This window comes from Uloborus diversus, chromosome 8, assembly GCF_026930045.1.
Source record: "Uloborus diversus isolate 005 chromosome 8, Udiv.v.3.1, whole genome shotgun sequence".
Taxonomy (NCBI): Eukaryota; Metazoa; Arthropoda; class Arachnida; order Araneae; family Uloboridae; genus Uloborus; species Uloborus diversus.
The window spans coordinates 73,899,678-74,463,964 of NC_072738.1; the positions used below are offsets into that span (position 1 = coordinate 73,899,678).

Below are 564,287 nucleotides of genomic sequence, written 5' to 3' on the forward strand. Positions count from 1 at the left end.
AGCGGACCCCAAATTGCGAGTATATCTGGCACACGCCAACAGGAACAACTAATAGCATTTGTCCCAAATTGTTCCGAAAAACGCTTGTGCTAATGATAAGAGACAGCTTAAAGTGGACACTCTAAGTTCCTTGTGCGCAACAATTTTTTACCTGAGGGTCCCACCTCATATTAAAATGATTCTCGTGAGACAGAACACATAAAATATTTCAAAATATTAAAAACTAGAAAAAAAAAGTTAAGAAAACAAGGAAAAATAAAGAAAATTACAAGCCAAGAATTTTTGGTATGATTAGGTACCTGATTATTTATTGATTATGTATTCGAGAAGCCATTTTTTTAACGTGAGCCTTACGTAACTATTTAAATTCCAGGCTCTGAACCAAAGCGTCCCATGAGAAGGAAATGTGGGCCTTCTTGACTGAAGAAAAAGGAGCTCTGGCTAGAGCGGGTTGTAGGAAGGTGAGTTCCAAAGCTTTTTTCCATTCATTCTAATGTTCCATCTACTTCTGGAATGGATTTTTTTTTCTCTTTCACGTGTAAGAGATAATTTGAAATATATTAAATTTTTCCTGAAATCCTCCTCCAAATTTTTAAAATCAAGTTTCATTATGCATATTATCGTTTTATTTTATTATTATGTTTTTCAAATTCATGATAACTTAATAATTGTAATTTATATTAATGTTTAAAAAGTAAAGGGAACTTTGATGCTTGGAGATACACTCATGAACATTGAAAATAGCGCCCCAAGAAAAAGAAAGGTACAATCGCGAAATTTTGCACATTAGAAGAGTGACATCTGATATGCAAATGACACAAGTTTGGTGTCAATGCGCATGACCGTTTACCCTACAGTATCGGTGCAATCGGGGGAAAAGGTGCTATATAAACCAGTGCATAATTTAAGGTCTATAAATGTTACGATTACATAACAATTAAACCGTTTATTTCAAAAACCAGTCAAGCGACAAGCTCTAAAAGTGCAAATAACATTTTTACCCTTATTTTAAAAAATTTCGATAAGGATTACAATATTTTTAACTGAAATGTGTACATAATTAGATGTATTTCTTTCAGTAAAAAAGTGTTGCAGTTGCGATTGAATACTTAAATGTGGTGATATAAATGTTTTCTTAAAATTAGAAACTTTGTTGCTTGACTGGTTTTTGAAACAAACGGTTCAATCAGAGGTGCCCACCTAGAGGGGGTCATGGTGCAGACTGCGCCATTGAAATTTTTAGGGGGATGTTTTAAGGTTTTTTTTTTTTTTTTTAAATTTTGGGGGTCTTTTGCTTTTGGAGGGTCTTTGCAATTTTTAGGGGAATGCACCCTTGCTCTTGGGGGGTAGGCACACATGGTTCAATTGTTGGAGAACCTCTATGAGTGAAGGATGCCAGGTAGACGAGTTAGAGAGAGGTTTGATCATCGGCATGAAAATTGCAGGCTTGTCGACGAATCATGTTGCTGCCTTGGTGTGTGCTGGTTCGGAGAAACTGTCCCTTAGAAACTGTTGAAGACAGTGGGCAGCACGAGATGGTACCCATGTGCGAAAAGCTGTGTCTGGAACGACCAGGAAGACGACGAGGAGATAAAATCGAAGGATCGTGCGGCAAGCGCTCGTGGATCCCACAATGACTCCCACCATACAAGCAGACGTACGGGTAGCGGTTGTTCCCCGAACCATTTCTAGACGTCTTGCAGAAGTGTATCTGGAGTCCAGTCACCCTTTCCCGGGTACTCCCTTTAGCACTAAAACATAGACAACTCCGTCTACAATGATGTGAAGCCAGATGTGGTATGTCACTGACTGGCAAAAGCTGATGTTTAGTGATGAATATCGGTTCGTTTTGCGGTCAGATAATAACCGTGAAAGGATGTAGAGGTGCCCTGGAGATAGGTACCCTTCCACCCATTCTCTCGCAAGACACACTGCCCGCACAGCGGGCATAATGGCGGGGCCATAGCCTATGATAGCCGATTCACTCTAGTTGTGGTATATGGAACCTTAACGGGCCAGGGTTATATCTGCATCCCCACATGTAGGACCGTTCCTAAATGGTCTCCCTGGGACAATTTTCCAACAAGATAATGCTCACCCGCATACAGCTAGAGTTACTCAAGACTTCTTACGTCCTTTTGAGACTCTTCCATGGTCAGCTCGCTCCCCACGACTTGTCCCCTGTAGAGCATGCATGGGATCAGCTGAAACGCCAAATGTCACCGTGCTACTCTGCGCAAGATTTAAAAGTGGTTGGTCAAAATTTGTGAGTTCATCTGCCTCAGGACAACATCAGACACTTAATATTCAATGCCGGACTGTGTTACGGTATGTATTACAGTGAAAAGGGGTCCAACGCGCTATTGAAGTAGCACTGTATTTATCTCATTTTTTAGCCTGCATTTTGTTATAGCTTTTGGGATCAAGTGTATCTCTCACCTGTTTTATTCTAAAAACATTAAATTTCACTTCAATCTAATGCTTCTTTCTTGGAGCGCTTTTTTTTTTTTCCTGAGTGTGTAATAGCTTATTTAAATGAAGTTAGGTAATTTGACGTCTCACTAAATGATTGAAACAGCAGAATGTTTTTTATCTTCCTTCAGAAAACTGGGCCCACTAGCTTAACGTTTAAACTTTGCATTCATAAGGGGTTTTTTACACCGTTTTCTAACGCCTAACCTTTGAAAGTTATTTGAGCATTATTAATTTCACATAGTTTTTGCAACCCTTGTGTGAGAACTAAATGCAATAGAATAATGTTGCGAAATGCAAATACATAGCATATTGCATACACGTGTTTCTGAGCTTTGTGAATCAAATGCAGACATGATGTAGTTTTCGCAAACAATTTGATAATGGTTCTATTTTGTTGACTTTCTTTTTTTACTACACAGGGCAATTCGACCTTCTATATTCCCGCGGATGGTCCCGATTCGCAGACGATAAAACCGAGCGGTGCCTCTGCAGAAAGACATTCCTTCCTCCAGTATGCTCTGTTGCATTTTCGTGACGACCACCCTCCAAAGTAAGAGGATAGCTGGACTTTTTAAACTTCTTGAAGCTTGTACTTCTCCAATTGAAAAATGGCGAACTTGGCATTCTGCACCAAATTACTACGTAAACAATATCGTGCCAAATGATAACATTAACCGCCCTCTTTATTTATCATTTCACTTTCACTATTTGGCAAAAGTTCGATAACGTTGACGTTTTGGGACCGTCAAATCTCTCATGGTATGACTTGGCTAAGAATCTGAATTGGGCACCTTTATCGAAAAGTACCAAGGAAATAATACAATCACTCTGACATTCACGTTCTTTAACACTTCAAATAGTACTGTCAACCTCTGGGAAGTTGAGTTCCACTGCCCGACCGATTGAACGATTCCATTTGTTGAAATAGGGGTGAGGAAAAACGGCTTAAGAACTTGCTAATTTAGTTTGCAGTTTTATTGCCCATTCGACGAACAATATAATTCAGGTAAGAAGTAGCAAGCGGTACAGGATTTTCTCGCCAATAAAAGAGTTGCGATGGTAGCCAGACTGCGCCTAACGATTCCTCTTCTCACTGCTTGCTCTCCCTTGAAATGGACTTGTTCAAAGCCATAGCTCAACTTCTAAGAGATGGACAGTAATAAGGTATTGAACGATGAAGAGGAAAACTGTCTTTCACATTAAAAAAAAAAGTTTGAATTATAAAAAGAAAACATTTCAATATAATCTAAAAACCGTTAACGAATGACTGTTACTAAAACTTTCTTTACTTTAAAATTTTTATTATTTTAATTTGTATCGAATTTTTCTCTCAGAAATGTTACAAGGCATTTTAGAGAACAAATTTCTGCATCTTCTGAGGAAAACAAAAATACGGAGTTTCCTCAAAGGGATTAAGCCTGTCTGGATTTTAAAACTGAAAATATTTGCGAATCTAACTTCCCCTTTTACAGAAGAAAGTGAAATTTTTTTTCCCTTGAAATTAAAGCTTTGAAAAAAAAAAAATTAGTCTCCTCTAAAATTACACATGTCTTTGTAACATTTTGGTTTACTAAAAAAAAGTGCGTTACCTTCAGGTGAAGTGAAAGTGTTCCGGCGATGAACTTTTTATCTCAGGTTTGTTTTATGACGAAAACTTTTTTCCTCACAATTCGGTGCAACAGATCAACAAAAGTATAAACGATTTACTTTCCAATAAAAAAAAAATTAGCAAAAAAAGTTTATTGAATTCATCCGTGAAATTTTTTATGTCTTGTTAGGTAACAAATTGGAGAGAGCACCATTATGTGCACTGCGATCCAGTTAGATAGTGATCGTGTTCTTCCTTTATATATTGGAAGGAGTGGCTTGTTAACAAAACGCTCAGCGTAAAAAAAAAAATGTAACACTCTGATAAATGTAACACTACAAACTGAAAAAAGTAAGGTTATCAGGTACAGAATAATGTCAGGAAAGTTACGGGTGGCCGGACAACATGTGCTTCTCATGCATTTCTTCAAGCTATACGAGTTATGTAAAATTATACAAAGTGTTCCGTTTTAACCTGCAAGACCTTTATTTTTGCAACCGGTAGTCTTAGATGTACACTTCCAATTGCAAAAATGTTCAAAATCAGATCAGAGTTAAGATATTGAAAGTTTGGAGCAAAAATAAAAATGAGTCAAAAAATACAAATTTTAACTTTTTATACGGTCTCTAGGTCCCCTAACTCATATTTAGAGAAATAATCTCCATTGAAAACTTACTGACAGAAAAAACTTGACATTTGTGCGGCCAAAACTCAAGGAAATAGTCCAGTTCAAAGTTCTAAGGGACTATACAGTAGATGAGGTTGGAACTTATCGCCCTTTAAGAAGAATGACAGGTCGTCAAAGTAAGAAAAGCATGGTATTTATATTTTTCATTGCTATTCAAAAATAAATGCAAGTGTTATGCCGTGATACGCAAAAGCACACTACAAAATCTCAAACAATTTGAAAAAACACTCTATGCACACATACAGTTTTAAACACTTGTTAACGGCTATATTTCCCCAAAAGTGTTATTGGCGGCGGGTGAAAAGCGGTGTAAGTCACAAAACTCTCCGTTTCATATCTCGGTGAGTATCCGCCGTATTAATTTCAAACTTTTTGTGTTAAAATTTTTTTTCAATGGAGATTATTTCCCTAAAAATGTTTGGGGACCTAGGGCTCGTATGAAAAGTCAAATTTTGTATTTTTTGATTTATTTTTACTTCAAACTTTCAATAACTTAACTCAGCTTCTGATTTTGAAAATTTTTGCAATTGGAAATATACATGTAGGACTAACGGTTGCGAAAATAAAGGTCTTGCAGGTTAAAACAGAACACCCTGTATATTAAGTTAAGTTAAATCAACACAATTCTAGTCGTTTATTAAAGACTCCAATGTAATTTCTAGCTGTGAGCCCACCACAAGTGCAAAGACCTTAGGAGCAAATTCTATGCGTGGTACCATAAAAATCTTGGACTATTTAACAGGAGGAAGGCGCAAGTCAAGAACAGGACTGCAAGATTGGACTTGGAAAGAGCTCACAGACAAAGTGAAATATTCTCCGGTAAGAGATAGGTTTTCTTTTATTTTAAAACTAGCCGCCTGCGGCGACCAGCTGGTTCGCCTTTTTACGCCATTCGTCTTTCTATGCTAGCAGCCGCCTACGCCGGCTGTTTGGCTTATTTGTCATGCTCTATTTTACGCCAAGAAGTCGGAAAATAACAAAAGGCACGTCCATTTTTATGTGAAAGCATTATGTTTTCAAAAAATCGTAGCGGCCCCCCATTGAAGTTTTTTAAATGACGAGCCTGTCTATCTCTTACTGTAAATCGACCTATACGACCTCTAGATATATCTTTCTCTAGATCTATGCGAATATAACCTCTGATGGTAATTAACAATCTTTTTTAATCGAAAAAGTATTAGTTCGAAAAAGAAAAAAAAACATTTTTTGTACACTCAATCTACCTATTCTATCTATATCTAATTTTTCTCATCGATCTCAATTAATTTGATCTAACCTCCAATCCTATTCCCCGACAAAAACAAAATCATGCAAAAAAAAAAAAAAAAAAGCGCGTTTACTAATTTATTAAAATAGCACAAAAAAATGATGGTCCCCGTAGTTTGTAAGAAAATAGTTTGCAAAAGAATAAAAATCATCGCTTTGGTTGATAATTCAAAGAAAGAAAAAGTGACTGGGAACAAAATGATCCCGTCCCGATGTAGTCCGTCCGATTAGCCAGATTCGAATGTTTAGCAAAACGTTCAGGGGGAGGGGGGAACAAATAAAATACCTGCAAGGAAAAAAAAGCGAATGGATCCTTCGAAAGGAAGACGAAAAAAACGCACATTAGATCACGTGAATGCGTTACGTCATATTCGGAGCGATCAGCAGACAGCAGATTTTCGGTGAAGCGGAAGCTCATATCTTCGTTCTTTATTTAAAAAAATGAAAATAAAACTATTGCATGTTTTTGAAATTTTTTTTTCTTCTGAAGAGGGCGAAATGTTTTCACTACTACATAGTAAAATTTTAAAAAAGAGGCTTTTATACTTTTTGCTTGATGAGTTTAGAAAAAAATTAAACCCAGGAAAAACAAAATAATTTTTCAAAAATTCATGACTAATGCCAAAATTGCTCATCTTCGAAATTTTCTTGTTCATCATTGTTGAAATTAAATTTCTGACAATCTAGTACAAAAAATATTTGTCTGGCACGATTATTTCGTATAGTTTGTAATGTTAAAAGTACTGAAAAGTGCTAAAAATTACATGAAACATTAAATATTTTTTTCTACTTAAAATATCGAAAATCGAAGCCCGAGGTGCACACCGTCAGCACAAATTGCATCTGTATAACAAATTTCATCTTTCTAGGTCTTACCGTTTTCCCGGGATGCGCGCCACACACACACAAACAAACACCTTATTTTATTATACAGTCGGACCCCAATTTAACGAACCTCTATATAACGAATTTCGCGATTTAAAGAAATTTTCTCTATCCCCGACTAAAATGAAGATAAAAACCCCGAATTAACGAATTATTTTAACAGCCGAAAAAAAAAGATCTTTTTTGTTAAGTTGAGTTAGGAAATATTGGATTGTTTTCCTAATATTTTATCCATCTTGTCCAAAATAGAAAAAGACTTTTCTTGGAATCAGAAATTTTTGAACGGCAGACAACGAATATTAATTTTGATGCAGATAGCGATGATGAAACTCCCATTGAAACTTACTTTTTCAAATGCTTTACATGGCCTGGAAATTGTAAAAACATATCTCATGCAGCAGGCTGCAAATTGCACACTATTTTCTTCCCTCAATAAGGTCGAAAGAGAGCTAGTTCGAGTCAAGTATCAAGGAAATTGTCAAATATCAATTACTCGGTAGTTTAAAATTTCAAATTAAATCGTGTGTAATAAGCCTCGAAATACTGAATAAAAAGTGTACACTTTCTAACTACAGGGTGGCGTCAGGAACTGGAAAAAAAAAGTTCCCTGACTTTTCCCTGATTAAGTTCACCAAATTTCCCTAATTTACATCATCAATGATAATGGTTTCCTTTCTTTGCCCTACCTGAAAAGCATTGCATATTAAATAAAATGCAGTGTTTAGAACGGTTTAAGCTGTTAATTAAAAATACATTTTGAAAAGATGCTCCTTCTTTTTTTTTGGGGGGGGGGGGGGGTAAAAACAGTGCATTAAATTATTGACAGAGAAATATCGTAGGAAATCTAAAACAAATACTTTACTTTCATGAACCAATTAACATAAATATTCTAAGAAATTATTAAAACCACTCTTAAAGAAATATCTAATCATGATAAATCTAAAACATTTAAATGGAAATAATCTTGAACTGAATTTTCAAGCAGTATAATTATTGCTGCAAGAATAACAAGTGATAGTTAAAGTATAGAAGTAATGTAGTTTTACTTACGTAAATAATACTGCCATTTGCACGTAAATGGCAGTATCTGCAGAAATTAATTTTCGAGATATTTGAAGAAACGTGTGGTGGATTCAATGCATGTAATATATAACAGTATGAAAAAGGAATTAGACGTTTTTTTCGCGCCTCTTTTTCAGCGGAAATCAAATAAGCGAGTATGTACAATAAGGATGACGTACAATAAATTACAAAAATGCAAAAAAAGAAAAATGTGCAGTTACTGCCCTTTACTTATACACGGCAGAATAGACATATTTATGTAAAACAAATTGAAATCTTTCAACAACCAATCATATTGAGATATTCTCTAATCAAGAACTTAGGTTTTAATGAATGAATACAATATTTTAACTATTAAAAAATAATAAAAAATATTTACTTATGTACGCAACTCAATTTCAAATGATTTCATTAGTTGTCGAAAAAAGAAAAACTTAGATTACTTTTTAGTAACAAACAATTATTAATTTCAAAATGTATATGGTTTTAAAATAAAAGAGTTTTAAAGTCTGAAAAGAAAAAAAAAACTCTTCATGTTATCTGAAGTGACAGTGAATACCATGGCAAAAAAAAATGATTTTAGCAACTAAATTAAAAACGCCAAGTGATAACTTTTTAAAGATTTTTTCAGCATTAATTAAAAAAAAAAAAAATCTTGAAATCGTGACAACAGTATACTAATTACTTCAAGACAATGAGTAAAGGCAAGGGATCAAAGTCATTAATAACGGCTTCTTCTTTGCCTGTAGGGTTGTTTATTTTATGAATGCTTGGAAGGAAAACTCAAGCAAGGTAAAATAAACAACTTTACAGACACAGAAGCAATCGTAGGAATCTCATACTAAGATTGAATACTTTGACCTTGAGGGAAAAAGATGCACAAATATGCGGCACTGTATAATGGCAACTCATCTTTTTTAAAACAAATAATTGGCGGAAAATTCGTAGGGAATCAAAGTACTTCATTTTGCAAGGAAAAAAATTTTTTTTTTTCTTCATTTGATCAATTTTCCCTGAATTTTTTCAAAATTCCCCTGAGTGATAAAGTTCCGACTTTCCCCTGATCTGTCGCCACCCTGAACTATGGATATTTTTGCGCCGTGGCTTATTAGGGGTTTTAGATAAGGTAGGTGCTTTTTTTTTTTTTTTCACACCTCGATATTACGAATAACCCCCGATTTAACGTATACAAGTTTCGGTCCCGATGAATTCATTAAATCGGGGTCTGACAGTATTTTCTATTACGGGCAAATTCGTGCGGGTACCACTAATTGCACATAAAGGAAAATTTATTAAAACTTCATAGGAATATTCGGAATTTTGACGTTCTACTGTATAAATACCTCAAATTAAATGGAACCTCGTACTTTTGAGAACTGTTGTAATTTGTTTAATAACTTAAGTGAATTCACATGTGAGCAATTAATTGCATGTCAGAATAATTTAAAAAAAAGTAAGTTTTTGACCTCGTAAAATTTGGCATGAAGGACACATATGCCAAGGTAAACAATCCTACCAATTTTTCCACTTTTATTTTGAGAAGTGTGCAAAATATAAGCCTGTAAAAAAAAAATTCAAAATCTGCAAAAAAAAAAAAAAAAAAAGTACGTTCTTTCAAATCCCCCCCCCCCCCCTTGAAATTAGAACTTCCTCGCTTTTAGTACTTTTTTTCTTTGCAAAAATGTAAAAACATTTCTTCTCCAGCAATTAATGAATAAGTTATTAAAAATGTCAAATTTTATAACTCTAATCTGTACTGAAATTGGTTTCTATGGGGCAAATATCCTGCTAAACTATCGGGAAAATATCTGAGCCCCTCCCCTTAAAATTTTGCAAATAGGCGCCCTTGTTCTTACCCTGCATCCAAAGTTAAGCTGGCACCGCAATGGCAAAGGCACTACAATAAAGGGGGGGGGGGGGGATTTTTATACATTTTCCATAGATGAGAAATTCTATGTCACATTAAGCCGAAAAGGTGAGTTTTAGACCTCATCATTAGATTTCTGTTGAATTTTTTTTCAAAATTTGTGTTAAACATCTACAGAAAATGTGGTTTTTTGCAGGACCTTGCCATTGTGGTGCCAGCCTAAGTTTTGGTACAGTGGAAGGTCAGTGTTAGAGCAATAAAATAAATTTTTTTCGAAAATTTCTGAAGGGGGGGGGGGAGAATTTTGAGATATTCAAGGTCAAAAGTTATGCTGAATCATGTTGAAACTTAATCTGTCATAAGAAAGTTATTTAATGTATTAATAGAAAGCTCTATTTCTTAGCTTTACAATGGTTTTTGAATTTTTATTTTATTATAATTAGAAGAAAAGTTACAGTCATTTGAAAGAACTCACTTTTTTTTCTCCGCACTTTTTGAGTTTTTTACAGGATTCTATTTTTAACAGTTTTCAAAGTAGAAACTGGCAGGATGCATACCTGTACTTCATGCCAAATTTCATTAAAATCGGAAATGGTCAGGTCAAGAAGATGACTCATCTGACATTGAATATATCATGTGTATCATCCACTAATATTTAAACCAATGAATAGCTATTGTCCAATCAAAATAATAATAATAATAATTTCCAATGTGGTGATAACTTATATAAAATGAAAAACAATTTGTTCTTGATTTGTTTTCTTGCAATACATAAAGTTTTATTGTTCTCAAGTGCCAAAAAGTTATACTCATTCTATTATTGAATTGATTTTAACAAAAGTTGTGCCCTTAATAATATTAAAATTACAAAATTATTTTTAAATTTTTACATTTACAATTCGTTGTTAAAGTACATAGATTATATTCTGCTTGATAACATAAATTTAACATTAACATTAATAGTAACTTAAATTCTTTTTCTCGTGAATTCAAAACTTGAAATGGCTTTAAACTTTTAAATGGCCATGTTTACTCATTAGAGATACATTTGAAAATTTTCAATTTAAAATTAGTTCAAAAAAAAAAAAAAAAGGGTTAGGCTGATAAAAAGTAGATTTTAGCTCCCTTATTTGGAGAGATTATATATTTTTATTTTTAAAATTCTTAATTTGAATTCTTTCTCTGAAATTGATGCATGAGTACACATCCCTCAGCATTAGAAATGTATCAACAAATCAGAGGTGGTAAGATAGTCGACAATGAACATTTTAAACTAAATGAACGGCGGGGCAAAAGCTACTTCCCAATCTTATAAACGAATAATATTTGGACTTACTAGTAGTTTTTTTTTCTTCTCAAAGGAACTCATGCTACATTAAATTGAAAATATTTATTTATTCTAAAAAAATCAGTATAATACAATAAGTCCCTTCATAAATCTTTCCTTGCTATTTTTCAGAAAATGAGTGACATATGCTCTTTAAAATTCCACTGCTGATAACACACAACATTTCTGAAACCTGCAATGCAAAAACATCAAATTAAGTTGCTAATTTGATACAATAACCATTCACAATATTTTGAGAGAAGAAATAACTACTTTGTTACAACATGAATAAAGAATTTGCTCACAAACAAATCCAACTTTTTTTTGGCACAAAATTGCAAGTGAAAAATACAGACAGACCATTAGAGTAGCGAAAGGGTGGGAGGGGGAAGGGGGGGGGGCGGGCAGCACACTGAGTTGAATGTTTTTCAAAAATGCTCTTTATTATTGAAGAGAAGAAAAGAACATGTCTTAGGAAAACAAAGTGATTTTAAGAATAAAAATAATAATAATGTTGGGGTAAATCTTACTTTCTTTAAAAAAGAAATCTTTGAATTATTGAATATTTTAAATAGTTACAGCTAATTTCCCCCTACTTCTCCTGTTTCTTTTCTTTTTTATAGTACTTCTGAAAATAAGAAAGTTTTCAAAACGCTACCCCCCCCCCCCCCCCCCTCATTATCATTATCACGCCCGCCAAAAGCATTACGAAGCATCTCAAATTCCATTTCCAGATCTTCAATTTCACAAAATCTCAAGAAAAAGCACCAAATACCTAACATTGCGCGAAAATCCCCTAACATTGTATTTTGAAGCTTCAATTTCAAAAGATTGCTGGCCTAAATGTTGGGATCAGCCAACTATGGTCTTACAATCATGATTTTAAAACTTCAATTTCAGAAAATATTGGGCAAGGTCAAACCACCTTTTTTTAATACACTGGTGGAAAATTGCTAAGGATGGATTCTAGAGGGCTATGTAGAGCGTAAAAAATTAAGTGTAATTCAATGCTAAGTGAAATAAATTAATTCCAGAACTCTAGAACATTGCAATGACGATAATTTATTATGCTCTGAAATCCAGAAGGCAAGTGTTTAAAGGACGAAACGGTCATTTTGGGCTAGATAAGTAAAAGTGAATAAATGTAATTACCACCCCTAGACGTTCCGGCATAAGATGTCAATAAGGGATATGGCTACCATGGAGAGCGATGCAAACTTTCACAGGTCCTGCAATGCTTTACACAACATTATTCAGCAGCTGTTAGGGTAATTTATCCCATTCTTCTGTCAGTCACGGATAAAAGTGTCCTTGCTTATTGGAGGGCGTTGTGAACCAGCAAGACTGCTCCCCAAAGCATTGCAAACATTTTCAATAAGATCCAGATCTATAGAATGTGCTGGCCATCCGTTGGGTTGAATATTTTGAGTGAGATAGACACTCCTGAACGGCGATTGTTAATGACATGTTACATTGACATCCAAGAAAACGAATTTATCACCTACAGCACCGCAGAACATGTGAACATGAGGCAGTAGAACAACATTAATGTCTCACTAGCTGTCATAGTCTTGTTTGGAAGCACACGAGTGACGTACAGCCATTGATCATAATCCTACACATACCATGACACAACTACTAGTCCTTTTCTTTTATGTTTTCCGGCTTGTATGCTGTACCACTCTCGTGCTAGGTTAGTTGTTGTCCACAATTAGACGGCACTGATCCTGCTTTCATCTGAGAGTAGTACACAAGCCCAGTCGACTTCTCTCCAATTGCGATGCTGAAGACATCATTACAAATGAGCAAAATACTGACTTGTAGACAATGAGATGTACAAAACAAGCTGACAGGTATATAGTCTTACTGCATTTAAACGCATGGCTACAGTTTTTCGGGATACAGTGAAGCACCGTTTATACGTTTCTCTTTTATACGTTTTTATCAATTATACATTTTTTAAATTGGTCCCTGCAGAGTCTAATACACATACACTTTTTTCATACAGTCCCTTCAAAAACGTAAAAACGGTGCTTCACTGTATTTACTTGCTAGTAGCAGAAGGAAACTGCTTTGCTACCTCAGTAGCTGCGCTGCACTGGTTCCTTTTCATTACTAGCACTAAGTACCAATCTTCTGCTGACGTCGTACTGCGTACATGACCTTCCTCGTGACATTTGCTACACATTCCACTTGTTTGAAATGATTTCCAAACTCTCGAATCAACCCTGTGACTGACATCGAACTCGCTGGCAACATCTAAATTTTTCTGCCCTTCTTCGATGTTGCCAACCACATGGCCACCCATAATCATTTAAGGGATATCGGGAAGACATACCGAAAAATGCAAGTTTGTCAAATGATTCTTTTTCTTTAAACTTTGCTTTTGAACAACAATGGTCATCACGCGCCCAATCCTTTATATCTTTAATCAGTGTCATCATGTGACCAGCAATGATGTGAGTCTGCAATTTGTATACTTACAAAACGTGTTAATGTATCCTCAACTTATGCTAATTTTCATATGAACTTGCCTTCCATTTTGGGGTTGCTAATGCTGCTATTGCCATCCGTCCTTAGCAATTGTTTACTAGTGTATCATCAAAAATTATGGGTTTTAAACAACACTTAAAAAGTACGTGGAATAGCCTGTGTACCCCTCCTCCTAATATCATAGAATATTGCTCAAGTTTTTAGGACTTTGATTTAGAAAAAATTTCCAGAGCTTCAGAATTCTTTCCCCCTAAAATTCCTTTAAGTTTGTTGAAAATTGCGTTTTTGGAACTTCAGTTTCAAAAAATTGGAGAGAGGAGGGAAAATTAATTTCTATATATTTTCAAAAAAAAACGATCAGGGAGAGTCCCAGAGCTTCATCTCTTATCCTAGCGTCAATGCAAAAATATAAGAACCACAAAAATAAGGCATGATTTTATTTTCTTTTTCACCGCCATGGCGTAAATTAAATAAACAATTCATAGTTACTGTTTTTCAAAAATTGCTGTTGAAAAAAATTGGATATTAAAATTACCACTATTCTGCCGTGCTAAGCGCAAAAGTCGTATCTGCATCTTAGTTCAAAATGAGAAATTGCCATTTCAAGTTTTGCGCCTCCATGTATCTGATTCGGATGAAATTTTTTCAGATTTTTTTAAAAAAATATTTCCCACTCATAGATGATCATATAACATTGTATTTACGTAAATATATGGCAAAGAATCACCGGTGATCGTAACTCAATTTTGATAAAAAGTGCAGATACGACTTGTGCTTAGCACAGCAGTATTGTGAATACTTCGTGTTAATCAGCTTGCTTTATTTAAAAGAACAAAATAAATAAAATTAGCACCCTTAGGATGGTCCAAAAGCCATTGAATCATCACTGGTCGTCTTGGGATGCACAAAACTAGTGTGTCTTGAAAGAGCACTCAACTCATGAAAATTTCGTTTGCAAGAGAGGCAGCTATATGTTAGGCATTTTTTAGGCAAAATAATACGCTCCACGATAGTTGGCTTCTTCTCAATTTCACCATTTTAAAATATGTCTTGAATGTTGGGTTTAATATCTATAAGTAAAAGCAATTTTGCATTAGAAATAATTTGGAATGCTGATTATCTAGTGAAGTGGTCAAGAGTAAGTTACTAATGGATTCCAAAAATGCAGTTTTAATTCTTAAATGCATCACATTGCCAGCTGGCAACATACCCAGTTTAGTCTTCTAAAATACTATTATAAGAACAAATTGAAACTCTTGAGTTGCCAATAACCAAGAAAATACTCACTGAAGATGATATTAAATAAATTTAAACTGTACCAATAGATGCACCAATCTGATGTAAAACAAAAATGGATATCTTTTTTCAGCATTCACAAATGTTGGACTGCCGTTGTAAATAAATATCAAAATTCACTTTTGTCGTGTTTTTAAAAAAAGCAATCATTTTATAAGAAAAAAGTGGTAAACAAAAATATTTTAAAGCATAACCCAAGACTAAATCATAACTATTGTTACTTCATGTGTAGGGTGGTTATAGTTGAAGTTACAATGTTTGGATTTACATTGAATTTGTTTTCATAGCTGTAATTGAAGATTGGTCCATAAATTATGTAGTCCAGTTAGGGAAAATGTGCAATAAGAAAACATTAGTTTTTATTTTTACCACCTAGTGAGAAAGAGGCACATGAAGAAAAAAAAAACACTCTGGAAACACAAAACTTGATTTTACCACAGAATTAGTTCTATACCTGTGCCATTTGCTTCAATTACAAGTTCAAAGAGCCTACATCATGCTCAACACTATCACAAAAGTTTATCTATTACGGCAACTTGGCGATGAAAATATCTATTGGTAATGAAGCAAAGAACCTCTCATTAAAAACTTGAATTGCATTTTCTTATTACATATGCCTTTCCCCCCCTTCATGTCTATATAATACATGTATCAAGTTTCAATAATGTATGTTAATTAGAATGAGCTCTACACAGGAATAAACATGGTAATTTAATCATAACCACCCCTACATTTTAAGATAATGGCTATAATTACTTGAGTTAAACCCAATAATAACATATCTAACACTGAGAAAAAATATTTTGCCTCATATCTATTTTAAAAATACTACAATACAAAATAAGAGGAAAAAGTTCAAACTCATAATGTAACAAAATTATGCATTATCTGAGCAACTGATTAAGAACTCAAACATCTATCTTTTAAATAACAAAATATAATATTTATATAAGACTAAGAATAAACTTATTGAAATAGACATAAAATCATACACGTAAAAGCAAACCAATATTTACTGTAGTCAATAAATAGCTCTTTTGAACATTTAAAAGACATTTTATGAAACTTTACATTAAACATGCAACAGTCAATGACAATTTTCCCAACAACTAGTTCATACTCTTTAAAGAGACAAAAATAAATTGTTAAAATATTAAACATTGAACAAATTCTTGAGTACAGTAACTTTCAATGTACCTGTAAAAATAAAAATACATTCAATATGTATGCTACAAATGTCAATAATATTATTTAAGTACATTTCTTAACAATACAATATTCATGGAATACATAACTTAAAGCACATAAGAATATTCATGGAATGCATTGCTTAATGAACAAACACTCAAAATTGATATCCAGTAATGTGGCTCTGATAAGTTAAGCTATGACCTTGACAATGTTTGCCTCGTTTTGGAGAGTTTAGTGTAAAAAGGTAATGTTATTGCCGCAGATTTGAGTTCAAATATCTTTGCAAAACTAGTAGAAAATTGAGCCAATTCAACTCAGCACAGTTATCCAGTAAACTCCAAAATGTGGTAAGCATTGTCAAGGACATAAACCAACTTATCAGAGTCATACTATATACTTCAATACAAAAGACTATTTAGCGGAGCAATACTAATAATTAACTGGCATAAGCTAAGCAGGCAATATTGTTTGGAACCCTGTAAATTATATTACAACAGAAAAACAACCTCTAATGCAGCTGAGATAATTCAATATTAGCTATCAGTCATGAACAGTGAACACTGAATTGACAATTTATCCTTTCAATTCTATTTAAGTTTTTTACAGTGTAATAGAAACAGTAAGCTTCTTGAAGGAAGAATTAGAGGATTAACAAGAATATAATATAAGTAACTAACATTTAAAAAAAAATGATTTTGTTATTCAGTATACTTAACAACTGACAGATAAAAAACTGTAAACTCTCATTATAAATACTTTTTTGTTTATTATTATTCTAAATTTAAGCAAAATCGGAACAGAGAACTTATTTTGAAAGTCATGTAAACTACATAAATACTGAAAACAAATCAGGCCCTCTATTTTTAACCAGTTTCATGTAAATACAATACGCATGTTTTGTAGTACTTTTAATTTCATTGACTATTAAGTTATGCTACATTCTGTTACAATTTTTAAATAGAATAAAAAGCATTGCCGAAAAAGTTGCACCCAAATAAATACTTAAAAAAAATAATGTATTTAAAGTTTCATCAATATAAAACAAAACTTTCAGCTTATGATAGAAGTACCCTCCCCCCTCCAAGTCTCAAAACAGTTTCCAATACATTTTTCTTTTATTGTGTCAGCTATTTTATGCTATACTAGCGGTACCAGAAAGGCTTTGCCCATAGTAGAATATTAAAAGGTCATTTGGTTCACCTGTATATTTACAGTTAATGTCTACTATGCACCGAGTTTTTTTTTTTTTTTTAAAGATTTCTTCATATTTTGGCAGATTTGAAAACTTGGTATGTAGTTTAACAGAAACCAGCAAAAGCCTTAGAAATATTTTAAAAGAGGAAGGAAGTTTTTTCCTTTTGCTTAAAACGGAAAATCAGACACTTTTCCAAAATTAAACACTTTAGAAAGAATGCTGTAACAGCAATATTTTTTAAATTTACTGAACATAATTCCATAAAGACTAACATAATAAAGGCAGGAAACTTTTCCTCAGCAATTAAAATATTTAAATTTAAATCCATTTCAATAAAAGAAAAGGATTGATTGCCAATATAAGCATGTTTTTAAAAATGTTTAAAATAAAAAATAACGAAACAATCAAAGGGAATAAAAGACGTAGCCATGGTAACATACAAATTTTATTTCCGCCATCGAAAAAATATTTCCATTTATCTTTAATTTTTGATTTTATTCTCAGGCTTAATCATTTAGAATCGTTTGGCTTGCTGCAGATGAACTTTGGGTGTTGGTTTTCTCTAAATGATTCCTACGATGAAGCAAAAATTTCCAAGCTTTCAAATGACCTAAAACTTAAAAATGTGAATAAAATATTTCTCCCCCATTTTATCAAATATATGTGAAAAAAAAGGCTTAAAACTGGAATAGAAAAAGGAACAAAATCGAATTTTTGAAAAACCGTTTTGAGGTGCTCATCTCTATGCTACAAACTAATTTTGTGCCAAATTTCATGAAAATCAGCCTAATAGTCTAGGTGCTATGCATGTAACAGACATCCAGAAATCCAAACTTTCAGCTTTATTATTACAAGAAAAAACTTTAGATGATGGTGGAAAGTAATAAATATAGCTTAAAATAAGATATGAATTAGCATTTTTGACACGAGATAAATATAAATACTAATCTATTAATTTTACTGAACTCTACAAGACGCTTCAATTTCCAGTTTCTAGAGTTTAAGAAAAGTTAGAACTTACTTTATTATACATTAGGGAATTTCAAGGAACAAAAATCTGCATTTCCTACCAAATCTTCAGTTTAATTTTGATGTCACTTATGCTGGCCCTTATTTCAAATCTTTTTCAGAACTAAAAATGTACAATTTCAAAAAATTAAAGTGTAACTAGAACTTCATGAATAGCTTTTTAAAAATTTCGCTGAAAATTGTGCATGAATCAATAAATACATTTCAATTAGGTTAGTTTTTTTGACTGCCTTAGAAATTGGAATCCAAATAGAAAATAACCAACTATATAATATAAATATTTATGCATCTGTGGAGTTTCCAGGGGGAAAATCCTTTTTTCACCAGACAAGAAATAACAATGCAAACAGATAAATTAATTTGTAATACTGAAATTAATCTTTATTGAATTTTAAAAAAAAACTAAGTTAAATAAAATTTTTCAACTTACAGAAAATCTATTACTTACTCGTTCACAAAGTAACGAATATATGTGTGATTCAGATTACATGATGAGCATAAATTTATCTGGAGATGGAGTAAGGTTTAACCACTTCTTTGTTTTAGTTTCCAATAGTTACATCCCTTTTGAAATTTGATTCTGACTACTTGAATCGATTAGCTGTTGACAGTTTTACAGGTAAGATGCTTTTACTAATAAAATTAAATTTAATAAATATTCTTTAGTAGTTTCAAATTTTAAGTACTGTACTAATAATAATTAGTAAAGTTTAACTTTTTTTGAAAAAAAAAAGTGGTCATTGCTTGAGGATGTTATCAAATACAGTGGAGTACCGTTTATACGTTTCTTCTTTATAAGTTTCTTTTTTTATACATTTTTATCAATTAGAGTGAAACCCCTCCTAACAGACACCCCTCTTATGCAGACAATTTTTAATTCCCCAGTTCCAATACAAATAACATTATCAAACCCCTGTCCTGCGGACACCTCTCTATTGAGGACAAAAAAATTTGTCCCGTTAGTGTCCTTATTCGAGGGATTTTACTTCAAAAACAAATAAACGGTGCTTCACTGTATGTGCATTTTAGTATGCATCAAGTTTACTATACATAAAACATTTCAAAAGCATGAGTTGTTTAATAATGCACATTTAAAGCTGCTTATTAGCCTGTTTAACATTTTTGCTAATATGATAACACATTAGATTTGTCTAGAAATAATGACATTCACTCAAAAATCAAATAACTAAATATTTAGCTACAATACTAAAATACTACAATATAAAACATGGAAAACAACATGGATATACTGATATTAAGACAAAGAACAAGTAACTAAATAGTTACAAATGAAACAAAGATATAAATATTAACATATTGACAGCTCAGATGTTACAGCTCGAAAAAAACAACTTGGACATAATGCCATTCAAACAGACTGAAAAACTAATTACAGTAGATTCTCTTCTTTTTTTTTTTTTGAACACTCATGGGACCAGACAAAAGTTCAGATTATGGGGGTGTTTATCATAGAAGGAAGATTGGATAATGCTTATATGTATTCACTGGGACCATCCAAAATATATTCAGATCATCTAGATGTTTACATTAGGGAGTGTTCAAATAGAGAGAGTTCACTTATTTATAAATGATATAAAAATGCAAATATCAGGTCTACTTGAAAGTTCTGTCTGTTAATGAAGAGGAAGTAAATGATAGTTTTTAAAACATTTAACAGTCGCCTGCCTTGTTTAGCGGTCAGAGGAGTCTTGGTATGGATGTACTTTCTCTCTCCTGTACTCCTCCTTCCTTCGTGTAAATGTGTTGTTGTGCTGTGAATGGTTGCCTACCCTATGAACGGGTCCCTATGGCATGTGTGTACAGTGGAAGTCGGACTTTTTTACCAAATTACAGTACAGTTGGTTAACTTAAGCAGCGCATCCCAAATTGCCAGCCTAGCTGGCACAAGACAACAACAAAACATTTAACAAAATCTTCTGTAAACAATGTAATTACCATTAGTTAGGTCCCAATGGCACACAGATTCTGGGTTAAATATTGGTTTATTTAGTTATATCTATGTACACAACCACTATTCACATATGTACACGTTGATACCACATATGGTGCTCAGACTTTCACGGTTTTTGTAAATCCACCTTGGGGACCCGGGCACTACTCTCCCGTTTGTAACAGTCCACCTTTACGACGGGCACAATCTCTCCCGTCTGTACCACAGTTCTCTTTCAGGATTACGGGCCCAAACTCTCCCGTTCCTGAAGTTCAATCCGGACCTAGCTTGGTCCTGTAGTAAAACCGGCAGCCTCTGCGACCGCAACTGTGTCTGTCGCTCTCTCTTCGGTCTCCCCCTTCATCTCTCCCGTGGGTCCTATTTATAGGGGGTGCCTGACCTTCGGTCAACACGGAGGGCTAGGGGACTCACGTATGCAGTTTTTGGATCACGTAGCCCCTTTGCCCTGTCACGTACGCACCTTCTTGGTCACATATGCCGTGCCGACCTTGGCCTAGCCTGACACCATTGTTATTTGTGACTTCTTGCCAGTGTGATGGCAATTTGTAAATCACATTTTTGAAGAACGTCTTTTTTTTAAAGGTGTAGAACTCAAATAGTAGCACTATTTCACATCTTCACATGCAGTTTAGAGACTCTTCAGAAAATCGTAGGGATAGGCTAGAAATTTCTTTCACATCCGGGTCAATACATATCACTTCATCCAGGCTATGAAACCCAAGGTCTCTCAGATTTCAATGATATTTTTTTTATTTGTTCCATTTACCATCACAATTAACCCTCTGATTTTTTTTGTTGATATCTTGAATACTTTTTGAGATATTAATTTTCGAAAATGTGTTAAAAGACGCATTTTTGCTTTTCCGAGAAATGGTGCGCAAGTGACATAGTTAAAGCAAAAAATTCATAACTTTGGCAATTTTCATGATATCACAAATATTTTTTCACTTGAATGTTCAGAATAACTTGCAGAATAAGAAAAAAATATATTTGAAAATATATATGTTGAATAGTGCAGTTATCATTACCTCAAACTTGGATTTCTTAAATATTTTGAAGAAAAAAACATGAATTTTTAAAAAAAAAACATTAAAAAAAGGCACAACACCAATTAAAGTAATTTTTTAAAAAAAAAATTATTAAAATATAAACTAAATGGTTCTAAAAAGAAATTGGTGGCTTTTTTACTGGCAATATAGTTAATTTCACTGTAAACAACAAGTTATGTACACAATAGCTAAGCGTAACATAACTATTTTTGGCTTACTACTATGTAATACTAATTGCTCTATAATCATATATACAAGCTATATATAATACAAAATAGGGCTGTTTTACAACATATTAGCTCATAATTCAATTTTGATAAAGTTAAAAAATAAAAAATTTACACAAAATTGAAAAAAAAAAGAATGATTTAAGATTTTATATTAAATATTCTGAATTGAATACTGGCTCAGTTTCAATTCACACCTGTGAAATACCAAACTGGCCAGAAGTAAATTTTACTAATAAAATAGAACTATTTGAAACAAAAATTTATGTGTGACAATACCTTTTTATTGACCTTGAATCTGTTTTAAAATGCAATTGCAACCAAGGTCGATTGAATTTATCTCTTTCTCGGGAAAATAGTACATTCTTCCTGAGGTTTTTGTAAGAGGAAGATTGACACATGAAATTATATTGCTTATCGGAATGCTGCAAACATCTTCTTTTGAGGGTTAATGGAAAGATGGAGCTGGTCCATGGGGATGCATAAAAGTTACTTTAAAGTCCCCTTCTTTGTGTTTTGATCCAAAATCCAAATTTTGATTTTAATCCAAAAAACCACTGGTTGTCATAAATGCAGGCTACCTAATTATGTACACCAATATCATACATTTTAATGGATGAACTTTCTTCGGAAAAACTGAAGACAGTGCAAAAGTTTTTGTCAAAACTTACACGTTTTGTTGCAATTGAGTTTTCAGAGATGGGTTGAAAATGGTGATAGCTACGAGTTCCTGGAACAGTTTTGGCTTTAGAGAAACGAGTCTCCAGTTCTTTGCGTGTTTCTTTTTTATCATTGTGAATTTTATGGTTTTAATATTTGGCATACAAAACTCAAAGAATTTTTGTGCAGTACTTTTCCAGGAGTCATTTGGAGACTTGCTTTTGCTATTATGTGTTTGACGGTGCCACCAATACCATCCCAAGGAGATTTGCCATGGCTTGTGGCAAAAAAACACCATTGAGCTTTTAGTTGGAAATCCCTTTTATGAAGACACAAATTAAGAAAATTTTTAGTTTTTGTACTGTGCAGCACCTCATCGCTATAGTAGATTACATTTCTTACAGCTGGAATATTATTTTTAAAGTGTTCCACTATAACCTTTTGTGTTTGGTAAAGAAATGCAACATCATGTTCCAGGTCATTTGACAATATGCACAAATTGGAAACTATCAAAGCATTATCATTTTTGTTCCTTGTATAAATTACAGCTGGATGAAGAGAGCAACTATCACTTGTCCAATGGTACCCTGGGGCTTCATTTTGCAAGATATAAAGGAGTAGTTTTCACTAAAATCCATTATAACAATGGCTTCATCTAATTTGAGATTACCTTTGATTTTTTTTCAAATATCTAGCTTGAGCTTTAGTTATGAAGGAGTGAGGTATTAGTTTTTCTAAGGATTCAATTAAAATTTCCAAATATTCTTCAAAGGTGAAGGTGAACTGCACCTATTGAATTCTGTCTGTAGAAATCCAAGCACAATAAGTAACTTCATCAATAGGATTCCACTTTTCAAATTTTCCCCTAATAAAAAATTTCAGGTTGTCACTTGAAGGGCAGACTGTACACAGTGCTGTAATCTACAAGCTCTGTTTTCTCTTGAACAAACTAACTTCTCAATGAGTTCATTGTAGTTCTCTTCAATTGAACAAGCATGTAATAATAGTGAAACATTTTCGTGAATTGTGCATACACAAATAAAATGTGTACCAGCAGTACCTGCTAATACACACCACTTTGGTCTAAGCATGCAAAACAGACAATCCAATTTTAATCTCTGGGTGGTCCAACTTGAAAGCAGAATATAGTTCATTTAGATTTCCTAGCAACAACACTTTTTGCATGTATGCATTTTTTGAAACACTTTATCTTTAGCACCTGGCATAACTCTAGAATATTCATCACTTTGAGAGAAGTTTTTCACAAGCATTATTATGTTTTCATCAAGTGTTTTTCCTTTTCTTGGATCAGGCAGTGCAATTATGCCCTTACTTTTTAGAAGATCTTTTGCTTTTCGTACAGTGTACTCACTCACATCGAATTCTTTGCTTATTTTAGTTCTGCTCCATGAAGCAGGAGCTAGGGTTAAAATTTGTATTTTTTCTCTGCGTGAAGTAGTAACACTAAGCTTTTCTTTCATTAATTCTATTAATCTGTCCATATTTGCTTTTTGTTCAACTTCTTTTGTCAATGCAAGTGAAAAATCATCAGTTGCAGGGATTTCCTCTTCTAAAACTTTGCCCAATTTAGATTTCAGTGAACTGGTAACAGATTCAACTTTTCACTTTTGCATAGCTTGATTTTCTGTGTGGTGCTATCCCATGAAGCTCCAATGGTGATTCTCCTAATTTTTGTAGGGATTATTTTGGTTTTCCAATGTTTGTTGCTTGGAAGTTGATGCCGCTACACTTCCCAGACTTTGTTCCCTCCAATTTTTCCCTTTTCCTCTATTTGCAAACATATTTAGCAGGAAAAAAGGCCAAAAGGAAGATTATGTCAAAACAGCTTTCTTCAGCCAGCTTTAAAAACAAGGCACTTTTTAAAATTAAGATTTACACAAATTCCCATGATCCCCTAACAAAGAGCCATAAAAAATAAATAAATGAATAAATAAATCGTACAGCAAAATATTGTTAAACCTTTTAAAACTAATTGGATCTCTTTCTAAAAATGGACAGGACTTTTCGGTAGATCTAATATAAACATTATAATACTGTTGATACATGTATTATCCACTTTGTTTAGCAATTATGAGATTCATGGGGGATTTACCTCTGGGACTTCATCAGAAAGAAGTGGAATGTGTCTACACTATATTAGTCGTAAGTATAAGCTAATAACTGAACAATGTTGTAAAATTTTAATTTTTCTCAGTTTCAAATCTGTGCTACAAAATTGAAAATAAAATGTTTATAAGTATCATTAGAATACAAATAACAATGAAGTGATAAAAGAATTTGACACAAACCAAGTATAGCATAGTTTATACATGCATTATGATATTTTTGATGGAAAAAGAGGGAGAAGACGGAGAGTAATTTACAGCTTAAAAAAACAAAAGTTTATAAGAGATAAAAGCAAAAAGAATACTGACTGATTTTAAATTAGGGAGAGTTAGAAAAAAGTTTGAGATTTATTGCCTCGAATTATGACAGAAATACACTAGTTTTGTCTAATACTGAGATCCAAATATTGAACAATCATTTTCATCAATTCAAAAATAATAATAATAAGTATGGGATTTACCAGTGTTTGTGAATTTCCAATATATATTTTTTTTCTTTTAAAGAAAAAGAAAGATTTGAAAAATCAATTGTTGAACATTATTATGTGTTGGATTGCCTAAATATAATAATCTTAAACACACAGTTAATTAAGCAGAGCTTCAAGTTTGTTGTCATACATTGCATATTTCTCACAATAGCTCAGTAAAATCCTAGTATGTACTTTTATTTTTCAGATTTGTCATCATCATCCACAACTAAGGGATGAGTTATACTGCCAAATTATGAAGCAAACAACAAACAACAAAAGTTTAAATTTGTAAGTCTATGTAATTGAGAGGTAAAGGACATTATGCCCTTTTTATTTTCAAAATCAAGATTTAATATTTTAAATATCAAGTTCTTTTAATGATTTGAGTGCATAAATTGCCCATTATTTTATTTTAATTGCAAACATCAATCAAAGATTTAGTACAAAATGAAATACATTTAGTAGTTAAAAATTCATATTTTGAACCACATGCACAAAACTTCTGAGATTTTGTAGTCACTGCATATTTGTTCAAGGCAGCTGCCACTTAGCGTAGCAGTGGTAAGGTTTGCTTCTAGTGTAGCTTTATTTCTAAAACTTAACAAGAAAAGATTATTTTCTAAAAATAATAATAAATAGAAATAAAATGTCATGCACTTAGGACAAAACCTCTGTCCCTTGAAACCTACAGCAAAAAGCTGTCATTTATTGAATTGCGTGAAAATTAATTCTTTGATTTTTTCTTTGATTAATTTGAATTCTTTTCCCCAGATAAATTCGAGTTTAACAAAGAGGTGAAGGCGAAATTAACTTCTTCCAATACATATTCGGACATAACAATATGAAGCACTAAAAAAAATTACCCCGAGTAGTAATACTTGGGCATGACAATTTGGACCCCTTAGTGCTGTGCCCGAGATTATGGCAGTTAAAAGGTTAAGCACTATCTTACTCAACTTTTTATACTCTATTCAGAGGTATAAAGCACTAGGATTTTTATAAACAAGTTTCATTTTATGAGCCCATAAATGACAATCCAGTAATTCAAATCATTACAAAAGAAAAAATGATTACATTCAAAAAACCTGATGGTCTACCTGTTCAGAAACTCCCACAATTCAGAGTTCACTGAAAAAGAGCTTTTAGAAGTGACAAAGCGAAGAAAACCAATGAGGATACCAAAACATCAATGACAAAAAAACCAAAAATTTAAACATTGAAAGTTTTAAGTCACTCCTTGAAAATGGGAAATAATCTTTGTGATTTGATAGTGAAGGAAGACCTCATCATGGAAGAGATAAGAGAAACCATCGATGCATTAAACCCTACAAAGGACTAAAGAGGAAAATGATTAATGACTGCCAACAGATTATCACTATCAAACTATTCTTCATATTTTCTTTACGCATGTCATGCTTATGTATTGAAATTATTACACATGAAATTTATTATATATTTACCTATCACTAAAACGAAGTATTTTTCCTTGTAGGACCTAATTCCTATTTTAACAATTATATTGTCCTAATTTATGCAATTTTGATTTACGTGAATTTTCATGGAACGTAACACCCGTGTAAAACGAGAATCTCTACTGCAATAAGTGTCCATAATTTCTTTCACATTTACAAACCAAGCAGCAAAAATTTCATTGTCATTCAATTATAATTACATTTGCTAAGTCATTAAAAAGCATGTAAATTGTACCTTTTGCCCTTTTTTCCCTACTTAGAGAAAGTGGGATTCGAGGATGGCGTCTTTTGGCATTTTTGGCTGCATTTTTCAAGTGCTCTACAAGTTTAATGCCTTATCTCATGAAATATTTAGAAACAGCAGCTCAAGACCTTAGACGAATAGAACATGGTAAGTTCTGAAATACATAAAATTCATGAATTTAGATTACAGTTTGGCATTTATTAGAAACTGAAAGAAAGAGTCCAAAATTAGAAAGTTCAAATAGTTAAATAAAGTGAGTTTCTAGATTCTTAAATTTTGCAGCTTAGTGAGAAGAATTGTCTACATAGGGACAGCAGCACAAGAGCAGACTATTGCTGTTCACACAAATGCTTGCAGGATATATTGTGCTTCCTACTTATAATTACGCTTTCTTCAAACTTCATTATATATATTTTTTTTTAATTCAAATATATTATTCATTTTGAAAAAATTGTTTCTAGTGTACACTTAAGACATTTTTTTTTCATTGCAGATTTTCTACTTACAAATCAAGTCAACTGCTATTTTTTAATTTTTCAATCAAATTGAAACTTTAATTGTATTTCAAAATGTGGAACTTTACTTTTTAGCCTACTTTCCCAGTAAAAGTCAGAAAAAGAAGAAAAAAGCATGAAAAAAGGCTTAATGCATCTTAAAAATATCGCAAAAAAAAAATCAAAAATATATAAAATAATTAAATAAATATCGAAAAATTAAAAATTGGAAAGTAGGGTACTGAGATGGGAAAAATGTCTGTCGGTCTGTCCCCCCCCCCCCCCCCCAATAACTTTTGAATGAATAGTCCGATTCGAACAAACTTTTTTTTGTTCAAAAGATCTCGGCGAGGACACCTCTTTCACATATTTCGCTTTTTGATTTGAACTATTTTTTGTTCAATTTTGAACAGTTCAAAAAAGCTTAACATTAGCCCCTACGGGGAAATTCAAGGCAATTCCGAACTGTGAGGCGAATTTGCTTCAAACAAACTTTGTAGGAGAAAGCTTTTGATGAAAAATTTATGTATAAAATATCTTTTTGATTTGAACAATTTTCTGTTCAATTTTGAACAGTTCAAATACCTTAACATTAGCCCCTACGGGGAAACTGAAAGTCAGTGTAGATTCCGTACTTGAAGGTGGATTTATTTCAAACAAATTTTGTTAGAAATAGCTCTTGACACCAAACTCCAGACCCCGACTCCGAGAATTTAGGGGCAGCTGACTCTGAATCCGACTCCTGTGCCCGACAATTAATCGGACTTTGACTCCCCAACTTTGACTCTGACTTCGTAGCTTTGGCAAAAATTTATACACGAAGGACAAATGACTGACTCCGATTCTTGGATGTTTGTCTCCGACTCTTTTATCCCAAAATGAGATTGACTCCGACTCCGAATCTGCAGCTATGGTTTTAACTATGAAATAATTATTGTTGATATGATTTGTTTTTATTTTCATGCTAAAGTTTTAATTTAGGTATTCAGTTTTCGGCGAATAAACTCGAAATCATTTATGTTACTACATAAAGATATGCGCAGACGATATTTTTTTTTGCCAATGAGAAGTATTTATTTAAGTTGACATTTTATTGTTTTTATTTATTTTGGCAAGTGCATTAACTCATTTTAAAAATTATTTTTGGCAACAGGGGAAAAAGAAAAGATTTTCTTTTTTTTTTTTTTTTTTTTGATATGATGTATTTATTTTAATGAGCTTATTAATTTTAATTATTATTATTTTGTTTTGAAAGCTGTTAAAGAATTTTTTTTTAATGGAAAAAAGTGTATTAGCTGCTTTGTTTAAAAGGTGCTGCTATTTAATTTGCATCTAATTTTTTTTAGATGAGTGAGGAATATTTTATTCCTAGAAATTAGCTTAAAATATTGAAAAATACGTTTGAAACAATTTGCGAGTTTAGCTATTTTTGAGAATATTGATCAGGTACTAGAAAGAAGTATGGGTATACGGGAAAGTAGGCTCGTATAGTTATAGATGGAACTTCTTGTTATTACTACATTATTAATTTTTTTTAGTTATCTCATAACGACACTTTTAATTGCGCAGTGTGCCAAAGCTGAAAGCAGATTTCCCATCGTTTAGTATGATCAGATCAGTCAAACCAATCAGCAGATGTATGAACACAGTAATAGTTGAAGTATTTTCACAACTAGTGATATAAAAACTTAATATACTACTAGGACATGTTCACTATTTTTTTAAAAACCTTTTTAATAACTTTATTATGTGTATTTATTGAATATTTTATTTTTGAATGGTAAACTCATTTGTTTAATTGCATTACATATTAAACTAAACACTGATTTGATTAAGTTTTAAGCATATTTTCTAAGGCTATTATCTCTAAATTATTTTAATTAAACGTTTGGGTGCTGTCTGGTCAGAATGTAACTTGAAAGGAGTCTTGACTGAATCAATATCAGAGATGCCAACTAGGAAGAATTTTTCTGTGGCACACAAACAAACAACCAAAAAAAAAATTACCCTTTTACTCTAGTCAGTGGTAGGTTAGACTGGTTGACTTTATGCACTTAACATGAATTCTAGTTCCAAATAGGATCTTCAGCAGATAATAAATAGTACTATGTTATCAGTAGCATATAACTCAATGAAATCAAAGATACATAAACAAGTGAATGCATTTAAATTAAATGAGGAGTAATTTATCAAAAGGGAATATATAAATTTTTTAGAAAAATTTATTTTATTACATTTTCTAAGTATTTCAGATGACCTTTATCAAATCACCTACTCTCAAGAAATCCAAAAGTGGAAATTCCTATTTATTTAAGGGTAAAGTGTGCTTTTGGATCAAAAGGAAACATATCCGTCCTCTGCACGTTTTATTTTGAACAAAAAGGGAGATATCCTGAAAGAATCTGTAGTACGAAAACTTTTAGATCCAAAGGAACACATGTCCAAAATCCTCGAATTTTAATCCGCTACTTTTAGGTTCATGTACTTCGACAAGAGAATATGAGAAGGTAAAATATATTAGAGTTTTGGTGAAATTGGAATTTTCAACATTCCGGTTTTCTTTCAAAAGAGCACATATCCAACATTAAGATGGCGATATCTCCTTGTTTTTTTTTACACAAACATTTCTTACTGTGAGCCATGATTCACTGTGCTTTTGTGCTAAATTCTGTACCCCGAGAATTTCATAAAACTATTTTTCTCTTACTGTAATTCCTTTATCTCACTTTTGGAACATTTTTGGAAAATGGATATGCTCCCTTTTGATTAATTAGTTCTCAAGTATGATCAACTTGTAACGCTAACAGATATTCAATAATAATTAATACACTTGTAAATGGCTACAAATTCAAATTTTTTTGCCAGAGTGTTGATGTACAAAAATGTAAAAATGAAAGGGCATGAAAACACTTAACTCTGCAGTTTTTATTATTCTACAGCAAATAGCCAGTGTTCGTAGGAAAGTTTGAAACTCAAATAATACTTAAAATATATACAGTGAACACCGCTTATATGTTTCTCTTTTATACGATTTTATCAATTATATGTTTTTTAATTTGGTCCCTGCAGAGTTTAATATATTTTAATGTATACCTATTATATGTTTTTTTCATTTATATGCTTTTTACATACAGTCCTTTCAGAAACGTATTAACAGTGCTTTACTGTATATATATATATATACAGTAGGCTCTCTGTTTAATGACTTTCAAGGAACCGCAAAAAATCGTCCTTAAGTAGAAAGCGTCCTTAAAAAGAATGCTTTTAACATTATAGTGGACCACCTGGGGCTGTGAAAAGCCGTCGTTAAATAGAGAAAGTCATTAAATAGAGCGTCGTTAAACAGAGAACCAACTGTATATCCAACAAAATTTCAGTTAAACTTCCAGTTAATATAAAATCTAAAATTAATCATGCAGTAATTTCATTTTCATAATAATCAATAATTTCAATTTTCAAAAATATTTTTGCATAAAATTCTTATAAAAGCATTTGTTTGTCAATGTTCAATTAATAGCTTCTCTACTATTTTTTGTAGAAGTTAATTTGAGGAAAACTGAATTTTTGAAGCCATTTTCACAGTAACAATTGACAATTGGTATTGGTTGGTAAATCTGTAACAGTAGGGGAATGATAAATGTAAAATCTCTAAAATACTTTCACTTAAAATAAAATGATTTTTTAAGATAATTTAATACATCATGCTCCTTGTTTTTGACAGCTACAGCTGATGTCTGCATGAAAAATTTAAAACAGACAACAACCTATGGAGGAAGGAGAAATGTTCCAACTGAAACTGAAGTAAATGCCATAATCGTAAGAACATAAGTGCATTGAATAATTATGCAATAGGACATTTTAATAAAAACAACATAATAAATGTTGTTCTGCCTCAACCCATATTTAAAGGCATTAACTTACAGCTAAATAAATCTATGGGGTTGTATCCCCCTCCCCCCAGATGTCTTTAAAGATTATCTAAAATTTTGGTTTATGAACTTCAATTTCTACAAATTTCAGCAAAAGAGTCCTCGAATTCACCACTTTTTAAAATTGTCAAGAGTTTTGTTTTTCAAATGTGAATTTCAAAAAATTTCTGGGAGAGAGTATCTGTACTCCAACTCTTTTTTACAAATTATTTCTTTTTACAAATGTCATCAAAGGTGGTTTAAAAATGCATTTTTAGGACTTCATTTTGAAAGTATTTTAGGGAAGAGTCCTAAACTCCATACCTTACACTTACGACTATAGGTTCATATTTTTAATTCTTTTTCTTCATCTATATAAAGCAATTCTTCTGAATTATGTGCTGAAATGCTAGTAGTAATAACAATGCTCCAAACCATAAAAACTTGACCCTCTCCTTCTCTCTCATTACATATATGTTTGGAAAAAAAAAAAACACTGGTTGCCAAAAGAAATTATTAACACTTTAATTGAAATGCAAAAGAATTAGGTTTTTTTTTGTTTTCGAATTTTTTTCAAAGACAATAAGTCCATTCTGAAAGCTTTTCATTTGTAAAGAATGTCAAATCTTCAATAAATATCTCACATTTTTTTTTTGATTGACAAAACAATGCTTGTTTTAAAATTAGATTTGTATTAAAGGAAGGTAAATTTAATCGAATGCAAGATTATTTCTTACCTGGTGGAGTCCAACTAAATATTCCAACTTCTTCTTCAACTGTTGTGGAAGACATCATTCTGACCGTTGGACGCAAGATGGGGATCAAAAATGAAACAGAGTTCCTAGAATTTTCATTATACTGCATTGTTGAAGGAGGTATGTTCATTGCAAATTGGTCCTATGAATAATAAGAAATGCACAACATTTGTAATTCTTAATTTTGACGCTAGAATGATTTTGATTGAATATTTCATTTTACTCAGAACATAATTAACTATGCAAGAAATATACATACTATTTTCTTATGGAGGGCAGAGCCATTTATGAAACTATTAATGTCAGCCCTGCATAAACGAATATTAACGGTTCCAAATATGCCTTTTTCGATTAGGTGGGATTTTTGATTATATGAGGAATACAAGAAACCCATTTTTTGAGGTATTGTACTGGTATTATCTTCATTATTACTACGATAAATGGAAAATGATTTTCCGTTACTTAAATATTTACATGCATTTCACCAAATTAAAAAAAAAATTAAATGTTTTTATGTAAATTACAAAAAAATTACACAAACAAACTAAGGTAGGTGTGGGTAATAAGGTCTACCTAAGGGAGATTTGAAATAAAATAAAAACTATGTATCCAAATCAACAAATTGTAATATTAAACATACAGACCAATTACAACAAGAAACAACCAAAAAAAAAAGATCACTTTTGCGAAAAACAAGCATAAAATAAAATATTTTTAAAACCTTGTCTTTAGGTCTTATTAAACTATGGTAGGATAATAAGGCCTAAGAACTGTAACACTCATAAATAATCAAAATAAGCTTCTAACATTGGTAATTGAGATCAATTAAAATAGATATGCATTACTCATGCCTACTTATCTGCTTTAGTAGGTGAGAGAGCTGGAACCGAGTTGACCAAGAAAACTCAGATGCCAAAACAAAACTTGTTGATTTTAATCCGTTTTTCCCCTGCAATTACTATAAAATTTGTTAAAATGGTTAAGGCTAGTTTTAAAACGTCACCACTTATATATGCTTTACAAGGTGAGAGACCTGGCATGAAAATGACCAAGAAAGTGATTGATAAACACTACAAAATTAATACATTTGTTGTGATTTATTGTATTTTATGATTAATGAAAATAGTTTTTATATGATAAAACTTGATCTAAGATTGAATGTAAGTCTTCTGGGGAGCCACAAAAGAAACAGCAGTGTAGTATAGAATAGTGTTCAGTTCATGTTCTGCAATGGAGTAAGATGAGACATGACAAGCAAAACCATTTGGCTGTCATAAGAAATGACACTTCAGAAAAGAATTTCCATTTAGTGAGCCAGTTGGCCGGCGACAATCAGGGGGGTATCCCTTCCAAGTAGCAGAAATAATATGATTTTGGCGACATAGCTACAGAAAACCATTTCACTTTTACAGGGGGGGGGGGGAAACCACTTTTTTTCTTTTGTTAGTTTTCCATAGAGTGCAAAGCATTGTAAAAATAATATTTCACATTGTGATTACCTTAATTTTTATTTATTTACATCCTCCAAACAAATGCTTCAGTTCAAATAGTTTGTCTCAGAAAACTTTATAACTTGCTGCACAGGGTATCTGACCCCTAGTTTCGATAATTTTTTCACATATTTTTTCCGGATGAGTCAGACTCATTCCTACACGTAACTACATCAATATGCATAAATGAAGATTATTTTCTGGTTGGAATATTTACAGGTCATGTATAGTTAAACAGGGCATAACTTACTTTTTTTAAAAAAAGCAGACCTATAAAAAAGCAACAAATTCTCCACCTGGGGAGGGGGGGACCACTGAAAACTAATTGACAATAAATATTATGCCTTTGGCTTATTTTTGCTTAGAGAAGGAAAACAAATTTTAAAAAAAAAGAAGAACTATATCATTCAAATTTTGTTTCAGATCAATATACCATGCCCTTGGAAAGAGATGAATACATATTAGACTTAGTAGCAGAATTAGAAAGAAATGGAAGCACTTACTATCTGGTATTTTGTAGATCAGTGTGGTGCTTTCCTTCAAGACTAGACTCTGAGCTTTACATCGAGATCATCTTTCACCAAATTATTCCTGACTATTTGGAAGGATATTTGCTGATAAAACCTTCCAACTGCTCAACCTTCTCACCAGGCACTTGGGTAAGAATAACAAAATATAATTGTTTTAAAATATGTTTGTTGATTCTATAAAAATCAAATAAATATACTTTTTCAGTCATTGGAGCTTGCATTTAAATACTTTGCATTTTTAAAGCGAATAAATATACTAAAAAACCATTTTTTTTGGGGGGGGGGGGGGGTACATAATACTATAAACAGTGGTGCCCAACCATTTTCTGTGTGCCACAGACAGACACACAGACACACGTCATAATCCCTTGCCTTTGTGTGTCGGGGGGTTGAAAAGGCTCATATTTAATTTTCAAACTCTCTGAAACCAAATATGCACAACTTGTTATATAACTTAATTATTTTGATTTCAATAAGTTTTAAACAGACTATTACACTCTCAAAAAGAAAAAAAGAAAAACTTATTATTCAATTATGTCATGAATTATACAGAACATCGTAAAAATCATTTATTGAGATTTTGTCATACAGGAACTGAATAAATGAATAATTATTGTGCTATCAGGTCTCAATTTTTTCTATAAAATAACAATTTTCCATTCTTATAGGATATGTTACTCAAAATAGCTACATTAATGCATAAAGCTAAAGGAATGAATAGTTTGCCCAACAAGTATGTATGTTATGCAGCAGCTAAACTAGTTGCTACTTCAATTTATTTGTATGAAATCTAAATTTTAACAATATTACATAAATTAAAGTGTCATACTTTACATGATTTAAAAAAAAAAACTTCACAGCATTAGAGTTAGTCATGTTTCTGGGAAAATGTCATTTTTGCCAGGATAATGGCAAAAACTGGAAAAAAATGCTTATCATTGTAAGTTTACACTTTACTAAGTTACTTTTGTTTAAATAAATTTAAAATGTCTTTATTTCAAGAACTGCATCCTGTACAACAATGATTTAGTATACAAATGTAACCTTCCGGCTTAACTATTGATAATAAATGTAATGCTCAATTTTAATGCTGTGTATAAGTGTGAAGTCTTGTTTGTATAAAATGCAATTGAATGTTTATAAAAGTTTAAACTGCAAATTTAATTAACATTGTAGTGATTTTTTTTTTTTTTTTTTTCAAATTGAAAAATCAAGGATTGTAAAAATCAGAAAACATATTTCGACAAATTTCTTCATTTTCAGATCAGATATGATGTATTTGTTGCCAAAACCAGCAATGAATTTCTACACAGAAATCACAAAAAATTGGGCTGAAACTCTTCTTAACGAATGGCAACATACAGTTCCTTTAAATGCAATGGAAGCAAAAGCACAATGTATAGGTAATTTTTTTTAACATAAAAAATAAATCAATGTCATAAAAGTAAATATTTTTGACCAAAAAAAAGGTAATCATTCTTTTTCTAATTTATTTAAAAACTCACGCACAATAATTAAAAGATAGTGCACTCAGAACATGTGAAAAGGCTTCATGCCTCATGAAAACACATTACTGTACAAAAATACATAAAAGAAATATTATTTTTTATGACTGTAGAACAAATTTATTATGCATACATATTAAGCCTTTTTTTTCATTACAAAAATAAGAAATTTGAACTATGACTGTAACTGAATAATTTAGCAAACTTATGTTTTAGCACGAAGATGTTCTATTTTATGCAGTTTTTATCAACACAATACAAATTTCCGAACATAAGGATTAACTGAATACATTTATGGTCATTTATTGCTTGTCACTCAATAAAAAGTGATAACGAGCTAAACCCAAACTAGTAAAAACATCATCAATCTAAACGTTTTGTTCAACATTTTGCTATGTTTTTTACTTCCTTAATCAACTGCAACTTTTTTTTTTTTTTTTTTGCTTCTTTGATCCTTTAAAATGTAAACCAACTACAGTAAAACCTGTAAAGTTGACCACCCTTGTAAGTTGATCACCTGTCTATGTTGACTGCTTTTGTCAGGAACGGAATCAGCTCTATCTCATATAATGAAGGAAAACCTCTGTAATTTGACCACCTCTCTATCTTGACCGCTAATGTACGCCAAATTTGGTCTGGAATATTGTAAAAAACTTGGTTTATTTTTTAAAACTTTCTTCAGCATATTATTTTATTTTATTATTTATATATTTATAATAATAATAATACTTTTTTTTTTTGATAGCTTTCAAAGAATGTTTTTAATGCTTTGATGACATACTAGCATTTTACTAACTAAACAGCAGCATAAAGCTTATTCTGCTCTTTATTCTCCAAACTTGTTTTTCATTTGTTGTTCTATTTGAGATAGCTTTTTGTACTCTGTTCAATGAAAATAGGAGTCAGTAGAAAAGTTCAAAGTCTTTTCTTTCAGTTGCAATACGTTGTGGCAACACAGGAATTCTGCTAAAAAGAGCAGGTCCGGATCTATACATTTTGGGCCTCCTGCAACAAAATATGTAGGGCCTCTCCTTAGTGGCCAGCAGTGTCTATTTAAAAAGCGAATAAACCTTAGTGCTAGTTTTTTTTTTTTTTCTATTTTTTCATTAATTTCTAGGGCTGTTAGCCTTTTTAAGGACGTGGGCCCCTCGCACTGCGGGTATGCAGATTTGGTCCTGCTAATGAGTAATGAGTAAAGTTACGTGTTTTTGGTGCAAGGGATTAAGAGATAGGAGATTTTAATTTTGCCTTTATGAACTGGGAGAGTCAAGCTTGTTGCTCTTAGTACTATAAGTTTTACATAAAAAGGCTTCAAAAAGAAAGTAAGTGGAACTTGAGATTAATAAAAAGTATGAAATATTAAAAGTAATTGAAAATAGAGAAAGCCAAAGAAAATTAGCTGGCATCTATGGAATTTCTAAAACTAGTGTCTACTATAGTTAAAAACAAGGGAAAAATAACAAAAGTATTTGAATAGTATTTTGAATTTATGTTTCACTTTCAATAATGTGAAACAATGAAAGTGGAGCTGAATTTTACTAACTAAACAGCAGCATAAAGCTTATTCTGCTCTTAATTCTCCAAACTTGTTTTTCATCTGTTGTTCTATTTGAGATAGCTTTTTGTACTCTGTTCAATGAAAATAGGAGTCAGTAGAAAAGTTCGAAGTCTTTTCTTTCAGTTGCAATACGTTGTGGCAACACAGGAATTCTGCTAAAAAGAGCAGGTCCGGATCTATACATTTTGGGCCTCCTGCAACAAAATATGTAGGGCCTCTCCTTAGTGGCCAGCAGTGTCTATTTAAAAAGCGAATAAACCTTAGTGCTAGTTTTTTTTTTTTTTTTTTTCTATTTTTTCATTAATTTCTAGGGCTGTTAGCCTTTTTAAGGACGTGGGCCCCTCGCACTGCGGGTATGCAGATTTGGTCCTGCTAATGAGTAATGAGTAAAGTTACGTGTTTCTGGTGCAAGGGATTAAGAGATAGGAGATTTTAATTTTGCCTTTATGAACTGGGAGAGTCAAGCTTGTTGCTCTTAGTGCTATAAGTTTTACATAAAAAGGCTTCAAAAAGAAAGTTAGTGGAACTTGAGATTAATAAAAAGTATGAAATATTAAAAGTAATTGAAAATGGAGAAAGCCAAAGAAAATTAGCTGGCATATATGGAATTTCTAAAACTAGTGTCTACTATAGTTAAAAACAAGGGAAAAATAACAAAAGTATTTGAATAGTATTTTGAATTTATGTTTCACTTTCAATAATGTGAAACAATGAAAGTGGAGCTGAATTTTACTAACTAAACAGCAGCATAAAGCTTATTCTGCTCTTTATTCTCCAAACTTGTTTTTCATTTGTTGTTCTATTTGAGATAGCTTTTTGTACTCTGTTCAATGAAAATAGGAGTCAGTAGAAAAGTTCAAAGTCTTTTCTTTCAGTTGCAATACGTTGTGGCAACACAGGAATTCTGCTAAAAAGAGCAGGTCCGGATCTATACATTTTGGGCCTCCTGCAACAAAATATGTAGGGCCTCTCCTTAGTGGCCAGCAGTGTCTATTTAAAAAGCGAATAAACCTTAGTGCTAGTTTTTTTTTTCTATTTTTTCATTAATTTCTAGGGCTGTTAGCCTTTTTAAGGACGTGGGCCCCTCGCACTGCGGGTATGCAGATTTGGTCCTGCTGATGAGTAATGAGTAAAGTTACGTGTTTCTGGTGCAAGGGATTAAGAGATAGGAGATTTTAATTTTGCCTATATGAACTGGGAGAGTCAAGCTTGTTGCTCTTAGTGCTATAAGTTTTACATAAAAAGGCTTCAAAAAGAAAGTTAGTGGAACTTGAGATTAATAAAAAGTATGAAATATTAAAAGTAATTGAAAATGGAGAAAGCCAAAGAAAATTAGCTGGCATATATGGAATTTCTAAAACTAGTGTCTACTATAGTTAAAAACAAGGGAAAAATAACAAAAGTATTTGAATAGTATTTTGAATTTATGTTTCACTTTCAATAATGTGAAACAATGAAAGTGGAGCTGAACAGAAAGAGTAAGGGTGAATTCCTCAAAAAATGAACAAAATGATGACAAATTAAATGACAAAAAAAAAAAAAAAAAACATTACCGCCCTTTATAAGTTGACCGCCAAAGTACTGCACCGCGAGTGGTCAACTTACACAGGTTTCACTGTACTTGATTTTTTCTAAACTTGTTCCTTTTATGGATAATTTAAGATTTTCCAGGAAACTGATGTTCTGAGTGTATGAAAAAATTTAAAAAAAAAAAATGCACAATTTTTTTTTCTAGTGTATTTTATAGATGGTATTTTTTGTATTGGTTTATCGCTGCAGCAAAACATATTGCTACAAATAGTGAGAATAAGAGACAGTAGAGCAGTTAGTTGTCAAGCCAAATTTTTATGAATAAGAATGGATCCTAGATGGCATTGAAGTTTAGTTGAACTCTCTTAATACGATCACGTTTAAAATGAAATTACGGCTGAAACGAACATTTTGTTCGTTAAGTAGATATTTTGCATAGAAAATAAAGCCCATACATTTGTTTACACGGGGACATTTCAATTTATTGGGAGATAAAATTGTTCATCTACCATTGTGTATTACAACCTATTCCACGATTGTTGATTACCATCTTCCTTTTTCAATATTATCCAAAAAACATTCAATTATAAGAAATGAGTGATTTATTTCTGAATGTGCTAATGAATGTACAATTTGTGTAGCAATATTTTTTAAATATAGATCAGCATTTTTTCATTTTCTTCACAGAATCACTCATTCATGGTTGTTACGAATAACGGCTTATACAAACAAATTCATGGTTTTTGATATTTTGTATTAACTGAGTTCAACTGTATTTATTTTATTTTTCCTCTTTTTGATCTATTCATTAATAATGTTATGTTCTTGCAGAAATACTTCAAAAATGGTCGCTTTTTGGATCATGTTTCTTTGGTGCAAAGGTATGAACATATATTTAAGATAACTACTTCCATTGAATAAAAAATGCATATTATTATTGGCAAGAAGCTGTAATTTGATGACCAAAAAATTTAATCAGCCATATAAGTAATAATTTGAATATAGTACTTATTTATTTAGTTATTTATTTTTACATTTAAAATTTACTACAACTCACAAAGACTAAGTCAGAAACACATTAAAGACAGAAAAGAAGGCAACTAAGCTTTTGTGCTCAATGAAAATTCAAAAGAGATTTTCCAACAGGTTCAAACATGGCGTGCCTCCTCTATTCACCACAACTATGCAGTAAACTCATTCAAAGCTAGTGTCACGATACGACAATGACGACATTGAACCTAATACTACCAAACTACAGAATGGAGTGAAAAGAGTTTTTTTTTTTTTTTTAAAGAGCCATTAAACAATATTAGCCTGTTTACTAGAACACAGTTCTTGGCATGTAACTACAATAATTGCTTTGCTTGACTGGTCTTTACAGGCTTAGAGGTATAAACCTTCATACAGTAACCCCTCATTATATTGCTTCTCGGGAGACAACAAAAAAGCGTGACATATCCGAAAACGGGATATAGCAGAGGTCATAAAAAGTAACAATTTAATTACCATAAAAATTAATGACATGTGCCTCAACAAAAATATTAGTTTATTATTGTATTAAAACTTTCTTGATAAAATCAAAAAAAAAATTGGTCCACCAATTTTAGTTTTGAAAAAAATATTAAAATTTTTTTTAGTTTTATGATGGAATATAAGTTTAAAATTGCGGCCAAATCTGCAACATATTAAGTGTATGGAAAATATGGCAGTTGTGTTCATTGATTAAAAAAAAGAAAATACTTTTTCTGAGAAATATACATTTTTATCCTAATCATGTCAAATGTAAAGTAACATTTTCAAAAAAAATTTACAGTCAAGTCTTGACTCACACGATGGATGTGTTCCAAGACCCCTCGTGTTAGTTGAAACTTCGCGTTGTGGAAAAGAGTATGTATACGAGTTTTTCATTTTCAAACCTAACTATTTTAGGCATTTGTAAATATCTCTCAAACTGTTTTACACTATTTCTTAACCATATATTACCATTTCTTAGACAAAGAAGTGAACCTTTTTTGCATTAAAGAAAATCTGTATCATTCACCATAAAATAATGTAACAATTCAAAAAATCAATGATCAGTGAGGGAGAGACATAAAGTAGAACAGTATGGTAAGTACAGTATATTGTAATGAGATAAAATTCAGCAGTTTTATAGTACTGTTCTACTGTACAGTAAATACAGTAATTACATTTATAACTTATAAAAAAGGAAGATGGTCATGATTTATGCTGCGCGATCAGATTGTTAGAAGTTTTTCCCTAACAGCGCATGTGCATCAGACAACTTGTCAGAAGAAGTTTGACAAGTTGATCTTCTGCTTTATGCCGAAAATTTTCATGTTGTAGGCGAGGAATTTGCGTTAGCTACAAAATTAGTTACTCATGAAAAACTTGTGTTATAGGTGTTTCAAGTAAATCGAATCGCGTTGTAGAGCGAACCCACTGTATACATATATATTTTTTGGGGAGATAAAAGAAAGGTGCAATACATCCAAAACAGTGATGTAACGAGGTGGGATGTAATGAGAGTTTACTGTAGCTATAAACCTAAGTCATATTATTACCAGGGCCGGATTTAGGGGAGGGGAGGGCAGGCAGGGCTACTGTCCCTGGGTGTGCATAACAAAGGTGCCCCACAATAAACTTTTTCGAAATATCCTGACCTTCAAGGGTCGAAAATATTGGATATATAAATATACATCAAAATATTCTGATATATATCAAAGTGTCGGATATTTTTGAAAATATGATGATCTTTTCGGACCCTGATTAGGGGGCCTCCACTCCTTCGTTGCCCCGGGGCCTCCACGCTTCCAAATCCGGCCCTGATTATTACAACTAGCTACCCTAAGCGGCCAGCTGTTTTATGTTTTTAGAATTTTCTTCCTGTTATTCATTTTTTTACACTAGAAAGCTGCCTTTGGTAGCTGTATAAACTATTGTAATCTATCTATATATCTGTACATCTATCTTCTATCTATATAATGACCAATTTACATATTTCTATCAATATAAATATTAAAGTCCAAACATTAAATGAACTTCCCTCTTGTGACTTAGTTTTTAACACAGAAAATACTATTTATAGATGTTAGATGTCAATAGTGATCTTGAAGAAGAATTTATAATTGCTGTGAACAAAACAGGCATAAATGTGCTGCACATTCAAACACATGTAAGTAATATTTTAAAGCAGTAAGTGTTATTTAAAAATTATATTACTTATTAAAATTACTCTACGCTAACTTTTATTAGATGCAGCCTCGTCATTGTGCGAGAGGAGAGGTAAATTTCTCCCTTCAACTTAAACTGATGTATATATATATCTGTATTGTGGGTGTGTATTTAGTTGGTTTTCAACATAATATCTATTGAGCATTTACTTTTCAAAACTTTGAAAAAAATGAGGACTAAAACATTTTTTTTAAGTAAAAATTTCAAAAATAAGGAACTTCATTTGGTTTTTTAAAAAACTTACAACATAAATGAAAGGTAATTTATCCATCAAACTAATTCTTCAAAGTAGGAATGTTAGTAGTATGAATGATTATGGCAACAAAAAAAAGAAAATTATTTTTATAACTTTTTTTTAAAAGCTGCTTTTTTGAGGATGACTTTTTTTTTTTCTTTGTAATCATCACTTAAAACAAGAACCTTTTCATGAAGATCAGAAAAAAAAGACAAATCCAGTTAGATCATAAATGAATTAAGAATAAGTAAACAAAAATGCACAGTAAAATAATCTAGTATAGGGAAGAAAATTATATCTTTGCAAAGATTGCAGAAAAATGATTTCTTAATGGCGGAAATGGGTATGTAATAATTCAGAGGTATAGGTAAGAGGGGTGCACAGACGAAGTTAATCGGGGCAAATACGGATCTTACAAGTGCATCCCATAATTCTAGCAAAAAAAAAACTTTGCTAAAATGCAAAGAATATTTAGGATATTGATTACATAATAGATTTGGTGCAGAAATAGTGTAACCCATAAGTACCACTTATGAGACATTTTCGCATTGTTAAGAGTACTTTGTTCCTTTCAGGAAACTTTATGGAGATTCAATTTTGCTGCAGCAAATGCTCCCGATAATGTTGTGAGTATAAACGGGACCAAATATGCTGATGTTGTTTTTGGCGACACCAATGTCAAAAAAACTCTACGACTTCAAGTTGATCATGTAAATATAAGACAAATTATTCTGGAGTAATTTCTAATTTAAAATTAAATATAATATCATACTAACATTTTTGTTTATGAAAGAAAGATTTAAAACTACTTTGCATTCAAATAAAACAATCAAAATGTATATTAAATCTGAAATTCTCAGCAAAAGTTTTTTTAATATAGCATACTTTGGATTTACAGTTTGATTTTGACAGTGATGTAATTGAAAAAAGAAATACTTAGGAGAATGCATCTTTTATAATGTAGGTGCCCTGGTGAATGAATTTCAGTTGGGTAAAGATTACTTACTCCAATTTAAAAAGTAAACTTTTTTTTTATTTTTTAAGTTGCTTGGACAGCAAGTTACATTGAATGTATATCATTTTTTCAGTAATAAGTCAAAAATTTAGGGGAGCAACATCTCCTCTTAACTATAACACTGAATTTCAATGAATCTTTGTTAGTTTGGAAAAAAGCAATATAGTCAAACTTGGTTATAACAAGCACTGTATTAACAAAAACTCGGATTTAGCGAGGAAATCGAAAAGATTTGGTTGGCACAATGTTAAGATTATGGGCACATAACTCGCTTTTAACAAGCAAACCCTGCTTGAGTGTGCAATATTTTTGAAATTCATAAAATTTCTGTTGATTTCCACCTCAGAAAAATATATTCTATTTTTGGAAAAATTCCATTAATCTTTTGAATCCAACCAAAAGTTAGAGATAAGACACAATTCCTGAGAACAAGCTATGGCACGGCCCTGTTTTTGAAATTTGTGGAGAAGAGGAGCATTTTAAAATTAAATATTATTTGAAGCGAATGTTATCGCATTCGACAGAGCTGCCAACTGCTACGAGAAAATCGTAGTTTCTACAAACTACAGCAAAACCTACGATTTTCTTTTTACTTTTCTTTGTAATCACAAGAAATTTTTCAATCATTACAGATAATATCTGTATTATAATCATTTAGATAATATTGCTTTTCTGACAAAACTCTAAATGTCTGTTTAAAAATAAGTAAAATAATTTCGCGACAGTTATAATGTTTGAAAAAAAATGCTAATAATCGATATTACGTTTTTTTCCAAGTCCAGCTTGTTTTCGCATGAAAACAAGCTTGAAAAGTCACCAAGGCGGGAGAGGATCAAAAATGGTGAAAAAATGGGAAATATCGTTTGCACATGAAAAAATGAGAAAAAAGTCTAATAGGAGAGGGGAGAAAAACAGTAGAAAAGAAAAGGAGTGACATCATTTTCGCATGAAAACAAGCTTGAAAAGTCACCAAGGCGGGAGAGGATCAAAAATGGTGAAAAAAATGGGAAAAATCGTTTACACGTGAGAAAATGAGAAAAAACTCCAATGGGGACGGGAGAAAAAAGTAGGAAAAAAAGGAGTGATGTTATTATCATACATTTTTAATTAAACAAAAATGAAATTCCATCTATTGAAATTAGAGTTATATCAAAACTGTGTAGTGTTAAATTCAAGTTTTGTACCATGTAATATCGAAACTGTGTTACAATAATCGCAAATTAGGTAAAATGTAATATTGGAAGAATGTTGTAGAAGTACCGTGTTAGACAAGGGACATTTGTCTTTGGATTTCATGGAAATTAAAATTTCAATTAGGCTATAAATATAAATAGTGTATTTTTGTGAAAACTTTTTTTTTTATTTTGTAGAGTAAACTATTTTAATGAATAATTCATTAGCCAATAACCATATCACTATTAAAAGAAGAGGAAAAAATTAAATTACAGAATTTTTGCACTGGCTACTATAACTTTCTTATCAGACATTCACTGAAAAAATGAACGAATAAATATAGTTACGCAACTGAAAGTATTATGCAAGTTTCAGTAGTAAAAGAAATTGAAATAGTTTAAGTAACTGAAAGAATTTATTTTTAAAATTTGCTAACAGTTTTTCAAGAGAAAAAATTATATTACCCTTTGTTTCAGGCTCATGAGGTACTGCGCCTTATCACTCAATATGAACTTATTCAGAAGGAACAAAAAGAAAAGGAAGACGTTCAGCTCAGTTACCCAAGGGTGATGATCAAAGTTTGAAGTCATACACAGTCGATTCTCATTATTTCAAAGTACTAGGAACTAAGAAAAATATTCGACATAAAAAAAAATTCGAGATACTGCAAAACAAAAACTATTTCCTTTTTTGAGACGCTTCTAGTGGTTATTGAAAAACACATACACATAAATGCATAGAAAAAAGCGAAACTTCTACTTTCTGTCCCAAAAGTAAAAAATAATAAGTCTATCTTTTATCTCTATAGTTGCCCGCTTGATGTGTCTTACATTGTAACTTATACATTTGCTTTTAGACATGCAAAAAAAAAAAAAATATATATATATATATATATATATGTATATATATACATATATATTGTGTCATCTAACCTGATTAAAACTAATTTCAAGAAAAATTATTATTATAAGCTGTTTTTATTTAAAAATATCATAAATACATTTAGCCGTTAACCAAGTAAAGTTCTTTTGAATCAATTTTATTTTGTTAAAAAGTAGTTTAATATTTGTTACCTATCTCTGTACCTTGATTTACAGTTTTATTGGACAGTTTGTATTCTGCGATTTTCTTGCTCCTTTGAATCTGTACAATGAACACATTTATAATCTTCTTTAAAAATATTGTTCTTTCCACTATTTGGTTGTCTTCCAGGGTTCGCGTTTACGCGCTATAGCGGGTTTTTTACGCAAATTCGCGGGAAAGGGACGCAACTCCGCGAAAAATCGGGTCCCAGGGACCCAGAAAACCCAAAAGATAAGAACCAGAAAAAAAAATGGGAGAAAATGCTAAAGATCTATTTAGTAAATGCTTTTAAGCTTCAAAATGACCAGGAGAATCAACAGAAAGGGACTAAAATGACATTATCTGTTTATCAGCTATTCAAGCACACCCAAATTGTGGACCAGTCAATGGAATTTTAGTGATAAGACTGGAGCTTACAGTGACCTCCTGGGCAGAGCTCAGGGAGCAAGTTCACAAATAGCCCATTGTACTGTATTCTAAGAATAAGCTTTCCCTCAACTTTTGTCTTGAGGAAATTCCTAAAAACAGAAATGAAGACTAAAAATGAGAGAGGTTTTCAATGCAATCTTCAGGATTAATGCAAGACAATTGTACAGTAAAAATATTGCAATTTGGTATTCATGTAACCAGAATTACTTTTAAAAATCATCATTTTGCATCCCCAATAAAAAGAGGGGAGAAAAAAATGGCGAATATTTTCCAGATCGCGCTAAACACAAAGAGTTCGGAACTTTACATTTTTCTTGTTAAATTGCTTATGAATACTTGAATTTTATACAAAAGCACTTTAACCTTGTTCTTTTTCTAATAATTCATCTCTTTCTGATGGGTTATTTTTATTTGGACTTGCAAAAGTCGGGTATTAATCGATCGCGCCATTTTCAAAATGGCCATTTTAAAAATAGAAGAAAAATCAAAACAGATATTTTGAACAAGTCAAAATAAAGTCAAATATACTGATTTAAGATTGCAAATGAGCAATTTTCACACTCATATGAGAAAATGTTTAGTTTTTGCGATCGCGATTTTTGCGTTGGGTTCATTCGCTTGCGATTTATTATTATTATTATGTAATTGCCAATGATAATTGGGAAGGGGGGGGGGGGGGGGGGGTCTGTTTGCTTTTTTCACTAAGAAAAATTTCCAGGAAAACAAAAGTTAAGGGAGTGCTTTTTGCTTGATCAATCAGAGGCACTTGTTTTATATTTTATGGTAAAACCCATTTTTAAAGTAAATTTTGAGTTAATCTCATTGTAACTGACCAAATAGTTTCTCACATAACTGAGTCTTGCAAGTGTATTATTTGAAAATAATTTTACAATGATGAAATCACAAAAAAATTAGGGCAAAAATAACCAATTTATTTTATTTCATGCCTCCCCCCCCCCCCCCCGAAGTATAAATATTTTTATATTATTAATTTTTGCACTAAGATTTTCTGTTTAAAATTTAAGGGACTCATTTTTTCCACCAAAGGACCCAAATCTATTTCATTAATGGGTCCCTGGGACCCATGTTACGGATAGTTGAGCGCGAACACTGGTCTTCGCTTTTGCCCCAAGTCGTTTTGCTTTTATGGCTGTTGGACTTAAGCAAAGCCTAGAAGATTAAAATAAATAATAAACACAGAAAATTAAAATACCAATTTCAAGTTCTACACAATCAATATTTTCCAATTATAAAACTAAAAATTCATTAACAAAAGAATCACTGAAAAATTTAACTTTCTTTGCTCATTTTCTAAAAGTGAAACATACAGCAATGAACTTAAAAAATTTTGAGTGTCTCTAAATTCTACAATCAGCTGAACTTCAAGTGAGTAATTCAACTGTTTTAGCCTTCTCCCCAGGGGACAGGACACTGCTACATGACATTCTGGACAGTTCCAAAGCAGAATACTTGACAATGTTCTGGCACGTAAAATCATTTGACCAGAATTGTTCTGCAAGTACTTCAAGCATTGTGTACACAAGCAACCAACGTGACCTTTTCCACAAATCGGGAGCCCTAAATCAAAATCGTTTCATACAGGAGTTTTTATTTATTTACTTTTCAGTTTTAAATATTTTAATGTTGCTATGCATTTCTGTAGAACCTTAACCGATTGAGATTCTCCAAAAATTTTATGTGCATAGAAAGAGCAAAGATACAAACTTTATAAAAATCTGAGCCTATGTGTCAAACCACGGTTTTTTTTTTTTTTTTGGGGGGGGGGGGGTACTTTTACATGGGCATGAAGGAGCAATTAAAATAATGTTCATAAATAAATAAATTACAGAAATAATAAATAAAATAAGTCAAGTTTCCATAGCATATAACTAGTGATGTGGATCGGGTAAATACCCAGCGGGTAGGTAAATATTTTTTGGGTATTTACCCGGGTGTTTGCCCAAGGCCTGGGTAAATACCCAAAAACTGGGTATTTTACAAAAAAAATGCAAAAAGTGAATTGGATTTTTTTTTTTTTTTTTAATCTTAATATGAAATAATTGGTAAAACTGATACAAACATATGTATTACACAGTTTATAATATTTTTTATTGAAAGACTTGATGAAATTATGAAAGAAACATATCGTGAAACAAGGAATCTTTCTTTTCAATGTCATAATTGGAGAAGTATAAGCAATTCAATGATGAACTTCAGAATTTCAAAATCACAATCTAGGTTAGTCATATCGAAAATGAAAAAAAAAAAAGAAAGCATGAGGGATGTTTGGAAGAATAAGCTGAGAAGTTATTAAGACTGTGATGTTATTAAATTATTTTATTCGAAGTTTTCACATTAATAAGAAAAAAAATCAAAATATTGTTTTCTGTTGCCTTGCTCATTTGCTCCCCAGTACTTCACGATGAAGATTTATTCAAACTATTTTTAATACACGCAATTAGTGACGTAGGGTGGGAAGGTAAATATTTTTTGGGGTATTCATCCGAAAGCAGGGTAAATCCCCTAGTAATTGCGCATTTTGCAAAAAAAAATTGGGAGGTATCAAAAAATGATGATTTTCTTTTTAAAACATAAACCGTAAAATGAAAGATTAAAAATATAAAAATTAATGTATTATAATTTTTTTAATTAAAGGCTTAATGAAATCTTATCAAAAAAAAAACTGTCAGAATTTAGAATGAACTATTCTAAAACTTAAATGGGATGTTTGCTTTTTTTTGTAACAAGTTAAGCTTTTCTTTTTTTATATAATAGCTTTTTATATCTGAAATTTGGCTATCAACATTGAGTAGGCATATCCAACACATTTAATGTGAATATCACATTAGATTGCTTAGTTGTTTCACACAATAATTCTTTAAATATCTAAAATATATAAAATATAATTCTTTAAATATGTTCTTAAAAAAATTGCATATCAAAATACAATTTTTGTGTAAAAATTTGTTGTTTTGTATATGGTTGGTTATATATACATAGTGGAATACATACAGAAAAGTATTTTAGTTGAATATAAAGTTTTGAAATAAATACCCAGGTAAATACCCATTTTGGGTATTTACCCCTAAAAATAAATACCCAGGTATTTTACATCACTACATATAACAAAACACTTTAAAAAATTTTCAAACAGTTGAAATATTTCCAGGCTGCAAAAGGATTGAAATCTCAAACAAGACACGCAATTTTCAGCGATGGATGTGTTTCAGGGGTCTGTCCAGGATTTTTCACAGGGTCCGTTTTTTGTGAAAAATAAAATAATTTTGGGAAAAATCTATTATTTTTGTGAAACATCAAATAAAAATAATTTTTTTTCTTGTAAAAACGAAAGTTTAGACTCTTGAGATGGTGGAAACTGCATCATTGACACTTAAAGTTGAGTGTTTTCTCTCTTTTCTGTTGAGAATATCATTCTTGAGTGTTTTTCTAGTATTTGAAGAGAGGGGGGAGGCATCGCTCCCTGGGAGATGGGCACCCCTCAAGTATCAATATTTATCTACCATTCTACATCATGTTAAATTATACTAGAAATGTTTTTTGTATAGTATTTAAAATAACTGTAAGAAAAAAAAATTAGGCAGGGGTTCAGCATTTAACTTTTTAACCCAAGACACTGTTTAAGAGCACAGAGTTTCGTTCAAACCTTATAAACTCCGTGATTTTCACAAAAATAAAAAAATATTTTATTTGTTTACCTCTTAACTAAGCGTACTAAACATCGAAAATTCGAAAAATCAGATTTCCACAGCGGATGCAAAGAGATTGCAATCCTCAAAGTGAAGGAATCAAAAGTATAAAAACAGCTTGTAAAATAAATATTTTTGATAAAATTACTTTTGAATTGCATTTTAGAGTCCTATGATAAACATATCATTAATATCTGAACACAGTTGAAGCAATAATAAATAAATAAAATAAAAAATAAACCATCGATTCAGCATTTTAATTATTGACTCATAAAAGAAAATGGAATTCCCCTTTAAAAACTTGAAATAAGCTTTATTACAAAAATAAAGGGACTTTTCATTTATTTGCATCCTAATAAAGCGAAGTTAGCTTGAAAAAAAAGAATAAAATATGATTCTCATATTGGATGTAAAAAGATTGCGTTTTTCAAAATGTAGACATCTATAGAAAAAAATAATGGTAAATAAAAGTTTATTTAAAGTTAATTATCCTTTTTAGTATCGAAAAACCAAACCCATATAACTTTCTCCCAAAATAACAGCTGTTAATTTCTTTCAAAGAAACCAACAACAGGCATTATATTTATTTGGCGGTAGTAATTATTTATGGCTTGCAGGAGCATCACAAGAGTGCCGATTTTTTTTTTCCTTTTGCAAAATTAGCTGATTTTGTATAAGTTGATTCCTCTAATTTAACTTTAAATATGCTGTGTATTATTTTAATTTGAGATTTGCTCTTTCAATAAACAATTTGTGAAAGATCCGTTTTTGTTTACCAGAATTTTGTGAAGGGTCCATTTTGGTTGATCGGATTTTTGTGAAATGTCCGTTTTGGTTGATTGGATTTTTGTGAAAGGTCCGTTTTGGTTGATCGGATTTTTGTGAAGGGTCCGTTAACGGACCCAAATTTGCTCTGGCCAGACCCCTGTGTTTCAATAATGGAATGTTTCCAAAACATTCGTTAATGGAGGAAATTGCAGTGGATGAAGATCCATTGGGAAAAATAAAGGAAAAAGGGATCCAAAAACGCTAGAAAAATCGGAATCTTTTCAGAATTAGAATATGAAATTTCCGCAGAAGCGGTAGATTTTCTTCAAATGTCTTCCAACTCAAGATAAAATTGTGCACAAATTCAGCAGATTTTTTTACGTTTAAAGTGAATCTAAAGTTCCTACAGATGGCATATCAAGTTCAACATTTTTCGCAAGCCATCCGCCGAATTATTGTAATTACCGAGAACTTTAGATTTTCTTCTAACTTAAAGAAATCAGCCAAATTTGTGCAACTTGAGCTGAAATTTTTGTAGAAAATCTGCAGCTTCTTATCTGCATAAATTTATTATCTGCATAAATTTCACCAAAATCTGTAAAATTTCTGCAGAAAATTTATCTGAGTTTTCCTCTCACATTTTAACAGAATCGTTCTGCAACTCAGGCATCTGTTCTGCAACGTACGTCACAAATCTAGTAGTATTCTGCTTTGGGGCTGGACAGTTTCCACTTACTAAACAGTCATCGGATTTTGTATCCCTCCTCAAACTTTTTCTTTTGTTAATAGGTCTAATAGAGTCACTGAAAAGAACTTATTTTTAAATAAGGATTAAGAAAATCAAATAACAGCAAGTGCATTTAAGCTCCTTCTCTTGTCTGAAGAGGTGATGACCTGTCAATTAAACTCTCATTCTTAATAAAGGAGGAATTTTCCCCTCACTAAAGGAGCAAAAAGTAGAAGAGTTAGAAAGAATTTTCTCAGACATTTTAAGGTCAAGTGTTAGTTTCAAAAATTCAAATAAACGAAAATCAAGGCAACAAAAGTTAAAAAAGGCTGTCTGAAACTTCAAGATAAGCGGAGTGGACTTTGAATTCCCATAAAAGTCCATTAAGCAGTATTCACAACAACTTTGAACCATCCAAAAACTTTGACATATATGGAAATTCGAGTTTTAAAAGAAGTCAAGATATCAAGATTGACTGTATATTGTGTAAAGAAGTCTTTACTTTGAAAAAAATTGGAACAAACTAAAGAACTTCTGCATGTGTAAATGTTAAAATTATGTTCTATGATTATGTAAATATGAAAGAAAACTTTGTGTTATCAATGTTTTTCCAGGAAACAATTATTTCATCATTGTTCATTAAATTTTTATCTTCATCACATAATGTAAAAAAATATTAAAATATTATATAGTTATTATTAGGGACAAAACTTTTTATTTTACATTTTTCACTTAATCCACACACATATAGTAAAATAAAAATATAAAGTATCTGCGCACATAATTCAAAACTATCTGCAAGTATTTTTTTTAATATATACAATGGGTAAGAAACATTTTCAGTAATGCAATGATTACTGTGCTTTCAATCATATATCCATGAAAGCAAGATATTAATTTCATTGACTTATCTACAGATTTTCAAGATAGCCATTGTTCAATATTGATATTAATTTTAAAATTTTGAGCAAAGTACATAATTGCAGGAAAATGTATCAGCAAAGGGGCAAATATATCCGTGCACGGCGTGCGCATCTATATTATCTAGCCATGTACACAGTAGTATTTTCAACTTAAAAATTCTCACCCACGCACCTAGTCATTTAAACATTCCATACAGATAAGTATTTCTACAGGGCTGCAGCAAAGTCAGAGTTCTGGAGTAGGACTGATTTGGGGAGAAGGAAATGGAGTCGAAGGTTTAAAATTCTAAGAGGTTGATTTGTTCATTTTCCCTCAAAGCAAGGCTCGCAAACTACACTGCCCGACATGTAAAAATTTTGATTGGGCATGAACCTTTTAAGCTTAAATGCCAGGCTGGGTATGTAATTTTTTGATCAAATATTTTTTCCTAAAACTTTATTATTTTGTATTTTATTGAAAAATTACTGCATCCTTACTTCGAGCTAAAAATTTACTTCAAGGCCTACTGCTAAGATGGTTCACTGTTTGCGGAATATTTTTTTATGATTTATATAAAAATAGTTCGTCTCATTAGTGCTGTACGACAAATTCAAATGCTTTTATTGATATACAATAAGGAAAACTGGGCATATAAAAAATCGGGCATGTATCTTTTAGACAAACATGCCCGGCAGGGCATGTAGAATTTTAAAGATTTTTCTAGCCCTGCCTCAAAGCCTGCAACTCTGCTAGCACTTGCAGAGTCAGAGTCAGGCTGATTCTTAGGTAAAGTAGTTGGAGTTGGAGGCTCTAAAAGTCTTCGAGTCTGTGTCAGTCACTTTCTCTCCAACTCCATAGCCCTGGTTTTTAGCAGGCCCAAACTGGCCCACCGGATCAGAACATGGTCTACAAAATTGATTCATAATTTCTCCTTTTTACTTCAGAAAAAAAAAATCAGCCCACTATCAGGAAGAGCAAATAATATCATTAAAACAATGTTTGTTTTGAACTTCTTATGAAACATTTAGAATGTTAAGAAATATTCAAAGAAAAAAAAACGATTTATCTTTGAAAAAATTTTTCAAAGATAAATCTTTTTTTTTTTTGAACATATGTTCAAAAGTAATAACAAAATTTCTGCATCCAGGACTACATTTTTTTTTCTTCTGCATCCAGGACTACATTTTTTTTTTTTTTTAAGTTTCTGAAAATTTTTAAGGAAATGATCCAAAGGTCTTTAAAAGGCCTCATTTAAAATAAGATCAACCCAAGAATTTCCTTTTTCATTCGTTTTTACTTTTTCCCCTTACTTTTTACCTGAAATCAAAGAAAAAGTTTTCGTTAAAATTGAAACATATTGAACTATGGGATGCAAGACTTGTTTATTTGCTGTTTCTTTTCTGATTCTCATATGAAATAAGAAATGCAATGATTAAAAAAAAAAAAAAACAATCACGATAGAAAATTTTCATTTACTTCTTCAAAAGCGAAATTAGTCAAAAATCTTTCAAGTAAGAAAATTTTTTTTAACAAAACAAAAAATGAAAATGCTGAAATTTAATCTTGTGTGAAGTTTCCATTATGCACTTTTTGGCTGAACTGCTAATTTTTTCCGAATCTTGACATGCTACTGTTATGATGTAACAGTATTTACTCAGCTAAAATAAATTTTATAACTCAACTCAAATAATCTTTCATTTTAATATTTTTTCATTTTAATAATATAATCATGCTTATTGCTTAAAATATACGAAACATAACAATAAACTACTAAGCATTATTGCCGAAAGAACATGTAATCGTCCTTAATATGACGAAGTGCAACAAAATATAAAAAAAATTCATGCGAATATTGAGGTCAAATAAGTTCAACCAAAAATCACGTAAAGAAATAATTACCTTATCATCATAATACTTCAAAACTTTCGACTGTGCAACCGAATAGAAAGATAGCAACCACATGTAAACAATTCTTCATAAATGCGGCAAAGTCACAGTTAATTTAAAATTGAAGGCGGAAAGTAAAACATTTTTTTTTTTTACATCAGTCGCGTTCGAATAGCTTTCCTGGGTAACCAGGGCAGTTGCTCCATGGTTGAGTTATGCGTCTTTGACAAAACATTTCTCTAAAAAAAAAGTTTGGATAAAGAATTTTTTCTGTGGCTGTCCCACGTCCAGAATATTCCATGAGTTTCTATTTCCTTTTTTTCGAATTAGTCTTTGGCAATTATTCAGGGTAAAATTTTACATGGGCCAGTTATACCATCCAGAGACTGCAATTTGGTCCTTGTTATAGACTCATCAGTTTGGATTAGACAATAGACAAAATAGATTTATATTCATCCTGACTCTGAAAGAGAATTTAAACGGAACTGTTGACATAATTTATAAACCATTGTCTTCTATCTAGTAGGGCTCGACCGATGGCATTTTTTGGCCGATGGGCCGATGCCGATTGTTGGCCGATTGTTCAAAGATGGCCGATGGCCGATGGCCGATTGTTTTCCTCCAAATGGCCGATTGCCGATGGCCGATTCCGTTGGCCGATGGCAAAAAAAAAAAAAAAAATTAAACAGAAATAAATTGATAAGATTGTCAGGGATTTAAAGGATCATTGATTCATTTCACTTTACTTCCTTTCTACGAATAAAGAATTGTAATCACAAAAAAAAAAAAAATCAGATTTTAACCTAAATTTCTATTTTACTATCACCAAATTTATACTTCACAAGTTTTTTCGGCACATCTGTACATACATATGTACCTAAGAATATATAGATAACCAAATATCCATTTTGAACGCCTCCTCAGTTAATTATCCCAAATTCTCTTGTGATGTCTTCATGCGCGTAAACTTGCGTCACTCAAAAACGTTATGTAAGAGTAAATTGAAAACTCATACGTACGTAGTATGATCTAAAAGTTCGAGGTCAAGTTGTATAAAACCTTACCCTGAATAGTTCACATTACCGAAGCATATATCTATCTACAAAATAGTCACCTTGAACGATTATGCACTTCTGCCAACGTTCGTATAACTTTTAGAAGCACTCCTGGAAGACATTTTTCGCAAATTCCTGTAAGGCCTCTTGCGCTGCTGCTTTAACTTCATCGTGGGGAAGAAGGCGACTTTCATGTTGAGGATGCACGGTTCGATTGGTCAATACTCTGATATGACAAACAAATAACATAACGTTTCGTCGGACTTAGCTCCGTGTGACTTTTACCTGTTCCCAGCAAAAAAAACATTTGCATAGACGCCGCTTTTTCCGGCAGGAGAAGATGAAGCTGCATCATAGAAGGTAGCGAAAAATGACTTCCAGGAGTGTTTCCAAAAGTTATATGAACACTGGCAGAAGTACATAGTCCCTTAACGCGGCCTTTTGAAGGTGGATGTGCTTCGGTAATGTGAACTATTCTGGGTAAGATTTTATACAGCTTGTCCCCGAACTTTTGCATCGTACTACGTACAATCTGTATAGGGTGTAGTTATGCTTCTCCTTTTTTGACTGCTGTATGTTGAAAGAGAAAGAACAATAGCCAAAAAAAAAAAAAGAAGGAAGAAAAAGAAAGAGACTGTTCAATAACCAATTGATTTGTTTGTTCGTTTTTTTTTTTTTTAAACTGAGCATATAACTAAGATTTCAGCAATGTTGTACTAATGTATGAATTTAGGTACACTAAACATAGTTAAAAAAATTAAATTACGTTGTTTAATCATTCAAAAAAAATATCTAAGAATAGAACTATGAAACCGTCAACAAATTACGCAATTAAAGTAGAAAGATTGCACGCAGACATTTTTTAGTCATCAAATTAAACATAAAAGGTAACAGATAAGTTACAATATTAAATCAAAATAGGAATATTTTTATACTTATTTAAAATTTATGAATAGAAAAGTTTGCATTTTTCATAAAAGCTATAACAGTGACATACATTTTGCTGAAAAAAAATAGCCATGAAAAGAGAAAGGTTCTTAAAACGCAGGTACAATAAACAAACTCAATATTTACACCAAGTTAATAACTGAATACATATACTACTTGATCTGATGTTTGCACACATAGTATAGAACAATTTGATTGTTTAATCTTTTATGAAGCTTTAAAAACAAGTTCAAATTAAATTTTTCAATTTAACAATAATTTTCCGAAAGTTGAAAAATTGCATAATAGAAAATCCTTGAAACTTTTCTATAAAAAACGAAAATAACTTATTCATTGATTTTATATAAATACATAAAAATAGTTGCTTACAACAGAAAAAAAATCAATCGCTATTAATGATGCAAAAAAGATGGCAATTTACAAAATATAGGTGAAACAAGTATGGGAAATACGCAAAATGACATTTCTTGACCAAAATAAATAATCGCTAAATATTTAAGAAATGCTTGAAACGACGAGGTAGGGTTAGGGGGGTCACCCAATGATTTTGGAGTAAATCACACTTCGGCTCCAACCTCTGCCTAATTACTTCCTTTTACAAAAAAGGAAGTATTGTATTCGCGAAAAAATTTTCACTCAAAAATCGCCCTTAATTTCCATTTTGCTCACCCCCAAATGAATGTTGAGTTTTTTTTTCGATTCGACCACATGCGGAAAAGTGCCTTAGAATGTATAGACACGCGAAATATCCATTTTGACCATCACCGAGGTAATTACAACGACTTTTCTCGTGACGTCTGTATGTATGTGCGTATGTGTGTATGTGCGTATGTGCGTATGTGCGTATGTATCTCGCATAACTCAAAAATGGTATGTCCTAGAAAGTTGAAATTTGGTACATAGACTCGTAGTGGGGTCTAGTTGTGCACCTCCCCTTTTGGTTGCTTTCGGATGTTCCTAAGGGGGTCTTTTGCACCTTTTTGGGGGGAAATCATTGTTAATTTCGATGTAAACTCAAGTGGCGTTATAATTTGTCGGACACTTGGCGATATATCGCCAGTCTTTTGGTCGCCAAGTTTTGTCGCCAACTTGGCGACAAATTTGGCGGAGTTCTTTTTTTTTTTTTTTGGTTTCAATTTGGCCATTGTTGGTGATATTTAGAGAATAAATATTGAATCACATTAAAATAGCGAATAATGGGGAAATGACATTAAATTGGAGTAAAAGGAAGTCATGTGATGCACACATCAGCTCGTTTTTTTAGTACAGAACAGCTACCACCAACGCCTCGGAAGAGTTTCTGAATCTACTTCAGCACTTCTGAAAAAAAAAAAAAAAAAAAAAAAAATTCAAAAGTCCCTTTGATTTCCGAATTATGTCACCATTCAAAACGTCTTTAATCAATTTCTTACATTAATGCCCTAAATTCTTTCTAAACAATAGATAAAGTTTGAAAAAAAAATCTCCAATTTTATGAATGGTGTTAGTTTTAAACAACTCAGAAGTACAACTAGAGTTTAATTTCAGAAATTGAGGGAGTGGGAGGAGGGGCACGCAAGTAAGTGTTTTTGGAAATTCAAAAAATTATCGTAAAAATAGAGTTAAAAATAATCATAAACATTGAGCAGAAAACCCTTTCAAAACTTGCACCCGAGTTTGTTTCGACGTGCAATGGCGGATTTAAAATATAGCAAATGTTGCAATTGCGCGAGAGGCCCCATAACCATAGGGCCACCAAAGGAGTTACAGAAATGCGAATGATAAATGTTTTACAACTTCGTTGATCCATTTTGGGGATCAAATGTATTTCGACGGGCCCCAAACTTGTAACTCCGCCGAAGCGATACAGAAAAGACTGCATTACTGTTATTCATATTACAAATATCGAAAAATTTAAAATTACCGTCGGTTCAACGGGAGTCTAATAAAATGACACAAAAATCGGTTTCGCCATCTCATATTTGTTTCCATAGTCTCCAATTCGGCAATGTATCACCAAATGATCGTCAGTCTGAGACGCTATATTAGTTTTGCATTGAAATAAGTAATTAATAGCCACAAAAAATGAGTAAACAGGCTTTTCAGAACACCCGATCGAAAACAAAAAGGGAAGTGCACAACTGGAACGTCCGCAGACCCCACATACGAAACTTTAACCTTCTACAGATTATCATTTTTGAGTAATGACTTATGACAGATACATACGTACATCCTGCTGCAAGAAACAACGCAATAATTAACTTGTTTGGTACCTGAATGTAGTATTAAAAACTCTTCTAGGGATGACTAAAAATAGAAATTCATACTCAAATTTAAGTAAATAATTTTATATGAAAACAACAACTCCATTTACTTTGTATTAAAAAGTGAAACAGCAAAGGTCCTTTTTTTTCAAAAACATCGGCCAATTCCATCGGCTTTTCGATGTTTTTTAAGGCCGATGGACCGATGTTTCCCGCAAGTTAGCATCGGCCGCCGATGTGCCGATGCCGATGGCTAAATTGTTGAACCATCGGTCGAGTCCTACTATCTAGTAGAGATTTTTATAGTCCGGTCAATTTAGACAATAGAAATAACAAAAATTCCGGGAAAGCTAAATTTTTGTAGAGACCTTAGATTTAGCATTACAAATAAAGTGCCAAAAGTCCCCGTCGATCCCATGTGCGCTAAAAAAGTTATTCGGGGTCAAAGGTCAAAATTTTAGGTTTTTTGGGTTTTTCTCAAAAACGGTAAGTTTTATCGAAAAGTACCTCAGACAAAAGTTGTAGATCTCAAAATTCTCTATAAAAATGGTCCTAATGATTTTTTCTCTAAGACCAAACCATTTCCCAGATATTGCGTACTCTCAAAAGACAGCCAGTCATTTACAGAATCCCCTCTACTCGCATGACCTTGAATAGAATCTGGCTATTCTAGTCCGTGTGGTATCGTTCACGTACCCAGAGGTGCTCAACCCACTAAGGGCATGGGCGCACCCCTCCATATCGCGGAGCCCCCCCCTCAAAAGCAAGAGCCCCCCCCCCCCCCCCCCAAAAACTGAGAAAAATACCCCTCAAAACAAATTTCCTTTAAATGCTTTTTGAGCTCTCAAACTGTAACCACATTTCATACAATAAAACATAGTTTGGCTGGCAAGTCGCATTATTATCTTGACTCCTGACAATGTTTGGCCTTAGTGATACATTGTAGGCAAGATTTCTGGATTCTAATCTGACTCTAAGAAATTTTCGCTACATAATCGAATTCTTCAAACTTGCCATCGTACTATGTTTGGATCAGCAGCTCTTGTTCTGCAAACTGGTTACTTTGAGAATCTAAAAAACATAACACTAGGCATTGCGGATGACCGTCATCAGAGAACTTGTTTCGAGACGGATTACGACGACCAGTTCGAAGATGGACAATGAACATTTATAATTCCAGATTTCAATTTTGAAACTGACAGACTACTATGAGCTCATCGATAAGCAGAACTGGTAAAACTCGGCAGCTCTTTCCTTCAAAAAGGGGACTTTCGATAAAACTTTGAAAGAAATTGCTTGATGGCGTACCTACTGAGTAGTACGGTTTTCAAAACCTCACATGTCATACTAAAGCAGCAAGACGATAGGTAAAATAAGAAGTGTCAGGTACTCAAAACCTCACGTGTCATACTAAAGCAGTGAGACGATAGGTAAAATAAGAAAAAGAAGTGTCAGGTACAGTTTGTTGTCTAATCTAAAGGGATGGATTTATTCGAGTCAGATTAGAACCTAGAAATATTAAGTCACAATACCATCAAGCCACAATTTCAATAAAGACTGAAAATTATGAGAAGTAAAAAATTTCACCAAACTTATGTTTTATTGTAATCAATGTGGTTACAGTTTGAGGGCTCAAAGCCCATTAAAATTTCTTTAGCAACGTCTTCTGTTTCAAAAGGTGACTTATGTGGGCTGTTGCAAGCCACATCTATATTTTAAAATTTTTATACTTAACTTTTGTTCTCTATCATAGGTAAATTTGACATTTTGAGCCAAAGTTATGGGCTAAGGGGAGAATTAATATTTTTTTTTCTAGATAAGAAATGCTTTTATTAATTATGTTTTCCATAACTATGTAAGAATTAATTTAATATGAAAACAAACTTTTACAAATCATAACTTCTAATATTTTTTCTTTAAGTACGGAGCAACACGATATTATTCAATTCTGACACTATATTGTTCAAATTCAAGATTCAACGCATGTGTGGAACTTTAAAATACAGTTTATTATTAAAATGATCTTATGCAATGTGTAATCTACACAAAAAGCCTACTCTTAAGAGCGATAACATCAAATTTTGATATTTGATGAAATTATTGTAACTTTTTCCAGTTTTTATGCATTTATGGTCAACTTCATGGCGCGAGCGACACCTCAAGATATTTTTGCGGTCGAAATCCTTTTGCATAACCAAATATCTCTACAAAAGGCAACTTTTCCGGGCTATAACTTAGCGTTTATCCGAATTTGATTTTTTTCAATCCACCCTAATGAATATGGCCAGTACTTCAAAAGTTAGTTCATCTCGTACTAGAGTGGGATTAAGTGAATCTGAATCCAGCTTTTGTTGTAAAAAACACTGCTTATTTTGTGGCGAGGAAGCGGATGAAGAGGCTGAGAAGAACAAAACGCAGAATTATTGCAGAAAAATTCATAAATTTTCTACACTTGCATTCAAAGAATCCCTTTTAAAATTAGATAAAGATCGTTCTGAGGTGTGTCAAAAGCTGCCCTTGCACGTTTTAACTTTGAGTATGATTTAGTCGCTGCTTTATGAATTCTGCGCTTTCTTCTTCTCAGCCTCCTCGTCCGTTTCACAGCCACAAAATAAGCAGTGTTTTTTAAAACAAAAGCTGAGTTCAAATTCACTTAATCGCGCTACAGTACAAGGAGGACTTACTTTTGAAATACTGACCTGTTCATCCTCACGTTGCTGCAGAGATTGGACTTTTCCGGGTGTATGATTTTCTGCAACCCACGCGAATTGTAACAGACTTATGACTTCGTAAATAATCAGTATTCTTATAACTTCTCCCGACACTTGCATCAATTAAAGTTGGCATTCCACGACTGCCCAGCACAACAGTTTCACCTTCAGTCAAAAGTGTATTGCAAATAAAGCAAAATTGTGACATTTTTCTTAAATATTGATAAGCACAAACAACGTAGACGCTTGTAATAAATACGTTTATTCACTCGAACTGCACGTTTAACTCTAAAAGGAGCAGTTACGTCAGGGGTGGCCACCTAGGAGGGGTCATGGCCCAAACTGCGCCATCAAAATTTTTAAGGGATTGTTTTGAGGGGTATTTTTTCATTGGGGGGAGGCTTGCTTTCGGGGGGATCTCCGCAATAATGAGGGGGTGCGCCTTTGCCCTTAGTGTGTTGGGCACCCCTGGGTATGTGAACGACGCCACACGTACTAGAATAGCCAGATGTTATTCAAGGCCATGTGAGTAGAGGGGATTTTGTAAATGACTGGCTGTCTTTTGAGAGTACGCAATATCTGGGAAATAGTTTGGTCTCAGAGATAAAAATCATAAGGACCATTTTTATAGAGAATTTTGAGATCTACAGCTTTTGTCTGAGGTCCTTTTCGATAAAACTTACCGTTTTTGAGAAAAATCCAAAAAACCTAAAATTTTGACCTTTGACCCCGAATAACTTTTTTAGCGCACATGGGATCGACGGGGACTTTTGGTACTTTATTTGTAATGCTAAACCCAAGGTCTCTACAAAAATTTAGCTTTCCCGGAATTTTTGTTATTTGATCACTATTTTTATGTCTAAATTGACCGGGCTATTAGGGATGATTCGATTCGGTCGAATCGACTAGGATGATCGTGAGTAGTATGAGTAACAAGACAAGTTTTCTTGTGATGCCTTTTTCAGATTTATTAGAAAGATTAACGGTTAAACAAGAGTTTCTACAAGTATAACAGCTTGAGAGCTTTTCATTTTCATTCAATAAGTTAGAATACACGAATGAGATTCTGTTCCTTTGCTTAAAAGTTTAACACACCGAACAATGGGCAATCGCCACCGTTTCCTATTTAGATTCTCTCGTCAACTGGTGTGTTGGTTACTTTCAGTTCCCAATTATCCGTAATGTTATCTGTAATCTCTGATTTTTATGTCTTTGTTTTATCACAAATTTTGTCCCAGGAAAATCTTGATCCTGTTGGGAGGGGCGAATGAGTAATGAATTACAGGGGGTGGAGGCCGGCACTAGCTATAACTTTGTTAAGGGGCAAGGGGGGCAGTGCCGGATTAAGCCAGCACGGGGCCCGTAGCAAATGTTTTCAAAGGGCCCTCGTTTTTACATGAAGTATACATGCGAACAATAATAGTGCATTTCTTCATGGAGACAGGAGGTGTACATATAATTTGCATGAATACATAAATATGGATATAATTTCAAAGCTTTACGAGGGTTATGACCCCCTTATATTGTCCTTGGTTTTCCCGTTACTGCACGTTTTTAACTTTTAGTTCCAAAAACGTAATTTTTGAACGATTTAAAGGATTTAAAGGTTTACCCCCCGGAAAATGTTCGATATTTCAATTCTAAAAACTCATTTCTAACGACACCTTATGACATTAGGAAGAGAGCAGGTTCGGAGGCCCTTATTCGGAGATGTTTTGAAACTGAAGTCAAAAATTCCATCTTGGGTAAAATTAAAGGGAAAATTTTAGGTGCACCAGTGACTCTCTCTAGGCTTTCTTTTTTTTTTAAACTGAAATCTTAAATTGAACTGTATTATCTTTAATGTTATTGTGGGGAGAGGGGTGTTCAAGGAGGCCCCATTGGAAAATTTTCGAATTTATTATTCATTATTAATCTGAAAACACAATTTTGAGCAGAGCATTTTTGAAATTGTAGACTCTAAAAGAATAATTTTATACGATCTTTGGTGATTTTCGGGTGGGGGTGGGTCGAGTTCACGAAAGCCATCCCCTGGAGATTTTTCGAAATAGAAGTGTTGAAAACGTGATTGTAGGCCATCGCTAATTACTTTTAGTATGGATTGGGGTTCAGGGCATTCTCCAAGGCAACCCGAAAAACTTTTGAAGTTGAAATCTTAAAAGTGCATTTTAGACCATCGTTTACAATGCTGGAGGGTGAGAGGTATACCCGCATAGGAATTTTTTTGAAATTATAGTCCAAAATACGCACTTGTAGGTAGTGATGTGCCGGATCGTTAAAAAAGTAGATCCGCGGATACTGATCCGGATCATTAATGTCAAGATCCGCGGATACGGATACGGATCTCTTTTTTTTTTTTTTAAATCCAAATCAACTACCCAAGTGTAAAATTTGCTAGGGAAGGTATTCCCGTCAGGGTAATGGCACTGTTTCTTCAAAAAATGTCATCTACGGCGAAAATATAATCAAGACTATGATTTACTCTTTAAAGAAATCTCCGTTAAAATTGAAGGAGAGTTGGAAGGAATGGGTCAGCTTTACATTAATGCTTAAACAGAATATGAAAAATTGTTTTTAGCTTGGTCGTTAGATGTAGGATACAGGAGCAAGAGTGCAAAGCTGCTCCTGGACATGATAGAAATATTTTTTTCGCATTTTATTTCAGCATAAATGCAGCGCTGACCCATTCCAACCAACTTATCCCGACCGACGGAATAGCAGAGCCGGGAACACCTTTACAATCAGTAAATAGAGAATTTAGTATCACTTTTTTTTTTTTTTTTTTTTTTTGAAGGATGCCGAGAAAAACCAAAATGAAGAATAACACAAACCCCAAATACATAACAAAAACCAATATTTTTTTTAAAAAAGTCACTGAGCGCAGATCTTATATGAAGATGAATTTCGCAGTTCAGAACACACATCGTTAACAAATATGAACTGACAGTAGATGGAAATTTTAAATCATTGAGCTTTTTCTTCTTGTTTTCCGACTATGAAATCTCTACCAATCACGCGTATAAAGGCTTAGAATTGCATTTAGAATTTACTTAACAAGATTATAGCTCCTACTGTATATAGCTTGGAAGTTCCAAATAAAAATAAAACGCAGAAAACTTCGTTCTTTCAATTAGCTCCAATATTTTTAACGTACGGTAAGTTTTTACTGCCATAATTGTGAAAAAAGTTAAGTTGGCTTTTAATATCTCCGATTCTCCGATAATTAAAGTTCTACAAAAACGAGGCTAATCTAAGCCCACTTTCAATCAAGTCAGCTTTTGAACGAAAAAAAGAACTATCAAAATCGGTTTATCTGTTTAGGAGCTATGATGCCACAAATAGACACACATATACACATTTTTAAAACTTATTATCCCTTCCTTTTTGCGACGGAGGGTACAAATTGGCCTCGGAAATGATACCTTATAATTTAAATAGGGAAGAAAACCTAATTGAAACGGAATTTAATAGTCTTTTATTCAAATATTTAATATATAGAAGAATTTTTAGAGTAGAAAAGATCCGTTTAAGATCCGTCAAAAAAGTAACGGATACGGATACGGATACAGATCTTTATTTTCCCTCGGATATCCGCCGATACGGATACGGATATCCGGAGCATCACTACCTTGTAGGCCACCTTTATATGACATTATAGGAAGAAATCGGGCTTGGGATTTCCCCCATGGACATTTTTCGAAACTGAAGTTCCAAAAAGCAGTTTTGGCGGATTTTCAATTACGTCAAACAATTTTCTCCCTGAATTTCTCTTAATTTCAAGTCTGAATAAAAAAGTTTTCGGCTACCTTTAGTGCTGCAAAAGAAAAAGGTTTTTGCATATCGTAACTTACAGTGTCGCCGGCGGCAATTTTTGAGGGCGACGAATTAACATGAAGAGACTAAATAGAGTTTAGGATGATTAATAATTACCTTTTCAGGATTCCAATTTCAAAAGTTTTAAGAAAAAAGCCACTTTCAAGCAATTTCTGGATGGAAACCCTTTCCCCCTCTTTTGTCTAATATCGCCAAAGAGAGCTTTAAACTGTAACCCCCCCCCCCCCCGAATAACGTCTCCAGGGATAATCTAAAATCGCGATTTGAAACATTTAGTCAGAAAATTTTCTGGGGGAGTTCAGCCCCTCATCCCTTTCTCTAAGCTCCCCACATTGCTTCAATTTTTTTTTTCAGCTAGACTTTAGATCGATGTCTCAAACTCTTTCTTCCCAAAGATAGCCTTAAATTGGCTACAGTTTTGAACACAATTTCAGGTAAGAACCCCATCTTCTTTCCTCTATTGTTATCAAACAACCTAAATTTGCTTTTTTTAGGCTTGAATAGCTGAAAGTTTTAGGGATCCCTAACTCCCTTAAATTTCCTAACTTATTTGACTTAAATTTTGAAAAAAAAAAAAAAAATCTAAGAGAAAACCTTATTATCCGTTCTCCTAACATTACCAAACATTGCCTAAAATTGTAGCTTTTAGATCATTTTGAAAATTTTCCGACCCAACTGAGTTTTTTCTCCTAACACTGAGAAGGATTAACTAAAATTGCGATTTTAAGACTTCAACTAAGAGAAATTTCTGGAAGGCATCCAGCGATCCTACCTCCTCCCCTTCGTGCTTCCTCTGATGTGACTAAAGATATTGTTACTTCAAAGCCTCTGATGCCTTGATGGGTTAACGGACATACATGTGACAAGTGTAGTTATAAGGTATGTGAGGGTTCTCAATCTTTGCTAGTTTGAAAGCTCCAACCGTCTCTAAATGATGCAAGAAGCCCCCCCCCCCCCGTTCCTCTCTGCACCTATGTTAAAATTTTCGAAGTGAAAACTTCTTCAGGCGCGTTCAGCATTCTTAATTTACTTGAACATTTAAAAAAGCTAGATCTAAATAGAAAAATTTAAATGGGTAAAAGTAAGAGAAAGTAGTTTTTTTCTGGAATTTCTTTCTCATGGCGCGGGGCCCCTAGAAGCGCGGGGCCCGTAGCATTTGCTACTTCTGCTCTATGGCTAATCCGGCCATGAAGGGGGAGGGGGATCCAAGGTTGCACGAACTTCAAAAGAGGAGGAATGCTAAAGCTGAATTAGTTGCTCATATTTGCGTTAAAAAAATAAGTCCAATTAAAACTAGGACTTGACCGATGCATCGGCCTGGCCGATGCATCGGCGCCGATGGTTCAACAATTTAGCCATCGGCATCGGCATCGGCGGCCGATGCTAACTTGCAGGAAACATCGGCCCATCGGCCTTAAAAAACATCGAAAAGCCGATGGAATTGGCCGATGTTTTTGAAAAAAAAGAAGGACTTTTGCTGTTTTACTTTTTACTTTCTTCTATATCTAATACATAGAAGAAAGTATTGGATTCGTGCAAATTTTCGAATTTCGAATTTTGACGGATTCGAACGTTTTGAGGTGTGCTGAGTCCATTTCGACTATTTTTGGAAAATGTCTGTCTGTCTGTGTGTGTGTATGTGTGTGTGTGTGTATGTATGTGTGTGTGTCACGTCTGTGTGTGACCAGTTTTTTGTGGCCGCTCTACAGCAAAAACTACCGCATGAAATCGAACGAAATTTGGTACACATATGTGCCCCTATGTGAACTTGTGCCCATTGGTTTTTGGCGCGAATTCCTCCAAGGGGGGTGGAGCAATGGGACGTTTTTTGAGTTACGCGTGCTTGCTATTCCTCAGGAAGTAACTGGCGGAATCAGACAAAATTTGGTCCATATGTTGTCATTAACAGGAACAGGTGCTGATTCAATTTTGGTGTCAATAACTCAAACGGGGGTTGAGCTATAGAACGTTTTTTGTCGTCGATTGTGACTGCTGTATCTCAAGAAATAATGAACAGAATGAAAGAAAAATTTATCGGCAAGTAGTCCTTAGTGGGTATAAGAGCTGCTTTTATTTTGGTGTCAACAGCTAAAAAGGGGGTAGCGCAATCGCCCGTTCTTTTTTTCCATTGTGAGTGCCCTATCTCAAGAAGTAATGCTGTGTTCTGGTTGAAATTTGGAATATATGTGAATCCATACGTAAACAGGCATTGGTTCAATTTTGACGCCAATCGCTCCAAGAGGTGTTGATTTTTTTTTTTTTTTTTTGAATAAAAATAGCTTTATTAATGCAACAATAAGAAAGATAAATCGTAATAGATTGTCGTCTGCGTATTTCTCGTGATTTTAATTGAATGGAAATGATCGGAAATATTCATAGACTAATAATAAGAGTAGACCGAGCTATGGCAACCCTTTTGCTGCTCATAAACCAAACCATGTGACTGGTGGATATCCTAGCAACAGCGGGCGTTAATCGTAGCAGACGATCAACGCCAGCGCGAAATAAAATAAATAGAATTGATGGAACACGGAAGAATGATCTTTTATGGAGTCCGATTTGTAAATTTGTTATTCTAAGTTGTAAATATTTTGTTAATATAGTGAGTTTTTCGTTTAGATAGTATTGTGCATTTTCTTTAGTCAATTTCAATAACTCTCTAAGCAATAAAAGATGCAAGCGACCAAGAAGAATCAGCAAACAGTAAGATTTTTACCTACAGTTTCAATTTAAGATACCGATTAGTACATTTTTGCGTTAACGCAAAACGTTTACGCCATTTCGTTCACGCCAACGCTGACAGCTTCAAATGAAATAAAAGTTACCGAAACCTGATCAAAAACTATTACTAATGTCAAAATAATGCATAACTAAAAGAAAAACAGTTCAATCTCTGCACCTGGAAGTTTTTTTTAATGAAAACACATTGTCTTAAAATACATGTCGAGTGCCAAACTATAGATAATGCTGCCATCTAGCAACCATGCTGCCAAAGTCTTCGCCAAGCCCTTCCACTAGTCACATGATACATCTATGAACCAATTTTCTTCATCAGCAAGAATGAGAAAGCTCGGTCTACTCTTATTATTAGTCTATGGAAATATTATCTCAATGATTTAAAATTTTTAACTGTTGCCATCTTTTGTTTGTTAACAAATAAAATATTTGTAATTAATTCAAGCAAGGCTTTTAAAATAACTTTCAATTTTCGCTCTTTGCTTTGCTTTTAAAATAATTCAGACATTGGGATGGTAGTCAAGTTTTTGCATGTGTAATTTTGTTTTTGTTGGGAATATTGCTTCCTCGTCAAGCATGGGGAGGGATCAGAAAAAAAAAGAAAAATATAGAAGAAAGTTTCGTGATGGCCACAACATACTAGTTTATACGAAGTAAAGGGAGTTATTGTTTTCATATAAAATTGTTTAATTAAATTTCAGTATGGATTTCCATTTTAGTCACCCCTGAAAGAGTTTTTAATACTGCATTCAGGTACCAAACAAGTTAATTATTGCGTTGTTTCTTGCAGCTGGATGTACGTATGTATCTCTCATAAGTCATAACTCAAAAATGGTAAGCTGTAGAAGGATAACTTTTCGCATGTGGGGTGTGCGTACATTCCAGTTGTGTACTTCCCTTTTCGTTTTCGATCGGGTGTTCTGAAAAGCCTGTTTACTCATTTTTTGTGGCTATTAATAACTTATTTCAATGCAAAACTAATATAGCGTCTCAGATTGACGATCATTTGGTGATATATTGCCGAATTGGAAACCATGGAAACAAATAAGAGATGGCAAAACCGGTTTTGTTTCATTCTGTTAGATTCCCTTTGAACCGACGGTAATTTTTAATTTTTTGATGTTTGTAATATGAATCACAGTAATGCAGTCTTTTCTGTCTCGCTTCGGCGGAGCTACAAGTTTGGGTCCCGTCGAAGTACATTTTCGGGGGCCCTATTTCTCTATCACAGAAGTTGTAAAACATTTATCATAAACATTTTTGTAACTCCCACGGTGCCCCTATGTTTATGGGGTCTCTCCCTCAATTGCAACCTTTGCTATATTTTAAATCCGCCACTGCACGTCAAAACTAACTCGGGTGCAAGTTTTAAAAGGGTTTTTCTGCTCAATGTTTATGATTATTTTGAACTCTATTTTTTACGACTATTTTTTGTATTTCCGAGAACACTTGTATGCCCCTCCTCCCACTCCCTCAATTTCTGAAATTAAACTCTAGTGGTACTTCTTAGTTCAGTAAATTACCGCCCATTAGCCAGGGCTAAAGCAGAAATACGTGAAATACACCGCCAGCTCAGTCATTTCCAGCCGAGGACTGCAGTTTCGTGTTTATTAGCACTCATGAGTGGCTAATGGGCGGTAATTTACTGAATATACCTTGCCTTGCGTTCAATCTTCGAGTTGAACCGAACCAATGCTTCGGTCACTCGTCTGGTCTGCTAATTCTATATTAGCTACCAGTTTGTTTCGCACTCTTGGCTTCCTTAAGAGGTTTTCCATCTCCAGCTCAGTCACTTCCCTATGCCGGGCTGATGAGTTCTAATAAGCACAAAACTGCAGTCCTCGGCTGGAAATGACTGAGCTGGCGGTGTATTTCACGTACTTCTTAGTTGTTTAAAACTAACACCATTCATGAAAATTAGAGATTTTTTTTCCAAGCTTTATCTATCGTTTAGGAAGAATTTAGAGCATTAATGTAAGAAATTGATTAAAGACGTTTTGAATGGTGACATAATTCGGAAATCAAAGGGACTTTTGAATTTTTTCTTCGGAAGTACTGAAGCAGATTCAGAAACTCTTCCGAGGCGTTGGTAGTAGCTGCTGATTATTTTTAACTAAAACTAATTTAATATTTGCTTTGCTTTTTGTATAGTTTATGACAACAGGAGCTGAAAGTGTTGGTATTTTCAAATGATTAATGGATGCTCTCGAAAGAATGTTTTCGTTTTTGACAAAACAAATCTTTAACAAAAATGGTTTTATTGCACCAAAATATGAGTTTTATTTTATTATTATTATTATTTTTATTAATTTGCGATCGTTACATTGCATTTTATTCTTTCACACTTAAAAATTTTATTACTGTATTGTTTAAGGGTGTTTCTTTGTCTGAATTTTGTTTTCATATTTTTGTAATTAATATCTTTGTTCCCACTAGTTTATTTTTAATTCGCAACTCCAACGAACTGTAGGGGGCACTGAAGTCACTGTCTAATGGCGGAATTGAAAACTAAAACAAACGCACATGGTAACGAAAAAATGCTAAAAGTGTTGTGATTTTTGTTCGTACGTATGATTTTTTCGCTTTATTCTTTTTAAATTAATTTTCAAAGTCTTGTGGATATTCTGGCCCACGTAGAAAGAAATGAGAATTCAAGAAGCATTACTAAACGTCAAAGATTAATGCAAACTACGTAGTTCGTAGTTCTAAGCAGCTATTTCCATGATGTTGAATTCGATATTTATCAATTCTTGATAAAATTAAATCATAATTGTGGCCTGACAAGAACAACAATTAATGCTAGAAAATTCAATATGACATTACAAATTATTATCGAAAGAAGATGATGCTTCTTTGCCTTGCTTGGCTAGCGCTTATTTTTTTTCCATTTGTAGCTGAGTTATTTCTCTCGAATTCCCGAATCGGTTCATTTAAAAATTTTCTGTTTCGATTTTTCTAATTTCTGAGTTACGATTTAATTGTGTCATGTTATGCAAATCATCAACAAAATTCTCACGGATATATGGTGGTAGTTTTCTTTTCAGTTGATTGACCATTATTTCTTTTCACTTATCGAATTCTGTAATCTTACTACCATTTTATTCCACTCATGATAAAAATTAAAAATGGTTTAACTAAAAACGCGAAATCTCGCCAAGGCTACTTTGCTCGCACAATACCAAAATTATAACCCTAAACAAATTTGGCGAAACCTTTCATCTGAGAATAAAAGGAATAAAGTAAATTCTTTCTAGGTTAAACATTTTTCATTTTGTTCTACGATAACAAATCCAAGAAAATATTTTGCATACTGTCCATTCCAACTAAATGCTGCTGTAAAATATGATTAGTTAAATTAATTTAAGATTAAAAAAAACTCATATTCTTACAAATTCATACAATAAAAAATTTTACCTGGTATAACGTTATCCAATTTTGTTAATCCAGAGTTTTCTTGTTTACGCGTCCACCATTTAATACTTTTTTGTAAGAAATAAGGAAAACTAACATTATTTTGAGAAGCTCGAGAATACTCTTAGGGGACGAATTAATTTCTGTAGCTGAAAGCAAACTAAGACACATCGATTGCGTTAATAAATACTCAGAACAAACTGCCTGTGTTTACGTCAACAGACACACATGGAACTAAAACGTGGCAATGTTTTAGTTCCATCGGCAGTTTTGTAAATCACCGCAAGGTAGCGTATTCGAGCGCTGGAGTTCCGAATACTGCTGATTGTCAGCTTCTTTCTTTCGTTTTGTTTCTGCAATTCGGTATTCATTAAATCCCTTGAATACTTCAAAAGAACTGTTATTTTATTTTTGGGACGGTTTTAAATCAAAAATACTGTTAGTTTATTTTACATTAGAAATAAAATTTACGCTAAATTTGTTTCCTCTTGATGTGTGTGTAGTCCTATCTCTTCCTATTTTTTTCTACTTTTGTAAGTGATTTTTTTTCCTACTTTTCCTACATTTTAATTTTTGATTCCTTATTTCTTACTTTTCCCCCCAAAAAAACCTCTTCGGGGTCTGTACTACGTACGTATGAGTTTTCAACGTACTATTTCATAACGTTTTTGAGTGACGCAAATTTACGCGCATGAAGACATCACAAGAGAATTTGCGATAATTAACTGAGCAGGCGTTCAAAATGGATATTTCGGTCATCTATATGTTCTTAGGTGCATATGCATGTACAGATGTGCCGAAAAAACTTGTGAAGTATAAATTGGATGATCGTAAAATAGAAATTTAGGTCGAAATCTATTTTTTTTTTTTTTTTGTGCTTACAATTCCTTATTCGGAACTCCAGCGCTCGAATACGCTACCTTGCGGTGATTTACAAAACTGCAAATGAAACTAAAACATTGCCACGTTGCGTTCCACGTGTGTCTGTTGACGTAAACACAGGCAGTTTGTTCTGAGTATTTATTAACGCAATCGATGTGTCTTAGTTTGCTTTCAGCTACAGAAATTAATTCGTCCCTTAGTAGTATTCTCGAGCTTCTCAAAATAATGTTAGTTTTCATTATTTCCTTAATAATTGGTGAAAGCGAAAATTCTAGATTAACAAACTTGGATAACGTTATACAAGGTAAAAATTTTTATTGTTTTGTATGAATTTGTAAGAATATGGGTTTTTTTTTTAATTTTAAATTAATTAGACTTACCATATTTTACAGCAGCATTTAGTTGGAATGGACAGTATGCAAAATATTTTCTTGAATATATTATCATAGAACAAAATGAAAAATGTTTCACCGAGAAAGAATTTACTTTATTCCTTTTATTCTCAGCTGAAAGGTATCGCCAAATTTGTTTAGGGTTATAGTTTTGGTATTGTGCGAGCAAAGTAGCCTTGGCGAGATTTCGCATTTTTAGTTAAACCATTTTCAATTTTTATCATGAGTGGAATAAAATGGTAGTAAGATTACAGAATTCGATAAGTAAAAAGAAATAATTGTCAATCAACTGAAAAGAAAACTACCACCATATATCCGTGAGAATTTTGTTGATGACTTGCATAACATGACACAATTAAATCGTAACTCAGAAATTAGAAAAATCGAAACAGAAATTTTTTAACTTAACCGATTCGGGAATTCAAGAGAAATAACTAGGGCTCGACCGATGGCATTTTTTGGCCGATGGGCCGATGCCGATTGTTGGCCGATTGTTCAAAGATGGCCGATGGCCGATGGCCGATTGTTTTCCCCCAAATGGCCGATTGCCGATGGCCGATGGCCGATGCTGTTGGCCGATGGCAAAAAAAAAAAATCTAACAGAAATAAATTGATAAAATTGTCAGGGATTTAAAGGATCATTGATTCATTTCACTTTACTTCCTTTCTACGGATAAAGAATTATAATACAACCCCCCCCCCCTCCAAAAAAAATCAGATTTCGACCTAATTTTTATTTTACGATCATCCAATTTAAACTTCACAAGTTTTTTCTGCGCATATGTACATGCATATGTACCTAAGAACATAAAGATGACCGAAATATCCATTTTGAAAGCCTCCTTAGTTAAAATTATCGCAAATTCTCTTGTGATGTTTTCATGCGCGTAAACTTACGTCACTCAAAATCGTTATGAAATAGTAAGTTGAAAACTCATACGTAGGTAGTATAATCTAAAAGTTCGAGGACAAGTTGTATAAAAATTTACCGTGAATCTATCTACAAAATAGTCACCTTGAACGACTATGCAATTCTGCCACCGTTCGTATAGCTTTTAGAAGGACTCCTGGAAGACATTTATCGCAACCTCCTGTAAGGGCTCTTTCGCTGCTGCTTTGACTTCATCGTGGGGAAGAAGGCGACTTTCATGTTGAGGATGCACGGTTCGATTGGTCAATACTCTGATATGACAAACCAATAACATCACGTTTCGTCGGATTTAGCTCCGTGTGACTTTTACCTGTTTCCAGCAAAAAAAAAAAAAAAACATTTGCATGGACGCCGCTTTCTTCCGTCAGGAGAAGATAAAGCTGCATCACAGAAGGTAGTGAAAAATGGCTTCCAGGAGTTTTTCCAAAAGTTATATGAACACTGGCAGAAGTACATAGTCCCTCAAGATGACCTTTTGTAGGTGGATGTGCTTCGGTAATGTGCACTATTCTGGGTAAGGTTTTATACAGCTTATCCCTCGAACTTTTGGATCGTACTACGTACAATCTGTATAGGGTGTAGTTATGCTTCTCCTTTTTTGACTGCTGTATGATGGAAGACGAAGAACAACAGAAAAAAAAAATGGAGGAAAAACAAAGAGACTGTTTAATAACCAATTGATTTTTTTTTAATTGAACATATAACTAAGATTTCAGTAATATTTTAATAATGTTTGGATTTAGGTAAACTAAACATAGTTAAAAAGCATTAAATTATGTTGTTTAATCATTCAAAAAAAAAAAAAAAAAACTATGAAACCGTCAACAAATTACGCTATTAAAGTGGAAAGATTGCACGTAGACATTTTTAGTCATCAAGTTAAACAAAAAAGGTAACAGATAAATTACAATATTAAATCATAATAGGAATACTTTTATACTTATTTAAAATTTATGAATAGAAAAGTTGGCATTTTTCATAAAATGTATAACAGTGGCGTAAATTTTGCGGAAAAAAGAAATAGCCACGAAATGAGTGAGATTCTTAAAACGCAGCTGCAATAAACAAACTGAATATTTACCCCAAGTTAATAACTGAATACATATACATACTACTTGATTTGATGTTTGCACACGTAATATTGAACAATTTGATTGATTAATCTTTTATGGAGCACTACAAACACGTTCAAATTAAATTTTTCAATTTAACAATAATTTTCTGAAATTTAAAAAATTGCATAGTAGAAAATCCTTGAAACTTTTCTGTAACATATTGTAACGGATTCGGTGCGACTTCCACTTTCTTGAAATGAAGACACAGTTCTTGATAAAAACACAGGAAATTTATTTACACTATGTACAGGAAAGATCTTCAACAACTGCTAAATTATTCATCAGCAATTAAGCAATTATCACACAACACCATAAACTCAACGTTTACACACGTATTTACTTCCAAATACGAAAACAACACAGCGAAATGCCTCGCTATAAACAGAGCAAAAATCTTCTCAGTTCGAAATATCAATCGAAACTCACTCTTTATCCAGCGTAACCGTTTATATAAACACCGAATATTCCACACGCTTCTGGAAAAAAAAATAGACCGTTATCAAATTTTATCAATGAACAAAAAGGAAATAGGGGGGTCGTATCCTTTCGCCATATGTTAAGGGGTTGTATATTCATTACGGGAAACTATTTACAGGTTACGTTACTACAATAATTACTATTTACAGGATTTGTAACATTGCCCCCTTCCTAAGGACTGCACGTCCCGGGCAGTACAATCCCCAGAAAGGGTGCCAAACTTCTATCACATGTTCACAAATACACACATTAAATAATAACCAATAATGCATAGGAAACACAATAATAACAAGAAATATTACTAAACATTAAAAGCAAAAAAATTATCTACAACTTTTATGTTATCAACCATGGTTGTTTACGTAATACTCATGAGCTATGGCCATAGTATGGGGCTAACCGATCATAATGTACAACCCTAGGTTTTGCATTAGGTGATTTTTGGATCCTCACTACGACGTCATTCAGTCGGTTAAGGACTTTGTAGGGTCCATCCCAATGCGACTGCAATTTGGGTGACAGACCTTTCCGTCGGATGGGATTCCATAACCAAACCTTGTCGCCTTCGTTGAATTCATGTCCAGTAGACCTTGTGTCGTATCTGGTCTTCATCTTCTCCGCCGCGATGTTGATTCGCTCTCGTGCGAAGTTATGAACGTCTTCCAACCGGGCCTGGAGATCCTGGATGTACTCCTCAGGCGATGAAGGCGCATCCGGAGGACGACCGAAGACGAGATCACAAGGTAGCCGAAGCTCTCGTCCGAAGAGCATCTGAGATGGGGAAAATCCGGTAGTCTCGTGGACCGCACTGCGGTAGGCCAGCAGGAACAAAGGTAGCTTCTTGTCCCAATCCTGTTGATTTCTGGATACCATAAGTGAGAGATTATTCAGGATTGTGCGGTTAAATCTCTCCACCATGCCGTCCGATTGTGGGTGTAGTGGTGTTGTCCTAGTTTTCTCAATTCCGAGAATTTGACATAGGCCCTTAAACACAGCAGAGATGAAATTCCTCCCTTGATCGGAATGAATCTGCAAAGGTGTTCCATATCTCGAGATCCAATGTTGAACTAGAGTCTCTGCTACGGTGGTAGCCCCTTGATCTGGAATGGGATATGCTTCCGGCCATTTGGTGAAGTAGTCGATGGAAACAAGAATGTATTTGTTCCCATCAGCAGTTCTTGGTAGAGGACCCAGGATGTCGATCCCAATTCGTTCGAAAGGAGCTCCAACGTTGTACAGATGTAGCTTCCCTCTGCTTCTCTTCTTCGGTCCTTTACGAGCAGCACAGGCGTCACAAGAATGGCACCACTTCTCCACGTCATCCTTCGCCTTGCTCCAGAAGAAGCGTTCCCGAACTTTATTGAGGGTTTTCAAGACACCAAAATGTCCTCCAGTCGCACTACTATGTATTTCTTTCAGAACATCTGAAATCCTTGATCGGGGAAGTAGTAACTGCCACCTAGATGTTTTGCCGTCGTCAGATTCCCATTTTCGGTGTAGCACGCCGTTCCGTAAATGGAGCGAGTTCCATAAAGCCCAGTATCTTTTTGTTGCAGGACTGAAGATGGAGACGTCCTGCCAGCTAGGTCGCCGACTGTCACTTTCCATGAACTCCAAAATTGGTTTTATGTCGGGGTCTTCAAGTTGATCTTTTCGAACTTGGTCGTCACTCCATGGATCAGGTTCTGAAGATGTTGGAGTCACTGTCACCTGATAGGCAGTAGGGCTAGTTGTTCCATACTGTTTCTCGATTCGGGAACAATAGTGGCAGTTCTCAGGACAGGGTCTCCTTGATAAAGCGTCAGCATTACCGTGAGATAACCCTTTTCGATGCTTGATCTCCATGTCATATTCCTGGAGCCGCTGTATCCATCTGGCTATCTGACCTTCCGGATTTTTGAAGTTCAAAAGCCAAGTTAATGAGGCATGATCTGTCCGAAGCAGAAATTTTCGGCCGTAGAGGTAATGATGGAAGTGTTCTACAGCTTTCACTATGGCCAGTAACTCCTTTCTGGTGACGCAGTAATTTCGCTCCGACTTTGATAAGCATTTGCTCCAGTAAGCGATGACATGTTCATTTCGTCAATTTCTTGGGATAAAACAGCTCCGATGCCCTCGTTGCTCGCATCAGTGTCCAGGATGAAGGATTTTTCGGGCTGAGGGTAGGCGAGGATAGGCGTTGATGTTAAAGCCTCCTTCAGTCGTAGAAATGCATCTTCGCATTCTTTGGACCATTCGAACTTTTGCTTGCTCTCCGTCAGCTTATGCAAAGGTCGTGCAATGTTGGAAAAACCCTTTACAAACTTCCTGTAGTAGGTGCAGAGCCCCAGGAAACTTCGCAGCTGATGGATGTTTTCGGGACGACTCCAACTCTTGACAGCAGATACCTTCTCTGGATCGGTTTGTACACCCTCAGAAGAGATGATGTGACCAAGGTAGTTCACTTCCCGGCGGAACAAATTACATTTGGACGGGCTTAACTTCAGATTGGCTTCCTTAAGCTTTTGCAGCACCTTCCTAAGATTTGCCAGATGTTCTTCGAAGCTGCGTCCCACGATGATGATATCGTCTAAGTAGACCAGACAGGATTCGTAAGAAAGTCCTCTTAACACTGTCTCCATAAGACGCTCGAACGTAGCGGGTGCATTGCAGAGGCCAAAGGGCATCACTTTAAACTGCCATAAGCCTTGTCCAGTTGTAAACGCTGTCTTCTCTCGGTCATCAGGGTGTATCTCAACCTGCCAGTAGCCGCTCTTCAAGTCCAGGGTCGAAAACCACTTGTGTCTGGACAGAGTGTCCAAGGTGTCGTCTATCCGTGGAAGAGGGTAACTGTCTTTCTTGGTGATTTCATTCAGCCGCCGGTAATCGACACAAAATCTGGTGGAGTCATCTTTCTTTCGGACCAAGACGATGGGAGAGGCCCAAGGACTGGATGAAGGTTCGATTACATCATTCTCCTTCATCTCTTTCAGGAGGGTCTCAACCTCTTCCTTCTTGGCGAACGGTAGTCGTCTTGGATGCTGTTTAATAGGGGGGTGTTCTCCAGTGTAGATCCTATGCTGCGTTAAATTCGTCCGGCCCACATCCTCCGATGTAGATGAAAACAGATGCTTGAAGTCGTCCACCAACTGTTCCGCAGCAGTTCTTTGATCCTTCGATAATGGCGCACTCCCAATTAACTTCGATGTCAAGGACTCAGAAGACACAGTTTCGGGGGAATTGATTCTTCTAATGATGCAGTTTACTGGAGTACAAGTTAATAACACTTCACCTTTCCGAATATTCCTTGGCCTTTCACTCACGTTGGCGACTCTTACAGGAATTACATCTTTAGAAAGGTCCACCAGCGTAGATGCTACCAGCACTCCTTTTAGGTTATTGCTTAGGTTAGGGTATTCAATGAGTCCAAATCGAAAACTATTGCTTTCTTCAAGGGAGCCAGGTATTAATGATTCTGACCTTGAGGGAATCGATAAATCTGTTTGGGCTATGATTTGATGAGCGGATTTTACATCACTTTCTGCAGGGAAAACGGCTATGTCTTCTCTCATCGAGTGCAGCTCATTAGTCTTAAAGTCGAGAGTGAAGTCATATTTCTTCAAAAAGTCCAATCCGAGAATGAAGGGGTCCGTGATATTAGCGACGAATGCCGTATGCTGGTAGGTGGCATTCCCAAACACTATTTCCAAGTCCACTTTACCGTCAATCTCGATCTTGTCACCTGTCACAGTCTGGAGACTTACGCGTGGCGATGTCCACAGCATTTTCAATCCAAATTCACGAGCCACATCTGTCCTAATGATTGTCACATTGGCTCCAGTGTCGACAATCAGTCTGCAGGGGTTCCCATTTACATGTGCGTAAATGAAAAGTCCATCACTGCCACTACTAGAAGAGGAAATCTGCAGAGCTCTGGTGCTGTTGATTTCCTTCCCTCGCGTAGCTTGGCGAACCGGACAACTCCTTCGCAGGTGTCCTTCACTACCGCATTTCCAGCACTTCTGCTCTTGTTTCTTTTGGGCTGTTATGCTGCTCAGATGTCTTGCCAAGTCACCGAGTTGTCTCTCAAGTTCAGCGAGGTGGGACGACCTGGAATCAGACTCATCAGCTTCCTGAGTCCGGATTAAATGGCGATCCACACGGGTTGCTTCTTGGGCGGCCTCGTATCTCATCGCATATACCAAAGCGGATCTCAGGTCGTTTACATTCGCCATCCGGAGGGCCTTCTGGATCTCAGGATTCCGAACTCCGTCGATGAAGTAGTTGAGTGCCAGGTTGTCTCGAACATCCGCAGGGCAGTCGCAAAAAGCAAGATGCGACAGTCTCTCGACGTCCGCCGCTAGCTCTTGCAGGGTTTCTCCGGTTTTCTGGAAACGGGACTTCAACTGGAGTCGGCTGAAATCTTTCTGGCACTTCTCACCGAAGCGAAGCTCCAACGCAGCTGTGAGGGCGGCGAAATCCAGGCGCTGGCTGTCCGGAAGGGTCTGAAGAATGTCCGCTGCGTCACCTCTCAGGGATGCTGCAAGATGGCAGGCCTTGGTAGCAGAGTCCCATCCGTTCGCTTCCGCCACTATCATGAATTGAGTTTTGTAAACCTGCCACGAAGTTTTCCCATCAAATGTGGCAAGTTTAATGGACGGTCGAGCAACCGATGTGGGAGCGCCAAACTGTACAGAACTGCTTTCCGCGGTCGCCAATCTCCTTTCCATGTTTTTAATTTTCTCATCCACATGATTTTCAACTGTTGCGATACGGTTTTCTACTGTTTCAAGTTTTTCATCAAAAGCATCAACTCGATGCTCTATCTCATTAAATTTATTTTCCATCACAGTCTTTACCGAAGTAAGGTCGTTTTTAATTTCCTCTTGGTTAGAAGCTAAATCATTTTTCAGTACCATTAAATCACTTTTCAATTGTTCTTGATTAGCCGCAATGTCATTTTTTAATTGTTCTTGATTTGCAGTAAAACTTGCAGTCAAATCACTTTTTAATTGTTCTTGATTAGCCGCCATACTTTCAGTCAAGTCGCTTTTCACAGCATTAATTGCTTCCAGAAGTTTTTTTAATTGGTCATCCATTGCGCGAGTAATCACCATAAAAACAAAGTCTATAAATTCAAACAGTCTTTATGAAAAAATGTCCAAAGTCACACTTACTGCAAGAAAGTCCTGAAGAAGCCCCACGTTGGGCGCCAAATTGTAACGGATTCGGTGCGACTTCCACTTTCTTGAAATGAAGACACAGTTCTTGATAAAAACACAGGAAATTTATTTACACTATGTACAGGAAAGATCTTCAACAACTGCTAAATTATTCATCAGCAATTAAGCAATTATCACACAACACCGTAAACTCAACGTTTACACACGTATTTACTTCCAAATACGAAAACAACACAGCGAAATGCCTCGCTATAAACAGAGCAAAAATCTTCTCAGTTCGAAATATCAATCGAAACTCACTCTTTATCCAGCGTAACCGTTTATATAAACACCGAAAAGAAATCTCTCAAATATTCCACACGCTTCTGGAAAAAAAAATAGACCGTTATCAAATTTTATCAATGAACAAAAAGGAAATAGGGGGGTCGTATCCTTTCGCCATATGTTAAGGGGTTGTATATTCATTACGGGAAACTTTTTACAGGTTACGTTACTACAATAATTACTATTTACAGGATTTGTAACAATATTATTAAACATATGATGAAAACGAAAATAACTTATTCATTGATTTTATATAAATACATAAAAATAGTTACAACAGAAAAGAAAATCGATCGCTATTAATGACGCAAAAAAGGTGACGCATTACAAAATATAGGTGAAACAAGTATAAAAAATACGCAAAATGACATTTCTTGACCAAAATAAATAATCGCTAAATATTTAAGAAATGCTTGAAACGACGAGGGCGGATTAGGGGGTCACCCTCTAATTTTGGAGTAACTCACAATGTTTAACTTCGGCCCCAACTTCGGCTTAATTTTTTTAGTACAGAAGCGCTATCTCCAATGCCTCGGAAGAGTTTCTGAATCTACTTCAGCACTTCCGAAGAAAAATTCAAAATCTCTTTGTTTTCCGAATTATGTCACAATTCAAAACGTCTTTAATAAATTTCTAATTAATGCTCTAAACTCTTCCTAAACAATAAATAAAAATTGAAAAAAAAAAAAAAAACTATAATTTTTATGAATGGTGTTAGTTTTAAACAACTCAGAAGTACAACTTTAGTTTAATTTCAGAAATTGAGGGAGTGGGAGGAGGAGCACGCAAGTGTTCTCGGAAATACAAAAAATAGTTTCCAAAAAATAGAGTTCAAAATAATAATAAACATTGAGCAGAAAAACCCTTTTAAAACTTGCACCCGAGTTTGTTTTGAAGGTTGCAGTGGCGGATTTAAAATGTAGCAAATGTTGCAATTGCGCGAGGGCCCCATAACCATAGGGGCACCGCAGGAGTTACAACAATGCTTTTGATAAATGTTTTACAACTTCTGTGATAGAGAAATACGGCCCCAAAATATGTTTCGACGGGCCCCAATCTTGTAGCTCCGCCGAAGCGATACAGAAAACATGCATTACTGTGATTCATATTACAAACATCGAAAAATTAAAAATTACCGTCGGTTCAACGGGAATCGATCAAAATGAAACAAAACCGGTTTCGCCATCTCAAATTTGTTTACACGGTCTCCAATTCGGTAATACAGGGTGTACCAAAAAGAATCATCCGGAAAAAGAATCCCCAACTGGAGACAGATTCGAATGATTACATTTACCAACAGGATGGGGCGTCGCCACACTGGCATCTGGCAGTCCGCGAATTTTTAAATGAAACGATTCGTGATCGGTGGATCGGCCGCACTGGACAAAATAACAAATCCTTACATTTCTGGCCTCCAAGAGGTCACCGGACCTTACTGTATGTGATTTTTTCTTGTGGGGATTTATCAAGGACTCTGTATATGTGCCTCCTCTACCAACAACAATGGATGATTTAAGGAAGCGCATCACAACAGCAGTGGAATCCGTAACTCAGGACATGCTCGCTGCAGTGTGGGACGAGTTTCAATACCGTTTAGACATATGCCGTATATCTAAAGGTGGACATATGGAACACCTTTGAAAATGGAAGGACATATGGAAACTTTTTCAGTTTCCCTTTCATCCAAAAAAATTTGTAATTGCATATGTTTATTACTGTTCGAAATATAGACATGCCAAATCAGATGATTCTTTTTGATACACCCTGTATATCACCAAATGATCGTCACTCTCAGACGCTATATTAGTTTTGCATTGAAATAAGTAATTAATAGCCACAAAAAATCAGCTAATAGGCTTTTTAGAACATCCGATCGAAAACAAAAAGGGAAGGTCAGAACTGGAACGTGCGCACTTCCCACAGGCGAAAATTTAGCTTTCTACAGCTTACCATTTTTTAGTTATGACTTATGAGAGATACATATTACGTACATCCAACCGCAAGAAACAACGCAATAATTAACGTGTTTGGTACCTGAATGCAGTATTAAAAACTCTTTCAGAGGTGACTAAAACATAAATTCATACTGAAATTTAAGTAAACAATTTTGTTTGAAAACAACAACTCCCTTTACTTTGTATTAAAAAGTAAAACAAAGGTCTTTTTTTTTCAAAAACATCGGCCAATTCCATCGGCTTTTCGATGTTTTTAAGGCCGATGGGCCGATGTTTCCTGCAAATTAGCATCGGCCGCCAATGCTGATGCCGATGGCTAAATTGTTGAACCATCGGCGCCGATGCATCGGCCAGGCCGATGCATCGGTTGAGTCCTAGAAATAACTCAGCTACAAATGGAAAACAAGCGCTAGCCAAAGCAAAGCAAAGAAGTATCATCTTCTTTTGGTAATAATTTGTAATGTCATATTAAATTTTCTAGCATTAATTGTTATTCTTGTCAGGCCACAATTATTATTTAGTTTTATCAAGAATTGATAAATATCGAATTCAACATCGTGAAAATGGCTGCTTAGAACTATGAACTACGTACTTTGCATTAATGTTTGACGTTTAGTAATGCTTCTTGAATTCTCATTTCTTTCTACGTGGGTCAGAATATCAACAAGACTTTGAAAATTAATTTAAAAAGAATAAAGCGAAAAAATCATACGCACAAACAAAAATCACAACACTTTTAGCATTTTCTTCGTTACCATGTGCGTTTGTTTTAGTTTTCAATTCCGCCATTAGACAGTGACTTCAGTGCCCCCTATAGTTCGTTGGAGTTGCGAATTCGTAGAAAGGAAGTAAAGTGAAATGAATCAATGATCCTTTAAATCCCTGACAATTTTATCAATTCATTTCTGTTTGATTTTTTTTTTTTTTGCCATCGGCCAACGGCATCGGCCATCGGCCATCGGCAATCGGCTATTTGGAGAAAAACAATCGGCCATCGGCCATCGGCCCTCTTTGAACAATCGGCCAACAATCGGCATCGGCCCATCGGCCAAAAATTGCCATCGGTCGAGCCCTAATTAAAACTAATTATGAAAATACGATAATTAACTAAAATTAATTAAATAATTGAAATTGATAGAGCAATTAGTCAGAATTAGTTAACAAAAATTTTGTGGCAAAGAAATTATTGTCAGTTTATAAAATTAACGTTAAACTAAAAGTTATTCCATACTAAATTTCCAAACATGGATAGAAAAATTCCATCACATAAGCTTCCTCTGTTCTGATGCTTTGAAAATGAGTGATATAATTCCTATTAATAAGAAGTTCACAATAAAGAAAAACGGAAACTGTTCTAGGGATTAATTGGAAAATGCAGTTGATAATTTAATAAAATATTAAAGCTTTGTAATGTATTTCAACAAAATATGTACAAGTCATTTTATTTGAAAAAATAAAGAAATCTATATCGATCGAGTCGAATGTTGAACTGTATGAATGCTATATAACGTAATTCCGCCACCCTGTTCTATTTGAACAAGATTTCTGGCAAAATTCAACCACCCTCTCGACGAAAATATCAGCAAGGTTTCATTTAAAAAACTTGAACTAGTTCTTTATTTATTTACGTTTATAACATTCTCTTGATAATACGAAATTGAATGAAATTTCTAATTTTATCCGTTTTCTAATTGCTATTTCTAACCTTCATTTAGAAGCTTGAACAAACTATTAACTCTTTGAGGGACGGAGACTTCCTTTGCTGCAATCATTTTTTTTTAAAGGCGTATTGTCGTTTTTCTTTTATCGTTATTATTTTTTTCCATCGAATTGGTAAAATAAGCTATCTTAGGATCCGTTATGGTATTTTTTTTTTCTTGAAGTAAATTTGGGTTTTCTTAGGTAAGGTCAAAGACATAGGCGGCTCGTACAGGGGAGCAGGGAGACAACTCTGCCCCCTCACTTTTTAAAGTTAAGAATTAACAATCGATTGAAGAATGATTTTTTACAGGTAGATTGATTTATTTCACGAAAATTAAAACTAAAAATTCCGAATGAATGGACTTCCCTCATATTAGTTCATAAGAATGAACTTTTAATTGGAAGTAGGACAGTCTAAAGTGGTCATCCGTTTCGATTTTCTAACCACATTCCTTATTATTTAGCAGTATTGTGAAAATCCAATTACATATAGCTCAAGTTTCCGAAAAAAGGAAAAAAAATCATCTTTGTGGCGGGACGCCTCCTTACCCTACTCCTCTTGTAATGACCCCCCCCCCCCGCCCCACTTTTTTGAAGCACCTACTGCCTATGGCTCAAAGAGTTACGTTTTCCCGCAGAAATTTTCCGAAAATAAAGCTTTTAAAACGCAATTTTAGGCTATCTTTGGTGCGCTGGATATTTTTCGAAATTGAAATCCTAAAGACGCATTTTTGTGTTTTTAACTTTAATGCCATGGCTTGGTTAGAGTACAGAACTTAATTCCCGTTTCTTTTTTACATTGTAAGTTTAAAGGACTCAGTTTCAAGCTATATGTTGAGATGTTCTTAAGGGAAGGGGGGTGTTCGCCCTCGGAAATTGAAAGCCAAAACATATCTCTGTTCGGTGACATTACGAGAAGAGAGAAGGCTCAAAGATCTTCCCTGGAAATATCGCCGAAATTGAGGTTCTAAAATCGCAATTTCATGCAATCTTTGGTGATGCTAGGGGATAATTAAAATAAAAAATATATAGCTTCTTTTAGGCGGAGGAAAATAAAAACACAGGGTTTCGGTTTATAAACATTAGTTTTGATTGTTGTTGAAACTATGTCCTTTTCATTAAAACATGTTTTTTTTTTTTTGTTTAAAGGAATTGTGCCCTTCATTTTTTGAGCGTACTTTGTCATAAGTTTCAGCGCTTTTGCATTACTGGAAAAAAAAAGAAATCTGTCTATAACTAAACGAACCTATTTTCCCCCATACCAACATTGATTTTCTAGCATATGTATATTTTCTTAATTAATTGAGGTTGCAAGTTTTGTGAAACACACCTTTTTAATTTAAAAAACTGCTTTTAACAATCAAATATACATCTCTTTCGCAAAAACAGAACAAAACGAAACAAAAAATAAAAATCAGGGGTTCGCAACCTTTCAGACTCTACGCCTCCCCCCATGATTACTGCAGTGCTGTCATCCCCTATCCCGTCCCCCATGTGAGGTCAATACAAGAAGTACAATCGTCAACTAATGCTGATAAGTAAATTCTATGCTACCAAACTGACCAGGATCCGCCTTGACTCTCGGCGGCCCTGTTGTCAAGAACCTTTTCCAACAAAGTTTGTTCAAGAAAATCCGCCTGAAAGGTCGGGATCTTTATTTGCTTTAAAGTTCCCCTTACGAGTTAATGTTAACATTTTTTGATCTGTTCATTTTGAACGTCCGTTTTTGAACATGCTCTTCGTCAAGAGCTTTTTCCAAAAAAGTTTGGTTCAAGCAAATCCGCCTCTAAGTTCGAGTTCTGCATTTGCCTTAAATTTTCCCGTAGGCACTGATGTTAAGTGTTTTGCAAACTGTTCGAAACTGAACGAAAGATTGCTTATGTCAAAAACCAAAATTTGGGAATGAATGAGGTCTTGTCGAGATCTTTCGGACAAAAAAAAAAAAAAAAAAGTTTGTTCGAATCGGATTATATTTCTTCAAAAGTTATCTGGGGGGGGGGGGCAGAGACAACAGACAGACTGACAAACCGACTGGCGCACATTTTTTCCCATTTTATAAACTAACTGTCCAATTTTTAATTATTCAATTTTCGTTTAACTATTTTATTTATTTTTGACTTTTGTTCTCTGCGATATTTTTACGATGCATTAGAGCCGCCTCTCATGCCTTTGTTCACTCCAAAAAAAAATAATAATAATAACAATAAAAATAAATAAATAAATAAATAAAAAATAAATAAAAAAACATCACAGGAAAAGTAAGCGAAAAAGAAAAAGTTATTTTTAAATTTTTTTTCAAAAGTTTAGTTTTTTCTGAAATTAGTTTACCGATTTCAAACCCACTGAAGTCGAAAATTCCCAATATTCATCCAAAATTGAATTATTTTGTTTTTTATGGATAAAAACTAAAGCGAAGAAATTTCCATATCACTTCTCAATGCTTTTCAAGTTTATCAATAAGTTAAGAAAATTGGAAGTTCATCTCTGAATTGCGCTTCGGTTGAAAAAAAAAAAAAAAATTCGGCTTGAAAACAAAAAACGCGCGTTGTTTTGGTTTTGCATCATCAATTTTGGCAAAAATTTGAACTCATTTTCTTCGCTATTGGCGACTACTGGCGACAAGTGGCGCTGTTTTCAATGGCAACCTTAGCCGCCATATTGTCTGTAGTATAGAGTGTGCTAGTGTACTACGGAAGCAACCGTTGGTCGGTGTTATTGTAAATCTGTGACGTAATTATTTGTTTTTATCAATGTGCCGTACTCTGGGATTAAGTTTTGTGCTCTGCCGCCAGTGATAACAGCAGTTGACAGTCTATCATTATTTGGATTAAAAATAATAGTTTCAAATATTTAAAAAACTTTAATCGTGGCTCTAACGCCAGCTTTGTGGCCAAATAGCTACTTTGACATAGGAGATTTGGCCATGCCTGTGCGAAAACAAGGTAATGTTTATTTAATGATTGTAAAAATTTAGATCTAATGGCTATTAATATTCTGTTTTTCACTTCAGATAAGTTAATTTTACTTGAGTTAGAATCCCGTGGGATATTTAACTTGTGACTTATCCAACACACCCCATTCTGCAGTATGTTTACATATTGCATTTATACACATGCATTTATACACATTGGTTATTTCAGTGCTATTAGTTAAATTGCCCGGTTTGGTACTATTTCATCATTATAAGATTCTCAAAATACAAAAAAGGCACAAACTTATTCAAGTTCCATTATCTCATAGTTTGTGACAGCAAGCAATGTCATTCCAATGTAGAATTTCAAACTAGTAGTTGAGAAGTATTGCCAACAGATAAATCCAACTTCATTTAAAATGTATAATTTCACATCTATTTGGTTTGAATGCCTTATTATATAACTAATTCTGGTGTTAATAGTCACTTTATACCATCACAAGCTCTTCAATGCTAATTGGTGTTTGTGCAATTTTATGTTGTTATGTTTGTAATTAGCCAGTATTTCTTTTTTTTCTCAACATTGCTATCCACGCCAGTTTTAAAAGTTTTCGTGGGGAAAAGGGGAGGAGATACTCTATGCACATCATGTTGAAAAATTACAAGCACACCCACACTTGCTCTTCATTTTTTCGCTTATATTTTATTATGTAATCCTCTTAAGAAGAACGGTGTTGTACTGTTCAACTCTTTGTATCAAGATTTGACTGTATGTTACTGTTTTCTTAGAGCCACTTGACCACTTTAAATGATGAGTCACTGGACGGCCCTAAAGGATGAATCTTGCTTTGCTGTCGAGGGAAAAACTTGAAATTTTGCAAAAAGTAATGTAATTTCATTGCTGTAATACCGTGTAAGAATCACTCCACTACTGGCTTGTTCTTACTGTGTTCTGGCATCTTCTTATCCCAATAGTAAATCAGCTCGACATACTGCATGAAATTTTGAGACATCAGTCACTGTAAGACAATTTGTAATTGCCGAGTTTTAAATTGATCATACTTCTAATCGTTGATGTATTTTTCTTGATATGAAGCTACATCAGTATTCAATGCCAGAAAATTTTTTGGTTCATTTATGGATTATTCATTGCGTATGGCGTGCGCATGGGTCACCAGGGGTACCGTGGTACCCCCATTAGCTCAAAAAAAAAAAAAAAAAATCAACAAAGTTTCAAGTCCAGAGCACCATAATGTTTTGCCGCGGCTATATGGTAAGGCAACTTCTTCATTTATGCTATGATAGTTTTGAAAAGATGTTTTCATAAAACGGTGCTGCAGAGAGGAAGAACTAATGTTTCATAAAAATCAAGTCAGGTTCTAAATTTGAATGGGAGAGCTTTTTCTAACACTCTTCAAATGAATCTTTACCCCCTTTTTACACGAATGAAGTTCAAAACATTTTAACACTTAGTAAAAATATCAAGGAACATCATGCTTTTCATAAAGTAAATGATGCTGAATAAAGATGCTTGTATGAAAATTAAATATGCTCAGTGACATACCTATAGTGTCCCTGGTGAACTTAACGGATAGCATTGTCCCTCTGTATCGTTTCATACAAATTCATTATTGAAAACATTATTAGCAATTCATCATGAAATATTAGAACCTTATTGTAAGTAAAATATCCAGGCAGAAATAGGGGGATCCGGGAATTTCTTCATTAGAAAAGTCTCGAAATTGTAGTAGTAAAAGCGCAGTTTGAGACTATTTTTGATAATGTTAGGCCTCGGAAGAGGAGAGATTCGGGTTCCTTCCCCCGGTAACTTTTGCAATTGAATTTCTAAAAACATAATTGATATTTTAATTGAGGGGGGGGGGGGGGCTACATGGTTCTCTCCCTGTAATTTTTGAAATTATAGTTCGAGAAATGTAGTTTTAGGCGATTTCAGCTGATGTTAGAAAAGGGATTTCAAGCCTTCTTTGGAAACTTTTCGAAATTGGAGCTCCAGAAATGCTATATTTTAGCCGACCTTCAATAATGTTAGGGGGAAGTGTTTTCAGGGACTCACTCAGAGCATTTTTGAAATTGAAGTAAAAATTTAAGACTATCTTGAATGGGGGGGGGGGGGGATGAGAGAGAGAGAGACAATCCCACATAAAATTTTTGAACTTTTCGCTTTAAAAATGCAGGTTTAGTCTTTTGTAATATTTCTGAGAGGAGTGTGCTCCCCTTTTAATTTGTAATATATATTTTATCCTATTTCAATAATGTTTCAAGATATTTCTTTTCACATTGAGAGTTAAAATGCTTCCCCCATTTCAAAAATGAAGGATTATTTAGGGAGGAAATTCGTCCCTTACCACTCCCAGTTACGTCACTACAAAGCAGTTCCAGGAGATGCACCATGCATGTAAAATTCCTTTTTTTAGGAGGGGAGGGAGGCATTAATGAGTGTCTATTTTTTTCTATAGCTCTATTGTAACAATTTTCTTCGAAAAATCATTAAAGTAATAATCTTGACAAGTTAGAGAGACAAGAGAGCATCTTCCTGTTTTACCCTTGGCGAGAGTCACTTTTATATCAGTAAAAGGTAGGTGTTACAACAGTCTAAAATGTTAAAAGTGTTTTTACTGAGTCTGCAAATGCTTGTACGAGGGGGGACCCAGAAGAAACCAGACAAATGGTGCAATGACAATCCAAGATGTTAAAAAGTGTTCTGCAGCTAGATGGCTCAAGTAGAGACCTTCACAAACTAGCTGTGCAAGTGGCGTCAGTTTAGTTGATTACGTCTGATCATAGTGTTGGTTTTCTCAGGTGTTGTTGCTTTACGCCTGCGAACTCATTATGGCAGATTTAAAAGAACAAACTGTAAGCTTGAAATTTTGCTTCCTGCATGAAAAGTCGGCAACAGAATTGCTTACCAAATGCTACAATAAGCTTTCAAGAACGATGCTATGAACCGTACACAAGCTTTCGAGTGGTTTAGGCACTTTAAACGTAGTAGCATGAGTGTTAAAGATCATGCTCATTCTGAGTGCCCTTCAACGTCTTGAAATGATAAAAACATTGGAAAAAATCCGCCAAAAAATCAACGAGAGTCGTCGTTTTGCGACTGATGAAACTTTAGAAGAAACAAGGGTAAGTTGGAGCTCGGGCGAGAGATTGGAAGAATGGTTCCTTTGCCATGATAACACTCCCGTACACTCAGCCTTCACTGTTAATCGCTATTTGGCCTTTCAGTGGTGGCTAGTCATTCCTCGACCCCCCTATTCGCCATACCTAGCAACCTGTGATCTTCTGTTCCCAAGGATGAAAATAATTCTGAAAGTGAAGCGTTTTGATGATGTAGAGGCTTTAAAAAACTACTTTGCAACTGGCACCGGACATGGTCAAAGTTAAAGAGTTCCAGGGGAGCTCTTAACAGTGGAAAAAAAGAATTAACAAGTGTATTGCATCTAAGGGTGAACACTTTGAAGGAGACTAAAGAAAATTTGAATAAACTAATATACAAATACTTTGGCCTGCCAAGTGACTACATGCTTGGCGAGTATGCTTTTGATAAGCCATATCAGGTTATCTTTCCTTCTAGGAGTGACTGGAGGGATGTTACCTTATCTCATGGTAAAGATTGCACTCTCTGGTACACCGATGGTTCTAAGATGAATGAAAGGACTGGGGCTGGGGCTTTTTGTCCCGGTGATGGTACTGAATATTCCTGTCCTCTGGGCAAATTTACTTCTGTTTTTCAGGCTGAAATTTATGCTATCCTGGTGTGTTGTGGTATTTGCCTGAGTCGTGGCTATAGAGACCGTTGTGTTCATATATGCTCTGATAGTCAGGCTGCCTTAAACGCACTCAAGAAGGTTGTTATGACATCCCACATCGTTTGGGAGTGCTATAATTTGCTCTGCAATCTTGCAAAGCTGAACAAGGTTACCCTTTGCTGGGTACCTGGACACTCTGGAGTGCAGGGAAATGAAAATGCCGACTATCTTGCTCGGAATGGCTCTGATATCCCTTTTGTTGACCCTGAGCCAGCAATTGGGATTTCAAAAAATCTTATTAGAACTGCTGTTTTTGATATTTTTGGTAAAAAACAGTATAATAACTGGCGCAACCTTGATGGACAGCGGCTGGCGAAAGAACTTAATAGAGGTTGTCCTAGTATTAGGGCAAAGGAGCTCTTAAGTCTGAATCGCAACAGCGTCAGAAGAGCTATTGGCCTCCTTACTGGTCACTGTACCTTGAAGCGGCATCTTACTATTATGAGCGTGTCTGATGACCCAATTTGTAGAGGCTGTCGCTTTCATGAGGAAACTGTTGCACATATTCTGTGTGATTGTGATACCTTTTCTGCCTATAGGTTTGAACACCTTGGCCGCCATTTACTTGATCCTTGGGAAATCTATGATATTCCCATTAAATGCCTGCTAATCTTAGCTACGGCTTCTGGTCTTTTTTAAGATTTTTGTTTGGGGTTTAGTACAATTGACCTCTGGTCGCAGTGCTTGGTTCTGCTGAACCCCCCTCTCCTTCATTTCATTTCATACAAATACTTTAGTACCAAAATACGGTTATTTTTGTGTCCGGACTCGTATTTCAAACAAATAAAAATATCAGGCTGGAAATTGGAATTTCGTTATTTATAACCAAGATGCTCAAATGGTTTTGTAAAATATGTTACCAAAGATAGCCCGTAAGGGCGTTTTTGAAACTTTGATTTTGAAAGAATGGCGGGGGAGAATTCCCAAACCCCATCCTTTCCATGACATCAGAAATGGCTTTTACATATTTAGGATGTCTATTCCAAAAAGCTTCAAGGATAGCTTTCCCACTAAAATCCCCGAGAAATGCGCAACATAAATCTGCGAGAAACGCACTCTATTCACCATTAATGATTGTCTTAAATTTTGTTTTTAGGACATCAATCTAAAATTTTCCGGGAATCCCCAAACCGCCCCTCAACTTAATATCATCAAAGATCGTCTAACATTTCTATTTTAGAGCTTGAATTTCTAAAAAATTTCCAGGGGAGTGCACCCGAACTCCCTTATAATAATATTGAAGATCATTTACAATTGCATTTCTGGAATTTCAGTTTTGGAATATACCGAAGCGGTCCACTAACTTTTATGCCCACTAACATCATCAAAGATCCTGCGAAAATTGCACTTTAAAAGCTAACTTCGAAAATTTTCCTGGAGAGCGTCCCTTACTGTTGGGACCTAAAAAAAAAATATGGTAACAGACAGGTTATCTTTATATAGACAGTTTTATTATTCATGCTGACATATTGCTGAGGCCAAAAAAACAAAAAATATTGTTATAGACATATTATCGTTATACACAGGTTTCACTGTATCATTAACGTCTTAAACTCACCTAATTTTGTCTCCTCGTCACCCTGTACCCCTTTTCTGGAGGTTATCTAAACCCCCCAAGATCCATGGTATAGTGGTACCCCCATTACTAAAACTCTGCACACGCCTCTGAAAATGGACCTTTCATGAAATTCCGGTTAAACTTTCCCTCTAATATTTATTAGCAGAGTGGTTAAGCAAATTAGTGAGTCAACTGAAAGGACACTACTAAGCGCTTGCTCTATGTACCAGTAGACTCATTGAGTCAACTTGGGTTCAATTTTAACCAGGGTTGGTATAAAAACCATTTTTTTTTTGGTTTAAACCTGGTTTAGTTGGTTTTTTTAACATTTGTAAGAAACAATTTTATTTTAGGGAAATTATGAATTAATTGTTAAGGAATGTTTAATATTCATATTTGTAATTAATTAAATAATTAAGAATAAAATCTTATAATTTTATTTCCTCATGCTTGGAGATTTCTATAAGAGCTATTTAACTATTATAAAAAATACAATACAGAATACAAATACAATACATAAAAAATACAATACATAATAGGTCTTGGTATAAATAATCAAAGAAATATTTTACTGTGACAGTTCAAACATTATTAATTACAAATAATCAAGAATAAATTATTACAAATTAATTTCCTCTTTATCATAGCTATCTACTGTAAATGAAAAAGTAAAATTAAAGTCACGCATTTTTAAACACGGGAAAGTATTTTGCATTATCTACAAATGAATCATGTTTGATGTACATATACAACTTTGAAAACTATAATATCAATGCATATTTTATTTAAAAATTTTTAAAAAAGTTAAAAACCATGTATAATTTATTTACCTGATGTATTAGTGACAACAATTATAGAAACAGGGCAAGAAGGTTTTAAGAAAATCATTATGTTTTCCAGTTTCTAGACATTTCTCCTGGTTTAATGCATTTAGGAATACAATTTTCTTTATCAAAGAAAAAAAAAAACATCCTTATATATTATTTCTGTAGCCTTTTTTTTGTTTCTTCCTTTTTTTGTTTGAGATCTTCCTCAATTCTTCATCAATTTCTTTGATTTACACCTTATTTTAAATCTAATCGTGCAGGCTACTGACGAAAAATAGACCCACGGTCTAAAAATTGTTTTTTTTTTTCTGTCAAAAAAACTTGTTTTAAAGAACCAGAATGTGGTTTTTGATTAAATTTATAACTTTAAGTTGCACTGTGACCGACAGAGCTGAATAGCTCGATCGGCACAGCGTTCGACTGGTAACCAGGAGAATGATTGTTTGGGCCCAAGTCCAGACAATATGCATCAAAAAATTAGAGAAATGTCGTGCATTGCATGAACACTTAATAACGATGAATAAAAAATATGAGGGAATGGAATAGATGAGATGGAAATGCTCCTTGCTGTAATGAAAACTTGATGCAACATGGAGCTAAATTGATTCTTAATTGTAAGGCTTTTTTTTTTTTTTTTTTAAGATTTGGCACCCATCAGAAAAATAAAGCATAATATAAGCGAAAATATAAGTATCAGCTTTAAGATTTCAGACTACACAATGGAATAGTTTTTTGTTCAGAAATAAAAATGTATATTGAAATTCTTCATAAGAGGTTTTGACCCTTTGTACAAATAAAAAAATTACTATCTCAAATTGAAATTACGCTTTTCATTTAAAACTAAGAATATTTTTTAGAACACGAAGCAAAACATTAAAATTACTTACAACTTGATGGGTAAAATATTGTTTTCTTCTTTCGGCAAAAAACAAATAGCCTATTGCATTTTTACTACATTCGAAATTAAAAGATAAAAGCGCTACACTTAAAAAAGAACTTAGTTCAAATTATTTTGTATTTGAACCTTGCGGTTAAATGATGAACATGTGTTGCCATCTAAGCCATAACGGTTCAAGCAGCCTGTGATAACAAGTTGTAAAAATTTTCAAAAAGAATAATAGTTCTGTTCAATCTGTGGATAATTTTTCTGTTAGTATGCCAGATCTTTCATATCTCTTTAAGGAATTCCCCCCCCTCATTTAATAACTTATCAGGCAGGCTAATGACGAAAAATTGACTTACGGTCTTGTGGTGACCGTCATATAATTGAAGAGGCAATGTTACTGGATAGCACAAATATGATAGAAACACTTAATTTACTTTATTCGAATATACACGTATTTACAGTATAAAACATGGTGCTGCTCTGCGTTCCGGAAGCACAACATAGAAGTTAAAGTACATAGAGAAGGCGCGACACTAGCGCCGCCGAATAGAGAAGAGGAGAGTCCTCACAGTCTCCCCCACTTAATTAAGAAACCCCCTTAAGACAATTGATAGTCCCTTAGGTGTGAAGGAAGTCTTATATTCCTTTGAGAGCGGCGAGGCACTGGCACAACAGGTTGGCTGGTATTCTGGGTTGCCGCGGGAGCATTCTGGTTGTCACAGGAGATTGCAGGAGCTTTGTCTGGAAACCGTGGAACATCAAAAACCACAGTACGTTGTCTTGAATCACTGGAAACATTAGAATGGCACTCTTGAGAAGGGTCCTCCTCAAGGTGCAATGGCACACGGATCGAATGCAGTTGGTTAATATGTCGCTTTAGTTGTCGTCCTGAGTCTAGCCTAATCAAATAATGGCGTGAACCAAACTTTTTTATAACTTTTTCAAACTGCCAGACGTTTCGGTTGTTTATGAAGACTCGAACCTGGACTCTCTCCCCCACTTTAAAAGATCTCACAGGACCACTGGAAATTTTTGATGTTGTTGGATGATATGGGAAGATAGAGTTCAAGTGAATACGAAATTCTCTGTTGAGATATAATTCAGCTGGAGACTTGCCACATATAGCTCTATGCTATGTTGCTCTATAGCGAAACAATATGTTTTGAACCTTGAATGGTATTGAAGTTTGTTCGAGGAATGAAGCTTTTAATTTCCTCTTTAAGGTTTGCACATTTCTTTCTGCAAGACCATTTGTTGCAGGGTGTCCTGGAGCTATAAACTTTTGGAAAATTCCATGATTGGAACTGTAGGTGTGAAATTCATCACTTTGAAAAATTTGAGCATTATCGGATACAATAACATATGGATATCCATGAGAAGAGAAAAATTTTTTCAAGTAGAAGGATAGTTTTAGAACTTGTTGGGGCATCTCTGATAACTTCAACTTCTGCCCATTTAGAATTGGCAGCGACACACACCAAGAAGTAGTAATTTTCGAACGGGCCAGCATAGTCGATGTGAATTCTGTCCCAGTTATTTCCTGGAAGTTCCCATGGATGGATAGACACCTTTGGTAGATTTGACTTTGTTAGTGCACATCCTTTGCACCCTTTGACTAATTTTTCTATGTCGGAGTCAATTCCTGGCCAATAAACATATTTTCTTGCGAGTTGCTTCATTTTCGTTATTCCCAAATGAGTTTCGTGAAGTTCCTCTAGTATTGTAGGACGTAAACCTTTTGGAATTACGACTCTGTCCCCTCGGAAAAGAATGCCATCAAGCAATGTAAATTCCGAATCTTCGCAAGTGCTGTTTAGCTTCTTTATTATTTCCTTCAGTTCTGTATCTTTTCCTGTTTCAATCTGGATGGTCAGCGATGTTATTTGTTGACTTGAAATCTGGAATATATTTTCGGCGTATACTTGATTTGCTTCTTCGCCTATGAATTCATCAACTGACATTTCGGGCTTCTGAACTGGTGCCCTGGACAAGCAATCAACATTTTGATTTTCAGATCCCTTTTTGAATTGTACAGAGTAATCAAAACTTGATAAGTAGGAAGCATATCGAAGCAATCTTGCTGAAGTCATCCGAGGAAGAGCCTTGTGCGGGTGAAAAATTCTTGTAAGTGCTTCATTGTCGGTAACCAGCTTGAAAGGTTTGCCAAATACGTAGTTAAAGAACTGCGTCACACCGAAAATGATAGCTAAGGCCTCTCGATCTAACTGGCTGTAATTTTGTTCAGAACTGGTGAGTGCACGAGAAGCATAGGCAATAGGTCGTTCTACGCCTTCTGTAGAGTGACTCAGTACTGCATCAATTCCAGTAGGGCTTGCATCAGTAGTCAGGATAACTGGTAAACTGGGATTAAATGGAATTAGTACCCGATCACTGCAAAGTTCACATTTCAGTTTTATAAATGCTGATTCGCAACTGGCGCTCCAAAACCAAGGTGCATTTTTCCTAAGTAGACATCGAAGTGGATATGAAATAGTTGAAAAGTCTGGAATGAAACGGGAATAATAAGTTACAAGTCCCAAAAATCGTCTGATTTCATCGGCATTTGATGGCCTTGGCATTTCTTGAACAGCACGGACCTTCTCTGGAGATTTGCTTATCTTGTTGTATTCAATAACGTGTCCGAGATATTCGATTTTCTCTTGAAAAAAAGAACATTTTTGTTTATTTAAGTGTAGGTCATAATCATACAATCTTTGTAAACAAAATTCTAAATTCTGCGAACATTCTTCTAGTGTTTCTCCGTGTACAATGATATCGTCGAAATATGATTCTGTTTTTGGTAGACCTTTAAGAATTTGAGAAAGAATGCGATTGAATTCGGATGGAGCCGTCTTGATTCCGAAACTAAGCCTATGCATGCGATAGGTACCACGATGTGTTGAAATGGTTTGGATCATGCTGCTGTCCTCGTCAACATTTAGATGAAGGTAAGCTTTGAAAAGGTCTAATTTACAAAAATATCTGGAATTACGGAGGCTATGAAATACATCGTCTATTCTTCTTACTGGGTGAGTTGATTGAATTAGACGTTCATTTACACCACATTTGTAATCGACACATAACCGGACACCACCATTTGGTTTGGGAATTACTACCAATGGCGACCCCCCAGTCACTTGCAGGAACTAAGGATATTACTCCGTCTGCTTCCAGAGAGTCCAACTCCTTGTTTACACGTTCCCGGAGAGCATAAGGAACGTCGCGTTCCCTTGTAAAAACGGGTTTTACTCCGTCTCGAAGTTGAAGTGAAACTTTGAAATTGGGAACACATCCGACTCGTTCTTCGAAAAGTGGTGAAAATTTATCCATGAGTGCATTGATAGGATTAACCTGGTGAACAGGTGATCTTTGAACTGAAGTATTCGATGTATCAGCGTCTTCTTGTTGAAGATCAATTCCTAATCCTCGAATCCACTGACGACCAAGAAGAGCCGCACATCCTGCTGGAACGATGTGAAGTTCTCCAAAAATTTTCTTGCCTCGGAATGCAACATTAACATGTACTTTTCCTTTAGATTGAATGATATCCCCAGAATATGTGCGAAATGCAATATTAGAATTTTCTAAGGGTAAATTTAAATTTAAGCGATTGAAATCAGTCTCTGACAATAGTGAAAATTTGGCTCCGGAATCGACTTCAAAATTTTGTAACTTCCCGTTGAGATGAACAGGAACTATGTACTTGTCAGTATCCTGAAAAACTTCGAATAAGTCAATGACTTTAAATTGTGTAGAAGAGCAGTCTATAGAATTAATCCTGTATGTCATTTCTTGATTGTATGCTTCAGGCGTAACAGTGTGAAGAGAATTCATGGAACTGGAATTACCTGACTGGCGTGGCATCTTTAGTAGAGTTTGTAATACAGACTTTGCTGACGTGTCCTATTTTTTTACAGGATCCGCATTTCAATTTCTGTTTATTGATTTTACATTCTTTCACTTTATGGTTATTCCTGCCACATCTTATGCAAAGATTTACTATGCCTAGAGCTTTATAATCCGGTTTTTGCCTTTGATAATTAGATAAAGAACTGGAACGATTTTTTTGACGTGGACGTGTAGAAGAACTGGAAATTTTATTAGTATCAAATGGCATTTGATGTGAAGAATTTTTTTGTGTAAGTTATTTACTTTCGATTTTTGAAGCTTCGAGAGCAATTGCTTTTGACAGAATATCATCGAAGGTTGTTTTATCCGACTGTAATATTTGTTCACGCAACCAATCGTCACGTAGGCCACGAATGAATTGTGCACGTAGGAACACATCTGTAATTTGGACAGATTTTTCACATTCACATTTTACTGAGAATTCACAGTCGGCTACATCGCTCTGTAAAGCGGCGACAAATTCTGCAATCGATTGACGATCTTCTTGGTAAATATTTAGAAAATAATGCTGCGAAACAACAACATTCCTTTTTGGTATCAACATTTGTTTAAATGCTTTGACTAAATTCTCGTATTCTAGCTGCTTGACAGGCTTTTCCAGTCCAAGGAAAGCTGCTAAGTTGTTGTAGTGTGTCGAACCTATGGACACGCATAAAAGTTGAGAAATTTTTTCATTGTCAGTAACGACTTTCATAGTGCAGTAATTATCAAAACGTTCTAAATAGCATGAAAATTTTTCGCGTTTGGAATCAAAATTCTCGAACGGAGATACATTGACTAAATTTATTGAAGTTTCATTCGAATGTTCTTTCGACAAGTGCTTTTCGATTTGTGCTAATATTGCCTGTTGCTGCTGGGTAAATGCAGCCATGAATGTATTGAACTGTTCAGCATCCATATTTTGAAAATAAAGTCACAATTTGAAAAGAAAAAACAAATAAGAGTACCTGGAGAATCTTCAATGTTGAAACGAATTGACGGCTGTTTTCGATTTCGCCGAATTGTAAACTTTTACGTTTTCTTGGTCATTTCTTTCTTATTTTCTTCCATCGTCGCCAACTAACTGTGGTGACCGTCATATAATTGAAGAGGCAATGTTACTGGATAGCACAAATATGATAGAAACACTTAATTTACTTTATTCGAATATACACGTATTTACAGTATAAAACATGGCGCTGCTCTGCGTTCCGGAAGCACAACATAGAAGTTAAAGTACATAGAGAAGGCGCGACACTAGCGCCGCCGAATAGAGAAGAGGAGAGTCCTCACAGGTCTAAAAATCAAGTTTTCGGAAACGCCCCTTGCTATTGCAAAACCTTGATGCAACCTGTAGTTCTCATGCAGATTTTTTTTAAAGCTAAGTTCTGATACAATTTTCCAATTTTTTGCGTCGCTTTCGGCAAGTAAAAAAATTACTGTTAACCTGTTTCTTCTTTTTTTTCTTTCTTTTTTTCAATAAAGCTTAAAAGCACTGGACTTAGTTATTCGGTTAAATTGATAAGTTTTTTCGGTAGAACATTTGGCTGTAAACTATCTGAACTTCCGGCCTGCCTGGGTTGTCCGACATAATAGCAAATTTTGATTAATATTATGCCTTTCATGTACTCATAACATACAACAAATAACACACGTAAGGAAATGAAATAAATACGACGGAAATGCTACTTGGCATTTGACTCCTTTTTGCAGGTTACATTTATTATTCAGACAAGTTGACTATTAACCCAAGGGTGTTCTTACTTTCTTTTTTTTTTAATGCTTTGACTCTGTTTAGACCACTAAGCATAAAAAAGTGTTACATTTAAAAATTCTTTTTGTGCAGAAAAACTTTTTCATTGTATGCAGAAATGAATATTTTTTTCATCAGTGTTTGATGTTTTGTGTGAATGAAAAAATACTATGCCAAATTGAAATTACGAGTTTCAACCAGTAAATCTTTAACTATTTATTTGAATACGATGTAAAACATTAAAATTATTATCAACTTCATTAGTAAGAAATCTGCTTTCGGTGGGGGGGGGGGGATGCATTTTGTCTACATTCGAAAAATTACACTTAAAAAATGGACTCAGCTCAACTGGTTTTGGTTTTGAATTTTAAATGCTCGATTAAAAGAAAGACATGTGCTGGCGATTAAAGCAGCCTGCTAAGCGAAATAGTATCAATTTTAAAAAATAGAAACACTTGTTTTCAATCTAATTTATTACTTCTCTAGAATGATTTTGTTTCAATTGCAACGACAGATCTTCATCATTTCTTAATCAAATTCCATGTTTTACTTATAATTTTAAAGCGTATCATGCTGGCTAATGACAAAACATAGACGCATGGTCTTTTTTGGGGGGGGGGGGGCAAAAAGCCCTTTTGGCTGTTTTTTTTACACATTGCTTCAATGAATAGCATTCTAGAACGAAGGCGCAACTGCTCAGTTGGTTGGAGTTAGAGACGTACCGAGTAGCACTTTGGCCGAGTACCGAGTACTCGGCCTTTCACTACTCGGCCGAGTACCGAATTACCGAGTACTTGTCCTTTCACTACTCGGCCGAGTTACCAAGTTCCAATTATGTTTTAAGAAAAACCACCGACACACATGTGATGAATTTTGAACTTATTGGAATAGTAGTATATACCTCCTTGTCCATATAATAGTTTTTAAAACTAAATTCCTGCTGAAATTCAATTGCGCATTATATAAACAATTTTGTTTGTGTCAAAAATTTTACAAAAAAAAAAAAAAAAAAAAAAAAATTTAAAATTAAAAACAAATAAATAAAAGGTATGATTAATCAAGTTGGAATTAAAACAAATTACAGTAAAATCCCTCTAATGCGGACACTAACAGGACAATTTTTTTGTCCGCAATAGAGAGGTGTCCGTAGGACAGGGGTTTAATAATGTTATTTTCATTGGAACTGGGGAATTAAAAATTGTCCGCATAGGAGGGATGTCCGCCTTTGAGGGGTGTCCGTTAGGAGGGGTTTCACTGTATACCAATCAATTATAGTTTTAGTCTGCCAAACATAAATAATTTTAATACAACAAATGTGCAGGAACACTGCAGTGTTCCTGCACTGTGCTTTTAACATTGTTTTATTTCCTTTTATTGTTTAAGCAAAGGTATTTTTATATTTTTTATAACTAATTTTTGTTTGTAGCAAAAATCCATTTTTGATATAAAAATTCCATATTTTCTATACTTACCTTTTTTGCATAATTTTTAATAAATAAGTTTTATTAACTTTGGGGACATTGAAATAAAGATTTATTCCATTGAAGCATTACAAGCTTCATTATTCTCAAAATTTAAATTTGACTTATAAATTTTAATTGTAAATGATTGCAGAATATAATGCTTGCACTTTTTTTTTTTTATAAATTTTAGTATCTGTCTTGGACAATATTCAATTTTTTGCAACTACTCGGTATTGACCGAGTATCTGATCAGAATTTGGCCGAGTACCGAGTACTTGGCAAATTGGCTGAGTAGACCGAGTGCCGAGTAGTTACCGAGTACTCGGTACGTCTCTAGTTGGAGTGTCGTGCTGTTAATCAGGATAGCGCCAATTCCAATCCAAGCCAATATATATTGCTTTTTTTTCCGTCAGATGCTCACATAGGCAGGACAGTATTTGCCACAAACCGTTTTTTCCACATGCACAATTACTGCTTTTTGTTGGGTCATGCAGTCACACTTTTAATGGTATTTATGTTGGCATTGAAAATACGTACAACCTAAAGGTGAGCGATGATCATATTATCACAACGTTGTATTTAACGAGGTTTTGATGCTAATGTCTTCAAATTACGTGCCTTCTGTGTCTTCTTTTGTTCGTTTACTTTAATCCGTTAACTTTTTTCGATACTTCTTCATAATGTTCTTTCTCTGAAATTTTAAAAGTGCGAAATGCCACATGAAAAGATTCAAAGTACAGTGCGGAGCTCTGCAAGGGTCGACTAGTTTTAATTAAAAGCCTCAGTACAAACTTAAATGAAAATACTCTTTTAACTTATTTTAACAATGAGACATATTTTAATAATGTCATAAAAATTAATGTTTATTTGATTCTTTCACCATTCATGCATAAGACTTCTTTTATTATGAAAAAGTTCTTTGAAAGGTGAAAATTTGGTATTAATTTTTACTTTCTTTTACAAAAAAGGAAGTATCGTATTCGCGAAAAAATTTTCACTCAAAAATCGGCCTTAATTTCCATTTTGCTCTCCTCCGAATGAAAATTGAGTTTTTTTTCAACCCGACCGCATGTGGATATATGCCTGAGGAACGTACACACCCGAAATATCCATTTTGACGATCCCCGAGTTATTTACAACAAGTTTTCTTGGGACATCTGTATGTACGTATGTATGTGTGTATGTATGTCGTATAACTCAAGAACGGTAAGTCATAGAAAGTTGAAATTTGATATGTAGACTTCTAGTGGGGGTCTAGTTGTGCACCTTCTTTTTTGGTTGCATTTGGATGCTCCAAAGAGGGTTTTTGCCCCTTTTTGGGGGGGAATCATTGTTAATTTCGATGTAAACTCAAGTGGTGTTATAATTTGGTGGAAACTTGGCGATATATCGCCAATCTTTTGGTCGCCAAGTTTTTTCGCCAACTTGGCGATTTTTTTTACATTTTTAAAAAAAATCTAGTTTTAATTTGCAACAGGTTGTTGAGCTTGTAAAGAAGAAGAATCACAAATTGCAATAGAACCCACTCGTTGGGTTTTTTGTTTCTACAAATGGCTCCTATTGCTATTGTGAAAAATCTAATTTTAATTCAAGATGCCCAAATTCAAATGAATGCCAGGAGCTGGATGTTGTTTTTGCTCTAAAAAAGATTGTGTAAAGTCAAGACGAAAGGGTATAAATAAAGTTAATTCCAAGGAGCTGGAGAAGTCCACCCAAGAAGAGTAACTGCACAGAGGCCGGTGGACCTCAAACAGGATAGGACTTCATTCACCTTCCAAGTGAAAACAATAAACAGATGTGATTGCTTAAAGAAATAAAAAGTTGTATGACACTAAAAGTTGTTACAATACAGTAGGCGCCGCTTAATGTGATCACTTTGAGACAAATATAATTTGATTACAATAACCGACTGATAACAATAACCAAAAAGAATCCAGGAGACAGAAAATGATTTTTTTCCAATTAAGGTGCATTTATTTTGGCAACCTCAAATTAAAATCACAATGACCCAACTGAATGCAGTTTTAAATTATAAATTATTAAATTAACAGAATGGAAATATCTGAATTATAAAAAGTTAAAGCTAAATTATGCAATTTTTTAATCACATAGTAATAGGTGAAATAAAATATGACGGTTTTTTCTGACATTCGTAAATCAGTTTCAAAGCACATTCAGCTTTTCTCTCTTTTCCAGCATGGTTTTGCTTATTGTTTAAATTTTAATTTAACTTCGCTTTGTTTTCAATCTCGACACAAATCTTGAACAGTTTACAAAGTTATGGCAACAATGAAGTTCCTACATCAATGCCTGCAACATGTCCATCGACTGAATTTTTTTAGGTGCAAAAGAAAGTTTTCTTAGGGGGAGTCTGTGGTCACTGGTGACGAACTTTCTGTAGCTTCATTCCTAGAAAAATTTTGAACTGCTATTGAAAACCACAAAATGCTAGACCGACAGTTAGTCTCGTCAGGGTTTGCCTATGTATTTCTGTTAATTGAGGAACAAAAACGGGAAAAAAATCGAAAGTTTATGAAAAAGTGACAACAATAAATGAAGACGCTGATTACAATATCCAACTTTTTAAACATGTGTTAACATACAAGTGTTCCGGGACTTCGTGATTCTGATAACATTAAGCGAATGATAACATTAACCGTGATCACATTAAGCAGCGCCTACCATATTAAAAAAAAATTTTTTTAAGAAAATTTAAGTGGCCTAACAAAAGCTTAAAAAAAAAAAAAGGCACTGGAAGAATTTAAATGCTTTGAATATTGCCTGATCACATTTATGAAAATCTAAAGGACATCAATAATGAGTGGTAGACTGGAGAAAACCTTAAAGAATGTTTTGTGATTTATTGTAATAAATATGTGTACCATTTTGTTAAAAAAACAAACCCAGTGGCGCAACAGACCATAGGGGCCGCCAAGGCCAATATTGCCCATCTCAGTTGGGGGGCTCAGACTGAGGGCTCTGAAGTGCAGGGCAGACGTTCCGGCTAGGTGGTCAGCCGAACACGGAACTTTTTTAGAATCTATTTGCTACAGCGCCATGCATTTACTGCACTAAACTTGAAACGAGTTAGTGTGGAAGTTTTTTTTCTGATGCAACTGCAACAATAGTTTTTTAGCAATCAAGACACAAAAGCTCATCAATTGCAACTACAGGAAAAAAAATTTTTTTAATAGTAAACACATGCCTACATCTAATGAGAAAAGCATAGATCATTTTGTTAGAACATACAGTTTTGTAATTCTATCTCAAAATTTGCCGACACACAAAATAACATTTTTGATACTTCTCAGTGACTTCCCATCAGGGTATCCCTGATCCAGAGTTTCTTTTCAGGAAAAAAAAATCTGCACACCTTTTTTCTACATAAGCTTACCGACTAGGAATAAGACATAGCAAGTCTAATTTGCTGAGGGGGGGGGGGGGGCACATTTTCTTTGACGGACTGCTCTTGACTATGTGATTTGTACAACCTGCTATGGTTTCGTGCGACATGTATATTGCTGTTTTAAGTTCCGGGGTAGATCAGTTGTTTCTTGGGTGCATTTTTTAAATTATTTTTTACAGTACAATTCCATAGCAAAAGTTGCCTTTTTGTCATCCTAATATGCTTGAAAAATAATTTTATTATACATTTTTGAAAAGTTAATTGGAATTTTTTTTCTTAATGCCCACGAAGGGTTCATGGTATCGATTGGAGCATTGAAATTTTTTGGAGAGTGTGTTTTTAGGAGCTTTCCCATCCCTTTGGAAGGAACGGGTGTTCTGTCATATTTGAGGGGGGACGGGACAACTATTTTGGGGATGGTCTCCAGCAACCTTGTGTTTTTGTTAATTATTTGGGTATTTTGATAATTGAAACCAAAAAAAAAAAAAAAAAAGGAGCTTCCTGCTTTTCTGGTATAAGATGTAAATATTACTCTCCAAACCTCCCATCTACTTGCTCCTGAACCTTACTTTGTTATTCTTTGTGGTACACAAATGAGATTGAATTCTTATTGTATAACAGTTAATTTGCTACTCTTTGAAACATTTCGAAATATAAATATATTGTTGAAATAATATGCTTCAGTTGTGATATGTTTTTTAATACAGACTTATTTTAAATATCTTTTTATAATTTTGTGAATATTTTTGCAGAAGCACATCGAGCTTTGGAGCTCTTGGAAGAATATCATTGTAAACTAAGCAAGCCACAGGACAAGCAACTTCGTAATGCAATAGAAAGAGTTATTAGGATATTCAAAAGTAGATTATTTCAGGCTTTATTAGGTAAGTCAATTCTTTGAAGAGCCCTTTTTTTATGAACTTTTTACTTAGTTGATATACGTATATTCAATTGTTGAACCATGCCGCTCTACTAATGGTGGCATATTTACTTGGCATGGTAGTATGTGGTGCAGACTTTAACTTTCCATTCCTCGTCCTCCTCAAAAATGGTACATGACATTTATTGTGGAAGTAATTTATTGATTCAGTTTGTAAACAGAGCATAATGTTAACTATCAAGTTGGGCAAAAAAAAATTGTGCTTCTTTCTGTGTAAATGAAAGGCAACTTTTCATGTGGAAAGAACAATGTTTTTTAAACAATATAATGTCTCGTTTGTTTGACCACCTTTCGGACAACTTCAGGATTCTACACTTGAAAAAACTTTTTTTTTGGCAAAATTTTCTCTGAAGAACTATTTGATATACTCATCAGTATTGAAGTTTGAACTCGGGGTTGAGGCTCTACTATAACAGTGGAAGAAAAAACGAAAGAGATTGGAAGATACGGAGGAACTAAGCAAAACCAACATGAAACAAAACAGTTGTTAAAAGTTCAAATGTATTAAATTAGGTTAAATTTATTTTCAGAATAGTGATATGTACTGTAAAGTAGATGACATCATTCAGGGTTTTCACATTTACATTAGCATTTGAGGTTGTTCCTAATTTTTCTCTTATATCAAGAAGTATCAAAACAAAATGTTAATGAAAGTTCATTTTAAAACTTCTGATGATCCCTTGGTCCATGATACGTAGTAAGACATTTTAGCTCTAATGGGAATCGAGAAAAATGCATTTTTTAAAGGAACCAAAAATTCAGCTTTTGCCGTTTTTGAGTTTAGGGGGCATCACAGAAAAAAACTAATGGCGAAAAAAATCTAAAAAAAAAATCTTTTTTCATCACTATGTGAGTGGACTCAAACCTATGAATTTTATTAAAATTACTTGACATCTGAATGGTGCTTTTTTTTTTTTGTTGATTTGACATGGAATGACCTATATGACTCATCCTCAACTTTATGTTGACTTTGGAATGATACAGAAAATTTTCCAAGCAAAGATTAGCTGACCTGGAAAAGTGGAAGTCAAAAGAAATTTTAAGAATAATAAGATATTGCTGGTTATAACCGAGGTTTGCTCATAACTCATAACTCGGGGCTTCTTTGTTTGGGGATTCTTAAAACAAGAAGTTTACAAAACAGAAGTAGCAAGTTTGCAAGAATTGAGGGACCGGCTTGCTGAAGCAGTAGGGAAACTAAGGAATGAAATTTCTCCAAGAGCAATGGTTGTTTCCGTTCGCAGAAGGGCAAGAGCGTGTATCAGGTGTGGCGGTGACCAACTTCAGCAGCTATTGTAAATTTTGAAGGTTTATTAAATGTACTAATCGATGTTGGTGTAACATTTTTTTTATTGATTTTCCCTTTGTGAAAAGCACGGGAAAGTAATGCTTCTTTTATTTCTACGAATCGTTATCTCATATGTTTTTTCTCTGAATTAAATGTTAAAATTATCATTTTTATGTAAAAATATCATTTTCTTAAACAAAGAAAGCAACATGCAATCGTGAAACAGAAAATTCAAAACAGAAAAGTGCGGCTCTTTGCTGGTTTTCCTTTTTTAACGAATGCAGATTTTTAAACTGTTTCAAACAAAAGCCTGAATTTCAGCTGAACTTGAAGCCCAATATGATTTGTTGTTGTATCATCTGAAAGCTAATGGAATGGGCCAGTTTATGGTAGATTTGCCTGATTGTAGCTCTTACGGTTGTTTTTGAAAATGTCTATTAAAAATGTTGGCACCATTTTAATTCTGAGTGTGTCCAATGTTTCAAAGCTTGTAGCTCTCGGTAAAATGCGACTATCTTAATGCGAAATGTATCATTTTGTAAGAATTAGTCTGCTATATCTAAATCTGTATGTATTTTCCTTGTAGGTCTTACAGGAATTTCAGAAATCGGTTGTTTTCACAGAATTTTGTTTTTTACTCATTTTTCTTAAATTTACCATAACTCGGTTAGGGTTAAGGATTGGACAGGATAGTGGGTGATTTTATGCTCCGCTTGGGCTCTTCTATCACCCCCTTTTGTATGGCAGATTCGATCGAACTCACCCTGTATATACAAGAAATAATAACTTCCAAGAAACATACGTACGTGCAAAGTTCTACATCTTTAATTTTACGTTGAAAAAAAAAAGTGTGTAGGGCTCTTATTGCATTTTAAAACTTTAAGATAAATGACGATATGACTGGGGCAGTGCTTCATCATCATCATAGTTGGCTCGACAGCCCAGGGTGGGCCAAGGCCTTCCTTTGGAGAATCTTCCAAGACGTCCTACTTTTTGCCTGGGTTTTCCAATTTTTAACTTTGAGAATATCGAAGTCAGATTCAACAGAATCCAACCATCTCATTTTTGGTCGTCCCCTTCCTCGAATTGTCACGGGTTTTGCAGCAAAAACTTTTTTTACTGGGTTTTCTTCGTTCATTCGAGAGACATGGGCCGCCCAGTTCATTCTCCTAATTTTTATGCTTTTTATTATGTCAGGTTCTCTAAACAATCTGTAAATTTCAAAATTGAATCGTCGTCTCCAGACACCATTCTCATTGATGCCTCCAAAAATGCTTCTTAAAACCTTTCTCTCAAAAATTAATATCTTGTGCTCTCCGGTTTTAGTCAAAGGCCATGTTTCAGAAGCATAACTTAGAACTGGTTCTACTGGTTTACTAAGTTCTACATCTTTAATTTTACGTTGAAAAAAAAAAGTGTGTAGGGCTCTTATTGCATTTTAAAACTTTAAGATAAATGACGATATGACTGGGGCAGTGCTACTGCATCTAATTTTGCCAGAAAATAAGTGACACCCAAGTGGAAACCATTTAAAAGATGCAGGCGGTTTTCAATGATGATTTTCAGTCACATATCTTCTACTTGATTTCAATGTTTTTGGCGAAAAACCAGACTCTTGTGATTCAACAAGCACCTTTCTCTCCTGATAAGGCCTCCTGCAACTTCTGGCTGTTTTCCAAACTCAAGAAGATATTGAAAGATGAAATACTTCAGACATGAAAGGACATTATGACTGCAATGACAACAGATATAAACTGTTTCTAAGATCTTGGAATTGACACTGTTATTTCTTATTTTACTTTTTATGAATAAGGGTGCTTATCCAACTTAAAGGCAGCACTGCTTTGAGAAGTTTAGGGAGTCCCAGTCCCAAGGAGGGTGATTTTTTTTTCACGTTTAGGGTGATTAGGTTTCCAATGTTTGCTAGCTTTCTGCCAAAGGTTGGGTACTTTTCCAACAGACCTTGTAAGTAAAATGAATTTTTCCTCCTTAGTAGCTAAGTGTCTAACGCCGATACATTATACCAGTTTTATCAGTTAAGTCATGCTTTTGCTATGGAGGAAGCTAGCCACCAAAGTAAGGTTACACAAAGTGAAATTTCGCAAAAAAAGGAAATCAGGACCCCAAGTTTTATCTCTGTTCAGATTCCTGACCAGTGTCCTCAGCCCAATAACATTATGTTCGAGACCCACTTGTGGGCCGTGGCTCATGGGTTGAGAACCGCTGGGCTAAAGAGTTAAAAAGACTGATTCATTATTATTATTATTATTTTTTAATGGATCAATTTTCTGATATACACTGCTTGACATTGAAAATGCAACACCAAGAAAGAGTGGTCAGAAAGTGATGAAATTTGGAACGAAGACAGAAACAGCAAGGAATAATAAATGATCTTAATTTCAAAATGATAGGCAGAATATAGAGCCAGAACGGCGTCAGCTCAGTAGGATGTAGTACCGTGGACAGTGATACATGAACAAACATGTCTAGGCATAGAGTCAATAAGGGTGCGGATGGTGTCCAGAGGGATGGCTCTCCATTCCTTTTCAACCACTTGCCACAGTTCGTCTTCTGAACGAGGCAGGGACAAAGTCTGCAAACGGCGTCCAACAGAGGCGCCGACTTGCAAAAATCATTGGGGGGGGGGGGGGCTGGCCAGGTCATCACCGGGGGTTTAGGGGGTTATGTAATCCCATGGAGGTTCCCCCCGCCAAATAAAAGTCGTTTGTTGTGCCTTGAAAATGCCAATTTACATATTTTCTGGTGTGTATAATTTAAAAAACAAACAGTATGTGGCATGGCGTTTTCAAAGTAAAACAATCCAAAAATTGGTATACAAATTTTTCTGGTTCAACTAGATCATGTCACTTGTCTTAGTAAGAGACATTTTTTTGTTCTATTTTATGGGGAGTCATGCAGTGCCGTAGCTAGGCATGGAAAAGGTAGGGCGCTTGACTTGCATTGAAGGGCACTGCCAGAGACGCCGACTTAAAAAATATCGGGGGAAAGGGGGCATGCCGCAGGAAATTTTCTAAATTTGAGATGAAAAATAGTGAGTTTTAAAGTTTTTTTAAAAATCATATAATCAACATTAGGACCTCGAAAACTCGACAAGCCCGACACATATTTTTTGGCTTCGAAAAACGGAGGAAATAAATACAAACACACACAGTATTTTTGTAAAAAGGAAATTTAATTTACGCATGCTTTTTAAGACCAGTTGTTTTTACATTAGTGATATCGGCTAACATATTCAAGTGTAAACGCAGTCTCTCAATGTCTAGGTCATTTTTGAAAAACTCGGTTGATTTTTCAAAATGTTCTCTTCTCTTTCACCTCTGTTTAATAAAAGCAAGCACTCTTGTTCAACTGCAATGACCTGTGTGCGTCCAGTTGATGTAAATCGCCCAATAATGCAAAATTGCACCATTTTACAAACCTCAATGTATATTGCCTTGTAGTACAGTCAACTCCCGTCTTACGCGAGGGATGCATTCCAAGATCTCTCGCGTAGGTCGAATTTTCGCGTTGTGGAAAAGGGTATGTGTAAAATTTTTTATAAACGTACCCAATTATTTTAGACACTTGTAAACACCCCCTCAAACTGTTAAAAACCATCTCTTAACTAACTGTACATTACTGTCTCTTGCATAAAGAACTGAATGTTTACTTGTATTTAAAAAAAACGTTTTATTCAACATAAAATACTGCTACGATGTACAAAATCAATGATTAATGGGAAAGAAAGAAAAAATAAACCGGTATACGGTAGACACAGTATATAGTAAGAAAAGCAAATGCATCTTTAGTTGTACTGTACAGTCGATCAATTAATGATATTCGTACACAATACATGAGCAGTTTCCATTTTCTTAAATTTTTGCAAGACACTACTCGGTGAATTTTTACGGATTTCCTTTTCTTGACTTGTAATTGTATATACAGAAGAATCACTCATACCTAATTCTCGTGCTACCTTCAACGCATTTTTTAGTTGACCATCAGCTTTTCAAGAAGCTCTAGCTTTTCCTTAATTGTCATGAAACTTTCTCTTTTTATCTTCACAAACTTTAGATGAAACAGCGCTCTTAGGTGTCATTATATTTCATTAACTTTCGCATTTAAAATGAAAAGGGAACTTCTACTCTCAGCAATGCTAAAAGGATAAAGATCCATTCATGAAAAAAAAATTTTTAGTAGCCAATAACAAAGCTGATACGAACACACCACGATTCCCTTCCGAGAATTTTCGTGTTGCGGTGAGGAATTCGCGTTAGGTCTGAATACTGGAGAAAAAATCGTGTTATAGCTATTTCGCATAAGTAGCGCGAGTCAAATGTTTTCCTTTGGGATTTTGAAAGTGTGCGGTAAGCTGCCTTCATTGTTTTCATACTTCTTTGGTACACGTCGATTCGGAGGAAGGGAAGGATCATCATTTTGTAAAGGTTTTCTTTTAAACACGATTTCCAAAAGTATTCAAAACTATCACGCCTCCCATTTTATATACAAATCAAACTCTCATATATATTTTTCCAGATCAACAACACTTAGGTGAGCGCGCCGCAGCGCTGCCCACCGGCAACAGACTTGACCCGTAAGTTCGCGCACTGGGACAAATTTTTACAGTACAGTGGTGGACAAAATTATAGACTCAATTTTTTTTTCTTTTGTTTCAATTACAACATGACTCAGTTTAAATTATTTTCATTGAAGTAATGATGAATAGTTGAAGAAATAAGTTCTAAAATTAGTACATCTTATCAATTAAATTAAAAAATTCATAAAATTAGAAAATTTGCAAATTTAATATTTTATCATTACGTGAAACCTGGACAAAAGTATAAACTCGGAGGTAAAAAATGCAGGATTACAAGAAAGTTTCGTTCCAAAATGTTAATTTAACGCCATAGAATGAATAAATGTTGCCATCAGTGATTGCTAAAAGTTTTTTTTTTGGAAATTAATGAGAAACATATAACTGCACCGCTGGACAAAATTATAAACTCATTTTTTTTTTTCATTTTTTTCAATCATAATTTAGCTCAGTTAAAAAACTTTTTGTTCCAATAAAGATAAATAACTGACTAAATACTCCTAAATTCAGTATAACTCATAAACTTTATAAAATAAATAATTTAATTTAAAAAATCTCAGCTTTTGTATCTTTATAATACATGAAGCCGGGACAAAAGTATCAACTCAAAGTAAGAAACTTTGAACTTTGGTAGAATTTTATTCAAATACGTAATCATTTCATAACCAAAAATGAACCAATGCTGAATAACAAAATTACAAACTTACAATACTGCATAAACACAATTATAAGCTGACAAAGTTTTAATTTTTTTTTTTTGAGGTTCATTAAGTTACATTTGCAATTACTTCAGTAAAACAAACGCATAGATTTAGGAAAATGTAATTTTGCTATTAACATGGATAAATTGAAAATAAATTCAATATTTGAAATGTTTTAAAAATTAACACTGCATTAAATCTAGCCATTAGTGTAAACTACAAACTTTTAAAAACAAGTTGTGCCCCCAGTTTTCTGAATTACCTCGAATATGCGGCTGGGCATGTAGATTTCACTAGAGTTTTCAACAGCTGCAGTGGCATATGGTTCCATGCTGAAAGTGTTGCCCTTTTTAATTCCTCTGTGGTTTGGTATTGGTGCCGATCATGATAAATTTTGCGAACCGTGGTCCCCCAAAGATTTTCAATCGGATTAAGATCCGGACTACGAGCTGGCCATTTGATAACTTTGATACCCCAGCGCTTGAACCATTCTTTTGTACTTTTTGCTGTGTGTACACTCGCGTTATCTGGCTGAAATAACCAGTTACCTCCAGGAATCAGATGAGCAAAAGGTAAGAGATGATCTTCCAGTATTAATTGGTAATCTTCAGCGTTCTATCTTCCATTAAGAAATGCCAATCCTGCTTTACCACGCTGAGAGAGTTATTTATCTTTACTCGAACAAATTTTTTTTTAACTGAGTTCAATTGGTGTTTTCCCATTTGGTCCAAAAACACCGTTCAATTATGACTGAAAAAAAAAGAAAAAAAAAATGAGTTTATAATTTTGTCCAGCGGTGCATTTATATGTTTCTCATAAATTTCCAAAAACAAAACTTTTAGTAATCACTGATGGCAACATTTATTCATTCTATGGCGTTAAATTAACATTTTCGAACGAAACTTTCTCGAAATCCTGGATTTTTTACCTTTGAGTTTATACTTTTGTCCAGGTTTCACGTAATAATAAAATATTAAATTTGCAAATTTTCTAATTTTATGAATTTTTTAATTTAGCTGATAAGATGTACTAATTTTAGAACTATTTCTTCAACTATTCATCTTTACTTCAATGAAAATAATTTAAACTGAGTCATGTTTGTAATTGAAACAAAATAGAAAACATTTGAGTCTATAATTTTGTCCACCACTGTACTCGCAGCACTGCAACACTATCATCATTCGCACCACTCGTTTTCAGTTAACCTGCTTACACAATTGTAATAATTATTTGTTTTAACTCATTACTGAATATATTTTACAAGGTAAACTATCTTCAAACAAGGAAAATAAAAGATAAATTTATGAGTTTAGAAAGCATAATGTAACTTATAATTTTCTTGATTTATTGGGGGGGGGGGCTCTGCTCCCTCAAAAATATTTTTGAGGGGGCTCGGGCCCCCTCAAGCCCCATGGAGTCGGCGCCACTGGCGTCCAATCACATCCCACACATGTTTGATTGGACACAGGTCAGGAGAGTATGGTGGCCAGGAAAGCATCTGTGTGCCTTGGAGAGCATGTTGGCAGATGCGGGATTCATCGGAGAACATGACATTTCGCCATTCTGTCATCCACGTCAAGGGCCCCCATATAGGGGAGCAGGGGGGGGGGGGCTTGAACCCCCCTTAGAAATTAGAACTTCCTTCCTTTTAGTATTTTTTTCTTTTCAAAAATGTAAAAACATTTCTTCTCCAGCCATTAATGAATAAGTTATTAAAAATGTCAAATTTTAATGACTCTCATCTGTCCTGAAATCAGCTTCCATGAGGAAAATATCCTGTTAAACCATGGTTAAAATATCTGAGCCTCCTCTTACAATTTTACATATGGGCGCCCATGATCCATGTCGCTCTAGTCCGGCACCATACTAAACGTTGCTATCTATGTTGTGGGGTCAATGGCAGTCTTCTTAACGGACGCCTTGATACCAGACCACGTGCGACCAAACGATGGGAAATGGTTCTGGTTGACACGCGAACATTCAGGGTTTCTTGCCTCTGCTGCAGAATCGAGGAACAAGTGACTTGTGAGTCTGCTACAGCTTGTCAAGGGATGCGTCGATCCATGCATTCTGACATCACTCTGGCTGCCCCTGAGCCCCTCAATCTTACAACATTTCGTTGTTCCAACCACCTTCAGCACAGCTGATGCACTGTGCTCGCATCCATATGGGTATCAGCTGCGATTTGACGTACGGACCAACTTCCCCTTCTCATTCCGATCACCATGCCCCTCGTAAAATCATCTATCTGCTGGAAGTGCCTTTGTTGACAGCGGCCTGGCATTCTCTCGTGTTACATGTATCCTCTCTAAGACAAAAACCAAATTTCTTCTATAATTCTCTAGTCAAAAATAACGACACGAATATTGCCCATTCTGCAAGTTCCTTCTCTTATATCTTACTTCGCGTGCGTCTGACAGGTGCGCATTACACATCATTTACATACAGTGATCTCTCGCTTATATGCGACCTCTGTTATACGCGTTTTTCACTTATTCGCGTTTTTCTCACGGGCCCGGCCAGCGATATAGGAAAACAATGTTAACTCTTGTTCATTTATACTCGAAACCTAACATGCACCTTTCACTTATGCATGATAAAATTTTTTCACGTTTTAGTTAAATTGCCTATTCACGCTTTGCTTATCGGAAGATTTGTACCCTTGTTGATGCCTCTTGGAATGCTTTTACACACCTTTATTCCAATGTACAAAATGTTTCGAAGAACGCATTTTTTTCTCGCAAGTGTGCAATTAGGGGTGCAGTTAGTCTCATGATTGACATCGAGAGGGGAGAACGGGTTACATGCGAAAAGGTTGAGGTTCCTAAAAGTCGTGGTCAAGCGGAAAGCATTGACATAGCGTATCGAGGATCTTTTATATCCTCACAGACTATGACACTGATCACGCGACAGTTTTTAGGTTTCGTGGAATTCGCTTACATACTGTACAGTGTATAAAAAATGACAAAACGTACAACATCAAATTTTACATTTTTATTAAATTACAATGCATAAATGGAAATTATGTGCGTATTTATTCATTAGTATCAGTAATGTACTATTAGTATTACTATAACTGTTGAAAACTTACTGCATTTTAGCTTATTTTTGGGGTGTTTCATTTATGCGCGAATCTCACTTCTGCGCGAAAATTTCGCTGTCCCCTTTGGTCGCGTATAAGTGAGAGGTCACTGTAACTCAGTGATGTACGTCGACTTTAAAATTTGCATAAATTTCTGAACACTCTTTCTTGGTGTTGCATTTTCAATGTCGAACAGTGTACATTGCGTAGTAGTGCTGTAGTTGGTAAGGAACGAGGGGATAGCGTCTCCTGATGTGTTTTTTTTTGTTGTAAAAATAATGCGCATGTTCTTTGATTTTGTTTCAAACCACCTTGGGGGGTGATTCCCCCCCCCCTTCCCAATTCAAAATTAAATTCTTTATTTCAGAAGCCCGTCAAGTGCACTTTTTAAACTTTTTAGAAAACTAAAAAAAACTTTCTAATTTCGAAGTAAATAAAGTTTTGGCCTGTTAAAGAAAAAGGTGTTTCTTAAACTCCAAATAAAAAGTTGAAATATCAGTTAAACGAGAAACGCAAAATAAAGAAATAATCGGAGACAAACGAGACAACATATAACATATCGTGTATGCAGGGGGCGGATGCAGATTACCATTTTAGGGGAGGTCATGGTGAAGAATACCCCCCCCCCCCCCTATAAACTAATGTATGGTTTTAGATCCGAAAAATTTCGGAATTTGACTGTGTCATTAAAAATCTCCAAGTCGGTCAGATATAAGGCACCTAATAATCCACAATGGCTACTTATTAATTTTATCAGCAATGCCGAGAAATAGGATTTGTAATATTTACTAAATTAATTAATAAATTGAAAAGATCACTAAAGCCGTTTGCATTTTTTTCATAAAGTGTTTGAACACAATGTGGTCTTATAATATTGTGGACTGTTTGGGGGGGGGGGGCATTACCCCCATGACCCTCCCCTTGTATCCGCCACTGGCCCAATATAAAGTAAAACATTCAAAATTAACGAATTTTGATGTTTTTGTAGAGCCTCCGAGATCTGAACTTGCAGGAGGAAAAAACACAACTTTTATGCTCAAGAAGGAGTTAAGAACAAAAACACTTACACTGGTGTGCAAAAATTAAGGACGAAGTCGAAAAATTAGCATATCAGCTGAACGAAGAGGCAGAGCGGACAGAAAGACCAATCAGGAGATTAAGTAAGGTGATGTACAGTAGCACATGCGCAGATATGCAGGCAGACGTAATGGGGGAGTGTCTGAGTAGTATAAAGCATGTTGTCGGTTTAAGATCAGTATTTCTGGCAAAGAGATTGCACGCCGTATAGCAGTTAAAATCACACCGAGTTGCTGCCTCAGCAAGAAATGGCGAATAATCAATCTGTTAGACGACATCTGGATGATTTTACCCAAGGTCGAATCATTGGGAAGTTGGAGGAAGGCCTCAGTGTGACAAGTGTGGCTGCAGAGTTCAGAATTGCAAACAGCATCATTTCACGACTTTGGAGACAATTTCAAACTACAGGAACAGCTATCTGGGGGTTCAGTAGTGGTCGTCCATGAGGAACCACACCCGCAGATGACCGGTACATTGTCTTACAGGCCAGAAGAAACAGGCGGGAGAAATCACTAGACACACGACACAGGCGACTGAACGACCGATATCGCGTTTTACCGTCGCCAGAAGACTGCACGGTGGTGGTCTGTTTGCACGACACCCTATACGGTGTGTACCTCTAATGGCTGCCCATCGGAGAAGGCGTTCTCTGTAGTGGCCGGGAACATCGGAATCGGAGAGACAATGAATGGGGACGAGTACTCTTTACAGATGAGAGCAGATTCAGTCTGAGTAGCGATTCTCATCGCATACTCATCTGGAGAGAGCGGGGAAGCCTCAATAATCCCTCGAACATCATTGAAAGGGACAGGTATGGATGTCGCAGTGTCGTTTGGGGAGGCATCATGCTTTTTAGTCGTACAGACCTTCACATCTTCAACGCAGGTTCAGTCAACGGGTCCCACTATTGTAACGAGATTCTTCTTCCATATGCGCATCTTTTTAGAGGCGCTATGGGTCCGCAGTTCCTTTTCACGGACGACGATGCACCATGTCATCGCACAGTAGCTGCCGAATAGTGAGGATATTGAATGTATGGATTGGCTGGCAAGACCTCGGGATCTCAATCCCATCGAGCATGTATGGGATTTTCTAGGCAGACGCTTGGCAGCTTGTACCTTACCACCAGTAACGATTCGGGAGCTTCGATTGGCGCTGCAAGACGAATGGGCAGCAGTGCCTCAACAACTCATTGACACCCTCATTCTCAGCATGGGCAGACGCTGTGAAACCTGCCTAGCAGTCGGGGGAGATCATATCCTTTACTAAAGACCGGATGATTCTTGCTGGACACCCATCACAGGGATGTTTCGGCCTTCAGTCGCATTGCGCTCCATGCTACTTTTTCAATAAAGCTCTTCTTTTTATCCCTCTGATTTCTCTTTTAGTAAGTGTTGCTTACATTACACATGTCCTTACGTATTGGGGATTTTTACGGTATTAAAATGTGTTGATTTGGAAAGCTTTTGTACAAAGTTATATTGAAAAAACCGTCTCGTCCTTAATTTTTGCACACCAGTGTAGATCTGAAGCAATTATCCTCCAGATCAGAGCTTCCCAAACTTTTTCGCCCGCGGACCCCGTTGATTGACCAATATTCAGTACGGACCCCTATCATTACAACAATACTTTCATTTTGTTGTTAATTGAACTTAACCAGATTAATTATTTCTAAGTAGAGGAGAAATTCACTATTTAAAAGAGCACAAAGTAGGTAATTTACAGTGCGCAACTTTATTTAGAAGTTCCAAAGCCAATAAAATTCAAAATTGAGCATCGAATCAATTGGCATGTTTAAGTTGGACACTTTTATTATATTGGATTTAACTACTGATAACTTGAATTGAATGTCAAGTTTAGCATTTCTAGACCGCTTCAGTATTTAGTTTTGGTGGCTGCATCGATGGAAAAAGTGTATTCATAATGTTTAAGTTGTGGCAAATGGACGAAAATGATTTGCGTTTTTTAACGAGTAGTTGGCATTTCTCATTTGTCAGACGTTGCAGGATAGGAGGGCAAGGGGGTATTGAGTTAATTATACTGGAAGGTTGATTTTAAGTTGTAGTCAGGAGTTATGTCCTTTAAACATTCATTTTTTCAGACTGAGTAGCTTTGTCGAAACAGAAAACGAAACGGCGTGACCATCTATGTAATGATCCCGAAGCATTTTTATCTTGAAATGTCGGGAAGTAGTGCTGAAAGAACAACTCTTTGCTTTGAAAATGTTCACATATTTTATTAAGCAGAGAACCGTTTGAAGGCTCCATATTATCTTTCGTTGTAAAATCACTCAATACAGAAAAACACTTCACCTTCCTCTTCTCAGTAGATTCAGCCCAAGCTGGATTTTACTTTCTGAAAATGTGAAGTTTGTAATTATTATCATAAAATGTGCTGTTATTCCCTTAGAAAGCTTCATCCCCTTCATTTTCATGTATAATATTCATCAATTATAAAAGTTTAGCCAATCTTCATCATCGAAAATGTTGGCCAGTTTGTTTGGCCACATTGTGTTTGTTTCATCAGAAGACCTAAGACTTCAGAACGTAAATCTAACAATCGTAAAAGGGCTTTCCCACGATATGAACACCTCACTTCTGTAAGGAGAAGCACAGAATGATGAAGAATTTATAATTTTGTCACATAGTATGAAAAATCTTAACTTCAATATAACCGTGAAAAACCATGATAAATAGACGTAACTCCACAGTTGGCCAACTATTTCCTTCATGCAACCCTGACTATTTTTACTCCTACTAATTGATTCTTGTAGAATTTTAAAACCTAAGAATTAATTATTTTGCTAGTTTCCAACGGAAAATTCTTGTTTTCAAAAGCAAAAACATTATTTTAATATCACTTACCATTTTATTTTTTATTTTTTCAAAGTTTGCCGCGAACCCCGTGCTAAGAGTCGGCGGATCCCCAAGAGTCCGGTGACCACAGTTTGGGAAGCCCTGCTCTAGACTTCAAGAAATTGCACTCAGATTCTGAAAAAAAAAAAAAGAAAAAAAGAAAAAAAAATCAAGACATCAACGATAGAAATTTTCATACTTTATTAAAGGTGGTCAGGAAATGTGCAATGCAGAAGCTCATAGCCCCCACAAAATTGTGGCTGGATGAAGCCTTAAACCCAAAACACGGTCCTAGGAGGATCCGGGCTCATTGTTTATTTTTATTAAAAAATATTAGCACTTAAAAATTAACTTTAACTAGAAGCAGACGTATTTTTATGCAATAAAATATGCCTGCTGTATTTATTTGCAGCTTAAGTTGTATTGCAAATAATTACAAAGAGCCACATATTTTCACCAAAATAAGTGGAAAATAGGATGTAGGATAAAAATCCTGGGTTGGCTTCTAATTTATAATTTTTCTCTTTATCCATCTACCTCTGTATATGCATTAAGAGCCATTATTTTGAAGTTCAGACAAGGTGTGGCAGTGACCATTTTTGATTTTTCTTATTTTTTTATATGTCAAAGTAGGTCATGAGAAGTGAACATTCTGAAATTTTTAGCCTTCCAAAAATTTTCTTTCGCTCGTTAAAAATTCCCAAAGTTTGAGGTTTTGCAGGGCTTTTTTAGAAAAATCCTATAAGTCGCATTTCAGTGCGCTATAGCTCTTTACAGAAACACCACCTCACGGTTATGTTTATATTTATTGGTTGTACTGTATCTAGTGATGATGACTTCATAGTTATTTGGTTGGGGATTGTTGCTTTCTTCAGATAAGGGGTCGCAAAGTATGGATTTTATCCGTTTTCGCGCAAGTTTAACCTGCGTTATTTCCCCAAAAAGCCACCCCCCGAAAAAAATGTGACATATACTGAAAGTTTATACTATGAAGAGAGTAAATAGCAGAAAATTTGTTTGAGGTTTAATTTTTTTTAGGCGAAAAATGCCCTGATATCTTTCAAATTTTCAAAAATTGTGCTTTTTTGGTCGCAATTAACTCAAAACAGCATCACTAGGAAAAAAACTTTTTATATATTATGGTACCTGGCTGTGTGTAAAACATCATGAAAAAGAAAACAGCATGGGATCTCTTTTTGTTTTCCAGAAAATAATTTTTTTGTAGCTCATTTTATGCGTTTTCTCGTGCATAAAACGTGTGTCTAGTATGCAGATGAGATCTGCTAAAACTTAAAGGATGTAGTAAGAATGTATATATGTGTGTATAAGAGAAAGAGAAAAAGACTTGCAATACTTTCTTTTTCTGATTTTTACAAATCATCTCTAGTGATGATGACTATGAAGTCATCATCACTAGATACAGTACAACCAATAAATATCAACATAACCGTGAGGTGGTGTTTCTGTAAAGAGCTATAGCTCACTGAAAGGCGACTTATAGAATTTTCTAAAAAATCGCTGCAAAGCCTCAAACTTTGGGAATTTTTAACGAGCGAAAGAAAATTTTTGGAAGGCTAAAAATTTCAGAATGCTCACTTCTCATGACCTACTTTGACCTATAAAAAAATTAGGAAAATCAAAAATGGTCACTGCCAAAATTTCCGTTTTTTGTCTGAATTTCAAAATAATGCTCTTAAATGTTCAAAGCAGGAAATGGTAAAAAAAAAAATAAATAAATAAATAAAAAAAATAAATAAATAAAATTAAAAAAAGTTTAAAGTTGCAGATGCTTTAATAAGCCTCAATTAAAGCGTCACTAAATTTTAAGAACATTTAAAACTTTTTCACGTTTTGTTTGTTATTAAACTTTTTTGAATCTAATGCTTATCAAGCAATTCTCCCTTTGAAAAAATCCTGTTATAACAGTACAGGCGTTTTTTAGCCTCGAGTGCAGCCAACAGCCGCACCCAATATTTCATTCAGCTATCTAACCACCCAAGAGTGGGGAGGGGGAGAAAAGAATCTCATCTTTTCGTTGGCCAAATTTTCCCCTGGAAAGTGCCTGTATTTTAAATGATGCTCTTTCTCCTGGACATCCGCCAGCCAAGGTTTCTCCATAAATGACATTTTTCTGTGCCTTGATTGAATCTTTGCCCAGGGCTACATATACATTTAGCCCATGGGCGTCTGTTAATACACGTGTATGAACAATTGGAGCACGGTTCTTGGCGTGTGTTTCAATTGCGATTTTCGTTGCTATTCAAAACCTATGCTGAATTTATGAAAAATAGAGCTCGTGTTTTTTTCTTTATCGGGAAACAATTTCAATTTATTCTTGCGTTATACTTACATGTGATTGCTTAAGTTCTTTTTACGGAATTCCACGAATCTGAAGATTGAAAATCGTGCTATTCCGCTTATTGGAGCAAAATGCTTTTATTTTATCAATTTTTCAACTCTAAAGAAAAGAAATATGTTTTAAAAAATCAGTTTTTTTTAATCATCAGATTACTTGTTGGGAAAACCGTTTCGCCTTTGTTAATTGGAGGTGTGAATGATTTACTAGGATTTTATGGGACTGGGACACAAAGTACATCTATATTTTCAAACCAAAATTTACATTTAAATAAGAAAAGAAAGAAAGAAAACGAAAATATTGTCGTAACGAAATAAATAAATAAAAATCCTATTATGTAAGATGGAGAAAGATTACGTACTGAAAGCGATGTATGCGTTCTTTTGCTTGCACGTGGAAAAGTAGGCTTATTACAGCATTTCCTATAGTAGTTTTAAAGACTAGTACCCCATGTAACGTTTTAAAGCAAAATAAATCATTCTTGTATTTAAATTTAAACTTTGCATATCGTCGCCTCAGAGCAAGAGTAAGACATCTAATCCCAGGAATAACATTAAGATATCGTACTTTTAACAATTTACATGCGTTACGAAAGCTCTTTTAGCGGTATTTTTTAATTGACCTTAAAATGACTTTTTTTTACCTTATTTATTCCCTCCCCTTCTGATAAAGTTCAATTCGTCCAAACGTGCAGAGACAAAACATTTTATTTTGACCCTTCGTGCTACGGCCAACCCATTATTTTGCATGTGTGTGTGTGTTGGGTTGGGTAGATGAAAGTAGATATTTCAATCTATTACTTCTTTGGTATATATATATATATATATATATATATATATATATATATATATATATATATATATATATATATATATATATATATATATATATATATATATATATATATATGTGTGTGTGTGTGTGTGTGTGTGTGTGTCACTCGTCTGGGGAGTGACGCCAAATGTGAAATTGCAAGTTTTTGAAAAATATGAAGTTAAAATGCTTTTTTTAAGACTAAGTACAAATTTGAAAATTTTCCTGGGGGGGGGGGGGGGCGGGCACCTGTGCTAGGTACGTCACTGTATATATATATATATACAGGGCTGTTCAACTGCAAAGGGCCCACGGGCCAGAATTCTGGCCACTGATCACCTGGCGGGCCGCAGTTTGAAAAATTGAATAACCTCTTACAGATTAAAGCATGGACTCATGGGGCACAGGCCCAGGGAACCAAGAAAGGGGGAATTCGTTTGAACAGCGTGCGGGGTAGGAGTGCTTGACCTTATCCTGTAGATGTCCTGTACCTTTTTCTCCCAATACAATGAAAGGAGTAAAAGAGTGATCAAGAGGAAATTTTGGGGACCCCGGCTTGATCAAGAATGGTAGTCTCGGATGCTTTTTGATACCATAAAATGTTGAAAAAAGAAATATGCTGCCAAAAAAGTTAGCGGGCCACATGCGGCCCGCGGGCCGCCAGTTGGACAGCCCTGTATATATATATATATATATATATATATATATATATATATATATATATATATATATATATATATATATATATATATATATATATATATATATATATAGGCTGACATTATACTGTAGAATGATTCATAACACAAACACTTTTCGGCTTATCTTGTGTATAGGTAAACGCAAGTATTTGTAATCTTCGAGAAAGATTATTTGTAATCATAAATGAAAAGTGAAGATTTATGAAGTGTTTTATAGTGGAAAACAATATCAAGACAAGTGATCTCTTTTCGGCGGAGTTTTTTTTCTTTACAAAGCGGTCAATAAATATGAAAACCAGCGAGTTTTGCCAAATATGTAAAACGATACAGCTTTGTCTGGCTTGCCGCCAGAAAACACGCAAAACGTAGCTTAAGGGGGGCGGGGGGACTTAAGAATGGATAGAATTTCTAGTCATTGTATTCAGATTTGATGAGATGGAAAGAAAAAAGAATTTATTTTCGAACGCTGTGAAATTATGTTTCACCTACGCAATCGCATCAAGTTTGTTTTCAACACGAGAGCTTAAAATTTTGGGATTTGGAGCATTAAATGATTGCCTATTCATTTGTAAAGGTTGTATTTCTGAACGTAAAGAAAAAGTTCAAGTTTCCCAATTTTTGCAAAGATGATTTTCTGTCTAGTTGAGACTGACCTTCTTTCTTGCGACTGCATTAACCATCTCTAATACCGTTCTTAATCACCATGCCTACCGTGCTTTCCCGAAAATAAAACCCCGTCTTATATTAATTTTATTGTTAAAGATACGCTAGGGCTTACTCTCAGGGTGTGTCTCACTTTTTTATGCTATTTCTTGCTCAGTTTGCTCGGATTAAATAAACTCATTCATTCCCATTTAAGAAATATATTTGTTCGCATTCAATACCCTTATTCCCGTTAAATCAACCTTCTGAAATGAACAAAATCATCAGCATAAGGCCGAAGGAGGTCATGATCTCCCATAGAAGCGACCAAGTCTGTATTTTGGGGACTTCAAGATTCAGAACTTACATGCGGACAGAAAAATAATATTTGGGCGTTTTTTTTTTTTTTTTGTGGAAACCCTGCGAACTTCGGCGCATTGGGTGAAAATTTGCGTTTTGGCTTTTCCCCCCTTAAAGTCGTTTACACACCAGTCTCGACTCATTTCGAAATCTGATTGTATCTATGTGCTCCTAATAAAAATTGAATACTGCGACTTCCAGTAACAACTATTGACTGATTTGTTCTATTAATCCCGGCTTGTTGAAGCAGTTGAAAATTCCTTTCTAATCCGCTTAATATTTTCCCTATTTAACAGTAACACGTGAAAAGAAACAAAGCAGCACTCATAACTTACTTTGACCAAGGCTTCACTTGATGCGCGTCTTATCAGACGCAATCATTTCTCAAAAGATCAAAGGCGCCGACTTGCCGGCAAGAGTGCGCTGTAGTATAACCGGGCGATCCTTTGTTTACATTAGTTAACGTATTATTTCTGCTGTTAAAAGGGAGGTTTTTTTCTATTTTTAACGTAAAATTTCATTGATATGGTTAACCGATGAGTAGTACAGGGCGAATTGATGCCGGAACGGCGTATCAGTTCTGTTTTTCAGGGGAATTTTTTTTTTCTTTTTAGGTAAAGCTGGTCCCAACTCAATATTCAACTATTTCTCATTGGCTTTCGCTTCTGGCAAAATATACGGATTCATCCCAGAAGCTTATATGTCTTATTTTAATTTAAATTAAATAAATACTATTTGCATTATTTTGGGATTACGCAGGGCCTGATTACCGCAAAGGCATCCTGGGTCTGGGCATGATGCCCTCTCTTCCGTAGGGGAAAAATGTTTTAAAAAACTTATGAATCGCAATGAAAAATCATGTATTTTTGTGAAAATAATCAAATTCCTCTTTTGGATAAATGTTAATTAAACATTATTTTTAACATTATTTCGCTTTGACTGAAAGTGATGAATACAAGGGCGCCTTCAAAGCATTGTGAGCCTTGGGTCTCACGTTTAGTTAGTCGGGCCCTGGGATTACGTCTAATATTTTTGAGACATTTGAGGTGAGTTAATATCGAGAACGGTTTAAACATTATTCTTCTAGGAAGGAATCCTTGCTGTTTATAAATTGTCTTTTACTGCATATTTAAAAGAGGTATTTAATGGCACAATCGCCTAACAATAATCATTTTATTTCACGATATCGATATGAATGCAATACATATTTTCTCTTTGGATATTATTTCGTTATAGGCACGTCGCTTGACTTGGTGAGTTTTCTCTCTACCTTGGCGAAAACTGAAAAAAATTACATTTACATCTCGTCGGCGAAAATTAAAAAGTAAAGCTTGCATCTTCATTCCCATGTTATCATTGCTCCTTTTTCTAATTTAAAAAATTTACACTTTTAATTTCCATTTATGACTCGGTTAACTTATTCAGCTGATTATGTCACATAGTGCTGGAAAACTTAAATTGATTTGGCGAAATATTTTAACGAGATTTCTGATGTTATTTTAAAAGCTCGTTTTTTATTTGGCGAATTATTTTACTTCGTTTTGATTAAAAATCCAAGAAAAAGACAAAATAGCATATTGTTTCGACAAATAAATAAATTAGATCATCGAAAGGCATTCAAAGTTTTATTACATAATCCTCCCATTAAATGAAACGAGACACGAAACGACATTAAAAGTAACGACATTTCAGTAAAATGTAGAATAATCCGCTAAACAAACTATGTTTGACAATAAAAAAAAGTTTCATTTTATTGAAACCAAAAAAACCAAATACGGAGGCAACAAATAAAATGAAAAATAACCGCCAAGATTTGAAATGCATCGTGATGCACATATGTAATCCTTTGGCGTCACAAAACTTGACAGCATTATATTTCTTGCCATTTAATAATCACATTAAAATCGTAGGGTAATTATCTCGGCGCGAACATGGCGAAAACTTTTTCTATTGCTAAAATTGTTGCCGCAAATGTTTATTCTTCTAACATTTCAATGGAACTTTTATTGTTTTTTAATTAATTGATGTATTTATTTGGCGAATTATTTTACACTTTAATTGATCTTCGACTAGATTACCGTAACGTGGGTGCTTTTTAATACTGTTTAATTTATAAAATTATATAATTTGGCAAAAATTTTTAAAACTCGCCAAATGTTTCACGTATGTTAATTTTTTCAATAATTTTTACTATAATGATGCTTTTTTTCTAAATGCTGGAAAATAGGCGTATGTAAAAATCTTTAAATAAAAAGCTGCCATCTTTTCATTTTTTGAAATTTTTATTGGCATGTTTTTCCTGGTCAACTCGTTGTTGTTTTAATGTACTTTTAAATGATTTAAATTTCTTGCTCTTTAACATACAACGTTCTCCTTAAAGACATAAATTGTAATGCATAATGATCGATACTAACGATCAGTTTCATGGATAAAATTTTATTTGATATGTTTTCTACATGTTTTTCTCTTAAAATAATTGTATCTCTGTGCATTTTTGGTGCATTTTGTTAGTTCTTATTGTGAAAAAATAAAGATATCAAATTGAGTTATTCACCAGTTTCAGAATATGTCTTTAAATATAACTGATTTTCACTTCGACTTTAAAGTTAAAAAAAAAATACTAAAAGCTTTTTGAATGTTTCCATAAATATATTTATCAATTGTGCTTGAGGAAGCATATGTAATTAATTCTTGCATAATAAAACTAAAAAAATATTTTTCATCAATTCAATTTATTGAGCATAGTTCATATGTTTAAAAAACAGTATGGATTTGTTGGCCTAGAGCTATTATTTTTTTTTCTTGGAGAAATTCCTAAAGTTTTAGAAGGATTAGAAAAGTTTCCAGAACTTACTTCCTTCTTTTTTCGAACTTTGAAAGTCATCCCGCTATTTTACCGGCGCTCGAATTGTTCCCCAGAGCCAACATTCCCTGCATGCGTAGCATGCGTTTGTTGACCCGCCACGATGATGTGACGTCATAGGAAAGATGTTGAGTAGATTCTTGCTGTATGCATGTGGGAAACAATTTTAAAGAATTTAGTTTTAAACTGTAAACTGTGTTGTGTTGTTTCCTCAATGTAATTTATGCATGCTTTTTGATATACGTCACGCCATCGCGTAGGGAGATAGGGAATACTATTTAAGTGTGAACTCTCAATCAATCACTCTCTTATTGTTTCACCTCTTGTTTTAATATGTTGTGACTGCAGTCCGATGTTTTTCTGAGGTGCTGAGATTGTGCCTGGGAGCTGTGTGCTCCGGAGTTCCACGTAGTATAGTGGATTCTTTTTGAAAGATGTAGGAAGTTTTGTCGTTGAGCCCAGCTAGAAATGCGGGCATGTTCCAGTTGTTGCCTTGAGATGAGTTTTTAAGTGAGGGATTTTCTCTCTAAAATTGAGAGTTTAAATCAAGTTGTTTTTTTGCTGTGAAAAGGCCTAACAAACAGGACCATTGAAGGTCCACGCTCGAGAGCTGGATTGGATGTCCGTTAGATGGATGGATGGTTCCTGTTGTCCAGGAGGACAGGTTTATTTTCTGAATTCAGCATGGTGGCATGAAATGGTCACGGACAATTTTGATATGGGATCCAAATTGGTGGATCGCGTCCTCACGTGTTGTGCCAACTTTTAAGAAAGGAATAGCTTGTTTGGTATGAACTTTTTAACTCGTTCGTATGAACTATTCCGTTTATGGCATTGGACTCAAGGTTGTACTTATATTAATCTAGTCATATAAATTTTACTGGAACTTTAAACGATACTATTTTTAAGAAATGTTTACTACTGATATTTTTGGGGGGATTTTTTATTCAATTGTTGGGGAATGTGAATTTTATTTACACTTGTTATTATTTCCATGTTTTGACATATTTATTGTTTAATAAAATGTTTATTTAATTGTTAAATATGTGTCTGTAAGTCCTTTCTTCCCGAGCAGATCATTCCACAAATTTTCTGTTGGGTTTGTTAGCTTAAAACCTGCTTTTAGTTCTTTGAACTTCGGGTTTTGATTGAGCTATCAGTTCGAATTGCCCAACAAGTGGTAGCAGAGCGTGGTTTGGTCTGCTTGGGTGAATGGAATCTTAAAGGTCATTGGAAATTGTGCTACTGGTCATATGAGATTTGAATGTTTTTTTTAGAAAGGGATTTTTTAAATGTTACCCTTGATAAAATATAGGCTCTCAATATGAAACATGGAGCAAATTTAAATACATATGTTGATCCCCCTGTAGTTTTTGACCAGTTTAGCTGTATTGTGTAAATATTTTTCCCCACTAAAAATATAAGATGGCAATTTTAAAAGTTCGGCGCCAGGTTGAAAGGGAATGGTAAACACTTGAATTAAATCTTTTAGAAATTTTAAAAAAATATATAAGAATTTTTTCCAATTGATATTTAGCCGTAAGTTTTTAATAGCATATTATATGTTTGGCTATTTATCGGCTGTAAATATAAGTAAAAGTTTTTCATCAATTGGGGTGATGCCGTGAATTTTTAATAGCATATAATGTTTGGCTATTTGTCGGCTGTAAATATAAGAATTTGTCTCTCAAAACATAAAAAGCCCCCATTGGGGAATGTTTTGGAGACGGGGGGGGGAATGACTTTGTTTGGATTAAGTTCCTGGCAGGCTGCTTTTGTTTGAGAATGTATTTTTGGCTGACTTGCAGTTTTTGGTCTTCCCAAATAGAATTCGAATTTTTTTGAAATATAATCATTGAATTTGAAACTAAGAATTTCTAAATTGGATTTTTGCCATGTGTTATAATAGCATATTAGTTTTAGCTATTTTTGGCTGTAAATATAAGAAATTGTTTCTCAAAACATGAAAAGCTCCTATAGGAGAATGTTTTGGAGACGGGGGGAATGACTTTGGATTTATTTCCTGGCAGGAAGCCTTTCTTTAAAAATAAGTTTGGGGCTGTCTTGCATTTTTTTAGTCTTCCTAAATTGAAACTATCAATTGTTTCTGAAAAGAAATCTAATTAATGAAATGGAACTGAAATGTGTTCCTGGAAATTCTGAAATTATGAAAGTTTAAATACACGTGTTTCTTTGGGGTTTGAAACTAAGTGTTTCTGAAACCAAAAATTAAAGAAAAGTTTGAAACTGTGTGTTTCAGGGGGTTTGAAACTAAGTGTTTCTGAGACCAAATTTAAGGAAAAATTTGGAAACTAAATTTGTTTCCGGAAAAAATGAAATTTAGGTGTACTTTGAAAATTTGAATTTATAATGTGGGGTTTGTTTCTTTTTGAAACTGAAACCAAAATTAAGTAAAAGGTTGGAAACTAAAATTGTTTCTTGAAATTTAAATTAATAAGAAGCTTGGAAACTAAATTTGTATCGGAATGGTTCATATCTGAAACTGTGTGTTTCTAGAAATTTAGGTTTGTAAAAATTGTGAAACTAAAATGTGTTTCTAAAAATTATAGTTCAAAGAAAAATGTAAAGCTAAAAGAGTTTCTTTTGAAAAATTGAAATTAAAAAGTGTTTCTGGAAAACATGAGCGATATTGTTTGAAACGAGAAAGGGTTTCTAAAAATAAATAAAATAAATAAAATGTTAGGTTTTCACTAAAGTATTAGATGGGGGGAATACAAAAATAAATAAATAAGATAAAATAAAATGAGAGAGGGTAACCGGATTGGAATTTTAACCGGCCTCTATTTGTAAAAATATAAAAAATTAAAATTTTGGAATGTGTGTTCTGTGAACCCCATGTGTGAAAACATGTATTTTAAAATGTAAACTGTGTTGTGTTGTTTCCTCAATGTAATTTATGCATGCTTTTTGATATACGTCACGCCATCGCGTAGGGAGATAGGGAATACTATTTAAGTGTGAACTCTCAATCAATCACTCTCTTATTGTTTCACCTCTTGTTTTAATATGTTGTGACTGCAGTCCGATGTTTTTCTGAGGTGCTGAGATTGTGCCTGGGAGCTGTGTGCTCCGGAGTTCCACGTAGTATAGTGGATTCTTTTTGAAAGATGTAGGAAGTTTTGTCGTTGAGCCCAGCTAGAAATGCGGGCATGTTCCAGTTGTTGCCTTGAGATGAGTTTTTAAGTGAGGGATTTTCTCTCTAAAATTGAGAGTTTAAATCAAGTTGTTTTTTTGCTGTGAAAAGGCCTAACAAACAGGACCATTGAAGGTCCACGCTCGAGAGCTGGATTGGATGTCCGTTAGATGGATGGATGGTTCCTGTTGTCCAGGAGGACAGGGTTATTTTCTGAATTCAGCATGGTGGCATGAAATGGTCACGGACAATTTTGATATGGGATCCAAATTGGTGGATCGCGCCCTCACGTGTTGTGCCAACTTTTAAGAAAGGAATAGCTTGTTTGGTATGAACTTTTTAACTCGTTCGTATGAACTATTCCGTTTATGGCATTGGACTCAAGGTTGTACTTATATTAATCTAGTCATATAAATTTTACTGGAACTTTAAACGATACTATTTTTAAGAAATGTTTACTACTGATATTTTTGGGGGGATTTTTTATTCAATTGTTGGGGAATGTGAATTTTATTTACACTTGTTATTATTTCCATGTTTTGACATATTTATTGTTTAATAAAATGTTTATTTAATTGTTAAATATGTGTCTGTAAGTCCTTTCTTCCCGAGCAGATCATTCCACAAATTTTCTGTTGGGTTTGTTAGCTTAAAACCTGCTTTTAGTTCTTTGAACTTCGGGTTTTGATTGAGCTATCAGTTCGAATTGCCCAACAGGATTCGTGCGTAAGATGTTATTTTTGTTTATATGATATTACGCATAATATCAACAGAACAAAATTTTCAATGAACTTTTTTTATAAATTTAAAACAGAAATTAGCCCTCCCCCTCCCTCCAAAAAAAAAAAAAAGAAAAACAGCATAACGAAAGCATTTTACTCACATACGTTTTCAAACAGAAAACTTCTTTTTCGCTCATTTGAGATTGTTATTTAATGTATAAATTGAAATAAATAAGACAGGATCAATATTCAATATTATTAACTCATATTTATATTTATTGAAGCTTTGTAGTTACATCACTCAAATAATTTTGAAAATGCTTCATGCGAAAAATAGAATAGTTTATCACAAAAAATTTTTCATTAACAGAATTTTATATTTATTTAATTAGTACTAAATAAACACCTTCCTCAGCTTATTATACTCATGTGATTTTGTTTTGAAACTTAATATTTCTTGAAAACAAAGTTACATATTTTTTCACTTTTAACCTAAAATAGCTTTTCAAACATTTTTCTTGAAGAAGAAAAAAATACGCTCTAAAATTAAATCAAACACTTTTGAACTCAATTTTGAATATTCTTTTTAAAAATAAAATAATAGTTTAAAAAACTAAAAAAACACGCTTTCGTAGCAAAATGAACTAAAAAGTGAAAAATAATCTTTGGATGATAGTAGTTGACCAATCACTTAATTTTAATATAATGTAATACAAAAAAGCGTTGGGTGCTGTCTATTTACATTTTTGCTTGGACAACAAATGGAAGAAATTCAAGACAACTGATAAGAAGCCCCCTACGCTTTTTTGTATTAAATTAAAATTAAGTGATTGGTCAACTACTATCATCCAAAGATTATTTTTCACTTTTTAGTTCATTTTGCTACGAAAGCGTGTTTTTTTAGTTTTTTAAACTATTTTATTTTTCTGATTTTTAGTCTTATGTTGGAGAATTATCAGGCGACGAAATTATTTATAAAACGTGTGCGAGGTAATATCTTAAAGTTAAGACAAGGGCACCCCGACGGGAAGCTACTGTGAGTCATCGATGTATGTTTGTGGAAATCATATTTATATTACTTTGAAAATTTGAGATGCATTTGAATAAAAGTTTTGTTTAACAATGGTCTGATCAGCAATGAATTTCCAATTGAAAGCTCATCTTAATTTTGGCATGAAATAAGTAAAAAACAATTATATTTCATGTTCTAATTACCTTGGAACATTGGAACAAATTTTGCCTGATGCAGAAAAATGAAAGGTTTTTGTAGATATTTTTAAATAATTTTTGTGAGCATTTTTTAATGTATTTTTTTAAATTTTTCCTTTTTCACATTGTTTGATTTATGCCAAAATGTTGATTAAAATTGGAGGAAACTAACAATTAAAAGAGTTAATTAATTAATTTGATTATAGAATATTGCATTGTCATCGGGTCTGAGGTCACGTTCCGAATTTCAAAAGAATCCGATCGCAGGAAGTAGGCGAAATTTGAGCTGCAAGATTCCGTTACAAGATACATACATACATACAGGTGAAGCTAATAAAAGCGTGTTAATAAAGTTATCTGATGTTTATATTGTTAAAGTTGCCTTAAAATCTAACAGATGTCGCTGGAGTCTGACCAGGTTTTTTGTTTGATTGATTGGTTTCATACTACAACTTTTATTGAAATGACTGAGCCTGATAAGACGCGTATCAAGTGAAGCCTTGCTTTGACACATAAATTGCCTGAAATTCGTCCAAAACGTGAAAATTCTCATAAAATCGAAAAGTGCCGGAGCTCAGCTTCCTTGAACTTCCATGCTGGTGTAGAGGGAAACGTTTGTTGTAAATTTATGAGTTTTACTTTGTGTGTTAACTTATAACATCAAGGAGTTTTTCTGAAGTTTTATCGCAAATAGATTTAACTATTAAAATATGAGTAGGTGTATACGTGTATAGTTGGAGCATGAAGGGCCTGTTTCTAATGAAATTGAATTCACTTCTGCTGGGTGGCAATCGATTATGATTACGAAATCGACGACCACTCGAAGCGTGATCCCGATCATGAACGATAGTTAAAAGGAATATCTCACGAAAATCGTGCCGGAGGCGCACAGGTGAAGCGGACCGACGCTTTTTTTACGTCTTGCGTGACCACGCGTCGATTTATTCCAGTCCACACCCCGACTCTTCTCTACCCGAATACTCTTTTTCGGATACAACTACGAATCGCTTTTCGGTAGCACTGTGCGTGGCGTGTTTATTTATTTATTATTTGATCTATCCTGGAGGGTGTGGGAGAGCAGCGTGATGGAGGAAAAGAAGATGCACTGGAATGTCTTGCCTGAGCATTCCGCGCACGACAAGGGGCATGGGTTGTAAGTGTGGTTCTTTTTGAGCCAAAACATGGAAACTTGGCGATTTCTTAGTATAGTAAAACACGCGAGAGTAAAATCTCGATGCCAACAGCGTTTTTTCATGAAAGTAAATTAATAATAAAACGGTGGCACACACTCAGAGCCCGATTTAGATATTTAGACCATGCACATCCTGTAGATGCTCCCTTGAATAGTAATATCGAAGAAAGTACTGTATAGTTGCAACCGCCTCACCCTTTTTGTTAGTGAATATGCTACAGGCCGGGGTACACTGAGGATATAAGCGAAATATTGGGTAGCATAAATGGCCGATTTGATGTTAAAAGCCGTATTGCTTGAAGCTTTATAAATCGTTCTTGGTTTTAAACATTACGATAAACAAATTGAAACCATATTTTCGTATAAATTTCAATGAGGTTTAATTTTTGTTGCCCTCTTTGCCGAGCCTCGTGACCCTGATGGTAAATCAGACCTTGCATACACCATTGAATTCAATGGCACACCTTGCAGTACGCTTACTGTGTTCCCAGAGTTATCCCTGAGTGCAAGAGAACTCTGGTCTAAGAAAAAGATACAGGAAGAGAGATGATCCCTTTTCAATGCATATGTAAACTAATGGTACAAAAAACATCCGAGAGAGGCTGATTGCTGCCTTTGTGATTTGAAAAAAGTATTTTTATTACAGCGAAATTGTCAAATGCTATTTTATGCTCCCTACGTTAGTTTTGATTTTTAATACTATTTCAGCAGAAATATAATGTTTTTATACAATTTTCTTTCATAACGACATCTGTGTCCTAACGAGGAATTCTGTTTGCATATGTTCTATGGTCTATTTGTTGTTTTAACGACCCCGTTTTTGCTCTCCGTTACTCTGTTCAATTTCTTCAATTACTTCCAGCACAGTGCAGCTAAAACCTAAGGGGTATCGCTAAAAGGTGGGGTAAGGTGGAGAATAGTAGTTTATTGCAGCTCAGAATTAATGTTTCTCGACCTCGGACGAGTCTTAATCGAAACCAGTCAAAAACTAAAGAATCATGAGTTGCTGTAATCAGGAATTTCTGAATCAAGTTTTTTGAGTGAAGCAGATTTGTTTATTTACAATAAGAAATTAATTTCAGTTGAACTCTGGCGCCTGACATCCAAGAACTTCAAATGGGTTACTCTGTAATCAGTTATTGTAAAATTCATTTTAGATTTTATTAACCCTTTCATTGCCGCCGATTGCTGCAAATGGCAGTGATCCTATGCCTTCCACTGCTCCAGTTGAATCTCACGCTCTGAATTAACAGTTATTTGGCATAGGAATCATGTGTGGGCAGAAAGTATTCGGCGATGAAGAGGTAAAATATAAAGGCCAAAATTCGTAAAGACAATGCTAGAGAGTGAATCATTAAGCGAAACCCGTGATTTAGATAGTCTTTAAGGAGAAAGGGTCAATTGCTCCTGGCTTTTGGGAAATTAATGAATTTGCATGCACGGGAACGTGGTTTTTGCTGTGTCTTTGTGTACTTTACGTTGAGTATAAACCCTTTGCCCCCCCTACCCCTTGAAAAATTCGAAATGACGTGCCTGCATTGAGCTTATTTTTAAAAATATCTTAGTTAATCGCTATTTTTTGAAAAGTATTTATAAAAGGTGTGATTTTGCGCATAATGCTTTGGATATATGCCAGGGGTAGATACGGACTATCTTTATAGGGGGACATGCAAAAAGAATGACCCCTGCCCCCGAATGTACCTACTGTTCTGGGCACGAAAGATTTCTTAAAATGCTTGGGTGTCAATAAAAAGCACGAATTCGGTCCGGAGTAGGGCTCCTAATAGACTTGAACGATTCAAATTTCTTTCATAAACAATAAAAGAAGAAATTTCAAAAATTTACTTTCAAAGAAAAATTAATGAATTGAAAAGATAACTGAAATTGTTTACATTTTATTCATACAGTGCTTGAACACAATGTGGACGAATACTATTGTTGACAGTTTAGGGGGGCCGATGACCCTCCTCCTGTAACCGACACTGATATATGCTCTGCACTTATCTCCTCCCCCCCCCCCCCCCCAACTCGTCACTACCATTCGTAATCCATAGGTTTCATTCGAAAAATATTTGCGTGTCTTTAGCGCCGCGCCACGGTACAGTCTGGCAACCCTTGATCAAACGACACCAAAGAGCATGCGTTCGTGCATGGGTGAAGAAAGGTTTTCTTCATTGTTATTCCAGAGTTATTTATGTAATCGAGACTCTTAAAGACGTATTTTAGCATTCTTGTAATGTTTTTATCCAGTGTCTTATTGTCCCATTCTTCCCAGAAAAGCCGTTGATTTTTTTCTTTTTAGAGTAAATTAGCGGTATCCGCAGAGCGATGCCCGTGCTCAAAATTTAAAGGAAGTCCGTTGAATAAAAGAAATTGACGCCCCCCCCCCCTCTGATGTGAAATGATCATTTTTCTTTAACTAAAATGCGTACACACTTTATCAAAATTTTTTAAAAAAGTTTCTTTGGAATTTAAAACTATTCGCCAAAACATTAAATTAGTTTTTCAGTTACTTTGAAAACCTTAGTGAAGCGGTTTCTTCTGCAATTTAAAATGTTTCGCCAAATAAACAAAAAAATTTAATCGCTTATATCTCCTGTTCTAATTAATTGGGAGAAATGGAACAAACATCATCTTGTTCGGAAAGGAAAACCCTTTCGAACGATATATAATGTTAGGGTGTAGGGAAAGTTTTGACACCTAATTAGGTGGGAATTAGCTTAATTAGTTAATTAGAAAAAACTACTTAGAAATTTAGAAGTTGGGTTTCTAGGTGCGCACCCCTGGGGTACGTTCGAGTTTGTGCCAAGTTTCAGGGCTGTAAGTGCTTTGGGATCTTCTGGCCATCGGGTACAAAGAAAGAAACACCGTCTGTTTTATGTATATAGATGTGCTTTCTTTGAAGAAGACACTTTTCATCTGAAACATTAGCTCGTGTATACAATCGAGAGGTTTCATATCCAAAAAAAAATTCTTCATTTAAAACATTTCAAATCAATTTAACTCTGCATGGGGGGGGGGGGGGGAGAGGTAAACTATGACCATCAGAAATGCGTTTAAAAATGATAAGTAAAATGAGCGAAAATAATTAGGATTGGTTGAAGCTAAGTAAACAATTCGCGGATCGGAAAAAAATGAGGGAGGGAGGAGAGGGGGAGGAAGAGAATGTACAATTATTAGAACAATGGCGCAAAACGAAAGAAGTAAAATATGAGGCTCCACGCGTTGAAATTTCTCTTAGGTGAACGCTGCCTCGCGAGTAGTCTCATCTGTGGAGCCATTTCCTGCTGATCGGTAGAGTATACAGTTCGACTCGCCTGTGCTAATTGTTAAATCCGCAGTTGGGGTTTTAATGGTGTATGCCCCCATTAAATCCGGCCATTACGCATGCCAAAGAAAAGGAAGAGGAGGGTGTTTGTGTATTCCTTCAAGCCTGTTTCCCGCTGCCTCGCTTCCTCTCTCGATGTTTCCAGCTTTTTGAAGCAAAAGATCCTGTAAGGGGCTATCCATAAATGTTGTCACTCGTTTTTCAATGTTTTTTGCCCCTTCCTCCTTTGTCACGGAGTGTCACACGCAGGGCCGCAGAGAGCCAAGGCTGGCTCTTTGTCAGTTTTGACGTCGGGTCCCTGCCCCCCCCCCAAAAAAAAAGAAGAAAAGAAGAGAAAAAACAAGGTGGAAATGAAAAAAGAAGAAAAAAGGGGAAAAAAAGAAGAAAAAGAAATCAAAACTGCTTACTTGAAAATAATTAATTCTAATAAGTAAATTCCAAAGGAGTAAATTTTACTTTATCTTTGCGTTTCCACTTATTCGGAGTCCCCCCCCCCTTCCTTTCTTTTTCTTTTTTTTTTGTATCAGTGTCGTCGCCGCCTCTCCCCCTCCCCCCCAAGGCCCGGCCGGGCCCCCTAGTTTCCGACTAAGCTGACATGGCCTCTCTTCGGGCTTGGTCACACGTCACCTCACCCTTTTGTCGCATGTCACTTTATTTTTCTTGAATTTATTCTGACAAAAAAAAGAGTATTTCTAGTTACTCCCCCCTTCCCCCTTCTCACAAACTTACAATTTCACGAACGTCTCTCCCCCCTCAAAGTATGACATTATTTGTAGATAGCCCCTAAAGTGGACAATGAACAGGACCCGATTAAGATATTGGGAAGCCCTAGACGACGCTGTTTATCGGGGACCCCTGTAGTCAAACCGTATAATTTTACCTATTGGCTAAAACAATTTTACAATTTAGAGGTCTCTTTAAAATGGGGACCCTAGGCCACGGCCTAGTTGGTCTATTCAGTAAATCATGCCCATACGATGGATACTCCCCAGCAGATAGACTTGAAAGTTGTGAATAAATATGGTAGCTTTTAAAAAGTGAAATCGTCAAACCAAAAAAAAAAAAAACACTAGGATCTTGTAACTTGACTTGCGTTGCACCCCCCCTTTCCCCCCTTTCTTTTCTGTTTTTTTCTGGCATCTTTAATCAAATCTTCGATGTCCAAGCGATATTAAAATTCCCCGAGTGTCCAAGATGCGGAGGGCTCGATTGTTTTCCCCGTCCTGGATGCAATTTCCGATTTCTTCTCTGTTGTTAATCTTTCGCGCGTGTGCTATATGTAATATTGGACGATGGCTTATAAGCGAATGCAGCAAGATCAAGCACAAGTCCGAGTGTGCGTGTATTTCCATTAACAGTAAAGGCTAATACATTTGTGTGACAACATTACACTAATCGTTTTCTGGTTAGAAACCACTTCTGTACAACCATTATAAGGACATGTTGAAAAATGAGTGTTATGTACTAACGTAATCATCAACTACAAACAAAATCAAACACAATAAATTGGGGCAGTGAAAAGCAGATGGTTGTATGTAAGTGGACATTTTCATGTTTCGAGTAAAACGCTTTTAAAGATAACGTCCTAGGTAGGCTTTCATTGAATTTTTTTCTAAATCATGCTATACTGCAGCACCTACCAGGGCTACTAGTACTATCTCCTGCCCTATGTCAGAGGAGAGGTTCCTTTACTATTTGTACTGGTTATCTCTAAATTTTTAATTTTGCCACTTACATCCCTTTGCTTCTCACTGCCCCAATTTACTATTTGTAAATAGGAAGCCTTAGAGACCTGTTAGTATGAAATTAAATTACGATAAAATTGTTAAGTCACATATTAAGACAAATGTATTAAGTGAAATATGGAAAACAGTATAAGGACCTTAACAAATATGTCCCGAAATAAATTAATATTCTACAAATTCATCTACTAAGGAGTCACATAAATGTCCCGTAGTCCAAAAATAATTTGTTCAGGGATGATTAAAGTGGAAATATAGGTTGAAATTTGAGGGGTAGCATTATCGTGAACACCAGTACTTCGTACGAAAGAAATACAATTGTACGAGAAATATGTAATACAGAAAGTTAAAAATTCTTCAAATTATTTTATTTATGGGCCATTCATTAATTACGTAAGAATGATTTTGACAATTTTTGACCCCTCCTCCATGTAAGGGTAAATATTTTTCAAATCCCTCCTCCCCTATGTTACATAAGATTCCATTTCCTTTTTCAAAATAATAAAATAACGAATCTTACATCACTGGAATTGTTTTTAATTCACCATTATTATTTTTTTTAACCCTTTTTGTGCAAAGAAATATTTACTAAAAGGAATGTAGAATGTTTTTTCGGCAAAATATTTTTTGTATCTGATGCGATACTAATTAAAAATAAGACATGCCATACACAGTGCGACTCTTTTATTATATTTTACACTATTCATTTTTTTTAAAAAAAAAGTAAAAAAAAAAAAAAAGCTCATCCACGTTTTGCCCGGTCTATTTTGAAAACAAAAATTGTGTCAAGTGACGTATATTCAACAATCAGGCATAAATAAAAGAAAAAAAAAATCATCGTGCAAAATTTCCCCTCCAAACAATAACGACAGATATTAAAAATACTTTTAAGAAATTAAAATAAAATGAGAAAGATGGATTTAAAAAGCGAAACCATGGAAACACAAAATAAAATAAGTTTCAGAATTGAAAATGAGAAAGATGGATAATGGATTCAAAAAGCGTTACCGTGGAAACGCATAATAAAATGGTTAAAAACTTGAATAGAGAACAAAATTTTGAACTTCATTTAATTCGCTTGTAACTTTTTTTCTAATGGAGAGAGAGGGTTAAACTTCCGACCAAGGGTTGAGTTAGATCTGGAATAAAAAAGGTAGCTCTTTTCAATGGTGTCAAAAAGAAAACTGTAGGACAATTCCTTCACTTTTTATTGAGAAATTTAATGAAGAAACAAGTGCCTAAATTTTAGCTAAGCCTAAAAAAATTCGAGCTAAAAACGTAAAAAACGCCATCCACAATTAAGTTAGAGCTTTGGAACAAATTGCGTAGAACGCGGAAAATTCTTCCCTTTCCAACGATATATAATATTGTTACAAATCCTGTAAATAGTAATTATTGTAGTAACGTAACCTGTAAATAGTTTCCCGTAATGAATATACAACCCCTTTTCATATGGCTAAAGTATACGACCCCTCTATTTCCTTTTTGTTCATTGATGAAATTTGATAACGGTCTACTATTTTCCAGAAGCGTGTGGAATATTTGAGAGATTTCTTTTCGGTGTGTATATAAACCGTTACGCTGGATAAAGAGGGGAGTTTCGATTAAGAATTTGTTCTGAGAGTGTATTAGCTCTGTTTATTGCGAGGCATTTCGCTGTGTTGTTTTCGTATTTGGAAGTAAATACGTGTGTAAACGTTGAGTTTACGGTGTTGTGTGACACTTGCTTAATTGCTGATGAATAATTTAGCAGTTGTTGACGATATTTCCTGTACATAGTGTAAATAAATTTCCTGTGTTTTTATCAAGAACTGTGTCATCCTTTCAAGAAAGTTGGAAGTCTCACCGAATCCGTTACAATATTACTAATTGCGAGCAATTTTTCATCCCCATATTCGGGAATTTATGTGAAAATTGGGCCTAAATTGGAATAAAAAATGAACTATCCATCGAATTGTTTTCGAACTGGTCTGCAAACCTTTTCAGGACGTAAAGGAACAAATTGTGAAAATTTCAGCGAAATCTGCCGGATAGTTCTCGAGTTTTGCGAGTTCAAACAAACAGACGCTTTTTGGACACTTCATTTTATACTATGTAGAGATTAGTATATTGAACATTTTGCCTTATAAGTGACCATTTCATCATTTTTGACGCATTCCATCGATTAGACAATTTTTTGCGGCGGGGCAATTTTTTCTTTTTCTTTTTTTGTCTCTTCCCCAAAACAAGGGCAATAAATACAGTGAACGTCAGTGATATCTTTAACTATTTTTTGATTAAATATAAAATATTCGTTATATTTAATCTATGGGATTAAAAAAAAAAAAGGAAATATGATTAGAGAAATTCAATCAGTATGTTATTTAATCCTCCTCGGCCCGTTTCGTCTTAACCTCGACAAATCGAAATCATCTCAACGTCCAAATTTTCCAATATAAATGCGGATTGGGGCGTATTTTGGGGCGGGGCTCCTTCGGTGAAAGTCAACAGAAAGGATGGGATTCAGTCTTCTCCAGGCTATTTATTTAACGGCAGGATATCAATATCCGTGGATGTATCGAAAGGGTGAAAATAATCCTCCCTCTACCCGTGCACTTGTTGCCCGTTTTCATATTGGATCTGGATATTGAAATATCCGATTTTTCCAATCCGATAGAGTCAATATTAATAGAAGGTTCTGATGCTAAGATCCATCTTCGGATTATTTGGGTTTTCTGGGATCTGAGTACTAATTTAGCGTATTCCTTTCAGCCAAGAATGTTTTCAATCGAAAATTTAGCCAGTTTTCTCTATATGTTAAAAAAAAACGAGCTGATGCGTGCATCACATAACTTCCTTTTACGCCAATTTAATGATAATAGTGCTTTGGAGTAAGCGAAGAAACTTTAAATATTTTTACCCCAAGTTAGTTGAGAACGGAAGCAAAAAATCAATTTATACACATTAATTTTCCCAATGTAATGACATTTTAATGTAATTCTATGGATAACTCTCTAAATATCGCCAATAGAGGTCAAAATGAAACCAGATTAAAAAAAAATTAAAATAAATACATCAATAAAATTTGTCGCCAATTTGGCGAAAAAATTTGACCACCAAAATCTTGGCGATATATCGCCCCAAGTGTTTGCCAAATTATAACACTACTTGAGTTTACATTGAAATTAACAATGAATTCCACCCAAAAAAAGGGTAAAAAAACCCCTATGGAACATCCGAATGCAACCAAAAGAGGGCGTGCACAACTAGACCCCACCAGGAGTCTACGTACCAAATTTCAACTTTCTAGGACATACCGTTTTTGAGTTATGCGAGATACATACACACATACGTACGCACATACATATGTACATACAAACGTCACGAGAAAACTAGTTGTAATTAATTCGGGGATCGTCGATGTGGATATTTCGGGTGTTTATACGTTCTTAGGCATATATCCACGTGTGGTCGAGTTGGAAAAAAAATCAATACTCATTTGGGGGCGAACAAAATGGAAATTAAGGTCGATTTTTACTTCCTTTTACAAAAAAAGAAGTATTGTATTCACGAAAAAATTTTCACTAAATAATCGGCCTTAATTTCCATTTTTCTCACCCCCGAATGAATGTTGAGTTTTTTTCCCGACCCGATCATACCTGGATGATATTTGTGATCTGGATTGTGATTGACCTGGATTGTGATTGATTGCCTAGGAACGTACAGACACCCGAAATATCAATGACGACCCCCGAGTTAATTACAACGAATTTTCTCGTGACGTCCGTATGTACGTATGTATGTGCGTGTGTGTGTATGTGTGTATGTATCTCGCACAACTCAAAAACGGTATGTCCTAGAAAGTTGAAATTTTATACGTAGACTCCTAGTAGAGTCTAGTTGTGCACCTTCCTTTTTGGTTGCATTCGGATATTCCTAAGGGGGCCTTTTGCCCCTTTTTAGTTGGAAATCATTGTTAATTTCGATGTAAACTCAAGTTGTGTTATAATTTGACACTTAGCGATATGTCGCCAGTCTTTTGGTCGCCAAGTTTTGTCGCCAACTTGGCGACGAACTTGGCGATTTTTTTTCTTTTTAAATTGGTGATTTTTATTCGAGTAAACAATTGAATCCCATTTAAATTGCCAATAATGGGAAATGACATTAAATTGGAGCAAAAGGAAGTCATGTGATGCACACATCAGCTCGTTGAGTGAAATTTTCTTTCGCGAATACAATACTTCCGAGCTTCGTAAAAAGAAGTAAAAAGGTTTAATCAAAGAAATTGTAAAATTTTGTCCGTTGCTGTCCCTCAGCCAGAAGACCCCATAGCTTCTACATCGTTAAAATTTGTTACAAAATTATTTTGGATTCCGGGGGTTTGCACCTCGGACTGCTGTTTTTTTTTATAAAATAAATGGAATTTAATTTTTGTAATTATTTAAACTGAAATTTCACACAAATTGCTTATTAAGTGGATGAAAGATTTCCCACACCCCTTAACAATGTCATTTAAAACAGCTTTTTTTCTGCATCAGATTACGCTTATTCCAATTTTCTCGATTAATTAGTTTCTTATTTAGCGAAAATCCTAGATAAACTCAGTTAAAGCACGAAGCTCAAGAGCAAGATGTAACTGAAAACTCGAATTTGAAAACGACTGTTGACTCGAGCCGTTTTGCTGTGTTCAGTAGCGCCTTAGAGCTATACTGTTGAGAAATTCAGTATAAGTTTGATTAGGTTGAAGAGTTCTGTTATGCTTTTTTTGGGGGGTGGGTGGGTGAGGGGTTTTGATCTTGTTCTAATTATCATGAGCTCTTGAGTTTAATTCTATTTTCTACGTAGGGGGAGCGAGGTTTTCATTTTGTTCTAATCGTTACACGCATTTTAATATAATTCTTCCTAGCAGACGATTTAAATCTTCGCGAAACCATTTTTGGGGGTTGGTGATCGTTAACTAGCGGGAGGCGAAGTCGGAATCCCCTAGTGTGTTAAAAAATTTAAAACTTTCTGATGAAAATGTTGCTGCTGAACAATGGTAAGCTTTTAGATAGATTTACAAGTAAAAGTAAATTCGTTTCCAAGTTGAAAAACTAAATTTTGTTTTGCCAAGGCTTCACTCGATGCGCGTCTTATCAGGCTCAGTCATTTCTCAAAAGATCAAAGGCGTCGACTTGCCCGCAAGAGTGCGCTGTAGTATAACCAGGCGATCCTTTGTTTACATTAGTTAACGTATTATGCGTGTTATTTCTGCTGGGAAACGGGACGTATTTTCTATCTTTAACGTAAAATTTCATTGATATGGTTAATCGATGAGAGTACAGGGCGAATTGATGCCGGAACCGCGTATCAGTTCTGTTTTTCAGGGTTTTTTTTTATTTCTTTTTTTCGTTTCAGATAAAGCTGGTCTCAACTCAGAATTAAACTATTTCTCATTGGCGTTCACTTCTGGTAAAATGCATCCCTGAAGCACAGGGGATTCCAAAGCATTGTGGGCTTTGAACCTCACTTTTAGTAAATCAGTCCCAGAGATTGCATATAAAGTTTTTGAGACATTTAATGTGAGTTGATATCGAGAAGGGTTCAAACATTACTATTTCTCTAATTAAAAAAAAAAAAATGTCTAAGAAGGAAACCTTGCTGTTTATAAATTATGTAGTATTTTACTGCATATTTAAAGAAGGTATTTAATGGCTCAATCGTCTAGATTTCGACAAAATTGTTTTATTCTCACCGTATCGGTAAGACTGCAATACATATTTTCTCTTTTGATATTATTTCGTTATAGGTGCGTAGCTTGGCTTGGTGAGTTTTCTCTTTACCTTGACGAAATACGGATGTCTAAATAAATTAGACCATCGAAAGCATTTAAAGTTTAATTACATGTATAGTTTTATTACCTATATATCTATTAAAAGTTTCAATAATCCTCCCAGTAAATGAAACCACCCAGGAAACGGCATTAAAAGTTTCAGTAAAATATTTTAAAAAATCCGTTGAACAAACTATATTTGACAACAATAAAAGCTTCATTTTATTGGAACCAAAAAACCAAATACGGGGGCAACAAATAAAATGAAAAATAATCTCCAAGATTTGAAATATATCGTGATGCACACATATGTAATCCTTTGGCGTCACAAAATTTGACAGCATTATGTTTCTTGCCATTTAATATTCACATTAAAATCGATGGAGAATTATCTCCTTGTGGAACATGAGAAGTTGGCGAAAAAATTTTCTGTTGCTAAAATTACTGCCGCCAATGTTTGTTCTTCTGATATTTTAATGGAACTTTTATTGTTTTTAAATTAATTGATACATTTATTTGGCGAATTATTTTACACTTTAATTGATCTTCGGCTGAATACAGTAACGTGGTAGCTTCCTAATACTGTTTAGTTTTGATTTAGAAGACTACTTAATAGCTTAATTTAATTTTCCAATATTTTATTTTTCATTTTAATGTCACTTTTTATGCTACTTAAAGGCTTTTTTTTTTCGAAATTTGATTTTTAGCAAATAATTCAAAAGTTTGTGGAACTTTTTATATTTTTTTGTTGCATAATTTATTTATGTGGCGAAATTTCTCCCCTTTAAATTTCCTCACAATGCATAAACATTGGAAAACCGTTTACCTTTTTAACAGATTCGTTTTTAATTTTTAACTGTTATTATTACTTTTATTTATTTATTTTTTCAACAAGCAAAAGTTTTATTCTAAAAAAATTAGAAGGAATTTTTATTATTATTTTTTCAAAGGCTGGAATGTAGGTTTATTAAAATCTTTAAATGAAAAGCTACCATCTTATCATTTTTTGCAATTTTTATTGGCATGTTTCTTCTGGTGAATTCATTGTTTCAATGTACTTTTAAATGATTTCAATTTCGTGTTCTTTAACATACAACGTACTCCTTAATGATATAAATTGTGATGTATAATGATCGATACTAACGATCAGTTTCATGGCAAAATTTTTATTTCATATGTTTTCTACATAATTTTCTTTAAAATAATTGTATCTCTATCAGGGTTGGCTTTTTGCCGGCAGAAACTGGTTTTTGCCCTGCCAGTGGCAGAAACTGGTTATAACCGGTAAAAACCGGCAGAAACTGGTGTAGAAACTGGCAAAAACTAGAAAACGTTTTTAAAAGCTTTAGTAATTACTTAATGACAGGCAATTAAGTAAAATGAAAAATATAACTCCATTTCGTCATTGCAAAAACTTAATATAATAGTTATTTAATAATTAGTGTAAAAAATATGTTAAATAACAAGACTGACATTTCCAGAGCAAAGTAAAATTTATCATAGTTGAAATTGCTATGTGTTAGAAATTTTAGCCTTGTAATGTTGTAAACTTAACAAATTTTTCAGTTTGTTGTTTATAATTATTTTGTTTGCATTTTAATATAAAGTGTAATATGTGTATCAAATATTTAAATAAATACAGATTTGTTTTATTTCATTAAACTCTAAAATACAAAAACTTGTCATTTTACACTTAATATAACTGAATAAAGCTATTCTGAAAGAGCTTAATCAAGCAGTTACTGATACTTATTTAATCGCCTATATGCTCCATCCAAAGTATTTGGAGTAAATTTATCATGTAATCAAGAAGATAGTGCCCGCACTTTACTCACAAATATTAACCCTGATTATGTACCTTATACCATTGCTTTACAAAACAAATCGGCCCCTTTTCCCAAAACCTATTTTTCCAATTCGGTTGTAACAACTACTCCAAATACCGCATGGTGATCCAGTTTGAAAAAATGTGCTATAGATGAAAGTTTTGTGAATCTTGCTTGTTCTTTGAGGATAATGTCAGCTAGTTCTGGTGGGATTGAAAGAACCTTTTCAAATTTCTCTGTTGTGCACAACAGAGTGGGAAATTGGTTAGGTTTAGAAACAGCGTCAAAACTTTTATTTTGTTTACAGGCTGCTGCAGTGTGAAAGCAATGTAAAATTTGATTTTGAATGGTGACAGTGTTGTAAATAAATTGTATTTGGGTTAATATTTAATTATTTTTCTTATACATTTTCTATTGTATGTCAGGAATTGCATTTATGTCACTTTTTTAGTTTCTGCCAGTTTCTGCCATAAATGTGGCAGAAAGGGGTTTTTGCCATGCCGGTTTTAACCGGTTTCTACCAGTGGTTTTTACCGCCTCGGCAGAAACCTGCCAACCCTGATCTCTATGCATTTTTTGTGCATTTTATTAGTTTTTATTGTGAAAAAAATAAAGATATCAAATTGAGCTATTCACCATTTTCAGAATATGTCCTAAAAATAACTAATTTTGAATCAAACTTTAAAGTAAGAAAAAAAAAATACTTAAAGCTTTTTGACTGTTTCCATAAATATATTTATCAACTAACAAAAAATATCCGGCGTTGTCTGGGTTAGTAATAATTATGAGAAACAATCGCTACTTACATTTGTTTTCTCTTTTAACCGACAAATATATTTATCAGTTGTGCTTGATGAGGCATACATAATTAATTTTTGCATAATAAAAAAAAAAAAAAATTTCTTGATACAAAATTATGGAGCATAGTTCATATGTTTAATAGACAGTATGGTTTCGTCCATAAAGTGTAATGATTAATTTTATAATATTATGCATAATTTCATTCAAAACCAAATTTCCAATATTTGTTTTTTATTAATTGGAAGCAGAAATTACCCCCCCCCCCCAAAAAAAAACAACTAAAAAAAACAGCAGTATTTCCAAAACATATTATTCACATACGTTTTCAAACAGCAAACTTCTTTTTAATCTCGCTTGAATTGCTATCTAATGAATAAATTGCAATAAATGCTAACTTCTATTAATATTTATTGAAGGTTTGCAGTTACATTACTCAAATAATTTTGAAAATGCTTCATTGCGAAAAGTTGGAATAGTTTATCACAAAATTTTTTCATACACGGAATTTACATTGATTTAACTAGATAAACATCTTTCTCAGCATATATTCATGTGATTTTGTTACAAAACTTATTTTTTTCTTGAAAACAAAGTTTCATATTTTTTCACTTTTTACCTAAAATATCTTTACAAACACTTTTCTTCAGGAAGAAAAAAATCCGCTTTTAAATGAACTAAAATGCTTTTCAACTCAATTTTGAATACCCATTCTCTTTAAAAATAAACTTATCTGATGTTTATATAGTTAAAAATTGCCACAAAATCCAACAGATGTCGCTAGAGTCTGACCAGGTTTTTTGTTTGATTGATTGTTTTCATACTACAACTTTTACTGAAATGACTGAGCCTGATAAGACGCGTATCAAGTGGTTTTGCAGTTCTTTGTTACGGAAGTTAATTCCTAGTAATATTTCGCATCGTCGGTGGAATACATCTCAACTTTTTTTTATGTGTGTGTGTGTTTCAAATATTTTGTTTACTTTCATACTTTGGTCTTGCAATAAGTTAAAAACCTCCCTCAGATATAATAGTTCAATATTTAAGTAAGCTTGTATTTTACGAAAATAATATTTAAATATTTTCCGGGGTTTCTTTTTTTTTAAATAAAAGTTTTCTACAGTTAATCATATCCTCACTAAGTGAAAAAAAAAAAAAAAAAAAAAAAAAAAAACTTGTTTCATTTTGCTTTTTAGTAGCTTAAGTTTGGCGGGGATATTTCGATAATTGGGAATCTGGCGCGGTCGTCTCATTTTTAGCGTAAATAATTTTATTTTGGTAACCCTGCTGATTTATAGTAACCCTACGTGAATAGATGTTTCCATTTCTTTGTTTAGATTTGCGACGAAAAATACCTCTCGCGCAGGGGCTGAAGCCAAAAATTGACGCCTATGAAGAAAGATCGACAGATTCCCAATTATCGAAATATCCCCAGTTTGGCGATTGTACACGAAATTTAATTCCCTTCTGGGGCATTCCACGGTATTTTTGACATTATGTAGAGTCCGTAACGTGACCTTTTTTTTGCCATAACTTTTTAATTTACCGTTTGATTTGCAAATTATTTTAATATTAGCTGGTGTGTTGGTAGGAAAAGCTCAAAATAAAATAATATGCTAATCAAACAGTAAATTAAAAAGTTATGGCAAAAAAGGTCACGTTACGGACTCTACATAAATGTCAAAAATACCTTGGAATGCCCCTTCTTTGAAAGAATTATTATTATTTTTTGGTTTCGAGGGGTAATTTTGATATTTGGAGGTTTGGTGCGATTGGCGAATTTTCGACTTAAAATATTTTATTCTGATAACCCTGCGTGGCTATATGGCAAACCTAAGTGAGTTGATATTTTCTTGCTCTTTGGTTACGGATGGAAATGAAAAATATTCCTCAGAGAGAGACAGGTATCGGTGCCAAATGTTTGACGTCAGTGCATAAAGATCGCCAAACTTCCAATTATCGAAATCTTTCCTACACTACTGCTAAAACAATTTTGCTGATGTTGGAAATTTAATGTTTATTTTTGTGCCTTAAAATGTTAAATATGCCGCCAACTGAATCAAACAACATTGGAAGCTCCATTAAAATGTAAAATGGTTCTCCAAATAAATATATCAAGTCATTAAGAACCAATAAAAGTTCTAGTAAAATATAAAATTAAAGCGTAAATTACCACAGAATTTTAAACGATGGAATTTTTTGCCCACCAACTTGACGTATTCCACGTTATGATAATTTCCCCACACCTGTGTGATTTTCTCTCTTTTTACTTCCTTTTACGAAAAAAAAAAAAAAAAAAGTATTCGCGAAAAAGTTTTCACTCAAAAATCGACCTTCATTTCCATTTTACTCACCCCCGAATGAATATTGAGTTTTTTTCCCCCGACTCTACCACACTTGGATAAATGCCTAAGAACGTATAGACACGCGAAATATCCATAATGACGATTCCCGTGCTAATTACAACGAATTTTCTCGTGACGTCTGTATGTACGTATGTATGTATTAGGTATGTGCGTATGTATGTCGCATAACTCAAGAACGGTAAGTCCTAGAAAGTTGAAATTTTTACGTAGACTCCTAGTGGGGTGTTGTGTACCTCCCCTTTTGGTTGCATTCAGGTGTTTCTAAAGGGGTCTTTTGCCCGTTTTTTGGGGGAAATCATTCTTAATTTCGATGTAAACTCAAGTGGTGTTATAATTTGGCGGCCACTTGGCGATATATCGCCAATCTTTTGATCACCAAGTTTTTCGCCAGCCTGGCGACAAATTTGGCGATTTTTAAAAAATTTTTTTTTAATCTGTTTCGATTTGGCCACCGTTGGTGATATTTAGAGAGTAAACTATTGAATCACATTAAAATTGTCAGTAATGGGGAAATTACATTAAATTGGAGTTAAGGGAAGTCATGTGATGCACACATCAGCTCGTTTTTTTCGAGCAATCATGAATTGCTTATTACTTTCACTTGACCCAATGCCCCTATTTATAGCTATTCGAACTTGACCGTAATTGATGTTCCTTTGATTTTATTTTTCTATGCTTATAATGCAAACTCCTCTGGTCTACGGCTAAAGTTCAAAATATGTTCTTCGCATTTGAATTGGTGAGTGCAATAATTTTATTCTTTAAACACCATCGATAATACTTTTAAACATAATTTTTGAAGTTGGCGCAAAAACAAAAAGTAAAATCCAGTGTAACCATGCTTCGTTCATATTTTTTTTCAGAAAATCATCGAAAGTTAGAAACGAATCATTTATATCGTTACTCAACGATGCTGTTATCAATGCATAATGTATGTGGTAGTAAAGGAACTAGGCCTGGTAAAATTTATAGTTGTAGTTGAATTATGGCGGTGAATGATCTGTTCTATCGTTTTTGCGCCAACTTCAAAAATTATGTTTAAAAGTATTATCGATGGTGTTTAAAGAATAAAATTATTTTTCCCTTTTTAGAGCAATTTTGAAGTCGGTTCTATTTTTTTCCAAAATTTTTTTTTTCATCCTTTTTAGTGTAAATGTATATATTTCTGTAAAAGTAAGAAGTTACCATCATGAAACTTTACCCTTTTTTTTCCTAAAAATGCTACATACTAAAAAAAAAACAAAAAAAAAAAACTATAAGCACATCTTAAACTTTAAGCGATTGACACTAAAAATGTATCTTTACCACTTGAGAAAATGCCGGAATTATCCAGAATCGGAAAGATACAGAAATCAATAGAACATTCGAGAAAATACGAGAAACAGTAGAAACGAAATCTTAGTAAAATTCACTTAGTCCTAGTCGGGATTTGAACCCGGGTTGCTCGCGTGGAAGGCGAGAATTCTACCACTCAGCCACCGTTATGCACTGTAGATAAGCGCGAACTTCGTTACAATATTTAATCATTTAATAGGGAAATTGCATGAAATTTGTGGTTTTTTGCCCATAACTTTTTTTCTCAAGGACAAATATGGTCAATCAAAGTAATGGGACCTAAGTTGAGCCATCCCCTATCCATTAAAGAAAGAATCATCAAAATCGGTTCACTAGGTGAGACGCTGTGAGCGGACAAAAAAAAAAAAAAAAAAACATACATACGGTATGAACTGATAACCGCCTCCTTTTTGAAGTCGGTTAATAAAAACTACATAAGTCAAGAACTTCAAATTTTTCAGGAAAGAGAAAAAAACGTCGTAACTCCTCTATATTTTCAAATAATCGAACACTTTGTTTTCTCCGTGAGAGCATGCATTTGTGCTGCTGCCATGCAAGAGTTACGTAGTTTTTTTTAAAAATCGGGCTCGGGAAAAAGTTAAAATGTAATTTGGACTTTTGCTGTTTTTGCACTCAACTGGATTTTAGACTTGGAGAAAAAAGTTATTAATCATTCAAAGTTTATATTTATTCACCAGAAATGAAGTAACGGCTGCTTTATCATTACAGGAATTCAAAAAAAAAAAAAAAAAAAGAAAAAGAAAAAAATCAAGCTTTTACATTAGATCATTTTTAACCATACATCGTTATAAAAAAATTACAAAATCAGGAATTTAAAGAACTTTATAGTGTTCAGGAATATAGGATAGACTAGCAAGGACAATGGAAGGTTATTATAAAAATTGATTTGCGGTTGCTAAATCTGTACCGAAAGCGTTCAAAATGTTGTGTACGTTCAAAAGAGAGGCCCCATATTTTTCGAACCACTAATCTGAGTGTCGTGGTTTTTGCATTTAACACTCATCTTGCCTCCCAGAGCTTGTTTTCATGAAAAAAGAATTTTGGAATTTTTGTGACAGAAGTGGTTTTTGCTTTCACCGATTCAATTATGATTGCGATTAGGATAAATTTGTAGAAATAAGAAACTCAACGAGTAGGATCCCATCGCAGTTCGTGATTGCGAAAAACGTAATTTGAATTCAACCCGTCAAAATGCAAATTCCCCAAGGGCTGGAAGTTACGCGCTGGATGCTTTAAAAAAAAATAAAAATAAAAATAAATAATAAATAAATAAATAAATAAATAATAAAAAAAATAAAAATAAAAATTTATTTGAATTTTGGCATCTTGAATTCAAATTATGTTTTTCGCAATCACGAGTGGTGTATGTAGGCGTGTGTGTTTGTGTGTGTGTAGGCGGTATGTTTATGTGTATAGGCATGTGTGTTTGTATCTTTGTGCAGGCGTAAGTGTGTGAGTAGCTGTGTGTATGAATGTGTGTGGGGGGGGGGGTATGTGTATGTGTGTGTAGGCATATGTGTTTGTGTATGTGTGTGTATGTGTAGTTGTGTATGTATGCGCGTGTGTGTAGGATATGGATGCAACCTGGAGACGGCTTTCGCTATAGGAGCAGCATCGTGAGGAGCCGGTTGACGGTGATGCTGCAGAGGATGCTGGTGTTAAAATAAAATCATAGGACATCAAAACAGTAAAGTGAAAGTAATAAGCAATCGTGATTGCTCAAAAAAAAAAAAAAAAAAAAATAATTTGAATTTTGTCATCTTGAATTCAAATTATGTTTTTCGCAATCACGAGTGTGTGTGTATATGTAAGCGTGTGTGTTTGTGTGTGGAGGGAATGTGTGTGTAGGCATATGTGTTTGTGTCTGTGTGCAGGCATGAGTGTATGGGTAGTTGTATGTGAGTGTGTGTTTGTGTATGCATGTGTTTGTGTGTGTATGTGTTTGTGTATAAGTGTATATATGTATATGTGTGTAGGTGCGTGTATGTCTGCGTGTAAGTGTAGGATATTGACGAAACCTGGAGAGTGTTTTCGCTAGAGGTGCAGCATCGTGAGGACCCGGTCGATGTGATGCTGTGGAGGGTGGCGGTGGGAAAAATGATAGGACATCAAAAACAGTCAAATGAAAGCAATAAGCAATCGTGATTGCTCAAAAAAAAAAAAAAAAAAAACTTTTGTTTGCTTTATTTTAGGAGGGGTAAAGTTGGACAACGAAGATATGATATTCAAGCAGAAACATCATTTGTATCAGGTTGTTTGTTATTATCTTTTGATAGATAAGATCAGCGAGAACTACTCTTACTACTCGGTGTTTTCTGGTTGACTCTACCTATTACAAGTGATAATTTCGCTTCGAGGTCATCCGCCATCTCTCCATGGTCAAGCTTTAGTATTCATTAATCACGATTAGTGCGTACGTTCTCCAAGTACGATGTAACAGTTTTTTTTTTTTAAATTTTCTTCAAACATTTCATCGTTTTTGCAGACACAAGTAATTTGTTTGTAAGTAAGTGATCCTGTTAATGAGGTTTTTGAACTCTTTGCAGTTTGTTTGAATATTTCTTCCTAAGACTGCATTACTTTGGCGGATTGTGATGAGAACTTGATATTCTTACTATGTTGCCTTAACGCATTAACTGTGGTGTCTTTAAATTTCACGAAACTTCTATCCATGTGCACAAATTAATGCTTTTCGTTGAACTTCATGCAATGCCCATCTGCGTTCATTTGTGTTTGCCGTTTTTGATTATTTCGGATCTCACCCGGATTTTCAGCTTGCGGTATTTAATGTGTTAAACTCAATCAATTGCCTACGATTTAAACCGTTTCTACGGAAAAAAAAGTCTGTGCGCATCCGTGGGAAATTCTCATATTTGGGTGAACTTTAACGAAAGAAATATGACTCCAAATTCGTACTACCGTGGGCAGGTAAACGGCAGTTTCTGCAGAAATGAGTTTTCGAGACATTTGAAAAAAAAAAAAAAAAACATTTTGGGTTCAATACTAACAATAGGGAAATGCTAGACTTCAAGTTTTTTTTGCGCTTTTTTTTCAGTGGAAACCAAATAAGCAAGCTTGTACAATAAAGCAAACGTACAATAGATGACAAAAAATGCAAATGACAAATTTGCGGCTTCTGCCCTTGACCTGCCCACGGCAGCGCAACCCTTCATATTTTCCCTTGACTTTCTTTTAGTAAGCCCATCGTAAGTGTAGAATGACAGTGGTGTAAGTCATTAAAGTTACTTTTGAACAAGTTACAAGTATAATTTTTCATAAAAGTTGGCTCATAACGGAAAAAAAGAACCCAAATCTTGCTCTTGAAGCTGAAATTGACTTAGTCCCGATTATTTTGTAGATGTTTTTAAAAAACGTTCCTTGACTCGAAACTATGTTAGGATCAGGGTCTAATTTCTAACAAAAGAAGAGTGTGGGATCCCTATATAGTCTCCAGAAATTATTTTTGTGCTTAAATAGCCTGAATTTCGTCTAAAATGTTAAAATTCTGGAGAAAGTACTGGAGCCGAGCTCCCGTGAGCTACCACGTAAACTAAGTCCCAGTTAAGATGACTTACACCACTCTCATTCTAAATCAAATTTATTTCTTTGATACTGTTTCATCTGTGACTTATTTTAGAAAATTTCATCTAATTTTTAATGAATGCAATCCGTTATATGTTAGCTGCTGATGATTTCCGTTGAAGAATGTTTCTGAAAAAAATTGTTGATTGGGTAACTTATGAATATTCTGACGAAGAGAATGGCGATATTAACGTTTCTAAATATGGAAAAGATTGTGTTGACGTAAAAGTTTCTTCAGATCGAGATGCTTCTAGTACTGTTAGTATTGGCGGAAAGACCAGTATATTAGATTTCGATGTTGTGTCTCAAAAAGATCTTGACATTACAGCCAGTGCAAATACCTCTCCTGTGCACGTTAATGTGATTGATGGGCATTTGAAATCATCGTCAGCTGAAGATGTTCTGGTAAAAAATGATTCTGGGAATGAGAATAACTCTTATCAATCTCAGAATCATACTGATCTTGACTCTTCAAATGCTGAAAATGAGTTTTCTGTAATCCATAAGAACTGCGGAGAACCAGATGATGTTACATCAACGTCCACGAGCATCAAAGCTAGAAGTTCGGATTCGACAAACGAGTTTGACGCCGATCAGAGATATTCGGTCAGCATTTGCACTCAGACGGATGATGTAAAATATAAAAATAAAGCTGTATCAACGCAATTTAATAAAAAAGTTCAAACTCAAGAGCAATCTGTGGACATCTACATTCCCAAGTCAAAACACTTAGCGCCTAGACTGAAAAGAGCTTCAGCTGATCTACGTGACCATCAACTGATTTCGACACCAATAAACTCTAAGCAGGAGACCAGGTTAAATAATATTAGCGAGAGGTTATCAGCTATGCAGCAACCGATTGTCAAACCTACAACTAGCGATTCTTTCAAGAAACCTCGAAATTATTATACCACGGAAAGGAAACACGAAACAAAACGTTCTGTCTCGTCATCCCAGTATTATGGTCAACTTTTTGTAGTTGGATGTAATGGAGGAATACCTTCTCACCTCATTGGTAAATTAGACAATACTTTTGTGCTTCGCAAACGCAGAAAGGCAAATGGCATCATAGAATCTTTCAGCTTTCCTTGTCCAACAGATTTCCGGTCGACTACGAGACATACCGTGTGTTTTGGTGTGCCTAGTGCTCGCAAGTTGGTGGTCCAGTATGTAGCGGAACCAGGACTGGACATGTTCCAGATAGGTCGATGTGATAAGGTTATTGACTTAAACCCGATTGATTTTAAAGTTGTTGACATGACACCTGAAAATCAAGCGAGGCACGGGGTGTCTCGATTTGCCTGCAGGATTTTGGTCGAACGAGATGGTAACCATGAAACGCGTATATACGCTGCTGCCTTCAACTCAGAGGGGAAAATATTCTTAGGCGAAAACTCTTCTTTTTTACGTGGAGACAACATTGATGGCTTCACGACTAACGGAGTATTAATAATGCATCCAGTGTGGAACTCTGAGAACTCTGGTAAATGGAGAGAAGTATCTGTTTTTGGAAATATCTATCCTTTCAGGTCTCCACAGATGGAAATAACGAAGCGCCCTAAAATTGAAGATGAATCGAACATACTTCAGGATGGAACCCTTATTGATTTATGTGGCGTCACACTAATGTGGCGTACACCAGACGGTCTTAGGAAGACACCAAAAGTTGAGTGTCTAAATAGATTTCAAAACATTTTTCTGAATACCGTGCTTAATTGTGAAATTCTACATATCAATCTGCCGAAGAAGAAATCTTCCCCCGAAGCTCATTTAATTCATAAACAAGCTTATGTTTATTTAAGTTGTGGCCACGTCGTCGGGATATCATTATCTGAAAATGACTCTCGGATTTATGAAAGCTGGTCGTGTCCAACGTGTCGATCCATAGGACCCATCGCGCCACTGAAAGTTGGTTTGGAACCAGGATTTTACGTTGATGATGCATTTCCCACTCACGCTTTCAAACCTTGTGGGCACGCTGCATCTTTAAGAAGTGTTGAGTTCTGGTCTAATATCAAAATTCCGGAGCATAGGAACATTCAGTACGGTTTATGCCCTTTTTGCGCTCAAAGATTGAATTTTGTTTCCAAATATGTCGAATTAAAAAAATAGATACTGACTTTACATTGGACTTTAATAGATGATTATTCACCTATAAACTTTCTCATTTGAGCCTAATGATTTTGAATATTCCGTTGTAAAACTGACATCATTCGAATATGTATTTCAACTTGTTTAAGTATAATTTTGTACCTTAATTAATGTGCCTTTGTAATTAAAACATAGAGTATTTGCAATTAATGTTTTTTTCTTGGTTATTGGTTTTAGTTTTCAAAATTTAAGTATTTAAAAAGTCGGCGAGTGCAGTAGTGTAAAATGTACGACAGAAAACTATTTACTGAATAGATGCGAATAAGCAGCTTTGGGAGCTGTAGTATCGCTCTTTTGAATTTTTGAGGTAATAACTTTACAAAAGAAGACTCTCTCTCTCAGAAGAAGAAGAAGGGGGGGGGGGAAACTTTTTATTCCTAACCTTGGTACCAATAAAATCGTTGAAAATGTGTTAATCCGGCCTAGGGCTGATTGGCTAGGACAACGTACTCTGAATTTTTGTATCTTACTTATATATAATCGCGACTAATGAGGTTTGCCGTCTTCGCAGCATTTCAAATTTGAGTGTTACGTCTATCAAATTGTACTGTATCGGTGGAATTTAGTGTAGTATTTAAATACATAAGATAAACCCGAATTTGAAGAAGGAAAACAATAATTCTCAATTTAAATTTAAATAAAATTGTGTCCTTATCGATGGTCTCGGCAGGGGGACGCTGCAGTCTCTGACCAATGACTGCTGAAAAAGGTTAAACAAAAACGCACCCACTTACACCTGTCGAGACATCTGTCTTGTCGTTCAAAATTGCAATATTTTACTTCTTTGGATAATTTCTTAAATCACCGCAAGGTGGCGTATTCAAGCGCTGCGAATTTGGACGAAAGAGCAGAATCAAGAAGTAAAATGGAAAATCATTTTAAAAGTCTTGCTTACTTTCTAAAATCAGTTACGAGTATTTTATTTGTTAACAATATTAGCAATTGATCAAGATTTTAAATCATTGAGCTTTTTCCCATATTTCACATCGATGTGTACGAGTGTCTGCCATCCATGACAACAATGAAATCATTACTAAACTCTTGAAAGGCTACGAACTTTCACTTGAAATTTGCTTAAAGAAAAAGGGTGTCTTCCGAGTTTCGCCAACACAAAATCCCCCCCCCCCCCGTTTTTCAGTTTCCATCATACCTTTTGATACAGTAAAGGGGGGAGAAATTTTGAATGTCGGCGAAACTGGGGATAAACCAGAAAAAGGTTATATTTCCAGTTCTACATGACTTGGAAGTTTCAAAAAAATTTCATTATACTCGGGCTTAATTTTTTTTTTTAATTGTATTTTTTTTATTGGTACCAATATTATTTTAAATGTAGGGGAATGTGGGGCAACGTGGAATGGTTAAGATGACTGAGTTTTTTCAAAATGATCAAATCAGAAATTTGTTTTGAAAATTTCTGTACAGAAAGAAAGAACGTTGTATTTCAAAACTTGCGTTGAAACAGTATTTCTTATTTTTGGCAGTAAATTTGAGTCTTCAAAAAAAAAAAAAGAAAAGTGGAAAATTTTCCCTTTTTTTTCATGGGGCAAAGTGAAAAATAAAATATTTTTCTAATGAAATATTTTCTATTCGATTATAAAACATATGTTTGATCAAAAGAATCAGAAAATAAAAGGTTAAATGAATAAATGAAAAGATAATGAAACAATAAACGAATAATTGAATGAATAAATAAGAAAATAAGTGAATGAATAAATGGAGAGAGAAGTGAATTGCTAAATGAAGGAATATAAATGAATTAATCTTACTAATATTATATATGCGAAAGTTTGTCTGTATGGATGTATGGATGGATGTATGGATGTTTGTTACTCTTTCACGCAAAAACTACTGAAAGGATTTTGATGAAACTTTACAATAATATAGCTTATGCATCAGAATAACACATAGGGTAGTTTTCGTCCCGTTATGGGGGGCAAAACCCCCTTAGGGGGGCAATAAAACACAATTTTTGTATAAATTCTCTAATATTGGGATGAAAAAATACTTGCACATATTTACATTATATGTCCATCGAAAGCTCTGATTTTTCTGCTGAAGATGGCACCTGTTCGAAATTTCTAAGTAGAATAAAAAACGAGTTATGAGCTTTTTAGATCCATGTTCGAAGGCTTTCCTCAACTCAATACAGTATTTAGTGTATCATCTCAACTCCCTGTCGATAGCGACAATTGTTGTATTGTTGACTTTCTTTGCTTTTCGTGATTGTTCAAGGCTTTTCTCAAGTCAAATCTTGAAGTAAGATTTTTGCACAAGATTGGCAAATAATACATGATTTGGCTGATGATTTTCCAGTTAAACGGAACTTTAATGTAATTAATAGTTTTTATTATTATTTATGCTGATTGAACACTTACTCATTATCCAAACAACCAGCAGATCGCTAAAATTTTTGCAGAAAGATTTCCGTAGCTGATGCATTTGGCAGTTTTTTCAACGTTGCTGTTTTTGCAGCCGAAGACTACGTCATAATGTTTCTCAGCTTTCACCATGTAAACGAAATATCGCCAATCAAAGAATTTTCAAAAGACTTTTTTTACTGTGTTAAATAATCCAGCAACTAAATTAGGCAAATCCATAAACAGCGCAAAAACTTCCATTAATTTTCCTTTTTGCACAATTTCAAACAATCACCAAATTTTATTACTTATTTTGGTAACATTTCGGATGAAACTGTTTAGCGCCATTTTATGGTGACCAAAAATATCTCAGCATCTGGCGACGATATCTCTGTAACGAAAATTAATATCATACCGTTTTACAAAGTAAGGAAAGAATGGGGGAGCATCATCGAAGGTACCTCGAAACGACTTTCGCAAATTCGGCAAAATCGCACCAAGAGCCACAATGATTGAAATTTCCCGAAATAACTAAAGCAAGTATAAGGGGATTACGAGCGCAGCTACTTTTTTTTAATCACTTCGTACTTCATTAGCCATACAGAAAAGGTTTTAGACTCCATGTTAAAAAAAAAGTATCAACAGATTAATCTTTTTAAACATGAGAAGATTAATTTCATGTTTTTTAAATTTGTATATGCTTAAATATAGTGCTTTCGGTTCTAAATCAATACTACTTTGTTCTTTATACTTATTGCTATTTTAGTTTTATGGGTAAGGAAGAAACTCGATTTTTAATCACGTCAAAAAGATGTGTTTTAAATTCTTTCACTTAAAACAGAAAATAAAAGCAAATAACGATTTTTTCTAATAATTATTACTGACTCAGGCAACGCCGGGTAGTTTTGCTAGTTAATACATAAAAACGTAAGTGATTTATATTAAATGATTGAGTGAGTAGATGAAACAAAGTACGTATTTCATTTTGCCCCGCATGTACTTGACTAATTGTACAATTTATTTAAAGTACAAATGAGCTTAATATTAGCTAAATTAAGACTGCATTGAATATAAGGAGGTCTCAATTAACATTTAAAATCTTAATAACAAGAACTTTATCATTTTATAGTAACAGAAATAATTTTTACTCACAACAAAAGATTACAATATAAGTACCATTTTTTTTAAAATTGCCTATAAAACCAAATGCTTTACTCTTTGGCGGTATTTTTTTCTTGACTGAAATGGACTACATGATACTATATAGTTAAAATAATCCCAGATAGGTGAAGCTAAAAGCAGAGGAGATATTTCACCATTTCATTTTGTCCCGGTATTTCACTTTGCCCCATGTTCCCCTACAACTGCGTTTTATCTGCTAAAATCGCGGGAAAACGTTAATTTGAACAACGGCAACCCGTACTGACTTGCGTCTGAAAGTGGGAATCAGCACACGTAATGCTAGGCCAAATAATAATAATAAAAAAACTTTTTTTAGAAACTCGAAATGTCTGTTGATAAAACGTTGCCCCTATACCCCTCAAAAATATTTATTCAAATTAAAAAGCATTCAGGCATCTCACAATTGGCCTAAAATTTGTAACTTTCTTCAAAAAAAATGTTTGAAACATATTTTTAAAAGTGAAAGGTAAATTTTACGAAATTATCAAGCTGAAAAATATAAACAGTAAAGTAGGTTAAATTAGCATTAAATAGAAATTTTTGCTCTCCTGCAATACCGTCTTCCGCATCGTACTCAAAAACATGGATTTTTTCAAGGTTGAGTTAACTTTTTCATTTTAAACATACTATTTTTTCTTATTACTCATTTGCGAATGTTGATTTGAAAATGTGTTCGCAAATAATTTTTGAGCTTGATATTTTATTTAAATTTATGTTTTTTTTTTTTTTTTTTTTTTTTGTAAAATATAAATAGAAAAAAATTGATTTTTTGAAGAAAATTATAACTTTTAGGCCTAGTGTTATAAATTTTAGATCATCTTAATGTTTTTTTAATTTGAATAGATATTTTTGTGGTAGGTGTGGGGTATAGGGGGGGGGGGGTAACGTTTTATCAATAAAAATTTCAAGTTTCTAAAAAAATTGTTTTTTCGATTTGGCTTATCATACAAGTGCTGGTTTACACATTTTGAGACGCAAGTCGGCACGGATTGCCGTTGTTCGAATGATATGAAACTTATTTTCGCAATTGTTTTGACAAAAGAGGAAAAATATAAGAAGGTATGCGACTTGAAAAATCGATTTTCATTTTCCGTGGGACACCCTAACACTAGTGCGCGCTTTATTTACTTATTTTTTGAAAAGTAGCGAAGTAGCGACTACATTTCAAAAGTAGTTTATAGTTGCTACATTTTGAAAAAAGTAGTTGTAGTTCGCTACAGAAAAAATGTAGTTTTTCCAACCACTGGTTCAAATAAACAATTTTCTAAACATTAACCCTTACAGCAGAATTCAACTTATATTTTATTTCCTGTAACAGAAAATAAAAAGAAATTCAGAGTGTTTTTATTATTTACTTGAAAGAAAATTGCAGGCTATTTTATTTTTGATAAAAAGAATTTATTTATGTGTATTTTTATTTTTATTATTTTAAAATTTTATTTCAAAAGCTCAAGTGATTTTTGAAAATATTGGCTACACTGCTGTGAAAGTCGTATCTGCATCTGAGCTCAAAATGATAAATTGCCGTTTGAAGTTGTGTTGCTCCATGTATTTGATACAGATGCAACTTTTTCAGAATTTTCTAAAAACTATTTCCCATTCACAAGTACCCATAAAACATCGTATTTAGGTAAAATATGTGACAAACAATCACTTGGTGACCGTAATTCGATTTTGATAAAAAGTGCAGATGCGACTTTTGTGCTTAGCACGGCAGTAGATGGGGGAAAAAAAACAAATCCGATATGATGTTTTCTAAGAACTATGGAAGTTTTTACATGCAGTACAACCTCGATGTCTCGAATCTCTCGGGACGGAAATTTTTTCGAGATATCGAGTTTTTGAGTTATCAAGGTTTTAAAAAAAAATACATTAGTAACTCTCACATTTACACACATGTACGCTATATGCATTTATATATGTACTATGCGACCACTTCGAATTACGATCAATAAAGTAGTCTTCAATATTTACTAGATTTAAAATTTTCTAATTGTCGAAAGTGCGCAGGATGAGATTTTGAAATGAGCAACAATTTCAACTTGGTTTTTTCACCTAAAAATTTAAAAATTCTAATTTTATCTTTAACTAGTAACCACACATTCAAAAAGTTCTCAGCAGCCATTTTGTAGGTGTTAAAAAAACTGAATGATGAAAATGAGGAACACATTTTCCGTTTTCGCTTGAAAACTGACGGACGAAAAATCGAACCCCTTTCCTCAAAGCTGACAACAAGTTCGAGAGAAATGCACAAAGACTCTAAACTCTGGGGAAAACACAGCACCCCCTTCATACCAACACTCCCCTATTATCTTGTCCCAATCCCCTATTCACAAAATTTCCAAGAAAAGGGATGAAAAACGTTAAGCAATTGTCTCTGAACTGGTTTTACTACAAAAATTGCCAAAGCAAAACGACAATTGAAACTTGCTTCTGTGCAAAAATTTCGACATATCAAGGGTTTCGAAAAATAAACTTCGAGATAACTATGGAAAATACATAGGGTTTTTTATGGAAAAAGCTGGGGAAAATTTTTGTTTCGAGACATCAAAGGTTTCGAGATAAGGAAGTTCGAGATATCAAGGTTTGACTGTAGTATGTTTAAATTTGAATTTATGGGTTATTATTTGGTGATCTAATGGATCGAATATTCGAGTAAGAACTGTTGAATTTATTCGGATTTAAATTTTTAGGGGTAGCTGGTGTGAACTTCTTTTCTTCTCCTACATCTATTCCTAATCGAAATTGGGTCTGTTTTTTTTTCTTTTACAGCAACTTAACCACGCCCTGTAGTACTGACAACCTGAATTGAGTGACAGAATCTAAATTAATGCGAGCGAAACCGGGGATAAAGGCTAGTTAGTTATTTAGTAATTAGTAATATATGGTCACAAGTGACGTTAGTCACAAACACAGGAATGAAAATAATGGTAAAGCTTTTAATGTGTTCCTGAAATGCCTGGCATCTTTGGCAGTGTACGCCAATCGCTCTATCAAGCATGGACGCAATTTTTGAAGTTATTCCAAACAGTGCACTTGTCAACTACACTCTTATTTAACACATTTTTGTCCTTTTCTTATTTCCTGTGTTAACGCGTCACTGCGCCCACACATTCCAACGCATTTATACAATGACTTGTACCTACCATGAAAGTTTGAACCACGATTAGAACCATTGAGAAGGAATAGATGGAGAGAGTGCAACCCTACTATCCCGATACGGCAACAGTACCATGTGACTTGGGGAGCAATTTCGAGTTGACCGTAACCGCTGAAGAAGTTTTCATTAGCTGAAACCATGCATGAGAACAACCTTTAACTGTAGAAGGGAAAAATTAGATTTATAGTAATAGTGCAGTATTCTAGCATTGTAAACTGCGAGGAAAATGCCACACCAGGAGATCCAGTAACTTTTCCCTAGCATGTACAAATGTTTTTTACTTCTAAAAAAATAAAAAAAACATTTATATACATTCAACGAGTACATATTCCACAGTTGCCTATAATTTTTAAATTTTTGTAGTTATTTTCCTATAAAAGTTATAAAACATTGTATATCTTGAGTGTAAATAACATTTTAGTTTCATAAAAACACTATTTACTTAACTAGTAATTATTTTAACGGCTCTTAAGCACTTTGTGTACATTTGCTTTGTTGGCGAGTATCTTCTCGCCAAGCTCCTGTGAACAGCAGATGCGCAAGAATAAAGATTTGCTATTTTTATGCTTCAATTTAAATACTAGTATGCCTGCGTATGAAATCATTTCAAAACATTGATTACAATACATATGAATCCATAAATTTTCAGTCAATAACAGAACGCTTTAAACTATTTGTACATGCCGGTCATTTCAGCGAATAAACATCAAAATACATGAAAAATGCAGTTACATTATATTTTAAAATTCGGAAAGAAGTGGGGAGAGAGAGTTTGAATGTTAGGCCTGTATTTGTATCCGTTATTTATTTATTTATTTATTTATTTATTATTATGCAGTAAAGGAGTTTGAGCCAGAGTTGCTCTGATTTGTAGCCGCGACTTCATAATAAGCGCCGTCGCGTCGTCTGAAAAATGTTTAATGCCAAAAGAGCGATTACGTGCCAAAACGCGACAACTTCCCAGCCAAACAAGTCACCTGACCTGGGAAACATTGGGTCCCAAGCTTATTTCACTGAGACATTTGCTATGGCTCCCTCCATTAGTATTCCTTCTTAATGATTAGAACCTTGTAATTTCGTATTCGTATCAATCATATTATCTAATAGATTCTTTAATGTGTTTTTTTTTTTGGTAAAATTCATTTGTTTTTTGATACTCTATTTTAACATTTGCTTTTCTTCTCTGTTTTTGCTTTAGATATTCAAGAATTTTATGAAATTACGCTACTGGATGACACAAAAAGTATCCAACAAAAAACAGCCGAGACGTTACAGATAGCCAGTAAATGGGAGAATAGCCCACCTCTGGCAGGAATCACGCACCATAATAACGAGGTAAGATTTGATAGTCAATGCTGTTGTGGCTGAATCGAACATTGTGTTTCTGTCTCTCTCTCTCTCAACCTGAACGTCTTTCTTACCATTAGCGTGTGAGTACTAGTGCAGCCAGAATTTGCCTTTTAAGGGGGGGGGGGTCCTAACAGTCGGTGTTTAAGTGGCTGTGGTAGCTTGATCGGTAAGGCATCGAACTTGTGACCAGAGGGTCCCGGGTTCGATCTTCCATCTTCAAGATAAACAGTCTTCATTAATGGTGCCTGGGGGACGTTAAATATGCTCTTGGTCACAAAGTCCTCCAAGTGAAACTATTCCTCTGGGGGGTGCTGGACGGATTGCTCGGTTTCGGGTCGAGATAAAAAAAATCAGAACTGTTTTCAGGGTTCCATCCAACAGGCGGATACCGAATTTCATTTTAGGGGGGGGGGAGGGGTGTCATACTCAAGAATGTAGTCTTACGTACGACAATTTTCTTGAACTTTAGTATCTTTAAGTGTCAATAAAAAGTACAAAATCGGCCATTAGCATGGGCGCCTATATAGAGGAACAAGTGGGGGCTCAAGCCCTCCCTTAGAAATCAGAACTTCCTTGTTTTTAGTACTTTTTTCTTTGCAAAAACGTAAAAACAATTTTCTCCAGCCATTAATTAATAAGTTATTAAAAATGTCAAACTTTAATAACTTTAATCTATACTGAAATCGATTTCTATGGGGAAAACTTCTTGCTGAATGCGGGGTGAAATATCCGAGCCCCCTTAAAATTTTGCGTATGTGCGTCCATGGCCATTAATTGGCTGAAAACTTAACTATTTTTAACTATTATGAGTTAATACTTATATTAAGATTTATTAAACTTTATAATGCTTTAATACATGAAAATGACTTAGTTAATTTGTATTATAACCTGATCTAGACCAGTATTTACACCAGCTAACACAATAAATAAATACTGCGAAAATCTAATGAAAATTAAATGTTTTATGAATATGATGAATTTAGATATTAATAAAATTAAATATTAGCATTATACTCGATACAGGACAAACACCCATCTTTGACTATAAATTTACATGATGCTCGACACATCCATCTTGTATGCAGAAAAATACTATTGAAACTTTACTTAATATAATAAAAAATTCGGCGAAAATCTTCTTTAAAATTAAATATTTTATGAATATAATTCGGACATTGACGAATACTCACCGATTCTTTTCAATTATAGAAGAATCAAAGACGAATGAAAACGTCGCACTCTCTTGAGTCTGATAGTAGAACTCCGGATATGTTTCCATCGGTTTTCGATTCTTCAGTTTTTTTCAACTTTTCAAAAGAGACAACAATGTTTTGTCACCCGAACGCTTCATTTTTATTTTTATTATTATTTTTTTTTTACAGGTAGTCCTTTCTCTAACAAGCCCGGCTTTTTTTAGCACAGTTTTCGTGTAAAACGATGGGACGGGAACCCTCGTGTAACTAGGTTTTGGGCTAATACGATACTACAATTTTAACATTTTTTACCCGACACTAAATCCAAAACACTGATTTAAACTAACTATTAATAGCTCATTTAAAAATAAACTCAGTACGAACGAAAACGAAAATATCTAGAAATCACTATAGAAAGGATTCGGACGGCATACACTTCCTTTGTTTTCATTTCACTAGCGCCTAAAGGCAGCACCGTGAAGAAGAGACTGTCTCAAGCAAAGCCATTTCACTGTCTACATAGAAATAGAAAAGTAACATATAATACCCCCCCCCCCGCCAAAAAAAAAAAGAATTCAAAAATTATTTATTACTTTTACTTGTAGTTTCGGTCAGGTTTTCTTCTCTTTCTTTTACAAGCAGTCATTTTCATTACCCAAATGCAATGAACCTTATAATAGATCACAAAGTATTGTCACAGATTGGGGAGGGGGGGGGGCACGACTCCCATGACCTCTGCCCCTCCCCCCTTTGTATCCATCCCTTCATGTAATGCCAGAGGTGTCAACTTTTGAAAATCCACTAAGCCCGTTGCCACCCCAATAATTTCTGAACGGCAAGAGCTATTGTCATAAAAGTGGGATTCAGGTATAGTAAAGTTACCTTGCGCTATCCTGTTTTATACCTCATCAATTCACATGAGCATGTGATACTTCGCAGCCGTTTCAATACTTTCCGAGTGTACTGTACAATGTCCATCATTGCAAAGACAGGCCGTTTTCCTTGCATTAACACTGCTGTAGCAAAGAAACAACATTTACAGAATTGATTAACGGTGCCCGCTCAAGTCCGCTGCCACCCCAATATTTGTGGCCGTCAAGAGCCATGATGTGGTCTAGGCAATTGTGAAGTTGCCATGTGCTGCACAACGAAGCCAGATGCAGTGCCACCTAGTATCAAACTTCTGAGTTAGCTTTATTATCTCAAAAACGGTAAGAGGTACTGCAAAAAGTAAGTTATAAAATTGGATTTAATAAGAAAATACATCATTGGCGAAGCAATGTTAAAAATTGTAGGCACGTAAAATGCACCTTTGTTTAATTGCGTTGAACAAAATGCACTTTGGCGAAAATGAGCTCCATCTATTTAATGCTCAAAATGGTACATTTGAGCTAGGGGTGTTTGTGAGCAGAAATTTCTGAAAATTCAGAAAATTTCGGGTTGCTGTTTCCAAAAATGTTGGGCTGACAACACATTCAAAAACTGAGGGGGGGAAAAATAGAAAGAAAGGAAAAAGAAATTGAATTTTGACATCTTCAATTCAAATTATGTTTTTCGCAATTACGAGTGTGTATGTAGGCGTGTGTGTTTGTGTGTGTGGGGGGGTATGTTCGTGTGTGGGCAGGGGCGGCAAATAGGGAGGTCAGGAGGGGGCGGTCGCACCCCCAAATTTTTTGAGAGGAATGATAAAAAGTGAGCAAATTCAATTTACGTAAATCGCCAATCAATGTTCAAGGAAAACAATCTTGCTGGTTCTCCGCAATCGTTGATGAAACTCGACACATTTCTAGACATGAGCAAGTGTTTTCCGTCTTTTATATTATTAGAAATTCATCAAGCCTTTACCGGCCTTTTCAGAACAGAAAAAAACTGCTGAAAAGTCATGGTTAATTTTAACTAAAGATATAATTTCCTCGTATGGGCTAAATACCTCGTTTTTGTGTGCTCTGTGTAACGATGGTTATATGAGAGGCTCGTGTAGTGGTGTGGATGCATGATTTTCACAAGAAATTGCCTTGGTATTTTACATTCACTGTGTTACTCATATTTTAAGTGTGTCTATTTAATGACTGTTCATCACTTTCTTCTGCTAGAAATACATTTCAGCTGCTCAATGCATAGTATGCTTTCATAGATACTCTTTAAAAATACATACTATTTTTGAAAATATCTCACATCAACAAATATCTTTTCTGTGGGCTCTTTAACTATGCAGTCTCCCCCCAAATCATGATTACTTGCTGTTAGCCAATATATGTTTTGTTCCAAACTGAGGTAATTCGTATTGAAGAAAGTCGACCCCGCAAATGAAATGCTGAAATGCCGCCCCTGTGTGTGGGGGTCTGTGTATGTGTGTGTAGGCATGTGTGTTTGTGTGTGTGTGTGGGTAGTTGTGTGTATGTGTGTTGGTGTGTGTATGTGTAGGTGTCTGTATGTATGCGTGTGTGTAGGTGTATGTGTAAAGGTAGGCAAGTAAGTGGCGCAACCTGAAGACTTTTCGCTAGAAGAGCAGCATCGTGAGGCGGCCGGCCGGCCGAAGGTGGTGCTGCAGAGGGAGGCGGGGGGAAAATAAAATCATAGGAATTCAAATCTGTCAAGTAAGAACAATAAGCAATCGTGATTGCTCAAGTTTTTTTTTTTTTTTTTTCATGATTTCTGTATGCATATTTGAAGAGTTTTTAGGAGGGGGGGGGGGGGGAGGAGGTTCGAGCTTCCTCATAGTTTCCCAAAATTTCAGTCTTCAGAAAACGTTACCCGAGTCCACTTGCACCCCTGTTGAGCACAGACACATCTGGACACGGCACTGCCCTTCCAACATGGCAGGTAACATGCTGACATAAGCAAAAGCATCCGGTTTCAAAGTTCCTGCTACGTTGGTTGGGAAATTGCACATTCCCAGTGTATGATACGTATATTTTTACCAAAAAAAGGTCTAAAAGTGGTCAGGGGAACTTTGATGACATTCTACGCAATCACCATACCTGACGACTTGTAGCTGGAATGCATTTTAACGCCTACTATTTTTAACATTACTGTGCGGAAGATGTCTTTTCTTTCTTGATTGGATTGTGCTGAACAACTTTGTAATCAACTTTTTTCCTGTGTCTCTTAACGCTAACTCCGAAGTTTGACACCAGGTGGCGCTGTATGTGTCTTCGTTGTGTAGCGCATGGGGAAATTTACTATAACTACACCCAACTTTAAATAGTTCTTACTGTTCAGAAATTATTAGGCTGGAAACAAACTTTCGCGCATCTCCCCCCTTGTATAAATTCTGTAAATGTTGTTTCTTTGCTAGGGCAGTGTTAATGCAAGGAAAACAACCTCTCTATGATGTACGTACAGTACACTCGAAAAATATTGCGACCGCTATGGAATTTTACATGCTGATGTGAATTAATGAACTACAATGCATAAATGATTACTCTCCTGTTTTTTTTTTCTGTCATCAGTGCAGGGCCGCCGAGAGCTAAGTCGGGCCCCTTGTCAGTTTGGTCGCTGGGCGCCCTTCCCACCATACAACTTATAAAATTTAAATTTCTCTAACTCCAAAGCCTCCCTCTAGGTCCAGGCCCCTAGTTTCAGACTAGGCTGACCTAGCCCCTTCGTCGGCCTTATTGCACCAGTAACCAATAAAGACTTGTGTTATGTTTATTTAAATTGCGCAGCTGGCAGCATTCTAAAGACTTACTTCGAACCTAACGCTATTTGTAAAATACCTTACAAAAAAGTTTCCCTTTCGACGTCACTGTTGCATGAAAAATCATGTTAGGCTAGTTTCATGCGTTATTTATTCTACTAGTGAGCTAAACCTGAATTTTAAAATGACTATGAAAATAGTATTATGAAAAAAAAAAAAGAGTTACCAGTTGTTATACCTTGATTGATCTTTGATTTATATATCCTAGCCATTAAATTTCATTCTATTTCATTGCATATTCAGCGTACATGGATAAAGGTCAGTTGTGTGTCTCACACTACACGAAAAGGAAGTGATACATTGTTATTAAGTACAAAAACTTCTGTTTTTTTTTCCTTTTAATTTTATATTGCTACTAGATTAATGAAATATGTAATTAGTTCATAACATGACATTTTATTTGCGACTCACACTACAATTTCCCTAAGTATTTTTATTGCCAATAAAAATACATACACTCCACAATTCTGTATTATGGTATACTACTTAGGCATGGAATTAGCCGTTAGTAGTGGACGTTCCTCTTGAAGATCAAGTGCGCATGCAAAATCTCATCAATATCGACAACGAATTAGACAACAGATGTTCCGAAATATTAGATAGAGTAACTTTTCTTGTGTTTTGAAGATCAGATTTGCAAAATCTCATCAAGAGTGGATAAACACTGCTTAGGCTTTTAAACGTTAGGAAAGGGAATTTATGAGGGCATTCTTTTCACAATCTTATGCTCCTGTATGTTCTTTGAAGTACACATACACACAAAACGTTTTTTTTTTTTACAAATCGGCAAGAAAAAATTACAAAATAATTCTTTTTAACGCGATTTTACGTCATCAGCAATTAATGATTCGTTCGGATTGAGCTGCTTCTTCAAGTGTGTGTGTCGGGGGGGGGGGGGGGGGGGGGAGAGATAGCTGAAAAGATTCAGTATTGATCCTCCTTGTAAACAAAAGCTAATTTTCAACAAAGTGAATCTGTTTTTTCTGTAATATGAAAAAGAATTTTTTTAGTTGTTGACTGCTAGTGAATTACTACACTCTTCAACTATTCCAGATTTATATAATAGTAACCGTTAATGAATTACACTTCTGAGCTACGCCTGATTAAGTTTATCCATCGGCATTACCGATCTTTTTAATGATCCGTTCATCAGATTGTGCTTCGTTTTTTTTAATCCGTACATTGATCTCGTTCCTTTCAGCGACTTCGTTCTTATAAAAAAAAAGTTGCAGATGATGTCTGTGTGTGAGTTACTCATGTACATTGAAAATGTTTTTTGCATCAGCAATGTTCTTGTAAGAAAAAACAACTAAAATTACTTAAAAGTAAGTTATGTCAGTAAAAATTTAATCATAAAATATTTTATTTACTTTTAGACTCTTAGTTGTCTGTAGCAGGTGTGCCCAACTGGGGGGGGGAAGTAAGGGAGGTCTTGGCGCAGAGTGCGTTATTGAAACTTTCAGAGAAGTTATTTTTAGAATTTTTTTTTCGTTTTTAGAGGACTCACGCTTTTGAGAGGGGGGGGGGTCATCGTGGTATTTTTTTGGGGGGGGGGGGGGTTCGCTATTGCTCTTGGAGGATGCACACTCCTGTCTGTAACATCAATACAGTGTTCCATATTCCAAACCTTTCACCGTTCATTTTTAAGAGACCATACTGCACCATTCAGTTTAGAAATGTAGTTCGTTCATGAACGACTCATCCATCTTATGACATATGTAAGGATTGTTATGACCAGGCCTTTCATGTTGGGGGAGGAGAGGGCAATTGACCCCCCTCCCCCTGGCTTTAAGAATTTACTTGGAAGTGAGCATGATTTGTGCTGTTTTTTGGTATAATATGCATTGGATACATACTCTTTGACAATGGGAAAATTCAAAATTATGGGCCTGGTTATAACCCCCCCCCCGCCACCTCACCACAAAAAGGGCGGGGGGGGGGGAGGGGTTAAAATCTGACTTAAGGTAAAAACTAAGGGCACATACGATGGTTATTTAAATTTTGTGTTTAATGAATTTAATTTTTTTTTCTTCTTGCTGATGAATCCAATTCTGCGGATTCTTTGAAATTGCGTGCACGTTTTCATCACATATAACTATGTACTATATCCGAGAGCGTGCCCGCGGACTGCAAACAGATGGCGTAGGGGGAAAAAAAAAAAAAGTTGGGGAGTCAGAGGCAAGTAGCCACGTGACTTCAACAACCGTTTATTCAATTGAAACGTGAATCATGACGAGACGATTTATTCCCAATTTGCTTTTGATGTTCCGTACTGGGTTACCAGACTGACGCGTCGTTGTCCCACGAAAACACGAAGCTGCTATTCAGGGACGCCCCGATTTAAGATCACGGGAGGTCACCATGACCTCCCAAAAATTTCTTTATTTAGCAAATTTTGTCTGACAATTCGGCAAAACTTGGAGTTCCATTCGGCAAAATTATCATCATTCGGCGAAATTTGGAGTTCCAGCTCGAAAATTGAGAATTTCCGCCTTCCCGGAAATTAAAGTTTGGAGCGCCCCTGCTGCTATTCTGCAGTTGCTACTGTTGCAGAAATCTTTTATTCTTCTGTCAGTGACCATGGCTCTAGTAAACATGGATTGCTTCAGATTAAAAGGTGAACATCTTCGGAGGAAGTCCTGCTAAGACGTTAGCCTGGTCCATGGGCAGCATCAAAGGGAGGACCAAAGCTGGACAGTTTTTGAATTTACTCTGCTTGATTAACAAAGAATAAATAAATAAATATGCAGTTAACAGAATGGATGCATAATTATTAAAATTTAACTATTAGATGTGTGTTAACCTTAGAGATGTACGAATGAGGGAGGATTAGTGGTTATAAATGCATGCTGTTAATTTTAGTTTTTTAATATTGTATATGCTTGAATTATTGGGATCAAACCCTTTCCAAAAAAAAAAAAGCTTGTTACCCGTCCCCAGGAGAACATTTTGGCTCCGCTAGTGACTAATACTAAATGTCATCTGTTTGAAAAATAACTTTATATTGTATACCAAGAAAAGAATTTTCCAAGCCTAAAATAAAATGCACTTGCAACCGTAGTGACCTACCTAACAACGCTAAAAGCACAATTAAGGGGGGGGGGGAGGATGCAGACAAAGGCATTTGTCGGATGACTTTACATCTATGAACTCACGCTTTTCTGCATTGAAAAAGAGGTTCCTTAAAATCCCGAAACACATGTCTGCATTTCTTTTACAAATTTGTTCTGTAAAGGTTATTTGATCTCTGTATTACTATTTTGCTCAAAGGTATTCTCTTATTTCTTTTCCACAAGAATATCCTCATTCATTGCAGCAGAAAAAAAGGGGGGGGGGAATGTAGATGATAAAAAGCCAAACTGGTAGCCCTACGTTCGAGTACTTAACGTCAATCCTTCTTGAAAACGAATTCATCTTGCTCAGTGGATCGGATGTTTGGTAGATGTCTCATTTGTCATTTGTCAAAGACCATTCCGCAGTTTGTCGACGCTCAAGATTTTGGCCCCATTTTTTCCGCTTCTTTCCACACGTGGCAAGTTCGATTATGCAAAATGTGTTATTTTTCGTTGGCTTCGTTTAAATTTAAATTTTTTAATCGATTGCACAGACGATAATTAATTTTAGACAACCAATAAGGAGTAGTTAAATCCAGATTTTGTGAAAATGCAATGATATCGTCAAAGCCCGGAGACAGTCTTGACGACTATGTGCAAAGTCATAGAAATTACCTCGCACTCCAGTGGCGCAGTGAAGGGGGAGGGGGTGAAAACACCCCCCAGACACATTGGTTTTAACATAAATGCAAACTGTAACACAGTAGTTTATACATATGAAAGGGCTGCTTTGATTTAAAGAAAACTATTTTTGACCAAAGACCCCCCCCTGAAGGTATTTTTAGATCACCCCCCCCCCCAGTAGGTATTTTTTATTAAAAAAAATCCCTTCAGAAGATATTTTGGATTTTAAGAAGCCCTCCAGAAGGTTTTCTGGCTGCGCTAGTGTCGCACTCATAATCATTAGACTCGCTTATTAAATTCTAAGTTATCTACAAATTTTCTCATCTTTTTCTTGTCATAATTCTCCTTTTTCTGAAAGAAAATTTTTCTTGTATTTCTGAATGCCATGTTGCATCCTGATGGAATGTTTCATGCTACTAGAAAAGCGGTATATAATTTTTTTTAGCAATGATGAATTGCTATTTATCCTCACTTGACCGTTTTTGACGTTCCTTTGATTTTTCAAATTACCATGATTAATAGAGTAAGTCTAACTCGTTGTTTTATATAGAGAGACTAATTCTCATCTCTCATCGTCATGGTTGCCAAATTGTGTGTGTTCATTTAAAGCTTTATTCAAACCAATTTTTCATATAATTTTTCATATAATCTTTTAAACAAATGTACAGGTGCAAATTGGCCACAATAACCATATTTTTTAATACCGCATCCTAATTACCATTATGGATACGGCTCGTATTATCTAATTTCTTTCCCATTCCATTTGTAGAAACAAGAAACCTAGCGGGTAGGATCCTATCGGATGTTTCTTTTTTCTACAATTTACAGCAGTCCATAAGACACTTGATTGCATTAATCGTTAACTTTTGAAAACATTTTTCAGGTATGTTTGAAGAACTATCGATACCTATTCATATTTTTTAAATATTTATTGAATAATTAATCTGTTTGTCTCCATTTTTCATACTTATGGAATTTGAGACAGATCTGTTTTATAGATCCATATATACTTGAGTATAAGCCGACCTTGAATTTTTTGAGTGAAATGTTGGAAGAGCTTGAACTTTAGTGTGAAAGCCGTTGTAAAATTTGCTACTTTAATTTACTAAATTTTGTGGAGTGAACAAATGCAATGAAATCCCGTTACAGCGAATGCCAGTACAACGAAATATCCGTGTCAATGAAAATTTGCTTTCCCTTGAAGTTTGTTGAACGGGTTTTCATTGTTTTATGTCTGGGTTACGTACCGACTACGCTACTTCGTTACAAAAAAATAAAAATAAAAATGTCAGCAGTGAAGGGCTGAAAAGCTTTTTATTTTAATCCTCCCTTTACAGCTTCCAAATTTTGTCTCCCCCCCCCCACCAGGGGTGAATCCACCTACTGGTTTTAGAGGGGGGCATTATCGGAAAAGCAGGGGTCAAAATGCATTTTTCGTCCTTAAATGAGGGATCTGGGGCGGTTTTTGTTTTGAAATATAAATCCCTAAAATACAATACAATAGCTTTAAGCCATATTTAGTCGCTTTTTGGAGGAGGTGGTCATGAACCACTATGATCCCCCCCCCTCTAGATCCTCGCCTGCCCCTCCCCCCCCCCACCTCAACACACAGGAGTCAAAATTCTTGCCGCTCTGGTTTGTACACTTACATCAGGATCCTAGAAAATAATAAATAGTGACGAAACTGAAAAGACACGTGCCTTTTTCTTTTGCGCATTCAAGTGCTCATGAAACGAGGAATCTACCTTTCCCATTGACTGCGATTCTCGTCCAAATAAACGACTACAATGGAAAGGTATTCTTCCTGAAATTCTCTCCACTGAAGCGTGGTCCTTGGGAAAACATTCCTCGCCTAGTTGCTTCAGATTGTTTCTATACGTTTGCCCAGGTTCTTTCGACAACAAGAGATTTCTCGCATTTTGCTTGTTTCAAGGTAGAACTGCAATAAAATAACGTGTTGTTACGAAATGTTTTCAAGTGTAAAATCAGAATTGATTTATGCTAAGTAGTGAAAGACCGGGTAGAAAATCAGGACAAAATGCAGCCATGGAAAAAAGTATTAGGACACGTTAAACAATGAGTATTATGTATTAAAGCAATGTATTGTGTCCCATCCTTATACACTTCTCTAGCTAAAAATGCCCCACAGATTCTCTGTGGGGTTTAAACCAGGACTTTTTGCTAACCAGTGTAGAAGTAACGCATGGCAATTTGCTTTGTCTTGTTGAAACAAATAATCATCACCTGTGATAAGGGGTGCTTTAAGTTATACATTTTCAGCTAACATATTGTAACGGATTCGGTGCGACTTCCATTTTCTTGAAATGAAGACACAGTTCTTGATAAAAACACAGGAAATTTATTTACACTATGTACAGGAAAGATCTTCAACAACTGCCAAATTATTCATCAGCAATTAAGCAATTATCACACAACACCGTAAACTCAACGTTTACACACGTATTTACTTCCAAATACGAAAACAACACAGCGAAATGCCTCGCTATAAACAGAGCAAAAATCTTCTCAGTTCGAAATATCAAAAATATCAAAACTAACTGTTTATCCGTCGCTAACGGCTTAAATACACCGAAAAGAAATTTCTCAAATATTCCACACGCTTCTGTAAAGTAGTAGACCGTTATCAATGAAAAGAAAGAAAATAGGGGTCGTATACTTTAGCCGAATGAAAAAGGGGTTGTATATTCATTACGGGAAACTATTTACAGGTTACGTTCCTACAATAATTACTATTTACAGAATTTGTAACATTGCCCCCTTCCTAACCAGGAAACATCACGATCAAGGAAATTCAAAAAAAATTCCAAATTGGTGGCATTCGAAAGAGCATTGGAAAACATGTTTATGGCACTGAAACTACGTGCCCTCGTGACCACGTTATCAAAATATGATGTCTTAAAAATTGCCGAAATTTTTAGTAAAGTCGTCAAATTTAGCGAGTTTTGTTCAGAAATGGAAGGTACGGCGCGAATTCAACATCTGCATCTGACAAGACATTTCACTTCCATATTTGGTCACCACCAAAGCGCGTGAGAAATATCGCATTAATTCTTTACTCGGGGTGACTACCATGGCGCGGGATTTCGTGGCACAGATTGCGGCATTAAAATTTTTAGGGGCTTGTGTTCCGGGATATTAACGTGCAACTGTATAGGGGAAAACGCCACAGCCCTAAATATTTGTTTTATTTTATTGTAAAAACAATGGAATTTTTTGTTATTCTTAAGACTGTCTGTTAAAAAACTGATGTTTAAAACTTTAATGCTTCTGCGGGTGAAATATTTCCACTGAAAGAGTTTTTTCGATGATGAAACTGTTTTGAAAAAAAATATGATAACCGTAGAGAAACGGTAAACACACTTTAAAGTCTTTTTTTTTTTGAAAAGTCGTAAATCAAAGTCTTCAACAGTATCTAAATACGAAGAAAACGACATTTTTAAAGATTTCAAACCATGTTCTCAAATTAAAAAAAAAAAAAAAAAACGATTTCTGTCAGTTATTTCCAGTGTGTTTTTCGTTATGTGTATCGTTTTCAAGTTATGTGTAAACCCTCTAACAAGTCAAATAAAAAAAAAAAAACTGTATTGATTTTTATTTTGCTCGTATTTGAATTCCCTTTTAACGTGAAACATAATTGGTAAAAGTGACTTCAGTATTATTAAAAATGACTAAATAACATGCAATATGATGTGCATTTACGTTATAGCGACTTTCAGTTGCAGTGACAGACTTTTTCGAACTACAGGGGTTGTTGCAATGAACGTCGACTATAAAATTTTTGATAAGAATCTGTTATGAAGTAATTTCCGACATCGTTGGTTTTGCTGTGCAAATTTTTTACATTTACTATCCGTTGTTTTCTTTTTTTTAGTTATTATTTTTTTCGATTTTAAATTAAACATTTTCGCTAGCAGTGGTCAGACAATAAAACTTCATGAATGATAATAACTTTTGGAAAAATAAATAAGAGCTGGGATACTACAATCCATGATCATGTTCTTTCAACATCAAAAACTATCCATTTTATTTTCAATATATAAGCTTTAATAAGCATGTTTTTTTTACTTATTCATATTAATTCCGTACATAATTATTAATTACTTACAACACATTTCATTACAAGAGTGCAAACTTAAATTAGTTAAGTAAAACACACTTAAAATGCACTTAAATTCTGAAATGCATTATTATCACGATTACAAAGTTAAATCCTACGTTCAATTTCGTTATAAAGTTGTAGCTCCTCTGGATAAAGCTCACTAGTTTCCATTTCACAGGCTTCGTAGTTACTTTTTAATTTTACCCACACAAGTAAAGGGTTAATTCGAAACATCGTTTACGCGCTTTGCATATGACCAGAAATGGAAATGAGAGTCTTGCTAGACGCAGGCGATGAAATCACGTGGTATTTTCCATTTCTTGCCAAGTCTTTAAATTTGGCGAATTTTCGTAAGATTTCGACAGACTTTGACCCCCCATATCTCAAAAACAAAAGGACGAGGGCACGCAATATTTGGGTCAAATTTTTTTCTAAAGATACTCTTTCGAATGCGACCATTTTTAACTTTTTTCATGATTACTGAACTCGTGATGTTTCCTGGTAAGGACTGCACGTCCCGGGCAGTACAATCCCCAGAAAGGGTGTCGAACTTCTATCATAAGTTTACAAATATTCACATTAATTAATAACTAACAGATACATAGGAAACACAATAATAACAAGAAATATTACTAAACATTAAAAGCAAAAAAATTATCTACAACTTTTATGTTATCAACCATGGTTGTTTACATAATACTCATGAACTATGGCCATAGTATGGGGTTAACCGATCATAATGTACAACCCTAGGTTTTGCATTAGGTGATTTTTGGATCCTCACTACGACGTCATTCAGTCGGTTAAGGACTTTGTAGGGTCCATCCCAATGCGACTGCAATTTGGGTGACAGACCTTTCCGTCGGATGGGATTCCATAACCAAACCTTGTCGCCTTCGTTGAATTCATGTCCAGTAGACCTTGTGTCGTATCGGGTCTTCATCTTCTCCGCCGCGATGTTGATTCGCTCTCGTGCGAAGTTATGAACGTCTTCCAACCGGGCCTGGAGATCCTGGATGTACTCCTCAGGCGATGAAGGCGCATCCGGAGGACGACCGAAGACGAGATCACAAGGTAGCCGAAGCTCTCGTCCGAAGAGCATCTGAGATGGGGCATATCCGGTAGTCTCGTGGACAGCACTGCGGTAGGCCAGCAGGAACAAAGGCAGCTTCTTGTCCCAATCCTGTTGATTTCTGGAGACCATAAGTGAGAGATTATTCAGGATTGTGCGGTTAAATCTCTCCACCATGCCGTCCGATTGTGGGTGTAGTGGTGTTGTCCTAGTTTTTTCAATTCCGAGAATTTGACATAGGCCCTTAAAAACAGCAGAGATGAAATTCCTCCCTTGGTCGGAATGAATCTGCAAAGGTGTTCCATATCTCGAGATCCAATGTTGGACTAGAGTCTCTGCTACGGTGGTAGCTTCTTGATCTGGAATGGGATACGCTTCGGGCCATTTCGTGAAATAGTCGATGGAAACAAGAACGTATTTGTTCCCATCAGCAGTTCTTGGTAGAGGACCCAGGATGTCGATCCCAATTCGTTCGAAAGGAGCTCCAACGTTGTACAGATGTAGCTTCCCTCTGCTTCTCTTCTTCGGTCCTTTACGAGCAGCACAGGCGTCACAAGAATGGCACCACTTCTCCACATCATCCTTCGCCTTGCTCCAGAAGAAGCGCTCCCGAACTTTATTAAGGGTTTTCAAGACACCAAAATGTCCTCCAGTCGCACTACTATGTATTTCTTTCAGAACATCTGAAATCCTTGATCGGGGAAGTAGTAACTGCCACCTAGACGTTTTGCCGTCATCAGATTCCCATTTTCGGTACAGTACGCCGTTCCGTAAATGGAGTGAATTCCATAAAGCCCAGTATCTTTTTGTTGCAGGACTAAAGATGGAAACGTCCTGCCAGCTAGGTCGCCGACTGTCACTTTCCATGAACTCCAAAATTGGTTTTATGTCGGGGTCTTCAAGTTGATCTTTTCGAACTTGGTCGTCACTCCATGGATCAGGTTCTGATGATATTGAAGTCACTGTCACCTGATAGGCGGTAGGGCTAGTCGTTCCATACTGTTTCTCGATTCGGGAACAATAGTGGCAGTTCTCAGGACAGGGTCTCCTTGATAAAGCGTCAGCATTACCGTGAGATAACCCTTTTCGATGCTTGATCTCCATGTCATATTCCTGGAGCCGCTGTATCCATCTGGCTATCTGGCCTTCCGGATTTTTGAAGTTCAAAAGCCAAGTTAATGAGGCATGATCTGTCCGAAGCAGAAATTTTCGGCCGTAGAGGTAATGATGGAAATGTTCTACAGCTTTCACTATGGCCAGTAACTCCTTTCTGGTGACGCAGTAATTTCGCTCCGACTTTGATAAGCATTTGCTCCAGTAAGCGATGACATGTTCATTTCCGTCAATTTCTTGGGATAAAACAGCTCCGATGCCCCCATTGCTCGCATCAGTGTCCAGGATGAAGGGTTTTTCAGGCTGAGGATAGGCGAGGATAGGCGTTGATGTTAAAGCCTCCTTCAGTCGTAGAAATGCATCTTCGCATTCTTTGGACCATTCAAACTTTTGCTTGATCTCCGTCAGCTTATGCAAAGGTCGTGCAATGTTGGAAAAACCCTTCACAAACTTTCTATAGTACGTGCAGAGCCCCAATAAACTTCGCAGCTGATGAATGTTTTCGGGACGACTCCAACTCTTGACCGCAGATACCTTCTCTGGATCGGTTTGCACACCCTCAGAAGAGATGATGTGACCAAGATAGTTCACTTCCCGGCGGAACAAATTACATTTGGGCGGACTTAACTTCAGATTGGCTTCCTTAAGCCTTTGCAGCACCTTCCTAAGATTTGCCAGATGTTCTTCAAAGCTGCGCCCCACGTTGGGCGCCAAATTGTAACGGATTCGGTGCGACTTCCACTTTCTTGAAATGAAGACACAGTTCTTGATAAAAACACAGGAAATTTATTTACACTATGTACAGGAAAGATCTTCAACAACTGCCAAATTATTCATCAGCAATTAAGCAATTATCACACAACACCGTAAACTCAACGTTTACACACGTATTTACTTCCAAATACGAAAACAACACAGCGAAATGCCTCGCTATAAACAGAGCAAAAATCTTCTCAGTTCGAAATATCAATCGAAACTAACTGTTTTATCCGTCGCTAACGGCTTAAATACACCGAAAAGAAATTTCTCAAATATTCCACACGCTTCTGTAAAGTAGTAGACCGTTATCAATGAAAAGAAAGAAAATAGGGGTCGTATACTTTAGCCGAATGAAAAAGGGATTGTATATTCATTACGGGAAACTATTTACAGGTTACGTTCCTACAATAATTACTATTTACAGAATTTGTAACAATATTAACTTATGATTCTGAATTCAAGCGATTTCGGATGGACTTGATTGGTGTTGTTCTATTGGCTGCAAAACCTGCCCACACCATCACAGAACTGCCACCGAACTATCGTGTGGACAAAAAACAAAGCTTTTCTTTTCGCAAGTCATACCAAACCAGTAACGTTGAAAAGCACCTGGACGACCCGTCCGAATTATTCTTTTCCTACATTAGAAGATACGAAATATTTCCGTAGAAATGTGTTTCTTACGAATTGCAATGTATTTTTCTTTTTAAGTTTTTTTAAAAAGAAAGATAAACTGTTTGGAATCTGATTTAGTGCCTTCAATGCATGAATCGACGAAAATATTAAAGAACGGGTTGGTGGACGATTTTATTTCTTGATCAGCACATTTAAATAACACGATTTTTAATTGTTTTTTCGTATGTTGGAGCCAATAGCTAATTGTAATTAAAATTATCTTCGGAATTTGGCAACCATTTCTTGATTTCTCACTTCTTAGTTTCTGACAGAAATATTAATTTCTTTTATCTTTTTGTGATTTTTTTTTCTTTGTCTCTAGAAATATCGGTACAAGGATGAAGACGACATCAACTCCAGCCAACAGTACAAAGACATATCAGAGTTGGACGGGTTTCCCAGAAACATTGTGGACAGAGCAGTCCAAGATCACTTCATGTCTTCCGCTGGTGATTCGCCCAGAAAAGTGAGTCTTATCACTAGTGCTGACTTTTTTTTTTTTTTTTTTTTTTTAATAATAGAAGAAAAAGCAGGCCGACTAGCCTCGGTCCACTCACTATTTTATTTGAATGCATTGGACTGGAATAGTATCGCTTTCAAAAATGATCAAGGGATCAAAATACTTTATTCAAAGTGGAAGTTAAAAAATATCGATGAAAAGCCCAATGTAACGTAAATATTAGCAAACATTTTAAAATCTTATTGTTGTTGTTTCATGCTCCCCCGGTCGTGACTACCGATATCACGGGTGCCACGCCCTGGTCCAGGGCATCCACACCAGGTCCATGATACCATGTCGCAGATTCACAGAAGTATTTACTACTTTTTCAAGTTCATGCTCCCCCTCACTCCACAGCTGCTCCGCAGGGGCGCCAATGCATTCGAGAATATGGTTAGGTGAAGCAGGACGGGGCAAGGGCGTGCACAGGGGCGAGGGGGGAGAGGGAACACCTGTTGGCCCGGCTCGAGCTTGAAGGGGGCCCAATATTTTTAAAACTAGGGATGAAACATAGGAGTAAACAATATAGAGGGGGCCCGAAAAAGTTATTGGTGACGGGTCCCAAAATTTCTGTGCACGCCAATAAGGACGGGAACAAGGGCAAAATGAAAAAGTCTTGACTTTGCCTACGAACTTCATACTTTTGATGCACTACTTTAAAAGCCTTAAAAACAACATTGTGGCGAATTTTGAAGAAAAGAAATTGATGTTCATAAATGTGCTTCTCCTTTTCTCCCAGTTGATTCGATCAAATTTAACTCCATCTAATTTGAAGAAAGATGAATTTCATTTTTATTTTCTTTTTCTCTTCCTTCGTCATTTTACATGCATTTTATTATCTTTTAAGGGGGGGGGGGGTCAGTCTGTTGTGCCTATGCATAAATGAGATATTTTACTGTAAAAAATCAAAAGTAATGAATATTCTTGGAAAAAAAAATGTTTTAAGGAGAAGAAATCGAAAAAATCATAATTTATTAAAGTTCTGGTGTTGGTCAACATCATGCTCCTAACAAATGTTTTACTGTGAATTTTTTTTACGCTTTTATATGTATTTTGTTTACACTAATCTTTTTTTACTGCAACATTCGAAGAAAATGTTACCAAGTTCTTGTTTAGATTGAGTGGTGCTGCCATCTATTGTGCTTGTTCAATATTTAAAAATAATTCTCTAAAAATAAATCTCTCTATTCTGTCTACCGCTGCTTATGAACCTTGTATTGTATCATTTTAAAACAGTAAGAAATGATTTCAGAATCTTTGCAAACTAAGATGATGAAGGTTGGGAAATTTTATACTTAAGTATCGATAAATGTTGAAATTTTCTTTCGCATCCTTATTTTTCATTACCATTGTATCCCGTTGACGTATTTCATTACCCACAACATAATTTTTTCCTCGAGCCACTAGCACAAGCGGTATATAACTTCTGATAAGGGGGAGGGGGGAGTTATGACAGTTCTCTCATGCGCAAAGTGGCAATATGTTTTAAAACCGAGGGGGGGGGGAGGCCATTGATAATTCGAGCAGTTCCTTCTCCAAACTGAAGGCTGCCTAAATTTTGCAATTTACATCATCATTGCATTAGTTTTATATTTTCTTACCTCTTTGTTTTATCTATTTTGTTTCCATAAACAGATTAATTCTGGAATAATTTTTCATTTCTTACTATCTGCTATTTCCTAGACAATAAAAGGCCACACCATTTCGCTGTCAAAATCACACGAATGTCCTCGTAGTAAATAGCCATTTTTTTTCTCTCTCTCAATTACTATTTTTAAGACAATTTTTTCTGCAAATTACCTTCCTGTTTCACATAGAAAAATGTTTTTAGAATTAAAATTAATTGGTGCTTTAACATTATCATTCAGACATTATAATTATCATCAGCATCAGACACATCAACCAGAAATATTCGCAAAATATATTTATTTCTAGCGTTGTCAGTGTCATGATCCTTAACAGATTGAAATTTTGTGCGTGCGATTTTGCATACGATGGAAAATTATCCAGTAAAACACACGCTGCAGAGAAGTGTTTATTATTCTGCATACACGCCAGAGAAGTGTTACTAGTTCATACATTGCAGAGGGTCAAATATCATTCAAGTTACGGCGTTTTATACCCCCTCCCCCCCAGCTCGCGAAAAAAAAAACCCTAACTGCTAATGGTTACACAATTTAATTTTCCCTTGAATTTATACTCTGAACATAACACTTAATTTCATTGCTTTTCTTTTGCACATCATTTAATCATTTAATGTTTTATTTTGGATACAAAAAGGTGCATTAACACTTTTAACTTCTGAACTGCTCAAAAAAAAAAAAAAAAAAAAAAAAAAAAAAAAAAAAAAAAAAAAAAAAAAAAAAAAAATTACTTACCGAACGGACTCTCCATAAATGATGTCACTTTTTTTCAACTTTTTTGGCCCCCTCCACCCTTTTGTCACACGTTACGTAATTTTGGTTAACCTATTTTTATAAAAATGCGCGATATCATTTCTTTTAGCTCCATCCCCTTCTCAAAGCGTGACATCATTTGTAGACAGCACAAAAGAAAGAAAAAAAAAATCTTCCCCTCGTTTTCCTTTGTATCCGTTTCATTAATTTTTGCTTTTCTTTTATTTTGCCTCGTCTGCCGTTTACACAAATTTCTATGTTTTCATCTTGCTTTATGTTCATATGCACTTTTCATTTTCTTATATGAAAAGCTATAAAATTGCTTTTTTTATGATGTAATTGCATGTTCAAAAATCTAATTTCTGTGTCACAGCATAAAACTCAGACTTTTTTCTTGCTTTTTTACTGTTGTATTAAAAATATTTTTCTAATAAGCTTGTCACACCACGCATTCAATGAACACTTCTTCCCGCAGAATGCTCTGTAACATAGATGAAACGCTACCAATTTTTCTTATCACAGCCATCCAACCATGCCATCGGTTATACTCTTGGGCGGGCGTATATAAGTTTTTCCACCCGCGAGCTTTAAAAAATTTATATCTATTTTCACTTAAGCTCTGATACTCTAAAGGTATCAAATATTTGATGCCCCTTCCGCGTCTTAAAAAAATAAATACTTCCATAAAATCGGAAGTGAATATTTTTACGACGCGCGCTTTCTCGTGATTGGCTGATCCAAGCTGCTGTCCTCGATTGATTTCGAAGTTTTAAATTTTTTATACCTTCTCCACCGTCAGGACCTCTCCATGTGAAACGCTGGCGAAAAATTTATCCCGGAATCTGGATCAATGACGGTTTTTTGTGTCTTGAGGTCGTAAAATTGTATAAGACGAAACTTTTGATGGATTTGCTTCATATAGTGTTCTTTAAATTTGTTTCTTTTTTAGGACAACATTATTTACGTGTCGGTATTTGTAATTTATGGCGTTCCACATTTTTTTCATTTTTATTTCTTTAGAGTTTGATTCTTGAATGGATTTCTATTACTTGTTACATGATCCAAAGATTTTAATTCAATTATTGTGGATGAATAAATTTGGTGACTGGTGCGTTTTGCGATCCATGCTCAAGAAGCGTGGCTCCACGACCCAAATAATATTAGATTGTTAATCTGTGCGGATAATAAGCAAGGGTCGAAGTGTGGATGTCTAGCTTTATTGATATTAATTGTTGCAGCGAATCTACGTACCTAATTCGGCCCTCAAAACTTCTCTGCGTGGCCCGTTATTTTGTTCAATAGTATAAATAGAAAACCAGGATTAGTCAATGTCGCGATTTTTGATTCGGAAACCAGTTTCTGTAAAACATACGCTAACTTAATCATCAAGTATTTTCTAGCAATCTAATTTTTGATCATGTTTGAAATGTGCTCGCCAGTAATATATCCGTTGAAAGGTCTTTTGTTTTGCGAAATTGCGGAAAATGCCATTCGAATCACAATTCTAATGCTAATCTCATCAGATGTATCGAACAAAAAAAAAAAAAAAAAAAAAAAAAAAAAAAAAAAAAAAAATCATAAAAATACACGACCACATTTGTTTTTAATTTTTATTGTCCTGGTCATTTTGTTTATGTATGCTTAGGCAGATTTCTGAAATATTCCACTCCAGCATCGCTAGTATTCAAAGGGGTACATACCCCTGGTTGATTTTTGGAGTTTTTTTATGGGGCAGTTTATTCTCAATGCTGTGAATAAATGGTTGCTGGTTATGAACCTAAAACAGGGGTAATAAAAAATGACATAAGCAGATAAAATTTGAACGTTTCACTTCTCAGATGTTGCAATTTAGTTTAGTTAGAAAATTTTTTTGAATGAGGAATAATCCTTCAAAATGAATTAAGACCTTTTTTGGTCATTTGTAATCAAATTTATCTTTTCTGGGACGTGAAGTAAACCGGCTGGGACACTGAGATTTTGATTGAAAATCAGGACGTCTGGCAAGTCTATGTATGTTATTTATTTGTAAACATGCAGGCATTTTTTCTCAATATCAGAATATTAAAGGACCCGATTTAAGAAAGAATAAATTGATCCCTTAAATGAATACGACAATCTTCAAGAAAAATAGCTGATTCGCAAAACTAAAAACTGTACGACTTTACCAAAGCAAGTACGGATCTAATATCAGAGATATAATGCTGTCGGATGCGTCGCTAGGTCACCGTCTGAGGGTACGCAGAGGTATTAATCGATAATGTAATTAATTGGCAATGCTGGGCGATTATGCTTCATTGTGAGATCGTTATAAAACGCATGCTGATTCCAATTGAGGTGTTATGTTTAAATTCCAACTGATATTAGATAATTTGAGCTATGAGGTGTTACGTGACCTTAACGACGTAGTTGGAAAGTTATAGTTCAATCGATATCAGATGACTACAGTGCGCAAATATGTCTTATGATGTTAACAACAGTTAAGTTATAGACAGATTTTCCTGATTGATATAAATTAGATCATTCCATAGAGATCATTCAATGGATGTTCCATAGATGCTGTCGCGCGATTCTGCACATTAACCTAAAATAGTTCGTTAATGTTTTATATTTTGCCTGTATTAGCATTGAATAAATCTATCATATCGGGGATAACTTTACACGTTGATTTTCGATTTCATGCGATTTAATTTTCACAATATTTGAGCCCTCGTTTGTATACATAGGGCACAGGGGGGGGGGGGGGGGGGTCATCCGGGGTACGGTGGTACCCCTTTAGCTGATAGAAATGAAAGTTAATACAAAAATTGCTTACATTTTATGTTTTGCGGTTCATTTATTTCATATCTCATAGACTTTAAAACTGCTTTTTTCCTGAAACCTTTTTTTGAATTTTTCTTTCGTGAGCAAGTGTTTGTGTCCATAAAAAATAAAGACTATATAAGTGAAGCACCAAATCTGTTCGAAGGAGGGGGGGGGGGGGGGAGAGCGAATAAATCTAATTAGCTCCGTTTTACCGATTTAATCACTGTTTGTTTATATCTACATTGCAATATGTGTCTGATCCCCACCTGCCGAACGACCAGATTTGCGATTTCCACTTCCGCCGTTCTTACGCGGCAGGCAAGAGCACGGTTTCGAACTCCTCGATGCGTTGCCCACCTTGCTACACCCTGAACTTGACACCGTTCTGCCGAACAAATCGTTCGATGACACACCACATTCTATCACCATTCTCTTTAGAAACCGATTCTGAAAAATTTTGATATTGATGCCTCATCCTCTGCAATGGGTCGCAGGAAACGACGCAACAGCATGTCCCGGCTCACGAGGTGGTATGTACAGGTAAGGTTTTGTTTTGGTTCGAATCCGTGCTTACGTGTGCGTGTCTTTCGATGCGGCTCAACAGGTGGCGGGAAATGGATACCGCGGAAAGAATGCACGCATTGGGCAGGAGTGGTTTTTATTTATTGTTTGGAGACGTTTCGAGGTGTTTGCCCTGTTGATGAGATTTTGAAAAAAATGTATTTAATGTCAAAGTGCCTTAGTTTTCGTTGAAAAAATTTAAAGTGCCTTGAAACAGACAGAAAACAATTCCTAAAGCTGAGATCGAAAAATTAAACAAATATTTAAAGCTGTAGCAATTTTCTAAAATAATTTAGAACAAGTTTTTCTTTTTTCGAAAGGAAGTGTTTATTTTCTTCTCTTTATTTTTTGTTGTAGATTTTGTTTGTACAAGGTCAAATAGACTATTATCAATCTCTTAGGTTTAAAAAAGGGGGGAGATTGAAAAATTAACAAAGGGTAGCATGCTTTTTTATTTTCAAGGAAATTTATGTAACTTGCAATTTTTATTCGAGTTTGCCCGAAGAATGTATGAAAAGTAATAGTTTGTACATAAAAATTTTGCATTTGAGATTTAACAAATTAAGGTGTAACTGGGCCATTTCCAAGGTTGTATTTCATACGTCTCGTTCTGAACGGGACAATGCCGTTTTTAGGTAGCCTGTCCCGTCGTCCCCGCTGCGTCCCGTTTTCTGAAGTGTCAGAATGGAACTTTGTGAATGTTTAAACCTATCGTCGCGTCGTTTACCAATAAGTAAAATCATATGAACTTTCGCATAATTAATAACTGCATTTTATATTTGCTCAGCCCTAACGCACCTGTAGAAAGGATACTTTTAAGAATAATTCGTGAACTAACCAAAGAGCAGTTTCAAAGCACTTTAAGAACTGCAGTTCTTAAAGCAGTGTTGATTGTAAATAAATTAGTCTAGATCTTGCCGGCAACTTCATTCTTATTTGAAACCTGCACCCAATGGCAGATACAAGAGAAAGGGCGATGGCGCGATCGCCCCATGACAGGGACTGGCAGAGGAGCAGGAAGTGGCCAAGACTCCTGCTGATATTTTCGATACTGAAGTTCTAAAAACGCAATTTTAGACGATCCATGGTAGTGTTAACAAGAAAAGAGAGGTTTGTGGCTCCCCCCCAGAAATGTTTTAGAAGAAAGTCCGAATCATTTATGAACAACCAAGATGCGTATTAAAGGGCAAGTAAAATATTCAATCGCCCCTTCCTTGAAAAGTTTCTGGATCCTTCCTTGCCTGCACCAAATGTTTTCAAGCAATATTATACATATAAAATATAACATTTCATCAATTCTTCTTTTTTAAGTGTTCTTTCCTGTTCTTATCTCTTATAAGTACAAAACAAATACGCGACTTTTTAAATACACGTGCACTTGCCTAAATTTGTTAATTATCCCGTTTTGAGGAAAAAAAAAATTTACGGTCACCTTAACCATTAGTTATCAAAAAAAAAAAAAAAAAAGAAAGAAAAAAAAAAGCGCCATTCATCGTGAAAACTTCTTTTTAAATGCTCCTATTATATAAAGGTTTTAAATCAACGAATATTTCATGTGTACCCCCAGAAACTCATTGGATTGAAAGTCCGCTCGTTTTTTTAATTTCACGAGGATGGAATCGATGCCGGCAAATTAAAACAACCTCTCACTTACAAGCTGGCGCTATTTTTTTTCCCCCTTTCTTCCAGATTCTAGGATAAAAATGGCCGGAATGGGGCAAATTAAAAATTCTCCCTCGCGTCCTGTTTCTTAATTTAGTTTCCATCCGCGCTCGGATATTGATTTCTCGACCTTTTGGGGACACGGTCTGCTGGCTAGAACGCCAGAAGTCAGCGAGATTAAACTTTGGGGTTAAAGTTTTGGAGTTGATGGATAGCTTTTTATTTTATTCAAACCAGATCCGTACACCAGCTGCAGGAGGGGGTGTTGCCCCAAATGTCTTTCTTGTGTTGGGGCTATGAAAAGTTATTTCTAAGCTCGGTTTAAATTGTATTGAAATGTTTTTAGGTCGTTTCTCGTCTTTAGAAGGATTATCGTGTTTTAAAGCAAAAAGTAATTTTTTTACCCGTTGCTTTGTGAATGGATAGTGTGTATCGAGGGCTTAATTTACATATGAACTTACATTAGCAGAGCTCCTGCGTTTCTTTTCAATTTTATGCAAATTTAGACGAATATTTTAATCGAAATTCAGGCTATTTACGCGTCAAAGCGTGCCTAAGTATAAACAGCGTATCAAAAAGTGGTGTCAATTAGTTTAAGTCCGAAACGATCGTTTGAAATGCTGATCCGCTATTTAGGTTGTCAATTGTCCCCCCCCCCTTCCGGTTGCTAAATTAATGTGAATTATGTAAGTGAACGCGGTTTGTGTTTTCCGTGCATTGAGTGTACAACCTTTGTCTCCCCTCCCCTCCTCCTGAAAAATCCCAAATGACAGGCGTGCTCTGATGTCATTTTCATTTCTCAGGTTCACTTTTGCTTTCATAACATTTCGTCAGAAAAATGACGTAACCGAAAACTGGCCCTAGAGCTCATTGATTCCCCCCTTTTAGAAATTCTAAAAGTATGGTAATGCGAGCATTTTAATTTGCCTTTTCGCAATACCAGTAATGAGCTAGACTTTGGAATGCTATGTTGAAAATAATTTGCTGGAATGAGAATAATTGTATCATGATTATTTTCTTTCGGGCTAAAAGATAAGAATTAAGAATTCCGCGGTTTGAATTAATTTTTTCCGAAGAATAATTAACTATTGCTGAGAGTGTCATTTGTGCACAAGCATATATTCTTTCTGGCAAATGTCGCAAAAAAAAAAAAAAAAAAAAAAAAAAAAGTTTTAAGTACGCTATTGTTGCTTCCTGTTCGACATGTCAGATCGTTTACATCAGAGGTTCCCTGACTGTTTCGTTCTGTGTACCCCTAATCATTTTTTTACGGTTTTCGTGGAACCTGCGTTTCAAATTTCATTAGACAATGTAATTATTTATATTAGAACGTTCCAAAATAGTAAATCATATGAGGCAGTGTGAAGCAAAGAGATGTAAGTGTCAAAATTAAGAATTTGGAGATAACCAGAACACAAATGGTAGGGGAACCCCTCCTCTGTCTTGGAGCATGATATAGTCCTAGTAGCCCTGGTAGGTACTGCTGTACAGCATGATTTAGAAAGAAAAAATCAATGAAAGCCTACCTAGGATGTTATCTTTCAAGTTGTTTTACTCAAAACTTGAAAACGCCCAGTTATACATCCCTTTGCTTCTCACTGCTCATATGGTAAAATTTTGCCCAATGTGTTCTAAAATTATTAGATGAAAGCAAAATGTACGAAAATCAAAGGTGGATTTAAGGGGGAGGGGGGGGAGAAGAGAAATAAATCAGTTTTTTTTAAGAGGGAAGGAAATAAAAAATTGAGAAGTTAATTTTTCCGTTATGTCGAATGTTGCATTCTTAATATACAAATAAGTATTATGTAAGTACATAAGTAATAATCGTGTACGATGTTATAAAGCATTATTGAATGCCTAAAGTTTAATGGTAACTGCTAACTTGCTCATACGGGATCCTGGCTCATGTACCTTTATTTGCACACCATACACGCTCAATTTTTTCTTAGATTGACATGTTTTGTAGTAAAATGTGTCTATAGTTTGACCAGGAAAAGAAGGCGGATGACCTTGAAACAAAAACATCATTCGTACCATTTGTAATAGGTTTTGTTTTTTTTTTTGGAATAGCTAGGATTAGCGCGAGCGTGTCTCTTACTATTCGGTGCTTTCTGGCAGATTCTACAAATTACAAACGATACAAATGATGTTTAGCTTTAAGGTCATCCGCCATCTCTTCGTGGTCAAACTTTATCTGTTTTGTTTTGTACTTATGTTTGTTTATTTTCAATTCCGTATTTTCTTTCGTCGTCTCAGCTAGTTTGTTTTACATTTGAAATTGATTCGTTACGACATTGAAAATTTTTTACACTTCGTCTAGAAGTATCTAGACTTAAAAATACTTCTAATGAAATGATTTCTTTCGTCAAAAAAAAAAAAAAAAAAAAAAAAAAAAAAAAAAAACACTTGTTGATAAATCACTGGAATAGCATCTTTTTTTCGTTCAACGTCTTTCCGTGATCTCACTCAAAAAAACTTATTTTCGAGATATTTCTGCAGTAAATTTGCGTGCTAACATTTGTTGAATTCGTGACACAATCTTTGTAATTTTCATTTTATCTTGGAATTTCCTTTCTTTTATTTTAAAGTTGCACTGCTTTTTATTTATTCTTTCCGTCTTGATTTATTGTGTGGAGGTGAGATGTATTGGTTCTGCCGTCTTTACTTGAAGGGAGGAGACACACGGGAATGTTTCGCTTTCCTCGGGAACGAAGTAATTGATGGTAGCTGGCTTGGAAAATCACCGTTTTCGCATTTTTTATTTTATTTTATGTTATTTTTTATTTGTTTTGGACGCTGCTCCTTTCATTGGAATTTTATCACTGACATTGTTTATTCATCTGAAGCTCTTTTCATGCAGAAATGTATTGTATCTCTGGAAAACATATTTTGCTCAAAGCGCATTTGCGATGTAAAACTCATATAAATAAAACGTTTCACTTCGATATAAAATAAAACAATAATTTATTAGTTTTTCATTAGAACCTATTTTTGCTTTCATGAGAGTGATCGATAGCAGGGGGTGGCAACACCCCCAATAATCAATTATAGTGCATATTGTGCATTCTGGGAAAAGTAATAGTGGAAGTAAATAAATTAAAGTGACCCTTGGTGATACCTTTGTCTGCTTGGCCCTAGGTTGTTGAAAAGAAGGCAATTAGATAAGCGAAAAAAGTTCATGAACCGAACCGCCAAATCAGCGACTTATTCATGAAAGTGGCAGGTGTTGTCGCCAAATAACAACCCTCTTTGTTTATTTCCGCCATCACTTCTCCCTGAATGCACTATAGAAATTAACGAGTCCGAAATGACCAGACGAATACTTGTTGGCAAACTTAAATGTTTAATTGATTGCCCCACTAGACAATGTTTTTCAACTAGAAAATCACCCATTAACTGGTGAAAATTGCTTCTACATTTGAACGAAACAGTTGCCTGTTTGGTGATATTTTGATAGTTGAAGTTTTAACTCCTAACTCCAGTGGAAGAACCCTAAACTCCAGTAGATAGCGTTCTTTGTGGGCCACTTTTTCGTTTCTTCATTCCCCTGAAATGACACAGTCTTACCAGAAAAACAGTTAAGTTACCGGATCCAGTTCAGCCTTGTCACAATCAAGTCTTTCCCTGCATTTTAAACATTATCAGAACACATGTTATCAAATTATCATGGTGTGGCGCGAGTTTCACTGTTGATGACGTCAGGAGTGTTACTCGATCATTGGCTATCATATATATAAGAGGCTATGCCTATTCTACTGTGTACTTAAGCATTTTTTTAAACGTATGTTCGATTATGATTGAATAATTATGAGTAACTCTAGCCAGTATCTTTATCTTGTTGTAATAAACGTAACGTAGTTAAAATTGTAATTTCTAATACGGAATAATAATTGAGACTGTGAGAAACAAGGGGATGTAAGTAGAATTTTTATAGTTTTGAGAAAAACGCGATTTAAGTTCAGATCCTGGTAGGCTTTCATTGGAATTTTTTCCTAACTCTTGCTGTATAGCAGCACCTACCAGGGATATCAGTACTATCTCTTGTTCCAAAACCAAGGAGAGGTCCTACTGTGACTTGTGTTGGTTATCTCCAAAATCTTAATTTTTTGGCACTTACATCTCTTTGCTTCTCACTGCCTCAATTGCGGGCTCTTTAAACTGACAGTCATTCTAACTTTTGTCAGAAAATTATTAGTCAAGGCTCAGAAAATGCTTAACGAACTATCTTGTTGTAATGATCCCACAGAAAAAATTAAATTTCATTTAATGGTATTTTTCACGCATTGTTATTTATAATTGCACTACGAAATTCGGACTTCTGCAGAACGTAGTGTGCGAATTATTACGTGTTCACGAGAAAAGGTCCCGCCGAAATGTCCTGGCCTGTCTATTGCTATAGCAACGAGGCGTGTCTCACTTTCCCAAGGGAAGCTTAATGCTGAAAAAACTCATACGACTGCACAAAGGCGAGCAGACGAGTGGAAAAATGGCGCCAAAAAAACCCCTCCTGATAACCCTCGCTGAAAATAACGAAGTCCGTTTCTATGGCAGTGGACGGGCTCAGACTTTACGGCGGGAGCTTTTCTCGTGAAAGACAGACAGTAGTGTGCTATCTAATGTCTGGTTTTCATTTCTTAACATTTTCAACTTTTACTTAAAACATGAATAGTATTGTTTTATACAGTTTTCATACATTTGTTTGTACGTTGAACGGGTGGAAAAAACCTATGCTTCAAACATTTTTGCTGTTTAAAATGGTGGGAAGAATATCAAAGAAAACCGAAATTTCATAAGTAAACACTTAAAGACATTAATAATTTTTCTCCCTTTAAAAATACTTTCAGCCTTTTTCAAGCTGTTACTCCTGTAGAAATGCAAATGCAATTATGTTAAATATTCGGAAATGGAGGGTAAACTTTTTATTAAGGTTGATAATGGAGAATTTTTTGTGGAGTAATTTTTTTCTTCTCCAATATGGTTTTCCCCTGTGCAATTCACTCCTTGTTCGTTAAAAAATGTTGGTTGATAAAGTGGAAAAAAGAAAAAAAAAAAAAAAAAAACTGCTTGCGTAATTAAATATAAACTTGAGAGCTTTTGTTCAGTAATTTTTTTCTGGTCTCTCGATACTTTCAGAAGTGCTACTTTAAATTATTTTTAAATGAATTATTGTTCGGGTTAATTCTTTTGAATCTGATTAAAATGTAATAGAAAAACAGGAGGACTTTTCAATTACACATTTTCTTTTGTTATTTCTTCTCAAAGCTGTTCAACTTTTTTTCTTTTCTTTTGGAATGAGAGATAACTATTACGGTTTCACGGGTTTTTTCGAGTTCTGAAATGAGTAGTTTTAAATTTTAATCGTACATTTTTTTCGGTAAAAATAGCTATTTTTGAAATTCATCTTTAACTAAAAGTAAAACCATTAGTGTAAAATCAGGATTATGCCAAAGCAATCTTCCGCAAAAGTCGCGATCTTCAAAACTGAATCTTACCAAAAAAAAGAAAGAAAAGAGAGGAGGAGGAAGAAAATGAATGACAACATGCATTGTCTACGAAAGTCCCAATTGTCAAATACGAAGAACGCGATCATATCGACTCTTCAAACATTTTAAACATTTTTTGTATCAGTTTGAGGAAATTTTTGAGTATTTTATGTGTTAGTCCTAATATTAGCAGAATAGATGTTTAAGGATTGTGATTTTAATTTCCATGTTAATTCTTTTTCGATCCTTTCGTGTAATCCCAAAAGTTATATTTAACCATCTAAGCATCTGTATGTTATAACAATCAACGAGCCACACGGGTCAACATTGCCTGCGGGCCGCATGTGACTTACGAACCGAATCTTGGACGCCACTGGCTTAAGAATAAATTTCTTAAAGACGCATGAATTTTTTTATACTCAAAAATTTCAATAAATGAAAGATCAGTTGACTTATCTTATACATAGAGTCCCTTTGTTTTAATCAACACATCCTTTCTCAAGTGAAGCTGACTCCTTCTCATACTATTTTTTGAGATTCCTTGACTTGTTCAAAAATTTGACCGCGCAATTTGCACCGTGCGAACTTCAAAACTTCCGTCTTCTACGAAATCGTTAATACTTGATTTAACATTTAAATCGCAATTTCGCAAACATGTGACTAGTTTTAATCTCCCATTAGCAAGATTAATGATTCTGTGGCGGTAACTCTATCGAGCAATAATTAAAGAATTTGTTTGAGCACAAAATTATTCGCCCATGTGTCACTGCACTGTCAACTTTCAAGTGTTCCCTGACCAATGAATGAGTGTACATTTACGAAACAGAATCCAACTGCTTTGATACGTTGTGTTGGGCAATCTATTTCCAAGTTTGTTCGATTTATTTTGTGTGTCTGTGTGCGTGGCTAAGTTGGTTTCGTTTCCAATTCTGCCATTTAATTTATAACCACCACCGAAGTTTTATCTGAGTTTGAATTTTGAATGTTTCCGACTCGATGTGTCCAATGTGGTGTTTCCTAATTCATTATGCTAATATATGTTGTTGCCCAATTTAAAAAGTTATTATTCAGATGTGAAGTGTTGTATTGGGGCGCAGTTGAATGTTTAGATTTGTTTCGTGAAACTACATATAAGGGACGCCCCCAACTTGCATTTTTGGAAGGGCAGATAGTCTTTTGCCGAATGGAATTCCAAATTTCACCGAATGATGATAATTTTTCCGTATAGTTTAGGAGACCGAAAGGTCAATGCAACAAATTGAAGAGAAAATAAACGAATTTGTTTTGAAATGAGACTAGTGGAAACTTAGTTTGAAAATGTTTGGAGGAATATTTCTGTTAAACTTTTAGCAACTGCAACAATACTTTGAAAAGTTAACCCGGCACCGAAAAACATTTAATTTAGATAATGATTAATTAGTTCGTTTTGGGATAAACATAAAGTGATGTGTGTACATGTATATAAATATGTGTTTCTCTTAGGGAGAATTTGTTGCATTATCTTTATTCATTCGTCCTAGCTTTTAAGAAAATCAGAAGCTTTATAGATAAACTAATGGTACCCGCACGGCTTTGCCCGTAATAGAAAAATTAAAATGTCTTTTGGTTCGCCCGTATATTTACAAATAATGTATGGTGAATTTTCTCGCCAATTGGCTTATACCCATGTTACGGTTCCAAGTTATGATAATTTCGTATCTCGCCAATTGGCTTGTGCCCATGTTACGGTTCCACGTTATGATAATTTCGCAATTTACTCGTCCATCTTATGATATTTTTGTTCTTAAAATTGGAATAGAAAAAGAAACACATCGAATTTTCGAAAAATCGCTTCGAGTTGCACACCCCATGCTACAAACTAATTTTGTGCCAAATTTCATGAAAATCGGCCGAATGGTCTAGGCGCTATGTGCGTCACAGAGATCCAGACATCCTATAGACATCCTCCGGAGAGAGACTTTCAGCTTTATTACTAGTAAAGTTAAAGAAGACAATTTTGGCTCTTTGTAAGTGCATTGCAATAAAATTCCTCGCATATCTTTCGAAATTCCAAGTAAGGTCTTTTTCAAGGCCGTATAATGTTTTTCTTGTAAATTGTAGAATTCAAATAAGTTAGAAAACACTATGAGGTAAGTCAAGTTAAAATTTATTTACATTGAAAAGGATTAGTAAAAATTAGGCTTGCGCCTTCAAAACACAACTGAAACTAGCACATTTCGACCGATGCAATCTGTTTTTATCCTTTGCCGTTGCCAATTTCATTTTACAATACTTTATAGCAACGGCGTCTTCTTCTGAATTAATCTAGCCGTCACAAACTCCCCCCGATGAACTTTTAGTTCATCTGCAAAATTTTTTAAACACAATTATTAGTAAAACATAACATTAAACCATTGTTAGAAAAAACACATAAAATACATTTGAACACATTAAAGTTAGTTTTAAATTTTCAGTCATTGAGTTCTAGTTTATATAGGAGCTGGACAGGTCGTTTTAACAAGCCTGTAGATGTTTTTTCGCAACATGATCTTATTTTTCCATCTCGACCTTTAAACAGTTCTATCACTCTCCCCATTTTCCACGTAAGTCGAGGTTCGCGAGATCCACCTAAAAGAACAATATCATCAATCTTAATACTTTGAGTGCGTATAGGTGACACTATATGGTTTGATCTCAAAGATAATAAGTATTGTTCTTTCCATCTGCGCCAAAAATGCTCCACTAACGTCTGTTGGTATTTGACTCTTTTACGCAAATCACTGGAAGAGGAATTGCACGGATAATTTCTTGCAGGAAGTGAAATTAAGCGTCTTCCAATCAAGAGATGCGAAGGAGTTAAAGGAGATGGTTCACTGGCATCTTCATGCACAAAAGTCAATGGTCTTGAATTTACGACAGCTTCAACTTCTGTTAGCACATATACATTTCTTCATACGATAAAAATGCCTTACCTAATATCTTCTTTAAACATGTTTTAACAGTTTGAACCATCCGTTCCCAAAAACCTCCCCACCAGGCTGCTAGAGGGGCGATGTATTTCCATTGAATTCGCTCGAGGCTGAAATAATCTTGAATTTTCAACTTATCAAGTTTACTCCACTGTTCTAATTCCTTTTCTGCTTTTTTAAATGTAGAAGCATTATCCGAATAAATTATTCGAATCATTCCTCGCCGATTAATGAATCGCTTAAAAGCCAGAATAAAAGTCTCTGTGCTGAGATTCAATACCAGTTCGAGATGCCCGGCTTGTAGCGCAAGTAAACAAGCAAATGTAAGCCTTTTGTGTTGCGTGTTTATCCTTTATATAAATTGGTCCGGCAAAATCTACTGCTGAAACTTCGAAAGCGCTGGTTTTCATGATACGATCTGCTGGTAAAGGAGCAGTAACTTCACAAAATGGTTTTGCACGATGTTTTCTACAAATTAAACACTTCTTAATGATACTTTTCGTAACTTTTGTCGCCTTTAGTATCCAGAATCGCTGTCTTAAGTTTGTTAGAGTTGCAGATAAGCCACCATGAGCAACTTTTTCGTGATTTTCATGGATTAATAGCTTTGTAATTTCATTGTTATTTGATAACAAAATGGGATGTTTCTCTTCTTCTGTTAAACTGGAAAATTGTAACCTTCCTCCTAATCTTATTATTTTATTCTCGTCCAAAAACGGGTTAAAGCATTTAATTTTTGAATTGCTTTCTAACTCTTCTCCCTTAATTAATGCGTTTTTTTCTGAAAGGAAAGCATGTTCTTGAGCATTCAAAATCCAGTAATTTTCGGCTTCATTAATTTCATCAATTCAGATATACTCTTTCCTCTTGTTATTATATCCGAAACATTCATTCGGCCGGGGCAAAATTCCCACATGCTTGGATCCGTTAATGATTGGATTTCTCGAACTCTGTTCTCAATAAACGGTTTCCACTTAGTAGAAGAACTTTTTACCCAACAAAGCGCAATGTTACTGTCGGTCCAACAATGATAACTGACTTTCGAATGGAATCGTTTAAAAATAGGCTTGATATGGGAAATTAAACGAGCTCCTATCAGGGCGGCAGTCAGTTCGAGTCTAGGAATTGTTAGTTTTTTAAGGGGTGCAACTCTGCTTTTAGATGCAAGAAAGGATGTTTTGGTAATGTTATTTTCATCTGTGTAACGAATAAATATCACTGAACCATATATTTTTGCACTGGCGTCAGTGAAACAGTGAACCTGTATGTTTCTTAAATTTTCAAATTCCGTCTGTCCGAAACAATGCCTGGGCATTTTCAAAGTATTGACTAATGACAATTCTTCATGCCATTTTTTCCCATTCTTGAGCAATATCTTCGGGCAATTTCTCGTCCCAATGAACTCCACGTTCCCATAATTCTTGGAAAAGTACTTTTACACGAACTGTGTAAGGGGAGATAAATCCGAGAGGATCGAAGATTCTTCCTGCAGCTCTAATTAACGTTCGTTTAGTGCCATCTGATTCCTTAATAAATTGTATTAAACTAGAAGTATCAAATTTAAAATTATCATTTTGTGAATCCCATAAAAGTCCTAACACCTTTAAAGATACATCAGATTGTTCACAAGTACCCGTATCAAATCCCAAATTATTCCATTTACTTTCCAGGGTTAATGAATTACTCTTCCACTTTCTTAATCTCATACCTGCATCTTCCATTATAAATTTCGATTCTTTAGACAATTGGAGAGCCTTTTCTTCATTTGAAGCACCGGAAAGCAAATCATCAACGTACATTGCTTCCCTTAACATTAAACTTGTTTCTGGGTATAAATTAGAATACTGATGTAAGTGATATCTTATAACAGCTGCTAACAAAAAGGAACTAGCTGTAACGCCAAAAAGAACCCTCGATAGTCTACAAACCTTCAGTTTAATTTGAGTTAAATCATTTAATAATTCATCTATCCACAAAAACCGGACAACATCGCGATCATTCTCCGAAAGTCCAATATTTAAAAATGCCTTTTCTATATCTGCAACAAATGCGATTCTGTGGAATCGAAATGAAAGAATTAAATTTAAAAGATCTGGGTTAAGATTAGGACCCGAGTGTAGCAAATCATTTAGTGATGGGGCATGAGGGGGATGCGATGAGGCATCAAACACAATTCTCAACTTGGTTGTGCTTTTATCTTTCCTGATAACGGGAGAATGTGGTAAGTAATACGTAGGATGACCTGCATTGCGAGTATCACTAACTTCCTCCACAATTCCCAATTTGAAGTATTCATCAATCACTGCTTTATATTCGATGTACAACGAAGGGTCTTTATAAAATCGTCTAATTAGTGAATTTAATCGTTTTCGAGCATTATCATAGTTACTAGCTAAATTATCATTTTCGTGCTTCCATGGAAGTGCAACTACATATCGACCATCTTTAAAAGTCAAAGTTTTTTCAAATTTTTGAAGAGCTTCCCCATCTGAAATAGCCCGTTTAGAAGGGTCATTCTGGATTCCGAGAGATTCCAACTCCCAAAATGCTTTCAACTGATTCGTTAATTCATCATCTAAATCTTTCGTGACAATAGCGCTCAATACTTCAACTGATGATGTTTTAAAATTAAGATCAAAATTCGAAATTGGACCATGAATTATCCATCCCATCAAAGTATCTAACAACATTACTTTTTCATTTATACGTCGAGTTGTACCAGAAACTATTTCCCAAAAATAATCAGACCCAATTAAAATGTCAATTTTACTATCACTATATCCGTTTTCGGAATCCGACAATTTAATACCTAAAGATTGAATTTGTTCACGCAAATCTTTGTTGGGTGCTTCTATTAATGTGTTGCAGATTTCAGGGGATTCTAATGCCTCGATACTTAAACATTTATTTTCGTCGCTTATGTTGTGTAGCAAAAATTTGACGCGATGTCTTGTAACGTTAATAGCGGTACTATTTCCGAAAGTATGCAAGCTTATTTTTTCCCTATCTACTACTGGTAATTTCAATTTATTTACTAATCTTTCATGGATAAAACTTCTTTGGCTCCCTGAATCAATTAAACCTCGACAATGTATTTTAGTTTTACCCTCTGAATCTGAAACGATAGCTTTAAATGTTTGGAGTAGAACAATTTGTTTATCATTTTCAACTTTGTTTTTATGTGGAATTATTGATGTTAATATTGCATCAGAATTAATTTTGTCTTTGGACAGGGGAACAGGGTCATTCATCGGATAAGCTATTTCACACAATCCCTTTCGGTGACTTTGTTTGTGACAGATACTGCACTTAACTTTTGTCCTACAGAATTTTTTAAGATGAAATTTTTTATAACATAGAAAACACCTCCCGTTTTTCTTTAGTACATCTTCTTTGTCATTTATGTTTAATTGATTACATTCATCCGATAAATGGTCACACAGTCTATTGCAAAACACGCAAAATTTTTCAACAACAGTATTTAATGTGGCAGTTGAATAATTTATTTCCTTGTTTCTATAATCGTATCTATTAAATTCCCTACGCTTTTGAAACCTATTTTCATACGTATTTGTATTCCTAGCCTCATCATTTTTTATTTTAGATAAAATTAAAGTCCTTTCCCGCGATTCTAACTCTTTCTTTAGAAAGCATAATAAATCAGAAACTTTATTTTGTTCCGAATCATGGGATCTGTTAAATTCCAAAGCCATGTCAATTGGAATACACTTTATCAAAATGGGAAACAAAAGTATCCCGAAAGAGTCTGGTCGAATCCCCAAACTTTCTAAAGCGCATATTTCTACTGAGCAAATGTCATACAATCTACGTAGCGAATATACATCCCCTGAACTTTTGCACGGTGTTAAACTTAAAAGGTTAGACATATGACTATCAATAATCAATTCCTTTCTACCAAAGCGAGATTCCAAAATACCGATAGCTTTTTCATAATTATTTGCCTCTAATGACAACCCAGAAATTGCAGTTTCTGCATCAGCTAGTAAATAAGATTTTAAATAATTAAACTTTTCAACGTCAGTTAACGATTTGTTATCATGTATACTACTTTTAAACTGTGCCCAAAAATTTGGCCATTTGCAAATATTCCCATTAAATTTTTCTATTACTAATCGAGGAAGTTTGACAGATGTAGTATTTGGCGTACAAAGACTCGAATCTACGGGACTAATTTGCACTTGATTTGGAACTTGTAAATTATTCTTGAGATATTTCTTTACCCGAGCTTTGCATGTCAAAATTTCTTCTTTGTAGTTTTCTACTGTAAGTATTTCTTTTTCTAATTGTTTGTCGTCGGTAATTTCCTGTTCTATTACTTCATTAAGTGCTTTTAGGCTTTCTTCCTTTTCAGTTAATAGTTCAAGTGTTATTTCAATTACTTCAATATCAGGTAATTCCGTGCTAATTAATGTTTCTAATTTCTTAATAATTCTTGCTGTTGCTCCTCTTAGCGTAGCACGCTTCTTAATGTATTTATCCAACGTTTCCATAATGAACAATTCAAATTCACCTTACCTCATAAATTTTCTTCAAAGATTAAAATATTTCATCTTAAAATCCTGGAAGTTTCGGCACCATTTTTCTTGTAAATTGTAGAATTCAAATAAGTTAGAAAACACTATGAGGTAAGTAAAGTTAAAATTTGTTTACATTGAAAAGGATTAGTAAAAATTAGGCTTGCGCCTTCAAAACACAACTGAAACTAGCACATTTCGACCGATGCAATCTGTTTTTATCCTTTGCCGTTGCCAATTTCATTTTACAATACTTTATAGCAACGGCGTCTTCTTCTGAATTAATCTAGCCGTCACATATGTGGTAAAATATTTTTTGTCACCATCCATGCTGAATTCCAGTGGACGCCGTCTAATTGAATCAACCGTTTTAATGAATCAAATTGTCAAAAACAGAATAAAATCCAGCTTTTTTGAATTAGCCCTTTATTGAATCTGCCGCTTTATGGAATCAAAACTGTTTAGAACAAACGTGATTCATATAAGTGGTAACCAGTGTACTTAAATGTTAAGAAGTGCCATGTAACTTTTGTATTAATTACGTTGCGTTATTGGATACAGAAAGTATAGTTGTGAGCGAGCGTGGAGTGAAATAATTAGGAATAACGTAAAAGAATTATTGGAGAAAAAATTTGATTAGGCTACTTATGAAAATGGAGTGAGCTAGCGCATGTAGTAATTTAACCTTTTGCTTTAAAATAGTGTAACCTGCAAGAAAGTGACACAACTCAAAAATAAATAAATAAATAAATAAACAGCATTGGAGAAAATCAAGATTTTGCGCAATAGCAGTTTTATGCAAGTAGGTCTCAAATATTACACAATGCGCGCAAAAAAAAATTCTGATTAAACTGGTAATTTTTTTGCTGTCTAAATTAATTATGCATTCTATTTTTTTTTCTTTTAAATTATAAAGTTTTAAATTATGTGTCACTATCGATTATATCATTTTCATGCCACCACGCCCCAGGATGGGTAAGCTAACTTTGCGAGTTTTGTGGCAAAAAAAGAGCTTTAAATTTTGATTTTTAAATCAATGGTTAGTACATTTTTTCCAAAATTTTAGTGTCACCTTCTATGCCAAGGTGAGATATCGTGGCAGAGTTCCAAAATATACGATAACTATTGATGCTTTGAATAAAACTCAACATACTGTTTTAAAATTGGTATGGGCTTAAAGGTTTTTTTTCTACTCATGCAGTAGTACATCGTACATCCATGTTTAGTAAATCTCCATAAAATTGTTCGAAACTTTATAGAACAACGCTGTTAAATGTTATTATTATCAAAACAATGGCGGTCGAAGATTACGCAGTTCACCCGATTAAGTTATTAATTATCTCTTCTGTATTTATTTAATTGCGTTTCAATTCAATTAAATTTAATCTGATTCAATAATACATTTTATTACACTTGTACGTATATTCCATTATGAATACAATGCACAGTTTTCTAGTAGGAAAAGCAAAATGTTTGTTTTTGCGTGTTCAAATTTCTATAGTGCGATTTTTTTTCTGACGTCTTTTGTTTCAAAATACTAACCGAAAGGGTGGACAAGAACATTGGTTGTACCCCTGCTGATGTTTTCTTCTGCTTGAAAGAAAAATAAAGGAATAATATTTTTTCCCTCCTCGGGCGCGCGCATTGAGGTTTTAGTAAGCACGTTAATAGAGCTTACATTTAGATTCACATTAATACCAAATTGGAGCCTGGTTTTTTGTTACCACACCATTATAACTTACTGTTTTACCGTAACACTTCTACAAATTGCGGTTGCTATCACTAAAAATTCTTGTTATAGCACTGCTAGAGTGATAAGACAATTAAAATAATTGCCGCTGCTAATGTTGGGAATAGAAATGAAGCTATAAATTATGTTGATAATTTTTGTTGAATTAAGTTTTAAATTTTTAAACAATTATTGTCGCGAGTTAGATCTGTTTGCAATTTGTCTATATATCAATTGAAGTCTAGATGTGCTTTTTAAAGGTATAATTTGTTTCAATTGCACCAGTTTTGTTTCTGTTTTCATTTTAATTGCCACTGTAATAGAATTTATTTTTCTGTAGTGTGCAAAATTTTTGAACAAATAAATAAATAACTCATTGAGTCTTTTATTAAAATTTTGCTAACGCGTTATTATTATATTGCACCAAATATAAAATTAGTATGGTTGGGGTTAAAAAATCCCTGTGGATCTTGATCTTAATCCTCATTGGATAGGGTCTCAGATTTTGATTACTTTCAATTGGTTTATCTTCATTGTTCTTTATGTTTTTGTTTAAGCAAAATGATGGCATTTCGAAACATTTCGAATAGAATATGTCAGAATGAACTTCACGCCATAAATTTTAAATCATTAGAGAAAATAAATCCAATGTTACAAAGTTATTTCGGCGCACCCTTTAAAAAAAATTTCTATAAAAAATTCTTTTCATAAATAATAGAGTATTTCACTTCAATGTTTTTTTTTATTTAAAATATTATTCGGCTTGACATATATGATGACAGCCAATTGCATGGCAGTTTGTCTCGCAAAAAATGATGCTCGTAAAACTGCTATTTTCTGGATGCTCCAACAAAAAGGTATAAAATTTGAATAATCGTTCTTCGTGCTTCATGTAACAAACTTTCATTTTGAACGAAAATTGTAGATCAACTTTTCGAAATTCTAGACAGATAGTGTACGGAACTGTGTGCTTTATAATGATACGAAGCGATTTTTTTTCCCCTTCTTCTTTTTGGAGACTACAAAAGACAGTACTTTGCCACGGTCGGCTGCAGAAATTTGCGTTTATTAACTCACACTCTGTTGCTTTTGTGGCTGTTTTAAAAAGCGAAAGTGTCTTTTCAAAGTTAACGCCTTTCTAAAATCTGCAACCGTAACTATTCTTTCGGTTTTTCGTAACTGCGGGTAACTGGAGAAAATTTTTACTTTGTGCCATTTGCATAGCGGCGCAGACAGTATTAAACGGCGAACAAAAGGGAATATGAAATCGCCCGGGGTGTTGCATATGTATGAGGCAGAGAAAGTGTTTTTCGAGAAACACGCTCGTGTGGTTTGTTGGAAAAGTTTCCTTCTGGTGATGTAGCTGTGGTCCATTTTGGGTTTTCTTTGTGAGATCGATGTCGCTGATAAAACAAAAATGCTGATCAAATAAAGGGGGAAATGTTAAGAGAATTGACGTTGCGTAAAATTAAGCTTTGAAGTTTTGAGTTTATTTTAATTGGAGTAGAGAAATGCTCGTCAAGGTATGTGACGGGTGAAAATTGCTTCTACTCGTTTACTTTTTAACGAGACAATTGATTGTTTAGTGATATTTTGATAGTTGAAATTTCAACCCCAACAGTGGATTAACCTTAGTAGGGAGAAAAGGCCGGTTCAACGCCAGCCGGCGGCTCTCCGGCTCATAGCCGCCGTCCATTGCCCCTCTGACCTCCCCTCCACCCCCTCCCAACACCGCCTCATCCCCCTCCCACTCCCCCTCTGACCTTGGGGTTGCGCCTCCTCCCCCTCCCGACCTTGGGGTTGACCCTCCCCACGACCGGGGCCGCCGCGAGAACCCGTAGAAGGTGACGAGGGTTTTTCCCGCGTTTTAGATATTTTTCCCGCGTTTTCGGACTTAGAATATTTTGAACTTGTTGTCATGGTATCCACAAAGTTTTTACTTTTTGGATGGCAACACTTGTTTGAGTTTCGGTTTTGGAATGGCAACACTTGTTGTCATGACAACCAGAGTTTTTAGTTTTCGGTTGGCAACACTTGTTGCTATGTTTTAACTTATGCTATGTTTAACGTCGGTGGCGCCATCTATTGAGATATTTCCGGACTTTGAATATTTCTGCGAATTTAATTATTTTTATTTTTACAGAGTGTTGAAGTTGGGAATCGAACACCCAAACTTTGAGTTAGCAAAAACGTATGCTAACCACTATGCTATATTTTTCATTACTCTTTCAGTCTTAATGTGAATCTGTACCATGACAACGAATATTACAATTAAATTAATTTTAAAACCATCAGTTAATTTACTCTTTAGTACTAATCATGGCATATCATTAACTGAATTTCAGCTCATAATTGAAACTATCATCATTATTATTATTATTTTTTCATAATAACAAAGTTTTCACTTAAGTAAAGATTTATTTAAATACAACCCATTCGAGATTTTAGATTTATTTCAATGCTTTGTGGACTTGAAATATATTTTAAACTTTGATTTTCTTTTTCATGCATTTCAAACTTTATCCTTTTTATTTTTTCTAACTTGTTAAATTTTCTTTTTTCTTTGTCAAATTTACAAATAATTTTTCTAACTTGTAAAAATTTCGAAGAAATAATTTTCTTAACTAATTTTTTTTTTTTTTTTTGACTTTCATACAACAAAATATTTTTTCTTATTTGTTAAATTTTCTAAGAAATAATTAACTTAAATATTCTTTCATACATTTTGAACTTTAACTTTTTTTCCTGTCATTTAGCACTTTGATTTTTTTTTTTTTTCACTATTTTAGCGTTTTTCAATTATTTTCAGTCTTTAACTATTTTCTTAACTTTTTAGTCTTTAACTAATTTCAAGCATTTCAGACTTAGATTATTTTTTCGTGATTTCGATTTTTTTTTAGTATATTTTAGAGTTTGATCATTTTCTCGCTTGTTTTTACTTTATCGTTTTTTTTTTTTTTTTCCCGATATTTTTAAACTTAGAAATTTTTCACAAGTAGTGACAGGAATCGAACCTTCAAATTTTTCAAAACGTTATCATGTCTTCAATTTTTGCAATCATGTCAAACTTGCAATCAATTTACTCGTAGTAGTAATTAACACTTATCATTAACAAATTTTCTCAGATTTTAAAAAATCAACTTAATTAATTTTTTCCAGTAAGCAAATTGCGCACTCAAGTTACATTCCAACACTGCATATATGTTTCAAGAGTTTCATTGAATTTATCACATTCCATTTAATTAACTCTAATAATTACTTTTTCATTAATACTTAACTTAATCATTTTATCATACATTTATTCCAGTTACAAAATTATGCTTAAAAGTTATTTATTTTTCTTAGCACAAGAGATTTTAACATGTTCCTACTAAAATGCTTTTCACTCTAGTTTGAGTTTACTAAAATAGCAACTCATTTACGATTTAGATTCATTTAATCGTCTTTGATTCTTTTTTCATTGTTAATATTTTACATTATCACATACGTTATTATTTTTATACATTTATCCATTTAATTTTCCAAAATCTACAATCAATTTACTCTTCGTATTAATTAACACTTATCACTATCAAATATTTTCATGAATTTTAAAAATTATCTTCTTAAATAATTTTTTACTGTAACCAAATTTCCCACTCAAGTTATATTTCATCACTACATATGCTTTTCATGAGTTTCATTTAATTTATCGCATTTCATTTAATTAACTCTAATAATTATTTTTTATCATCGATATTTAAGTTAATCATATTTTCCTTTATTTATTTTTCATGCAAACACTCTTGATGGAATAAAACAAATTTTTAAACTTTCATGAATTAAATCCCCTCTGACTATTTTATTTTACTTTACCATACTTTACTATTTTACTTACTGCGTTTTACTATTTATCATTCATTACAGCTTTTCCAAAATATTACTTTACAACCAACTAATTTCATTAACAGAATTTTCATTACAATTTATAAATTTCACTTTTATTTAATTATTTTTACCTACGCTAAAATAAAACACATCACATAAAAAAGTTAAACATCAATGAAGAACCCGAGAAATGTTAAAATTATAAGTCAAGTATCAAAACTTCATGTCAGCAAATTTTAAAAATAGACTTACCGAAAAATAACTTCTACTGAAATTCATTTCAAAACTTGGAATCAATTTACTCTTAGCATTAATAAACACTTATCATTAAGAAATTTTCATGGATTTTAAAAATCAACTTATTTAATTTTTTCCAGTAAGAAAATTTCGCACTCAAGTTACATTTCATCACTTTATATGCTTTTCAAGAGTTTCATTTAATTTATCACATTTTATTTAATCAACTCTATTAATTATTTTTGATTAGTATTTAACTTAGTCATTTTATTGCATAGTGTTTTACTTTATTATTATTATTTTTTTTTTCATACAAGCACTCTTGTTAGAATAAAACAAAATTTTCAACCTTCATGAATTAGAATCACTTTGGCTATTTCATTTTCCCAATAATATTTTACTTTAACAACTAATTTCTTTAACAAAATCGATATCATTTATTTTAGTCTTTATCCTTTTCGAACGATACATTCAAATGGACAGCTATACGTTAAATTAAGAAACTTAATCTAAATTTTGACAAATTAAGTTATAGCTAAATACTGACTAAAATTAAGTACAAAAGACTAACCTTTTTGGGGTGAAATCCCTCAAGTACCAGCTATCGCGAAGTTATTTAAAAACAGTGAATGAAATTGTAATAAGTGGATTGTTAATTATAACTCAATCTCACAAAATTACAATTACACGCATGTTTTATTTGAAATCACTGCATACGGCTGGCTGCCCATCGTCGATTTGCAGAACGCATGCCGTGATATCGCAAATCAACTCGGCTGTTGAAAAAAACTACCGTAATGCTACAGCACTTCGGATCGTCCACACTCACCGAGACGAATTGAGAAAATGACTTTATCAATATTGCTATCTACCCCTTTACCGATAACAGATAACAAACCCCACGTGCGAGTATTATTCACCACCTGGCCTACGTCTTTCAAGTGATGTCACTGTTTCTGACCAATTAAAATTAGTTCACGTTTCTCAAATATCAAGCACATAGATCGGCAATAGCCTGATGTCTGGTTTTCCAAACAAAATTTTAGATTTTAATTCGTAGTTTCGAATTAATTTCTTTTTCATTTCAAACTTATAAAAAAAAATTTCCAGCTTGTAAGAATATTTCTTTCAAAAACAGATTTTTGATTCAAAACAGTATTTTTTCAAACTTGTAATATTTTTCTACTTAGAAAATGAAATCAAAAATTTTTGTTTTCTTTAATCATATAAAATGTTTTTTAAGAAATAATTTCTCAAACTTGTAATATTTTTCCACTAATTAAAAAAAAAAAATCAATTTTTTTTTTTTCAATCATATAAAAATAAATTTTTATTCTTACAACAATAAATTTTTCCGCAAAAATATTTTTTTCAAATCAAAATAATAATAATAATAATATTTTTGTAACATATTGTTTTTTTTTTCCTTTCAATCTTTTTTTTTTTTTTTCAAAAATTTTCAAACTTACAAAATAAAATTTTTTCAACTGAATCTTCAAACGAAATGATTTAATTAAATTTAAAACTCAATATCACTTTACTCTTAGTATTAATAACCAATAGCACTTAACCATTTACTCTTTGCACTCTAAGTATTAATTAACACACACGCATTACAAATAATAATAATAATGTTTAAGATACTTACAAATCATCCACTCAAGCTTTCAAATATCCATCTAGCATGTTATTGTTCATTCGTGTGAGGGAACTTGTAATAAAACTTTACTTATCAACCGAAATTATAAGCGAAAATATCGCATTTTTTTAGCACTTAATATAATCCTACAATTAACAAATTGGTTTTAACTTTGAATTTAAGAAAAATAAAAACTATTACACACTTAGTAACATATCTATCGATGTATATTATTTCATGACAAATCACAAATAGGTGAGGATCTTTTATCGATCATGTGACCAACTAAGTTAAGAAAGAGCGTTCTTATCTCATATGAGAATTTATAAGTCTTTAATATTTCTCTTTAATGTAAGTGTATTGATACGTACGAGTTTGTGTATGTGAATATAACTGTGTATTGTTTTCAAACCATTGTCATGTTTAAGCTTTACGGTTCTAATTTTGACTTTCCACTTAGCATTATTTGAAGTCCTTCGCATGCATTAAACTATAGAAATATTACAAAAATTATATTTTCATTCAGTCTTAATTACAAAACCATACAATAAGATGAAGACAACACCGATAGTATAAAGATTACTTACAATAAAGTGCATATAAAAAATATATGTAAGAGTGATTTCAAAGTATAATCCATCAACCATATTCAACAACTCAATCAAAACACAAGTCTCTTTTAAAATGATAAACACAATTTATTCACACACACAGTAAAAGACAATTAAAAAAACTTTCATCCTTAAGTAAAACTCTTCAAAACTTTCAAGCGTATTTTTAACATCGATTGCATCAAATAAATCAGACACATGACATTTTAAACATGGACTATCAACATTCAAAGTAACGAAGTCACGAGTCAAGTTTTCCCAATTAACATTAAAAAGAACCCGTTCGAAAAAAGTGTCGAACTTTCGACCCCTTGTTAATGATTCACATTCATGCACTCTCATGTAAAAAATGAATCCATTTTTACAATCCACACATTCTTTTTTAGAAAGGTAGTTTATGTTGCATATGAGCTCATCAAATAGTCACTTACGTAGAGAATCAGCCAGTTTACGAACTTCTTGTGATGTATATGTGCTGATTTTATCACATCGACAATCACAGGGATATTTTTTCTCAATTTCCGAAAGGATGTACTCTTTTAGAGTATAAGTCATAAGTTTGTCTTTGACACTACGTGAGATACAAGGGGACGCGTAGCACAATTTGTCAATCTGGCTTTCCAAAAGTAGAACTCTATCAGGCATCAACTGGAACACTTCTCGTTTCAGTTTGAACAATCTTTGCACACTAACACAGATGTTACCATTCGCACTCGACTCTCCTTTTTTATAACAAAAACGAAATCACGGTCTTCGATTAATTTTTGATTTATATTTTTACGTAGGCTTGAAATAACTGATCTCCACACATCTGGTTCTAAGGAAATACCATCCATAGTTGGTCGAAAAATACCATCTTTCCCACACGTATATCTTCTAATATGCACGCGTGTACGTTTCCGAAAAGCATTCACCTAAAGTGAAAATACAATCACCCAAGTGTATCATATCATCAGGCTGTGGAGAAGCCTCAATGTTCATTTTCATGTTCGTTGCATCCCATCTGTTCATCTTCAGGCTTCAAAGTTTCAGAATGATTTTCACCAGCGTTAGTCATTCTTAACTCTCATAGGATTAGGAGTCACAATACTAAAACAACTTCCTGTGAACTTAAAAAATAAATCAAACTAGGTTTTAACACTAGCTGGTGAAGAAAAATCCTAAGTACATAGAATAAAATTTCACGATCTCTTTCAAAGCTCAGAATCACCCTGAAAATGATTCTCCAAACATCCACTATAAACCAATGAATATTCACTTTAACCAATGAGAAGTGTACATAAATCTCTTGCTACTGACGTCATAGAATATCACATGAACTTTTGAGCAGAATTGTGTTGTTTTACACAGTATTCAGATTTTTAGAAAATGCTAACACTTTGACTTCCAAATTCATCCTGACCTACTACGAGTAATTTTAAGATGGTAGCAGGTTTTCACATCACATCGAATGTCGATGACGGTTTCGCATCTCATGCAAATTGACATGATCAATTAACATTAAGACTGAAAGAGTAATGAAAAATATAGCATAGTGGTTAGCATACGTTTTTGCTAACTCAAAGTTTGGGTGTTCGATTCCCAACTTCAACACTCTGTAAAAATAAAAATAATTAAATTCGCAGAAATATTCAAAGTCCGGAAATATCTCAATAGATGGCGCCACCGACGTTAAACATAGCATAAGTTAAAACATAGCAACAAGTGTTGCCAACCGAAAACTAAAAACTGGTTGTCATGACAACAAGTGTTGCCATTCCAAAACCGAAACTCAAACAAGTGTTGCCATCCAAAAAGTAAAAACTTTGTGGATACCATGACAACAAGTTCAAAATATTCTAAGTCCGAAAACGCGGGAAAAATATCTAAAACGCGGGAAAAACCCTCGTCACCTTCTACGGGTTCTCGCGGCGGCCCCGGTCGTGGGGAGGGTCAACCCCAAGGTCGGGAGGGGGAGGAGGCGCAACCCCAAGGTCAGAGGGGGAGTGGGAGGGGGATGAGGCGGTGTTGGGAGGGGGTGGAGGGGAGGTCAGAGGGGCAATGGACGGCGGCTATGAGCCGGAGAGCCGCCGGCTGGCGTTGAACCGGCCTTTTCTCCCTACTAACCTTAAACTCTAGTAAATAGCGTTCATTGTTGACCACTTTTTCGTTTCTTCATTCTCCTAAAATGACAGCCTTACCATTAAATCAGTTAAGTGTTCGGCCAAGTGATCGAGTTCGGCCTTGTCAAAATAAAGCATTTCCCTACATGTCAAACATTACCAAAAATTTTTATGAAATGATCATGCTTGCACGAGTTTCATTGTTGATGACGTCAGGAGTGTCACTCGATCATTCGCTATTATATATTCGAGGATGATACTGAATTTAAAATCAGTTTGTTTGCTTATCGTCATCTCTAAGTTTGATTGTCGTAGAGACAAAACGATCTCCCTTCTTGTGAGCGTTTAAGCTTCCAGATAAGTATTGTGTATTTGGTCAGATAAAAAAGGAAAAGCTAACTAAACTGTGTGAATGACCAACTGACGTTATACAAATTTAAACATTTTAATTCATTTTTTTACTGGCTTTACATTTTTACTCCAAAACTATTTTCAGCTCTCAGAAAATGTGCCCATTTGGTGTTAACTTGAAGTGTTCACATGTTGAAATATTGCTATTACCGTAAGCAGCGATATACCACTCATAACAAGCGTATTTCACTCATGAAAAATCGAAAATGCGTATTTTCACGGTTCGTATTTTAAATAAAAATTTAGCGTCCTGGAGAATGGGAGAAAAAATGGAATAAAAAACATTCAAATGCTTTTCTTTTTCTTTTTTTGAGCAATCACGATTGCTTATTGTTCTCATTTGACTGTTTTGATTTCCTATGATTTTATTTTTCCCCGCCTCCCTCTGCAGCACCACCGTCGACCGGCCTCACGATGCTGTTTCTCTAGCGAAAACCGTCACACACACACACACAACCCACACACACGTACCCACACACTCATGACTGCACACAGACACAAACACACACGCCTACATACCCACACTCGTGATTGCGAAAAACATAATTTGAATTCTAGGTGTCAAAATTCAAATTAATTTTTTTTTAAATTCTTTCAAGCTCCAAATGTCAAACATTCCGTAGGTTAAAAAATCGAAGTTGCTCACATTTTTTCCCCTGTTATCTTCCATCTCCTTCTTAGCTGTTTTTTTTTTTTTTCTAAAAGGTTGATTACTATTAAGGTCTTCTCTGTTTTCGTATATTTCGCTCCTCTAACGTAATTTTCATTCCTCTAAAATGACAAGGAGTATTTTCACACCTTGAAAAAAAAAAATTCTAGTAATATATCTGACGATATGTTTGAATGTGTAAGATAAGAACTGTAAGTTTCTTAAATTTTTAGTCTGGTTTCGATAAATACCGTGCACTGGGTTGTCATGAGCCAAGATTTTTACATATGGCAGGTAGGGTGCTTTCTTTTTTTTGAAGATGTTATTTTTTCATGAGACACTCTCTCATTTTGTTCCTTTGGATGAAAAAAAAAATTTACATATCATAAAAATAAAAATTGAATAAAATTTAGAGGTTGCTACTATTGCTGCAAAATTTGAAATCTTTTTTTTTTTTTTGCATCGATGATTATTATAATATTTATTTAGGTTTTCTTTTTGTCATTAATTTTAATTAGTAATAAATTAAATTGTTACTGACTTTGAAATTATTTCATATTTTATTAAATCATGTTAATTAACTGTAGCTACAATTAACTCTCAACCTCTTAACTAACTGTTGGTTAGCAACTCAAAGAAACACAAGTTGTCAGTTAAGAACTCAAAAAGAAAATTAGAAGAGTTCTATTTTAATAGTCAAAAACAAAATTATTGGAATCCATCATTAGATTATTTGCTTGACCTTGCTCTTGCTGATGATACTTTATGCAAGATTTCACATCCTGGCGAGAAATTATTTCTAACTGAAAGAAAACTAGGAGGACAAGGCGAAATTGGTAACAAATAAATCTCTATTTAAAAAGGCAACAGAACTTGCGTGAAAAGAAGAAATTTTGAAAGAAAGAAAATCATGAAGAATCTGAATCAGCTGTAGTGAAAGTATTTATTTTTAGCCTCTGTTCTAACTGAATGTACTTTGACTGATTCTGAAGAACTAGAATTTGCAATAAAGTTTTTTTTTTTTTTTTTAAATCTAGATTTGATCTTTTGTTGTTGAAAAGCATTTTCATTTACAAGAAGGAAACTATTGCTTCAGGTAGTTTTATTTGACATCTATGTGTCATTTCTGAAGAGACAACCTCCAAATTGGTCTCTTTCTTAAAGAAACCTAAAAGAACAACTCCTCCAATGAAACACTGAACAGCAGATGTTGTAGAACTAAAACCAAAGTAACAAAAATAGAGGATTTCATTACTAACATTCAGATTTTCCACCATTAAGGTCTTTTCATCAAGTTTTTTTGAAGAGATATTATCAAATAGTTTGGATGATGAGTAGCAATAAAAAAAAGCTTGTATATTTCACATTACTAGAAACAAAGGGGAAAAAATTACAATATTGGTGAATGTAAAAGACTGAAATTGTAAACCAATGATATGAATGGTATAGTGGAACTTTTGTATGATTTTTGTTTGACATTATTACACAGCGTAGCAACCATGAAATGCTTATTATTTTTTTGTATGCATAGGAAATAAGCATTTGGGTTATGTTTCTACCTTAACCAACCCAAATTCATGTTGATGTCAAATATTGCAATAGAAAATTGGGAATATATTTTTACTCTATTTTTTTACAATGAACTTAATTTAATCGCTGGTAGCAACCTCTAAATTATGTTCAAATTCTACGAAAGTATTTAGTGAGTGTTATTTCATCAAAAGGAAGCAATTAAAGGGCTGCCCCATAAGAAATTCAAAATTTTTTCAAAAAGTGCCTTATAAGAATCACCCTAATATGGCAGCCTTTAGAAATTTAAATAGTTTTCTGAAGCAAATAAAAATTCTGCAATTCCTGCTTAATGCCTTCTCTTCATTTAGCGCTTGGCGTAATTGCAAAAAAAAAAAAAAAAAATGAAGGCGTGTTTTAAAGTCGAATTAGAAGCGTTAATTCTTATAACAAATTGGCACATAAAGAATTTATGGTGCTAAATCAAGACCAGGTTTTATGCTTCATCAAAAGTTTTTAACATTAATGTTTGTCATGTTGTTCCTATGACGAAATGACGATTAGGACAAGAAACACTTTAGTAAAAGCAGTTCTCTTCAAGGAGCATCCTATTTTTTTCCCCATGGTTTTCGCCAAGGGGGCTCTGTGCGAGTGTCCCAAAATAGATGTTTTCAAAATTCCCAACTGCAAAAATGATCCCTTCACAAAAAAGTCATTATACAAAAACAAATTTTTGAAGAAAATTCTACGTAATATGTTGTAAAGCAACACACCACGAAAATTGAACATTGATGCTAATTTTCATGTGGCTTCTTATGAGGGATATATTTTATAACTTGTGCGCAGGGTATTTTTATTCAATGAAATTTGGTGCATATGTTCATTAATGTAGCTATTTTTTTTTCTAATCTCATAATTTTTCGATTTTTTTAGAATGTAGGAATATTTATACTAACATGATGTTTTTAAATGAATAATGTTAAACATTGAAACTTGTAGAAACTATACATTTTTCTCGGTTTTGGATTTGAATTCACTCTACAATAAGTATATGTACTAAATTTCGTTGATATAACACGAATAGTACAAAAAATGTACTGCGCGTAAGTAAAATGCTTGGGGGGGGGGGATGATGTCAAAAATGTGAACTTTCATGCATTGTCTTATTACGAGGCAAGTTTCACGTTTTGTGTCATATCCCATCCCTGGTTTTAATACTTAAGTGTGGAACTGTAGACTCTACAACACTCAGGCATAGAAAAATTAATGTTTTCTATCTTTAGCAACCTTAGACTTTTTTTAATGATGAAATGATCGTCTGATTATTTCTGCATATTTTTGTGCGAATGAGGGCTGTTAATGTTTTCAGCACAATCTGCTGTCGCATTTCCTTTTAAATCTGCACAACTGATAATAGAATTTAAAGAGAAAAATGCCCCCCCCCCCCCTTTTTTCGAAGGTTTAAAATTATTTGAATTATCGATAGAAAATATTCAACTGAAATGTGCAATTTAAATCATGCATATTTTACCGCTAATAAAAATATTTTTTATGCACAAAATTAATGTGATTTTTATGAGCAAAATTTAATTTTAGTATTTTTTATTATCGTCACCTCAGAGCAACAATAAGACATCTGATCCCGGAAACAACAGTAAGATATCCTGCTATTGCTGTGATATGACGTTATATTTTATCACCGAAATATTAAATTCTGTAAAGGAAAAAAAATAAAGTTTCGCACTAATTTATGAAAGGGGATATTATAAAAATTATTTAGTGCATGTATATAAAGAGCGGAATGATGCCATAAACTAATTAGTTTAGTGGTGTTTTAGATCGTTTAGAAATATTTTTAAGGCCTCTATAACGATAACGTCATATTTAGTATTTTTAAATGGAAGATTTTGAATATCATTCCCTGTTTTGGCATATTTTTGGAACGGAATCCGAACGTTATAATTAAACTTCTTCGATTCATCCGCCCACTGCATCGGCGAAAGTGGTAGGTGAACAGCGCCTCAACTCAACAGCACTTCGTGAAGCTTCTCGACCGCATTTAGTCGCCGAGCGGTTCTGGCGGCGGCAGGTCGCTGCGCTCTCAACTCCTCTCTACCGTTAGCCCTGCGTCGTCTGTTGGCTCGGAAGTCTGTGGTTTCGGTTTCTGTTTCTTCACATCATTAGCGGATGTAGGAAGGAAACTACTGCGATTCCAATTCGGTGCTATGGTTTTCTTTGCGTAACTGCCCCTCCTCCTTTTTTTATCAAGTGTTTGGGAGAGAAAATCAAACGGTTACGTGCTCGAAAAAAATTGTAGTTTTAATGACGTTATTGAGTGCTTGAAAACATATGCTACTAAGTCTTGTTCAATGTTAAAAAAAGAAAAAAAACATTAATGTATTTCGACTTTGGAAGGATTTGAAAATTGTGTGAGCTCGTATTTCATATCCATTGCCCATCGTGAATTTGAAAGAAGACTTATCTTTCTTCATTTGTTCAGTAAACAAAAAAAAAAAAAAAAAAAAAAAGTTGAAATGAAATGCTACTGCATTGGAAATCTGTTAGTTAACTACAGATCAAATTTACCCAGGAATTATTTCACTCAGCAATTTTTAATTTTTTAGATCGAATCACTAAATTCTTGTTGTATAGTTTCAGATTTTTTATTACGTAATCGCTATTTTAATTTTGTATGAAATATGAACCAACTAGATGGCTTACCTCCTAGTTAATTTTAAAATTACTACTGTTTCTGTAAGTGTTACAACTATGTTGGGCTTATCGGCCTCATGAAGCCTACAAAAATTGATATAAATTTGAATATTTAACTGTCAAGTATTGTTAGTTTTTAAACAAAGTTGTCATACATATTTCCACAATCATTACGTAACTGAGGAGACTTAAAATGAAAAGTTTTGGAGGATTATTTTAGTTAAACTTTTAACAACTGTAGCTATTACTTTAAAAAGTTTACTTGACCCCGAAAAAAAAAAAAAAAAAAAAAAAAAAAAAAACGGTTGATTGGTTCATATGTGATAAAGTTATATGTGTGTTCGTGTGAGAATGTTTCTCTATCGATAATTTGATGCAATATCTTTAACTATCCTTCCTGGAGATAGACCTCGAATGTTAATAACTACAAATTTTTCGGTCGGATTATGAAGATTTTCCTTAAACGGAATAAGTGGTACTTAATCTGTTTTAAGCGATACTATTAAGATTGTTTCTTTAATATTAATGTTATTGATCGTATTAACTGTTAATGTTTCATGTAGGTTTTTTGTAAAGTGTTATAGTATATTTAAAATTTTAACGTTCCAAGTGAACAAATAATTAAATCTGTTTTAGTAATTCAAGTCTAATTTAGCCTAGCTCATATTGGAATTGAAATTATAATGTAGTTATTCGATTTGAAGTTGAACTTTTTTAGCATTTTCGTTCTTTTTTGTTTCTCAAAATAGAAGACTATCAGTAATACTTGAGCCTAACCAGTTGAATGTTATGTTTCTTTATTAAGCGATTTCTATGTGAAGAAGCATTTGGTTTTTGTGAATAATTAATTGACTCGGAATGTTCAATTCTGTATTATTCAAAACATAATTTTTTTTTTAAATTTTGGGAAAATTGTTTACTGTCACATTCTTTTTTCTTTTTCTTTAGTTCTTCTACAGCTAAAACGGTAGTTCTATCTTTAAAAAAAAAAAAAAAAAAAAACTATGTGTAGGTCAAGTGATGTTAAAAATTACGTAGTTTTTATTCTAATTGTGTAGAATATCTTCGAACACCTACCATCCCGAAAACCTGTTTGTTGAATTTACTCGCGTGCCACTACGCAATTTTCATAAAAATTATCATAATGTCATAAATTTTAGCTTCAGCTTAATTTGTCTGGTTGACTGCTTTGTTAAATACTTCTGAATCTACTCAACTGTCATAATTACATCTTGGGTCCATTTTTACTGTCATTTCTCCAAGAACATCTTTAGCTTCAGTGTGACGAGTTGGCAATTTAATAATATGTCTTTGAATTCTTTAACAATACTTTTCGAGGAACAATGATAGAACTTCATCTAGCAATTTAAAATAATATCCATAAAGATTTCCCTGGCAATGCCTTGTTAGAATTATACCAGCTTCCAGCCCAGTTTTATAAGGTTATTAAATGAGTATCTTCGCTGCATAATAAGAGTCGTACACAATCTAGGACCAATAATAGTGTCTTCATAAAATGTTTCTTTGCGTAGTTCAATTTTAATTTGTATTTGAGAAAACAAAAGACACATTTGTAATGCTTCCGCAAGTTCCAGATTCGCCTTGAGATCCAATTACTGAACTATCCAGTTCGTTCGGGGATCTTGTGAAAGTGGAATTGCATTTTCAAAGCCCAATAATACGTTCTGCTGAGGACTGACTGCTACAATTGGATCTTAAGATTTTCAGTAAAGGATATGCAATTGAATGTGTAACCTTTTTTTCTGTTCGACTACTTTGAAAACTTATGTTTTCGCACAATTGCAAAGCGATTTAGTTAATCATCCATATCTTCCTACTAAATATATTATTTTGACTACCAGTTGCTTTTCATATTTTGATTTATTGCTACTTGGGTTTTTTCAATTTAGTGTTTGTTTTTGAGTTAGGGTTGTCATTTATTTGTGTTCATATTCTTCGAATTTTGGCTACTGTTGTCAGAAATTATTTTTTCATTCGGTAAATAAATTTTGTCTTTTTTTAGGCAGATACAAAAAATATAAATTTCTAATAACAATAGTTGATCGCAATGCAGTAAACACCAATACAAAATAGACATAGTTTCCAGTTCTTGAGCAAGTTCGAAAATGTATGATCTTTTTTTTTTTTTTTTTTTAAATAACTTGGTGTTTAACTATCCCCATGAAAAGATATTTATTTAGAAAATTCATTTAACCTGTCTTGTGATGATCTGTTGAAATTTCGTTCCTCATTCAGTTCGTAGTATTCGTTTCCTAAAAATAAACATTGATATGTGTTTTTTATCATAATAGTAATTAAATTCCAAAAGTTGTTTAGTGTAAAATAATAAAATTTCTTTGCTTTACAATATATTTCCTTTTTTATTACTTGAGAAAAAAAAATCCAATTTGTAGTCGAGTACATTGGTCGCTACTCATAGCAGTTTCTTGTCAGGTAAATAAAATTAATTGTTAAATCCTTTTCTTTCTGATGGTGGAAAAGTGATTCCTTATTTCAATATACCTTTCATCAAAAGACTTAATATAATCTTGTCATAGATGAGTGAATTTAGTAACATATTTCAATAACGTGATAATTGTTGAAAGATCAAGCTAAATCTTGGTTGGAATGCTGAAACTGCTTACATCTTCCGGGAAAACCCATTTGGCGCCTTTCAGGTAAATTGACATCATTCATTATCTTCGCATGGCGCGTTTTTAAAATTATAGCTATCACTCAGCTTCTACCTTGCTTTTATAAACATCCCTGGAATGTGTGCTCAGAAATTAATGATTTTGGCGGGACTTTCGTCTTCTCCCCCACTGCGTTGATAGTCTTCGTCTTTTAAGCGTTATTAATGACTCCCCAACTGATTATGGATGAATCGCGTCGAAGCTCAACGATGTGAACTGGTGCAAGATTTATCTCAACTACACGGATGGTGGCAAAGGAACATATCTGCCGAGGCTTAGATTAATCCGCGAGTGAATTTAGTTGGCATTAAGTAAGATGTCCTTATTCGCAACCGTCGCTAAGTTGCGACGAATTTGCTGCTGATGGGTTCAAGTATGTCTTGGTCTGACTTGACGGTTAAGAGATTTTTAAAATTTACTCGCTATATTCGGTAACGTTAATATAGTGGGTGTTTATGTTATCCTTTCTAGGGCTTTGATTTGAAGTCAAGTTTATCATTAATGAAGGAAAATTTTCAACCGTGTTTCTAGAAGGCTGTAGTTCTAAACAGTTATTGCAATGATGCTTCCAGTTTTTACATCCTATCAGAAATACAATTATACCACAAACTACTACAAGCGCCACAAGATAGTTACAATGAAACAGTTTATATTCAGTGGTAAATTTTAGTTCTTTAGCAGACATCTTTCGCGAAAAATTGCTTAATAAGCTCACCGTGAATGTTAATTTGTAGGAAACAATAACTCTATAATGTTTTCAGCAAAATGACGTGTTTGTGTAATTTTGCTTTTATTTTTCTGATATGAACTATCAATATTATATTTTAGTATGTTATGATATTCGAGATAGTTTTATCTAGAAATTATTATTGTAGTTATTATTGCTGAAATAGGAAAGGCAATTTAATGATTTTTTGAGTATATTTTTATTTGTTATTACAGCCAAACCTATTTAAATCACCGTTATATAGCTCATTAGTTAGTTAGTAAGTTATTAGTAAGTTATAGTTTTATGTGAAGTATTATGAAGGTTCACTCATTGTAATTTTTTCCTCATTGTTTGCACGTTTAAAAGATATTTTACGATAATCGTCGTCTTCCAAGAAGTGTTTCGTATTGCCAAGATTTATTAAAAAATGAAATTTCATGCGATTTAACATTAGTTAAAGTTAAATGTATTTACATAGTCAATTCAGAAAGTGAAGGATTGTAAAAAAAAAACTTCTCTCTTCAGTATTGTATTTTGAGCTTAGAAGATGAAAATATATGAAATATCTATCACTGATTCGAAATACCTGCTATGCTGGATTTTCAAAGACAAAAATAAAAAGAGAAGATGTTGGATTCTCTCTTTCTTAAAGGAATACTTTTTCTAACAATCGGGCAATTTATACGTCTGTAGCATTCAAACTGAAATCAAATTGAACGGTACTGTTAAACCACTTGGAAACCATCATCGTGACTTCCTTCCGAGGCGTACTTAGATGCTGCTCTACACCCGTTGGATTTTATTTCCTAAGGAATGACGAACTAAATAAAGTATGTCACTGAACAAAAATATAAAATGTTTCACTATATGGTATTTGTTAAAACTGCTATGCTTATTGAGCACAAATTATTAAGACGTCTTGCTAAAGACAAACTGAATAGTGTGCGTCTGCAAGAAAAATATGAAATATTACGTCTAAACTATTGTCTATTCTGTACTATTTCTGCTGTATGGATCTTGATAAAGAATTAAGAGATTGTTAAACTTAATGCTCAAAGAATTGCAGCCTAAGTAAAACAAGACTCAAGGAAACTAGATGCGTTTACCTTCAATATGGTTCTTCTTATTATAGCATCTATGAGAGACATACACAGCTGTTCTGCTTAATATTTTCTTGGTGAAAACAATTCGGAATAAATATTTAATAAAAAGCCAAACCATAGTTTATATAATCGACCGCAATGAATTTTTCTTGCTAAACGTTCTTTTATACTGAATTCCCTGCATTTTTGATTCATTCTCAAGCTAGCAGCTTGTGGAATAGCATCTTTCATTAAGTTTGTACAATTGACCACATTGAATTTTCCTTGCAAAGCGTGCATTCATGCTGAATTTGCTGCACGTTGAATTTCGTTCTAGAACTATCTGTGGAATAATATCTTTCATTCATCGATACACTTGACCACATGAAACTTTTCATGCCAAGCATATTTTTATGCTGCATTTGTGCATGTTGAATTTCATCCTAAAACTTGCAACTTGTGGAATAGTATCTTCATTGATAGAATGATACAGTGTGATTTTTTGTGCATGAGAGCATCATTGTATGGGATACATCGATGTACTTATAATTTGATGAACTTCATCTGCTGAGGAACAACAATACGTTTTAAAGGATGTGCTTATTCGAGGTTGCTCCATTTCAAACACGCTAATAATCATTAGTGCCATGAATATGATTGATGTGTTTTGTACTCGTGTTCCACGGAACAATTATTGTTCCGAGGATGAGGTCCGGTAAGCATGCCGACAGTGGTAAGCTTGAGAGACATGTGTTCGCTATGCCCCCTCAGGAAGAAACAAACCAAAATGGTTCGATTTGACTCGTATGTGGATACAATATCTTACTTGGAATACGCCAGCACATGCAAGGTAAGAGTGAAATTCCGTTATAATTTGATGCATAAATGACTCATTTTTGTAGTACAATTTTGAATGTTTTACTTTATCAAACTCATTGCAAAACACAGTTTAAGTTAAATACAGCCTTTTTACTTCCTTCTAAGAAATTACAAGAAATATTGTGTAGTAAATCTTGTACCACCTGCCGAAGTTGATCAATTTTGTTAGGCACAGAATCAGTCATATATCATTTACATTTACCTCTATTAGTTAACCACTAAAGTCACTGCATTGCAAGTGATCAACTTTTGCAGGTTTCACTGTATTCATGAAATTTTTTTCACTCAAATTTCGGTCTTAGTTTCTATTTTACCCAGACTGAATGTTCAGCAGTTTTTTTCGCCTCTCATATGTTCCTTCGACCATATGAATAATCGATACATCCATTTTGAGTATCACCGAGTTAATTATCACTGGTTTTCTTGAGACATCTTTATGCGTATACGTATGTGCGTATCGCACAGAACTCAAAAACGGGTTATCGTAGAAGGCTGAAATTTTGTGTGTAGAGTCTGGTGGGGTTTAATTCCTCACCTCCCCATTAGGTTGCGTTCCGATGTTCCAAAAGGAGGTTGTACTTGTTTTTGAGGCTAATCGATGATAGTTTTAAAGTATACTGAAGTAATATCATAAATTGACGATATATCGTCAAATTGGTGACAAAGTTGATTTGACGAATCCGGTATTAATCTAGCGATATTTAGCGATAGATCATAGAATCAACGTTGAAATTGTCGATAGTTGAAAAATTAGTCTCTGTAAAACAGTCTTCTCTGTATCGGTTGACAACAAACTAGGGGGTGTAATTATTTTAAATAGGTTTTTGCTCACCTTAAAGTAGCGTATCCCCCCCCCCCCGATCGGTACAAATTCGTGAATATGTCGTTTATCAATGAGGTACATCCCTCTTGCCCCACCGCCCAAATAAGTAAATAAACTACTGTAATCAAGAACTACTACATAAATGCACAAGTTCTTATTTTAATTTACTTATCGTAATATATAAATATAAAGCTATTGACGTAGTTAATTTCACGATAAAACTTCGAGAAAAACCAGTAAAGTATGAAAAATGAGCAAGGCTTTGAAACTGTTGTGAAAAAAATTTTTTTTTTTCAATAAAAAGTTTTTTTTAAACGTAGACTGGTAAAAATCGCTGGGGGACCCGTCACACTTCCACTCCGGACCAAGGGTTAAGAAACCCATACCTGGAGTCATTTACATTTACTACTAAGTGCTCAATAACTTGCATGAAGGAAGCTTTTTAGTTGTATTAGGAAATACGAAGCTTATAGGGAGGGAATAGTTGCATCCATTTATTTCCATTTTTCCCACGAATTTCAATTACTGATGTACAGTAAACTCCCGGTTATCCACAAACTGATTATTCGCGGGGCGGATTATCCGCGAGTCATTCAACCATTAGGAACACATGTTTTCGGAGTAAAAACTAAGTACCAATGTCAGTTTTTTTTTTTTTTTTTTTGCCGAAAAATTGTAGTTGTTTTTGTTTTATTTATTATTGTGCTTTCTTCGTCGTACATACACTTGTTCTTTATTGATGTTAAGTTCTGTTGTGCAAAAATACAAAACATTTTTACAGTCCCGTATATGTTTTAAGTGTTTGAAGGAAGTATTCATCATCAATACCGGTAAGTTTTTTGAGGAAGGAGAATGGGGTTGTTTCCTTTAGTCAAACGTACTACTTTTAGTCTCTGAAATTGATAGAATGAGTAAAAAAAAATAACATGGACCCAGAAAATACTTTCATTTTCCCAACAGTTATTTTTTAATTAATATTTTAAAATGTCCGATTTTGAAAACAAGGCCTGGTCTTTATGGCGTCACAAATGACGCATCTTTCTACCACGTTTCCATGTTAAGATAACCAAGAAGCGAATTAAATATTGCGTTCTACGCTTGCTATCAACCATATCGTTGCCAATACACGTGAGTAAAGATGCGAATTAAATATTTTTGAACGTGAAAATGGCAACACTGAATGGCATTCATTATTTGTGATGTCATCGGCAGAAGCGTTAAACGGACCGATTTAAGTAATTTTTTTTTTAAATATTAAACCTTAACAAGTTATTTAAAAAATGGTCAGATTCTATGTTTTTAAGCATGCTCATTCGGAAAAAAATACTTTTAAAATTTTGGAAACGACCCCATTAGTGCCTAGTTTTCGCCTTTTTGCGGTTTATCCGCGGTACTTGTGCCACCCGATTTCGCGGATAATCAGGAGTTTACTGTAATTTTATCGCAGGTAATGAAAACGTCATATTTTTATTTATTTGCTACGCAAATCAATGTAACTGCTCATAAAATTAGCCAGATATCGGCGTTTCTTCATATTTTTTCTCTAGTTTTATCTATGCGGACTAGAAAGTTGTTTTTTCCTTGGATGCTGTAGATATTTTTTGCCATACCTTGCACGAGTCTCCAAAAAACTCAAAGGATGTCTCGCAATGTTATAATCTGCGCGTTTTAAACTGAATAGCCCCAATAGGGAACAGTGTCCGGAGGCGAGACTTAAATTATGCATGCGTGGAAGAAAACAGAACAGCTGTCTAAAATAGCCTCTCGTGACTGGGACAGGCTGTGTCACGTATTCAGGACGACATTCGTGGTCAAGAACTACGTGTGTTTCGTGTCAGATCGATACCGATGCACGCAGGAGAAGGTTGCGTGTGTGGAGGGATTGCACGGGTTTTATGAGGGTGCTTGGAGAGAGACTGTTTATGGCTCATGTTGGGCGTTTAACGCCTCTTCGGGAACGAGGGAAGGATTACGGCTCAAGTTCGGAAGATGGGGTGGTTTTTTGAACAAGCGTTAAGATTTTGTTGGGAATAGAAATAAATCTGGAAATCACCAGGAGAGCGAATTCGTGGTAAGATTAACCTATGAAATGAATAAATCTTCGTGCAACAAAGTAGCAGTAGTTGTGTTCTTGTTCCAGATTGCTAGCCTGGCTGGCTGGCAATCTGGGGGTGCGCTTCTTCACTTTTCCTGCTATACTATAATTTGGTGTGAAGTTCGACTTCCACAGTACACACATGCCATAAGGACCCGTTTATAGGATAGGCAACCACTCACAGAGCAACAACACATTCACACAAAAAAAGGACAAAGACAGAAAGAGAAAGTACATTTAGGCCCGAGCCGGGATTTGAACCCGGGGCCTCCTCATCGCAGTCCTTTGATCACTAGACAAGGCAGTCGGCGAGTAGCAATAGTAAACACCGTATATCAAGCACAAATTAGCAAAACGGTTGCTAACACGTGTTTCGGGGTTTCATTTGTTTTCTCCCAGAACTTTTAATCCTAAAGCTCACGCTTTTGCATTGAAGAAAAAGAGGTTCCTTGAAACCTCAAAACGCGTGTCTGCAATCGATTTGCTATTTTATGCTTGATATACGTTGTCAATTATGGTTACTATGATAAACTTAGTTTTTGAATTTTTTCTTCTGAAAACGAGGAAGAAGAGTTTAAAATACGTCTTTCTCGTTTCTGTAAAATGTTTTTAATGTTAATGATGAGTTTTAAAATTTTAGAGCGACTAAACTCTTACTAACAATAATGCTCATTGAAACGAAAAGCGGAATCTGAATTTCATACACATTCGTATGAACAATACTTCAACAGAATTCTAATTTTTCGGGCAATATTCGTTTTTGGTTACGTATCCTCTATCGGCTTTTACGTAAGTAGCTATTATTGCTCAGTTTTTTTTAATAATTGATCGCTCGAATTCCAAATTCCGAGCATAAGTTTTTACAAGATGTGTTTCAAACTAACTAAAGTGCAATATAATATCCAACACAAAAGCTGTATCATATGATTTCACCTAAGATTTTCCTGCTTTTCAGTAACATCAATTGCAGCCGTGAGAAGCAAAGGAATGAAAGTGGCCTTATTAAAGCTCTGAGTAAAACCCTTGCAAAACTGAAACCGTCGGTAGTCTTTCATTGATTTTTTTTTCCTAAATTCAACAGCATGTACCAGGGCTATTAAAGCCATCTCTTGCTCTAAAACTGATGAGAGTCCCGTCAAACACTTGTACTAGTCATCTCCCAAGTTTTAGTTTTGGCACTTACATGCCTATGCTTATTAGATGCCTCAATTGTTCTTAATTTATTATTATTATTTAAGACCTGCTTTTTATTAAGAAGTGTCTTTTAGAAAGTGCATCAAAAGAACAAAAAAGAAAATCCTACACCAATAGCTTAATTTCTCATCGATTCAGCTAATTTATTACTTTTCTACGCACCATTTCCTGAATTGAACAAAAGCGTCGTTTTCCTCTTCTCCGTATCCAAATAGATATTCAATTTCTCGGAATGATTTATTTTGATGATATTTGATTAGACCACTTTGAACGACTCTTAACTCAGCAGGAGTTACGAAACTCTTATTGCGTGTTAATATTTTTCCAATATTTTTTATAGCTCAGCCATTCGATTTGTTTGTGTTGTCATGGAATCGGATAATCGATGCCGGTTTTACAACAGGTTGTTGCTCTCGGCCCATTAGTGGAATGTCTTGATTGACGCAGGAACTTTTGCATTAATTGTTTGTTAATGAATGATTGGAAAAATCTATTGATTCAGGATATTTTTATTGCGTAATTATAAGTTCTGCTACATTTTTATGGGTAATCTGAGTTTTTTTTTTCGTAGTTTTGTATATACTTAGTATTGACTTTCGTGTAATCTGAGGGGCTCATTTAAGCCTTTAGCGTTAATTATAGATTTTGCCTGTTCTATGTTAGGAATCGAATTTTCATGTCCAAATAGTTACGCTTCCAAAAACCGCCGATAAAGTTTCTCTGTTATTATTACTATTATTATTTTGTTGGCAACAAAGTTGCCTCAAAACTCGTTTGAATTATAGAAGATCGCGTAATGTTTTTGATGAGCAATCTCGATTTTATCAAAAATGTTGTCAGAAGAATTCGTTTGAATTACTGGTCAAACGCAATATGCCATACAGCAGGGGCGGCATTTCAGCATTTCATTTGGAGGGTCGAGTTTCTTAAATATGTATAACCCCAAAGCGAAACCAAACACACATTGGCCAACAAGAAGTTGTCATAAAATCGGTTTAATACGAAAAAAAAAGTGTTTAGAAACAATTAAAATTTTGATTCATTGTCTAAAAAGTTATCATACAAAACATCTCGCTACTAAAGTTTTTATACCTTTTGGAAAAGTTTTAATGCATGATTTTTGGAGTTCGGAAGAGCAGGGAATCGTCTTACTAATCTATCAGTGCCCAATGTCGTACTGTTCTGCCAGTTCAGCTAGATAGAAAAGGTTTTTTTTTTTTTTTTGCCCATTGTGCTTCGAAAATATTTCTCTAACCTCCTGATACATAAAAAAAAATCTCTCTCTTCTAGCTGAGCTGATTGTAATAGTTAAAAAATAATTGAAGTAACACAAAGTTATGCATGAAAACACTTTTTATATCTTGCTCTTCAAAATCACCCAGGCTACTTCAAGAACTGTGAGGGGCTTAAACTTTTCATCATTGAATAATCTAGTTATGTCGGCGCTCTCAGCTTTAATGAGATATCATCTGCCTCCAGCTCTTTTCTTCACTATTCCAGACTGATGAGTCCATAACAGGTACGAAACTGCAGTCTCTGGATGTGAAAACCATTCTGTCGGTATATTGCTTGTAATTTTTTTTTTGCCTTGTGCTAAAAACTTTACTCACAGTTGAAACATTTTATTTTTCGTTTTCAAAATCCAATCCAAATAACCATAATCCCAACCGACCATACAGAAAAATTATTTTCATCAAATCTTGTGTTAATTTTATTCGAAACTGAATCTATTACTTCATACAAAATATTCAAAAATCAATATTTGACTTCACATCATATCATCATGTAAATTTTTGTCACTTTTTTTTTTTTTGCCCTTCTCTAAAATTGGCTCGGAGGAAGAATTTTTCTGAAAATTTTCACGGTTGATTGAAATATACATCTATAAAAAATCTATTTTCAGTTTCAATTGTAGATTGAACTGTGGTAGTATGGTGCACAGATCAATTGTAGATTGAACTGTGGTTTGAATAGTCGAGTAGCGGATTGAAGATACAGATTTCGATAGAGTAAAGCATTTTTCAAAAACCTTTTCCCGATGCAAACAAATTGGATAAAAATTCAAACGAAGTCATACATGCTAAAGGGCATGAGTTTTTTCACCATTGAAAGAATCGTTTTGTAATAATTCTTCCAGTGGTCAAGAGAAATGTTTTTATCGTTTTAACTCTGGAAGACCATCTTGTGTCACTCCGCGATTGCATAATTGTAGAGCCCCATAAAAGGTATTTTTTGATATGTCTTTTTTTATTCAATAATCACATGCATTTTTAAGAAGTTTCTATGAAAGCATTATAATGTATTGAACAGCTAAAACGTGTTTCTAGCAGAATAAAGCGATGAACACTCATTAAATAAATATACACTTAAAAAATGAGCGTAAAAGTGAATGTAAAATATCAAGGATTTTTCTTGTGAAAACCATGCAGCCACACCACTTTTCACGAGCCTCTCAGATTGGACATACCATCGTTACACTGAGCACACAAGTATGAAATATTAGCCTATATGAGGCAATGTCTTCTTAAGTTAAAATTAACCATGGTTCTCTATCAGTTTTCTATGTTCTGAAAAGGCCGGAAAATACTACATGAATTTCTAAGTCATCATCCAAATAACAAAAAACACTTTTTCTAGTCTGAGAATGTGTCGAGTTTCATCAAATAGTTGCTGGGAACCAGCGAGATTTCCTTTAATGAACATTGATTTCCGACTTACATAAATTGAATTCGCCCATTTTCTATCATTCTGCTCAAAAAATTTGGGGGTGCGACCGCCCCCTCTTGACCCCCCTATTTGCCGCCCCTGCCATACAGTTTTAGCAGATTTTAAAATTAGTTTGTTTGACAGTGTGCTGTTTCACGTAATTTTGGCAGTGTGTCGTTTCACGTTATTTTCATTTGTATGTGTCGGCAACTGATAGTCACGATAGTGAGAAATCTCAAAAATGTTTTAAAGCGCAATCAATGACTTTGAATTTAGTGTTCTTTATAGCCATAATGCTGGCACAAAGTTAGTTTACATAACTGATTCGTGTTGGAGTATAAATTACATTATCAATAGTGGTTACATCTCTAAAACTCCCTAATTAAAAACAATAGTAATTAAACTTTAAACACAGCAGTAACTTTAACAAGAATCAAACAGTTTTCATTTTTGGAGTATATTGTAGCATCTGAGTACAAATCAATTGTCGGTAAACTCCTTTTTTTAAGGGGAGCGCCGAGGTATTCAAATGTTTTTTAGTAGCCAATTTAACACTATTGTCGCCGTTGAGCGATATAATCTCTAGTAAAAATTAAAACGAAAATCTACTCTGCCATTCTGGAAAGCCACAATGGAAAATTTTAAAGTTTGCGAACCGTTCGTGAAGCGTTAAGCAGTCGGAATTTTCCTTTAGGGGTGTTATTCTCCGACGAGTCAAAACTAAGTGATGCGGGGGGGGGGGGGGGTCGTAGTAATCCTGACGGTTGTAGTAATTTGCCATACTGGAATTGGTACTGAAGCTTAAAATCAAGAGTTCTGGGGGAGGCAGAAATTTGACTAATTCATGGAGATTTCACCTGAACCGCTGTTTTTTTAAAATAAAGTTTTGAAAATCCTGATTTTTTTCTCAACTTAACAGTGAGAGAGAGAGAGAGAGAGAAGATGCAAAGAAAGTCTGCATGAGATATCCCTTGTGATTCAATGGAACACAAGGATTTTTTTTTTTCATTTTTTTATTATTTTTTATTTTTTTTTTTAGTTTTGAAAGTCCTGATTTTTTTTTCACTACTGAACAGTAGGGAGAGAGAGAGAGAGAGAGAGAGAAATATCAGCTATCTTTCGTCTATGCAATGGTTTTGTTATGAACTCAGTTTTCTACTTTTTTTTAATAATATATATAAAGGAATATGCCTAGAGTTAGACGGGTAATATGATTTTTTCTAAGAATTTATTTATTTTTACGACATTATCTTCATTGAAGGGGGGGGGGGACTCCTATAACTATGTTAAAGATTGGCACAAATAGAAACGCTATCAGTTATTCCAAGCTAGAGTATTGTGTCAGCAATAAAAACTCCCAAAGGAGCACTTGATGGTTACAATCTCATATATAACAGCAAATATTTTAAATAAAAAAATCCGCTTATCATATCCCATGCAGCGCGAAAATATTCTACCAAATCGATTCACAATCAACTGTTTCCCCTTATTAAAAACGCGAAAAGCTCATAAACCCACAGAATTAACTTCATCGTCCGTATATTGGTTTCCTTCCACCAAAATCGACTTCATTACACCGAGTATTTCAATCGGGGGGGGGGGGGGGAATCGAATACCCCTCTTCATGTAGCCAATCTCTCATTTAAAATTCTGTCCACGGAGTAAAATAAAGATCAGGCGGTTAAGCATGTTATCTGGAGTCAACTGTCATTAAAAGTCACACATTTAAGCTCGCGGCGGAGAGGCAACAAATTGCTTTATCAACGCCAAAGAGGATGAACATTGCTAAAGGGCGATTAAAAAATAATAGTTTGCTCACGTGCTGTATCGGTTCTCCTTCAGAAACATAGATTCGTTTTAGTACCATCGATCATTTCCAGAAACCGTGTTGTTTGATGTTTAATATAAAACAAAAACGATCGTTACTCAAAAGAGTAAATTTTACATAACTCATCATCAATTACTTATGTGTACCGAAACTTGGATTTTTTAAATACAGTCTCTGGTAATCCATTAATGCCTTCCAGATTAAATTTTTATTGTGAATTATTAAGGAAAAGCACATGTTTTTGTTACTTATAAAACCGAGCCCGAGTAGCAATTGCTAGTTGGTTTAAGGCAGTGAGGGATAGACTCTGTTATAACGAGCGCCCTTTAGGTGGAAGTCCGAATTGGCTTAGACAGCACACGATAGGTGGAAGCACCAACTATCAACATTTCGAACCAAACCGGAAACCGAATAACTCTTGTCCCAGCAGTACTCTTAGGGGTATTGATTCCCGTGGAGGACTTTCACGACCCCAGTCATGAACCCCCAGTCGTGAACACGGATGATGTTCGATCGGCTGGCATTGAACCCGGAACTTTCCAGTTACGAGCTCAGCGCTGTACCGATCAGGCCACCGCGGCCCATAAAAGCAAATAAATCAGATGATAAATTGGGAACCAAACTGAACATTTTCTCAAATAGAAATAAACACGTTATGTTTTAAAAACATACCGATATTGTGGTTGACAAAAATAACACAATACTATTTTCAGACTTTTTGATGAGTTTGCTTAAATTATTAATAGCTTTTGCTTTACGCTGTTACAAATGAATTGTCTTTTCAACTTCTTTTCCAGTTCATAATTGTGTTCCAATTCAGACTTTGAAGTAATCATTCCATCTAAATATAACTTACAAGGAGAGGTTACGGTCTCGGAAATTCAGATCGGGATGAGATTTGGTAGATTAGTAGTATCCTTTAAGGGTACTCTCAGGGTAAAGTAATAAAGCGCACTATCCATAAAATTCCGAGAAAACAGCCTTTAAAGATTTGCGCGCAACTTATAAACTAGTAGAGATTGTTCGTAAACAAGCGCCTGGTGGTCATGTGGGCAGCGCTCTGGGGTTCCATGCGTCCGATCCGAGTTCAAATCCACTGCAAGTTTCTTTTTTGTTCATTTATAAAGTGACTGTTACAGCTTTGTGCAATTTGAATTGAAGATAATGCGAAATTTTTGAACACGTAAAGCACTTTAATAGAGAAAATGGAGATAAATTAAATCGATACAAGTTAAAATTTGAATTACAACGGCTACAAAATCACTGTAGAGCTTAATTTATAGATGATTTTTAACAATATAGTTGTTATTTATATACATACACCAGAATTATATTTATCATAAAAACATGGAAAACAAAAACTGTTTTGACATCTCGCACAATTTATAAAGGAAGATTGCTTACAGGAACAACTTATTTGTAAAAGAGTCGTTGGAACATACTTCATTTACATTCAGGAAAATTTCTCTTTTGTCAGAAAGTTTAGAAGTATACCAGGCATCGAATCATTTTATCAAAAATTGGTGATGACAGTTGATGATGGACAATTGATTGTATTTTATGCAGTCTTCACGGGTATTCATTTCTCTATTATTTTCAACGAGATACGCGCAATTTTGTATACGTTTTATTAAATTCTTTACCTGTCTATAAAAATGGAAGCGAGAAATTGAACTTGATATGATTCTGATGCAATCAAATGATTTTCAGTAAGCAAGCTCTCGTAATAAACGACAGCATCTTTTAATCTCTGCTTCAACATTTCACTGTGCAATGAATTTTTATCCATTTTGTTAACAGATTTTATTCGTTTCAGGGTTACTTCAATAACCGACCATTTCGATTCACAATATTTAAAAAACTCAAATCCTTTTTCACGGTATAGAATTTTCCAGTCTAATATACAGCACAGACGATAAATAAATTTAATGATGAAAACAAACATGAACATTGCAGACGATAATTAGATGGAAAATAAAGAGTTCAATATTCAATGTAAAATACAGCTGACGACAAATTTACAAATAACAGAATCAAGGAGCAAAACCATTGCTCGATAAGTGTGGTTAGGGTTTTTAAAATTTGACTACCTGCTTATATGCAATTAAACAACATTCTTCTTACTCATCCACAAAGAAACTGATTATGCATTTATTGCAAAAATCATTTACTTCGTCAAAGTTTATAATATCTAAAAATGTGTAATCACTTGTTTGTGAGAATAGTAAATAGAAATTTAATGTACTATCACACATTAAAAATACATCATATTTTTTAAATTAAGTATTACCTTTAATTCAAACTGCAAAAAGCGGTAATAGTCACTTCATAAAATGAACAAAAAAGAAACTTGCAGTGGATTTGAACTCGGAACGGCCGCATGGAACCCCAGAGCGCTGCCCACATGACCACCGGGCGCTTGTTTACGAACAATCTCTACTAGTTTATAAGTTGCGCGTAAATCTTTAAAGGCTGTTTTCTCGGAATTTTATGGATAGTGCGCTTTATTACTTTACCCTGAGAGTACCCTTAAAGGATACTACTAATCTACCAAATCTCATCCCGATCTGAATTTCCGAGACCGTAACCTCTCCTTGTTAGAGATGCATGAAAGGAAATTACACTGCTATTTCCAGCCAACTTTTGTTTCATACTCTTTATGAAAATTTTAAAACTATTGTTGATTACAAATATTATGTGCCAATTTCTACTACTACAGACATAAATTTTGATGCTGTCCCCTTATATCTAGAGTCTGCTTTCTAAGAAAATACGAGAATTAAATACTTGCCTTCTTATGGTCACTTTGTCTTCTAAATTTCAGTGGGTTCCCGTTGCGAACCGATCTGCATACAAATTGCCTAACTCAGGCATCAAATGCATCGACTAAGTTTTGAATTATGGATGCTAAAATGAAATAATCCTTCACCAATGCTTTCACCTAATCCAAGAGAAATAAATTTGAGCGGAACCCTGAACCTTCATTGAGGCAATTCTGCACCTCCGATATCTTTGATGAATACAGTTCTCTTCTGACGTTTTCTCTCTTTAAAATCCTTGGTCGATTATTTTTTCTACCAAGTACAGAGGCTATGCACCCCGACAAAAGCACAAAATTAAAAAATATATATATATATTTTTTTTCATAAACTGTTTCAATTATTCAATAAGCTCCAGGGAAGAAAGTAACAAGATGGCACTCATATATCACTGCTGTGTTACATTATCAGCCTTATCATTGGTGGCGCAGAATCGATGATAGGCATCAAATCATCGATTATAACTGGAAGTAGGCGAAGCTCGTTTCATGAAACCTTATCTTGTTCTTCGGCTGACTACATGAAGGAAGAAAAGTTTTTATCTCTACGAGCAATGCGGAGTTAAAAAGTAGTTTCCAGGAATGAAAAGACAACCATTATTTATCATTCTCACATCAAAATATGTTATCGATAAACATTTTCTGAAGGAATATTTTATTTCTAGGGAAGGGACATAAAATCCATGGAAATAATGCATTTACTTGGTTGAGAGCGATAAGCGAAAGTAAGATGTCTACTTCTTGTAGCAAACTTTCAAATAATCACAAGCATACTTTCGTATGTATTTTGTATTCAGTAACTGTAACAGTCAGTTGTGTTATAAACTTTCTCGGTTTAATTATTATTACTGTGACTAAAAAATCGCCCGTCTAGGTATGACGGGTGAAAATTGCTTCTACATTTGAACGAAGCAATTGTCTATTTGGTGATATTTTGATAGTTGAAATTGTAACCCTAAGTAGATAGCGTTCATTGTTGACCGCTTTTTCGTTTCTTCATTCGCCTGAAATGACAGTTTTACCAGTAAAACAGTTAAGTTTCCGGATCCAGTTTAGCCTTTGCCTTTCCCTGCATGCATTACCAAAAAACTATCAAATTGTCATGCCGTGGAACGAGTTTCATTGTTGATGACGTCAGGAACGTTACTCGATCATTGGCCATTATATACATATATAAATAAATAAATAAATATATATATATATATATATATATGAATTTATTTTTTTTTTTTGCAATTTTGGTAGCGAAAACGTATTTGCACATTTAAAATATTGATACTAATGGAAAGAACGAAATTTTCTATGTATGATGAAATATGTTTATATAACAAGACATTTTAAATACAATTCTAAGCAAGTCTACACTACATTCTCTTTGTAATTTTAATCATTCTCACCTATTTTATATCATTTTATTTTTTTACATTTCTAGACGCATTATCACTTAATACATATCTACACCAGGGAAAAAAATGCAAAGTTCATATAACCATAATTCTACAACCAAGTTCTTCATTACAAAAAAAAAAAAAGAAAAAGAAAAAAAAAATCTCTCCCATATTTTTAAACAATACATAAAACAAACCACTGTACTCCTCCCTTTAATGAAAAGCCGATTTTAATTATGTAAAAAAAAAAAAAACCTCCTTAATTTTTTTCATTTTTTATTATAAAAAAAAGAGAATTAATAAGCTGGAACTTTCCTTCGCACCAAGCTTAAATAAAGGACAAATATAGCATGTGTAGGCTGAGCCAATTAAATTTCACGGCAAAACATTGGAATAAGGGGGAAAGGGAGCTGTAGTAGCAAGAAAAGAATAGCGCGCGGTAACACAATGCCGCCCAAGAGAAAATTCCGCACTTGCTAAGCTAATTTTAGTTTATTAAAACATGCGCAAGAAACAGAACAATGGGGACAGAATGAAAACAGCAATGAAGGCATTTTTAAGATACTTTTTTTAAATGCAAATTATTACTGCTTAAAGAAAAATAATGCAGAAAACTGCTGAGACAAAAACAAAGGAATTTCAGTTTGAGATAAATTTTTAATTGCATCTATGCAGAAGAGGTGGTGAAAGATATTTTGTTAAAAACTTTTAAGTGTTTTCGAATGTTGCTACATGAAACCAAGTCAAATAATGCAACGTCCCTTCTCTCTCTCTCTTCTTTCATTTGTTCCATTATTTCTAATTTTCCTTTCTTCCTCTTTATTTTCTTATCTTCATTTTGCTGTTGGAGTCATTAGAATATTCTGATTTATTAAGCATAACAAAGAAAAAAAAAGAAGCGGGAAAAAAAACGGTGAACTAGAAGTTTTTGATCGTGAATTCAATCTGTGAAATTTTAAATTAAAAGCAGGGGAATATGGGGCAAAGTGAAATAGCGGTGCAAAGTAAAATGATGAGATATTTACTCTGCTTTTAGCGCCACCTATAGTAATATTTTAACTATGTCGTAGCACATGTAGTCTATTCCAGTCAAGAAAAAATTAACTCTGAAAGTCATTCAATAGCAATTTTCAAAAAATGATACTCGTATTGCAATATTTTGTTGTAAGTCAAAAATAATTTTTGGTATTACTAAATGATCAAGTTCTTGTAATTAACATTTGAAATATTAATTGAGACCTTCCAATATTCGATGCAACATTTAGTTAGTCTATTTGTATTTTAAATATTTTGTACTGTTAGACAAGTACATGTGGGGCAAAGTCGGTGGGACAAAGTGAAATAGTTAATTTCATTTACGTAGTTATTCAATCATTTATTGAATCTCTTGCGTATTTTTATTAATTGCTTTATTAGCATACCTTAATATAGAAATTCACTTATTTATTCATTCATTCACTCATTTTCTTATTCATTCACTCTTTTACTCACTCATTTATTTGTTCTCATACCTTAGTTAATTTATTTATTAAATTATTCGTTTATTTTTTTTCAGCATCTTTTCATTTATTCATTCAACCTTTTATTTACTGATTCATTTGATCAAAAATATGTTTTATAATCGAATAGAATACATTTCATTACAAAAATGTTTCATTTTTCACTTTGCCCCATAAAAAAATAAAGTGGAAAATTTCCACTTTTTTTAAAGCGAAAATTCACTGCCAAAAATTAAAAATACTATTTCAATGCAAGATTTATTATAAAATACAATGTTCTTTCTTTTTGTACTGTAATTTTCAAAGCAAATTTCCAGTTTGTTCATTTTGAAAAAGCTCAATCATCTTAACCATTTCACTTTGCCCCACATTCCTCTACTATAACATCAAAACTTTTAGAAGTTTCCCAATTAAAACAACATAAAAAATTCAATTCGTTCAAAAATTTGGCTCATGTTAAACGAAAATCATATTTATATTAAACGTGAACATTACCAAGTTTTTTTAATATCCAATAATAACACTAACTTATCTTGAACAGAGCATTTGAATTTAGCGCTTTTTTTTCTTTCCTTTTTCTTGCCAGATTTCACGATTTTTCTAATCAACTAAATTTTATAGATTTAGATTCATCTCAAAATTTGTTTGCTTCAAATAAAACTTTGTAACACAGAAATTGAAATTTGTGTCTTTAAATAAAACTGAATTTCCCAATTGGAATTTCTAGCATAACGAGAAAGAAAAAAATAATCAAAAAAATAAAACGATGTTGCTTATTGGTATTGAACTGTAATGCATTTTTTTTCCCCTTCTGATGAAATACGACAGCATTCTTTGTTTTCAAGTCATTCCTGTTGTTTTCGCTGATAAATGCAAACTATACTTGGATTTGTATTGAAAAACAAATTCAAATCGGGGTTCCTTGTAACCCCAGAAACACGTGTCTGCAGTAATCTGCAATTTTTGTGCAATTTTACTTTATTTCCTATTTTTACTTTTCAAAGTCAAATATATTTCTTCAGCTTAACATGGCGAAATTGTTTTGTGGAAAATGCTCCGACTGAACCTTTCGTTGAATTTTCGAAAATTTGGTGACCTTGAGCAGGAGTTTCGGGCCCAGCGAGGAAAGAATCTGTGAGTGACGAAACTTGTCTTTCGATTTAAGAATTCTCTAAAGTTAATGTTCTATTTCTGAAAGTGAAGAAATTAGCAATAAAATTTATTTCTCAGAAGACAATGTTAGGCCATATCTAAGTCGCAGCGGTGAGGCGTCCAACAGATCCTAAAAAGGGAGCGATGGTGAATAAAAATTTTTGCGGAAAAAAAAAATCCACTTGCTTCAAAGAAACGGAAACCTGAAAAGTTTTGACAATGCTTGGTAAACTTGATTGCATAAAATGGCATCACTACGGGGGGGGGGGGGGCACCCATTTGGGGAATGATACCCAAAGTGGAATTGCAAAGTTTTAAAAAAATTGTAAGCTAAAATGCAGTTTTAAGATTACATATTTGAAAATTTTCCGGCAGGAAACCCACGGATTCCCTCCCCCTCTCTTCCCACCCCACATCATGGAGTAAATGTTATACTCTGGCTTCGGTTCATATTGTCAATATTTAGACCTAGTAATATCTTCCTCTTGAACCAAAAAACTGAAACCCGTTATCTTTCTTTGTGTTTGAGATACGTTTGAAATAATTAAGGGGCCATCAATTTCATACACTCCCTTACTTTTTTGACATCCTGACGGCCCTGCACTTATGCATCTTCAGCAAGTTATATGAAAAGCTGTTTTAGTTTTTATTTGTCTTGTGTACATTAGCTTACTTAAAATTTCATTATGACTCAAATGTAGTTTTTGAAAATTGTCCGATTTTCAATTTCACGTTTGCATAGAACATTAAAACTTCATTTTATTATTATTATTTTTTTTTTGTGTAGGCGGGGACACACACACACATACACACACATTACCGCTCACCCATGCTAGGTACGCCATTGTTGTATGCGATTTTTTTCTTCAAGGGGGAGGGGAATTGCGATGGCAATTTCACCATGTTGCTCTTCTCTTTAGTTTTGAACCCAACTCCTTTTCCGTCTTACTTCGTTTACTGGAGGCGTTTTCTCCATTAGCAGCGAAGTTTTTATAATATTGCTGCAGAAGTCATTCAATTGCCGCTTTTATGCATTCATCTCCCCCCTGCCCCCACCCAGCGCCATTCAGCCCTTTTTTTAAACCCTCGTAATGTTTTTGCATGCTAATGTTTGGTCCTTTACTTCAATCTTTCCCTTTTCATGGTTCCTTTTACGAGCCCTCGTTTTCTGCGGCGGAAAAAAAAAAAAAAAAAAAAAAAATCTGCACGTCTTTCGTGTGGCTTGTAAATATTCGAAGTCTAATGTCGGTAATAAAGTCACTTAATAGCTGAAATCTTAACGCCTTGCGGAAATGCATGGATTACTGAGTGATCGATTCATATTTCTAGGTTGTTTATGAATTCTTAAGTGATTTTTCTAATGATATTGTCATTACCAAAGCTTTTGTTGTATGCGTGAATAAGCAAATGCATTTTCTGGAGCTGCTGTTAATACATAAAAATTAAAAAGGATAATTATAGATGTAAATGATCAAGATTATTGTAATTGTTTTTCTGAAAAAAAAAAAAAAATGATTGGTTAAGTGGATTATTCTTTCTTGATTTTTTTAAGACTAAAATTGGAAAAAATTCAAGAAATTTTTTTTATGACTTTGATGATTGAAAGATGATTTACTCAAACTAAGTGAATTTTTTTTTTTTTTTTTTTGTACTAAAGCCGCGGGCATGTTCATTAATAAACACGGTAAAGGGGCTGGTTTTTGTATTGGACTGTTTAATCTCTAAAGCTATAGCAACAGGTTTAAAATGTCATTTCACTTTCAGCTTAAATTCACTGTCTTACGCAAAATGTTACTGAATTTTACTATTTTGTATGTTTTACATTAACTTAGGAGCTAATGAGTTGATGAAAACTCCTGCATGATATGAACTTCTCTCGTTTTACGCAAACCATTTTTTTTTTCGTTTTATATATATGTATTTCTCTTATTTTCTTTTTTCTGCTCATTCCATTATCTGTCAATAAAGGCATTAGGCAATCTTTTACTAGATTAGAAAATCCACACCTTACTGTTTTAGTATGTGCCTTGCATTGGGCATCTTAAGATTTCAAAGATAAAATGATTAATGACCGAAATACTTTTTCATTCAGCTCGGGTTCCACTCCGCAAAATAAAATATTTCTTCCAAATATTTTAGCACTTGTAAACAATGCCTCTATAACAAGGGTTCCCAAAGTAGGTGCCGCAATGAGAGGCAAGTTTCCGTACCGCGAAACGTTCACGGTGTCTATATACAATCATGTCCAAAATTAAGGTCACAAGCATGTTGAGGAAGAGAGCACTCGACGTATGGACTGGTCCTCGAAGTCACTAGATTTCAATCCTATTGAGCTTCAATATGTTTGGAATTGTATAGGTCAAGCCCTAGATCGTAGCTTAAGTAGCGACACGTTCGCCATCTTGTGGATAAACGATGCTTTCCTCTATGTCTGCCACGGTGAAGTAACATGTTTTGCTTCTTGAATGTGGTGTTTCTTGATTGAGAATCAACATGGAGTTAATAAGAAACCACAATTAAGAAGCATAACACTCTACTTTAGCATAGCAGACATAGGAGAAAGCATCGTTTAGCCCCAAGATGGCGGACGTGTCGCTACTTAAGCTACGCTTCAGGGCTTTAGGTCTAGGAAGAGCCCCCCCCCCCCCTTCCTAACACCAACCAAGAGTTAAAATCCGCGCTTTTGGAAGAATGGGCTTTTTCGTTGTGAAGCTTGTATAGCAGTGCACTGTGTTCATACTCCGTATTAGACAGGCTTTATCACTGATTCGTAACTTAACTTTTTGATATATACCATGTTTCCTTATTCCCAATTGAAATCTTACCATTTCGTTATGTTTCTATGTTCTTTCTCCCATTGTTATATACCCCTGTGCCTGATTTCGTGGCAACACAGTGAATAGTTTTTCAGTTTTCGCAGATTTTATGTTTGTGACCTTAATTTTGGATATAAGACAACCATTGAGAAGAGATAAAATGGAGGGACTTTCATTCGTGAAAGAAAGCCCCAAATCACGTGATAAATTTCAAAGAAAAGCAATGAAAGAAATCAGATTTCCTTCGCTAGTTTCACGCAAAACATGTCAACCATTCATCGTTGTTGAGTCTCATGACTTGAGTTCTTTGCCTAAGCTTTTGCGTGGCCAATGATTGGAGTAACTCCCTGTATTCACGAATTCCTGTTCTAAGGAGACAACCTAAAGTGCCGTGAGAAAACTCTGATTCTTCAAAGAGTGCCGTGAGTAGGAAAAGTTTAAGTAGGAAAGGAAAGTAGGAACTCTTGTATTTGTCGATTCATGCAGTCTACAACATTGACGTTATGACAGATAAAGTGGGTACATTTTTTCTTTTAACTGCAGACCAAAAGAGATGGTGCCAATCGAGTGAGAGTAATCGCTCAGCGTTGGAAGGAGGCACGGGCGGTCGATCAACACATACGGCTCGGATTTATACAGAGCCATTTATCATCTGAAATACGCCTGGATGGCCGTTTAAGGACAACTCGGACATTTATCTCCGTCGGATTCTGATTTCGGTGCGCTCCTTCCGGCTGGGGAAGCGAGTGGGGTACTCGGATATCTACTGCATATATGGGAACTATCGAGTGACTTCAAAGAGTTTTTGGTAGAAATCTTTTGAGGAATGTAGGTTCTTTTTGTGTGTGTGTGTGTGTAATGGATCAAGTTGGGAGTGATGGCTGGACATCATTTTTTATTGTATTTTCTGTTGTTGAAACTTTTATAATTGCCTTGGCGCTTTTTTGTGTTTTTTGTTGCATTTATGGTCTTGAAACCATTTTGTCTGATTTTAATAGACATTTATGTTCGTTTGAAATTTTTTCATTGTCTACCGTTATTATTATCAAATTATTTCATATTCAAATATTTGCTCTGATAGAAAGACATCTTACAAAAATTTTGAAAACAGCCGGCAACTTGAAAAAAAGAAAATGCGTTGTCTATATGAAACAAAAGAAAGGATACTCCATACAAATGTAATAAACACGACGTCGGATTAAGCGCTGATACTTGCTTTGATATTTAACGCAGCTCAGCTATTAAGGTTGTTTATTAAATTAATTTAAGCTTTAATGAAGACCTTTTGAAAATTGAAATTTGAAGCTACCTTCTTTTTGCAGCAAGTCCATCAGTTCTCTTATTATACTTATTTCTCAATAAAAAGTTTTTGTTTGAACATGGAGTACGTACGTTATTCTTTTGTTTTTTCAATTTTCCTAAGACAAATACATACATTAAACTGTGGGGTTTCAAAACTTTATTTTGACAAAAAATCTGTAAATTGAAAAGGAAAAATGTTTGGATTCATTTTGAAGTGGGCGAAGAAAAGAGTTATTGGGTTTTATACAGAATTATAGTGTGTTAATATGCCATCGGTTCACATGCCACTCAGTCGCTGCTCTTCATCGTAGAGCAAATAGCAGTCAATGGGTTAAAAGCAAAAATCCCTTTTACAATGGAGAAGGTTTTTATTTTCCCCGCAGATTATTAAATTATACTAGTATCGCTTGTGATTGAAGTTCGACCATTATTGTTTAATGTCTCTCTGTTTGTCTTTGCGTTTCAATGCAACCAGATAGAGTTTTTCCGGGGGTGGGGGGAGAATAAAAATATATTTCCTGTTTACTTTTAGACAAAAATTCCGCTTTTCTTTTAAAATTGCAATTTTCCATTGTCTTTCAATCAATATAAAAGCTTAGAGCGTACAAGGATTTTTTTTTTTTTTTTGTGTGTCCAAAATAGGGCATAACTGACAATTTTGAATCAGAACTTTCACATAGAAATAGCATTTAAAATAAAACCAAACATTATTTACGTCAGAATCTAAAGACCATAATAAACTGGTTTTATTCAACAAGAAAGTTGAAAAGTTCTTTTTGATTTAAAAAGCTATTTAAAGTTTGAAATTTCGTTAAAATATCAAAACAATGCTATTTTTGTTGCAGCATTAACATTCAAACGTTTCACATCATTTTCTCTCCATGTACTGTTGTCATGCATCATCTAGCTGCATACTGCATCTCAAATCTCACAAAAAACTGGAAAGAGTTGAGGACGGAATTGAATCTGCGAGGCGCAATCAATTTCTTCAGAGTCCATGAAGACTCCGCCGAAGCCAGAAGAAAAATCCCTCCTATCGTGCTAATGATTCCGCCCATGAGCTAGCCGGCCAACGTGAGATAATGGGCACTCATGCGCTAATGTGTGTCGCGTCAGCAGGAGCACACTCGGATGTCAAATCCACAGACAAAGGAATGTCCCCTCGATCATTTCCCCGCCAAAACACGCCCCCGCAATTTTTCCTAATGATCGCCACCTCGTGGAGAAACTCTGCCAGAGTTACGTAGTTTCTGAGGACTTAATTGTCCTTCTGTGAACTTAATTATTTTAGAAGAGATGAAGTGAGACCTTACACGAGAATAAGCTAGTGTTCTTGATTTATTGCTGCATAAACTCAGCAATCATTAGGATTTGTCAAAAAAAGAAAAAAAATCATATTTGAGGACTAATTTATCAAAAGGAAACGTATCAATTTTCCAAAAAACTTCAGGAGGTGAAAAAAAAAAGAATTTGGTTAAGAGCAAAATAGTGTTATCATCTTTTCTGGGTGCAGAATTGAGCACAAAAGAACAACAAATCATGACGCAGAGTAAGAAATGTTAGTATAAAAAAATAAGGAGATATCGCCTTCAGGATCTGTCCCCTTTTGTTCAAAATAAAACGTGCAGAGGACGGATTTGTTCCCTTTTGATCAAAAAATCAAATTTACCCTCAAATAAAATAGGATTTGTCCTGTTTGGACTTCGGTCATCTGAAAGATTTAAAAAATGTCATAAAATGATTTTTTTTCTAAAAAAGTGGATATGTTCCCTTCTGATAAATTACTCCTCATTTCATATCTGGCGTATCAGCTAACTCGTTTGTAGAATGTCTTATAAAACATTTGCTAAACTTAGCTCCAGTTAAGGCTTCTTTATAAAATGCATTTTCTTCGGAATATTATAATGCAGGGGTGCTCTCAAAGGTGGGTGGGGGGGGGGGGGACCATTGTGCAGACTGCACCAATGAAATTTTGAGTGGATAATAAGGATTTGGCTTCATTTCTGGTGTTTGGGGGGAATCTGGTACTTGATGGGGGTGCTCTGTAGCATTTCATGGGGGTTGACCCCGTAAAGTAGACTTACGACAGTGAATTATCGCAACCTTCTGTTTGATTGTACTTTAACTTCTTAAATTGTTGACAATTAAATGATAAAAGTATGGCTAATTATATCGACAATGCTTCTTCAATTCATGTATTATGTGTTGTTCTGTTGTTGTCATTGTCTCCTTGAGACCACTTGAACGTTTTACATATCTATCGTCAAATAGTTTGCTATCTGTCCTGTAACGTAGGTGGTAGATAACATGGATCTAGTTTTTTCTTTAGCAAGCTTAATCACTCTACAGAAAAAGACATTGCGTCTGACGAAGCACATGTTGGATAATTTTCTTAATTTGTTATGTTGTACAAGTATTTCAAATGCTTATAGACGAATGATGCTATCAATTCAAACAAAAGTAGGAAATAGAATTACGTGCTTTTATAAATTGTAGTACTTATTCTTGTGAAATATTTCATATTTAAGTATCGATTCTGTTACGTAAAATGTATCAATATGAGCAATAAACAACTTTAGAAACCTTCAGTCTTACAGTGGGTATAGTTTAATGTGAAGTTTATTTCGCCGTAATTTTAAACGGATTTTAATGTCCTTAGTTTTATGGTTGACAAACAGCATTTTCAGCTGAATGCCAGAAAATTCGAACGAAATTTCATTTCATGAAAACGGAAATATAAATTATGTTTGTTGAATAATTTCTGTCCCTCAGAGACAGACGAACTTAAGTCACATTATTACTACAGGGTTCGTACGGGTCATGGAAATCCTGGAAAGTCATGGAAAAAAAATAACATAATTTCAGACCTGGAAAAGTCATGGAAAATTGAAATTTTCATTGAAAGTCATGGAAATTTATTTCAAGTCATGGAAAAATTTCCTGGACAAAGAGAAAAGAACAGCAGCTAAAGGAGCGTTAGAAATCTTGAGTGATTTAACAGTATAGCACATAAAAGTTATTAAAAGTCGAAAATTGAACGATCCAAAAATCAAATCTGAATTTTGAAATCTCATTGCATCCACTCCTGTCGCAGCTGCTTGCCATTTTTTGCGATGTGATTTTACTGCCTGGACATCACTTATTTTGAATTTACTGTTATTTTAAACACTTCTTATGTTTCATATTCTGTAGTAGCAAAATTTCACGTTCTTAGTTTTGCCACGCCCACTCAAAAAAAAAAAAAAAAAGCAATTCAATTGCATGCGAGTTCGATTCCATCACTCGTAAGGACTTTATTATTAAATTTATCAGAGTTTATCTTAATTTGTTGAATGTTTTTAGAAAATAAAGATCTTAAGTCAGGCGATAGAATACAGAAAAAGAGGAATTCTAATGCTCTAAAACAGTAGTGCCCAACATATACGGCACACAAAAACTAATCCATACGACCCACTGCTACGTTCAATGTCGGGAATTAAACGTGTTCTGGAATTTCTGAACCTATTAATTTATATACATTTGAAAATATGCAAATTTGTAATTAAAACAAATATACTTTTGAATCAGAAGATTGATTCATTAATGAATGGTTTTTTCAAAAAAGTTCTAGTTTAGAAACATTAAAGACCAAACTATGTGGCTTTATTCAAAGAACCAAAATACTGTCAAGTACGTGGATGTTTAAAGGCACTGTTGACACTAAAAGGTAACTTTTGAAGCAAATTTATTGAAACTTAGTGATGACTCATTCAACCTTTGTCCCATTCAATATCATTCTGCCTGTTTATTAAAAAAATATCAGACATTTAAGCATCGTCATATTCGCCTCGCTGCATTTTTACTTTACTTAAATTTATATGATGAAGGCAAATAAGAATAGTTTAGTTTTTAAGTGTGCACTTATATTTTTTCCATTACGAGTAAGTGCATCAATGAGGCTGTGGCATTCATATAGACGTTTTGCTAATGCTCATTTCCAAATATTACCAAGTTTGAGATTAAATAGTGCTATTCTCTTCGTATAACGAGGTCATGAAAATTTTCATTGAAGTCATGAAAAAGTCTTGGAAAAGTCAGGGGAATTTTTTCATCCAAATAAAGTATGAACCCTGTTACTACTTTGCGGGGGGGGAGGGGGGAGTGAAAAAACTTTCGTCTGATGCATAAGGATGGGGACCGCACTTTTTTACTCTGGAAAATAACTATAAAGATTTTTTCCCCCATAGAATTACGGTTTGATGATTCGATGGGGGAATACGATTCTACATATAATAATAATGCATGCATGTCATTATGTAATAACCTGAAAATTGCCATTTTTTGACGGTACCTTAGTCTGGGTCTGAAGTGCAGATTTATAGAAAGACTAATGTCATTTGAATAAATAAATGAAAATCGTTGTGTATGGTAACATTTATTTTTCTTCAAATCGCAAGTATAGTGATTCACTCGTGAGTTTCGTTTCTTTTTCGATAGATTCAATATGCAAAAAATACTTTAACAAATAAAATTGAAAATATGAGCTCCTTCTACAAATTAGATCATTTGTCTTCTCTTTTTCCGTACAAAAAGTCTTTTATTTCCGAAAAGTAATGAGACATAAAAAATCGATTGTTGTAGAAGTAAAACAGTTGTTACAATTTTTGCTCTCGAATATCGAATTACAGCCATCAAAACTTTCCAATTCGTAATTAGATCTTATGTTCCATTTCTAATTACCAATCGTCCTCTTCCAGTTAATTAATTCATTGAAAAAATTCTTAATTCATAATCATATTATTTATGACGTTATAACCCCATTACCGTCTTTTGGCGATAAAATAAAACATAGAAGTCATTAAAAGAGGCTCCTCGTTATTTCCGTGGTAATATGTTTAATATCCTGCAATCTCTCTTATGAGCGGGAAAACGAAAATTCACTTTTTCAAGGAGCGGGTTTGAAACAGCCAGAAAAAAACGCGGGGATGCCATTTATTTTAACTCTAAAATTAACGAGCTACGTTTATTAGACGTGTGATGAAGTACTCCATTAATAGTGTATTTGTTGCTGCCCCCTTTATTTTTTCTTTCGTTAAAGGTAATGTAGCGTTTTATTTTAAAGAACGCAATGCTTTTTAGTTTTTATCAAGAACATTTTAATGCGCGTGTGTGTTAATGTATTTCCAAATTGTATGTTTCTATTTGTTGGAAGTGAGGGGGGGGGGGGGGAATGCCATTTCGATATCTGGTCGCATAGTGTTGTTGCTTCGCCCAAACATTTTGGAGCTGAGTTCGTACTTTATTAAATGAATTGAACCAGTGTCAAAAACTATTTACAACAGCGCATATGGCTGTTTGCAATGTTAAATATTTCACTAACTTATTCACCACATTTACAAAAAGGGCGCAGTTCTACTTTAGGATAACAATGACACGAGTAAAATCATTTATAACGAAGTCACACGCTGTCGCAACCAAATGAAAGATAATCGCATCTCAAATTCATCTGAAACAAAATCTACAACTTCGCTGTTATATCCATACAGAGCTGTCAACTGCTACGAAAAATCGTAGTTTCTATGAACTACAGCCGTGAATTACGAGTCTTTTCATCCATAAGCTCAATTATGTTGCATTGAAAAGGGGGTTCCTTCATGTGCGCCCATATGCAAAATTTTAAGGGGGGGCTCAGATACTTTCTCCGTGGTTTAGCAGGATATTTTACCCATAGAAACCGATTTCAGTACAGATTAGAGTTATTGATATTTTTAATAAATTATTCTTTAATGACTGGAGTAGAAATGTTTTTATATTTTTGCAAATAAAGAAATACTAAAAGCAAGGAAGTTCCAATTTCTAAAGGCGAGAAGGATTGGGGGGAGGGGGGGGGGGCTTGAGCCCCCACTTGCCCTTTTATATGGGCGCCCTTGGGTTCCTTATAACCTCAATGCAGTAATCTGCAATTTTGTGCAATTTTACATTGCCATTTCTTATTTTTACCAATTTAGATTTTCAGCCTATGCACCCTGTGGAAATCTATAGCACACTGCGCATTTCTGGCTAAAAGGATTCTAGAAACTTCGCTCTAAGCCTAGAGATTTGAAGGTTTTTTCGCCCAATGAGCACTGAGACACAAGAATGGTGTGACGTCTATCTTCCATCTTCTTCCCGATCGTTCACAAATGATGTCTCGTTTTAAAAGGGAAGTCAGGTTCTTGAAATTGTTGGTGACAAGGGGGTTCCATTTTCTAAACAACCCTTTCACATGAATTCGTTTAACAAGGAGCTGAAAATCCCTTTATGTATTTGAAGAGTTTCTGCATTAGATGAAATTTATTCGAAGTTCAAATCTTCTACTTTAATTAGTTATCATTTTTAGCAGGAAAAACACCCGCCTCGCATTTAAGTACCGTCGGCATTTCAATACCCTCCGACTTTTGAATAACATTCTCTTAAATCGAGGCATCAAGTCAAAATGTCACGTGGTTTTCGATTTTTTTTTCCTTCATACGTTATTACTCATAGACAACCTTGGTCTACGACTTGGCGAGAAAATGTACGAAACGCGCATAAAATCAACAAACGGCACGTAACGCGAGCGAGCCGCTACTCAACGCTGGCATTTCTGTAAAAGTAGTTTCTCCGCTAGCGCAGTGTCGCAGCAGCGAAAACGACTGCCCTCGCTGCAATTTTGCATGATAAATTGTTTTCGTATGGTGTGGCTAAATGCCCAACTTTAAGACGGCATCATTTTGTCCTCTCGTTTTGTCGTAGAGAAACGAAATATTGATGGGGCTGTCTACAAATGATGCCACGCTTTGAGGGGAGGCTGGGGGGTTCGTGAAATTGTGGCAGGGGTAACGAGAAATGTAACATCACGCATTTTTTGTAAATATGTTTATAAAAATAGCGCAGTATGTGACAAAGGGGTGATGAGGTGTGAAGTGTGACAATATGTGACAAGGGAGAAGAGATGGGTTTAAACATGTTGAGAAAAAAAAATGACACCATTTATGAACAGCCTTTTACTGTAAAAGATGTTATATCTTTTTGGAGTTATTTTATAAAAGCTACCTTATACTGCATTTCTACTGTAACTTTTATATAATTTTATTGTTTTGTAAAGACTGATGCTTTGCGAGTAAAGTGAATTACTGTATTGCGTTTTCGTTGGATTTTTCTATTCGTTTCAATCCATATTTAAAAAAAAAAAATATTTTTTAATGGCAGATTATGAACAATTACAGCAAAAAACACGAATAGGTTAAAGAAGGCAGGAATTCAAATAGAAAAAAAAAATCTGAAGCAGAGTTCATTAATCTTATCAATTCATTATTTTTAATTAACTTTTAGGGGGTCCTCTACAAATTATGTCACGATTTGTAGTAGTAGAATGGAGGGGAGTTCGTGGAATTTCGACAGATGTGACAAGGGGGGGTAGCAAGAAGCTTAACATCACACGTTTTGGTTGAAATAAATTTTATTTTCCTAACAATATGATCATGTAATGTAGCCTGGCATGTGAGAAGGGGGGGGGGTTGGATATTCGAAGGTGTGGTGTGACACTTTGGGATTGGGGGGGGGGAGTTCTATATATGTTTTGAAACATTGGAACATCATTTATGGACAGTCCCCTTTCTGAAATTAGAACTCTGCAACCTTAAGTAACTCATGAATTCTCTTGGGAGTGCTTTAGCTTCATTCGAAATTCCCAAATCTTACCGAGTTTGTCATCCAAGAAAATGTCTTTAGCTATCCACCAATTCCGATTTCGTCAACTTCTTTCGTCTGCTACACATTTCCTGCTCACGTAACTTCCACGCTAATTCTGCGGACAAACTGCATTTGTTGTCGGAAAGTGTCCCCGCTGAATTCTCCTTCGAATACAAACCTCACCTTGGGAACCTCACCCTCTGGGTAAACGGTAATCTAGACTTTTATCCTACGGACTTCATTAAAGCCCGGGCTTACCGACCGTCTTAATGGAACGGCTAATGGTCTTAAGGTTTTTCTCCTTTTTATTCGGCGACAAGTTTGTGGAGGCTGATGCCTTTTTATTTATTTTATTTTTTCTGGATTACTTTCAGTTGACTTAATTTTCTGCTTGAATTAGGAGCAATAATGCTAGCATATTAATTTTCTGCATTTCCCTTTTCTTATTGACTAGAAATAGAAAATCGCTCGTCAAGGTTATGACGGATGAAAATCGCTTCTGCATTTCAACGAAGCAATTGCCTGTTTGGTGTTGGTACAAACTGACAGTTGAAATTATAACCCTAACTCCAGTGAATTAATAGTACTAAACTCCAGTAGTAGCGGTCACTGTTGACCATTTTATCGTTTCTTCATTCCCCTAAAATGACACAGTCTTACCAGTGAAACAGTTATGTGACCGGATCGAACTCAGCCTTGTCACAATAAAGCCTTTCCCTGCATCTTAAACATCACCAAAACATATTATCAAATTATCATGATGTGGCGCGAGTTTCATTGTTGAAACTCGTGGGTTACTCTATCATTGGCTTATTTATATATATATATATATATATATATATATATATATTATTCTGTGCAGAAATATTTCTAACGCCCCTACATCAGTTTCGGAAATACGCATCAAAAAATTTTGTAAAGCGTACTTAAGTCTTTGAATATTTGAACAATATTTTACTTTTTAAAATTTAAACCCGCTAACATCCTACTGTTTGACCACGAATTGTATGGAATTGGCAAACATCCAGTTAAGGCGTCTCTATCTGAATGAGGGGAAAAATAAAAATTTTATGCGCGTATTTCGCTCATTTGAATGAGACTCTGCTTAATTTAGAGGCTAACATACATCTGCAAAATCTGACATCCCTGAAAACTAATAGATGCTTCCATTTCCGCATGTAAACCGGATGTTTGCCTTTCCATACAATCCGTGGTTAGACAGTAAGTGTCAAAAATCAAAACAGTACACATCTCTTCTTTCCCTGCAGTTTTCGATTTCGTTCTAAGGAAGTTTTTTTCTCTCTCTCTTTTAATGGAATTACTTGGTCTTTCATGTTTTCGTGCACTTCACACCTCCAAAACTAATTTCACTCCTCTAAACGAAGGCCAAGGAGTACTTTCACGCCGTGAAAAAACCCTACATATCTGATAACCTTTTTAGACTGAATTTAAAACGTTGTACGACAAATTCTGTAGTGTGGAGTTTTATCATCTAATTGGTAGAAAATATATTAACTCTTATTATAACGGAGTCAGTTGCTTAGTTTTTTTTTTTTACAAATTTTACTTTACTTTGCGGATAAAAAACTATTGTAACCCCCCCCCCCAAAAAAAAAAAAAAACTCTATCTAAAATCATGTTTATACAGCTAATGCCATGATAAGAACAGTAAATATATAGTGTTGAAAATCATCTTTATGTATAAAAAATAAATAAATAAAAGAGACCTTTATATACTTTCTCGAATTAGTACTTATTGGAATATTGACTAATTTAAAGATCTTCACGCTCTGTGAATAGAAATTTAATTTGAATGTTAAGTAGTTTTTCATTTTTCATTCAAAATTCGCTGTTTTTTCGGGAAAAAAGTGGATGGGATCTGATATGTTTATTTTGTTGAGAGAAACAAGTCAAGAGCGTTTTAAAAATCTTGGCCGATGTGAATTACTTTGGTGTCCCTACAGAATTGAAATTACTTCTTAATTTTCTAATACGTAAAAAAAAATACATTTTCTATTCTTCACAAAAAATTGTAAATTTCTATGGTTACCGGTAGCTAAGTGGCTGTTTCGATGAGTAGATGTAGTAATTTTCATCATACTTTCTATTCTTAATTTCTCTGGGGAATGGTTTTGTTAAATGGTGTCCCCTACTTTTAGCTGACATGAAATCCCTCCCCCCTCTGTTTTCTAGTTTTAACCTTACCTTTAGATATAGTTAAGTAGGGGAGGAAATTTTAAATGTCGGCGAAAAGTAGGCTAAACCTGTTTAATAAGGAAATGATAAAAATGAGGCCAAAATTACGCAACTACATTTTACTACACTAATAATGTGCTTAATAACTTTTTGCAATTCTAGAACTTGAATACGCCACCTGGCGGTGATTTAAGAAATTGACCAAAGAAGTAAAACATTTCAATTTTGCGGGTACAAGTGAGAGGTCTCATTGGACAGGTAATATCCTACGTAAGTGGCGCGGTCTTGGTTTTACCTCTTTCAGTAGCCATTAACCAGAGACCGCAGCGCCTTCTATATTTTATTTAAATTGTGAATATGGTGGTTTTTAAAAACCACTTGAATAGAAGAAAGCCTCTAAATCCTTGATTATAGTCAAAGTTAGTAAAGTTTCAAAAGTCCGTTATACGCAATTCTACGCTTGCTTGAGTTAAGCCTTGAACACTTTATTACCAACTGTTATCTTTTGTTGACTTTATAATTCGCAACTCCAACAAACTATAGGGAACGCTACAGTCACTGTCTAATGGCGGATGAAAAAACTAAAACAAACGCACGCCGTAACGTATAAATTGCTTCTAAACTTAGGAAATGACAGAAATATTTGTTCGCATGTATGATTTTTTGTTCTTTATTCATTTGAAAAGATTTTTCAAAGTCTTTTGGTTATTCTGACCCATGTAGAAAGAGATTAGAAATCAAAAAGTATTATGAAAGTAAAAATGAATGCAGAACACACAGTAAGTTGTTCTGAAGCAGCCATTTTCACGATGTTGAATTCGGTATTCATAAATTTTTGGTTCGCTCCGAACAGCACTTTCATTATGTACTGTTTTTTCTATACATTAGTATATATTATGTCCAGTTCCGTGACATTTCCGGCATTTGTTGACATTTTTGTCACATAGTGCACATACGTGACAGACTGCCAAGAGTAACATTTAACACTAGATAATTTATTTCTATGACTATATGATTGGATATCAAAAGAAATCATCATGCATTTAATTCATTCGTCATGGAAATGATTTAACTGATATGCGAAATCTTGTAAACAGATTTTTGGCGAAACTCTTCCACTGATAATGACAGTTTTTGCAGAGCAATAAAGTAAAGTTGGCGCGATATTTTAGCGATAAAAATTCCAAGCTTTTATTTTTTATTGTTCAAATTCTTAATGTTCTTTCTGGATTTTTCAATCTGTTCTGCGATAAATATTTTTAAGAAAATTTATTTGCATACTGTCCATTTCAGTTGGATGCTATAGTAACAAGGTTATTTAAATCATTTATGTGGAATTAGGTTAAGGAAAAGCAGTAATTTTTCAGCATGTCCCTAGTGTCCAGTCAGTGTTGTTAAGTCCGCTTTTTATCATCGAATTGGAAAACTGATATTTGTTCAAATTCACCCAGAACAAGATAAATAAAATGTGTACTTATAGTTTATATCAGATATTTTTGATGCGAATGGCGATTCCAAATGATGAATAACGCGAATAAAAAAAATACACATAACAAACTCTTTGTTTTACCCAAAATGAACACGTGGAACGCAATGTTTTAGTTTTTTCGGCAGTTTTGTAAATCACCGCAAGGTAGCGTATTCGAGCTCTGGAGTTGCGAATTGCAATTAGACATTTTTGTTTTTGGAATCGATTAAACTACTCGTCCCACCAACTAGCCCTCATATCCAAAACCATAGAGTAAAGAAATTTAAAAGAAAGGACACGTCAATGGTAAAAAGGACAAAAAATTGAAGCCAGAATAATGGGACATATCAGTGTGAAAATGGGCGGGTTAGTGATAACGTGGTCGATTCATGAAATTGGTTGTCGCCAATCCCGCAAAGCGAACGAAGAACTGACGGATTGGTTTACGATTTAATTAAATTTCATAAACGAGCTTCATAAACTTGCATTAATTAACTGCCAACTGGAATTCAATGATGCAATGTTTTGAATCAAAATGTGCCTCAAGCTCTTTAGCGAGAAACTGAAGATCTTGGGATACATCGGCGCAACTTCTGGCTTCAATTTGTTAGTACAGCATCTCATCCCGATCTTACTCTATGCCTAAAACTGGGCAAGTTTTAAAAAAACATTATTAGAATTGTCTACCTTGTTGCTGCAAAAAATCAACGCTAAAAACAATTAATCATTACTGAGTTAACTCCAATGTATGATTATCTTTCAATTACTTTCCCCCTTTATCGCTTCAAAAAGAGATCGTAGATCACTCATGTATCGTATTGCCTAGTCAGATAGAAAACCTTTACATGAAATACACCGCCAGCTCAGTCATTTCCAGCTAAAAATGACTGAGCTGGCGGTGTATTTCATGTATTTCTGCTTTAGCCCTGGCTATTGGGCGGTAATTTACTGAAGAAAACCTTTAGTACTTGTTGATTATAAAATACAAACTAATGGGTTACATGTGTAGGCCAAGAGAGTAGGCCAAGAGTGCCCCCCCCTCCCATTATATTACTTTCCCCACTCAAATGATACGAAAAAGAAGCCCACATCTATTAATTCAAATCAATAATGGCAGTGTAAAGTTCGGAAATCTCTATCTTACGTACTTTAACCTTTTATAAGTAAAAAGTCACTGGGGCGTAGTTTTACCTTCCTTTTCCCTACAATTTCATCTCAAAGGTAAACGTTTAATACTAGGCTATTACATTTTATTTGACAAAATCTATTATTCTCTTTACGCTTATATTTTCTAACAAATCACAGGAAACTACTAAATTATACGTTTTTGGCAGTCTCTAAACACTGTTCTTGGCCGTGTTTCCACTCTTTTATGATTTAATAGCCCATTTACGTGACTTTTATGTCTCCCTTCCTACAAACTGAGCTTTTTTACTTTTTTGACAAACGTTTTTTCAGAAATAAAATCTTAGCTTTTTCTCGTGAAAATTATTTTAAACTTTTGGGGTTCCACTTTCTTCTTCTGTGCTCTATAAAAGTGACTCAAACTGATTAGTGCCAATCAGGGCCACCCCGATGAAAGGTCACTGTAACCTTTCAAAAATTTTCTTATTCAGCAACTTCCGTCTGGTGATTTTGGAAAAATTTGGAATTCTATTCGATAAAATTTTTATAATCCGGCGAAATTTGGAGTTGCATTTGACAAAATTTTCATCATTTGGCGAAATTTGGAGTTCCATTCGGCAAAGTTATCATCATTCGGAAAAATTTGGAGTTTCATTCGAAAAACTATGAGCATAGTTAGAATATAGCACCTTTTTCCTTCTTCCAAATGTAATATTTCTTTTTTTGGAGAAGAAAAATCTTCATTTCATGCTTATACATCTTAATGGTCAAAACCATTTGCATGAACCAAAAGACAACGCTAGCGCGCTTTAGTTTAATAATATCTCTGTGATGCACACACCCCACGCAATGAATATTTTGAAAATTTTGTTAATCAAGGTTAAAACGATTTTTCATAAATGGGGGGGGGGGGGTAGGCAGCAGTAACTTCTTTACAATTCGAAACGCAAAACGACTAGAAACTTGTGTTTGCTAACTAGTTATACCTGTTCATTTACCAGCCCTTGAAGCACCTAAAGCAGAACCGTGAAACTGTCGCCGGTTTTATTTATTTACTAGTGGCACCCGCACGGCTTTGCCCGTAGTAGAAAATTAAAAGGTCATTTGGTTCGCCTGTATATTTACAAATAATGCTATGCTTGCCCATGTTACAGTTCCACATTATGATAATTTGGTAATTTACTCGCCCACGTTGTGATAATTTGCTCGGTGAAAAGTTCTTAAAATTGGAATGGAAAAAGAACAAAATCGAATTTTCGAAATATCACTTTGAGGTGCACACCCCGTTGCTACAAACTAATTCTGTGCCAAATTTCATGAAAATTAGCCGAACGGTCTAGGCGCTATTCGCGTCACAGAGATCCTGTTGAGAGAGAGTGAGATTCGGATAGAGAGACTTTCAGCTTTATTATTAGTAAAGATTTATTTTGAATAATTGCAAGCATTATTAATTAATTATTAATGTCATGTTCCAAACGCTAGATTTTAACGACATTAGAAATTTCTGTAAATAAAATTGTGCTCAAGTGTTCATTTACTGGTCAGACTACCCTATATTTCTTTACATTTCTTATACGTACAGATATTGAAGTTTAGTCAAGACTTTAATACGAGTTCTCTCCCATTTTAAACTCCGAAATTCATTTCCACTTCAAGCTCCGATGGGTTCTTTGCTCTTGATGATTTCGAAGACCCAGAACCTTTCTTTTTCCTCTCTAGACAAACATTTTTCGAAATCCCTTTGGGAGTTTTGATTTCCTTTTCGCAGATTCACAGTTCGCTCAGCTCCCGAAACAGTTCTGTCAAAACATCTATTTTAGATCATTTTTCAGAATCCTCTACATTGTGATAACTGTGCTGAGTTTTTGTTTTCAGAGTTCAAAAGAAAGAGGTATACGATATATTACAGTGACGTGCACAAAGTGAAAAATATAATATAATGAGTTAACTCATTATCAAAATACAGTAAATAAAGCACAAACGGCCGAGAAAATGCTGCAAATAGCGTATTTCGAGGCTACAATCCTTTCATCAGTGTTAACAGTGTTTAACACAATTTTCTTTTACTTTAGTTTACTGAAAACGTTCTCAAAAAATGTTCCGATTCATTAGTTTTTTCACCTAAATTGTTGTGTGGAGTGGGGGAGGGGAAATGGAACTTTTGTTGCCAGAAGCGAATACCACTGCAGGACCAGAAGTTTTTTCCTTTTTGTATATCAGTATACATGGAATGGCAATATTGCATAAACTCAATGGATCCGGCTGCAGTAGTGACGAGTAACCAATAGTTGCGACTTAGCTCTATAAGCATTATATATATATATATATATATATATATATATATATATATATATATATATATATATATATATATATATATATATATATATATATATACAGTGCCCGCCACTAATAAAATCACTGGATTATAAAATCAGCCGCTTTATAGAATCAAATCTGGAAGAACAGAATCATTTCTATATCAAAACATGTTAGGTTTATCCTTTAATAAAATCATCCTCGCCGTTTTATAAGATCAAACTTTTGGAGAGCATATGTTAATTTTTCTCTGAATAGAACCAGGATTTTTTTTTTCAAGGATTTAAAACATTGCAGCATTAATAAAATAACAAATTCCACATTAACAAAAACGGAAAAAAAAGGTGAAGGGTGTACAATTTTTTTTTTTTTTTTTTGAAAGAAGTATCTAGCAGTCTCAAGAGATTTGTTTCAGAGCCATATATTTAGTTGTTGCTGTTTGTTTCTACTTCGCAGAACTGTTTCGACATGCAGCCCTGCTCACTCACCACTGAGTCAATCAGTTCGTTCTCATTCAGCTATCTACAAGGGTTGACAGTTCATTTTTACAATTGAGTTAAAATTGTTAGCTAGCAAGTCGTGACTACTTGAGTGCGAAAGATTAATTCGAAATTTTGAATTAATATGACAAGCTTCCTAAATATAGTTAGTGTGATGCTGCAATTAAATTAGGGATTTCTCAATCTTTACTTTCAAATTCTCTTCTTCAAACATACTTAAAGTCAATATTTTAAGACCCTTGAGAAATTTTAAAAATGCACCTTTTGTAAGTTAAAATGTCAACTGTATTTTGCAACTGAACTAAAATAATACAATACAACTAGACTAAAAATAAAATACAACTAATCGTAATTTGTTTCTTTTTTAGAGTATTTATACTTAAAAACCTTTTATTTTTTTCAGTGTATGAGTGCCGGTTTATAAAATCAGCCGCTTTATAAAATCAAATGTCCTCAGAACGAATGTGATTTTAGTAAGCGGCGGGCACTGTATATATATATACACACACACACAATACAATACATGAAACAAATAAACAAATACAAGTAGGAAAAAAAATACTTTAACTTAAAAATGCGCAAAGCAGCAATTACAAAAGTACAATAATGGCAAGTAACAAAAAATGGAATTAAACATTTAAAAAAAGCAAAAAAGGGGAGGATTAAAAAAAAGAAAGAAGGAAAGGCTGCTTTGAGATTGAACTCATCAGCATTGGAAATCTCAAAGTATTAAGTACCAGAACTACAAAGCAACATCAAATGGATAGTTAGGCAAACGCACTACAAAATCCAAAAAATGCATACTTTGAAGCGGCAGCCAAATTTTGAAAAGATATAAAATGGGGAGAGAATGTAATGAATATACAAATGCCTGGTGTGGAAATAATCATTACCACCTGGCAAAGAAACAATCATATCAAAAAAAAAATATAAATAAATAAATTAAAACAGAAGGCATTGTGTATATTCATTACAAATGAAAAACAAAAAAAGTGAGTGGGGGTTTCGTCCGCTTTGCTACATCCAAAAGGATAAGTGTAGCAAAGCTTCCAATGGACACACACCATCTCACATCCAAGAAAGAGCACTTACTTGTTAAGTCCAAAGCAAAAGTCAAATCCGTGTCCATCTGATCGATTTCAGTCCAATTGTCAACAAAAAAAGCGAATAAATGATCCATGAAAAAAAAATTCGAGGTAATATATATATATATATATATATATATATATATATATATATATAATATGCGAAAGGGTTGAATATCATCTTTAACCTGACAAAAAAATCTATACAGTAAAACCTCGCTACAACGCTATCCGATACAACGATAAATCCCTCTACAACGATAATATTTCGTGGTCCCGGTGAACTCGCATAGGAATTAATGTTATCCTCCTCTCAATATTGCGATATTCTCTACAGCAATAAACCTCTGTAAAGCGATGTTTTTTTAAGTTTTCAACCCCTCTTTATTACGATAATTTGGTTTTCAAGTACAGTAAAATCATGAAAGTAACCCCTCCTATTTTCAAAAAAAAAAACTTAAAACTTTATTTTTTCTTTAAAAATGGTTAGCTCCAAGTTTCGCGCTACATTTTAAACAATGCGTTTCCAAAATGGCGTCACGCTGGAGATAGTTCATTTTCACAAGTCAAAACAAAAATGCACCTTCCAAAATAAATAAAACAGCAGTACAATCGTATAAATTTCTTTTGCAACACATATGAACAAAAAGAAAAGGCGCCCTTGTATCAAAAGGCGTCTAGACCAAAGGAGTAAAGAGCTGAAACTGTCCCCCCCCCCCGAAATTCTTCTTTTATTTTGTTTAAACCACAGTGTTTTTTTTTTCTTTTTTGGGAAAAGAAAACATGCACATAAAGAGGGAAACTAAACATCTAAAAATGCTTGCCAAGTAAAAAAACAGAAAATGTTCAATTTTTTTTTTTTTTTTTTGAGTGAGTGGCAAATGAAGATGATCCGAAAAGGTGTAACATTCCCGTCTGATTGCGTCATCACTGTCACATGATCGACGAAAACGAAAGATTTGATTTTATTCACTAGTGTATTTTTCCCTAAGATGGCAGGGAGAAAGCAAATTTCATTTCAAGATAAACTCAACGTCATCAGCGATATTGATGAAGGAATGAAGCAGGTTGATGCAGTTAAGAAATATGGATTATCTCAATCTACAGTTGCAACGTTCCTCAAGAAGAGGAAACATATTGAAGATGCTGTGAGATCAAATTCAGTTAATCCCAAGCGAAAACGACTAAAAGTCGCGACTAATGAAAACATTGATGCTGCCGTCCTGAAGTGGTTTCAAGAGATGAGGGCAACAAATATCCCAATAAATGGAATCTCTGCGGACATTTTTTTCAAGTCTTCCATCCACAAACGAGGATCATTTTCGTGCTTTGGACTCAATGTATACCTTGTTGGTTGACTTAACAGTCAAAAAAGCGGCCAAACAAACAAAAATATTGGATGTTTTTCGATAAAAACGGATTTGAGATATGTTTACGAGCTTATTCTCGGAATTTATTTCAATTGATAGTAATATTTAATCATAATTAACACCTTGCCAATAAATGTATTACAAATATACTATATATAAAAACATTTACACCTAGGTAATGCATATACTATAACATTTAAATAAAAAGAACCTATTGTATTATCAAAATATATAGGCCCTCGATATAACAATATATCCCTCTACAACAATATATTTCTTTGGTCCCCAAAATATCGTTATAGCGAGGTTTTACTGTATTTTAAATCTTCAGTATTTGTGCATATTCTTCCCTGTAATTACTTCTGACAAAATTCAATTGGTAGTAACCTCAACATATTCTTCTTTAATAGAATAAAACAAACTGTACACGAAGTAAATAATGAAGAAAATGGCAAAATGTCTGAGAAAACAGTTAAAAATAAGAAAATAATTAGAAATAATAATTGATTAGTCGTCTGTAATGTTATCTTACTTTTTAATATCTTATTCAAAGAATCAAAGAACTTATCTTGCCGAAACTTTAGAAATGGTTAAAGCCAGAGAAAGGACTGAAAGCAAAACAAAAAAAAAAAAAGAAAGAAGTTCCACTTTCATTAAGGACGCTCTAAAATATAATAACAAAACTCCCCATATGACACCATAAGTATTTCTAAAATAAAAATAACGCTTAGGAAATAAAATTCTTTGGATCACAATGCATTGTTTGCAGAATTCTTCCCTCCCCCTTTATTGTGAGAGGTCGAAATCATCTAACGAAGGCAATACAATATGTGGGAGGGGGGGGGGGGGGAGAACATACGTAACAGCTGACGAAGAAGGCAAGCCCCTTTCCTTTCTGGAGCTGCTGTTGTCGATGTGGAAGAGAAAAAAAAAATACATTGCTTGGTGTTCTCTTCAATCAAAAAGGTATTAGGAATGTGGAGAAACGTCCTCCTGTGTCGCAAAAGTCATAATCCGTTCGCAAGGCCAGTATGATCCCCCCTCCCCCCAACTTTCATTTGTGATTTCTTTTCTTTCATTTCAAGTGTTGTTTTTGACCATGTGTTTACGGGATGTGAATATCCCTACTTCATGCCTGCCAGCTTTACTGGTTTTTCCAGTAGTTTCCTGGATTTTGAAAATTTTTCCCGGTCTCCTGAGTTTTATTAAAAATCTACTGGATTTTATATAAATCTTTGGAAAAATCCCTTTATTTGGGGAATTTTGTGGAATCCCCCTGTAAAATTACGTTTGTTGAGATTGTCCAGACGTATGTACTATGTACTCCATGGATGGTTTGAAAACTTCCTGCAAATTCAAACTTAAGAACATCGAACCAAACTATCAATGCTTATCAAGTTTGATCAAAAATAAGGTTTGACTGTATAAAAGGTTAAGCTTTACTTTAACCTTTATTCTTCCATTTTAAGTTTCAATTATTTTATGCATTATGAGATAAAAAGCCTCCATATGATTGTACTTTAAGGGATTGTAAAACATGTACTGGATTTTTTCCTTAAAAGGTTGACAGATATGCTATTTTTGATTGACACCCACAATACTTAAGACCTTCTGTAAACAATTGGTTTTATTTGAGTATCATAACAGTCAAAATGTGCAAAAAGATTCACGCCCTTATTCACCAGATTCTTTGACTCTCGATCAGCAGACACCTGAATCGCCGATTGAAGTTTTCTGATGAGTTGAAGAAGATTTCAACTGTGGCAGGAGGATCGCAGGGGGGCAGGGGTCCTTGTCGCGCGAGGGCCGAATTGTGTGGTGAATACGGTGTACAATCTTGAGTTACACGAAACAGAAAAGAAGCATAGTAAGAGCGTTGCGAATTCTGTTGTGCGGGTTGTATAAACTATGTTATGAATATCTGGAGCATGGACGTGTGGCATGGATGCTTTAGCTGGATATATCTTAGGTCGCTGTGGGATATCATCTGCGGATCTTTGTTCTGCTAAGCCAGTACTTTACCACTACACCAAATGTCCTCAAAACTCGAAAATAATTATGTGAACATTTTTTTGACACCTACACTCCTTTGTTTCTTAGTTAATTCATTTATTGTTTTTGCTTTTCGCGTTTATATTCACATACCTCTTCTGGAAGGTCCCTAAACGCCCGTAAAACAAAAATCCTCTTTTCGTATAGGCATCAAGCGGTGAAATACGTTGTGGAATGACTTCCTTAATCGCTCGACAGGAAAGGAAGTTAGGCAAACGTCTTGGTAAAAGCCCGCGTAAATAAATCATCGTAGACCACGGAACGACCGCGGAAGAAATAAAGACGAAATTATTTTGGCCGAAGAGAAGAAAAACTGAAGTCCTGCTTTTCCTTTCTTTTTCCTGCGTGCGCTGTATCCGGTACCTTCGACTAATTCAATCCAATTCTCGCAAATGAGGGAGATAATCGAGTTAGGCGTTTTTCAAGACCACGCATCACTCACAATGAGGGAGGGACGTCGTCCATCGATCGATCTGGATTCTTGAAGAAGCTCGTCCGTGGATTTTCCCGAAAATGTGCTCACGCCCCATTATTCGGTAAAACTTACTTTTAATTTTCTGTCTACATATCAGAACCTGGGAGGTAAAGGACATTCAGCCGTTTCTTATTTTCAAAATCGAGACTTACGCACTATTTTATTCAAATTTTTACTCTTCTATACATCGAATATACAGGGTTTTCCGTTTAACCTGCAAGACCTTTATTTTCGCAACCTTTAGTCCTAGATGTATACTTCCAATTGCAAAAATGTTCAAAATCAGATGCAAAGTTAAGATATTGAAAGTTTGAAACAAAAATAAAAATGAGCCAAAAGATACAAAATTTAACTTTTTATACGGCCCTTAGGTCTCTTAACTATTACTTAATGAAATAAATTCCATTGAAAAATATTACTGACACAAAAAACTTGACGCTTGTGCGACCAAAACTCAAGGAGATATTCGAGTTTAAAAATTTTAGGGACCATACAAAAGATGGGATTGATACTTATCGCCTTTTCAGAGGAATGTCAGGTTGTCGAAGTTTATATTTTTCTTTGCTATTCCAAAATAAATGCAAATATTATGCCATGATACGCAAAAGCACACTACAAAACCTCGAACAATTTGAAAAATCGCACTATATGCTCACATAATTTTAAACCCTTGTTAACTGCTCTATTTTCCTCTAAAAGGTGTTATTAATGGCGAGTGTAAAGAGGTGTAAGTCACAAAACGCTGCGTTTCATAGCTCGGTGAATATTGTTCGTACTAATGTCAAACTTTTTCTGTTAGAATGATTTTTCAATGGAGAAAATTTCCCTAAATATAAGTAAGAGGACCTGGGACCCGTGTAAAAAGTTAAATTTTGTATTTTTTGACTCTTTTTTATTTTCTACTTCAAGCTTTCAATATCTTAACTCTGCATCTGATTTTGAACATTTTTGCAATTGGTATACATCTAGGACTAACGGTTGCGAAAATAAAGGTCTTGCAGGTTAAAACGGAACACCCTGTATAGAATAAATTAGTCTTTATTCTATATCTAATATATAGAATTGGTGAAGTGATGGACTGTTGGTTATTGTGATTCCAAAGCTGCTCTGGAGGCAATTACACATGGGAACTCAAGACTCACGCAGGAAATCGACAAATTACTTGAAAAAATTGATCAAAGGGAGAAAACATGCACGATGCAATGGACCCCTGCATATGTGAAAGTCGATGGCAATGAGGCAGCTGATAAACTGGCCAAAGGGGGGGGGAGGCAGGGAGATGACGCAAATGCCATTGCCCGATACCGACTCAAAGAAAAAATCAACAAAATAGATCATCAAAAATGCGAGATTGATGCTAACAGGGAAATCAGAAAGACAATTACCAGATTAAGAAGAGGCCATTTTGGTGGCATGGAAATAAATGCAGACAACACCAGGACTTACGTAAAATGTAGAAATTGTCCTTATGAAGAACTTTCTCCGAGATATATTTTCAACTGCCCAGCAATACTGGCACTTCTCCAGAACATCGGAGCTTACCCATTTGATGGAGACCTCTACACTGAGAATATTGTACCACTGGCTAGAGCAGTTGCCAAAGCCCACGGATCCATTTGACTTCTTGTTGGACACGACACTACCACCACCAGAAGGAAGTATTGGTTTTGGGAAAATTTACGAAGTTTGATGGATTCGCACGTTTTAAGGAATGCTGAGATAATTTCGACCATTTTTGGAAAATGTCTTGTCTGCATGTGTGACCGGTTTTTTGTGGCCACTCTAGAGCAAAAACTACTGCATGAAATCGAACGAAATATGGTACACACTCAGAAAATAACTGGCGGAAATGTTGGCTCTAGCGGGTACAGACGCAGCGCTGGTTCAATTTTGGCGCCAATCGCTTCTAGGGGAACTGGACTCGTAGATTCAATTGCAGAATGAGAATAATGTGATTCCAATTGGTGATTATGACTATGATTGCTCCTTATTTTAGTAATCTTATTTACGATTAGTGACATGCAATTTCCATTATGACGCAGAATAAATCAATGTGATACTTAATGCCTATTTCTCCATACCCGTAAAAACGCTTGTCTTCTCAAAATCTTTCTCTAAAAACATTTACTGATTATTAAAGTATTTTTATTAATAATAATTTCATTGGTTTGTACATTATTTCTTTTTTCTGTTCATTATTATGATCACGGTCTTATCCACTCCCCCCTCCCCCTTTTATAAGTTAGGTAGATATTTGCTTTTGTGTGTGTGAAGCTATGAGAAATTACTATTACAGTTTTCTTTCTTTAGTTTTGTAATAAGACCGTAAAATTTCGTGCGAAATTGATTGTGAACGATGCTGATGGACGACATTTTAAAATTACGTAGGCGTAATTATGCGAATTTCTAATTTGAAGCGCTGACTTGTAAGGTACATCCTGATGATCCTGATAGTTAATTCATCAGTAATGCGTCATGATGAAATTCAATTATATGTTTTCGACAACAATTACGATTTCGTCCAGTTTTTAAACAATATTTTTTTTTCTTAGTTTTAAGGCGTCGAAATCCAACGCGAAGTTCGAAATGAAATCTTGATCCGCGGGGAAACCGGTGATGCGAAGAAAGAGTGAATTTAAGTATGTTGACTTTAAATAGAAGGGGAAAAAAAACTGATCTTTGCCGAGAGCAAAGCAAACACACCGTCTTTACCGACGAGAGTTTGAAGTAGAAATGAAGTTTTGGGCCTAAGTAAAAAGTAATATAAACTTCCCGTGGAAGTTTGATTTCGTTTCGACTTGACTGAACCGGGAAAGTATTTAATTCAAAGTTCCAAAGAAGACTTCTTAAACGTATAAAAGCCGAGTAATTCGAGTAATGTTTGAAAGGATACTTTTTGGGATGAGTATTAAACAGTTTAAATTTTGCTGTGCTCGTATGTGAGAACTGACTGAAATATAGTGTTCTACGGATTTAAATCAGCGAGTTCATATCGTCACCTCAGAGCAAGAGTAAGATATCTAATCCCAGAAATAACACTAAGCTGTCTTACTGTTGCTCCGAGGCTACGATATGTGAGTGTATTTCACTCTCAATCTCAAAAAAAGAAAAGAAAAGAAAAAAAAAGCAAAAAAAAACAGAAAATAATTGTTAATGAAAACTAAGCATTGAAATAAAAACTTCGTATGTTGTTGAACAGAAGAAGCAATTCGAAGCAAAACAACAGAGGGAAACTAAAATCGGTTTTAAAATATTCAGTACAATGAAGTCCCGTTACAAGAAATTGAAAGGGACCTCAAATTTTGTTCGTTGTAAGACGATTTTCGTTGTAATGGAATTCACGCAATGTAATGTAAGTTACATCGAGACTGAAAATTAATTTCGTTGAAGTAGATGTTTCGTTGTGTTGGTATTCGCTGCTACGGGATATCACTGAATAAACAATTATGTCCGTAACTAATGCTATTCGTATATAAGTGCAATTTTTTTCCAATATGTCTCTATTGTAGATGTCGACTTAATTTCAAAAGTTTGGAATGAAGAAATGAGCCCTAAATTCAAGGTCCATAAATGATGTCACACTTTTTAAAAACATTTTTGAGGCTCCTTTCTTTTCTGTCACAAAGGTCTCACTTTATCACATGTCACGCCATTTTTCATTAACATATTCTTATAAAAAATGTGTAATGTCACACTTCTTCTTGCCCTCTCAGTCACCCTTGTCTCAAAAAGCTACAATTTCACGACCCCCCCCCCCTCAAAACGTGACATCTTTTATAGACAGTTACGCACATATTTTATTGTGTAACTGCAGATTTTTTTTTTTAATGATGACAATTCTGATGACAATAAATGAGTCATACCGTTACATGTTAGAAAGTTTGTCATTGGTAAACAATTGGAATCTATTGGTTATTGATTTTACGTTTTGCTGAAGTATTCAAATGCTAGTTCTACCAATGAAAATGAGCCTCAGAGAATAGGTGAGACTCATTTATTTGTTCAGAATTTCACATAGTATAAAAGAATGAAAATGAATGTGAAAAGATGTGAAATGAGGAACATAAAGAGCTGCATCAATCAGCTGCATGAGGAATTATTTGGGAACACCAAGATACTTAATACTTCAAGATGTAGAAGGAACGTTGAAACATTAAATGCAATGGAATTAAGAAGGCTGGGTGGAGATTTTCAGTATTTTCATAGGCAAGTGTACATTCTAAAATCAAGACTGAAATATTTCTATCTAATGTTATTTATTCTTTATTTAATTATAAAATAAACTGTTTTACAATGATAATTGGTGTCCCAAACTATTATTGATTGCTGCTTACATGAAAGAAAAATTAAAATGTTAAGTGTCCCAAGTTAGGGATTCTCCCCCTAACTTGGGACACTGGATTTTTTTTTTTTTTTTTTAAGTGACATATATCTTGATTTTCTTTTCCAAGGCGGAATATGGGAAAATGTCTCAAATTTCTTTTGATTATTGCCCATTATTACCTGGTTGAACTTGTTAGCAAGTAGGAGTAAGAGGCATAGACATTAGAACCATTTTAAAAAGAACGAATCATCAATATGAATCCAACATATGAAATGTAAATAAATCCGTCAGTCGCAGAGCAGCCAACCATGACATTCAATAAACTTACCAAGACATCTGATATCAATATTTTTGGATTGGAACTGCAAGCAATTGAAATTTTTCTCCAATGTAAAATCAATTGTTTGAATAAAGCACACGATGTGTAATCCACACGTTTCTATACTGGGTAATTTCGAAAGCAGTAGGCAAAAACATTTCCTTGGAATATCTTTTATACCAAAGCACCTGCAACTCAAATAGTAGTTGGGATAGTGGGATAAATCGATTACTGGTTTGAACTAAATCTCAGACTCAGAACTAAAAGTATTCTTTTTATTTGTGTACCATTCCTCATTCGAGGGGTTCGTTAAACTCAATTTTCGAATCGAATGCTGGAAGGCTTGTTTGGCTTTTAGCATTCAAACAATAAAGGCCAATTTACTTCGAAAATTTCCTGCGTTACTTCAAGGTCCAATATGGAATCAGTTGAGTGAAATGTTTTCTTTTTCAAAATTTTGTTTTTATTTTTTTGTTAACTCATTTTTCCAGAATATTTCTCAACCCCTGTTTTGTAAATTATTTGAATGTAATAGTGCATTTACCTGCGACTGGTTTAGTTTTTTGCAGGAGAATCGGGGAATACAGTCTACACTGGCGAAACATATGTAGTTTCATAGATTACTTGCTTTGTTTTGTTCTACCTTTGACTCTTTGACACATGAACGCAGGGATTTTTGCTAAAATTTTGATTTAAAATTTTACAATTCAAGTTTTATGAAAGCTACAGAATTGTATAATTGACTTATGTTAAAGGGAGTTGAGTTCACTTTAATTTGATATGTAACATGAATAATTTTCGAGGAAAGAAGATTCACAATTAAAAAAAAAATATGTATAATAAAATTGAGATAGTATCTTTTTGAGAATTTCGAAAAAAAATATGATTTTTAATGTATTTTAATCCATCCAAAACTTTTTAGAAGGGGACCGTAAAGAGATCTGCAGTTACTACAAAATTTTTAGCTAAAGTTGCAATACAGTGTCCTACATTATTTGCTGTAATTGCCGATTTCTTCATAGTCCCACTCTTTTCTTTTTTCGAAAACTGCTTCAGATTCATACCAGATTAAAGTGCTTTTTTTTTTTAAATGAACTATTATAGAATTCTGATGGAATTTGATTTATGACATTTTAAAGCACCATTGGCCAGCAAAGAAAAGTGCGAACTTCAAAAATTATTTTTTCATAAATTATGAATTATACATTTTAATTCATTCAAAAAATTATAAATAAATTAAATTTTAACAGAGAAAGTTTTCTGAAAGTTTCATGAAAATCTGAGATGGTGAGGTTGATTTGACCGTGGAATGACCCAAAGGTAAAATCATACGTTGTATTTTTGTTTCTCCTCGAAAAGTTTTTTTTTTGTTTGTTTCTTTGAAAGATTCCTTTCCTTTCCCATCTCAATCTTGATAGCGAAAAGTGTGATTTGAATTAGTCAGAAAACGAATTCAAGTTTTCACACGTCACGTTTTCATTTCTCTCCCCAACACCAATTTTAAGTCTATTCCATGCACTTTCTATAATTTTGAAAGTTGCAGCATTTCCAAAGGAGGGTAAACGTCTCGACTCAGCTCTGATGGTCACTTATCGAACTCGATACCCCAGCCACTGAGATATAATTGCTTCTCATGGCTCATATAGCTGTAACCGTATTTACTGGAACCGGAGTGTGTTCTCGAGATATAAAAGGCTGTTGTTCCCTCCTTGTTTATCATCCCTAAGCGGCGCAACACTCTTGGGCTTGTATTCTTGATCTGCGTTTGCAAAGATGAAGTGTGCCCTGTATCTGAATACAATGGCCCTCGGTTAATGGATTTGGTAGTTTTCTGTGAAAGGAAGCTAAGAATAAGCTATTAAAAAAAAAAAACTTTTAAAACAAGTTCTTATTGTATCTTATCATATAAATCTTTTCGAAGTTATGATAGCATGTTACCATGAGTATCAGTTATCTAAGCATATTTCAGGAAAGAAACTAATTTATCGATAGGGTGGTTTCCAAAATTTCAAAAGTATTTTTTTCTGAAAGAGCATGCTTAAAAACGTAAGATCTGACCATTTTTTAAATAATTTGTTTAAGTTTGATATTTAAAAAAAAAACTTAAATCGGTGAGCTTTCATTGTTTACACTTCTTGGCGATGACATCACAAATGAAGAAATGCCATTCTGTGTTGCCACTCACAGAGCTAAATATTTAATTCGCATCTTTACTCACGTGTATTGGCAACGATATGGTTGATAGCAAGCGTAGAGTGCAATTTTAATTCGCTGCTTGATTATCATAACGTGGAAACGTAGTGGAAAGATGCGCCAAAAAGCATCATTTGTGACGTCATAAAGACCACGCCTTGTTTGAAAAATCGGACATTTAAAAAATTAACTTAAAAAAACTGTTGGGAAAATGTAAGTATTTTCTGGGCCCATGTTATTTTTTTCGCTCATTCTATCCATTTCAATGACTAAAAGTAGTACTTTTGACTGAAGGAAACCACCCCATTTCGTAGAATTTCAGATAAATGTAAAAAAAATTATCATTTACTGTTTTTTTTTTTTTTTTGGAATGATTTGTTTTAATTTTTATTTATCTTGAATTAAGAATTATACTTTTAATGTTGATAAATTTCATTGAAAATGCATTAAAATTTCACAAAAGAAACAACCTGGATAAATTATTTCAAGTTGGCTTAAAAGAAAAACACTTATATTATAGTTTTAAATAATTAGCGAGGTATACGGTATTCGACTGAATATTTGGTTAAAATTTTAACCTAATGTTCGGAATTTGGCACAATATAGTATTCGGTGTATCCCTATTTGAAAGTTTGTTTTCTTGTTTGAAGAATAATTAAAAGAGTAAAAGTTTGAAAAAGTTGATTATGATTAAATCATTTGCACAATTCAATTTTGAAATCGTATTAAGAGCAAAATTCTAATTTTTAACCCTCTCTTTTGTTCCAGAGCAATGACAGCTGGCAGGCTCAAGACAACGATCAGGTGAGTTGATGATTTCTATTATTGGTTGTCGAGATTTTTTTGGCTGGGGGGGGGGGAGGGAGTACAGGCAAATCTTTAAGTACAGTCGGACCTCCATATATCGAAGTAGCATATTGCCGAAAAAAAAGTATAGGGTCATTCCATGTCAAATCAACCAATCACCCAAAATGACCATCTCAGATTTTCATGAAACTTTTAGGGATTATACTGTTTGACATTCTAAATTCAGATCTACTTTTTTAAAAAAAATCTATCTTTTTTGGTTAATGAATTATTAATTTTTTAAATGTGTAAAAACTCACGTTTTTTTACTCATCTGTTGTGCTTAAAAATGCTACAATTTTAGTTCTATGGGGTCAATACAGTTGGTTAACAGCTCATTTTAAAGAGAATTGCATAAGCTTTAATTTAACATGCAGCTTGCATATTTTTTTTGAATTTTTAATATTTTTTTTTAATTTAAAATTTAAATTTTTTTTAAATTAGTGTCCTTTAAAAATTTTGAAAAAAATATATGTTTTTTAATATGTTTTAATAAATACATCCTAAAAATTTCAGAGTGGGGACATGATGGGATCAGCAGTTATAGCAAATACTGCAATGACGCATTTATATATATATATATATATATATATATATATATATATATATATATATATATAATTTTTTTATTAGACATTTTTTTAGATTATTTTCTTTTAATTTTTTAAAATCATATTCTTTTAAATTTTTTAAATTAATCTCTTACTTTTTAAAATTACTTTTATTTTTAATTTTCTTCGCCCCGTCAATTATATGAATGGTCTAAAGACAATATTAAAAATATCGATTTCATATATTCAATAGAAAAATATGAAGAAAAAAATTAGCATTTCTGAAAACAAGGTTTGAAGAAGCCATAACAGTGAAAGGAACTCAACAGTTCCACAATTACAGACCAAAAAACAAAAGCACAGTTTTCGTTAAATATTACTCCTTTTCACACCACACAAAAAAAAGATAGTAAGCAAATCTGATGATGCTGATGATTTGGACTTGAATGATATAGTTGGTTTTGTAACATGTGTATATAGTAATGAATGGTGGCTGGGTTGTGTTTTAGGAATTGAAAATGAGGAGATTAAAGTAAGTTTTTTCCAACCTCATGGACCTTCTCCATCCTTTAAGTATCCTCATATTCCTGATGTATTGGTTGTAAATAAAACGGAAATACTAACCAAAGTTGACCCTACAACACAAACTGGAAGGGTTTATAATCTCTCAGAACCTGAAAGTTTAAAAGCGAGTAAAAGGCTACTTTCCAAACTGAGGAGATGAAAGACTTATCTGCCACAAGGTATTTTTATGTATCGATTTCTACTTTGTGTTTATACATCTCAAAATTACATCCTCGAAGTTTCTGTGCTAGTTCTGTTTACTGAACTTCAAAGGAATAAAAGATAACCAAAATTTAGGATTTTTTTGAAATTTAAAGGTTTTTTAATCAATTGAACTATTTATAGTTTTACTACAAAATGTTTATAATTATTAAAAAAACTAAAACATTTTGAAATAAATTTAAATTGTTAAAAATAGTTTTGTGCATTTAAAAAAGTATTTTTTATTTATTTATTTTTTTTAATTTAAAAAAAAACTGCTAAGTAGCACCATTGCATTATTTGCTATAACTGCTGATCCCATCATGTCCCCACTCTGAAATTTTTAGAATAAATCAACTAAAACATATTAAAAACATATATTTTTTCAAAATTTTTAAAGGACACTTACTTTAAAAAAATTTAAATTTAAAATTTAAAAATTTAAAAAAAAATATAAATGCGAGAAAAACATGCAAGTTGCATGTCAAATTAAATCTTATGCAATTCTCTTTAAAATGAGCTATTAACCAACTGTATTGACCCCATAGAACTAAAATTGTAGCATTTTTAAGCGCAACAGATGAGTAAAAAAACGTGTTTTTTTACAGATTTAAAAGATTAATAACTCATTAACCAAAAGAGATTAATTTTTTTTTTAAAGTAGATTTAGAATGTCAAACAGTATAATCCCTGAAATTTTCGTGAAAATCTGAGATGGTAAATTTGAAAATATATTTTTTTTTTTTTTTTTTGGTTGATTTGACATGGAATGACCCTATATAGAAATTTCGATATATAGAAACGATGTTATCTTATCTTAAGAATCGTCTAAAACATTAAAATTAATGCTAATTTTCGTGTATGAAACCCAATTTCTAATTTATACAAGCATCGGATTAAATGAAAGTTAATAGTTAAAAAAATAACAGAAATTACATTTTTGCGCCTTCATACATCTTCATTCTTCGGCAATTCAACTTGATACGCAACATTAGGGGATTTTCGTTTTGACAATGTAATCGAGAGAAAAGTAAAAAATCAAACTACTTAACTTTGATCGTTGCTGCAACTAAAAAGACTAGGAATGATAATCAACAGACAAAAGGGATAACTTGAATCTGTTTTTACTTTGTTACTGGTTTCAGCTCAGATCTCAAGGGAATTTAAGAACTCCAGAACGAAACAACGACCTATCTACACACCCCTCAACCCGAGATTCCTTATGAGTTTCGTAGCAACCTTTAGTGAACATAATTTTCTCCCCTAATCTTCATTTTCCATAAGACAAACAGTCTAAAATGGAAAAAAACGAATGTCTCGAAAATAAATTCAATATGTAGAGATTTTTTCGATACATGGAAACAATTTTTCTATATAATGAACATAGAAATTAGCTGGGATTTCGATGTATAGAAAATTTCGATATGTGGAAGTTCGATATATGGAGGTTCGACTGTATTTCTTATGTTCTCTTAACCTAACTTTTAATATAAGTGATAACATTTTAAAAGGGACTTGCAAATGTGTTAGTCAATATACAGTGAATTATTAAACTCTGCTTTGCTCATGCTCAAATCTTCGATTAGTTCTGTAAATGGGCCTTTTTCTCAAATTATAGATTCAGGATTACAGTCAAACTCTCTTGTAACGAGAGCGAAGGGACCGCAATATTTGCTCGTTATAACCGAGTTCTCTTAGAAAAAGGGTTTGTGAAAAAGAAAAAGAAAATTATAAAAATCCAAACATGCTAGAAAGTTAGTTTTTTAAATTTCTGTGCTGTACAGAAGTAAGATAATTTACTATGAACTGTCTTATTGTCTCTTTATTAAGTCATTGTTTATCAAGAAATGTTCATGGCCCAGGAAATATCCTCCCTTGCACCTTAGACTTCGAAAATAATTTGAATTATTTCTGCACATCAATAGCCATCGACTATGTTGCGGGTAGTTGAGCTATAAATCCTTCACATTTGTCAATATCATCGTCGCTTTCATTATTTCTTTTTCATCGCTTTACCTTGAATTGGAGCCACAATATACTTGAAACTAGGTGCTATATCAGAAGTGATAAAGTTAGCTTCAACAAATATTATTCCAATGCTTCTCTACTCCACAAATTAAAGAAAAGGACCGTCGTCACTTGGTATCAGGATTTCTGACTCATCACTAACTTCGAAATGTTAAAGGATTTTTTCCAAGAAAGAATCAATTCAGCCGAAAATCCATAGAAGTTTTGTGTATCACAAAGTATTGCTCACTTTAAGCGGGTTTTACTCGTTAAAAGCGAGTTTTGCTCCCGTTTGGCGAGCAGAACAATCTAACTTTCAGCCAGTAACTTAAACTTAGCTGCACACTTAATTTCACGGGGATGTGGCGAGAACGACACCAGCTATAGAATACCCCCTCTTATTCGATCCCTGCATTCTTACTTCCCACAACATGTTACTACTACAAAAGGAGAAATGTTGACAGTCGGTTTCTACCTTGCAGATATAGAAGCACGCACTCTATTGTTTATAACTTCTCTATTAATTGTCTATTTTTTGAACAATCGATGTGTACGCCAAGTGCCTTTTTCTAAAACCTATTTCTGGTTCCATCGTTTGTACTGTTTGCAATTTTTGTTAAAATAATCCCCCTTTTTTTCTGTTCCAATTGAAACCTTGCAGTAAGTGAAAATCTTGTCTTTGAGGGAGAAAAAAACTTTTCTTCTGCTCGTTTGCTACTATGTAAACATCAGAAGAAGAAAAAAAAAGTGTTAAAATGCCAGTCTACCGAATAAAGTTGCAGCTGTTAACACCTTGCATAATGAGTGGAGAGGAAAAGAAGAAGGAAAAAAAAGCGCGATTTTAGAAGCCTACAAAGCTTTGGAAGTAACGACCTGTGGTTGATGGGGTTTGCAAATGGTAGCGCATTTTTAGCTGCAGCCGATTTTCTTTTCCTAATTAGATGCTCAGGAGAGTTGCTCCGTAGCATTTTTGCTTTGCATTTCGTTCTTTCTGAGCTAGTGAAATGTGGCAAGTCAGCTTTTTAAACACATTTTAGATGCTGCCGTTTGATCTGCTATTTTAACTCTATAAATAAAAAGAAAGTATTGTTAAGAGTTATAATAGTTTACATCGTAGCTTTCCCGTTTTAATGTACTTGACACCAACTATACTGAGCAAAAATGGATTGAACAGGTTTCGTGTAGTCCTTGAGTTTGTTTAAATGGTTTTAAGATCGTTGATTTTTATAGACATGAAGCATTGATAATTTTTCTTTCAAGGGGCTCAACATTCTTTTACTTGGCAAAATTAAATGCTATTCGATACCCTCTTATTGAGTTGTTAAAGTGCGAAGGAGAATACTAATGTATCAAAGCACAGTAATGTACTTGAAATAATTACTTGAAAGATCAAACTTACTTAAATTAGTACACGTAATTTTTCCTTTTTTCTGTGGAGCAGTTGAAAAATAGCGTGCATTATTTCAATGGAAAAATTATTTTCTAAACAACTTCGCATTTATCCGCTTGGAATCTTTCATCAACCATATTCTTACGTGCGTGTAAATGCACTGTTGATGATGATATCATCAACATATCATCATTTAATTTTGTCAGATATCATTTAATTTTGTTGAGTGATAGAATGTTTAGCCCCTTGTAAGAAAAATAATTCATGCTTCATGTCTAAAATTCAACGATCTTAAAACCATTTAAACAACATCAAGGACTACACAAATCTTTAATGATGACCTGTTTATTTGTGAAAAAAATGTTGGACATTTCCTGTTATTTCTTGGCACAAAGGTATTTATTTATTTCTTATTGTTGATGTAGTTAGGTGTGCACTCGTGTAATCATTTCCCTGATTACATGTTTTCCTGATACAGCACTAACCTTCATATTTTTGCATAGTTCTCCTGCGTTTTCGAGGTGGGATTCCAGTGAAAAATTATTAGATCCTCTATGGGGCAAGAGTTCCCCAACCGCAGAAGATTCACCAAATCTCAGACGCACGGTGTGACCGTCTGTGGTGTGACGTCAATTGGCAAAGTTTATAATGCACATTTATTTTAGGAGGAATGCCTACTGGGGGGGGGGGTCACTTTTGAGGGGGCTTTGTGGGATTTGAGGGGTGCGCCTTATTATTTGTTGGAGAATTGACACCCTTGTACTCCGTCTAATTTCAATGAATTTCGGGTCATTTATGTAGTTTTAGCGGAATAAGCGACAGCAACTGGACCTGAAAAATCAACTTTTCAGTTTGTAATTAGCGTCAGCAGGCCCTTTTTGCCCACTTACCACTTTTCCCACAAACTTGCCGGCAGGTCCTTTTTATTTAAAAGTAGTTCACTGCCGTTGGCAGGTTAAGGACAGTAAATCTTTTTTTTTTTTTTTTTGCACTTTTGTCATTGATTGTACTTTAGATTTATTGTAAAAGCTTGCTTATTTGGTTCCTGCTCGAAAAAAGAGGACGAAAAAGCGTCTTAATTCCAAAACGCGTTCCTTTAAATATCTTGATAACTCATTTCTGCAGATACTGTCGTTTACCTGCCCGTGGCAGTACACAATAAGACGCATAATCAGCATGTCGTATAATGCATAAAAATAAGACAAATCAACGACGCGGTTTGTAAACCGAAAAATAAGAGTGGAAAATAAATTCATGGTGAGGGGAAATGGTGGATTAAAAAAAGGTCTGTTTTTTAAACCACCATTTTAATTTTATTTTAATAATTTATTTATTTATTTATTTTTATTATTATTATTATTATTATTATTATTATTATTATTTGTGCGCACTCACCATGTGGCGAGTGGATATTTTCAGTTCTCACAACAACTGTTGAAAATTTGAGAATTTGTATAAAGTTGTACAAAAGCAAAGTCTTAGGAATAATATTGGCGATTTTTCTCCCTTCCAAAAAATTTTGACTCCCTCCACAGATGAAACATGAAGGCGCGTCTCCACTCTACTATATAAATTTTGCGTTTTAGCCTTAGTAAAGCAATTTTATAAGCGCAATAATGTCATTTTTGTATCAATTTTGATTATTTTGCAGTAAGAAATATTCTTTATTCATCTATATACATAAATGGCTACTTCTGTATGTAAGAATGTCAGGGTTAAACTTCAAAACTACTGGACAAATTTTAACAATTTTTTCACTACAGATAGCTACATTATCAGGAAGCAACATAGGATACAATTTATTTCTAAAAAACTTAGTTTAAAAAAGTTATGATGGGAAACAGTAAACTTCATGTAATTTCCCCATTAAATGAAAACCCATTGTTACAAAAATTCGTTGCCTTACAAGATCAATATTAATAGTAATCATATTGAAAGTTTTGAATCAAGGCTTCTCCGGAGAAAACAAGAGTTTAAAGTCATTTAAACATTTGGAAACTCTACTTTTTGCACACTTAGGGAAACATAGTAGAGAGCTTTTTTTTTTCTTCTTCTTTTTGTGTGTGTGTGTATACTATTTAATGAAATATGGCGCACTTTTTTTTTAGTGATCTTTGTTTTTGTTAGTTCATATTTTGTGAATTCTTTAAATTTCTGCATGCTTAAATGTCGTACTTTCGTTTCTAACTAAATGCTATTTCGTTCTTTATACTTTTGCTATTTTACTTTCATGGGTAAGGAAGAAGCTCGATTTTTAATCACGTCAAAGCGATGTGTTTTGACTTCTTTCAGTTAACACAGATAACGAATGAAAGTAGCGATTGTTTCTCACAATTATTACTGACCCAGGCAATGCCGGGTATTTTGTTAGTATCAAATGTAACCATTTTGTAACAAGACAATCTGCAAGTTGCACTATTTAATAGCCTGTAGTAAATAAAACGAAAATAAATATTCGCGCTTTAAGAAGCAACTAAAACAATCAGTAGATTGCGAATAAAATATCAAATATTACAGTGAAATCCCGTTACTACGAACTCCAAGAGACCGATGAAATTTTTCGTTGTAACGGAATCGTCTTAAAACTTTATTTTCATAAATGTGTTAACTTTGCAAATCTCCACTCTTAATATAATTAAATCTGCAACATTTACCGTCACTAACTATCTAAAATATAATTAAACACTATTTACTCTGAAAAAACAATGAAAAAAATATTGAACACTGACCATTTTGTTTATTGGTTATCTTCACAAAAAGTGTTATTTTCTTTTGTTCGAGATTTTTTCCCAGAAGACAATGTAAAAGATTCTAATTTATGATACTTCACTGACCACTAAAAAAGACATTGGCATTTGTTGTCATACGTCAGCTTATGTTTCAGCCTGAACGGAATTCCACCTTGAATGGCTCTTTTTCGGAAGTACAAACGGAGTTTTCACGTAACCACTTGTAAAAGTCGCTTTGTTCGTTGTAACGGATATTTCGTTTTATCGGTATTCATTGTAACAGGATTTCACTGTATATCTATTTGAGGATGCGAAGTAATAATGTTATGCTGAATGCATTGCGAAAATGATACTCTAAAATGAGGTGAACTTCATGCACCTTGAGCAGCAATCAATATAAAAGTAATTTTGTTTAACTAAAAAGTTGACTAAGAAAATAGAATAAAATGTATCAGAAGAACCCATTGTCTGCGATTGGGGTGAAATATGTGCAAATTACAATACGTAAAAGCTTAGAATAAAGACAAAAGTACTTTTAATGAAAATGAAATTCTTTCTTGAATGCTTAACAATAGCTTAATTAGTTTCTATTGTAGCACAACTTTAATGCTTGTGACATTATTATTTTGAATTTAATTATAGAACTTACTCATTAACTTATGAGAAATGAGTATTTTTCTAGTTACAGAATGTGACATTAATTATTATTTATACGGACAAAATTTTAAAATGAGATTTTTTCCATTTATTTCACGGAGGTAAACATCTTGATTAATTTAGAGAAGAAATACCCGCCATGAAATAGGTTTTTCCCCTATAAAGACATCTGCAGATTTTTGTTAAAAAATAAAACTTAATGCTGAAAGTCACGTAAACAATAACTATAAATCATTTAGTATGTAATTCTAGTATTCTCTAGATTTTTTTTTCCTATCTCACTTTTTCAATTCAGAATTATGAAAATATTTTAATGCGTAAATTAAAATGTTTGAAGGTACATTAATATTCATAAAAACATTCTTTTTTTTCTTCTGAAATTGAATAGAAAGAATTCGCGCGTGAGGAGAAGATGCTATGCATTCAATTAATGAATTAAAAAAATAAAAAAAAATTCTCATAACTCTTCATGGTAAACAAACCAAGATGTAATTTTTAATTTTCATACAAATTCTGGAATTATAATTTCATACATTTTATAACGTTTTTTAAAATTTAGTGGTATGATCTGCAAATGATAAAAGTTTTGCTACTTTAAAAAAATTAAATGTCTGCATATTTTAAGCAATTTTTTATTTTTGGAGTTATATTTAAATTTAATTAGCTTACTTTTTAGGAATATTAAAGAACTATTAAAATGTCACAATGGAAATAACTAAAAGATGATAACTTGTTGAAACCATGTTTAAGTTTTTTTTCTAGAAAACAAATTCGTACATTCCCTTGTTAGTGCTTTAAACATCTGAATAGAGAATAAATAGTTGAGTAAGATGGTGCTTAAATCTCTATGCGGTTGTTTCCTTCAGTCAAAAGTACTACTTTTAGTCACTGAAATTGAAAGAATATGCAAAAAACAAATGGAGTGAGAAAAATCTTGCATTTTCCCAACGTTTAATTTTTTAATTGATTTTTTTAAATGTTCGATTTTGGAAATAAGGCGTTGTCTTTATGACGTCACAAATGATATACTTTGGCATTCTATTCCACTTGCGCGCCGAATGCTTACACTTGCTATCTACTGCGTTGCCAGCATATCATAATTAGGAAGCGAATTAAATATTGCGCTCTACGCTTGCTATCAACCATGTCTTTGCCAGTACATGTGAGTATAAAAGCTAATTAAATATTGCGTTCTGCGCTAAGGGCATCAGTGAATGGCATTTCTTCACTAGTGATATCATATGCAGAAGCGGTAAAAATGAAATTAAACCTACACATCGATTAAAATAAGTTAAAAGATATTGAACTTTGTCAAATTATTTAAAAAATGCTTAAATCCAAAGTTTTTAAGCATGCTCTTTTAGGAGAAAAAAAAAATAATAATAAAATAAACAACCCAATTCTAGAAGGAAAAAAAATGCACAATACCCTTTACTTCTCTGTCACAGAAATCTAACCTTTCCTTTGCGTGACATTCAAAACAGATTTCGATTGCTTAAAAGTATTAAAAAAAAGACTTATTATAAAACTCTTCTTACATTCTCAAGTGTTTTTTAGACAACCCAACCCTCCCCACTTACAAGAACAGAAAAGGTTTTTTTTTTTTAATGTTCCCGTTTCTTTACCGATCGATCTACCAGAAGCTCGAATTCCCAGACCGTTCGTTTCTCACTCCTAATTTACGAGACAAATGTTGGCAGCTCCTTAATTTATTGAGCTCCAGTCCTTTAATTCTAACAGGTGTGTCGAGGCTGATAAAAGTGGAGGGAAGAGAAGATAAACGTAGCCTCGGGGACGTCCTACGCTGCGCCTTTTACGGGGGCATGATAAATAACGAGAATCGTAATGAAGTTCTACACTTTCTCCTCGGTCTTTTTGGAAAATGTGTTCTGACTAAAATGAGCGATGTACCCACTTGATGTTTTTCGTGTTTCAATTTTTAATTAGCATCTTCCCTGTCGACCACTGAACGTCATTTCTCAGCGCCTGTTGAGCGAAATAAACTCGGCGGTAAAAAAAAAAAAAAAAAAGAAAAAAAAATGCGGTATGAAAACTTCGCTGAATGAAAAAGAATAGCTTTACAAAAAAGGTCTTGACAGTACTTGTAAGCATCGCAAAAGATTCAATAATGCGTTCTCACTTTTTACTGGGTTAATGCTCATTTGATAGTCTAATTTGCTAATGTGCAGGTCATATAGTTTCGGAAATTTTTATAACTTTAAATTGAAAATTTATAAATATAATTAGTTTTCGACATTTTTTATAGGGTTCTATTTTTAACCCCCGACACACCAAGGAAGGGAGTTATAAGTTTGACGTGTCTGTGTATCTGTCTGTGGCACTCTAGCGCCTAAACGGATGGACCGATTTTGAAAAAAATAAATAAATAAACGTTCGAAACGAGACTTGATTGAGAGTGATCTTAGCAAGTTTGCATCTTCGGATGACATTAAATAACGAAGATATTAATTAAAAACCTCTAGAAGTTTTGCAATTTTTGCAGTGAAAACATGTTTAAAAAAATTTAAATTTAGTACCAAAATAAAGAGTATTTTTTTCTGCGTCTGATAGAAGGTGTTTTGGAACTTCCATGTTATATAGAATTCCAATTATAACGCTTTTTAAAGCTATTTTTTAAGACGGCTAAGCCATTATTCACGCGATTGGTAGCCGAATTCATTGCTGTCCGACCCCGACAAGGAAATTAAAAGCAATGATTTAAAATTTTTATGTGTTGCCAGTTTCTATTTGTTATCAAATAAAATACTTGTAATTGATAAAAGTGCTATAAGTATTTTTAAGGGATTTTCAATTTTCCCTCTTGATTCTGCATTTGCGACTCAGTTCATCATCGTACTAGACTCCTAGTGCGGTGATGCTCAGTCGGTTTTTTTTTTTATTTATTTTATTTTTTTTTTTTTTTACTCATTGTCTAAACTCATTGTTACTAGTGCATTAAGTTATAGTACCAGGACGACCAAGCCTCGCTCGGCTTTAAAACATTTTTTTTTTTATTTAAACGTTTCAAAAATACTTTTAACGCCTCTGCAAACTTATTTCAAGCATTAAAATTGGAAATATGGCTGAAAATTTAGTTCAGCCTATTTTCACGCTTAGTATTTTAAACAACAATTTCGTTCCCTTGTCGCAGACGCACACCAAAACCTGTTCGAGAAGATTTAAATCGCCTGTTAGGAAGAATTCAATAAAAATACGCATTATAATTAGAAGAAAATGAAAATCGCTCTCCCCCACCTGTAGAAAATAAAATTTGTTAAAATTTGTTTATTATAATTATTAAAACAACTCGCTTGATTAGTGCTTTCACAAAAGTAGAAATCCTCAAATCTCCTGTTCTAATGAATTGAGAAAATTGAACTTGTTCAGAGGAAAAAAATGTTCGAACGGCATTCAATGTTTAGGAGGTGGGAAATCTCTCATCCCTTCAACAGGTACTTTATGTAAAATTTTAACTCATAAAAAATTAAGTACAAAAAACAAACTTGACCCCCCCCCCCTCCGGGTTCAAAGTAATTTTGTACCCAATTTCAAGATTGTCTGGATCTCTTGGATGTGGAACAGCCACAGACACCCATTTCTTTGACTTCCTTTTTAATGTATAGAAATAACATGTTACCAGGATAAACAGTTATCAGATCAGATATCAGAAACGAAATTAATTATGAATTAAAGCAGAATTGCAGATAAATGTAGACAACATTGCTTTTGCTCTCAGCATAATTGATTCTTTATTTATTTTAAATTAATTATTCTTTGATAAAGTTTAGGATGTTAAATGGAATGTTTTTACATTTCTCAAAAGACAGAAAATATATTAACAGTTTATATTTTAAATTGACACTTAAAATACAAATATTTCAGTCAAAAGGGTTTAACGAAATATTCGGTATTCGGCAAAATATGATATTTGGTGCACCTCTAATTATTATTATTAAAGGAACCCGGTACTAAAGTGACGAAAACTCATGTTAGAACATAAATAAACAAGAAAACGAAAAAATATTCAACTCATTCTCTCTGTTAAGAATTTCATTACCTAACTCGTAAAGCAATAAAACTTCTCAAATTCATTAGAATATTTTCAATTGTAGCGCATATTCTATTCCAGCGGATTGCTGACAGGAGAAATTAGATCAGGGCTTCTTCAAAAATTCAACCATTAAATGACACTCGATCCCGTTATCTTCGCTCCGACAAGTCTGTCAGAAGGAGGACATTCTATACCTCATTATCACCCCCTCCCCCTCAGCACCTCCCCGCCCTCCCAGGACGATCTGACGCACCACTTCTTTTCAGTTCGCAAAATACTTCCGAAAATTCAGTACTTTCTATCTCTTTACGTTCGAAGTTCCACGAACCTCGGCGAATGTTCGAACTAATCAATGATCATTTAAAACTAGAGGGGAAAGATGAGGGGAGTTTTTAATTAGGTGGTGAACAACAGTTCGACTTTTCTGCAGCCCAGGGAGCCACATAAAAATTGACAACAAATCTTTAGCTACCGGGCAAACATCATAAATCTTATTTAGTCGTAGATCTTTATTTTCAACTGTCAAAATTTTCATTACTGAGACATTTTTTATGAAGGTACCTTTAAAAATGTTGGATTATGCTTTTGTAAAATGTACGGTCAGTTGGGTCAAATGCAAACATGGGGTATTGGAAACTATTACTATACTTGTTGTGAATTTTCTATGTAAACTATTGGTTAGTGAAGGCTAGGTGACATAACGGAAACTACCGAGATTTTTGCACTGTCCTAACACTGCTCCTAACAACTGTCTAGGCGTCATTGTTTTTTAAAGAAGACGTTGAAAAAAGTTCCCTGAAGTTTAGTGATCTTATATTTTCCTCTCCAGCAGAGCTTCAAACGCGAAGCAACTGATTTCAACTATAGCTTTATTTGTCATCTGGAAGGTTACTGAAATCATTGGGCTATGAATTTTACTTTCCCCGCTGTTTTAGATTTCCAATTTAGGTGTTTCCATCCACCCCAGTTTTCTGAGTAAGGAGTAAAAGTTTAAGGCCTTCTACACACGAGGCAACTTAATTGAATGAACTTTAGAAAAGTTGCATGTCAGTTGGCGTTATTCGTAGTCTTCACACGAGGCAATTTAGTTGAATCAACTTTTCTAACAATGAGCCGAATTTATTCGAGCAGCTGCTCCACAACGCTTTTGAGACTGAACCGAGTTGACTCTCAACTAGTTCACTCGTGTGTAGAGCGAACGCTTGGCAATGTCCTGATGAGTTACTCAACTTATTGAAATGAAACTGGTAGCGCCACATGTACCTGTTGGGCCTAATAAGTTCACTGCGTGTGAAAGATGTCTGACGATTCCTTCACTTTTCTCTTTTATTAACCTCCCGTTCGAAAGTTGATTCAACTAGGTTACTTCGTCTGTTGGAGACCTTAATCTTTAAATCGTCAATAGTAAACGTAGCGGTAAAACGGAATATAAATCAATCCAGATGGAAAAATTATATAAATGGACATGTTTTCAGTGAAACACAACGACTTTAATTATTTCCTCTTAATATTTCTTTCTTACCAAATATAGATGAAACTTCTGGTGTATGCGTTTTTAAATTTTACATCCCTTAGTTTAATTATGCAGGGTCAGACATAGCCAGGTCGCATGGGAAACTAAAAATAATCCCTTCGGTGACCAGTTTTTTATTTTCAGAACATGAATCTTTCAGACGCTGGTAATGAGTTAAGTTTTTGATTATTTTAATGCCTGTATCTTTATGCTTAATGTGTTGTACAAGGTATCAAGTGTTTCTTATTCGTATTAAGCAGTTGTGTTATAAAGCAGAATAGCAATAACACGCTACAAAAATAACTGCTACATTCATCCCCTCTCCTTCCACGTTTATGTAGAAACGTAAAGATTTTATTGTAATTTATTTTACTATTCAAACAGTCACTTTATGTTTTGGATCTTTTAGTATTCTAATTCATTTGCTGTGGTAGTTGCGTATTCATTTCTCAAGTTACTCATAACAGTCTTTCTGTATTTTTGAAAAACTGCATTTTTTAAAATTTTGTTTTGGGATTTTATTTAAGCTACAAAACAATCTTCTTAAAAATTTGTTAACGAGGATCTTTCCCAAAGTTTATGATCAATAAGACGGATCCTTTAAAAACCTATGTAGAATGCAGCAGCAGGTGAGTTTCACTGCATTGACAGTGATCTGACGGATAAACGACTTTTACAGAATTCCTTTCTCTCTCTCTCTCTCTAAGCATGATGCAAGAACGAGACAAATCCGATGTCTGAATTACGAGTAGCTTACGTTGGTCTGAACTATTGTGACAGTTTATGACATAATTCTTGTTAGTACAAGAGTAATATTGTCATTTTGCGAAAATTTAAATAATTTTGCTTGAATATTTGTTACTAGAAAATCGCCCGTCAAGGTGTAACGGGTGAAAATGGCTTCTACTCTTCCACATTTGAACGAAGCAATTGCCTGTTTGGTGATATTTTTGATGGTTGAAAGTTTAATATTAACACCATTGAATTAACCCTGGACTCCAGTAATAGCGTTCATTGTTTTCGTTTCTTCATTCTCCTGAAATGACACAGTCTTGCCAGTAAAACTGTTAAGTAACCGGATCGAGTTCAGCCTTGTCACAATAAAGCCTTTCGCTGCATGTTAAACATTACCAAAATATATTATCGAATGATCATGCCGTGGTGCGAGTTTCATTGTTGAAACACGCGGGTTACTCGATCATCGGCTATTATGTATATGAGGATTGTAAATAGATTTTCGTGATTGAATAGTTTTCACATTATTAAAATTTTACGTCTGTGGCTCTTCAGTATTGGTAAGCAAGTCTGCTGCTCAGTGGCCCTTAGCCTGGCTAAAAGTATTTCTGATTTCATTTTTTTTTTTTTTTTCATGCATATGGTGTGTGCGCGATTATTATTCGAAAATCAATTTTAAAAAACATTTCCCCGCATTTCCACAAAAATACTTAGCTGAAAAAAAAAATCCTGGTTTTCTAAATCCAAGGAAGCATTGATTTCTTTTCGGCATGTAGTAAATTTTTGAAATTATCCTGAAAAGTTTTTACGTGCACCACTAGTATCCATATAAAAATAGCATGTTCCTGGCCAAAGTACTCGATTTTTCGGAGCGAAATGGAAAAATTTCGGGTTCTCATTTCGTCGTCTGCGGATAATGTCCCCCAGACGACGGGTTTTATGTCGGTCGCTGCTGCCGAACTCGAAAGCAAACGGCGTATAGATGGATGGAGATATACTTAATGGAGAAGGTTGTTATCGTGAGTTACTTCTTTTTTTCCCTTGTATTCCTGGTGGCTGCTACCTCATCTATAAAAATGGTTTCGAAGAAGTTCCTTTTGGGGATCTTTTTTATGTGGTGTGCGAAAAAAGAATTAGATGAAACAGCTTGTGGGATGGTGACACTTTTTTTTCTTTGGTTCTGCTCTTCGAATGAAAGTATTTTTTTCCCCGAAGTTTTTTTAGAAATAATATTTTTTTTATTAAAAACATATTTTGTAAGTTGTACAGCAGTCCTGAAATGTCATTATTTTTCTGAGAAATAATTTAGAAATTCTTTTTTTTTCCAGAATTTTGGCAACGACCTTTTGTTTAAAAGTAACATATTGTGTGACATTTTTTCATCTATTTGTTTGTGCTTATCATGAAAATCGGTTTAAAATTCCATTTTAGGTAAAACTCACAAAGCTAAAATCTAAACTTCAAATCCAGGCTAACGTAAGTCATACTCTGCAGTAGAACGTATAAACGTTTGTGTGGTAAATACAATGGTTGGGACTCGCGCTCTTATGACACTGATTATTATTATTTATTTATTTATTTTATTTATTTATTTATTTATATATATATTTTTTTTTTTTTTGCATAGAATTACGTCGTTATGGTTCAGTGCGAAAATCGCCAAAATAATAATAACATGGCCATATGTCTGTAAGCTACCATATTGCTCTTATAAAACATATTGGCGCAATGTACCATATTGTTTATTCCGGAAGTAAGTGTCTATGCAACGATTCTATGTGTCTACAAACATAGATTCCTATAACATTTTGTATTACTTTGCTAATTACTTTAAATTCTGAGTGTTATATTTATATTAGCATGTTCAAATCAATAATAGTTCTGAAATATGAATCTGCTTCAGTCAATAAGCTTATGTGCCCAAAATGGAAAATTTAGTATTTCTGTTTTAAAAGAAGTACAATTAAGGTAGGCCAACATCCTAGATATTTTTTTCTTCAATATTCATTGCACTTTTCCGAAACTTTATACGATTATTGAAAATGACATAAATAACACATTTTGACTGCTTATTTGCTGGAAAAAAAAAATTCGATAGTTTTTTTTTTTTTTTTTTTTAAATGCCATGTTTTTAGCAAAAAACTACCATTTCCTTAACACTTCTAGTGCCTTCATTTTTTCATAAGTTTAAAATCTTTTTGTGTCTATCTCTTTGCGAGATACCAGAGAGTGATATGACACTCCAAATTTGAAAATAAATAACTTAAAACAGGTTTTATGGGTAAATGTTTGAGAACATCCCTCGAAATACGTGCTTTCTGTCTCCTAAATTTAATTGATCATTATTTCAAAACCATTTATTGCATGTGCATTAACTTTTCGAGGTTTATATCATAGAAATTTGTACAATCACCATGTTTCCAAAGTTTCAAATCTTTAATGTTAATACTTTTTTCGCTAGAGCTGTTGGCATAAATCAAAATTTGTAAACGTAGTTATGAGAAAATCAAGAAAGAAAAAGTAAATTTCAGTTATAAGCAGTGCATTAGAGTTTAGAAAATTTCTTCTAGTTTTCTCAATAACCCATCGATTTAAAAATGCGGAAGAAGAAAGAAGAACACTAGGGCTCTAAATTTCTTAAAATCTCAAAATCGATTTTTTTTCAAAAATTAGGGTGTTTGCCCACCTTAAATTGACTATGGACAAATTTTGATTGTAACTCTCCCACGGGGAGTTTAGAAACACTGTGCTTGATATTTTCATAGATCAATCCTATTGCTTTTCAATACATTTGCTTTGTTTAGGTAAGTCCCTCTTGAAACAAATACTAAGTGCGAAAACGATGTATGACTACAATATGAAATATTTGAATCAAACTGTACAATATAATAGCAAATTCACTGATCGAGTTACGCTCCTGACGTCACTAACAATGAATTTCGCTCCATAGCATGATAATTTGATTGTATTTTTTGGTAATGTTTGACATGCAGGGAAAATGCTTTATTTTGACAAGGCTGAACTAGATCCGGTCACTCAGCTAGTTCACTGGTAAAATTGTCATTTTAGGAAAATAAACCAAAAAGTTAAACAAATAAAAGTTAACCAAAAAGGGGGGTTAACAATTTACAAGGGGGGCTATCTACTGGAGTTTAGGGTTCATCCACTGGAGTTAGAGTTAAAATTTCAACTATCAAAATATCACCAAACAGGCAATTGCTTCATTCAAATGTAGAAACAATTTTCACCCGTAATACATTGAAGGGCGATTTCCTTCTGAATAATAAAATACTACTATATGTGCTTTAAAGAGCAAAAGATATTGCCTAAGTAATTTGACAAGCCCCTACCTTAATTGTACTTTAATGTTTTAGCAGAGCAACAACAGGGTATTGAATTCCCCCATTTGTCAAGCCATTATATTCGATTTATAGGAATTCCGCTGCTTGAAATGCGAAACGGAACCGCAAAGCAAAAGAGAGAGCTATACATTTTCATTTTCCCTTTTCATAAACAGAAACACTTTCGCTATTTTTTTCCTCTTAACCCGTTAGATTGAAAATCCATTAGGAACCTCGGTTTCGTTGGAGAACGGAAGTTGGTTCACTCTCTTATCACAGTATATCACTCCTTATTTCTCCACTGGCGCGCGAGAGAAAGTGGAGGAGGAAAAAAAACCTTTCCTTTGGCGCAAAGACATTATGTTTTTCGAATGAGGCTTTGCCTGCCTTGTTTGTGTCGCTGTGTATTGTGTTTTAATGCATTTTCTTTGCCGCCAAAATGATTTTTTTATATTCCGTCTTCGATAACTGCTATCTTCGTAAATGTCAAATGTTATTAATAGGCTTAGGGAAGATTTGCAATTTCATTTTTCACTTCTGAGCTTTTCGTTTTTCTTTTTCTTCTCGAATATGTATTTATTATCGTTTCTCATTTTTTCTTCCTTTTTTCCCTCCGAGAATTCTGATTTTTTTTTTTTTTTTTTTTTAATGCAACGTGGAATTATAAATAATAAAATAATAGGAACATTGAGGATGTGCTCTGTACGAATTTTTTTTCCTCCAATTCTACAGCTACTTAATCTTAAAATATCTTGTTCTTACAATGCATAGACCATTCATCAGCACAAAAGTTCTTCTCCCCTGTTGCCATTTTGAAACTAAAATGTCGTAAGTTTTCCTCTAGAATGAGTTCGAAAAAAAAAAAAAAAAACATTTGTCAAATGATAAATATTACTTCACCGTCTTTTGATTAGTCCCATGATTCTTGCCTTATTTGAAAATTCTAGTTATAGTTTCCAGTTAAAGTTTTGCATATCAGCGCTTTTAATTTTCAGAGATAATCATGTTGTTAAAATGTTTAGCAAGTGAAAATTATACCTTTCAAAATTTGTCAATAGATTTAAAAGCGTGCTCTTTTGTTTTCTTTTGTTAACTTTTTCTTTTAAATTGAAAGCGTCGTCTGACATAAAGTTCTTTGTTACGTATAAACAGTAATATAGTGTCTAGTCACACTCTTTTCTGAAATTCAAAAGGAACATCTGAAAATTAAAAGCGTGACTTAGTGTCAGAAAATAGTCTCCAAAATGTATAAGCATCCTTCGGCTGAGAACCATTAACCAGAGTTGATAAACAGAATCCTATGAAAGCTATATTTTCAAATTAAAAAAAAAATCTTTAAATGAACTGATCGAATGAATAGAAAAAAAGAATCTTTCCTCCATTGTAACACTTCCAATCTGTTTTCCAGTTGATTCAAAGTTCTATTTCTAGCACCATTGATACGTCTAAAAAAGAAATTTAAGTGATTGATGCTTAAGAGAAAATTATCCAGCGATGGAAACCTAACCAAATTACACTTCACGTGCCACTTTGTATTGATAGCGTTTCTGAAGTTGATGTATTCGGTTTCTCCTGTGCTTTTTATTCTGAAAACAGGAAAGTGGGTCACGTAAATAAGAATGGAAACGATACATTCTCATCTTCCTTGTCATAAACAAATCATCAAATTTCCGTCCAATTTTTTAACCTAAAGATAGAAAATCCATTAGCGAACTGCGGCTTCGTTCAAGAACGGAAGTGAATTCACTCTGCATTCTTATCGTGTATATATTCAAAGTTGTTTTCTTTTAATGCAAAAAGGGAGGAGAGAGGTAAAAAGGGAGGAATGTTTTTTAGTTTGAGTAGGCGCACAAAAGTATTGTCAGTGTTTTATTTTGTACAGTATGTGTAATTAAAGGGTTGAAGGAATTTCACGTTTATTTATGGGTGTGTGTGTGCGGGGGGGGGGGGGGGGGGTCTGAGTACTCTATGAGCAGTGAGAAAGAAAGCGATATATGTGGATTTATATGAAGGGGTCCGGAATGTAATGTAACGGCACCAGTAACTGACATGCTTAAGACATCGCTCTCAGGTTAACTCAATGTTCCGAGCTTTTTAATGTATTTAGACTTTTAAAACTTTTTCTCTTATGAAACTACATCTCATGTAACGTTTGGCTGCTTCTGGATCCTCTGCATTAGTTAATTCTATTTTTAATTGTTCAATTTCGAAAAAAGATCCGACCCCCATTAACAGACACCGACTAGTCTGATGATACCCAGTAATAGATAGAATGACGAAAGGGTTAGTAACGGCCAGAATTTTCTCCCTTTTCTCTTCAAAATGTGCAAAAGATCTTTATTTTTAGATCAAAAACCTAATTAATTTCAAATGAACATGAAACACCGGCAAACACGGTGGTGGCTGTTCATAACTTTCCACCACTACCTTGTAAATACCATCTGGCTCATAAAATTCACTCTGATAATAGTATTTTCTAAAGAAAATCATCTTGATTGTCTAAAACAATTTTTAGGAACATATTCTTCAACTTTTATTATAAACACCAAAATACAAAACCTGAAGTTGTTTGTCCGAAGTAATACATGTCGAACAGCCCTAATTGCACCTGAATGCCCCCCCCCCCACCTTTTTTCCTTTTTTTTTTTTTTTGCTTGCTTATTTTTGTCTTGTTCTTCGTCGTGACAAGAATGGAGAGATCGAATTTTCCAATCGAACGAAACTCCATTAATCTTGCACCGGAAATTTGGCAGTACACGATGGCAATGACATCGACAGCATCGGAATTAATTATCTCTTTTCTCAGTTGTTGAAGATGCTGCTGACTTCTCAACTTCCATTGCAGTTCCTTTAGTAGGCTGTTTTTTCAGTTGAGCATCGAATTCCAACAAAACATTCCTCTCATCCTCAGAAGAAGATTGGTTTTTAGTGTTTGTTATGTGATACGTGCTAGAAATATGAAGTGTCGGCTGGTGGTGATGAAGACACGCTTGACCTTGGTCGAGCTCATTTACGTCTGGGTTACAAGGAAGAAATTCATATCAATTGGCACAACGCCAATAACCGTTATTGGTAACTCAAAAATTGGCTTCTCTCACCGCTATTCAACCAATTGGAGTTGTTTAATCCTAGGCACGTCGAAAGTCAACGTATCCCAGCCAAACTTTCTTGTCGTAATTTTAATAAATACGCCCCATTTACAAATTTTAGTAAGTTTGCTCGTGGGAAAGTGCAATGAACTCCCGATTCTCGACGGTTGGATTATTCGCGGGTCTTTTTTTTTTAACGTATGATTCTGTTTTTGTTTACCTTTAGATTTAAAAAATATATATATATTCAATATTAGTAAATGCAATGCAGCAATAATTTTAGTTATAATTTAAATGTATTTAAAGGTATGTCGCTGGTATTCTTTCTTTATCATCATGCATTATGGTTAATAAATACATAAGCATAGGAATTCCGCCAAATATTTATATTTATTTATATACTAGTGGTGCCGCACGGTTTTGCCCGTAGTTGAAAATTAAAAGGTCATTCGGTTCGCCTGTAGATTTACAAATAATGGATGACGAATTTCTCGCCAATTGGCTATGTTCATTCGCTCTCCCATTCTACGTCATGATAATTTCGTAATTTACTCGTCCATCATATGATAATTTTGCTCCGGAAAATGTTCTTAAAATTGAAATAGAAGAAGAACAAAATCGAATTTTCGAAAAATGGCTTTGAGGTGCATTCCCCCATGCTACAAACTAACTTTGTGCCAAAATTCATGAAAATCGGCCGAACGGTATAGGCACTATGCGCGTCACAGAGATCCAGACATCCAGACAGAGAGACTTTGAGCTTTATTATTAGTAAAGATACATATATATTTATTTATTTCATTTCATTACTCTCCGTAATAAGCGTATATAAGTGTATAGAACCGTTTAAATACAACCATCCCTAGTTCAGTTTTCATTCAGCAGTTCTTATCGATTAACTAATCCCAAGCCTACCGCTTCCCCCCTTTTTTATTATACTGGTGGTGCTCAGGTATTAACATGACTCAACATTAAACTTTTTATAGTCTTTTTATTAACTTGTAGGTATCTTAACGTAACTCATTGTAACCAATAAGATATGAAGGGGGAAAATATCAGTCCACGTAACTGTTAAAAGAAAAAAAAAAAACAAGTTTTGAATTTTAAAACAGTTTGAATTCAAATTATGTTTCTCGTAATTACACACGCGTGTGTGTGTGGGTGTGGGGCATAGACGTCACCGCCCAGGAGTAGTCCCGCTGGCTGTGGCAGGTGTACAGTGGAGTTCGCAGAGTCAAGTTTTATGCTTAAGCCTTAAATGGATATAAACGATTTGTAACCATGGCGACGAAAATTTGTCCTCTTAATAAATTTTTATTTAACGAGCTAGACTTATCCTCGTCTTCATGGAAATCTGAAAAAAAATCAGAGCAACATCAACCTCGGTAAAATGAGCTTAATATGCAATTCGTGATTGCTCAAAAAAAAAAAAAAAAGTTACAGTCAGGGTTTATATATATATATATATATATATATATATATATATATATATATATATATATATATATATATATATATATATATATATATATATATATATATATATATTGTTCGTACTTTGTAAAACAAATTCCATAGATAATGTTATCGAGGGAATTCAACACTAGTTATTTCTTTTTAGCGATAGTTTTAGGAAACTTTATTTATTTATTTATTTCGAAACATTTCACCAATTTATCGAAATTTGAATTTCCATGAAAATTGCCATTTTACCAAAACTGTCTAACAGTCATCTCTTAACTTCTTAAAATATTTTTCCACGTTACATTGCTGCCATATCAATGGACAAGTAAACGACGGTCCCGGTATTCGGCAGTTGTCTCATTGAAGTGTCAAAAGATCGCAATGCGTTACCTCGTAATGAATGTTCGCAGATATCAACCTTCTATGCCGTTGTTGTTGCGGCAGGGTTGTTCGATTATTATCATCCGTAGGAAATTTATCATCGTAATCGAATCGTAAGATCGTATCTTTAAATCTCTCGCTGCGTGTTCCGAAGAAATGGAACTTATAGCTGGGAGTTAGAGCCCTACGTGTTCCATAAAGGAAGTCTCAATACTACAAATGTATCGAATCTGCTGAAGGACTGAATGGAAGCTTTTACTGCCCTCAAGGGGTACTAAATGCGTGTTCCTCGGATAATGATTCCCATGGGCGGCGGCTCTGATTTTGAAAGAGCTAAGTTTTTATGGATGCAGTTATTGAGGTTTTGAAGTTGCAATTCTCACTTCTTAATAGTCAAAATATATGTTTTTATTTCATTACACCTGAAACGTTTTGTGTACCAGGGGTTTCTGCCAAACGCCGTGTTAATTACATTTATCAATTTATAAAGTACATAAAACGTTGTGTGTTACTGTGTTCTGTCCGTTTTGAAATCATAAATTGTTTAAACCATATCAACCTCAACCTATTTTTATAAATTTTACAAAAGAGACAAAAAAGTTTCACGATGACCACTTAATTTTTCCAAAAGATTTTTTTCTTTCTTTGAGAAACGTCCGGTGAACGACTTTATTCTTAATTTCGTTTTTAAGTTGACAGTAATTATGTACGAAATAAAAATGATTTGGATTGATCTGGTTTTGAAGTAACACTGCCACCTCTTATTCAAGTTCTGTTAAATTAAGGTGTTGATTCATGTAGGGAATACCCTTCAATGAAGCACGGATTGAACTGGTTTTGATATAAACCGAATTTTTGGCACTTGTTTTCGACCGGATTAAGTTCAATTCTCTCTAAGTTGCTTTGAAGCAGAATTTTATTCACCAAGATACTGAATTATTAGGGAAGGAGGGAGGGGGGGGGGCATTTTTTCAAAAAAGACATGGATTAAACTGGTTTCGATACTAAACGCCTCTATTGTATGAACGTTTTTTCGTGATTTTCTTCTTCTCTTGTTAATACAGTTGATTACCTATTTAAGGACTTTCAAGGGACTACAAGAAATCATTCTTCTGTAGAATGCATCCTTAAACAGAATTATTCTAGAACTACAGTAGAGGGTGCGGTACCATGAAAAGTAGTTTTTAAATAGCGAAAGTCGTTAAATGGAGTCTCGCTAAACAGCAAACCAACTGTACTTTTGTTCACGCTAGTCCTCTTATATATAATAGCCAATGATCGAGTAATGCTCCTGACGTCATCAACAGTGAAACTCGCGCCACGACATGATAATTTGATAATATGTTTAACATGCAGGGAAAAGCTTTATTGTGACAAGGCTGAACTCGATCCGGCAACTTAGCAGTTTTACCGTAAGCTGTGTCATTTCAGGGGAATGAAGAAACGAAAATGAAACGCTACCTACTGGAGTTCAGAGTTAATTCACTGGAGTAGGCATTAAAAAGTCAACTACCTGGCAATTGCTTCGTTCAATTGTAGAAGCAATTTTCACCCGTCATATCTTTACGGGCGATTTTCTAGTTACAAACGGGATTGCGGATGAAAGTTACCCTGATTGACTGTAACTTCATAAAATTCAACTTAATTTTTTCTCTGCAAATTTTAGTTTCTCCTATAAAAAAAAATCGCATTAAAGTTGAGATAAATGCATGTGGAGATTTTCCCGGAGGAGGAATATTACCTCAGAAAAACTTCACGATGTCTAAAAAAAATTACCCATAGCTTTGACACCTGACGAAACTAACAAAACCTGCAACTCTCCTCGTTGTCAGCTGATGGAATGAATAAGCTCAGTTGGGAGCAGGCAACGGGCGTATCGAATTTCCTTTCGGAGCTGCCATCCATCTTGTTGACTGCCGATAACACGGATGACCTCTTATCGGAATTCCAATGATGGAAGCCCTCTGAATGTCGGATAGAGTGACAATCCGGCTAACTCTTTTGTTTCCTAACGCTCACGTTGACCGTGATTTCGCATCGGAAATCATTAATTAGGAGTAGGCGTAATTGTTTGTTGGTGTTATATGAGCCTTGTGATATCTGATTGAGTGGGCTAGCCGGTTTTTTTTGGCACTGTGTGTGTTTTAGGGTTTTGACTCTTTTTTTTCGTTTAGTATAATATTTGGTGTTATTGGATTTTGTAAATCAGTGCCTTTGAAGTAAACTGTCCAGTCACAATCAGTGAATTTTACACGACTGCCGTTTACAAGTTTTCAATTTTTTTCTTATCCTCAAACCTACAATTTGTAACTCATTGTTTGTTTGCATAATAATTTTTATCTTTTACAACCTTTCAGGCTCCGCGCTCCTTTTTGAACACTGATTTGTGGTCAGACCTCTCACCCATTGCCATATGTGAACAATACAAGTAATACAATAGGAAAATCAGAGTTCCATTTTTTTGTTAATTATTAAATTAAAAAATATATAAGCTTAAAACCAAAATTTCTACAAATAACATTATTTTTGAACATATTATTAATAGAGCACATGAAGTCAAAGGATTAAAAAAAAATAAATATGAATTAATTTTAAATAATTTGGCATGAAGTACCAGTCACTTTCGTTACATAAATAGGAGGGCTTCCACAGGTTCTCCCTGATTTGGTTTTAAAGCGCTCATGGGTTACTTCAGTGTTAAGTCTTTCTTGATATTTTAACTTTATGTATGCCAATCCTGAAAATTCCAATTCAAAGAGATATGTGGATAAAAACTGACCTGGAACCTCAAGGAGAAAAAGGCCGTAATACCAAAAATACACTGAACCACAAAATTTAGCAAAATATTGTTAGTTTTATTTTGTTTCATTTTTTTGGACATTCACGCCCTCTTAAACTCTTGTACGCCCTCCTCCCCTCTCCCCAGGTTGAGAACCCTTGATTTAAAGCAGTACTTATACAGTACTAGTAAAAATATTAATCTGAACTTTCGTATATTTTCTAACACCATCCAACTCTGTCGGTCATCATTACTAGCAAATGAAATAAATGAAAAAGTATTCTTTTTTGATGAAATTCCTAAATATTCAATAGTTAAAAAGAAAACCTGCATTCCTGATAGAGAAATTTGTATTGGTAGTTGCTATTTTTGTTGACGAAACGATTTTTTTCCCCTGGGCGGGGAAGGGGGGCTGAGTTTTACCCATTTGCCGTTACAATTGTCTAACCCATCCTCACTATCGGTTCATTCAATCAATGAAGTCGTCATCCACCGATTTGCGGAAATGTAATTTTAATTAACATTCAAATCTTTTTCACCTTGAAATCGATTCCTACTCTTGTAGAAAATGATTATGGGTCTGCCAAGATACATTTTGTCCAAGCCAATAAGCAGATCCCTTAGGGCGAGTCGCGATTGTCAAGCTTCATTTATTCATATTGAAAGGATGATATCGTTCGTTCTGATTAAATCGTTGAAGCTATCCGATTTGCCACAACTTGAGAGGTCGTAAATCTCCCGAATTGTTGAGGCGTGCTTTTTGAGAGCCTCAATTAGAATTTTATGTTAATACTCTGCATCTGTATTCGTTATTGATTAGTTTCATAGGCGTGCGCACGGGGGTCACCAGGGGTACCGTGGCACCCCCATTAGCACATAGAAATGAAAGGTAATTCTAAAGTGGCTAAAATTTTACATTTTTAGGTCCATTAATTTCTTACCTCATATGCTTTAAAAATGCTTTTCTACTCACAATATTTGAGAATTTTCCTTAAGCCAGCAAGTTTGGGAGTCTTTTCAAACTCAGTTTGAACCTCCTGGTACAGTGGTACCCCCATTTCGGAAGCCCTGCGCACGCCTATGATTAGTTTCTGAATGCTGATATTGTTACAAAATTGAATAGCCACTCTTTTGTGTCATCTGAAGTTTTTTTTTTTTTTTTTAATGTGAATGTAACAAAGCTGTTTGTTATACCTTTTCAAAACTAAACTTTGTAACCTTTGTTATCGATTTCTAAGCTACTTGTCAGCCTTAACTTATCTTGCTTATGGTTAAATGTCACTAATCAGATAGCTCACAGTGACACTTCACTGCCTTTCTTGTTGTTTTGCACCGTTTTATTTTTTTAGCTTATTATTTAAGCGGTTATTTTTATTTTTTATTTTTATTTTGTTTTATTTATTTATTTATTTATTTTTTGACTTTTTTTTTTTTTTTTTTTTTTTTTTTTTTTTTTTTTTTAAATAGGAATGTTTACTAAATTTGCTGGATAGATAAATCAGTGCGCATTTGCCTCTCGTATTTATGTTTTATTAATTTATTTATTACTATTATTATTTATTGCTGTTTTTTATCCTCTCCCCCCCCCCCCTCCACTTTTGCTACTCATCCCTGATTGAGCAGCGCTTATTATTTGAATTTTCACAGACTTGTAATAGAACTTCAGTTTCCGGGGAAGGAATCGTTTGAAAGTCAAAAGATTCTTTTCCAATACTTCTGAATGAAAATACACCGTATCCGAGAAAGATCTTCTCAATTCTAGGCCTTAATAATAAATATCCTAACGAGTGAAAAGAAATGCAGTTTACTGCATAAGAATGAAGAAATCGAAGCGATTTCTCGTATCAATTGCCTGAGTTAAAGGGCAGTAAGCAATCAGCCATCCTTACTGTTACACCCCTCCCAAATAAAGGGGGGGGGGGACATTATAGTTGGGATAGAATTAATCGAGAACAGTATTGACGTTCTTCGCCGCTACTAACGGAACTCATGTACATCTTATGCTGAAAATACTGTATAAAAAATCTTAGCTTTCTCCATTTTATTTCCCTTATTAGTTTTTTTAAATTAATGCTTAAAATAATCATTTTTTTTTTCAAATACGCTATATATAATAATGTATCGTGTATAAAATCGAAGAAATTAGAAATGAGAATCCAGAGAGAAGAAAGATGGGAACGACGAAACGTAAAATTGGAGTAGAGCTCATCTCCCTTTACTTTGGGAAATAGATATAGAATAGACGGATCCTAGGATTCATGTTTCAGCTCTTCAATCACGAAAATCTAGTAAACATTGTGCAATTTATCTTCAAATAAATTTAAATAAATAAATAATAATAAAAAAATAATAAGAAGAAGAAGAAGAAGATTTCATTAGTGTGACAACTGCCGTCTGACAATATGCGTTGATCGTTTGAAGCTCCGTTATTTGCAGTCACATAGTGCAATTTAAATCGAATTTCTTAAATTATTTTCAATGTGTATCTTTGTTGAACTAGATCAAATTACAAGTGAGGCAGTAAGAAGCAAAGGGATGTAAGTGGACATTTTCAAGTTTTGAATAAAACGCGTATAAAGATTATTTCCTAGGTAGGCTTCTATTGATTTTTTTTTTCTAAATCATGCTATACAGCAGCACCTACCAGGGCTACTAGTACTGGTTAACCACTAGTACTATCTCTTGCCCCAAGACAGAAGAGAGGTTTACCTACCATGTATACTGGTTATCTCCAAATCTTTAATTTTGCCACTTACATCCCTTTGCTTCTTATTGCCTCAAATGTTTTGTGCACGGCATTTGGCGTTTTTTTCCTCTTCGTCATCCTGAAAAACTTCTACTTTTGAAAAAAAATTTAAAAAGCCACTTTTACTTTTCGTATGATTCACTTTTTTCGAAGAAGCTCAATGAATGATTCACTAATTTTCAAGTAAAAGTGGAGATACCTGTTCAAAACTGTTGAAAGGTCTGTCGTGAATCAAAATACTAGGGTGAAAAACGAAAAATTTGAATGTATGAAAGTTAAAATATAAAATTCCATCGGATATTAAAAAACAAAAAAGAAAAACACGCAACGCTTGAAAAATGAATATGGAAAAAATGTATGTCAGAAGAAAATGGGCAAAATTTCAGAACGAATAAATGTAATACATTACTGTTACTCATGGGAGCTCTGTTCCAAAAATTCTGTACGTTATTTTGTTAGGTTATGCATCCATAATGTGAAGGGGGGGGGGCATATCTTTCTTTTGCCTCCTCCCATAAATTGCTCCGATCCAGGACTGGTGTACTTACTCCCAGTGTGCCTCTGTCTCTTCCCATTTTGTCCTAGAAAACGACAGGGGTCGTTAAATGACATCGATCCGCGCCTCTGTTTTCCTTCCTGTGCATGGGACTCCCGGGAGAGGCAGTTTGGGGTGTCCCCTATCCGGCGGATCAACTTCCCAGATGCTCCGTCCCGATCCGCAATTGGGGGGAGATGGAGTTCTTCCGCGCTGTTTTTTCCGGAAGAGTAGTTTGGGTATCGTCCTGAAAAGGGTGTATGGAAGAATGTAGCGAATGATTCTGTGGAGGTATTGTTACAAGTCCGGCCGGACTCCAGAAATTCTTTAAACAACGACTCTGTTCTTGTGAAAGCACAGCAAGTTTATTGACAAATATGTACAAGAATATTATCAGCTATTGCTAATATAGTCATAGTAATTAAGTAAGTATCAGAAACCACCGTAAAAGCTACGGTAAACACATATTTACAACCAAATACGATGAAACACAAATGTAAAAACCACAGTCGGATTGAACCACACTTATCTAAATCACACTTCATCAGAGGCGGCGATTGGGGCTGAAAGAAAGGGAAGGGGGTGGGGGGTGGGAACGACAACTAAAAGCTATAGGACTTTAAACGGCAGACAAAAAAAAAAAAAAAAAAGAGAGAGAGAGGGATGGGGAATGCAAAACTTTGCTAGAGCAGGTTTTGGGAGCAGATGAGTGGTAATATATGTTTATCTAAAAATTTAAATCATGCTTTTATTAAGATTTTGATGAATTTTTACACAAAAAATTTCCCCGAAGAAACACTCAGATATGAATTTGGCTTACATTATTTACCCCAAAGTACTCGTGTTTTGAGATGTCAAACACTTGGTAATAATTTCATTGAGCAAGTATGGCTTGTTTAAGTAAAACAATTGATTTACTTATGTCATAACAATCCATATACATAAATGGCTACTTCTCTATGTATGTCCGGGTACGCTTCAAAACTACTGGACCAATTTTAACCATTTTTTCACTATAGATTGCTACATTATCAGGAAGCAACATAGGCTATAATTTATTTCTAAAACACATAGTTTTAAGAAGTTATGATGGAAAACAGAGAGTGAGTGTCATGTAATTTGACCATTAAATGATTAAATATAAAACCCGTTGTTTCAAAAATTCGTTGCCTTACCACAGCAATATTAATAGTAATCATAATGAAAATTTTGAATCAAGGCTTCTCTGGAGGAAGCATGGAATTGATTGCTTTCTTAGAATTTTTATCCCCATCTATTCCAATAATCGATATCGGGACTAAGTAAAAAGACAATTTTGGCAGCAATAAGAAAATAGAAAATGTTTATTGTCTAAAATTACACAGGCCTGTAAAATTCGGGTCATGATAAAGTGATTGTAAGGTAATGAGTGACTTTTATTCTATTGGGTGCGCTGATTTCAAATATGTCTTCCATTTTTCTTAATAATATGTAAGTGATTTTCACCAAATGGGCTTTAACATATGGGCAGAAAAGCCTAATTTTTCCCGTTCTGGGAGATAGTCTTTTCAAAATTTTTGTAAGTTTATTACTTTTAAACGAGTTTAATCATCAAACATACAATTGGAAATCAGTTACTAAATATATTTATTAATTTCATCGATATAAGAACATAGCAATAATTAATTATAACGATTCAGTTATAAAGTAAGGCAATTTTTTAACTGGCGCTGTTTTTTGCAACCAAAGACTACCTAATGTTTCTCGGCTTTCACCATGTAACCAAAATATGGCCATTAAAAGAATCTTTAAAACTTTTGTTAAAATGTAAAATAACCCGCTAACTAAATTAGACAAATTTATTTTCAGCATAAAAACTTCCATTAATTTGTCTTTGTGCTCAATTTCAAACATTCGCTAAGTATTACTATTTATTTCGGATGAAAATATTTAGCATCATTTTATGGTCAGCGAAAATATCTTAGTGTTGGGCGACAATATCTCATTGACAAAAATTAGTAACAGATAGTTTTACAAAGTAGGGAGGGGGAGCATTATCCAAGGTATCCCAAAACGATTACTACAAATTTGGTAACATTTTAAATCGCACCAAGAACCCACAATAATTGAAATTTCCCAAAATAACTAAAGCAAGTGTAGTGGGATTGCGGGCGGCTGCATTTTTTAAAACTGTTTGTATTTCAAAAGCCATACAGAAAAAGTTTTAGATTATTTTCAAAAAAAAAAAACACTGATAAATTTTTTGACACAAATAAAATTTCATAGTTTGGAAATTCTTCAAATTTTTATATGCTTAAATGTCGTGCTTTCGTTTCTAACTAAATACTATTTCGTTCTTTAAACTTATTGCTATTTTACTTTTATGGATAAGGAAAGAGCTCGATTTTGAATCACATCAAAATGGGGTGCTTTGAGCTCTTTCAATTAAAACAGAAAACGAATGAAAGTAGCGATTGTTTCTCACAATTATTACTGACCCAGGCAACGCCGGGTATTTTTGCTTGTGAATACATAAATTAAAAGTTACTGCTTGTGGTAAATAATGTTTCATAAACAAAATGAAACAAATAATTATGTTCTAAAAATTTCAACTTTTATGGTTTTTTTTTTTTTTTTTTTTTTCTAGTTTTGATTCCTAAATTGGAAAAAATGAACCATAAAAAGTGGGGAATGGAGAAAGAGGGTTCATGAACATTTTTTCAAACATTCCTTTTTCCCCAGTTTCAGAATCCTTTCACTTTTGTGGTTTGTCCTTAAAACTCGATTTTTTTTTTCTTCCTTCTTCTTTTTTAAAATTATTATTCTTTGATAATTCTTTCACAATTGCCTTAGAATTTTTTTAGAATGAACAATCAAAGCTTTTAAAAGAATTTAGTGCAATGGCAACCAAGCATTAACAGATAAAGAAGCGTTATCTTGGTCAAACAGTAGCTTAAAATCCTATAATAGTCATTTCTCTCCCTCTCCTGACCTCCTTACCTTAATGTTAAAATTAAAGCAGGGTCAGCGTATGTGATATTCAGCATTAATAATAAATTTTGATACTATTGATAAGTTGATGATAAGACCAATTATTTTTTTTAGTCAAAATCATTTCTCTTATGGTTAGTTGCAGCTTTCTCTGCTTCAAGATTTACAACGCTTTAAAATCGATAAAAATGTATCGAAAACTAATTTTAGAAACAAAGGAAATAGGTATGTAAATAAAAGTATTTTGCAACGAAATTCATGATGATATTTAAAAAATAACGCTGTACAATGTACATATTGTCAGTTGAAATTACATATAACGTAGTTTTTGATTGAAATATAGAGTATCGTATCCAATACTTTTCACAAAGTGTGTTACAGTTTTCATTATCTTAAGTCTCGCTTACAACACTGAAAAAAATGTAATGTCAGTTGCGATATAAAGAAATATGGAAGAAATGGAAACAATCTCAATTACCACACTTCTAGTAATTTTTTTAAGCAGTAGGGTCAGTTGGGGTAAAAGGAAACACGGGAAACAAACTTTATAACCAAACTTCTTGTACTATTTAAATAAACAGTATTGTCACTTGGGGTCAAAGGAAACATGGTGAGTGTAAATGGAAACAAACTTAATAACCACACTTCTAATAATTTTTGAATTGTAGGGTCAGTTGGTGTAAAAGGAAATGTGTGGTAAATGGAAACAAACTCAATTACCACACTTCTAATTTTTTTAAACATTGTCACTGTGGGTAAAAGGAAATATGGGATAAAGTGTGGTACTGGAAACAAACTCAGTACCACACATTTAGTATTTTTTTTTAAACAGCAGGGTCAGTTGGATAAAAGGAAACAAACTCTATCACCACACTTGTATTAGTTTTTGAAACTAAACTGGCTGTGAGTGAAAAGCTAGGTAAGAGGAGACTCTGAGAGTTCCGTAGGTTTCTAAACAATTGTATATCTGTAGGCGTCATCATTGTTTGAAGACGACACTGTGAAAAACTTTATAAGTTTAGTAATTTTACATTTTCCTCTCCATAAGGTCTACAAGTGCGAAGTAATCTGGTTTGAACTAGTTTTATTTTTCGTGTAGATAGTTACTAAAAACATTTTTTGAATTTCACCTTCCCATCTATTTTTGATGTGTAATTTATGTGAATCCTTTTACCCCATAAATACTGTACTCTGGGGTAAATGGAAGTAACAAGTTTTTCATTCTTTTTTGCAAGGCTAACTTTCGGGTGTATTTTACATAAATTCAGGGCTTGATTTAATTTTTTCTGTGAGCTTGCTTGTCAAATGATTTCAGATTACATTTGGAGGATTTAACGGGTCGAATGCGACCTACGAGCCGTACATCGAGTACTGTTGGTGTAGAACTTTTAAGCTTCTAAACTGATTGTGTACAGTGCGATCGCCAACCTTAGTCAACCTAGTGGAGAAATAAATGGGGTTTTTCCATTTACCCCGCAGTCTCTGGGGTAAAAAGAAGCACACTTAGGTAAATGTAAATATGATTTCATTCGCCATCAAGCAGTCATGAAATCAATTTTTTTTTATGTCCAGTTACGTTCAGAGAGTGTAATCTTAGACACAATGTGCGAAATAAATGGGGCAGGATCTGAAATTGAAACATTGAAATTCTGTTTCCCTTTACCACAACTGACCCTAACGAAAGTTTTGGAAGAAAATAATCGTCTAAGGGGCTGCCCACAAAAGATATTACGCTTTGAGAGGAAGGGGGGGGGGGGTTGTGATATTGTGACAGTTTCTGACATGGAGGAGGGAGGGGGGTAACAAGATGTGGATCAAAAATGTTGGAAAAAGTGTGACATCATTTATGGACCACCCCTAAACTCACCGAGTAAAATATACTTGCAGGATATATTGTGTGTATCACGGCCGACTGTCTATTATATTGCGAATCCTAAGAATTAACAGACGCGAAAGAGAAATTAGAAACTGAAATTACACCTTCGCCTTTTCTCTAACTCTCTCCCTGCCTTGGGTGTGCTTGCTGTCAAATAGGACATTGATGAAATTCGGGAATAATGGCATTCCTGCTTTTGTTATTGTCTTCTATTTGCGGCAGTGTTGCTGAACGTAATTCATTAAACGTGTATTGATCGGTATTTCGCTTCTCTGTGTCTTCATTTTGCCACATTTAGGTTGCAGGATAGATTAGTTCTAATGACAAGATATTCGATCACTGCCGCTGGCTTTTGAAGTCATTTATTTATTAATGATTTTTTTCCATGGTTAATGACTAAAATTATCAAGTTTGAATAATAACTGCCTTCTTTTTCTGTCTTAACTCTTTTATTATCCTTGTACTGTTAACAACTTCCTTGAACGGAGTTTTCTTGGAAATAATTGAATCAAATAGATTTTGAGTTGCAGAACTATGGTTTTTTTCTTCTTCTTCTTTTTTTTTCTTTTTTTCTTTTTTTTGAACAATCATTAAGGACAGGTCAGAGAAGTCGTACTGCAATAGGGAGGTCCTGGGTTCGAATCTCGGCACGGGCATGAATGTATTTTCTCGCTCCTGTCGCTGTCCTGCCTTTGTGTGAATCGTTGCCTATACTCTTTTAACGGGTCCTTATGGCATGTGTGTACTGTGGAAGTCGGGCTTCACACCAAATTACGGTACAGTAAAGTTAAGCAGCGCACCCTAAATTGCCAGCCTAGCGGGTATACGACGACGACAACAACAACAAATAAAAGAAGATTGCAGAATATTTTCCCCCCTTCTCTAACTTTTTAATTGATTAATTTTGTGAACTGTCATACCAGTGTAAGCAATTGAGTCCAGAATGTTTTTAGAATTGTTGCTTAAATTTACCGACAGTTAAGCTTATTGTTGCCTTGAATTCAACTTTGGTTTTGCCCCTTAATGAAATCAGTATGCATATGCATCCTCCCCTTTTTCTCCTCTGATTTAAACTGAAAGTGTTTTAACCTTCTGAAATTCTTTTGACCTTTTGCCTCCCCAATCGATATAGTTAAATTAATGTCTGAAAAAAACTCACTGTTTTCATGACATCGAATTTGTTGCGACTTGTGAAAGTGTTCTTTTTCTGATCTTGGTTTCAAAACTAGACCTCCAAAGTACAGGATCCTACTGTAAATTTCTAAACGAAACACAGTTTTTATACATAGCTAGAAAATCGCCCGTCAAAGTATGACGGCTGAAAATTATGAACGAAGCGATTGCCTGCTTGATGTTATTTTGATGGTTGAAATTTTAACCCTAACTCCAGTGGATGAACCCTAAACTCCAGTATGTAGCGTTCATTGTTGACCACTTTTTCGTTTCTTCATTCCCCTGAAATGACAGTTTTACCAGTAAAACAGTTAAGTTACCGGATCCAGTTCAGCCTTGTCAAAATAAAGCATTTCCCTTCATGTCAAACATTTTCAAAAAATATTATCAAAATATCATGCCGTGGCGCGAGTTTCATTGTTGATGACGTCAGGAGCGTTACTCGATCATTTGCTATTATATATATGAGGATTATGATTAGAGAAATGTGTTTCTGTCGGGTTGCTTATCAAAATATGACTAGAGGTAAGCCCGTCATCTTGCATTTTAGATGCGGTTTTTTTTTTTTTTTTTCAGATCTTGTTTCCTATTGCAAAAGCTTTGCTTTCCAGTTAAAATTTTTGTCGATGAATTAAGAAGCATTAAATTACCCTTAAAACGGTATCTTTTTTGTAACTGTAAGAGCTGTGCAGATTTGTTATTTCTAAGTTCGTGAAATTTTGAAAAACTGACCATTTTTCCTCCCTATTTAATTTTTGGGACTCTGCTAAAGATCTACACCACATCAATTTTTTTAGTTTGTACTCTGGTTCAAAATTACGATGAAATGATTGGTAGTTAATAAGTAGAGTAATTGCAACTACATGTACGTACGTAACTTAAAGCACGCTGAAATAATTAGAAGTAACACCGGATAAATTTTTTCAAACCTAAAAGTAAAATTAAGTGTTGTAAACCATAGCGAATCAAAAAGTCTCGCAACAGTTACATTTCATCAGGATGGCATACTGGTCATTAAATTATGTTTAGTGCGATAAACAGCAATTAAGTGGATGAAAGTAGCATCGATACCAAAAATGCACGTTTTAAGGAATAAAAGGATGAATAAAATAATAATCCTATACTTTTCTCTAACATTCCCCTGCATAAAACTGCAATTTCGTTATATTTTCCAAGCTCATATATCATGCAAATTTCAAACTTACGAATTTTTACAAAATATTCCTCCTTCTTTTCTCGATAGCCATCTCGCAAAAAGTGAATTATTTCATTCTGCTGAAAAGTTCTAATGGAATATAAAACAGTTTCTTCATCCGGGAGGGGAAGAAGAATACTCGGCTATATGGGAAGCGTTGAATTTTTATGTCTCCAATCTTTATTAAACTAGCTCGGGTCCAGTTACAAAAAAGTAGCTTTCTTTGAGCGCCCCATTTTCCATAAATTTACTGCGGAAAAAACTGACAGAAAGGAACCGGAAACATGCTAAAGCCTTGAATTCGAAACTCCAGCCTGTTCTTGGTTTCTCTATGTTGGTATTTCGTTTCTTTTCTTGTTCTGAAATTTCGAAAATCTTACCATTTCCGCATATTTATTTTCTTTCCACTATTGTGTTTTCTAGTTTTAAATTGAAGAGAGGTTGAACTTTCTCTCCCTCTTAGGTCTGTTTTGAAGAAAATTTTTAGAATTAGCTATTGTTTATGTTTGTAATCCATTTTTCCAACCCAATTTGATTAAAATAATTTTAAACAATATTTTCTTTAAATTCTGCATTTCGCAAATGATTTCTAAATGTATATTTCATTCTTTTTTTTTTCTTAATTTTCGAATTTGATTGGCACTACAAAAAACATTGCAGACGATTCTCAACTGAAAATTTTCAGGCATCGATCATTGGCATTAGCACCCTCGATCCTGTTAACTTCAGGGTTAGCCGAATTGGACCCAATTGGGTTGGACCCAATGGGTTTTTTTGAAAAAAACCATTTAAAAAACCCCATTATTTAGCCCACTTTTGGGTTTTTTTAAATTTTCTGAGAAGTTTTTAAAAAAATTAACTAATTTAAATACTTTTACAGTTTAAACTTCTTTTTTATTTGTTCTTCACCACAGACAATGAACATAAAAAATGAATTTTGAACTTTAATAGTATTTCTTAACTCTTAACGGCATAAAAAAAAATACTTCAAAGATTTTAAACAAATATATTTAACTTTTTTCTTTAACTGGTCAATAAATAAATCAAATTATCTTGACCAAGTCCTGTCACGTCTGATTTTCTCAATATTTGTAGATTGTACAAAGAAAACTAATCTAGTTAAAAGGCTTTCATGTGAATTATTTTCTGCAAACCAACGCGTCACAAATCTCGAATAAACACAAGGTATATTTTTTAGAAATTAACAGATTTTACAAACGGTCGACAGAAAACAGAACAGGTACAGTATTTTCATTATCTTACGAAAAAGTTTAATATTTCTTACTCTGTACACAGAAATAGAACAACGGGCAACATAAAATTCAAAGAAATGTCTTGATTGAGCTGGAATTCAGTAAAAAGGGATTTAAACTACTTAAGGTTCTACAACAGTTTTTCATAACAAAATGAAATACAATAAAGTAAAATGCAAAAAAAAAAAAAAAAAAAAATTAGTAATTAAAAACTAACAATAGATTTTATCACTCGAGAAGTAACTTTGCCTTAACTGTTGGTAATAATGAAAATGAAAAAAATCTAAAACTTCACCATTCTTGGGTTTTTTCGTCTTTTATACTTTTCTTCAGAAAACGCTGAATTTTAACTAGTTTTCCAGCTTTTTTTTTTTACCCAAAGACAATTTTTGCACTTAGTCCATATCCTTATGCTACAATATGCTACAAGTACCCCACATTTCCCCTAAAAAAAAAGACAAAAAAAAACCACATTTCTTTTAAAAAACCCAACTTTAGTTGGTTTTTTTGGGTTTTATTTAAAAAAACCCAAAAAACCCTGGGTCCACGGACCCTTTAAAAAAAACCCGGGTTTTTCCCAACCCTGGTTAACTTGTGTTCCACAATCACAAAAACGGAGTTTTCAGTAAGTTCACATAAGATCTTAACCTGCCAAAATTCTTTCATTACATCAGTTTCATATACTGTGCTCTCTATTTATAGTTTTGCATCAATTTAATTGTGAATAATTGTTTTGCAAATGATTTACCTTGGCATAAAACAAAGTAGGAAAAAAGCATTGTCTGTGCCACGGGCACCGGGGGGGGGGCTGCAAATGGGAACTCAAGCCCCCCCCCCTCCCTCCCTTTGAAATTAGAACTTCATTGTCTTAGTACCTTTTTCTTTGCAAAAATGTAAAAACATTTCTACTCCAGCCATTAATGAATAATTTATTAAAAATGTCAAATTTTAATAACTAATCTGTACTGAAATCGGTTTCTATGGGTAAAATATTTTGTTTAACCATGGAGAAAATATCTGAGCCCCCCTCCCCCTCCCTTAAAATTTTGTATATGGGCGCCCTTGGAATGTGCCCTTATGAAATAAACTATATTTTCACGTTACTTTTCAAAATCTTCTTTTATGAAGGCAGCAATAAAATTAAAAGCATATTTTTTTTTATTACTTTGCTATATCTTAACGAAAAAATGGAATTGTTTTACTGTGAAATATTTTTCCTGATTTTGAAAACTTAAAAACTGGGACTTTAGTTCACTTTCCACAACTCGCCGCTGCAGCATCTGTTTGAGCTCGGCCTTGTACTTTGTACATTTGTAGGGTCTGTCATGAAACTAAAATTCAAACCCATTTTCAGTCGGCGCAAAATGTTCTTGTCCGCAGATATTGCCTTTTTAGTAGCTTTGCGATATAGATTTTAGTGCTGTAGATCCTCTCTGTGTATCTGCATGGCCAATAACTTCGTGATGTTTCCTGTTTGCGAACTTGGTTTGCAGGCATGTGCCTCAGGTTGTGACTCTTCTGGGAATAATATGTATTCCTACATGAACGGAAATTTCGTGAATCTCCATCCTGAACCAGTGGTCCTTAAAAGTTGGGAGGGGGGCAATATGCACAAATGGCGAATGGCGTAAACATGTTTACCTTCTCCCAATCTCGTAACATTGATTTATTTTAATGTGAATGCTATCTAACGTAAGGTTGACACATTCTGACATTTTGTTGTGTACTATGCTGTCCGGGGTTGCTTTCTGAAATTGAAATAAACACAGGCGAATATTCACACTTGCTGCGTTTCCAATTCCTGTATATTCAACTAGCTACGTCGCGTCGCCCGGCTCTGCTCGGTCTAACTCGAAAATAAAAGTTGTGTCAAGTGACGCATGTTCAACAATCAGGCTTAAGTAAAAGAGAAAAAAAGTCACCGTGAATTTAGCGATTTTTCGTCTAAAAATATTAAATTTTGATTTCTTGGATAATTAATACAAAAAAAATCCTTATGTGAATTCCTGAGCATCAAAGGACTGCTGTGCCACAACATTCTTGTTTGAAATTATAAGAATTATAAGTAAAAAATTAACTCATCTTTTCGAGTCGTTTCTTCTTTCTTTTAATAAGGGGAATGAGCCTGTAAAATAAAATTTATTTAATTAATATTTTTTTAAATAGTCGAGTAATATCAATACCTCACTGACAAAATCTTTCATCTTTGCATTGTTTATGTTTTGTTTTCATTCACATTTCTATTAATTATGTGAATGAAAATTAACGCCTAACTATCTAAAGCTTAAAAAATATTCACAACGATTTTCCTTAACATAGCGCCTTCAAATGAGACTTACTGTTAATTTCACTGAATAATTAAATATCGCCACATTAGAATTCGAATCATTGACGAACTAATCATTTGAACGCACAACTAAATATTTAACGAAGAGCTTTATTATATCCAATTTCGACTCGAATTCCATTATGTATCTCTCCTTGCGCTCAAAACTCATTTTGTTTTGTCATTATCAAACTGTAAAGGTATATCACTTTCTCATTACCTGCTAAAACAATGATTCAGGTTTATCGCTTCTGTTTAAGCCATTCTATAGTTCAAAGTTACGATACAGGAAAATTATTTACGTCGACAGATAACTGCATTCGAATGGTTATTCACTGTTCGTGTGCAGATTATAATCGCTTGTTGGAGCTTCCGTTGCCAGATATGTTATTTGTGATCCAGAAGGAGATTGTGAAGAAAGACTGAAATTGACGGTTCATTTTCCACTGTACGTAAGTTTACAAAAATAATTAATTTAAGATGTTTTAATATTAAGCGAGAAAAGAAAAAGTAAATAAATGCTAAAGTTCTTGATTATGAGCAAGAAGATCATAAATTAATGCATGTTCTTGAGACTTTTTTTGATTAGGAATGTCCACGAGGGGCGAGGAACGGGGGGGGGGGGGCATGGCGAAGATTGCCTTTCTGATTTATTTTTTTTTTGGGGGGGGGGGGAGTGTTAAGAAAACGAGAAAATTGGTGTGCTTTTCCGTTCGTTGGGGGTGTTCATTCACTGAGTTGGTGCACTTTTTTCTTTTCGCCCCCCACCTCCAATAAAAAAAACTTGACACAGTACCGTATAAACTTTCTTATTTTTGAAAAAATAATTACACTAACAGAGTGATTGCAAAACAAAAAAAAAAGTGGATTTTCAAAAGGTTACCCCGATTTAGGAATGTTAGCTCTATACTAGCGTTTCTTTAATTGTGTTCCGCGGAACCCCAGGGTTCCACGAAGCTCCCTCAGGGGTTCCATGAGACTTGCATGTTTTCATTCTACATCTTTGAAATTTGTCACTTAAAAAATCAAAAAAAAAAAAAAAAACACTTTTCCAAAATTAAAAATAAATTTACTTTTACCTTCGTACACTTATCTGAGTTTTATTACCCATTAGGGTTAGTCACTATAGGAATAATTTTATTTGTCGCCTGAAATTGTGCATTTAAGATTCAACTTCGAAATTTTCCAAGATCTGTCATAAAGCACCTCTTTCTCACTTTTAAACATTTCAATTTCGAAAAAATTCATTTCGGAAGAAGCTACTGACCCATACTATCACCAAAGATAGTTTAAAAGTGACTTCAGTGTTGAAAAACATATGGAAGAACACCCCAAATTCCCTTTCCTGCATCATTACCAAATATTTCCTAAAATTACGATTTTTGGTGTAAAATTCAAATTCACGCTCCCGCTACAACGCGATCCGACTTACGCAAAATGGCTATAACACGAGTTTTTCAGAGGCAACGAATTTTAGAGCTAAAGCGAATTTCTCTCTCTCAACACGAAAATATTTGTAAAGGAATCGTGTTGCTAAGTTTCGGCTTTGTTATTGACTACTAAACATTGACTTCGTGATGTACTTTCCATCCTTTCTACATCACTGACTGCGCAAGCTCCCACACACCGCACTATAAACATAGCTTTTTTAATGTGTATATATCATCACTCCTCATATTTTTCATTTATTTATTCTAAATATAAAAGGTGATGAAACATTGTGGCACTTAGTCACGCTGTTTCATCTAAAGTTTGAAGGTGGAAACAAAAAGCGAAATTTGTGACGATTTAAGAAAAGGTAAAGATTCTTAATGCTCTTGAACAACTAGAAAGTGGGTCGAAGGTAGCGGGACAATTAGGCATGAATGAATCTTTCATACGTATTATTAAAAGTCAAGAGAAAAAAAAAAAAGGCAATCCGGTATAAGTCCAGACCTTAGTTTTAATATGAAGCTCGCAGCGTAGTTTTTAAGCAAAATGCAAACAATATGAAATTGGAATCTGCTCTTGTATTGAAGATTATCGAGTCCCTGAAAGAGGGGTGTTACCATAGATGTAAATGTTATAAAAGTAAATGCGAAGCAACTGAATTCAAAAATATATTAGAATGACGATCAGATTGCGCAGCATAAATCATCATCTTCAATATTTAAGTTATAAATGTAACTTACTGTACCTACAGTATAGTACTCTTACAGTGCATTGTTTTATTACTACATACTGTACGTACCGTACTGTTTTATTTTTATGTCTCTCTCTCTCTCCCAGTGACCATTAATTTTGTGCATCGTAGCATTATTTTATGTTGAATAATGCAACTTTTTGTAAAATACGGTAAAAATTCAGCTTTTTATGTAAGAAACGGTAATATATAGTTTAAAAATGGTCTAAAACTGTTTAAAAGGTGTTTAAAAATGTCTAAAGTGAGTGGATATGTTAATAAAAATAATCATATACACAACTTTTCCACAACGCGAAATTTCGATCTATACGCGAGGAGTCTTGGAACGCATCCCTCGCGTAAGTTGGGATCCGACTGTATCCTACTATTAATACTAGCCACTCTCCCAGTATCTATGGCAGCAGTTGCAAGCAGAACAACATTTAACGAGTGAGGAACAATTTAAGTCAACATAACGTACAGTGACATCAAAGTCTCTGATTAATAAATAACTTTAAAAATTGTTGTAAAATAAGAGACATTTTAGTTTTTAGATTTTAAAAACTTTTTCTGTGTAAATTTTAGTGAATTTTAAAACTATTGTAAGGTAGAACACATAAGTATTTCTGTTCCTAACTAAGAAAATATTTTAATCATATAACTCATGCATAAATTCTGAAGTGATTTATCCCTTTTAAAAATGCACAGAATCACAAACAGGCATAGGCGGCTCGTACGAGGGGGCAAGGGGGCAATTGCCCTCTCACTTTCAACCGGAAAAGGAGCCTCCACTTTTCTAAGTTCAAAACTAAGGGTCGAATGAAAAATGATAGTGATGATCTAATCACGTGTTTAAAGGAAGAATTGACTTAATAAGTGCTTGTTTTATGCTATTTTTTCATGTTATTATTTCGTAAAAATTAAAATGAAACTTAGTAAATGGGGGGGGGGGGGATTTTGTAGGAGGGAATCTTCTGTGGCCATCCGGTCCCGCTTTTTGAGTCCGTTTCTCGAATTTTTGAAAGAAGGTCAATTCATTAATAATGACGTAAAAATTAAACTGCCCAATTTTTGAAGAAACAATTTAGTTTTAAGAATGTGTCGCCCACCAAACCTGCCCCCCCCCCCGCACCTCCTTTGACCCCCACTGTTTTGGGGTACCATCCGCTTATGCAAGTAGAAGTGTTTTGGTGTTAAGTATAATAATTAGCAGTTAGCAATAATTACCAGTCTATAATGAAGTCCATTTAATTATCAATAACGACAAATAGTTAATGTGATAGTCTCTTTGAGGTAAGGGCCTGGGCTTCTTCTCAAACAGAACCTTGGCTTCGCCATTGCAAGCTATTGACAAAAAACTAACGGTTCCACGAAAAAAGTGAGAAAGTTTAAAAGGGTTCCATTGATTAAAGAAATTAAGAAACGCTGCTCTATACAACTCTCTGGTGGAGCTTAAATAAAAGATCGAGTTCTAAATTTTCAATTGACTGCCGCTAGATGTCTCTACATGTCATCTTTTGTGTTCCACTTGTTATTTGTTATTCGGTGAGTCAAAATGGCGATCAGCGGAGAGATGATTTAGCACTTCATGATGCCCCCCCCCCCCCCAAAAAAAAAAATTACCGGACCTAACACCATGGGAATTTTTCTTGCTGAATATGTAATGGATATTGTGATCATAGTATGGTTGGATCACTGCAGCAGTGGCTTTTGTGACTGCGTGCACGATAGAACGTGCGTGGCAGGAGTCAAAGTGAATGTGTGATACTGCTCAGGCGTCATGAGGGGAGCACATAGAACGTTTTTGGCATGTTCTAAGTACGTGAAAAGAGAAAAAGAAATTCGTTTTTTCACCATTTTTGTTAAACAAAATATACACGTTTGAAGCTCAACCATTCTTTTTGAATCACCCTATATGTCGATTAAAACATTTTTATAACCATGTGCCAAATGCTAATTTTAACGAAGTTATGAATTTTTCAAAACGAAGTTGTGCTTAAGTGTTCATTCACTTGTCGGTCTGCCCTTTAAGCAATGTGCTTCATCTTGGTAAATGTGTGTATTGGAAAATGTTAAAAAGCTTTTGTTTTGCATTGAATATACACAGTAGAATCCCGAAAACTCGGCCTAATGTGGACCGGACCGAAAGTGTCCAATTGTGGGAACATGCCGGATTGTGGGGAACGCGCACAACAGGTTCTTCGCGCAGTGTTTTTTCCTCCTTTCCATAATATGGTCGAGTTTTCTAGACTTGGCCAAATCCGTTGGATTTTAGGGGAAATATTTTGGGGAAAAAATACCTTGACTGTATTGAAATGAATTCAACAGATTTATTTGCATATTCATTCATGGAGACGTTATTTTGTCGAACGTCTCAAATTTCGGATGCTTCTAATTTCATGAACCGTAGATTTTTCGAGTTGGTTTTCTTTCTTTTTCAAAAAACTTCTAAAAAACGAGTATCTGTAGCTCGCATTGGAAGTAAAGTAGGGAAATACATAAAATTGTAAGTGTTATTTACTGATTCCATCACTTTCAAAAAGAGATGCCCATAAAAAATCATGAATGCCTTCCAATATCCTTCTTTTGAAATGTTTCTCGAAATTTAAATCTTCGGAACCAAAATCCACTTTTGACGTAAGACATCTACAAAAATTGCCCGTGATTTAACCTCCTTTCAAAAGAATTGTTTTTAATATTTTAGAGAGAAGACGCTCTTGGCAGTGTTTGATAAATATGAGCATTTACTTTTATTCAATATTTCGAACCCGATGCGTGCAATCTTTTATGTGTAGGTCTTCCATCACGCAGAAACTATCGCGAGTATTAAAGGGTGAATTTTATTTGTATGTAGGATTTTTGAATACGCTGTTGTTTCATTTATAAAATCGAATTTCAACCATTGCTTTTGATACAAGCAAAGGATGTTCTCTATTTTTTTAGATAACGGGGTGGGCTGTTCCAAAGCAGACCTTTTGCAAAATGCAATCGTATCATAAATATGGAATGACTTATTAATTACTTAATAGAAGCGTTTAGAAGAATGCACATGGTGTTTCGAAAGAGGAATAAAGTTCTGCTAGTTATATTATTAAAAAAATGTGTTTCACCAAGCGTGCAATAATGGTTTGTATCTTTTGAACTAGCTTCGGATCTATAAGCTGTCTGTTTTATCTGGAGGGAGCAAGTCCAACCATTAGCTTTACAAAAGTTGACCCAAAAAAACCCCAAGTCACGTGACTCGACAACAACGAATGGTTGGCACGTTTTGCGTGAAACAAGCGAAAGACACCAGATTTCTTCCAATGCTTTGCTTTAAAATCTGTCACGTGACTTTGGAGTCTTGGTTTCATAAAAGAAAGTCTACACTCCCTTCATTTTATATTTTCTCAATGGTTTTTATCCGATGGAAAAAAACTGGAGGGAAAAATCATAGACCTTTCAGGGCTGTAGTTTATTTATTAATTTATTGTTATTTTAACGGTTTATTTTACCGGGTTTTTTTTTTTTTTTTTTTTTTTTTTTTTTTTTTTTTTTTCCCTTTGTTGTAGGTCTTTAAGAGACCCGGCACAAATTTTACAATTGCAAAGAAGCCCCTTTATGAAAGTTTTTGTCGCAAAAAGCATTTTTCACGAGTAGCCACCATTAGTATAAAAACAATCTCTTACCTCAATTCCGTTTATTATGTCGATATCACTTTTGGCGCGCATCTTTCTTGGCCGTTAACAGTAGCTTTCTTCTGAATTTCCATTTTGAGTTAAACGGTAAAGGCTTTTTCATGCTATCGCATTTTTGTACTTAGAAGAAAATTGTTAAGTTTGAGGCAATCTGGATGAAGATGGCTTCCCATTGGAGGGGGGTGGGAGTATTATTGCAATTAGTTGAAAGTACTTGCGCTTGTCACCAGTAACATTGATCGTGTATGCTCTTTTTATAAAAAAATTTTACATTGGTCAAATTAATAATACTAATTATTATTATAAGTCGCTTATTTTATTTATTTAATTAGATAATGCCAGAAAACATTCAACGTTGTAGCGATAATGCGCTGTTTTTAAAAATTAAATAGCCAATAAAGATTGGATTCGAGACTTCAGTAAATTGTCGGTTTCTTTTAGACGTTTTACCCAAAATTCTGCTGGTGGCCGATTCTTAAAAAAGTGTCCCGTGCGTAACGCTAAGTTCTTTATTTTATTCAAGTAACTATTAATTAAATATGGGATTAACTTATGCTTTGATAGTATAGCAAAGCATGAAAACTTTTTCCAACAACATTATTTTTTAAAGGCTTTATTTAGCTGAAAAGATAAAAAAAAAATAAATAAAAAAATAAAAAAAAAACTAAGCGTTACGCACGGGACATTTTTTCGAGAATTGCCCTGTTAAGTTTCTTAATGATTCTCATTAAAAATGCAAAGTTGTTTCGTCCTCATTCTCCCGTTTTGGCTTTTCGATCAATTTGTTTTTTTTTAATTTGGATTGTTAAAATTTTTCTGCTGCAAGTGCTCACAAGACGTCGCATAGTGCATGCCTAGAAACTCGCATGTCTTTTAGTTTCTCTATAAACGGCATTGTTCATAGCTTGAAATTAATCGTTTGCGAAACTTGATTTTGCGTTCTTTCTTGCTCTGTGTTGAAACTCATTGTAGGGCTTTTAGCGAGGATTTTCGTTCAGATTAAATTATTTTGCTCGTATTTATTTCTCGAACTAATTGATTAACACAGATTTTATTTAGTTCAATTTCATTTGAGCCCGCTTATAACGAGCTCTGATTTAACGAAAACCTGGATTTAGCGAGGAAATCGGAAATATTTGCTTATTACAATGTTAAGTCTTTGGGAGCATAACTCGCTTACAACGAGCAAACCCCGCTTAAAACGAACAATATTTTTTTGATTCATAAAATTTATATTGACTTTCAGCTCCGCTTAACCTTTCTCGGATAAAAGGATCAGAAAAGTCCTTCAATATTCTGAAGTTATCTGAAATTTAGTCGTGAGTCATAAATCCTGAAAACAAGTGATAACTGATAATGGCTCTTTTTTTTGTAATTTGTGGAGTAAAGAAGCATTTAAGAATTATTTGTATGTAAAGGGTTTTTTTTTTTAGAGGTATAGAACTTTAAGTCGGGGACACTGTATGATCTGTGGGCCAATTTGATAGTTGTCACTTGTTTTGTGTTTGGTTTGCCATTTCATCATGAATAGACAACAGGACGGTGCATAATGCCACACATCGCGTGTCACAATTGATTTATTGAAAGAAACGTTCGGTGAACGAATAATTTCGCTTAATGGACCCGTGAAATGGCCTGCAGGATCTTGCGATTTAACTACGCTGGACTATTTTTTGTGGGGCTGTGTGAAGTCTCAGGTCTACACCGATAAAGCATTGGTTTCCTAGGAGCGAACACGCTTAGCGTCGGCGTCGCTCCTCGCCGAGGCGAAAACTTGATTCTTCTGCCCATGCGCGCCCGAGCTAATTCGACGTCGTGAATGACCACGCCGGAATCCATTTGGCTTTGATTTCAGCGTTACGGCGATGAGCGACGTCGAAGCTCGGCGATTCGCTTCTAGGAAACCAAGGCTTAAGCCACAGGCGATTGACGCCTTGGACGTGAACATTCGCCACATATCACTCACATACGGCCCCCATTACTGCAAAATTTGATTGAAAATTCGACTTCCCGATTAGACTTTCTCCAAGCCAGCCGGAGTGGCCATATACCAGAAATCACATTTAAATAAAAATGGCAAAGAATCATCCTCCGAATAAAGCGAAATTCATGGCAATTTACATCATTTAACGGTGTTTTATTTGGACCTAAAGTTCTATACTTCTAAAAAAAACACCCTTTATATGTGTATTTCCCAAAATCAATGACACAAGAAAGATGCATTCAGACACTTCATAGCAAATTTACCAACTTCTTTCGTACTGTACAGAGATTGGAGAGACAACTGTAGACAACTCCTCCACACTTCTGCCCCGAATGGTAACAAGACCTTCTCAGTTTTGGTGGGAGATGTGGAGTGACTTTCCAACGCCATCTAACTAAGAAACCCGGAACTACAGCTGACTTGATTGAAATTTACAGAGATTATAGAGGAAAAGAAAATCAACTACGATGACTTTTTATGATTTTTTTCATGAACTTGCATTTTACGAGTACTCGGTTATAACGAGCAAATATCGCGGTCCCTTTGCGCTCGTTATAAGCGTGTTCAACTGTATTTCGGAGGAATTCCTAAAACGTGATACATATTCACGTAAATATGGCGTGTTAATCAACTTCAAAAGCTGTTTCTGTAGTAATTTAATTTGTCCCCAAAAACGGCACTTGAACTTTAACTTTTAACTTAATGGTTTAATTACTGATGCTCAATTGTTTTTATTTAAAAGAGAAATTCTATGCATTTCAGGTTTTGTTCATGTTATAATCAAACTCTGATGGAAAATAATCTTCGACTTTAGACGAACTCATTTTTGTGTAGGTTGAAAAGGGGGAATTTCTTAGATTAGCACAGCGCCAAGAATCGTTATTGGTACTTCCCTGTTCTATTTTAGCAAACGGAATATCTTAAACCTCAACCGATCGGAAGTCTTTTTACTGGAGCTGACTATATTTTGATCTAAATAAATTCATATTTCTTATTGAGTAATCTCTGCTTTATGCAATGATTAATTGAGGCAGTGAGAAGCAAAGGGATGTAAATGGACATTTTCAAGTTTTGAGTAAAATGCGTTTAAAGATAACATCTCAGGTACTCAGGTTGGCTTTCATTGGAAAGTTTTTTTAAGTACAGCACCCACCACGGTTACTAATACCCTAGTACTATCTCTTGCCCCAAGACAGAGGAGAGGTTCACCTGCCATTTGTGTTATCTCCAGATTTTTAATTTTGCCACTTACATCCCTTTGCTTCTCACTGCCTCAATTTGTAATTCATTTATTGTTGTATTAAAGAATTATTTTTGTTTATTTTCAGGTTCAACCAAATATTATGAACATTTCTGACCCTTATGTAAGTGTTTATTAATGTTAATTAGAAAAAAAAAACATTGCCTATTAAATGAACGTAAATGGACAAGTTTTTATCAACTGTGTTCGTATCCGCAAATTTGAGCCTTCCGATAGCGCTTGTGTAGTTCATACACCTTAGAGGAAAATTATTTTGGATAGCAAAAATATGCTATTGATTATTTAGAATTAGATTGATTTTATTTGCATTTCTAAAAAATGCACCACTTAAATAACTTTGAGTAGCAGTTTCAAATGCGATGTTCATGAAATAATTTAGTTTTTAAAGTTCTTCTTTAAAAAAAATGTTTAATTTAATTGTATGATATAATTTAATCAAAGTTCTACATGTCATAGGATTTGTATTGTAGCTCAATGCGTTCAATGGAATAGAGTCCAGGCTGAAATATCCAAAGCATGTTATCCGCTCAATGTTTTGGGTATCGTACTTCAACTTTAAAGCATTGTTTTTTGTGTTCTCAGAAAAAAAAAAGTATGTTATCAATTGATTAGTTCAGTTGGCAATTCAGATCATACCAGAAGACATTAACAATGTATTTTTATAGGGATAAGTTCTGGAATACAGATTTAACTGATATGTCTGTAGGTTGACATATCTTCACCCTTATGACCCAAAATCTGTGTCTCCTCTACTACGTATGAAATTCAAGGAATTCTCTAACAAAAATAAGTGAACTTCATAATATCGAAGCTTTTTGTCCTATGTACTACAATCATTATGTTTTTACCAAACTGTTAACAGCAAATTCTGACGTATGCTATGAAGTTTAAGTACAGCTTTAAAGGCGAGATTAATGTTTCATTCTGTTACCTTTTCTTTTGCTGACAGTTTTCACCATATCTCTCACCGATGGCACATTTCAAAAAATTCGAAAAAACGTTATAATAATGACTTAATTTGATGCTTTTTCTTACCGCACAAATTCGGACAAAGGTAGTTTACGTTACTAGTGCGTGTTGGCATATAAACAATATAAAAAAGTGACAAATGATTAAAATTTATTAATTTGGAAGAAAGTGTTTCAAACTTTAAACCAAGGTCCCACTAGTTGGCGCTGACGCTTTCGGGCCTTGACAATTTATGACTTTTCTGTGTTAAACGATGCAACTATGATCTGCTGAACGGAATCATGTGAATCCACTAATCACTGTCGACGTTTCAAAGTTTGTTTATTTTTTGATTGGACGACGCCCATTTTGACCGTAAGAGGCGCTGCGCTGGCCCTCTTTGTTGCCACGAGTTTCAGCGTTTGTCACGGCGTATTAGCATAAGCGAAATTTAGTGGTGCAATGCACTAACCAATGAACATAACATTATAAACGTTTTGTGCGAAGTAGTATTTGAGAGTAAATCAGTTAAATATAATATTGTGTTAAACTTTGGTTTTGTCCAATGCTGTTTTTTCCCCCTGAAGATGTCACTGTTGTCGGTGTGTGCATACTATATGGCTACATATTATGGAGAATCTGAATTTTATAATAAGTTGAAAATTTATTTCGAAATTTAGAAAGCTGCAGAATTTAATAATAAAAGAACCGAGTTTAATTCGAAAATTAATTTTTATCACAGTTTAATTCGAAAATTAAACTGTGATAATAATTTCTGACTGTTAGTAGAAATTGCCATATTTGGTCTAGCGTAATATGGTATGCGAAGCGTTTAGAAAATCACAACTGAAAAGTTTATTATTTTTCCTTTCTAGTTTGAATTTCAAAAAGAAAAGACAAAAATGCAGCGTTCCATGAAGCAGCAAAATTGCTAAGTCAAGTACCCGAAAAATAGCTGTTACTTTCTTCAATTTACAAGAAATATTTTTGAGATTAAATTGTTCTCTGTCTGGAAGTGCACAGCTTATTGTAACTTTTTCTGCAACTTCGTAATGGCTCTTAAGTTGTATTTAAAACGTCATGGTTGTTCTTCTGTTAAAGATAAAAGTATTTTTAAAACTTTACCTTTAATGTCACTTTAAGCGCAAGCAGAGGCAATGACACAAAATTCTTCAATAAAACATCAATCTAACATCTGTCTCAATCCTTTTATTTCTTTGATTGTTTTGTATTTCGCTTTACAACCAGATACATTTTCATGATGGAAGTGTTAAAACAAAAAATAATTAATAAATGGATTAAAATTAAATTAATAGAAAAACTGGCGGATGAGAAGAATGTCCCCTGGTTTTGAAACTATTTATTTTATTTTAGTTGTTATTTTTGTTTATTTATCTTCATTTGTGTTTTATAAAGGTCAATGAGTTTTTAATTTGGAAAAGTTTTTTTTGTGCTGTAGCTGTAACTATTGTATAGAGATTATAGAATGTTCTTTTCTTTTCTTACAGACAAATGGCGATGACGAATGGGAGTATGAAGAAATTACGTTAGAACGAGTAAGTTGTTTTACTTTTAATAGGAAGGAGAAACCTGGAAGGAAAGGGGCGGTCGTATATATATATATATATATATATATATATATATATATATTATAAATTTCTGATATATATATATATATATATATATATAATTATTATAAAAAAAATTTTTTGTTTCCTACAAAACTTGCCAAAAAGTTATTTTCCTATTTCACTTCTAAGTTTTGTGTAATGAGGTATTGCAGTAACCTACATCCCAACTGGCGTTATTCCTTTTTAGTAAATATAATAATTTATAAATGATAAGTATTACTAAAATCTTAAGAGTTTCGACGGATGAAAAGTCCAGCTAATAAAATTTGTATTTTAAGACTCCATTCCTTTTTTAATTATTCTGTAATCCTCACCATCCGTTGTCCTATAAAATAAATTACTGAAAACCTAATGTTCAACATACCGCAGCGAGGATAGATTGTTTTCTAAGCGTGGCACTGCATTAGCAGTGAAACAACTTTTACAGTATTCATGCAGCGAGGACAGATTGTTTTCACTGCTGTGACACTGCACTGACAAAGAAACGGCTTTTATAGAATTCATACAGCGAGGGCAGATGGTTTTCACTGCAGTGAAACTGCTCTGACAAAGAAACAACTTTTACAGAATTCATACAGCGAGAAAATATTGTTTTCACGGCAGTGATGCTGCACTGACAAAGAAATAACTTTTACAGATTTCATGCAGCGAGAACAGTCGAATATTTTTCATGATGACATCACTTTAATTAAAACTTGTTTAAAAAATGCGGCGAAACTTGAAAATCAATACTTAAAAAAAAAAGATAATTAAAGTGAATGAGCGAATTTTTAGATCTGGAATGTGTAATTTAATCGCGTGATTTTTTTTTTTTTTTTAATTATTATTTAGCGATTGCAAGTTTTGTGAGGCCTAGTTTTTTAAATTACGATTTTTGTCAAGGATTTGTTTTAGCGATTACGATTTTTGCTTCTATTCTGGAACAATACCGCTAAAATTTTGTTTTCTCGCTTTTTGTAATCTTATTACATTTCAAACGTAACGTATTTTTAAGCAGTCAATTAGCCAGAAAATTCGCATAACCGGAATACGGCGTTTCCCGGACTTTTTCATTAGGCGAACTTTTATTGTAGACTTTTGTGTGCAGAACAAAATAAATGATGACAGCTGCCTAAACTGGAGTTGAAACAAGTCTAAGAGATATGTTTATTTACTTTCTTTACAGAATTAAGTTTAGTCTTGTACAACACAAAAAATTTTTAGATTACACGCCAGGTTTAAACTTCTTTGTGAAAAACTAAAAATAACTAAAAAGTCTCTTAATATTGCTCATGAAAAATAGTTGACTGCGTTTAAATGAGGGGGTCAGGGCCTTGGGTTAGTTTATTTCATTAAGAAGTCAAAGTTCTTCATGCTTTTGAAAAGTCTTAAACTTTTTCCATGACTATTTACATAATGTTCTGTGCCATTGTTGCAAATAATAATAATAAAGCGCAATGTTTTTCTCGCACAACTTCGATCTTGCTTTTATCACAAGTGAGCTTTAAATGCAAGGTCACAATTTATTCAAGCAATTGAAAAAACCCTTTATTATTTAATTATTTTAGGAATATTGCACTTTTTGTAAGTGCCAAATTCAAAGGTGCTCATATAGGGGGCAAGTGGGGGCTCAAAAACCCCCTTTAAAAATTAGAACTTCCCTGCTTTTGGTACTTTTTTCTTTAAAAAAATGTAATAACATTTCTTCTCCAGCTATTAATGAATAAGTTATTGAAAATGTCAAATTTTTAATGACTCTAATCTGTCCTGAAATTGGTTTCCATGGAGAAAATATCCTGCTAAACCGTGGGGAAATTTTCTGAGCGCCCCCCCCCTTACAATTTTGCATATGGGCGCCCTTTTTCAAGATAATATTTATTGTCAACAAAATTCATGGAGTTTTGAGGGTAAACTGTAGATAAATTTTGTGTAAACTCTTAATGCTGTTCTAATCTTTAAAATAAACACAAGGGGAACTGATTGCTTACACATTGTCAAAAGTTTTTTAAAAAGGCCTGAGTAGTGCATCAATCGAAAGAGCTTTAGACATTTTGCTCAATGGCAAATTTTAAAAAATATCGGTTGCTAATGGTGTATTTACCGAAGTGTAACACAGTTTTATAAGTAATTGAGCGGCAATTCATAGTTCATGTCCCTCATGATTTTACAAGTGCCATCCAAGAAAGCATTTTTGTTTGCAATGTCTGTTTTATTATTTTCTCACATAGACAAAGTTCAACTAGCTTTAATGTATGTTCAAACAGTGTAAAAACTTTTAAATTTTATTAACATGATTGCAAGACACAATTTATAAATAGCTGTTTGTTTTCTTAGGGTGGTGCTGGTTTGGGCTTCAGCATAGCTGGTGGCACAGACAATCCTCATGTGGGAGAAGATCCCAGTATTTATATCACAAAATTAATTCAAGGCGGAGCTGCAGCAGCTGATGGCCGACTACAGTAAGTTATAAGAATATTTTTACAACAAAACAATGTTTTCAAGCATTTTTTGAGAAATTTCAAATACCGGTATTCCGGCATCACGTTTTAAAAATACCGAATACAGTTATCGAACTTTTGGTCCGGTATTGCAATTCCTACATATAGTATTTGAGTTTATTTCTTAGTGTTAAATGACAGCAATTAAATATTAACAAACCACCATTGAAATTTTCAGAGTGTTTGGTTGGGTTTGATTATTAGGAGACGTTCTTTTAAAATTTCTGTTAATGTTTTAATGGAGCTGCAAAACATAGTTAGAAATGCTTGGAAGATTGGCTCACCATGTGATTAAAGCCTCCTTTCAATCAGAAGAAAGGATATATGAAGGAAATACTGATGAAGCAAATAGGTATCCAACAAAAGGCTTTATTGAACCAAAAGTAGGATGAATCATTGCCAAATATAGGGTTGCCATTGGCGACTTTTGCGACTATTTCTTACCTTAGGCGACTATGGCGACTTTTTTGGCAAAAAACAGGCCAAAAATGACTATTTAAAAAAAAAAACAGCGACTTTTTACAATAAAAAGCTATAATTATGTTTGGGAAAATAAGTTTTTGTTTTCTTGTAGTTACTACAGATAGTCATCTTTTGATTGTGTGACACAATGTATTTTTTGAATTTGTAAGTATTTAAAAAATATTGGAAATATCAACTTCATTACTATTCTGAGAGTTGCTTTTTTGAAGTAGTAGTTCCAGTAAAAAATGTTGAATGATGTTAAAATGCATGTTAGAGCTGAGAAATTAAGTTTTGATTTTTTTCTTTTTTTGCATATACTATAAATAGCTATGTTTTAAGATTTTCTGTTGTGTGATTTTGTTACACTAAGTATTTTTTGAGTTAGTAAATAGTTAAAAGATATTGGAAAAAGCAACTAAATGAAACTCATGCCACGGCATGATAATTTGATGATATTTTTTGGTAATGTTTGACATGCAGGGAAAGGCCTTTTTTTGACAAGGCTGAACTGGGTCCAGTCACTTTACTCTTTTATTGGTAAGATTGTTATTTTAGGAGAGTGAAGAAACGAAAAAACTGTCAACTATTAACGCTATCTACTGAAGTTTAGGGTTCATCCTCTGGAGTTAAGGTTAAAACTTAAACTACCAAAATATCACTAAACAAGCAGTTGCTTCGTTAAAATGTAGAAAAGTTAAACCAACTTTCAACCATCATACCTTAACAAGCAACTTTCTAGTCTAAAATATTTGTTTATTCTTTGATTTGATTTTTTTTTCTTTTTAATTTGTAAGAGAGCAGGCAGGTTTTCTGGGGTTTTGCTAGTTGTTTTTGAAAAAGAAATGGGCAAAACATACAAGCAAATATTTAATTAATATAATTTGTGCTGTTGTATTAATAAAAAGAATTTTCTTGCACCATATGTATCAAAACACTCGAAATTTACGATATCAATGCCATAAATATAAAACTTTCATTTTCACATACCAAAAGCAACATTAAAAAATGTGATTGGGGAATTACAAATGGAAGTGATTCAACTGAATGTTAAAATTTTTATTACTTCTAAGACTTCATTCTTCATCGTGCATTTTCTGGCTATTTCTATATTAGCTGAATAGAAAATATATTAGTTTAACAATGGGCATTTGATTTATTTTGCTGTTTGTATTCATGACATAGCTGTGATTCAGAATTTCCTGACACACACATGCACAATACATTGTACCTTATCTTTTGAATTTCATAGAAGATAACAAGAACCAAATTGTAACAAATGTTATTTCTAAAGACAATTATATGTTTACGATTTTTAAATGAGTATACAAGATTTTCAAGAAAAAAGACTGGTGTTTTGGTTCAACATCAGTTTTTTCTTAGCTTTTTCTGTTCGCAGTTTTTTCTTTTCTTAAACTTCAAGCATTCTGTATGCCCTTGTTATTGTTACTTATTTATTGATTTGTCAGCACTGTTGCTATTGCATTATTTATATTTCAATATTATGTTGGAAATTAATTAATGAAATATTGCATAAAGATGTCTTTTGAATTTTATTCTTAACCATACTTTGAATTGACTTCAATGAGTTAAAGTTATTGATTTTTTGAAACTGTAGTTGTATTTTAATCTATTTGTTCTTCTTTTCAGGGTCAATGACATTATTTTAAAAGTGAATGAAGTTGACCTCATTGAAATACCTCATTCCATTGCAGTGGATGCTTTGAAACGAGCCGGCAATATGGTCCATTTGGTAAATATTGCGTACTTACTACTCCTAAAAATTGTTTTTTCTCCATTATTGTTTTTTTTTAAACTTTTGGGTTGATCTGAGCATCAAACATTCGATATACCTACGTCTGTAATTTTTCTAATTCATTCAGTTACAAATACAAATGTGATGACTAGCAACAGGGACTGGGCCCAACTAGGCTGATCCTAACCAATTGATTTGTCCCCAATGCAGATCAATGGCCCTCTTAAAGCTATCCACCCCCTCGCTCCTTACCACCTCTTCCGCTAAGCTGTTCCAAGTGCCCACAACCCAACTAAAGTAGTAATTTTTCCTAATCTCCTGGTTAGTCTGAGATTTGAATAGCTTAAAACAATGACCCCTCGTCCTGCTTTCCGTGCAAAAATTTAACCCATAACCGTCTTTTATTTTGATTAATTTAAACCACTGAATTATCTCCCCTCTAACACTCTTTTGCTCTAGGCTATACATATTAAGATATTTAAGTCTGGCATCTTAGTCTAAATCTGAAAGTTCCTTTACTAGTCTAGTAGCCCTTCTTTGACCTTTTCCAATGAAAACATATCTTTCTTGAGGTAAGGAGACCAAAACTGAACAATGTATTCCAAATGAGGTGTTAAGAAGAACCTTCTTAGATATTTTTGAAATAGATTCATTGAAAAAGCTGAGCATTCTATTGCCTTTATTACTTGCAATGCTGACTAAACTTGAAATCCTGATTTATTAAGACACCCAGATTAACAACATTTTCTGTGTGACTAATGACTGAACCCTGTAAATAATAATTTGTATGCTAATTTCCATGCCCTAAATGTAGCAGCTAGCAATCTACCCAATCTATAATCAAATATTTAGTAAAATACAAAATTGAGTAGATTTTTGATCACTCGCTCAACATTTCATTACTTTTGATTGCTATTTATGAGTTAAGTTACTCTTCCTAGTAACTCAACATTAATTGTTTGGCAATCTAATAGATATACCAACAGGGGGGGGGGGAGTGGAAATACATTGTATCTCCTTTATCTTGTTTCATTTCCATATTTAATCTTTCACACACATGTGTATTCCATATTCTCATTAACCCATCCACAGATGAAAACTGCAAGTGCCATTACCGTGAAGGAGTTGATGCTCATCCGCTCGTTCCTTCTTTTTTTCAGAGAAATCATTACTTCTTTCTTTCAAAAATTATTTAAAATTCACTGGTTAAAAGTATTTGAACACAACTCTGAACAATTTTGGCCAATTTTTAAAGCAAATGTTACTTTTAAGCCATTTAACAATGAAGTATTCTTTTTACACATCTAGTTACTGACAACCCTGCAGTTATACAAACGCAATTTAAATATCAAAGCGACAACCAGCAACAGGCTTTGGGTCCATCTGGACTGGTCCTAGTCAATTTATCTATCCCAATGAAGATCAAGAGCCCTCTTAAAACTATTCACCTCATTGCAAGTAACAGCTCCTCCTAATAAACTATTCTAAATACCTACAACCCTGTTGAAGTAGTAATTTTTCCTGATTTCAAGATTAACTTGGGATTTGAATAGCTGAAAACGATGACAGCTGGTTTTGCCATCTGCTAACCCATAATCATCCTCAATTTTAATAAACTTAAATAACTGGATAATGTCCCCTCTTCTTTGCTCCGGACTATACATCTTAAACATTCTATGCCTGTAACCATAATCAAAATTAGAAAGCTCATTTACTAACCTCGTAGCCCTCTTTGAACCCTTTCCTATAAATTGATATCTTAAGATAAGGAGACCAAAATTAAAGAGCATGTTCTTTAAAAAGTCTTACCAAATTTCTGTGATCATTTGTGTTTCAGTATATTTTGCAGAATTTCTTTATACCATTCAAAAAAAAAGGAAATCAGCAGTTTTTTTCTTCTTCCAAATTTTTTTTCTTCATTGGCCACATCAATGACAGCAGATCATAAAATAATTTACAGAAAACTAAAATTTGTATTTGGTTCAGAAGACTTCTTTAATGCCAGTAATTCTGGTTATACGCTGATTTTCCATTTTGTTTTGTGCATTGCATATGCAGTGGCATATCGATAGGGGGGGGGGGGGCTGTCCCTGGCCCGGTTTTGGCATAGGTCCTGAAATTTAACATTTTCTCCACCAGAACTGTCACATGTCATAGATTGCATGCATAAACGGTTGTGTATAATCTATATACATTATGAATTTTGTTAAGAATTAATTTTCTTTTGGAGAGTGGTAAATCTAGTCTATTTCTGTTTTTTCATTTAACTATGTATAAAACCTTAAGAAAGACGGGTAAGGATGGCAGTAAGTTTTTTCGGCAGCTGGGAAAAATCAAAGATCTATCAGTCTCATCCTCCTTAGAGAAAAAGTGCATTCTTCAGTGCTACATTTTTTTCCTTTTTTTGTTCCTAAGTTCTGAACTCGCATACACATAAATAAATATGTATAACATATATATATTCTTGTTTTGATATTTGCTTCAAACACAATATGCTATTGTGCGACTTCAGAAACTAGCATTCTGCAACATTTGTTTATCTATATGTTTGACATTTTTATTCTTTCTGTTACCGATGCTTTCTGTTTCTGGGAACGCAAAAAAAAAAAAAAACTTGCGATCAGAAAAGTCTTGCCAAATTTGATAGTGCTTTGAAATTGAAAAATATAAAAGGATTCTCATTACAACGTGCATCTGAAAACATCACATGTAAGCTTTGGAGATTAAAGAATGTGAAAAGGTCAATAGAAAGAAACAAAACAAATTTAATGAGCACGTTTTAAAATTAGCTTGTCAGAGCCATTGTGAAAAGTTTGCACTAGAGTCTCTTACACAGAGGCATTTACGAATCCGTGGATTCTTTTTAAATGGTATGGGTGCTTATGTTCAACTGGCAAAACTCTCCATACGAGTAATTCTCTGTGGTCCACAACTTTGTGCTTGTGGAAGAATTGTGCCAAATTTCACGTAATATATATTGCATTGTTATGAGCTATTATGCCTGCTGCCAAATGAGCTGGGAGACCAGTTCATATGGCAGCAGGCATTGAAGGGTTTGATGATTTGTTATTTCTCAGTTAGAAAGTCATTCCCTGTATATAACCTTCAAGCAGCTCTCCCATTTCCGTACTTCTGATGGATGTCTGCTAGTTCAGCATTCGTGAAGCACTGCATGCTGTTTAAAATCTCAGCAGCGAATGACAGCCTCTTGCATAGCCTTATGAGGCAGGCTACTGTACACTTTAACTCTGCATTTCTACACTCCTATGTCAGACTACAAATGCTTTTACATTCAGCGCAAGATGCTCTTCCAATCCGAACAACGTCAGCGCAAGAATCTTTTCCAATAGGAACGACGATGCTTTGCATTACAGCGAATCCTACTCAGATATCCCACTGATGCCCATTTAAGTCGTCCTTTTGGTACAAAATATTCACTATCAGAGGGCATTACTTATCCATGTTCCATTCAAAAAATTACTCTCGCATATTAGTATTTCTGGCTCATATTAGCATATTAGTATTTCTGACGTCAGAATGGGGCACTTCAAGTGTCGGTGATTTATTGGATTTTTGGGAAAGTAAACATATACATGTTCAAGTGTTGAAAATTAAAACATGTACTCATTTAGAAGTGGTTATTTATAGTTTCGATTCTGTTTTAGGATGGGATTTTATGGGTGGTATTGTATCATGGGCTTTACTTTTAGATTCAGTTTTATAGCTATGATTAAAAGATGACGTTATCTTTCTGAGGAGGAAATATTTAAAATTATGAATGGTCCATCTATGGATCTTTCTGGCGATGACAGTTAAACAACTAGAAATTATTAGAGTTGCTTTCTATAATTGTGCACTGAAAAACAGGCAAAATACTTAGAAGGAGATGTTTAGTTTGCTCAAAGTACAATGAAAGATATGACACTGTCTCTAGATTCAAAATGTACAATGTCAGGCTCTGCATTAATCAGTGCTTTGAGATTTTTTATTCGCCTTTGAAATATTAATAATTACAATATTCTTCATGTACTTCATTATGTTAAATGGAAATATTTTTAATGTTTTTTCACATTTTCTATCAACATTTGGTGTTTCACTTAGGTATACATGTAGGTGTAGTAAAATACAGTACATTTATGCTTTTATTGATAAATATCAACAATTTGTTTATTAACTTTTTGTTGAAATTATGATATCTTTAATAACATGATTAAAAATGGTTTTATTTCTACTTAAAGTGTTCATTTTATCTATTATTATGCAATGCATACTTTCGGAAATTGCTTATTATGCTCAGCGGGAGAAATTGTCTTGGCCTGTACGCAGTCCTCTTGTAACAGCTGCCGTCCTGAGGGAGCGCTATCTTCCGTGGGCTGCCCTCCCGTACAGGTTAATAGAGGCTTAAAAGCATGAAATAAAAGAGAGTTTGAATTTAAATGTACTATGAATTTTCACAATTTGGAATAAGAAATTTAATGCACCAACGTTGACAAAGTATCATTGCAATAAACAAAAGATTTATGTTCATCTTAGCAAGTAACATTGGGAAGCACACAAAGTGAATGATAAAGTACCTGTACTGGAACCTGTATCCTGTAAGTACCTGTACCCTGGTTTTATGAACCATACCTGTTGCACTAAACTTATACTTCAATAAGGTTCTTTTTGAATGAGTTTGTTATAAAATGTTTCATCATGTTTTACTTTCTTCAATTTCTGTCTCAGATTGTGAACCTTTATATTTTCAAAATATTCACTGTAAAAACTCCTTTTTCAGCTAGTGAAAAGGCGGCGACTTTCTCCCCACCTTATGGAAATTGAGCTTTTGAAAGGTAACAAGGGCCTGGGCTTCAGCATAGCTGGAGGTGTGGGCAATCAGCATGTACCTGGAGACGATGGAATCTATGTGACCAAAATCATGGAAGGAGGAGCTGCACACATTGATGGAAGATTGGAAGTGGGAGACAAACTAGTGGCTGTAAGTTTGTCTATTAAGGATGTTCTTTAGGCATAAATGCTGATCTTGAGCAAAAAATACTGATACCAGAGTATTTTTTGATTTTGTCCAATAAATTTGACTCCTTCGATAAGAATTTAACATACTATGTTGTTCATCCCATGCCTAAGAAATTAACAAATAGTTTTTAAATGAATTGTAAAATGTTGTACGTTCCAACTGCTATAATTGTATGACAGTACTGCTTTAGAACTTGGCACTGATCTGAACTTGTTCGTCCGTCATACCAAACCTGGCTCCTTTTTTACATTTATGTTCTTATTGGCCTTATAAACTGAATAAACATCAAGCATAGCATACAAAAAGATCAATCACTAATACTGCCATATTCGCCTGTGGCTAGCTTCCCACTTTATTTATTTTTCAGTGGATTGACTGTTATTTGATTCGTTTCTCAATAGGAAGGACTGTATTCATAACTGGTAGCTTTACAAAACTATTTGTTCATTACACTTCCTTGTTATGCATTTATAAAACTATTTACCTAAAATTCAACTCAGCATTGCTGCTCAATTTTCAAATGTACTCCCACCATAAAAACTCAGAGATAAGTCCTTGATTTCCTTTGAAGTTTTTTGCTGATGATTAGCATTGGCTATTTCTACATCCTACTCCAAGGAGATCAGTGTTATCCACTTGCATTTAATTCACTGGGTATGCTCAGTGGAAAACCTAACATCTCACTTCCAGTTTGGAATCATAACATTGCATTTTTTTGAAACCCTTACATTTGACCAGCAAGAACAGATTATCTACATTGTTCAAATCAGTAGCCCTTCTATTCCCAGCAAGTACTGAATTAATACATAGACTTCTGAGAATTAAGAATAAGTTTTGGTGTGTGTGTTTTGTTTTATATACAAACACACAAAAAGCAGAAATGTTGATTAGAACTGATCAGTCATAGACTGCCATTATTTCTTTGACATTCATTTTTTTTTTCAGAATTCATAAAAGTCAAAAAAATTTTCTTCTATAGTAAGTGTTCTTTCCTCTCCAGAATCCCTCAGAGATCCTTAGCAGTTGCACCAAATTGTCATCTCGACGGTGGCTGGCCACCCTCTTTATTTTGAACCTGTTTGCTTTGATCTAAATCCTTGGTTTGTTACAATACAAGGAACAAACAGGTTAAATACAAGGGACCATATTCAAAACAGAATATGGATGTATAAGAGTGTCGACTGTTTAGGGGGAGGGGCGGCATGACTCATGACCCTCTTCCTTTATCCACCCCTGCATTAAAGTTTTATCATCAAATTGCAAGTTTATCTCCCCATGTTTGTATAGCACCTCTACAAAAAGCTATGCATTTTGTTCAAGGTGCTTATTTGTTGTTGAAATATCAATGCAGAGAAATCAACATGTCCTTGCTACAACAATAATTTGAATGAATTACATATAATTTCTGGTTTACTGTACTGACACTATACTGGTTTGTAATAATTAATGATCATTTTTCCTCTTAATTACTATTCTTTAAATTTCATTTTTGAAGTCTGATATTTATTTATTTTTTCTAGGTTGGTGATACGAACTTAGAAAGGGTAACACATGAGAAAGCAGTTGCAACTTTAAAAGCAACAACTGAGCGAGTGGTTCTGATGGTCATTAAGCAAGCTGCTGGTACTCTCTTCAGGAACCATTCTAGAAATCCCTCACCGTTACCCGTAGCTAATATCATTTCAACGCAAGAAACAATGAGAGCCAAAAGTGTTACACCACCTTGTAAGTATTAACGGATTCATTGCTAAAGAAATTCCAATAACATAATTTGTAATCCTACCTTCTAAAGCTGGGATTCTCAACAGTTGGTCCGGCGGACCTGGATCCGGCCTTCGGAAATTCTTGTAAATGATTTATAAAAAAAATATTCCTCAATGATTTTGTAAGTTTATTGTTGGATAAATTTAGTTCCACTAACTCGGGGCTTCCCAAACTGTGGTCTGCGGACCCCTTGGGGGGTCCTCCGAACCTTAGTAGGGATCTGCGGCAAACTTCGAAAAACAAAAAGCTTAAAAAACATTAAGTGATACTTAAATTTTGCATTTGAAAACTAGAATTTTCACCATTGAAGTTAGGAGTTGTCTTTTGAGCCCTACTCCCCAGCTATCCAAGGAACAATGTGGCAAGATCTTGCATAAGAGATGGTTGAATTGTTATCTGCTTCAATGAAACCATACAGTCTGTCGTCATGTGAATATGAATGTTTGATAGGCATAACTTCAAACTGCACCTTGAAATCTACCTGCCAGGATACCTTGAGGGTCCAATAAGTTTGCCTGTAAAAGAAATAACTTCGTGATTAGTTCTTTCAGAACAATATTATTTTAGAAACCATGTTGTACTGAATTTTCTGATGAACCCTGAAAAAATGTCTAGAGTCTACAAATTGTATCTGGCTCCTAAGATTTTACAGTTTTTTTCAGACTGTGCTTTTTTTGGCTTGAGCTGGAAAATAAAAAACACAAGTTGTTACTAAAAGAGTATTCTTCCATTACCACAACTTACCGAAGCTGACTAGATGTTGATCCTAATATCCAACTCCAGCTATCAGCAAATAAATCGAATATATTAAAAGTGTGTCGGTTAAAACAACCTTACTTGACCCCTTAGTTCGAGTTTTAATCATTTGGTTACCTATTGAGTTCTGTCTGTTCAACTTAATTTTTGTACTCCAGAACTTGTGAATAAAGTTAAGCAATTGTAAACTACCTACTTTACTTTTTTTTTTAATAGTGATATTCCTCTCGACTTCGTAATGGTTCATTTAATTAAAATCAATTATCTTCTAACAACAAGTATTGATACACTCTAATGACAGGCGTCGGCACAGAACATTAGTCCATGAAAGTGATCTGCTGGCTATAAAGTTTGGGAAGCCCTGTGTTAACTTAAACCTTGGTCGAGGGGGGTCATCAAAATGTACTGTCTTGCAATTTTTGCCCCACCCCAAATGAATCTCTTTTCTTTATTGTTTAGTACTTATCTCACAGTCATATGTGTTATTTTCTTTTAATTATAAACAGGTTTGATAAAATGTGCAAAAACTAAGCAAGTGGTACAAAGGTTAATCTCTTCTGCCCTTCAGAGATTAACTCCCTCATTTTTTAAATGTTTCTTCTTTCAAAAAAGGTTTTATTAATTCAAACAACTCTCACGTATTTTTTAGACAAATTTTGAAATAGGTTTACAAATTGTAAAAGTATGGTAACAAATCAAGAAATTATGCTCAACAGCACATAGATATTAAATTTCGAAGTTATATAATACAGAATGAGCACAAATGATGAACTTGATTTTAAAGAAATCATATTTTTGAAACTACTACACATGTCAAAATAAGTGATGCATGAACGTAAAAAGAAATATTACAAGTTTTTACTTCCTTTTACAAAAAAGGAAGTATTATATTTGCGAAAAAAATTTCTTTCAAAAATTGACCTTAATTTCCTCTTTACTCAACCCAAATGAATGTTGTGTTTTTTTCGACTAAACCACACATGGATAAGTGCTAAGAACATATAGACACATGAAATATCCATTTTGATGAATACTGAGTTAATTACAACAAGTTTTCTCGTGACGTCTGTATGTGCGGATATGCATAACTATGTTGCATAACTCAAGAACGGTATGTCCTAGAAAGTTGAAATTTGGTACGTAGACTCCTAGTGGGGTCTAGTTGTACACCTCCCCTTTTGGTTACATTCGGGTGTGTTCTATAGGGGGTCTTTTGCCCCTTTTTGAGGGGAAATCATTGTTAATTTCAATGTAAACTCAAGTGGTGTTATAATATGGCGGACACTTGGCAATATATCACCAGTATTTTAGTCGCCAAGTTTTGTCGCCAACTTAGCAACAAATTTGGCGATTTTTTTTTTTAAATCTGGTTTTAATTTGGCCATTGTTGGCGATATTTAGAGAGTAAACTAATGAATCACATTAAAAATACCAATAATCTAGAAATGGCATTAAATTGAAGTAAAAGGAAGTCATGTGATGCTCACATCAACTCATTTTCTTTTCTTTTCTTTTTTTTTAGTTACAAATGTTTGATCTGTGCGCCTTCTGTTACACGACAAACGTCTAATCTGTAATCCAGTTTGTTCCACTTGCCACATGATTTCTTTTTATGGGGGTGCATAAAAGACATTGTTTATCAACACTCAATGCAGGAAACATTGCAAAAGCTTCAAGAGTGCATTTGTGCAGTATTACAAATCATTGATAGTATACTTATCTTAAATATGTTAAACAAACTGGATTACAGAGTAGATGGTGTCCCAGTGCTCGATCTAGAGGGAGCCAGCCCCTGCTTTGCATGAATACAGAAAATGTTTTTACTGTCAACATTAAGTGACAGTAAAACCCCCTAGTGACACCCCCTATCCATATCAAAATTTCTCCCAAAATTTAACAATATACAGTGGCTCCCAAAAGTGTTCGTACACTTTGCAATTTTTTAGAAAAATCAATATAACTGGAAACTGAATTCGAATATGAACTTCAATATTTTTTCACATCATTCCTATGTCATTCTACATACAACCCATTGGTTTTTTCAAAATATTGACGGATCTTCTTTTTGAAATGGGTCAGAAAACGAAGAGACAGAGAAATAACACGCCACAAAAGTCATCGTACACTCAAATATTTTCGAATAAATTCATGATTAAAATTATCATATACCATTTTATTAATATTTTTGCATTGTGTTGACCCTTAAGAGTCATTTGGCTTTAATTTTTTTGTTTATTTATTCCTTAATATTGTGCTTATTACTGTAAAATGGCTGGTATTCGTAAAAACTCACAAACACCATTCAAGATTTGAATTTTTTCCCCACAGTAGTGGTAAATTGGTTTGAAAGGTCTCTAAATTAGTTAATTTATTTGTTTGTATAGTAAAGTGCTTGATAAAATGCTTTAAAGAAAGGAATCGGACCGAAAACAAGGTAAGAAAAGGTCAACCGGCAATGTTGACAAAACGTGATCAGAGATTTAAAGTTAAAAAATTTATGAAAAATACACATTTGAGTGCTGTAAAAGTTTCTGCAGAGTTAAATGAAACATTTTACATTTAATTTTCACCTAAACTTGTTCGCCAAGTTTTCTGATTAGCTGGATTAAATGGGACCTCTTCCCGCAGAAATTTTCTTGGTCGTGCGAAAAACAGAAAGCTTACACTTTTCGCCGCAAAATCAATGATAAATAAGCTAAAAACGTTTTAGAATCACGTCTTACTTACAGATAAAAATAAATTCAACTTTTTTGGTTAAATTGTTGTATAACTGTATGTAGAAGAAAAAATTAGGAACTTAATCTTAAGAACTTATTTGAATCAGTTAATCAGGACGGTGGAGGTTTTCTAGTGTGAGGGTGCATATCAGCATCAGGACTTGGTAGTTTGTAATTTTTTGATGAAATAATGAATCATGCTGTTCTTTTAAATATTTTAAAAACCAATTTTGAACTCTTAGCCAAAAATTTGGTTATTGGAAACAACTTTGTTTTTCATCAAGATAACGATAAGAAGCACGCGGTTTTCAACGTTTGCGTCTAGGGCCTCGAAAATTGTCCTAAAGTTTAGAAAATACCCCCTCCATCTCCAGATTTTAACTTAATGTAACGTATTTAGAGATATCTGGAGGCTAGATTTCGAAAATAGGGCTTTAAAACGAAAATAGAGCTAGAAACAGTAAGACTCGAAGTGTGGTTGAACACTTACTCAGAAATTACGCAAAAAAAGAAAGAAAAAGAATGAAATCTATTCCCAGACGTTTAAAAGGTGTTATGAATACTGTATGATATTCTAATAATTAATAACTTAACAAAAAGTTAGATTATTCAATAAGATATAGAGATTTTATAAAGTGTACGAAGACTTTTGTGAGATGAAATTCCCGGCACTTTTTGGTTTTTGATTTTTAAAAAATTAAGTTTTAAAATTTTTAAAAATCTTTTCATGTAGTTTTGTTAAAAACTGATCATAGATCTTATAATTAAAAACCCATTCCGAAATATTAATTCTAACCAATGGATTGGGGCCCATTTCGTTGAAAGTCGTAGGTGTACGAAGACTTTTGGGAGCCACTGTATGTTACAGATTTGAGATAAAATAGGCTAAAAATGTTGATTCCACAAGTCTACTACTTCAGAATATAAGATATAATGAACATTGAAAATGATGTTAATTGCAAAATAAGTGATGATCAAGTGATAGAATTACATTGCAAAAAAAAGTGGGAGAAATTTACATAAACAGATGCAGTTGGATTTCAAAATGTGTAAAATCGGTACAGAAGTGTACAAAACAGCTATAATGCATAAGTTTTACCTTATCCATTAATCTAATCCTTAACAGTTGGCAAGTTTGCAGGCGTATCTTTTCATTATTAGGAAAATATTTCAATTGCCTAGAATTGAGTGTTAAAATTGAATGCGCAAAATTTCCCCAAATGTGGCTCAATTCCATCCCCCCCATCTTAGCTGACCAGATCGGATATATTCTGCTCCCATGTTGCCTTGAGTGACAAATCAATTCTATTTCTGTGGGGGTTTTCATTGATACTAAACATTAAAAATTTTGTTGGGGCAAACCTAACCTGGCAGCATTGAGAAGGCTATGCATTACATTGCTGCCAGGTTAGGTTTGCCCCAACTATGGGCAGATGCATAAGGGTAGCTGATTTACGTTTATACCCCAGCTCAAAAAAATCTTAGATCTGGCACTGCATTGTCCTGTAATAAAAGGCTCCAACATTGAGCATTGCCTGATAAATGCTAAAAAAGTTAAAAATTATTCTTCTGCAAAAGAAATGTTCAGTGTTCAATCTCTACATCAGCTTTTTGCTATTAAAATTCTATGCTATAAAGTTATACAAACACTTGCTAATACAATTTATCACTCATATAAAAAATGGTGTTTTAGTTGCAGAAAACATGATGATAAGTGCTAATTATATTCCACAATTTCTCTTAACTCTCTGTAAAAATTTTATTTACTAATATCATTTAAAATTAGCAATTTTGCTATTTATTTTTCAGTAAATATTCCAGCAGAGTACCCAGAATCTCCTCCAGATGAGCATCAACCTATGCCTAGAGCTGCTACAATAGAAGATTTTACGAAGTAAGCTTTAATGCTCTATTAATATTTTTAAATTGAATGTATGTATAAATACAAATGCAGAGTGGCAAGGCATTCATAAACTGTTTGTAGTGCCTATATGCAATCTACATACAGTATGGTTATCCCATATATTGTCGCCTCAAAGCAACAGTTGGACATCTAATCCCCAGGAATAACACTAAGATATCCAATTGTTGCTCTGAGGTGATGATATACACTTTGAGTACACAAATAAATATAGATTTGCCTTGTTTTTACTATATCATTCACTTGTTGCAACAACATCTATACTTTGAACGTTATGATTTCCAAGTAAATGCAATAATCATTGACGTAAAAGAGAATTTTTGATGAATTTTAATCTTCTTTCTATAGTCAAAATCGTAATCAACATATTATAAGCATAATCAATTACATATTTTACTAGCTTTAATCGTTGCTGTTATCATAATTACTTTTTGCTATGGATTATAATCACAATCATGATTGTAATTTCCTATTTTTATTGCTCCTAATCATAATTGTAATCGATTACATTTTCTCATTATTAATCCCAAATCTGGTTACAAAATTAGAGAAGGGAAACAACAAATCCTTACTTCTGCTGTTACTTTTACTTAACTAACTGTCTTACAGCATAGTGATTATGCATTTGGCTTAACCAGTGGCATTCCTACCACAGGTACCTGGACACAATTAGTGGACAATTAGTAGTGGTGTGAGGGCAATAACTTGTGGTGTCCCCTCCCCTTGTGCACACCAAAAAAATGCACATGCAAAAAAATTCATAAAATTTTTACATTCTTTTTTCTTATGTATAAATGGAACAACAAAAATTTAATCGTCTTTGACGATTTTTTTTTCTTACTGTTTAGGCTTGTTTTTCAGTGCTAAATCGTGATACTATTTTGATTTCATGTATATTGATGTATTCAAATTGTTTGCTTGATATTATACTCAGTGGTATAGATGAGGCAGACAAGGGTAGACTTTAAGCAGTAGGCGTGGTTAAGTTAACACTAGACCTGATTTCAAATTGTAGGTTCACAGGTTCACACTTATGAAAGTACTTTGATGCTGAATAAATAATAACTTCATATTGTTAAGAATAATGCTATGCGAACACTTAACTCATATCAAAGATTTTTTTATACTAATATATTGTTTGTTTTAAGATCAATACGTTAAGTTCCCCCCCCCCTCACATAATAAAAATCATTTGAAGCGTTAATACTTATTTTAAACTCACTGAGAACATATTTAATGAGGCAGCAGACTTTTCAAACCATTGACGAGACTGCTTTCACGTGCTATGAGTGATTTCAACTTTCCAAACATTTACAGTATTGCAATACTGGCAAAAAATATTCACATAGATCAGCAACAAACAAACCGTTCATGTTATTCAACATGGTAGAGATAACACTGATTTTTTGCTGTACTTGTCTGTACAATTAACAAGCATTTTCCGTAGAAAAAAGTTGGACCTTGAATTCAAACTTTTTAAAATTTGATACTAAGGTCCAATGGTTTTTATATCATTAACGTGCATTTAGCTGACTATTCTTAAAATAATAACCCAAACTAAGTATGGATTTACATTTAGAGAAACTACCTTTATGTGATGTTTTACAAATTTTTTTTAAGTTTAATCCTTTCCAATTTATTAAAAGTTTTTTTTTTTTTCTTGCTTAGTATTTGTTTTTAAACTTTCATATCTGTAAATCGAAACTTCTCAACACTCTATAACTACTCAAAATCACTGTTTATCTGTAAATCAAAAACAAATTTTGTCAAATGTTTTTTCAAGAACATTTTTTGAGTCGCAGTACTGTAGGGTTAAAAAACGTTTAGAAATTTTTTCCAAATAACTTCTGATTTAGACGTTGAACGTAATTGTTTTCCCCCTGGAAATAATTTTTTTTGAACGATACTCTGACAAATAAACAAGATCCAAAATTTTGTCACTATTGATTGACTGAAAACAGGCTCAAGATCATCCAGTTGATTGCGATCCATGATTTGCCGAGTGAGTGCTGCTATGCATAAATTAATTTTTAAATAATTTTGGGAGCATAATTTATTAAGAATTTATTTGGTTATGTTTAGAAAATCATGTCTTGTTTTATTAAATTCTTGTATGATTCTGATTAGATTGTTTATAGCCAACTAACATATTAGTTTCTGTTTTATAGTACAAGTTAAAAGAGTATAATCCTGATTAAAACTTCAATGATTTTTTTTTTTTTTGGTGGAGGGGAGGGGGCGATGTTCTTCCTTGTTGAGCATGTTTTAAAGAATCAAATAAAATTAATGGTTGACACTGTCACTAACTTGTTGAACAACAGTTTACTAAATGATGTGCTGTTCATGTTTAAAAAAAAATTCAAGTAAAAATAAATCTACATTGTCCATCAAAATGAGAAACCATAAATTTACGTATGCCTGTTTGTTAAGTATTAAGTTATGTACTGTAGAATTGACTACTATCTCCTCAGCTTTTGCGAGTAGTCTCAATCATAGAAGAAGTTTAACAAACCTCTATATAAATTTATTTTTTTGCAAGTAACACACCCTAAAAGAATGTTTTTTTCCCCCCATTTTTGCCTGCTATAGCAGATTCTGTCGGTCCTGAAAAGGATTGTATATTAGGCGAGTTCCGAAACTTTATAAAAGATTCATTTACAATATATATTTGTTAGCATTAATCTTTGTGTTGTAACCAGTATGGGTAAAATAGCTTTCATGTGCACAACTCAAGAAGGTGTGGGGTGTAACTGATTTAGGTCTTAGTCTTTGTTCACCTCTTTGAATTTCTAAATTATATTTGAAATCCATGCGGTGTGAACACTTTAGCTGGTGTCAAAGTTGTCTTCTAAAGCTAGTGTCTGATACAATCCCCCGATTATTTAATTAATCTTGTTTTGTCGAAAAAATAATTATCATATTAGAATTTTTTACTCTACTTCCTCTGCAATTAAGAATTGTAAATGTGCTCACTGTTAGGGTGGTCCAAAATTTTGAAGGTGAAAATTTTTTGAGTCTTACCCTCCCATTTGTTCAATACATGGATGCCTCAGTTGCCAAATTGTTTAACTCCACTTTAAAAAAAAAACAAAAAAACCCTCATTTCTGTTTTAATAGTGCTTAATCAATGCTTAGAATGTGAATTTATATTAAACTTTTGGTTCAGTACATTTCTGACCATGTGCTGGCAGAAAATGTTAACACGAGGGCCCATTCACTCCTTTGGATAACATTATCTTATTCATCACTTTTCTCGACTTTTTTTTTATGGAGTTTATTGATTTGGCAAGTGAGGCATCCACATAAGAAAATAAAGTGGACAACATTTTATGACATTTGAATAATATTTAGTAGTAGCTCAAAGCAGATGAAGCAGATCATAGCCGAATATAAATGTCTTGACAAAAGACCAAACTAATCACAAATATGGTTGCTCTTTCCATTTACAGAAATGAATTGCTTTGCAAAATTGCTATTTTGTATAGTTTCAACATGGAAAATTTTCTGTAAATATACAAATGTTTTTTTGTAAGGTGTTGCAGTTTATGCAGTTCTGTACAGGGTGGCGACAGATCAGGGAGATCAGGGAAAAGTCAGGGAACTTTATTAATCAGGGAAAAGTCGGGGAAATATCAGGGAATTTTGAAAAAATAACAAAAAATCAGGGAAAATTGATTTTATGAAGAAAAAAAAAATTTTTTTGCTTTACAAAATCAAGTACTCTAATTCCCTACTCATTTTCCGCCAATTATCTGTTCAAAGAAAAGTAAAATTAATGAAGTGCAATTATACACTGCCGCATATTTGTGCATCTTTTTTCCTCAACGTCAAAGTATTGGATCTTACTTATTAACCACAGGATGAACTTCCTAATATTGCTTCTGTGTCTGTTAGGTTGTTTATTTTACCTTGCTTGAAATTTCCTTTTACTCTTTTAATGCTACATAAAATAAACTACCATACAGGCAAAGAGGAAGCCTTCATTACTACCTTAGCTCCTTTGCCTTTATTCCATTGTCTCGAAGTAATTAGAGTACTGTAATCACGATTTCAAGAAGAAATCTTTGGTTTTTGAATTAATACTATAAAAGCTTAAAAGTTATTCCTTTTTCGCGTTTTTAATTTAATTGCTAAAATTGAGCTTTCAATTAAAAAAAACTTTGTTTTTTGCCGTTATACTATTTGTTGTCACCGCAGATTATAAAGGTTTTCTTTTCTTCAGACTTAAGTGATTCTTTAATTTTATAACCAAGTTGTATTCTTCTTTTATATATTTTGAAATTAACTAATTGCTTTTTTCTTTTCTTTTTTTTCCTTGCATTTCAAAGTTGTTTGTTACAAACGCAATCTAAAATTTTGTTTCGTTGCATACTGAGATCATTTGAAATAGAGTTAACTTGTGTACTTAAGCAAATATCTTTATTTTTTTATTGTTAAAATGCTGTATTCATTCATTAAAACCTATGTTCTTGATTAGAGAAAAGCTCCCTATGAATGGATGTCAAATGGTTTCATCTGTTTTGCATAAATATGTCAATTAGTTATATAAGAATAACTACATTACTTCTATTCTTTCACTATTACTTGTTATTCTTGCAACAATAATTATACTGTTTGAAAACTTAGTTCAAAATAATTTCAATTACTTTTTAGTTCTATCATAAATACACATATATTTTTAAGAGTCATTTTAATAGTTTCTTAAAATTCTTATGCTAAGTGGTTTCTCGAAGTAAAGTATTTTTTTTTTTTTTAATTTTGTATAATAATCTTTCCATTGTATAAAAATTTAATATACTGTTTTGTAGGCCCCCCCCCCCAAAAAAAAATTGACTTGATATGTTTTTTTAAAACCACTTTATTAAAAAAGTAGCATCTTTTTAAAATATATCTTAAGTTCAGCAACTTTACACAACTTAAAATGTTTAAAATACTGCATTTTATACAAACATACAATGGATTTCAAGTAGAGCAAAGAAAGAAAACCATTATCATTGGTAACGTAAATCAGGGAAATTTGGTGAACTTAATCAGGGAAATCAGGGAAAAATCAGGGAACTTTTTTTCACAGTTCCCGTCGCCACCCTGTCTGTACAACTTATTTTGATAAATTTAAATAAGTAAATCATGTCCCCTCTGACTCTCCTTTGTTAAATTGATTGTGGGATCATTCTTAACTTTTGCTTAAGTTTTCACTAATGAATGATTCTTTATGAAAAATTCTTACATTCTAAAAAATGTTCTGTTCTGATGGTTGTGAATTTGGTGTTTAATGTTAACAGTCCTTTCTGTTACAAATCTTGAAAGCACCCTTCCGCATTAACTGATTGTATTCTCAAAAAGAGCGACAAACTGTTGATTTCAAATTCATCATCTTTTCCAATTGAAGAATGTAGCTAAGAAAGACATCTTTCTTAAGTTTACGTTTGCTATCGAGTTTTGTTTTCCGAAAAGGGACTGATTTTTACTCCAAAGCATGTATATGCAATTGCATGGATCAGAGTATATCACTTAAAATGACTTTCAACATTTGATCACTATTGGTGTTTATTTGCAGATTGATATTTTGACTTCTTTTTTATTCCCAACTTGTCTAAGATGACACAAAGTATTATGAACCAAAACCATGTATGCTGAAAAAATATAGTGAATTGATGCTTTTTAACTGTTTATTTACAAAAATTGTAAAAAACATATTTTTTACTTTTATTATTTTTTATTTAGTTTTTATTACTGTATTAATGCTATTATTGTTTTTGTATTGATAAATATACTTATTTTCCCGTAATGTGTACGCAGTATTGTTTTGCGATTTGTACTTTAAATTTTTGGTTCCTCACAATTTATTTATTCATGTTAGTTGAACAAGTTTCATAAATGGCAAAAATTGCCATCACGAATTCAGATCAGTTCCTTAAATAAGGACTTGATTATTTTATTTGTACTTCATGTATTTTTTAATGCGTGCAAATACTTCCAAGTTCTCATTCTACCATTTAAACAGCATAAATCAAATAACTACCCTTTTTTGCATGCGCAGACACTTCTTTTCTTTGCATAAAATCTGGCATTATTCATAAGCATGAATATCATTTTCAGTGATTTGAAGCAGATATTTTTTTTATGTCAACTGGTGCCCAAGCAGTCAGAGGGGACATTATTCAATTGTTTAAATTTATCAAAATGAAAGAATAATTGGTTAAATTTTTACACGGAAAGCAGCAGGAGGGGTCATTGTTTTAAACTATTCAAATCTCAGACTAACCTGGAGATTAGGAAAATTTACTACTTTAGAAGAGTCATAGTTACTTGGAACGGCTTAGCAAAAGAGGTGGTAATGAGCGAGGGGGCGGATAGCTTTAAGAGTGCCAGTGATCTTCACTGGAGACAAATCAATTGATTAGGACCAGCTTAGCTGGGCAGAGAGCCTGTTGCTGGTCGTCACATCTGTATTTGTATTTTTACAGTCTAATGTGATTGAATAATTTGTAATTGAATGCATTAGAAAAATAATGGGCATAGTTATATCATGTATGATGCTCAGATCAATTGAGAAGTCAAAAAAAGAAATTCAATATAATGGAGAAAAACAATGTTTACGAGTAGTAAGTACGCATTATATACCAAATGGACCATATTGCTGGCTCGTTTCAAAGCATCCACTGCAATGGAATGAGGTCAACTTCATTCACTTTTAAAATAATGTCATTGAGTCTAAAAGGAGGAACAAATAGATGAAAATAAAACTACAATTTCAGAAAATCAATAACTTTAACTCATTGAAGTCAATTTAAAGTATGGTTAAGAATAAAATTCAAAAGACATCTTTATGCAACATTTTATAAATTAATTTTCAACATAATATTGAAATATAAATAATGCAATGGCAACAGTCTGCTGACAAATCAATAAATAAGAAACTGATGTTGAACCAAAAACCCCAGTCTTTCTTTTAGAAAATCTTGTATACTTATTTAAAAAGCGTGAACACATATTACATATGTTTGTCTTTAAAAAAACCATTTGTTAAAATTTGGGTCTTGTTATTTTATACGAAATTAAAAAGATAAGGTATAATGTATTGTGCATGTGTGTGTTAGGAGATTCTGACTCACAGCTATGTCATGAATTCAAACACCTTCTCAAACAGAATATGACAGCAAAACAAATCAAATGCCCATTGTTAAACTAATATATTTTCTATTCAGCTAATATAGAAATAACCAGAAAATATATGTTGAAGAATAAAGTCTTAGAAGTAATAATAATTTAAACTTTCAATTGAACCACTTCCATTTGTAATTAATTCCTCAATTGCATTTTTTAATGTTGCTTTTGGAATTTTATACCAAAAAGAAAGTTTTCAAATTAGGGCATTGATATTGGAATGTTTGAGTGTTTTGATACATATGGGGGGGTACAAGGAAATTCTTTTAATTAATACAACAACTTGAAAGTTAAGAAAAATATTACTTTAATACGGCTGGGGGCAATTGGAACTGCTTACCGGAAGAGGTGGTAATGAGCAAGGGGGAGGATTGCTTTAAGAGGGTTATTGATCTTCATTGGAGACTAATAAACTGACTAGGACCAGCGTAGCTGTGCAGAAAGCCTTTCTCATTTGTATTTATGTTTCAGTTATTTTATCTTTTCTCCAGTGTCTTTTAATTTCACTGCAAAAAAATCTTTAGTATCATCTTTATCTTCTGCCCTCACCCCCTTTTTTAGACTAGCTACCAAAGCTCTTGCAGTATATCAATTCAGTTTTCTTCTACTCATATTCATGTGGAAAGCAAATTTATTAAAAGGAAACAAACGTAATTTTTTCGTTGGAAATTAAAAATAATAATCATTTTTTAAATATTTGTGTTAACATTTTTTTTTTTCTTTCTTTTTCTTTTCTTTTTTTTTTGTGTGTGTGTGTGTTTTTACATTTGTTATTTCCAACAGAGAATTCCGTTGATAATTCAACACAATTCCAATTTTTGTTTGGGAAAAAACGGCTTTTTTTTTTTATTGTTCTGCAATTCTTTTGCATTCTCTTTTGATTGTTTTTTCTTACTTTAAAGACAAAAAAATTCACTGTCATAGTCGAAATAAAGTTGATTTTCTCCTTCTCTTGTTTTGTTAAATGTGTTTTTGTTTGCTGTCTTTTGCACTGCAACTGGCTATTAGCAAATCTTGTTGAGAGATTTCTGGTAAAAATTAGCTATCGGGAATGCATTGTACATGAAATTTTTTTCACTTGCTGTGAATGCTAGACCCTAGGAAAATATAACTATTCACACTCTCAACAACAGAATGCTTTGCATTGTTTTGGTTCTGTAACAAACCTTCTGCTGATAGAAAATGTTCTGAAGGATATACTACTCTATAATTTCAGCTTCTCTGCACGGAATTGTTATATGTCCTGTGCATTTTGAGCCAGGATCTTGTATCGAAGTACAGTGGAGTCTCGAAAAGCCAAGATAATTGGGACTCTGAGAACTCTGATTATCCGGAAAATGTTTCCACAATTAAAATTTACACATCTCGGAAGACATAAAGGGGATATCACACGAGAGAAATTACAAGACATCGCAACCGCAATAGCAACCGTAACGCTATCCGGAACTGGTTTTTCTACTCACTTCCACAAACGATTGCTCCAAAATTCTCGTGTGCTATGGAAATTTGCAGTTGCTCGTATAGGGGCAAACTTTTTCCTCCGCTAGAAAAAAATTGCCTTTAATTCTGGGCAAGTTACGAAGGAACCAATCAAGGCACTGGGATTTCGTGACGTCAGGCAGCGTCACTGTAAAATACATTTGCAATCGTGGCGACAGAAATGTGGGGATTCCTTTTTATTGTTCTATTTATTTTATGTTTCAAATATTTTCAGTTACACTTTAAAAAACGGAATGAGCGACATTTAATCTTTGGTTTTGCATCTGATTTTGAATTTAAATTGCTACTTATATGTTAGTTAACATCAGTGCGAATTTTATGCATTTCTTAATTTATATTGGTATTTTTCGTTTCATTAGGTTTTTGAAAATTGTTTTGCACAAATGTTACAATGGGGTCGTTTCTAAAATTTTAAACGTATTTTTTTCTGAAAGAGCATGTTTAAAAACATAGGATCTGACCATTTTTTAAATAATTTGTTTTTGTTTAATATTTTTAAAAAATTACTTAAATCGTGGCACTTTTATTGTTTACATTTCTGTCGTGTGACGTCACGAATGATGAAATGCCATTCGTGTTGACATTCACAGAGCAAAATATTTAATTCGCATCTTTACTCACGTGTATTTGTAACGTCATCAAGACCGCGCTTTGTTTGAAAAATCGGACATTTAAAAAAATTAATTAAAAAATAACGGTTGGAAAAATGAAAGTATTTTTGGGTCCAAGTTATTTTTTATTTTTTTTTATTTTTTGCTTATTCTATCAATTTCAGTGATAAAAGTACTACTTTTGACTGGAGGAAGCCACCCCATTCTGATACTTGAACAATTACAGTAAATTTTTTCCTTGAAAAAGTTACGTGAAAATTCCTTTTTAAAAATCATAGCATTGAAGCTGTACTTTTCTTTTTTAATTCAAACTGATGGGTACATACAGTATGTACCATTTGAAAATACTTAAAATGTAGGAGAATGTGAGGCAAAGTGAAATGGTGAAATATTTACTCTACTTTTAGCTCCACCTATTTAGTAATATTTTGACTGTGTAGTAACACATGTACTCTATTCCAGTCAAGAAAAATAATCCCTCTGAAAATCAAAGAATATGATAATACAAAGAATTTTTGGAAAATGATACGCACATTGTAATATTTTGTTGAGATGTCAAAAATTATGTTTGGCATTATTAAATGATAAAGTTATTTTTATTAACGTTTGAAACATTGATTGAGACGTACTAATATTCAATGCAGTGTTAATTTGCTCAGTATTAAGCTTATTTGTATTATAAATATATGATATTACATATTTATGAACTCAAAATTTAAAAAAATAATTATGAAAGGCCTATTGATCAGAGTTTGCTGGCTTTTATTATTATTATTATTATTATTTGTCATGTTTGTTTTTAGCTATGAATTAAGGTATAATTTGTTAGAATTAAAATTTCTTCTTACCTGTCAATAAGTGACTAATAATTCCTATCTAAAATTAAGATTTAATTTAGTAGTTATGGGAAAAAATAAGCCTAGAGAAGTCATATATTCTGTATGTCTTCTTTAAATGTAACAAGAGTATCACTTTAAATCAAACATTCAATTAATAGTAATAAAAGTTTTCTGTTTTTCTGAAATTTTCACCATAAGTTCTACAAATTAATGTTAAAACTCAAATATGAATTTAACAGGAGGAGCTTTGGTGACTGCATGAAATAATAATTGATGCTCTAGCTCTGAAATCATTGCCTTGATCATTTCCCTTTTTTTTTTTTTTTTTGGCCATCTTTTCACAAATCCACATACAATTAAAGCTGCAAGAGCTGCATTGAGTATTCGATTACTAATTTCATCCATAAGTGTCGAATTAACGCGACGCAGCGTGATAACCAAATGCGGAATTGACGAAAAGCGATGAACAAGCGCAAGCACATGGATGTACGCTAAAAAATGGTAGCCCCCGTTGTGAGCAAATCGAGCAACCGTCCGAGCAACCGGCAGTAACCCTGTAGGCAACTTCCCGCCCGAAAAACCAGTTCCAGATAGCGTTGACGGTTCCTATTGCGGTTGCGATGTCCCGTAATTTCTCTCGTGTGATATCCCCTTAAGGAGGAACTCCTTTTACTTCCTTGCATTAAGAAAAGGAACTATTGTCTTCACGAAAAAAATATAATCATCCTCTTAATTTATTTTTATTATTTATTAAACATAGTCAATATAAGTTTTACAGTAGCAAAATATTTCTATTTTCAGATTTTAATGAAAATCAAATTTTTTGTTACTAAAAAATATAACTTAAAATGTAAATGAAGCACCTCAGATGAAACGGAACCTCAAACTTTCGAGACGAGGGCCCTCCGAAGAGCCGACGGCGCCCAGGGCGAAAGTTTCCTGGCATGCCCCCCCCCCCACACACACAAAATACACACAAAAAAATCAAGTTAGTTATAACATCAGTGCATAATACATACTTTTTTTTTTACATAATAATGAACAGAACAATCAGAGGGCTATGCATAATACAAATTAAAACACAAGCAATGAATCTGTTTCTAACATTTGTGAAATATTAATGCCCTTAAAAACTTTTCGAAAAATGGAAATGTTGAAATATTTATCTAGTAAAATGTTATACCACTACATAATAAACAAACAATTGAAACTGAGTTGGTTATTCATATTGGTCAAACTAAGAACAGGAGTAAATGATTTGCTAATTATAAATAGAAAATGTATTTATCGAAGTAAATTATATCAAAATTAAATTTCAATCTTCACTCATCCAATGATTCTTTTCAAGAGTTTTTTGGTGTTACTTGTACTAACTTAATTTCGGCTTTCATATATGTTATAAACAAAGATGTTATTCTTTTGCATTAAATATTTGTACGTTTTATGGTTTCACTTTCCCTAATATAACAAAATATGGCTTTACACATGGCATTTTAAGACTTTAGTTCAAAAAAAATATTCGTGCAACGGTCCCCATGCTGCCTTTCTTTAATGTCACAAGCAATGGGTTTTTTAAAGGACACTTACAAAAATTTTAAGTTGAATAGCCCCTGAATGAAAAACATTGCTTAAATTTTTTGAACCATAATTTTGAACAATTTTCTTGGAAAATGCTCCAAATCATCCTGTCCATAAAATCTTCGAAGTTTGAAGTTGCGTTTTTGAAACTTCAATTTCAAAAACTTGCTGGAGGACTAGGAATAGATTTCAATCTATTTTTTAAAAAATAATCGATCGGAAACAGTCTCTGAACTCCCTCCCTTACCGTAACGTCAATAAACATGGCCTATAATCACGTTTTTAAGGCTAAAATTGCGTTTTTAAAACTAAAAGTTTCAAAACTTTGACCGGGCAGCTTTTGACCTTTTTTCCTATCTGGTCAAAAAGAAAAATTGATCTGATTTTTGAATGTGCTCCCTTAAAACCGTTTTATGGTTAGGTCACTGCATGCATGGGCAGAATTCAAGTTTGTGAGAGCTAGACAAAGGAGAAGTGCCTTTTGTTTGATTCTAAACAGTTATATTCTCAGAAATTGTATCTGTTTTAATGATACAAAGGAAACGAATGTTTTGGAGACTTAGAGAGAGGAATATTTTTGTGCCCTAGGAAAAAATAGAGAATCATTACAATGATTCTCTATTTTGTGTGTCTATGACTGTGTATCTATGATACACGAAATGAGGGGCGCCGCAATTTTATACAATCGGAGCATTCCTGAAAATGTCGTTTTCGTGTGAATGTTGTCATCTTTCATCGAAACGAGGGGCGCCTTGGGGCACCTCCTCCTTTGTGGGGCCCGGGAAATTGCCCCGCTGCCCCCCTGCCCCCTCTTTAGGAGGGTTCTGTTGGAGACTCGGATTTTCGAGACTCTACTGTCTAATGATACCTGGCTGGAACTGTATTATGTTTTTCGCTCTTTTTCACTAGCAAAAAAGAATCACTTGTGCATTTTGAAATTTGAAAATAAATTTTTTTTTCTCCACACCACCTTAAAAAGGAGGCGACTCTGTTTGCAAATTGAGTCGAGTTAATTCGGACTCGCATAAAGGAAAATTCTCTAACGAAGATTTTTATAATCAAAAAATTTTAACTGGCAAAAAATTTTTTTGTTCTTGTTGGGTGCTTGTTGATTAGACTGTACTATTATTCTATAAAAACTACAAAAACGATGTATAGCAAAAGCTCTTAAATATTAAGTAATAAATAATCTGAATAAGAAATTAAATGTGTAACTGACAGATAAGTTTAAATTCTGTGTTAGAAATATTTATATTGTGTGCACTTGAACTCATTTTTGTTTTGTAATACCGTGTGAAAATAGGTAAAACAATTCGATGTTTGATTTATTTGATGTTTGGTTTATTTTGCAGCTTTTAGAAAATTTGAAGAAATTACTCTATTGAGCTAAAACTTTTGGGAGACGCCTCTAAACATTTTCAAAATTATTTATTTTAAGTTTCGTAAAAAAGTTATTTTCTTTTTCTTTCTTTCTTTTTTTTTTTTTTTTCTTTTTTTTTTTTTTTTTTTTTTTTTGCAGTTTTGGACATTTTGGGGTGAATTAGCAACCCGAAGATGTTATCTTAGGAGGCTAATATTTTAAGAGTACCTTATTGATGCTAACAGGCAACTTTGGACAGCCCGGGCATTTCGAAAATCGATAATTTATTTTTTTTCCAATCCATCCAGTTTTGAACGTTGCTTTTTTTATTAGTTTTACTTGCTGCACTTGCAAGGAATTAAATAATTTAGGAGCCAAAAAAAAAAAAAAACTACACCTACTATAAAAATTAATTTTGAGTCAGCTATAATTAGATTGAACAGTTGTCAATAAATTCAAAAAATACCAAGTTCATAATAACTTTTTAATATTCATCATCATCTCTTTATTAGCAGAATGTTTAATCTCATTTACTACAAAGAACGAGGTATAAAATTAGGGGGTCGACTTATACGCTGGGCAGAACTTCTGAAAATTTTCCCCGAATAATTTTTAGAAAGAAAAAAAAACACGCGGAAACATGAACATTTTCCTCCATCCATTATTTAGTCCATTCCTCTTATTATTTAGTCCCATCTTCGAAATAAAGACTAAATAATTTCATTAAACGACCGCGACTGGTTGCAAAGTGAAGAGATCGCCGTATTTGCGAAGCTTCCCGATAGCCGTTCATTAATATCACTTTTTTTAAAATAATGTAATATGGCTGCAGGATAAAATTTTATGGATATGAAATCAAAATAAAAGCAACAAGCAAAAAATATCGTAGCAGCGATATCGAACCCTTTACAAAAATCGCGATCGCAAAAGTGATCCCTTTTGGTGCAAAAGAATAAAAATCGCACGTTTTTGAACACAAAAATGTTCATTTGATTTCATTTTCCTCCTTTTTATAACGTTTTCAAAATTAAGGGCAATACGCTCCCGATTTTTTTTTTTTTTTTTTTTTTTCAGAAAGTAGGGGCTCAACTTATTACTCGGGTTTTCGGGGTTTTTTCCCCGAGTTTCCTCATAAAAAGAAGGGGGTCGACTTATACGCAAGATCGACTTGTGCGCCAGATATACGGTAAGCTGAAAACTAATCGTCTCCAAAGGAAAGCCTAAAACAAATCATTAGCAAGCTGTGGGGGGAAAATTACTTAACGCATAACGACACATCTGTGGATCTCAGTTTAGTTTTTGAGCCATTGTTCAAAACTTAGTTACTTAGTACAAAGCGGAAAAATTATTATGCTATACAACTTCAATATTTTTGCACAAATTGCTTCACAAACTTAATAAATGCGGTTGACATCTTTACTAGCATCAAGTTTTTCAAGGGGCAAACATAGACACACATGATGATGGTGTTTGTTTGTTGTCCCCGCTTCTTCCCTTCCCAGTGCCGTATCTTCGATTTTTTCTTCGCGTAGCAAAGAATTGAAACTGCCACACTAACCAATCTTCCTTCCAGTTTCTATACAGTTTTAATTTTTTAACATAAAAGATGACTTTATAAAAGTTACTGCATGTTAACTTTTATATTAACAAATTCTTAATTTGCAATTTATTGCTTTGAAGGAAAGATAGATACCAAAGGTTACAGTCCCAGAAAAAGTTTCAAGCTCTATGGTAACATAAGAGTAAGAACGTGGTGGGGGAGGTAGGATCTCGTCGATAGAAAGAGGTGGTTGGAGGAAAGGTTTCAGGCACCACCTCCAAATGTATTTTTTTTTTTTAAATTCCTAAAAAAATTCACTTTTTTTTTCTTTTCCAATTTCAGAAATGTTAAGGAAATAGGGGGGGGGGGGTCCCTTCCCAATATATCTTTGAAGTTGAAGCTAATTTTTGGTTATCTGTGTGGTGACGTCTAATTTCGGTCGTCATATTTTCACGGAAATTTTTCGAAATTGAAGATTTAAAAACGCATTTTTAAGCTGTCTTTAGTGATTAGGGGTATTAAAGAAATGGGAAAGATTCAAGGGTAAAATTTTCGGAAAAGTAGGTCTAAAAACGCATTTTAGGAGAACTTTAATGACGTTAGAAGAATAGTCGGAATTTAGAAGATATCCTGAGAAATTTTTTGGCCTAAAGTTTTAGAAACGAAATTTTAAGCTACATGGTGAGATGTTCGGGGAGGGAAGGAGGAACTTTCCCCCGGAAAAATTACAAAACTTAAGGTATAAAATTGCATTTTTTTTTGCAGTTGCCCCCTCCCTTCCTCTCTCTGGCCACGCCCATGTTGCTGCTCGACAATTTCCTCCCACAAACAAGGAAACACTCATCCATGGTGCAGACTGTGCCATTGAAATTTTTTGAATATTTTTATCCTTTAGCTGGGAAGGGGGGGGGGGCTCGTTCTTGGAATGCTACTCCGTCGTACGTAGTACTTGATGCGTCATCGCTTTTGGAGGGATGGGTACTCCTGATTATAATGTAAAATTATATCAGACAAATCGTCAAGAAAAATTTTAATGTATATGTCTTTGATTCATATCTTACTTTATTTTAAACTGTATATTAAAAAAACATTAAGTACCTTTTGCGACAATTTTTCTCTTAATTTCCTTTACCAAATTCCGCTAAATTTATGCTCTGACTAGACAGGGGTGCCCCCCCCCCCCGAAGAGCAAGAGTAAGTAATGATCGTAAAACACCCTCCAAAAGCAAGAGCAACCCCCCCTTTCCAAATGAGAAAAATACCCCTCAACCCCCCCTCCAAATTTCAATGGCGCAGTCTGCTCCATGAACCCCTTCCCGCCTAGGTGGGCACCTTTGGAATAAATTTTCAAGTAAAGCATAACTCGAGATGATGAGTCACAGCAGTTGCTTTGCCTCGTCTAGCAAAATAGCGATGAAAGAAGCAGAAATAAATGACTCTGTCATCGCTTTTTTTTTTTTTTTTTTTTTTTTTTTTTTACCCAGCAACAGCTTTTAGTGAGCAGTTGTTTTGAAATGAGAAATGACGCGATAAGTGTTGTTCCTCCACGGAATCTTAAATCTGGTTCTATTTGTGGCAAACGACAGTGATTTTCTTCGGTGTTTTTTCCTATTAATACTTCTTTGACCGTGAAATAAGCAGGTTCGGAAGAGATCAAGTTCTGTCTGTTTATAGAGCTTTCTGGGAAACAATTGGACAGATAATTCTTGTAGAAATTTAAATCAATTTAATCTCATGATTTCTGAAAGTTTTCTTCTCTCTAACCAATTATTTTGTTTGCACTTCAGTTGCACTTCAGTAAAAGGTTGAGAGCTTTAATGTAATCATGTATAGAATCATGCATGACAAATTTTCGTTTTTCTATTTGCCTTACATGTATTTTTAAAAATTCATCTGTGATTATAAAGCTGATATTCTGGAGAAATATAGTAGAGATACTGTCTGACCACCGATGAGATGGAAAGGCTGACATCCGGTTCACAGCGAAAATGGACGCATCTATTAGTTTTCAGGGATGCCAGCTTTTGCAGAGGTGTGTTAGCCTCGAAATTAAGCAAAGTCTCATTCAAATGAGCGAAAAACGCGTATCAAATTTTTACTTTTCCCCTCAATTCAGATAAAGACTCGTCTTAGGACCGTCCATAAATGATGCCACATTTTGAAGGGGGTAGGAGTTTTTGTATTCGGGCAGTTAGTAACAAGAGAGAGAGGAATAGATAACAAGAAGTGTAAACAAATGCGTAAGCTCATAGGCGGTTCGTTCGGGTGGGGAAGGGGAACTGCCCCCTTACTTCCGAAAATAAAGGGGCCTTAACCCTCTATTTTTCTGAATTCAACATTTACTATCGATCAAAAAATGACAAATACCGGCTTGCTCCCTCTTGATTCGCACCATGTGAAAATTTGCCAGCTTGAGCACTTCAAGCATATAATGCCAAAATATAAATTAAAATGTTTTCTTCATTGTATTTTATCTATTTTCAATTAATACTACAAAGGAAATACCGAAAAAGCGATGAACCAGAACACAAAAAATGCTAAGAAAAAAAGTTATCCGTCCAGGAGACGGATGTTCCTTACAAAAAAGAATTTGAAAAAAAAGAAAGAAAAAAAAACAGCCATGTTCTGTGTAAAGGGTTAAGCAGCACCTACAATTTTACATTTAAATGTGTTTGGTTGTTTACGAAAGTTAGAGTTACGTTCTGCTTAAAAGTACATGTTTATGATGAACAGGCCCGACGAGGGGCCATGTCAGCCTAGTCTGAAACTAGCGGCCCTGACCTTTAGGGGCTCGGCGACACTAACGCAAAAAAAGAGGGGGGGGAGGGACTCCGAATAAGAGAAAACTTAGCGATTAAGTATAATTTACTCTTGGTACTTACTGTTGTGGCACGTAAAATAGTTGATTGTTTTCTAGTAAACAGTATTGATTCTCCCCCCTCCTTTTTTTTTCTTCTTTTACCCAGTTTCTTTTCTTTGGGGGACGGGAGGACGGAGTGCGCCCGGCCACATAACTGAAAAAGGGCCCTCCTTGGCTCTCTGCGTCCCTGGTGATGAACCTCTGTTCCGTGACTTTTTTTTAGCTGGAACTATTGATGGCCACTCTCCTTAAAAACTAACATGAGCTTTACATGCGTTCGATTTCTTCAAACGCCACACACAGGGCGCCCCGAAGGAAGGTCACTGTGACCTCCAAAAAAAATTTCGTATTCGGTAAATTTCGTCTGACAATTCGGCAAAATTATCATAATTTGGCAAACTTTGTCTCACGATTCGAAAAATGAATTATAATTCTGCAAACTTTGTCTTACGATTCGGCAAAAAAGTTTTAATTTGGCAAATTTTGTGTGACGATTCGGCAAATTGAGAATTTCCGCCCTCCCAAAAATTTAAGTTTGGCACGCGCCTGGCCTACAGAACGAACTCGGAAAATCTGAGCATCTTATATGATTAAAAACTGAGCGTATGTATCTATGTAGTCATCTATGTATCTATGTCTGAGTTACTTATCCCGAATGACAGTGAGCTGACCATCGACCCAGGTATCGATGGATTCGTAATTTTCCCGGCTTTATGTTTGGCTATTGAACATCCTCCTCCGATAATAATTAGCGAGATATCAATTAAAAACTATTAATTATGAAACTTAGATTTCAACATAAAATCCGTATTTTTCGAAGGCTTTCCTCCAATTATTATTCAGTGCTTCATCTCAACTTTCCGCAACAATGTTTTTATTAAAATTTATAGCGGTGAAGAAAATCATTGGGACGAAAGATGTGTTGCCATTTTTTTTCTCGATTATGGATAAGTAAAATTCTTGCTTTTGTTTTAAAGGATTTTCCTGTCAACGTGGGGTTTAAAATGTTCCCTTTTTGCTTATTTTTCCAAAATTTTACTGATATTTTTTTTAAACTCAAGCCTGAGTGCTGAACACGCATCACTTGACACAACTTTTATTTTTGAGGTAGACCGAGCAAAGCCGGGCGACGCGACGCTTCTAATGATTTACAATTTCTAATGCTTTGCGAAATATATCTCATGGAGACAGAGTTGCGCTGTAATGAAGCTAATTAGCGACTCTTGTTGACTCGGTGTCGCATGAAAGTTCATTATTTAACGGAACAGCTTTAATGGCGTCGCATTAGCCAGTATCGAATGGGGTCATATTTTCGTGCAAATAAACCAGGGGGGCAATCCTGAGTCAATTACGCTGCTTCCAGTGACCATAACAGCGCTAATTGCTTTGTTAATGTTACATGGAATAGTGTTTGACTATCGAACGGTTCGACCGTTAATATCGAAAGCCCGTCATTCGGTTAGGTAGAAATTCCAACCGGGCACGTTCATTCTCTTGTGTTCAGAGGTGTATAATCGCTGGCTTGATAGTGATGATAAATATTTGGTGAGATCGTGTCGCGCAAATTGTACACAACAGTTTGTTGCTCAAGAAGGGATGAATTAGCAATAGTATTGTATTTTAAGAGGGATGGTTTGCTTGTATTCATTGAATGAAATGTGCAATGTATATTGCGTGCTATTTTGAGTTTCGTTCGTTGTATTTTATTATGGATCAGCTAGAGCCTCCCAAGAGGTCACCCCCCCCCCCACACACACACACCCGTATGTGATTTTTTTTTAACAACATTCGCATATTTTGTGAAAAACTGATTGATAAAATAAATTAACATAGAATCAAGGTTTCGGGACTGTATTACTCAACTAGAAAATCGCCCATCGAGATATGACGGGTGAAAATTGCTTCTACATTTGTACGAAGCAATTATCTGTTTGGTGAAATTTTGATGCTTGAAATTTTAACCCTAACGCCAGTGGACTGAACTTAAACCCCCAGTTGATGGTGTTCATTGTTGAACACTTTTTCGTTTCTTATTCATTCTTCTAAAATGAGTCTTACTAGTAAACCATTCTAGTTACCGGATCCAGTTCAGCCTTGTCCCTCTGTTCAGCCCATATCCAAGCATTTCAAACATTAACAAAAAATATAATCAAAATATCATGCTGTGGCACGAGTTTCGTTGTTGATGACGTCAGAAGCGTTACTCGGTCATTCGCTATTATATATATGAGAATTGATAAAAACTCGCTTTAGCGAATGTGGATCGATGTTTTTTAAATAACAATTACTTTGAGGACATTTTAAAAATTTTCTTCGGGTCTTCAATGTTAATTTTCTTTAGTTTGCAAATGCTTTTTTTTTTTAATATGAACTCTCAGTGAATTCTACGAACTTAAATTCTGGCGATGCTTGTCTTATTTGCCTTTTCTGGTTAAGTTAGGAATAGAAAGTGTGAATATTAGTAAGAAATAGCACCTCAGGAGAATAAAATTATTTTTTAACCGTAAATTGGCTTTGCTACTGAATTTTAGTATCAGGGTATGAAGTCACGTTCGAAAGTGCACTGGCAATATAACGAAGCACATCTTTCTTTTCCCTCTGTCTTCCAGTTTTAGGAACATCAGCCTGGTATAGATTTTAGGGCTAAAGGATCTCTAACATGATTGAAGAAAGCAAAGTCGATAAATAAGCATTATCCATTGCGTTTGAAATTTGGAAATCAAATCCCTTCTCTCATGGTTGAGAGAGTTTCCAGATTGATTTTGATGACGCAACTATATGACGTCTACATTTAATTGCGATGGTTCAACTTTGCTCACCAGATAAAAGCAAAATCAAAATAATGTGAACATCAATCATAGAAATGCCAGTCTAAAATCTTAAAAACATCAAAAGAAAATATGTTGCAAGACTCAATGGATACAGGGGTGCCAGAAATTTTAAAGTTTTGGGAGGGCGAAAATTCTCAATTTGCCGAACATAATTCCAAATTTCACCGAATGATGATAATTTTGCCGACCGCCAAGCAAAGTTTGCCGAATAAGGAAATTTTCGGAAGGTCACAGTGACCTCCCATCAGGGCTCCCCTGAATGGATATTTATACATCGTCGAATTAGCCCTGAAACGAATAAGTATTGAAACGTTTTAACTTTTTTTTTTTTAAATACTCAAATTTGCCAAACAAAATATAGAAAAAAAAAATACCGAAGTACAACGTTAAAGTTACGTTTTAACTCAAAATTCAGCTTAAAATTATTTTTTACTCTCCTATTTCAGCATGAAAAAATATTTTTGTATGTTGGTGTCAAGCTATCAATTTGTCGGAAGCATTGCGTGAGCTTTTATACATACTTTCTATTTTATAAAGCAGAATTTAGATGGATCGGTTTGGCTTCCTGTTTCGTTGCCAATTCCCGAAATGAAAAGCGTACTAAAAAAAAACTCGTCTTGCGTGCACGTGATTGTATTACATAGCGATCACATTATTACTCTCCCCCCCCCCCCCTACCGTTTAAATGTACATTTTAAGAAACATCTGCTTGGTATCAATTTTATGGCAGTAGGTTCTACTAGAAGGCTGAAAAATATGAAGTCGATGATAGCTTTTCGATGTCGCGTTTAGAAGAGTTTTCTGCCTTTTCCAAATTCTTTTTTGAAGTGAACTTATGATGCGAGGATTGTAAAGTTCTGATCCGCAATCTTTTGGGCGACAAAAGTGACATTTTTTTTTTTGCCAAGAAGAATGGAAAACAACAGTAATTATAAAGTTAGTTTTGTTAATAAATTTAACAAATGAATTTCATGACTAAATTTCAAACAAGCATACGTTATGGATTTTGGGCATTTTAAACTTTTCAAATATTGCATGTTTCTTTGATTCAAGTCATCAGTTTAAAAGCGTGATTCACATTGCTTAAATTCAGTCTCGAAATTAGTTTGATTACTTTTATTAACAAAATTAACTTAAAAATTACTGTTGTTTTTCATTGTTTCTGGTAACAATTAAAAAGTAGATTTCAAGTATATTTAGTTTTCGAGTTAATAATATTTTTTCTTCACAAAAGAATCAATTTTTTTTTCTGAATATACCTAAGTCAGGCATAGAAAGAACAAGAGCGTGGCGTGAGAGAAGACGTGCAGGTGAAGTGACAGTTCAGAAAGTAAAAAAAAAAGACAAGATAAAAGTTTCATATTGTGTGTCTTAACGACACGCATTTTTTCCCCCCTTCCTTTATTGCACCAGTACATTGTTATTGCTAGCGGGTAGTCCCAACCAGTTTAAGCCTTTTTCCCCTGAAGTGGGAAACAATTATCATTGTAGTCCCAAAAAGTTTAATCTGAAAACAACTTAGTTATTGCATTTTTTTCCTTTAAATTTCGGGATACCATTAATGCTTTTAATTAATTTGAATCATTCAAAGAACGCTCTTGTTTTTTTAGAATTTTTTTATTATATCACGAAGTTTTCGATAAGACGGACGGTTGATATCGCTTCGTCATAAAACTATTTGTTTAATGCTTGCAATTTTGGCCATTGCTCCTCGTAAGTCGAGCTCTAAGTTGATTCCCCTCCCCTCTCCCTTTTTTTTTTAAATCAATCACGAAGGATAACCGATAGGGTTGTTAAATTTGATGCAAATGATTTTTTATTTTTTCTTCTTGTGACAGAACAATGACTTTTATTAATCATCGGAAAATCTCATCTTATCCGTTTAGGGATAATTCCCCCCTCCCCCACCCAGTCACATAATTCGAAAGGAAAGAGTACCGCTCTCTCTCTCTCTATTCTTTTTTCGAAAATGAACTCTGAATTGTTATTGTACGGATCCTTACGGGTAATTTTGTGTGCTAAATTTTAACCCGTGAGTACCACCTATGCAAAATTGTTATTTTGCAAATTTGAGCCACAAATGCTTTTTCTTCACAGAGTTAATTTCTTTTATAATCTTGCTAATCAATTTTTTCTTTATTGTATAATAAATTTTATCTACAATTATCCTCCCATGAGCTTTCAAGATTTCTGCAAAACACATTGACCCCTCTGTTAACTAACACAGATCATTATAGGTATTGCTCTGAAAACATTTTTAGAACTTTCATTATGTCGTAAATCTTGATCAGAATTGGAGTTGTAGCGAGACGCGCATACGGAACCGTTAATTTTAGCAGATATTGCCAATTATAATATGATGTTATTTACAACTGTTGTAAGGACTTATGATCCCTCCCCCCACACACACACCATCACTACTCGGAAGGTAAATTCCGGTTGCGTTAGTGATCAGGAACCATATAAATCGTTGGAGGACCCAGATCATGAATCGGGATCCGAACCACGAGGACATGATTTACCCGATGAATAACATCCATACCCCTGGCCGCAATTCGAACCCGGCGCAGATGCCATCCATTCTACCAACCTGGGCCTCAGGGTGATTTAAAATCAAGCATATATTTGTAACATTGGAGAAAGGGGTACACGAATACCCGAAGGGTGTGTCACGTACGAACGATGTCATCAATGTCAGGCCATAAAAATATATTTGACTGATTTCCTAAACTATTTTAGCATTCAGAATAGAACCTTTTGTACACCTTGCCAGTCTTCCGGCTCAGCTGACAACCAATAGAAACGAAACGAACTACCCCAGGAAATTTCCGCCGAAAAAAACTAGAAACAAATTTCGAAATAAACAATGCTATATAATATGACTGCAACCGGCAACGCTCGGGGTCAAATCCCGTGGCATTTGCGTGCAAGCAGAAGCTATCTGAATAAGGTAAAAAAGAGGCGAGTCGTTTCGCCTACGCAGAAACGATCATGGGAGAATTAAAAAAATCGTCACAAAAATGAAAAACACTATCCCCCTTCTCCTACACCCATACATCGTTAAATAAACCGGCTCTCTGGATGGATTGATGACGCCATCAAGTCGTGTTGCTCTTGAAACCAACCTTTTTGACTGACGAAATTATTGGTGTGCGACATGTTTAGACCGCTGAGCTGCTCTGTTGAAGAGAAAATTTGGTTCCAGTAGTCGCAATATACCTGGAAAGGTTAATAAATTTTTTGGCTTTTATTTATCCCTCCCCCCTCCCCAAGTTCATTTGACAATTCTCATGGCTTTTGAGCTTGTTTGCTTTCCTTGCCGTATTTTTGCATTTTAATTTGTTTCCTTTCTCCTGTGTTCCGGGGCCCTCCGCACAGTGGGGCGAAAACGCCAAAAAGCGCTTATAAATGGTTTTTTCCCCCTATATTAAACCAATTAAGGATTAATAAATTTGCACAGGCCTACCTCTTAGGCAATCAGAACTGGAATTTTAGAGCCTTTCGTCCGCTACAAAGATGAAGGGAGCCTTTAGAAAGTTGAAGAACCATGAGTGCGGGAATTTACAAAAATTGCTTTTAAGCAGTCTATAATTTTTGCTTCTTATTAAAGCGGGTATTTTTAATTTCTCTCGTGTCCAACGATAGTAATAGACGAAAAAAATGAGTACTCGAATTCTCAAACCCCGAAAATCGGTTTTAATCAGCCCCGAAAATTTGAGTATTCAATTTTTTTTTTTTTTTTTCAAAACACTCTACAAAAAAATGTCCTCTTAGAAATTAATATTAGTTAGTCATAAATGGTCTGTAGAAAGACCCTGAAAAGGAATTAGCTGCGTAAACCTGCGAACTTTGAACCCTGAACCCAAAGAAATCGAAAAAACTCCATATATGCCTGTGTAAACAAGCAAGCGAGAGTGGTTTAAAAACATTTTTAAGCGCGTTTTGGCGTTTTCGGCCCACTGTGCGCCGATGGGAAGATATGGAAGCAGTAGCGCACATAGACCGGTGCATCTCCTGCAAGATTTATGTGCGCCCCCCCCCCCCTTCCTCCAATAAGAATTTTTCGTGTTAACTTAGTGTTGTTTTTTCAGAGCGTGCGCCCTCATACCCCTTGCGAACCTGCGATTTTTGGAATGGAAAACATATTGTTACAAATCCATCCTGTAAATAGTAATTATTGTAGTAACGTGACCTGTAAATAGTTTCCCGTAATGAATATACAACCCCTTTTCATATGGCTAAAGTATACGACCCCCCTATTTCCTTTTTGTTCATTGATAAAATTTGATAACGGTCTTTTCCAGAAGCGTGTGGAATATTTGAGAGATTTCTTTTCGGTCTGTATATAAGCCGTTAGCGATGGATAAACAGTTGAGTTTCGATTCAGATTTCGAACTGAGAGTGTGTATTAGCTCTGTTTATAGCGAGGCATTTCGCTGTGTTGTTTTCATATTTGGAAGTAAATACGTGTGTAAACGTTGAGTTTACGGTGTTGTGTGATAATTGCTTAATTGCTGATGAATAATTTAGCAGTTGTTGACGATCTTTCCTGTACATAGTGTAAATAAATTTCCTGTGTTTTTATCAAGAACTGTGTTTTCATTTCAAGAAAGTGGAAGTCGCACCGAATCCGTTACAATATCTTACCATTCGGCAACTGAGGAATATCTTACAAAATGAACTAGAATTGTTTTATATGTCTAAACCTGAATACAGTTTTTTTTTATTATTCATTTTTCATAGGCATATTTTCTTACTTTTTGATGATTTTAGTTATTTTTCCTTCAAAGAATATTACTGACCTAATGAAACATTTCGAATGAAAGTGAGTATGTCATACATAGGAGATCACCTGCAACTATTTTAGATGAACTAAGTCGTTCCAATGAACGAGTTGAATGAACGGATCAAAAGAATGAACGATCCGCTGATGAACGGATCATTAAAAAGAACGGCATTGCCCACCCCTATTACGGACCCATAATCTTGGGTGTCGTCCTTTTGTAAAGCATAGAGTGAACAAAATTTTTGTAAATGTACTTGATTTTTTTTTCTTTTTTAAGTGGAAAAATATTTTTTATTGTTAAAATTATTGTCTTCCTTAATTATTATTATTATTATTTTTTTTTTCTGCTCTTTTCACTAAGTTATAATTTCTACTTTGAACATTTTTTTCCCCTCCTGAAAGAAAAATATTTGAATTGATTCCGTTCATCATGCGCATCTGCTCGCCTTTTAAGGCGCAGCTGTTTCGAATTTCGGTTCGGTTTATTCGACCGTATCGTCGAGAGATGTGCTGCCTTTAACCGGCGGCTTGTTTAAGAACTAAAAAAAAAAGAGCTAATTCCGAAATTAGTAGCTTTATAGTTCTGTAATAACAATTTCAATCTCACTTATGATGCTTATAATGATCAATCTTCTTATTTTGTAACGTATCCGGAAGTAGTAAATGATGTCAGTTCGTGCAGAATAAGTTGTTAGCACAAGAATGTGTTGATCTTCGTTAAACAAAGCATTAAACCTTTCTAAGTTACATTTTTTTCCGAAAAATTGGAACAACATTCACTTAACCAATGTTCAAGCTTTATTCAATACGTCTCTCACTATATTTAGAACATAGCTGGATGTATTTTTAATTTAATTGCGTTTAGTATGAAGCCATTTTAGTTTTGCATTTAGTATAAACAGAGGAACTTGAATTTTTGAGGGGGGGGGGGGGGGGGAGATTCTCAGTTTAGCGAATGAAACTCCAAATTTTGCCGGATGAAAAAAAAGCTCTAAATTTTCCGAATCGTCAGTTAAAAATTTGCCGAATATGAAAATTCGTGACCTCCCATCAGGGCGCTAAAATTTTTGGATGGTGGAACCACCAAGGTTGCTCTGTTTAACCTTCCCCCTCTGCGATTAAAAATTGATTTTCATGACAGAAATTTTTGAATTGCTTACCTGCAATTGTTCGAAAAGGGAAATGTGGCAAGAGTAACTACGTTTTGGCATACTTCAACTGTAACCTCAAATTGCCAACTTGTTATTGTGGATATTATTCTGAACGCTCTCACGCGCTAACTTATACTAACTGTTTTTGAAAACCATATGCATTTTTAGTTTGTAAAAAAATATGAGGAAACAAATGAAAAATAAATTATTTGCATAACAGGAGAATTTATTTTTCATTTATACTCATCATAACAGGTTCAGAACAAGTTTATGTCTACTCTTTTACTTAAATTGGAATAAACAGTAACAGCATTATTTTAAGCAGTCATTAGATTGCGGCTACAAAGCGTGAAAAATAAAAATAGTGATAACGATTACATAAAAATTTTATTAATTTTTTTTTTCAAATACTTGATTAATTTTAAAATTTAGTCAGTTGCTAATTCAGGATTTGGTGAGAAAAATTAATGTAGGTTTTATTTGTGAAATTTTTATGAGGAGCGAAAATGATTTTTTCTTTTCTTTTAAAAATACTTCTTGCAAAATTGTGTGGTCTTTCTGTGTTTGCCTTCAAAAATGCATCTCCTATTTTAAGTTTCTTGATGTGAGAAACGTTTCTTACAAAACCACATATTTGAGTAAAAACTCGTCTGCCAACTTATAAGTTGAATCACCACAAATGTTCGATGAATCGAAGGCTGGAAAATGACCTCTCTCATTTCCAAAACAAGTTTTTCATTTCAAGCTTTATTTATTTTTCCCCCCAACTATTTTCAATCCAAGACCCTTGAAGCTAATTTTGTTCCCAGAAGTAATATGAAAGAGATGATCTCAGTAAACGTAATTATAACCCCATAGCTGTATATAAAGTTAATAAGCAACATTTGAGTTACTATTTTGAGTAGTGAGACGCGGTAAGTTTGCTATGTTGGGCGGTAGAGGGATTTAATGAGCTCTGGAATATTATTTGCTAACCTAAATACTATTTTCTGAAAGTGAAAAGAAGAAAAATTAATTCAATCAAAAGACAAGACATTTGCTAGGCAAGTTCGGATATCGCTGAGTTTTAAATACTTTGTTCCAGAGGCATACTTATTAAGGGATCTGTAACAAACTCGCGTTTTCCCCCGTAATAGTTTCAGTAGAGCTTGGTTTGACATTGAGATGATTCTTATAAAAATTTCAAAATGTGGAATAAAAATATTTTTGAATTGTAAATATGTTGTTACAGGCAGGCTTTTTTGCTTTTTTTTTTTTTTTCAGTATATCGCTCTTTTGGAAGAAGAGTGCCACAATACGAAATTTTGATTTTTCTCTTTTTTTCACTTAAAGGGCTTCAAATGAAGTTATCTTCTTTGGAAAATGAGATTTTTTGTTCTAATATTAACCAATGGAGAGCACAGCAAACTTACTTTTCGTAATGCGAGTTGCCTGAAGAGTTCAACTTCAAACGCTTCTCGTGTAAAATTTTATTTCTTCGTATTGTGGCACTCTTCTTCCAAATGAGCGATATATATTACCAAAAAAAACGTAATTTTAGTTTTAAAGTTATGTTACACAAAAAGAGTTCTGCTGAAAATGTCATTCATTTTTTGGAACTGAAAACGCTATTTTGGCTCATAAAAAAAAAAAAAAAAAAAAAAAAAAAAAAATCTTGTGCTGAGCTATTTTCTTCATTGAAATATTTGGCCCTTATGAATGCTTTTGAAAATGAAACTTGATATGATGTCTCGAAACGTCGTACTTTTCGAATATGCGTGTTAGGTATGGAGCGTGGTCCTGCGTGTTATCAAATGAAATTTAAATTAATAGTTTTAAAGAGAAGTAAAAATATCTTTGAATTCTAAACTATCTATGATGATGATCGCTGGTTAGACCCGCTCCAATAAAATAAAATGAAAGAGCAAAACTATTGTAATGAACTAGCGATTAAGTGTACAGAAAAAAAAAGAAATCAAAATCGTGTGGCTGAAATTCCCCTACGAAGTGGTTTAAATTGAACATAAAATTCATGTAAGAACTTTCGTGGGCATGTTCACCTTAAAAAAAATATCGAATAAATCTTTCAGAAAATATGTTCGTTTTGTACATTTGTACGTACACAGTAAACGCATGTGTACTGTATACGTACTTATAGGGAATCAAATAATCTATTTTCGCCTTATTGGAATCCATTTTGACATATTTTTTCGTGAACTCAGGACCCCGAGTCCGCATTATTTAAAAACATTAAACCGTAGAACATTGAAATTTTGTATTTAGGACTTGTACATAACCAGGTGGGCCCACCTGGGGGGGTGGGGTCATGGCGCAGACTACGACATTGAAATTTTTAGGGAGGGGGTGTTTTGAGGGCTATTTTTCCCTTGCTTTGGGGGAGGGTCTTCGCGATTTGGGGGGGGGTGCGCCCTTGTTCCTAGGGGGGCACCCCTGACATAACATCTGATCGTGTACCTTTCTTTTCAACTGCAGTCACCTCACATAGCTCAAAAATAGTTTGTGCATAGAAACAGTGCTTTTTACTAGTATATAGCGTATAATTGTGCACTTCCTCTTCTGCATGCAATTCAGTACTCCATTCAGGGCACTTAACTCGTTTTCTGATTCAAATCGTTTTTAGTTATTCTTTTTCTTCAAGACATCACTCAATTCACCAATGTAGAGTTCAGTGATTCATTTAGGGGCTGTGCATAATGATGTCACACTTTTTTTTCAATAAACTTGACCTCCCTCCCTTTTTTGTCACAAAGTGTCTTACTACTTGTTACCTATCCCGCCTCCTCGTCTCAAACTCACAATTTGTAGAACATCCCTCCCCCCTCCCTCAAAGCGTGATATCATTTTTGAACGACCCCTTAGAATCCTTAGAATCCTCTTCCTCTTGACGACACATATATTCCATATTACTTTACTAGTTGTCTAAAGTGCAACCTGTGAATCCGAAGAGAGGAGGAAAAAAACTCAAAAAACCTTAATCAGTCACACCCAGTCTCCCACCCTCTCTCGAGTTGCATATAACTATTTTTCACAAGCCGCAACATAAAGATCATACGCTGCAATCAAATAGTTCTTCAATGATGACTGAATTGGTCTTAAACAAAACTTTTCAGGGTTCCATGCGGCAATTAATAACGAAGAGGGGGGGGGGGTTGTTTTGGAATGCACTTGCACAAAATCAAGTTTTATCACATCTCGTTAAATATTTTGACAACCTTGGAAACAATGACCGCGAAACTCACATAAATCTCTACTGGCACTATGCGACCCATGGTTCACTAAACAGTATTAACGATATAGAAAAATAAAATGTGCTTTATATTGTTCATTTTTTGTTATAGCAAGAAATGAATACTAATATTATATTGAAATTAATTATTGTAGTAATAATTAGAGATAGTATCTTTTCAAGCGGGAGATCGAACTGGGAGGGACATTTTCCTCTCTCTCAGAAGTTTTGTAACATCTTTCGTAACATAGAACATGAACGGAAGTAAATGAAAAAAGTAGTTGAAAATATTGAAATAAAAATGAATAATACTCAAATTGAACTTTATTGTTTTGCTTTCTAATCTCAATTTTTTCAAGAGAAATTTTACTCTTTTCTTTTGTCTATTTTGCACTCTTTTGAAAAAAATAAAATGTAAGTGCGTCTTCTTCCTACAAATTCATTGCCGATTTTAAATGACCTCAGTAATTGTAGCACGCATATTTTTCGAAGAACTCACCTGATTTTTGTTTGAGATTCGTTTCCGTCCCCTCCCTTTCCCGGAACTATTTATAGAGCACATTGGAAATCGAATACGTTTGGTCCAAAAATGTCGTCTGCTGGTTTTGCCTCGCGTGATGTCTTTCTCCAAGCTATTTTCCCACGTGTTTTGCGTCATGCCGCTGCACATGCGCCGCTCCTCTCTCCAACCCTCAGTGAAACTGAAGATCCCGTCGACTTGCACAATGTTACTGTCCCGCGTGCGGACGGTCGGTGTTTACTTTGTTGCCAAATGACTTCGCTGTGGTTGAAGGATACTCGGTTCCTCTGATTTTGCTGAAGAATGTTCTGCTGATTTTGCTGAACTTGTGAATTTTTGCTTTGTACCGTGGTGGAGTTTTGCGGATAAGTGTTGCAGTTTTTGAGAAGTGTTCACCAGATAGTTGAGGAAACATGCCCGCAACTGCTGTCACCGAGTAACGGCACTACAAATGGTTATTTACGCCATGTTTCCGATAAAAATCGAATTCCCAGGTATGTTGTGTTCGATTATTTAATGCATTCCGTTGTATGATGTACAGATTCAAAGATAACGTTGATTGAGTACGCCCCTGCAAAGAAATTGCTTCTCGAGCTAATGATGGATTTTCTTGTCGCAATTGTAAGGGGCTCCCACGATATGGGGGCCCGACGGGGATCCAAAAAGGCATACTAAAAAATATTTTCCGTAGTTCTTTTCATCTGTAATGCCCCCCCCCCCAAAAAAAAAGCATTTCGACGGACCGATAAATTTGCCACTGCCTCCATCCGTGGACGTCCACAAGGGGCATTAGCCTCCCATTTCTAGTGCTGTACTTTTAAAAACAAATTCTTTTATCTCGAAATTTGTTGTAAAACTTAAAACAAAAGTATTGATGCAAATATTAAATAATGTGTTATAATTGATATGATTTACTAGCTTGATTTTGATTTTATAAGTTAGGTTCTTTCAAAATTTTTTTTTAAAGATTAGTTTCTATGAAAGCATTCTAGGTGTCCATGTCCCCCTTCACGTGTAAAAAATTGCTGTGTTTATGTAGTTTGGCGTGTTTCTTTACGATTGGGGATACCTCCCCACGAACAATGGGACATCCTCCTGAATTGCTAGGCAAACCAACCCCTCCTCCCCATTGCAAAATCCCCTTTTAAAGACCCCCTCAGAACACTTCCTTTAACTTTCGAAGAATCAATCGGCACCATGACACTCCTCATGGGCACTCTTGGATTAGCACTAGCACTCATTAAATGTCAAAACTACGTATTTTTAGTTGACAACACCAACAGGCTTTTTTCTTCTTATATGAACTTAAAAAATCGAGCATTTTAAAAACTCAGATACTGATTTTGAGATAATCAAAGTTTTTCAACAGTATAACTACAAACAATCTTGATAAGCAAAGTTTGAGCAACCGCCCATCAGTAAGAAAACAAAGCTAATGTTTATTTGTTTGTTTCTGCTGATAATAGTCTTCTGTTTCAACTCGACTAAGGAATGTTAGAAATAACTCTTGGTGAACTTTGTTCGACTCTTTAACAAAGCAAATGTAAGGTGTACTTAGATGTGCACAATTTTTTCTTTGAGTTGCTTTTCTTAAACGCTTCATTTATTTAATTAGGTTGTTAGTTTTTTGAAAAATTGCTTTTAGAAAAAAGGACTTGGCTTTCAATTTAAAACACCAGGAATGATCATTTTGTGTTGCAACGAAAATGTTCTGTTCTCGCTGGATGTTCTAAAAAGCATTTTATAAAAGGCAATTTGAAGAATATTAAAGTTACGTTGAAAAGCAGCACTTTCCTCCTTGTCACTATTTTTCATCTTCCCATTCACTTCGTATAACAATTATTTCTTTTTTTAATGGATTTTTTTTTAAGGAATGATAAAGTGTTTAATCATTTTTATTTTAAATCATATTTTAACTGACGTGTGAAAATTTCATCAAATATTGTTGCTTTCTTTCCTTGCTCATCTCTCATATTTAAAGCTGAATTTTAGGCATAATTTCTAATTGGTTTAAAAATTCAAATGAGACTTCGCACCGAGAGCGTATTCAGATTAAAATGGGGGGAGGGGGAGTCATTTGGGCTATCTGGGGGGGGGGACGAATCCCCTCTCCCGATTTTGGATACAATATAATCATGTTTTTCGTGTGTCTTTTGTTGTTTGTTTACCCATTTTCAAATCAAGAAAAGTTACTGTAGTTGAGACAATCCTAATCTGGCAGCGTCGTAATGCTGTGATTCTGCGTTGCGTTTTTCACAATGCTGCCAGGTAAGGCTTGCCAAAAACTAATAGCCGAACTTCATCGACAAGTTTCGAAATTGAAGCAAATGTCTGTGAATCAATTAATTTATTTTGGTTTGAATTTTAAGTATTTGAAAATGTATTGAAGGGAGGGAGGGTTCATCAAACTGTATTTAAGGATAGTCACTTTTTTTTTAAACTTTTTTATCATGAAGTTGATACACAAATACATTCAGTCGTCATGAAAAAAGTCAAAATTCGTTTAGGATGATAAAAATGGAAATTTATGTTGAAAATAGAGTGAAGATAATATTTCCTCGTCTTTGTACAAGGAAGTAAAAGGTGCTCGAACTTACATTCAAGGGCGGATCCAGTTTCTGGTTTTGAACTCGGCTTTTTGTCAGTGACTGTAGTAATTTAAAGAAGTAGAGTGCTTTGCAATTTTAATAGTTTGGTACAAAATCAGTCTTTTGAACTTAATACATGGGGTGGGGATCTAGATGCTGTTGTAAAAGGCAAATCTATCTCGCTACTGCACGTGAAAACTTCGTATCGACTTTTAACGAAATCACTGTTGCAGCCGAAATGAGCTCCGCCTTCTAATTTTTTTTCCTTGGGTATTTCTTGCGCGTAGCCTAGTTGGAAAATGGGCCATGCCAGCCATTGTAGTGGTCTTATTTCCCATTTTTGACCTGCTCTTCCCATGCAAACGGGTAAGGCAGTTGCTAATTTTAATGAACCTTGAGATTTTTCGAAGAGACCCTTATACGACGCTTTCTGACGTTTTTCGTGCATTTGTTTTCTGGGAAACCATTTTATTCACTCTCATCTTGAAAACGCATGTGAAATGAGATTTTTATCTAACTTGTGGTGGGCGGAGGTAGATTGTCGTTGAGCAGCCGATGTCGTCACCCCGTCATAGGGCCCTGAGAATAGCTCTTTTTAACTTCTTTCCAATGTAAATTAACAAAACATTGCATTGTGTATTGATGAGATCCCCCAAAATTAAAATTTTGGTCTTATTTGAAGCCTTGGATGTTGGCGGTAAAAAACAGGCAACACAGTTGGTCCCAAGCAGTTTGTTCGTGTCTTGGGACACCTATGTGTGATGAATTTCGTCATTCATCATCAATCGGATATTTTTTAAAGCAGCTTTCTTGGAATTTAATCTTTAAATTACTTTTCCCTCAATTCAAGGCCGAATTTACAGTTTTGGGGCTCGTCGTGGTGCATTTTTGGGACCCCCCTTTGACGGAACTATGTAAAACATTTTTCATGTGTATTTTTAGTACTCCTACGCGGCCCCTATGGTCATGGGGGCCCCTCACAATTGCGACATTTGCGATTGGTAAATTGAAATTTGCGATTGGCTACTGCCGCTAGGGGGGGGGGTCATGGTGCAGACTGCGCCATTGAAATTTGGGGGAGGGGTTAGGGATTAATAGCGTAACTAGGAGTTGGTAGGAGTGGCTCTCGCCAGGGGCACAGCAGCCAGGGAGGCGACATTTCAACTGATGATAAAAAAAAAAATTAAAGTTTTTTTTTTTTTTTTTTTTTTTTTTTTTTTTTTTTTTTTTTTTTTTTTGATCATAGAATTTCAAAAATGCTTTTAAAAAAATGAAAAAAGAAAAACTCCCAAGAAAGAGCTAGAAACATAACATCTACTAAGAAGGAACATTGGGCATCATTGAAAAAAATTCTAAGGAAGAAAATAAGGAAAAAAAGTACAATGTTGCCTCCTATTTGCGAATCAACTAATCAAAATGTTCCAAAAAAATGTTTTTTTTTTTTTTGAGGTCACAATGACCTCTGGTGATTTTCCAAGTGTACGACCCTGGGGGGGGGGGGGGGAGACGCAATTTCTTTAGTTCGCCAGTGGCGCTTGACCCCATAGTTACGCTACTGTTAGGGATACCCTTCTCATTCTCCTTCCTCTTGGGGGGGGGGGACTGGGCATCGCTGCTGCAGAGAGAAAAACAGACTTCTTAATCAAAATCTAATTCGTACAGAAGGGTAAAATCCATTGTTAGTCTACATTATAAGCATGGTTTTCTAAGCACTGTAGAAGAGATTTAACAATAAAAAGTAATAACTGGTAGAGGATTTAATGTTCGGCCTATCATTGGCTTAGTATGTCCAGATCGGGTTCCTTCCCCTGATTTTGAAAACGACAGATGCGTTGCGTTGACCAAATAGCTATCTCTTGGATACGATTTTTCAAATTGTTATTGTGAAGTTTTTTCCAGAAGATAAATTTCAAGTGACAAAAAAAGAAATTCTTATTCACGACCATGCTGGTACCGACATGATCACACTCACTATCCGTTAGCCCGTGACATCTGGAAACCGTTCGCGTGCCAGTCGAGCATATCTACGTTACGGGAGGGTAAGCGCCATAAGGAATGTGCCCCTTTTGAGGTAACGAAGCATATGGGGGAACCCCTATCCAGTGATAAAATGGAGATATCCATAGAAGTGCTCCTTGCAAAATCCCCCTCTTAGTGTTTGTTCAGAACTTAGCTACTAGATTAGAAAAATGTACTTCTTTCACTGGTTTCAGATTGCGAAAATGAAATGAGCCTCGTGCATGGGTTTTGAAAAAGTGAATTTGTGAAGTCTTACTTCGTTCTTTTTAATGAAATGTTTATTATTTACCAATTAAATCCTTCTTTTTGTTTTTGTTTTTTTCTCGATATAATTTTATATTTTTCTAATTTCTTACAATGATGAGCTTTATCCAGGGTCGCCGAGAAACAAGACGGTGTACTTTGTTCAGTTATCAGTTTGGTCGCCGGGCCCTTAATCATAAAACTTGTCAAATTAATACTTTTCTCCACATCACCCCACCACTTAGCGATGCTCCTTTGGTTTGTCAAATTTATACAACTACGACTCAGAGCCAGGTCTCTAGTTTTCGACTAGGCTGGCATGACCTCTCGTCGGCCCTGGCTTTAGCAGTTTTTATAGTCATCTGTTATTTTTTTACATGGCTACTTGACGCAGCAAGAATCCACTTTCTCGGTGGAGGCGAGGTTGAAAGTCCTTGCACGCTTATAAACTGCCGTTTTTGGATTGGCAATATGTAAAACCATAAGTTGTGGTGGTGCCCCCCTCCCCTCGCTTATCCTCTGTATCTTTCACTGAAATAGGTTTTTTGATGGCTTACATTCTATTCCAAGTATCTTGCAATGAAGAGTTTTAATGTTCTCTTCACGGTGTACCGTTCCACGCAGCTTGTAGGATAAATTTACAAATTATTTAAATACTTTCGCATTGAGATCAGGGCCGTCTCCGGAAGTAATAAATGATATCGGCGCGTGCAGAATAAACTGTTAGCACAAGAATGTGTTGATCTTTGTCAAGTGAGGCATTAAGAAGCCTTTCGAAATTAAATTTTCAATTCTAAAAATTGGAACAATATTCAGTTATAACCAATATTCAAGTTATTGTTCAATGCTTCTTCAACTACTATATTTAGAGCATTGATTTACGTTTAGAACAAATCCATTTTAGTATAAACAGGGGCGCACGGACTAGAATATTTGAGAGGGGGAGAATTCTTAATTTACCGAATGAAAAACCGAATTTTACCGGACGATATATTACGAGCATGCACACATACCTCCGACATCTAACGAGAAGAGAAATTAGGAATCATGTGTTATGTTTTTTTTTTTTTTAAATTGCAATCTAAGTTTTTCGAATTGATGAACGAAATTTTCCGAAGAAGAAAATGTTTGGAAGATAGCTGGGACCTTCCGTCGACGCGACCCTGATGAATTCATTCGTAACATATCGCACCCCGGCAAGAAAAGTGACACAATTTGAAGAAAAAAAAAACAACATTGGCGAAAATCAAGGTTTTACGCAATAATGGTTAAAAGTGATTTTGTCTCGTATAGCAGTACTACTGAAATTGATAGAATGAGCAAAAAAATAACATGGAGCAAGGGAAAACTTTTATTTTCAAAGTGTTTATTTATTTTTTAAATGTCCGATTTTTCAAACAAGGCTAGGTCTTTATGACATCACAAATGATGAACTGTAGCGCATTAGTCCACTGGCGCGCTGAATGCTCACGCTTGCTGTCTACCACGTTTCCAAAACATGATAATTAAGAAGCGAATTAAATATTGCACTCTACGCTTGCTATTAACCATGTTGTTGCCAGTACATGTGAGTAGAGTGAATTAAATATTGTGCTCTGCGCTAATGGCATCAGTGAATGGCATTTCATGACTTGCGATGTCATGTGCAGAAGCGTAAAAAATGAAATTAAATCTGCTCACCGATTAAAATAATTGTAAAAAAATATTGAACTTTGTCAAATTATTTTTAAATGGTCAGATCCTATGTTTTTAAGCATGCTCTTTCAGAAAAAAATACTTTTAAAATCTCAAAAACGACTCCATTGCTATGGGCGTAGTTGGCTAATAACTCATCGCCAACTGAGAAATTTCAATTCACAAACCGATCTATTTTTGTGCGGAATTCATCTGGAAATGCTTTCTCTCCGGATTCTAGCTGTTCCACAGCTTCGGTTGTTCCCTCAATCGGCTAGATACATAAACACAGCACAAGACAGTTTTCCCAATTACGCCTTTATGTTTACTCAGACAACACTTTTTCACTCTTTCTTAGTCAAAACCTTGTACCATCTGCGTGCGATCCCTCTCATCCACTGTCCAGAAATAGCGTCAGTGACGTTATCCCCGCATGTCTCTGACGATCTTATCTCCCCCACCCACGCATATCACGGAAATTCCTCTGTTTATCGGAATTCGAACCTCATGGTGCGTTTTCGAATATGAAGCACTTGATCCAAGAGCATCGTAAACCCTTCAAGTTGACACTCCAGACAGATTTATGCATACGATTGCCATTCTTTCCACACCACGCAGCACATTGTGTTTGGAAAATTCTTGGGTGTTTCTCCAACTTTCCCGGCATTTCGCTGTTAGCCATGAAAGGGGAATTTCACCACCCCATTTTTACAAGAAAACGGATTTCGTGTAGTGTTAGGTTTTTTATTTTTGCCTTGTGAATCATACTCTATTTTTAAAATGCAATAATTTCGGGTTTTGGTGTAAGAGGAGTTTTATGATATGGTTCTTACGCGCAAGGTTGGTTTAGTTCCGTGAAGTGTTGGTTCCTGATCACAGATTCAAATATATATAAATATATTTGATATTAATTGCATAATATTATAAATTGCAATATTGTTATGCAAAATATATATATACATATATTTGCATAACAATATTGTAATTTATAATATTATATATATATATATATATATATATATATATATATATATATATATATATATATATATATATATATATATATATATATACATAAATTGCAATATTTGCAATGCCAAACTTCCCCCTTGTAAATGCTGAAAATGTAAGAGGAATTTTCTAGTGGTGAATTGTTGAATCATATGGTACAATTTTTCAATGAAAAAAATACAACATTTTGAGTACTTAATCTGTAGCGTATTGATCTGTTTCGAAAGATATTTTTCTCTTGGGCAGATTAGAATTACTGAGAAAAAAAAGGCTATCAAAGCTCGGTAACTCGGAAGTCCCGAAGAACCGGTTAAAACCTTAAAGTTATGGGAAATTCCCACAGCCTTTTCAAGAGTTTTGGGTCCAATGAAAACTTCGTGGTAAATGAATATTCGAGTTTTCGAGACTTGACTTGAAATAAAACAGATCCAACAAAATGTGAGAATATGCCTACAATACTCATGTAAATTCGGCATTCCAAGCCTCCTCCCCCCCTCCCGGTTTGGGCTTTTAGTTTTCGACTAGGCTTGGCATGGCTTCTCGTCGTCCCTGTCAAAAAGAGGTAAAAGTAGGCTTGCCAGATTTCTAAAATGTTCGACCGGGACACCAAAGCGTCCCCACCCGACTCCTGCGTCGCGAGTATTCAAAAGAGTACACACCCCTGGCAGGCTTTTAGAGTATTTTACTGGGAAGTTCATTCTCAATGCTATGAGTAAATGGTTACTAATTATGAACCTAAAACAAGGGTAATAAGAAATGACACAAGCAGATAAATTTTAAAATGTCACTTCTTGCATGTTAATATTTACAAGTTATTTTAATTAGAAAAAGCAATCTGAATAAGCAATAAAAAAATTGAGCAATATTTACAAAAAATTTTATTAGCAGGGCCTTTTTTACTTCCTTTTACAAAAAAACAGCAAGTACATTGTATTCGCAAAAAAAATTTCACTCAAAAATCGGTCTTAAAACCCAACCACACGTGGATATATGCCTAAGAACGTACAGACACCCGAAGTATCCATTTGACGATCCCCGAGTTAATTACGAGTTTCCTCGTGACGTATGTATGTGTATATATACGTATGTATCTCGCATAACTCAAAAACGTTATGTCCTAGAAAGTTGAAATTTGATACGTAGACTCCTAGTGCGGTCTAGTTGCACACCTTCCCTTTTGGTTGCATTCGGATGTTCCAAAGGGGGTCTTTCACACCTTTTTTGGGGTAAAATCATTGTTAATTTCAATGCAAACTCAAGTGTTATAGTTTGGCAAACACTTGGCAATATATCACCAAGCTTTTGGTCGCCAACGGCGACGAATTTGGTGTTTTTTTTTTTTTTTAATTTTTATTTATTTATTTCTTTTTTTTTTTTTTTTTAATCTGGTTTTAATTTGGCCATATTTAGAGAGTTAACCATTGAATAACATTAAAACTGCCAATATTGGGAAAATTTATCTGTATGAAGCGTTTTCTTTGCTTCGGTTCGCAACAAACTTGGGGTGAAAATATTTAAAGTGTTTCTTTGCTTACTCGGAGGCACTATTATCATTAAGTTGGAGTAAGAGGAAGTCATGTGATGTCAGCTCAGCTCGTTTAGAAAAAGTCTTTTTTGGTTTTAATCTTGTTGTGAAAATCCTCACAAGCTAATCAGCGGTATTAATTTTTCAAGTCAATGTTACAAATAAAAAAGTAATTATTCTAAATAATTCTTCCCAGTTAATTAACTTTAGACATTTTTGGTCATCTGTAATCAAATTTATCTTTTACCGGGACATAAAGTAAACCGGCCGAGACACCAGAATTTTGTCTGAAAACCGTGACTATCCCTGTCAAACACGAGGACGTTTAATTTCTAACGTCCCTACTCCTCCTTTACTCACATATTAGCTGTGGTAATTGGTTTTGCTAATTACCTGCTTATGCATCGGGTAAATTTTATTAAATATCGCAATGCTCACTTGCTATTTCTTGCAATCGGAGTTCTCAGAGGGTTATTCAATGGAAAATAATTGATTTTTGCATCAACACACCATCGATCAATAGGGAAGTTTTCGATTTTTCAGTTTTATTTTTATATGATAAAATAACATGTATGAACATGGTGAAAAAAAAATTGCGATACGATAAATAGTTTTTTTTAAAAATAATTTTTAAAGTTCAAGATAATGTGACGTCAAATGGCTCAGGAAGTGACGTCGTCTGCTCTTCCGCCGCGCTCATCGGACAAGGACAAGCCAACTAAAGTGCAGTTGGCTTCGTTTAAGACGCACTTGGCATCGCGTTTCTGGAACATAAAATCTCTCATCCTCTCGGAAATATTCGAACACCTCATTGATGTTACTTGGGGAAGATTATTAGACTGAGCTTTAACGAATCCGGCTTCCATAGTGTCTTGAAAAGGATTATTTAATTTCTAAAAAATAAAAATTTCGGCACTCTCAAAATGTCCTTAGCGACAACGGGATCTTCCGCGGAAGGCTGAGCCCTAGAGCCCTGTGACGTAAGCTCGTGAAGTTTCAGAAGAGCGCACTTTTGCGCATGGGTTTTTAAAAATTCATTAAATATCAATCATGGTGTTCTAAAATTTGGCGATGGTGAATTTTCGAGTTTTGAGGGTCAATTAACAATATCCAATAGTCAAAACAGGAATATTTAATAGGTTGCAACTTCCCTAGTGAAAATTTACCATAACGAAACCTTAGGGCAGTGGCACACGATCGGGAAAGCTTTTAAGCTGGCTACTAACGAAGTAAACATGAGTCATTAAGAATGAATAAAACCAACTAACAGATAACCTACTTTTCAAGCAAGGGAAGTTTTTAGTGCGAAATAGTGCTGTCGATTTTAAGATGACATCATAGGCCTGCGAAGCAATTGACTATCGGTTGAATTCTGTTCAGTTTGGACAGCCTGTCGTAAAGTACTGCGCAATCATTTATTCACACTTCATGAAATGTTTAGCAGGAAACTTGCTCTCTTGAAGACCTCGAATCTTGCATATGTGTTGTGGTCACTCATGGGTGACATGAGCGTAATGAATCCTTTTTTTTTTTTTTCATTCTAATGTCAAGGTCATCGTTAAAGGTGAAAAGGATTCATTATTGCCACAGCAATTGTTGCATATGAGTTTACGGGTTGCCGACGTAAACAAATCCTACTATAAATCATATACCTTGCGCAACGGGCCCGTTCAAACCGATGCACATAACAATGGGCCATTTACCTTTTAACAAGCAGGGCTTCGCTTGGGATAAGGCAACCAAACATTATTTTTTCACTACCCCTTCCTCTTTTACTACGCTTGTATTGACGAAGTCAGAACCCGGAAAACAATGTGATAGTGCATTTGGAAAAGGTTGTTTGAAAGTCGGTCCAGCCCCCTTTCAATTTATTCCATGATGCATTTTAGGTTCGGTTTGCAATCGTATTGGATAAAGGATTTGTGTTGAGTGGAGTTGGAATTTGATGAAACTTAGACGCATTTTGCAGTTTAAATTTTGTTTTATTGACTAGATCAGGAATTTCCAGTTACAGTCGACTCCCGCTACAACGCGATTCGACTTACGCGAAATTTCTATAACGCGAATTTTTCACGAGTAACGAATTTTAGAGCTAACGCGAATTTTTCGCCCACAACACGAATATTTTTGGAAAGAAGTATCAGCTTCGTTATTGGCGACTAAATATTGATTTCTTGAATGTTATTGCATCCCTTTCAGCATCACTGACAGCCAAAGTTTCCACACCAAACTAGTCTAATGTATCAAATAACCACTCCGCATTTTTCATTTATTTATTTTTTTCATTCTAAATATAAAAGTTGTTGAAATATAACGGCACCTTAGTGTCACCTTCATCTAAAGTTTGTGAAGATGGGAAGAAAAAGGATATTTCTGATGAAAAAAATATAGAAAAACGCTAAAATTCTCGATATGCTTGAACTACTACAAAACTTCGACGGTAGCGCGACAATAAGTAGGAGTGAATCTTCCATACGTACACAAAAGTAAAAACTAAAAAATAAACTAAAGTTCTGAACGTAAAAGTTCAGAACTTAGTTTCAATATTAAAGCTTGCAGAGCAGTCTAGCAAAGTAAAATTATGAAAATGGAAGCTGCTCTTGTATTGTGGATTAATAAAGAGATCAGGAAGAGGAAATGTTGCCACAAATTGAAACGTTATAAGGGCAAAGCAAACGTATTTAAAAATGTGAATTAGGTGAGAATAACGATCTGATCATGGAGTATAAATCATCACTATCTTCATTTTTAACTCTTAAATATTGTTACTGTATCTGCTGTACTATTAATGTTTTTCATTTTAATTTTACGTCTTTCATTCCCATTGGTCATTCATTTTGTTCATCTTAAAGTATTTCGTGTTGAATCACAGTTTTTTATTTTCTAAATACAGTAAAAGTTTATTTCTTTATGCAAGAAACTGTAGTGTATATGGTTAAGGAATGCTTTAGAGCAGTTTGAGGGGTGTTTATAAGTATTTGGTACGCTTTAAAAGATTTGTATGCATATATTTTTATACAACGCGAAAATTCGACTTACGCGAGGAGTCTTGGAACGCATCCCTCGCGTAAGTCGGGACTCGACTGTATGTCCACAAATTATAAAATTTATTCTGTTATGGTATGTGTAACTAGTGAATTCTTACGAACAGTGAAAAAAAAAAGTTTTGCTCTATTCAGAGTATTCCCGTAAGAGTTACTGGGAACAACAGACACATTTCACAACCACCAATTTGAAAGAAATTTGAATTTCTATTCAAATAACTTGTTTTATTTTTTAAGATTGACTTACTTATATTAAAGGTTTTTTTTTTTTTTTTTGGAAAGTGGGTTAAATCAAGGATGCAACTGTCTGATTTTAAGCGAATTTGCATTTAAAATGTACGAATATGGTGATATTTTCTAAAATTTGATTTCAAGAGTGAGCACGGCAGCTAGGGGGCAAAACTAATGATTGCTAGTCCTAGTTTAAGACCAAGAATTTTGATTTCACAAAGTTAGGTTTTCATCTTCATGTGTGACTTATTTCTTTTGATCGTATGAAAAGAAAAAAAAAGAGAACTATTCGCAAGGTAAAAATGCTTTTTGATAAAGCAAACTTAATAATCGCTTCCGATTTTCCTTTAAAGAAAAAAAAATACCCTGCGTAGCCTTTTTTTCGGGGGGGGGCGGAGGGGGGGTCCGCCCCGGGCGGCAAATTGACCCTTTTGATGTGGAAAAAAATGTATTTTTCAAATAAGGAAATTATGGCTTCAATCCGTTTCTGCAGGCAAAAAGAAAACCTCTTCTTGAAGCACTCAAAAGGGCAAAATAACTTTTCTGGGGCATAATGGACAAGTTAATTATTCCTGAAGTTTTCAACTATTCCAAGAAAGTGACACCACAAACGAAGAAAAGTGCGGCTCAAGTCATTTCAAAACAAAATTTCCCAGAAAAATAGGCGTGTTTCAACACTTAAATTTATGATTGAAAGCTTGATAATAATAAAAAATTCTCTACCTGACTTGAGCCGCACTTTTCTTTGTTTGTGGTGTCATTTTATTGGAAGAACTGAAAACTGAAGGAATACTTAAATACTCCATTCTGATTCAGAAAAGTTATTTTGTCCTTTTGAGTGCATTATGAGACATGTATAGTACTTTTTTTAAAAAATTTGTTATTTGGACTGTAGAGGTTACTTCAGAAAGACGAAAACAATGAACTTTGCCAATTTTTGTTATAAGAAAAATCTAATGCAGGGTTTTGTGGGAGTTTCTTGAAAGCCTGCTCGTGAAACAAAAACTTGTCACCATTTTTCTGAAGTAAAAAAAGGGAAAAGAGTAAGAAAAAGAGGAGGAGGTATAAAATGTTACACGAAACATTTTATTGCTCCTCATACTTTATATGTGTCAGAGTTTGCTTTGATTTCCCACTCTTTACAAGAGTTCTCTTCTTCAAACGAAGTATAAGTGATAAAGATAGTTCAGAAATACGTTTTTAGACCTCAATATTGAAAAATTTCTGGGCAGAGCCCATAACCCTGCTGTTTCCTCTAACGTAGCAAACACAGCCAAAAAATAAAAAACAATATCTTTAACTCTGAAAACTTTCCTGAAGAAAACTCCCACCCTCTCTTGTAAAGTCTCAACATCTAGCTTAAAATTACGTTCTTAAAGCTTCGATACTTCAATATCAATTTGTAAAAACAGCATTTGAACCCTGATTGTCCTTGATTTTCTAACGTGATCAAATAAAAAAAAATAACCTAAAATACGTTTTTAGGACTTCAATTTTTGGAAATTTTCTGACAGAGATATCTCAATCACCCTCCCCCTCTCACGTAACGTCTTCAAAGATTAAAACTGCGTTTGGAAAACTTCAATTTTGAAAAATTTCCGAGGGAAGAACTCTTCACCCCTTTTCCTAACGTCCGCAAAGATAGCCCAAAATTTTCTTTCTTAAAAAATGCGTGAGTAGGAGAGACCGCTAACCTTTCCTTCTGACAGATAATCTAAAATAAACTTCAGCTTTAAGAATGATTTTTAGAGGGAAACATCCCTCTGTCCCCCTCTTCGTTCTAATATTATGAAACCAAACCAAACTCTAACGTCAACTACGGAAATTTTTCAGGAGAAAAACGCATGGCTTCACAACATTTTTTGAGATTAGCGAACCTCTCAACGTCACCAAAGACAGCCTAGAATTGCGTTTTTGAGACTTCGGTGCCGAAAAATTTCCGAAGAAAGAATCGGAACCTTCCCCTTTCAACCAAACCACCAAAGATTCCCTTAAAATTGATTTCAATTTTAAAAACATTTCAGTAAGAAACCTCAGCGCCCCTCTCTTTCCTAACGCCTATACAACTGCGTTAAAATAAGCATGTAATTGCGTTGCCAAAGATAGCCTAAAAATTGCTATTTCAGAGCTTAAAATTTTCGCATTAAGTATCCGACCATTCCCGATTTCCATGACTTCTCTTAAGTAGCCTAAGCAACATTTTAAAATTTCGTAAAATTTTCTTTCGTTGCCCATCGATCCCCTAACGTCAACATAAAAACACTAAAAAAGACTAATTTTGGAAAAAAATCGGGAGCAAGCCCGACGAGCCCTTTCCAATAACCTTACTAAAATTGCGGTTTTTGACTTAAATTAAGCCCTTATCCCTCTCCTTTTTTTTTCTTTTGAAAGTATATAGAAAGTAATTAAGTGTTATTTTTCTTCAATTAAACTTCTAGTTTTAATAAAAAAACCTTTGACAGTTTTATGTTTTTACTATTTCACAAAGAAAAGGCGGCAAATTCAGGTACCGCCCCGGGCGGCAAACACAGTAGCTACGCCACTGGGGGGGGGGGATGCAGGTTCACAGCAAAGTTGACAAAAATAAAGCCTATGCTCAAAATAGCGATGCTTGTGTTTGTTGATATTTGTTATTTATTGTCCAAAAAATTTCCCAAAATTTTGTCCAAATCGTGTCCTAAATTTTTATGGATCTAAACTCTGGGTGGTCATTCCAAGCTCGTCAGCTTGCGAGATCGCGATTCTCGCTCACGTGATCGATTGTAAGGTAGAAATGTCGCAAAGTAGCATTCTAATCTACTCGAACCTAGCTGTAAGATAAGTTCGAGTAGATTAGAATGCTACTTTGCGACATTTCTATGTCACAACCGATCACGTGGGCGAGAATCTCGATCTCGCAAGCTGACGAGCTTGGAATGTCCGCCCTGACCCCTGTTGATACTATAATCCTTGCCGCGCAGCTCTTTAAATTAAAATTGGTTAGTAAAAATAAGAAATAACAACGTAAAACAGCTCAAAACTGCAGATTACTGTGCAATTTTTTGCTATTTTACGTTGTTATTTCTTATTTTTACTTTCCAAACTCATAGGTCTTTATTCAATTTTGAAATTGGTTAGTTTTTCTTTTTTTCTGGAGCCCGTGGGAGAGCCTTAACCACGAATAGTCACGAACCATCATAAATAAACATTTATACTTTATGGTAATTATTTCGAGATGGTTTAAAAACTTGGAATTGGAATTCCGGGTCGTGTGAAAATTTCAAATGCCCGACTTTCCGTCGCCGGAGAAGTTGTTCACATCCAGTGTTTGCATTGTGGTTTCTACTTCCAGCGCCCTAACTAGGTGCCATCATCCCATCCCTCTTCTTGTGTTTGAAGATTCGTATCACGTCCTCAGACACGTGGATGAGTTACATCTCGAAACCAGTTATTTCCCGGTATGAAATTCGTCCAAAAAGGATAATATTGGCCGATGTTCGCTCGGGACCCAGCGAGTCCGTCCGGAATTGCAACCTTGTTGAGGGCGAAGAGGAAAAAGCATGCCCGAGGTGAAAGGGCAAGCTTATTGTTTGGGTCCAAATCATGATGTTAGATAACTATATAGGAGGATGGAATGGATCGAGTGTTGTCTGGATTGGACGGGGAAATGGATGTTTTCGTCGTTTTTAAGAGCTGCTGCACCCAGGAATGCTATGAAAACAACATCGAGATGAATGTATGGTAATCCTGGCGTGGGCACTGCGATAACATCATTTGTGTGTTTGCATTTGACGAAGGTCGCTCATGCATTAGGCCAACGTTTTATTTTTAGGGCCTGTCCATAAATGATGTCGCACTGTTTATCAAAATACTGTAGAATCTCGTTTATCCGGCTTTCGTTGATACGGATCTCCGAATAATCAGGATGGAATTTGAAGATTTAACTTTCGTTTGATTCAATGTTTGAATATGTATTTTCGAAACCTTTGATAGGAGTAACGTACAGTCAAACTCGCTATAGCGAGAGAGAAAGGACCACGTTATTTGCTCGTTGTAACCAAGTGCTCGTAAAAAATGGGTTTGCGAAAAAAATATTAAATTTACATTTTTGCTTTGCGCTTTTTTTTTTTTTTTTTTTTCAATTTTTCTGCAGGGCCGAAGAAATTGGTAAATTTCTTTGAATTGTCGTTTTGTCTTTGTCTTCCGTTTTTGATGTTTATCGAGGAATATTCATTGGGCAAAACATCGTCATTTTCGCCAATGGCTTCGAAAAACTGTTGAAGCTTTTCTGCATACCAAAAGAAAATGAGGATGTTAATGGTATTTCAGCTTCTAATTTTTCGCAATTTTTGTTGTCGTCGCTTTCGTTGATTTTTTTTTTATTTGAACTAGCAAAAAATTTTAGCTACAATATAATTGGTAATAAATATCTCGGAAGTAATACATCTACAAATATGAAATTTTTAAATGCTTCTCTAACAACAAATCAAAAAATAAAAAACTTGTTTTAAGGATTTAAGATTCATTATTTTGTTTTTGTCAAAAAAAAAAAATTATGAATCACAAAAATATTGCCCGTTTTTTGCGGGGTTTGCACGTTAAAGGCGAGTTTTGCTCCCATTGACTTAACATTGTACCAACCAAATGTTTCTAATTTCCTCGTTAAAACCAAGTTCTCGTTAAATCAGGATTTGCTATAAGCTAGTTCGATTGTAATTATAAGTAAGCCAAACATTCTCTCTTTTTGTTATCTATTGGCGATGAAGCATTTCCGTGCCCGTGAGCCAGACAAATACCACAACTAGAAGTGCGACATCGATGGCAAAACATCGATGTTTCAAAGCATTGATGTTAGAAATTAAAACATCGATGGTATTGATACATCGAACCAAAAAACATCGACATTTCCAAACATCGATGTTTTAAAACATCGATCTTTTTATCAATTTTGAATATACTACACTAATTTAAGCAATACAAAAGAATACGTACCTGACGAATATATTGAAAATATTGAACCTCAAATCATGAATACAATTTAATGAGAATAATTTCGCAACATCCTGGTATTATAGTAGAACAAAAATTGATAATAAGGCAAGCACCGATTAATACAAACTAGTTATAGTAATAAGAAAATATTTTCAAACTGAATAAAACTAAAAGTAAATTTACATCAAAAAAGAATCTAAGAAAAAATGTATCATAGCACTTACCGTCAGTTGAATGATGAGAAAAAGTTGCGCTAATTATTTTAAAAATACAAAATTCTAACAATTATTTTTAAGAGATAGAAGTATGTGTTATACTGTTAGTTAATAATTAAACACAAATTGTAATTAATAGAGGGACGACTTGTTGGGGGAAATCGATAAGTAACTCCGAATATTGATGTTGACAATTTGGAGAAAGAGAAGTTAGTTTACTTTGTCCCCCTAGAAGCGCATTTCTCTTTTCTCAGACTATCCCACCAGTCAGAGAAACATCTCTTTCCGACGGAACAGAAGTTGCCATCACTATCAAATACTTTAAAGCAACTTTTACCAGCCCTGAATTTTTAAAGTTATAATTTTCACCGTAGTAACGTATAGGATTTATCCTTTAGTTTAAGAACTAGAGCCTTGAAATAGACTGCAAGTTCTGGCACCAGACTACCAGTGTCAAGTTCTTCCAATAGCTTTGACCTCTTCCTGACTATCGAGGTAATCTTCTACTATCTTGTAGTGGTCTTCTCAAAAATCATCCTCTACGCAGAAAAATTGATCTTATAAAATGTGTGCTTTTTTTTTTTTTTTTTTGCCAACTCCATAAGTAAACTTAATTACCTAGCGAGAAAATTAGAGCAAATTTTATGATTATTTTCAATTAAAATGCAAAAACATCAACATCGAAACCAAAACATCATTGGTCCAAAAACATCGAAAGGAAAACATCGATGTTTTAACAAAAACCAAAACATCGACATCGATGTCGCACCCCTAGTGCACACGCTTGAAACGGAAAGCATTGTACCAATTGGGTTGTTTCTGAAAATTTTATACCAATTGTGTTTCTGAAAATTTTAAAGTATTTTTTTCTGAAAGAGCATGTTGAAAATCATAGGATTTAACGATTTTGTAAATATTTTTTTTAATTACATAAAAACATCGCGCAGCAATATCTGATAGACATGTCTATTTTTTTATTTATCATTTATTTTTCACTACGCGTTGTAAGTTTATCGTAGTTTATTGACGAATGTGCGTTTAGCCCGCTATGTACGATGCATTTTCAGAAACATAAAAACTCCTTTACTCTATCTCTGGTAAGTTACACCCATTATCTTCCCTCTGAAGATTCAACGTATACCATTTTATTTTTATGTAGTTCAGGCACTCAAAACGGATGGCAGTTTTCGCTTTATTGTGATACGGCTCTTTGTAGTTATTTATTTCAAATACAATCACTCAAATTTATCTGTTAAGGATGGAAAGTTCTCTTATTTTCGTGAAAAAAAAAAAATAAAAAATATAGAAATGAAGGAAAGGGGGAAATTTGTTCCGACCTCCAATTCCAAAACTAAATTCCTGAAATAGTATATTGAAATTGGATTCTGCTTCCCCCTCACCCCTCTATATACTAATGTAAAAATAAATCGTGCGTTAAGTTATTTCTAAATTGTTTTGAATTCCGAAACTTTGCCAAAACAAAATAAATTATATTTTTAGAATCGCTGTATTCCTTGACAAAATAATAATGGTCCAGAATAATGTGGCATCGAAATTGAAAAGAAAAAAGGTTTTTGTTATGGTTATGTACTTGGTTATCGTAACAACGAACTGTTTTATTTACGTAATCTTGTTTTCTTTTGGAGCTATAATAGTGCCTTCCCTTTTAAACTTAAAACAATGTTCGTCGTTGAAAAGCGTTCTCTTCGCGCGCCGTCAGTTTTTCTTGCCAGAAGAATGGACAACATTTTGGCAATCTAGGTCATCGCTCTCGCTTTGTCGAAAAGGAATAGTGATCTGTGAAGCTGTTTTTATATTAAGAGAAAATCCTGATGAAATTTACAATTATAGAAATAGTAATAGTCAGAGGCGGCGATTGGAACTGAAAAGTGTGGGGGGGAGGGGCAAAAAAAGACAACTAAAAGTCATAGAACTTTTGGCGGCAGCAAAAAAAAAAAAAGAGGGAGTGGGATTCAAAATTTTCTTGGGCTGTTTTGAGAGCAAATGAGTGGTAATTGATGTAAATGTAACAACTTAACTCACGCTTTTCTTAAGATTTTGATGAATTTTGTACACAATAACTTTCCCCGAAGAAACACGTAGACATGAATTAGGCTTACATTATTTACCCCCAAAGTACTTTGAGATGTCACAAACACTTGGTAATAATTTCATTGAACAAGTATGGCTCGTTTAAGTAAAACAATTTATTTACTAATATCTAAACAATGAATACATATACTAAAAGTTACTGCTTGTGCTAAATAATGTTTCAAAAACAGATATACAAAGTTTTTAAAAAAATATGTTCTGAAAATTTTTACATTTCTGATTTTTGTTTTATAACTTCTAGTTTGGGTACCTAAATTGCAAAAAAAAATGAACCAATGAACCATACAAATTCGGGCGGCGGTTGCCCCCCCCCCCCCCCCGAATCTGGCAATAGTAATGAATTTTCGATGGAAGTTAATATGTATGCTAAAAAATGTATCGGCTGAACGTAAAAGTTTATTCAGGTTTTTCGTCAAGAACTGCTTAATGCTTTCTTTAAATTTGTTGTTCGAGAACTAAAAGGAGTTTCAGCTTTCCAAAACTTCACGTTTAATCGAGAAACGAGCTTTTAAATCCAGGGGTGATAATGGACTGAAGTAAAATTTCCTGAAAACAATGAAATCTTCGGAAACTATGAGTCCCCCCCCCTTCCCTCCCTCCCCTAAAAACTCGTCAAAAAATATGCACACAGAAAAATCATTGAAAAAGAAAAACGTTTTAAGTTTTTTTTCCATAATTTTTCAGTATGTGTTGTTAGAGCTCAAAGTTTTTGGAAACGGCAACCCAAAATTTTCTGGATTTCGGATTAAACACCCTTGCTGAAATCGCACTAACATCTATTTGCATGCCAGTGGCGCCGACTCCATGGGGCCTGAGGGAGCCCGAGCCCCCTCAAAAAAATTTTTGAGAGGGCACAGGCCCCCCCCCCCCTAATAATTTAAGAAAATTATTAGCTATTTAATGCTTTCTAAATTCAAATTTGTCTTAGTATTTTTTATTTTCCTTGTTTGAAGACTTTGTGTTTTACCTTGTAAAATACATTCCGTAATGAGTTAAAACAAATAATTATTACGGTAAAAAGAAAGTTAACTGAAAACGAGTGGTGTGGATAATTATAGTGTTATGGGTGCTTTAGAATTAGTCCCAGTGTGCGAACCTGCGGGTAAAGTCTGTTCGATCAACAACGGGGAAGAAGCGGTTGAACAACAACTCGGCTGTTCTTCATAACCACCGAGATATTTTGGATGAATTGAATATTCGACCAGTCGTCGACTTCAAATTCAGTAATCTAGTCAGGCGGTCGACATTTGCACCTTTCTAAAGATAGCCCTAATATTAGTGTTTAGAGCAATTTTAAAAATCTCGGTAAAATAGAGAATTAACTACATACAGATTGTTAGATTTAAAATTTCGAAATATTAGTACTACTTTATTACCGTATTACTGTAGTACTGCATTAGTTATTTTCAAATACTTAAATATTTTTAGAGTATAAGACCCTATAAAAACCGGCTATTTACATACTATATTAACTTTATTAACTAACAATTAAACAAATTAACTTTGGGATATTTTTTTTTATTTAATGAACTCTGAGCCTTATTCAAAGCAAGTTTAAATTAGCTATTTCACTTATTAATCAAAGTGTGACAGCAATATTTTATGATTTATTTTTAACTAGTGGCACCCGCATGGCTTCGCCCGTAATAGAAAAATCAAAGGTCTTTTGGTTTGCCTGTATATTTACAAATAATGTATGGTGAATTTTCTCGCCAATTGGCTTGTACCGACGTTACAGTTCCACGTTATGATAATTTCGTATCTCGCCAATTGGCTTGTGCTCATGTTACGGTTCCACGTTATGATAATTTCGTAATTTATGATAGTTTTTTTCTTAAAATTGGAATAAAAAAAGAACCACGTCGAATTTTCGAAAAATCGCTTCGAGGTGCACACCCCCATGCTACAAACTAACTTTGTGCCAAATTTCATGAAAATCGGCCGAACGGTCTAGGCGCTATGCGCGTCACAGACTTCCAGACAGAGAGACTTTTAGCTTTATTATTAGTAAAGATGATTGTTTAAGATTTATTTAAATGTATTTTTAATCTTTTTATAGATAATTCACTGTTCTGTAATAGTCTAAAAACAAAATTATTATACTATAAATTAAATTAACTTTTTACGAAAATACCGTACAAGTGTTTTCGTTTTTCAAAGCCAAAACATGTGTCTAGTTAGCGAAAGTAGAGTTTTCGGGATTCTAATGTTGATAAAATATTGCTCTAAAATGCTGAAAAAACTGTAAAACTTACTTTTTTCATCTCCAATTGAGAAAATTACCCGGGGTTAGACCCGCGGTATGTCCTGCACCCTACCAATATTTTTTGTGAGTGGGCGCCACTGGGATGCAAGTCAAGTGCCCTTCTATGCAAGTCAAATGCCCTACTTTATATCAATGCCTAGCCACGGCCCTGCACGATGACTTCCCCCAAAATAGAACTGTAAAAATGTCCCTCAAAGCAGAAAATTTGTGTACCAATTCTTAGATTGACTTTGAAAACGCCATGCCACATATTGTTTGTTTATATAAATCAGAAAATATGTAAATCAGCATTTTCAAGGTTCAAAAATCTGAACTTTTTTTTGGAAAAGGGGGGGGGGGGGGCTCCGTGGAATTACATTCCCCCTGGATCATTGGTGACGTTTAGCCCCCCCCCCCCCCAATAATTTTTGCAAGTCGGCGCCCCTGTTGCATGCCAATCATATCCACTGCACAGTTTTTGAGGAACTCAACAAAGTTTGCAAATAGACATGGGATTATGATTCAAATTTTAATAGAGGGTCATTTCATATCAATTAATCTATAATGAAAATAAAACCCATGGTCTCAGTTTTTTTTCAATTTGTTCCATTTACCATCATTATTGACCCTGTAATTTATTTTTTTTTATTTTTTATTTATTAATTTTATTTATTTATTTTTTAGAAATCTTTAATATTTTTTGAGATATTAATTTCGAAAATGTTAAAAGAGACATTTTTGCTTTTCTGAGAAATGTGGCGTTAAAGCAAAAAACTCATAACTTTAGCAATTTTCATGATAATCACATTTTTTTTTCCTCGAAAGTTCAGGATGACTTGGAAATTAAGAAGAAAATGTATCTGTTGAATGGTGCAGTTATTAGCTCAAACTTGGATTTCTTAAATATTTTGAAGAAAAAGCATGAAATTTTGAAAAAATATTTAAAATAAAAGGCGTTGCAGAAACCGAAGTTATTTTTCTTTTAGAAATGATTCTTAAAGTATGGACTAAAAGGGTCTAAATAAATTGGCGATTTTTTTGCTCCCAGTATCTTCAAATTTCGCGGGAAACTATTTAAAATTACGTACATTATGCATTTTACTACAAAACTATTTTCGGCTTACTATAAAATCATAAAATGCAGATTATAGAATACAAACTAAGACTTTTTTTTTACAGCACTAGTTCGTAATTCAATTTTAATAAAGTTATAAATAAAAAAAATTACAAAAAAAGTGAAAAAGAAAAAACACTGAGTCACGATTAAATGAATGAATTACCAACGTGTTAATGCTCAAAAATCCGAGGAAAGCTTTCCTCAGATGACTTTTCATCCAAAAGTTTATAGGGGTTCTTTGTATCCCCGAAACGCGTGTCTGCAGTATACCAAATAGACACTAAGAATGTACATTTAAAAAACTTTTTTTTTGGGGGGGGGGGGGGGCTTAAACCTTTGCGTCATCGTTTTTCTTTTTTTCAACCACTAGGGGGGGGGGCAGTTTCTCCTAGCCAAGGTAGCTCAGCCGTACTAGGACGTGTTTTATTTGTTTACACTGATATCCTATGTCTTGAAATCTTAACAAACCCAGTGAGAAATGAATAAATAAATTAAGTTTTGCTCTCCTATAAGTTAATCATTTTTCAAAATGTGTAAATTATTAGAGCTCCGTCCTATTTAAAGGACACTGTTATGTGGTTCGTGGCATTTTTACGAACTTGTGTAAAAGCCCGTAACGAATGAAGAGATGAAACAAACAAGTAACGTTTACCCAGTCATAAATTCCTATTTTCGTCCCGGGATTCAATTTACTTTTGCTCCGAGAGGCAATTTCTCGATCCAGAATTCTGTACAAGAAAAAAAATATTTGTTTTCTTCTAAAGCGAATCGCCTTGATAAATGGCGATTTTATCAACTCGCTGGATAGGGATGCCATTCCAACCACCTGCTGCTCAGAAAATGGCGGCCTTAAATTGCCTTTGCCAACATCGTATTTCTGTTTGGTTTTTGTGAATGTTTACAAACCCTTCTATCAATCTTCTTGTCCATTACCTCGAAATAAATAACCCTAGCCGATTTGCGTAGGAGAGTCCCTATGTTTTGGTTCTTTTTTTTTCTTTATTACCTCTGCTCATTTTTTCTGAATTGGATTGCTGCTAAGTGTGTTTCGGTTTGAATGATACTAATATTTCTAAGAATAATGTTAAGTGTATTTTAAGACTTTATGTATTAAGTGTATTTGAAGACTATAACTGTGTGAATTTTGTACGGATATAATTTATACACAATTTATAGGAATTCAGAATAATATTGACTTTGATGTTTTACACTCCCCCACCCATAGTCACAATGCAGAAAAGCACTGTCTCCTTATTCTTATTACTGTAAAAGCACCTATTTTCGCATCCATAATATTTGCTCAAATGAAAATACATTGAACTCTCTCTATTCTGAACACTCATGGGGCCGAGTAAAAGTGTTCAGATTATGGGGGTGTTCAGAATACAGAGAGGTCAGCCTATTTATGTTTAGTGTATGGGGTTTCGCCGGGACTATCAAAATGTGTTCAGAATATCGGGGTGTTCACAACAGGGGAGTGTTCAGATAAGAGTCCACTGTATATGATTTCGTGATCTGAAAATTTCGCGATTGTTATCTGAACGGAGCCGAAAGTTGATTGTATTTATAACGTTCAGATGTTTCACAAGGCTTAAGTTTTCACTGTTAGGACGGGTTAGTAAAAATCCGTGCTTCTACAGTATTTTTTTTTTTTTTACTGCAGAATTTTTCTTTAACGCAGACCCGTAAAAATCTCGCGAACCTGTCAACCTGGACCAGTCCTGTTTAAGCCCCTGGGCGGACCGGTCCGCCCAGTGGCTTAAATCACTGAACTAAAGGATCAAACTAGGGAAAAAACAGAAAAGGTTTTCACGTTATTTAAGAGGATTTGACGTCAATCTTAAAGAAACAAAATAGAAAAAAAAAATAGCTAGTGTTTTGATTTAACCAATGAGGCTTATTTTGTAGTTGTACCTCATAGAGATAGTGAATGAATTGGGAAGTGGAAACAGACGACTGTCGTAGGTACGCCCGAGCAGTAAAAACTTTAATCGTTAACTTTCTCGCTGATCCTACCTATCACAAAATGAAGTTCTCAGTTTTCACTTCCAGTTCGTCCGCCATCTCTCCATTGCACAACTACAGCATTACTGCTATTTTCGTTAGTAATAGTTTTCTCTCTTCTATGTTTTCCAGGGAACCCCGCGCTGTAGTGTTGTCCAAAGGCTCCGGGGGCCTCGGTTTCAACATCGTCGGCGGTGAAGATGGAGAGGGCATCTTCGTTTCTTTCATCCTTGCCGGCGGGCCGGCCGATCTCAGCGGTGACGTCCGGAGGGGAGATCAAATCATCTCGGTAAGTTGCCGCCATGTTTTTATGGGTTATTTTACCGTATTACTTCGCACTATCCGGCATGCCGCAAAATTCGAGGGTCCCCAGATTTTCAATATCACTTGCCTGGTCCCAGGGTTCATACGCTCCTTCAAAACTCCTCCAATACTCCTTCATTCATGAAATTTTTTTGAAGGGCCCTTCAAACTGTTCAGCCATAAATTCATTCAACCCACCACCAGAGTGCGCAACTACGCAACATTGCGCACGCGCGTAACTAGCAACATTGATGTAACCTTCAGTGTAGATGTTTTGTCTTTCCAATAAAGTTGTTCAAAACCCGTACTGCTCTTTCCATCGTTCGAACATGGTCCGTCCAGCCACAGCAATAGTCAATCAAGTTTAGGATGATGTGTAGCAGTCAACGTGCAAACTGTTATAAAACAAGAAGTTCATATTCATCACTCTTGAACGAGTAAAGCAAAAGACGAAACAAGCATCGCACTCATTGAGGAAGGTCACGTCCTGAACATGGAGCCCCTTTTAAAGAGGAAAAAAATAACAAAAGGTAAGCTAACTAGATTAACTGCCCAAGTAAAGAATTCGCAAGTCAAGGGTATTTCTCTGTCTGATATAGAAGTATTCGAAAATAGTGCTATTTCTTTAGATAGTGAGATAAATACTTTAAATGATGAAATTCTAACAACTTGTTTAGACACAGAATTTGATAAATATGAACAAGAAATGCATGAATTGCTTTCAAAATTAGATGAGTTAAAAATCACTTTAAAAAATGAACAAAAGAAATGTGTAAGCGATAACACTGTTAACGACATTAATTTAAATACATCTCAAAACACAGTAAATTCAGATGTCAATAGCCTCAAACTTCCGCGTGTAGAGTTACCAGTGTTTACTTCTAATTATCTTGATTGGATTTCATTTCGTGATTTATTTTTAGCAAGTGTAGGAAACAATCAGTCATTAAGTAACTGTCAAAAATTACAGTATCTTAAACTTTCTGTTAAGGGTGAAGCAGCTACCTTGTTACAATCGATTCAAATTTCTAATGAAAATTATGAAAGGGCGTGGAAGGCGCTTACTGATCGTTATGAAAACGAATCAGAAATCATAAATGCAGCTTTAAACAAATTAATTTCTCAACCTGTATTAAAACAGGAATCAGCCTCAGGGTTACGGAAATTAATTGACACTACATCACAATGCATAGATACATTAAAAATCCTAAAACAGCCTGTAGAGCATTGGGATACAATTATTATTTTCCTATTAAAAGGAAAACTAGATTCAGAAACACTTCGCGTTTGGACGCTAGAACATGCGAAAAAATTTCCTTCATTCGATGAGTTCAAATCTTTCACACTAAGCAGAGCAGATGCTTTAGCGTCTTTAGCGTTAAGGGAGGCCAGAAAGGAGAAATCCAATGTAAACTATGAGAGCGGGGGATCCTTTCGAAGTCAGAAAACCCATAAATCAGTTCATTCAGCTCAAGTGGTTGCTAACATATGCGTTTTCTGTAAAAGTGAGTCTCATTTCGGATTATTTAAGTGCAATACTTTTTTGGAGCTGCCCTTGAAGGAAAAATGGAACGTAGTGAAAAGAAATAACTTATGCGCTAATTGTCTGAAATCAAATAAAACTCATCGAATTGAAAAATGTCGAGCGGGAAATTGCAAGAATTGTTCTCAGCCACATAACACATTATTGTGCGCGAAAAACACAAATGAAACAAAATCTCAAACACAAACAGAAAATGAAATGCTTTCAACTATTAGTAGCAATAGCACAGTTGTTCCAAACACACAATGTGTGCTATTACCTACGGCAGTTGTTTATGTCAAAGACATCAATGGCATTTCACACACTTTCAGGCTGCTGATCGATTCTGCTAGTCAAGGCACATTTATCCGGGAAAGTTGTGTAAATTTTCTGGGATTAAAACGCAATCGAATAAACATAAGCGTAGATGGCTTGAGTTCACAGAAAGTGGGCAAAGTTACAGGTTCAGTTCAAATACAAATCACATCACTATTTTACAAAAATGCTACTATCACAGCAGAAGCGTTCATTATTCCTAAAATAACTTGTGACCTTCCCCAATATCAAGTGGATGCATCCGTCTTAAGTAATTTCAAACACTTACAACTGGCGGACAAAAATTGCCATCAACCGGGCCCTATAGACATACTGCTGGGTGCAGATGTATTTAATGAAATAATGCTTAGCGGACAGACAAAAGTCCCAGGACAATCATTAGTTGCTCTGGAATCCATTTTCGGATGGGTGATTCTAGGAAAAACTGAAAGCAAGTCAAATTCCAAATCACAAACTGTAATTTCCAATCATGCAAGTTTCGAGTATAATGCCATTGAGTATGAGCTAGACAAGTTCTGGAAACTGGAAGAAATTTCAGAAACAAATCCTTATACAGAAGAGGAAGCCGCATGTGAAAAGCATTTTAAACAAACATTCTCCCGTGATTCTACTGGCAGATTTGTGGTGAAACTACCGTTCCGTGAAACAATCAATGAACTCGGATCATCTCGAGACATAGCAGTGCATAGGCTACAACAAATAGAACGTAGGTTTGTTAAAAATCAATCCCTCTCAAAACATTACCACAAATTCATGCAAGATTATCAGGACTTAAAGCATATGGAACTAATTCCAGACAACAAAATTGATGTTCCGGCAACTTCCAGCTTTTATCTCCCTCACCACGCAGTTCCCAATAAAACCGGAGATAAATTTCGTGTTGTTTTTGATGGTTCTACAAAATCATCCAGCGGTGTATCTCTTAATGACAATTTAATGGTGGGACCACAGCTACAAAGTGATCTCACTACATTACTTCTTCGCTTTCGAACTTACAAGATAGCGATGACTGCAGACATAGAAAAAATGTACAGACAAATTATCCTACAAGACGTAGACTTTCACAGAATAGTCTGGCGCAATTCATCATTGGAATCAATTCAAGATTTTCGTCTAACAAGAATAGCATACGGCACAGCTTCAGCACCGTACCTTGCTGTTAGATGTCTACAACAATTGGCAGTGGAAGAAGCAGATCAATTTCCAATGGCCTCCAAAGCAGCCATCATGGACTTCTACGTTGACGATTTAATGTCTGGAGCCAAGTCAATCTCAGAAGCTATTGAATTGCAGAAACAATTGATGCACATGCTATCAAGTGCAGGCTTCATTCTACGAAAATGGGCATCCAACAGTGAAGAGCTCATAAATTCGATTGATTCAGATTTACGTTCTTCAAAGACCGCGTTGAACATAGATAGTGATGAGACTGTCAAAACATTAGGTGTCCTGTGGCATCCAGCATCAGACACATTCCGGTTCAAAGTAAACACCACACCTCTAGAAAGTACTTTGACAAAACGAACACTTCTTTCAACCATCGCTAGAACATTTGACCCTCTTGGATGGTTGTCACCCATCACAATCAAATCTAAAATCATGATGCAAAAAATGTGGAAATATCAAGTGCAATGGGATGAAAACGTTCCCCCAGACATCGCACGCGAATGGACAGAACTTGCAGAAGACATGATGTCTGTAAAAGATATCGAAATTCCAAGATTTTTGTCGACTGGTGATAGCAATGAACTCAAATTATTCGGCTTCAGTGATGCATCGGAAAAAGCGTACGCAGCAGTTATTTACTCCTGTTCTACTGAAGAGAATGAAAAAACAAATGTGCAGCTCGTAATATCTAAAACCAGAGTAGCTCCACTCAAAACCGTTTCCATTCCAAGGTTAGAACTTTGCGGTGCTCTATTACTCACAAAATTAATGGATTTTACCTGCAAAGCATTGAATACCAACATAGCACACACGCAGTTCTATACAGACTCTACTATTGTTCTTTCTTGGTTAGCATCTCATCCAAGCAAGTGGAAAACCTTTGTAGCCAACAGGGTGGCTAAAATCCAAAATCTCTCATCACCGACCCAGTGGTTCTTCGTAAGTAGTGAATCAAACCCAGCTGATCACGCCAGCCGTGGCATGTCATCATCAGCACTACTGAGTTCATCATGGTTTACAGGACCAAGTTTTTTGCATGAACCTATGCCTCTACAGGTAAGTGCACCAACACCTCCAATCCCAGAGCCTGTGCCAGAGGAACGTTTGCATACGATACAATCAACAACTGCAATCAATAATACATCAGAAGTCAATACTTTGTTTAACCGTTATTCATCCCTTTCTACCCTTAAACGTGTTGTAGCTCTTTGCTTAAGATTCATTCACAACTGTAAAAATTCACGTAATAAGATTTCTGGATTTTTAAAGACAATAGAAATTAATAATGCTATGTGTGTTTTAATTAAACTTGTACAAAATTCAGAGTTTATTAATGAGATCAATGCACTTAACAAAAATCAAACTTTATCTTGTAGAAGCAAAATTTTAGCTCTCAATCCTTATCTCGATGCTTCAGGAATTTTGAGGGTGGGCGGCCGCTTGCGACATGCAAACGTCGCATACAGCCAAAAACATCCCATCTTACTTCCAAAGAAACATATTTTAACTGATCTCATTATTAAACACTATCATCTAAATCTATTGCATGCTGGTACACAACTTTTACTATCATGTATTCAAGAACAGTTCTGGATTATTGGTGCTAAGGATATCATTAGGCATTTTATAAGAAAATGTGTTAAATGTTGCAGAATTCGAGCAACTGTAACCAATCAAATGATGAGTGATTTGCCACCCACACGCATTTCTCCTGCTCCTACATTTTCTCGTTGTGGAGTAGATTATGCAGGCCCGTTCCAAATCAAAGCAGCTAAAGGACGAGGCTCTAAAACATTCAAGACATACATTGCTCTTTTTGTTTGTTTTATCACTAGAGCTATTCACTTAGAGTTAGTCACTGATCTTTCAGCAGACGCGTTCATTGCAGCTCTGAAACGTTTTATTTCTCGCAGAGGGAAATGCAGTGACATATATAGTGATTGTGGTTCTAACTTTGTTGGCGCAAAACGTAAACTCATGGAACTTGAAAAGCTCGCTAAGACTAAGAGTTACAATGAAAATGTTAATAATTTTTTATCTGAAAAGGGTATTAATTGGCATTTAAATGTTCCAGGAGCTCCACACATGGGTGGTCTCTGGGAGGCAGGCATAAAATCTACAAAATTTCATTTAAAACGTGTTGTTGGGGATATAAAACTAACCTATGAAGAATTTGAAACACTTTTAACCCAAATTGAAGCTTGTCTTAATTCTAGACCATTAACAGCTTTGTCTAGTGATCCCAATGACCTGTCAGCATTAACGCCTGGTCATTTCATTATTGGTAGACCATTAGTAAGTATTCCTGAACCAAGTTATATTGACTCCAACATTTCGCATTTAACCAGGTGGCAAATTATTCAAAAAATGGTTCAACAATTCTGGAAACGATGGCATAAGGAATATTTATGTAGATTACAACAGAGGCCAAAATGGTTATTACCAAAAAAAAATCTTCAAATAAATGATCTGTGTCTTTTGAAAGAAGACAATTTGCCTCCTACTAAATGGAAAATGTGCCGAGTGACTCAGTTACACCCTGGCAGTGACAATATGGTTAGGGTAGTCACTGTGAAAACATCAGATGGTGTATTCAAGAGAAACATCACAAAATTATGTCTCTTACCTATCTAAACATTAATTAAAGCATACTTTTAATCCATATTGTATGCATGTATATTCGTTCTATTTATGTATCTTTGTCAATATTTGTTGTCATGTTATATGTATCATCATCTAGTATTTACTGTAAACAATTTATTCAATGTAAGTAATTCATTTGCTCTAATCAATATTTCAAATATTCAATTGTTATTGTTTGCATATGTTGAAATAATATTTCAAGGTGGGCGGCATGTTCAGCCATAAATTCATTCAACCCACCACCAGAGTGCGCAACTACGCAACATTGCGCACGCGCGTAACTAGCAACATTGATGTAACCTTCAGTGTAGATGTTTTGTCTTTCCAATAAAGTTGTTCAAAACCCGTACTGCTCTTTCCATCGTTCGAACACAAACTCCTTCATTTTGGTTTTAACTCCTTCAAAACTCCTTCTTTAATTCAAGACTACATAATTTTCCTCTATGACAGTAACTTAAAATACTTCAATCGACAACTTTACTTAACATCGTCACAAGGCAAAGATATATGGACGATTTTTATGTAGTAATTGTGTATATTGTTTTCAAAAGATGTGATTTACAAATTGATCATAGAAGTCTTAAAAGTTGAAGGTGAGAATATTATTAGATGACATTTCATAAGTGTTGTAAAACATGCTTATATGGTGCTTGCCTTTTTTTAAAAAAGTTTTATGATTATTGCTTTTCCCTCCCAAACTCTCAGCAGCAAAAGTTAGTTTGTCTAATTATTATTTAAATATTTGAAAATAAATAGTTAGATGTACTATATTAAGTGATTGTGTTAAAGAAACAATTGTTTAGTAGATCGCAGTTATTGTACAAAGGGTCATCCACAAGTGATGTCATGCCTTGAGGGGAGATACGTTCATGAAATTGTGACAAGGAGAAGAGAGAATGTGAGTTTTTATAATAATGACATATGACAAGAGGAGTAATAAAGTGAAGTGTGACATTTAGTGACAAAAGGGAAGGGGGGTCAAACATGTTGGGGAAAAAATTGCGACATCATTAAAGGATAGCACATTAGTACTTCTTCAAAATCTCATTTTACTCCTTCAAAACTCCTCCAAAACTCCTTCATTTTATTTCTGATATTGAGTACGAACCCTGGGTCCTTTCCGGCATGCTGGAAAAATCGAGGTTAGGGGGAAAAAATTAATACTCTAAAAAATACTTCAGCTTAAAAAGTAATTAGTTCGGTACATTTCTTATTAGTATTATTAAAAAATTTTAATTTTGTAAAAATGTTGAATAACAGTGTCATTTGTTATTTTAACAAGAAAAATATTATTTAATAACGAATAATTTTATTTAAAAAAATTAAAACTGAGCAAATATTTAAGCAGTAAGTTACCACCCCAAAGCTAGGGCTAAAGAATTTGCCGTAGCTTTTCAATAAATAACAATTAAACTCGCTTCTCTGAAAGGAACCTAAGATAATTTATTTTAAAAAAATAAGAAACAATCTGCAATTACAATAAATGCTTCTGAACTGCTTACTTTATTGGCATATAGTTAAATCCGTAAATAATGACCTGCCATAAATAACAAGCACGTGTTATTGGCAATTCACAATTGGAACTGAATGGGGAAATTTGCTTTTGTTTTGTTGCAAAATAAACCTCGAATTTCCCAGCATGCTCTTCAACCTCTCTATTTTCCTGCATGCCGGCTAATTCGGGATAATGCGGGACATGTTCCCCATGCGCAAGTGTTTTTAGATAATTTTATTCTTACATTTACATTGTTTTTGTCCGTAATATGTCGCTCCCCCCCCCCTTTTTTTCATTTGTTTTTTGCTTTTGGAATCATTTTCTTGATTCTGCTATCGCTGCTTCAAGGGGTAAATCATTTTTCTGTTGTTTAAAAATTGGTATTGTGTTTGTAAAAAGAAAGATTGAGAAAGAATACGAAGATCTTGGCTTATATTGACAAGAAATGCATTTTTCTTACTGTCTACCTATGGCAAGTTAAGCTCCGCTGCTCGACTGATTAAACTAAGGTAGGTGCGGGTAATAAGACCTACCTAAGAGAGATTTGAAATAAAATAAAATTATGTATCCCAATCAACAAATTGTAATATTAATTAAACGTAAAGATCAATTACTAAAAAAAACTAACAAAAAATCACCAATTTTGCAAAAAACGAGCATGAAATAGAACATTTTTTAAAACCTTGTCATTAGGCCTTATTATACTATGGTACGGTAATAAGGCCTGAGAGTTTGAAGTCTCTTAAACAATCAAAATAAGCTTCTAGCATTGATAATTGAGATCATATGCAATATATATATGTGCATTAATCATGCTTAAAGTCTTCAAAATAACAAAAAAAAAATCTTTGCTTAACGACCGTCAGGACACTCAAAAAAATTATCTTTTGTCTCAGACTCACACCGACGCATTCCTTATGATACCACTTGCCGCATTTTTGATATAGTCTCATATCATTCATCTTAACCTCTCACAAGTGTGTGGCAGTACCAACTAGCATCGTTTTCTTTTATCATTTCCTTCATTGAGTGTTTACGTCTTTCGCCTTTCTTATTTTCTTCTCTTTCTTGTTTCTGTCACACAGGGTCTTTGATGACTGGGGTTCTCTGATAATTAATGGCTTTTCTTCTAACAATTGATGTTTTTTTTTTTCATTTTCTTTGGTGTAGGCATAAGCTTCTGAAATGCTGAACTTTTTAATGGAGAGAGCCGCATTTGGTCTTCTTCATCGTCCGAACTAGAACCGCAAACCATGTGGTCAAAAAAGTTAGGTCTGCTTGGGGTACTACTATAACACTAAATCAATTAATAAATAGTCGTACTACATATAACTATCCATAACATATTGAAAAAGATTTAAAATAAGATCTAAAACTGAAAAAAATTGTTTCAAAAACAAAGGAGTATAATAAGGGCCTACGATCAAATTTGGTAAACCTTATTAGCCTCTGACATCGTGTACAAAGAAGTACACAAAAGTACAGTAATTGCTTCACATATATCACTCAGACATCAAAAATCGATAGAAGCATTAACAGGAAACTGTCGCGCAAAACTATGTCTAAAAGTGTAATATTACAAAATTTATTTAAGATTCAGTCGGACGATTTTTTACTATTCGTTGGCACAACCGTTCCGTGCAAATGAATCGCGTCGCACTAGTCACAAGGGAGCAACATGTCGTGACCAGTATGAAGTGCCATCTATGAGTGTTAGCTACCTACGAGTGCGTCCTTGGTTGGATACGAACATTTTAAATTGTATTTTTGTAGTTTAGGCCTTATTACCCGACAGGCCTTAATACCCGCACCTACCTTCTTCCATTTGTTGAAATAGGAGTGAGGGGAAATGGCTAAAGAACTTGCGGATTCAGTTTGCAGTGTCATTGCCCATTTAGCGAACAATGTAATTCAGGTAAGAAGTAGTAAGCGGTACAGGATTTTCTCGTTAATAAAAGGGTTGTAATGGTAGCCCAACTCTGCGCCTAACGATTCCTCTTCTTGCTGATTGCTCTCCCTTGAAAGAAATGGACTTGCTCAAGGCCATAGCTCGACCTCTTCTCAATGAGCTCAACTTCTCAGAGGTGGACAGTAGATAAAACCGCCACCTGAATTTCGTAAAATTTCTAGATTTTGAAAATTGTTTTGAAATTCCATCGTTTTTTGTATCAAGACTGTTGTAGACAAATTTTTTCGTTGGGGGGAGGAACTTAAGCGTTTTCTTTTTATTTTCTGTAGGGTAAGGATATGTTGAGATTGTTTTTGAATTAATGGCATTATTGTTTTATCAAACGAATACACGTCTTCAACTCCAGAAATTCGATTAGTGCCATCAAACCCCCTCATTTTACCCTTATGTGTGACAAATACAGGATAGGATAGAGTAGAATAATTGCACTTTCGAAGTAAAAACCTTAGTCGAGCTTAACTTTATTCTGTTCTTTTATTAATCCGTTACCGCCTGTAAAGTAGGGGGCAAACTGCATATCTTCCTACACTAATCCACCAGAATGTTCTGATTCGAGAACATTCTTGGACTTTCTTAGGTGGCTTCATTCTCATATGGTGTTTTAATCTTGCAGTCTTGTTGAGGAGCTGTCTTAATTTAATCCAGCATTATGGCCTTTGAAAACCTCAGTTTTCAATTTTTGAAGAATGTAATTAATTAGGTGACCATTTATTTTTTCCTCAAAACGGGACATTTATCAATTTTTAAGGCATCTGCACGTTCATGTTGAAAAGGTAGAGGGAGACTCTTTAAAAGTTTATGAGTGACAAAAACTGAAATGAACTCTTAAAAGAAAATACTTAATGATTTTATTATGGTACAAATTTTCTTTTTTATGTTTGATACTGATTTTATAGAACAAAATTATTGGCAGAATTTCATATAATGCACTTATAAAATCAGCATTGATTTAGAACTGATATTTACAACTGTGCTTTTTCACTAGCTCACTGATATTAGTCATAAGCAAAAATATCCTTTCTATGAATGCACTAGGCCAGGGCAGGAGTAAAAACTTATAATAGCGAATGATCGAGTAACGCTGACGTTATCAACAATGAAACGCGCGCCACGGCATGATAATTTGATAATTTTTGCCATGAAGGGAAATGCTTTTTTTTTTTTTGACAAGGCTGAAGTGGATCCGGCCCTATTTTTATTTTACTGGTATGACCGTCATTTAGAAGAGTGAAGAAACGAGTAAGTGGTCAACTATTAACGCTATTTACTGGAATTTAAGGTTCGTCCGCTGGAGTTAAGGTTAAAATTTCAACAATCAAAATATCACCAAGCAGACAGTTGTTTCGTTAAAATGTGTAGAAGTAGAAGCAATTTTCACCCGTCATACCTTGACGGACGATTTTCTGGTATATTCAATAGAAATGCATGGATTTAATTTGCTTATGAAAATGCTTAAACAGCTTCAAACAGTGACTTTTGGTTGAAACATTCAGCTTTCCGTTCTATTACTTCAGAAAACGGGACTAGATACCTAAGAACGCATTGTCCCAACGAAAACTTTACGTATATGGTTTACTTACTTATAAACTACGAAAAGCGGGGAAGAGATATTTGAGTTGGTTTTTTAAAATAGAACAACTCTACAAAAATTTCCCGAAAAGGCACTGTAATTAACTTTGACTACTAATAGCTGAAGTTGGTGGCAATTAATTTGCTTACAGAAACGACGAAAACTTTTGAAAAATTGGCTTACGCACTCAAAGAGCACTATCGATTTTTAGCCATAATTGCATTTATCGTTTTCTATTCATCTGTTCTTTCGCAAGGTATTAGACTTCTTCGACTGGTATGAAGAATATCGTTCGAAATTGCAAATCCAATTGTTTAAGAGAAGTTCTGCGTGTTTTCCAAGGAATGCAATGAACACCTCATTTGTGGTCTTGCTACTAGTAAACAAGGCAAGCCGAAAATAACACCCAAATCGGCACTTTGCGTGCTTGCATGATATACTGTCATTTCTTAACGGAAGGCGAAAGAAATCATTACACTATGTAGATCTCGTTGCAGATCAAGAAATGAGGTTTTCGTTTTCATTCTAGAAATTGAAGTATGGGGTACGGCATTTTTTCGTTCCCGGTCGATGTTTAACTTTCTGTTCTTTATTAATTGTCGGATAAAACTCTTGTGAAGTGACATTTGTTTGTATGACTGCTTTTGTAAGCTATGTTGGAGCACTTTTCAAACCAGTCTCATTAGCTATGGATAAATTGCTAATTATAGTGTGTTCTTACTTTGTTATGGGCCAACCATGCTAGATATGAAGTTTAGCTCATATATTGGCTTTGGGGAAAACTTACCTCTGATAAAGAATGATCAGAAGAAAAAATCTAGCCAAGTTTTTAACGAAGGTTAGAGGAGTCGAGAACAAGCAAGAATAAAATAGGAAAATATGGTCGCAAACGCAATGCGGACTCGCTACATACACACAAGTCAGACCACTGCCTTCTTGACTAGACCAGACGAATTTTAAAGAGAAAACATTTATTATAATTACACATATTTATTTACATAGCTAGAAATAAACACATAAGAATTCTTAGCAGGTCTGACAACATTCTAAATAGTTTTAAAACAATTTTTGAACAGAGCAAAGGATAAAAACCATTTTTGATCCCAAACAAACTAAAAACATTGTGGTTAATTGATATAATTCCTATGACTCAAGATATTTAAGTTACTTTTATTTTTACATAAACATAAACACATCTTTCCAGGAATAACCATGGATTTTTCTAAATGTCTTTATTATAAGTCTATGGTAGGGTAGTTAAATATCACACTTTTTATAGTCAAGATGGCGGTGGCCAGACACGGCGCATACGGAGCAGTTCACATATACAGTACATACAGCTTCGTTTATCCAGATAAACTTAAGACCGAGCGCAATCCAAATGAACTAAAATCCGGTTAATTGGAGTAATAAACAAAAAAATTCTTAATTAAGAAAGACTTATTTTTTATTGCAGCAGAAAACAATGCTTTGCAACAAAATCACATAGAATCATTTTACGCAAACACTTTAACATTTGTATTTCAGCTGCAGCGGTGTCGGACTGACGTTCCATAGTTCGCCATGATGTTTGTCAGAATACTATAATTCATTGTACGATCTATGAAGTGTTGTACAATTAAGCAAAATAAAAATCGATTTTCTTTTTCGGTACTTACAGTTCCGTTTATTTAATATCAAAATTTAAATGAACTCTGCGAATTTGATCGGGATTAACCGGAGACCAGGATAAGCAAGGTTCTACCTGAAATCATAAAATATTACACTTGCACAATTTTCACTACATTTCACCATTTGATGAAAGTTAAAACAGTTGTTGAAATTAGCACCGTGCAGCTTTATTATCAGGGTCGATCCTAGCAGGTGTGCAGAGTGTGCACCGCACACGGGCGGCCAAAGCAAGGGGCGGCCGCAGGCCACATCATATAGTTTTTTCATTCAAGCAAAATTCCTCAAGAATTTCTCACAAGATAACATAAGAAGTCGAATAAATGTGCTGAATTTTAAATGTTAAATTATCAAAGTAAGTGCCAATTTTCCAACAGCATAGCATATTAAGAAAAATGGAATGTTAGAGCACATTGTGTTGCTCCATTATGCATTAATATCAACTCTTTATACACATGCTTCCTTTGGTTGCAAATTTTGTGACAGAACTGGTAATCAGGCATGGATACAAGGGAGGGGCAATGAGGAAAATCTCCCCCCCCCCCCCAAAGCATGAAATGGTGCCTTCTAAAGGCCACTAATGCTTCACCTAGCCTCCCAAGTTTTTATTGACCCTAAACAATGAAGACATATTTTGTGTAAAAAAAACTATGCTGATAGTATACTCTCGCAAATATTTCAAACAACAAATTCTGTGTTCAGCAGTCGTGGATGCGTGGAGACTGGAGAGAAAGAGACAATGGAAAATTGCGACTCCCCTGAGAGTCATACATATATAATCAACGAACTAAAATTTTTAATTTTCCCCCTTTACAGCATTTTTTTGTAATTAAAATCACGAATGAACTGCTCGGTTTCAGATCAGGTAGGAGAACAGGGCTTTTGCCCCGGGTTACAAATTTTAAGTGTAGCTCTAAAACGAAGATCCAAAAGGATGCCTTGACGAGACTAAAGAAGGCTTCAAACTGCGTTTTTAGGACTTTAATTTTGGAAAATTTCGCTGGTGAACCACCGATTTTAAGGATCCAATTAAGTCTCTTATTCACCAATTCACCCTTTCTTCCTTAATGTAATCAAACATAACCTAAAAATGATGGCTCCAAAATGTCTTTTCTAAAGACAGCCAGCCCTCCCTAACGTCATCAAAAATTGCTCAATGGCATTTTTCGATTTTCTTTTTCGAAATGTTTGCGATAGAGGGCCCTGAAATCCATTCCCTAACATTACTACCAAAGATAGTCTGAATTAGCGTCTCTAGAGAGGCCCCCAATCTCACCCCCTCTCACTTTACGTATTCAAAAACAAACTAAAATTGCGTTTTTCAATCATCAGTTTCGAAGAACTTTGGGGGAAATTCCCTGGATCGCCGGATCCCCCTTTTCTCCAACGTAATCACTATAGCTCAAAATTTCGTTTTTACACGGTTCCATGGAGCCACCAAAACCTTCCTGCCTAGACTAGACTGAAATTGACATCAGTTTCAAAAAACAATTCTTGATGGCACACTGAACCCCCCGCCCGCTCTTTGTCCCATCGTTATCAAACAATGCCTAAAATATGATTTTGGGACTTCCATTTCTGAAAACTTCCGGATGGCATATGTAAATTTTCACGGCGCTAGGGCATCCGGCATCCCCCATCAATCGCCGAGGTGTGGTGGAGAAAAGTCTTTAGTTGTATTTTGCAGATATTAATATCGAAAAATATTCAGAAAGATCCGCTGAAACTTCCCGGTTTCCTTAACGTCACTAAAGATAGCACAAAATTGTGCTTTTTAGAGCCCCAAAATCCTTCATTCACAAAAGTAACCTAAAATTGATTTTAATTCTGAAAAATATTTCAATTCGGAATATTTTCCCGTTTCCCCTATCGTGTCCAAATCTAACCGAAAATGTGTTTTTGAAACAATAGTGCCGATAAATTACCGGAGGAAAGATGCCAGACACCCTAACGTCACCAAAGACAGCCTAAATTTGAGTTTTAAACTTCAATTTCGAAAACTTTCTATAGGAGACTACCGAATCTTTCGCCCTCCAGCAATTTCAACAAAGATAACCCGAAATTGCGTTTTTAAAACTACTGTTTCAGAAAATTTTCGGGAAGAGCGCCGATCCTTCCTAAACTAAGGTCACAAAAAATGGCTGCAATTTGACATCAATTTCGAAAGAATTTCATGAAAGAACTCTAACATTACTTTCCCCTCAAGTCTCGAAAAATTTCTCAAAATTGCAATTTTTGACGTCAATATTGAAAATTTCTCTACGAACTTTGAATGTTCCCGACTCTTTTGTCCTTGCAACCAAACATAACCTAAGATTAATTACAACTGTTTTACATACGCCAATTTCGTATATTTTCTGGGGGCGATCCCCCCCCCCCTTCCTCTGATGTCACCAAAGACAGACTTTTCGGTACTTATTACTTTCTTCAAAGATATAAATTGTACCTAAGGAGTTTCTAACCTTTTACATAAATTCATCCTTCTGTGTTTTTTTTTTTTTTAATTAGAGCTTGATATAGAAATTTGAAGAAAGATTTATATGGGCGATAAGTATTATTCAAAACATGCAAATTGCTCTTCAGGGGCGGCACATTGGGTCTTTGCACACGGGCGGCCGACACCCTAGGATCGGCCCTGTTTATTATATGCGTCGCAATGACAACACACCGACCGCCCGAAGAATTCTGCGACAAGAACATTCACTTATCGAATATCCTGGGTATTCGAAAAGTGATTGACACATTTCGATAATTCATAGAAAATTAACATATTGTCGTATGAATATTCGGATTGCACCAGAATACTTCACAAGTTGAAGAATTTTTTTTATGACATCGTTAAAAATAATAAAGAAAAAAGCTTAATTATTAGTAATTTGCATTGACGGCTGTAAGAAAAACAAACTTAATGTGTGGTGTTTAATCATTTTATTAAACAGAAAGCAATACTGCCGCGTGCAGGTAAACAGCTGTATCTGCAGAAATGAATTTTCAAGATATTTGAAGAAACGCGTTTTGGATTCAATACTAACAATAGGGAAATGTTGGAATTAGACGGGTTTTTTCAGCGGAAACCAAATCAGCGAGGTTATTCAATAAATCTAACGTACAATAGACGACAAAAAATGAAAAATTTGCAATTATTGCTTTTTACCTGCCCACGGCCATGGGCAGGTAAAAAGCATTATGTTAAAAATTTAAGTTCACATCCAACTTTGGAAAAGTGACTTTCGAAGATAAGCAACTTGCTTCTACTAATGATTATTCATCTGTGTACTGTTAGAAGTTTTTATCTTGTTTGGGTATTGAATTATGAGCTTTCTTCTAGCATCAGCCATATCTTAATGAAACTGGTAATAACTCTTCATATAGTTCCTAGTCTTAGCTCTCGGTATTTCCGCTCTACAACTACTGTTGATAATAATTAAGAAGAAAATAAAAAAACTGAAACACTTCCGAAAGCTATGATGGGGCGATTTATTTCGCTTGTTTGGAAAAAGCATTCTGACATCTTTTATACGCAACTGCAAAATATATTGCCGACTAAAAAGTAGTTATATTTTTTTGCAGTTTAATGACCCGTCGCTCTATTAGCGATTTTTCTCTAGTTGTTGATTAATTTATTGTACAGCTTCAATTTTGTAGTTTTCTGGTGTAAAGAACGTATGTACAATTTTGTGTTTGGAGACGAGTATTCAATAGCTATGGTGTAAGTACATTATTCAGGCATTAAATTATATTACAAAAATATTCTGAACTTAAAATTCGTGGACATGATTACATTTGTTACGTGGTTTTATGTTCCCTTCTGAGAGTTTCCCACGATTTCGTTTTGTGATTTTTTTTTTTTATTATTTATTTATTTATTTATTTATTTTTTTTTTGTAAACTAATTTTCATTGTGTTAAAAATTATTTTCATTTTCACACATGCCAAAATCAACTGTTACATTTGTAATTGTTTAGGACACCTCCCCCCCCCCCCTTCCATGCCCGTCATTTAAAGTGGTCAGGAGGGCACGATTCCCCCCTCCTCTGCGTCCCCTCCCGACTTTGAGAAGTGGGCGTGGTTTTTGTTATTTTTCAATACAATATGCTGAGTATGTACCCTTTGACCCCCCCCCCCCCCCCCTCCTTTCTTGAATAGGCTCTGGTTTTGCTATTTAACTGCTTGGTGGATTACTTTAATCGAATTTTCTTTTTATGCCAACAGGTGAATGGAATCGACCTAAGGCATGCAACGCACGAGCAGGCAGCTGCAGCTCTCAAGGGAGCTGGACATAATGTACATATGATACTGCAATACAGGCCGGAAGGTAGGAAGAAATTTTAATACTTTAAAACGTCATTTTCTTTTTGATAGATAAGGACCGGGCAAATTGTTTCTCCCCTGATGAATTATTTTGCCTAACCTTCAACGACTATCTAGTACTCGGTTCAACGAAAAGATAGTCTGCAAGTCAAAACCGAGGAGAGGCCATGTCATAAACTTGGGGTCTGGCCCTGAGGGGGCCTGCTTTGAAATTAAAGCAGTATAAATTTTCTAAGTGTTATGGAGGGAGGGGGGCCTTGACTCTCGACGGCCCTGCCATAAGTTTATAAAAGGGCTGCCAGAAGGTGTGCCATGGATTTTCTCTGCAACAAAATAAGTAAACCAATATTCGCCGTCTACTCTGCTTGGTGCTAATTTGTTATTGTGCCCGCTAAACACGGGGTTGACACCGCCAAATGGCGATTTCTTTAATTACATCTCTGGTCTATCTTTTCCGTGTGTCTATCTGTGAATGTAGTACATGGATAAAGTCATGAAACTTTATGCCAAGTTTCTTTCGAATCCAGACACCATTCATTCATAGTGTTGGTCGAACTTGCTGACTCTTAGTTTGGGAAGGAAGTTATTTTGCATTAGATCTTCTTGATTCGAGATGCAAGACAGATCCTGCTTTCAGCATATTTTCTTCCTTAAATCGATTAATCCATTTGATAGCAAGCTTCGGCAACGACTAGTAATTTAGCCTTGAAACTGTCGACCAACTTCGTTTCATTCCAATAATGTATAAAATTTAGCTAACTAGGTGTGAACTCCCAATTTTGGAACGAATCCTCAGTATTTGCACTTTGTTTTCTAACAAAACATACAAACTTATTATTAGGACTTGAAGGTTAAGAAAGTGCTTGGGTTTGTAACATTGAAGAAGTTGGAATATTCCCCCTCTCGTCGATTTCCCCTTTTTTAGGCTTTTCAGAATTGCTCTCCTTTCCCCATTTTGATGTAATGTAGTTTTTACGTGGTAAAATGAATGTTAATAATGAATCAATAAAAGGATTTTTTGAAGATTAGGGGGATTTTGTTATTTACACCATTTTGGTGTAACTTTAGGAGTGACTTTAATCTCCTCTGAATATCGTAGCAAGTTTCCGATTTCTAATTCGTAAGGGATTGGAATTTTAAGTTGTTTGTGGTTTTGCTGTGCACGACTAGTGTTAAAGTGCGAAAAAAATTAAGGATTAAAATTTGTGAAATTCTATGAATTTTTGAAGCGATGTCAAAAGTAATAAAATTTTAGCAAGAAAAAAAATGGCATTCCTGAAACCACCATTTTGTAAAAGAAATAAATATGGAAATGAGGAATATTTGACTTGCATGCACGAAAAAAATCACAATACATTTCATTGAAAAGAATAGACCCTAAAGAATTACACAGCATGGGCGTGTCTTAGTTTAATTAAACCTTGACAGAGTAGAGGGCCTGATGAGGCTGAAGGAGGGGATAGAAAAATACATTGGTTACTGGACCTAATATATCGATAAAAAGACATCGATTAAGGCCCGTGCGGTATTCTGGTCTTGTCGAGTACTCAGAAGAAGTTTAAGAAAATATTTGGAGAGATTTCAGGTTCTGATGAATTTTAAAACATTTAAATGTAATTTTTTATCCTGTTGAAGGCAACAACTTTGATTTCATGCAAAACCAATTGTTTAGGTCCCTGTCAATACAATCTCCATCACTTGTTTGTAAACATTTCATCTAGTGCTTTTCACACTTAAGACTGTCCATATAAATTTCACACCTTTTCCAACGTATTTTACCTCTCCCCCTCCATTTCCCTTTGCCACACTTCACTTTACCACCTCTCCCCATTTGTCACATGTCACGCCGTATTCATAAACTTGCTTGCTATAAAAATGCTTTTATTTCAACTAAACTGCAAGATGTTACTCTTCTTGTTACTCCTCCTCCTCGTCACAATCTATTAATATTTCATAAAGCCCCCTCCCCTTGAAAACGTGATATTATTTGTGGACGACCCCTTGTTGCATCCGCAAGCTATTTATTGCATACAATGTATTGTTTGCTTTAAAAAAAAAATTTAATCCCTCCAGTCCTTTAGAATTGTAAAATGAAATCTGTACAGTAGATCAAAACCGAAGACGAAAAACAAAGGGTTTATTTCGTTGATACATTATAGCTCTGAAGTTGATAGTTGCAATCAGCAAGACCTAAGAGTTGAGCTCAAAAACGGATACAAGGGAGGGGCGATGGGGGCAATCGCCCCCTCCTTGAACCGGGGTACGGCAACTTTCTTCAAGTATATTTTCGATATTACAGTTCCAAAAACGCAATTTTATATTATCATTTATGGTGTTAGGAAAAAGGGAGCTCTTTCTCAGAATTCTTCCGAAATTGAAGTCTTGAAAACGCGATCGTAGCCCATCTCTTATTACTGGGATATGGACCAGAACATTCTACAGGTTTTTTTTTTTTTAATTGAAATTCCAAAACCACAATTTTACACGATCTTAGATGATATTAGACATAGATTCAAGGGCTCCCCCTGGATATTTTTCGAAAGAAACATTCACTCCTTCGAAAAATTTTAGAAATTGAAGTTTCCAAGATTAAAGAGTAAAATGCAATCGTTCCCTCCTTGAATATTTCCTGGATCCGCCCTTTGTTGAGCTCCTACTATCGATCGCTCTCGCTCGATATGACGGAACGCTATCCAGCGAAATCTGTGGGCTTAAATGAACGTCTGCTTAGTTGGTTTTTCTGAAGGAAATAAAATTACACTTTTTAAAATATCGATGTGAAAGGAGAAAATAACCTCGTTAAGATGAGAGATCACCTAACCGTTTGGTTTCCAAAATACTTCAACGAGTCCAAAGCAGTTCTTTTCTGTCTTAAATATCTGTATTAAAGTGTACCAACACTTGGAATTTTCCGCCAAGCTAAGGGCACGAAAAAGTGTTCTTTAACAACGGAAATTTACCCTTGCTCGATAAGTTTTAATTTCCCTACGGGGAATCATAAGCGATAAGGGTAGTCTCCCATTTTTTTATTGAAAAATAAAAGTGTGTCAGTAATTCAGGGTTTATTGTAGTCGAAACCGGATTTATCAGTTGATTTTTAGTACTGAAATTGTTTGATAAAAGTTTTAAGTTATCTGGAGAAATGTCTTTTTTATTTCCTTAAAACTACTGTTGCGTGGGGTGGACACAAAATACGTCAGGTGAATTTTAAAGACCTAACATCTGCGTAGGAAATTCCCGATAGATAAGAAAATGTCGTAATAAATATATGGCCACAACCGAGCTTTGGAAATAAATAGAATGCATTTGTCCAAGCTTCAAGTTTTTCAGAACTTCGAATTTCATTTCATTACTTATTTTAAACTTTTTAGCTGCAGATAGTTAAATTTGAAATTTTTACCGCTTCTTTCTGCCGTGAGAAGGTAAATGTCAGTATCTGCAAATTTTTAATTTTTCGTTTTTTCCCCCTTTTGCATTTTTGTCATCTGTTGCACTTGAGCTTCGTTGTACAAGTTAGCTTGTTTGGTTTCCGCTGAAAAAAAAAAAAGCCCGAAAAAAACATAAACTTCTAACATTTCCCTGTGTGCATGGAATTTAAAACGTGTCTTCAAATATCCCAAAAACTCATTTCTGCAGATATTGACCTTGATCTTCCCACGGCAACCTTATAAGAATATAATGTTCTATAAATTTGTCGAACATGCACTGAGTCTCATTTTTAGACAGTAAGTTAGACAGTTAGATAGAATGTCCCAAAATAATTTTTACCCAGTCCACCCTAATATTTCTGAGCAGAACTGAAACAACACTCAATATTTCATGCAAGAAGTTTACGTAATGGGGGTCGTGTATTTTTTCTTTCATGTGAGTCAGTGATAAGCAAAGGGATGTCAGTGGCAAAATTAAAAATTTGGAAATAACCAATACAAATGGTAGATGAACCTGTCCTGTCTTGGAGCAAGAGCTAAGTACTAGTAAGTAGCTATTGTAGGTGCTGCTGAACAGCATGATTTAGAAAAAAAATTCAATGTCAACCTAGGAAGTCATCTTTAAACGCGTTTTACTCAAAACTTGAAAATGCCCACTTAGATCCCTTTGTTTCTCACACCCTCATATATAGTTTGACAAATTGTTTTCAATAAACTAGACAAATCTCCAACCGTTTTTTTATTATTAGTTCTGCAGCCTTTATAGTATGAATAATTCCTTGCAACCGATGCCTGGTGACAAATCTTACTTAATAAACATCTGTTCTTTGCTAACAGATGGAATTTGAGGCGACGATTGTTTCTTCCCTGTATTGAAACTACACGTACTTCTTGCCGACATATTGTTTTTCATCTTCACACTCATCCATCAATGTGGCATTGAAAAAGTCCCGCTTGCAGATTCGTCTTACGACCTGTTGTGATATTCAACTGCTATTTGATGCAAATCGCAATTCGATTCAGCCGCCATGTAATGTAAATCGTTCCCTTAAAATTCAATTTGGATTTACTTTCATAACTTTTATCCGTGTAAGTGCCGCAGCCATAACCATTTTTCTAATGTTTCGGTCATGAAAAAGTGCTCTTGTTACCTCGCTTTCGAAATTCTTCAACACAAGTTACTTAAGTGAGTCTTAATCTGACGAATAAGGTTAGAAGGACGTTTTGGTGCATCATGTATCGTAAAATTCTGCTTTACATTCACAAATTCAGAAGCGGGATGTGAGGTGGTTTCTATTTTTCTATTGCTGTATTCTGTAATTAGTATCGTTTTTCTGACATCATTACAATTTTATTCCTTAGGCAGCCATTATGCTTTTTTTTTTAGATACGCTTTTGAAATGTCCACATAGGGAAGCTGGGGCAAACCAGCATTGTGAAGGCTACCCAGATCCTAATCATAGCATTACGACGCTGCCTTTGCTCCAAATATATTATAGTATAAATACAGTCAATTCGCGATAACTCGAAGTCCGATAACTCCAATATTACTATAACTCGAAGTTCTTTTAAGTTCCAACTCTTTTGTATTTAATTCCACTCTAATTATTCTATATATTTCGAAGTTAACTTACTTGAACTCGAAGTTTTTCAAAGATGACTCGAAATTTATTTCAAAAGAACGAAAAGGAAAGAAACAAGTGACTATGAGAGAAAAATTAATTCACCTTCACTTGCAATTCCTACACAATAGACCTCTAAAGCAAGAAAATCACCTGTTGAGCCAATGTGCGATAAGGAGTTAGTTACTCGTGCGGAAATGAGTTAGCATGTTTTCTTTTGCTTACTGTACTGTTTACACTTTGACATGTTGCTGGACCATGAATTTGCTTTTAAGCTGTCATGTTGTCGACTGATTGTACCTTTCTTCAAAAAGGCTGACCTAAGTGAAGATGCGTTCCTCTTCATTCTTTAGTTCGATCATTTGCTAATAAGTCCCTGAGAGACAGCGAGTTTTCTTTACTATTAAAGATGTTTAAGCAAGTACTCTGTCAATGATATTAAAAGAAAAAGAGAAACTTCTAAAGCGGTAGAATCCATGAATCCGAATTTGAAACGAATGAAGACGTGCACCTTTCCTGAATTAAAATCAGCTCCATTCAAGTGGTTCCAGCAGTATCGAAATCAAAACCATGCTTTTGATTTTTTTTTTTCTCTCAATATTTTTGAGTAAACTGTGCATATTGTGCTTAAAAGCTTTTAAGGTCTGTAATTTTGTCAGTTATATGTACATAATAATTAAAATATTCGATGATTTTGACTATTAAAATGTCAAAAACTGAAATTAGCAATAAGTCAAACACCCGATAAGTTGAAGTTTTTCGTCAGTCCCTTTAGATTCGAGTTATTGCGAATTGACTGTATTATCAAGCTGGGTAATCATTTGCAGCAGTGTTGCTCAACCTATGGCCCTCGTACTAAATGTGGCACTTTGATATGTTTAATGTTACGAATCTGAAACTATGCTCTAGAACCTTTCAAAGCAACAAATAGTCATTATTCGGTATTACGAATGATTACTGGACATTTGGGGCTAAATAGTTAGAAATTTGTTTCTGAAAAACAGATAAAAGCTTCATATCAATGAAATAAGCGCATAGTAATGATAACTCTTCTTTGGTAATTTTCTTCCCTACTCTGCGTCTTCCCACGTTTTCTTAAGGAAAGATTCAAATATATTTTAATTCCGAATGTATTTTGGCTCGAGAGATTATCTTTAGTATGAGGTGCGGCAATCGGGTAAAAAAAGTTTGGGCACTAGTGCTCTTACAGGTTGTTAAGGATTTTATTTTAAGTAAAAGTTAAAATCAGAATTAATAATACTGTATATGATCAAGTTAAATGAAAAAATACACGACGACATTAGTTTAAAATGTTCTTAATCGTTCCCAAAACTTGCTTTAACGAATGTCCAGTGTGTCCAACAATTTCTGCAGGCATATCAAACCGAATTACAGCGTTCTCAACTGTAGCATGCAAGAGAATGTTAGTCATGTCGGTGATTTATGCTTTCTCCGTTAACTGGTTTTGATGAGTTTTCAGCACGATTCAAAAACTTTTAAAAATCTCTAACTTTCCATATAACATTTTTTTTTTTGCTAAAAGTGATATCTCACGACTTCTTACAAATTAAGCTGTAAGTTACCACCCTTAAGCCATGTATATTGCAAGTAGTTTCTGAAAACTATTTACCAAGTGTGATAACATTCAATTCAGTAGTTTTCAGAAGATGGCTACCTCAAAACGTTAATTATAAAGACCTTGTATATATTTCCATATAGTTTTTGTTTGCGTGTTCCCTCCTGCTCAAGTTTAATTCTTCCCCTCCTTGGACTTTGTTTTGAACGTCGAAGTGAATGCATCTGTATTTCAAATACAATTGTAAATTTTTGAATCACTGATGCATGGACAGAGATCACGGGCCTTTAAAAACACATTGGGGTTAATAAACAGAACTAGTTTAACTAGTTACATTTCAAATTGGTCTACTTCTTTGAAACTAGGTGTTTTTGAAATTTTTGACCAAGATGGCAAGGACAGTTTTGAGTATTTTTCCTCAGTCTTATTATGATTTTTTGATGACGGCTGGAAAATATTTTTCAGTTTTTCATCCGTATTGAAACCAACGCTACTGCGTTGGCATCAAAATGAAATCCATGAAATTTTAGCTCCTATTTAGAAATTTTCTACTTGTTTACTGTGCTGGGGCCTGAGAAGTGGAGTAGTTTTACGCATTGGTCTTCGGATTCTCGTCCAGGATGTTTGAGCCCCAATCCAAACTTTTTCCAGAACACGAATCTAAGAAGATAAATAAATACCTTTTGTGCTGAAAAGTAAAGTAAGAAATAACAACGTCAAAAGCACAAACTGCAGATTACTGCAGACATGTGTTTCGGCGTTATAAGGAACCTTTGTTTGCATTCCTATTGGTTCTTTAATAGCTTATAATTTTCTCATTGATGGTTGGTTAATCCGCTCTTTTTATCTTTTACGCTGTTTGCTTATCTGGCTCTTGGCTTTTGTCGGATGTCTTTTCATCCATAAGCTCATTTCTTTTGCATTGAAAAAGGCGTTCCTTGTAACTCTGAAACACGTGTCTGCAGTACTCTGCAATTTGTGCTTTTTGACGTTGTTATTTCTTACTTTATGAATCTCATAAGTTACCTCAGTCGGGAATGATTTATTCAACTATCATCACAGCATTGAGGCTGACAACTCCCTAGGGCATAAATTATGGTATCATTTTCCTTTGAAACCTTTCACCTCTTCGTAGGTTGGAAAATGAATCCTTGGGCCTCGTTTCCTTCGACGAGCCCATTTTTAGGTCGTTTTTGCGGATGACGTCAAAACGAGATTTTTCTACGTGAGACAGAGAAATGTTTTCTATTTAAGAGAATCGAAATGTGATGGGAGGAGCACAACAATCGATTTTTAATTTTCTTAAACTTTTATTAGGTCATGGAAGGTCTCTGCTAATCTTTGGTTTGACCTTTTCCCACTTTTTGTGGTGCAAGTAAACACAAATATTGTTGGTGGTTTTGCATTATGTATTCATTTTTTTTAATATATATTTTTTAATAAATCAATTTTCAAGAGCATTATAAGAGAAATTCGACCGTCAGCTCTTCTGTTTCGAGTCGGGGAGAATCGAACTCTAATTGTGATGGTACAATAGAAAATAATAATGTAAACACGTCAGGCCTGTCATTTAAGGCGAGTTGAGAGGGGGCGATTGCCCCCGGTTCCTGGCATTGAGAAATCAATGTATTTACATGCGTGTGGGCTTAGTTTCTGCTATTTTTTGATATAGTAATAATGCACAGAGTTTTATATCCTGTACCCCCTTTCTCTGGCAAATTTCGAAATGGCGTTCCTGTATACTGCGAGAATACTTGGTATACACTCGTGATTAGTCTTTTTATATTTCTGAAGTCCTTTATATTATCAATATCAAACAGCAAGAGAGCGCGTGAGAGCAGGGCCTGACTACTGAACAGGTCAACTAGTCCATGGCCTAGGGCCCCCAAATGGCTAAAATTGTTTTTGCCAATGACTAAAAAATTGCAAATTTTAATCACAAGGGGTCCCGAAAACGCGTTTAGCCTTCGGTCGCCCCGATATCTTTATCGGGTCTTGGGTGAGAGATATTAGCTTTTGACACATTTCTACTATATTGATTTATCTGAAATATTTTTGATACTATGGAGCTTTCCCATTTTTACTTATTCATTAAAAAATCTTGTAATTATTACTTTTTGTCAAACACAAAAAAATTCTTTAAAAAAATATTTCATGCGCGTATATAGGGATTTATTTTGGGATAGGCCGAAGGCTAATGTTATGAGAACTTTCCAATTTTAAACTCAAATAATATTAAAATCCTTGTTGCAATGAAAAGTTTTTGTTTATTTTGGGAGGAGCCAGGGCCCCTCCAGGGCACCAACCTTAAATAATCCCCTGAAATGTATAGCATATGGGGGGGGGGGGTAATCAAAAGCGGAGAAATTGGATTGATAGTTCCCGCATGGACAGAACGTTTAAAATAGTTTTTAAAAATTAGAAAACTAAGACTCGGTGGTTTCATTGTGTGTCGATGGCCATTTTGGGTCTAAAGTTTTTTGCGTTTTTGCAAGGAGAGGAGTCATTTCTTCAACCTATGAATTTTCCGTCATGTTTTTCACTTACAATTTCGGTTATTGATTCCGATTTTGTTTTATGTTTTACATTTGCAGCTGCGTTGGCTCACATTCCCCTCCTCCCCCTCCACTCCTCCCTTCCTTTCCCGTTATTCGTTATCGTTTGTCAAAATATTTAGCCTAAAATGGTACATCCATATAGGTATGCAGCAGCTCCCAGTGACCTCCCCCCCCCCCCCCCCGAAAGTTCGACTCTCCATTTATTTTATTTTTAAGAGAGTTTCACTCATCTTCTCTGTTTTAGGTACCAATGAAGAAAAAATCGTCGTACGTTTTTAATTTTTCATCAGTTGAATGTTTTTTTCTAGATAAGGAGAAAAAAAAAACGTTCTAAGTCAGGGATTCGGAGTGCCTACTAGAGGGAAGGGGTGGAATCATGACGCAGATAGTTCCAATGGGATTTTTTAAGGGGGTATACGGTCGGGGCCATTTTTCGTTTTTTAGTGTTCCTATTTTTTGTGGGCTCTGTAGTATTCAGAAGGTTTGTCATCACTCTTGGATGGGGAGGGGGTACCTCTAAATCAAAATATTAAAATTACGTGTAACGAATTAAAATCTTTAATCTTTTGTTTGAACAAATTCGTTTTTGTCAGTATTACATGATTTAAGGAATTATTTTTGGCATTCAGTTATTGCGTTTGCATCTACGATTTTTCTTACTTTGCTTAAGAAATAATTATTTATGTTTATTTTCTTCAGATTCGCAACCATTGCAAAAGTTCATCAGTAAAATTTTTCCAATTAGCGATTCTAACCATATTGTTATTTTTTTTAAGTAGGCAACTTAGTAAAATATATTAGTGCTATACCCCTCCAAGAAAGGGCTAAAACAGATATGGATTGAATGGCCGAGAGATAGGGAGAGACAACGCTAAACATATAATTAGTTGAATTTCGAGTACCAGATGCTGATTCAAGGTAGTTTCTGCATTAATAATGTTAAAATATCTTTTCGCTTTTTATAAGCATCATTATTGATATCATTGAAAGGAAAAGAACCTCATTGTTTCGCACTGAGGAACACAATATCTTAAAGAAATTTCTGGTATAAATTGACAAAAACAGATGCCCCCCCCCCACCCCCGCCTATTTATCAAATAAATTTTAGCATAGGTAGCAAGGAGCGCCCCGAATTTAATTTTGGGAGGCTTAAATTCTCAATTTGCCGAATAGAACTCTAACTTTTGCCTAATGAAACTTCAACTTTCGTCGATTAGTGATATTTTGCCGAATGAAGCTCAAAATTTCGTCGGATAACGATAATCTTACCGAGCGGAACTCCAAATTTTACCGAATGATAATAATTTTGACGAATCGTCAGACAAAATTTGCCGAATAAAGAAACTTTTGAGAGGTTACGGTGACCTCCCAACGGAGCGCCCCTATACCTAGACGTCCAATTTCATTTCAGTGTTTCTATTGCAAATAATTATGATTAATTCTTCAATCATAATACTTTGGTCGAATTCGCATGGTTATTATCTAATATAGAATAAATCTAATTATTAACTTAGGTCTGCGAATTCCAATTGGCATGTCCATACAAGTATTTGCATCTTACTACATCGTTATATGAGAACGTTTTTCTGCGCATTCCATTCATTCTTTCTCGTAAAAATCAATGTCTTACGTTCCTTTTCTTAACTTTGATATTCGTTTTGCTTTTTAAAAAGATTTCTCGCACTTTGGAACCTTGATAACGGTGCTGCTCTGCTTCGATTGACGAATCAGAACCACCTGCATCTCGGAATGATATATATATATTTTTTTTCTTTCCTTTCAAACTTGCATGAATCAACACTATTGTTACTTCACTAGACTTTTTTTGCCATACATTTTTCTCCCGTCAGTTAGTTTCGTCATTTTCTGCCATGTTGTTTTCCAGTGCATCTGTAAGTATTTTTATTGTGGCATTTCGTTTGTAATGTTGCCTCAAAATCTAGATGCGAGAGTAATTTGTTCGCGTAATTTCGCAGACGTTGAATTGTTCTTGAAACACTTGTGTGAGGAGCATAGGCGGCTGGTGCACCAAAAAAGTGGGGGGTCGAAAATAGTACGTGGGGTTAAGGGGGCGTGGCCCCCGATTTTTTTTTTTTTGCAGAAATGGTATGTATTAAAGACTTAACATTTATAAGTTTGACCTTCTAGAAATGCAATATGGCCTCAAAAATTGGGACGGATGGCCACCGCAGACTTACTTTCCCTTCAAATTCATTGTTCCATTTTTATAAAATAAGAGAAAGTTCATTTGTTAGGAATTTTAAATTGCTACTTAGGTGGAAAAAAATCAATCCACCTTGTAAAAAATATTTTTTCAGTAGATTATTAATTTTTAACTCTGAAAGAAGAGTGGGCAAGGCCCTATTACTTTTTAAAGTGTGGGGGCAGTCTCCTCCCGCCCCGGTAGGAGTCATTTATGGTGGATTGCATCGTGCAGTTAAATTTTTTATTATGCATATTAAAAATCTTTTTGGATGCTCGAGTTGCGGTAGTAGTTCAGAAACTGGCAAACTTGCTTATTACTGTTAACATGTTACAGGGTGGCGACAGATCAGGGAAAAGTCAGGGAACTTTATTAATCAGTTAAAAATCAGGGAAATATCAGGGAGTTTTGAAAAAATAACAAAAAATCAGGGAAAATTGATTTTATGAAGAAAAAATTTTTTTTTATTAAGTACTCCAATTGCCTACGCATTTTCTGCCTGTTCAGAAAAAAGTAAAATTAATGAGGTGCGATTATACACTGCCGCATATTTGTGCATCTTTTTTCCTCAACGTCAAAGAATTGAATCTTGCTTATTAACCACAGGATGAACTTCCTAAGATTGCTTCTGTGTCTGTTAGGTTGTTTATTTTACCTTAGTTTGAAATTTCCTTTTACGCTTTCAATGCCACGTAAAATAAACAACTATACAGGCAAAGAGGAAGCCATCATTAATGTCTTAGCTCCGTTGCCTTTATTCCATTGTCTCGAAGTAATTAAGTTCTGTAATCACGATTTCAAGAAGAAATCTTTGGTTTTTGAATTAATACTATAAAAACTTAAAAATTATTACTTCTTTGGGTTTTTAATTTAATTGCTAAAATTGAACTTTCAATTAAAAAAAAAACTTTGTTTTTTGCCGTTATACTATTTGTTGTCACCGCAGATTACAAAATTTTTTTTTCTTCAGACTTAAGTATTTTTTTAATTTTATAACCAAGTTGTATTCTTTTATATATTTTGATATTAACTAATTGCTTTTTTCCCCCCTTGCTTTCAAAGTTGTTTGTTACAAAAGCAATCTGAGATTTTTTTTTCGTTACATACTGAAATTATTTGTAATAGAGTTAACTTGTGAACTTAAGTAAATATCTTTCTTTTTTTATTGTTAAAATGCTGATAGTCATTCATTAAAACCTATATTCTTGATTAGAGGAAAGCTCCCTACGAATGGATGTCAAATGATTTCATCTGTTTTGCATAAATATGTCAATTAGTTATATAAGAATAACTACATTACTTCTATTCTTTCACTATTACTTGTTATTCTTGCAACAATTATTATACTGTTTGAAAACTTAGTTCAAAATAATTTCAATTACTTTTTAGTCCTATCATAAATACATATATTTTTAAGAGTAATTTTAATAGTTTCTTAAAATTCTTATGTTAAGTGGTTTCTGGAAGTAAAGTATTTGTTTTTTTTTTTAATTTTCTATAATCTTTCCATGTATAAAAATTTAATATACTGTTTTGTAGGTTTTTCTTTCCTTCCAAAAAAAAATTGTCTTTTTTTTTTAAAACCATTTTATTAAAAAGGTAGCATCTTTTTAAAATATATCTTTAGTTCAACAATTTTACACAACTTAAAGCGTTTAAAATACTGCATTTAATATAAACATACAATGGATTTTAAGTAGAGCAAAGAAAGAAAACCATTATCATTGGTAACGTAAATCAGGGAAATTTGGTGAACTTAATCAGGGAAAAGTCAGGGAACTTTTTTTCACAGTTCCTGTCGCCACCCTGTGTTAACTTTTGTGTATTTGTTTATGAAATGAACATAACTGAAGTCTAAAAAACATAGTGATTCAGGTTATCAGTTATGTTATGGAGCGCGTTTGAAATTTAAAATTATAAAATCTTTGAAACCAGGAAAAAAAAATTAGGTGCCTAATCAATTATTTTCTAGAGTTTATAGGAAACTTCAGTGAACATTGCTGCTAAGAGGTTGGTAAATATTTGGTAATAAGGAACCGCATGTAACGAGGCTCACTTTGTATTTGCCCAAACATCAAGGTGTTCAGTTTATACACATCAATTTGCATTGGCTACCCGAACATAATGAAAGACAAGATAGGGAACATGATTAAGGTGAAAAACATACGTAAATAAAGTACAAAATTTTGAAGATTTTTTTTTCTTCAAAATTTGTGCTTTATTTACGTTGGTTTTTCACTTTAATCATAATCATTGTAGCACAAAGATTATGTGATAATTTTCATTTAAGATAGAGGAACATTTTGTGTTTCCCAGTGTGTGCAAATTATTTTTTCCAAATGTTTTGTCAATTACAGACGTGCCTACTGGGGGGAGGGGGATCTGCTGACGCATGGTGCTCTATTGAACTTTAAATGGGGTAGTCATGACCCCACTAATACTCGTGATCCCCCCCCCCCCCGCCCCTGCTCAAAAAACCAAAGTAAACCAAAAGCTGCGTTTTGGAGACTTATTCATTTAAAATTTCTCCCAGATTCCCTATTTCTGCCTGAAAATGACTAGGATCCTCCCCCCTTTAGTAATGAAAACCCCCCCTCAAAAAAAAACTGGATCAGCTTTAGGTTTGTTTTTAGCGATTTTTTTCGTGAGGGGACAGTACTTCGTGTGCCATTGCTCTTGTTGTGGATGAACGCTCCTGCTAATTACATACTTATTTATCAAAAAACGATAGATGCTACCAGGATAATTATGAAAGCAATTCATTCTTAAAACTAATAGTAAAGAATTAGCAGTTTGTATAAAACAGTCTCAGGGATCGCTCACAAATGATACAATGCTTTGAAGGGTGAAAAGGTTTCCATGAAATTCTGACAGTTTAGGCCATGGTGAGGGGGTTGTAACAAGAAATGTGGCATCACCCATTTTTTAATAGTATGCTTAAAATGCGTACTGTAAAAACTATGTGACAAGGAGAAGGGAATCTGTCAAATTTGTTGAAAAAAAGTGTGGCATCATTTATATACATATATGAACATCCCCTTATTAGAAAAAATTCTGGTATGCCCGGAAATCCAATGCTGTGCATACCTTTACAGTCTGGCATTTTATTAATTTGCTTTTCGAATAAGATTTTTGTATGTTACTATTGTTAATTTCTTTTATAGTGCTGCTGCTTTTTTTAAGTTTGGAAATGTCGTGTGAAGTTTTTATTTTTGTCCAAAGTTTTTTGTTTCATTGTATGAACTACCAGTTAAAAAGTTATTTTAATTGCAGAGTACAACCGGTTTGAAGCTAAAATTCATGACTTACGAGAACAAATGCTCAACAATACTTCTGGCAGTTTGAGGACATCTCAGAAACGATCTCTTTACGTTAGGTAAATTTTCTTCATCAACATTTATATTCAAATTGTAATCTTAACTTATACTGTCTTTTTTCTTCAGGTCTTATTTAATGTAGTTATCTGTTGTTTGAAAGTACGTGTATGTTTCTTGCAACTTTCATTAGAAGCGAAGTAGGATATTATTTATAACCTATGGTCCATGTTATAGATTTTCATAAAATATTAAGTGTTTTAGGGCACTGGAACCAAAAAAATTATATATTCTAAGATGATAAAAGAAAACATCCAAGTTAACGGAATATTGTACGTATGCTGCCGGAGAATGTCTCTTTATTTTTAAATTCAAGAAAAAAACAAACTAGTACAAATGGAAGAACACCTCCTCTGTTTTTGGCAGAATATAGGGTATCTTCAGATAGCAACTGGTTAACGGGTAGGTTGATTTAATGATGTCAGCAGTGAGTGTAATAGAAGATGTTTTCACATATGATCGGCTAACCGTTAGCTCTGTAAAAACGCTCCTGGTTAGTCACCGGTTAACGGGTTGGTCTATCCGAACATACCCATTGATCCATAAGATCTAGTAGGTGCTACTTACTATACATGATTTAGAGAAAAAAAAATTCAATGAAAGCCAACCTAGGATCTAAACTTAAAAGATGTTTTTACTCAAAACTTTGAAGTGTCTACTACATCTTATTGCCTCAGTTGTATTTTCATAAAGGATTTAACATTTCTTACTTTTATCTTATTGGTTCATTAATGTTTTGCTAAATTTATAAAATTCCATGTTGTCATGCTTATTATAATAGAGGCAATGAGAAGCAAAAGGATGTAAATGGACTTCAAGGTTTAGAGTAAAAATGTGTATAAAATTCTAACCCTAAGTAGACTTTTGTTGAAAGGTTTTCACCAAGACAGCACCTACCAGGGCTACTAGTACCATCTCTTGCTTCAAAACAGGTTCTAGTTTCTTCTACCACCTGTAATAGTTGTCACCAAATTGTTCATTTTGGCACTTATATCCCTTTGCTTTTGGGTACATCAGTTCATTTTGATTAACAGCAAGACATTGTAAAAACAAGTGGAAGATAGGTTTATCAATTGTCGAGTTTAATTTTGTTCAATTTAAGTACTCTTCTTTTTTTCTCTCTTTACCAGGATGTATATGCATTATTCTTCCAATTATTTTTGAGACTTAAATGCCTGATTCATTTTTCTACTTAAACTTTTGGCAGAGCTCTATTTGAGTACGACCCTAGTAAAGACAGCGGCCTCCCGAGCCGAGGCCTGCCCTTTGTTTTTGGGGACGTGCTGCATGTTACAAACGCTAGTGACGACGAGTGGTGGCAAGCCAGGAAAGTGTTGCCTGACGGAGAAGAAGAAGGAATGGGCATTATCCCAAGTAAACGAAGGTAAAAAGGATTTTTAAATCATGTTTATTGATTTTTCACTATTTTGTTTAGGTCATTTTTTGTTTGAACATGGATTTAATTTTTATTCAATATTATGAAAATGATCCTTTCATTCAGATTCCCAAATTATATTAAATTGTTAAGTGAAATATAGCATCACTTTTTCCCACTAACTTCAAATTGATCTTTTTTTCTTTTTTTTTTGGTAACCTTTAAACTGTTGTTAAACTTTTCTGCTATTGTCCAACAACGGATTGCATGGAATTTTCAAATGTTCAGACAAGACGAATCTATATGACTAAGAAGGAAACTGTTTGTCTTTCCATACAATCCGTGGTCAGACAGTATGTATGTATCATTTTTCATGAAAATTTTGGAGTTTTTTTTTCTTTTAAATATTATGTGAGTATGTATGCATATGTCCTTGCATTCAGTCCCTGAATGTCCATAATTCCCATCTTAAAACTTGGGAGTCTGTGCATAAAAGGGGATCATGGTAAATGAAATTTTAAGAACTATTGGGTCATAGAATTGTCAGCTGGGTGGGACACTTTAAATAATAAATGAAACTCACTTTATGAAACATCAATATTTTGGGATTTCTTCAAAGGCAATCTATAGTGCATAGTAGTTAAATAAAAATTATAATTTTTAACCCCCCAAAAATTATTTTTGTCTCAATTTTATGCTATCTGTTTGTTTATTAAATTCAATTATATTGTCTCATTTAATTCAACTATCTAGAAAATTTTAATGCATCGCTACTTTTGCTAATTTTTATGTAAATGTTTGTTAACAAAAGTTTTTTTAGCTTATGGTACTTATATAAGTATTTTATACAATGTGTATATTAAGATAAATAAATACCTTTGTGCTGAACAGTAAAGTAAGACAAAACAACGTTAGATGTCTTTTCATCCATAAGCTCATTATTTTTTGCATTGAAAAAGGCGTTCCCTGTAACGCCGAAACACGTGTCTGCTGTAATTTACAAATTTGTGCTTCTTCTAACGTTGTTTTGTCTTACTTTAATGTGTGTATTACCATTTCTGTGATTGCTAACTTCAAAATTACTTCTGGGTGTTTCTGTAGTTAAGCTTGAAATGTTCTTTAATTTTCAGAGTTGAAAGGCGAGAGAAAGCCAGACTAAAATCAGTGAAATTTCAAGGCAGAAATAGCTTTTCAGATGGAAAAGTAAGTAAAGTTCAAGAGCCTAATGAAATTCAAAACAATATGCTTTTGTACCTTTTCCCCAACAAAAAAAAAATACTCATACCAGCATTACGGTATTACACTTCAAGAAGTACCAAATACTGGTAATGTATTTTTGGTCTGTTATTGGGGTCATTGTGTGTATATATATAGGGCCCCAAATTCAGAGCGTTCAAGACTGCAACCTTTCCGAATTTTAGATTCTGATTCAAGAAATAGCAAGAATTGTATCATATCAATCAACATTTCATTTTTTTTTCACATCGAATTCCTTTGTTTTCTTAATATGATCATTCTTAATGGAACCAATAGAAACATTAAATAAATCATTCTTATAAAATAAAAAATTGCTTTGTGTGTTTTGCTTCATATGCTTTTTAGACTACTAATGACAAAATAAATAGAATTATTATTAGGGAAAAGTAGATGTAGAGGGATTACTGCACAAATTACTGCATGTCACATGGCACAGAAAAAACATGAAAATAAGCTGCAATTACTGTGTTATCAACAAGAAATAGCTGAATGTTAACAGTTTTGAACATTTAAAATCTAAAAATGTTTATGGATTTCTTTAAATTTTAGTGAAGAAGTTCAGAGTTTCGGGTCTATCAGATCTTGGGACCATGAAATTGGGGTCTCATATTGTATAAAATTGATTGTTTATGTATTTATCTCTTAACAAAGTATTTATTTATTTTTGTTTCCAGAGTACGTTAGAAAGGAAAAAGAAAAATTTCTCCTTCTCTCGGAAGTTCCCTTTTATGAAAAGTAAAGAAAATAGTGGAGATGATAGTGACAATGATCGTAAGTATAGTTTTTTAACAGTAATATTTGGGCATCATGAGCTAGGTTCATAGATAACATTAGTTACTTCTTTTTTGTTCATTGTGGAAAAATTAGAACCTGATAGTGTTTCTCATTGAAACATAATTTTCCCATTTATACTCTAGCATACAGTAGACCCTCGTTTTACGCGGGTTTATTTTATGAGATGAGGCAGTGAGAAGCAAAGAGATGGTAGCAAAATTAAAAATTAGCAGAAAACCAGTACTCATGGTAGGTGAACCTCTACTCTGTCTTGGGGCAAGAGATGGTACTAGTAGCCCTGATAGTTGCTGCTACACAGCATGATTTAGAAAAAATTTCAATGAAAGCCTGCCTAAGATGTTATTTTTAAATGCATTTTACTGGAAACTTGAAAATGTTCACTTACATCCCTTTGCTTCTCACTGCCTCAGATGAATTTTGATTTTACGCGGATGGGGCATTGCAAGCAGATAAAATTTTCCCCTCTTTCAAAATCCAAATTCCTGATATTGCAGATAACCCATAAGAAACTGCTTTTTGGAGTGCTAATAAGCTAGCTTGAACCATTGGAGACATTTTTTGCAATTGGTTCCAGAGCTCTTTCCAGAAGTTATGTTATTGAACTCATACTATTCAGGGCTCGCTGAGAGAAGCACTTTCAGACGCGACAAAGAACAAAACCAACAAAAACACTGACATTGATGAAACGCAACCAAAAGCTTTCCCCCTGAAAATTTTGAGCCATTCCTTGACAACAGCAAATGATCTTTCTGATTTGTTAATCAAGGAAGATTTTGTCATGAAAGTCACATGAGGGGGGGGGGGGCGACTCCAGAAGCGTTAATGCCCCACAAAGAACTACAGAGAAAAATAATGACTGCCAAAAGAGTATTATAACCAGCTCTTTTTTTTTTTTTTATAAACAATAAAGTAAGTCATATCTTTATGCTATTCACGTTATGCATATGTTTAGGAATAAGTACACATTAAACTTAACTATATTTATCCAACACTAGAATGCAGTATTTTTTTCATTTGTGGAACCTAACTCCTATTTTAACACTGCTATTAAGTCTTAATTTACAAGGTTTTGATTTACGCGATATTTCCGTGGAACGTAACCCCCGCTTAAAAAGAGGGTCTACTGTACTAAATTTTAGAGTTGTTCCTGAAAAAACAAGTTTTAAAAGTACTAATTAAAGTATCTCAAACTATTTGCATGTCATTTTTCTAATGTGTATGATGGACTGAAAAGCTTATCTGAATCTGACAGTAGGGCAATTCTATTTTAATATATTTATGATTTCTTCACTAAACGCCTAGAAAGTAGAGGTGATACAGGGGCTCTCAGCACACCAATTCGGTGCTTTTGGGGGGGAGCGTCACAAATGACTTTTATGGGGGGCCTCTCTTTATATTGTTTAACCCTACATCTCTACATCTATTTCACCCATCATTTTAAAAATCTGGGTCCCCAGCCAACACATGTTGTCATCTCTCCCCCCCCCCCACCCCCACCCCCGTGCCAGCCCCTGTTAACAGTTTCAGAAATTTTACGCACCCCAAACTGTAGATTATTTGTAGGGAAGGGGAGGAGTCATCATGACCCTCCCTAAAATGGTAGTCTGTATCCGCCCTTGCTAGAAAGACTCCAAATGTGTAAATATTTGTTTCATTGCACGGATTTTAATAAGGAACATGCTCTACTTCTATATAATGCATGCAATTAAATTTTGAAGGTTCCTAGAAATATTATTTAAATAACAAAATATGGCTCAGATACTGACGTATCACACAAAGATACTTCATATGTTACTCAGCAAAAAATTAATATTTAAATATTCTTTCTGAAAATCTGAAATTTAATTGCATTACATAGAAGTTGAGTCTGCCCCCTCCCCCTAGCCTCCCTAAGTGGCAGACGTGGAAACTAACAATACCTCAGGTTGTTTACTACAATACAGAGGCAGCGAGTAGGGCTCATAAGTGTGGGGGCAAATTTTTTTTAGGAAATTGAAGACTATTTCAGGCTATCTTGAGTGACTGGGGGGGGGGGGGAGCTTCTGGAATGAAGTTTTAAAAACACTGTTTTAGTATTTTGACAACGTTTCGGGAATAGAGAAGAGTTTCTAAGGTTGTCCCATAATGTTTTTTTTTAAATTAGTCTAATTAAGAATAATAATAATAATGAAGATGTTTGGACTGTCTTTGATAATGCAGGGTGGCGACAGATCAGGGACATCAGGGAAAAGTCGGGGAATTTTGAAAATAACAAAAAATCAGGGGAAATTTATTATATGAAGAAAAAAAAATTTTTTTTTTGCTTTACAAAATTAAGTACTTTAATTCCCTACGCATTTTCCGCCAATTATCTGTTCAAAAAAAAAAGTAAAATTAATGAGGTGCGATTATACACTGCGGCATGTTTGTACATCTTTTTTCCTCAACCTCAAAGTATTGAATCTTACTTATTAACCACAGGATGAACTTCCTAAGATTGTGTCTGTTAGGTTGTTTATTTTACCTTGCTTGAAATTTCCTTTTACGCTTTTAATGCTACATAAAATAAACAACCATACAGGCAAAGAGGAAGCCTTCATTACTACCTTAGCTCCTTTGCCTTTATTCCATTGTCTCGAAGTAATTAGAGTACTGTAATCACGATTTCAAGAAGAAATCTTTGGTTTTTGAATTAATACTATAAAAGCTTAAAAGTTATTCCTTTTTCGCGTTTTTAATTTAATTGCTAAAATTGAGCTTTCAATTAAAAAAAACTTTGTTTTTTGCCGTTATACTATTTGTTGTCACCGCAGATTATAAAGGTTTTCTTTTCTTCAGACTTAAGTGATTCTTTAATTTTATAACCAAGTTGTATTCTTCTTTTATATATTTTGAAATTAACTAATTGCTTTTTTTTCCTTGCATTTCAAAGTTGTTTGTTACAAAAGAAATATAAGTTTTTTTTTGTTACATACTGAAATCATTTGAAATAGAGTTAACTTGTGTACTTAAGTAAATATCTTTATTTTTTTATTGTTAAAATGCTGTATTCATTCATTAAAACCTATATTCTTGATTAGAGAAAAGCTGCCTATGAATGGATGTCTACTTGTTATTTTGCAACAATTATTATACTGTTTGAAAACTTAGTTCAAAATAATTTCAATTACTTTTTAGTTCTATCATAAGTACACCATATGTTTTAAAGAGTAATTTTAATAGTTTCTTAAAATTCCTATGCTAAGTGGTTTCTGGAATTATTTTTTTTTTTTAATTTTCTATACTCTTTCCATGTAGAAAAATTTAATATACTGTTTTGTAGGTTTTTTCCCAAAAAAATTGACTTGATATGTTTTTATAACCATTTTATTAAAAAAGTAGCATTTTTTAAAAAATATATCTTTAGTTCAACAACTTTACACAACTTAAAACGTTTCAAATATTGCATTTTACACAAACATACAATGAATTTCAAGTAGAGCAAAGAAAGACGTCGTAAATCAGGTAACGTAAATCAGGGAAATTTGGTGAGCTTAATCAGGGAAATCAGGGGAAAGTCAGGGAACTTTTTTTCACAGTTCCTGTCGCCACCCTGTAATGTAAAGGTGAGGAAGGCTCTCTTCTCGGGAAAAAAAATCTAGGAGCAAGGGGTTTGGGTTTCTCTCACAGAAATTTTGCGAAGTTTAAAACAGTTTTTAAACATCTTTTAAAACGTTATTTCAGACTTCTCTTTTATTGACTTAGGAGAAACGAAAGGGTTCAGAGGTTCTCTCAGTATTTCTTTTTTTCGGAACTGATGAAATCCTAAGAACTCTGTCTTGAACTTTTTTCTGGGAGCTTCAGAAAAAGATCTCCGGATTTTTATCTTCCAAATACGAGTCTAAAAAATGCAGTTTTACGCTATCTGGGGGGATTCTCTTATTGAATTTTTTTCCTCAAACAGGAGTCTTTATAACGCAAATTTAGGTCATCTTTGAATTTAAAAGAAAGAGGGAGTGTGCTAGGAAATTTTCTCCCTTTAAACTTTTAAAATTGAAGTTTTAAAACTGAAATTTCAAACAATCTTTTGTGATGTTAATGTTCGGGTAATCTCGCCAGGAATGTTTTGAAATTGAAATCTTAACGATAAGGCAATCTTTGATGAAAAAAGTACCGGGACAATCGCCGCCTACAATAAATGTTGTATTCATTGTAATCCATGCAGAATAAATGTTTCAAATGTGCTATTTTGTTAAAATTTAACTTTGCTATTTTGTTAAAATTTATATCTTTGAGCTTTCATTGATTTTTAAAATCTCTTTTATCTCAACTGGACTCTCAGAGGATGGATCACCTACTAAAGGTTAGTACTAACTGTACACCTAAATAAATACTGTATTTTGCCTCCTATATCATTTAGTGTCTTCTGTATACAATCTTACTCTTGTGCATTAAATTGCTTTAGTAATGTATTCACCTTTTTTTTTTATCTGAAGTAATTTAAATAAATAAGTTTGCAATAATATACTTTTCAGTGGTTAAGTACAGCTGTACAATATTTATGCACTTTGTTCATGTATATTTAGTCATTGTATCAGTGTCTTTAGCCAACTTTCTTGTTTCATTTAGTGATTTTTGGCTATGTATCAATTTGCATGTATAAAGTACAGTGAAACACCGTTTATACGTTTTTTCAAGGGACTATGAAAGGAGCATGTAAACGAAAAACATATAGGTGTAAATTGATATGTAAAAAACTCTGCAGGGACCAATTTAAAAAACGTATAAATGATAAAGACACTTTTTTTAAAAAAACTTATAAAAGGTGCTTCACTGTATATATAAAAAAATTTTGTGGTATTTTTGGTTTTGATTTAGTAGTGCTTTCATCAAAATAAAAGTTTAAAAGAAAGCTTGAATAATTTAGAAATTCTGAATTTGACAATGTTTAATTGCAATGATTTGAAATTTTTTAGAGGCACCAAACATATCTGCTAGCGATAGCGAAGGTGGAAGCATACGTAAGTTTCAGTTTTGTTATGATGATTTTGCAATAAAACATCAGTACTTTTCTTGGATTGAATGCTTAAATTATCCTGAATTTTATATGCCTAGGTGGACCAGATGAACCTATTCTTTCATATGAAGCTGTGACACAAGAAAACAGTAAGTTGCATTTTCTTCTGAATAGCTTTATTTTGCAAAAGGGATGTATATAAATATTTTTTATGATCAAATAGTTGTCAGATGAACAACTTTTCTCATTTAAATGATGTTAGACAATATTAGGATTGATATTATATGCTGTTATTAATTGTATTTTTCAAAATTATGCTCATTTAAAACTTTTAATTTGTTGAGAAACTTGTTTATCTAATTTGCTGTCTGTTCATCAAACTCCATATTAAACTCTAACTACCCTAGGCCACTAAAGCATATTAATTAGAACATTTGAATTTCACATCCAGAAAATTAACGCTACTAGTTAATTCTTATAAGTTTTAAAATTTAGATGAAAAAAGGTTATAAAATACTACCTTTTTTTAATTTTAGCTCGTTTAATTTAAAAGTTATACAAAAATATTCTAGGGAACTTTTCAATATCTTTTTTAAATAGCCTGGTATTAATAATTTATTTAAAAAAAGTAGTTCAATATTAATCACTTATTATTTATGAAAAGTATACATGTCAACCCATTATTTGTTGTCAATTGCAATATAATTAAATTGTTCCCAATGATTAGTATAGGGGTAAAATTATAGAGTTAACAAATATTTAACTCAGTAATCTTAAGTTTTGAAATATCTTGTTTAGAAATGTTCAAATTTCTAAGTTATGCACGCAGCTTGTACACGATTTCAAAGAGCTTGGTTTATAGTTTTACAATGCTCATATAAAAATGGCATCTGTTAAATTGAAAATTTGTTTGTATTAAAATAGTATTCAAAATGTTTTCGATTAAAATTATTTATTTAAAATAATTTTTAAAAAGCTGCATTGTGTTACTTTTATCTATTTACGAAAACTTATTTGTATGTTATTTGTTGTTTTCCCCTCAGAAAATAGCAGTTTTTATCTATTTTTGGTTTTATCGGGGGAAGAAAAAAAATTCTGATTACACTTTCTTTTTCTCTTATTTATTTCTAGTTACCTATGCTAGGCCGGTAATAATTCTTGGACCATTGAAAGACAGAATAAATGACGATCTAATTTCAGAATACCCAGATAAATTTGGTAGTTGCGTACCTCGTAAGTATATATTTTTTAACTATTCCATGTTATGAATTTCTTTAACGTTTTATGAATAAAAGAGTTCCTAATTTACATTAATTTACATAATGGTGTTCAGTAATACAAAAGTTAGCCACTTTTTAAAGAAGTTATGTAGTAACTTCATTTGTTCTGATTGTTCTATATTGTACAACGCTCCCAGTTCTTTTAAGCAATTTTGTTTTTATTTGCATAATACCTGACCATAAAGGTCTAATATTTGTCTTTTTTTGAAATGAAAAATAACCATTTAGCATTTAGTTTTCTCATAAGAGTTGCCATTAATATTGGTTAACTAAACAGCTGAGTTGAGAAAGTGCGATTTTTATGAAAAAAAGTTTTATGAATCTTGATTAAAGTTATTCATTTGATTAAATTTTCCAATGAATATTCAATGCCCTTTTTGTCCTTCTACGAATATTTTTGGACAAAAGACGAACAAAAAAAAAAAAAAATTTAACATAGTTGCTTACATCTAAACTAGATCCCAATCAAAATTAAGAAGCTATCTTCTTAAATGCTATAAATGTATTTTTCAATTTTTTAAAAGGTTCGTGTACAAGGCAATTTTTTCATTTATAAATGTCTTTTATGGTTAAATGCTGAAATCAATTTCCTTGTTTTATATTATTATTTTATATATTTGTATTCTTGGCTGTTGTGTGCTTATTATTAATCAAAACACTCCCATACAGAATATTTCTTTATGTGAATATGTTTAATTTCATCAGTGGACTGTTTTATTGTTCTTTCCATTTATGTTATCAAGACAATCACTTAGTAAAAATCTGTTTAAGGTTTTTGAGCGAAACAATAAAAATGTTGTCAAAATATCTGATGTAACAAATTTTAAGAATTAATATCGTTAGCATACTAAGATTTAAAACTGGCAACTGCCTACTATAAGATTGATAAATGACAAAAGATCAAATAAGCTTTGGGCTACAATATGATAAAATTGAAAAACTAGCGTAAATAAAGCACAAATGAACACGAAAATACACCAAATAGCTATTTAATGGCTACAATGGAGCCGCTTCAGTACAAAAAAGCTCAACAGGCAACCAGAAAGTCGCGAGAGAACTATTCATTTGTGCTTTATTTACATTGGTTTTTCAATTTAATTATAGGATTAATGTTTATCATTATCAAATATACTACTGTGTTCCTAGAGTTTCACTGCTAATTCTTCTCTATTATTAAATTAAAATTATAGTGTCTTCAAAAAGTAAGCTAAGAGTAAAAAATAAAAATATTGCCTGCCCGGCATTTAGATGTACTACATTTGATCAATAGTTAGGGGTTCCAAAAATTATTGGCTTGATGATTACTTTGAAATTTCTGTTTGACTGCCTACATGTAGGCTTGCCAGATTTCTGAATTGTTCAGTTGGGACACCAGAAGCACCGCTTTCCTCCCTCTAACAGCCTCCCAAGTATTCAAAAGAATACACACGAGTATTTTACAGGGCAGTTCATTCTCAATGCTATGAGTAAGAAGTTATTAATTATGAACCAGGGTAATAAAAAATGACACAAGAAGGTAAATTTAAAAATTTTACTTCTTGCATGTAAAAATTTAGAAGTTATTTTAGTAAGAAGAAACACTTGGAATAAGGAATAAAAAAAATATGGACAATATTTACATATACTTTTCATTGGCAAGGACTTTTTTTAGAAAGTTTTCTTTTCATTTTAATGAGCAAAAATCCTCACAAGCTGATTCGATATTAATTTTACAAGTCTATGCTACAAATGATAAAGTAATAATTAAAATAATCCTCCCCAGTTAATTATTTTTAGACTTTTTTGGTCATCTGTATTCAAATTTATCTTTTTCCGGGACATGAAGTAAACCGGCAGGGACATCGGGATTTTGTCAGAAAACCGCAACTGTCCCGGTCCAACCGAGACGTCTGGCAAGCTTACGTATACGGAAGGAATGAATGATTTGAATTTCAAAAAGAAACTTAATTTTGGGTCCTGATGTAAAAAGTTCTGTTCAGAATAAATGAACTTAGTTATAGACCAAACAGGATTGGAAATTCAGTTACCTTTTTTTATAAACTAAGGAAAGATAAAAATTTGAAGTTAAAATTATTGTTTCATTTCAGATACGACCAGGCCTAAGCGGGACTATGAGCTGGATGGTCGAGATTACCATTTTGTCTCTTCAAGAGAGCAAATGGAGCGCGACATCCAAAATCACATGTTCATAGAAGCTGGGCAGTACAATGACAATTTGTACGGAACAAGTGTTGCCTCAGTTAGGGAAGTTGCGGAAAAGGTATCTACTGTTTTGGTAGTTGCAAATTAAGTGAATGTTTTTGTTTGTAATTAAGTTTTAACTCTGGATTCAAGACTTTAATACTCGGGCTGGATGATTTACCAGATAATAATTATTTAATAGAAGTTTTATTGTAATTTTTCTGGCAAGAGTGCCACCTTTCTCAAAAACTTATTTATGGTATGTGCTCCAATGTTTTTAGTTTTATGCCTGGCCTGCAGTCTTGGGAAAATATTCTTGGTTTTATATGAGACATCAATTCTTTCTCTGCGTATGATTTTCTTTAATGTCTCTAAGTTTCTGATCAACAAGTTCAGTGCATATTAATTGAGAAAAAAAAATCTAATTTTTTCCTTCTATTAACATTTTGTAATTTTCAACAAAACAAGATTGTTTTTTTATTTATTTTTTATTACATAACTTTAAAATCTTTAGTTCTTTCTAAAGGAGCAATGCAATAGAAGAGAAATGGCTTGTTTCATTCTTTCCAAAAAAAAACACTAACCTTTGCAAAATGTCATTGCAATTTGTTGCAAGTAGAGAAAATGATATTAGTTAATTAAATAGTTTTTAGGAGCTATAAACGTTAGGGAATTGCATGAGCAGGAGTGTTTACAAAAAAAAAAAAAAAAAAATCCTTCATATGCTAGTAACACAAGGCTTGTTTAAACTAAATACAATGCTTATTTTTATCAAGCTTTTAATATGTTTTTATGTTTGTTTTAGGCTAAGCACTGCATATTAGATGTAAGTGGAAATGCAATCAAAAGATTACAGGTGGCTGGACTCCATCCTATAGCAATACTCCTAAAGCCTAAATCAGCTGATTCTATCATGTAAGTATAAAACCCTTGTTAAATAAATTAATTTCAAATGGATTTTATCAAGTAATGTAAGAAAGAAATAGTTTTGGCTTATTTAGATATTTGGTTTTGATTCTGATGTGCAGCATATTCCAGTAACTATTGGGTTGATAAAACATTTTATTTTTATTTTACTCTACAGTTTTATTCCATAAGATTTCAAGGTTGTTATGCATGCTAACCTCCGAATAAAATGCGTTATATCTAACAAAAAAATGTATTTACTTTAATTTTTTTTTTGGATCAATTACTTATTAAATTGAATAATAAATTCTTAGCAATTGCACTGCATCAGGAAGATAATTATGAGGGAACAGGGTCCAGGCCTCTTGTATTTCAAATGTGAAAGAATTTTTTCATCTCTTGCTTGCTTTAAATTTTTAAAAAAGAGAGAGAGAAATCCTTCAAGGTTTTCACTTTTACACTTCAAGCTAATTTTGTACCAAATTGCATGAATGTTGATCAGTCTTGGCCATGTCCAAATTTTAAACAAACCAATGTAATTTGTCTTGTGTTTATTATTAGTTAAAAATATCCCAAAGGAATATGCAAAAATCTCAATCAGCCCTGTTGATATGTATTCAAGAAAAACTATGTTAACTCGGTGAGAACATAGATTCAGTTAACAGTTTGTTAGTTGAATTAATGCCAAATCATTTGTAATACGATTTTATGCATACTTTTTTTTGACACTGGATCCTTTTCTATTATATCGCCAGCACTATACTAAACTAATGAATGTGAAAAATTGGGTTTTTCAAACTTGATGGTTTGCTGGAGTTCTCAAAAAGGGACTACTTAGAATGATAGTTTTACACTTAAGGCGGAAAATCAATTTTGACCGGTCAAAAAATCAACTTTTTTTTTATGTTATAAAATGTTAGAAAAACTTTTCAAGTATATGTTACCAAAATTTGAGTGAAACATTCCGATTAATGTTCCAAAGCTATGTGCACTTAAAGTGACTGTGAAGATTCAAAAACGTTCATAGCATTTTTTTTAAACAACTTTTTTTCAACTGGTGTGCATTCTAGCTCAAAGTTTTTGACCAATCGTTCTGAAAATTTGTGTGTCTAATTCTTGATTCAATTATGCTCTGTATGGACCTAATTCTTGGATGATATTGTTTAAAAAAAAAATTTCCATGCAGCAAATGTGAAAAAAAATGGTAGAAAAACATAACATTGTAATCAAACACCTCAAAAACATGCAATTTTCAATTTTTTCATCACAGTTAGGTTCATATTCTAGGGAAATATGTTGTTTATAAAAAAAAAAATTGTAATGATTACAGAAAAAAAATTTCGACTTCGGTAATGCACACCACAGCAACAAGCTCTGATGGTGACCGCCCATGGACATCAGCTTCTAACTCCACTGATTCTGGTGGAAATGACTTCAAAAAATTACAAGTTGTACTTCAAGAGAAGAATAAAATATTCTCCAAGTTTAAAGAAATTTTAATTATTTCTTTCCTGTTGAAAAAAAATTCACGAAAAAGCTGAAATTTCGGCCTTCTAAACAGGTTTCCCCCCTTAAAGTTATCAAACATAAACATTGAAAATAACTAAATGCATAAGCTGGAAAAAATTACTATTTTGGCTCTCCTGAAAAGTACCAATTTTCACATTCGTTAGTTTTCATTGTGCGGAGAATATTATCTCTATATATTTTTAAAAAACTAACGTCAAAGAAATTGTGAAATTATGTCTGTGGCTGCCCCATGTCAGGAGTACCCTTAGCATTTACAGTCTAGAAATTTGATTTAAAAAATTACATCAGACCACATGGGTTTGCTACTAACTGAACTTCAACTCAATTTTCCTTCTATTCTCTAAAGAAGGCTTAATGTTTTACGGCAGTGATCTAATACTTATGTATCTCAATTAAAATAAATGTTGTTTCTATTTAGTAATAATTCTTCAATTTTCTACACTTCATTGCATTATCTTGATAACTTTCTTATTTTCATAATATTTCTAATATTTCTTCATTTGTATCATTATCACACTGCTAGGTATTGTTTTTGTTTGAATTTTATCATACATTGATGTTAAATTATTATGTCCCCAAGAGTCGAAATTGCAACTGATAATCACAAATAAAATTTCTCAAGGATCCACTTGCTCAGATTTATCTGGGCATTGAAAACCATATAATCTGTGGGGGTCTTGTCAAATTACTCAATTCAAGCCCAGAGTTAAATACAGTAAACTCTCGATTGTCGGCAGTCTGATTATCTGTGGATCTTTTCACAATTTTTTTTTTTAATTATGGTCATTAAATGTTCTCTAAGCTTATGTTTGTGTTATTTCACGTTTTTAGCCTTTATATAGATATTTTTTTTACATTCAATGTTAGTAGATGCAATGTAGCAATGTGTTTAGCTATAATTTAAATGTATGCGTGAGTGTTATTCATATTTTTTAGCTATTGTATACTGTAGTATAGGTTTTTACCTATTATTCAGATTATCCTTGGTTTTCTCTTATCCATGATTGCCATGCCAACCTATTCTGCAGATAATCCAGAGTTTACTGTAGTACAATATTACTAGAGACCAGGAGTTTGAAAACTACTTTTCAAACATACAAAACAGCATTTTGCTACACTTGAAACCCCTTTAGCACCTGCATAGCTGTGAAATTTAGAACATGTTAGTTAATTTTGCTCGAGTTCTTTTTTCTTCGAGTGGGAGTGTAATGTTCATGTTGTTCTAATTATAATAAGCTGTTTAATTTTCTATGGGAGGGGGGGGGTATTCTGTTCCAAGCAGAACGCATGTATTGCTCGATTTTCTCCTAGCAGACACTTTATAACCAAACAAGATAGTGACACAATTTTTGAGGGTTTGAGCATTAGCAAAAAAGCGACGGAGCCTTCTAGTATATGTGAAAAAAAAAGTTTTTTAATTATATTCAATTCTTTTCCAGAGAAATGAATAAACGAATGACTGAAATCTCAGCATTAAAACAATATGAAAGAGCTCTCAAATTAGAACAAGAATTTGGAGAATACTTCACAGGTAATAAATTATTAGTCAATAGCACTGTAAATAAATTTATTGTAAAATAGATTAATTATAAATAACAGTTCAATGTTTTTCTAGTTTTTTTATTCTTTCAGAAACTGGATTATGGTAGAAAAATCATTTAAGTTATCTCTCTGATTTAGCAATTGTCAGGAAACTGAGAAAAGTTACTGTTAAATTGAGGATGTCGTTTAATCAGGGAAGCACAGCTGTCAGTTAAGCTAGGGGTTCCCAAACTTTTTCGACTTATGGCACCCTTTGACGAAAGACAATTTTCTTGTGGCACTATAGCAGGGTTGGCCGGATTGGACCCAATTGGGTTGGACCCAATGGGTTTTTTTGAAAAAACCCATTTAAAAAAACCCATTATTTAGCCCACTTTTGGGTTTTTTAAAATTTTTTTAGAAGTTTTTTAAAAAATTGATTAATTAAAATACTTTCACAATTTAAACTTATTTTTTATTTGCTCTTTACCACAGACAATGGACATAAAAAATGAATTTTGAACTTTAATAGTATTTCTTAACTCTTGATGGCATTAAAAAATACTTCAAGTTCTGACTTTACTACTCTACAGTAGTTTTGCATAACAAAATAAAATACAATAAAGTGCAAAAAAAAAAAAAAATCGTAGTAATTACAAGCAAACAATAGATTTTATCACTTGAGAAGTAACTTTGCCTTAACTGTTGGTAATCATGGAAACTAAAAAATCTGAAATTTCACTATTCTTGGGTTCCGTCGTCTCTTTTACTTTTCTTCAGAAAACGCTGAATTTTCCAGCTTTTTTTACCCCAAGACGTTTTTTGTGCTTTGTCCATATACTTACGCTACAATATGCTACAAGCACCCCACATTTTCCCTAAAAAAAGACAAAAAAACCAACATTTCTTTTAAAAAAACCCAGCTTTAGTTGGGGTTTTTTGGGTTTTATTTAAAAAACCCAAAAAACCCTGGGTCCATGGGCTTTTTTAAAAAAACCCGGGTTTTTGCCAACCCTGCACTATAGTTCATCTGTTATATAAGGTAAATGCACTAAATAAGGCCATCCTAATGTTCATAAGCCAATATCACTCTCATTTATGACTGAATTGGCATCAGCGTTTGCATATTCATCAGATGGCCTTTTTGGCTACAATGTACTTTTCTAGGATGTAAAATCATAAGAAGAAATGACTGTACCCAACCCCTTTTATTCTCTTTGAATTCCTCAACTACATAAAGTGGGCTTTAAGAACAGTAAACATTTTTATGCTAGTAAACTACGGTAACCATGTAGAAACAAAACCTACAGTTCATTGAGGTTAGATTTTTTTGACATCTCTCATCTGCATTCTTTTGCTACATTGTTGCCTGGTAATCAAAAACTGCTTGTTGAAAGGGCTTAATCATCTGTCAGGCTTTATGATGACGATGAAGACACGATTTAGCGCACTTTTATTATGCTGAATCAAAAAATAGCGGAATTTTTTATTGGTCTACATGACCTTATTTGGCACACCCACCTAACATATACAGTCAGACCTCGATATAGGGTCACCTGCTTATAAGGTCACCCGCATATAAGGTCACTTTTCTAAAGTCCCGGCTCACTGAATAGGAATTCTATGTCATGTATTTTCAAATATATGGTCAGGTCATAATACATTAATCGCTTATAAAGTCACTTTTGTCAGATTCTTTGAATGGTTTCAGTGCCAAACATATTCGCTTCCAAAAATTCACCTCGATATACGATCCTTAAATAGTGAAAAGTCGATTTTCCTATTAACATAGCACATAGTGCACAGAATGCAGTAGCAAGTGAGCATTATGACAGTGATACTAAAATATGAAGCAGTAATGCGGGCACTTGGCGTGTACATATTGCACTCTTTTACCAGTCATGAGAAGCTGAAGAAATTTTCAGGAATTAATTAGCAATCATTTTGCTTAAATTAAACAAAAAACACATTAATCCTGTATTAATGACAATTTTAAGTAAGGTAAGTTGCACATCAGTTGTTTGCTTGGAGATATTTGAATGCAGCTTCACTCTAAATGAAAGTTTTAAAAAATAATTTCAAAATTACTTATTGATTCCAAAAATTTAAATTGGTGCAAATCAACTATAATAACCTAATTAACTGATAGTTTCGAACATATTAAATTTTGAAGTGATTTAATGAATTAAATGTTTATTATTTATCAATGAATATATATGAATCGGTTATAAGGTCAGTTTCGTGAAGTCCCGTGGGTCAACCTTATATCGAGGTCCGATTGTAGATGGATATCACGGACACTTCACAGCCAGAGCCCGATCATTCTGATATTCGACATGGGGCACATTTCTATTTCAGGGCCCCATAGGGCCTGACAAAGATTTTTGAAGACACTGGGCATGAAATTCATTCTGTGCCCCCCCACCCCCTCATTCAATATAATGAAGTTATAAAATATTTCGATACTTGCGTATTAACAGAACCATGCTAAATTTGGTGATACCTCCTATCACAATATAGTATGAGTATATACATTTAAAAAGTAGAAGATCTAGATTCAGAGTGAAATCATTATTTATTTTTAATATGCATGATAAATTAAGTGGATTTTGGACCCCCCTGAAATCTAAGGAGCGGCTTGTGCCCTGCATGCCCCTGCGGTAATTAGGCTCTGTATCGCAGCACCCCTTGCCTCTTCCTACAAGGGCATATTTTAATGGGGTTTTTTTGGGGCAATTGCCCACACAGTCAAATAAAATTGGCTCCACAGTCAAATAAAATTGCCCACCTACATTTTCCTTCATTTTTCTTTCGGTTATGTGTTTCTATATATTTTTCTGTAAAAAAAATGACCCCTAACCGTTCCCACAAGCAAAAGTTTTTAAATAAATAAAACTATTAAACAATGAATGTCTCGCACTCCAAAAGTTGCTTGGAACACTTATCCTGGCAACTTCCTTTTGGATGCAGGTGGAGCGGGTAGTTTTCAGTTATAATATAGTCAAATTGGACCATCGTGCCTGAACGACAATTGAAACAATAAACAAAGGATTGAATATTGCTCTAAATGGCTGTGGGACGGCCTATTTCAACCCGCGGCCATCCGTCATAAAATTTCTGCAAATTAAAAACAGAAGAGAAGGAAAACCAGAAGCTGAACTTTACAAAGAGAGGTTTTATATGAAATCTTTTTTTTTTTGAAAAAGACAATGTTATTTGAATTTGGTTGTATGAAAATGAATGGTTGTATTATATATGATGAATGAAATTTAAAAAATTCAAAAACTCATTGACTGTTTGAACTATTTTAAACGCTGAGTCACAGCGTTTATGTTCTTTACACTCTTTTCCTATCGAACAAAACTACCATTAGCAATAATTTCCCTAATTCCAATTTTCACATCCCAACTCTTTTTTGACGATTATTCAACTGACATAAACTGCACGTTTACAACCCCCCCCCCCTTCCGAGGAAGTTGGAGTTGCCCACATAGTCAAATTTCCTTAAAATATGCCCTGCTTCCTACGGCGCCCCAGGGTGCCGCAGCAACCAGTTTGAGAACCACTGACTTAAGCAGTTAAAATTATTCAGTATTAAATGAATGCCGAACAAAGTTTAGTAAATTTTGGTTTATTGAAGAACAAAATTGATTTTTACTACGTACTTGTAAAAGATTTATAAAAAATTAAATTTATTATTTTTTAAGTACTAAAAAAATAGTATTGATTGTTTCAACCAATGAAAAATACTTCCTATTTTTCGTGTATGGGGGTCTATGAGTTGTAGAGTAGTCCTAGCAAGAAACAAATTTCAGCATGGAATACTCAATGACTGGATGCTACTGAAGTTGCTTACCTGGAGTTTTATTTGGTTCTTGATAAACAAGTTTCTTTATAAAGTAAATAAATAAAATATCTTTTTATGAAGATGCTGTGTATGTCCCATTAATAGCTAGTAAATCAGAAAACTGTCGGTAATTTTAAAAAATTAAGACTAAGTTCTGATAAACTAATCTTTTTTAAAACATGTTCTCTATTCAAAAATTAAAAAAATAAAGCATTTTCCAAGGGAGCCCATATGGGGGGGGGGCTCAAGCCCCCCTCCCTAGAGATTAGAACTTTCTTGCTTTTAGTACTTTTTTCTTTGCAAAAATGTAAAAACATTTCTTCTCCAGCCATTAATGAAAAGTTATTACAGATGTCAAATATTAATAACTCTAATATGTACTGAAATTGGTTTCCATGGGGAAAAGATTCTGCTAAACCATCGGGAAAATATCTCAGCCCCCCTTAAAATTTTGCATATAGGCGCCCATGGCATTTTCTGCTAATTAGTGGAATTTCAGGATCTTGTGTTCCACAAAAAATTTCAACTCATTTTGTTGTTCAGCAATCACATGAATGTTCTAACCTCTAATTGCATTTCTCACTTTCAGCGATTGTGCAAGGTGACACGCCGGAGGAAATCTACAGTAAAGTCAAGCAAATCATTAGAGACCAAGCAGGACCAAATATTTGGATCCCAGCGAAAGAAAAATTGTGACTCAAGATGAGGCACATCTCAAGTCTTTCATCAGATGAACTCTTAAATAAATTTAACTCATCAAATATGTAATAGGAAATGAAAGAGACTGGCAGCTTAGTAGGTGGCCACTCGAGAAAATGGCTGCACTTTGAGTGGCCAGATTCCTCACTTTTGACAGGCTTGGAGGTTGCTTGCAGCACAACAAACTTGTGGAAATGCTTTCATAGCTGAATTTTTTCAAGACCACACTACACTGGAAGATGTCAACTTCTGCCCATTATTTCTGACTGCAATAATCATTTGGCCGAATCATAACTTTGTTTATCTGTCTCTTGCAGTTAAATCTACCATTTAAGTTTATCTAACTTCTACTTTGTAGGAATTCAAGTTTTAAATTTTTAATTTTCATTATTTATATTTTTGAATTCATGACATGAGTGTTTGCTCAAAAAAACAAAAACCATGCTTTTATGTATATACTGTTTTTTAAAGACATTTAGTGTCATCACCTAAAATTTCATTGTTTTTCCATAGTTCATTAACTCTTCATATTTTTCAAGTAGTGTGTTCTCCATTCTACTTGCTTAGATTTATTACTTAGCCATAAGAAATTGACTTTTGATGAAGCTATATTTCTATGACTTGTCCTTTTTGTAACTATGTTGAGGATCTAATTCTCGTTTTTAAAGTATTTGATCATTCTTTTACTTTGAAAAGAAAATGCTATAACTATTCATAAAACCTGCTTTCAAAAGTAGTTTCATATACATAAATATGTACTTTTTAGCAAATAAACGCAAGTAGTAGTCAGCAATTATTTTTCAGAAGTTGGCTGCTCAAAAGTTTTTAGTGTGGTTTATATGAAGATCTTAATTTATGTTCAGCCACCCAAGCAATTCATAGGTCATTCCTATTTGAGTAACGGGCAGTTAAAAGGCAACACTTTTATTGTGTATATTTTTAGCGCTTGACAGAATAAGTGAGTTTTATTTTTTAGATGTAATTTTTAAAAGAATGTGTTTTATAAGGTATAGCTTTATATTGCATTTTTATTAACTGCTGTTTCCTGTAATGAAAATATGGAGGCAGAAATCTTTTACTATCAGTTTTAGCAAAAGCAAGACGTGGGAAATGCTAAATTTTAAAAGTTTAGCGCTCTTTTATGTATATGATGACATTTTTTATTATGTGTTAATCCAGGTCTTTTTCATATGAAGGACGAAACGGCCAGGTCTCAGTTGAAGCCCTCTGGTAGTACATTCCATTCCTTGTTTCGGCAGAATGTCTGCTGCAATTTATTTTACAATTTCATTATGTTTTAAATACAGTATTCTTCTGATTATCCGTGTGTTCTGTAGGATTGTGTAAAAAAAATATGTTTTAGTAAAAAAAAAATTCTTCATGAAAACATAAACATTTAACTTTCTCTCCCCCCCCCCCCCCCCCCCCCAACAAACAGAATGCACGATTTTCCATGTTTTGTGCAAAGTCTAGCTCCGAGTTTAAAAAAATGCTTCAGAAAAAAGAAAAAACTTGGCAACTTTTTTCTCCCCCGCCCTCCTAAAAAAATATATATAACACACAATTGTCCGTGGCTTGTGCAAAAAATGGTTTTTTAGTAATATCAAAGGATTCACAAAAAAACAAGTCTGCTTTTTTTTCTTCCCCCCCCCCCCCCCCCAAAAAAAAAAGAGAATTCTAGGCATTATTTTGAAAAATTAAATTCGAAGAAGAGGTATGTTCTATCTGCAATACACTAGTTATTTTAATACATATGTTTTGACAGGCATTAATTTTATCGGTCTGATATAAATTTTAGAAAATTATATTCATATCTAACAGTTTATTGTCAAGTAAACTTCAAATTATCCATGTTTCTTGATTTTCGGTGTAGCCAATCCTAGTGATTAGCCCATTGATGATTGGGAGTATACTGTATTCAAATAGCAATATATTGTCCTTTCTAACAAACACAAAGCACAATCCTGAAAGAAAATGTGTGATGGTATCTTTTTTGAGGGACTGGAATTTTTTATCAAACATTTGTTTCCATTTATCATTTGTTGGAAAAATATTCTCTAAATTAGGATTGGAAGAAATCTTGTTGTTCAGCTCCTGAATAAGTAGTATTCAGGAGTTGAATTTGTCACCAACTGAAGTTCCAAAATTTTATTTGTTTTTTGTTATTTAAAAACAAATATAAAATATTCGGAAACTTGAAATTTTGCAAAAAATATCAACCGATTTATTTTTTAAAAAAGATCAGTATGATATTGTATTTGGTATAATCAATGTAACTTTTTCTTTACTCATTCCTAAACTTGATCCTTCAACATTTAAATCTTTTGATGAGCATCAAGCACCTGTCAAACAAATGCAAATACTTTGATATATATTTCTCTATTTTTTTTTTTTTTCAATTTCAATTGCAATATTATTAAATGTGTTGTTGTTAAACTAAGAGTTAAAACTTAATCAAAGTTGGGTATGAATGGTTGGTAAATTTTTATTATGGAAACTAATGAATGTTCTAAAATTCAGCCGAGGCAATACCAGAAGTACTTTTTGAACTGTTGGTACTTTTATATAGTTTCATCAACATCAAGACTCATATTCTGTTCATATACACTTCTCTGTTGTAAAAAGTGTTGAAACGTGTTGTATAGATTATCAATTTTCATCTCCATACGATCTTTTAAGTATAACTTAAAAGTTATTAAAGTAAATTAAGACTTAAATTATTTAGGACTTGGCAGACATCCAAATTTTCCATTTTACTCTTCAAAAGTCACAAAATTGTTTAAGGGTCATGGATTTTTTTTTTTTTTAAAAGCCAGGGGGCTTTTTATGTGCATACGTGTACACATGTATTTTATTTTGTGTGTTGGTCATTCGTTGTGTAACACTTACCTCAAAGTTACTACTGATTTGAATGTTCTGCTTATTAGTCTGTTGATACAAAAGAATTTCTGTGAAATTGACTTATATCATATGATGTGTTGATGACCGAACATTTAAATCTTCATTCCTTAATAAATTATGCTTGAAAATTTTGCTGCTAATCATTACAAACTTGATAGTTAATTGTAGCTAATCCCAAATGCTGCAAAATTCAAAATAGTTGGCCTTTTTTAACCCTTTGTTAGTGATGCATATGCAGATATAATTCAAGGGAACTAACTATGTGTTGTAGTACGCATAGTTTCCAACCAACCTCATTTATAAATTATTGAAAAATGCTGTTACATGAAGTTTTATTCTTATTTCTAAATTATATTATCAGTTGTGTATATGAGGATTACAATGTGTAATTTCATTTTTGGCAATATTTTGTGAAGAATGAAACTTTTACAAGTTTTAAAAGTTAAATCACATAAATATAAGCAGAAACAATTGTATTGTCAGGATTATAGAGCAGTTAATTTTTTATTTCATTTTCTATTAATTTAAAATTGCTGGTTTTAAATCTGTTTCGCTTTGGATTAAAAAGATTAGTTAAAGGGAGCAAAGTTTATCTGACACTTGGAAGATCTATATCTGTAATTGGAGTACAATATAATCTTTTGTTCAGCTCTGGGAAAGCAATTGTATGGAAGTGGACATGCCTATTCAATTACATAATATTGTAGAATAAAAGAATAATAATATAGGCTGGTAATCTTCTACCACTTGGATTTAATAGTTTTCGAAGATTTTCAAAATTTGCACACTGGTACAGTAAATAATAAATATTTAATTTACAGGTCATTTGAAATTTTAGAAAACTTACTATACTTTGGGAAAAAAAAAAAAAAAAAAGAAGAATTTTGTGGGGAGATGGGACTTCAAAAGTATGTTGATTGTATCTGGAGTGTTTTTACTTCTTATAATAGCAAGTGAGAAAAAAGAATGTTTCTCATAAGTCTTAACTACTTTCATCTTAAAAAAAATGTGAGTTCATAAAACTAATTTTAACTTAAATAAGTTTTTTGGTTATTGATTATACAAACATTCAAAAAATATATGTAAACTTAAATGTATTGGTCTCATAGCACATTAAATGCTCTATAAAGAAAACATTTTGCACTAATGACAACTAAGAAACATCTATTATGTGAAAATGGCCGCTTTGGACCATTTTAATAAAAAAAAAGTGCTTTTATTTTCCATATTTGTTTAAAAGGTCATAATTTTTCTTTATTTTAAATAGCTTATGGACCCTGATAGCATATGTAGAACTACCAGAGGGTTAAAAAGTTCTTTCCACATTACCTTTGTCAGAGTTGAATGAAAAAGGTGTTGAATCCGATGAGTTTTTTGGCAGCTTTTTAAAAACTGATTCAAAGTGTTCTTTTAGTGTATATATAATAAAAACCTTCTTGCTGACAACTGGCAAAATTTAGGCTTGACTGAATGTGGTTGTGTTAATACAGTCGTTAAAATTCATAAATATGAATGACGTAACACAATTTTCAGGTAAGCTATCAAAGCAAATATTCCAGAACTTCATCAAAGGGTTTTGCTGAATCACCATGGGATTAAAAAAAAAATTTTTAACACGTTAAGTTCTTCCGAAAGATTATCTTGCTGCTAGTTTTAGTTTCAGTGATATAATGTGACATGTCTGAATATGTTCATAATCATCTTGTAAATGTGTGAATTCTCTTGTACCTGTGTTTCTGCAAAATGTGTTCATATGCATCGGGATCTTCATATATTTTTATCACGTTTGAGTGGCGATTGTCAGCAGTACGGCATAATTGATCCATTGACTCTCGACAAAGTATTTAAATCTCGATAGAAATTGAATGTGGTAAAGATAAATGAATTGTATTCTTAAGCAGAACTGAGTAATAAAGTGTAAAAAGCTTTTTATAGCTCTCTCTTATTTCAAAACATTTACACTTGAAACCTTAAGTACAGTAAAACTCCAATTATCTGAACTCCTATTATCCACATCGCTTTCAGAACTGATGCAGTGAGAAGCAAAGGGATGTAAGTGACAAAATTAAAAATTTGGAGATAACCATTACAGATGATGGACAGTGGCGTAACTAGGGAGGGGCGGTCTGTCCCGGGTGGCTTACTTTTAGGGGCGGCAATGGGGTTGTTTCCTTCAATCAAAAGTAGTACGTTTTGTCACTGAAATTGATAGAATATGCAAAAAAAGATAACATGGACCCAGAAAATACTTTCATTTTCCCAACAGTTACTTTTTAATTTTTTTTAACTGTCCGATTGTTGAAACAAGGCGTGGTCTTGATGACGTCACAAATGCCACGGAAATATAAGTTCGTTGCTTGAGGCACCTGGGGCCCTGCCCCTTATCCTCTGGTGTGGTATGTTGATAGTTCCGCGGTTGGGGGCATGGCTTTATTTTGGCGCAGAAGATGGTTGCGTGGATGTACGAGAGATGTGGCTTCCTCTAACGGGAGTACCATAATGGTTAGCCGAAGGCTCTTCAAAGTAAATTTCAACTAAAGTTCTTCTTTATTTAAATAAGTTTAAGTATTTTTTTTTTCGCTTCCTACATATTTTTTTAAAGTTTTATACTTTTTTTTCCCCGTGGGGGATTTCTAGGCTATTTGAATGAATAAAAATAAAATAAAATTAAGACAATGATAAAATGTTGATAAGAAATTTAAAAAGAAAATAGTGAAATGAAAATAGGTAGGAGCATGCTCCCAGCCAGAGTGTAGCACAATAACTAGAGTCGAAACGAGGTATGAACCCGATAAGGGATTCACTCACCCCGTTTCGAAATTGAAACTAAGCTAGCAGAGCGCGAGGCCTGCGAGAATTTGCCGGATCCAATGGATCGTAATTTGGAAGGATGTTAAGTAGTGGATTGCCAACACGGGGGATGTTGTCGTGAAATCTCTTGGCGAGCTTTTTGCAAAAGTTGTGGAGCGTCGGGATGCCAACCTCTTCCACCAGCTTGTCCGTACGGACGTACCAGGGAGGGTCGCACGCCGCTCGAACCATCACTCTCTGCAAGTTCTCAACTCTGTTAAAGTTAGAGATTGCAGAAGTCGCCCATATGGGCGCTCCATAGGTAATAATGGGTCTTAGGCAGGACTTATAAATGAGCAGTTTATTATCCGTTGATAAAACGCTTTTTTTGTGCAGGAGACAATTTAGTGGTTTTTTGGAAGTGAGGTACTTCTTGCGTACCTCTTCAATGTGAGGTCGCCAGGTTAAATTACGGTCGAACGTTATGCCTAAATATTTCGCCCGCTGAGACCAATCAATCGGGTCGGTATAAAGATGCAGTTTAATAGGAGGGAGCTCAGTTGTTCTTGTAAAAAAGCAGGTAGCTATACTTTTGTTGGCATTAACTTTGATTTTCCAAGTCCTTAGCCAGATATCTAGGTGTGTTAAGTGGTTTTGAATTGCTGAAAAGGCTTGATAAAGTCCCTGAGCGGAGGCTAGTATGCAGGTGTCATCTGCATAAATGGCAAGATGCGTGTTGTCCATGTGTGGGATATCGTTTGAGAAAATTGAGTAAAGAGTTGGGCCTAAGAGGCTGCCTTGGGGGGAGGCACCCCGGCCCGTATGTGTCTAGGTGTTGAGAGAGTTTCTCTCACTCGAACGATAAAGTGCCTATTCATAAGATAGGAGCTGATAATGTTTATGAGTGCATGAGGTAACCCAAGGCGTATAAGTTTGTAAATTAGCGCATCAATCCAAACCCTATCGAATGCCTTCGCTATGTCAAGGAAAAGCCCGATGGTTTTCTGATGATTTTTTTCAGCCTCTCTGATTAGTTCTGTGACTCTAAGTAGTTGGTGGTTTGTAGAGTACTTCCTGCGGAAGCCGAATTGTTCAGCTTGTATGATGTTGTGATCCGCAAAGTCAAGAAGTTTATTGAGAATGCAGAATTCAGTAATTTTGGAGAGAGCAGAGAGCAAGCTGATTGGTCGGTATTCCGACGGCTCCGCAGTTGCTCTTTCCTTTTTTGGAATAGTGATTATTATAGCAGTTTTCCACTCCTGCGGAAAGTGACCCAACTCGAGTATTTTGTTGATGAGTTGAGTAATATAGAAAATAGTACGAATTGGCAGGTTTTTAATTAGAAAGTTGGTGATTCTATCAAGGCCTGGACTTTTCTTTTTCTTACACTTTTTGACATAGCTTAGAACATCTGAGGGCTGAATCTGAAGGGTGTTGCTAGTGTGTGGAGTTGTGAAGTAATTGTGTAGTGTGATGTTAACAAGTGATTCAGTTTCGTCATGTATGGTGTTAGGTGTGAACTGCTGTTCGAAATGATCGGCAAAAAGTTCTGCCTTTTCAATATCAGTTACAGCAGTTACAGTTTGGCCTCCTGGAAGGGTTTTGCCTTCAATGGGCGGAATGTGTCTATACGTCCCCCGATGCCGTTTGACGGCTTTCCAAATGGAAGTGTCGTCTGCAGTAAGGGAGGAAATATATTGAGTCCATGAGTCATTTTTGTGCCTTTTAATTGCTTGTTTAACTAGCTCCTGTGCCTTATTGAGGTCGGACTCGGAAGCAGGATCCCTGCGGAGTTGATAAGTTTTTCGTAGCTGATTTTTTGACCTAATTAAGTTTCTGATGTGGAGGGGGAGCTCCTTAGCATAGCTTTGCTTTAAAATGGGGATGGAGGTTTTGGAATGGATATTAATAATGGTATTAGTTAAATTGTGAACAGAAGAATCGAGCTCAGTCCCAGTATTGATGTCCTGAAAATCAAAGTGAATGGAGTTCAGGAGTTTACGAAACCTGGGCCAATCAGGTTTCGAGGCATGTGGAAGTGCAGTATTCACTGTAACCGTGTCAAAGACAAATTTGACTGGGTTGTGATCCGAGGAGAGCTTTGCAAGCGAAGTCACCTCGCAACTGTAGGGAAACAATTTGACCATCCCAAAGTCAATAGTAGATGCGCTGGTCACAGTGATACGTGTAGGTGTGGGAGGAGCTACGATGGTAATTCCTGCCTTTTGGGCAAAGTCAAAAATAGTTCTACCAGTGGCGGTGGTTCCATTGCAGCCCCAGAAGGTATGGTGTGCGTTAAAATCTCCGCAAACTATTGTGCTATGAGGGTATTGAAAGACTGCTTCTAGATCCCGAAGGAGCTTCGAGGCTTTTTCTTTCGCCCTCATGTGTCTGAGTGTTAGGCCATACGCAGAGACAATCGTGATGGGGCAAAAGCCTTTTGGTGCAATTGTGATAGAGGTAGCTTCAAGTGCCAAAAGGCTTGGTGTTAGGTTCTGGTATTGTGGAATAGAGCTCTTAACATAAATTAAGGTACCCCCCCCCCATGCCCTAGTATAATTATTTTGATCTGGAAGTCGATCATTGCGGTAAAAGTTATAATTGGGGATCCCAATCCCACGATTGATTGGTCTAAGATGCGTCTCTTGCACACAGATAATATCGGGCGCTTGTTCATAAACAAGCTGCCTAAGTTCAGTGATATTGTCGAGCAGCCCGCAGGCATTCCACGACAAAAGAGAAAGACCGAGGGGGAAAGCCATTATGTGCGCTGAAATAACTCATCACTTTCCATGAAAGTTTGAAAAAGAGCCCAAAGTTTATTGATAGGGTCAGATCGTTTTCTAATTTCAGGCAGAACCAGTTTGATAGTTTTAATGATGGCAGGGAGGTTCAGAACTTTGAAAAAGTCCAAGATCTCCTTAATGGAGTCCCATGTTCCGGCAGCTTCCGAGAGAGCACCGGTTGATGGTTTGCGACGAGGCTGCTCTGGGGCCAGAGTGCTCACGTCGCTAGCAGAGGTGGCTTGAGCCGCTCTGTTTGAAGCTCCCGCGATGGCTGAGCCTCGGGCCTTTTGGGCGAATGAGTGTGTGAGAGCATTGGGGGCACTCACAGTGCCATCGCTCTTACTCTCAGCTTGTTTTTGACTAGGGAGTGCTGTGAAATTAGTTGAGTTGGAAGTTAAATGACCTGGGGTTGGGGGAAGTTTTAGAGGATTTCTTGATAAAGTTTTTATATTTTGGGCATCCTTTGTAAGAGGCAGGATGAGGGCCCTGGCAATTGGCACACATAGGTTTATCCATCTTAGCAGCCTTGTGCGGGCAGTCACTGGAGAGATGTTCACCCCCACACCGAACACACCTCGGGGTCATAAAACAGTTCTCGGAGCTGTGGTTAAACTTCTGGCATCTGTGACACTGAGAAGGCCCTTTCCTAGGTTTATATGCCTCCACAGTGACATATGTATATAGAATGTTGGTCAAGTCAAAGACTTTTTCAACCCCTTCCTGTGTGTGATAGGTGAACTTGAAAAATCGGCAAAGGAGTGGAACCCTTTTGCACAAGCTGCGCGACCTTCTTAACTCCGTAGCCAAGCTCTTCAAGAGCCCACTTTAAATCATCTTTATCCGTTGTCAATGGCAATCCCTTAACAACAATTTTGACAGGGCGATTATGTTTAGCCAGCTGTTCGTAATGTTGTATCTTAGTTCGGAGCAGGTACTCCGAAATGGCTCTGTGATCGTCAGAAGTGGCCGGAAAAATTCTGGCAAATTCTCCGGAAACCTTTACTTTGAACTCAGCTTGAGTCTCTGTTTTAAGCCCAGTGACAAAGTCCCTGTATTCTTTTGGGTACACGGCTAGTATGGGTTTGATTTTAGGAGGGACGGTTGCGACAATCTCCTCTTGTGTATCCATGTCTGGGTCAGACAAATTGGTGGAGATCCCCCCACCCTGGCTAAGAGCATTGAACATGTTTCCAACCTTTAAGGGTTGAACCTTCTCATTCTTTTTAACCTTGCAGGTTTTTGTAGGGCTCTGAAACCCGTCTTCAGTAGATTTTCTCTTTTGATACGGCACTGTGGCCTTAAAGTTAGGGGTTTTTTTGCCTGGCAGATTTGTCATGCTATGGTACTCCCGCAGAGTAATGAAATTTGGGTTTTTACCCTCTTCATCCAGCGGGAACTTCACCAGCATTATTTCGGCCAGACGGTTCATCTTCTTGACCCAAGGGGCCCAGGCGTTGGCGTCCAAAATCAGTCTCTTTTCATTCATTAAGGAGCATAGGTTCAGAAGGTAGTGGTCAGCTTCATAAGAAAGCCCTTTAAGTTGGCAGTAGGCATGTAAATGCCAATCGGTAAATTTGCAAATCTCGCTGGTCAACAGCGTCACCCCAGGAGGTGGATCAGAAGTCTCTTGATGCAGCGCACTCGGCGCGGCAGTTTCTGTTTCTTGCATAGCAATACTTCTTGCTCGCGAAATTTTTAAGCGTTGAAAAATAGCTCAGAAAATCAAACGAAATCTGGAAAAATTCCAGTTGTGTAAAACAAAATGATGTTAACAAGTTACATCATTTGAGATGATACTTTTCGGCTCTTATAAGCAGGCCATTGAAGTAAAATAAGACAAATGAAAATCGTTGTTCCACAATCAATCACAAAGAAATGGCAATTCTCTGTATGTCCGTCACAAATGATGCACTTTGTCGCATCTTTCTACCGCGATTTCACGTTATGATAATCAAGAAGTGAATTAAAATTGCGCTCTACGCTTGCTATCAACCATATCGTTGCCAATACATGTGAGTGAAGGTGCAAATTAAATATTTTGCTCTGTGAATGGCATTTCATCATTTGTGATGTCATCGGACAGAAGCATAAACATTGAAAGCGCGTCGATTTAAGTAATTTTTTAAAAATATTAAACTTTGTCAAATTATTTAAAAAATGGTCAGATCCTATGTTTTTAAGCATGTTCTTTCAGAAAAAAATACTTTTAAAATTTTTGGAAACGACCCCATTCAGCACCTCTCTGGGGAAAAAATCTAAAAAAGGGATTGATAATTTAAATCTATTACTGGAGGCAAAGGAAAAGCCTTAAAACTACAACTGCTCTTCTCCATGTTCTAAAATGAAATAATTCCGTAATGAGCCCCTGAACCTTTCTCATTCCCTTAACGTCCTCTAAGATAGACTTAAATTGTATTTTTACAAATTAAAATTTCGGAAAATATTCAAGAAAAGACCCTGCTTCCTAATGTCACCAAAGGCTAAAACATGACTTCAGTTTTGAAGATTCAGGAGAGAACCCTCCCCTCCCAAACGTTAATTGTAGCTGCAATTTTTGATGTAAATTTAGAATATTTCTCCGACACCCTCACCCCCCCCCCCCTCCTTTCCTTGTGGGAAAAATACAAATTAAATTAGTTACCCTTTTCTTCATTAAATAAAAGTTTTCATTTTTAAGTTCAATAATTTTGATCGGTTAATATGTATTAATGAAAGGGCGTCAAATAAGGAAACCGCCCCGGGCGGCAGAAATGGTAGCTACGCCTCTGATGATGGATGAACCTCTCCTCTGCAGATGGGATAGGATTCAATATTAATTGGTTTTTTCTTCATCCCTTAACTTGCATAAAAGAAGCTTAAAATACCCTTTTTGACGCTTCAATTACAAATGATAGCTTTCGCTTTTCGTCGCAAAATCAATGATAAATAAACTCAAAACGTTTTGGAATTACGTCTTACTTACAGATAGAAATGAATTTAACATTTTTGTTAAATTGTTGTATAATTAAAATTGAAGAAAAAGTGTGAGGAACTTAATCTTAAAAACTCGGAGCAGTTAATTAGGACGGTGAAGATGTTTTTGTGTGAGGGTGCATATCAACACCAGGACTTGATAGTGCGGAATTTTTTGATGAAATAATGAATTATGCTGTTCATTTAAATATTTTAAAAACAAATTTTGAACTCTTAGCCGAAAATTTGGTTTTCGGAAACAACTTTGTCTTTTTATCAAGATAACGATAAGAAGTGCACGGTTTCAACGTTTGCGTCTAGAGCCTCAAAAATTGTCCTTAAAATTAAAAAAAACCCCTTCAATCTTCAAACGTGAACTTAATGTACATATTTATGAACTTATTGTAACATATTACCATGTGCGTTTGTTTTAGTTTTTAAGTCCGCCATTAGACAGTGACTTCAGTGCCCCTTATAGTTCGTTGGAGTTGCGAATTCTACACCTTTCACCATTAGGATATTTTACTCTCTGCACGAGTTCAATTCCGAGCCAGGCCCCTATTCCTCACGTCGGCCCTTGTTGCAAGTTGCATTTTAGCAATTGTGAATTGTAATTTATAAATAAAAGCGTCAAAAAGACCAAAAGTATTTTAACTTTTTATGACCGCTAACATTTCCCTGTTTTTTTTTTTTTTAATTTATTCATTAATTTTTTATTATAACACTAAAAATGTATTGGCAGCCGCAAAACCCAACTAACTAAAAGTGAGGGCCTAGGTTCACATTAATTTGGAGGCCCCTAGAAGACTATGCAGTGTTTCATTTACATTTTAAAAGCACGAATGCACTTTTGGAGGTCTCTTTGTCTAATCACAAAATTATGTATAAATCACTTATGTTCATTTATGAATCCCCTTTGGGCCCCCTCATAATCGTGACCGAGTAAATTCGTTACTGGCAGAATGATTAAAAATTCCCCTATAAAGAAGTTTTTTTTTCAATTAATAACTCATAATTTTTAATTTTTTTAAAAATACATGTATTTTTCATATCGTTGCAATGCTATGCATAATTCATTAAAAAATGTGGGGCCCCTTAGGAACATGGGGCCCCAGGCCTAGGTCTAGTCAGCCTGTGGGGTTATCAGGCCCTGGGCAGCGTTCCTGTACCTTGCAAACTCAAACACGTGCCTCAACTAATCTGTAAATTTTGTGTTTGTACAATTAATTTTGCGTTGTCATATCTTATTTTTACTTTTCAATCACAAAGATATTTCCTTAACTTTATAGATATATCTGTTAAGGTCCATTGTCATGTGATTACATTTGGCCGAGTAAACCGCTTGTCGTGTTCGAACGCGACCAAAGTCACTGAAGAGTGCAACCATCGACATAAACAGATTGATGTCCAATGACTGAAACATTTTGATCATTGCAAAACAAAACTTTCTTGTTGATTTCTGTTGCTTTTTTCTACAAAAAAATCATTGAGTTTATGTTCGACGAGCTTAACCGGTAGCGACCGGTTTATTGTCACAAAGCATTGGTTGTGATGTCATCGTTTGACGTCAATAATTTAACCGGCGAGCTACCGGTGGCTCATCGAACGCAACCAGCCCAAAAAAATTATATCTATCTCTAGCAAAGCCTTTCATGATGAAACCACGATTATTTTCCACGTATCATTCAAAACGAAGCTGTGTGATTCGTCCCTTCGTAATCATAACAAAATTGAATTCAAAATTAAACAAATGTCTTTAAATGTATTAAAATGAATTTTAACTTATTTTTTCCAGCTTCAATGATACATCAAATATTAGATTCTTTACCTCTTGCTTTCTATGAACTGAATTCTGTGTTATTTATTTTTGTCTTTGTTATTTATTATGTGTGTGTAGTGCTTGCTACATGAAAGGTGTTTGAAGTGACGAATATTTATGCAAAGATTGTAAATAAATTTTTCCATCTGTGAAAGAAGTTTCATTGAAACAAACAAGGTAAAAACTTTTTGCAATTTTTTTTATTCGCTCTTGTCGAAGTGTGCATTATTTGAAATGTAATGATTTCTTAAAAAACTTGCCGGTCTCGCGTAGTTTTTTCCCTTTTGATCGTGTAATTAGAAAGGGCCAAAACACGATTCGTTTAGATGTCCTCTATAGAGAATGAAGATTTATCAAAAAATATGTACAATAGAGTATTTTTAAAAGCAATATTCAGTTATTTAAATAATTCCGGTTAATATTAACATAATTGTTTTAAAAATTTGTTGGAGTGCCCACCTAGGGAGGGGGGGGGGGGGGGGGTTCCGGCTGCCTCTTTGATATCGTCAGGGTGGATGTTTTGAGGAATACTTTCCCCTTTTACGGAATTCTTTGCGATATTTAGGAGGGGGGTTCCCTGAAATTTGTCACATTGCCCGGTAAGAACTACATTTTATGCTTTTGCATTTTAAAAGCAAATGAATAGTTGCTAAAAAAATTTTAAATGAAGAATCATCTGCTGGAATGGGGTTCACTCATGTTTTCACAATGAGATATCATTTATGAAAGAGAACTAAAAACGGAAAAACCTATTAAATGTAAAAATTCTTTATTCATTAATGATAATTACTCAACAAATAAGTTTCTTGAAAGTTAAATTTTAGAAACATTTAATAATAGAGATCCATTAAAGTGATGACATAAGCAATGAAAATTAAATAATGCATGAGGAATTGAGAAAATTGAAGAGATTACTCTTGCTGTTTGAATAAGAAAATTCTGTATCAACTAAATGCTTTGAAAACAGTATGAATATATTTCTGTACCTCAGAGCCAGAAGGACGTAAATCACATTATATGGTAATTTTACAGGGGAGATGAAAAACTTTTTTAGCACATGCAAAGGATGAGACGCTTTCTCTTTTAACCCTGATAAAAATTAAAAAGGATTTCTTTTCAAAAATTATGTTCACATGGCTTGATGTGGAATTGACTTCTACATACAATGCACTAATAAACAGAAAATCCCAAATTTTGGACTTACGTCTGTCCTGGCTGGCTGTGAGGTATATTTTACACTGCTTCCTTTTGGTTTTAGTATTTTGAGTGGTGCAACCTTCGTTATGTGATTATCATTAAGACAAAGGAAAGAGTTGCCAGGGGTCGATCCAGCGCCAAATTGGGGCCGCTTTGCGGCCCCTTCACAAAATTCCGCATGGCAAAAGCGGCCCCATTCACAAAATTCCCCATCGCAAAAGCGGCCCCATTCACAAAATTCCGCGTCGTAAAAGCAGCCCCTTCACAAAAATTTATAAAAAGGCAGCCTTTTTACAATATTTTTTAACCGCAAATGTGTACGCATCTATGCGGGAGCCTCTTCCACCTTCCCCCATCTTATCTTTTTGCTTGCTGCGTGAGGTGTTTTTGCTTCAGAGCGTCAGAGGGGGGACGGGAGAGGGACACTTGTGATTGGTAGCTTGTTTTCAGGAAAATCCTAAATTTTACTTTGATTACGCAATATATATTTAGTATTAATTTGTGTTGAGTTTCAAAATCCAATTCTAAAATAACTTTACTTAAAATAAAATTATTTTACATGCTGTTTTTATATTTTTATTTCTTTTGAAGATCTTGATTTCCTTACATCCGCCATGGTAAACGAATTTTTCGCATTTTTGATGTTTACTGTACCTTGTTAAGAGGCAAACAAATAAAATTTCTTATATATTTATTAACATCATTAAATTGCAAAGTTTTAAACGAAATACCTACTCTGCAAGAACGTCAAAAGTCAAAAAATTAAACGCTGAATGCTGGTGCAGTATTATTTTGGGTTTTAATTACTTTTAAGTTTTTCAAACACATACATGGAATCTTTAATGAATATTTCACTTCTGTGTTAAGAAATATGTGATATCTTTGAGTCTGTTCATTTTGTATTTATTAGGAGTTATCATTACGTTCAGCAGCATGTGCAATTTTCATTGCTCTTAAAGTATTTGAGAGGGGCAAACAGGAAATCTGTTGTGAGACTTTCACCTTAAGAAAGTGTGCCTTGCATATGTATATTTGTAAAAAGCAATAAATGTAATGTATGTGTCAAATTACGAATAAAATGTTAAGGGTCTTACTTCCCCCCTCCCCCAGCGCATTTTCTCTTGACAGCTTTCAGGTATTCTTCAAGAACTTGCAATCACCCCTGAAACCTGTCTAGGGCTTTTCTATAACGATACGACAGCTAAAAATGCTTTAATGTAATCTTTTCCAAGAAAAAAATCACGAGAAGGTCTTTTTTACAAAAATAAAGAAAATTCACAAAAATATTTTGCTTTTTCACAAAAATAACGAAATTTCACAAAAATATTTTGCCTTTTCACAAAATGGGGGACCCAAAAAATAAATCCTGGATCGACCCCTGGTTGCAAATTAAAAGTGACTTCAACCCATATTATAAAAAAAAAGCATGACTATCAATATTATTTTATGTTAAAGAGAAACTAATTTAGTTATCTTTCCCTCTAGAAAATATTGTTTTCCTGACAATTAAATTTATTCATGAGAGAGAGATTAAAATTCTACTTTACAATACAGTTGTAATATCTTTGGGTTAAGGTTTCTTCAAAAATGCAACAATCTACCCACTGAGAAATGAAACCACAACTCGGTAATAATTAAGAAAATACTCCAGCACAAATTTCAATCTCAAAATTGATGTATGAAAATGAGTTTGCTTGAAAAATTGTATTTCACAAATAAGTCATGTTGATAGATCTGAATCTTAATTCATTTGGTACATAGTAGTGAGAAGAAGGATTCAAGTCTTACTTGACTGGAACACTTACCTTTTTGGACTGCCTTGTTACATTTATTAACTGTCATACAACCTTTTTTAACTGCCATTTTAAGTATTATATCTGCTTCTCTTGCAAAATGCAAAACCTTGAGTCGATGCATCAGCAATGTCCAGGTTCGGTTAAATCCTGGGCGCCAAGTTGCTCGGGAAACTAAAAATTATACTTTGGCGACTTGTTCATTCAAAAGCCAAAACTGATTTTTCCTACAAACTTTGGGAAATAACTTGTATGATGACAAGTTTTTCTCTGGTTTCTAAGATTTTACAATTTTTGTTGGTCTTTGACAATGTTCCGTTTCTTAAAATATTTCCCTCCTTGAGGCAAAGCCGTTTCTTAGGTAATCATAATAACGAAATTTTCTTTTGTTTATAAAACTTCCCAATAATGAGGGGAGGGGCTTCCAAGAGTGATGCTGCTTCCCCAAATGAAGCTCAAAATCCCATTAAAACAACCAGGGTTCGTACGGGTTATGGAAATTTTGGAAAGTCATGGAAAAAAAATAAGCGAATTTCAGACCTGGAAAAGTCATGGAAAATTGAAATTTTCATTGAAAGTCATGGAAATTTATTTCAAGTCATGAAAAAATGTCCTGGATAAAGAGAAAGTAACAGTAACTAAAAGAGCATTAGAAATCTTGAGTGATTTAACACTATAGCGCATAAAAGCTATTAAAAGTGAAAAATTGAACAATCTCAGAATCATATCTGAATTTTGAAATCTCATTGCATCCTCTTCTGCCGCAGCCGCTTGCTTTTTTTTGCGATGTGATTTTTCTGCTTGGATATCACTGATTTTGAATAAACTGTTATTTTCAACACTTCTTATGTTTCATATTCTGTAGTAGCGAATTGCACGTTCGTGGTTTTGCCACACCCACTCAAAAAAGGCAATTCAATTGCATCCAAGTTTGATTCCATCACTAGTAAGAACTTTATTATTAAATTTATCAGAATTAATCTTAATTTATTGAACAGTTTAGAAAATAAAGATCTTTAGTTAGGCGATAGAATACAGAAAAAGAGGAATTCTAATATCTAAAAGAGTAGTGCCCAACATAACATACGGCCCGCAAAACTAATGCATGCGACCCACTGCTACGCTCAGTGTCAGGAATCTAACATGTTCTGGAATTTCTGAACCTATTAATTTATATACACTTGAAAATGTGCAAATAAGTAAACAAAACAAGTATACTTTTGAATCAGAAGATTGAAAAAACCATTCAGTAATGAATAAAAATGATCTGTTAGATAGATAAAAATGGAACAACGTTTAAAAGCACAAAAAGGATAAAAAGTTTTTAAAAACACAGACATGTTTCGGAGGCAATAGCCTCCTTCCTCAGTGCGAAATGAACAAATGGATGAATCAAGGTCAAGGGAGAGTTTAAATGCGTAACCGGAAAAACATTAACCAATCAGCTATCAGCGAGTGCTGAGGCAACATATGACGTATTCAAACATGTAAGATTGGAGAAAAATGCGGAACAGCAAAAGACTCATTGCAAAGATTATTTAAGTTTTTATGAATGTAAAAGGATTCCAGAAAATCTAATTCACCTACTGTTGTAGGTCTGCAAATGATCTTGGCCGAAAAGACAAAATTGTGTTCTGTGTCCCAACAATGTTTAGCAATTGAAGATTTGTTCAGTTCCTGTTTTTTAATGTGGTTTTCATGTTCTTTCGAACGAAATTTAAGTGAACGCCTTGTCTGTCCCACGTAACCAATATTACATTGACAAGGAATATGATATATGCCCCACTATTTTTATGAATGTAAAAAAATTCCAGAAAATCTAATTCACCTACTGTTGTAGGTCTGCAAATGATCTTGCCCTCCGAAAAGACAAAATTGTGCCCTGTGTCCCAACAATGTTTAGCAATTGAAGATTTGTTCAGTTCCTGTTTTTTAACGTGGTTTTCATGTTCTTTCAAACGAAATTTAAGTGAACGCCTTTCAGTTAAGGCGTTCAATGAGTCTTTTGCTGTTCCTCATTTTTCTCTAATCTTATTCAATCTTACATGTTAGAATGTTAGAATACGTCATATTTTGCCTCAGGACTTGCTAATAGCTGATTGGTCAATGTTTTTCCGGTTGCGCATTTAAACTCTCCCTTGACCTTTATTCTTCCATTTGTTCATTTCGCACTGAGGAAGGAGGCTATTGCCTCCGAAACATGTCTGCGTTTTTAAAAACTTCTTATCCTTTTTGTGCTTTTAAACGTTGTTCCATTTTTATCTAATTTACCCTGCACAAAGTTATCGCTTTTCAAAAAAAGATCTGGTTTAGAAACTTAAAGAACTAAACTATGCGGCTTTACTTTAAAGAACCAAAATACTGTCAAGTTACATGGATGATTAAATGCTCTGTTCACACTAAAAGGCAACTTTTGAAGCAAATTTATTGAAACTTGATGATGCCTCACTCATTCAACCTTTGTCCCATTCAATATCACTCTGCCTGTTTATAAAAAAAAAGTTACATATTTAACCATCATCATATTCGTTTCACTGCATTTTTACGTTACTTAAATTTATATGATGAAGACAAATAAGAATAGTTTAGTGTTTTAAGTGTAAACTTATATTTTTCCCATTGCGAGTAAGTGCTTCAATGAGGCTGTGGCATTCATGTAGACGTTTTGTTAATGCTTATTTCCAAAAATTAGTAAGTTTGAGATTTAATAGTGCTATTCTCTTCGTGTAACAAGATCATGAAAATTTTCATTGAAGTCATGAAAAAGTCTTGGAAAAGTCATGGAATTTTTTCATCCAAATCGAGTATGAACCCTGAACAACCCACTAAAAATTAAAGTTTTGTAATCTAAATCCACATTGTAAGTGCCCTCACAGGCACCCATACCAAAAATTTTTTGTATGGGCGAGATTTGTGCTTAATTTAAGAATACAATATCTTATTCCATGTTGAATCATTGATCTGATTTAAGTTCCTTTAATGCATTCCAGTTCAACACTTCATAAAGGTCAAAATTACAAGGTGAATGAAGCTTCATTTAAGTTCTTAAAACAGACTCTTAGGTTTACTGTAGAAATAATTATTTATGTGATAGACATTAATTGTTATGGTCCATCATTCAGGAAATTATTAATAATTTCCTGCTTGATGGACTTTTTGTTCTTTAAATGAAAAATGATCAAATGAGTTTTGTGCTACAATATGATTAAATTGAAAAACCAACTTAAATAAAACACAAATTCTCAAGAAAAGGCAGCAAATAGCTATTTCTTTTATAGCTACTTTCTAAATAGCTATTCTATTTAGAAAGTAGTGAGAGAACTGAACGTTCAGTTCTCTCACGACTTTCTGGTTGTGAGATGAGTTTTTTGCACTGATGAAGAGGCTCCATTGTTGCCTTGAAATAGCTATTTGCTGCCTTTTCTTGAGAATTAGTGCTTTATTTAAGTTGGTTTTTCAATTTAATCATCTTGTTCTTTAGTCAACATTATAGTTTAGATAATTGTGCTTTAATTAAGTTTATTTTGTAAAACATGTTTTTCTTCAATTATAGGTTACAATGAATTTTTCTCAGAGATGTCTACTTATCCATGCAGCTCTATGTATATTAAGATTTGTTCAAGCACAAACTCTGCAGAAGTCGGTTTCTGTTGTATTAGATGCAAAGTGGTTAGATACACCGTTGCATTTAGAAGCCAGGTATGTGTACATCTACTCAGAGCCGGCCTTAGGCCGATTACAGCAAAAGGATCAAATCGGGCCCCGCTCTAGCAGCGGCCCCGCACCAAAAGTAAAAAATCATCTTTAGATAAACGAGAAAAAAAAAATTAAAATAAAAAGTTCAAATTTAGAATTTAACTGATGATTAATCTGGGTGTGTTGAGCTACTTTTAGTCCAATCAATGGAGTAAATGAGAGTCCTGGAGCTTTTAGCTACTTTTAAATTTGCTAAAAGCATTCAGAGTTAAATTAGAAAAATATATCTCCAAAACTATATGCGTCAAATAAATTTCCGGATAAAAGTTTTATCTGTCCAGTTGAACATCTGAAATCAATAGTCATACTTACTGCACCCTATACCAACCGGTTATGAGAAAGTGAGCTTGGTAGTGGGACCTCAAGGAACAAATTTTTAATGCTATAGTCGATTAGTACGATGAGTAACGAAATAAAGGCCCCATCTCAGGACGTAACAATCGCATGCTGGCAAAGAGAAAATTGATCCGAGGTAACCGAATATTAGGAGCCCCAAAGCTTATCTTTTAAATTCAGTTAATTTATCAATTTTATTTCTTTATTTCTAGTGGGAAAAGTGCAAAAATTCAATGAGAAAATTTTCTGGAAAATACAATTTACAATAGTACTCTTATAATCTTAAATACCACTTGCTTCAAATATCACCAATTGTGCAATTGTTAAAGCCCACCCCTCAATTACAGCATGATTGATGTTTGAAACATCTTCAAAATAATTCCATAGAAAACAAATTTTTTGCCTACAACTGCTTGTGAAAATAGTTATTAATGCTGTACCACAATCGATTGTTGGTAAAAGCTTTCGATGTAAATGAACAACATAAAAGTTAAATTTTTAACCTCAGCAGTAACAATAATAACAAATGACTGAGTGATGACGACTCCAAGTCTCTTTAGCTTTAGGGCAGCATACCGCCAAGATTGGGATCTGCCATCCCATAATTCTCCTCGCAGTGATGTGGAATTGTTAGATCTTACTTAGAACACAAGTTATTACATTGCAATAAATAAGTTTTTAGACCTTCAATGTCAAACATTTCTGAAGGATGGGGTTTCAAAACATCCATCCCTCCCGCAAAGTCTTAACATATAGCCTAAAATTCGTTTTTTTAAATTTCGATGTCAAAAAATTGTTAGGGGCAACTTCCAAACTCTGCTCTTTCATCTAACATGATGGTTAGGAGTTCTCCAAGTACTGCCTCCAATTGAGACTTAAAATTTTCAATTTCAAAACATTTCCAAATGGATATTCTTAAAAGGGGAGATTCCTCTCTCCTTTAATATCTTCAAAAGTAGCCTTCTGTTACGTTTTTAAAGTTCTACATTCAATAAATTTCTAGGGGAGTGGAGTCCTTTCACCCGTTTCCCTAAGATCACCACCAATAGCTAAAATTTAGCTTTTAGAAAATTCCACAGAACAGCCCGCCTCTTCCTTTCTTAAAATGGTTCAAAATCGGCGTCAGTTTCGAAAAACATTCTAGATGGTGTCATCTCCTCTTTCATCTGTCGTTAACAAAATAGTATAAAATGGCATTTTTACTCTTTCATATCAAAAAACTTGGGAGGTCATCGATTCCCCTAAGGTCATCCAAGTTAGTTTAGATCTGACTTCATTTTTTGAAAAACTCCAGTTGAGAATCCCTAATCCCTTTCCCTTAATTTTACCAAAAATTGCCCATACTTGTTATTTTGAAGTCAGTTTTCAAAATTCTTTTGGGAGAGGCCTTTGATCGTCTCTCCCTTCTGGAACTTCTGAATAAAACTGAGTTATGAAGACTTCAGTTTTCAAAATTTTCTGGGAGAGGTCGACTGACCTCCCATCTCTGTCCTATTGCTAATGTCACTACAGACAGTCTTATATTTCATTTTTAGGTCATGTATCATTTGGACATAACTTTTCTGAAACAGCACTAAATTGCTCATTAAGAATTTCTCAGGGTTAAACTTGTCTAACGTTATTTTAATTCACTCTCACTCTTTTTCTGCCTCAAATTAAATGCAATCATTCTGTAAAGGGCCCCGCAAAAATTCTCCAATCGAGCCCGCCTTGGTTAACGCCAGCATCTACTTCTGTATGTATTGCTCCTTTGCTGCAACACTGCCATAACTTAAAAAGTAGGCTTTTTGAACTATGATGTTGTTGCCGGAAATTATTAATATGTTTATATATCAATGGTCCATACGAACAAATTGGGTCTGCTTTGTGACCCTTTTGTAAATATTTGAGTGAAAGGGAAACTCTCTCCAAGATTTCTTACCCTTTTCTAGATTTTTTCTCTCCCTTTCTTATAAGTATATTTCGAGTTTTCCGAGTAGTAAAATTTTCCTATATGGAGAACTTTGCATTCAACTGAAATCACTTTTATTGGTTCATAAGAGCATTGTACTTAGTTATTTCCAGGACTGCGGAGTTGGAGTAGGCTGATTTTGGGATAAAGGAATCGAAATCGAAGGTTCTAAAATTCCTGTAGTCGGAGCCAAAGAAAGTAATTTTTCCTGTCACTCCACAGCCCTGGTTTTTTCTGGGATAAAATGTAATTTTTAAAAATAGTGCTGAAATTTGAATTTATTTGCAAGATTTAATATATTTTTCTTTTTTCTTTTCAGTGAATTCTTAGCAGAAGAAAGCCCAGAACTATTCTGGAAATTTATTAATGATTGTTCAAAATTACAAAACAATATCTTCCATAAAAGTAAGTTATTTGAATTTCAGGAATTCAGTTTTGTTAGTAGGTACTTTCTGTAAACTGTAAAATAGTATTACTTTTCGTTGTAAATTTATGAACTGTAATATTTTAAAGTTATTTAATGTCTTCGCTTGAAGATCTGATTATAATAATAAAAATACTCTTACACTGACCATTTCAAAATCTGCAAACTTCATCTACTCAATGCATATCTGTATGCTAAAAATATTACAGCTATAAAAGTGTAATTTCTGAGTTCTAATATTGTTAGAAATAGTTTTCTCCATAAGCTAAAAATAGAAAATTTGAATGCAAAAAAAAAAAAAAAAAAAAAAAAATCTTAAGCATGCTTATAACTACTCATTTATCCAACACAGTAAAACCCCAATTTAACTTTTCTCAAGGGACTGGGTTATGGAGTCATTGTAAATTTGATTGGATTGCTAGGGACGGTCTGCATCCGAGCTCTACAGGGGTCAAAATGGTCACTTGACATCAGGGTTTCTTGACTATGGAGAAATAAGCTGAGGCGAAGAGCAGGAAGTAGTTCCTAGTTCCTTGTCCACTATTTGAACAAAATTCGATCTTTTTCTTAAGAAATGCTGTTAGTTTGTCAAACCCATGAACATAAAGCACTTTTTCGTCATTATTAGCGTAAATTATTTAATATTTTAAATTTTACGAGCGGCGCAGCGCGGATTAGTTCATGGATTTAGAAGCAAACAAGTCAGCCATCAGAGCGCACAAACGGTTGGCGATTTTCCGAGATTCTGCGTTTGGCGCGATTTTGCGAATGAACGTTCACTTTCGTTCGCTGTAGTTGACTTTCGCTCTCGCTCCTTTTATATTTATCTTGCTTGCTCGCTTTATATTTTATCTTGTTTGCTTGTTTTGTATTTTGTTTCGCTCTTTTTCATTGATTATGATGGAATCGACTCCAAGGTTGAATTACGTTTTCCAACCTCACAAGCAAGGTAGTGCTTTGAAAACCTCAGCAAAAACAATAGTTATGAATGTGTTTCATAAGTTACAAGAGTGGAATCCCAACAATACTGTTCATGATATTTTGAATAAAACTTTGAACTTAACAGGAGTTTCAAGTCGCAGCATCTTACGAATGCGAAAAGAGTTTAACATCAACGGCTCTTTTTCTACACCTGGGAAAAAAAGGCCTGCAAGAAAAGGCAAAGCAATGCGTCTTCAGAAGTTTGATGACTTTGTTCTGTCTGCCATTCGGAGGAAAGTTCACTTATTTTTCAAAAGAAATGAAATTCCAACAGTGGCAAAAGTCATGAAGATTGTTAACGAAGATGCTGACCTTCCAAATTTGACGCTCGACACGACAAGGAGGTTGATGCAGGACTTAGGATTTGTCTATAAGAAGAGATCAAGGAATTCCATGCTCAATGAAAGGGAAGATATCCAATTGTGGAGACGCAAGTATTTACGACAAATTCGTCAGGATGAAAATGAGCCCTAAGTAAATGAATCACAATTTATTCTCCAAAATTAAGCATACTTGATTGACCATGTCAGAAATTATTATCTAAAGTTCATTCTGCATTTTTTTCTCATATTAGAACTTGAAGCCTGTTTGCAAACATGATTTCATTACTTTCAAAAAGAAATAAAATCATTTTTAATAAATTTATGCGCATTCCGATTGTTTTTGGAAAGCTTTTTCATAGTTTAAAAAATAGAAAAAAATCGCCGTAACTATCCGTAACGATTTTTATATATCTGAGGGAAGGAAAAAATTTTTAGAAGAAAATAATACGAAAAATAAATATTCTTTAGTTGAAAAAGCGAAGCGAAAAAGTATTATTTATTAATAAAATTAGCTGCTATTCAGTCAAACTCGCTTGTTGGTATATTGAAAGGAAATCCCGCTTAATATAATACATTTTCAATGTATAAAACAGTTATAATTTGCCTTTTTGATAATGAATGTTGGTATATCCCGCTTATTAGAATAATTTTAGTTGCGAAATGGTTATTAAAACGTGTGAAATATGCCAAAGCGGATCAATTCGCCAAGTAGACCCCCAGCAAGCTCGGCGTCTTATCGAAACTCCTCCTTGCAAACCTTCAATCGATCTGTTCACTCAGAGCTTTTCATCGGCGCCTCGTGACGTCAGTGTCAGCTTAAGTTGCTGTCTTGTATAGTGGTTTGATTTTAACGGTTTCAGAGAAAACAACTAAGTTTGAATTGGGGGGTCATGGTTCAAGCATCAGGTATTGTGAGGAAAAAAGTTTTTTGGGTATTGCTAGAAATGGAAATAAAGTGTCGAACAAGAGTAGTAATTTTAACAATTGTGATTTAGGAAATTTCAGGGTGTTAAATAAAAGTAATTTAGGCATGCTTAAAGTTTACTATACCAATGCTCGCAGTATTAGGAACAAGATGAAAGAATTAAAAAGCATAATTATAGATGAGAAGTTGGATGTTATTGGAATTACAGAGACACGGGCTACTGAATTTGATGTAGGTTTATTACATGTTGCTGGGTATAATTTGTTTAGACAAGATAGAGTGGGCAAAAGAGGTGGTGGGGTTTTATTTTATGTTAGGGACAATTTCATTTGCAGTGAATTGGTCATAAATGATAAACCTACTGATATTGATATGGTTTGGCTGGAATTGATGAGCAATAAGGGCAAAAAATTGTGCTTTGGAAACATTTACAGGCCACCTAATTCAAGCCAGTGACAAGATGAACAGATGTATCGCATTATTAGTGACATGTCCAGTAAAGGATCAGTCATCATAATGGGGGATTTCAATTTCCCGGGTATTGATTGGAATAATTTTTATCCTAGTAATGGCAGAGAAGGGGAATTTTTAAAAGTAATTGGTAACTGTTTCTTATATCAAGTTGTAACTCAGGGAACTCGAGAGAAGGCGATTTTGGATCTAGTGTTTTGTGGCATAGGAAGTTCTGTTCAGGGGTTGTGTGTAGGGGGATCATATTGGAGATAGTGATTATAACATCATTAGATTCTGGATTGAATTTGAGGTGTATATAGTTGAAAATTTTATATTTGTGCCCAATTTCAGAAACACAGATTTTGTTGCTCTTAGGCAGAGCTTGAAAGAGATTTTTTTTGTCAGGATTAGAAAATTGCGACATAGATCAGCAGTGGACAGAATTTAAGGAAAAACTGGCAAAGACGGTTGGGGATTATGTTCCATTTAGAAGAAAAGGTATTACTACTAAAATTTGGCCCTTGTGGTTCTCCAGGGATATTAAAGAAGCTCTAAATTCTAAGCAAGGGGCTTTTTGTCAGTTTAAGAAAACTGGTCAGAGTGCAGACAGGCTCCAGTATTGTAAGGCAAGACGAAATTTTAAGTATTTGGTACGGATTTCGGGAAAAGGAATTGGAGCAAAGGAGCTAGCAGATAACATTGATTGGAATCCTAAAAGATTTTTTGCTTGTGCTATTTCTTGGAAAGCTCGAAATAATCAAATTGGGCCATTGGTTGATGAGCATGGAAATTTAATCCAAAACGATAGGGATATTGCAAATGTTCTTAATAACTTTTTTCTCAGTGTGTTTAACAATAACTGTATTTCAACAGTTGACACTAGCAAAGCACAAGCTATTATGCAACTTGAGGATTTTGTGTTTTCCAGAGAGGAGGTTCTATTTCATTTGATAAAAATTAAAGCAACTAAAGCTCCGGGACCAGATAATGTTTATCCAAAAATTTTAGTTGAATGTGCAGAGGAATTAGTGGATGTTATTTTAAATATTTTCAGTGCTTCTTATAACTCGGGGACAGTGCCAGAGGACTGGAAACTGGCTCTTCAAGAAAATGTCTAAATGTAATGCTGGGAATTATAGGCCTGTAAGTCTGACTTCAGTGGTTTGTAAGGTTTTGAAAACTTTGATCAAAATTGAGATTATGAATTTTTTAGAAACTAGAAGTATGTTGACTAGTTTGCAGTATGGAAAGGTAAATCGTGTGCTACTAATTTATGGCATTTCTACGACAAGGTTACCTTGGCTTTAGATAACAAAAAGTGTGTGGATGTTGTTTATATTGATTTTCAAAAAGCTTTTGATAAGATACAGCATGTTGCTCTTCTCAACAAACTATCTGATATATGAATAGGAGCAAAAACTATACTTTGGATTAGAAATTGGGTGACTGAAAGGAAACAAAGTGTATATGTGAGGGGAAATCATTCTAAATGGAGTGATGTTTTACTCGAGGTTCCTCAGTGTTCAGTTTTAGGGCCTCTCTTGCTTATTATTTTTATGAATGACATCAATGAGAATATTTCTGGAAGCCTGAATTGTTTTGCTGATGATGTAAAAGTTATGGGGATTGTAGAAAACGAAGAACAGGTAAAACAGCTTCAAGAGGATTTAGATTATATTACAAAGTGGGCGGATAAGTGGTGTATGGCAGTTAATGTAGGAAAATGTCAAGTGCTACACTTAAGTCATTGAAATAAGCATATGAGTTATCGTTTACAGGGTTCAATAATTAGTCAGGCAGAAAATATTATTAATCTGGGTATCTTAGTTCATCAGGACTTCAATTTTAGTCAACAGTGCAGGATTACAAATAACAAAGCCAACAGAATGCTGGGTTTATCAATAGACCTATTTCAAACAAATCTAAGAAGGTTCTTCTGCCTTTATATAGGAGTTTAGTAAGACCCCATTTGTAGTATACTGTGCAGTTTTGGTCGTCAGAAAGACTGCGTTACCGTGATTCATATTACAAATATTGAACAATTTAAAATCGATTCAGCAGGAATCTAACAAAATATCACAAAAACCGGTTTTGCCATCTCATACTTGTTTCCAAGTTGGTCTCCAGTTCGGCAATATATCACCAAATAATCAGTCTAAGACGCTATGTTAGTTTTGCATTGAAATAAGTAATTGATATCCACAAAAAATGAATAAATAGGCCTTTTAGAACACCCGATTGAAAACAAAAAGGGAAATGCACAACTGGAACGTACGCAGACCCCACATACGAAATTTCAACCTTCTACAGCGTACCATTTCTGAGTTATGACTTATGAGAGATACATACGCACATCCAGTCCCAAAAAACAACGCAATAATTAACTTGTATGTACCTGAATGCAGTATTAAAAATTCTTTCAGGGGTGACTTAAATAGAAAATAATACTGAAATTCAAGTAAAGAAATTTATATGAAAGCAACTCCCTTTACTTTGTATTAAAAAGCGAAGGTCCTTTTTTTCGAAAACATCGGCCAGTTCCATCGGCTTTTCGATGTTTTTTAAGGCCGATGGGACGACGTTTCCTCCAAGTTAGCATCGGCCATCGATGCCGATGGCTAAATTATTGAACCATCGGCGCCGATGCATCGGCCGAGTCCTACTGTCTATAACGATAACCTGTCTATAATAATATTTTTTTAGGTCCCAACCGCATCGTTGTAGACAGGTTTCACTGTTTATAGTTCGTCAGTAATAGGAAGTTGAAGATAGTTCCTGTTACTGCCAATCTAGTGCAGCTCTTCATAAATCAAAAGCATATATGCTCAAGGTTTTTATTGCTTGATATGTCTTCGTCAAATTTCTCCCACATATGCCCCCCCCCTTTTTTTGCCTAACATTGAATAGATGCCCGATATTCATTTTGTACTAGTTTGGCATATTGCCCAAAAGATGTAGTAGTTTATTGGTTTGGTGCTCAAAATATTGCAACTATTGTTCAGTTGATATATACTTCATCTATTCTTAATGTTACGTAATACACAGGCAGGATGGGATTTCTGTTCAAATTGTTGTTTCCAATGCTGTTTTCAAAACTGATTTTTAATTTTTTGTAAGTATCAATATTTTGGGTCATGCTTGCAAATATGTATGTATTTACTTTCTTTTTTTTATTTACAGATGTAGCTAAAGCTTCATATGAATCTGTATTGAATATTAGCAGTAATTATCTCTCACCTACAAAAGTTGCTCTACTTAAATTTTCCTTGGCTCTTCGAACATATTCTCCTGCTGTGGAATTGTTTCACCAAGTAAGCAAATTTCATTTTTAAGTGCAATTATAGTTCCCATTTAATACAGATTGTTTTAAATATACTGTAACGGATCCGGCGCGACTTCCAACTTTCTTGAAATGAAGACACAGTTCTTGATAAAAACACAGGAGCTTTATTTACACTATGTACAGGAGAGATCGTTAACAACTGCTAAATTAATCATCAGCAATTAAGCAAATGTCACTCAACACCGTAAACTCAACGGTTACACACGTATTTACTTCCAAATACGAAAACAACACAGCGAAATGCCTCGCAACAAACAGAGCTAATACACTCTCAGTACAAGTTCTCAATCAAAACTGAACTCTTTCTCATGCATAACGCTTTTTATATACACCGAAAGAGATTTCTCAAATATTCCACAAGATTCCAAATGCCTCTCGAAAATAGTAGACCGTTATCAAATTTTATCAATGAACAAAAAAGAAATAGGGGGATTGTATACTTTAGCCGAATGTTAAGGGGTTGTATATTCATTACGGGAAACTATTTACAGGTCACCTTACTACAATAATTACTATTTACAGAATTTGTAACATTGCCCCCTTCCTACGTCCTGGGCAGTACAATCCCCAGAAAGGATGCCAAACTTCTATCACATGTTCACAAATACACACATTAAATCATAACCAATAATGCATAGGAAACACAATAATAACAAGAAATATTACTAAACATTAAAAGCAAAAGAATTATCTACAACTTTTATGTTATCAACCATGGTTGTTTACGTAATACTCATGAACTATGGCCATAGTATGGGGCTAACCGATCATAGTGTACAACCCTAGGTTTTGCATTAGGTGATTTTTGGATCCTCACTACGACGTCATTCAGTCGGTTAAGGACTTTGTAGGGTCCATCCCAATGCGACTGCAATTTGGGCTAAAGACCTTTCCGTCGGATGGGATTCCATAACCAAACCTTGTCGCCTTCGTTGAATTCATGTCCAGTAGACCTTGTGTCGTATCGGGTCTTCATCTTCTCCGCCGCGATGTTGATTCGCTCTCGTGCGAAGTTATGAACGTCTTCCAACCGGGCCTGGAGATCCTGGATGTACTCCTCAGGCGATGCAGGCGAATCCGGAGGACGACCGAAGACGAGATCACAAGGTAGCCGAAGCTCTCGTCCGAAGAGCATCTGAGATGGGGCATATCCAGTAGTCTCGTGGACAGCACTGCGGTAGGCCAGCAGGAACAAAGGTAGCTTCTTGTCCCAATCCTGTTGATTTCTGGATACCATAAGCGAGAGATTATTCAGGATTGTGCGGTTAAATCTCTCCACCATGCCGTCCGATTGTGGGTGTAGTGGTGTTGTCCTAGTTTTCTCAATTCCGAAAATTTGACATAGTCCCTTAAACACAGCAGAGATGAAATTCCTCCCTTGATCGGAATGAATCTGCAAAGGTGTTCCATGTCTCGAGATCCAATGTTGGACTAGAGTCTCTGCTACGGTGGTAGCTTCTTGATCTGGAATGGGATACGCTTCGGGCCATTTGGTGAAGTAGTCGATGGAAACAAGAATGTATTTGTTCCCATCAGCAGTTCTTGGTAGAGGACCCAGGATGTCGATCCCAATTCGTTCGAAAGGAGCTCCAACGTTGTACAGATGTAGCTTCCCTCTGCTTCTTTTCTTCGGTCCTTTACGAGCAGCACAGGCGTCACAAGAATGGCACCACTTCTCCACGTCATCCTTCGCCTTGCTCCAGAAGAAGCGCTCTCGAACTTTATTGAGGGTTTTCAAGATACCAAAATGTCCTCCAGTCGCACTACTATGTATTTCTTTCATCAGAACATCTGAAATCCTTGAACGGGGAAGTAGTAACTGCCACCTAGATGTTTTGCCGTCGTCAGATTCCCATTTTCCGTGTAGCACGCTGTTCCGTAAATGGAGCGAGTTCCATAAAGCCCAGTATCTTTTTGTTGCAGGACTGAAGATGGAAACGTCCTGCCAGCTAGGTCGCCGACTGTCACTCTCCATGAACTCCAAAATTGGTTTTATGTCGGGGTCTTCAAGTTGATCTTTTCGAACTTGGTCGTCACTCCATGGATCAGGTTCTGATGATGTTGGAGTCACTGTCACCTGATAGGCAGTAGGGCTAGTCATTCCATACTGTTTCTCGATTCGGGAACAATAATTGCAGTTCTCAGGACAGGGTCTCCTTAATAAAAGTCTGCATTACCGTGAGACAACGCTTTTCGGTGCTTGATCTCCATGTCATATTCCTGGAGCCGCTGTATCCACCTGGCTATCTGGCCTTCTGGATTCTTGAAGTTCAAAAGCCAAGTTAACGAGACATGATCTGTCTGAAGCAGAAATTTTTGGCCGTAGAGGTAATGATGGAAGTGTTCTACAGCTTTCACTATGGCCAGTAACTCCTTTCTGGTGACGCAGTAATTTCGCTCCGACTTTGATAAGCATTTGCTCCAATATGCGATGACATGTTCATTGCTGTCAATTCCTTGGGATAAAACAGCTCCGATGCCCTCATTGCTCGCATCAGTGTCCAGGATGAAGGATTTTTCAGGCTGAGGATAGGCGTTGATGTTAAAGCCTCCTTCAGTCGTAGAAATGCATCTTCGCATTCTTTGGACTATTCAAACTTTTGCTTGCTCTCCGTCAGCTTATGCAAAAGTCGTGCAATGTTGGAAAAACCCTTTACAAACTTCCTGTAGTACATGCAGAGCTCCAAGAAACTTCGCAGCTGATGGATGTTTTCGGGACGACTCCAACTCTTGACCGCAGATACCTTTTCTGGATCGGTTTGTACACCCTCAGAAGAGATGATGTAACCAAGGTAGTTCACTTCCTGGCGGAACAAATTACATTTGGACAGACTTAACTTCAGATTGGCTTCCTTAAGCTTTTGCAGCACCTTCCTAAGATTAGCCAGATGTTCTTCAAAGCTGCGTCCCACGATGATGATATCGTCTAAGTAGACCAGACAGGATTCGTAAGAGAGTCCTCTTAACACTGTCTCCATAAGACGCTCGACGTAGCTGGTGCATTGCAGAGGCCGAAGGGCATCACTTTAAACCGCCATAAGCCTTGTCCAGTTGTAAACGCTGTCTTCTCTCGGTCATCAGGGTGTATCTCAACCTGCCAGTAGCCGCTCTTCAAGTCCAGGGTCGAAAACCACTTGTGTCCGGAAAGAGTGTCGAAGGTGTCGTCTATCCGTGGAAGAGGGTAACTGTCTTTCTTGGTGATTTCATTCAGCTGTCCATAATCGACACAAAACCTGGTGGAGCCATCTTTCTTTCGGACCAAGACGATGGGAGAGGCCCAAAGACTGGATGATGGTTCGATTACATCATTCTCCTTCATCTCTTTCATGAGGGTCTCAACCTCTTCCTTCTTGGCGAACGGTAGTCGTCTTGGATGCTGTTTAATAGGAGGGTATTCTCCAGTGTAAATCCTATGCTGCGGTAAATTCGTACGGCCAACATCCTCCGATGTAGATGAAAACAGATGCTTGAAGTCGTCCAGCAATTGTTCCGCAGCAGTTCTTTGATTTTTTGATAATGGAGCACTCCCAATTAACTTCGATGTCAAGGACTCAGAAGACACAGTCTTGGGGGAATTAATTCTTCTAATGATGCAGTTTACTGGAGTACAAGTTGCTAACACTTCACCTTTCCAGATATTCCTTGGCCTTTCACTCACGTTGGCGACTCTCACAGGAATTACATCTTTAGAAAGGTCCACAAGCGTAGATGCTACTAACACTCCTTTTAGGTTATTGTTTAGGTTAGGGTATTCAATGAGTCCAAATCGAAAACTATTGCTTTCTTCAATGGAGCCAGGTATTAATGATTCTGACCTTGAGGGAATCGATAAATCTGTTGGGGCTATTATTTGATGAGCTGATTTTACATCACTTTCTGCGGGGAAAACGGCTATGTCTTCTCTCATCGAGTGCAGCTCATTAGTCTTGAAGTCGAGGTTGAAGTCATAATTCTTTAAAAAGTCCAATCCGAGAATGAAGGGGTCCGTGATATCAGCAACGAATGTCGTATGATGGTAGGTGGCATTCCCAAACACTATTTCCAAGTCCACTTTTCCCTCAATCTCAATTTTGTCACCTGTCACAGTCTGGAGACTTACGCGTGGTGATGTCCACAACAGTTTCAATCCAAATTCACAAGCCACATCTGTCCTAATGATTGTCACATTGGCTCCAGTGTCGACAATCAGTTTGCAGGGATTCCCATTTACATGTGCGTAAATGAAAAGTCCATCACTGCCACTACTAGTAGAGGAAATCTGCAGAGCTCTGGTAGAGGTGATTTCTTTCCCTTGCGTAGCTTGGCAAGCCGGACAACTCCTTCGCAGGTGCCCTTCACTACCGCATTTCCAGCACTTCTGTTCTTGTTTCTTTTGGGCTGTTATGCTGTTCAGATGTCTTGCCAAGTCACCGAGTTGTCTCTCAAGTTCAGCGAGATGGGACGACCTGAAATCAGACTCATCAGCTTCCAGAGTCAGGATGGGATGGCGATCCACACGGGTTGCTTGCTGGGTGGCCTCCAACTTCATCGCATACATAACAGCAGAATTCAGGTCTTTGACATCCGCCATCCATAGAGCTTTCTGGATTTCCGGATCTCGAACCCCGTCGATGAAGTAGTTGAGTGCCAGGTTGTCTCGAACATCCGCAGGGCAGTCGCAAAAAGCAAGATGAGACAGTCTCTCGATGTCCGCCGCAAGCTCTTGCAGGGTTTCCCCGGTTTTCTAGAAACGGGACTTCAACTGGAGTCGGCTTAAATCTTTCTGGCACTTCTCACCGAAGCGAAGCTCCAACGCAGATGTGAGGGCGGCGAAATCCAGGCGCTGGCTGTCCGGAAGGGTCTGAAGAATGTGTGCTGCGTCACCTCTCAGGGATGCTGCAAGATGGCAGGCCTTGGTAGCAGAGTCCGATCCGTTCGCTTCCGCCACTATCATGAATTGAGTTTTGTAAACCTGCCACAAAGTTTTCCCATCAAATGTGGCAAGTTTAATGGACGGTCGAGCAACCGATGTGGGAGCGCCAAACTGTACAGAGCTGCTTTCCGCGATCGCCCAGCTCCTTTCCATGTTCTTAATTTTCTCATCCACATGATTTTCAACTGTTGCGATACAGTTTTCTACTGTTTCAAATTTTTCATCAAAAGCATCAACTCGATGCTCTATCTCATTAAATTTATTTTCCATCACAGTCTTTGCCGAAGTTAGGTCGTTTTTAATTTCCTCTTGGTTAGAAGCTAAATCATTTTTCAGCACCATTAAATCACTTTTCAATTGTTCTTGATTAGCCGCAATGTCATGTTTTAATTGTTCTTGATTTGCAGTAAAACTTGCAGTCAAATCACTTTTTAATTGTTCTTGATTAGCCGCCATATCACTCTTCACAGAGTTGATTGCTTCAAGAAGTTGTTTTAATTGTTTATCCATTGCGCGAGTAATCACCATAAAAATAAAGTCCACATTCAAAATGTCTTTATGAAAAAATGTCCAAAGTTACACTTACTCCAAGAAAGTCCAGAAGGAGCCCCACGTTGGGCGCCAATTGTAATGGATCCGGCGCGATTTCCAACTTTCTTGAAATGAAGACACAGTTCTTGATAAAAACACAGGAGCTTTATTTACACTATGTACAGGAGAGATCGTTAAGAACTGCTAAATTAATCATCAGCAATTAAGCAGATATCACTCAACACCGTAAACTCAACGGTTACACACGTATTTACTTCCAAATACGAAAACAACACAGCGAAATGCCTCGCAACAAACAGAGCTAATACACTCTCTGTACAAGATCTCAATCAAAACTGAACTCTTTATCATGCATAACGCTTTTTATATACAACAAAAGAGATTTCTCAAATATATTCCACAAGATTCCAAATGCCTCTCTTAAATAGTAGACCGTTATCAAATTTTATCAACGAACAAAAAAGAAATAGGGGTATCGTATACTTTAGCCGAATGTTAAGGGGTTGTATATTCATTAGCGGAAACTATTTACAGGTCACGTTACTACAATAATTACTATTTACAGAATTTGTAACAATTCTTTAGGTTTCCAATAACAGGAAATTTTAACTTTTAAAAAGTTTAAATTTGATGTATAAAATAAAAATGTTAACATTTTCTTCGTACTAGATTCTTAATTCTAAAAGATTCTTAATTCTAAAAGCAAAAAGGTGAACTTTACAGTGAACAATATAAAATAAATAAATAAATGTAGCTTTTTGCTATCAATAGAAAAAGTTTGTATTTAATGAAAATTATTCATTCGATTTAATCTCTTTTACTTAGAAAAATTCTTCAAAATTTACGGAGAATAATATATCTAGATAAATGGAAATTTTTGTATTTGAGACGATTCATCTTGTGTAAACTAGGTATTTTATGTTCAAAGGTGCTGTAAAAGCTTGGTAAAATTTGAAAAGTCTCAGCTAGGTATTTTGTCATTTTTATGAATATGGTGCATGGGTGCAAGACCTTCCGTCTCGGGACGGATTTCCGTCCTGGACAAAATTTCCGAGACGGAGGTCGGGACGGAAAGAAATTCTATTACTTTACTTCAGTTTTTACTAAAAGAAGAAAAATTGAGTGTTCGAAAAATATGCTTTAATTGCAGGATCTTTCCATAACCACGAATTTACATGGACATTCTCTTGATTTTCCGCCATGAGCTTGTTTTGTTTACAACGTGCTTTTGGAGGTGTGTGTCCTTTCGTTTTTTTTTCTCATTTGCCAGTTCATTAATCGCCCATACCCTTCCCCCACCTTTCATTCTTTTCTGGTTTGTTCGCGCTATCTTGGGGAGACTTTCCGATCAAAACTGGTTTATGTTGCAAAAGTGAAAATCTTATGTCAAATGCGATTTTATTGCTGCAATAAAAAGATTTAAGATTGGCAGAAAAGCTAATGGCTTGGAGCCCCGATTGCTTTTACTCCCAACATCATCCAACATTGCCTAAAATTGCGTTTTTGGAACTTCAATTTCGAAATATTGCCGAAGGAGGTTCTTGAACTCCGTCCCTTCGATAATGCATTCAAAAAGCGTGTAAATGTTATGAAAGAGGGAGTACAATTTCGTTTTTAAAGCTTCAATTTTGGGGAGAGCCAGCGCCCCTCCCTCTTTCCATAATATTTTTGAAGATCACCCAATATTGTGATTTTGGTACCCTGAACCTCCCCTTTCACTGAACTTTACCAAAATGGCCTATCATTGCGCTTTTTAGACTTCAATTTAAAAAAATTGAAGTTTTTGAATTCGGGGAGAGCCCCCAGACCCCCAATTATTGGTGGTTTTTGGAACTACGATATCAAAACTCTTAAATATTACAATTAAAACTACTAGGTCCATATTGTTAGAAAAGTCAAAAGTGAAAAATTCAAAGTAAACACAGATTCCAAAACTGCCATACTCAAAATCTACAACATTTATGATCGTAAATTTTTCCTTAAGCACGCATGTGTGTATGGGGGGGGGGGGGGCTCAAAATATTTTCCGTCTTGAACACATCCCCAAACTTGCGCCCATGGTATGGTGCTATTTCATATGATTTATTTCCTTTGGTAATTGCTTAATGAACTTTTTTTTCCAATCAATAAAAAAAAAAAAAAAAAAATGAAACTAATTTTAATATCTTATTAAACACTTTTTATTCAAGATTTTTTTAGATACAATTTTTTTGAGATTATCAATATTTTGCATTTCTTCATTAAGTGACAAAGTCTCTTAATGACTAATTCCAGAGAGCAAAAGAGAGGGTCGATCTAGTGAGATTTTAATATTCTTTGTGGTAATCTTAAGTAATACTTCAAATTGTTTTAGGGATACTTTGTTGATACTCTTGTATTTATGTTTCAGATTGCCTACGATCAAAACTTTCCTGCTAACTGCGAAGTGATTGCTATTGTTGGTGAAGAAATTGCTTGTGACATTCCTACATTAAAATCCCTTTTGTCAGAATCTTCAAGGTTGTGTTATGATTTATATTCTTTTCTTGTAATATTAGCGTCATTCATTCACTTTGATGTGCATTTTACTCATGGCCTCCCTCATTCTTTTACTAACCATAAACCTTGTATTACACGGTTAATTTAAACTGTGCTACATTAAAACTGTGTTATAAGAGAATTTTTAATTTATTTATTTAAATTATTATTTCAATCATTTTTATGTCTTTATATAACATAAATCAGGACAATTTGTACCGTGTTGTATCGAAACTGTATAATAAGAAACTTTGAAATTATGTAAATCAAGGCAATGTGTATTGTGTTGTCTTGAAGTCATGTCTTAAGTTATAAAATTTGATGAATATATATATATATATATTTAAAAAAAATAAATTAAATAAACTTTCTCACCTTCATTTAAAAATATCAAAACACATGCTATGAAAAAGGAAATTGGATAACTTCTGCAACAATAAAGTTTATCTAAGAAACAACAACAAGAAAATAAAATAACTAGAATTATTCTACTGCTACATTTTTTAAATGAAAGGTTTGCCAAATTTAGTTTAGTGTTGCTTTCTATGCTTTTTAACAGTGTATTGAAACAAAAATGATATCCAATTTTTTCAATAGCGTTATATCAAAATTGTGATGTTGAATTCCACATTTATACTGTTTACTATCAAATTCGTGTTGTGATAATCTCAAACTTTGTTCCATGTAATATCAAAACTGTTTTGTACTCTATTTTTGTTATTAAATATTAATTTGTTATTAAAATGTTACTAAACAAAATGATTGTCATGCAGGAATGCTACTTCTGTTGTGTATCAAGTTGATCACATCTTCCCAAATGCTGCTCAATCTGCAGATGTCATTCTTTATGGAGAAATTGGCACATCTTCATTTAATAAGCTTTATAACTTTCTTATGAGCAAAGCTGAAAAGAGCGAACTCTCTTTTGCAGTTCGTCATTTTGTTGCTGTGAGTTGAACATTTTGGTGATATATATTGTGTTTGTTCATTGTTTATTTAAATTGATGCACTTCATTCACAAATAATAGATACAGTAAAACCTGTCTACAAAGATGCTGTTGGGACCTTAAAAAATATTGTTATAGACAGGTTATCATTATAGACAGTTTGATTATTTATGCTAAAATTTTGCTGGGACCAAGGAAAATATCGTTATAGACAGGTTAATTGTTATAGACAGTATTGTTATACTTAGGTTTCACTGCATGATAAAAATTAACTATTCGGTAAAATTAGACTATTTTTTCATGACATTGATTAAAAACATTAGCATAAAAATAATTTTTAAACTTAATTTTAATTCAAATGTGACTTGTGTATAAGTTTATGTTTGCAAACGAGCAGGTGACGTTCAAAAAGAACTTAATCACAAGCCTAGCAATTTTGAGAATAAGTAAACACTTTTTCTCTAATATTCAACCCAAATAAGCAACAAATATTTTTTTTTTCTAACTCATTTTAGTTAAAGTTATAAGATTTTTTCCTCTAAAATTTCAGCTAAAATATTCACAGTAATTTAGTTGTTTAATTTAAAGTGAGGGAATAAGTTGTTTACAGTCAAGTACTTGGAATGACTCTTTTTTTTTTTTTGTTAGGCTTATAATGTATTAAATTCTTTGTACAGTAAAAGTACTATAGTTTCTAGATATTAACTGTAATAATAGGTTAAAATAAAACAAATATTTTCCATTTATGCATGTAATTGTTCTTCATTTATGTGTTTGGTTTGAATAGACATATTCATTTTTAGCATGACCTGACTTTTGAATTTCCCCTAAAATTCACTCAGTGCATTATTTCTTAGAAAAGAAAAAAGAGGAAAGTTCGTCTATCTGGTTATGGTGTGGAATTAGCCGTAAAAAGCACCGAGTATAAAGCCCAAGATGATACAAAAGTAAAAGGTATCTTGATTTTATATTTATGACTGTGTACATTTTTAAGAATTAAAATGTTGTTATGCTGTATCTTGAAAGAAATCATTGTAGTAATTAAAACTTGACAAAGCTTGCTTTTCATATTGATTAAATGTTCATTGAAAATTGAAGACCTCATTGCAAGAACAGGTTAGCTGCACTTTTTGTTGATTTTTTTGTTTTACTTTGAGATGTATGAAGAAAAAGGTTATCTTTCATTGTGTATAGGATCTAGTCGAGATATCCCCATCCAGTCTTTCATAAGATATGGAGAAAATGAGCTTTAGCAGGCTACATTCCAGGAGAAAGCAAAGAAAATTGTCATATGATTTGTTGTATTATTTTAAAACTAAGGTGTTTTTTTATCACAAGACTTGAATTTTTTTTTTCATTTTAGAACTGTATAATATTTGAATTGCATGAAATACACTGCCAACTCAGTTATTCCAGTCGAGGACTGCAGTTTTTGTGCTTATTAGCACTCATCAACCCGGCATAGGAAGTGACTGAGCTGGAAGTGGAAAATCTCTTGAGGAAGCCAGGAGTGGCAACAAACTGCTAGCTAATACAGAATTAGCACTGGCCAGATGAGTGACCGAAGCTATGGTTCGGTTCAACTCGAAGATTGAAGGCAAGGCATGGTAATTTCAGTAAATTACTGCCCTATGGCCAGGGCTAAGACAGAAATACATAAAAAACACCTCCAACTCAGTCATTCCAGTCGTGGACTGCAGTTTTGTGCTTATTAGCACTCATCAGCCCGGCATAAGAAGTGACTGAGCTGGAAGTGAAAAACCTCTTAAGAAAGCCAGGAGTGCCAACTGGTCAGTGCTAATTCTGTATTAGCTACCAGTTTGTTTGGCACTCTTGGCTTCCTTAAGAGGTTTTCCACTTCCGGCTCGGTCACTTCCTATGCCGGGCTGATGAGTGCTAATAAGCATGAAACTGCAGTCCTCCGCCGAAATGACCAAGTTGGCCGTGTATTTCATGTATTTCTGCCTTAGCCCTGGCTATAGAGCGGTAACTTACTGAAATATTTGGATTATTATTTAAAATCCAAAGTTTGTTTGGATTATTAAATGTACTTAAAAACAAGAGCAGGTCAGCTCCAGTTAGTAACAATCAGTTATACCTAGGTAACATTATATTTTATTTCACTGTCCATGAAATTGGTTTCATAGAGGCAAATTTTAGCTATGCATTAAATATACAGACAAAATGTAAATGAATTATTAAATTGTTTTTGTGATTTTTTGAAATTTTTCAAAAAGTGAAGCTGTTTCCTTCTTTCACAGAGGTCTTCAATTGTGTTCTGGTTTCATATCACTGTGTTAGTTTATTATTATTAAAATATACTATTGAAAATTGTTATTTTTTAAACATTTTTTTCTTGTTATTGTAGAAGAAAAGGGAAATCTAGTACAAGAGGAAATAGATAAGTTTGAAGAACATGAAGGCTTCATTTTCAGTAAATTAAAGTTAGTCATCATGTTGTTTCATTTCTATTAAATGTTATAATATTTAGTTTATAAAGTATTATTGTAATTTTCAGAATTGTTCAGAATCCTAACTTTTGCTAAGCAGCATTTAAAATATATAAATACAATAAAATATCATTACAATGAGTGGCAACACAACAAAAAATCCACTTCAGCAAGATAAATGTTCAGTTCCGTTTTAACCATAAGCTAACCATGTCTAATTTTAAAAAGAACTCATTTCTGTCTGCTATATTCAATGCATTATTTTGTTAAGTGCATTAACAGATTTTAGGGGGGGGGGGGTCCAAGGGGCCCGTCCCCCTCTAAAGGATTAATTAATTTAACTATTTTATTCATTAATTTAACTATTTCATTCTTTTAATTGACTTCTCTTTTGCATTTTTTTTTCCAATGGTAAATTAAAAAGAACACAAAACATACACAGCATATTTTGAATAAAAACATTTTTGTTTACTAAAGAAGTAATACTAGAGTCAGAGGCCCAAAGTGGCAGAATGCATTTGACTCGCTGGTTTCAAACTCAAGGGAACATATTGTCACAATTAGACAACTAATTCATCTTTGGGGATGGAATCAATAATTAACATTAAAAAAAAAAATGTGTGTAGGTGCACCTAAAAGAGTCATTTTGATCTAGGAACCTATTTGCAAAATAATAGATTTCTTTTTCAGCTTATAAAAATGAAAAATGAAAGAAATCATATGGTAGTTTCTTGGAAAAAGCATGATCATTAATGGAAATGACCTGTAGTAAAAGTATTAATATGTTATCTCAACTGTATCATGGCTTTAAGAACAAATCAGTCACTGCTTTAAAATTCACACAGAAATAGTTTGTGAATTTTTCAATGAAATTTATATGTTATGAAGTTATGATTTTCTTAATCAAATATTTTATAGTTAAAATATAAATTAATTAAAAACACTCAAGTGAAGTATGGGTTTATTTAATAACTGCCTTCATGTTATAATCATTGTGACAATGTTCCTAATTCAAACCGCTCATTGTGTGTAGCATCTCTGTGACATTATTTTGTGTTTAGTATTTAATTGGCTTAAAAACATTAAAGATGTTTTCCTGTAACATTCAAAGTATATTAGTGCAGCATAATATTCATGTATTTAGAAGTAGATCGTTGACCTGAAGAAATCCATTAAAAATAATGAATAAATAAAAATAAAGTCATGAAAACTATGTTATGAAACATCGAACGTGTGTGTGGGGGGGGGGGGGGGGTGGACTATTCATTTTCCCAGGCCCCCTCCCAAAAGATTTTCTGTATCCACCCCTGGTTAAGTGTATTATTTTAAAGGTGCTTGCAATCTGATGGTATTGAAACAAAAACAAAAAGGAAAAAAATCACAATAATTTATTTTTTGTTGAATTTTTAAAAATGAAGCATACCTTGTAAAAGTCATTGCAGTATTTTTAACTGAGTGACTAAGTAGCATATCATATCTTGTACCTATTTTGTTCGATTAACAGGGGTTATTATAACAAAAGTTAACTGTAATTGATATAATAGAAAAATGTAGCTCTGAAATTTGGCCCCAGGCTTGGAAATCCAGCCATCTATGTGAAATATTTGGTTTGCCAAACACAACTGTGCATAACTTAGGGGCTGTGCATAAATGATGTTGCGCTTTTTTTTCAACATTTTAACCTCTTTTCCTTCTTGTCGCAAAGTGTCTAACTTCACTATTGAACCATACCCCATCCCCTCTTTGTCACATGTAACGTAATTTTTCATAAACATATTCTTATAAAAAACAGTATAATAAAGTTATCCACCCTTTCCTCCTTGTCACGAATTGTCTTAATTTTATGAACCTCCTCTCCCCCTCAAAGCTTGACATCATTTGTGGACACCACCTTGTAATAGAGCCGCTATATAGATAGGCCGAGGCATCAGCTTAAGTTTAGCCATTTTGGATCGGATTTTGCATTGTTGGGCTGCTAGGGTTACCAGAGCAAAGTTTTGGGTTTTGCCAAATTTGCTAAAAAAGAATACTTTATTTAATAAACAATTCACGTGCCGCTAATATCGCTCGTAGTGAACAATCACCAGCGCGATTATTCGCCAGAAAAGACAACCACTCAAACACACTCTCCGATCCCAAAACGCTGATCTTAAGCTGATGCAGCGGCTCGTTTATATAGGGGCCTCACCTTGTAATACTACTTCTTATACATTATAATAAAATATTTTTAAATTTGCAATTTTTTAAAAATCCATGTATACAGCTGCTCATACAGTACTGTTAATAAAATTGATGTGCTGCAATCAATATGTATACTTTTGTTTGACTTTTATATCTCTCTTTCATATATAGAGAGTTGCATCCATCAAAAAAAGATGAATTAGAACAACTAAAATCACATATTCTTGACAGTGCCAAAGAAATTCCCAGTTTAAAAGTATGGGAATTACAAGGTAAATAACAATCCTTTTCTGTAATTCTTTCATGTTATTTTCAATTTGAGATTAAGGGATGTAAAAGGATGGCAAAAAGTTGGAGGTAAATTTTAAATTATTTCTTTGTGTGTGATATAAGGTAAAAGAAAGTAAAATTTGTGTACTAAAAAGTTCAAAAATGGAAGGAAGAGAGCTTTGAAGCTTGTTTGATTCTCAGTTGTTTTAATATTTCATTTTTAATTCATAAAGTTGCTGATATACAATAGTTAAATTAAATACAAAAATATAGAAATATAATATGCATGGTGTGGATATCTGTTTAAGTAATTGAAAATATGAATGTTAATCGGAATATTATGAGTTGTCTATATAGTTAACGGGGGAGAGTAAAATTTAAGTTTTAATTTTTCTCACCATATCGATGATTGTGTAATACTGTTGAATAGTATTATCATTGTGTTCAGATTATTTGTAATTAGAATTAATTTTTTCTCTTTTCAAATCATGAAATTAGTAAACATAGTTTTTTATGAACTTTTGAGAAGGTGGGATGTATGCATGTATTGTGTGTATATCAGCCAACAATTGTCTTCTTGAGTTTTTATTGATATTTTTTTGTTGTTGTGTTGTTATCCACTATAATATGAAAATCTGTTCGCGTCCGTCTGTCTGTCTGTCTGTCTGAAGATCGATCTTCTCGAGAACCACTGCGAATCGGGAGTCAAACGAGACACCGATTAATTCGAAATTTTCCAAAGAAAACAATAGGACCAATCTCATAATTGTATGACTTTAATTAGCAGAGATATTAAATTAAAACGTTAATTAACATAACGCTGTTCAGGAATTTTTATTTCTTTCCTGTTGCCATTTTGCATATGGGTGAGCAAATAAAATTCTAATAATTGTGTCAAAAGAGATTTTTTTGGCTGCTGTCCAAATCTTAAAACAACGTTTCCATCTAGAATTTCATTTTTAATTAATTAGTTTAAAATTGGTTGCTCTATTCGGACATTTATCGTCTGTCCTTTCTTATTTTTTCACATTCAACGTTCTTAACTCTTTTCAGCATATGAAAAAATGTTTCATTAGTAATGTTTATTGATTGAAGTGTAAGTTTATCATTCACCGGCCTCATATTTGGGTACATTTAGGATGTGCGACTAATTATGTTTATTTTGTTGGACTTTTTTCCGTCACATGGGTGAGTTTTCGAATTGTAATAAATATCTTTTTTCTTCCTGTTTCGATTTTTGCAATACAGTTTGTATCGTTAAAAGAACACGTTAAATTAAGATTGTTTGGATTTCTTTAAGTGAAACAGAGTTGAACAAAAAAGATTGTTTTTAAGGATTTTAACTAAAGCTTAATTGGAATCTGATGGGCTTGATATTAAATTAATGCTTATTGGTATTTAATAAGTCTTGGTGCTTTAGTTTCACGTAATCAACAAAAAAGTGTGTGTCATTTTATGTAAAAAGCTGATTGTAATTGTACATAAATATTTCAGATATATTCTATCAGATTTAATTCAGTTTAAAGTGAGCACATATTATAGTTGAGAATGCATATATTTTCATCTTTTGTGCTAATTGAAAATACTCATAACTTGTATTATTGATAAATATGATTAACGTTAAAGAGGTTTTTGCCAAAAATATGCTCTACTGGTGTTTTGCAAACCTTGCATTACGCTTAATTATTTACTCCTTAGCGCTTTAGAAACTGATGTCAGAATAATACAAAAACATCAATTGAACAGCTCTTTCATTTTTTAAGTAGCCCGTGCAACGCCGGGCACGCAGGCTAGTTTGAATATTATAAAAAGTGTTAGGAGTAGTGCATTTATGTATTTTTTTGTGCTTTTGTTTTAGAACTCAGTTTACAAGCTGCTCAAAGAATATTGGACTCGCCTGTTGAAGAAGCTTTAAGGATCATGAAAGAAATTGCACAAAATTTCCCAACTCAAGCCCGTTCTTTGATACATGTTTCTGTTTCGAGTGACATGAGGAAAGAAATGGATAGCAATCAGCAGGTGAACTTCTTAGTGTGTCCCTCTACAACATATTTGTATCCTCTTGTGTAAATTACATTTGTACATAGTTTCAAAAGTATTTTTGTGTCCATAAAGTTTTAATTTAATAACCCGGATGAGATAAGTAAATAATATTATTTTAGTAAATAAACAAAAATAATGCAGGGCAACAGTGATTTTGGTGCTGTGGTTTTTGGTACTGATTTCGTATAAATTTGGTACCCTGAGTTCCAATATGACATCAGTTTTTGCCCAGAAGCTCAAATTTCCAAGATATAACATTTAAACATACATAAAACAGGTTTAAGTTACATCTATAGATAAAATAAAACACAAAACAGGGATTTTTTTATTCCTATTGTATTGTACAGATAATAAGAGATTGATTACCAAACAATACAATTAGGATCTTGGACATGGGTCCCTAATTTTTAAGAGCCTCAAAATGACTAAACTAGTAAGTGTAGTAGTCTTACTTAAGAAAACTTTTCCTTAACTTCTTTCATTTTCTTAAGTTTTCTATTTTATTTATTTACCCTTTTTATGTGTACTTAAGTGTGGGATACTCTGCCTTCCAACAAATATTTTGAATGAGTAGTAAAACACCTCAACACCCCTGAAATGATGATTCCTCATTAATGTTTATAAGGTTAGACTTCAAAGGACCCCCCCCCCCCCAAAAAAAAATGTATATTTCAGGTCACCCACTGTATTAATCAGGCCCTGAAAAATATTATATACAAAGATCCAGCTCATCACACTTTGCTCGAAGCGAATATATGCAAGCCAAGAACTTACAAATTTACCTTAACTTGTTGAAGTGTTATTATTAAACTTGTCAAACTTTTACTGCATCTGGTGAATTTTCCTTTGAGTTACTAGACTGCAGGCTGACACTAGGGTAAATATTCCAGAAGCAATCCTTGTTTAAGAAGCCTACACCTACTTTAGAAGTGTGCAAAATGGAGTTAAAACTGCCCATTTTGGGTAAAACTGCAGCACTTATCTAAAAAAGTAGAGCTGCTAGAGAAAAACTAATTTCATATTTCGATTCAGAGCCCCAGACATATGTGAAACCAGTTCTCAAACTCTGGGCACCAAAAAAAAAAATATTTTTTTGTTCACCTGTGTAATCTATATAAATAAAACAATATATATATGTGTGTATGTTCCCTATACAAATCCAGTTTATGCTGAATCTCGACCAAATTTGGCACGAAGGTACTTGGGCACCCGAGAATGAACGTAGGGGAGTTTTCAAACGCCAAAAAAGAATCGAACCGTTCGAATTTTAATTTTAAGATCCGAAAATGGCATTAAATGGCTCTTTCTATCCAAATTAATTATCCAATCAGTTCAAATTTTGTGCCATTTGAAAGCCCGCGAAAAATACCCCTAAAACTGGTTTAACTTCTTTGAATTTCAAAAAAAAAAGAGAAACCCCAGGACTGTAAAATCACCGGGAATTTTTTTAAAAGCATTTTTAAGCCTAATGGAACAGAATTTCATATCAGAAAATTATCTCACTCATTATTACTCATTTTAAATTAATATGAATAAAACCATTCAGAAGGTTGCCACTTTTTGTTGCTCTACTGTGGCTAAATATTTTTTTTTTTTTTTTGAAGTAAAAATTTCTCCTGTTGAGTGTTTGGCAATTTATCTTCTTTCTGTCTTTTGTACTGCGAGCAGAAGACAATCTGGAAAATTGCATTTAATTTGTTCAGGAAATTTTAATTTGCCATTTTCTTTCTTTAAGAATCATTGTTTTGACAGGAAATTTTCTAGTATTTTTTTTTCTCTAACTGAAGCCTGATTGTTGAACATGCGTCACTTGACATAACTTTTATTTTTGAGGTAGACCGTGCAAAGCTGGGCTAATAGTTAATAAATAAAGTAAAAATAAATATTCTATCTGTTAATTTGGATCTATTAATATGTATTGGGGAAAAAAAGAAGAAAAGAAAAAGAAGTGATTTTTATCGAATAATGAATGAATCATAGAGTGATATCAATTTCAAGACCAACTTAATGCTTGCATGCTATCATATACATCAATATGTAAATTGTAGGCAGTGGTATAAAGAAGTTAGTGCAATGGATCGTGTGATTGTTTGTACTTTTAGACTCTTAAATAAAATTATAAAGCTTGGGTATTTAAAATTTGCGCATGTGTGTTTAACTTTGTGTGGAATCATATAGGAAGAGTTTTTGGTAAGTTATTGGGAAAAATTAGATCATCAATGGTGACTTGAATATGAAACATGCAGATTAGATTTAATGTATTCCAATTGTTAATAACTGATGCATGAATTATGCATCACCAGATTAATTTTGATGTACATTCAAAAAAGGTTTTAGTAAAATAAAAGGTGTGAATGTATATTAGAAGGGAAAAAAAAAATGGAGCCCAAGGTTGATTCTGAATGTACCATTCCTTTATTCATTGATGTGAATTGTGCAACCTTTCTTGTTCCCCACTTTGAACGTCTACCTTTCCTCTTTATATGATGTAGACAGAGAGGATGTGCTACTTATGATTTCAGTAATTGATAGTTTTGTTCAGTTTTAGCGTCTCAATTTATTTTTCTTTAACTCTGATTTGAATGCAACAATCGGTGCATTATAATTTATGTTCATCCTCTTAGATTTAATTACCCTGTTTATTTGGTGAAACCTTTTTGAAAACAATATCTATTAAATCTAATATGTTAAAATGGCAATAGTAATATTTGTAAACATTTAATGGGTTAATACTTTTACTCTATGTGTATTCTATGATTAAAAAAAATATATATAATGAAACATTTTTCATTTTTTTAGATGTTTCTTCATCATCATAATTTAGGTCCTTCTGATGCTGCAGTGTTTCTAAATGGAATGTTTTTTGACATGGATACCACAGACATATTTTCTTTACTACAAGTTATCAAACAAGAAACTAGAATTCTTGAATCTTTGCACAAGTCAAAAATAAATGTATGGTATATTTTAAGTTTTATTTTATGTATGTGAACAATGTGTAAAAGTTTTTTTTTATAAATGTGTGTAGTTAAGGAATGAGAATTTTCCACTTTTGGTGGATTTCTGTTTTTAGATTATCCAATAACGTTCAAGAAAAACTTAGCCTTTTTTTTTAATATTGAAGATAAGAATATTTTTAACGAACCCCTTGAAGAATATCTCTTTTGTTTTGATTGAATTTCCATATTATTGAGCACATTTAAGAAAAACCTATGTTTGGGAAACTTGTCAACATTGCACACTTGTGTACATTTTTTTTTTGCAAAAATTTGTGTGCTAGTTTGAAATTCGAATCCTTTAGTTTTGTGCAATTGTTTTGATTGTTTTGGAAGTTGAAAGGCAATTTAATACCTTCAATTGGTCTATTTTATTAAATTTTAATAATTGTATTTTAATTTTAATAATTTAATTTTAAAAATTTTGTTTTATTTTAATTTTGAAAAATTTTATTTTAATTTTAATAATTTTTTTTATTTTAATATTTGTTACATTATTTTTTTTTTTATTTTTGAAGAAATTCAAATTTTAAATAAATCACTTCTATTGTGTTTATTTATTTATTTTTTTTCAAAGTAAATTTGAAAATTGTTTGTATATTTTTTTCTGGATTTTGATGTCTGCTGGAGTTTTATTGATGTAAGTATATGTTACTTAAAACAACTAGAAAATAAAGTAAAAGAAATTACATTAGGTTTATGAACTGGAAAAATAAAAATGCTTGTATTTTTTTATACACACGTAATGATATTCTTTCCATCAAAACTTGATTCAAACTTGAATTAGCCTGTCTACAGGTCATAAATATTGAGAAAAGCCAAAGAGCTTTGCTTTTTAATTTCATTGATTAATGTTTCAATATTTTCAAACAATTTTTAAACTTTTTTTCTGAAGAAATCCGAGTTGGATGATTTTTGAATAACATCAGATTTTTGACATTTGCAGGAAGAGATGCTCACGAAACTTTTGAAAATGGATTTTGCTTTAGATAAAGAAGAATATGCTGTAAAGACATCAGAGATTCATCCATACAAGTAAGACTTATTATTTACCTAATCATTCTATCCTACTTGTGTATTATTCAAAGAATATATTATCTTGCTGTTTATTTTTATGATTGCTTTCTCAATCATCTTTGTTTTGAATCTATGGTCATGATTAAACATATACAACTAAATTTGTCTACATACATATGAGGCAATGAGAAGTAAAGGGATATAAGTGCCGAAATTAAAAATTTGGAGATAACCAGTAAAAATAGTAGGTGGACCTTTCCTCTGTCTTGAGGCAAGAGATACCTACTAGTAACCCTAGTAGGTGATGTTGCACAGCATAATTTAGATTTTTTTTTCATGAAAGCCTACCTAAGATCCGAACTTTAAACATAATTTACTCAAAACTATACATAGTCCACTTACATCCCTTTGCTTCTCCCTACCTCATATTGTATTAAATAGCTGTGTAACGTTAAAATCATAGGATAGTGGAAGAAGATCTGAAAATATTTTCAGTTATCTTCAGTCATATTTATCAACTTACCAGCTTTTTTAGATTTTGAGGTTTAGATTAACAAACCTTCTGTTATTTAAAGTGTTTCAAAAGTGCATTTTGCTTTGTACATTGAAATGTCCTGTTAAGAGTTTTGAAGGCTATAATTTGGTCATTTTTTGTCACAGTACATTAATGATATTGAAACAGATCGTCAGTACCGAACTTGGCCCAGCAGTGTTCAGGACTTGTTACGACCAGCATATCCTGGAATGTTACGCAACATCAAGAAAAATATGTACCATTTGGTAAGCATAGTGTTTTGTTTTTGTCCAATGAATACGTTGTCCAATGGACACCTTTGTCCATAGAACATGTTTCAGTTGCTTACCTGAAGTCCTACCATAAGTCTAATGCAGCTTTCACTATTACTTTACATACAGCTATGTGATATGTAAGCAACACTCTCTTTTGCAATACATTGTAATTGTATTTTATTTTTTCTTCATTTTATTTAAAAAATATTCATTTTTATTAGTTCTTTGTGCTGAACTAGAATTTTCACATTTTTGTTCGTTTTTTGTTTCATCCATTTCAGAAAAGAGAAAGGAAAACCTTTTTGAGACAATAGGAGTTATAATCCAAATTTAAGAATGTATTTTTTTTTTCATTTTTTTAAAAAACATGTTTTGAATTAATTGCATTTTGAAATTGTTAATAAGCACCTTTGCTTGCATTTTCTCTGCAGGTGTAAGAATAAAATATTTTGCACTAACTTCTTGCAATCCCACATTTCATCAAATTAAGTCATAAATTTCATTTTTCTTTTTGTGAATCTGTCTCTTAAACCATTTAATTCTTCATTATAGTTTATAAAGAAGAGAAAATTTCATTTTGTTTTCAGGTTTAACATACACATGACCTGTATGTTTTGCATTACTTATATGCTCTTTCTCTCTTTATTTTTTACTGCTCTCAAACTTGATGTTTTCGCATTATTAAAAGATAGATAATGGAATGCTTTATATTTAAGATACTTTTCTTTATTTTTCAAGCAGAAGGATATTTTGTTTTTGGAGAATATATTTATACTTTGTTCATTTAAAAAAAAAACCTATCTTTTTAAGGTAATCGCTGCTGATCCTTCTAAAAGTAATGCCAAGGATATCTTTAAACTGGCTGAATCATTTTATGTCCATAAAGCACCAGTGAGGTGGGTATTGGTTTGTCTAAATTACTAAATTTGCTAGAAACTCTGCTTAATTAACATTATCTGATGTACCATGCTGGCAAAGTTCTTTTGCACATATGGTATTTTAACTGTTTTTCAACCATGCTACTTAATTTATTGAAACTCAGAATTAATAGTTACTCAGAGTTAATCAGTTTCATATTTTCTTCATATCTTTCTTTTTTTAATTGATCTTGGGGGGAAAAAAGGATTGCTTATCAAGGGTAGAGTTTTCTATTGTATGAAACAGAAGTGTTTGTTCAGGTTGTCCCATTAGCTCCTAAAAATGAACAGAATTTAAAGAATTGGGGAATTTGATTGTAGTTTGTTGGAAAGTTGTTCTTAGAAAGGTATTTTAGTGGGGGAAAAATAGTTCAAAATTTTGTTTATAGATAGAAAGAAAATCACTGGAAATATGGAAATCAGAATCTTATTAAATACTCAGTGTATAGTTTTGCAGTCGTTTCTGAATTTTCCAGTCAATGGTCGGATGCAGTTTTTCAATTTGATATTAACATAAGTGGATAAAGCACAATTGTTGAAGTTGTTTTACTTCATTCATGACTGGCGGGTAAAGATTTGCAATTGTTTTATTAAAAGAAAGGGGTTGAAAAACAAGACTAATTGTTGCTATTAAATAACTTTCCCTGATTAACATTTTGAAATGGAAAGTTTGTGTCATGTCCAGTGAAGCATTGGGGACACTAGCCCCTCTACAGCTTGGCATTAGGTGCATTGAATGTCTAGTAGAGCTTTGTTAGAGCAAAATATTCATTGCAGCAAAATGAAAAAACTGAATTAATATATATAAATATATATTTAAATTGAAAATTTTAAACTATAGCTACTATACATGAAATACACCACCAGCTCAGTCATTTCCAGCCGAGGACTGCAGTTTTCGTGCTTATTAGCACTCATCAGCCCGGCATAGGAAAGTGACTGAGCTGGAGATGGAAAACCTCTTATGGAAGCGAAGAGGGTCAAACAAACTGGTAGCTAATGTAGAATTAGCACAGACCAGCCGAGTGACCGAAGCAATGGTTCGGTTCAACTTGAAAATTGATGGCAAGGCATGGTATATTCAGTAAATTACCGCCCATTAGCCAGGGCTATAGCAGAAATACATGAATACTGAGCGGAGCGGTGTATTTCATGTATTTCTGCTATAGCCTTGGCTAATGGGCGGTAATTTACTGAATATAGCTACTATGCATGAAGTACACCGCCAGCTCAGTCATTCCAGCCGAGGACTGCAGTTTTGTGCTTATTACCACTCATCAGCAAGGCATAGGAAGTGGCTGGAGTTGGAAAACCTCTTAAGGAAGCCATGAGTGCCAAACAAACTGGTAGCTTATACAGAATTAGCACTGACCAGTTGACTGGAATGACTGAGTTGGCAGTGTATTTCAGCCTTAGCCCTGGCTATAGAGCAGTAACTTACTGAAATTACCATGCCTTGCCTTCAATCTTCGAATTGAGCTGAACTATTGCTTCGGTCACTCGTCTGGTCAGTGCTAATTCCATATTAGCTACCAGTTTGTTTGACATTCTTGGCTTCCTTAGGAGTTTTTCCACTTCTAGCTCTGTCACTTTCTATGCCTGGCTGATGAGTGCTAGTAAGCACAAAACTGCAGTCTTTGCTGGAATGACTGAGTTGGCAGTGTATTTCATGTATTTCTGCCTTAGCCCTGGCTATAGGGCGGTAACTTACTGAAAATCTGGGAAAAAATGGTCCCCTTCCCCCTCCATTAAATTCAAATTTTAAACCAGTTTTTCTTTTTTACGACTGAGTAATATTGCATTTCCAATTTTTTATTTTTTTTTTTGAACTGAACTTAATCTTAAATGCTTCCTCTAATGAAATGACGAAATGAGCAAAAACTCCTTTACTATTGTAAGGAAAAAATGTTTAAATATTTTTTATCATTTTTTAAGGGGCCCTTTATCCTTATATATATAATAGTGAATTCACTGATAGAGTAACGCTCTGAGGTCATCAACTATGAGACTTTCCGCCAAGTTGATAATATTTTTTGGTTAATGTATGCCACGCAGGGAAATGCCATACATTTTTTCAAGGCTGAACTGGATTGGTAACTTAACTGTTTTACTGGTAAGACTCATTTTAGGAGAATGAAAAAAGGAAAAAGTGGTCAGCAATGAACTCTATCTACTGGAGTTTAAAGTTAATCCACTGGAGTTAGGGTTAAAATTTTAACTATTAAAATATTGCCAAACAGGCAATTGCTTCGTTCAAATGTAGAAGCAATTTTCATCTGTCATGCCTTGACTCGCGATTTTCTAGTTATATAATAGAAACAATCACAGGCAAATGAATAAAGTGAAATTTTCATTTTCAGAATTATTTTTAAAAATTCTTCTGGTGAGATATGCATCTTTTCTTTTAGGATTGGGTTACTGTTTGCAGTAAATCCTGATTTCTCTGTGGATGGTTTCCATGATACAGGAGTGGCCTTCTTGAATGCGTTTAATTTTATAAGTCAAGATAAAACTCCATATGATGGACTTGCTTTTATAACTGAAGTACTTATTTTCTGAAATTTTGTCCTTTATTTTCATTTTGTATGTTAAGTTGGTTGATAAATAGAAACTTAAGTAGCTTTACATTCTTTTAGTATTTTGCATGCATAATTTCTGTTTATTATGCAAATTTCATTTATTGTTAGTTAAACGTTAAACTATTTGTTTTCTCTTACTATTTATAGTATGTAGAATTGCTTTTCTTGTGAGTTAAAAACGTTTTTTTTCCAAATCATCAAGTGGTATTATATTTCACCAAACAGAACTTTAGAAAAGTTTTTATAAGGTCTAGCCTTTAAATGCTATTTTTTCAATGCCCTGAATTTCTAATAGTTTAACTTGATTATATTTCGCTTGTTTAATTTTATTAAGTATGTTTTCTATTTTTAATAATGAAATGGATCTGTTGTTTGATAGGTGTATGCTAATAATGAAGATTCTGAAATATCTATAGACAGTGTTACTTCACATTTTAAATCAATGTATCCTAATGAGGATATGGATTTGATATTTGGTCTAGATTCTGATTATGACACAGGAAGAAAGGTAAGTTTTTGTGCTGATATTGTAAATTCTTAAAATCTGTTAAGGCGTCTTCTTAAAAATAAAATGTCAAGAATTTTTTCCTTCTTTTTCTTGTCATTGTTTCTTTTAACTTACTCATTGTAAAAAATAAGTAACTTTCATTGTTGATTTTTGCCTATTATATTTAAATAATATTTAAAGGAAATCCAACTATAATATTTTTGGGAATACAGTTAAACTTTGTTATCGCATTGCTTGGATGTTACATTACTTTTGCTAAGTCCCAAACTTATAGCACATAATCTTAATGTTGAATTGCTTCCGAATTCAAGGGGTAGAATTTCATTATGAAACTGTGGTTACCATCAGGGCCGTATACAAGGGGAGGGGGGTTCTTAGGGTTCAACCCCCCCCCCCCCCCGAAAATTCATACAATTTATCGAAAGTCAGTTCAATATGAAGCCATTCAAAATAAGTTAGCGAAAAGCAAAGTCAGCACCTACTGCAGATAACTGGTGTCAATATTAGGATGGCACCATGAATATATAAAGATGGATTGCTGGTCAAATGTCTGGCATTCGTATTTCTGATACAGACTACCCTCATATCAGGGTCTCAATCTAGGCAGCGGAAAATAATTGAAGCATTTTTAAAGTGTTCTTGTATCTAAATTGCTTCTAAAGCACTGAAAACAAAAACAAATAAATGTGTTAAAGAATTTCCATCTGAAATGAAGTCTTTTGTCGAGGTTATCTGAGGCACCACTTTTTTATTCTAGTAGTTGTGTTTTTCTTGTTTTCAAGTTTGTCTTACAACGGTTTAAGTTGTTTAAACGAGTTATTTATTTTCTTTTCTTAAATGCTTTCAGTGAAATAATGAAAAACTCTAAAAAGGAGTGTTACTCGAATTTTCGTCTAGGGATAAATGGGCAGGAGGGGGGGGGGGGGTTGTGGTGCTGATGTAGCCTACATATTCCACCTCCAGAACAACAGAGCAAAGGACATGTACAGGGTCATGTTGAATAAGTGACGGGACTGGTTCCAAAAATCAAAATTAATTGCAGGTATCATTACAATTACTTAATAATCTTCAAAATACATTCCTTCTGCGCGGATACACCTATTTCGGCGCATCTGTCACTCGTCAATAGTCCCGCTGGGAGTCAGTTTCCGGAATACTGCTGAGAACCTTTGTCGTCACCTATTGAACCGCCTCGATGGAGTCAAACTGATATCCTTTTGAGCTCTCTTTTCATTTGCAGAAACAAGAATAAGTCTGGTGAAGCCAGGTCTGGACTGTCCAAAATTTATTGCAAAATTTCCACCTGCGGCAGTTTTTGTTCCTCGCTCAAAATTTTTGGTACCAGCTTTGCTCTCACTTTCCTCATTGCAATATTCTTTGTTTCAATGGTGTGGACAGTTCTGACTGAAAGGCTGGTCTCCTCACTAATAAGAGTGATGGTTGAACGCCTACCAGTGTCCAAAACTGTTTTCACTTTGGCCACCTTGAGCAGTTCAAGCAGTCCTCGAGCGTCCGACACGGTGATCGTCTTTGACGAGCTCCCAGCCTTCCTTAAACATTTTGCACCACTTAAAACTCTCTGCGGCTTAAGGCATCCTCCCCCATAAGCCTTTTTTAATGAGCTAAAGGTCCGTGTTTAAAGCAAAATTTCACAATGTTCCATGCTGGCGCAATGACACCATAAAAAAAACCATACGTCACAAAAATCCACTTCCTGTCTCCTCACCTGCCGCATGCAACTGAGTTATAGTGTGCCAGAGGGTTGAAGGACCCCTCTACCAATGCCAACCGGCCGGAGAGCCCTCCATCTCTCCGTTGGGGATACAACGAACTAGTCCAGTCCTGATACTTATTGAACAGACCCTGTATATAAGCTCTGAAAGCAACAGGTTGGATTTTAAAGGTGAACTATGGCATTAGCAGGATAACAGAAAGACCTGAACTACTCAGCAGTAGTGTAGTTGAATTCTGCCATGGAGAGGTAAAATGAGTTTCCGAGATATTTGAAGAAACGCATTTCGGATTTGATACCAACAATAGGGAAATGCTGAAATTTGACTTTCTTTTCATACTTTTTTTTTCAGCAGAAACCGAATAAGCAAGCTTGTACAATAAAGGTAACAGGCAACAGACGGGCAAAAATTCGTGATGTTCCGGATATCCGTATTCGTATCCACGGATATCCGAGGGAAATTAAAGATTTGTATCCGTATCCGTTACTTTTTGACGGATCTTAAACGGATCATTTATGTTCTAAATGTTTAAATATTTGAATAAAAGACTCTTAAATTCCGTTTAAATTAGGTTTTATTCCCTATTTAAATTATAAGTTATCATTTCAGAAGCCAATTTGTATCCCCCCCCCCCCCCCCCCCCCGTTGCAAAAAGGAAGGGGAAATAAGTTTTAAAAGTGTGCATTAGTGTGTCTTTTTGTGGCATTGTAGCTCCTAAACAGATGAACCGATTTTGATAGTTCAATTTTTGTTTAAAAGGTGACTCGATCAAAAGTGTTCTTAACTTGGCCTTGTTTTTGTAGAACTTTAATTACTGGATATATTAATTAAAAACCGACTTAACGTTTTTCACAATTATGGTAGTAAAAATTTACCCGTACGTTAAGAATGTTGGCTCTAAGTGAAAGAACGAAGTTTTCTGCGTTTGATATTTCTTTGAAACTTCCAACTTATATACAGTAGGAGCTATAATCTTGTTAAGTAAATTTTAAATGCAATTCTAAGTCTTTATACGCATGATTAGTCGCGGTTTCATAGTCGGAAGATAAGGAGAAAAAACTCAATGATTTAAAAATTTTACCTGCTGTCAGTTCATATTGGTTAACAAATGTGTTATCTGACCCGCGAAATTCATCTTAATATGAGGTCGGCTGTCTGGGACATGTTTTTTTATTATTATTTTTATTAATATTAGTTTTTGTTATTGATTTGTGGTTTCTGTTATTCTTCATTTTTGTTTTTCTCGGCATCCTTCAAAAAAAGTGAGACTAAAATTCTCTATTTACTGTTTGTAAAGGTGTTTGTCGCGAGGATTGATGTAGCAACAGATCGGAAGGTTGCGCGTTCAGATCACGTCCGGGTCATCACTGTCACGAGGTCCAATTGGCCGCGAACATGAGAACATATGAAGAATACTTGGATATAAAATAAAATTCTTTTATTTACGATTTAAAAATATAGAGGTCGTACATCCTGCCACCAGCAGGCATGCAAGTAGGAGACAGAATCTAGCAAATAAGCGACTCGCTTATAAATAAATGTTTTTGTTGTTGCCACACGCTCGGTGGCTAAACTTTTCAGGATAAAGTAAAATTACATGCAAATTCGACTGAATATGCAAAAATATAAGTCCTCCACATGTTCCTGGCTCTATATTTCGTCGGTCGGAGTAAGTTCGGTGGAATAGGTCAGCGCTGCATTTATGCTGAAATAAAATACGAAAAATTATTTCTAGCCTGTCCAGTAGCAGCTTTACACTCTTGCTCCTGTATCCTACATCTACCGAGTAAGCTAGAAATAATTTTTCACATTCCATCTAAGCATTAATGCAGCGCTGATCCATTCCTTCCAACTCTCCCTCAATTTTGACGGAGATATCTTTAAAGAATAAATCATAGTCTTGACTATATTTTTGCCGCAGTTGACTTTTTTTGAAGAAACTGCCATTATTCTGACGAGAATACCTTCCATAACAAATTTTACACTTGAATAGTTGAATTGGGTAAAAAACATTTTGAGATCCGTATCCGTATACGCGGATCTACTTTTTTAACGATACGGCACATCACTAGCAAAAATATGAAAAATGAAAAAAAATATTATTGCTAGTTTTTTTCATGAGTGAAAGAGATATGTGTAGAAAAAAATTAGAAAGCATTTTTTTGTGTTTTAAAGATTAGCTGTCAGGATCTAGTCAAATTGTACTCAGAAGTGAGTTCTTTAATGAATTTTTTTTTTTTTTTTGCTGATAATATGCTACTGTAGAGCACCACTGTTTTTCAGCTAAAAATTTACTTAATAGAACATGGGATTGTTCAAATTGCAATTAAGTAAACCCTTACTGGAAAATATTGTTATGTGAAATAAGAAAGTATGACATTAAAAAAAAAAGTTTAGCCTAGTTTTAGTCAGTAATTTGAAATTCAGTTAATTAAATCGAATTTTAATGTGAAATTATTGAGTAATTTAATAAATTGATAATTTCATTTTAATTATGCGTCTTGAAACTATTCCCAATAACATATTGCTCCACTTATGATGACATTTTGTTGACAGTTCTAAGGATGACATGATAACAAGGTTTAACTGTATATGTATACATAATCAATGAGTAGTGTAAAATTACATTAAAAAATTTGTTAAAAGAGCAGTCACACTTAAAATTCTGTTCTGTATTTGTATTTTTTCTTTGTTTCCACATTTTTGTTTGCATGTGTCATGTTCAGCAAGTTGGTTGATACATCTTTTAGAGTGTAGCAATGAGCTTTGTTTTGTACTGTTTCTATAATTATTTTATTTATGAGATTTCCACCACAAATGAGTTCATTTGCATTTAAATTGATTTATTTTTAAATTCTATTATTTGCTTATTTTTAGCTTATTATTGTTTAATATTATTCCTTTTTGTGAGGCATAATTTTTATTTACTTTGTGCAGTTGAATTCAATGTATTGACAATATACAAGACAGATTGTTCATACAAATACAAATAACAAAATGATGCATGTTGAAGTCATTTTAAAAATTAAATGTGAGAATCAATTCACATTATTGCCAATCATTTAGGATAAAGTTTTAATTTTTCACTTAATGTTAAACTGATGCTGTAATATCCTTGTTTATTATTGTATGAAACTTTTTTTTTTAATTGTTCCTATTTACAGAGCTAACTTTCTTCTTGTTGTCATACTTATAAATGGAGTTCTTTTGTAATCCCTAGGCAGCTTGGGAGTTTATTAATAAAACTGGTCTTGGTAAACCTCCTCAGGTGTTGTTGAATGGTGTAATGCTGAAGCAAATGCAGGTAAAATATATTTAATCAAATTTCAGGAAAACTAATGTTTGTATTGATTCAAATATATTAAACGTTAAAAGAAATTCACTGTTATTTTTCTAATTTATTAATATGTCTCTGTAGTTGACGGCAGATATGTTTGAGGAAGCAATTTTGAGTGAAATAATGAGACAAACTCCTCCTCTTCAGAAAAGTATTTACAAGGTAATTTATTAAAGTATTTGGTTTATAAAAGTAAATACTGTTTAGTGAACTCAGTCTTAGACAGTGTTGTAATGAAATGCACTGAATTTTTAAATAATATCAGTTAATTAAATCTTTGAATTTTTCTATTCCATGTGTTAAATAGGTACAACAAGATTATCCCATTTAAATCCTACTTTTATTGTTGCCAAAATTGTTTTACTAAAATACCTTAGGATCTCATCATTGATATTTAATTTTCTTTATTATCTAATTTTCATGCAGTACTTTTGATTTCAATTTTTTTTTCTCTTCCTAGGGTGAACTTACAGATTCCCATAACATTTTAGATTTTTTGATGGATCAAAAAAATGTTATGCCGAGACTAAATCAGCGTATTCTTAGCTCTGATTCAACTTACATTGATCTTATAAATGGCAACGGTAAGTTGTCTTTATTTACAATACACACCAAAATTTATTTAACCTTTTAATTATTCTTGATATAGAGTGTCTCTTTTCACGTGTGTTAATAATGAAAAGAAGATGTTTGTGCTCTTTTATTAACTTATATTTATTCTATTAAAGGTAATTCTGAGTAACTTATTTAAAAAAATTATTATCTATCCCAACACACAGCTTCGTTTGAATTTTCATTAATTAGTGAAAAATTGATGATTTTGCTCCTTGCTTGTTTTCTGTAGAAAGGTTAATACAAAAACCTGTAGCAAAAACCCAGTCTTTCTTGATATATAAACTGATATAGACTTTGGTAGATTTCATATCCACAAACCAGATTTTATATGCACACAAAGCATCGAAAACAAAGCCCTGCTGTTATTTTTTTGGTGAAACTCCAAAGTTTAAAGTAGAAACCTTTAATAATTTTTCAGATTCATTAAAATTTCATACTTCAATCATTTAATAACTAAAATGCATACACTATAAAACTATTTACTTGGGACGTTGTTAGTGAAATAAAATGTAGGCATCTAAGCATAATTATAGAATACTTTTTAAGTTGTATAGATTTATGAACATTTTAGGGCACATCTTTTCCAAATGTGAGACTGTTTAAAATTTGGAGTATCTTTAGCAGAAATATAATGGAGTGATGACAAAAATTATTTTACTTGGTTTAGAAATACATGTTCTATAATTACTTCTCTTTACTAAAATAACTTCTCACTTTTCTCATTTAGTTTACTGTGAAAATAGAGTTAATTATTAGTTTTTAGTGACTTTATTTTGTTAAACCTTATTTAAAAACTAGAAAATAATTAATTTTGCAGCTGATATGATGTTGAAAAAAATGAAATATTTTGTCAAAAGAGGTAAGTGTAGCTTCTATATTTTTCTTTGTTAATTGATGACAAGTGTTCAAACAAATTTTGATCCCTCTTCAAAAGGGGCAAGAGAACCTGAAATTATTTAAAAATAAAAGTTATTTTAATTGTTTACACATAATTACTTCAATTTAACTAAGCCGTTTAAGAAAAATATTTTTCTTTTTTTCTTTTTATGTTTTGATGTTTAGAAATCTATTTTAATATTTTGTTGTGTGATATCTTTCCTAATTTTTAAGTTGTCGATAAAGTATTTTGCAGAATTTCAAGTTTCACTTAATTTTTAAATGTTCCAATTATATATGATAATTAGATCATATTTCAGAATAAATAACAAATCAAAACATTTAAACAGATTCTCTCTTAACCACCTCTAACTTATAACTTGTGATGAAACTTATTTTAATTTTGAATTAATTATTTACTTCAAAACATTTACATGTCATTTACATGGTTCAATGCAGAGTGTGGACAACAATAGTTATTGTAACTTAAATTTTTCTTGAAATATGAGTCAAACCTTGTTATCGTGACTCGCAAATTCCACAACATTTTTTATTTAACTTTACTTTTTCAAAATTCCAAACTTGTACCATATAATCTTAATGTTAACTGGATCCAAATTTTATGATAGTGTTTTATTGTGAAACTCTGGTTACTATGCCACTTTGGGATGCTTAGACAAAATCATTTTTTCTTAAATGATTAAAATATACTGTGAAATAATGAAAGCATCTGGGAAAGTTTATTGTAATAAGTTCTGCCATGCAAAATGAGACTTGTGTTATTATAGCCATGCACGTCACCTCAAGAACGGTAGCATGTGTACATAAGTTCTGAAAGCAACAGATTTTAGTCTTAAAAATGAAAGACAAGTAGAAAAAAATGCAATGCAGATTTCTTTTAGAACTGGTCTAGGGAAGTAGCAGGAGAAGAAAGAGACCATAGCTACCTTTAGCTGTAGTTGGTTACCAATGGTTCTACCAATACCAATGAAAGACGAAGATAACAATGAGCCCCTTAGTATATTGACAAAGGACACAAAACCTTAATGTATAAGAAAAGAATTAGTGTTCTTCCATGTTCAAAAGGTGGGGATTATCTGTAAATCTAATCAGGTTGTTGTCAAAAGGCTTCAATTGTTTTTTTTTCCCCACTGATAATTACAGAAAACGTTCTTTTTAACTAAAAAATCAACTTTGTGGAAAGTAGGAATGTTTAAATTGTTATTCAAAAAATAAGCAAATCCTTATTGCAAAGCATTTTAGAGTGAAACAAAAAAGTTTTTTTTTGTTATAATTTTATTCTTCTCCCTCAATTCAAAACCTGTTAATTGAATCTCATTAATAAAATCATTACTAATTAGTGAATTTAATCTGTAATTTTACTATAAATTATTATTAATTATGTGTCTTAAAATTATTCTGGTTTAGACATTGCTCAGGTTATGACGACACTTTGTAGACAGTCGCAGAGGTGATGCAATAATGAGGTTCCACTGTATATCTTTTTCATCTAAAGACCACTTACTAGACTTTCAGTATAGTTTTATATATATATATATATAAAAAACTCTTAACCAAAAGTGAATTTTAAGGCATTATAGCTCATAACCAACTACTGTAGCACTTGTGTTAACTATAGGTGTTGGACATATGACTTATATTCCAGCTTCTCCTTTAGGAGATATCCACCATAATTTTTTTGTCCTTCACACCATACATTCATTTCAACTATTTGGAGGCCTGGCTAAGATAACCTTACTTACAAACTTTAAAATCCATTTCACTTTTAAAAATGCAATTTAAAAAAAGTATCTTTGGCATTTTTCTGTGTAATGCATTTTTTTTTTCTATTTTAGATGAGGATGATTTTCGCTCATTGACTGTCTGGATTGTTTGTGACGTAAATACTGCTGAGGGTCGTGCTCTTCTACTGTCTGCCCTTTCTCATCTTGTAAGACTCGAAAAAAAAAAAAAAAACTTTGTATTTCTATAGTTTTATTTTAATTCTTAATTGTGTGTGGTGTAATTTAAGCTCCGAAATTGGATTTGAAATTTGCTTATACTAAGATAAAAGCATCTGGAAGAGAAAGGGTCAAAATTTTTCTTTCAAGCTTTTTGTAGAAAATTTATGTGTTTCATTATGTATAGGGAAGACGCTCACGAAAGTCTACATCAACCTAGTCAAACCCTAGGGGCCCAGGTTAGAATAGGGGTAGTATAAGTATGACAAATAGCCCACCCTGGCTCTCCATGGCCCTTCTCATCAATTTGAGGTTACAGATCTGTAGTGTTGTATTCTGTGGTATAACAAGAAAATTTCCCTGAAAGTTCATTACAATCTTTATGGATATGTGTATTAGTCTAGGGGAGGGTGGCCCAAAGCGGGTAGGCCTTCGTGCCCCCCCCCCCCATGGTGTGTAAGCGGCGATGCATATGAATGTGGTGTTTACCCGAACACCCCCAAGTTTTAATCAGTCTCAGCAAAGCAGCAATGAAGCTGCATTGTGCTACCAGGCTTAAAATAAAAAAATGAGACATTTCTAAAAAAAAAAACTTTTGTAAATTGATTATTCGAAGGCTAGCTTATTTTTTGATTGTCAATAATATTACATTATTCTGACACCATCCACCTACAAACTACAATAGTTATTTCGTTTGTTTCTTTTTTTAATTTAAGGTTATAATTATTGAAAAAAAAACTTGCCTTCGGGCAAAGTGGGTCGTGCAAAGCAAGTATAGGATTTAATCATTTATTTATTTATAATCTCTTTACACATATGCTGACTTAAATTTTCTATTTCAATAGGATAAGTATAACTTTAAAAAGTTATTTTTTAGGATGACAATTGATTAGTCTATTAATTTAATCTGTTATTTCTTCGTGTTTTATAAAAAAATGTGCTGACTTTAAATTGGATAAGTAGAACTTTTTATAATGGCAGGTAGCTAGTCAATTATTTTAATCATTTATGACTTCATATTTGATTGGCAAAGGTTGCGAATCGCAATTAGTTAAGCTTGCCGCTTTGAGCCCCCTTGTAGGCCAAAGCGGGTTTTTCGAGTGTTTGCAATGTTTGATAATAAATAAATATTGGGTTTGAAATAATACAAAAATAACTTTTCATTTTGAAGTTCAAAAACCCTGCTAGGAAATAAAACGAAATTGTTGCGATAAAATCCAAAAACTACAATTTTTGAGCGTTCTTCGAAAACCTACCCGCTTTAGGCCACCCTCCCCTACTAGTATTAGCAATATGGTTTTTATAACCATAGAGTAAGAATTAGTAATGGAGGGAGCAAGTCCAATCATTGGCTTAGAAAAAGCTGAGGCAAAAGCTGCAAGTTATGTGACTCAACAATTACGAATGGTTGACACGTGTTGCGTGAACCTAGCAAAAGAAACCTAATTTCTTCTGATGCTTGCTTTGAAATCTATCACATGACTTGAGATCTTTGCTTCACAAATGAAAGTCTTCACTCCTTCCATTTTATCTTTTCTCAATGCTTATAACAAAGGGTTCTAGGGTAGAGGTTGACCTCGAAAACACTACCCTGACCTATATTTTTATATGGAAAATTTTAAATTGTTCCTTTTTATTTAAATGGATAACCCCCTTCCAAATCATATTATACCAAAAATATCTTTATGATAAGATAATTTTACTAAACTTCAGCTATGTGTTATTTTTTAAATTCTTACTTCAATGTACCATGGTTCATTTATGAGTTTCTTTTCTTTCTTTGATCAGAAAACTAGTTTACATACTCGAATTGGAGTTATACACAATCCAAGTGCCTCAATAGCATCCAGGAACATAATCAGCAAGTCCATTGAAGTTGCCTTAGAAGTGTTAGATCGCCATACTGCTAAACTATTTGTTACAAAGTTGTTGAAGCCTGCTAATGCAAAGCAAGTGATGAATGGTGAAAAATCTGTTACTGATTTTTCAATATCGGTAAGTGAAAAATTTTCATTTTTTTTTTTTTTTTTTGACTATAGTAAACTGTCTCTGAATAATATTTGTAGGAAATTCTGCCATTTTTTTCAATCTGTAGCACAGACCAATATGTTTTTTTGAAACTTATTTTTTTAAAAATTTCATTTGAAATTTATTTTAGTCTTGATATCAAAAAAAAAAAAAAAAATAAATAAATAAAATAAAATAAATAAATAAAAATAAAATAAATGAATAAAAATAAATAAGGAACCAATATTTGAAACTCAAGAAAAATAATTTTTATGTGTTTTTTTTTTACTTATTTTTTTGCAAACCTGTTTGTTGCTCTCAGCTTAAAAACACATTTTCAATTTAAGTATTTTTCTTCTAATTATATGTTTTAGAATAACCTAAGTTCTTATTTTTGAATAGTTATTTATCTGTGATTTTATGTTTTTGATTGTCTTTTGCAGACAATGGAGAATGAAATATTTCTTAAACATTTAGAGGCTTTTGATGAAGAAAATATGTCTTTTCATGAGAAATTTTGCAAAAATACTTTGAAACTATCATCTGGTGACAGAGCTATTGTCATAAATGGAAGGGTAATTTTTTATTTTTATTTCTCATGCCTTTTTATTGCTTTAAAGGGGAAAAAAAGCATTCATAAGTTGTATTACAAAAAGAAATGTTTTTATATTAATGATTTTTTTAAATCTCATACGGAGGAAAGCATCAGCATTTTGTATAATTGATCCGTTAGCTGTGGAAATACTGTAGGGGAGGCTGGGGATTGTTGATCCGTTTTTTGTTAGAGCTTTATAAATTTTATTTGAATCAGTTAAATTAAACAACCTCATGTTACATATTTAAAAGTCTTTTTCCCCATCAAAATGCTATGCCATTTTTTAAAGTTATTTGTTGTAATAAAATATTTCGAAGAAAAACCAAAAATAGGAAAACGTATTCCATTCTGTTGGAGCAGAGCCGGAACTATGGGGGACAAGCCGGGGTTCTTGTCCCGGGCTGCAAAATCGAGTGATGCTTCCAGCACAAAAAAATTTCTTATTCTTAGAAATTCTGGAAAGTACTTTAAGTATTAAGTTTTGAAAATTTGAAGCTGGGAAAAAAAAAAGAAAGTAATGCAAAAGGGTTTCGTGCTTTGTTGTTTATTTTGCTGATGATTGAAATTGACTTGTAGAGTCATTTTCAAAAACAGGTGCATTTTTTACAAAACAAGTTGGTAAAACAAGGCGGCGAGCAGCAAGCGACTCTTTACACAGATGGTTTTAGGTGTTACAGAGAGAGATAAGTAATCACTTTTGGCGAGACTGAACCGGAGCATGTGTACTAGCCACTTAATACATTTGCCCTTAGTAAAATTAAATAAAACTATATTAAATATTGATTGTTTCTTCGCTGATCAACTGGCTTCTGGTGTAGACACCGTGCTACCACCTATGGCAGCAGATTTTAGGGAACGGCATATTTTACGATGTCAAGGTAAAATATAAATACGTATTCTCTTGGGATTGAAATTATGTCATGCTTAAAACTGTACAAAAGTTTTTCCTTCACGAATTTTCTGAAGTCCCCTTTGATTAGAAACAGGGAAAAGTTGGGGCTGTAAGTGTTGCTGAAGGCATTTAGAAGCTCTAGGGGAAGAAGTGTCCTTTTAAGTGTTTTAAATAGAAGTCACACGTTTATTATTGCTATTTGTTTATTATTTATTCATTTAAAAAATAAAATTGTTCAAGTCAAATTGAATAATTGAAATTAAAAAAAAAAAAAAAAAAAACAGTGGTGATTAAAACTAAAAGTTAATACCCCCCCCCCCCCCCCCTAAAAAAAAAAAAAAGAAAAAAGACTCTGCAGTAGGAAATAATTAACAGTGCCAAAGAAACTTCTTTTTTATTGGTCTTGATCAAGTATTCAGTAAAGACTGAGAAACAAATACTTAAAAATTCAACATAAATACTATAATTGACGAAAAGAATTAATGTTTTGGTTTTGACGTTGTGAACTGTTAAAATATTTTCAAATTGACAGCAACACTTAGCTGAAATTAGTGGTTCACAAAAAATAATAAAACTTGTTTTAGAACTTCAACATTGATTTTTTAATAATAAAGCATCCGATAATCTTAGTAGTAGATTCAAAAATGGGTGTGGCATATTTTTATAATGTGGTAACGTAACACTTCTCCCATGTCAGCTTTTTTAAACTTTTCGTTATTAATAGGTAATTTACTTTAGCTGTAATTTATATCTGTTACCACAAATTCCCTGTTACAAACAAATAAAATTTGCAGTCACTTGAAGTTTGTTGTAACGGGATTTCACTGTATTTCAAAGATCAAATAATTAATAGCTTTTTTTTGTCTTAAAGATTTATTTTATGTGTTTTTTCTTTAACTGTTAGGTAATTGGTCCGTTGGAGGATGGAGAGGAATTTACTCAAGAAGATTTTCACCTGCTAGAAATATATTCAACTGGATTATATGCTGACAAGATAGTTTCTGAATTCAAAACACATTCAAAAGATGGAAAACTTGATAGGTAAGTAACAAATTTTCAGTTCTTGTCCCCGCTTTATTACAGCTTAAGTTCAGTTCTGAATTTATCGCATTTGCTCCAAATTGTTCTGAAAAACAGTTGGGCTGCTAATATCACAAAAAATTGATTATTTAGCATTATAAACAGTTTGTGTGCTACTAGTGATGTAAAATACCTGGGTATTTATTTTTAGGGGTAAATACCCAAAATGGGTATTATTTCAAAAATTTATATTTAACCAAAATACTTTTCTGTATGTATTCCACTATGTATATATACAGGGTGTTTTGTTTTAACCTTCAAGACCTCTATTTTTGCAACCGTTAGTCCTAATGCATACTTCCAATTGCAAAAATGTTCAAAATCAGATGCAGACTTAAGATAGTGAAAATTTGAAGTGAAAATAAAAATGAGTAAAAAAATACAAATTTTTACTTTTTACATGGGCCCCAGGTCCTCTGACTTATATTTAGGGAAATAATCTCCATTGAAAAACAATTCCAACAAAAAAAGTTTGACATTAGAACGACCAATATTCACTGAGATATGAAACGCAGCATTTTGTGACTTACACCACTTTACACTCGTCATCAGTAACATTTTTGAGGGGAAATATAGCAGTTAATGAGTGTTTATATAAAATTATATGTGTGCAGAGTGTGGTTTTTCAAATTGTTCAAGGTTTTGCAGCATGTTTTGCGCATCATGGCATAACATTTGCATGAATTTTTGAATAGAAATGAAAAATGTAAATACCTTTTGTTTTTTACTTTGCGAACCTGTAAGTCTTCTGAAAGGGTAATAAGTTCTGATCTCATCTTCTGCATGGTCCCTTAAAACTTTCAAATGAAATATCTCCCTGTGTTTTGATTGCACAAATGTCAAGTTTTTTTTTGTGTCAGTAAGTTTTAAATGCAGATCATTTCTCTAATTATAAGTTAGGGGACCTAGGGCCGTATAAAAAGTTAAATTTTGTAATTTTTTACTCATTTTTATTTTTGCTTCAAACTTTCAATATCTTTACTCCGCATCTGTTTTTTAAATATTTTGCAATTCCAAATATGCATCTAGGACTAACGGTTGCAAAAATAAAGGTCTTGCAGATTAAAACAGAACTCCCTGTATAACCAACCATATACAAAACAATAAATTGTTCCCTAAAATTTAAATTTTTATCACATATTTAAAGAATTATTGTGTAAAACAACTCAGCAATCTAATATGATATTCACATTAAATGTGTTGGATATGCCTAATCAATGTTGATAGCCAAATTTCAGATCTAAAAAACCATTCTTCAAAAAGTAAAAAACTTAACTGATTACAAAAAAAAAAAGCAAACATCTTCTCCAATTATGGCATTGAAAAGAAAGATTCTTTGGTTCACGATATGTTTCTTTCATAATTTCATTAAGTCTTTCAATAAAAAATATTATAAACTGTGTAATACATATGTATGTATCAGTTTTACCAATTATTTCATATTTAGATTAAAAAAAAATATTTCTCATTCACTTTTTGCATTTTTTTGTAAAATACCCAGTTTTTGGGTATTTACCCAGGCCTTGGGTAAATACCCAAAAAATATTTACCTAACCGCTGGGTATTTACCCGATCCACATCACTATGTGCTACTGATCAGGATCCGACTATGACTCTTGAGGACACTGGGCATGAACTTTTTTGGTGTCACCGCCCCCCCCCCCTCATTCATATATAAATGTCAAAAGTATCCATTACAGTGGTTCCCTAATTCTTGAAACTGTTGTGGAAACTTCCCATAACTCGAACGTTTTAGCCTGTTCCTTGGGACTTCGAGTTATCGAGAGTTAACTGTATATTGTAAGGCCTTAAGTGACTTCGGGATTTGTTAAAAGGATTGCACTTAAAAGGTGGAATTTCTTTTTCTAAATTAAGTATTTTCAACTAGATATTGTGTGATATGAAATGATTCCATTTTTCAAAAATTTAACCATCCTATTTGATGGCCTGGGGCAATACTTTAATCTGGCTCTGCTACTGACATAAACTTAAAGTGAACAGTTTGAAGGGTATGCTAATTACCAAAATGAATTTTGATGGAAATTGTAACGACTTTTATTTGGTTATCCAAAAGGGAAAATATGCTTTTTAATAGGAATAAAATAAATATCTAAATGCAAAAAGCAAAATAAAATAAAACAATGTTAATGGGATCAAATTTGTCAACAGGCATTATTTACAAATTTGATGCCTATCAATATTGTTTTTTTTTTTTTTTTAATATTTTTTATTATTGGTTTTGTCCCTTTTGAGGCAGTTGCAGATAATATGTCTAAATTGTTTATTCAACTTATTGGCGCTATACTAGACTGCAATGTTTTTTTGACAATGAAGAAATAAGCTGAGCTCAAGGAAAGGAAGTTGTTCCCATTGCAGCATCTGAATTTTGGGAGGAATTCGGAACTTCACTTTAGAAATGTGATTTGTTCTTTAAACTTGTGCATATCTAGCTATTTTTGTAATAGTTTGGTAAATTGTTAGACATTTTAAATTTTACGAGTGTCATAACATGGAGTAGTACACTCATTTAGAGTCTTGCACCAGCCAATTAAAATGCACAAGCAATTGGTGACCTCCTCTGATTCTCCAAGTAGGTAGCTTGTAGTATGACGTTTTATCTGTTGACTTCGTTCTCCTAGGTTTTTCTTCCACATGTTGTACGTCATTGTCAAGAAACACTGCAAACTAGTATAGTTGTTTGCTTAGTTAAACTCCATTTCTGTATTTTGTTAAGAGTTGAACAAGATTTTGTTTATTTTTATTATTAATGTGCCAATTAATTTGAATTTCAGTGATATGTTGATGAAAATTTCTTCAGTTCTTCTTGCTCATTCACAGCCAAAAGTGAGGCATGAAATAAAGTTCTTTAGTGACAAATTTAGGTAAATTTTTTATATGCTATTTTTATTATTTTTTATTTGGTTAATGAATATATTGTTGCTTTTTAGATGAATTATTATGCTTTCATTTGCTTGATATGTATGGTGTATGTTTATTTTCTAATAGTTGAAGCACCATTGAATCGTCAACTGGAACAAGGTTGGGTGTTATTTTTTATTTTTCGAAAATTGTCTTTCTGTTGAAATACAGTAAACTCCCGATTATCTGTGGGACGGATTATCCGCGAGTCATTTTACAGTCAGGAACATGTCTTTTCGCAGTGAAAAACAAATACCAATGGGTGTTTTTTTTGACGAAAAATTGTAAATAAACTCAGTTGTTTTTGTTTTATTTTTTTACTAGTGGTACCCGCGCGGCTTTGCCCCGTAGTTGAAAATTAAATCATTTGGTTCCCTGTATATTTACAAATAATGGATGACGAATTTCTTGCAATTGGCTCTGTTTATTTGCTCTCCCATTCCACATTATGATAATTTCGTAATTTACTTGTCCATCTTATGATAATTTTGCTCCAGAAAATGTTCTTAAAATTGAAATAGAAAACGAATAAAATCGAATTTTCGAAAAATCGCTTCGAGGTGCACACCCTCATGCTACAAACTAACTTGGTGCCAAATTTCATGAAAATCGGCCGAATGATCTAGGCGCTATGCGCATCACAGACATCCTACAGACATCCACACAGAGAGACTTTCTGCTTTATTTTTATTAAAGATTGCACATTCTTCATCGTACATACATTTGTTCTCTATTCATATTAAATTCTGTTTTGTAAAAATACAAAACATTTTTACTGTACTGTATATATTTCCACTGTTTGAAGGAAGTATTATGCATCAATACAGCTAAATTTTTGAGGAAGGAAAATGTTTGCCTTCCTTATCCCTCATTTCAGCTTTTTTGCAGTTTATCCGTGATTTTTATTATCCGCGGCGCCTGTGCCACACAATTCCGCGGATAATCGGGAGTTTACTGTAATGTTGGTTGGTTTGTTAAAAAACGAATTTGGGTTTATTTTTATCCTTTGGAGGAAAAGGTTTGATACAGTGGAGCAACTTTGGATGTGAAAGCTTTTGGAGATTAAATTGCGCTCTGAAAAAAAAAGCTCTCCTGTAAAATTTGTATTTTGTAACGTCCAACACTGTTTCCATACAACCATTCAACTAAACATTTCTTTTGCTCTATATTTCAATTATCCTGTTTTACGTAACTTAGCAAATCAATTTAAGCTAAAATTATTAATAAAATGAAACTATTTTCTATTTATTTATTTGTGGGCTTGTTATGATTCCAGTGCTATTAAAATTCCTGCTGCCCAGCTTGAAGAGCCAGCTCATGAAGTTGTTGTCATAGTGGATCCTGTGTCTAAAGGAGCTGCAAAGCTGTCCTCGATGCTTATGGTACTCCAGAGGGTCATCAATGCTCATTTCAAAATATTTCTTAATTGTGTTGATAAGCACTCTGCTATGCCTTTACGAAGGTATGTTTTTATAAAAAATTTTGTGGTCGCTAATTAATTTTGTAAGTAAATGACATGAGGGCTTTGTAGTGGTTATATAAGGTTTGAGATTAACCTTCAAGATAACCTATGAAAAATTCATTTTAAAGTACAGTACTATTATGATGTTTGTTTAAATCACTGAATTGTATAAATTATGTACTAAATGCATTTAACCTATTTTTTTTATAGAAATACATTAATTATTAAATTATTAAAATGATATGATTAAAAGATTCATTTCATTCAAAGCTTAAAATAAATAAGAATTCATAACTTGTTTTTTTTTTTTTTTTTTAATATCAAATCTTACAATAGTATGAGAAATTTATTTAAGTTCTAAGGGTAGCCATATGGTAGAAACCTTAGGAGATAGCAAATGATTGAATGCTTTGAAATTTTTGTGAACATTAACTTATTTTTCCTGTTTTGATTTTGAAAGGTAGTAACAGCTTTATGTGTTTATGCTATCTATTAGAAATTAATTATTCCTTTTGAACATTAAAAAAACTTTTTTAACATTCATTTAACCTCACATACCCCTTTCCCCTTTTTGTTTTTTTTTTTTTTTGAAGGACACACACACACACACATTATTTAAATACTGCCATACCAATTATTTTTCTATGTTTACCTCCATGGATAACATTGTCCATTTAGTTATAAAATGATGAAAAATCAAAAAATGTGAATCAATCTTAAAAGTGGCAGAAAGCATTTGAATTTTAGACTTAAATTCTTAAAAATTTCATAATGATGTATTTTATATTCTTGTTTAATAAAGAGTTGATTTTTTTTCGTTAGAAAATAAGCGTAAGCCTTGCACTTGCATTTGAAAGGCTTTTTTTATTTTATAAACTACCTTGGCATCAGTTAAACCTAGAATCATATGCAAAAGACTGCAAAGGAGTCTTCTTCTGTGGAGGTTTTTGACTAGTGATTAAAAGCAGAAAAAAAATTCAACTAAGTTAGTTTTCAGAATTTAAAATATTACATTGTTCACGTACAACCTTCAAAAATATTAGGCTCCTCAAAACAAACCAATCAATGATCTGAAATTTTTCCAGATATTCAACACATAACATCACAGCTCTTCCAAAAGTCTCTAATTGTTTCAATGAGAAGTGGAAGAATTTGAGAAGCTTTTGACATTTCTTATATATTTATTTATGGAAAGAGAATGGTCATATGAAATGGAACGCTCATAAAGCACTTTTAACTACTTATCAAAAGATTATTCTAATGACATAAATAATCAAACTTAAAGTGAATTACAGGGAATTAGTTGATGGAAATATATTCGCCTATGCATCCTATCTTTCGGATGTAGTATCCAAAGCTGTTGGGAATTAATCAATTTTAGTTCTAGTTCTCATTATCTCTTATAAAGCTTTTATGCCTCAGGAGTTTGGTACATCTGCCCCTTGTTCTAATATGCAAGTTTATGTTTCTCACAAATCATGTGTTTTCCCCCCTACTATTAGCATGTGAGATGAAGGATCAGTTGTACAATATAATACTAACATTACTTAACTGATTACAAGAGGTAAACTTCGACTTAGTCTGAAATGCAGAGCATGAGTGTCATGCAATTTGTTACCATACTTTACTTAATTATTTGGTTTTGAGGTCCAAGCATCAACTCAGTATAAACCATAAAGTTATCACAACGGATAGGCAACTGAGTAACATGTTTGAAAAATTAAATAGTTTGTTTGATTTTGTGAATTTTTTATGCTGATGATTTTCTGCATACTTATTTGATTTCATGAGCAGTGTGACAATAAATAGGTGACATAAAATTTGTTATGCATCTTGGTTTTTAATTGTGATTTTCTTAGCAAAGTAATTTAACTCTAAGTTAAAATGTTGGAGTATTGACATGAGCTGCTATTCCATTTTGTTTGATTACTTTGCTCATAGTTTTTACCGCTTTGTCCTGAATGAAGAACCTGTTTTCGGAACAAATGGGGAGTTTGGCGTTGCACCACTGGCAAAGTTTTCTGGTTTACCTTCTTCACCCTTGTTTACTCTTGGCATGATCACTCCAGAAAATTGGCTTGTTGAAGTCGTCAAATCTCCTTATGACTTAGACAACATTCATCTTGAACAGGTATTAAATATTTTGATTTCTTTCGAGCGACATTTGGTGTTGGGATGGTGGGATTATTGCTAAATTATGTTCAAGGAGAAAATCCTTGATCATAATCAGGGTGGCGACAGATCAGGGAAATCAGGGAAAAGTGAGGGAAATATCAGGGAATTTGGAAAAAATAACAAAAAATCAGGGAAAATTGATTTTATGAAGAAAAAAAATTCTTTTTTGCTTTACAAAATTAATTACACTAATTCCCTACGCATTTTCCGCCAATTATCTGTTCAAAAAAAAAAGTAAAATTATTGAGGTGCGATTATACACTGTCGCATATTTGTGCATCTTTTTTCCTCAACGTCAAAGTATTGAATCTTACTTATTAACCACAGGATGACTTCCTAAGATTGCTTCTGTGTCTACTAGTTTGTTTATTTTACCTAGCTTAAAATTTCCTTTTACACTTTCAATGCTACGTAAAATAAACAACCATACAGGCAAAGAGGAAGCCTTCAATAATGCCTTAACTCCTTTGCCTTTATTCCATTGTCTCGAAGTAATTAGCGTACTGTAATCACGATTTCAAGAAGAAATCTTTGGTTTTTGAATTAATACTATAAAAGCTTAAAAGTTATTACTTCTTTGCGTTTTTAATTTAATTGCTAACATTGAACCTTCAATAAAAAAACTTAGAGCAGTTTATAAAGGTTTTCTTTTCTTCAGACTTAAGTGATTCTTTAATTTTATAACCAAGTTGTATTCTTCTTTTATATATTTTGAATTTAACTAATTCCTTTTTTTTTCTTTTCTTGCATTTCAAAGTTGTTTGTTACAAAAGCAACCTAAGATTTTTTCGTTACATACTGAAATCATTTGAAATAGAGTTAACTTGTGTACTTAAGTAACTTAAGTAAGTGTACTTTATTTTTTTTATTGTTAAAAAATGCTGTATTCATTCATTGAAACCTATGTGTTTGATGAGAGAAAAGCTCCCTATGAATGGATGTCAAATGGCTTCATCTGTTCTGCATAAATATGTCAATTAATTATATAAGAATAACTACATTACTTCTATTCCTTCACTATTACTTGTTATTCTTGCAACAATGATTATACTGTTTGAAAACTTAGTTCAAAATAACTTCAATTACTTTTTAGTTTCATCACAAATACACATGTGTTTTTAAGAGTAATTTTAATAGTTTCTTAAAATTCTTATGCTAAGTGGTATCTGGAAGTAAGTGCTTTTTTAAAAATTTTTCTATAATATTTCCATGTAGAAAAATTTAATATACAGTTTTGTAGGGTCCCCCCCCCCCCCCCAAAATTGACTTGATATGTTTTTAACCATTTTATTAAAAAAGTAGCATTTTTAAAAAATATATCTTTAGTTCAACAACTTTATACAACTTAAAACGTTTAAAATACTGTATTATACAAACATATAATGGATTTCAAGTAGAGCAAAGAAAGAAAACCATTATCATTGGTAACGTTAATCAAGGAAATTTGGTGAACTTAATCAGGAAAATCAGGGAAAAGTCAGGGAACTTTTTTCACAGCTCCTGTCGCCACTCTGAGAATTCAGGCAGAAGACTTCGGTTCTTGTTTTGAAGCAGTTGCGTGATGATGTATAACTTCCTTTATCGAATTATGGTGTAATCTGACCAGTAAATCAACAACCCTTAAGCAAAATTTCATTTTCAAAAGTTATGTCATGAAAGGCTGTTTTCAAAACTTTAACATCATAAAAAGGCTGTATTACCATTTTTATTGATATACCAGGGTTATTTTTTTTTTCAAGGTCCCATTGATCGCGAAATGAAGACCACAAAGGCAGTGAAATTTCATTTACAGTAGGTGCCGCCTAATGTGATCATAGTTAATGTTATCATTCGCTTAATGTTATCAGAATCACGAAGTCCCGGAACACTTGTATGTTAACACACGTTGAAAAAGTCGGATATTGTAATCAGCGACTTCGTTTATTGTTATCACTTTTTTATAAACTTTCAATTTTTTCCCCGTTATTATTCCTCAATTAACAAAAATACATAGGCAAACCCTGACGACACTAACTTTCTGTGTAGCATTTTGTCAATTTCAATAGCAGTTCAAAATTTTTCTAGGAATGAAGCTACAGAAAGTTCGCCCCCAATGACCACAGACTCAACCGAAGAAAACTTTCTTTTGCACCTAAAAAAATTCAGTCGCTGGAGATGGCATTGATGTAGGACCTCCATTGTTGCCATTGCTTTGTAAACTATTAAGGAATTGTGTTGAGATTGAAAAAAAAGCGAAGTTAAATTAAAATCTAAACAAGCAAAACCATGCTGGAAAAGATAGAAAAGCTGAATGTGCTTTGAAACTGGTTTACGAATGTCAGGGAAAACTGGTCATATTTTACTTTCACCTATTACTATGTGATTAAAAAATGCATAATTTAGCTTTAACTTTTTAGAATTCAGATATTTCCATTCTGTTAATTTACTAATTTATAATTTGAAAGTGCGTTCAGTTGAGGCACTGTGATTTTAATTTGAGGTTGCAAAAATAAATGCATCTTAATTTTAAAAAAAATAATTATTTTGTGTCTCTTGGATTCTTTTTGGTTATTGTTATCAGTCGGTTATTGTTATCAATTTGTATTTGTCCCAAAGTGATCACATTAACCGGCGCCTACTGTATTTGGAATATGTATGTACACTAAGGTGGTCACAAGAAATCGATTTTCGAATTTCTTCCGCGAAACCCCCTTAAACTGTGCCAATGGACTAGAAAACATGATTTGCAAAGTTTCAGCTCAATCCGATAATATTAATACGTGCCGCAAAGAGGCTAAAGTCACGAAAAAGTGATTTTAAGCAAAAAATTGTAGAATCGTAGTTTTTCTTCTTTAAAACCAAAACTTATCATCCTAGAAACTTCATTCTGGTCTCATTTTATAGGAAGTTTTACTCTCATGACGAGTTATCTTATCCTTTTCTAAACAAAATTTATAGAATGGTACTGAGCATTTTTTAGGTCAGGTCATGGAAGATATCATCAATAAGGAATTTTCATGCAAATATCTAAAAGCATTACAATATTCAATTATATTTATTTGCTCATTGTTGATTTTAATTGATCCATTAAAAAGACTTCATTTCTAGGTACTTTAAAAATTAAATGTAACAAATTGTTGATTTAAAATAAAATAGCTAAGTAGTTCAGAAGAGAAAGCAGAGTTAAAATTACAAAGCAGAAAAAAAAATCTAAGGCATTTTATTGCTTGCACTGTTAAATTATACATCATTATAATATTACTTTTCATTGAGAAGTTAAAGTGGTAATGGCTTTGATATGACGGATTCTGATGAATGTGGAAAAATGTGCCTGCATTCGGACATAACTTGTAATAGAAACTGTCGTTAGTTAGAAATTAGTTTTACACCTGTTTCAGCTGTGCATTGACAACCCTTAAACTGTTTACTATCTTTTTAGCTTTAATATAATATTGGTTTCCACACTATTCATCAAGATCAGTATTTAAAAACTTTGCATCGATTTCAAATCTCTGTAAAATATTGTATCTCTTAAAAAATTTGAGGAGAAATGAAAAAATCAACTTCTTTGTAAAGTAAACTAAGCTTCTTTCAGATTGAGTTATGCTTTTGTATCCCTATCATCACAATCATCTTCATTATCTCCTACTTCGGATTTTAATTTTGCAACCTTCTTTGTTTTGATCTTTTTTTTCTCCCTAAAGTATCATCAAAAAAGGGAAATGCAACCTTCTCTGAGTTCAGGGACCACAAATGATTAATTATTTTAGTTAGTCTGTGCGTACATCATCTTCATAAATACTCTTGTATTGAACCAAAGATTTTACTAACTATAGATCTTGGTTGGGGGCCAAAGCTGGATCGCAGACAATAAACCATACTTTTCCATAAATATTGTTGATAAACAACCAAATATTTTATCTTTAAATCAATTAAGGAAAGCTGATCCCTGAGAAGATATATTGTTAATGAGTATATGTGGCAGTGATAAGCAAAGGAATGTAATTGACAAAATTAAAATTTTGGATATAATCATTACAAATAATAGGGGAACATGTCCTCTGTTTAGAGGCAAGAGATGGTACTAGTAGCTCTGGTAGGGGCTGCTATATAGCATGATTTAGAAAAAAAGTTCAATGAAAACCTACCCTACCTAGAATCTGCACTTTAAATGCATTTTATGGGGAACTTTAAAAAGTCCACTTACATCCACTTGCTTCTCACTACGTCATATGAATTAGTGAGAAGCAAAGGGATGCAAGTGGCAAAACTAAAAATTTGGAGATAACCAGTACAAATGGTAGGTGAACCTCTCCTCGATCTTGGGGCAAGCGATTGTACTAGCAGCCCTGGTAGGTGCTGCTGTACAGCATGATTTAGAAAAAATTTCAATGAAAGCCTTCCTTGGATCTGATCTTTAAACGTGTTTTACTCGAAACTTAAAATAGTCCACTTGCATCCCTTTGCTTCTCACTGCCTCATATGGAATTTGCCATCCATCTTGTGTGATGAATAGCGCCAGATACTCAAAAAGTAACATTGTTTGAAGAAAGACTCCCTAAATAAGTTAAGCAAAGTGGAATGAACATTTTATAGGCATCCCTAAGCTGCTACTGTTTTTATTTCTCAAAAAAAAAAAGCTTGAAATTTCACTTGGATTGCTTATTTTGTTTTTAATATTCTATACTTGCTTTGAATTGCCTCTTATCTATACCATTAATCCCAAAATTTCTTGAAAAATATCTGGTTGAGGACTAGTTGACGTACCTATTTTGCAAATCGAAACTGCTTTCAAACCACTTCTAAGATGTGGTAGAGACATGCTAAATATGAAAACTTTTTCTGTAACAACTGTACTCACAAATCGCAGGTTTGTACTGCAGAAAAGAGCCATAAAATGACTGTCATTTTAATGAAAGCCCTAACAAGTCCTCGTCTAAGAACACTGGCCACTTTCCTGGGAATCGTTGTTTTTCCTTTCTCTGGGGGGTCCAAAACCCTTAAAAGACTGGGATTTTTAAGCTAGTTTTTAGCGCTGACCACCGAGGAGGAAAGCAACGTTCCGTATTTATGACCTCTACAGCTAATTTCATAAGTTTTACATGCAGTTGTTTGTTTTAGCTTATAGGTTTAGAGATATAACTACATTACAGTGAAATTCTGCTACAACGAACTTCAAACTACCAGAAATTTTCTTTGTTGTAACGAGGTTTTAGTAGCAATGATTTCGTTGTATCGGTATTCTTTGTAACAGGATTTCACTGCATATATTTCTGATAATATTGCTGTTTTTGCTCTGATAGCTAAACATTGTAAGGAGGTTGCAACCATTAACTAAAAGAAGCAATACAATTTATATTATAATGATTCGTTCTTTTTACGCGATTTTGAGGATATTAGCTACGACCTGACTTGAAAAATACTGAATAATGTTTAATCAAGTTTTACAAGAACTTAGATGATATTAGACTTAAAGAGAATAAAATTCCCTATAAAATGAGACCAGACCGAAGTTTCTAGAATGAATAATTTTTGTTTTACAGATGGAAAAACTACGTTTTTTGCTAAAAAATTGCTATTTTTCGTAACTTTAGCGTCTTTGCGGCACGTGTTAATATCATCGAAATGACTTGAAACTTTCCAAATCACATTTTCTAGTCTATTGGCACATTTTAGGGGGGTGCCGCAAAAAATTAGTTGAAAAAAGTTTTTCCCCATGTACCTTGTGACAACCCTAATGTACTCCTTCCAACTACTTCGCGACATAGTCGCCGCTCCAATAAAGACATTTGTCATAGTGTGGTACTATTATTTAGATACCCTCGTCATAGAAAGCAGCCGCTTGTACTTTTTGTCGAATCTGTACGCTGCCCTGCAGCTCGGTGTCGGAGCCAAACGTCTGTCTTCCTAGCCAGCGTTTCGTGTGATCAAAGAGATGGTACTCAGATTGCGCCAAGTCTGGGCTGTATGGAGGATGATCAAACACTGTCCAGCGAAACTGCTGCAGGAGGTTTTTGGTTGAAGCAGCAGTGTGTGGACGTGCATTGTCATGCAGAAGCGCAATGCTTGATGACAACATCCCTCTATGATTGTTCTGAATTGCCCTTCCTTCAGCATTCAGAAATTGAATTACAGCATGCACTTCACACTTAGTGGGAGACGCAATTGTTTGAGGCATGTATCCTTGTTCATCGCTTGCTTCAGAATAACCACAACGACCTGATGCTTTGCACAATTTTATTTGAGAGACTGTGCATCAAATCTACGCACAGCGTCATCAGTTTGACTTTCTGGTTTTCACTGCGAGATCGATCGGACCTTGAAAAAAAAAAAAATAATAACCCTCATATCTAATTAAGACAAATCTGGGAGTACTTTTAGGCTTCTATGCCAGGTTCTTTTAGTAAAGAAAAAGTGCAGCAGTAACTCGGTAAATAAACTTGTCGAACCAGAGGACAAAAAAAGAAAGTCATTTCTTGTATGGAATTGTATAGAAAGAAGATACTGTTGAAAGCTGTACCAGATTGTTTTGATATCCCTCTAAAAAGTATATTTCAAGTGACAAAATGACTTTTAATCATTTTCAAATCCTGTTTAAATTTTCCTGTATCTGCTACTTATGGGAAGAATCTTGAAATCTACTTTTAAAAATATAATGTCTTGTACATGCATTACCATGAAATGTTTATTTTTTGATGTTAATGTAAAACCTGTTTTTTCCCCCTCTCTTAGGTGGAAAGCAGTGTGCATGCTGATTTTGAATTAGAACATTTATTAATAGAAGGTAATTTTGTCTTTTTGTAAATGCTAAGTGATTAAGCTATCTCATTCTTTAAACATTTTTTCTATTTTTCAAACCAATCTTGACATATACTGCCGTAGGCAGGTAAACGACAGTATCTGCAGTAATGGGTTTCCAGATATTTGAAGAAACACATTTTGGATTCAATACTAACAATAGGGAAATGTTAGAATCGGACTTTTTTTCAGCAGAAACCAAATAAGCAAGCTTGTACAATAAAACTAATGTACAATAAATGCAAAAAAAAAAAAAAAAAAGTAAAACAAAAAATTTGCTGTTACTGCCTTTAAGCTGCCTGCGGCAACATTAGCAGTTTTTGATGCTCAAACTTGCAATTCTATTTTTCTGAATACAAGAACAAGAAAAGGAAATCAAGACAAAAGGAGAAATTATGAATGAAACTTCCTCTTTATTGAAACTGAAAAAAAAAAAAAAAGAAAACCTATCTAACTCTTGCATTACAAGGGTATGAAGGGCAAGTTTTAAGCTTGTGTAAGGCCTGAATATGAATTGCTAATAATTTAAGCCATGTGAATGATATAAAATTTCTACCTATTAAAAAGTTCAATAACAAAAACAAACTTTTTTAAAAATTAGCTACCCAAAATATTGCCTTTGCACAAAAAAAAAAAGAAAAAAAACTTGATTGCCAAAACCAAGGGTGCCCACCTAGGGGGGATCATGGTGCAGACTGTACCGTTGAAATTTTTAGGAAGGGGGGGGGTGTTTTGAGGGGTATTTTTCACTTTGGGGGGGGGGGGGTCTTCACAATTGGGGGAGGGCACTACTGCCAAAAACAAACCCTTAACAAAGAATCATGATTACAAATTCAACTTCTTTTTAGAATTATTTGTGGTCATTAATATGGAATAATCAATCTAAGTTCAAAAACATCCTTTTCATATTGTTTATGAGTGGTGCCCACCCCCTAAGAGCAAGGGCGCACCCCCTAAGTATCGTGAACCTCCAAAGCAACCCCTCTTAAAATTTTAATGTCACAGTGACCATGACACCCCCCTCCCTAGGGGGGCACCCCTGTTAACATTGACTTTACCATATTAACAAGACATACCCATCTAATATAAAATGTTTCTGTATAGGTGCATAGTTTGAATTTATACTTTATCTTAAATTTGAATACTTCAGGTTAGTTTTATTTAAAGTAAAGAAATAGAAAGATACAAGTTTTCCAATTTTATGTGTCCAAGAGCCGTGTGTTTCTTCCGAGCATTTTTTTCTTTTTTTTTTGTCTGCATTAAGAATTTTTCTTTTGCTGATACTCAAAACACATTCATTTCATGATTTTTATATGAGATAGATGTTTATATGTTTTTGTTAATTAATTTCATGCATAAAATACATTATTATAAATGTATATTTTTTTATTTTAATGAGGCCACTGCTTTGAACAATCATCTGGGAACCCTCCTCGTGGGCTGCAGTTTATACTTGGTACTAAAAGCTCCCCTGCTGTTGTTGATACTATTGTCATGGCAAATTTGGTTTGTATTATTTTGTTTTTAATTGTTATAAACTACTATATTGTATTTTCATTTCATTTTATATGTTGCAGTGTAAGATAATTGTGCTCTTATGATTAATTTTTATCATATCAATGGCTGTCTTTTCGAATGTAAATGTCACTGAGTTTCTTACATTAAACTCCATTGGGTTTCTTTTTACTTCCTTTTATAAAAAAGGAAGTATTGTATTTGCAAAAAAAATTTCACTCAAAAATCGACCTTAATTTCCATCCCCCCCCCCCCCCCCCCCCCCCCAAGTGAATGATGAGTTTTTTTTTTGACTCGACCACACATGGATAAGTGCCTAAGAAGGAATAGACACGCGAAATATATATTTTGACGATTCCCGAGTTAATTACAAGTTTTCTCGTGACGTCTGTATGTGCGTATGTATGTCGCATAACTCAAAAACAGTATGTCCTAGAAAGTTGAATTTTGGTACATAGACTCATAGTGGGGTGTAGTTTTGCACCTCCGCTTTTGGTTGCATTCAGGTGTTTCTAAAGGGGTCTTTTGCCCCCTTTTTTGGGGGGGGGAATCATTGTTAATTTCAATGTAAACTCAAGTGGTGTGACTCAATTTGGCGGACACTTGGCGATATATCGCCAGTCTTTTGGTCGCCAAGTTTTGTCCCCAACTTGGCGACAAATTTGGCGATTTTTTACATATGATTTCAATTTAGCCACTGTTGGTGATTATTAGAGAGGAAACTATTGAATCACATTAAAATTGCCAGTAATTGGGAAATGACATTTAATTGGGGTAAAAGGAAATCGTCAGCTCGTTTTCTTTTGATACAATACTATAAGTTCTGCTTAAAACAGGGGTTCTCAACTTGTACCGCCAGTTGAGAACCCATGGCATAAATGCATTCCGTATATAACGTTTTAGTTTGTAGTTTTTAAAGCTGATCTTTAACAACTTAATGTAAAATTATTATTGCATATCTTATGATTAGGAATTTTAAAATGTCTTTTGTTTGAAGGAGTTAATCAAGAAGGGTTTCATTGATGTATGTTCATTACATTTAATGATAGTTTAAATATAACTGTAACTAAGTAAGTAATCAGATCATACCTTTTACTTATCCAAAATGCAATCTTTTCGTATTTCTTCTTCAATTGGTATTTTTTGTCATTGCATGAACATTGAAAGAAATATATGTCTCCACTTATTTTATTTTATGGAGAAAAGTATATTACTGATTGTTACAGGATTGGTCAAGAGCACATCTTGCTAGTTTTATGCTGATAAATGCATGAGAAATTCAGAAACAACTGTAAAGCTAGAAAAGTCCAGCTGCCATTTATTTAATATCACGTATTTATTTATTAGCAAATGCTTGTCCCTCAAAATTAATTCAAAGTAGTTTATGAAATAAATATATAGTTTCTAAGGCATACATTTGCGTTGGAAATTGCCAATTGTATGTTTCAGAGTTATTGTGAACTTCTTCTTTGGTGTGTGAGTTGATATGACGCAATGGCAGAAGTTAAATACTTTGCACTTGTATGCTTACAAATGTTGTTTTGAAATTTACAGTAGTTTGAAAATTATATTTTACCTTGAAGGAAAATATGCTAAAAGTATTTTAAAATATTCTTAAGTATTAATTCCGTTTAACATTTATATTAGGGTTATTTTCAACTGAAAGCAAACCCTGGTGCTTGGCATTTGAATTTGCGTCAAGGTAGATCAACTGACATCTACGATATTGTTGGGTGAGTTCAGTGACATAAAAAACAATTCAGTAATATATTATACAATATGCAGATGTAATTAGAAGCTTTCATATTCTAATTTGGTCTTTTTGTTTTTTATGATTTTTCATTTAGGAGTGATAACACTGATATGACTGCTGGGTCATCAGATCTGTTAATTTTAATTAGCTCTTTTAGAAGCCATATAATTAAAGTCAAAGTAAGTTTTATGTGTGTGTGTGTTTTAATTTTTTCTCTCAACTTATGTATAGAAAAGAATAAGTAAGAATAAAATAAGCTGATTGGATAAACTATCAGATTCACTAAAAGCCAAGTGTAGTGCATTCTGATTTATTAATATACCTGTCTTCATTCATAAGGCTCTATGGAACCTATCAAAAAAACATTTGAAAAGCTTGCGCTATAAAGTCAGATAGAAAATTTATGCAATTTGGGAAAATATAAGTAAAATTTCCAAAACACTGATCAATAATATCCAAGCTTTAACCCAAATTCAAATCAAAGTCCTAAGCCCAGTTAAGACTGAAGATAGTGACTGATTAAAAGCAAAGTGATTAGAATGCAACCAGGGGTCTGGCCAGAGGATATTTGGGTCCGTTAACGGACCCTTCGCAAAAATCCGATCAACCAAAACGGACCTTTCACAAAATCCCGATCAAACAAAACGAACCCTTCACAAAATTCTGATAAACAAGATCGGATCTTTCACAAATTGTTTATTGAAAGAGCAAATCTGAAAGCAAAGTAATGCATATTTCTGTGTATAAACCGATAATTTTTGGATTTTTTTAAAAGTCAAATTGGAGAGATCAGCTTATACAAAATCGGCTAATTTAAAAAAAAAAAAAAAATCGGCACTCTTGCGATGCTCATGCAAGGGATAAATATTTGCTACTGCCAAATAAATATAATGGTTGTTTGTTTTATCATAGCTAATTAGCAGCGGTGATGTTGTAAACTTTTCTGAAAAGGCATTGGTAAGCACTTTTCTCCGCTTATGATTTAATAAACAATAATAATATATATCTGCGAAATGAACTTACCAGGAAACATCACGATCAAGGAAATTCAAAAAAATTCCAAATTGGTGGCATTCGAAAGAGCATTGGAAAACATGTTTATGGCACTGAAACTACGTGCCCTCGTGACCACGTTATCGAAATATGAGGTCTTAAAAATTGCCGAAATTTTTAGTAAAGTCGCCAAATTTAGCGAGTTTTGTTCAGAAATGGAAGGTACGGAGCGAATTCAACATCTGCATCTGACAAGACATTTCACTTCCATATTTGGTCACCACCAAAGCGCGTGAGAAATAGCGCATTAATTCCTTACTCGGGGTGACTACCATGGCGCGGGGTGTCGTGGCACAGACTGCGGCATTGAAATTTTTAGGGGCTTGTGTTCCGGGATATTAACGTGCAACTGTATAGGGGAAAACGCCACCGCCCGAAATATTTGTTTTATTTTATTGTAAAAACAATGGAAATATAATGTATATTGACTTCAAATCATATTTTCTTTTGACGAATCCCCTAGACCCCGAGGGGAGTTCCTTCAAACATTTGTTTCCAACTCTAGAAATGTGAATGTGGGTGTGTCTTTTGTTGCTTTTCGAATAACTAAAAGTAATTTTCTCGAATAATTTAATTTGAACCTCCCCTCTGTAAAATGTTACGGAGAAGGTCAAGATAAAAATGTCTTTTAGCATTTTAGGTAGTAGTAGTAGATGTAAGTAGATTTTTTCTTCACTATTTTTTGTGGTTATTATTATTGGTGAAATATATTTTATTTCTAAACAAGGTTCTCATAAGTATTAATTATTTTTTCTTTTAGGTTATGTGCAAAGCTAATTTGTTCTGATTTTTGACATTTTACTGTAGTAATAAAGCAAATTAAAATATACTGCAGTGAGAGGTTCCCCGAGCTTAAACTTTTGGGAAAGCAAAAATTCTCAGTTTACCGAAGGAAAATTCAAATTTTGCCGAGCGATAAAATACGAGTATGCGCAAATAATAATGTATGAAAAGTGACTTTCGGGAGTTAAAAAATTGTAATTATGTCCTCTAATTTGCCGAACTGTCAGACGAACTTTGTCGAATAAGGAAAATTTTTGGGAGGTCATAGTGAAATCCCACAGTGCGCTCCTAACTGCAGTCAACAAGAACGACCTCCTATTACTGCGACCGATCTGTCATAGGGTTCGAGCACAAAGCCTCGTTTAAAATTCCACAGATGTAATGATATTTTAGCATCCAATAGAACGTATTAACTGAATACATTTGAATATACCCGTTCAAAGTTTAAACTTTTTTGTTATTCTTAAGACTGTCTGTTAAAAAACTGATGTTTAAAACTTTTATGCTTCTGCGGGTGAAATATTTCCACTGAAAGAGTTAATTCGATGATGAAACTGTTTTGAAAAAAATATGATAACCGTAGAGAAACGATAAACACACTTTAAAGTCTTTTTTTTTTTAAAGTCGTAAATCTGAAGTCTTCAACAGTATTTAAATACGAAGAAAACGACAATTTTAAAGATTGCAAACCATGTTCTCAAATTAAAAAAAAACGATTTCTGTCAGTTATTTCCAGTGCGTTTTTCGTTATGTGTATCGTTTTCAAGTTATGTGTAAGCCTTCTAACAAGTCAAATAAAAAAAAACTGTATTAATTTTTATTTTTCTCGTATTTGAATTCCCTTTCAACTTGAAACATAATTGGTAAAAGTGACTTCAGTATTTTTAAAAATGACTAAATAACAGGCAATATGATGTGCATTTACGTTATAGCGACTTTCAGTTGCAGTGACAGACTTTTTCGAACTACAGGGGTTGTTGTAATGAACGTAGACTATAAAATTTTTGATAAGAATCTGTTGTGAAGTAATTTCCGACATCGTTAGTTTTGCTGTGAAAATTTTTGACATTTACTATCCGTTGTTTTCTTCTTTTTTTAATTATTATTATTTTTTTTTTATTTTAAATTAAAAATTAAACATTTTCGCTAGCAATGGTCAGACAATAAAACTTCATGAATAATAATAACTATTGAAAAAATAAATAAGAGCTGGGATACTACAATCCATGATCATTTTCTTTCAACATCAAAAACTATCCATTTTATTTTCAATATATAAGCTTTAATAAGCACGTTTTTTTTTACTTATTCATTTTAATTCTCGTACATAATTATTAATTACTTACAACACATTTCATAACAAGAGTACAAATTTAAATTAGTTAAGTAAAACACACTTGAAATGCACTTAAATTCTGAAATGCATTATTATCACGATTACAAAATTAAATCCTACGTTCAATTTCGTTATAAAGTTGTAGCTCCTCTGGATAAAGCTCTCTAGTTTCCATTTCACAGGCTTCATAGTTACTTTTTAATTTTACACACACAAGTAAAGGGTTAATTCGAAACATTGTTTACGCGCTTTACAGATGACCAGAAATGGGAATGAGAGTCTTGCTAGACGCAGGCGATGAAATCACGTGGTATTTTCCATTTCCTGCCAAGTCTTTAAATTTGGCGAATTTTCGTAAGATTTCGACAAACTTTGACCCCCCATATCTCAAAAACTAAAGGACAAGGGCACACAATATTTGGGTCAAATTTTTTTCTAAAGATACTCTTTCGAATGTGACCATTTTTAACTTTTTTCATGATTACTGAGCTCGTGATGTTTCCTGGTTAGAACTGCAAAGGGATATTAAGGGTGGGGAAAAATATGATCACTTCAGATAGGGTTACCAACTTTAAAATTATCACCACTTAGCGTCTGGCGTTGAACCTTTATAATGACTTGATTAGAAAATATTCTCATCATTTTACCATCTTGTCAATATTTGCGTTTTACGGTGTGGTGCGGAGCGATGTTTAATTGTTATTTTGAGAAATTATATGGGTTTTGATTTTTCGATGCTAACAAGGATGGTTAACTTTAAATAAACTCTTTTAATTGCCGTTTTTTTTCTTTAGATTTCTACATTTTGAAAAATGCAATCTTTTAACATCTGATATGAGAATCATATTTTGTTCTTTTTTCAAGCTAACTTCGCTTTATTAGGATGCAAATAAATGAAAAGTCTCTTTATTTCTTTTAGAACTCTCATTTCAAGTTTTTAAAGCAAAATTCCATTTTCTGTTATGAGTCAAAAATTAAAATGCTGAATAGATGGTTTATTTTATTTATTTATTTATTTATTTATTTATTTTTAAATTTTTTTTTCGCATTAACTGTGTCTACAGATATTAATGAAATGTTTATCATAGGACTCTAAAATGCAATTTTAAAATAATTTTATCAAAAATATTTCTTTTACAAGCGGTTTTTATACTTTTGATGCCTTCACTTTGAGAATTGCGATCTCTTTGCATCCGCTATGGGAATTCGATTTTTCGAATTTCTGGTGATTATTACGCTTTGTTAAAAGGTAAACAATTAAAATATCTTTTTATTTTCGTTAAAATCACGGAATTTATAAGTTCTAAACGAAATTCTGTGCTTTTTAAGAGTGTCTTGGGTCAAAAAGTTAAATGCTGAACACTATTCTGAATTTTATTTTATTTATTTATTTTTTTGTTGCAATTATTTTAAATACTGTACAGAAATATTTCTAGTATAATTTAACATAATGTAGAATGGTAGATAAATATTGATATTTGAGAGAGCGATGCCCCCCCCCCCCTCCCCTGCCAAATATCAGAAAAATACCCCAGAATGATTTTCTCGACATAGAAGAGGAAAACACTCAACTTTAAGTTTAATTGATGCAGTTTGTGCCATCTCTTAATTCTAAAATTTTTGTTTTAACAAATTTTTTTTTTTTTTTGTTTTTTTTTTTTGCGAATTTTTTTGATTTTTCACAAAATAAATTCATTTTTACAAAATTATTTGATTTTTCACAAAAAACGGACCCTGTGAAAAATCCTGGACAGACCCGTGGCAACAGAGAAACATGATCATGTGCTGCGGACTTTTTAATGCTTAGTTTTACTTGATCTTGCTTAACCAATTACTTGTAGTACCAGTGTTGGCAAAAACCCAGCTGCCTGACTATTTTTGGCTGAAGATGACTGGAATAAATCTTTCAAATTAATCTTTTTGTAATATCTATCTTTGCATCTGTACATCTGTACCTGATAATTAGTAGCTAATTTGATGAAATAGCTGTAATTTATATTTACCGTACTCATTTTTAGGCACAGTTAGTGTGTCTTTTCTCCAATTTGCCTGACTCTCTATACTCCCTATGTTAAATCTCATATAAAAGTAATACTTTTTTTTTAAGAAATTGAAACTCTAGTTTGTGTGGATAAATAAGGGAATTAAATAAATATGAAACAGATTTTATGTCTGGTGGACCAATTAATGCATTTAAATTTTTATAGGTTGCTAAAAAGCCTGGAAAGCAATTTGAAGAACTTCTGTATGATGATGCTGACACTGATAATGGAATATGGAGTACTATTACCAGGTATTTTTTCCAAATCATTTCCTTTAGTTACATGTTTTATTTTAAGATTTTCTTATCTCTTTTCTAATCATCATGCTTTTAATGCTTCTTGCCTGTATAAAAATTGAGATTTATTATTGATGTGCTGCTGTTTCACTTTATTCTTCTGTTCCTTTTAAGTTTTTATAAATTATAAAATTAATACTTTTTGCATTTTTTTTTGTATGTGTTAATGTTTTTTCTTTTTTTATTTGCTTTGCACTGTGCTTTTTTTGTATTTATGTACTACTAATTATGATAATCATGTATATGCTTAAATGACAAAATTGCAATATTTGTATATTGTTATTAGCTACACTTTAAAAGTTATTTTACATTTGATGCATAAGTTATATTTATTTGAATAATATTTAACTATTCAAATAAATCAAGCAGTTTTATTTTAAAGCTAGAAGCATAAAAAACTGATTGGGTTGCTTAATTACTAACTATTAGATTTCTTTAAATTAATATATTTAAAGGAACTGAATTGCAACTAACCCTTTAACTAGGTAGCCACTTATGGCATTTAAAAATGTGGTAGAATACATTGCTGAAGCATGTACAAATCAGTATAATGCTGATTGTCACTTTATCTTGGTTGTATTTTATCAGGAATAAAAATCTGCACTAATGTGACTATTGTATCATGAAGGTTTTATACAGACTCTTATCAATATTCCTTCAGAACAAGAAGCAGTTTTTAAGAGTCTTAGAATAGTTTTAGATGAACTTTAGTGACGTTAGTTGAAAGAAAGATTAGGGAGGCCTCCCCAGAAATTTTTCAGAATCAATATTTTAAATACATGCTTATAGAAAGTCCTAAAAGATGATGTTATCAGGAGAATTCAATGATGTTATCAGAAGATCAGAGGTTCTCTTGCTTTAATTTTTTGAAATTGTAGTTTTAAAAACATAATTGTTGTCTTTCTTTGGTAATATTAAAGTCAGAAGGTTCGGGGCCCCTCCCTGAAACTCTTTCAAAATTGAGGCTACAAAAATTGAATTTTATACAACCTTTGATGTTGTTGTGGACAAGGTGTTGTCGGGGCTCTCCACCAGAAATTTTTTTTACAAAATTAAAGGTGCTCTGTAATGTTTTTTTTTTTTTTTGGGGGGGGGGGGAGGCTTTGGCAGCATAGCCATTTGAAGACTTTCTTATTTTGAGCCAAACTAGAAAGAATGGAAAAAAAAGGGAGGAATGAAAGAAAAGGAAGGGAGCTGGAGTGTATGTAGCTGGCCAGTAATCTGCAACTACTGGACCCAATTAAGAGATGAAGATTTTTTCCCAACATCCTCTTTTTCTTTGAAAATAATTTCATTTTCCTTAGACATGTCCCTTTCTTTTCCATCAAACATTTTTCCTGAGTGCATCTTTATGGCCTACACTTCTTCTCTTATGACTAATTAAAAACAGAGTGCATAAAAATGTTCAGTGATTTTGTATCAACACGCCAAAATGTAAAGAGTTAGTTTCTCTTTCAATAAGCAAACCTTACCGTTTGGTTGTTTAAAAAAGTGGAAAATAGAGGTGAAACTTTAGTGAATAACTTTTTCATGTTAGAGTGAGTAAGACAAAGGAAAAATTTTCTTTTTGTATAATATCTCAGAGGCCACAATGACCTCTCCTGTGTTTCTAGGCATAAGATTCAGTATGTACACTGCTATGAGACTAATGACTAAATGATTCATCCTATTCAGTATTCAAATGAAGTCCTAATGGAAAGGCAAAAAGTTCCATTAAGTTCAGTTCATTATTATTCGATTTATTGTACAACAAACGAGGAGAGGAGTCACATTGCCACCCTCCTCCAAATTTCTAATATTAACATGAGATTGCTGTATTGGCAAGGAAACTGCAGTTACTGTCATCTTTTGGTGATTATTTGTGCCTTTAGAACCACATGCTCAATTTCAGCTATGGGACCTCCTGAGTCTATACCTCTTTCAGAAATAAAATAGTACAAAGTTCTTTGACAGGATGTGAATTCCTGCAATAAAGCAATAAAATAAACAAGCTGATATGTGCATCACATGACTTCCTTTTACTCCAATTTAATGTCATTTCCCCATTATTGGCAGTTTCAATGTGATTCAATTGTTTACACTCTAAATATCACCAACAGTGATCAAATTGAAACCAAATTCAAAATTAAAAAAAAAAAACCACCAAAATGTCGCCAAGTTGACGACAAAATTTGGTGACCAAAAGACTGGCAATATATTGTCAAGTGTCCGACAAATTATGAGTTTACATTGAAATTAACAATGATTTCCCCCCAAAAAGGGGAAAAAGACCCCCTTAGGAACATCCAAATGCAACCAAAGGAGAAGGTACCCAACTAGGAGTCTACGTACCAAATTTCAACTTTCTAGGACATACCGTTCTTGAGTTATGCGACATACATACGCACGCACATACATACAGGCGTCGCGAGAAAACTAGTAATTAACTCGGGAAACGTCAAAATGGATATTTCGGGTGTCTATACATTCTTAGGTACATATGTACGTGTGGTCAGGTCGAAAACAACTCAAAATTCGTTCGAGGGTGAGAAAAATTGAAATTAAGGCCAATTTTTGAGTGAAAATTTTTCGCGAATACAATACTTCCTTTTTTGTAAAAGGAAGTAAAAACAGCGAAAGAGGGGTGAACATCAAAATAATAATTACATATTCTGCTTGGGCTTCTTTTATAAAGTAATAAATAAAGCTACAAATTTAATATGAAGTATTTGAGTGTTTCATTTTGTAGAGTACTCTGGAATCGGAAGGCCAGTTTTGGTTATCGATTAATTCAAAAAATCATTTGGATAGTTACCAAGTTTAAAGCAATGATCTCTGTACAAGTCCGTTATTTTCGTAAAAAACATTTTTTCAGTTAAATAGCATGACTAGTTTTTTTTTTTTTTTGGCATGTTTGTTTGGTGACAGACTTCTTTTGTTTTCTTCCTTTTCTGTTTTTTTGCAAGCAGCATGCCTATCATTGGTGGAATAGTCGAGGAATGGAGAACTATTTGGCTTGAAATTAAAAGGTACTTTTGCTCTTAGTATGCAAGAGTAGTAATGTGAATTCTAAATGCAGTAATGTGTGAATTAATGTGAGCATAGCAACTTCATTTTTAATGTTTGGCAACAGTTGTAGCAACAGTTTTATCCCCCCCTGTTTATTAGGTGAACAAAAACATACCTTGAGGTAATCTTGTGGAGGTTTTGTATATTTTCAATTCCGGGTAATGGATTTATTGTGTAATGAATAAAGAAATCTTGGCGGAGTTTTAATTTGGCGGTGCTTAACTTGCAACTTAAGAAGCTTTATCAGTGACTCAGTTACAAATTGGTAGAGTTAGTTAAAAAACTTAACTAGCTATGGTAGAAATTTATCATTCTGCAGGTACACCCTAAAAATGTCTTTTTTCCTTATGCAAGCAATAGCAGATTGCTTTGACATGGAAAAGAACTATTTCTTATATGAATTCAGCAACATTATTTAGGAGGAATCTCTTTATAACACGTTAAGTTTTCATTGTCTATTTCATATGGCAGTTGTGAAGTAACTGTCCTACATGTGACCTGAGAGGAAAAAAAAGGGTGAGCATAGCAATTTTGATTTAAAACTCAGAAAAACATTGCCAAAGAATGGACTGCGAGTTTAGAAAACTATGAATAAAACTTTGAACCAAAAGGAGACCAAGTCAATTAAGGTGAAGTAATAAGATAATTGTGGCAGAAAGGGGAAAATTATTTCAGGAAATGGTTGGGGTGGCAGAGTTAATTAAATTATGAAGAAAAAAAAGATTTAACTTGAACCTGCAGCAAGATATAGCATATGCTGGGGGTTATTATGCATAACTGAGATGCTTGAAAAAATATCAAAAAAAAAAAAAATAAAAGGGGGAGATAATCAGATTGCAGAAGTAGAAAAAAAGACATTGATTGAACTCAACTACAATGAAAAAATATAGCTTTGTTTCAATAATTATAAAGCATGGAACATAGAAGAGTGAAAGTTTTAATTTCTTTGAAATACAATTTAGGACTGGATTGATTCGCTATATAAGGAAAGTTGGGGGAAATATCCTCCTTTCAGTCAATTTAAATCCTTTCAAAAATGTGTGGGATATTGTGGAATTCAGATTTCATCACGCCTCAGTATGACAAAGTAATACTTATACTAATTCAGATATGATTTTGAAGCAATCAAGTGTAAAAAAAATGGTAAAGTTTTATAAACACTAAGCCAAAATTAAGTTATAAAAACCAAAGGACTAGAAGATAATTTAAATAACTGATAAATTGTTTCTGATAGAAAACTTATACTCACATTAATTCACAGGCTACTGTGTGTGTGATTTGTTAACAACCTTTATTACTAGTTATAGTATTTACTGCTTTGTTATAGTACCTTGTCTGGGAATAAAGGTGAAATGGATGCTGTTGATGATAAAATCAATATATTCTCTTTAGCTTCTGGACATCTATATGAGCGATTATTAAGGTATGTTAAGATAAATAAATACCAATTGTGCTGAACAATAAAGTAAGAAAAACAACGCTAAAAAAGCACAAATTTGCAGCCTGTAACGCCGAAACACGTGTCTGCTGTAATTGGCAAATTTGTGCTTTTTTAGCATTGTTTTTCTTACTTTACTATTAAGGTATGTGTTTATTTTATATGTTTGTTCCCTTTATTTCATTTTTGAAGCTTATTGCACATACCTTTTTTTGAACCTGCAAAACTAAATTCGATTACATATGCAAAAAATTCCCTTTATATAGATGTAAACAATATATTTGATTTTTTAATTAAGGCTTAAGCCTGAGCAGATATTTAATGGTTAGAGCAGTAATTGTAAACTTTCTTGAGTCAAGCCATCTTTGGAGTTTAAGATTCCCCCCTCCCCAGTGCCTTTCCCTAAACAAAATAAACTTATCCTATCTAACACGCAAAAAATAAATATAACTTGTGAACCTGTATTGCATAGCCCTTATTTATATTGCAGGACATGGTGAAATATTACAAAAGTTTTGTAGTTAATAAATCTCCAATCATTTGTGAAGTTGTACTAAAGCTTTACTCCACCGCAGTTAGACTTTCTTGACGTAGTTTGAGGAATCACTGACTTAGAATATTTCTTTTTGAATTAAATTGTTTTTTTTTGAACTAGTCAATTCAATGGTGAAATGTTTTTTAGAAAATGTTTACCCTTAAGGTAATTATTTATATTCCAAATGGCTGCATATTGTGTTTTAAATTATTTCAACCTCATGTATAAACATCTCTTATGACATCATGAAATATCTTTGCTATATAAGTGTTTACTTTGTATTCATGTTGTGTAAGGCTATCTAAATTTATGCAGGTCAAAAATAAATTTCTAATTTTAATGAAATATCTTGTGAAGTAGACTTTTAGGTTCTGTTCTTTTTCATAGTGCGTCTTTATCAGCAGAGTCTTTCCTATTGAATGCAAACTTGGTTTTTGTTTTCTAGGATTATGATGTTGAGTGTTTTGAAGAACACTAAAACACCAGTAAAGTTCTGGTTTTTGAAGAACTTTTTGTCGCCAACCTTTAAGGTAAGATTTAAAAATAAGAAAAGCTGGTAGATGTAAAGTGATAGAACTTTTCAACTTGTCCTTTTGAAAGCAATATTTGTTTCTTGAATTTCTTATGATACCAAAATTTAAAATCTGTGATGATTGTTTTATTTACAGTCGACTCCCGCGAAATGCCTATAACAAGAGTTTTTCACGAGCAATGAATTTTAGAGCTAAAGCAAATTTCTCGCTCACAACACGAAAATATTTGAAAAGAATTGTGGTGCTAAGTTTCTGATTTGTTATTGACTACTAAATATTGATTTCGTGATCAATATTTAGTAGTCGTTTGCATCCTTTTAGCATCTTTGACTGCTCAAGCTCCCACACATTGCACTAGTCTAAACATCGCTTTGTTAGTAAAGGTGAAAAAAAAAAGTGAAAGTTTGTGACAATTCAAGAAAAAGGTAAAGATTCTTTATATGTTTGAACAACTAAAATGTGGATCGGAGATAGCACTACAATAAGGTATGAGTGAACCTTTCATACGTGCAATTAAAATTCAAGAGAAGGCAAATCGTAAAAATTCAGAATTTAGTTTTAATATGAAGTTTGTTGAGTAGTGTCTAAGCAAAATGCAAACAGTATGAAATTGGAAGCTGCTCTTATATTGTGGATCATAAAGACCTTGAAAGAGGGGCGTAACCATAGAGTGGAAACGTTATAAATGTAAATGTCAAGTTATTGTATTTAAAAATACATTAGAATAACGATCTGATTGCGCAGTAAAAGTAATCATCCTCAGTTTTCAAGTTATAAATGTAACTTATCTACTGTATCTATCTGTATCTACTGTACAGTACTATTATAGTGTAGTGATTGCTACATACTATACGAACCGTATCATTTTATTTTATGTCGTCCCATTGATTATTGATTTTGTGCATCATACCATGATTCTATGTTGAATAATGCAGCGTTTTAAAAAATACAGTAAAAGTTCAGCTTTTTATGTAAAAACCGGTAATATATAGTTAATAAATGATCTAAAACAGTTTGAAAGGTGCTTAAAAATGTCCAAAATAATTGGATATGTTAATAAAAAATCATATACAATGCCTTTTTCCACAACCCGAAATTTCGACTTAGAGGAGTCGCACGCTCCTTCGCGCGAGGAGTCTTGGAACGCATCCCTTGAGTAAGTTCAGATCTGAATGTATTTATTTTATCTTGCTTCCCCCCCCTACTCATTTATATTACCTCTTGTTTGCAATTTGTCTGTGATTGGACAGCAGACTATAAGCATATTTCTATAAATGGTTTTTGCAGTCTTATTAACATTTGCCTAAGAGTTTAATGGAATATATATGCATGTTAACCCTTTGTTGACAAAGTTAAACAATGTACTATAACAGTGGAATCTAAGGGAGAATTTTTTTTTCCAAAAAACATAATGTTTTTATGTTTTACTTACCTGTCAAGGCAAAAAATAATTAAATGAATAAAATAAACTAAATATTCAACTGTTTTTGATATGCTATTTGAAAGTATTGGCTCTGAAATCTGGTTTGAAAAGCAAGTTTTAGTTTTGTATTTTTTTTTATTTTTCATTTTTTCCCTATAGGATTTCCTGCCACACATGGCTAAGCATTATGGATTCGAGTATGAGTTAGTTCAATACAAGTGGCCAAGATGGTTAAATCAGCAAAGTGAAAAGCAACGTGTGATTTGGGGGTAAGATTTGTTATCTATTACACTTGAGTGGTTTGTGTATTATATTTGTTTTGGTGACTAAACTTTCCTAGATGACTTAATTTTGCGCTTATACTTTTCCCCTCCTTTATTTTTGCATGTTTCTCTGTTTTGCGTTTAAGTTAAGATGTAACTCATGGTTCTATAGTTTTTCCCTTTAATGTTACTACTTTCGAATATTTTTTAATATCGGAAAATTAAATAAAGTATAAGATGAAAAAGAAATGTTATTTCTAACTGTGCAAATTAGAAAATATAGTTTTATGGATAGTTGTAGTCAGTGAAAGTCAGGTACTTTCAAAACAAATTTTTTTTAATTTTTAAACTACATTTCAGCAAAATACTCCCAAGATTTCATGTGTTTGCATTCAGTGTTTCATTTTAGGGTGATTTAAAATTAAAACAAATGAAAAACTTATTTATTCAATGCATTTTTCTGTGCATAATCCATAACAGTTGATTTATTGAATATTAAACTCAGTTCCGCTTTTTAAAATAGTTATTTGAGTTTCAACAGTAACAGATATGCAGAACTTTTTGGAAAGTAGTGCATAGCCTTATCAATTAAGTGAAATTTTTGTCACAATTGAAGCAATACAGACCTAAACGCTGTACTAAACTTCCATTAGATGAAAAACATTAAAATAACTCTAAAATAGTTTTGAACTTTTTTTTTTCTAATTTGTGAGTTTTTGAACAATCAACATCAACAGTTATTTATGCTTGTTTGAGATAGTTTTATTGTTATAATTTTTATCATTATAAATATATTGTGAAAATTGTTTTTGGAGTTTGAATTAATTTGCTTATATTATGCTTAGCTGTTTGTTTTCCTGTTTATGATTTTCCGCATAATTTTAGTTAAATCTTTTAGTTAGCAAAATTACTGATTGAGAAGTAAATAGTTTACCTTTATGCTAAAATTTTTGAATGAAAAAAAATCAATGTAATAAAAACACAAATTGCAAGTATTGCTTCAGAGCTGACAAACTTTAATCAAATGATAAAGTTGTGGTGTCTTGTGTTGATCTTGAACCATATTCCTGAAATAATTTTTTCCTTTTGTACTTTTTTTATGTCAATGTTAGCTTTATCAATTAAATAGCTAATTACTGAGCATTCTTATGAATTGAAGACTGTGTGCACTATGTTCCTAGTCATAACAAAATGCTTAATTTAAAAAAATGTATATATTTAAATGTTTCAGTGATATTAACTGTTTTAAGAATTGTACATGAATAAATTTTCTTTCATAATTTTAGGTACAAAATTTTATTTTTGGATGTTTTGTTTCCTTTGGATGTGAAAAAATTTATATTTGTAGATGCTGATCAAGTAAGTTTCATCAATAAATGTTTTAAAATTCTAATTTCTTTCTATGACACTTTAACTAAAATTGATTATTGAATTTTTAAAGTAATTTATGTTTTAGAACTATGAGCAGTAGCAAACCTGTCGCATTGTGTTATTTGAGTTGCAGTCTGAGTCAGTTTAAGCAGTTCCTATATTTTTTAACATTAAAAAAAAATGAATGAATTTATAAATGCAGATGAGCTGTAAAAAGCTCAAATATCAAGAAGCATTCTTAAATTATGAATACATTTTGTTCAAGTCAAAACAGAAAATCAATGAAGTTTCCCTATCCTTGAAGGAATAAATATGCCCTACTGAGCAATATCAAAAAAAAAAAAAAAAAAAACTGAAGTCCCATCTAAAACAGATGAACCATGAAATCGGTAGGTGTGGGGAAATTTAGGGTGTCATGTCATAAGCATAATCAAAAGCTTGGATTAGTATTAAAAAAAACTTCCCTGATAAATTTTATTTGCTTTTATTTATCTGTTTAATATTGTTTGGTTTTATACTTACAAATATTAAACATATTTCTTTTGTCTGTTTTTGGGCCATTCCATCGTCACATGCGTGACAAAAATAAGCTTAAATTTCATAAACATTTCGTCATATCTCGTAATATTTTAATGAAATAGGGATAAGCAATTTTTTATTTGATACAAAGATACTCCTGACACAATTATATTTCTATTAAACAATTTTGTTATTTGAAATAAAATTAATTTACATGTGTGCATGTGTCACGTGCGGGACATCCAAAGTCAACCTCTGGTAACCTGCTTATGAATAAGCTAATATTTTTGCTCTTATTAATACAGCAATGACAAAACAAATTGTAGATTTTGAAAGCTATGGTTCCAATGTAAAAGAAGCATATCTCATTAGTTTAGAAATAATTATTTAAACCATTGAAAAAAAAAATATGTATATGCCCATTTCATTGAAAATGATCATTTTGTCCTGCACGTGACAGTTCCTGTATTTCATAAAAAAGAAATATTTTTTAAGAAAGTTTTTGCTTAAGAAGTCACACGTGCATTTATCGATTCTTAAGCAACAAAATTTTGTTCATCCTCTTTTTAAATTATTATTTTTTATGAAATATATGAAGTGTCACGTGCGGGACAAAATTACCGTCTTCTGTGGAATAACCCTTCTGTGTCACTTTGATTTAAATTTTATAAAACTCAACCCCTTCTCTACTGTGGGAAAGCTTCAGTTCTCAAAACATAACCCCAGGAGTTTTTTGGTACTACTGCATTTTTATGAGTTAAATCCGTTGAGAAATAAAATTATCCAAACTTTACGCATGTATTTTTCTGTTGTATTATTTAATTCAGTCTGAAAAAAAAATGTATTTTTTTTCCTAGGTTGTTAGAGCTGACATGAAAGAATTGAATGACCTTGATTTAGGTGGTGCTCCATATGGTTATACTCCATTTTGTGATAGTCGTAAAGATATGGATGGCTATAGGTAACTTTTTGCTTAACTTTTTGATTTTTTGCTTGAAGTAAGGTCTCTAAGAGATGGAGAGCTTCAATTCAGTGTGTATTTTTCATGCAAAATTAAAAAGTTTCATTTGATCCATAATCGGACTGTACCCCTCTACTAGTTCAGTATTAGGTAACTGAAAAAGATCTCTTTCGTATTCTAATGGATAACTTGTCGCAGGTAATATAAACTCTTGACTCATACGATTTTAATATTCCTTAGATGCTGTACAAGATGTGATCTAAAACTAGTGAGTGAAAGTGAGGACCAAAACACAAGATATTACTTGCATGCCCAAACCTAAAAATTATCTAAAAATCAATTAAAATGCAAACTGCAAGTAACTTTAAAAAAGTACTAGCAATTTCAATTCAGTTATTTAATGCTGTTTATTTTCCACTAGTGGTACTCGCACGGCTTTGCCCGTAGTAGAAAATTAAAAGGTCATTTGTGTCGCCTGTATATTTGCAAATAATGGATGATGAATTTCTCACCAATTTGCTATATTCATTTGCTTGTGCATGTTACCGTTCCACGTTATGATAATTTGGTAATTTATTCGTCCAAGTTGTGATAATTTGCTCGGTAAAATTTTCTTGTAATTGGAATAGAAAAAGAACAAAATCGAATTTTCAAAAAATCTTTTCGAGTTGCACACCCCCATGCTACAAACTAATTTTGTACCAAATTTTATGAAAATCAGCCTACTGACATAGGCGCTATGCGCGTCACAGACATCCAGACATAGAGACTTTCAGCTTTATTATTAGTAAAGATAACTAAATTTATTTGCTGCTTAGCAACTCTTTTTGTTGATCTTTATTGGGCATCTTCTGGCATGTTTTATGGCACCAAAAATTTCATTTGTTAAATGGGATTGAGCTTTTCTTCTTAAGTTACCTTCAAAAGTTGTTACAAGCAATGCATTTCCATTGGTTTCAAATTCATTGTTTTCACTAATATTTTCCACTTTTTATTGTGCAGTTTTTCTCTCTCTCTCTTTTTTCTTTGTTTTCTCTTAAGACTCAACTGAAGTTGAGTATGGTAATAGTGATTATTTTTGAATGCTTTGTTCTGTCTTCCTCTCGCCTCAAATGTTCTTTTATCATCTGATGCTACTAAGAAGCAAGAACTTCTGACATTAAATAAGCATCTTGGATGTAGTCAAAATGTGTTTAGTAAGTTATATGTGATACTTATTTTTTTTTTTTTAAATCTTTAAAACATTAATCTTTCAGTTCCAAATTCACTTGCAATGATTTAAGTGTGTTTAAATTTAACACACGTGGCAGGCATAACCACAGGCAGGCACTTCAGGCATAACCTATGCCTGAAGTTTGCTGTGAATGACTCTACCACATGGCAAGACTAAATGCACTAGATGAGGCAGTTTTTATTAAAATTTTATTTTTAAGTACAAGTTATATATTGACATTCTTTTTATGGAATTTGAAAGCTCAGTATTTTATACAGAAATTTCAAGTTTAGCTTTCTTACTTTCCTTTACAAGTTCTAGGCAGTAATTTTACATTACGTTTTTAAAATTGGTCTCCGCAGACTCCAATACATTTTAACGTATACCTATTATACTTTTTTCCTTCATATGCTTTTTCCATACAGTACCTTCAAAAAACATATAAACAGTGCTTCAATGTAATACACAATGCAAAAAAAAAAAAAAATGCTGTGATTTCATATTGAGTATATGGGACATTGTTTTGAAAAAAAATAATAAAACATATTAAAAGTGGATATATTTTTGTATTAGATCTGTTGCTTATGTATGAATTTGTATATTTACAGATTTTGGAAATCTGGGTACTGGGCTTCCCATTTAGCAGGAAGAAAGTATCACATTAGGTTCGTAGAACATTTCTATATTACTTATGCTTTGTTTACTAGTGTCAAATATTATGCTTCATTACTTTTGTCTGTTAGAGTTTTTAATTTATGTACATCAATAATTAGGAGGAATCTTTGCTTTCTTACTGCAACTTATTGCTTCAGATTGACCTTACTTAATGTATTCCAACCTTGCTTTCTAGTTCTATTAAGGTGTGAGAGCCATTCTCATGAAATAGATTTTTTTAAAATCTTTTACATCTCAATTTTGTGAAATTAAATTAATTTTTCTATCCTGGTATCATGTGAAAATTGCTGACATTTTGTTTGTTCATGTTTCATTTTATATTTTACTTATTTGTGCACTGTAAGTATTTTAGCTGTGCTACTATTTAAGGTTAAATTTGAACTGAAATTTAATTGTCTATACTTCATAAATTAAGAAGTTTTTCCCTCTTTCTTTTACGAACTAAAGGAATAGTTGTATTAAAAAAACAGCGCTTCTAAAACTCCCCTTTCAAATTGAAGCCTTAAGTTTCATTTTAAGCTCTCTTAAAAGAGTTGTTGCTAGTTTCTTTGTCATGTCCATATGTATGTATATATGTCCGAGGGTCAATCAGAAAGTTAGTTGCACTGCTCAAGAAAACAAAAAAAGGACCGAAATTTTGCAATAACTTTATTGTTATCTTAATATTCCATTCAAAATCTACTTTTTAACGTAACCACCACCGTTATTTAAACATTTCTCGACACGTGGTAGAAGTTTTTTGATGCCTTCTGCAAAGAAATCCTGTCCAATGTCCAATAAACCATTATTTGGTTACAGCTTTCACTTTGTCATCCGAATGGTATTATCACTTTGAAAGTTCCTGTTACATGGGACCAAAAACATCGAAGTCAGGAGCTGAAAGGTTAAGGCTTCTAGAGAAGGTGATCCCACACTTCCCACCTAAACTTGGTCTTCACTCGTGCTCGGTGTTGTCAGTATCTGTATGTCCATTCTTAAATATGTTGCGCCATTTCAGGACATCTTGACGTAACATTGCATTTTTACCATCCACTTCATGTTACTACCCATAAATTTCAGTGCAGTTGCACCTTTTTACCCACAAAATCGAATCACAGCATGCATTTCCAATTTGGACGCTACTTGCAGCTGTCGAGACAGGTTTGCGAATGATTATCAGAAAAACTAAACTTGCTCTGGGGAAGCCTCTTTGTCACATGATAAAGGTACATGCCTGTAGTGCTACCACAGAATTTCATCAAAATTGTAAATAGTGCAACTAACTTTCTGACCGACACCTACGTATGTATATATGTACCTATGTACACATATATGTATGTATATATGTATATATGCATGACATATGAGCAACGAAAACATCCATTTTGACCATCCCAGAGTCTGTTTTAATGAGTTTTGTTTTGGTGTCTATATGTGTGTGTGGACGTATTTCACATGACTCATGAACGACTCATAAAAGGTTGAGTTTTGGTATGGCGGATCTGAGTAGGATCTAGATGCGCACCTCCTTCTTCAGTTGCATATCAAGTGCTCCAAAGTGCCCTTTACTCTCTTTTTGTAGCCAATCAATGTTGATTGCACAATTACTTGTCATTTTTCGCGTAATACAAACTGAACATCCTAAATTAGCAAGCACTTGGGAAAAGAAAAATTTTGCTAAGTATTTTAAACCTTATTGCTTGTAGCCAAAGATTTGATGATGAATCTATTGTTAACCAGGCAGTTAATATTTCTATTTTGCATCTCAGTAAATCACTTTCCTGCATTGATTTGTTGCGAGCTAATTATATGAAATATTCTTCTCCTCACTCTAAGGCAGTTTTATGTTGCATTTTTATTCTTTTTACTCATCTTACATGTTTAGTTTTTGTTATTGCACTTTCAGATTCCATATGCCATCAAAATAATTAAGTTTCTTTAAGTTTGAAAGTGCCATTCTCTATATTTGTCATGTTTTATAGGTGCAAGAAAGTTCCTAAGAATCTGTAAAAAGGAAAATATTCATTAAAAAAGTATGCACTTAAGAAGTATAACTTCTAATGCACATACATAAATATACATACCCATTTCTTTTTAATTGTTAAAAGATATTGATTAATTTATAGGTACACAACGAAATGGGGTGGTTTCCTTCAGTCAAAAGTACTACTTTTAGCCGCTGAAATGCATGGAATGAGCAAAAAATAAAATAAAAATAAAATAATAATAATATGGACCCAAAAAATACTTTTATTTTTCCAACAGTTTTTTTTTGATTAATTTTTTAAAATGTCCGATTTTTCAAATAAAGCGTGGTCTTGATGACGTCACAAATGATGCACTTTGCCGCATCTTTCTACCATGTTTCCACATTATGATAATCAAGTAGCAAATTAAATATTGTGCTCTGCGCTTGTTGTCAACCCTATCGTTGCCAATACACATGAGTAAAGATGCAACTTAAATATTTTGAAATGTGAAAGGCAACACTGAATGGCATTTTATCATTTGTGATGTCATCGGCAGAAGCCGTGAACAATAAAAAGCGCACCAATTTAAGTATTTTTTGTAAATATTAAACTTAAATGAATTATTTTAAAAATGGTCAGATCCTATGTTTTTTAGCATGCTCTTTCAGAAAAAAATACTTTTAAAATTTTGGAAACGACCCCATTATTGTATCCACATTAAACTTTTTATTATTGTTAATAGTAGTAATTACATAGTAATTGTATATATAATCTGATTTTTATAATTTAGTGCACTTTATGTTGTGGACTTGAAAAGGTTTCGCAGAGTAGCTGCTGGTGACAGGATAAGAGGGCAATACCAAGGACTCAGCCAAGATCCCAACAGTCTTTCCAACTTAGATCAGGTTATTGAGAAGTTTCTACTCTTCCAGTTCAGTTCATTTTCAAATGGTTATGTTATATAACGGGATATTTTATCTTATTGGAACAAGTTATCTTGACTTTGATTGTATTATGTTATGTACAACGATTTCTCACTCATACGTCTGCACAAAAGTCGAACCAAAAAAGAAATTTAGTTTAAGTTATAGAGATGTGTAAATGAAATTCATCTTTGATTTAAACTTACTCAACTTATATGAAATAAAGGCAGAAAGAGAAAAGCAGCTCTTTTAGTACCTTTTCTTCCTCAATTTTTTTTCAATGTTATTTCTGAAATTCTAAAAATGGTAGGTGAAATCAAATGGCAAAGGAAAAAAAAATGTAAGTGCTAGCTTTCTCTCTGCTTTTTGTAAAATGTACTTTCCTGTTATAACTTTTTGTCTTGTCATAATTATAAAGCACTCTACCTAACAAAGAATATTATTCTACATTAAAATACACTGGCAAAAAAAAAAAAAATCCCAACACCAAGAAAGACTTGTGCAAGATGAACAAAATTTGGTAGGCGTGTTTATGCATCTGAAAGAAGACATTGGTTGAAATCTTGTGCTTTGCTCATAAGTGTGGCACTGGTTTCGCCACCCGGGACTTTTAAATTAGAGTTGCCTTAAATGTGTGTTGTAAAGTTCGTGAGTGCTATTTTTCAGTGAAATTCGACCTATTGAGTTGATGTTAGGCAAGAATGCCTTTAAGAAGACCAAGAAGCCATTATCAACAGCTCATCGAGTTTGATTGAGGTCGTGTATTATAGCTACAAGACGGTGGATTTTCTTTTCGCGATATTGCATATAGACTTGACCGAACTGTATACAGTGTGCATGATAGTTAGAAACAGTGGTTCAGAGATGATATTACCGTAAAAAGATTGGGTTCCGGGCGAAGTGCCGCATCATACTGAGTCTATAGCAGAAATTTGAGCTGCAGTTGGTACCACAGTGACACAACAAACTGTCAGAAATTGGTTACTTCACGGATAGCGCAGAGTCAGGCGCCCTGTGGCGTGTATTCCACTGATGCCAAGATATTGCCGTTTGCGACGCCAGTGGTGTCAAGACAGAGCTCAATGTTAGACGGAATAGAGATCTGTTGTGTTTTTAATGAAAGCAGATTCTGGCTTGGTGCCAGAGATGGCCATGTGTTGGTCAGAAGGAGGCCAGTGGTACGCCTGCAACCAAACTGTCTGTGGCCTACACTCACTGGGCGTATACCTGCAGTCATTAACTGAAGAGCGATTTCCCATGCAGGGCCGATCCTAGCAGGTGTGCAGAGTGTGCACCGCACAAGGGCGGCCAAAGCAAGGGGCGGCCGCAGGTCGTATCATATAGTTCTTTTAATCAAACAAAATTCCTCAAGAATTTCTCAAAAGATAACTTATAATTCCTCAAGAATTTCTCAAAAGATAACTTATAATAAGTCAAATAAATGTGCTGAATTTTAAATGTTCAATTATCAAAAAGTAAGTGCTGATTTCCCGACAGCATAGAAAAGTTTAAGAAAAATAGATTGTTAGGGAACATTGTGTTAGTTCATTGTCCATTATTATCTACTCTTCATTTGGTTGCATCTTGCATCATTTGGTTGCAAAATTTATGACAGAACCGGTAATCAGGCATGGATACAGGGGAGGGGAGATGTAGGAAATGGCCCCCTCCTGAAGCATGAAAGGAGGCCTTCTAAAAGGAGCACTCAGGGCCCATGGCGGCCACTAATGTTTACCCCTCAAGCTTTTATAGACCTAAACAATGAAGACATATTTTATATATTATATTTAAAAAAAGCTATACTGATTAGATACTCTCGGAAGCATTTCATGCAACAAATTCTGTTTTCAACAATCGCGGATGCGTGGAGAGACAGTGGAAAATTGCGACTCCCCTGAGAGTCAAACATATATGAATGACAAACTAAAATTTTGTAATTTTCCTCCTTTACAGCATTGTTTTCGAATTGAAATCACGAATGAACTGTCCGGTTTCAGATCAGGGCTCTTGCCTCGGCTAGTAAATTTAAACGTAGCTCCAAAACGAAGATCCAAAGGATGCCATGACATCCTTGACGAGACTACAGAAGGCTTAAAATGGCGTTTTTAGGACTTTAATTTCGGAAAATTTTGCTGTTTGAACCATCGATCTTAAGGACACAATTAAATCTCTGATTCTTCCCTTCCAACTTAATTTAATCAAACATAGCCTGAAAATGTTGGCTTAAAAATCCAAAATGTGTTTTCAGAGGACAGCCCTTCATAATGTCATCAAAAATTGCTTAATGACATTTGTCGTATTTCTTTTTCGAAATTTTTGCGATGGAGGCCCCCGAAATCCATTCTCAAACATTACTACACTGTCAAAACTACGGGTGCCTTTGACTATTTGGCTCCCTAGGGTGAAAACACCCGGCCTCTGGGTGCAATAGAGGCTAGGAAATGTGATCAAGGTGAATGACGCTAATAAATGTGAAAATGGACCTCCTAGATGCACGGGTGAAACGTTGGCGCATTCGCTCTCCGCTCTGACATCATTCAAGGCGGACGCAGGAATAACTACGCACATGCACTTTCCCATTGAATGAAGTACGAAATTGGATTAAAACTCATATAAGTTTCTGCGATTTACTCTTCAAAGTTTCGCGTAAGTACAGGCATTTGATCATAGTGTAGCTTTTAAGGTTTTCGAACAGATTTAAAAGTGTTTCAAATGTACTTTGATTCTTCAGTTAGCCGTTATGTACATTTGCTATTTCTATCATACATAAATTTTACCTAAAAATAGCTATCAGCACCGGATAAGTAACATTTAATAATCAAAACGCTTAAATTAGATGATATTTGAAAAGTTATTTCAACTATTAATTTTGACTATGTGGTTTTACTTGCTTGTATTGTCAACAATCTTGTGGATTTTTAACCAAGAGAATTATTGTTAGCAATGTGATGCACTCAGCAAGTGAACGGAAACTCTAATTACGATGATGCAAATAACAAAAACATAAAAGCACGAAAAAAAAAGGAAAGCGGATTGAAAAAAAGAAATCCCACCAAAAACATTCTGTAAAAAACTAGCCAAGTCTCGATGGAGCTGCTTGTTTATCTCTAAAAAGTAGTGAAATCTAGACAAAGTCATGACAAGTCTAAGGTTCCTTACTGCGATTTCTTCATTATTATAGTTAATGTTGTGTGACTTGGGCGTTAGACATTCTTTATACGTTAGTGGGTACAGGTCAATTTTGTTTACACGTTTTCCAAGTGGCAATTTTCCATCGTCAATGGGTAGTGGTTCTGGCGAAAGATTGGTGCAATGGTGTCATGGAGCACCTGGTTTTGTACCCTTGTGTACCCTTTAACGACCAAGTCACACAACATTAACTATAATAATAAAGAAATCGCAGTAAGGAACCTTAGACTTGTCATGACTTTGTCTAGATTTCACTACTTTTTAGAGATAAACAAGCAGCTCCATCGAGACTTGGCTAGTTTTTTACAGAATGTTTTTGGTGGGATTTCACTTCTTTTTGTAGAAACATTTAATTTGTGTAATGTTCGAGTAGACTAAAGTTAGGCTAGATTAAGTTAGAAGATGGTGTCCCACTACGCTGGACTTTTGCAACGACAGTCGATTTTTTTATGTACCAATAGTAGAAGGGGGCATTACCATATCTCTAATACACCTGAGGGTTCTTCATTAGATACTTCAGCTTTCGATTTTTGACATCAAACGAAGCGGCCCGCCAAGTTGAATATTTTTTGTAAAGGTTGTATGTCGATCTCTAATAGATTGGTTGGGCTCTTGTGTTTTCTAATCAGGGTCACTCCAGATCTTCAATTAGCGTAGTTTTTACAGTTTTCCCTTTATGTGGCCATCAAACCCTAACTCTGTACCAAATTTCACCTCTCTGAGTTTATGGGAAGTACTAGTTCTATTTTGATGATCATGAGTGAGTGAGTGAGTGTCATAAATGCGAAACTTTGCTTTCGCTTAACTTCGGAACTAAATGACCTACAGATTTGAAATTTCGGATTTTAAGTATGTGATTATAGCTTACTGGATGACGAAAATTTCTGCGTTCTAGTCTCATCAGAAGGTTTTCAAATAGGGGCCTGAAAATGCGGCGAAATGGTTCCAGTAAAGGATGGTACGGCAGTGTTTGCTTCGCGCTCGACTTGGCGGGGGCACTGCCGTGCCCCCAAATTTCTTCTCCGTCTCGATATATTTTTATTTATTATCTCGTGTCTAAGTTAACTAGCTTTCCTCGGCGTTATTGCTTGAAGCGAATGACTGAGCTTTTTTCGTCACTCTAGTAATAGTAAGAATGAATAACTCGTTAGAATCTGTTTTGGCTTTCAATTTATCGAAAGACTTGTGCTCTTTTATCTATACGGATATTCAAATGTCGAATCATATATACGTACATACTAATATGGTGCTCTTGATTAAAACTTCGAACCTGATGAAACGATTTTATTTTTCCAAGATTACAATATAATTGAATATTTATTGTTCGTGTAAATGATTTACAAATGGTACCTACGCTCTTCATTTTCGGTACGATTGTGCTGCAGTAAATGTCAATAACATATTAAAATTACTGAGCAATCCAAGTGGATGAACGAAAAATTAGTGCACGGCAGACAAATTTAAGTCATGAACACTTCTAAACTATGTTCGAAAGTTGAAATGTGATCAAATGCCTTAAAGTACAAGTTTTAATCATTTTCAGAACTATTCGATGTGGAAAATGTACCAAGACTTAGTTTTTTATAACTCAAAATAATAAATAATAATGTATACAATTGTTTACGGAAATGCACACAAAACCAAGGGGGGGGGGGGGCTCAGCAACAAGAAACAGAGGGTGCCAATGTTCTGCCATAGGGTTCCGTTTTTCACCGCGGTGCACGCTGGGTGAAGGGTGCCGGTTTTTCGCCCGTGTTAAGGGTGCAATTTCGGCACCGTAAAGAGTGCCGCTGGTGAACAAGCTTTTCACCCTTGAAAAGTGCCAAATGCAACCTGTAGTTTTAACAGTGTACGAAAGATAATCTAAATTAGCGTCTTTTGAGAGGCCCCTAATTCCAACCATTCAGTCTGAAATTGACTTCAGTTTCAAAAAACAGTTCGTGAGGGCACACTGAACCCCCTCCGCTCTTTGTCCCATCGTTGTCAAACAATGCCTAAAATACGATTTTGGTACTTCAATTTCTGAAAATTTCTGGATTAGAACCGCCTGGCTTATGTAACTTTTTACGACGCTAGGACATATACCCATCAATCGTCGAAGTGAGGTGGACAAAAGGTCTATAGTTGTGTTTTTCAGATATTAATATCGAAAAATATCCGAAAGATCCGCCGAAGCTCCCCAGTTTTGTTAACATCACCAAAGATAGCATAAAATTGTGCTTTTAGAAATATCCGCTTGGGAGCTCCAGAACCCTTCCTTCCCAAAAACAGCCTAAAATGAATTTTAGTTCCGAAAAATATTTCGGTTCGGAATATTCTCACGTTTCCCCTATCGTTTTCAAGTATAGCCAAAAATGAGTTTTTGAAACAATAGTGCTGAGAAATTACCGGAAGAAAGTTGCCAGATCCCCTACCGTCACCAAAGAGAGCCTAAATTTGCGTTTCAAACTTCAATTTCGAAAACTTTCAATGGGAGATGATTGAATCTCCCTCCCTACAAGCAACGGCAACAAAGATAACCCAAAACTCCTTGTTTAAAACTTCAGTTTCGGAAAATTTTCGGGAAGAGCGCCTATCTTTCCTAAGCTACGGTCACAAAAAATAGCTTCGAATTGATTTCAATTTTGAAAGAATTTTAGGAGAGAACTCCAACATTACTTTCCCCCTGAAGTTTCGAAAACGTTCCTAAAATAGCGATATTTCACGTCAATTTCGAAAATTTCTCCATGCATCTTGAATAAACCCGATTCTTGCAACCAAACACAACCAAAGATTACTAAAACTATTTTTCGTACGCCAATTTTGATAATTCTCTGGGAGCAATCCCCTCTCCTATGAATCCCTCTCCTCCGTCCGTCTTCTCTGGTGTTACTGAAGACAGACTATAAAATGCGTTTTTACGACTAGTAAATTTTGGTATCTATTATTTTCTTCAAAGATATAAATTGTACATAAGGAGTTTCTTACCATAAAAACTTTTCTTCCTTTTTATAAGTTCGTCATTCTCTTTTTTTTTTTTTTCTTTTCCAAATTAGAACTTGATATAGAAATTTGAAGGAATATTTATATGGGCGTCAAAGATTAGTCAAAATATGCAAATTACTCTTGAGGGGCGGCACATGAGGTCTTTGCACACGGGCGGCTGACACCCTAGGATCGGCCCTGTTCCCATGACAGCAGGAGCACCCTCCTTGTTTTTCCAAAGACACTGAATATAAATTTGTACGTCAGTCTGGTATTTCTACCTGTAGTATTGCCATTCAGGGACCGACATGTTACCTTGACCTGCGAGATTACCAGAGCTGTCTCCAATTGAGCACTTATGGTATATCATTGGACAAAAACTCCAGCATCATCCATGGCCAGCACTGACCATTCCAGTATTGACATAACAAGTTAAACAAGCATGAAACTCCACATCACAACGTGACATTCGGCACCTGCATGATGCAATTCATGTACACTTGCAGGTTTGCATTGTGGAGGTTACATAGGCTTTTAATGTAACAGCACTTCACATTTAAAATGCATTTTCTTGAGCTTAAATTAATCTGTGATCTTGAAAATTTAATCAATTAATCATGTTAACTAGACAAATACATTGTCCAAATTTTATTACTGTACATCAGTTTTTTCTTAGTGTTGGAATTTTTTTTTCCATCAGTGTATATTTTTACTGAATTGTGTTTATATATTTATAGATATTTTGTAATTCAACGTTATAATAATCTTATGAACGATTTTAAGTTGTACTTAAAAAATAATAAATTGTACAAGACAATTTATTTATTCTTAAAAGTTGTTAATAAGTATTGATTTTTATTATATGATTAATTTTTTCTTAACTACAGTTCATTTTTGCTTGTATTATGATGTGGAGTTTTGCTACTTTATAATAATAATTTAATGCTTAATTTTACATTATGTTAGAATTTTTGGAAAAGTTTAAAAATTTTTGTTTAATTTTTAAACCTTAGTTTACAGTGCTAACTTTCTGATTAATTTTATTGCTGTTCTTTGTAGGATCTTCCAAATAATATGATTCATCAAGTGAGCCATAAAATCTTTACCACAGGAGTGGCTGTGGTGTGAAACATGGTGTTCTGATGATACCAAAAAAATATGCAAAAACAATTGATTTGGTAAGCTTTGGTTTGAATTTAAATTAGTTTCAATTTAATTCTTAAATAAGACTGGAAATTGCATTTAAAAACATTTAAAATTATAGAAACTGCACCTATTTTATCCACATATTTTAACCATAATGATATTTTTGTTTGAATGTGAATAATTATTACAAGTTATAGTTGTAGTTGATAGTTTAATATAAATTTAATAAAGTTAAAAATAGTAACTGCTTACTATAATATGGGTTCAAAATAGTATACATTGTTACATATCTATATCTAAACCAAGTCTTCGGTCTTGCAGGAAAGTTGTATTTTTATATGTGTTATGGCCAAAACCTAAAATTGGCCAGTTTTGTGAATTGGCTGGCCAATTCGCAAACTGACCAACATTGCTGTAAACTCACCGGCCAAAGCCCGAAATGTTCTTCATCTTGGGCTTAAGCCGGCCAATTCACGAATTGGCTATGGACAATCGGCCAAAGTACGAAGAGAAATCAAGAGCAGATTGTGTTTCACTGTTAAAAATGTAGCATTTTAAAATCATTACTTGTGTGTATTTTTTTTTTTCTTGAAGTTCACTTGTTTCAGAAACGAGTTCAAATATAAGGGATACCTCTGTGTTAGAAATGAACTCATAATATATAAAAAGATAATCTTGAGTTATTCCGTTTTTATATTAAAGCCATAATAGATAGTATTCAATGACAGTACATAATGTAACAATGTGATAGAGTAAAGAAGATTACATTTGGGCCATTAAAATGAGGAAATTATATCTTAAAAAAATGCGTTATGTGAAGCGTACGTGAGAATACGAAGATAAATTGAATTGATGACGATCTTCAGTATCTTTCTGCTCCATGGACCTAACTTTAAAGATCATAGATCACATTGTACCAAAAAATATCGCTTCAAAAAATTTTAAATTTTTTTGAAAAGCTTCAATAATAAGGGCTCATTAAGACAAATATAAAGAAATGTAGTTTGTTGTTAATATTATTTAAAGACATTACTTTAATGCCGCTTTTTGTTGAAATTCCACTACAACATGTCCTTATTAATATTTTGCTAGTCGACCCGTGCGGAACTCCCTACTGTGCTTCAAATCGTTTCATAAGAACATTTCGCTCTTTAAAAATTTCATAGAAAGAACATTATGAAGAACAGAAAAAAGTAAATGGAAAAAAGTAAGCGCACAAGAGAAGGCATGTAATTTGAAGACATATCATTAAAAGTGTGGCTGAGTGACTCGTGAAAAAGCAGTAATTTTGCATGTGAAAAAACAGGTTGTGGCAAATACAGTCCTGCCCATGTGAGCATCTGACGAAAAAACAAAAGAAACGTTAAAGAGATATTTATTGGCACGGATTCGAACTGGCGCCATTCTGATTTTTTGATGCAGATTGTCCGGACATGGGCCCGAACACTCATTCTGCTGGTTACCAGTCGAAAGCTATGCCGATCAAGATATTCAGCTCTGTCGGTCCAGTGCAAGTTGAAGTTATAAATTTAACCGAAAACCTCATTCTGGTTCTTTAAAACAGGTTTTTTGAGAGAAAAAACAATTTTTAGACCGTGGGTCTATTTTTTGCCAGTAGCCTGCACGATAAGCTTTAAAATAAAGTGTAAATCAAAGAAATCGATCAAGAATTGAGGAAGATCTCGCGTAGAAAGAAAAAACAGGCTACAGAAATAATATATAAGGATTTGTTATCGCAGGCTGCTTGAACCGTTGAGACATAGATGGCAGCACGTGTTCATTATTTAAACGATCGGTTAAAATACAAAATCAGTTGAACTATGTTCATTTTTTAAGCGCAGCTTTTCCAATATAGTAAAATGTGACTGGCTATTTGTTTTTTGCCGAAAGAAGAAAACAATGATATTTTACCCATCAAGTTGTAATTTTAATGTTTTACATCATATTCTAATAAATACTCATAGTTTAACTAAATGAAAAGCATAATTTTCAATTTGGGGTAGTTTTTATTTATTTATTTATTTTTTTTTTTTGTGTGTCCAAAGAGTCAAAAAACTGTCATTAGAAGATCTACATTTTAGTATACGATTTTTTATCTGAACAAAAATTATTCCGTTGTAGTCTGAAATCTTAAACCTAATACTTATGTTTTCACTTACATCATGCTTTATTTTTCTGATCGGAGCCAAAGCTTTAAAAACAAAACAAAAACCTTATAATTAAGAATCAATTGAGCTACAAGCTGCGGCAACTTTTTGTAATAGCAAGGAGCTTTCCTATCTCATTTATTTTATTCCCTCACTTGTGTTATTTATTGTTTTTAAGTGTCCATGTAATGCATGATATTTGTCTAATTTTTTGATGCAGATCATCCGGGACGGGGCTCGAACGCTCGTTCTTCCGGTTACCAGTCGAACGCTCTGCCAACCGATCTATTCTGCTCTGCCAATCACCGAGCAAGTTAAACTTATAAATTTAACCGAATACATCAATTCGGTGCTTTAAAACAGGTTTTTTTAACAGAAAAAGTCATTTTTAGACTTCAAGTCTATTTTTCATCAGTAGCCTAAACGATAAGCTTTAAAATGAGGTGTAAATCAAAGAAATCAATCAAGAATTGAGGAAGATCTCGCGTAGAAACAAAAAACCGGCTACAGAAATAATATATAAGAATACAAAAATGTCATTATATTTATTTTCACATTACTCTTAGTATTGTTTTTTTTCCTTGTAAAACAGTTGGTATTTTTATGAATCAATATTTCAGAGGAGAAAGTTGTTGGGAAAATTTAGCATATTTTCCTTCCCTTTTTTTACAGTTAGAAAAAAATATTCTTATTGTCATAGCATTTATTTTAATTCTTCCTCTTTTTTCAAAAATTTTTATGCACGTTTTACTGCATTTATTTTAGGTTAAATTGATTGTGTGTATTTAACTGATTTTCCTTTCGTCTTGCTGTACTTGCAATGCGGATTTTAATTCAAAACTTTTTCTTCTAGAAAATGTGGAATGATCATTTACATGAATTGCGCTGTGTACTTGAGCTAAATTCTTGTTTTCTAAGGGGGATGGAGGAGCAAGATTTTGCTTTTGTTCTAGATACAATGTGTTTTTAATCACCTTCTTTTTTTCTGAGAGGAAGGCGAGAGAGCGGGATTATCGTTTTAAACGCTTTCGTAAGAAAGGTCGTGTCATTAATCAATACGGTTCGCTTCACTTGCTAATCGACTGGGTTATGGTAGCATAATTACTTGGCGAGTTTGGAGAAAAAACTAGAGTTTTTTCATTATTTTACATTTTAAAGCAATTGTTTATGTAGTTTAATGTCTTTTACATTTAGCAAAACATGTTAAATTACAGATTTTTTTTTAAAGGTTTTCTTAAAGAGTTTACGTATTTTAGAAAAGCAAACGATTATTTTGTATCGGAGAGGGGAGGGGGGAGAGGATTTTCATTAATTTAAGTAACTTCATTTAAATTCTTAGCACGGGCATCGTCATGCGGGTATAACTTTGTAATTAATAAAAGTACTCGCGCGCGTAAGTACGCAGATTTCCCAACCAATTAACGAACTGGCCGAACTTCAGGCTTTGGCCTTAACATATGCTTAAACTTGAAGCATAAGTAATTTTGTTAATTAATTGCATTTGATGCTTTAATATTCAAAATCATATATTGTTCCAAAAATGTCAAAGCTCTTTTTGTTTTATCGTATATTTCATTAGCTTGTGGTGCACATTATAAAAAAATCTGTTTTTGTCTAAATGTAGTATTTTTGGCTTATTTTGGTTGAACCCAAAAATGATATTTTAAGTGCACATCCCTGGTATTCAAGGATGAGTCTAAAGTTCTAGTTCTGATATTATTGTGAATTTAAACATTTGGATCATGTAACCTTTAAATTGTACAATTGGTTTAAGTCATGCAATTATTACAGTAGATTCTGTCCAATCTGAACATACCTTGGGGCCAAATAAAAATGTTCAGATTATGGGGTTGTTCATTATGGAGGGAAACTGGATAATGCATTTGCATTTGCCGGGACCACCAAACTGTGTTCAGAGTTTTGAGGTGTTCACATTAGGGTGTATTCAGATAGAGTGAGTCCACTGTAGTTGGAAGTTCTAATTGACTGCAGCAGTTTTGTGAAATTAGTAACTTTTGCTTAACGCAGATATCTCCCCGGAAACATTTACAATAATATGGTCTTAAGAAAATAATTTTGGTTGGTGAATGAGGATATCTTTCCCACATATTATATTTTAAGTACATTTAAGTTTTTTTTTGCCCTTCCTTTCTTTGTATGTCCTCTGATTGCATGTATTTCTTCTTTTATCATCATTCTGAATCTCTTAAATGCATTTTGAAGTTTTGTATCATGATACTGAATAATTAAGTTCGCTTAAACAACTTTATTCATTTTTTTTAATAGTGTAATAATCCAAAAACTAAGGAGTCAAAGCTTCAAAGTGCCATGCGTATTATTCCTGAATGGAAAGATTATGATTCTGAGATTAAAAATTTGTTTCAAGAATTTGAAAAACAAAAAACTTCAGTCCAAACAGATGACAGTGTGAAAACCACAGGTTTGTAGGTTCTTGTTTGTGTAACTTACAAAATTTCGCTTTAGTTTACTTGTATTATTGTATTTTTACATCCCTTACAGTTCATGAAATACTAATTACTTGAATCTTGCAAATATGAGTGCTTTTCATTGATATATGTTAACAATCCTTTCTGGGAACCTAAATTCAAAAGTTTGAAAATGGATATTTTATGAAAATTTCAAAGTAGCTTCCTTTTGAAATTATGTACCTTTGTTGTCATTGATAATTTAATAGTATGTAACAAGAGTTAAAATTCCAAAATCATCTGTTGAATCATTTTATGTAATGAACTTTAATTCACAGTTCACATTTCTCTGTATTTTTTAAATTTGGTATTTACCATTTTATTTCCAAAATAAAGAAAAGTCTTAAGTTCAATAAATTTAATTGCATTTTCACATAAATATTTAATTCATTAAAGAATTACCTCTTAAATATTATTTTGATTTTGACAAGCTCAAATTCTTTATCATGGTTCTTTTTGCACTTAGCTGATGCATAAGGCCTTGAGTCTTATTCTCTATTCTCTACAGTCCTATGGTAGGGGCCCATCCTCCCCCAGAACAAAAGCCACCAAAAACAATGAGATACACCTAAATACAACCACCTGAAGAATTTCATTGCTACAGTCTGCGCCATGACACCCCCCCCCCCTTTTTTTGCATAAAATGTTCTTGATATTTTTCAAATTTAAAATTTAGCACTTAATTATTAAAAAGATAGTTTTGATCAACTTTATACTTTAAATAATCTGTAATTTTGCCTTTTTTTTAAAATCAAAATTTGAACATTTGTTGTTAAAACCACTTTATCTTTTACTTTGTATGATACCTGAATAATTAATAAAGATTGAAATATAATGTTGCCAAAAAATCTTATTTTATAGTAAGTGTTACATTCATACCCTCCAACTGCTACAAAATTTCTGTAGTTGCTTCAGAAATTAGTCAAAATTAAATTCAAAATAAATGTTTAAAATCATTTGGAAATGCCAACACGAAAATGATTTGAAATTTTATGACATCCTTACTGTTTTTCAAAGATGTCGGTCATGTTTATGTTATGTCGTTCATAATACAGAAGCTCTATGGATGACTGGGTGACTAATGTTGGAGGGTATGCTATATTTGTTTTTAATGTTTTTTAGTAAAAATATGAATTATTTATCACTTTTTTTTTCTATTTTAGATGATCATGATGAATTATGATAACGGACTGTGTCAATTTTGTACTGGGTGATATTAGGAATAAATTTTTTAATGAAATTATTTCCAGTTTTCATTATTTTTTTAATTGTGTGATAAAATGAGTTTTTCTCTTTAAGATTGAATGATAGTTTAAATGTTTTTAAATCCATTATTTCATATCCCAGGTATCATGGAGCATTGTTCAAACCTTTTAGACAATTATGCTGAAACAGTGCTAAAATAAAAATATTTTTGTAATGTAACTTCTGTTGGCTTGATATAGCGTTTTAGTTCAACAATGTGGCCAAAGCATCAGAACATGCATAACTTCTAAAAGAAAATTATTTTGGAAATAATAATGACACCTGATGTTTTTGTTTGCTTTGGGCTAACATGTTTAGGAATGCTTTTATTTTACATCAAAAGTAGTATATTAATTATGCATAATAATCTGCTTATTATGCACTATAATCTGTGTTAACTACATGGAAACACAAATGTTTCATATACATCAAAACAATAAGTGTTGGTCACAAACTTACAACACCGTAATTAAATCACTCCATGTCTAAGTGAATATGAAATTTGTTTCATAGCACAATGATCCAGCTAAGCCTAGGATCCTCAACTCTGCCCGTGGGCACCATACTGCCTGCCAATGGTTTTATGTGTGCCCGCGACTATGTGATCACAATCAAAGTAGTTCAGTTATCAATAAAATATTATGTACAGGTATTCTTGTTTTTAATGATAAACCACAAATAAGTGAAACTGGCGCATGAGTGATTTCTTTTACTCCTCATGCCAAACTCCTCTGCAATATAATTTCGCATATTTTCAAATAAATGAGCTGATCCATTTTTCTGCTTACTGTCAGGTTATAGATATTTTTTGTTTGCTGTGTTTGTGTTTTCCTCCCTCCATGTTTAAATATGTAGTAATCGCATATTTTTGTATGTTGGTGTTGTTTTCAATCAAATATTCCATTTATGTTTGATAATTTGGGCTCTTTTTTAATCTCTTAAGTGTTTTGTGAAATTTTAGGCATTCTTATTTAAAAATTTGAATTCTAGGGAATTTTTTTGCTTAAAATAATTTGTTTTAAAAAAATGTGTTTCCTTTTTGTTGACTGTTTTGGATGTTTCTCGTCGGGGCTTTTTTCATGATTTTTGCACTCATATTGGGTCTCTCATTAACTTTTTTGATATCTGATGTTTTGCGGCCTTTTTACCCATTGGCTGCTATACAGAGCTTTGCTCTATAATGATGTCATTGACTGTTTCACCCATTGACTGCTCGTATGACGTTGGCTATGATACTTTCAATTATAAGGAATATTTAAGCTAGTAAGCTGTAGCCATCACAAAACTTTCTTCAGTACCTCTCGCATGAATTCTTGGTTTTAAACTATAATTGCTCATGTAATGGCTACAACAAAATTCTGCTATTTGCAAAAGCGGGAAGATTTTGATAATAGAGAAATTTGCAATCTTAATTTATTGAGTTTAAATTTTTTTCTTTACCAAATAAAGAGTAGGGAAAGATTTATTGCATAGGGTTACCATAAAGCAATGGGATTATCGAAATAAAATTACTCACACAAAAATTTGACAGCTGCACCAATTTCCAAATTTTCAAACTATTCTCGCAAAAGCAGAATCAAAGAGCAAAAACTGAAAATAATTTCTAAAGCCTTGCTTGTTTTAATTACAAACATTTTATTTTTTAACAAATAGAAAATGGCAACAGGTAAAAGTTTTAAATCGTTGAAATTTTTCTGATAATTTGTCAGTAATTAAATCCCGTGAAAGGCTTTCTCGAGCAAAGGGCATTTTAACATGAATTATCTTTTACATTGTTTTATGTATTAAGATATTTTTATTCATGAAACAGTGGCAAAAATCCGCCCCTCCCCCCCCCCCCCCCCGAACAGTTAACGCCAAAATTGAATCAGCATCTATTTCTGTGTAGGTTTACATTTAACCCAATCTTATTGAAGTTGGCACACTCAACTTCAATAAGATGACATCTGTCTCTAGCTCGATTTATGTCTCTTCCAAGCTGATGAGTCTTCGGGGATAACAGAGATGAAACTGCAGTGTCCGAATGGCATAACCGGGCTGTTGGTTTGCATATAGCCTTAGCCCTGGCTTAAGAGCAATAACCTTACCGCTTACTTCTCAAATAGTAAGTCACTTTTCAAGGTTAGACAATCTTTTTTTGGTCCACAACACAACACAGATGAAAGTTGATTGTTTGTACCATAATAGAATAAATCTACAGTGCGAAGGTCAGCAGAGCATACACATTAGTTTTCATAAAGTGGAATTAAATTTACTCACAACTTCAGGCAACCTTTTTAGCAAATGGAATTCATGCTAAGCATGTTCATGAAGTGGCACATCTGTATGTGGCCTTAGATGTTTTGTTTTATGAAATTAATACTGTTATGTTCTTAAATATCACTCACCGTGACAGTAGTGGCACATCTCAGAAACATGGAAAGGAGAGGGGGTTTGATTTAAAAACTTACTTTAGTGCTCTTTCTTTGCCACAAAACTAGCTCAAAGATATCGTATTAGCACAAAATGCCACAGCAAAGATTCAGGGATGTCACTGCGAATCACTGTGGTTAGTCACAAAATGATAGAATTGTTACGTCTCACAAAAGTCACACTGCTGCTCATTTTTGACATGTTTCATGTGACAGTAAACCTTGTTTATATGGACTAATTGGGATCAAAGGCAAACTGGATTAACAAAAAGATGGATAATTCAGGTAGTATGGAAAATAAGCAAAACAGCAACCTTTTATTACAGTAGATCACAATTGTCGTGTATCGAACATATCGAACTCCGCTTTCGTAATCGTAGTGAGCTCAGAGCCTCTGACGTCACTGGGAAAAACATTCTCGCAGAACAGAGCAGTTTGGAACTGACTCCGGAGATGTGTGCATTGGCAACACACTCTGTTTTGTATATAGCATTATATATATAATTAATGTAGTAATTAGAATAATAAAGTCTCTTATTATTATGTCTGAATGATCAATAACCCATTACATGTCCCAGCGAGCATAGGTTCCTTAAAAGGAACCATAACAACAATGCTGTAAAGCAAAATTACATAGGCGTGTTTCACACAATCCACTTTATAATTTATATTATTCAAACACTTAACCATTTATAGATCAGCTGCAGTGTTGATGGACTGATGCTTCAAGTATGCTCCAATGCTTGTTGGATTGCTATAATTTATTGTGTGATCTCTGCTGCAGTTGTGCATTTAATCGAAATAAAAAGCAAGTGTTTGGCGCATTGATGGTTCAGCTACCATAATTTAAAACTATTAACTATGTGAAGGTGAAACTTTTTAAAACTCTGCGAATTTGATCTGGATGAACCAGAAATCCGGGTATATGAGGTTCTACTGTACTTCACTGCAACAGACTGTAGCCATTGACTTTGTGA

The 564,287-nt window shown here is 34.0% G+C and overlaps 3 protein-coding genes and 1 long non-coding RNA gene across 6 annotated transcripts; 3 read left to right on the forward strand and 1 right to left on the reverse strand.

Annotated features, from left to right (window-relative positions):
• The first annotated feature begins 404 nt into the window (after positions 1-404).
• Positions 405-44,624, forward strand: LOC129228430 (unconventional myosin-XV-like). Its single transcript, XM_054863110.1, has 16 exons — positions 405-461; positions 2,895-3,025; positions 5,414-5,570; positions 18,909-18,981; positions 24,357-24,433; positions 25,072-25,154; positions 26,599-26,729; positions 30,798-30,892; positions 31,685-31,859; positions 33,653-33,888; positions 34,428-34,492; positions 35,023-35,162; positions 39,184-39,233; positions 41,441-41,527; positions 42,397-42,531; positions 44,486-44,624. The coding sequence occupies exons 1-16, from the start codon at positions 405-407 to the stop codon at positions 44,591-44,593; spliced, it is 1,800 nt and encodes a 599-aa protein (XP_054719085.1). The 3' UTR covers positions 44,594-44,624.
• Positions 11,221-18,458, reverse strand: LOC129227544 (uncharacterized). The gene is made up of 3 exons (XR_008580848.1): positions 18,355-18,458; positions 14,505-14,721; positions 11,221-11,351 (listed from the first exon to the last, which is right to left on the reverse strand). It is a non-coding gene; the product is annotated as an uncharacterized LOC129227544 (long non-coding RNA).
• A 41,463-nt stretch (positions 44,625-86,087) lies between the features above and the next one.
• LOC129227577 (disks large 1 tumor suppressor protein-like) lies at positions 86,088-444,695 on the forward strand. Of its 3 annotated transcripts, XM_054862160.1 has the most exons (26): positions 86,088-86,332; positions 104,665-104,796; positions 163,299-163,435; positions 180,142-180,285; positions 269,042-269,077; positions 317,796-317,831; positions 320,185-320,232; positions 322,621-322,745; positions 324,897-324,999; positions 329,780-329,980; positions 331,540-331,744; positions 337,066-337,150; positions 392,278-392,434; positions 409,031-409,133; positions 423,790-423,892; positions 425,098-425,274; positions 426,396-426,468; positions 427,197-427,293; positions 431,618-431,638; positions 432,252-432,296; positions 432,391-432,441; positions 433,424-433,525; positions 435,660-435,832; positions 436,559-436,668; positions 439,629-439,720; positions 444,147-444,695. In XM_054862160.1, the coding sequence occupies exons 1-26, from the start codon at positions 86,314-86,316 to the stop codon at positions 444,251-444,253; spliced, it is 2,682 nt and encodes an 893-aa protein (XP_054718135.1). In that variant the 5' UTR covers positions 86,088-86,313; the 3' UTR covers positions 444,254-444,695. The 3 variants fall into 3 exon arrangements, with proteins under 3 accessions (XP_054718135.1, XP_054718136.1, XP_054718137.1); XM_054862161.1 differs by lacking the exon at positions 431,618-431,638; XM_054862162.1 differs by lacking the exons at positions 86,088-86,332; positions 104,665-104,796; positions 163,299-163,435; positions 180,142-180,285 and adding an exon at positions 185,784-186,056.
• A 12,700-nt stretch (positions 444,696-457,395) lies between these two features.
• On the forward strand, positions 457,396-560,930 carry LOC129228098 (UDP-glucose:glycoprotein glucosyltransferase 1-like). Its single transcript, XM_054862738.1, is given in 46 exon segments — positions 457,396-457,681; positions 464,048-464,193; positions 466,857-466,942; positions 472,824-472,954; positions 480,840-480,949; positions 481,741-481,915; positions 482,772-482,868; positions 484,283-484,358; positions 486,717-486,817; positions 488,674-488,834; positions 491,658-491,813; positions 492,801-492,863; positions 492,866-492,889; positions 493,532-493,651; positions 494,471-494,556; positions 496,986-497,121; positions 497,536-497,664; positions 502,618-502,701; positions 502,816-502,896; positions 503,195-503,318; positions 504,167-504,208; positions 506,082-506,176; positions 507,975-508,181; positions 508,637-508,768; positions 510,585-510,721; positions 513,553-513,642; positions 514,956-515,141; positions 517,083-517,272; positions 524,028-524,079; positions 525,493-525,599; positions 527,256-527,341; positions 527,456-527,540; positions 532,741-532,826; positions 535,820-535,879; positions 537,247-537,342; positions 538,338-538,422; positions 540,008-540,117; positions 541,398-541,470; positions 542,859-542,962; positions 544,784-544,840; positions 547,590-547,704; positions 554,935-554,964; positions 554,966-555,025; positions 555,027-555,053; positions 559,455-559,608; positions 560,818-560,930. Coding segments are annotated over 45 exon segments (4,566 nt in total). The 5' UTR covers positions 457,396-457,681; positions 464,048-464,053; the 3' UTR covers positions 560,838-560,930.
• The last annotated feature ends 3,357 nt before the right edge of the window (positions 560,931-564,287 follow it).

Excerpts from the sequence above, each read along its gene's own strand:
- LOC129228430 (XM_054863110.1), top strand. The coding sequence starts at position 405 with ATGTGGGCCTTCTTGACTGAAGAAAAAGGAGCTCTGGCTAGAGCGGGT. Across the intron at positions 25,155-26,598 it reads AACAACAAAAGTTTAAATTT|AGAAAGTGGGATTCGAGGAT; the intron begins GTAAGTCTATGT and ends TTCCCTACTTAG. Across the intron at positions 34,493-35,022 it reads ATGAATAGTTTGCCCAACAA|ATCAGATATGATGTATTTGT; the intron begins GTATGTATGTTA and ends CTTCATTTTCAG.
- LOC129227577 (XM_054862160.1), top strand. Across the intron at positions 329,981-331,539 it reads TGGGAGACAAACTAGTGGCT|GTTGGTGATACGAACTTAGA; the intron begins GTAAGTTTGTCT and ends TATTTTTTCTAG. Across the intron at positions 436,669-439,628 it reads AAATCAGCTGATTCTATCAT|AGAAATGAATAAACGAATGA; the intron begins GTAAGTATAAAA and ends ATTCTTTTCCAG.